General features: G+C 37.4%; 6 protein-coding genes across 7 annotated transcripts; 3 read left to right on the top strand and 3 right to left on the bottom strand.

Annotated features, from left to right (window-relative positions):
- Positions 1–15,282: 15,282 nt before the first annotated feature.
- Positions 15,283–32,886, bottom strand: TYW3 (tRNA-yW synthesizing protein 3 homolog). Its single transcript, XM_079728475.1, has 6 exons — positions 32,677–32,886; positions 30,050–30,130; positions 28,857–28,955; positions 28,568–28,639; positions 25,953–26,086; positions 15,283–15,762 (listed from the first exon to the last, which is right to left on the bottom strand). The coding sequence occupies exons 1-6, from the start codon at positions 32,848–32,850 to the stop codon at positions 15,534–15,536; spliced, it is 789 nt and encodes a 262-aa protein (XP_079584601.1). The 5' UTR covers positions 32,851–32,886; the 3' UTR covers positions 15,283–15,533.
- Positions 32,887–33,049: 163 nt separating this feature from the next.
- On the top strand, positions 33,050–58,227 carry CRYZ (crystallin zeta). Its single transcript, XM_079698208.1, has 10 exons — positions 33,050–33,078; positions 38,042–38,091; positions 38,207–38,330; positions 40,127–40,279; positions 44,725–44,888; positions 49,211–49,262; positions 53,796–53,945; positions 57,093–57,194; positions 57,294–57,389; positions 57,849–58,227. The coding sequence occupies exons 3-10, from the start codon at positions 38,220–38,222 to the stop codon at positions 58,011–58,013; spliced, it is 993 nt and encodes a 330-aa protein (XP_079554334.1). The 5' UTR covers positions 33,050–33,078; positions 38,042–38,091; positions 38,207–38,219; the 3' UTR covers positions 58,014–58,227.
- A 37,468-nt stretch (positions 58,228–95,695) lies between these two features.
- On the top strand, positions 95,696–214,692 carry ERICH3 (glutamate rich 3; the record flags this gene model as incomplete). Its single annotated transcript, XM_079721119.1, is given in 20 exon segments — positions 95,696–95,784; positions 96,701–96,785; positions 96,789–96,827; positions 96,829–96,861; positions 96,863–97,034; positions 97,037–97,066; positions 97,069–97,117; positions 132,165–132,258; positions 134,725–134,850; positions 138,539–138,610; positions 139,802–139,930; positions 144,562–144,720; positions 149,063–149,281; positions 157,108–157,288; positions 164,364–164,550; positions 169,819–170,120; positions 175,122–175,355; positions 184,583–185,032; positions 207,042–207,167; positions 212,396–214,692. Coding segments are annotated over 20 exon segments (5,073 nt in total).
- Positions 214,693–236,595: 21,903 nt separating this feature from the next.
- On the bottom strand, positions 236,596–522,896 carry LOC307070161 (serine/threonine-protein kinase TNNI3K; the record flags this gene model as incomplete). The annotated part of the gene is made up of 25 exons (XM_079728397.1): positions 236,596–236,672; positions 239,832–239,911; positions 293,700–293,872; positions 297,109–297,168; positions 329,043–329,152; positions 342,405–342,537; positions 346,348–346,400; positions 346,717–346,769; positions 414,698–414,802; positions 415,537–415,731; positions 415,858–415,915; positions 416,016–416,108; positions 417,061–417,117; positions 417,692–417,778; positions 430,634–430,783; positions 431,357–431,451; positions 434,819–434,923; positions 435,009–435,153; positions 441,623–441,761; positions 445,541–445,639; positions 489,976–490,086; positions 510,692–510,789; positions 511,869–511,954; positions 522,138–522,246; positions 522,857–522,896. The coding sequence occupies 25 exons, from the start codon at positions 522,894–522,896 to the stop codon at positions 236,596–236,598; spliced, it is 2,511 nt and encodes an 836-aa protein (XP_079584523.1).
- On the top strand, positions 303,999–323,911 carry LRRC53 (leucine rich repeat containing 53; the record flags this gene model as incomplete). Its single annotated transcript, XM_079697551.1, is given in 6 exon segments — positions 303,999–304,086; positions 306,410–306,594; positions 306,598–306,987; positions 306,989–307,202; positions 318,457–318,954; positions 321,582–323,911. Coding segments are annotated over 6 exon segments (3,705 nt in total).
- A 25,340-nt stretch (positions 522,897–548,236) lies between the features above and the next one.
- Positions 548,237–554,651, bottom strand: FPGT (fucose-1-phosphate guanylyltransferase; the record flags this gene model as incomplete). 2 transcript variants are annotated; one of them, XM_079728398.1, is made up of 4 exons in its annotated part: positions 548,237–549,693; positions 551,762–551,854; positions 553,019–553,186; positions 554,503–554,651. In XM_079728398.1, 4 exons carry the CDS (start codon positions 554,582–554,584, stop codon positions 548,237–548,239), a joined length of 1,800 nt encoding a protein of 599 aa, XP_079584524.1. The 2 variants fall into 2 exon arrangements, with proteins under 2 accessions (XP_079584524.1, XP_079584525.1); XM_079728399.1 differs by having other exon boundaries at positions 548,779–548,876; positions 554,503–554,584.
- Positions 554,652–576,716: the final 22,065 nt, after the last annotated feature.

The raw sequence follows: 576,716 nt of genomic DNA, 5'->3' as shown, positions 1-576,716 counted from the left end.
ATATCATCAATTGAATATATACTTCTTTCTCTTTTATTTCCCAAATTAAGACCAGTTACCCAAAACAGAATAGACAATTAGTAGCAGAACCAAAACATAGTATTGTTCTTTCATTTCTCTTTTCAGGTAGAGAACCAGCAGAAGAATTCTGTGGGCAGACTACAGGCCTCTGCAGCTGTAAAAAAGGCAATTGACATGTCTGGGAAATCAGGCCATAATTCTGATTCTAAGTTAGAAAAAGTGCAACTCCCTATCGTTTGAATGAATGTAAATGTAATGAGCATTTTAAAATTATTTATTCATTTTTAGTAGAAAAAAAAAACTTCCTTTTGGTATTTTCCATATGTCTAGCAAATACTAGGTATAGAAAATATACCTAATTTTTTGAATTTTTGAATCAAAGGAAATACTTTGATTTTAAAGTGAAAATGTTAAACATAATATACTATGCTTTTTGAAGAACAACAGATTTTAAGCAGATCTAAAAAATTGGATTTAGAAAAACAAATATAACTATCTTTATTTATGTGTGTAACTGGAGTAAGGAGGCTAAATTTTTCGGATACCCAAAAATGATTTATAGCTTGCAATTACCCACTCCATTCAATATAAACAGGATCATAATTCATATTACATAATCTGTAGCACATTCTAAAATACATAATGCTACTCTGGAAAAAAATTTTTTCTTATATCATCTCTCACATCCCTCACCATGGCCTTAAAATGAATTTTTAAAAAAGAAATAAGGGACTGATACTATTAAGTCCCAGAGTGGGACAACAAAGTACTTTAGAAAGGAGCTTGAAATTTTAAAACTTTTAAGAGTAGGAAATCTGAGATATTGTAATGGGAGGTATTCATTTTGTTTTGGAAGGGAAAGAGCTTTGTTCTAATGGATACATTTGCTGTACTTCACAGCAGTTTGAAAATTAGCAAAAAATCAATAAGACTTTCACTGTGGCTCAGGAGCATCAGAATGTAAAGCCTTGAAGAAAAAGACCAAGTAAACCCGAAAGCTGACAAAATATAAAGTAGTGGCCACAAGCAAAAACATGAGATGAAGCATCATTCCCTCAGAAGTAGCCTAAGCATTTTGATAGAATTAACAAAAATGAACTTTAGATAAGAAACTCAAAGCATACTTTTGTTTTACAGTTTTAAAATTAGACAAAGTAACAAAATCCATTCACAGTCCAACTAAGGGAAAAATTAGGGATCTGAGCCCAGGAAAATGTTTTTCAAGGACAGTACTTTTCTAGGAAATGTCATACTCCTAACCTTCTATTTTATTAAAACTAAATATCTTAGAATATTTCCACAAGCAAAAATGACCCCTAGTGTTAGGAAATAGATTCCTTAGGGTAAATCATAAGCACCAATATCATTTATAAATATAGTAATGTTAGCACACACATTTTGTCACTGTTTGTAATACAATAATCTGCTTTAGCGTACACAAAGACATAAAGCATATGATAGGTAATCTCTTTTCTCTTGCCCATTAAATAAAAGAATATCTAATCCTCAGATCTGCTCAAGCAATTTTAGATTTTTGTCCTCCAGAAAGGACTTTTTTCTCATTGCGAAACATATGCTTATAGCTATGAGTTATAGCAGATGTAACTACGAAGAGAAAAAAAGGCAGGGTTTTTTAATAAAAATTCTGGTAGCATTGTCAAGGACAGTGTGTGGAACAATTTCATGGCAGGCTTCTTGAGTAGTAGCACAGTTACCTCTGTATAAGAAATCCTAGCTTTTATGGACTAAATGGGAAAGTATTCAAGCTGTTTTAGCTGTGTAAATTATTAGACACATTATAACGAAACTCTACAATTTGTAAGTATTTAAAAGCACTTGTATCATTAAACCTACACACAAGAATTTTGTAGTAGCCATTTAACAGTTAAGTTTTCTATCTTAAAGAGAAAATTTTGAAAGGAAAATATAATATTAAGGAATAAAGTTCCCACAAGGTAACAAAGAAGTGCAACACACGCATTGTAAAGGGATCTCTTTACCAAGAAAAACAGTACCGAAGGAAGGTTGCATTAAGATTCAATAATGAATAATTAAACACAATTATGACTTTTTTATGTGTGTGGAAAATAAATAAAACTAGTAAAGTCAAGTGTGGTTTAAGAAGCAAAGAGGAATGAAAACAAAAATTAACAAAAAAACCCCGCGCTTGTGATAAATGAGTAAACGCAAAATGAAACATTAAAATACAAAATATAGGCATATGTTTAAGCTTTTTAGAAGGTATTGATTTGTAAATGATGGCTACTTATGTTAAAATAAGAGATTTTGTTTGCACTGCATAATTTATCTATGAATATTAGAAAAAATGTAAAAGAGCTAATAAAATACAGCTTTATGATATAGGTTAAAAAATCAAAATTACTTACCTAACATCAAGCACAATGTAATTAATTTCAGAATAAGTTAATATTACATACATTTTCCATGTTAAAAATACACAAAACCACTTTCAAATATATGTTTTGAATTTTGTTCTTAGTTTAATTTGAAAGATTTCCTGAAAGAGGAAAACACCATGCTTCTTCCTATGTGCTTACTGCTGCCAGAGTAATTATCTAAGAAGAATAAGCCATGATGATAAACTTCATTACTCAATAACATCAGTAAACATTAAAATATTTAAAGAATATTGTACTGCACTATGGTTTATTCTATTTAAATCTCACAATTATAGCAGCCTTTTCTTGTATTTCTCTAAGGGATGAATTGCTAGGATTTGATAATCTGCTGTTAATGCAAGCTGATATTACAGTCATATGACCTAATTAAACATTGGGATTCATATTTAAAATATATAATTACCAGAGTGTCATTTTAAAAAATGTAATTACTAGTTTCTACTTTAATAGCACAAATTGATGTTCGTGTCAATGGACTATGGAAAGTTTTCTGGAAAATATTTTTCTTCTCTGATTGTAAAGAAACAATGAAAAAAATCTCACTGTTGAAACCCATTATTAATATTTTTTCATGGAATAAATTCTCTTGTCTTTCATCATTGTAGAAATTTTTGCTTCCAGAAGTATATTATGTGTCATTTCTTAATGTCACTTTGAATCCATTCATCTTTATTCATTTTTCTTTATAGGAATATAGTTTCATTTTCGGCATTTGAGAAATCCATGCACAACACTAACGTGAAAGGTAAGTGAAGCAACAAACTTCCGTTATTTTAAAACAAAATAGATTCGAAGATCTGGGGCTTTGGGGAGGAATTTTTCATTTCTGAATTGCACAAAATCATTCATAATTACCTCTTAGTGATTTCAATATCACAAATCCGTTCTGATTAGCCGTCTTAAAAAAAGAGAGGAACCTGCTTCAGAATTGTTTGGCCCTGTTGGAAGCCCTGTCTTAGAGAATAGCAGATTATGTAATTAAATTGAATCGTGTATTTTCCATAGAAACAAGGCATGATACTGGAACTGATGCAAGCTATATGCTCATTTCTATATTTAGACTGCTCAGCGTCAACGCTGCGGCAGTCCACTGACTGATGAACCAGGAGTTAAGGCATCCTACGTAGCTTTCCAATTTTAAAAAATATGGAAAAACAGAAATAAGTAGTCACTGTAGAAATGGCTGATGAAAAGTAACTCTTTTAAGGAACTGTTCTTCATTCCTTGAGTGAAAGAATGTCCCCACAAATAGTATTTTCCCATTTAGAGCGTTGATTTGCTTAGAGTGCAGTATAGGGAAGTCTGGGGAAACAGTTAAGTTTAGGATCCAAAAAGGAGATCCAGGCAAGAAAGCAAAAACCCAAGTTCACGGAGGAAACATGCCAAGTCCCTCCAGAAGTTTGTAAGTGAAAATACGAATGTAATATTGAAGAAAAATGCTCCTTCATTTTTCAAATGCAAAGTGTAACTTAGAGATTACAAGGACAAACCAGGTGTTGTGACTACATCTAACACACAACAGCAGTAAGAAGGAAACAAACAGCTGAAGATTTGTCAGCATTTGATGAACTTTATCTTTAAGGACACTCTTTCATACCAGGCTTCACATCCACACCAAACTACAATTGTAGTCCTAAGTACCCAGCTGTGCTGTATTTTGAAATCCTCAGCACTATACTCTAAATTGAAAGTATACCTTTTACATTTTACCTATACAATCAGGAAAAAAATTCAGTTTCACAGAAGTCCCTCAAAATCCAGAGATCAAAAACCTCTGTCAGCACCTGCACAAAATCTAGAATACGTTGTCATCAGGAGTCAAGGAACATCAATCTTAGAGTGATTGTTTTAAATCAACAGCAATGGATTATTTATAGACTTGGCGATTGAATGTAGATATTTAAATTTTGTAACTACTTGTCTAAGTATTGAACATTATATTTAACATAAAGAATAAACAGGACTGCATGAGGCATAGTAACATTAAAAACACTAAAGAAAAAGTTTGACATGGAAATCTATAATCCAGATAAATTTCACTATAATTACCCACCCTTTTTCTAGGACACCTGTAGGTGGAATACAGATATACTGTACAGAGAGAGACAGCAATTTCCTTCGGAGCCTATGCACATATAGATATATAGATTTATCTTTTGAACTTATAAAAATGTTTATTATGAATTCTTTACACATACACATGACTTATGTGTATGAAAAATATTTAAAGATATGAAGATGATCTTATAATTCTATGTAGATTTTAGACTCAAGAAGACTAAAAATTTGAAGTATAGCTTGTTCCCAGTATTTCTTTCATTTTGTGCCTTAGACATAATGTAATTTTAATAGCATACTGGAACAACAAAGGTGAAAACTTCTGGATATTTAGCTTCTGTTATTAAAATACCAAATGATGAAAATATCATTTGATGTTATGTGATCTTACTTTTTAGAAGAGTAAGTGGCAGAGTTAATTTTCTTAGTAATATTTTTTCTTAAAAATAAAAACACCAAAATATTCTGTATTGGTGTTGTAAAGAAAATAAAACAAAGCAAAACCCACACTGTCTCAGTTTTAAATGATGCTCTAACTGCTCTGCTAGGTCCACTGTGTATGGTGCTCTGCCACCTGGTGGCTACTTGTGAAAGATCTAGACAGTGTGGACATTCTGTTTCTCCTTTTTCCTTTACCCTCTCCTTTACAGAACTGATGAATTAAACTTCAGTTGGACAATATGCCTGTTGCTATGGGAAACACTGGCTAGTTCATGTGACTTACTAATTTTCTCTCGCCTCATTTCAAAGCATCAGTACAAATTAGCTGCAAGATTAACAGGAGGTTCGAATAAGTTATTGGCAATTGTTAAGTAAAATGAAATTAGCTAGAGTGTCTTCATCTCTGCATAGTGCTTTCCTCCAAAGAGTGAGGAACAGCTTATTTAAGTCTTACCATATTCTGTAAACTAGGTAGGGATAGATATTAAGTCATGAAAAGCTAAAGACAAAGGAATTCATTAAATGAATATAATGAAACAGCATTTCCACATATTAATATGAACATTCCTGCTGCTACATCACAGAGGAATGAACTTAGTAGACAGTTTTAGATGTCATTTCTGTCAACAAATCTCATGGATGGTGTAAACTCCTGGATCCAACCTTTGAATGACGATCACTTAGTAACTGATTATTATGCACTGATTAATCATTCCATAATTATTAAAAAAAAAGCCACTTGCTGTCATGTCACACATAGAGTTGAGAATGTAGTTTCTAAATGCCAGAGAATCAGATCTCTTTGACTGAGAATGTGATACACACACACACACACACACACACACACACACACACACACACGGGAATATTATTCAGCCATAAAGAAGAAAGAAATCTTGACTTTTGTGACAATGTGGATGGACCTTGAGGACATTATACTAAGTGAAATAAGTCAGAGAAAGACAAATATTGTATGATCTCACTTATATGTGGAATCTAAAAACAAAATCAAACCCCCCCAAATCAAGCTCATAGATACAGAGAACAGATGGGTTGTTCCAGAGGTGGGAGATGGGGGAGGTGTGGAGGAAATGGGTGAAGGGGATCAGAAGATACAAACTCCCAGTTATAAAATAAATAAGTCATGGGGATGTAGTATACAGCATGGTGATTATGGTTAATAGTACTGTAGTGCATATTTGAAAATTGCTGAGACAGAAAAATCTTAAAAGTTCTCATCACAAGAAAAAAAATTTTTTGTAACTATGTATGGTGATGTACTGTTGACTAGACTTACTGTGGTGATCATTTCACAATGTATACAAATATAGAATTGTTATGTTGTACACTTGAAATTAATGTAATATTATATGTCAATTATACCTCAATTAAAGGAAACAAACTATAAATTAAAATATTGGAAAAATATTTGTTAGAAACCAACAATGTGCAAGGCATTAGAGATAAAAAAATGATGGAAATATAGCTTTCTCCTTCAAGTAGTCAAAGTTCAATACGGTGGTGGTGGATATATATATGTGCAATTAATACATGTCAAACTGCCCTTTTTTATTGTTTTTAAGAAGGTGTGGTACAATATACAATGGAATATTACTCAGCCATAAAAAAGAATGAAATAATGCCATTTGCAGCAACATGGATGGACCTAGAGATTGTCATACTGAGTGAAGTAAGTCAGACAGAGAAAGACAAAATTCATATGATATTGCTTATATGTGGAATCTAAAAAAAGGGTACAAATGAACTTATCTACAAAACAGAAATAGAGTTACAGATGTAGAAAACAAACTTGTGGTTACCAGGTGGTAAGGGACAGACGGGGAGGGACAAATTGGGAGATTGGGACTGACATATATACACTACTGTATATAAAATAGATAACTAATAAGGACCTACTGTGCAGTAAACAGTTGTTTACTGGCAGGTAAACAATTTGGTCATTGGGAAATATTTCACTTTTCCTCTTTCATGATGTATATTTGGAGGAAGGACTTTCTTTTCAGTTATCCTTGGAATAGCTAAAGAAAGTAGGTCATTTCTGTGATATTCAGATGTGTGAAAAGTTTGTGTTAATAAAATTGACAGAAATATCTGGAAAAAGGTATATAGAAAGGGAAAGAAATTCCTAGAGCATTTAAATAATCTGCTGCTGATTTGAAAATGAACCAAAGAGAATGTCCAGAAATAATAAAATAATAAAGTATAGTCTGTGAAATGTAAAACTCAGTGGGCCACCTAGACAATAGATTAGATACAGCTGAAGAGGGAATGCATTTACTGAGGGATAACCTGAATAAATGACACAGGTTGAAGCACATAAGGTAAAGAGATGGGGGCTGGGGTTGGGGGTGGATGAAAATGTTAAGAGAGATAGAGAATAGATAAACTAGGTCCAATATATGACTAATAGCAGTTTCAGAAGGAGAAAATAAAGATGAGGAGAGTTGTGAGCTATAGACTCTAGTTAATAATACTGTTTAAATATTGGCTCCTCAATTGTAACAAAAGCACCACACTAATTTAAGTGGGAAACTGTGCTAGGGAAGGGGGAAGTGGAGAGATGTATGAGAACTTTCTGTACTTTTTTCTCAATTTTTCTGTTAACCTAAAACTGCTCTAAAAAATAAAATCAATTTAAATAAATAAATAGTAACGTATGCAATGTGTTAAAATTGAAGTTTAAATTGAACCATTTTAGGGGCAAAAAGAAAAAGGGCTGAGAAATAAATGACTAGCAAAAAACAAATGCATTAAAAATCCAGGACATTGAACATAAGCATTTATGGGTATTAAAATTCTTTTGTAGTAAAAGAAGTCTGCATGTTGAGAGCAGCATGGTAGAGCAGGAAAAGGAGAGGCTTGAGGGTCAAAGCTCATTTTTAAAGGCCAAAAGTCCTAACCAAAAGATATTCCTTATTATAAAACTTCTAAGGTAGGGCTAGATTTACTCCCCCCTCACCAACAACCAAATTAAAGCCTGTTCAAGGGCCACCCACAGAAGGGTGACAGCAGCCATTTTTCAAGATTCTTCAACACTTAGCCCAGGAACATACACAACTCCTGTCAAAAATGGGGGAAGCCCTTGTTTTCAAAACATGGTGCTCATCACTGTTTTTGCTCTCATTTGAAATCAGGTGGCTCTGAAGGAGGCTTTATTTCTTTGGGGTTAAGTTTAGCCCTCGAGACCTTTGCCTTAGCTTCCAGAACATCAGTGTTGAGTGCTCAGGCCTTGCAGGCTCCCAAACAGCCACCCATGGTCCCACCACCTCAAGGGTGCTCCAAGTTCAGGCACATCACAGAACCTGCAGCACTCTGCTCCTTTCCTAGTGAGGGAGGAGGGTTAAACACCCTGGCAGCCATTCCTGTCTTCAGCTCTTGAAGCACCAAGCCCGCAATCCAGGACTGATTTATGGGTATAAGAACATGTGTGGTTGCACAGGTCCCCCTGCTTAGAAGAGCCCTGAACTTACCTTAATGCTCTGTTGTTACCATTTTGTAATTCTTTTTTTTTTAATTTAATTTTATTTTTGGTTGCGTTGCTGTGTGTGGGCTTTCTCTAGTTGTGGTGAGCGGGGACTACTCTTCATTGCGGTGCACGGGGTTCTCATTGTGGTGGCTTCTCTTGTTGTGGGCTCTTGTGTGAGCTTCAGTAGTTGTGGCACATGGGCTCAGTACTTGTGGCATGCGGGCTCTAGAGCACAGGCTCAGTAGTTGTGGCACACAGGCTTAGTTGCTCTGTGGCATGTGGGATCTTCCCGGACCAGGGCTCAAACCCATGTCCCCTGCATTGGCAGGCGGATTCTTAACCACTGCACCACCAGGGAGGCCCCATTTTGTAATTCTTTTTCTTTTTTAAATTTTATTTTAAATTTATTTTTTTTGGCTGTGTTGGGTCTTCATTGCTGCACTCAGGCTTTCTCTAGTTGTGACAAGCGGGGCTACTCTTCGCTGCGGTGCGTGGGCTTCTCACTGCGGTGGCTTCTCTTGTTGTGGAGCATGGGCTCTAGGTGTGCGGATTTCAATAGCTGTGGCACGCGGGCTCTAGAGCACAGGCTCAGTAGTTGTGGCGCACAGGCTTAGTTGCTCCGCGGCATGTGGGACCTTCCCGGTCCAGGGATCAAACCCATGTTCCCCTGCATTGGCAGGCTGACTCTTAACCCCTGCACCAGGGAAGTCCCTGTAATTCTTAAACATTATTTTTTTAGCTGAAAACAATGGAGGTTTATTCTTTTCTTTTCTTTTTTTAAACAGTGAGATGAGAAGATTTATTTAAGAAAGCATTAGATGTTTTTGTAAGTCCATTAACTTTTCTTTGGGATTTACATGAAAATTCTGTTTCAGTGTGTGTATATGGATAAGGAATTTTTTTTTTCCAATGGAAGTATAGTTGATTGACAATATTGTGTTAGTTTCAGATGTTCAGCAAAGTGATTCATTTATACATATATAATTTAAGATTCTTTTCCGTTATAGGTTAACACAAGACATTGAATATAGTTCCTTGTGCTATACAGTAAATCCTTGTTTATCTTAAACATTTTTAACGAGGGGCCCCACGTTTCCATTCTGCAGTGTCCTCTGAAATTAAATAGCCTGTCCTGCTCTAATCTTTTATTTATTATATAGTACACTAACATCATAGTTTAACTCCCCTGAATTTCTAACCAAGTGTTGCCAACCCTGGTGCCCATAGGAACCAAGCATTGAAGTGTGAATGATTGCAGCAGGTGAGACAGGGAACCAATAGGGGGTGCTGCAGCTGTAGTGAGAAGGAAAATAAGAGTGTCCAAAAGAGGGAGCCAGTCCTCGGCTCTGCTAGAAGAGCTGGCTCAGTGTAGCCAGATCCTCCAATTTTTCAAGAAAAACTATGTACTTTAAAAAAAGTCATCATATTTTAAAATATTGTTTCAATTAGGAAAAATATCCTCTGTGTGGGCCAAACAAAACACATGTGCTTGGCTGTAACTCAGCCACTAGTTTATGATGTCTGGCCTAAGATTTCAAAAACAAAACCATGTTTTTTAATTTCCCTCTCTGTTTCTCAATAAACTTGACTCAATAAACTTTTCCCTCTCTTTTAGTACACAAAGGTAGTTAACAAAATTAAACAATGGAGAATCCGGACTTAGCAATAGGTGCTTGCCTCCGTCCTGGGGGAAGGGAAACAATTTCCTTTCATTATGGATGGATCAATGACAATAAAAACAAACGACAAGGCAATTCTCAATAGGTTATCTTGTATTTTATTACTAAATATCCCTGCCGCAGTTAATATTGTTGATCAGGCATGTGGATTGAATATATAAGTAAAATAACATGTTAAGGGATGCTAAGGAGTGAGTGGGATTCAGTGTCTTCTTGGGCTCTTGGCAACACCTGGCCGCTCTTCTCTAACCTAAAAGGTCCAGGGTGGTTCTGTTACCTCAGGCAAAGGGATTAAGGGGCAGCCCCTCTCTTCCAGAGTCTCATGCAGATACTTTATAGAATTCTTTTTTATTGAAGTATAGTTGATTTACAATGTTGTGTTAATTTCTGCTGTTCAGCAAAGTGACTCAGTTATACACATATGTACATCCTTTTTAATATTCTTTTCCAGTATGGTTTATCCCTGCACTACACCGTAGGACCTTATTGTTTTTCTACAGTAGAACCTTGTTGTTTATTGAATCTTTGAAACATAGTTCCCTTGGAGGTCAGTTTGGATGAGTGAAAGAAAGTCAGTGGATTACAAGGCCTTTAGAGAGATTTTTAAACAACAGAATGTGTAGTCATTCCACCACAGGATGCTGTCCTCTACACACACGTTTTTCCTACAATTCTTATGTATTTAGGGCTTATTTTCTAAAGTTGTTTCCCTTCTTTTACCGTCTACCTGCCTGGCAAGTATTTCCATATTCTACTCATTAAATTAGAAGAAATGTTCCAGATATTCTGAGATTAAGATTTTTTCCTCCCCAAATTCCCTCCTAGCAGTACTGTATATAAGAATGTGCAGGGCTTCCCTGGTGGCGCAGTGGTTGAGAGTCCGCCTGCCGATGCAGGGGACACGGGTTCGTGCCCCGGTCTGGGAGGATCCCACATGCTGCGGAGCGGTTGGGCCCGTGGGCCATGGCCGTTGAGCCTGCGCGTCCGGAGCCTGTGCTCCGCAATGGGAGAGGCCACAACAGTGAGAGGCCCACGTACAGCAAAAAAAAAAAAAAAAAAAAAAAAAGAATGTGCACTGCACGACTTCAAAGAGTGCCATGCACATCGTCATCTGTGGGGAATGTCTCCTTCTCCTGGAGCTGTATAGAGTCCAACACATAGCTATGCATGTGGCCGTTCTTCCTGGCAGCTGCCTGAGACCTAATGATAAGGACAGTGACTTAACTAATTAAAATATTGGAAGCTCCTCCTATATTATAGGAGGAGCTATGACATGAATATAACATGAATACACAAACTCTGTTATATAGATACATTGCAACTATAATCGTTGCTTTTTCCTTTTTCATTAAAAAATATTTAATTCCTCTCCAGTGCCTTCAGGATTACGTCTGTTACCAGTGGCTTCTAAAAGGGCTGGGTTGATTTTATCAGAACCATTTGGATGAGTTGTTTAAAAAATAAAGATTCCCAGAGAGAAAGGAAAAAATAAAAAGAGATTCCAAGACTCTAGATTGAAGATTCTGGCTTGAGAGGTCTAGAGTAGGGCCTGGGATTCAGTGTTTTAGAAAGCAGCCTGGTATGCCCAGTCCCATTCCCACCAGGGAATTGCCCTGTTTAGGAAACACTGGTCTACCTCCATGCTGGACCACAAGGCCCTTCACAGTTGTGCTTCAACCAGCTTGACTCATTTCATACCACATGTTGTATTTCAGCTTTAATAGAATATTCACCATCACTGAATACATCATGTTCTTTGGTGCCCCATATTACACATTCCTCTGTCCACAAGAGTTTTGCTTGGATTTTTCTGTCAAGTGAACTTGTTTCTTGGACTTTAAAACCTAAACGACATGGTATCCCCTTGAACTGTGATGGTAGTACTCCCTTGCCTAGAATCAATTATTCCTGCCAAGTTCTTATAACAGTATGTATTGTAGAAGTGATCCTCAATTATTGTTGTTTAGATACTTCCCCCAAAAGAATTTTTAAAACTCTGTACTTAATATAAAAATTTATATGCCTCATAAGTTTAAATCACTGATATAATTTGTAGCACATTAAAACATCAGCTCTTTATAATAAACGTATGCCATCACTTTCTCAAATATTGCCAAAATAATCTCAGTACTTTAGGTCAGGTTCTTGTAAAAGAAGACACCATTCTAGTGCAAGTGATTTATTAAGCAGGAGCTCCCAGAAGAAATGGGGAAGGGAGTGGGAAAAACATGATAGGATTAAGGTGACATCACAGCGTTAGCCTGATGCTGCTGGGAGCTTAAATGGCAATTGCACATCCAAGTTTATCCCATTTCTGGGCAACAGAACTGTTTTGAAACCCTGCACTTGTCATTATTGGCTGTGAGACAGTGAGTGTGTGTGTGGTGGGGGTGGGTAGAGGGCAGGAAACAGACTCCCAGGCTTTTTCTCCTCTATTTTAGAATGAAGAGGCTCCAGCAGCCTAAAGCAAGAACAGCCAAGCATACAAACTGGGAGATGGGGCACAGCACTAAGTAGAGAGAGCTGGGATCTACTGGAGAGGCCCAGCAGTTAGTCAGAGCATAGGAGACAGACCAGGACAGGAGAGGCAGGAGTCATTGTCTCAGAGGTGAAGGCTACTGGGATGGATGAGTTAGCTGGGGTGCAGACAGGAATGCAAGATGAAGGCCAAAGACAGACACTTGGGAATGCCTATAGCGTTATTACCCTTTGGTTTCCAATTAGAGAATGACTTGGGAACTTTAAAAGAAAAAATATACACGTGCTTATCCCTGGAGATTCTCAGGTCTTTTCTGCATTTTTTCAAGGTTCTAAAGATGATTCTAAGGTGCAGTAAATGTTGAAAAATATTAAAGTGTTGGAGAGAAAAATAACTGATGATTCACTATAAACAGGGAAATGATTGAGAAGAAAGCATTCAGGATGCCGATGAAAGGGGCAGATTCAGGGGTGTAAGAATGTTAAGGGGGCCAAATGTTGCAGGATGGCAAGAAGATGGAGGACTCAAAATGACTAAGGGAAATATTAGTATCTTACTTTAAAGGCCAAAAAGAGAGAGTTCAGAGCCATGATAGAAAAAAGGAGTAAACCTGGGCATATATCCAGACAAAACTATAATTCAAAAACATACATGCACCCCTATGTTCATAAAAGCACTATTTATAGTAGCCAAGACATGGAAACAACCTAAACGTCCATCGACAGATGAATGGATAAAGAAGGTGTGGTACATATACACGATGGAATATTACTCAGCCATAAAAAGGATGAAATAATGCCATTTGCAGCGACATGGATGGACCTAGAGATTATCATACTAAGTGAAGTCAGAAAGACAAATAACATATGCTATCACTTATATGTGGAATCTAAAATATGACACAAATGAACTTTTCTATGGAACAGAAATAGACTCACATAGAGAACAGACTTGTGGTTGTCAAGGGGGAAGGGAGCAGGAGGGAAGGATTGGGAGTTTGGGATTAGCACAGGCAAACTATTATATATAAAATGGATAAACAAGGTCCTACTGTATAGCATGGGGAACTATATTCAATATCCTGTGATAAAATCATAATGAAAAAAGAATATGAAAAAGAATATATACAAATGTATAACTGAATCACTTTGCTGTATGGCAGAAATTAACACAACATTGTAGATCAATTATACTTCAATAAAATTTTAAAAAATAATAATAGCTTAAAAAAAGAAAGAAAAAAGAAGAAAAATCTCACAGTAATTTTGGAGCTTCCTGGACCCCATCCCTGATAAATTTGCTTAGAGGACAACAGATAGCTATAAAGTCCATTGACTTTAAAAAATGAGAGTATGGGCTTCCCTGGTGGCGCAGTGGTTGAGAGTCTGCCTGCCGATGCAGGGCACGTGGGTTCGTGCCCCAGTCCGGGAGGATCCTACATGCCGCGGAGCGGCTGGGCCCGTGAGCCATGGCCGCTGAGCCTGCGCGTCCGGAGCCTGTGTTCCGCAACGGGAGAGGCCACAGCAGTGAGAGGCCCGTGTACAGCAAAAAAAAAAAAAAAAATGAGAGTATGAAATGGTGTCTGTCAGAAGATAAGCATCTGGGATACAAATCTAAAAATAATTTATATAAAGACTTAAGCAAATTATAAAAATATTAGGGGGCTTCCCTGGTGGCGCAGTGGTTGAGAGTCTGCCTGCCGATGCAGGGGACACGGGTTCGTGCCCCGGTCCAGGAAGATCCCACATGCCGCGGAGCGGCTGGGCCCGTGAGCCATGGCTGCTGGGCCTGTGCGTCCAGAGCCTGTGCTCCGCAACGGGAGAGGCCACAGCAGTGAGAAGCCCACGTAATGCAAAAAAAAAAAAAAAAAAAAAATTAGGAAATGCCAAAATCACAACTCAATGTTGACTACCTCATATAATTTTTCTTACTTGATGTTCTGGTGTTTTTATCTTTCAGTTTATTAGTTCTATGACTAACTAGAAATTTCTCTTTAAATGTATACTTTCTATGATTTGATATTCTGAAAATACATTGTGAAAAATCTTCAATTTATAATGAAAATAAATAGCAAAGTAAATAATAACATATATGCAAAATGGTCTATTAAGTGCTTTCACATTTTTATTTAACTTGATCCTGTCAACACTCCTCTGGTGTAAATATGGGAGGGATCAGAATTACTATTATGCGGAAGAGGAAATAGAAGCCCTTTGAAATTAAGCGATTCGCTAAGGACCACCAACTTCTCTGTAGCAGTCAGAACTCAAACCCGAGGCTTCTGATTCTTTGCAATTTTTCATAGCACATTTGTTCTATTGAGATTCCTGTGTCATAAGTTATCATTTCTGACCAGGCGTAGTGAAAAACTATGCCCACCTGCTTCATGGAGGATGTGCCAGTGGCAAGCTCTGGTTTGTGAGAAATAATGGGGAAAGAGGGTTCAAGTATAATATTTTGTCCTGAACAAAAAGGGTATCTGTTGTTTTATCCACAATGGCTAAAGAGAGGAAAAAACTTGTCCTTGGACTCCATGGCAACAAGCAGCAAAGTGACCCCCTTGAAGGTTGGAGATTTCAAAGTTAAAAATAAGGAAAATGTTGTTATGATTTTTACTCTAATATTCCTAATGTTAAGGCTTTCTTGAAAGGGTATTATAGTTCTCCTGTTTTATAGAAGTAGAAACTGAAACTTAAGGAGAGCATTAAAAATCGTAATTTTATTTTTGCAATGACTGTGTAACTAAAAACGATGGTATTTAAGAGCAAATATTGATATTTTACGCAGCTATTTTTAAAAGCTAAGGGTTTCCCTAAAATATAGAGAAAAATTAAATCTTGTCTTTCTGAAAGGCTGATACACTCAACAAACTAAAATACTCCTATAAAGAGCAGCTTTATAATATCTATTAGAAACATTATTCTAACAAGACACTTCAGAACCAAATCTCAGTAATCTTCAGGGAAGATAGTAACACTGATTCCTGGATCATCATGATCATCATTGTCAAGTTCTTTATTATTTTCTTCAGTAATATATTTGCCACATGCTTTTCCTGGGTTTCTTTTTTTCTTGTGAGTATATGATGAGTTATTTTTCTCTTTGATTTTCTCTTTGGGATATGAGGTCATAGAAATAGTTTCTTTTTCCAAAGCATGTTGTAGGCAGTTGTAAAACCTGTAAAGAAATAAAGTATTATTGTTATATCTGTGTGTTCTGAAACAACAGGAAATACACCTAGAATTTATAAATTACATAAACCTGATGTCTCATATTAACCTCAAGATATAGAATAAATCACAGAAATAACGTGCTTCTTGCTTTTATGATTTTTTTACTTAGGAAAAGAAATGTTTCAGTTCTTTAAGAACAGTCCTGAAAACTGGTTTAGAATCACCTCTTGACAACCTCTATCCTACCTTAATTTCTATTCCAGATATAGGAATCAAACAAAGATTAAAAAAAAGAAAAAAAATATATTCTTTCAAAAGAATCACAAATGTAATAGAGGCTCATTTTGGAGAATCTGAAAAATATGTGAAGTTACAAATACAGATCACCTTTACATAACTACCTAAAAATAATGACTCTCATATTTTTATTCTTTCCAGTTTATTAGTATATTCTGAATTAATACATCTGTACATGTATACATATACCTACTGTCTTTTATACAATTGTGATATTACATATAAAGCTTTACATTGTTTTTTCAAATTTAATATTTATTGAAAACACTTTCCATATCACTAAATGAACTTAATGGTAGTATAACATTATGCCACTTAGATTGGCCTTAATTTACTTTCAGATTTTCCCAATACAAACAACAATGTGATAAACATTTTGGAAATAATGTGATCTGAGTTTCTATCTATTTAGGATAGATACCTAGAAATGTAACTGCATGGTTAAAGGTTATAAATACTTAAGGCTCTTGATAAGTACTACCTGTTTTCCAGAATGGGTATTCAAAAAATATGCTTCTAAGGGCAGAACTTGAGAGACCACTTCACTGATACAGTGAATATTACATCAAAAAACACGCTTTATTTATAGGTGATTACGGTCTCTCATTATTTATATTTTCGTTTCTTTGTTTGAAAGTGAAATTGAACATTTTTTATTAGCTATTTTAATTTTTTAATGTAAATTATTCTTTTCCTTTACTCATTTTCCTGCTGGAGTTTTTGTGTTAGTTTTCAGCATACGTTCGAAAGCAGCAGGATGGCTTGGTATGTTGTGTGTGCTTCACATGAGTGGTCCCCTGGGAAAGATGAGGTTGGCTAATTCCAACCTCACTGAGTCTCGATTTCCTCATTTATAAAACTAGCTATTATCCTGTACCTAGCAGGGCTATCGGAGGGATACATATGTAAGTACCTAGTACAGTGCCTGGCACTGAGTAAGTTTTCAAAAATTACTATTTTTACGGAATATAAACTCCATAAGACCAAGGACTCCATCTATCTTGTCTTCTGTTATATTCTTGGCATGGAGTACAGTACAGCCACACTTGGGTAAAAATATGCCAAATAAGTGAATAAATAGCTACTGAACAAAAAAGGTAAATATGGATGTATTACCTTAGGTCCCAAATAAAATGATCTAAAAGTTGAGAACTCCTTTGCCACTGTAGGGATCTCATCATGCTTTAATATCCTATTATAACGGGAGGCTATGACAGGAAATTTCTGACATCTGCAGAAGAGATTGCTATTTGGACCAATTTTCTTCTTTCTTGAATTCAATGAACAGGCTAAGTTCTGCTTGCAAAAGCTCTAAAACTGCCCTAAAAAACCCAAGATAATCACCTCTTCCCAAATACTCCACACAATGCTAATATATACCTAACATGATTACTAATATCCTATCCATATTTCAAGAACTTATATACTCATCACTGTACACCTTGATATCCAGCACCATGCCTGGCAGATAATAAGGGCTAATTGATATTTCTAAAATGAATAAATCAATCTCAAAGAGGGAGGTACAGTAAAAAGGAAAACAGTATTTTAAGAGTTATAGCAAAAGGCTTTGAAAAAATTAACTGATGTTTAATTTTTTAGACCCCATAACATGGTAACAACCTTTTCATTTAATGCATTCCTTATATCCTTACTTAACTGAAACCTGGTTTTCCACAAAGACACCACTGCCCTGCATTCCTCTTAAGTGGAGACTGCTTATTATTTCCATATCCTGCCTCAGAGTTGAGCGATAAGGTCAGAATTCACCTGCCTCACCAACAGTTTGCCAGACTAAACTCCTTCATATATATATATATATATATAATATTATATATATATAATATATATATAATATATAATATTCTGTTCAGTCCTTTACATTCATGGAAACTTCTACACTTGGCTTTATCTTTGTCTCCAGGTCTTGCCATCAGTCTGGGTGACTTCAATGACTGGTTTTCTTCTCATCTTCCACAATGTTTATTTAGAATGGTCTTAAAAAATGATCCAGTAGCATAACTCACCCTTATCTGATAATAAGAGGTTATTCATGATGTGCAACTTTATCTTCTATCACTCTCTACCCAACCCTGCTCTTTAAACTTAGGTAACCAAGTCTTTTCTCCGGATACTACTGCATTCCTAGAAAATTAAAGATAAGACTAAATTCTTCTTTTATGATCACAGAGAATTAACAGCTGTGTAAAATACCTTGCCAATTACATTAAAAAGGTAATGAAAGAGGAACAGGTGCCTTACTTTAATCTTCCATCAAACAACCTAAGAATTCAAAGCTATATCCTTGGGGTACCAAAAAAACAACTGGTAAAATGGAACAAAGACCTTTCCATGTTGAAAGCCAAGAATAAAACTTCAACTACTTTTTTGTTTTCCTTGGTTAAGGGAACTTTTAAAATGTCCTTTGGGAAGCTATCTTACTCAGTAAGTCAGAAATTTGTTTTCCAATTACATGTTCTCTTCTTATGATATGACCCTTTACATAGCATTCTAAAGCCCAATTCTCAAAGTGTAATTTTCTCAGCTCTCAAAGGCAACAAAAAGAGTTTGGAGTATAAAAAGAAATGTATGCTCAGGTAACTGTTTTTTTCCCCCCTCAAAAGAAAATCAAATTGTCTTCAGTTTTTCTACCCCCACAGTCAAGATTATATTGACATAGGGCAACCTGTATATACTTCTCTTCATGAGAGAACGTTTCAGAACAGTCCTGGGAAAATGAATTCTTGTTTCTCGGATCTGTTAGAGGATCATGTGCAATAAAAAGCTGGTATTTCGTTGACTTCCGAAATAGGAACATAAAATTAATGAAATCTAGGCACAATTTCATACCCTTTTAAGGCTTCCATTATTAACAAATAACAAAAGAAGCCTATTCTCATATATCATGTATTTGGATTTTTAATTGATTTTAAGCTCTAGAATTTTTTATTAAAAAACATGTATGTGACAGGGCCTGTGCCAGTGCTAGAAACAGGTAAGAAATGTGGTATGTGCCCTCAAGCAGCTCAGGGTTTAATGGGGGCTGCAGAGCCGTAAAGATACACTCAATGTGCCATGAAAAAGCTAAGATAAAGCAGGAGAACACTGGGGCCACTGGGGGCACTTTGCTCCAAGTAAGATCATGAAATGTTCCTTGGAAAAAAAAACAATGCCTGGGCTGAATTGCAAGGATGAGTGGAAGCTGGCTAGGTAAAGGGAGAGGAATTATGAGAGGAAAAATTGAAGGGAGGGGACATCCAAGGAGGAACTATCAGAAAATACGTGTTTTCACTATTTACTTCTCTGATCTTCATTATCTACTTCTCTGATCTTAAGTATATAGGGAAATGTGTGAGTTATTTATTTACCAGCTTTAGTTCCATTTTAAAAAATAAGACTTGACTCCTTCTCTTCTCCCCCCGTTTCTATCTGCTGCCACATTTGGGTTATGTTCTGCAGTATCTCTCCCATTCATTTTGTTACTCAGGGTCCTGTTTCTTCTTGCCTGGACTGTGTCGCAAGAGCCTACTCCTGCTTGCCCCATGAGTAAGCCATTTTACATCTTCCAGAATAATCACCGTAAGGCTTTGAAGCCATAAAAGTAGTACTACTGTTAGAAAGAGTCTGTCAGCTAAATTGAGCAAATATTTATTGACCACTATGCTCCTGTCAGACACTCAGAAAATAATAAGAAACTGTCTTTGCCTTTGGTGAACTCAATATAATTTGTTAACTTTTAAGTTCCTTTATTGTTTAGGATAAACTCAATAAACATTTATTGAGTTTCTGCTGTGAGCCAGGCACTCTATAAGGTTTTAGGATGAGAGATATTTGAAGTGTGTGTATGTATGGGTATGTGTTTAGTTGGTGGGAGGGGAAAGTCAGTCCTATACACAATGTGACCAAGTTGTACTGGGGAAAAAAAAGATATATGTGCAATTAAACAACTGTAATTTAATATAGTTCACATTTCTGTTTTCACTGAGGCATAAACTGTAATAATGCTGGTAAATGATAATGAGAATTTGAACCAAGGAAATGGGTAAATGAGGTTGAGATTAAGATAAGAAAGATATTAAGGAAAGGCTGATGGGATATTTTGGTTAGATATATTCAATAGGTTATTAGACATATGGGCCCAGGACTCAGGAGAGATTTGGAAGATCTACCAGTATGTGGGGAAGTAGCTGAAGCAATGGGCCAGGAAAGGAATCCTGGAGAACGATAGCATTTAACCAACAGATAGAATAACAAGAGAAATCCAGAAGGAAGCTAAGAAAAAGCACCACAAACAGGAAGGAAAGCAGCAAAGTGATGTAACAGAAATTCTTACTGACAGGTACATGAAATAATGCTCAATGTCACTAATCATCAGGGAAATGCAAATCAAAACCACAATGAGATATCACTTCACACCTGTCAGAACGGCAATTATCAAAAAAACAAAAGACAACAAGTGTTGGCAATGATGTTGAAAAAAGGAAACCCTTGTATACCGTTGGTGGGAATGTAAAATGGTGCAGTTCCTGTGGAAAAGAGAATGGAGGTTCTTCAAAAAATTAAATATAAAATTACCATATCATCTAGCAATTCCACTTCTGGGTAAATATCAAAAATAACTGAAAGCAGACACTCAAACAGATATTTGTATACCCATGTTCACAGCATCATTATTCACAACAGCTGAAAGGTAGAAAAAACTCAAACATCCATTGATGAATGAATGGATAAACAATATATGTTAAATACAATGGAATATTATTCAGCCTTAAAAAGAAGTAAACTTCTGCAAAGGAGGCAAGACTATACGATGGAGAAAAGATAGTCTCTTCAATAAATGGTGCTGGGAAAACTGGACAGCTATGTGTAAAAGAATGAAATTAGAACATTCTCTAACAGCATACACAAAAATAAACTCAAAATGGATGAAAGACCTAAATGTAAGACCAGACACTATAAAACCCTTAGAGGAAAACTCAAGCAGAACACTGACATAAATCGCAGCAATATCTTTTTCGATCTGTCTACTACAGCAATGGAAATAAAAACAAAAGTAAACAAATGGGACCTAACTAAACTCCAAAGCTTTTGCACAGCAAAGGAAACCATAAACAAAACGAAAAGACAATCCTCTGAATGGGAGAAAATATTTGCAAACAATGCACCCAACAAGGGATTAATCTCCAAAATTTACAAACAGCTCATGTGGCTCAATATCAATAAAACAAACAACCCAATCAAAAAATGGGCAGAAGACCTAAACAGACATTTCTCTAAAGAAGACATACAGATGGCCAAGAGGCACATGAAAAGATGTTCAACATCACTAATTATTAGAGAAATGCAAATCAAAACTACAATGAGGTATCACCTCACACCAGTGAGAATGGCCATCATCAAAAAGTCTACAGACAATAAATGCTGGAGAGGGTGTGGAGAAAGGGAACCCTCCTACACTACTCGTGGTAATGTAAATTGGTGCAGCCACTGTGGAAAACAGTATGGAGGTTCCTTAAAAAACTAAAAATAGAGCTACCATATGATCTAGCAATCCCTGGGCATCTACCTGGAGAAAACCATGGTTGAAAAGGATATATGCACCCCAGTGTTCATTGCAGCACTGTTTACAATAGTCAAGACATGGAAGCAACCTAAATGTCCGCTGCAAATGAATGGATAAAGAAGATGTGGTACATATATACAATGGAATATTACTCAGCCATTAAAAAGAATGAAATAATGGATGGACCTGGAGATTATTATACTAAGTGAAGTAAGTCAGACAGAGAAAGACAAATATCATATGATATCACTTATGTGTGGAATCTAAAAAATATGATACAAGTGAACTTATTTACAAAACAGAAACAGATTCACAGACTTAGAAAACAAACTTATGGTTACCAAAGGGGAAAGGTGGGGGGAGGGATAAATTGGGAGTCTGGGATTGACATATACACACTACTATATTTAAAACAGATAACCAACAAGGACCTACTGTATAGCACAGGGAACTCTGCTCAATATTCTGTAATAACCTAAATGGGAAAAGAATTTGAAAAAGAATAGATATATGTATATGCATAACTGAATCACTTTGCTGTACACCTAAAACTAACACAACACTGTAAATCAACTATAGTCCAATATAAAATAAAAATTTAAAAAAAGAAAAAAGAAAGCCCGCAAAAAAGAAAAAAAAAAAAAAAGTAAACTTCTGATCATACTACAACATGGATAAACCTTGACAGCATTATGCTAAGTGAAATAAGCCAAACACAAAAGGACAAATATTGTATGATTCCACTTGTATGAGGTACCTGGAATAGTCAAAATAATAAGAGACAGAAAACAGAAGAGTGGTTACCAGGGGCTGGGAGTTTGGGGAGTGGAGAATTATTGTTTAATGGGCATGGAGTTTCAATTTGGGATAATGAAGAGGGTCTGGAGATAAATAGCAGTGATAGTGGTGGTTGCATAGCAATGTGAATGTACCTAATGCCAATGAACTGTATAATGGTTAAAATTATAAATTTTAGGGCTTCCCTGGTGGTGCAGCGGTTGAGAATCTGCCTGCTAATGCAGGGGACACGGGTTCGAGCCCTGGTCTGGGAGGATCCCACATGCTGCGGAGCAACTAGGCCCGTGAGCCACAACTACTGAGGCTGCACGTCTGGAGCCTGTGCTCTGCAACAAGAGAGGCCGCGATAGTGAGAGGCCCACGCACCGCGATGAAGAGTGGCCCTCACTTGCCACAACTAGAGAAAGCCCTCGCACAGAAACGAAGACCTAACACAGCCCAAAATAGATTAAAAAAAAAAAAAAAAACCACATAGTGCCATGTCCCACCCCAGAATTCCTAAGTCAGTGGAGCTGGGGTAGGATCTGAGAATTCGCTTAAAAAAAAAAAAAATTATAAATTTTAGTTATGTATATTTTACCACAAAAAAACCAGCCACTGGAAATATTAATTTACTTTTTCAGTCTAATTTCCTTTATTTTTATCAATATTATATGCCAATATATTTGGCCCTTTTACTCTATATTTAAAAAAAAATTTTTTTTAAGATGCGATTTTTTAAAAATTGGAGTATAGTTGACTTACAATGTAGTGTTAGTTTCAGGTGTACAGCGAAGTGAATGAGTTATACGTAAACATATATCGACACTTGTTTTAGACTCTTCTCTTATATAGGTCATTACATAGTATTGAGTAGGGTTCCCTGTGCTATACAGTGGGTCCTTATTAGTTACCTATTTTATATATAGTAGTGTGTATATGTCAATCCTTACCTCCCAATTTATCCCTCCCACCACCCCCTTCCGCCCTGGTAACCATAAGATTGTTTTCTACATCTATAACTCTATTTCTGTTTATTCTACATTTTATTTAACATTTATTGTCTTATTACACAGTGGTGAGAAGAAGAACATGGCTAATTCCATCCAACCCGAGTCAGTCCTGATCTCTTATTAACAGCTACAAAGATAGCCCTCCTCTTGTAATGGGTAAATAGATCTCCAAACTTCATATTTTTTTACCTGGAAATCATTATGTATGAAATTATCTTACTCTTCCCACTAAGAAGTGGGCTTAGGAATTGTTTTTTTACAAAAGAAGTTTTTTTTCTATTAAAATTATTTTACCTTTTGACTTTCGTATCTCAAGAATATTTCTTATTGCTGGAATGTTACACATTAGGATTTTAACTTTTAAAAATTCTCTTAATATAGTTGTTTGAATTATGAAACTTTGGTCCTGTGAGAAACCAATTTTAGTACTCAACGTCTGATTGCAGAACTCATCACCTCCAGTGTTTATTTTTTCTCTTTTCCACAGCAGAAGAGTAACTCTTTCTCTGCATTTGGTTGAATATACAGCTGTTCCCAAAGGAGCTCCCTAATTTGTTCACCCTTTCTGAATTCACATGTAATCTTCTAATCAGTATCTTAAGAAACTTTTTACCCTTCTTTAATTTTTCACTGATTTTATATGTTGAGCATGACTCTCTTGATAGCAGCATGCACACCATAATCTCAAAACATATTTTTGAGTCAATGGATTTAAAGCATAATTTGATTTTATAGTTGGTGAACGTGACTCAATTAACTACACCAGGTGTATAGTTAGTTGATCTTGGGCTATATTTATAATCTTATTGAAATTCATGTAAGGAAACAGAGAAACTGATTTGCTACCTCGTACATTTTTACAAACAGTCTCACTAGAATACTATCTAACAACCGTAGTCAACTTTTGGAATGGTACCAGTAAGTACCTACATACAGTTCAAACTCTGTTGTCTGGTGGAGTGGCTGGGTACCTTCAGTTGCTTACTTGAAATCATCACTTTATTTAGAATGTTTGCTCAAAGAACCTTGTGGCCAGGTAACCTCTCAGCTTTTTTCAGCCAGGCTTCCGCTAAAAAATTCAGCCCTAATGCCTGAGGACATCCATTGTATGTCATGAATTACTTCTCTCCAATGTATCTAGATTAGTACAAGTTATATACCACTGTTGGGAGAACTGAGAAATAGTCACTCGAATAATTTTGTTAATTCTGTGGTTCAGAAAAGGAGCCCTGGTTAAGAAAGCCTGGATGGTGGTAATGATGTGATTATAGGTTTATTCTCTGTATGAGTCGGTGAAGAAGGAGAAAGGCTATCCTATCCTAAGAATCCATGACATAACACGGACAGGGCCTGTCATTATACATATGCCGTCTAGTGTATACTAAAATTGTTCTTTACGATAAGTAGGTACAAGAAAAATGAAGCCAAGAGAGTTGAGTAAGTTGTGGGGGAAGCAGGATTTGAACTCAGTTCTGCCTCTGAAGCCCATTTCTACCCCTTTCCACCATGCCACACTGCTGCCATTGGCACTTCTGGCCTTAGCTGCTTCATTAAAAGTTCTAGGTATTAAAGAATTTTAAGCAGGCAAATTAAGCAATAGTATTCCTTTTCATTTCAGACAGGATTCTGATGGTGATACGGAGAATGGCTTAGCAGAGAGACATACTGGAAGCATTCTACTATGAGACGAGCTAATAAGGTTACTGCAATGGTCCTGAATAAAGAACATGGCAGGAAGGGTGGGGAGAGAAGAATGACTCAGGAGTTATTTAGGCCCTGATTGGCTAGTTGTGAGGTGACCAAAGAGGTGGGGGAGAAAGCAAAAAGAAAATTATAAATGACAACAAGATGACCATCAGTCCTCAAATAACTCAGAAATTTACATCTTACTGATGGTAGGTCAGTGGCATTTATCTTCATATATAAAAGGCAGCATAATAGTCACTTCTTTACATCAAAGATTCTATTCTTAGGAAAAAGTTGAAAAAGAAAGTCATGTAAAATTAATCTACCAGGAGGTGAAGTTTAAGAACAAGAGAAATATAAAGATATGACTTGATAGCCATAATCCTTCTGACTGGTACAATTATGCCAATTCAAATCTAATGCATGACAGGAGCTGGGTTCTGAGCTAGCCAGAGGTATAAAATATTTATCAGACTAAAATTAACCAGCCTGTTCTCCTCAAAAGGAGATTCTAGGTAGTCTTCAGTAGGTCACACCCAGGAGGCAGAGCGTACCTCCTCCCTGGCTGCCTTCAACTGGATCAGTTATGGTCCCTGGGGCTGCTGGGCTCTCTTACCTGAGTGACTGTTTCTCCTTTATGCCTGTTGCTGGTAGTCATGTGTCCCACTATCCTCCATGGAGCTTCTTCCCCTTTATGCTCCATTTAGCACCCATTGCAGTCTGGCCTACTCTCATCAATTACTTGCATCATCTTAATTATTCGTGATAAGGCTACAAATATAAAAGCAGTTGGGAGTATAAACTGAAGATGGTGTATATTAATATTTTCAAAGAAGACCTAGGCATGTAAGACTATACCTTTCAATTCTCTTCTTGTTTTCCTCCATTTTTTGATTTGCTATCTTTATCAGGAAGTTGATATATTCCTCTGTCACCATCAGTTTTCCTTTATGGGTTAATGGAACTTCTAAGCCATGTGTGCTCCGGACAGCCTGCAAGGAGCAATTTAGATATGATGACTTATGTACTAGAGAAACTGAATATAACTAAAGAAAAGTCCCAGTCAGGGCTGTGTTTATATATAGTTTAGCTCCATTACAACATTTAAGTTTGTGCTTTGATATAATTTAGTTAAATACAGTTGAATCAAAGGAGATTCAAATATATTTTCCCATTGTATAAAATCATTTGTAAAGCAAGTCATTCTATACATTGTCTTTCAGAGAAGCAGATATTATCAAAGAATCCAATGAACTTAACAGTATCACTGTCACTAAAGCTAAGGAAGCTTTAATACACTATTTAAAGAAAAGAAATAAATGAAACCTCAACAGAAGCTTCAAGGGAAAACCAAAATGGACTGGATGCTAAAGGGCCTCTTAGCACTGCTTGAGCAGGGTTGTTACAAGATAAACCATGCCTTTTTTATCTCACAAAGTGGCTGCTTTCTCAATGCTTTAGGGTTGCCAATGTTACTAGCCCTGTTGATGAAACAGTCAACATATTCCAAGTAAATCCAAACACTGGATATAGGTTAAGAAACAACAAAAACTATTATGAGGCATAAAAATTCATTCAACAAGCCTTTACTAAGCATCTGCAATGTTCTAGGCCCCATGTAAGATATGAAGGTACAGGATGAATATAACATGGTCCCTGCCCTTAAAAGAGCTAACACTTCTGAACAGGAAACAAACAAGTGAACAGAGAATCACAATACATCATGGTGCTATGACAGAAGAAACACATATGTGTACCTGTACATGCATGCACGTACATGTGCACACAAAATGCTAAGGAAATGTAGAAGAGGAGCAACTAACTGAGACAGGTCGTGTTTTTTTTTGTTTTGTTTTGTTTTGTTTTTGTGGTACGTGGGCCTCTCACTGCTGTGGCCTCTTCCGTTGCGGAACACAGGCTCCGGACGCGCAGCCTCAGCGGCCATGGCTCACGGGCCCAGCCGCTCTGCGGCATGTGGGATCCTCCCGGACTGGGGCACGAACCCGTATCCCCTGCATCGGCAGGCGGACTCCCAACCACTGCACCACCAGGGAAGGCCAGGTCGTGGTTTTATGGGAAATGTGGCATCTGAACTGGAATTTTAAAGGGTAAGTGTAATTTCACCAGATGTAAAAATGGGAGAAGGGGAGCATTCCAGCCAGAGGATTAACTTTTCTATAGTAATGGGAATGAAAAGCATAATACATTTGGGAAACAACCAATAGTATTCTATCTGGCTGGGATGGAAGTATGCTGGCAGAACATGAGCATAAATAAGGTAGATGAAAAACAGTTTATATAAGGCCTGAGAAAACACCAGGAGACCTTGAATTCTTTAAAAAGGGGATTCTGACAGTATTGGCTAGAGGGACGGAAGGAGAAGATGGGTAGGAGGAAGACCAGTCAGGAGACCACTATAAAGATAGAGGTGAGGGATGATGATGGCTCAAGCAGGCACAGTGGCAGAGGGCTTGGAGAGGTGGAGTCAGGAGTGAGAAATCAGACGTAGATGGGACAGGACTTGTCGCTAATTGAATATGGAAGACAAAGGAGAGAAGGTGAAGGAGTGGGTCTGTTCTTGCCTGGGCCACCACACGTAGTGGGGACTGAGATGGGGATGCAAATCAGTACCGTGAGCTTTCATTTTCTATTTAGTCATGCTTTACAGATGTCTTCTTTTTAAGCCACCTCTTTTTGGAAAAGAGGCTATTTGTTAAAAATAGATAGAAAAAAGTAAAGTCTAGGGAGCTAGAATGGAAGCCGATCTGAAGTAGTTCAAAAGCAAACAATGTACACCATGCCAAACAGTAAACACAAACAGTAGCTACCACGTGTGATCAGAGAGAATAGGGCAAAATCACTAGGGGTTGGCTTGGCCAGGAAAGGACTCAGAGAGGCTGTGGGATTTAGAAGGAACCTTAAAGATCTTCTAGTCCAGGGGTCGGCAAACCTTTTCTGTGAAAGGATAGATAATAAATATTTTCAATTTTGCAGGCCATATAATATCTGTCACAACTACTCAATTTTGCCATCGTAGCACAAAAGCAACCTTAGACAGTAATTAATCAAATGGGTGTACTGGAGCTGCCCGCCTGGGGGCTGAATGTGGCCCTAGGGCAGTAGTTCGATAGATCCCTCATATAGCTGAGAAAGTTCAGTCCCTGATGGATCCAGGCAGAAGACTTTAGACACCCTGCCTGTGATTCTTTCCACTACATCATGGTGCTGATTAAATTGGGCCTTGACTATTTAGGATGAGGAAGACGGAGAGAATCAAGTTAAAAGTAAGTGGAGGGGAATACTGTAAAATAAGACCTCAAATGTAAATCTAATGACTCTGGACCCTGTACAGAAAAGTCAGTCACTGAAGGTTTCTGAGCAAGGGAATGACAAGAAAATTTGAGTAGAAGGTTATTCAATAATCTGGATTACTTCATGATCAAAAAATTGCTTTTTGCCAAAAGGTATCATACCAACATAGTCTTTCCTCTCTTTCCCACTGTTATGCCGGAGTTCCTGAAACCAGAATCTATTGCCACTGAATGCTGTAAGAAAATAAATTTGTTAAATTTGGACCATCTGGCTAATCAAATAAACACTTTAGCCCTACAAACTGCAGAAACATTTATAACCCCAAATCTATAATTAAATAAAACACTAGTTGATTAAACTAGCATTGTATTAATTTTGGTAGAAAATTTAAAGTTTAAAATTAAATCTACTCACATACCTATAAATTCAAGTATAATCACAAAATTTTACCAGAATCTGTGCATCCTGCAACTGTCGACACTGCACATGAAGAACAAGTGGTTCAAATTTCAAAATGGCATCGCCATTCGCTTTCTTTAGGGCTACAATCTAAATAAATGGAAAATGTTAGGATCAGACACAAATACATGATCCTGTTCTTTGGTGACCCTTTATCCTACGTAACTTCAATTCTTCCAAGGAACTTTCAGACTCATTCTGCATCCTTCCACAGTAACTTTTCACTCTGTTTTCTTGGTCCTCGTTCTCCAAAACTTATTGATCCGCTTATTCTTTTAAGAGACCTGATTTCTAATTCTCTCATAAACCTTCTGTGTCATTCTTTCCAACCATACCTCAAAAAAGTCAACTACTACTCTATTTAATTCCATAGCAGATTTTTCATTAAGGAATATGGTACATAAAGACTAGAAGGTCTAGAAGGTACTAGAAGGTCTGTCTAAATGGTTTGCTGTTAGATTGAGATTTGAGACACATATACTATTATGTCTCAGCTAGAAGCTATATAAGACAGTTGTTACTTCTGTCTGCTTAGTCTCCCTGCACCATCCTCCCTCCTTCACATCATTTGATTCTGGTGGCACTGTCAAGCGTGACCCTGTCACTCATCACTCCCACTATCATAATATCAGAGACACCAAGTGCCTAGGTGTGATCAAGGATAGCATTCCATTCTACTGGCAAAAATAGCTGATCTCAGCGGGGAGAACACCTAACCAGGAAGGATGACTCAGTGTCCTTTGGAAATGATACATGGATCTTAAAAAGTAAATCTTTTTCTGCTGGGGTTGCTGGCAGCTATCTTTCCTGCCACAAAGATTATCTGCCACAGAACAGGAGAAGGGCAAACATACAGAAAGAACCAGTACCCAAAGGAGATGAAGACTGAGTGAGCTTTGAAGACAACATTTAAGCACCTGAGCCAGTAACGTAAAATGCCTGACTAATGCAAACTTATATAAATTCATCTAAACATTTTAATTTAGGAAACTAAATAATCCAGAGCAGATAATAACCTCCCAAAACTAAAAAAAAAGCCATTGTAATGAATTCTCTTTAGGCTTTATAATCTACAGTCATTATGATTCTATACATAAACCACCTTGAATTTTCTATTCTTTTCATATGTATTTAAAGTGACTGTGAATTAAATTTTATTTCTAAATTTATATATAAAAACTTACCACATCATCTTTCACACAGGGTTTGTGTGTAACCAGTAGCCAGCAACAGTTTTGTTTCTGAACCTCAGAACCATTTATATCCTAAAATGAAAAAATAACATAATTTAATTTGTCACATAATATTTACAAAATAATAAGTATAATGTATAGCATATTTTAGGCTTTCTTAAATTAATAATCCCACGTGATTTTAAGTATTACTGAGAACAATTCAACAGGCTTTTGGGTAAAGTTAACACAAATGTTAACAAAAATGAAACCAAATTATTTGAGATAGAAAGAAAGTAATTTGTTTATTAAGGTAAAAGAACTTAATAAATATTCTCTGAAATACGGTCATGATTTTTTCAGGAGCAAAGGGATTATCACAAGGGGCTGTACATGAATAGCCCCTAAATTGTACTCTAGCTGTTTTACATGATTAGCACAACATTAAAAAATTTTTTTTTGAATTCCTTTTGTAAGAAAGCACTGTTCCAGTCCCACACAGGACCTACCACTTTTTACTGACACCTGATCTATTCATACCTTCCTATGTCCCTAGTCGCTATAGGCGTAAATTTGTGACCTCTGGATTAGACCTTATGTGTAGTCCCAAAGGGCAGAGCTAGGATTGAAAGATCACAATTTCAAGAGGGCAAATATTTTAATGTAACTTTTTACTTATTACCTGGAAAAATGTTTATTTGCTAAGTCCTATTAGGTACTTTAGATATAAACAGATCCTACCCTCAAGGACACTGGAAAGAGGATGCAGGAAACACATGCACTTTTAAATCACTAAACTTCTACAAGGTAACTTCTTTTTTTTTTCTTAAAGTTATGCATTTTCTCTTTCTTTTTTTTACAACGTAACTTTTATCCAGTGGGTACACAGGAGACTTTGCTGTCTGGCTTTGGAAAGGAGAAGAGCTGTGCTTGTCCTAAATAACTGATTTGTTTTCACTGAATGACCTCGGTGACTTATGTTTCTGATCTTATGCTGGCTGCTCTAAATCTTACAGCCAAATGTGTGGCCCACCTCTAGAAAATTTACAGAGTCTAGTGGTATATTTTGAGAACTAATGCCATCTCTGCTTCATCTTATCTATACTCCCTTTATGCAGATTTTCTCACTTTTTATTTTTCTTTTTATATTGCCTATTTGTAAGTTGATCCAAATTCTTCCAGAAATAAGGCAAAGTGAAAATAAATACAAGGTATAAGATAATACATAAAATGAAAAGAGGTTCAGAAAAAGTCCTAAGGCAGTTCAGAAGAAATAGTCATGGCTTCCGAATGGATGTGTGTGTTTGTATTCAGGTAGAAAAGGGGAGTTTGGGGAGGTACGTCTCAGATATGCAGAAATGGGGGAAGACATTTTAGGAAAAATAAACATGAGCAAAGGCAAAGGCAGATAAATATAAGAGGGAAAAGAGAATAGTTGTTTCAGTAAACAGATTAAGATGAAGAGTAATAGTGGAAAATAGAGCTGAAAGGTATACTAGAGTATTTCAGCATAGATGAGTGACATACACAGAGTTGTGCTTTAGAAAGAGGAATCTGTTAACAGTGTGTAACATGGTTTGGGGTAGAAGGACTGGTAGAGTTCAGTGAACAGGTAGAGTTCAGTGACCTGTTAGGAAACCACTGCAGAAATCCAGGTAAGACAGGGCAGGAGAAATGGAGGAAGAGAGAGAGATCAAGACAAGCAAGAGTGCCAGTGCTCAGGGGGCAATGGAAGCAATATAAGAATAAGCAGGCCCTGCTAACCTGGGAGACCAGCAAATGGTCTGTCAGTGAGGAGCTAGAGTGAATTTATGAGTGTGCTGTCTTTCATGCTCTGAATTCAGTCCTAATGTTAAAATGAACACACAGCTAACTTTTACAGTGCACTTAATATGCCAGGCACGGTGCTAAAGGTTTCAAATAAATTATCCCATTTCCTCTACATAGAATCCCTATGAAGTGGATACTCTTTATTATCCTTATTTCATGGAACAAGAAGGGGCTAAGTTTAGATAACTTCCCTAAAGTCACATAGCCAATAATACCCAAAACTTGTTTAGAATCTAAGCAGTATCACTCCAAAGCCTGAGGGACTGACCACTATCACAGACTACATACTAATGTACTTTCTCATGTAATGTAAAAATTAACGGAGTTGTAATAACGGAGTGAGCCACTAGGAGGCAGTGAACTTCTTAACCATAGCGATCTTCAATCAAGTGGTTAACAACGATTTGGTAGAGCGGTTAACGAGAAGACAGCCGCCTCGCCAGGCTGGGAAGTCTTTAAAATTCCTTAGTATTAAAAAAAATAAAATTCTCTAACCCTTGCAACTCAAGATAATTCCCAGGCCAGTAGTTTCAGCATCACTTGGGGGCTTGTTAGAAATACAGATCAGACCCTACTCTAGACCTACAGAATCAGAATCTGTATTTTAAAATATCTCCAAGTGATTAACAGACACATTAAAATTTTAGAAGCATTGGTTTAAGCCACCCTCTCAGTTTCCTTGATAAAGAAACCGAGACCACCGGTCAGAAGAACAAACACAGACAGGGTGTCACATTGGGTGAGCACAAGGCTCCTGGTGTTGCACACTACAGGGCAGGCGCTGGAAGGGCACAAAGGGCCCTGCTCACCCGGTCTAGGAGGATGATGCGGCCAGCGCAGGAACTGGTGGTGAAAAACTGTTCTCGCCCATTTAGGAGCTGCACAAGCTCTACCACATCCTCGTCCACACTGCCTTTCAGGCTGAGGTCCGCTTTGCTCAGACACTGCGCCTTCCATCTTCTGAACTCTGAGCTACGATCCATGAGACGAGGGAGTCAGGATCTGTACTTTCACGTTAGCTTCGCCTTTTCCTGGGGGCAGCCATATTGAAGCCAGTGGTGGCCGGAAAGGTCCAAACTCCTTCCTCCGGCCCGCCCCTGGGGGCGGGGCGAGGCGGAGACTGAAAGCGCCGCGGATTACCCGGCCCGTGCCTTTTTTCCGTGGAACCTGAGGGAACACTCACAGATTTTGATTTCCCACTCTAGAACCGGGTAAGTGGTTTAAAAAGCCCCCTTAGTTTAGGCTGCGGACCTCCCCCGCGCTCGTCCAAAAGGAACCGAGGCGGATTTTGGCTGCGCTCCTGTCCTGCGTTCCGTCCTCCCCTTGAACCAGTGAATAAGGTGTTCGTGGCCGAAGTTATTCCCCACCAGGGGCTGCAAGTTGGTCATCCGTAAATCACCAGGGCAGTTTTACTTGCTGGTCCTGAGATCCCGGCTTTGCTTTCTGGCAGGGTGAGCGTTTCGGGTCCCACGGCGGAGCTCCCGTTGCTCCTCCCCCCATCCCGCTCCCCCTGCCTGTCCTCCCTCTAGATTTCCCCTCGGCCCGGCCTGGGATCTGGATTCCTGCGGCCGCGCGCGTTTGCTGTGACCCCCGCCACAGGCAGCCAGAGGAACCAATTTCTCCTTTCAGGCTCCTGTTTCCCAGGGCTCTTTCTGTCTGGCCTTTCCTCCTGCTTTGCCATCAGAGTTGCCGTCTTACTTTTGGAGAGAAATGTGTAGATTTTTTTCATTCCCCGCCCCCGCCCCATGGCTCCCACCTAGAAGAATCTTCCAAAGAAAGAAAATTAACAAAACACCCTGTGAACACATCGTGGGATATTTACGCAGTTCCTAGAGGAAACTTATCTCAGTGACCAAGAAAAGTGTGTTAATGATTGAACCACTGAAAGGCTAAGGTTTGGACTGTTAGTCCGCAACTAGTAGAAATGGCGGTGTCATTCCCACTGAAACCGCTGGGATGCTCCATGAGTGTCTGGTCAGCAGTAGTAAATCCCACTGAGCTCTGCTCCATCCAGTCTTTTCCTCAGAATACCTGGAGAGGTTTAGAATAATTATCTATTCAACTCCTCCTCCACCCCTTCTTATCAGAAGTGGGTACTGAGATCCAGGCCAGTGAAGTAACCCGACAAGGTCACATGGCCAGGAAGAGACTTTTCTGTGGCTACTTTTAATTGTTAAAATTTTTTCTGGGTTAAGAATAATAAATAATATGCTGACATGAGTCATTCTTGATCAAAAGCAGCACATTTTGTAATTTTTTTTTACAACTTTATTGGAGTATAATTGCTTCACATTGGTGTATTAGTTTCTGCTTTATAACAAAGTGAATCAGTTATACATATACATCTGTTCCCATATGCCTTCCCTCTTGCGTCTCCCTCCCTCCCACCCTCCCTATCCCACCCCTCCAGTCAGTCACAAAGCACCGAGCTGATCTCCCTGTGCTATGCGGCTGCTTCCCACTAGCTATACATTTTGTAATGTTTGATTCTCTTTCCAAGTGTTTTTTCTTGCTAGAAATGCTTACTTAAGAATTATTTAAGAATTTTCTGTTTGCTTTTATGATATGCCTTTGCTTTGGCTTTGTGAATTGATCTGTTCATTTTGTGTGAAAATATATTTCCCACATTTTCCCTATCTCTTTAATTTTCATTTAAACCAAATGGATTCAAGTGTAGCTTGGAAAAGATCACTGTTTGAGGAAGAATTTTAAATTATGTATTTCCTCCATTTGCAAAGTATGGTTGGCAACCTTTCAGAGGTAAAAAGTAAAACCAACATTAAACCAAGGTGCTGTAGTTCTTTAAAGTTTATATTTGATAAATAGAAAAACCTATTTGAAGTATAGGCTTAATTAAAAAACACAAGCAGTGTGAGAAGCCTGCTGCTGACTGCAGATGATTTACTCTGAATAATAGAGCTTACAGCATGTCAGGCGTGCTCTGAAGCACTAACCATGTGCTGTTGCAGTTAGGATCCTATGCTAGGGAGTATTGGCCCCATTTTACAGGTAGGGAAATTAGTAGTTTTCCTAATAGAATCACATCCTGTGTATCTCTAGTAGAGCCCTTCACTTACGGGCATTTGAAAATTTTCAGACTCAGAGCAGATACCTTAATCATAAAATATGTAATGCTACCTGCAATCTCTAAGAAATTAAAGGTCCTATATGCCAGCATTTCAGAGGGTGAGATGAAAAGGATTTTACAGTAAGGGGAAAAAAACACCTAACAACATTTAAGGTGTTGGGTTCCAGCTGTGCTTCAGTGTGACCCTGATGAGTCTCTTAACCCCTTGAAGGTTTTCTCATCCATAACATGGATGGTGATTTTATTTCCACTTCTGCATACAATTAAATGGTGGTTTTAATAACTGTTGCTTTTCTACCTATTGTGAAAATTATATCAATGGGTGTGAAAGATGTGCTTTTTAGAAGAAATCAGGTATCACAAGGGTTTAAGAATTGTAATTACTATTAGTGGGTTGTGTTATTTTATTCTTTTAATTATTTTTTTAGCATAGTACCTATATTATGAAGCAGATGAGGATCCTGTGGGTAGTTGAGGGGGTTCAAAGGCAATGAGTGCAGATTGGAGCCTGATCAATCATGGTGGCAAAGGCTCAGTGGGAAGTAAGATCGCCAGAAACAAAGTAGAAGTCGGAGCTGCCAAGGTCATGCCCTGTTTCTTTATGAGCTCCATAGGATAAGGTGTAGTACTGGACAAAGCAGGGGGGTCTTCTAAATCCAGGATTAAGAATGAGTCTCCTCCTTCCTTTGTTCTTTTCTTCCCACTTAGCAAATGTCCAAAAGTGAGGGGAAAAAATGTATGTGCTAGATATTTTTGACAGATCCTATTTCAGGGTAATTTTGCTTTTATTATTGCTACAGCTTTTTGAGGGCACCAGTGATGTCTGTTGGTGAAAAGATAGATGCGAGAACTTGAAAGAAATAAATAGGTAGGAAGTAAGTAGATATTGAAAGTGGAAAAAGAGCTACTCCTCTTAACGTGGTGTGTATGTTCATTGGGGGAGATGAGGGCGGAGTGGGCAGGAGCTGGGGAGGGGTGGGGCTTGTTCTCTTTGCCCTCTGTGCTCTCCGAGTTTGGTACAGTGCCTGCCTCATTTACAGTTAACGTTCAAAAAATACATGTTGAATGAATAACAACCCGTGTTTGGTGTTAGTGTTTTGTTTAAATGATTCTCTGGACTGTGAACTCTTTGAGGCTAAGGACTTGATTTTACAAAAAGAGTGCTGTAAATATTGTCACATTAAATCAAAGATGACTATAGATTTATAGAACCAAAGATATTTTAACGAATAGGAAATTGGAAAGGAGAAAAGAGATGGGAAAGGAACCGTGATATCACTATATATAGAAGTAAACATTTGTCAGGTTCTGTGCTTGATACTTGCCGTCTCTCGCATAGTAACCCCGAGTGGAACTCAGTTTTCAGATGAAGAAGCTCAAAACAAGTGACTGCCTTGCCCAAGACCACACAGCTAGTACGTGACAGATGTAGGATTCGTACTGAGAGCTGTCGGATTCCACAGCCCACACTCTTTCCACAACACCATGCTGAAGACAAAAAGGAAAAAACAAAAAAACCAAAAAAACTATCTTCTTATTTTCAGAGTGGAAAAGTCTGATCTGTGCAACCTTTGCTTTTTCTGTTTTATTTTCTTTATGTATATATTTCACTTTCTTCTGTAAGAAATACTCAGCTTGAGCGAAGACCCAAATAGAAATGCAGTAGTGAGACTGCTGGGTAGGTATGGCATGAGCTGCCTTTTCCTGGTCCTAGCTCCCTGCACAGGACTTCTCACCCTAGGACTGCTTGGTGCTCTACAGTGCAGTGAGGCTTATGCCTGCTCCTGCCCCCGCCCCTTTTTTTTATAAGAGGGCTGCTCTTCAGGATATGTCATTGCTAAACAGCCTTTTAGCAATGGAGAGTTTACTTTCTCCTCTGTGCTAGGTACTATATTAAATCATTTTAAATAAAGGGTCTTAAAATGACACAACTTTTGATTAATTATATCAAGAACTTCCCATTAATACCATCAAAGTGCTTTGATTGCCTTCACACATGGAAGGCTACTTTATAGTTAGCATGGGCTCCGTTCTGAGGAGTCCTGTGTTGAACTGCTGTACAGTAAAGATCTTTCATCTCAAGCCCTAGTTTCTGCAACTCTTTTTGATGTTTCAGTGGCTCGTGGTTGGTGAATATGATTATTCCAGAAGTTAGCAAAGATGTTCCCGGTGGTGGCAGAGTCTAACGATATTTGATATGGTTAATTTCAAGAAATTGTCATAGCACACAAATAAAATTATGGAGATCAGTCAAAGCCCTTTCATTGCATCTCTATAGGTATAAGATTTTCAAAGTTATCCAATTCTATATATAAATATTCTTTACCTTTTCTAAACTTATTTTAACTCTTGAGTTTTCATTTCAATATTAACAGTGGTAGCAGAGAAAGGTTAACTATAAATTACCCTCATGATTAAAAAAGATTACATACAAAGCAGTGTTTTTAGTTTTTAATGTTTATTCTTCTTTGTTAAGATGAATGAGCTTCATAAAACTAAGTGTTTCAACATTGGTAAATCTCAAAAACTTAATGCTGAGAAGAAAAAGCAAGTTTCAGAATTCAGTACAATATGATCCAATCTAAATAAAGTTTGAAAACATGCAAAACAATAACAATAGCACATATTGTTTACCAATGCAAATACATGTGGCAGTGGTATTACATCATGCCTGAGAAGGCTGAGCACTGAGTTTATGGGAATAGTCATCTCTTAAAACTGGGGGACAGAAATGGGATTGGGGATGGGTACAGGAGGCTTTGGTTACATCTACGTGTTTTAGGTTTTTACAATGTTAAGATTTGTTAAAGCTGGGTGGCAGGTAAATGTTTATTATATTCTTTATATTTCTTTTTATATTTGAAATATTACATAATCTAACAAAAGAAGATCTATTTATCTAATGTTAAGAAAACTTAAATTAGCTCCTAGAATTCCAAGATGTTGCAGCCCAAGCTTACACCAAAGGAAACCTAAGATATTGTATCATGCTTCACCTCTCCAGATGTTTTTGTTTGTATGTTTGATTCCCTTGTTGAAGGCACTGAATCCCTACAGGAAATAATATGAAGTACTTTGCTTCCTAGCTGAAGGATTTATAAGATGAAAGGTCCTCAAACATGAAATGAGATCAGTGGTAAGCTCATGATTTAAACTGTTGTTTGAAAAATTGTTTGATCTTCTCCCTCCAGGGGAAGAAACATAGTGATAGCCTAGATACAATATGACAATATGTTAATTTTTTTCCTTAGTGTCTAGGTCACCATGGCGACGGGACAGAAGTTGATGAGAGCTATTAGAGTTTTTGAATTTGGTGGACCAGAAGTGCTGAAACTCCAGTCGAATGTTGCCATACCAATTCCGAAAGACCATCAGGTGGAAATCATTACTTAAAAACAGGCGATAATTACACTGAGTGTGTGTCTCCAGCACATCAAGCTAATGTTGGAAAGAAGCAAACTCACAATGCTTTATAAAGACATTGAATTAGGACAGAGTTTACACTGTTTGCATCTATAAGCTCTGACAAGGCTAACATAATTCTAACTAGTGAAGTAAATGTATGAAAAGGAATAACATCTTGTAAGAAAAGTTTTAAAGTTGAGAATCATCTGTGTAATTGGATTTTTCTGAATGGAGTCATAAGTAGGTTTGAACAAGTTATCACAGACTTTCAGTCATGATCTTTGTTTTTTGCGTGGGGAAAATAATTTTCTTCTGCATACATGCTTTTTCGCATATAAGAAAATTTAAATGCAGAGTTTAATCATTTCTGGTGACTTCAACAATATACTTTTTCGATAAAAATTGTGTATTTTTATTATTGCACCTTCCGTGGCTCTCAAGTCTAATTTCCTTAGCAAGCTTTATGAGAGTTTTTACAGTGTGGCCATAATTTGGCAAAGATTTATTTCTTATCGTTCCTTCTCAACAGACTGCTGTAACAACTCAAGCTTTATCTGGTTTCCCCGAGAGGTCCTGTCATTCCTTCTGTCTTTGCACATACTATTCCTTTAACCTGAAATAGCCTTTTTCTCCCATTCTGAAAGAATTTCTACTCATTCTTTAAGACCCAGCTCAAATACACTTCCTTTGTAAGACCTTTCCTTACTTTTATAGCAGAAGTAATCATTCTGTATCAGTTAAGGTAAAATTAGCTTCTATTGTTGATGTAGCCTCAAAACGTCAAGGGTTCAACAATAGAAAATGATGTCTCATTCACTAAATTCCACAATTCTAAAATGTTGGTGGATAGAGTTCTCCAAAGTGATTTAGGGACCTGGATTTCTTCCATCATGTGGCTCTGCCACCTTCAACACCTTTCTTCTGAGGTTGCTATGAAAGGGTGGAGACACTATGTGAATTGCCTAGGAAGGTCTTTGTGGGCCAGGCCTGAAAGTAGCTCTCGTCACTTTGTTCACATTCCATTTGGCTACTCATGACTGTGAAGGAGCCAGGAAGTAATATTCTTCCTACGTGCCTAGGAGGAGCAGGAAATAGATTTGATGAGCACATAGTAGTCTTGGCCACACATCCGCTCATATTTCCACCACTGTTTTCCCCAAATGTTTATAATATAGCACATAAACCATTCTGTCTTATCTTTTTTTTTCTTTTTATGAGTGCACTCAGATTTTATTTTATTTTTTAATTTAATTTTTTTTTTTTTTTTGCGTTACGCAGGCCTCTCACTGCTGTGGCCTCTCCTGTTGCGGAGCACAGGCTCCGGACACGCCGGCTCAGCGGCCATGGCTCACGGGCGCAGCCGCTCCGCGGCATGTGGGATCCTCCCGGACCAGGGCACGAACCCGTGTCCCCTGCATCGGCAGGCGGACTCTCAACCACTGCGCCACCAGGGAAGCCCTATTTTTTAAATTTTTATTGGAGTACAGTTGATTTACAATGTAGTGTCACTTTCAGGTATACAGCAAAGAGAATCAGTTATACATATATATATATATATATATATATATATATATATATACACTCTCTTTTTTTTTAGATTCTTTTCCCATATAGGCCGTTACAGAGTACTGAGTAGAGTTCCTTGTGCTAGACAGCAGGTTCTTATTAGTTATTTTATATATTATAGTGTGTGTACTACAGTCCTAGCGTAACGCTGAATGAATGCCTAAATGCTCTGTTTGAACTAAAGTACATTGTTATTGCAGGTTCTAATTAAAGTCCAAGCATGTGGTGTAAACCCAGTGGACACATATATTCGCTCTGGTACTTACAGTAGAAAACCACTTCTACCCTATACCCCTGGCTTAGATGTGGCTGGAATAATAGAAGCTGTTGGAGAGAGTGTATCTGCTTTCAAGGTATTACATTTTTAATTATTTCTATTTTAGCTTAATATGTATGTATTTTTTTAACATTTTAACATAGCTTTAAAATGTGTCTGTGTTTAAGTCTTTAAAAGGCCCCATTACACAATTTCTGCCACTTGGGGGACTCCTCTAGTCAAAAAAGAAATTACCTTTTATCCAGAGACCTTGCCTGTCTGATTGTTGGGAATAAGTGCTAGGTCATTTCTGTGTTTCCATATCCCCGCAGAATTGAACTATGATCCTTTGATTTGACAGAAATACGTAAGGAAAGAAAAGAAGCAAGGAAATTATACTATTTCCTAACTCTTGGTAATACACAGCCAGCATAGTTTTTTATTCCTTCTATAAAATTAGTTTCACAGAATACAGGGAAGGCTAATTCTTTTGAATAATAAGTAAAAGATGGGGCTTCCCTGGTGGTGCAGTGGTTGAGAGTCCGCCTGCCGATGCAGGGGACACGGGTTCGTGCCCCGGTCTGGGAAGATCCCACATGCCGCGGAGCGGCTGGGCCCGTGAGCCATGGCCACTGAGCCTGCATGTCTGGAGCCTGTGCTCCGCAACGGGAGAGGCCACAACAGTGAGAGGCCCGTGTACCGCAAAAAAAAAAAAAAAAAAAGTAAAAGATGAAAAAATGCAAGGTCAACTCTACATTTTTAGAGCTGTGACTCAGACCAAGGTGACCGAGTCAATGAAAATGTTATGATCAGGGCTTTCGTTATTTATGTGCCAAAAGACATAAAAAACATAGTATATTCATGTTCTTTCATCTTTCCTCATGATTCCTTGACCTGCTCAACTATGGCAGCACATTTACCAAAATTGAACTGAGACAGCAAAGATTAACGTGGCCCGGGCCCAGGAAGCCGGGCAAATTCCTACAGCTTTCCACTCCTCCGCCTGTGGCACCCTGGCTTCTGCCCCCACCGCTCCACTGAAACGATGCTTGCTCATGTCACTAATGGCCTCTATATTGCTGGAGCTAATGGGCCCTTTTATGTCATTATCTCTCTTGACTTCTCTGTGACATTTGACACTCTCAGCCACTTACTTTTCTTAAAAAAAACTTTTTCTTCAGCTCCTGTGACATCCTCTCTCGCCCTTCCTCTCTGGGCATCCTTTTTCAAGCTCCCTTTTCTCTGCATGCCCCTCACATCTTGGTGTGTTGCCCAGCACTCGCCGTCCCTACTTAGACTCTGCTTTTTATATTTTCTCTCTCATGATGGTCTCATACACGCCCTTGGTTTCCATTATCACATGTGATATCCTTAGCTTAGAATCTTCTAATAAGCTCTGGACCCGTGCTGTCCAAATACAGTAGCCACTGGCCACACATGGCTGTTTAAAATTCAAATTCAATTAAAATTAAAAGTTCATTTACTCAAATGCTTAATAGACCCAGGTGTCTAGTGGCTACCCTATTGGGCAGTGCAGATGCAGACCATTTACATCATCACAGAAGGTTGTGTTGCAGGGCACAGGACCCACATCGGCAATCTCCAGGAACCTCTTACTCATTGTGTCTAAAAGGGAGTTCATCTTTTCTCACAGCAGATCGGCTGCTCTCTCATGTGACTGTCTTGGTGACATCTGGGGTTTGAGGCTTACCTCTCCATTCACTCTCCCTCACTCAGCTCTCCCTTACTGGAACTGTTTCCTCTCTCCTCTTTTCCTCCCCACTGCCTGTAGTGTAGTTCTGGTTATCTTACATGGTCCTTTACCTGGATTTCTATAATAGATACAACTTACCACCCTCCCTTCTTCCCCTGAGAATCTATCCTTGCTCTATAAGGAATAATTTTCTAAAATGTACTTATGATTGTTATACATCTCTGTTTTAATTCTTGCATTAATTCTCTGTAGATTTCAAGGTATTGCTGGAACTGCTTGTTATGAAAGAAGACTGTTTCGTGCTCTCTCCCCCACCTATCTTTTTCCATTCTTACCTCCCATTCCTTCTCACCCTGTAGTTTATTCTTTAGTAATAACTGTTTGTTTTTCCCTGCATATCCCATGCTCTTTCATCTCTGTGTCTTTGTTCATATTGGCTCTTCTGCGTGGCAGAACTAAACTGAAACTTATAAACATGGATTCAAGGGCTTTTACCCTCCAGCTTTCATTTCTTTTCATTTTATCTCCCGAAACTATTACATGCCACACATTAAACTACTTATTCGTTGGGAATGAATGCTGCTGATTTCTCAGCACCTATTCCTGCCACTGTTCCTTGACGTACTTTGTTTCCTTCATCCATAATGACTTTTCCCAGGTCTGGTTTTCAATTCAAGATCGTGTTCTGTCCTTCAAAGCCTACCTCAAATACTAGTTTCTCAGTGAAGCTGTTCTTGAGTCCTTCAACTTAGAATAATTCCTTTCTTTTTCTTGTGCCTATCTTTGATGGCCCATCATATTTGCCTTGCTCTGTAATTATTTCTATCCTTTTTTTCTCTCTTCCTAGCATTTAAGAAGCTTGAGATTAGGGAGAGTGTCTTGCTATTAATATCCATCACAGAACTTGAAGTACTACTTTCCATAGTGGATTCTCAGAACAGGTTTGAATTATACTGAAATCAATGCAATGTGTTTTTAAGCTGTAAAAACAGAATTAATCTTAAACTAGTCATACTTGACCATTTGCAAGCAACACTGTTAAGCAGTGATGCTTGTCTTTGACTCCTAGATGCCTTTTGAACCTTTTTTATCTCTACCTCACCACATAGTGCTTTATTATAGGGCAAATTTAAGTATATTGAGAATTATTGCCTTACTGTTTTGCTTATTCCAAGGAATATTTCCTTTTTTATTCTCTTCAAGAAATAGGAGTTAGCTTTTATTGTAATTCATAGCTGACATAGAATTCAGCTAATAAATGACTGAGCCGGGATTTGAATGTAGGTATGTCAGACTCTAATGTTCATATTCTCTCTACTACATTGAGATTGTTGAGGCTAGTTCTTTAATAGACCTGTGAAATAGATTATGAAAAACTGTATTGTCTTACTTTATCTTGGGTGTGTGTGTTGCAGGGATGCAATAATGAGAAGAGGCAAAAAATGATAATGATTTTCATCATTGTACAGTATACTCTTATATTACTGAAAGGAATGGAAGACCGTTCTTTTTTTTTTTTTTTTTTACACGGGCCTCTTACTGTTGTGGCCTCTCCCGTTGCGGAGCACAGGCTCCGGACACGCAGCCTCAGCGGCCATGGCTCACGGGCCTAGCCGCTCCGCGGCATGTGGGATCTTCCCAGACCAGGGCACGAACCCATGTCCCCTGCATCGGCAGGCGGACTCTCAACCACTGCGCCACCAGGGAAACGCGAAGACCGTTCTTTCTCAAACTTGGCCACTAAGTTTGGTTTTAGGCTGAGCTGCATAACAAGTAACATGAAAAATATTTTCTACAGGTGTTTTTTATTTTCCTGTATCTTTGTAAACTATTGTGTATGTGTGTGTACACTATCATATATAGTTATTCTTGAATCTGTAATCCTACATAGGTGGCAACAAATCTGTTGCCTATTTCATGCTCAATTAAAAAGAAATCTTATAAGATTTCCATGTATTATGGAGAAAAAAAAGAAATAGGAGTTAGGAGAGGTGCTTGTACTAGGCAGTCTAATTTCCCTAGTGCGCAGGTTACTTTGGGCAGACCTGTAGTGCTTTTGTGGTGCCTTACCTTACCCTCAGTCATGCATCTGCTTTCCAGTAGCAAGGATCCAGCTGACGTTTATTGAGAGTTTTTATGTTTCTGGTGCTGTGACAGATGAAGACATCTGTCCTGGCTCATCTTTGCTGTCAGAATCCAGGCAGAGTTGCCTGCTTTCTGGTGTATGCATCAAAAATGAGGGAAATACAGAAACAAGTCTCTGGAAAAGATTTAGAACAGGTGTTTGGTGTGTGGAAGAAACCTTACATTTTATTTGTTCTCCCTAGTATTTTGGACCAAAAAAAGAAAAAAAAAGGTTTATATTAACTGCCGTTTACTAACTACTTGATCTGAGCTAATTACTGAACTTGTATGTGCCTCAGTTTCCTCATCTGTGTAGTGGGATTATCTAAAGGGAGATAATGAAAGTACTTTCCTCATAGGCCGTCATGAAGATCAAATTAGATAATACTCATTAGACACTTAATGCAGTGTCTAGCACAGCAAGCTCTCAATAAAGGTTAGTTATCATCATTATTATTAGACCATGCTGGACATTCTTTTATTTTTCCTATTTCCCTTGATTTTACTTCTTACTAGTTCCCATTAATAGAACATTTTAAAGTGTTCGGTATTTTGAAGTTATTTTTATGAGACCTTAGGATGTAGAAAACAATATATAAATACTCATTTATTTCTTGTTATAAAGGTTGCATTATAAAGGAGCGTACCCATTTTGACATGATTTTTAATCCCTAAAGCATTTATTAATGTACTGCTTTCCCCAGAAAGGTGACAGAGTTTTCACTACCAGCACAATCTCTGGGGGCTACGCAGAGTATGCTCTGGCAGCCGATGACACTGTTTACACACTGCCAGAAAAACTGGACTTTAAACAAGGAGCTGCCATTGGGATCCCGTATTTTACTGCTTATCGAGCTCTGCTTCACAGGTAATAACACACTCTGTCAGCTTTATAATCAGCACTAGAGGAGGGCAGCATTAACTGGAGGAGGATAATATATAATTTATGCTTCCTACCACCCGTCCACCGTCGGTCATTTTTGGTTCCCATTAAGAGTTATGGAGCGGAAACTGCTAATTTGGGAGACTATTCTAATCACTGAAGAAAAAAAAGAAGAGCAAAACACTGTCTTTGTCTTCAACATGCTCACAGTCTAGTAAGGGAAGGAGTAAGGGAGTAAGAGTAATAACATTGATGTATAATTTGGAAAGGACAGTGGTGGAGATGTGCATAGGGATTTATGGGATCACAAAGGATGTGCCTGTGGTGATGAGGTAGGGCTTCCTGGCAAGATGTAAGACTTGGATTATTTTAAAGCCATGGTTCAAAAATCTTGTTATCCAGCTCCAGAAACTAATTGCTGCAACTTAAAAGGGCTCTACCCTAGACCCACTGGTCAGTTTCCATGGATGATACCTGAGAATCTATATTGTAATTAAATTCCCTAGATATTTGAAAAGGATCAGAGGGACTTATCCTGGGGAAGGGTAGCTGGGAGTGGGGAGGGCATCCTAGACAATGGGGATAGTTGGTGTGGGGGGCAAACATCATGGTATCTGGGGAGCAAGAGCTAGAGCAGTTTGCTTTTGTTAGATAGAAGATTTCAAGGCAAAGAGTGCTGAAGAATAAGGTTGGAACATAGTAATCTGTCAATAAATGTTAGCTGCCATTATCAAATAGGTGGGATTCAGATAATAAAAAGCTAGATTATAGTGCTCACACATTGTTCTGTAAGGGATTGGGGGGGTCATACGGTGTTTTTTTCAGGAGAGTGATATTGTCATATTTGTGTTTCATTAAGATCACCTATTTGCTATGCGAAGGATGGAGTTGATGACAGGAATGGAGAAAGAGATTGGAGGGTCTTATAGAAGTACCCTCTAGGAACAATACTTAAGGGCTAGAGCAAGGGTCGTGGTAGAGATGGAGAGGAAAGGACAACTGTTTAGGGGGTAAAATCAGAAATATTTGGTGACTGCATGTAGAGAATGAGGGAGAGAAAGAGCTTAAGAATACTTACAGCTTTAAACTTGGGTACTGTTTACCTTGACAAAGAGAAGGAGGAAAAAGTTTCAAAGGGAAACTGAGTTCAGTTTTGGATGTGAAACTAAGACAGACATTGTCATGGAGAAGTCCAGTGGTCTGTCGGATGAAAGAGTCTGAAGCTTGAAGCTTGGAGGTATAAATTTGGGGCTGTCAGCATGTGGTGAGAGCTGACAAAATGAAAGTCATTGAAATCCCTCAGGGAGTGAGAAGAACAGCGGAGTGAGACTAGAACCTTAGTGAGCATTAACATTGAAGAGTGTGGGCAAACGTAGGGAACAGAGTCCTAAGGGAACCAAAGGGAGTGTATCCCAAGGGCAAGAGGGTCCAGAGTCACCATGTCTGTTAAACATCTGTTAAGCTCGTAGGTGTTGAAGACAGGAAGACCTAGGTTATAGTATTGTCTCCACCTACCACTGGTCAAGTTGTTTTCCTGTCTCAACTGTAGTTTACTGACTTGAAAAACATGGATGATAATAATAGCACGTACCTCATGGGGTGTGCTTGAGAATTAAATGAGGTAATTAATGCATGTAAAGCTCTTAGTATGCGAGTAGTGCAGTCAGTGTGGGTAGTGTTAGGGGTAGTAGTTGATGTTGCTAACAAGGAGGTAAGCTAGTTGTCAAATGCAGCAGTGAGGGCTGTTTGGGAAAAAGTACCAGCTGGGCTTAGCAATTAGGAGGTCATTGGTGGCTTTCGTCAGTTCATTTTCAGTAGAGTGGTGGACAGAAGCTTGATTGAGTGGGTTGAGGAAGGAAAAAAGAAATCAGTTCTTGAGTGGAGACTACTCTTAAAAAGTGGGGGAGACGGGCAGGAAGGGGTAGAAGAGTACTTGAGGAGAGTGTGAGAACAAAAGGTTTTTTTTAAGGATGGACAGGACTTGGACATGTTTGTAGCTGAGAAAGGATCTGTCAGAGAGGGAGAGATGGAAGGCTTGGAAGAGAGGGCGGAGTGGCAGATGGAACAAGATCCTGAGCAAGGCAAGAAGGAGAGGACTTAGGACAGAGATAGAGAGATTGGCTTCAGATCAAAAGGAGAACTCATCTGTAAAGCCTGGAAGAGGTAGTGTAATTATGGAAAGTTTGTGGTCAGGGAGGTGGGACGTTGAAGGAGAAAGAGAGAAGTTGGGGCACTGTACCATGGGGTCCAGGCTGACTAGGGAGGGAAGTGAGGCCAGGAGCAGCAAGAGGGCCGAAAAGGAGCAATTGAGAGACAGCGATCTGTGAAGCTGAAGAAAAAGTTTTGAGAGGGTATGGGCTTACAGAATCAGGATAGGAGGTTAATATTGCTTATTAGTGTCTGATATTCCTCAGGTAGAATGGTTAAGGGTGGCTACCAGGTGTAGGGAGAGAGTGGTAAAAGCAGAGGAGAATTCAGGAATTGTGATTTGCAGTTTTCCTCCTGTGAATATTGAAATCTCCCAGATTGCGGCTGGATTTGGGGTGGAGGAGGAAGCCTATGTGCCAGGTCCTAGTCTTCAGTAACTACGATGGGGTACTACAGCAGCACAGAAGGCCAGGCCACATGCTCCAGGCCTGCTGTGGGCCCCAGGGACAGAGGACTATTAGTTAGGGTTCTCCAGAGAAGCAGAACCAACAGAATGTGTATATTGATAGATTGATTTGTGGAGGCTTGGTGAGTCTGAAATCTGATGGGGAGACTGGCAAGCTCTGGAGCCCGATAAGAGTAGCAGTTCAAATCCAAAGGCAGTCTGCTGACAGAATCCCTTCTTGCTCTGGGAGAAGTCTGTCTTTGTTCTATTAAGGCCTTCAACTGATTGGGCGAGGCCCATCCACATTATGGAAGATAATCTGCTTTATTCAAAGACTACTGACTTAAATGTTAATCTCATCCAAAAAAGCACCTTCACAGAAACATCCAGAATGTTTGACTCATATCTGGCACCATGGCCCAGCCAAGCTGACACATAAAATTAACCATCACAGTGACCCTACACAAGGATAGAAGGATCGTAGCCATGGGGATCCAGGAGAAGGTCGGCCAGCTTTTTCTCCACTCAGTGCAGGCCCAGAAGTTTAGGAGAATGTGCTTAGTGTGTGAGGAGTTGTTTATAAGATTTAAAAAAAATCATTGGGAAGTATTTCATGACCCATAGCATAACATTAGTAATCCTATTCCCTTACATTTGTATTTTACTTTTTTAAATGTCAAGTGTTTTGGTAATACCTATCTCAGTTTATCATTGCAAACCCTCAGTTTAACTCACTGCCCTCAACCCCCCATCTCCAAACAAGCATGTTGGAGAAACTTCATTTACTGACTCACAATTGTCATTTGTCAGCTGTTGGCACGGGGGCTTGAGCAGGACTCCAGGTTACTGTGTTCTCACTCCCAGATTGAACATAATGTCTGTACAGGGTGGCCACGCCCTACTGTCCTGGTAAGTAAAGGATCCTTGCTGGCCGTCAGATCTGGATCACACAGTGGTTGCTGGCTTGTGACATCAGCACTTGTCCATCTGAAATGATAAGGCATCCCTCTCTGTCTTGCTGCACGTTCCACGTTCCGTGTTTTCAGTGTAATAGAAAAACAGTGGTATGAACCAGAAGTAAAAAGAATATGTCATTTCACCAGAGGGTCTGGACATTTTAGGGGCTGACAGGGGAACCTGTGTGACAGGATTTATTGTGTTTCATACTCTCTTACCATCGCTGACTCAGCATTGCTTCCTGAAACGAGGGCTTAGAGGCTGTGCAGCCAGATGTTCAAAGACATGGAGAAGGAAGGCAGTAGCTGCTATGTTTACTTGGGTATTACTCTGTGTTTACCGTGGAATAAAGACTGAGCTGTAATGACCCTGTTTTGCGACACTTTCTGTGGGAATGAATGGCAGACTCCAGTTCCTCTAGGTGAAGCAATTTCACTTAACACACCAACAAGCCCTCTGAGAAGGTAGCCCAATAACGTGATCCCGGCATCCCAACGGTGCCTGGCACGTGATAGACTCCCAATAAACATTTGTTGAATGAATAAGTGAATTGAAGGTTTACTTTTATCTGTGGCTCTGAAGAACCATTGTTTGATCCTGTGGAGCTTGGAGAATATCTTGGGTTATATATCACGATGAGTTTCCTCTTTGGGTAAGTGTTAGTTGAACTGAGGGTAGAGTTCTCTTAAGAATTATGACAAGCATTGAGCTTAATTAGCTCCAGAGTAAGGTGATGAAGCTATGCTTTCTTTTTCAGTGCCCGTGTGAAAGCTGGAGAAAGTGTTCTGGTTCATGGGGCTAGTGGAGGGGTAAGTATTTGTTCTTTAAGTTTATTTTTAAAAGAGCTTACGTTTGTGCGTTTCACGTTGTATTTCTTTAAGTTGTTTTTAAAAGCCAAATTTGTAAATATAGTCAAGGGTGCTTTTTTTCTTTCTGTAGCGAGGCTCCTTTAAATTCCGTCTTCTGAAGGTGATTCCCTGTCATTAGTTTAGCATTTCTTGGTTAATAAATTCAATAGATTACCAGGTCAAAAAGGTGTGCATTAGGTTTTCCACCTGTGTTGGGTATGGACCAAGATACACTGGCTTTGTTTTTCTCTTCAAGTAGTGAATGTTATAAGAATAGTTATTTAGAATTTTAAACAGTTCTTTAAGGTTAATGTAAATTCCACATTCCCTTAGATAAGGAAACTAAGGCTCATTAAAGCTTTACTGCTGTTGCCCCAGACAGCACTGCAAAGCCACACTGCGAGTCTTTGTCCTTTCTAGCTCCCTTCCTCCTCGCCTGCTGCGCTCTGATGACATTCGTGGGGTACACAGTATACAGCTGTGTCCTTCACACCACAGCCCATGGCTTAAAATGCTAATGGGGCTGGGGTGGAGGGGGACTCAGAACTTATAAAATCAGCCCTGCAGTGAAATCACGCAATGCAAGGCTGTCAGAAGCCTCTTCAAGAAACTGGCTGTCAATCTGCCTCTGAGGAGCTTAGAGGAAAAGTTAGAGCTCTGAGGTTGGAATTTAACAAGAAATCCACATGACCTCTATCCTGCAGGTAAAGGCTTTAGAAATTTTGGAGACAGGATTTCGCATTTTTAAAATACAGGGCCTGGGGCTGGATGGCTCACCTTGAGGAAGCTGCTTAACCCTTTCAGGGCACTGTGTATTCCAGAGAGTAGATGGAAAGAAGTAACCTATTTTTTTTTGTTTTTCTTCCTTTGCGGTACACGCGCCTCTCACTGCTGTGGCCTCTCCCGCTGCGGAGCACAGGCTCCGGACGCGCAGGCCCCGCGGCCATGGCTCACGGCCCCAGCCGCTCGCGTCCCCTGCATCAGCAGGCGGACTCCCAACCACTGCGCCACCAGGGAAGCCCAGAAGTAACCTATTAATGGCACATTGTTCCCAGAATAATGAGAGGCATCCTGAAAATGTGAATTTACCTCTAAAAGTGGCCAGATAATACAAACAGAGAATTCAGACCTCTGCATATCTGTTACTTAATGTGAATGTATCACCAGGTTTCACACCCAGCTTCCTGTGTACCTTCAATAGATTAATTCTGAAGGATTTCACAGATCAGACTATTTACTAAAAACACCAAGATTGTCTTTCTGGGGCTTGAGAAAATATGACAGATAGACCTTGTCAAAAAACGCCCATTGTTTAGCTTCAGCGAAGAGGCTATTTTGGGGTTAAATTAAATTTAACCCTAAATAACTAAAGGATCTGTCAAACATTCATGTATTTAAATTGCTTTGGCTTTCAGAGAGCTAAGCTTGTGCTCTGTATCAAAGGGAGAGATTTCAGTAGGAAGGGGAGAGAAGAGTTTAAAGAAAATCTCTTTTTATTCCCTTTACTCTCTTGTAAAAAGCCAGGTTGCTTCACCATGATTTTTTTTAAAAGGCAAAATCTGCACTGTTCTCTGTGCTGGCTGAGTTTGTTAAATCCTTGGCTGGCAGGGATAGGCTGGCGACCTGGTGTGTGAAGCACTTCTGATCCTCCCTGCCCTATCAGAGGGAAACAGTGCTGGGTTTTGTCTTGCTTCTGTTTGTACTTTCTGTCCTCATTTAAATCAAATTCCTTTGGGATTATGTTGTGTATTTAAAATGGTGTAGAATGTATGAACACGGCTATTATTCAGATATGTTGGTGAGGAGTGCCCTATTTTAGTGTCAGCAAAATAAATAGAAGAAAAAATAGTTGACACATAATGATATATAATCTATTGAAGGAATATTGTTAGTATAATTGTTGACAAGAATAGAATAAACAGGGCCTTTAAAATAGCTACTGAGTGCCCCTTTGAAGTAGTTAGAGCATAAGGAGGTATATTTACATTAACTCTTAGGTTAAAATGTGGTTTTATTAGAAGCCCCCTGTTTTTTTAATTGAAAATTAAAGTAGCAAAAATCAGTCATGCTAACCACATAGTGTATTGTTATTTCATGGAATTGAATGTCTGTTGCACTCAGTAGACAGTGAGTTCCCAGTGTTTGTTTTGGTTAAATCAAACAGATCCTCACCATAACCCAAGTGGGTTCAGGCTCATCACTCCCATATGCCATACAATCTTTAAGGTCTATTTCAGGCCTGGGAGTCTGTGATTCTGTTACAATTTTAATTAGTTTCTATCATCATTTTTCACTTTTAATTCTTTTCTATCATGCCCAATCTATAATCATTTTACCTTCCTTTAAATCAGTGGTTATCAATAAGAGGTGATTTTATATCATCCCTTCTCCCCCTTGGGGACATTTGGCAGTGTCTGGGGACATTTTTGGTTGTTACAACTGGGTAAAGGGGTCTGGCATCCAGTGGATAGAAGCTAGGCATGCTGCTAAACATCCTTCACTGCACAGGATAGTCCTCACTGCAAAGAACTACCCGGCCCAATAGTGCCAAGTTTGAGAAAGCTTGCTCTAAATGTATAGGACCCTTATCTGTGCCATTCATTTGGCATGTGATCAAACGTATTTCCTAGTATTGCAATTAAAATAATTGCTTTTATCTATATTCCTAAAATAATTTTATTTCTCCTTTATACTAAGCACATTTATCTAGTGCTCTAGTGATTTCATCAAGTCCCGTGGCTTTAAATACCATCTGTAAACTGATGAATCTCAAATTTACGTTTCCAATTCTGAATTCTTTTTAGCCCATACCCATGTTCAGCTGATGACTTTACATCTTCAGTTAGGTGAGCAATATACAGCTCAGCATGTTCAAAGTGAATTCTTGATGCTCTCACTAACTTGATCGTCTCTAATCTTCCTTATCCCAGTCAATCTACCCAGTTAATCTGGCCAAAGACCTGGGAGACATCCTTAATTTTTCTCTTTTCCTCACCTTCCACCTTCAATCTATAAGGAAGGCCTGGTCTTCCTAATCCCATTTCCCCCTACCTTCTTTTTGCCTCTCATATAATTGGAATTTCTTTTAAAAGCCTAATTTGGATCATATCCCTCTCCTGCTTAAACTCTCCAGTAGTTCTGCATGGCTCTTAAATGTAATCCAAAGCCTTTACCTCCAAGGCCCTGTGTGCCTTGGCCTCTCTGTGCCCCTCTGGCCTCATCTTCTGCTGTCCCACATGTCCCGCCCTCAAGCCACATTGACCCTCTTTCATTTTTTTAAAAAATAAATTTATTTATTTGTTTATTATTTTGGGCTGCATTGGGTCTTTGCCACTGCACGTGGGCTTTCCCTAGTTGCAGCGATCCGGGGCCACTCCTCGTTGCGGCATGTGGGCCTCTCACCACGTTGGCCTCTCCCATTGCAGAGCACAGGCTCCAGGCATGCGGGCCTCAGTAGTTGTGGCCAGTGGGCTCCAGAGCGCAGGCTCAGCAGTTGTGGCACATGGGCCTAGCTGCTCCGGGGCATGTGGGATCTTCCCCGGCGAGGGATCAAACCCATGTCCCCTGCACCGGCAGGTGGATTCCCAACCACTGAGCCACCAGGGAAGTCCCACGTTGACCCTCTTTCTGACCTTTGAAGACCTCAAGCTCATTCCTGGTTCAGCCATGACCATTCTGCCTACAACATCTCCAGCAGGCTTCCCAGACTGTCACGTGCTTGTCCCTCACTTCATTCAGGTCTCACCTCTTCAGAGCAGCCTTTCCTGATGACCTAACTGGCCGCTTTCCCTATCTCTTTATAACCCAATAGGCTATTTTATTTTTTTCAAGTACTTTTCATTTTCTGAATTTACTTTATTCATTTGTTTGTTTATGTGTTTATTATCTTCCCCCTACCTTAGAACATAAGTTTCTTGCATGAAGAATCATGTCTTGCACATAATAAATAATAAACATTCATCATATTAATGAATAAGTTAATTTGCTCATGTATGTACCTGTCTCCTCCACTTAAGTGGTAGAGACCTTACCTTTGTTATGTAATATTTTATATGTACAATTAAAGTATGAAGTCAGTGAGCACATTTTCATCATCTTTAAACCCTGTATCTTTTGCACAAAGCAGATGCTAAATGAACATTTTGTGCAGTGGTTACAAACTCAAGCTCTGCAATCTGACTTGGGCCAGCTCCTGTTTCCATATATATAAGCTCCAGTTTTCTCATCTGTGGACCAGGGACAATAACAATATCTACTTCATAGGCTTCTTGTGAGGATGAAATGAAGCAATACATAGGAAGTATTGAGTGTAATACGTGGCATATTATAAATGCTCAGTAATCGTTAGCTGTTGTTCTTATTTCTTTGTTTAGGCTCTTAAACTTCTTAACAATAGCTAGAACCTAGAAGAACCTAAAGTTCATTATATGTATTTAATAAATGTTTGCAGGGATGCAAAGAATCTAAAATGTTGGGCCATATTTTGTTTTTCAGGTTGGAATAGCAGCATGCCAAATTGCTAGAGCTTATGGCTTAAAGGTTTTGGGCACAGCTGGTACCGAGGAAGGACAAAAGATTGTTTTGCAAAATGGAGCCCACGAAGTGTTTAATCACAAAGAAGCTAATTACATTGATAAAATTAAGGTAAAATTGTTCTATAATTTTATAAAAGTAAAATTTTGTTTCATGGGAGACAACATTTTTTTTGTAAGTTCTCTTATCAACTACTCTCTTAAAGTTGTTTGTTTTGCTTATGTGTGTTTTAAAGATTTAATTAATTTAACAGAGATGTCTAGTTTTCAAACCTTCACTATCATTTCTGTCTTGTTTATTTTTACTAAGTAAAATATAGCCTCTCTAGAGGCTTAGAGCTATAAAAACTGGTACTCTTTAATGCAAATCACATTTTAAGTAAAGCCACAGCTTTGTATTTGCAGCTGTGAGGCAGTTTTTTTTTTTTTTAATATATATTGTGAATATTGTGAAATGATTACCACAAGTCTAGTTAACATCTGTCCCCATACACGGTTATAAAATTCTTTTTTCTTGTGATGAGAACTTTTAAGATCTATTCTCTTAGCAACTTTCAAATATATAATAGAGTGTCATTAACTGTAGGCACCATGCTATGCATTACACCCCCATGACTTACTTATTTTACAACTGGAAGTTTGTACCTTCTGATCCCACGTTTACCCCTGTCACCCATCCCCCACCCCCACCCCACCTCTGGCCACAAAAAGGTAGTCTTAATATAATTTCTATTGGTGTATATTTTCCAAAGAAGAGAAGTTATCCACAGATTAAAAACTGGATCTGTTTAGCCTAGGGAGGAAAGTTTACTTGTTTACTGGATACTTTGGAGGAGTGAGCACTGCCTCATCCAAAGCGCGAGATAGAATTTAGTTATTATTGCATCCATTCCACTGCTGCAATGGAATTCAAACAGATTCTGAAGTTCTCCATTTGTGCTATAGTAGCAGTTTACTAAACACCTATTACTTTGCTAATCCCCAAACTACTTGCTCATGTTGAGAAAGAATTGGTATATTCCAGGTACTGATTACTGTGTAAACAATGTCATTACAAACTGAGGAAAAATATGACCGAGAGTTTGTTACCCCTAAATCATCTTGCCAAAAAACTGAGTAAAGGCGCTCCTTTGTTATATGTTGAGGGAACCTAAAATTGATTGAGTATGCACTCATGATACCAGTATCAGAGATGAAAAATTGTCAGTTATTTTAAGAATATGTTTTTGTTTTGCAGTCTAATTCCGTCTCTTCTACTGGTTCCTTCTGCTTAAGTCTCTCTCATTCTCCAAAAACATTCTCTTAACCTTTTATCTCCCCCTCCCCCTCCTTTACCACAGCATTCTTGAAAAAGTCAGGGGTACTTACTGCTCCTACTTCCTTACCTCCCACTGCAGTTTTGCTTCCACCCCAGATACTTACACGGCTTGTCAGGGGTGCTGGTAAGCGCCTAGTTACCAGTCAGCTGCTCTTGGCTCAGTCCTCATCCTGTTTGACCCTGACCACGCCTCCTAGAAGCTGGCTCTCTTCTTACTTCTCTGATTTCATTTTCAGTCTCCCTTCTCTTCATTTTACTTAAATGTTGGTATTCCTTAGGTCTTTCCCCTTGCTCTCTAATCTTCTCTGGTGCTGCACCTCCATCCTGATTCATCTCATATACACCCTTATACTGCTGGTTTCCAACACTACCTCTGGCCTGTTTCATTCCTTCATGCCATCAGCCTACTAGATATTGACACTCATCTGGCTCCTCAGGACAGAAACCCACATTTCATTTCCTGTCCCTGTTGTTTAATCACCATTCTCCTTCCTACCCATCAAATTGGTCACCTCATCTATCAGTGTCATCTCTGACATGCCTTTCATATATGTCTCTGTTTCTCTTTTCCATTCATCATTGTGACTTAGTTTAGTCGTCTTCTTCTTCAGCCTTGACTATTATTCCCAGCTGAGCTAATCTCCCCTCTGTCTTCTCTGTTGTCTCCAGCATTATTTGGTTCTCTGTTTAAAAAAAGGAAGAAAGAAAGAAAAAAGTCTTCAGAAATAACTGAAATGAGAGCTCCATGAGAATAGGAATTTTTGTCTTTCTTGTTCCCTGCTGTACCTCCAGTGCCTAAAACAGTGTCTGGCACAAGAATTAATTAATGAACACCTGCCCCCCAAAAGTCCAAATCTTTTAACATGCATTTGATGTGTTTTCACAGTCTGAACCAAATTGCAATTTCTTGTCTCCCACCTCTTCCCGCACCCCCATCTCTTTCCCAAATACATACTCCAGCTCTGCTGGGCCACTTTCCAGTTCCAACTTGTACTCTTAGTCCCTACATCTTTGCTTTTCTGTTTCTTTTGTCCAGACTGACTGCCTCATGTCTAACTTCCTCTTGTGCCCTCTTCCTTCTGTTTTACTTAAGGAACTCCGACTCATCCCTCAGGGCCCAGGTCATCATCTCTGTGGAATTTTCTCTGACCTTTACAGGTGATCAGAGTTGTAACTTTTATTCCCTCCATAACCTGTGGTTTATTTCTGCTAATATAGTACTTAGTCCATTACATCACAGCGAAGATTGTAGTGTTTTCCATCTTCCTCACTTTGTTTTGAGCTCTTTATGTCCATCTTGGCATTTCTAGTACCTCTCACAGCGCCTGACACAGGTATTCATTTTTTTGTTAAAATAAATGAATATAAGGTAGATATGTATAGCTTATTTAAGAGCCAGTTTTAGATGTTGGAAACCGACATCGGAGAGCCCAAAGGAGAAGAAATAGTCTGCCAAGCTGATTGTAGACCACTTAGAACAAAACTGAATGCACACACACACACACAAAATCCTGCAACAGCAAACAGCCAGTGATTTTTTTATTTTGTTTTCTGTTTTTTAATAAAAATGGGAAACCCAATGTCCAGTTTTGGATTTTTGATTTGTTCCTTCTTTCTCTATTGAAGTACATTTTGAAGACAGAAAATTTTCAGCTAAGGAAAAAGTACTTTATAGTCAAGTTGAGTCTAAGCGCCTGAAAATTTTGGACAAATTTTATTTCATTATAGCAATTTATTTAATACAGACCTTTATCATTTTAGATGTTGTGGCTAGTACCTTGGCATTACAGCATCACTATATAATTACGTTATCTTAAAATTTGCATTATTAGTCTTTAAAATATAGCATCTTATGTCATTTGAAACACAGCTCTGTAATATATGGGACTATGATAACAGTTATTTTTCCTAATCTACTCTGCATTCTTTTATATTATATAGAAATCTGTTGGTGAAAAAGGAGTTGATGTGATTATTGAAATGCTAGCTAATGTAAATCTTAGCAACGATTTGAATCTTTTGTCACATGGAGGACGAGTAATAGTAAGTATTTCATTTTTTTTTACCACTTTGTAGTTTTATCATAATTTAACTCTATTTTGCAGTCATCTTTAACTATAGACATGCTGTTTTTCATACTAGGTTGTTGGCAGCAGGGGTCCTATTGAAATAAACCCACGGGACACCATGGCAAAGGAATCTAGCATAATAGGAGTTGCTCTCTATTCATCCACCAAGGTAGGAAAAGAAGTGGCTCTGATTTTGGTACCTTAAACATTGATATAATTTGTCTAGTCAGGCAGACTGAAAATTTAAGTAGATGTTAAAATTAGTTATCTAAGTGGGTTAAGGATGAATCCCTAGAAGATCACATCCCTAGAAGATAATCCCTAAAGATAGGGTGACAACATAATTTTATTTTCCAAGCCAAGGCACTTATGAAAGAGAAAGGAGATACTATTCGCAATTACTAATTACTTCAGGACGATAGGTATTTTGTAAACTGAGACCTCCACAGACAAATTGCACTAATGGTTAACCTATAGAGAACTACTTTTTTTGTAGTTCTGGACAAGCTGACAAAAGCTACATATTTGTGAGAAATTCTTAATGTTCTCTTAGATTCTGAAAAATTTTAATGCTTCTGAAAATTAAGTCATGTGTTCCTCTACTGAAAAAACTTTTTCTTTTCCTCAGGAGGAATTTCAGCAGTTTGCAGCAGCCCTTCAAGCTGGAATGGAAATTGGTTGGTTGAGACCAGTAATAGGTCCCCAATATCCATTGGAGAAGGTGGCCCAGGCTCATGAAGATATCATTCATAGCAGTGGGGCTACTGGAAAAATGATTCTTCTCTTAAAATGATTAATCCTTCCACAGATTTCCTGTGTAATTAAAGGTTTCTTACCTCAGTTTTAGGTACACTACATTTGCTTTAATTAGCATTCACTTGATTCAGTGAGTTTCTTATATTAAAAAAAGATATATCTTTAGCGATCATAGACATTGGGGTGCAATTTATTTTATAGCTGGCAATATTCTTTATGCCTTCTGCCTCTCATCAAGGATTCATCATAGTAGGAAATAGAATATTAGTGGTCACTTGGCATTGGAGGGCATTACAGAAGTTCCTAACTGATACTTGAGCATTGATTCCATACCTTTGACTAAAACATGCTAATTCAAAGTAAGACTGTTTGATTTCCAAGCCTACTTCTTTATAAGAACCTTATAGGGACTTCCCTGGTGGTCCAGTGGTTGAGACTTCGCCTACCAGTGCCAGTGGTGTGGGTTTGTTCCCTGGTTGGGAAGCTAGGATCCCACATGTCTTGGGGGCCAAAAAAACCAAAACATAAAACAGAAACAATATTGTAACAAATTCAGTAAAAACTTTAAAAATGGTCCACATCCAAAACTCTTAAAAAAAAAAAAAAAAAAAGAACCTTATAAAGGTTCTTTAGTCTCTGATTAGCCCAGAACTATATTGGACTCTGAAGATTTTCTGGACTAAACAAGACACCTTTTCCAAACTAATCTCATCTAGATCTACAAGTCTCTCAGAAGGGCAAGATAAATGATGTCCAGAGAAATTTGTTAGTTTTCCCAATATATTATGACATTCACTAGGTTAATGATTGATTACCAATGAAAAGAATGAACTGCTTTTGTCATTATGACATGGTAACTACAGTAAATTATAGAGGAAATTAAAAACTGTTTTTCTAGTTTGTCTTACGTATAATACTTGCCTTACATCACCTTATATCACTTTTACATCACTGTTACTTCCTAACAGTGTTCTGTGTTGGAAGTTTTTATCTAAACTAAATTAAGGAATGATTACCTAGAAATCTTGCCATCAATATTATGTCCCAGGAAATGAGGTTTGATTGTTATTTTTGTTCTTGTTTTTCTTCATGTGATCACAGCCTCCTATCTGTTATTATATTATATGGTTGATTCTCTTGACCTGATTTGTTCTGTTGAATGACAATTTCTTGTTTGAATGTGGAATCCTGCTTTCATAGTGAACAGAAAGCACTGCTAACTTCTATAATTGAGGGCTGTCGTTGGCTTCTGGCTCTACGTGCCATGGCTGAAGTGTTTTTACTGTTAGCATTTTCCAGGTTTATTTATTATTTCTTTTACAGGTTAGAGTCTTGTAGAGTGAAAAATAACATGTTTGAAAAAATTGTTAAAAAATGTCATGAATCTAGAGATTAGCATTTTATATACATTTCAAAATGGAAGATTCCTTCCCATTCAAAAAGATAAAGGAATAATTATTCTGTAAAAGTCAGTTTAATCTGTTTTCACATTTGCCTCATCTGTAGAATAAGCTAAGGCATACTGCTCACCTAACACTGCACAATCCATTGATACAGTTCAGTTAATTTCAAAGGCAAAACTAGCCAAAGTTTATGCATTAACTACCATATTTATGGTTATGTAGCACTGGACATGTTCCCTGTACAAATCTCCTTGTCGTTCTAGTTCTGTTCTTGTCCCAATTTTCAGCAAACTATGTTCACTGCATTGTTGGTGCTTATAGACCAAGGGCTACTACCCCATTCATCAGTGCTGTCCCTGATATGAAGTAGAGAATAACTTGTAGAATCAACAAGCATTATTTTGCATTTCAACCATCTGAATTTCTGTTCCTATGTACTTTGACCTTAGAATTGTATTTGCTTAGGATCATATAATGTGTTAAAAGATCAAATGGATCAGCCACCCTGAGCCTAAGAAGGCAGACTGTCATGCCAAAGGTTTATCCATTTATCCATTATTTCAAAGTATTTATTGAATACTTAAGAATTTCAGAAGGCACCATGCTGGAATTTGAGGATACAAAGATGTATAAGACATAGTCAACATCTTTGAGCTTAGAGCTGAGTAGGGATGAGAGCTGAGTAAAATGTGTATGTATAAAGAGATTTAATTTAAGGAATTTTCTCTTACAATTATGGAGCCCGACAAGTCTAAATCTATGAGGTAGGCTAGCAGAGTTTTTATATTGCAGTATTAGGTAGAATTCTTTCTCTGGGAAACCTTATTTTTTGTTCAGTGCTTTCAACTGATTGAATGAGGCCCACCTGCGTTATTTAGGGTAATCTACTTAAAATCATCAGGTGACTCTTTGTAAACACATAAAACATGATGACATTATGTTGACACAAAACTGACCATCACAAAGGGGTGACATGGGGATACAGATGTGGGGCACCTAGTGTAGCTTGGGATTTCCAGTTACACATTTAATATTTCAATGCATTTGTTACCTCCTGCTATCCAAAGTAGCTTTGGCTAAAGAAGTACCAAAATAACTTGGATGCTTCTGAAAGGGAAAAAAAAATCAGGTAGCATTGTATAATGTCCTTAGCTCAGCTTTACTGAGACAAGAAATCCTATGTGTTCCAAGGGACCTCCACAATTCACAGTGTAAAAGCTTTTTTTCTGCACAAGACAACTCAAGAACAGCAAGACCGATCAGGTCACTTTGACCTTGGCTCTCTCAGCCTCCTCAACCATGTCTCACAGACAGGAAAACACCTTAGTTCAATCCTTAATTCTCTTTCCAACACTACCTTTTCTTATGGTAGAGCGATTTTTTTTTTAATGTCATTAAAAATTGTCAGACAATTTAGCTAATCAATAGGGCTTAAGGAATAGCTCATATTGTGGGAGCTTCCTCCGTCCAAGGAAAGAGCCTAGGAAATATATCATAGAAAGAAATCTAGATCCACTTTGGCCTGTGTCAATGACCACTAGATGTTGATGGGGACAGTCCACATATGTTCTTTAAGAGGAAGTCTAACACTGATCCCAAACTGATTGCATGATACAGATGCTCATTAATTGTTTGTTAAGTGTGGCCACAGATGAGCAGTCTTGGATTTTATCCTTTGCTAGCTTCATGTAAAAATACCCACAAAGACTGCAACACTACTAATAACTAAAGAGGAAACCCTGTACCAAAATCCGTTGGGAATTTATACTAACTTCAGTGTCAATCATTTGATTTATTGACTCACATTAGCTGCAGAATAGGTAAGAAAAAGCCTCCGCTCAGTCACTGCCTCTAACGCAGGCCACAAGAGATACACTGCCTAGAGAATCAAACCCCTTATTACACAGAAATTATCTGAGCCAGCTAGGGATGTATGCCCAGCCCTCAGGATCCCTCATCTCCTTTAGAGACTGCAGGATTCAATTTTTGGCACAACTGCAGATTCAGGAGGAAGGGGAACTTTGCACTCTCAGATGTACAGTCACCCCAGAGACAGCCTTGTAGATGGATGGAGAGTAGCAGACTCTCAGGTTGCAGCAAATGCTGGAGAGTATACAGCACTCATGCAAAGAACATTTGTCTGTAGCAAGGCCAGACTAAGTTGTGGAGCTGTTGACTGAAAAAAGAAGAAAAAGCACAATGTGAGAGTTGCGAGTTAAGTTTTTTATTTGGGACAATGAAGACTATAGCCTGGGAGACCAGATAGCTCTGAGAAACTGCTCCAAAGAGGTAGAGGGGGGAGGTCAGTATATATGTGATTTTGGTAAAGGGGGAGTACATGCAATGAAGCACATATTTTTTGCAGAAGATTACTGCTAGTCACGAGGAGCAGATGTCACCATGAAGGATTTTAGTGCTTTTCTAAATACAAGGAGATGCAAGAATTGGGCTCATAAAATCTTCTCCTGAAAATAGTTATCTGAAGACCTGTTCTGCCAGTTTTTCCCAGAGCACAGAGTGCCTCATTCCTGATCCCCACCCTGAACTCCTTTCAGTGGGTGTTGAAGGTCAGCAGCTGCAGTGGCTCATAATTTGATCCTTGTAGAGGTAGATGGCAAGTACCAATTTGTAGGTGACAGCAGAAGATGCTCATGCCCTGATTGAGCATGCACTGGAACTGGCACAGGCACTTAGGAGACCACCTCACTCCAGGTGTGTATCTGAAAAGAACTGAGCTCCCTCATGAGCAGGGAGGAGAGCCAGGGCACATGAAACCCTCTGGTAGGGTTAAGAGCATGGGTTATGGAGGCAAAAGACCTGGCTTTAAATCCTGGCTCTACTACTGACTAGCTGTGGAGTCCTGGGCAAGTTACCTAGTGATCTGGAGTCTCAGTTTCCTTACATGTAACATGGTAGTAACATCTACCTCAGAGTTTGTACAAATTAAACAAGCTAATGTCTATGAAGTACTTATTAGCACTCTGTCTTACACAAAGATGTGTCTAAATAATTATTCTTTCATTTTTATTAGCCATAAAGAATAAGTTGAGAAAAAGGGAAGGAATGAAGAGGGAGCATCCTGAAATATGCAAAAAATAAAAGGAAACCCCAAACACAAATTCTCTATTCACAAATAGGAGGTACAGGTCAGCATTACTGACTACAGAAAACTTCTTTGGTCATATGGATAAATTTTATCCCTCTCCAAAAATGTAAAGAAACGGGATGAGAAAAAAATAATAAGGTAGAGCAAACAAAAAACAAATAAAAATGCAAGTTTTGAATTATGTGTGCCCCCTCCAAAAAACCCAGGAAAAAAATAGTAGTTAGGGAAATCTTTACTGAGCTAACCAAAAGAGCTAAGTTTATTCACTGATAGTATATATTATGTCTATGCAAAATTAATGAAAAGTACTAGTAATAAGCATATCCTTTAAATTTTAAAAATTTTACATAATCAGATATTGGAAGGGAGTGTACAGAAGAATCATTATTTACAGTTCTGTTATTTAAAACCTGGAGAATGCAAGAGAACAAATAGAAAAACTGTGAGTTCAGAGAGGTGGCTAATTGCATAATAAATATACAAAAAATTAATAAAAACCAGTTGATCATTTAGAAAATGTAATGGGAAAATATCTCATTCATAATGGCAGTACAACTATTACTAATTCAAAAATGGTTAAATATAAGTGACCAAATTTACAAGAAATGTACAGAATCTTAAAAAAAACCCCAAAAAACTATAAAACTCTCCTGGGTGACATAGAAGAACACTCAAAGAAAGAAGTCTTGGTCAGATTCATGTGAAGATTTTCCTTCCCCTCATACTCTGGAAAGTCAAAGTAATTCATACTAAAATCTCAATAGGACTTTTTAGAAACCTGAAAAAATGTTTCTAAAGTTTGTGTGTGTGTGTGTGTGTGTGTGTGTGTAAAAGGGCAAATAGCCAGAAATCTTCAGAAAAAAAGAAAGAGTTGGCACAAGTCCCAGAAGATATGAAATATTTTTCCCCAAAGTTAGAGTTACTAAAGTAGAGACATAGTAGTCCAAGAATAACCATAGAGCAGTGGAACAAAATAGAATCTAAAAATGCTTCTCACTTTTGTGGGTGATAAAAAGGGCTTTTCAGTGGGGCAAAAGTTACTCAATGAGAGAACTGGCTACCCATTTGGGAAAAACTAACTACAATCTGACTTCACAGACAATATCAAAAGACTTTTAGATGGTTCAAACATTTAAAATGTAATAAATGAAATTATAGAAAACAAAGACAGGATAGAATATTTTCACAATCTTGAGAGGTGAAAAGTCCCTCCTACTATTACTCAAAAGCCCAAATTATGAAAGGAAGACCAAATTAGGAAAAGTAGAAAAAGATCTCCAGTAACAGATAAAGATTAGTAGCCTTTAAAAAATATTTTTTCAGATTAATTAGTAAATGATGAACATCCCACAAAAGAGGTGGTCATGAGTAGATAATCTGTACAAGAATAGATACATGTGGCTCCAAACTTATGGAAAGAGTTGTTCAATCTCTTAAGTAGTACAAGAAGTGGGCACCAAAGGACTATTGATGGGAGTAGAGAATTGTTTCTGTTCTGGAGAACAGATAGGCAATGTCTTTAAAATGTGGATTCCCTCTAATCCACTAACTCCACTGCAGGAATTTATCCTAAACAGATAGACATGTCTGTAGAGATACATGTCAAGATTGTTTTTATTGCAGCATTGCTCATCATAGTAAAATGATGGAAACAACCTAAATTTTCATCAATTGAGTGATTAAAAAGCTAATACATTCATACAGTGTAACATAATGTAGCAATTACAATGATCCTGTAGATCTTTAGTTACTAACATGGGAAGATGTTCAAGACATAGTATTAAGAATATTAAGTTTAAAAAGCAGATACAGAATATACATAATATAATTCTACTTCCATATAGTTGTCTGTGTTTACTTAATGCATTGCAAGACATACCTGGTAGGTATTTATCAAAATGTTTTACTTAGTGGGGGGGTTATATATAATTTCCCCCAACACTTTTGTTTTTCCAACAGTTTCAAATATTTTTTAACAAAAAGTTATTTCTGACAAATCAGTAGCTAAATACTATTTAAGAGAAATGCTTTCTAAAATAAAAGATCTAGAGTTTAATATCAAAAATCAAAATAAGTGACATTACATCTCAGATTCATACATTTATCTTACCTTGAATCTTCTGTAATTGTACATCTGCACATTCAGAATTAGTTCTTACCTGTGTTGATAATTCATGATTTATTCTTATGACATGCTCCATAGAAAATTATAGTGTATTTGTACTAAATTTGCACTAAGTGGATCATACTGATTTATTTATTTTATTCTTGTTTTTTGAAATAATACATTGTCCTCTGAAAATATTCCCTTTGCTTTTAAAAAGATAAAGTATTCTTCAGATGATAAGAACTATCTGATCTTGGGAAAACTTTGTGTTTACATTCCTAGCGATGAACTCTCAGACTTCACTCATGGTTAAAATAAAACCCAAGATGAACCTGGGTTCATCAATTTGTTTTGGACCTTTATTTTGATTGCAACATCACATTTGAGATCCAACTGAAAGCATCACTTCTAATCAAAGCAGTTTTAGTAGGTGTGACAAATACTTTTTTACAAAATCATACCCTTGTATTATATGGTGAACTATTATTTTCTTAGGAATTAACACTGCAATTCTATTTCACAGTTTATACATGTAGTTTGAGTTTTTACATGTCTTGCAGTTTCTTTCATCCTAGAGTAGGTTTTGAGTTTATTAACTGGTTTCACATATTCTTGTTTATAGACCTATCACTAGCTTCTAAGTGCATCTCAGATTACATTCCTTTTATGTCTATCCAATTACATTTCCACATAAATGAAAACTCTAAAGTGGCTGGAATTTTTTTGCCTCTTTATCATCAGCCTGCTGGTTAACCAAATGAGGAACACTGTTTTCCAGAGTTTTATTCCACCCAGTGGTAGGCAATTTATCTGGAATTTTTTTCTCTCAATGAAGAAAATACTAACCCTATTCACAAAAATTTATGTTCATCCTTTTGTCTTTATCTCCTGTTTCATTGGAAGTGATAACTTCCCTTATTAAGTATATTTTCTCTGTCTTTTCTCTGAATCCCATTGCTCTGGTCTCTTCATGAACTTTGCTCTATCATTTATCCCCTTAATCCTGTACCTTCATTATCTCCTTTAAAATATAAACACCTCAATTTCTTTCCCATCTGGACTTCCAGAACATCATTCTCCTGATACCCCTGGACCCTTCTCAGTTTTCTTTGCAAACATCGCTTCTTCCACTCATCTCTTAAATGTGGATGTGCTTTACTTTTTGTGACTTCTTCCTGTATACATTGTCCTTGACTGGCATCCCCCTTGTCTTTATGCATCCCCTTATGCTGAGCACAGGCATTAGTATCACCTTTGAGCTGATGACTCTCCAACATTTATCTCCAACCTACTCTAAGGCCTATATATGGACTCCCGACTGGAAACCAGTTGGATGTTCCACAAACCTCTCCAAATCAGTATGTCCAGAATTGAATTCTTCCCAGTCACAAACCTGTTATTCTTCTTGTATTTCCTGTCTCAGTGCATGAAGACAACTTGAACCTGGTGACCAAGGTCCAGCAGTCATTCTCTCTTCTTCCCTCTCCTGTGTCTCCAGTCCTTCATCCAGGTGGCCACCAAGTTGAATGGATTCTATTCTCTTTGTACCTATGGAAACTGACTCACTGCCAGTGTCTTGGCCTGAACTGTCTGTGCTTCCTGCTTGGAATTCTGTCATGGCGTTCTCACTGGCTGCTCGGCTTTTATTCTTGCCCTACTTTAAATCCATTGACCACACATTGCCAGAGTGTTCTTTGTAAAATGTCTGATTAAAATCTCTTAATGTGTTTTAGGAAGATTGATGAGCTCCATAGCTTTGCACAAAGGGCCCTGCCTCTTTAGCCTCAGCCTTCACTTCGTGCAGGTCTTACCAACCTACTGGTCCTTCCTACAATATACCATACCCTTTTACATCTCTGTTCTGACATGGTTTTCTCCATTTCCCCACCTACCTAAATCTTATTCATTCTTCAAAACTTAACTGACACGACTGTTCTGATCACCTTCTAGTCACCCAGGTGGTGAAGGAGGGATCTCTTGCCCTAAATAGTGTGAGATGGCTAAACACACAACCCAACACTGGTTAGATGAGACTAGAAAGAGTTATTAGTCACATATCCTCGCAGCCCTGAGAAGAGGGCACTGAATGCCCTGCGGGGCCACATGGGAGGTGCACTTGGGGGCAGAAGAAGCCCAATGGGGTGTGGGAAGCAGGCCTTGTAGGAACAAGAGGATAGGGGACCCCGTGGTTCCCACTGGGGGATGTGACTTGTCTGTTTGAAGCGTTTCACAGGCTGGCATTGAGGGAAGACCCATTAAGTTGAGGACGGGATAGATCACAGCCAGTCCAACTGATAGAGGAACTAGCTGGGTGGGGAGGCTTTCCTGCCAGGTGAGGGCTTATCTGGCAAGAGCAGAGGAACTCAATGGCTAAACTTTTAGAGCCTTGTGAGGCTCAAAGAGGTCAAGGCAGCACATGGAATTTCAGGCCTTCCAATAGGATAAGCTCCTGGAGAAAGTCATCCCTAACCACCCCTAGTCAGAGTCAGGCACCTTTCCTCTGTGCTCCTAGAGTAAAACTGAACACTTGCCACCCTGCCTAGGGTTTTAAATTCTTTTTGGAGGAAGATGGGTCTATGCACACCCATGCACACACACAGCAAACATAGAAACAAATAAGCACATTGTACGCTATTGCAGTTTACTATTTATTTGCCTGCTTCTCTGACCAGAGTGGTGTAAATTTCTTGAGTGCTGGGGCTCTGTCTTTCATTTCCTAAATCCGTCTCTGTGCCTCACACACAGAAGCAAGTTAGCAAAAATTTCTTGAATAAATCAATAAATATTCATTGTGTATTCATTTGTGGAACATACCCTAATTGTTGCATTAAAATTTACTCACAGTGCCTTTTAAAAGTAAAAATTCGGACCACTATGATTTCACCAAGGAATAGGGAATTTGCAACCAGGTGGGTCCAAGCACTGTGCCCATTTTTCCCAAGGGTAGGGGGTGGCCAGAGGCAGACTGGGGGACTGGGGCGCCCAGTAGAAAAGCAGCAGCACTCAGGTTCTTGGAAAGTAGACTCAGTATAGACAGCCCTGAGTCCCCCAGAAATACTTGGGGAAGATTTTTCAGGGAGCTGGATGCCCTGAGCCAGTGACTGAATTCAAATAACAGAATTTGTGTCATTACTGTGACTGTGACCTCATTTACCTCACTTCCAGTACCCAGGGGGTGAGGACTTGGAAAATTTAATATTCCTTTCTAAAGTGATTGGAGGGGAGAAATCAGCTTCCAGAGCAGAGGTAGTTTAAAATCTTTTTCCTTATTTTAATATCTTTTCCCCTTATTTTAATTATACCTGCTCTTCACCTTCACTTAGTTTCTTCATTCATTTGATCCCTCATTGCCCCTCAGTCCATTGGTCTTAACCAGCCCTCACATTCCATCAAGCCTAGGCTGGTCACTAGAACACCCTCAACTACCTTCAACCACCGTCCTACAAAAGCTCTTCAATGAAACCTAACCCTGGACAAAACCCATAATCAACCTTCAATTTCCAGCCTTATTTTCACCACTTGGCTTCATCTACTTAAGTTTAGCCAATCGAATGTAGCATGTGCTGCTCAGCCTTCCCCTCTGATTTGCCCTTCAGACTCAGAACTTTCCTGCCTTTACTCTTGTCCATGCCATTTATTCCCCACTTATAATCCTTCTTCCAGATAAAGTTGGAAAGTAATCATTTGATTAATTTTAAGATGATTTGTATGTATTCCTGTGTGCAGTATTTAGAAGATGAGCAAGACATTTTTCCCTCTGGTAAGTAGGTGGAATGTGGGAGCAGCTATTCATCAGATGTCACTCAAACCATTTATGAAAGCAAATTTCTATAAATTTAAAAAACACAATAGGAAAGAAGATGGAATGGCTGACTCTTAGTATGATAAGCAGTTGCTAATCAGGAAGAGTGAATATTTTCATCTTTCCATTTAACTGTCTTGCACTAGAACTTAAGCTTCTCGAGTCGAGGAATAAGACCTAGCAGAGTGCTAGCCAAGGGCAGGCACTCAAATATTTGAGGAATCAAGAGTATAAAGGTGGGTTAGGTTTTCCTACCTGTAAAATTTTCTTTCTCAAGTTACACACACACACACAATGTGTATCATGTATATATATATATTTAATCTGAAGTTTAAATTGTGTCCCAGAAGAACACACAGAGGTATGTATACATGTTTGTACATTAACTATAAATTACAAAATTGATATTTGGATCAAGTAGGTGCTATCAAAGCTCAGCTCATGCCATCTTGCTTCAAAGAAAACCTCACTTTGGATGACTAAGAGAAAAAAATGGAATGCTTAAAAAAAATAAAAGTAAAACCAATCCATCAAAACATTTATTTTCCTTTATTATTATTATTATTGTTATTATTATTATTTTTGCGGTACATGGGCCTCTCACTGTTGTGGCCTCTCCCGTTGCGGAGCACAGGCACCGGATGCGCAGGCTCAGCGGCCATGGCTCACGGGCCCAGCCGCTCCGCGGCATGTGGGATCTTCCCAGACCTGGGCACGAACCCGTGTCCCCTGCATCGGCAGGCGTACTCTCAACCACTGCACCACCAGGGAAGCCCTCCTGTATTATTTCGTTTGGATGAAACAAGCATGTAACCCTCTTAACCTTATTTAATTTTTACCTTGAAAACTTTTAGGAGCCTAATTCTTAAACTTATATTCTAAATACTGAAAGTGCATAACATAGGTCAGTATTAATTTTTAGAATGTCAATTCAACTTAGTAGAAAAAAGAGCAATTGATGTGCTTCAGTAATAACTTCCACTTGTTTTTAACTTGTTTTATTAAAACTTGCAATTCTATTTAATTGGCATGTAATTTAATTGCCACGTAAGTTATTTAATTATATGCTATAAATGGAAAATATTGTTTATAGGCAATCATATCTCTTTTGTTAGAGTCTGGAATACTAGATCTTCCTCAATCTCATCTTTATATGTAATTCCTTCATGCTGATTATTTGTCTTGCATGATTGGGTTATATCACATATTAAATTGATTTTGCCATTGTTTCTAATGAGGTGTGTGTGTGTGCGTGTGAGTGTGTGTTTGTGTGTGTGTGTTTATTCTAATTCAGAGGGCCAAAATTTAGCCTACTTTATTAATGAAAACAGAAGCCCAGAAGACCCGTGTTTCTTTCTGTATGGAAAGTAGAGTATCACGATATTTCATGCACGCCATTCATGGAGGCATGCCCTACCCTCCGATCTTTGCCTAATTCCAGCATATTACTTTTGGAGGTAGTCAGTGTTCTACCCCAGAAGGCTGTTCTGATCTCACTAACAGGTTACATGGTTTTTCTCCACAAACCTTTAAGCAGAATAACAGTATTGAGTCAGACAGAGCCAGGGTCTAATCTTTAGCTTTCACTAGTGGGGTAACCTGGGGCCTTGGTAGGCCTCAGATTTCTTGGTTGTAAGTCAGGGATAATAATAGTTACTTACCATATTGGGTTGCTATAAAATATATTAGATAAATCTTACTGTGCCTTTGCACAATGCTTGGCACAGAGAAAGCTTGTGAAAAATTTCTTTCTCTTCAATTAAGTGCTCAATAAATACTTGTTAAATGAGTGAATGAATGGCAATCATCGATTTTTCCCAGTTGTACTGAGGTATAATTGACTACAATTACCTTTGACTTGTCTGACTCCCACCGCTCCATTTGTTTGTCCAGGGATGGGCGATGGTCTTTTGTCTCAAGTAAGGTAGAGACTAGTACTTGCACACAGTAAGTAGTTGGTAAATTGTGGAAACCTCTACCTTTCCCATCTGATGAAAAACTTTTGTAACTACTTCAAATAAACATCATTCACTTAACAAATATTTATTAAGCACCTGCTCTCAGACAGGCATTGTTCTATAGACAGGTTATACATCAATGAATATACATCCGTAAATTCATAGCATTTACACTTTAGTGGAGAGAGACAGTGATAAGCAGATAGACAGGTAAGTACATGGAATGTTGAGTGATGATAAGAGCTATACAGAAAGATAAAGCAGAGTAAGGGGCAAGAGGGGGTTGGGAGCAATTACTATTTTATGTAGCTTGGTCAGGGATGCTTCCCATGAAGGTGATATTTGAACAAGAGATCTAGAAAAAATGAGGGAGTCAGGCATGCAGATAGATATCTGGATGTAGAGCTTTCCAGGCAGAGGGAATAGCAAGTAAAAGCCCTGAGGAAGGATCGTGTGGTGGGTTTCAGGAAGATCAGGGAGCTGTGACTGAGGAGGAGGGAGAGTAATAGAAAGTGACAGCGCAGTAACAGGGAGCCCCATAGATGTGGAAATACTTAGATTTTTAATCTCAGTTAGAAGTGTACCCATTAGGGTTTGGATACAGAAATAAAAACACTGTGTAAAGTAGGGAGTGGTTTATACAGAGAATAAGTGCTTTGAACATCACTGGAAGGGAAAGGCAAAAAACTTGCCTTTTTTTGGTATTTGTAATACAGGGAAACAGACTAGAAGGAGGCCCCAATAGATGCTGAGATGCAATCACTGACAATTCACTTATTATCCACCACTGGCAGCCACAGGAAGAAGTCAAGGAAATACATGATCTGAGTTGTTTCAACAAGACCACTCTGGCTGCTGTGTAGAGCAGGGGTCCCCAACCCTCAGGCCTGTTAGGAACCGGGCCTCAAAGCAGAAGGTGAGCAGCGAACCAGCTAGAGAAGCTTCATCTGCCGCTTCCCGTTGCTCCTCATCGCTCCCCATCGCTTCCCATCGTTCCCCATGGCTTGCATTACCGCCTGAACCAAACACCCCCAACCCCATCTGTGGAAGAATTGCCTTCCACGAAACCGGCCCCTGGTGCCAAAAAGGTTGGGGACCACTGGTGTAGAGAATATGCAATGGGAGGCCATTACAATGATCCAATGAGAGATGACGGTGTTTGGTGTAATCGTGTGTTAGAAGAAATGTTATAATCTAAGTCCACTCACTCATTAAACTGATGTCATTCCTTCCTTCCTTCCTTCCTTAAACAGTTTATGTATTTTACTACAAAACAGAGTGCATCTCTAAATCTTACGGAAATATACCTGTGTGATCTTACTGAAAACTGACTAAACAATTCTGTAAAATCAAGGATGAAATGTGTATGGCTATATGAATCAAAGTTTAGTTTAAAATCATCTTGCCTATGATGCTTACATACATCCAAAGATTTCAATAGATTTAAAATAGTTTTCCTTCACTCATTAACATCAAAAGAGAAAGCAGTTTATCTCTTATTTTGAATCCACCTGGCTACATGTAAAACGTGTCAAAACTTATGGGAAAGCTGGTTAAGGACAATTGTCCCTCACAGGCCTGATAGAGGGCCAAAACAGCTTGCACATTTGGCAACATTTTTTATTTATCTGACCCTGATGAAGGCTCACGGCTTTTTTTTTTTTTTAAACATCTTTATTGGAGTATAATTGCTCTACAATGGTGTGTTAGTTTCTGCTTTATAACAAAGTGAATCAGTCATATATCAGGATACATATATCCCCATATCTCTTCCCTCTTGTGTCTCCCTCCCACGCTCCCTATCCCATCCCTCTAGGTGGTCACATAGCACCGAGCTGATCTCCCTGTGCTATGCAGTTTCTTCCCACTAGCTATCGATTTTACATTTGGTAGTGTATATATGTCCATGCCACTCTCTCACTTTGTCCCATCTTACCCTTCCCCCTCCCCATGTCCTCAAGTCCATTCTCTACGTCTTTATTATTGTCCTGCCCCTATGTTCTTCAGAACCATATATATATATGTATATATATATATATTTTTTTGGATTCCATGTATATGTGTTAGCATACGGTATTTGTTTTTCTCTTTCTGACGTTCTTCACTCTGTATGACAGACTCTATGTCCATCCACCTCACTACAAATAGCTCAATTTCATTTCTTTCTATGGCTGAGTAATATTCCATTGTATACATGTGCCACATCTTCTTTATCCATTCACTGTTGCTTAGGACACTTAGGTTGCTTCCCTGTCCTGACTATTGTAAACAGCGGTGCAATGAACATTGTGGTACATGACTCTTTTTGAATTATAGTTTTCTCAGTGTATATGCCAAGTAGTGGGATTGCTGGGTCATATGGTAGTTCTATTTTTAGTTTTTTAGGGAGCCTCCATACTGTTCTACATAGTGGCTGTATCAATTTACATTCCCACCAACCGTGCAAGAGTGTTCCTTTTTCTCCACACCCTCTCCAGCAATTACTGTTTGTAGATTTTTTGATGATGGCCATTCTGACTGGTGTGAGGTGATACCACATTGTAGTTTTTGGTTTGCATTTCTCTAATGATGAGTGATGTTGAGCATCCTTTCATGTGTTTGTTGACAATCTGTATATCTTCTTTGGAGAAATGTCTATTTAGGTCTTCAGCTCATTTTTGGATTGGGTTCTTTGTTTTTTTGATATTGAGCTGCATGAGCTGCTTGTAAATTTTGGAGATTAATTCTTTGTCAGTTGCTTTGTTTGCAAATATTTTCTCCCATTCTGATGGTTGCCTTTTCATTTTGTTTATGGTTTCCTTTGCTGTGCAAAAGCTTTGAAGTTTCATTAGGTCCCATTTGTTTATTTTTGTTTTTATTTCCATTTCTCTAGGAGGTGGGTTAAAAAGGATCTTGCTGTGATTTATGTCATAGAGCATTCTGCCTATATTTTCCTCTAAGAGTTTTATAGTGTCTGGCCTTACACTTAGGTCTTTAATCCATTTTGAGTTTATTTTTGTGTATGGTCATAGGGAGTATTCTAATCTCATTCTTTTACATGTAGCTGTCCAGTTTTCCCAGCACAACTTATTGAAGAGTCTGTCTTTTCTCTTTTGTATATTCTTGCCTCTTTTATCAAAAATAAGGTGAGCATATGTATGTGGGTTTATCTCTGGGCTTTCTATCCTGTTCCATTGATCTATATTTCTGTTTTTGTGTCAGTCCATAGTCTTGATTACTGTAGCTTTGTAGTATAATCTGAAGTCCAGGAGCCTGATTCCTCCAGCTCTGTTTTTCTTTCTCAAGATTGCTTTGGCTATTCAGGGTCTTTTGTGTTTCCATACAAATTGTGAAATTTTTTGTTCTAGTTCCATGAAAAATGCCATTGGTAGTTTGATAGGGATTGCATTGAATCTGCAGATTGCTTTGGGTAGTAGGGTCATTTTCACAGTGTTGATTCTTCCAATCCAAGAACATGGTATATCTCTCCATCTATTTGTATCATCCTTAACTTCTTTCATCAGTGTCTTATAGTTTTCGGCATACAGGTCTTTTGTCTCTTTAGGTAGGTTTATTCCTAGGTATTTTATTCTTCTTGTTACAGTGGTAAATGGGACTGTTTCCTTAATTTCTCTTGGAGATTTTTCATCTTTAGTGTATAGGAATGCAAGAGATTTCAGTGCATTAATTTTGTATCCTGCTATTCTACCAAATTCATTGATTAGCTCTAGTAGTTTTCTGGTAGCATCTTTAGGATTCTTTATGTATAGTATCATGTCATCTGCAAACAGTGACAGCTTTACTTCTTCTTTTCCAATTTGGATTCCTTTGATTCCTTTTTCTTCTCTGATGGCTGTGGCTAAAACTTCCAAAACTTTGTTGAATAATAGTGGTGAGAGTGGGCAAACTTATCTTGTTCCTGATCTTACAGGAAATGGTTTCAGTTTTTCACCATTGAGAATGATGTTGGCTGTGGGTTTGTCATATATGGCCTTTATTATGTTGGCTGTGGTTTTGTCATATATGGCCTTTATTATGTTGAGGTTAAGTTCCTCTATGACTACTTTCTGGAGGGTTTTTATCATAAATGGGTTTTGAATTTTGTCAAAAGCTTTTTCTGCATCTATTAAGATGATCATATGGTTTTTCTCCTTCAGTTTTTTAACATGGTGTATCACATTGATTGATTTGCATATATTGAAGAATCCTTGCATTCCTGGAATAAACCCCACTTGATCATGGTGTATGATCCTTTTAATGTGCTGTTGGATTCTGTTTGCTAATATTTTGTTGAGGATTTTTCATCTGTGTTCATCAGTGCTATTGGCCTGTAGTTTTCTTTCTTTGTGACATCTTTGTCTGGTTTCGGTATCAGGGTGATGGTGGCCTTGTAGAATGAGTTGGGGAGTATTCCTCCCTCTGCTATATTTTGGAAGAGTTTGAGAAGGATAGGTGTTAGCTCTTCTCTAAATGTTTGGTAGAATTTGCCTGGGAAGCCATCTGGTCCAGGGCCTTTGTTTTTTGGAGATTTTTTGTTGTTGTTGGAAGATTTTTAATCACAGTTTCAATTTCAGTGCTTGTGATTGGTCTGTTTGTATTTTCTATTTCTTCCTGGTTCAGTCACAGAAGGTTGTGCTTTTCTAAGAATTTGTCCATTCCTTCCAGGCTGTCCATTTTGTTGGCATAGAGTTTCTTGTAGTAATCTCTCATGATCGTTTGTATTTCTTCAGTGTCAGTTGTTACTTCTTTTTAATTTCCAATTCTATTGATGTGAGTCTTCTCCCTTTTTTTCTTGATGAGTCTGGCTAATGGTTTATCAATTTTGTTTATCTTTTCAAAGAACCAGCTTTTAGTTTTATTGATCTTTGCTATCATTTCCTTCATTTCTTTTTCATTCATTTCTGATCTGATCTTTATGATTTCTTTCCTTCTGCTAACTTGGGTTTTTTTTGTTCTTTTTTCTCTACTTGCTTTAAGTGTAAGGTTAGGTTGTTTGTTGGAGATTTTTCTTGTTTCTTGACGTAAGACTGTATTGCTATAAACTTCCCTCTTAGAACAGCTTTTGATGCATCCCATAGGTTTTGGGATGTTGTGTTTTCATTGTCATTTGTTTCTAGATTTTTTTGATTTCCTCTTTGATTTCTTCAGTGATCTCTTGGTTATATAGTAGTGTATTCTTTAGCCTCCATGTATTTGTATTTTTTACAGATTTTTTCCAGTAATTGATATCTAGTCTCATATCATTGTGGTCAGAAAAGATACTTGATAGAATTTCAATTTTTGTAAATTTTCCAAGGCTTGATTTGTAACCTGAGATATGATCTCTCCTGGAGAATGTTCCATGAGCACTTGAGAAGAAAGTGTATTCTATTGTTTTTGGATGGAATGTCCTATAAATATTAATTAAGCCCATCTTGTTTAATGTATCATTTAAAGCTTGTGTTTCCTTATTTATTTTCATTTTGGATGATCTCTCCATTGGTGAAAGTGGGGTGTTAAAGTCCCCTATTATGATTGTGTTACTGTCAATTTCCCCTTTTATGGCTGTTAGCATTTGTCTTATATATTGAGGTACTCCTATGTTGGGTGCATAAATATTTACAATTTTTATATCTTCTTCTTGGATTGATCCCTCGATCATTCTTTAGTGTCCTTCTTTGTCTCTTGTAATAGTCTATTTTAAAGTCTATTTTGTCTGATATAAGAATTGCTACTCCAGCTTTCTTTTGATTTCCATTTGCATGGAATATCTTTTTCCATCCCTTCACTCTCAGTCTGTATGTGTCCTTAGGTCTGAAGAGGGTCTCTTATGGACAGCATATATATAGGTCTTGTTTTTGTATCCATTCAGCCAATCTATGTATTTTGGTTGGAGCATTTAGTCCATTTACATTTAAGATAGTTATTGATATGTATGTTCCTATTACCATTTTCTTAATTGTTTTGAGTTTGCTATTGTAGGTCTTTTCCTTCTCTTGTGTTTCCTGCCTGGAGAAGTTCCTTTAGCATTTGTTGTAAAGCTGGTTTGGTGCTGCTGAATTCTCTCAACTCTTGCTTGTCTGTAAAGGTTTTAATTTCTCTGTTGAATCTGAATGAGATCCTTGCTGGGTAGAGTAATCTTGGTTGTAGGTTTTTCCCTTTCATCACTTTAAATATGTCCTGCCACTCCCTTCTGGCTTGCAGAGTTTCTGCTGAAAGATCAGCTGTTAACCTTATGGGGATTCCCTTGTATGTTATTTGTCGTTTTTCCCTTGCTGCTTTTAATATTTTTTCTTTGTATTTAATTTTTGATAGTTTGAGTAATATGTGTCTTGGCATGTTTTTCCTTGGATTTGTCCTGTTTGGGACTCTCTGTGCTTCCTGGACTTGATTGACTATTTCCTTTCCCACAGGAGGGAAGTGTTCAAGTATAATCTCTTCAAATATTTTCTCAGTCCCTTTCTTTTTCTCTTCTTATTCTGAGATCCCTATAATTTGAATGTTGGTGCATTTAATGTCCCAGAGGTCTCTGAGACCGTCCTCAATTCTTTTCATTCTTTTTTCTTTATTCTGCTCTGCAGTAGTTATTTCCACTATTTTATCTTCCAGGTCACTTATCCATTCTTTTGCCTCAGTTATTCTGCTCTTGATCCCTTCTAGAGAATTTTTAATTTCATTTATTGTGTTGTTCATCATTGTTTGCTTTCTCTTTAGTTCTTCTAGGTCCTTGTTAAACGTTTCTTGTATTTTCTCCATTCTGTTTCCAAGATTTTGGATCATCTTTACTATCATTTTTCTGAATTCTTTTTCAGGTAGACTGCTTCTTTCCTCTTCATCTGGTGGGTTTTTGCCTTGCTCCTTCATCTGCTGTGTGTTTCTCTGTCTTCTTATTTTGATTAACTTACTGTGTTTGGTGTCTCCTTTTTCCATGCTGCAGGTTCGTATTTCCTGTTGCTTTTGGTGTCTGCCCCCAGTGGCTAAAGTTGGTTCTGTTGGTTGTGTAGGCTTCCTGGTGGAGGGGACAAGTGCCTGTGTTCTGGTGGATGAGGCTGGATCTTGTCTTTCTGGTGGGCAGGGCCACGTTCAGTGTTGTGTTTTGGGTTGTCTGTGACCTTATTATGATTTTAGACAGTCTCTCTGCTAATGGGTGGCATTGTGTTCCTGTCTTGCTAGTTGTTTGGCATAGGGTGTCAGCACTGGAGTTTGCTTGTTGTTGGGTGAAGCTGGGTCTTCACGTTGAGATGGAGATCTCTGGGATAGCCTTAACCATTTGATATCACGTGGAGCCGGGAGGTCTCTGGTGGACCAATATCCTGAACTTGGCTCTCCCACCTCAGAGGCACAGATCTGACACCCGGCCAGAGCACTAAGACCCTGTCAGCCACATGGCTCAGAAGGAAAGGGAGAAAAAAAGAAAGTAAGTGAAAATAAAATAAAATAAAAAGTTATTAAAATTAAAAATTATTAAAAAATTTTAAAATATTAAAAAGTAATAAAAAAAGAAGAGAGCAACCAAACAAAAAAACAAATCCACCAATGATAACAAACACTAAAATCTATATTAAAAAAAAAAAAAGACTGACAGAACCTTAGGACAAATGGTAAAAGCAAAGCTATACAGACAAACTCACACAAAGAAGAGTACACATACACACTCACAAAAATAGAAAAAGGAAAAAATAATATATATATATATCTTTGGGAATTCTGAAGTCTTCTGCCAGTGTTCAGTAGGTGTTCTGTAGGAGTTGTTCCATATGTAGATGTATTTCTGATGTATTTGTGGGGAGGAAGATGATCTCCACATCTTACTCCTCCACCATCTTGAAGGTCTCCCCAAGGCTCATCGCTTCATAGATCAGGATGTGGTAAACATTCTCATAAAGAAATCAAGATAATGTAGCCAAAGCTGGTTTTTTATAAGAAACTTGGAATTTTTGTTTTTTTTTAATTCTTTCATCTCAGAGCAATGTAAAATTCCAAAATATGAATAAATGCCACCTGATGACATTTAAATTAGCATCTGAAATACATGTTGTAGATATTAAGCAGATGATTCAAAAATAGGCTTTGTAGTAAACATAATTTTTATTTCTTGATCAAATATTTTTACAGGTAAAAATAATTCAGCTTGCCTGTTTAGTTACTATAGGATACATGTTTTCAAGTTATGGTTATAACCACATTACCTAGCAACAATGACTCAGTTTATGTTGTGAATTTTTATTCTCCTTTGTGCTACTTTTAATATACTTAATACATACTTCTTTTGAAAAGAATACTATTTATAACAATTATTCTTGTGGAACCACGTAATGTATTAAGCGAAACTATTTTAAAAATGCATATCTTCTGTATGTAGTATCCAAAGAAGTTTATATATATTATATATATATTATAACTTTAGGTTGTTAATCCAACAGTTACCTGATTTCCTTTTTTAAAGTTTCTATGTTTTATTTAATGTACCCAGTTAAAGGAGGGACATTATATTGTTAGGTAGTATAGATGGTTAGTTAGTTAGATATAGATGTTAAAAGTATAAGGTATGTTTTAAAGCTGTAAAGTTATGTTTTTATATAGAAAAGACGTGAATTAAATAATCTGTTCTCACTCTTCAACTGTCACAGGTCAAATATGTTTACTGAAGAAGAGATTTTTAGTTTACTTCTAGAATATTTCCTCAAACTTTATGGTTTTAAGACTATTGTTTGATGGATGTATGTGATATATATATGTACACATACACATACATATATGTGTGCATATACACATACATATATGTGTATGTAGTGTGTACATACAGATATTTTGAAAAATAAACTGAACTATCCATTCCTGGAAGGTGAGGGATTTATATAGTATTTCGTATTTGTATCTTTCTTGGCAGCTCATTCATCCAAACACCCAGCAAATATTTGTAGAATAAATGAATATAAGTGCATGACTTTTTCTGATACTCAATGGACAAAATGTATTCTTTAGAATTACCTCGACACCAAGGGAAACCATGGTCTCTTTTGCATTATATGTAATTTCTCAGTTTATTATCACAGCTGTTCATTTAAGATTTTTGAACCTTCCTTTGAAAAATATTATGGCGATCCGAATTTCCCAAAGATCGTGGGTGTGCTTTTTATGGGAGTACTTAGGCACTGTTGATACAAATTGCTGTCTCTGGGCCCTTGTTTCCAAATTGCATGCACTAAATGTTTTCAGGTGTGATCAATATTTTTTGAAAGTCTCCAAATTTAGTTTGTAAAATTGCATGCTTGGCTTGTGGAGCAATTACACTTTCACGTGATAAGAAATATTTTAACTCTTTCCTAACGTCACATACAAAGAAAAAGAAGAGATCTGCATTAAGAGACAGGGTTTTCTCTCTTTGTTTAAAGAAAAGAAATGTTCTTTTTCTTTTTAGCCATATAAGCATAAAGTATCTTTAAAAACCTTTCTTTCTCAGAGTCCACATCCAGACCTACTCTAATATTGGCTGATGCTCCTTTCCAAAGCACTTTCTACTCTGCTCATCCCCACATTTCCTGCTCCAATTCAGGTTCTCATGTCACTAGAGCTCTTTTAAACAGCTTTCTAGTTCACCTGCCTGGCCTTCACTACTCTTCCTCCCTCCCTCCACACTGCAGCCAGGGTGATTTTTCTAAAGAGAAAATCTGATTGTATCACCGTCACGCTTACATCTTCCTTCCAGTGGTGTCTGAAGCCTAGATCATAAACCCACACTTCTTAGTTGAGTTTTCAAAGCCCCTTGGGATTGGGTCCTCTCTAGCTCTCCAGCCACATCTCTCTCCATGCTCTCTGTGCTCCAGGTGAGTTGAAATAACTTCTGATTTCCAACGTGCAGCCCCTTCCCCTCTGCATGCTCTGCTTCCTACCTTGCTTGAATGGCTGCAAATTTTTTACCGTGTTCTGGTGTTAAAGTGGCTTGACCTCTTTAGAAAAATTGGTGTAGCGTTAAGTACTTAGATTTCAAATTCTCAGATTAGAAGCAAGATTTTTAAAACAGGAGGACATTTAGTAAAAATTCAAGGCTAAGAGGAAATGTTAATAGAAAAAAAAAAACAACCCAAAATATTGTAAAAAATAGGATACTCCCCTCCCTGCTCTGACTTAGGTAAAAAAAATGCAACCAACCCTCCACCTCCTTATTTCTCTTAGAAAAGTCACCCAATCTCACACACAAATAAAAGTAACTTGATTTGCAGATCAGCTCTGGGATTCTACACTGGCCCAAGTTAAAAGTTGCCTCAGAAGACCTATTCATCTTTCAAGACTTTGGCATCACCACCTCTGTGAAGCCCTTCCTGATCATTAGAGTACATTGCTTCTGTAGGCCCCTGTAGCATCTTGTGTGTCCCCAACCCAATTACTGTGCGGACATACACATTTGTAATCTCCCTACAGATCGCTGTGCAGACAGATATTTCTTCCCCAGTAGATGGTTAGATTATTGAATGGAAGGATCATATCTTGCCCTATCAGTAGTTCCAGTACCTGTCACAGAGCCTGAGACATACCAGGTAGTCACGAAAGACAGGTTTGTTGGAATAAAATGTATCCGGGAGGACCGTCATCTGAAATAGTTTTTGCTGCTGTTGACAAAATGCAGTTTGTTCTTCACCAGCAGGTGTCGCACTAGCTCTACGTTTTCAGCACGGTTTTTGGCTTTTCCGTTATGCTCTAACATATTAATTGGGTTGTTATGGGAAGGAGATGATAATTTAGGCACTGTTTACAGAATAAAACTGATTTAACCTTCAGTTTTTCTGTGAACATTTTTTTCAAACGTAGTGTTCCAACTGAAATTGCCAAAGTAAAAAGAAGACTTCAAATTTTAAAAAATGATTAGAGTGAAATAAAAATTCAAGACGGGACGTCAAGTTAAGAACACAGGAAAAATGTGAAGCACGAAATCAACACCTCAGAATGGTAATGGCACAATAATAGCTATAGCCACACAACTGTTTCTTTCCATCTCACAAGCAAAATGCAAATTGTGTTTGATATTTGACCAAAAGTGCTTAAAGAAAAACAAGGCCCAGAATAAAATGTGCTTTGTTTGTAGGGTATCTTTAACTTTGAGGACAAGATCCTGCATAAAGAACTTTTAATCACAGACCTATGAACATTATACCTGTAATACTTTCACAACCTGAGAACCAGGGAAACAGAGAAACAGACAGAAAAGGAAACAAAGGAGATGATAAATGATCCCTGGAAGTATGAAGGCATACAGTGAAGAGAATTTTAAAAATAAGATAAAAAATAGCCAGATACACATCACCAAATACTTGCAGCTCAGAGCAGTAAAGGGGAGATTAAGTCTTGAAATCAGAAGATCATGGTTATGGATTCTAAGACTAGCTGTGTGACCTAGGGCTATATAGATTGTCCTCTTAGATTGTCTGTATTTTCAAACATAAAATAAAGCTGATATCCAAACGGTGTTGTGAGCTTCAAATAAGATAATGCATGTTAATACTCTTCATGTTCTTTGAAATGCTATATGAACATAGAGTAGTATTAGAGGAGAAAAGTGAAAGTAACATTTGTTTAGCATCTACCCTGTGGCAGGTAAGTGCTGTGGGGGCGGGGGGGGCACTTGGCATAAAAATACCTTCAATGGGCAAGACTCGCCTAGTCAGTGAACTGCAACCACAGCTCACTGTTTTCATTCTCAGCCATCTCTGTGTTCCAAAACTCATGTCTCAGATAGGGAAATTATAGATATTACTACCCATCCCTCAACGCTGAAGGATCTTCATGAGTGTGGGCTTTATCAGAATTGGTAGTTTTCAGCACCCAGCTGGCTTGTGGTAGTGGGGAGTCAGACTTAGTGCTTCTAAGGAAGCTCTGGATGTGTTTGCCAGCAGATTCCTACTCAAAGTATTCTTTTGAAGGAAAAAGATGTAAAGGAATCTGTCATCGCATCAAGAGCACATATACCTCTTAGACCTTTTTGGGCAGATAGATGAGACTTTTTTTTTAAGTCAAAGTTTTCTTCTTTTACAGGGTAAAACCTGTTTTTGGAAGATGACACCTTGAGACAACAAGAATAATGTTTACTAAATAAACTAAGATCAGTCTCTATTCCTGACAGTGTTAGCAATCTATATTTCTAAGTTTATTGATTTCACTACATGCACAAGATTATAAGTTGTTTAGTAGTTTGTGACTTCCATTCCTGAAATAATTCGATTTGGACAGGCAAAATATGTTTTCTTGAAAGTATATACTTTTGGATGCATTGGAATCAAGAATGTTATTATTCTAGTGAACTTCACATGGGCTTGGTGAGAAAGATGTAGCAAAAAATAAGATAGTGAAAGAGAGAAAGGAAATTCCAAGATTTTATCCAGCTTAAGGTACAGAAAGCAAACCCTACAGCAGTTTATGTCCTCAATTCAATCCTAACATTCTCTCCTTTTATTTATCCTTGGCTTTTATAGAGTTTACATTTGAGCTATTTTGCTGGTAAAAGAAATCAAACAGTGCAGGAAATTAAACTTTTCTTCCTAAAAACATTATAGAAGTTTGGATCATTATTACACACACACTGTTAGAATATTAGCAGTCTATGCAATGGATTATAACTTCCATAGATTTTTCTTGTGCACTTCTGCAAAACTTCATTATTTCCATGGCTGTTGAACTGTAACTATTGCCAGTTCCTAAAAAGGCAGGTCAAATATTATGTCAGTTGCTGATTAGTCACTCTATTCCTTGATAAGTTTACCAGCGCTGCCATTTGATGTTTTGTATAGAGTGGAATTAATGTTATTCCAGGAGGTAATGGTAATGAACTAAATTTTACATCCACAGAGGAGACTGGACAGCAGGGCAGTCTTGCACTTTGGTCTTTATCTGTAATCAGATGCTTTATCACCACAAATCCTGTCTGTCAAGTTCCCCCAAATAAGCTGGATTTATTAAAATGGGTTGTTACTCATTGTTCTGATAATGAGCTCCACTACTGGTGACTGTTCAAAGAACCACAGAAAAGCAGAGCAGAGGACCTGTTATTAGATAGCAAGCCACCTACACAGGCAGTGGGAATTGGATATGACTTTTAACTCCACGTCATTGATGGTAATTTTTGGTTGCTTGCCCGATTTGCCTGGGGCAACTAAAGACATCACCTTAGTTTTATTCAGGCTAATTGTCAGCCTGTGCAGTGGTGCCAACTTTGAGAAATGATTGACAAACAGATATACAACCTAAGGTGTATGACCCTCCAGTTCATAGTCATTAGCACTCAGTCACTCAGAGCTGGCCTGCCCCAAAGACAGTAGTGGAGGCCAGCCATCTGATGAGACCAGAGAGCTCTGGGGAGGCACAGCTGCACGTTCTCACCCAGATGTTCATGATTCTTGTTGCATCATTGATCATCCCTGGGCAGGGAAAGCTGGATTGCTTAGGGTCTATTGATGACCTTGTCTGACACCCATTTGTGTGCAGGGGCCGCTCAGGCTGGACGCCATCTGGCCTGACTTGGCCGGCCGTTTCATCATGTGGCTGCCTCTCCATGCTGATGGATTTCTCTGAATAGCTGAGTGTGTCAAGCTTCACTAGGTAAGTGAAAAACAATGCATAAGCCCTGGAGTTACTCACCACATTTCTTCTCAATCTAGAAAATTGAGGACTTCCTCTCTGAGACTTGTTTATAATTTCAGGGAACACACATGATTAGAAAATAGATTATTATAATATCTGTATATAATATCCATTACCTTTACAATCTAACTGTATCTCAAATTCTGTTCTTTCTCCATTTATTCTTTTCAAACACATTCCCCCATACAGTTAAACAGAATTATTCTGCACCTGTCACTTTTTTGGTGTTTCTAGTGCTCTCTTGTTTAACCAAAATTCTATCAAAACTAAAATCCATATGAACAAGCTGTCAGAAAAACAAGGCTGAAGTCAGATGTGCTGTGAACTAAAGGGTTATACCTTAGTCAGAGAAAGACACTTAAAATCGTACAGTTAGTATGACTTTTCCCCCAGTCTGAGGGAAAAACATCCAAGGAATTAAAACATTCTCGAGGGTCTCCTGGTGGCCATCCCCAGTTTCTATCTTTGCTGAACTTCCTAAGATCTCTGCTTCTTTCTAAGAATGTCTTTCTTGTCAAACTTGGCCTTGAGAAATTTCATGTAGCCTTTGGCGAAAATGTACTCCCCACCTACAGGGGCTTGAATCACCTGAGGGTACAGTGGTCTCCCCCAGTTTGATTTTGGGTGGAGAGAGGAACGTTCAGGGGCTCCAGCAGGACAGTGCAGGACGGCATGTAGCCTTTTGAGTCCTGCAGAGCAGACCCACGTCGGGGAGTAACCCTAACGCATCCTTCCTTACATCCCCCCTTCAGTACAGCAGCTCATACTTTGCTTTATCTTCAGTCACCCAGTAGACATCTGCTGGCTCACATGGAGACATAGATGCATGCACAGACCTCCCACTCACATTCTCTGAAGGACAAGCCTTCCTTTCCAGAGGCAGTTGAGTCCTCATCTGCTGTCATAAACTGGAAGCCAGCGGGCAGAATTCTAACCACAGATAATTTTTGTTTCGCTTACATAATGTTCTAAGAATGAGGAAATTTCACCAAAAACATCTGGTGTTTTAGCTTTTTTGGAAGTTCTACAAGGCATTTCTAGAAGGCAACAAACAACTGAGCTCTGGAGCCCAGGTTTAGACAGACCATATGACCTCATCTGCTACAGGCCTGTCACCCCTAGTGTCTTATGTTTTTCTTCCTCTTTTGGGTTTTTGACTCCTAGTTTAAGGAGGAGGAAAATCTTTCTAGATTGGACACAGTGGAATCAGCAGAACTCATTAATATACAGAGAGGTGTTAGGTTCCTTATGTCTATTACCACTCCCTTTTCAAATTGCGACTTTTGGGTCTTCCAGGAGTGAAAACTATAGGTCCTCTACTAAAACATATACTCTCTGTGGCTGTTTGCTTAGTTACAGAAGACCTGACATAAATTTTGAAATTGTGACATATGAGGGTTGGTTCAAGCACTTTATATAAGGCCTCAACCTCCTTCCAGGAAGGAGGTGAAGGAATTTCCTTCCTCCAGGGCTGGAGGATCATAGGAGATTGACATCATCATGCGTTCACAGAGTTAAGATTTCCTAGGAGAAGCCTTATAATCCATTTAGTTTAATATAACTCTGTGTGAGGATCTCCTCTAAAACATTTCTGATTCTTATTCTTGATTATTTCTAGAAATAATGGGCTCTCTACCATCAAACACTGCCCATTCCATTTGTGGACACATCCTCTATAACATGGGTGTGAAGTGTACTCCTACTCATAGGGTTGTTGCAGTAGGATTTCTAATTGTTGTTTGATTCTGGAAAGTTCTTTCTTTTACTGAGCCAAAAATCATCTCATAAATTCTCCTAATTATCTCCCATAAAACTTCTCAGGCTCTTCTCTCTACTGTGTGAATCCTTTCAAATATTTGGTGACATTGATACTTTCCGTAGTCCTATCATGTTTAACTTAGATGTCACCAGTTATCTCAGTGGTTTCGCCTATGAAATGGTTTCCAGAGTATTCACCATTTTACTAAACTTATACTTGATATTGTAACTCTTTTATTTTGGAATGTTAAATTTATCAATACAATAATACCTAGAAGTAAGTGAAACAGTCTTTTTGTATTTTAATTGCAGAGGTCCCACAGACAGAGAACAAAGCAATATGTGCCAGTAGGACTGCCAAGCCGCACAACTGCAGGGGGCACCATTCACATCATGGTCTGTGAACAGTACACTCTGCAATTGTGCATGCTGTGCACAGCCTTCGTGACCCTACATGGATGTCCCAGACACTTATTAGAAAGAAGTGCTAGGCACACTTATAGGATGTGCATCAGCCCATCACTCACTCACTGCCAGGGTAAAAGAAGGAAGACAATTCATTGCAAGAAAGAAGAAGCTGGTGGTGAAGAGTTCATTGAATAAAGCTATACACATGTTGATTTCTCCCTGTTTCCACAACTACCTACCATGGATGAGAGGGAACACTTTCCCCTTACCTTAAACCGAATGAAGAGGGCTTTCAGAGCACAACTCAGAGAGCTTGGGCCTTGCCTCTGAACTTGGAGAATGCAGTGACATAAGCACCTTGAGATAGAACTCTATCACAGGGGCACAGTGTTCCAGATGTGATCAGATCAATGAAAAAAACAGAAGAACTTGTCCATCTGAGAACATAGACCAGTATCACATTGATGTCTTAGTTGTCATGTCACAAAATGGCTTTATACTGAGTTTCCAAGCAAACGTCTAGTTATTTCTTGTATGAACTGCAATTGGTTCAGATATCTTGATATTTTATTTGGGCAAATAATTTTTTTTTGTGAGGTCTAATCAGAATCAACTTGCTGTAGAGGCAGCATCATTAAATGTGGATTTAGATTGCCTTGGTTTGTGTCTCACCTTGTCTACTTATCTGGCCAATACATTAATCTCCCTGAGCCTCAACTTTCTCACCTGTACCATGAGAATAATAATACCTCTCCTTCCCGCAACCCTGGAATTGTGAGAATTTAATGAGCTAGTGTGTGAGGGTGGTTAGTGCACTGGAAGCACTTGATAGACATGAGTTCCCTCTGCCTTCTTTTTTTTTTTAAATTAATTAATTATATTATTTATTTATTTTGGGCTGTGTTGGGTCTTCTTTGCTGAGCGCAGGTTTTTCTCTAGTTGCGGCGAGTGGGGGCTAATCTTGATCGCGGTGCGCGGGCTTCTCATTTCGGGGGCTTCTCTTGTTACGGAGCACGGGCTCTAGGCATGCAAGCTTCAGTAGTTGTGGCTCGCAGGCTCTAGAGCACAGGCTCAGTAGCTGTGGTGCACGGGCTTTGTTGCTCCGCGGCATGTGGGATCTTCCCAGACCAGGGCTCGAACCCATGTCCCCTGCATCGGCAGGCAGATTCTTAACCCCTGCACCACCAGGGAAGCCCCCTTCTGCCTTCTTGATGACACCCTCCTTTTGTGGTTTTGCTCATCCCCAGCCACCATGTAGGGGGCAGTGTAACACAGGGGCTGAGAGCCATTGCTAAGAAGGTGTCACCACTTAAAAGCCTGTGACTTGGGCAAATTACTCTAATTCCCTGCTTCTCAGCATCTTTCTCTGTTAAAAGAGGGAAATAAGAGTATTTGAGTGTAAGATGAAACATGGCATTTAAAGTATTTAGTACAGAAGTTGGCACTCGGCACATATTCGGTGATATTTTTTCTTTAATTATCATTACTGCTGCTGCGACTATAGTATAGTTGCTTATTTGCTTTGATGACAAGGCCTGAAACTGTCCTCCAGAAATCTGGACAAAAGGTCTCTTTGAAACACATTTAACAGTGTTTGCTCTGGGGACGCCTGGAGCACATTTAGTTTAATCAGTCCGAAAATGAGTAGCCAATTTCCAGAAGTGGGAGGTGGAGGGAGGCATGGCCAAAGAACCCCATTTGACTGTCTCTCATTCATTCTGATTCATATTTCCTACAAAGATCTCTTGCAAATGCCTCTGAGATGGATCCTCTCCCAAACTCTAGGTGTCAAGATCATATCCCCCAAATTGACAAGTTACTTTGATTCTGTCCCTTTCATTTCATCTGTCAGCTCTTCCTTTTATCGAATTAACTACAGAGGAGTTGCTTCCCTCATGGATTCCTCTGAATTCCCTCCCCTGCTGGTCCCTCTACTAGTACTGCAGTTTTTGCCATCCTCCTATGGTGTCATCTATGTTTCCTGCTGTGCAGCTTCTCAGTACCTCTCTAGACTCTAGGGGGACAAACTGGGTTACTAGGAGTTAAGTTGCAAAAAGATGGAAAAAAAGTAAATTTAGGCTTGTCCTAGTCAAAATCTGAGGTTTGGGATATAATAGTGTTTAACAACCATTTTATAACCAAGAGCTCCTTGTATATTATTTTTTTAATCATCATAAACATAATGTTTTGACAAATACTGCATTTTTATTCAGGAATGATAACAAATATTGTCTTCCTAAGAGAAAGCTAAATGGACCACAGTGAGATGACCCATAAAGTCTGATAAAAAAGAAAAAAAGAAAACTGATATTTTTATTTAGCTTAGCCATGTTGCTCTCTGCAAGTATACTTTTTTCTTCCAGAGTCCTGAGAATACCTTGCACACCCATATTATTACTTTAATAAACCCTTAGAAGTTGGCAACCTCAGATTAGGAATTTCTGGGTCTGGCTTTAGTTGGATTCATTAAAACCGTCTTTAGTGAGAAAGATGTCATGTATATAGAAGAAGATGATGATTTAAAGCTAAAGAATTTATTCCCTTTTTATTTGTTTCTTTAGTGTTAAGATGTTTATCTTAATTACTACTTTTAGGGGAGTAGGCATGGTGGGAAAAGTAAGAGCTCTGGATCAGAAAGATCTGGTTCTTATTACTTACAACCTGGTTGACCTTCATTAAGCTAGTAAACCTCTTTGAGGCTTGGTTTCATCATCTATAAAAAGATCAATAACACCTCACCTATAAGACTGGCGTGAGGATGAGAGATACATAGGTAAAGGGAAGACAGTGACCGGCACAGTGTAGATAGTTATTAAAGTGTAGCTCTTATTATGAGGATGAGCAAACTGCCATTTTCTGAAAGCTTACTGGTGAGAAAACAGGGATAGAGCATGTCAGTAGTTTTCCCAAAGTCACATAGGCACTCTATGGCTGTAGTATAGGCCAGCTTTGCTGTGATAGCCAATAAACTCCAGATCACAGTGGCTTCAAAAAGCAAAGGTTTGTTCCTCATTTGTTTTCATGTCCATCATGAGTCTGCAGGGGGCTCTGCTCCATGCTGTTTGGACAACAGGCGAAGAAAAGCACCACCATCTGGAATGCTGCTGATTGCTGAGCCCAGAGGATAAAAGATGGAGAACCCTGCAGGAGCCCTCAAACAATTCTACCCCGAAGTAACACACATCATTTTTCACTCATATTTCATTGGCCAGAACAAGACCTATGGCCGAGCCTAATGTCAAGGTGACAGAGAAGTGCAAGCCCCATCTGAAGTGGAAAAGAAGCAGATATGGGTGAATATAAGCACCTCACATGGTGACAGAATTCCAGTTCAGACCCAGGTCTCTGCCTCTTCTTAAACCAGTTCTTTATAACATGGCTTCATTGGTACATCTGAAGAAATTCCCACAATCTAAATGTCATGTATGCATAACCGCTCAAGTTTAAGTGCAAAGACGTGATGCTAAGCAAAGTGAAGGGGATTTATGTATTTCTTACTTTTTGTGATTGTAGATAATTGAAACTAAGTACCTTCCATTTAAGACTTTGCCTATTTCTATGTCACTTATTGCCTTTTAAGTCAGTAAAGCTGTATTTTTCCTCTTGACTTCTTTTCCCTGCTCGCCAAAACTTCTCCATACCACAGCACACCCCAGTGTTAACAGCTTCACTTTTTTCCCTTTGGGTTACAGCTGAGGAAATAGTCTCAGTTCCTGTGTGAGCCTATAGAACACATCGGAGGGACAAGGCCATGCAATTTCCTGCTGTCATGTCCAGTGATGTGGAGCTCTGGCTCAACAGAGCCCATCTCCTGGATCCCTGCCTAGGCCAACCATTTAGCTCAGGGATGAAAGTTCCCTATGGCAACAGCCCTGTGTGGGTGCAGACAATAAAACCTGTTGTTATGATTCCTCCTCTTCTACCAAATTGTGGAATCTGAAGTGGACTTTATTAAACGAGAGAAAAACTTACTTAAAAAAGAAACTCAGGGCTTCCCTGGTGGCGCAGTGGTTGAGAGTCCACCTGCCGATGCAGGGGACACGGGTTCATGCCCCGGTCCGGGAAGATCCCACATGCCGCGGAGCGGCTGGGCCCGTGAGCCATGGCCGCTGAGCCTGCGTGTCCGGAGCCTGTGATCCGCAACGGGAGAGGCCACAACAGTGAGAGGCCCACGTACCGCAAAAAAAAAAAAAAAAAAAAAAAAAAAGAAACTCAGAGGAAGGGAGAAACCCCACAATTCTGACTTTGGGTCAGCTATGGGGACTGTGTTACAAAATCCATATTTCAAAGAATCACAAGATTTTTCTTCCCAAATGAATTTGTAGACCTCAGGAGCTCACGATTTTGCTGTTTTAATCTGCCTACCTATTGATTTATTTTCACTGTTTTGGGTTTTCCCACAGTTAGTTGACTGGTGGATAATCTCAGTTTCCAGCTCGCACTCCAGGACAGTATTTTCCCCTTTGTATGTTTTTGATGCTTGATCCACGCGTCCATTTCTTTTATTGTGATAGGAAAGTCTCACTAATTCAGAATCCATGATCACTCCAACAATGAAAAAACTTTTTTTTAAACCTTTGTGCTCTTAGGGAGAAAGTGTTTTCTGAGAAATTCTTAGTGAAAGCATACTCAAGTTCCTCTAGGGGTGCTTATTTACATGAAACTAATATGTGAATTACCAAAAGAAAATCTGTAGTCAATATCTGTTTCTCAAGGACCTTATCAGGTAGCACCTTAATTTTAGGATTAAGACCTTAATCTAGTTTGAGCTGTAATATGAATTTGTAGGTCATAAAGCTATGCTGTTATTTAAAGATAAATACTACAGTTCAGATTGTTTGTTTCATGAGCTTCTCTATCATCCACATCCTATATGAACAATCCCAGTCTTCTGCTCAACGCCATGAGTCTATTTTTAACCTGACTTTAAAAAGTGCAATGTTTTTTTCTATACAATCAACTCCATTGTATAGAGTATATACATTTCCCTTTTTCTTCTGGCTAGAGAAAAGAAAATTCAGTCAGTAGTTTACGATGCCAGAATGCTTGAAGATCAGTGCTGTTTGCTTCCATGGAAGAGCCAAGTCCAGTGCCATTTAAACCAAAGGAAGCTGTAAAACTTTTCAGAGATTGTTGCTCTTAAGGGCTAGAGGATGTGGAACATCCTGTATACTCTGTCAGAAAACAGATGTTTGGTAATAAATGAAATTCCTGGTCTTTGGTTTCTTTTCACCAGCCACATTACTGAGCCATTGTGCATGGGGAAAGCTGGGAGAATATTTGGTACAATCGAGAACAACTTTCCCTGGGATCAGTGACCTTACAATTATTACCCTCCCCATGTGTGGTTATGTTCCTTACCTCTGGAAGGTGGGAGGGAAGAGAGCAAAGTGTTTAAAATTGTGGGTTCTGGAATCATGGAAAATGGAAATTGAATCTCAATTGTGCCACTTAGTAGGTGATATTTAACTTACCTGAATCTCAGTTTCTTCATCTGTAAAACAGGAATAAAAATAACACCCACCTTATAGTTGTGAGGATCCAAGGAGTGAAGCACTTATAATAGTGCCTGGTACACAGTAAAGTCAACAGATATTCTCTGCTATTAGGCCAAGCGGAGCCTGCGTGAAATTCTATGGACTCCACATATGCTATTTCTCATGGCAAACAGTAGTGTCAGCCGTCTATAGCTGCTTAGGAAACATTGGACCAAGTAAGCAAACCTAGTCTTCCATTGCATCCAGCCATTGTGAGATCTCTGCTCCATTCCTCTCCCCAGATTCAACACCTGTGACTTAGAAAGCATTTTTTGACTAATTGTGGATAATCACAGACATGGTGAGCTTGTTAACATCTAACAAATTCACTCATACATGGGTGGAGCCAGAGCCAGGGAAATAATTATTATGACTCTTATTATGTCACCTGTTTTACATACTTTCCTCCAAATGGAGCATCCAGGAAAACATGAATTACACTCCTTGTATCACTTATTTAACAAATACTTATTAAGTACTTAAATTCATGGCAATTCAGTTGGGCTGAAGAGAGAGCAGAAACTCAGCCTGCAGTTGGAGGAGATAAGATATGCATGCAAACAACACAGTATATGCATATACAACACCGAGAGTATAGACATTGTGTCAGAAGAGGGGGTTGGCCCCGCAGCAGGGGCTTGACACACCTGAGTCCTGTTCAACTCCCATTTCCTTGATGAAACCACCAACTTCTACCTCTTATTTTCCTCCTCTTCCTTTTTTCTCATCCAAATCACAACCTCCATTAATGTTTGGGCTACAGAAACTAGGACAGGGTCCGTAGACACTGAGTCCACCGTCAGCTTGAGAGGCTTAAATGGGGAGGTCTTGGCTTGGGGAAGACATCCTCTTCCCCCCAGGCCCCATCTACCCAGCCAACTGTGACACATCTTTTAAGCCTCGTCTTACGTACTGCCTCCTCTGTGAGTCCTTCTCTGACTTGCCTAGGCAAATTTTTTGGGATAGGGATGGGGATGTATTTATCGGTAATATAATTGTTTGAAGACAATTAAAACACAAATATCCTGTATTCTCCTTACAGATTCCTTAGTGGTTATGCCTCCCCAACAGCTTCTATGTTTTTCTCTTCTCCGTCAGGGCCAGTCTTTTCCCTCTCCTGGCATAGAATCCCTGGGAGAGGATGGTGAGGAATAATCAGGGTGTCAAGGCTAGATGAAATAATAATGTGATTAGTGAGAAGTGGTCCAGCATCACAAAGAGTGGGTACATGGCTGGAAATGGTGGGCGATGGGGGTAGGATAGGACCATTAGTCAGAAGGCACCTCTGTATTGCGCCTTATCCGTACTTCCATCACAGCACTTGGCACCTCGTCATTCTTTGTCTGCATGTCTGTGTAGCCAATAGACTTCAAGCTTCAGGGCAGACAGGACCTCTGTTCATCTTTGAGACCTCAGGCATAGTAAATACCACTGATTTCTCATGGCCACTACATGACTCCAGTGATTGCCCCATTCCATTCTGTCTGTAGATTCCATCCAGCTCAGAAATAGGGGTAGAAAGGTTTGGAGACATCTTGCCTATCCTGGTTGCTCAGAACTCTAAATTAGGGATGCCCCCTTGAATTTGTCGCTCTACCCATTGTACATGCCTCTCAGCCTTTCCTATACCTAATACCATGCTTCACTAAATGGCTCACTGGAATTAAGTCAATTAGGGAAGCTTATTAGGGAAGGCTGGAAAACAATTCAGGTTTGAAGTTAAATCCTTGTACATTTGTTCTTCATTTTCCAACTTCTCAATGTTGCAGCTTTGAAGGACCCAAGCTAATGTTGGAGAATGTAAGGTATTAGGAAGCTCTCTTATAAACCTAACCATCTACAACTGTGTCCTGATGAAATGCTTAAATTACATCTTACTGGAGTTTTATACGGTGTTGCTAAAAGAAGGGAGCCCTGGGATCACATCAAATCATCAGGCATGTCTGTTATATCTGAGGAGAAAATCTTGATGACTTGATCTTTATCTGTGGGAGAAAGATAAACCCGTGGGAAAACTTATTCCTCCCATCTGTTTATTCATTCCTTCATTTGTTTATTGAGCACATACTCTGTGAGAAGCACTGTGGTAGGTGCTGGGGATAAAAGGTGAAAGATGTGATATCTGTTCTCAAAGTCTAGAAGGGTAAATTATCTCTCTGATTGCAGTGACAATCTAAACCAGGGTGGACAAACTTTTTCTGTAAAGGACTAACAGTAAATATTTTAGCCTTTGTGAGTCATAAGGTCACTGTGGCAACTACTCAATTCTGCCTTTGTAGCACCAAAGCAGCCATAGGTGATTCACAAACAAATGTGTGTCTATGTTCCAACAAAACTTTATTTATGGATATTGAAATGTGAATTTCATGTAATTTTCATGTATCCTAGGATGTTATTCTTCTTTTGATTTTTTCTAACCATTTACAAATGTAGCAACCATTCTTAGCTTGTGGAATGTACAAGAATAGGCAGCAGCCTGGATTTGACCCTTGAGCCATAGATTGCCCACCCCTGACCTAGGTGATGGTCACTAATGGTTTAGATCTGTGATTCTCAAGTCTAGCTCCTATTCAACCAAAGCAGAGATCCAATCAGCATTGTAGGAGTAATTCTTGTCTTTTCTTCTCTCCTGCTTCTATCAATCTCTTGCCACCAAACCCTAACAGGTCTTCCTACAAAACAGAAATCTTTTATAAATTTATGATACTACTGGGGACATCTGGGGACTTGTTCTCCTGTGAGAAAATGAAAATGACTCCTGTGACTATTTAGTCTCTGGAACAGTTTAATTTACTTTTTTTCTTTTTTCCCTTTTCCTATCTCCATCCTAGAAATTAACATAAAAATTCCTTCTGGATAAATTCCCAATACATTCTCACAGTGAGCATTTTCTGAAGTGAAAATTAGTAGCTTCCTTGCAGTTTTCATCAGGGATGTGAAATTGTGCAGCTCACAGGGGTGGAGAACTCAAACCCCATTTATGAATTAATACATGCTGCTGAGGGTACCTTGCCCTCTGCGGAGTGTCATGGAGCCTTTCCTGCAGAACCCTGAGCATCTAAATAGTGTATTTTAATTTCCTTTCTCATTCCACCAGTGAGAGACTACCACTTTCTATTTGCATGAATGAATTAATATGTAACAACTAGTACCTATATAAGATTATATTATTTACACCATCCTTAGGGGTTGGTAGCACTTGGGAAAATTATAAAGTCTCTCTATAGTCCCTCCTCCCTCCCTCCCAATTTTTATCCAGGTGAAATCTTCTTACAGAAAGCATTAAGGACACCGTCCAATGGGAACAACAGTCAATGGGGATAAGCTTATAGGGGAAAGAGTGGGTTCAAGTCCCATTTATGGCTGTGCAGTGATTAGGTATCTATAAGGCTTCCTTGTTTAAACATAAGGTGCCACTTTCGCATCTCACGTCTTCCTTCTTTGACAACCTCTGCCCCTCTCCAACTGCTCTAGCCATCTGCTTCCCAAAGCAGATTTGAGTCCTCCATCTCTGGATCTAAGTTATTGAGCTAGAACCCTATTTTGTCTCCACTGAGATGGCTCTTGGTCTTTCAGGTCAGAAAACTCTGACAGTATAGAAATCTGACTTCTGCAGCAATGCACAAGAGTTATGGGAAAAGGAATTTGTGATTGTTAAAAACACAGGCTTTGGAATCAGATTTGTATTTGAATCCTGCTTTTTCCACTTAGGAGCTATTATAGACTTCAGGAAAAATAATTAGCTTCTCTGTGTCTTAGTTTTTCTTATGAAATGGAGGAGAAAACCTACCTCAGAGAGTAGAGGTGAGGATTAAATGAGATAATGAACAGTTAGTAAGTGCTCAATAAAGGGTGGAGGAGAGAATTTAGTGAGTACTCAATAAAAATGCTACCACTTTGAAGAGATTTTTTTTTCCTTCATTTATACTCCAAACATTTGTTGAACTGCTGTTTGCCTTGGAGAATACAGAAAAATAAAATAGACATATACCATGAAATAGAGAAGCTCAGGTTCAAGTAGGAAAGACAGCCATAGACCAGTAAGTGAGGATGAAACAGAGGTCTGTCCAGGCACAGTGGGGCCCCAGAGGTGGGAGTCATCAACTCACCTGGGGACGTCAGAGAAGGCAGGGTTTGAGGTAAGTGTTGAAGGATGAATAGAAGTTTGTTAGGTTGTCAGGGTGGAAGCATGTTCCCATGAGAGGAATAGTGCAAATTTTAGTCTTGCTAGAGTTTAGGGTAGCAGAGGTAGAGAAAGTGGTCACAATGAGGTTGATGAGGATGCTGGGGACAGATGATAAAGGGCATTGAATGTCGTGCAAAGGAGGCTGGACCCTAACATGCTCGGTGGGCCTTTATGATGTGTGGGAAAGCAGAATGCCATTAATGAGCTGACGTCCTTCCAATTCGTAAGTGTGGCTGAGATAGAATTGAGATCCACTGAGAGCTCAGTCACCGTGGATGTGTCCAGCCCTTCACTTACACATGAGGAACCTGAGGCCAGAGATCAAATCACCCAGTGTAGAACCTGATGAAGCAGAAACGGGACTAGGAATAGCTCATCTGAATCCAGTGCTTTAAACTTCTTCCACGCCAAGGCCCTCTCAAGTAAATCCAGGCTTCTTCTTCGTCTAAGCCCTGCATTCTCGCTACTGGATTCAAATACAAGTTCAGTTCCAGGTGCCACATGCTTCACTGAGTAACAGCATCTTTCCCACCTTCTGAATGTCAGAACTGTCAGTCCTGCCTGCTGGAGGTGGGGACCTCAGCTAGGAGCAAGGATGGGAGTTTTCCAAGGAGGAAATCCACCAATTGCAATCTCTGGCAGTTTCAGAAACAAAACTCAAAGCTTTCTTTTCCTGGAACTTGCAATCTAGGGTCTGTTTTACAGTTGGAAACCAAGGCAGCACATTGTGGCTTCTCCCTGCTCTTAATTACCTTACCCTCGGCCCATCACCTAGCTCTCCCTTCCCCAGGGCCTAGCAGGAAGCACACCTGCCTAAACAGGGTGTGTGTGTGTGTGTGTGTGTGTGTGTGTGTGTTTTCACATCTCAGGTGCCTAGGGAACCCGCGCCCCAGAGCTACAGAGCAGGGGCCTGGGTCTCCTCCCACATCTGGGCCCAGAAAAAGGGCTGGAAGCTGAGCTTCACTTCCAGCTTCCCCAGGCTCGGTTCCAGCAGCACCTCGGGCTTCTGCAGAGCCTCCGCGCCTGCCTTCCCTCCTGCCTTAGCAACAGGGAGGCTGTGGATACCGCCGGCGGGTGGGGGCCGGGGAGGCTGCGTGCAGCCCGGGCGCCCAGGGGCGGCGGCGGCCCAGCCCCAATGCCCCGCGCACGGGCGACCGCAGTGCGGAGCCACCCCGCGAGCGCGACTGTCGCGGCGCCAGCGTGCACGGGCCCCACGCACCCACCCTCCGCACCCGTCGCGGGTCCAAAAGGGATCCTGCAAAAATGAGCCATTCTCACCCCGCTGGGTAAGTGACAAACGGAGCTCTTCCACGCCGCGGCAGGTGGCGACGCAGCCAGCGGCCCCTCCGCCCCCCTCCTGCTGCGGAGGGAAGGGGCGAGAGGTGGCGAGAGGGGGCTGGGGAGAGGAGAAAAATAATACGGATTCTGGGTCGCAGCGAGGATGGCAGAAATCCCAGGCTTCGTATCTCCTCCCTCGCCTTTCCCTGATGTTCTCTCGCTTTGAAATGTTCGCTCAGGAAGGATTAAAAAATGGATGTGAAAAACGCATACATTAAGCAGGGCCGTTAGCTGGAATCAAGAGGGTCCTGTGTTGTGGAACATACGTGTTTAAATGCAATAACAGAGGTCACAGCATATGCATTCGTTTGGAGAATCAGGGCTTAGAGATAAATCCTCACTGCGGCGTCTTGCATACAAGTGAGATGTGAGTTGATATAATATTGAGGGAGGTTTCATTGTGAGGGGTACCCCTTATTTCAGGATTTTTATCTGCCCGATCTCAAAAGGATCATAGGGGGTATTTTTAAAGTATTGTGGCCAGGGGTGGTGGTGTGACGCAGGAAGGCGAGAAGGAAAAAGCTATGTGCCTGTGTGTTTACACATGAGCTCCCGTTGCTTTGGGCAGGGTGACTCCTCAGAAGACATATATTGGCAATCATTCAACCTGTTTTAGGAAGTTAACACAGTCATTTACTGGCTGTTTTAAAGAGAGGAAAAAACAAAACACAACGAACCCCCAACCGGTCTTGGTCCTTTTATTGGAAGACGGAGTATCCAATTTCCTTCTGAATTAAACAGTGTCATGCATATTAGATGGTTTTTTATTATGATACATCTAGTAAGCAGATAATATCCTAGTTGATCGTGCAACTAATTTGAAGATGCTTTCCTTTTTAATTAAATTTATTGCACATTTTCAAGAGTAGCAAATTAGCAGAGGACAACATATTTAAGATCATTTGGAGTTTGTGATGTCTGAAATATCACATTAGTCGTTGTGCTTTGGATTTACAGTCAAACTTAAAGATTTTACTTTTTAATGAATTCTCTGAGCGTTAGACATAAACTAAAATGTTTGAAAAAACTAAAGGCATATAAGGTGCCATATTGGAAGTCAGTTTCAGAACTTTTTGGAAAGTGATGTAGCTGTTCTAAACAAGCTTCTTATTTATCTCAAATAGAGTTGAGTTTAGGTACTTGAACGCTTTGATGCTGAACTCCTGTGCAGTTTTAGTTGCTGTGGGTCAGTGGGATGTAAATGGCCCTATTTTTCTGCAGCTGCTCTTTGCAGTGTGTCCACATTCAGGAAAATGAATGTGTCAGTTATGGTTGTCTTCCTATGTTTTTCAGGTTTTTGGCTAAGTTAGAATCTGATTAGACCATTTAATCATCTATTTTCAAATATGGAAAAAAAACCTGTAGCTGCTTATTAAATTGTGCATGATTAAGATTTCAGAAACTGAAGTGAAATTTTTCTGAAGCTCCATTAGTTCCAAGCACATGGAAAAAAAAAAAAGAAAAATGTGTGATCTCGGGAAATAGTGTGCTTCATGGTACTCTGCAAGAAAGACAGTAAGATGCAATAATAATCTTGCACTAAAATTGTAGGCACCATATCTCATTCATCTTTGTGCCCCCTTTGCTTATTCCTGTATAAAGAAATGCTCAACAGATGTCTATGGAATGAATGATATCATCTGACAGTGTGTCCAGTCTAGAGGTGGACGCATTCACAAAAGAAAACCATATTAGGGCTAAATGTTTATCAAGTGCTTACCATGTGCCAGGCTCTAGTCTACTGGGTAAGAAGAAATACCTCATTAATCTTCCCATTCACTCCACGAGGCAGATGCTAGTCACCCTTATTTTCACAGATAAGGAAACAGAGGACTGAGAAGTTTCCAAGGATTTCACCGTAGGAAGGGTCAGAGTTGGAATAAAACGCCAAGGAGTCCAGTTGCAGAGCCTGTGTGATTAACCATTACACTAGCTGCCTCTCATGGTCAACAGCTGAGATGTAGGGGAGCCCTAAATACATGGAAATTCTTACCCAGATCAGACCAACCTCTGACAGGTGATAGCTGTACATAGCTATCTAGTATTTTGATGTATAATTAGAAAATAATTTTGTGATGGTGTCTACAGGTATATATTTTTTTGTTTTCAGTTCATCAAGAATAAATGAAAACAATAAATATAACAACTTTAAATGCCATAAAATTCACCCAAAAACAAAGTTATTCAAATTGCTAAAGTTTTCCCTCAATATAAGTAGTCATTATTTTTCTTGCCTGCTACTATTTGGAAATAATAAAAGTTTCAGTAGCAAATAAAAGGTTTTCATTAAAGCTGAGAAAGCTTTTCCATCATTACTGAAGCAGTTTGTATTTATTACATTTTAAGAATAAAGTGGCAATAAAGTGTAGTTGTACAACAAAACAGAAATTTTAAATTTCTAAAATTCCACCAATCAATAAGGGATGCCCTGATGCTTTCTTTTGGTGCTTCCTTTGAGTTCCACTGCTTCCTTAATTACAGCAGGAAACACGACATAAAAATTGCAAAGGCCCTGTGCTGACTTCATCCCAATAGAGTTTGGAGTAAATAAAAATGGTCTTAAAAACTTCTGCCAAAGATTATAATAGAGACTTTGATTCTGAGCTGCATTGTAATTTGGAGGAAGTCAACTATAAAATACTATTTCTGGCACTGCCATCTCTAATGAAACTGTTTTAGAGTGGAAAATTTCAATTGATAGTCCCTTTAGTCTGTTCTGTCTCATCCTGAGTTGCTATTTGTTTGTGTGGGTGTTTGTGGGTGGTGCACTAGTCCTAGAGGTGGAATGGGGATTTTTATACCTCTCAGTCATGCATGAGGATAAAATGATATGGCTCTTCTGACTCCTTCAAAGGATCCTCACTGAATCCATGTGCACTGTGCTCCCTGTGTGAAAGATGTGCTTGGCTCTGAGTAGAGATAGTCACACTCACCTGTAAATTTGCTTTGAGGAACTGGAAGAATGGGAAGCATTATAGTTTACAACAAAACAAAAATGCAGAAGATGCTGTATGTTTGGAAAGATTGTTCCAAGGTTTAGAAGCTTTTTTTTTTTTGGTTTAGACTTTTTAATTTATATCTTTTTAATGTAAAGAAGTGTTTCTGTAGTAACAGCATATACTGAAGTGTGGTATAGAAAGAATGAACACATCCTTAGCACTCCCTGATCACTCAGTCCTATTTCATCAAAGGCAGAGTACAAAGTGCTATAGGTAAAATTGTCAATTTTTAGGTAGTGGATGTGTATATATAAAAGTGACAAAGATTGTAAACCCACTATGTCATTTACATATGGAGTGTCCATTGCACTTTGTCTCTGCCTTTTTTTTCAATCCAACATGGTATTATTTATTATTTTTTAAAATTTGAGATATAATTAACATATTAGTTGCAGGTGTACAATGTAATGATTTGATATTTGTATATATTGCAAAATGATCACCACAAATACCAAATGATCTCACTTATATGTGGAATCTAAAACAACAACAGCAATAACAGCAACAAAATGAACTCATAGATATAGAGAACAGATTGCTGGTGGCTAGGGGTAGGGGATGGGGGGTAGAAAAATGAGTGAAGGTGGTTAAAAGGTACAGACTTCCAGTTATAAAGTAAATAAGTCTTGTGGATGTAATGTACATCATGGTGACAATAGTTAATAATACTGTGTTTTAAATTTGAAAGTGGCTAAGGGAATAGATCTTAAAAGTTCTCATCACACACACACAATTTGTAACTATGTATGGTGTTGGATGTTAATGAGACTTATTATGGTATCTCTGCCTTCCTAGCAAACAGTGTAGTACTTTATATGACAGTAGTAGGAGTCTAGTCTCTTTGTTGCTCACCACTCCTACCACCAAAATTATCTGTGACACAGAATTTCAGATTTGAAGTAATTAAACATTTCAATTCAAATTGGGTAGTTTCTATTTACTCTCCTATTAAATATTAACAATTTGACTTCAAGGAGTAAACTGTTTCTGATTAAACGAGGTGAATTGAACATGCTGATTTGTCTTGATTTCCTCTCTGATAATTTTGTTATAGAGTCTGTTCTTTTTCTTATAGAAGGGATGTCTTCTCTTATCCCTTGGCTTGACAAACCTGTTCACATAACTAGATGGGAATGGAAAGGGATTTGTTGTTTGTTATACAACATCACTCAATTCTTTGAAGCTTTCAGAGTTATATGCCAAAAATCACATAGTGATCTGTCACCAAAATTTTTTTTTCACTGATTTTTCAAATTACAGCTCAATTAGGTCCTCCTTTAGTTGTGTTGGAAGCAAAGGCTTGGAAACTACTTGCAATCATATTTATTGACAAGTCAAGAAAACCATTTATTGTATCAACATCTACATAATACTTCAAATTGTCCCTTTGTCTCAGATGTTTTTCTAAGTTAAGTACACCCTAAGAAGACACCATATGGTGAGAGGTGTGCCTTTCTTTTGTGAAAGTAGAAAGATGATTATAAAACAGAAAGGAGGGAGGTGGATCAACATGGCTTGAAAGTGCATTTTTAGGCAGACCAGTTTTAGGAGAGTACAGAGGAAACTTGAGTGTCTAGAAATTGATTCCCTTCAAACAGTCCTTGCCTGGGTTCCCCTAGGAAAGTCTCTGGGTATCCCAGGGGAGTACATATCCCAGTTTATAAACTTCTGATTTAGCACACAGGGTGCTGTCAAATGCAGGATGCTGTAGCAGTCCATACTTCCTTTCTCCCAGTCTACTGAAGAAAGGAATCTCTAGCTGTAAGAAGTAGAGACTTCCCCAGCTTATTTTGATTATTAATAGCTATGAAAAGTTTTTCAGGGAGACAAGAAAATAAAACATTTCTGACTCAATTTTCAATTCTAAAGTCAACCTCAAATAGTCTTGACCTGGGGTGTTTATGTATTTTCAAGACTTTTAGTTTCCAGAAATATCATTTTCAATGAAAACTTCAGATTCTGGAATATAGTACTTAAATAACCTTTTAAACTTTAGTTGCTAATTTTGGTACAGACCAAGAGAAGTAGCATGCAGACTGAATTTTTGGATCTTTCCCTCCAATGGCTTACTCAGTTCCCCACACAAATAGTTGAAAATATTGTATGCTTTAGAATGATTCCATAAATGTCCATCAGTTTAAAATAAACTGTCAAATTAGGTGGGGGTAAAATTTGTGAAAAAGAAAAAAAAATAGGATTCCACATCCATACTGATTTGCAAGTGTCTTTCATCAACTTTTTCTAAACTTGAAATCCCAAATAATCTATTATGAATATGATTTATGTTTTTAAAAAACATGAGGAAAGAGGAGAATCAGTTGAGTAATTCAGAGTGAAACCCTTGACACTACGAAAAAGGACATACATTTATACTTTCAATTAAAATAAACGATTTAAGGTAAATGTATTTATCTATACTTATCTCATTAATTTAATTTTTTGTTTAAGTGATCAATTATTGGTCCTGATGTTACCGACCAGGGTTCTTGGTCTCCTGAATCAATAGAAATTGGTCAGAGGCCAGACAAGAAATTCAGACAAGGCTTTACTGGGGTCCCTGCTGCAGGAAGCGGGAGTGAGAACAAACAACAGATTCCCGTGCTTGCTCGCTCCCTGAGGGGGGGCTGGCGAGCTTGTTCCTTATATGGGGTGAGGGTAGGGGTGTGTCCAGAGGTCAGGTCAGAGCAGGTGGCTTAGGCGTTTTGCCCACCCCTTAGGTGGTGTTGTGTGCAGGGAGCGTGTGCAGTACCCTGCTTTTGCTCTGGGCTCTTCAAAAGTGGCAGCTGGGATTTTGGTCTCTTTGTATCTTTTGTCCAGAATTTGCCCCAACTGCACATGCATGCAGTTATTTTTAGTCCCATATAGTTTCTTTGTATTTTGTTGCTAGAGGAAAGGTGTGTCCAGGTGCAAGCATTGCAGCACCGCAGCAAAGGGCCCCAGCTGCCAGCCTGTCTCATTCCCCCCTGAGAGACTCTACACCCTTATTCTTAAGGGGTAAGGGGCCGAAGCTGTCTTTTTCTGAAACTTCTTCTTGCTGGACAGGGGCCATAGACCCTAGCCTACCTTAGAGGTGTAGAAGTCCCTTGCTGACTGTTCCAAGGACCTGTAGGGACCTGGGCCACCCTCTGCTGGAATGGGTTGAATCCCTTGAGCCATCATGAGCCTTACTTCCAACTGTTGGAGCCTAGAAGACACAAACTCAAAAGGTTAAATAAACAAGGGCTAGAAAGGGGAAGAACAACAATAGCCATTAAAGAGCCTAAAAGGAAAGGAACCATGTTAACTCTGGGAGGGTTTTTATTTTTTTAAATTTTTATTTTTTTGCGGTACGCAGGCCTCTCACTGTTGTGGCCTCTCTGGTTGCAGAGCACAGGCTCTGGACGCGCAGGCTCAGCGGCCATGTCTCACAGGCCCAGCTGCTCCGCGGCATGTGGGATCTTCCCAGACCGGGGCACGAACCCGTGTCCCTTGCATCGGCAGGCGGACTCTCAACCACTGCGCCACCAGGGAAGCCTGGGTTTTTATTTTTTAACTGTTGACCAGACAGTGGAGGCGATATTGCCCCAGACAAAATTGTGAAACCACTGTGCCTGGGCGTATATTTCCTTCATATTAATTTTTACCTGTTCTGTTGCATTGATCCAAGTGCAGCAGGAAGTATTAGTTATCACACAAACTCTACCTTGTTCTACCAGAAGGTAATCAAGGGCCAGACAATTGTCAAGAGCCACATCAGCTAAGGAAACAAGAGAGGTCCCAAGTCCCGTTAAGGCTTCAAATAGGAGCCAACTCACTACATCCATCATTTTACTTACCTGTTGATGGTGCCTGGCTTTTGAATAGGTATTTCAGATCTTTCACTGGTGTATTGTTCATCTGTTTTGACCTGTGGGGTTTCTGGAGGTAAAAGCTTTAGTCTGGACAAACGTACCCAACTGGATACCCCTTGCAGTTTGACAACAGCGGGGGTGGTTAAAGTTACTTTATAGGGGCCCTTCCATTTTGGCAATCGTTGGTCTTCGGGGGACCCCTCTTTCCAGGTTTTAAGAAGAACTTGGTCCTTGGGGTTTATTTGTAAAGGAACTGATCCTTCCTCTGTATTTTTAGTGGGAGCTGTCAGTGCCTTGTTGGCATAGTCCTGGATTGCCTTCTGAACTTGTCCTACATTAATAATATATCTCAGGGCCTGGTTCACTTCCTCATCCAGTAGAATGTCAGTAGTACGAAAAGCCCTCCCATAGGTCATTTCAAATGGGCTAAGCCTCAGACCACTTCTGGGGGCTACACAGACCCTGAGGAGTACAATAGGAAGAAGTTGGTCCAGGGTTCATGAGTGTCTTGGCAGAGCTTTGCTAGGTTTTCTTTAAAGTATGGTTCATTTTCTCTACCTTGCCTGAAGACTGGGGGTGCCAGGAGGTGTGTAGCTTGTAGTCTATCCCTAGGGCCATTGTGAACCCCTGTGTGATTTTGGCTATAAAAGAGGGCCTGTTATCACTCTGGAGGGACTTTGGAAGTCCAAACCAAGGATTTATTTCTTTTAAAAGGGACTAACAGACTTCCATAGGCTTTTCAGATTGGGTGGGGAAGGCTTCAACCCATCCTGTGAAAGTATCAACAAACACCAGAAGATATTTATATCTTGATCGTGGGGGCATTTGGGTGACATCTAACTGCCAGTCTTCCCCTGATATGTCCCTCGGCACTGAATTGGCCTGAGTAATGAAGTGGGGATTGGAAGGGTCTGTAGGTTATTACGGGCACATAAATCACAGGCAAGCATTACTTGTTTTTCTGTTCTTTTAAGCTCTGTCCCTGAAAAAGCCTTTTGCATCAAGTCCCATAGTGCATCCCTTCCATAGTGGGAGGAATCATGTAAGCTCTTAGTGAGTTTCCATTTTTGGGCCTCAGGGATTAGAACCTTATCCTCCTTTTTATACCAGCCTGTGCTTCCCTTCTCATAGCCCCATTTCCCAGCATTTTCTTGTTCCTGTGGGGAATACTGGGGAAGGCTAGGGAGTTCAGGGGGGCCAATCACTAGAGCCATAACTTGTTCAGGTTCCTGCAGTTGAGCTGCCTGTTTTGCAATTTGATCAGCTTTGCTGTTCCCTTGGGTCACAAAAGATCCATCCCTCTGATGGCCCCTACAGTGGGTTACTGCTACCTGGGTTGGGAGCTGCACTGCTTCTAAAAAAGCCAGAATCAAATCTTTATGTTTTATGGAGGAATTTCTAGCAGTTAACATTCCTCTTTCTTTCCAAATGGCAGCATGAGCATGTAGCATGCGGAACCCATATTTAGAGTCAGTGAAAATATTTAATTTCTTATCCTTCCCTAATTGCAAAGCTCTCATTAATGCACTTAGTTCAGCCTTCTGGGCTGATGGCTGGAGTGACAGGGCCTTGGCTTCTGTGACTTCGTCTAGACTAACTATGGCACACTCCGCCTTTCGGGTTCCCATTTCTCTAAAATTGCTCCCATCAGTAAACCTTTCAACCTCGGGGCTGTCAGGAGGCCCATCTAGAAGATCAGACCTGCTGGAGTAAGTTTGTTCTCTGGTCTCTATACACTGATGCAATAAGTCTCCACCCTTGGCCACTGGAAGCAGAATTGCTGGGTTCAGCATTTGGCACACCTTTAAGGTAATGTCAGGGTGTCCATTAGGAGGGCCTGATATCTTGTTAACCTTCCCCCCATCAACCAGTGATGTCCTTTGACCTCCAGCACAGATTGTACCTGATGAGGGGTTAACAAATCTAAGTGTTGTCCCAGGTGAGCTTGGAAGCCTCATTAACCAACAGGGCTGTGGCTGCCACTGCCCGCAGGCAGCTTGGCCATCCCAGGGCCACTGAATCCAGTTGTTTTGAAAAGTAAGCCACTGGTCTCTGATCCAGTCCCAGCTTTTGGGTCAGGACTCCTAGAGCTATCCCTGCCCTCTCGTGAACTTACGGGGTAAAGGGCTTGTCCAAACTTGGAAGCCCCAGTTCTGGTGCTCTACTCAACTCAGTCTTTAGAGTCTAAAAGCCCCACTGGTGGTCCCTATTCCATCAAAGGGGTTCCCTTTCTTCTCCCTTTAGAGCCTCATATAGGGGTTTTGCTATTAGGCCATAACTTAGAATCCAGGTACGAGAGAACCCAGCCCTCCTGAGAAAGCCTCAGAGTTGCCTCGGTCACCCAGCTCAGAAAGACTACCGGGTTTTCATCTTTTTCCTGTGTAACCTCTCAGACCTTATCATAATTTACAGGCTTCACCATACACCTTCTCATTTCTTCTGATAGACAAGTAATATAATGTCTCATCCTAGCCTGGCCTACACAGTCGTCGTAGTGCCTGCGTGGGTCATATTCTGGGATTGCATCCCCACCCACCTGATAAATTTGGTGGAATGGATTGGTGGCCAGTAGGCCATCTGCGTGTTCCCTGGCCTTTCTCAGTATATGCTCCTTTTCATCTGGGGTGCAACAGTGGGCCAGAATAACCATGATGTATTTGGGAAGTCTGTCAAAAATTTTAAAAGTTTTAAAACACCCGGTTAGATAGGATCATAGGTTGCTGTGAAACAATACTTATTCCTTGAGCTAAGGTGGGGAAAAAAAAATCAAAATTAAATATAGATCACTTCAAGGCATAGGAACGTGCACAATCTGTTATTAAAAGCAGCATTCCAGGAAAACTTTGTTCTCTTATGAGAGAAACCAAATCCAGTCTTCCATCAACCTACTCTTTTTTTTTTTTTTTTTTTTTTTTTTGCGGTACGCAGGCCTCTCACTGTTGTGGCCTCTCTGGTTGAGGAGCACAAGTTCCGGACGCGCAGGCTCAGCGGCCATGGCTCACGGGCCCAGCCGCTCCACGGCATGTGGGATCTTCCCGGACTGGGACACGAACCCGTGTCCCCTGCATCGGCAGGCGGACTCTCAACCGCTGTGCCACCAGGGAAGCCCATCATCAACCTACTCTTAATAAAATTCATTTTCCTAATTAAACTTAACCTAGCCTTAGAAAGTCCTGACCACCTACGAAATTCTTTAACCAATGTTCCTTTTTCTCAAACCTTCTGCAACCTCATGTAGCCATATTATATCCCGTATTCTTTTCCCATTCACAAATAGCCAGCTCTAGGAAAAAATCACCATTTTTCCTTTAACAAAATATATTTCCATTCCTCATACCTTCTTTTCTGAAAACACACATCCTACTTTCCTTAAGCAACCATGAACTGTCTTTTACATTAGCATTCTGTAAATTGGTAGAAAAACATCTCAAGGTGGCACCAAACAGCTTAATTTCTCTCTCATGAGAAGATAAAAGTAGGTAAATTTAGACCTGTTTAGCAATTAATGTTCCAATATTTTCTCTTATTTGAAATGGTCTGAATATTCAATGAATTCTTATAATTTAACTTAATTTAGTTTCAAATTACCAAAATTTGGAGAGACTGTTTTAGATGGATGTTTCCAAAACATAATTATTCCTATAGAGTTTACCAAAAAGTTCTTATCCCAGTTACATTTACTTAAAAATTTAATCATATCAGTTTATTTTCCTGGTTGACAGATTTTATAACAGAAACAATATGCACTTATTGACTTCCAATAACCTTAGGTACAATGAAAGTATTATCCTTAATGTTGATGGCTCTAAAGGCAGGTCTGCATTAACTAAACCCACAAGCTAAAGCCAGACAAACCAATTTCTACAGAACCAGAGATCTCACAGTTTTCCCACTTGAATTTAAAATAGCCCCTTTTTTTCTTTCAGGGTGGAGGACTATAGATGAATCAGGTAGTTCTTGGGAGCCCAGGCAGAATAGTTACGTGGCAAAGGGAGAGGAGAGAGATCCAAGCCCCTCCCCTTTCCTTTTTGTTCTTTAAAATCCCGCTAAGTAACCCCAGGCTGGTGTCTCAGGTCATGTGGGCTGTGTTTGTATTTCAAAGCTTGAGTGCTCCACCGTGCCCACAATGTCGGCAGATACTTGCAGGAGCATTTGGACAGACAAGACTCCATAAAACAAAGATACCAATGACAAAACTTAAAGACACAAACAAGAAGTTTTTAGGTTGAAGGGGATGGGAGTGCAGGTATGAGGACCAAGGGAGAGGTAAAGGAGGAGAGGTGATCAAGCCTGGAAGCCAGCGAGCTGTACTTCGTCTGTGGGACTGCAACCTTCAGGTGGGACTCTCACCCACACGTACACCAGTGTATAGATATCTGCCACCTCAGCCCATTTTCAGCAGGACTTCTCTTGGTGGCAGGAAAATAAAGGTGAGAATATTGGGATGATCAGACTTCCAGCCTCTACAAGTTATGAGTTTTGAACCTCTATCACTCCCATAAATCTCTGGTCAGGGAGAGCCCGCTGGACCACGGTCTGCATAGTGTGAGGTGAGCCTCTCCCACCTCTGCTTGTCACCTGTCAAGGTGAGCCATTGCCAGGTGAAGGGAGCATGGTCTCACAAGCTGAGAGGAGTGATGCTTTTGCTGTCTGATGTCTCAGAGGATAGGACAGAAGAGAGGACAGAGAGAGGAGAGGACAGAGAGAGAAGTAGAGAGATTTCAGGAAAGGGAAAGGGACAAAGGGGAAAGGACAAGTGGTGAGAGAAAAAGGACAAAGGGGAGGGGGAAAGCATTGCCTGAATGAGGGTACTGAGGCCTCCAGGGGCCAGGAAGGCAGGCTTACCAAATGTGGTGACGCTGAAGCAAGAGGTTCAGGTGGCCACTTGTCACCCACAGGGAAGCTGCATTTGGCGGTCCCAGAGGTGCCCAGATCCTCTTCTGGGAAGGGAGCAATAGTCCCTTCATGGTTGCCACAAAGTATTGGGTTGGCCGAAAAGTTTGTTCGGGTTTTTCCCATAAGATGTTATGGAAAAGCCCGAACGAACATTTTAGCCAACCCAATATGTTACTGACCAGGGTTCTTGGACTCCTGAATCAATAAAAATTGGTAAGAGGCCAGACAAGAAATTCAGACAAGGCTTTACTGGGGCCCCTGCTGCAGGAGGCGGGAGTGAGAACAAACAACAGATTCCCATGCTTGCTCGCTCCCTGAGGGGGGGCTGGCGAACTTGTTCCTTATATGGGGTGAGGGTAGGGGTGTGCCCAGAGGTCAAGCCAGAGCGGGTGGCTTAGGTGTTTTGCCCACCCCTTAGGTGGTATTGTGTGCAGGGAGCGTGTGCAGTACCCTGCTTTTGCTCAGGGCTCTTTAAAAGTGGCAGTTGGGTTTTTGGGTCTCTTTGTATCTTTTGTCCAGAATTTGCCCCAACTGCGCATGCATGCAGTTATTTTTAGTCCCATATAGTTTCTTTGTATTTTATTGCTCAAGGAGAGGTGTGTCCAGGTGCAAACATTGCAGCACTGCAGCAAAGGGTCTCAGGTCTCAACCTGTCTCACTGACTGCATTGAATAAGACTTGGTTAGTGTCCTCAAAAGCAAATTATTTGAGTGTATGGACACTGCACTTTGATTTTCCCTTAGTTCCTTGCTTTCACCTAGCTCCATTGTTCTCAAACTTAAGCATACAAAGAATTACTGAATAGTGTGGTATACACAAAACCATGACTATAGTACTTTATTAGTTAAATTTTTAAGGGTAATTTTTACCATATAGTACATTTGTGTCTTGTGCTGACTAAAAAAGTCAACCCAAATGTAAGATCCAAATCGTTGCTTTTATAGTGAGCCACAAGAAACATACTTTAAAAGTGAAGGCCATTTCAAAGTGTAGATATATGGATCTGGATTTTTTAATAATTACTCATTGTCTGGCGGGTCTCCTCTCACTCATTCTTCTTATCTCCTATCCCTTTTGTATGGTTAACTCTTTTTTTTGGTCTATGGGCAGATTACTGTGAGGTGCAGTTTTTTCTTCTGCCCCGTGCTCTGGGTACTCTCTTTATAGAGTTTCATTATTCTCTTCTCATCCATCCCAACTACCTGCATGGATGTGGCAGGATCCAGAAGGTATATGTTCCCTCTTTGGATGGATCATCAGTTGTCCTTTTATGTTTGTCAGCACATAATTCAGAATCAAAGTGCAGCAGCTTGTACCCAGGAAATATATTCTTTGTTACTTTTGTCTAAATCCATGTTACATACTTAAATTGATCACCTTTCTGATTATACCTGTGTTTTGGACTGAACTGTGTCTCTTCCCTCCCCTGCAAATTCATATGTTGAAGTCCTAACACCCAGAGCTCAGATATGACTCTATTTGGAAGTAGGGTCTTTAAAGAGTTAATTAAGGTTAAATGAGGTCAGTGGAGTGGGCCCTAATCTAACATGACTTGTGTCCCTATAAGAAGAGGAGATTAGGATACAGACATGTACATACAGAGAGAAGACTATGAGAAGGTATAGAGAGAAAATGGCCAACTGTACGCCTAAGACAGAGGCTGGAGCAAATCCTTCCCTCACAGTCCTCAAAAGAAACCAACCCTGTTGACAACATGATGTTGGACTTCCAGCCTCCGGAACTGTGAGACAATACATTTCTGTTTAAGCCATCCAGTCTTCAATACTTGTTATGGCAGTCCTAGCACACTAATACAACCTCTTTGCAACTCCTGATGCTTTTTTTTCCCCACTTGGTCCTGCTAAAGCTGAAGATGGTTTTTATGAGAAATGTAGGGTCACTGAGAATAAATGATTTAACAATATGAGGGTCATAGGGAGTGGAGATTGGAAGCCAGAGGTTCAAAAATGTAGATAAAAATAAAAGCAAATGGAAAAAGTGATTAAAGGACTAGTGAGGAGAAATAATTACGGCAGTCAATGATCTCTACTGGTAAGTATTGAGCTTTTCTTTTGTTAAGTCTGATTAGTAATCAAATTACTTCCCACCTCTCCATCTGACACTACTTGGGGTAGAAAACTGAACCTTTTTAGCTGGTGATCCATTTTTCCGTGACTGTTATTATTTTCTTATAGTAATAACTTTTATAAGTTAATGAAAATTCTTAGGGCAAAATATTGAAACAAAGGAAGACACAGCAGGGAACTAAACAGACAATATAAATTGCACATAGTAGTTATTAAACAACATTAAAAACTAAGGATTTTAGGGGCTTCCCTGGTGGCGCAGGTGGTTGAGAGTCCGCCTGCCGATGCAGGGGACATGGGTTCTTGCCCAGGTCTGGGAAGATCCCACATGCCACAGAGCGGCTGGGCCCGTGAGCCATGGCCACTGAGCCTGTGCGTCCGGAGCCTGTGCTCCACAACGGGAGAGGCCACAGCAGTGAGAGGCCCACGTACCGTAAAAAAAAAAAAAAAAAAAAAAATTTTTAATTTTAAATTGAATTGAATCATAATGTTTTATAGTAGCAGTTAATATGGCATTCTCTATATGCCATGGATTATAATATTTCATATTTGTGAATATTATGTGGCTCTTACTTTAAGAAGTTGTCTCTCTTCATAGCTTGCTCCAATATATTTATAATAATATTGTTTCTGTTGCTTAGATTCAAGTAAAACTAATCTGCTATAAATTAGATTAATAGAAGGGATCTCAAATATCTGGGTACTAGTGACACAAGAGATTTTTAATTTTCCTCCTTGTACTTATCTGTTTTTTGAAAATTTTTTACTTGGAGCAGAAAAATTCAAAGAGGAATGTATGTAAAAACTGCTTGAAATCCTACCATCCATAAATAATCCGAGTTAGCATTTTGGTCATTTTCTTTCTTCTCCATTTTCCTGTGCATTATTCCTATTTTTAAAGTGATTATTCCTATTTTAACAAAGCTCCACTGTTTTAAAAAGCTGTTTCTAAGACACTACTGTTTTAAAGTTAACCAACAAGTACCATGTGGGCCCTTCCCTCATAGCGTTCCAGTTGTCTTCATATTTCCCTTATAAACTGCAAACTCTTTGAGGGTGCAGACCACACCTCTCTACCTTTTCCATGTATCCCCAGGACTTAGCTCAGTAATTGCTGACATATGTCACCTATTTTAGTGATCATTTATGGTAAGTCCCAAGGGTATGTTTGCTCATCGATTCAATTAATATTTACTGGGTGCCTACTAAATGCTAGTCGGCAAGTTACCATATTCAGCACATATGCTGTTCCAGAAATTCATTTGAGTTCTGGAAAAGGCCTGAATAGTGAGTTTTAAAAAAAGATTTAAAAGTCACTAACCTTCATTGAGTTTTGCCATCCTCGGGCAGCAGGGTGATTAGTAGGTATCAGTCAGGAATATGTTTAATGACAAGTAACAGAAAACCAAATGAATAGTGGCTTAAACCATAACAACACATTATTTATTTCCCAAGTAGTCTGGAGGTATGCAGTTCTATTTTTTTCGTAGTATAAGCATCCTTATCTCTATAATTTTTGGGGTCTTTTCCTCATGGTACCAAGATGACTACCCTAGATCCATGCACAGTAGCTTTATAAAGCCATCCCAAACAGAAAGGAAGAAGATGGATGCAAAAAAGGACATTTTTTAAAAAAATCTGGGAGGAGAACATTTCCAGAACTTTCCAGTAGACTTTCTTTTATATCTTGTTGCTCAGAACTGCATCAATGAACATGCCTAGTTACAAGAGAGGGAGTGGGAAAGAATAGATTTGACTTTCCTAACTTCTGTGGGCGATAGGCAAGGGAGAAGGGTTTGGGAATGGCTTCTGGTAGCCAGTCAGCAGTGTCCAGCACAGAGCTTTAGTGATGAGCTGTCTGGCTCTGGATGTGGATAGTCTGAGTTCAGATTTGCTACCTAGCTGCTGTGTGACCCTACATAAATTCTGTATCATCTCTCTGATTCTTGCTTTTTTCATCCTGGTGGAACATATGTCTGCTTTGTAGGTTGTTGTGAGGATTGAATGAAATACTTTAAAGCATTTAGTACAAGGCCTGGCACATAGTAAGTGTTAATGTGCTAACTTAGTGCCTGGTAGCTTAGATGCAACATACATGAGTATGCCCAGCTTTCTGTAGGAGAACTGCCATACCCAAGTCCTGAGCTAGATGTAGAGTTGGATTAATTGGACAAGGCATCCTAGAGAGATTAAATTTTGGGGGGTGAGTTTTGAAAGAGGGGAGAAACATCTGGACACATTTAAGGAAAGTACAAAGTACTCTCTAAAAACATAGTATTATAATTACAATCATCACTGCCAGGGCAATAGTAGCCAGTTGTGACTTTGAATAAGTGAGAGAAGACAACAACATTGCTTGTTTATTTAACTGACAAGCTCTTGGGAGCAGGCAAGGCATTTTTTTTTTGCTATAAAACCAAGCAAAAACTGGCCTGGCCTGAGAAGTCGATACCTCAAATTTGGTTTTGTCTCTAACTTCCACTTACTTTCTCTTGCTCATTTTTTGGAACCTCAGATACAATACCAAGTGTGCACACTAGGATTTTCTTTTTTAACTGAAAGATCTTTGCCTTCAATTCTAAGTCAGAAATTAATTTCAGATTTATTTCTGTTCATCTCCTAAACCTTTTCAAAAGTGAGTTTGAGTATTTCTTCTCCTTGAAATTGGAATCTCTGTCTTGAACTGCCAGAAAATGACTCTTTCACCACAATTCACAGGCATTTACATAAGGTTATAACTGTTAAATTCTTTCTTACAAAGTCTCCTTTCCCCTCAGTCAAACTTGAGGCGGAGAGCTTTGACCTTGGCTGGAATCTTCCAGAATTGGATGTACGCTTAGGGAGTGGGTGAGGCTGATCTCAGGCTACAGTCTGTGGAGAGGGGTTTGAGGTTCCAGTCCTTAGTGAGGTTGTTGACTCAGGGGAGGGAAAAAGTCTAAAGTTTCAGGGCCAAATGCAAGAGCATGGAGCAGGAAGCAGATCCCAAAATCCTATGACAGGAACCAGGGGGCTCAAGAAGGAAGCTGGGAGATGGGGCCCAAGGAAATTAGGAAAGTGTAGTGGGGAGTGTGTGCAGAAGGCTAGAGCATTGCAAAGGAGATACGAGCAAGGGATTGAATTATCTGCAGGGTTGGAACTGTCTGAAAATTGTCCTTATTTTTTTTGTGTTCTTCTAAGTGAAAAGGAATGATATTCCAAAAGGAAACTCAATGTTTCATTTAAAAAATATGAGATAAGCATGCTACAGTAGAGAGAGGAATAATTTTGGAGTCAGAAAGACATAGGTTTGAATCTCAGTTATGCCTTATGTGAACTCAAGAAGTGAATTTCTCTGTGTCTCACTTTTCTCATTCAAAAATGGGGCAAATAAATACCTCCTTTGCAGGACTGTTGACACATATTTGAGACTCTGTGAATGGCAGCTGATGTGTATTTACTTTGATCTTTGTGCAAAGCATATGCCGCTTAAGCCTTTTTTTTGTCTGTTTTTCTTTCTCTAGTTTGTTTTCCAGCCTGTTGAGATATAATTGACAAATAACGCCATGTAAGTTTAAGGTGTACAATAGTGATGATTTTAGATATGCATATATTATGAAGTGATTACTATAATAAGATTAGTTAACACATCCTTAAGATTTAATTCTCAAAGTACATCAACCAAAAGTACATAAATATACAGCTCAAAATAAGCAGAGATAGCCTAAACTAATTGGAAGGGAAAACAAGGAATGTATTTCCAGGCCATAAATCACTTTCTTGTTCAATTAAACTAATTTATTTTAAATAGTAACCTGTTCTTAAATTCATGAATTTTTACAGTGAAAATGAGCACTGATCCACCTATTCATAACCCCGAAAATGAGGCTTCCCCTTTAAAGAAACCATGATCTGGACAACTGAGAATTTTTATAAAAATGGAAACTCTAACCCAGAGCATTTTTACTTCTCCAGAATACTTACTTTTCTTATCTAATTCAAGAATTCAGGACAAACTCAGGAAACTGCATCATTACTTTGACATTGACAAATGCTAGAAGGACTGGTGAAATATTATGAGTACATTTTTTTAATGATTGATCATTTAAAATTTAGTCAACCTCTTTAACCTTTGACCAGATGTCCTTACTGTTTTAAACCTTACTACTGCACATAAGAATTATATTTTAGAGGAATGAAAAGATTTTTAAAGGGGTTGATTATATTACCCTTTCCCACCCAACATGTGTGGTAGCTTTATTGGTGTTGCCCTCATTAGTGGCTGTTTGTTTTTGTTTTATTTTAAGTGTGCTCTTTGCATCTATCCAAGATTATAAGTATCAATAGTGATCAGATTTCTAAGCCAAGACAACCCACTAAAGCCTATTTGACATATAATACGTAACTGACTTAATTGAAGATTTAATAATACTATAGAACTCAACTCTCTTTGGTTGTGATAATTCTATGGTAAATAATTAACAAGTGGGAATTTGTGCTCTGTCTCTCTGGAACATTTTGTATATGAACTTCCCCCTTCTTAGCATGAGTCTGGATAGCACCTCTGCCCCTGTCATCACCCATTTACATTTTACTCCCTCCCTCAACACTTGACTTGTCATTCAAGACCCAGTGCAGATTTCAGTTCTTCTGGGATACCCATCCTGTGTGGGCATAGTTCACTTGTTTGTGAAATGGGATTAAAAATCTGATGTATAGAGTGTTTTGAAGATTAAATGAGTTCATGCATGCTGGGCGTGATAAACCGTTATGATTGTAGCACATCAGACTATCCTGCCGTTACAAGCATATCCCATTTTATTGTGCTTCACTTTATTGAGCTTCAAGGATATTGTGGTTTTTTTACAAATTGAAGGTTTGTGGCAACCCTCCTTGGAGCAGTTTATTGGCACCATTTTTTCCAACAGCATTTGTTCACTTCATGTCTCTGTATCACACTTTGGTAACTCTTGCAATATTTCAAACTTTTTCGTTATTGTATTTGTTATCATGATCTGTGATCAGTGAACTCTGATGTTACCACTGTAACTGTTTTGGGGCTCCATGAACCAGCCCTTTAAGATGGCAAGCCTAATTGATAAATGTTGTGTGTGTTCTGACTGCTCTACTGACCAGATGGTCCCCTATCTCTCTCCCTCTCCTTGGACCTCCCTATTCCCTGAGACACAACAATATTGAAATTAGGCCAATTAATAATCCTACAATGACCTCTAAGTGTTCAAGCGAAAGAAGAGTCATACATCTCTCCCTTTAAATCAAAAGCTAGAAATGATTAAGCTTAGTGAGAAGGGTAAGTCAAAAGCCCAAGGTGGGCTGAAAGCTAAGCCTCTTGTGCCAAACAGTCAGCCAAGTTGTGAATGCAAAGGACAAGTTCTTGAAGGAAATGAAAATTGTTACTCCAGTGGACACATGTATGATAAGAAAGTGAAACAGGCTTATTGCTGATATGGAGAAAGTTTCAGTGATCTGGATAGAAGATCAAGCCAGCCACGACATTCCCTTAAGCCAAAACCTAATCCAGAGCAAGGCCCTAAGTCTTTTCAATTTTATGAAAGCTGAGAGAGGTGAGGAAGCTGCAGAGTTTGGTTCACGAGGTATAAGATGTCATCTTCATAACATAAAAGTGCAAGGTGAAGCAGCAAGTGCTGTTGTAGAAGTTGCAGCAAGTTAACCAGAAGATCTAGCTAAGATAATTCATGAAGGTGTTGCTCTTTTTTTTTTTTTTTTTTTGCTTTACCATTGCTTTAATGCATTTTAAAAGTTATCTACATTAATTGGGAACAAAGAAAAAAAATAGACATTTCTTCATTTTTCATAAATGACTACTCTCCATATTTGATAAAAATTTCAAAGCATTATTTTAACTTCCCACAAATATTATACATACATTTTTTTTCTGAAATAATAAGGTCAGCAAATTAAGTACTTGACACTAATATAACCACATACAACTGCTATTCTACTAACTTCCAGGAACAAAACAAAACCAGAAAACTTTAGCTACACTAAACAAAAGATTTTCAATGAAGACAAAACAGCCTTATGTTGGGAGAAGATACCATCTAGGACTTTCATAGCTAGAGAGGAGAAGTCAATGCCTGGCTTCAAAGCTTCAAAGGACAGGCTGACTCTCCTGTTAGGAGCTAATGCAGCTGGTGACTTTAAGCTGAAGCCAATGCTCATTTACCATTCAGAGAATCCTAGGGCCCTTAAGAATTATGTGAAATCTACTCTGCCTCTGTTCTGTCAATGGAACAACAAAGCCTGGATGACAGCACATCTGTTTACAACATGGTTTGCTAAATATGTTAAGCCCACTGTTGAGACCTCCTGCTTAGAAAAAAAGATTCCTTTCAAAATACGACTGCTCATTGACAATGCACCTGGTTACCCAAGAGCTCTGATGGAGATGTATGATGAGATTAATGTTGTTTTCATGCCTGCTAGCACAATATCCTTTCTGCAGCCCATGGATCAAGGAGTTTTGATTTTCAAGTCTATTATTTAAGAAATATATTTAAGAAATAAGACTCTTATTATTTGATAGGATTCACTATTCTAGATGTCATTAAGAACATTTGTGATTCATGGGAAGAGTCAAAATATTGACATTAACAGAAGTTTGGAAGAAGTTGATTCCAACCCTCATGGATGACTTTGAGGGGTTCAAGACTTCAGTGGAGGAATGAACTGCAGATGTGGTGAAAATAGCAAGAGAACTAGAATTAGAAGTGGTGCCTGAAGATGTGACTGAATTGCTGAACTCTCATGGTAAAATTTTAATGGTTGAGGAGTTGTAACTTATGGATGAGCAAAGAAAGTGGTTTCTTGAGACTGAATCTACTCCTGGTGAAGGTGTTGTGGAGATTGTTGACAGGAAAGGATTTAGAATATTACATAAACTTCATTGATAAAGCAGTGACAAGGTTTGAGGGGACTGACTCCAATTCTGAAAGAAGTTCTCTGGTAAAATGCTATCAAACAGCATTACATGCTGCAGAGAAATTGTTCATGAAAGAAAGAGTCAATTGGCGTAAACATCATTGTTGTCTTATTTTAAGAAACTGCCACAGCCATCAACCTTCAGCACCCACCACCTTGCAGTCAACATCAACATCAACGTCCACATCAAGGCAAGACCCTCCACTAACAAAAAGATTACTCACTGAAGGCTCAGATTGTGGTTAACATATTTTTTTAGCAATAAAGTATTTTTTTAATGAAAGTATTACTTTTTTAATATAATGCTATTGCACACTTAATAGACTACAATTATGTTGTAAAAATAACTTCTTTATGCACCAGGAAAGCAAAAAATTCACGTAACTCACTTTATTATGATATTTGCTTTATTACCATAGTCACCTTATTGTGATGATCTGGAACCAAACCCACAATATCTCTGAGGTATGCCTGTATTTCCTCTTGGTTTTAAATAATTTGAGGGCAGGGACTTTGTAACCTTACAAAAGCCCAGGGCCTGTTACCTAATAAGCACTCTGTATTTGTTGCATAAAATAATTGTATGAAACTCCTTCATGTCTGGCAGCTGTCATGCTGACCACCCTCCTCTCAGTTTTATCCTCTGGCCTTTGAAACACAGTGGAATCCTCCATGTTTCATATGGGGGTTCTGGAAGTGTGTGTGTGTGTGTGTGTGTGTGTGCGTGCACAGGAGTATAGGGTAAAGACTGGGACCATGGTGCTTTCTCACCCCTGGGCCTTTGCATATATTCCCTTTTCCTAGAACAGTCAAGTTCCCTCACCCCCTCTTCACATGACCTGGCATTTATTAGGTTTCCTTCTACTGGCTCAGACTTCATTTCATTTCTGGTTTTTTGAATTGTCCCCCTACTCTCAAGTTTTGATGTACGCCCCCTGTGATCACAAAGCATGGTGTGTTTACCCCTTTCTGAGCACAGGCAAATGTCTATATGGTTCATTTAAGGATAAAACTTTGCTAAACACTACAGTAGTGAATGATGCCATGCACTGCACTAGGTGCTTTACTGGCTTTGTCTTATTTAATCTTTAATAGAAACTCTATTATTTCCCCCCTTTTACAGATGAAGAAACTGAGGATAATAGTGATTAAACAACTTGTTGAAACTTATAGAGTAAAAGTAGCAATAGAACACTTAAACTGGATCTTTCTGTTTCCAGAGGGTAGGGTGAGTGGACAACCCACTGGTAACATGGTCTCAAAAATGATTAGAAACAGCAGGACATTTTTAAAAGAATCAGCCCTCTTGTGAAACTAACTTAAACTTTGGTGGACATAAGCAGCAGAGTGTGATAGAAATTCTTTAGTACAATTTTAATTTTTCCCCTCATGTGATATATCAAAAGTACATTTAGAAAACACAGCACTTTTTTGCCAAGTGCACAGCTTCTTGTGGACCTACCCATAGGTGTTTGTTGATTATTCCCTGACAGGTCAGCCCCATACCTAGAGCTGTCTACCATGATTATCACTGACCCAGCAGAAGGGCTGAATATTAAATACGAGCATAAAACTAGCTTTGGAAAATATGGGCATCCAGAAGCACATAGAATCAAAGTTCAATATTCTTTTAGTGAATTTGAATTTTGTTTAGAAGTAATTCGAATGAGAGTTACCATAGAAATTATCAGATTAGATTATGAGAAGGGAAAAAAGAGGCTTCCCAAAGGTAATCAGCTGTGACATCAAGGAGTAGCAGTATTGGCACTACTTGGTGATATTTTGCCTAAGCATTATTTACACCATTTACAATAGCCAGGACATGGAAGCCACCTAAGTGTCCATCGACAGATGAATGGATATAGAAGATGTGGCACATATATACAATGGAATATTACTCAGCCATAAAAAGGAATAAAATTGAGTTATTTGTAGTGAGGTGGATGGACCTAGAGTCTGTCATACAGGGTGAAGTAAGTCAGAAAGAGAAACACAAATACCATATGCTAACACATATATATGGAATCTAAAAAAAAAAAAACAATTGGTTCTGAAGAACCTAGGGGCAGGACAGGAATAAAGATGCAAACATAGAGAATGGACTTGAGGACATAGGGAGGGGGGAAGGGTAAGCTGGGATGAAGTGAGAAAGTGGCATTGACATATATACACTACCAAATGTAAAATAGATAGCTAGTGAGAAGTAGCCTCCTAGCACAGGGAGATCAGCTTGGTGCTTGGTGACTACCTAGAGGGGTGGGATAGGGAGGGTGGGAGGAAGACACAAGAGGGAGGGGATATGGGGATATATGTATATGTATAGCTGATTCACTTTGTTATACAGCAGAAACTAACACACCATTGTAAAGCAATTATACTCCAATAAAGATGTTAAAAAAAAAAAATCTGGTCATACCATTTCCCTGCTTAAAACCCTTCACTGCTGTCACAAAACCATCCAGTCCCAGGAGCATGGGGCACACCTTCTTACAGGCCCTTCCTTTGATTTTTAAATAATTTTCATTTACTGAGCCAAAATATCCTCCCAGAATTTTCAATCATCATCTGTGATGATCCTACCTTCTTAGCATCCTTTACAGGCTGATTGTTCACTTATCTGACGCCCTACATGCCTTTCATTCCCCAGGCTGAGCTCCACTGGACAGTTGTGCCTCATAGAACATAGTTCAGTTTAGTGATTAAAGCAGAGCGGTCCCTCATTTGAATCCTGAATCTGCCTTTAACTAGTTGTGAGCTAGTTATCTAACTACTCTACATCTCAGTTTACTCGTCTGTGAAGAGGGAGGATAACAGTACTTTGCAGGGTGGTTTTGAGAGTTAAAATATATAGTGCGTGTTATAGAGAGAGTTTACGGTACACTACAAAAAAGGGAAATGATCAATAAATACTAGTGATAAAAATGATTTGTTTCTGGAACTTTCCTGCTGGTCACCTTTCCTCCAAACAGCCTCATTCTCTTTGTTAATTTGGATATTATGTTTCTATTAATGAATATTTTTTAAATGGCCACAATTTTTTTGTTGTTGCTATTCAAAGATATAAAATTCTTAAGTCTCCAGAGAAGAGCTTGGAGGCTCAAATCAGTTCTTATAAGGAACTAGTCAAACTTAGTGTGTCTCAGGCCTGCTGATTCCCCATGCACTGTTTTCCTATTGCCTCATCCCTGAACATTGGAAAACTATCTTGCCAGAAGTCAGCATAGTTTGGAGACTAGTTTTGTTCTTACTAGTCACTCCAAACCATCATATTAAAGGCATAAATAAACTAATATGATGGTTCACATTTGGCTGCATCATTAGAATAAACTGAGAGATTATAAATCAATATTTAGCATAATTGCTGAGATATGGCAGGTTTGGATGCAAATAAAAAAGAATGAAGAATGTAATATAAAATCATTTATATGATATCAGTTCAATCACCCTCTATAAAGTGGCAGGCAGCAGAGATTCATGGTTTAATTTTAGTTGGCAAAGAGTTTTCTTATAAAGGCTTGGAAAATAATTGACCCTCTGTCAATTGCTCTCCTGTATTGGTCGTTCTTCAAGTTTCCTCAAAAGGTTTTTTTCCTGTCTCCCTGGGAACTTTTTCTTCTAATGCAATTTTGTAGCACACTGCAAAGGCACTTATTTGACAAAACCAAAACAACAAAACTAACATTGTCAGCAATGTGTGCTCATCCACACTGAGCATTCTGCATTAAAAAAAAAGTCCGAATATATAAAGCATGATTTTGGGTCTGTTTTGTTATAGATTATTTTCAGTTATTATCCTGAAGCAGAAGAAATGTGATTCTTACACAGGGTTTTTTAAAAAAATGTTATAGGTCAAGGAATTGGACCAATATATTTTGTTTTTATTAACTGATTAATCATTCATTCAACCAGTTTTGGCTGAGTGTTTACCGTGGGCATGGCTCCATTCTACAACTTGTGAGAAGCATACAGGAAAGAATCTTATATGAATCTAAAGGGAGTGATTAAACATGGGTGAAAGAAATTCTGGTGGAAGGTAGCAAGACAAGGACCCTAGGAAAGGGATAGGGACAATTTTATGGGAACTCCTGTGACATTCTGCATTTTCTTTTTGAGAAATTTGATCTGAGTTTACTGATGAATCATGCCTACTTCTAGAACCTCAGTTTCCTGAATATAAAATGAGGGAGTTGACTAGACCTTTTCATATATGAATTTCTATAATCCAATGATGTAATAGCTCCAGGTAAATCTATTTCCAGGACAGGAAACATAGATCATCCACTTCAGGAAGCAGTCACGGCATTTTACTTCATGGTGATAATAATTGTAAAGAGAAGAAGATTGAATTCTCCAGGGTCAGGCATCTTTTAAGGGGTAGAGTTAGAATTTGACCTCAAGCCTTCTGGCTCTAAATCTCATCCTTTTTTTTACTTTGGGCAGGAAGTGTTAGAGATTTATTTGCCTTAAATAATTACAGGAAAATCATTGCGCCTCTTAAGAGTTAAGGTGTCTGGTCACATATTTCTTAAATTTTCTCACTCTTAAATAACAGACATGCAGTTTTTAATGATAAAAAGTTTTTTCTCGTTATTAGTGTTGCTTTCAGATATTTTATTTGAGGAAGTTCTTCCAATTTAGATTTTATTAACTTCTTTGTTAAGGCTCTTACTGAGATTCAAAATCTTCAACTTGGGTAGCTTGAGTGTGATGAGTTTCTTTGTAGAGTAGGAATTTGGTGGATTCTTGCAAATCTTTTCTGATGGACAGTAAGAGAGGCGTTCGGGTTGGTGGAAGGAGCTCCATTCCTCATGAACTGTAACATGAAAGCAATCAAGCCACAGTATCCTGTGATTTGTTTAACTTGCTTTCCCAGTACAAGCACTTAATATGTGAGTTGCAGAAACATTTTATCTGGCTGGAAACCTGACTTAGCAGTGGAAATTTGATATAGACCCTCCTTGGACACTATCAAACTCTACAAATTGCAGATTTTGTGACCTCTGAATAAAACTGTGCTCATTCACCTAAGTCTCACTTGATTCTGTTAAGCATAAAATAGTGTAATCAGTTTTTCCAGATTGGTAGGTGAGTTGAACCTTTCCATTGTGGCAATGTAAAGAGATATCTTGCATAACATTTCTTAAAATGCTGCTGAAAAATGTCAGTGTATTTGTTGAGTCCTTATGTTTTTTTTTATTAGGGATAGGAAACAGTTGAATAAGAATATGAGCCCCTTTGGTCAAATACTACATACAAAAGATGAATTTCTGGATTAAAAGGATGTAAAGCATACATGTTGGCTTATATCATGAATCATTTTATTTATCCCATGTGATATATCTTGCCACTTATTTTTAAATTTAGTCATTGGTGTGCTGGTAAACTGGCTTTTCAGAAAGAAAAAAGAGCCCTGATTTGTAGTGTTTGCTAATTTCTGTGGTGTAAATACTCCCAAGCTGGCCAATTTCAAGCTTACAATGGCTTGCAAAATTCCTGAACATTTTAACAATTGTCTTTTGAGAGCCAGTATAGGCAAGCTCCAAAACACCACTGTTAGTGCATTTTAAGTATACTTTTATATGCTCTCTAATTGTTTTATGCATAAAATCCTTTTATCTAACCTCATTTTGAGGCTTTTAATGGTGGGGACTCTGCCATATTCTTCTATATGCCTTCTTTTTTCTCTTTCCCAGGTGTATCTAAATATGTGTAGTAGTAAACAAGTGTGGAAATCTATTTCATTAATACTAAATGATTTTTTTTCACATTTCATATTACTAAAATCATTTGCAGTTTACAGTCAATGGTATGTCATAGTATAATTGGTAAAACTTTCTTCTTTCTTAGTGTTCTATATAATAATTATTTGAATTTAATGAATGTGTTAAGTGCTGAATAGATGGTGTTTGACATGAATATAATTATGTCCTATGGGATAATCTGTCTTTTCACAAATTAGATTCACCTAAAGCAAGTTACTTCTCTATCATTATCCTTATGGGAAAAAAATGTAAATTGTTTGAAATGCTCCTTGGTGTACCTCTTGTTCTTTTGTCTTAGTGCTTACATGTGGCATATCAAAATTAAATCAGCAAAGTAGGTCCCAACTTGTTTTGTACATCCTGGTGTGGCTCCAAGAACTGCCTTCCTCTACCTGGGAAGTGTACTTTTTGAAAGTGGGGATCATTGGCATGATAAATCACTGGACAATATGCATCATAGCTCAAATGCCATCACATTCAGTGTCCAGTGCTTCTGCTTCCTGACATTTGGATATAGAAAGACCTTGTGGTAGGCAGGATACTGGCCTCTAAAAGATGTCCATGTCTTAATCCTCAGGACATGTGAATATGTTACTTTACATGGCAAGGGAGGGATTAAGGTTGCAGATGGAATTAAGGTTGCTTAGCAGCTGATCTTAAAATAAGAAGATTATTCTGGATTAATCTGGGTGGACCCAATGTAAGTAAGCACAAATGTCCCTAAATGGGAAAGAGGGAGGTAGAGGAACCAGAATCAGAGAGATGGCATCATGAGAAATTCTTGACTGTCTTTGACAATGGAAGGGGGCCAGGAGCCAAGGAATGTAGGCAGGGAATGTGGGCAGCCTCTAGAATGTGGAAAAGGAAAGAAAAAGAATCCTCCCTCAGAGCCTCCAGAAGGAATGCAGCCTTGCCGACACCTTAATTTTAACCTAGTGAGACCCGTGTCAGACTTCTGACATCCAGAACTATAAGATAATAAATTTGTGTTGTTTCCAAGCTACTAGCGTGTGATAGTTCTGTACAGAGCAATAATAAACGAATACAAATTTCATTAATTCAGATGGGCTAAGTCACAAGAATTTGAGCTAAATAAAACTGGTTGTGTTAAAAACATTCTTTGTGTTCTCTCTGAACAAGTGTACCAGGTAATTTGTAGTATAAAGTAGATTGCAGAAATATATATATTTAAGAGAGTAAGATGATTTAAAGATTTAAGTACATTGTTTTTATGCTAATGATATGGCTAATTATAAATGACAGGTATGTATTTGCTAATTTTCATCTGAAGAATTTTTATTTAAAGTTTTCTTATCTCTGTATTAGAAATTGGTGGAATTTTATCTCTGTAAATATTTAATGATTCACATTTTTCCATTATTATACTTAGCATCCTGGTCCCCACCTTAGCAAGCCCTTATAAGTGTGTTTCACTGTGATTTGATGTATATTATCAGGGACAAGTTTTAGGTTACATAATCTTTGGCAAGTGACTTAACCTAAGTCTTGTTTTCCTCATCTACAAAATGGAGACAGTTATGCCTTCTGTTATGGTCTCATGTTTGTATACTCCTCAAATTCATATGTTGAAATCACAATCCCCAATATGATGGTATTTGGAAATGGGGCTTTGGGGAAATAGGTCATGAGGATGGAGCCCTTGTGATGGGATTAGTGCCCTTATAAGAAGAGACATCAGAGAGCTTGCCTCTCTCTTTCTCTCTGCCATGTGAACAAATGAGAAGATGTGGCCATCTGCACACCAGGAAGAGGGCCTTCAACAAGAATCCGACCATGCTGTCCCCCTGATCTCGGACTTCCAGCTTCCAGAACTGTGAGAAATGAACATCTGTTGTTTAAGCCACCCAGTCTATTTCTGTTACAAAGCCTGAATAGACTAAGATAGAAATTGGTACCAAGAAGTGGGGTGCTGCCATAACAAATACCTAGAAGTGTGGAAGCAGCTTTGGAACTGGTAATAGGTAGAGTCTGGAAAAGTTGTGAGATGCAAAACCTTTTTTCTCCAGCTTTATTGAGATATAATTGACATATAACATTGTGTAAGTTTAAGGTGTACAATGTAATGAATTGATACACATATATATTGCAAAATGATTTCCACAGTAAGTTTAGTTAATGCTACCACAGCCTCAAATAATTACCAATTTTTTTGTGGTGAGATCATCTAAGATCTACGTTCTTAGCAGCATTCAAGTGTGCAATACAGTGTTGTTAACTGAAGTCACCATGCTGTACATTAGATTCCCAGAACTTATTCATCTCATAATCAGAAGTTTGTACCCTTTGATCAACATCTCCCTATTTCTCCCACCCTTGAGCCCCTGGCAGCCACCATTCTATTGTGTTTATATGTTTGGATTTTTTAGATTCCACATATAAGTGAGATCATACAGTGTTTGTCTTTCACAATTTGACTTATTTTACTTAGCAGAATGCCTTCAAGGTCTGTTCATGTCACAAATGGCAGGATTTCCTTATTTTTTATGGCTGAATAATATTCAAGTGTATGTGCGTGTGTGTGTGTGTGTGTATGTGTGTGTATCACATTTTCTTTTTCCATTTATCTGTTGATGGATACTTATGTTGTTTCCATGTCTTGATTATTGTGAATAATGCTGCAATGAACATGGGGGTGCAGATACCTTTCTGAGATAGTAATTTTATTTCCTATATATATGTACCCAGAAGTGGGTTGCTGGATCATAAGGGAGTTCCATTTTTAATTTTTTGAGAAACCTCCATACTGTTTTCCATAGTGGCTACACCAATTTAAATTCTCACCAACGGTGCATAAGGATTTCCTTCGCTCAACATCCTTGGCAAAACACGTTATCTCTTGTCTTTTTGATAATAATCATCCTAACAGGTGTGAGGTAATATTTCATTGTGGTTTTGATTTACATCTACCTGATGGCTAATGATGCTGAACACCTTTTCATGCACCTGTTGACCATTTGTATGCCTTCTTTGGAAAAATATCTATTCAGATCTTCTACCCATTTTCTAATCTGATTATCTGGGTTTTTGTTTTTGCTATTGAGTTGTATAAATTCTTTATATATTTTGGATATTAACCACTTATCAGATATATGGTTTGAAAATATTTTCTCCTGAAGGGACTTTTAAGGTGATTCTAAAAAGGGAGCTGGAGAGGAAGCATCCATCTTCTTACACAGCACATCATATACAGAACATTGGTAGAAATATGGATGGTAAAGGCCATTCTGATGGAGTCTCAGACAGAAATTAGGAATATGTTATTGGAAACTGGAGGAAAGGTGATCCTTGTTGTAAAGGGGCAAAGAACTTGGGTGAATTGTGTGAGTGTTCAAGTGTCTTGTGGAAGGCAGAACAATCGAGGCATAGACAGGGAGGTTAACTCATGTGCTCCCGGTTGTGGAGCCAGCAATGTTGGAGCCAGGATTGGACTGGAGCTGGAGTATTGACCACTACATCCCTCTCTCTCCACAGAAGTAGACAATGTGGGGCCCAGCATGCTGGGAGAGAAGGTTGGGGCTCAAGAGATTCTTCTATCAGTATGGTCCAGGATACCTTACCCTCATCATGTTTTCCTTGGACTCACTCATGTTGAGCAATAATCTTGTTTTGGAGCTTTTCCATTTTAGGAAGATGGAAGAGCTATGACAGTTAGATATTTGCTCACATTCCAGAGGCCTGAAAGCAAATGAATGAGACTTCATATGTGGAAGAGCTTTGTAATCTGCAGAATGGGATAGAGATACTATACTCCTTCTCCAGCTGAAGGCGTGGTGTCTGACATGGGGACACTCAGTAACTATTTGTGAAAGAATTAACCTATGACACAGGAAGAAATCAAGTACACACACACACACACACACACACACATACACACTGTATGTGCATGCATACCTTTCCACTGAATTGGGAGCACTGTGAGTGTAGTGTCTGTGCCATCTCTGGATCCCTGGTGCTGTACAGAATGCCTTGAGAATAGTACACAATAAATGTTTTCTGATTAATATGATAGTGCCTTTCCTGTTAGTCTGGGTTTCTATGGAATACTCTTTCTCTCTTTGGGGGCAAATGGAGGGCTTGATAGGAGTTGACCTTATTAGTTCAGAGCTCCAATTATGTCATCTACATGGTGGGTAGCAGGGGTTCAGGGGTCAAGCGTTTAAAGGCTATAGCTGGGAAGGCGGCTCTCCCAGTGACTCAGCAGCTGCTCCTTAATACTCAGGCACCACAGGGACAGGGAGGTGTGGATTGAAGTGGGAGAAATGGGAACCATGATAGAGATAGGGTTGCTTTGTTTCCTGGGGGACAGTTTTTTCCAGTGCGTTGAGCCGGAAAGGAGGTCTTTCTCTACCCAGTGAACAAAGGTTGGTAAATAGTCTTGTCCATCATATAAAGAAGCCAACGAGTTGGGCTGGTCTGGCCAATTAGTTATGGGTCTTTGTGTAAACAGCATGGCTTTTGAGTGATGTGGTCACAGTGGCCGGGTGGTCGCTGTGACCAATGTGGTTGTTGATATTATGGATTGGAACAGGAGAGGATCACAGGACTGAGGCAGCATGACCACAAAGTCCAGCTTTGGCAACAGATGCAGGCAGTAACTTACAAGGGGAGTAGAATGCGCAAGGTGCAACACAATCAAAAGCCCAGGTGAGGTGACCTCATCTGGCCCAGGGTTGTGTTGAGTTCAAGGAAGAAATGTACGTGGTGAGGAGAAACAGTAGCAGTGAGTGGAGAGGACAAAGGCAGAAAGATCAGAAGAGCTCTACTAAATCAAAATGTGGCTGGGTCAGTAAAGCTCTTGTAATTGAGTACATGCAAAAGGAGGCTGCAAACCCATACCAAGCACCCATGAAGAGGAGCAGAGTGGAAAGGATGTGACAGATCATGGTTGTGACTGAGCCACAGGATTAATACCCTCTCCCTGTGAAGGAAGCTTGGTGGTCAGAATGAAGTTGACATTTATATGTAGACTGTGGAAAAGTTTGCATTAGCTGCTGTCTCAGTTTGTTCAGGCTGCTATACAGAATGTCATAAACTGGGTGGCTTAAACCACAGAAATTTATTTCTTACAGGTCTGGAGGCTGGTAAGTTCAAGATCAAGGCACCAGCAGATTTAGTGTCTGGTGAGAACTCGCTTCCTGGTTCACAAATGGCCATTTTCTTCCTGTGTCCTCACATGGTGGAAGGGACATGGGAGCTTTCTGGAATCTCTTTTATAGGGTGCTGATCCCATTCATTAAAGCTCTACCCTCATGACCTAGTCACCTCCTGAAGGCCCCATCTCCTAATACCATCACATGGGGGGATAGGGTTTCAACCTATGAATTTTGGGGGGAAACATATATTCAGTCCATAACAACCATTTTACTAAACCTGTATATAATTTTGTATAGTTTCTTGTTAGCAAACAATTCATTTATCTAAAGTTTCAGTTAAATAAATTAAGGCAGGGCTTCTCTGGTGGCGCAGTGGTTGAGAGTCCATCTGCCGATGCAGGGGACGTGGGTTTGTGCCCCGGTCCGGGAAGATCCCACATGCCGCGGAGCGGCTGGGCCCGTGAGCCATGGCCGCTGAGCCTGCGCGTCCAGAGCCTGTGCTGCGCAACGGGAGAGGCCACGACAGTGAGAGGCCCACGTACCGCAAAAAAATAATAATAAATAAAAAAAAATTAAGGCATTGTCTGAAAAAGAAATGGCTGAGCCTGGGGAGACCCAGCTGGTTATTATTCATAGTCATGGAAAAAGATGCTTTAAAAAATGGCATCCCAACCAGGGACCTTCAATCTTTCCTAAACAGGAAAAGGTGAGAAAATCATTGTGTGCAAAGATTTCAACTCACCTGGATCTATTCTACTTGTCAGTAAGACTGGAGGGGCATCACACACACAGACTCATTCAATAGGAGCCTGAGAGAGCAGAATTAGAATGAGGTGGTGCCAAAGCTGGCTAAGCTTTGTTATTAAGACCTAAATATTAAAAGTGTTTCAAAGTCTGAATTAAAAGAATGAGGTATTTTACAGTCAACAGGGAAGTGGAGGTCCACGTTATCATAACATTTTGACCCTACTACATTTAATCAGGGTTTTAGCACTCATAGCTATTCCAAAACTATTGATTTTTTAAAATATGAGCCTGAAAAACAGACAAAAGACTATATATGATATCAGTCTAATGATTTATCTTAAGAATCTGTGAACTGTGGAATCATGATTGTTAGGACTGAGAGACACCTGCTCACCTTTCTGAAACGAGTTGCTGAAAAGGTATTCTGAGATTCAGAAAGGGTAAGGGATACAACGTTGACCTTTTGGAGACAGGAAACCTTTGATGAACTATAGGACACCAAGATGGTTCATTTAAAAGATGGTTTCAAAGCATTATCTGGGGCTGGTTTTGTATGTGCATTACTGAAGCTCTCAGGTTGTCTTTTTACGTAAACCCAGTGAAATAATGGTTTCTGCAGCTGTTCATGGGTCTGCAACTCTCATGTGGCACCTTGGCTTCTGGGCTTTGTAACTGCTTTTCAGTCTCCTTTGTGGACAAAATTAAACTTTCCTTACCATTTGACAGCATGGAACTTTCCTGAGATGGGCATTAAGGAGAAAAGAGACAGGAAAAGGTCACCAATACCATCTCCATGCAATTAAGGCAGTGCAAATAGCTAAATAAAATTGTTGCTAATGATATTTACTCGATTCTATGAGTCCCTGTTCTTGTTTCAGAATAAGTTAGAGATCAGCTGCTCATGAAATGTATAGATTATAAATCTTTGTGGCAGGTAATAGGGTATGCATTTGTTTTAGGACAACTTTATGTTAGGACCATGTTTAGGCTTGCATGTTTTCTTTCTGTCCCTCTGTCTCTTTGTGTCTCTCTATATACACACACTCACATTTATACGTGTGTGTGTATAATATATATATATATATATTATACACACACACATATATGGATGCACATGCATGCATACATGTATACATACATGTATATGTATATGTGTGCCTGCTTTTGTAAGATAATAATTAATGAGGGATAGTTTAAAACTTAGAAAAAGTAGTTTCAAACTTTGTTTTATAGACTTATATTGACCATGTAACCAAGGAACCAATCTGTCTTCTTTTAAATGAAAGACCGTAAAAATCAGCAGTAATCTATGAACTTTATTTTTTTGGTTCTGGATGTGGAATTAATGAAATTGTCTGGATATATATGTGGAACTTAACACTTCTAAACTGCTGAGCTTAAGTTTAGTTTGAAATTTATACCAGTAAGAAGGAGTCCCAAACAAAATTGTATCTTCATGTGTTGAACACATCGTTATTTAGGTACATAATAAATAAGTAAGGATGCTGAGAATAATGCTCCATCTTGGCCTTCAAATCTAGCAGAGGTATTGGAGGAGGTCATTGAAAGGATGTAACCGCCTCAAGCCGGACCTGGGCAATCAGAGACTCCTTCCCCTCTTCCCTGTCCTTGGAATGCATATGTTCTGCCCGCCATTCCCACAGTGGGGACCATTTTCAAGGGTGCAGACTTAAGAGAGAAATAAGTTGTGGAGATCATCGGGACCTTGTACATGACTGAACCCAGTTAAGGCCTCTGTATAAACTTTTAAGATTCTGATGGGCAGATGTGGAGAGCAACTCATCTTGCAGCTGCCCAAGACAAGTCTCTTAAGGAAGTTCCTTTGCTTATTAAACTTGCCACTTACCAATCTGGAGTGGCTGCCTTTTTTTTTCACTCTTCCCTTGACCTCTGTGCGTGGGTGCCAGTTTGCAAACCAACAGCAGTAGACTAAGAAATAAGTGATAACATACTGTGGGTGCGTAATGGAACTCAAGGTCTTAGAGGAACAGAGGGGAGGGTAACACAGCACACCCAGTTTGTATCAGGGTATGTTTCTTGGGAGAAGAGATGCTTGTGCATCACAGATGTTCTCCATTAGCTAATATCTGCTGAGGGAAAGGACTTCCCAGTAGTGGGGCTGTACATTGTGTCCTGAAGACAGGAGAGAATATGTTTAGGGAGTGCAAGGAAGTTTGAGTGACTAGAATTTAGGGTGTGTTACCAGAGGCTGAAGGGTCCTCTGAGGAAGCCCCTACTTTTCCATCAGGCTTCCTCCACGAAGACTTTCTTGACAACTGGAGTTGGTGGTCTCCTTCTCTGTGTCCCCACGATTTTTTGCATGTTTCTATTATTGGATTTTTCATAACCAATTTAATTGTTCATGTCTGATTTCCATACTTGTCTGTGGGATAAAACAGCGTCAAGGCTGTCTCCCAGTCCTTATCATCAAACCTAGAAAACAGTAGGTGCTCAATACCTGTTTTTTAAGCACATACGTAAATGACTGGCTGGCTGGATGAATGAATGATTATGCACAGTTTGGGGATGAGAGTCAAGAATTGCCTTGGTTATCAAGCAACACTTCATAAAACCTTAATGGTTTCATTTTTCCGTTCCAGATTACTTGCAGCATATAATAGCCTTACGGATAAACACCTGGCTGGATATTTTAACAATACAAGGATAAGGCGGCATCTCTTGAGATCAGGGCTGGTAAGGTTTGGTCTCATTTCTACCTACCCTCTTGTTTCATTAAATCCAATAATTCCCTATCTTTTCTGGTTTCCTCTTTGAGCTTATCAGTGACATCTTTTCCCTTCCCTTATTTTAGAAAAATTACTTCCTTTCCAAAGCTCTGATTTATCTATTTGAGGCTGTGTTTCAAAAGATAGGAAGAGAGGTCATGATGGCTGCTAAGGCAACTTATAAATTATTGAGGAAAATCCCTATGAGTTTTCAACAGCATATGTCATTTGTTTATTTACCCACTCATTTATTCAACCCATATTTATTGAACATATTGTATAAACCAGGAACTGTTAGGGAATAAGGATAGAAAAGACTTTACTGTCTTCAGAAAAAATATATTGTTTTTAATAATCACAGGATATGGTGTGGAAGACATGAACAGTTCAAAATTTTCCTTTAAATTTTTAAAAACTCTTTCATTTCATGTGATGGTTTATTGATACATTAGTGTCTTTCATTAGCTCCAAAAGTATCATTTCCAGAAAATTTCTACTTCTCTAAATGTTTATAATATAAAACCTTTAAAAAACACTGTAGTTTTCCATTCAAAGTAAGGGGTGTGGTTATAGAAAGTGTGACTAACAATTTTAGCTGTTTACTTTCTTAAAACACTGTGGGTTTCCTTAACTATTGTTGCCATGGTGTTGAAAGGATATGCATTGCATTTTAAATTGTTGTTTATGTGCTTGGCCCTTGTCTGGATAGTTCTCAGAGAGCCTGCTTTTTGTCTCCTGGGGCTTTGTTATCAGACACACCTGGCTGAAACCTGGCTCTGCCATTTACAAGACAGAATGTTCAGGAAAACACTTAACTTTCTCAGCTCCAACTTCTTCAGTTGAAGGAAGATAATAAAGATAATGATACCCCACTCTCAAGATTGTTGTAGCAATTAGAGATGTGTAATAAGTGGTTGTTGTAATTGTTGTGGTTACCATTAACACTACTTCTTCAGATAAAAGTCTGTGAGCTTCATATATAAATGGGAAGGACTTTGTATTTACTTATCAACGTCATTAACAAGCACTTATTGAACACTGATTATGTGCATGGCAACTCAAACAGGAAGGACACAGCCCTTTCTCTAGAGCAGTTCAGATACAGTCCCTGAATCAGGAGTGTTCAGCATCGCCTGGGAACTTGTTAGAACATGCAAATTCTAGAGCCCCAGCCCAGATCTGTTGAGTCAGAAACTGTGGGGTGGGGTCCATCAGTCTTTTTCAACTTGTCTTCCAGGTGATTCTTCAGATGCTGGCTCAAGTTTAAGAACTTCTGCCCTATAGGAGCTTCCAGTCTAGTTGGGGGAGATTAGATACTCCCAGAGGAGAAATATCAATGACAAGTTACTTGCTAAGGGAGGGACAGTGCAGGAAGTTCTCAACAGTTTTTCCTGGTTGGATAGTCATGACATGATATCCCATGGACAACACATTTCAAAGACCGTAACTGAGTTATTCGTAATTCCAAGCACACTTTCTATAACCACACTGCTTTCTTCCATTAGAAAATGCATTCATAAAAAAGATGATCAATAATCAATCACTCGTAGCACAACTCTAGCTGATCTCGATACTCCAGTATGTTGCAACAACAGGGCTAAAAAACTAGTTATCAAAATTAAGAAATATATGGACTTGAATTAGGTATGAAAAGAAGAGCAGGGTTTAACTAAGTGACAAGGAAGATGAACATTCCAGGAAGGATAACATCCTCAGTTTAGGGAAGATGTAGAAAAATAGAACAAATATGCCCATAGGAAGGAATAAAAGAAAAACAAGTAAATAAAATTCAGAAACTATCACTCCTGGGACTTGCAGTGATGTCACTTGAAACCAATCTGAAATACTTTATATCTGCAGTACTGTATAATCTGAAAGTATCTGAATCACAGCAAATTAAATTACATTCTGGGCTAGAGAGGGAAAGAGGAAAAGCAGTGTGAAAACAAAGTAATGAAACCAATTATTTTAAAAACAAATTGATGAGATCCTCTGTAGCTTACATGTTTTGCCCTTCAAAGTATTTCCTGTGAGATCATCAGTCCTGTGATCACTGCTCCTATTCACTGTTTCAAGGTAGCACCCCACGCCTTCTTCCCGAATGTGTTCAAAAAAAGAAATGAAAAGAACACCTGGGTTCCATTAAGGGAAAATTGTTACTCTAATGAAAACCTTGTTTTAAACGTCAAGTGCACCACCTGTATGTGTTTTCACAATGATGGGTATATGAGACTGCCTTTCTTTTTTTGTTTTTCCTTATGAAACATTCATTAAAAGTGAAAGTTTATCAGCCATAACACTACACCTCATTAGCCTTAAAAGACGCTGCTTCCTTCTCTGTCTAATCAACTGACGGTCCATCTCTCTCTCTTAGGGAACTAACAATACATTTTCTGCTTTGTATTTCTATGTATGTTTTATTTATTCATGACAGATCACAAGAAATGGGAGGATACTTTCTGAAAAGGAATACAAACTAAATATCATGAAGAGAGATCACCAAAAGTATATCCGGGAGTGCTTAGCCCAGGCTATTTTCCATAAGGTTCTTGATATGGAGGTACAAGTATTAACTATTTTCTTTACAACTGATATTTATTAATATGATAATTAATAATACTTTCTGTACCCAGAAGCAGGGGAATTCTTCCTATATTTCATTAAAAAGGAATGGAACAAGGTGACCTGAGAAATACTCTATATCTCTCTAGGTAGTGAGGAGACAAGACACTGAAGTAAGCATTTCTTCATTTCAGTTAGGGAAAACTATGGACATCATTGTATATTGTGTGATATTTAATTGAACAAATGTAGAATTTTAATCCGTAATGGCTACTTTAAAACATAGCAGCCCTCACCATCTGTACCTCAATTTCCATTTTCTAAAAAAAAAGTGACATCTGTTTAAATATCAGTAATTCCACTGCCATGAATTATTTCGGATTTGTTATTCTTTGAAGGCTCCGAAGCTCAGCCGTATGCTAAGTTTCAAGGAGCAGGCATTGAAACATCTGCTGTACCTCCTACTTTAGGCCACATTGGTCAGCACAGATTCACAGATTCACAACCCAAGTATCAACAACTTTTTTTTCAGTCTGACATGGCATTTTTAGAAGGATATATAGCTAACTTGATAAATTATTTTAACCTTGCTCCATGGAACTTGTAGTTTCAAGCATCAATACCATTTTAATGTCTGTGAAAAAGCATGTCACTTCTCGGCTTGACAAAGTAGCAGTAAATCAGAAAACTTGGCTCATAAAACCATTGACCTGTGGGTGCACTAAACATTTATGACCAACTGTAGAATCATCAGTAAACCAATACTAAGTGTAGTGCCACTCAAAATATTTATTATTATGCTACTATTAAATTGAGCAAGTGTTGTGCTCTCTTCAGATGTATATGATTTGTTCATTTAGGAATTCATTTTGTGATTTATGTCATGTGCATGAATTACATAGAATCATTGTTTATGGCTCCCAAATTCACTTCTTTATAAAAGTATTAGTTGGAGTTCTACAAATAATGTTGAAAAAATAGTACAGTGTAAAATTAATTATACATGATTTCAAACTTAATCAGTAGGCACCAAGTTCTGTCTTAGCCTTGATTCTTGAACTTTCATTTTCCAAAATTTCCTATAATGCACACATCATAACTGTTAAATATGCTGTTATTAAAGAGTCTTTGTGTATTCTTAAAGTTTGGAATAAATAGCTTAGATAAATGTTAATGTGTAATATATAGTTTTATATAATATATAATATATTTATATAATTTAAAAATAAAATATTTCTAAATTGTTACATTTGTCTCACATTTAGTTTATGCTGATGCTGTTTACTAATATTGTTGTATTACTATTCACATATTCATTCATGCAATAAACATTAATTGCAAGCTTACCATGTACCAGTATGGGGCTATGTGATGTAGCTGTGAGATATAATTTTTTTTAAACTGCTGTAGAAAGTGATCAAATGCTAGAAGAGAGGAACAAATAGACTGAGCTCAGAAAAGAGGGGAATGATAATTTGCCTCTGTGAGAGTCAGAGGAAGCTGAACAGAGGTCCTGCTTTTTGAACTGAACCTGGAGGACTGAATGAAACTTGACATGAAAAGATAAGCAAGGCATTCCAGAGAGTGAAGACAGCAGGTGTGAAGTTACAGAGGTGTGAGGGGACATTGTGGATGGAAAGGAAAACTCATTGAGGCCAGACTACACTGTGAGTTGTTTGGAAGAGTGGCAAGAAGTGACACTCTCCAATAAGTTGGGGCCCTGCTTCTGGAGGCCTTCAATTCCCAGCTAGGTTTGCAGTGTAGGTGATGAAGCGATGAAACATTTTTCAGCACGGAGTGAAATATATGAGCAGAGCTCTTTTAGAAAGATGATGTTGCTAAAAATGTGGAAGATGGATTAATGAACTGGAAAAGATTGGAGGTGGGAGGTCAGCTAGGAAGCTGTTGCCAGAGGGTGTGGGCTAACAGCAGTAGTGGACGCACTGGGGCGATGCCGCTGCCCACAGGGATCTGGAACAGGGAGAGAGACCGACACTGCCTGGCTGAGGAACGGGGAAGGAGACACCCAGGGCCACTCTGAGGGTTCTAGCTTCGTGGTGTGTGCATTGCAGGAAATTGGGAAGAACGACATGGGTTAGATAAGAACCTTCAAACAGTGGGAAAACCTGATAGAGTGGTGTCCTGGAAGCCAGGGGGGTCTCAAGCTGCAGAATGGTTCAATAAAATGACTACTGGGAGGTTTTTATGGAAAAAAAAAAAAAAAACCAAACAGGAAGTTAGTGTCAGGTAGACCAAGATTCAAATTACAGTTCCACCACTGACTAGATGTATGACCTGGGGCAAGTTCACGACCCTCTGCTTCAGTTTCTTCATTCCTAAAATGACACTGCTTAGCAATTGAAATTGTTCAAGAAGAGATGATGCACACGAAGCACTTTCCCAGAGCACAGATACGCACATAATGTGAGCTTGATCAATAAAATTATGTTTCCGTGCAGTTCTGCATTCTACTTTTATCAGCATTACATGTATTTTCCATTTTTTAAGCAAAATCTGAAGGCTGAATAATATCCCATTGTATATATGTACCATATCTTCTTTATCCATTCATCCGTCGGTGGACCTTTAGCTTGCTTCCACATGTTGGCTATTGTGAAAACGCTGCAATGAACATGGGATTGTAGACTATTTCAATTCTTGAATATATACCCAGGAGTGCAATTGATGGATCATAGGGTAGTTCTAATTTTAATTTTGTTAGGAACCACCATGCTGTTTCCCACAGTGGATGCACCAATTTACACTCCCAACAACAATGTACAAGGTTTCCCTTTTCTCCACAACCAACTTATATGAGGAATGTAAACTAGTCAAACTCATAGAGGTAGAGGGTGTAATGGTGGTTGCCAGGGCCTGGGAGAGAGGAAAATGAGGAGGTATTACTCAATGTGGATAAAGTTTCAGTTATGCAAGATGAATAAGCCCTAGAGATCTACTATATAGATCTATTGCCTATAGTTAACAATACTGTGTCGTATACTTAAAAATTTGCTAAGAGGATAGAACTTAAGTGTTCTTATCACAAACTAATAATAATAAAGAAGGTGGGAGGAAACTTTTAGATGTGATGAATATGTTTATGGCATAGATTGTAGTTGAGAGTTTCACAGGTATATATTTATCTCCAAAGTCATCAAGTTATACACATTAAATATGTACAACTTTTTGTATGTCAATCATACCTCAGTAAAGTGCTTTTAAAAAAATCAAAACAAAAGAACCCCCAAATCTTTAGGAACCTTATTTTAATAATTATATTCTATTCCATTATATGGATGGGCCAAAAACTTAAACCATTCTCTTTAAAGTTCATGTTGCTCCTGAATTTTTGCTTTGAAGGGAAAAAAAAAACAACCTTTCAGACAACATATTTGTGCATAAAACATTTTTTTTTATTATTCAGACTTCTCCCTAGGTTTAGAAATGAAAGTTATGGGTTACAGAGTAGGAACACTTTTATTGCCTAATGTATGTTAGGAATTGGCTTTCCAAAGAGTTGTACCAATTTATATTCCCACTTGCACACTTATGCAGGTGATTCTTCTCCATCTCAATGACAAGAGGGGTAAATGAGAATACAGTTAGATAGTGGGATTATTTTCCTCTAAAAATTTCTTTGCTACAATTGATATGATTCTTTCCTCCACTCTTTCCTGTATGCTTAGCGTTACCATCAGCTTGAAATTAAAAAGAAACTGGAGACATTAGCTAGGAAGGAGCGAATTCAGAGATTTAAGGTAAGGAGCTACATAACTCTTTTACTTCATAATATTATGTCATGATTTTGAAGGCCAATGGTACTATTATTGAAGCGGCTTGGGGGCACTTTATTTTGGGGTAACTCATAACTGAGGTCAAATGATCGTTCCACCAAGCTTAAATCTTGGCCACTATTAGTACAGAAGATCATGACAAAATAGGAGCTGCTGTGCAAGAGAAACTGTAAAAGGCACAAGTCATTGAAAGAAAAACTTGAAACCGTTCTTCTCAAGTTTGAAATTTTGCTTTTGTATTTTCTTGATTGATTTGTGATAGAGGCCAAAAGATTTGTTTGTCATAAAATGTAAAAATAAATGGTGATATTCCCAATAGACTGATAGACTCAAATCTATTTTATCTTAGTCAAAACGTACTCTTATTACAGAAGTGTTGTTAAATAACAGACAATAAGTCAGTTTTTCAAAATCAGAAAAGTTGGTGTGTAGAGATTTGTGGTTAAGTCAACTTTATCAGTAGTGTCCTATATCGAGGACTGATAGATTCTATAATTTATCTGCCGAAATGTTGACGGAAAAAATATTTACTGGAAAATGGCTCTTGAAACAGTGTTCTATTCACTCTCGCCCAGATTCCCAGACATACTAACCAGATACATGGACACATTATAGCACTGGCAGAAATTCCTGATAGACACTTCATTTCCTCTGTACGATTTTTATTCGTAACATTTTCACCTATAGCTGCACTTGGCGAAAGACCTATATTTTAGGTCCCCCATATGTAATATATAACCCTTTGCTTATGGCATTATTTAATATTTTTTTAAGGCAGAAAAGTAATACTTTCTGGTAGTCTCTACTGATCAGAGTAGTGAGGAACATTGTGCTTCTTGTAATGATCTGCTTAAAGCAGATTAATAAATATTATTGCTGAAACTAAGGATACACTGCATCTGTAGCTATTACTGTGAGCATAGCTATTTCTTTGGATAAAGCATACTCAATTTCCTGCCTTTCACTACCACACCCAAGTCCCCAGTACAGCTGTGGAAACATCTCCTGATTATCATGATGGTCCTCAGAGGGAGTACTTTTGAAAAGAATGAGAAAGAACTTCTCTAGTCATATAACACCTCTTATCTGGCAGGCACTAAAGTAACCTAGATTACTAATTATGCATCGGTTTGTTAAATCACTTTCTTATTCTAGGGAGAGCACACAGGATGGACTATAGGAGATAACATGCCAATCCTGTCTCCCCGCCCCCCAGTTGGCCCCAAGACTAACCATGGCCATAATGTTCTGGTTGATAAACGACATTCCAGTCCAGTAACACTGGTGAGTCACATTAATAACACTCTGACCTGCACCATGCCAACTAATTAATTCATGATTTTGTATTACTCTCAGAAAGAAAGTTCTCTGGGTACATGGTTGTATCATCTTGGGAATCCTACTGAGTGAAAACATAATCTTGTATCCATTCAACTCTGTCTTTACTGGTTGTCCCGCCTTCATTCAATATCACGCCTGTCAAATCCATTTTGTTACTGCTAGATTAGTTTTCTTAAAGTGCAGATTACTTATGTTACTTACATGCCCAAATACCTTCACTGGCTCTGTGTCACCTATAAAAAAGCCCAGACTCTTGCACCTGACATTGAAGACCCCAAGCCACATGACATCAATTTGGCTATCCTAACACTTTTCCCCACGATTAGCCTTTAGCACCCTACAATGCAGCACAATTGAACTATTGGTTGTTCCATGCATGTTCTATATTTTCTGACCTCTGGATTTTTTTCTTGCTGTTTCCTCTACTCTTACCTTATCTTAAAGCTTCTTTAGGCATACAAATTCAATGGTACTGCACAACATGTTGGGCCAGATACTTACATCTGAGCTTCTTTTATCAAAAGTATATGCACACAGTCTAAGATAAAAATAATTAAATGTACAGAAATTCTGTTTAAAGAATTGCACACTGACATTTCATTGCACTTTGATTCATTTATAACCTAGAAGTGGTATTTGCTTGAAGGAACATAAGGTAGCTTGAAACAATATAGATACAGGAAAAGACTTGCAAAATATTTCCTGGCAGTTGCTGGTTTCAGCTTTAAATGAATTGATTTGATGACATCTTTATTCTGGCTTTGTGTGGCCTAACGTATTTCCTTGTTAGCATGAACATTTTTTTGGATTGCACAATATTTGTAGAGGAATTGCAATGCTTTCACAGATTATTGAAGTAGGTTCATCACATATAGTGTTAAGCTTTGACATTTTCAAAAGATAAATATGTTTTGACATTTCTCGATGAACAGCTCAAGTTATGAAAAGCAACTGTTTTCCCTTTGTTGTTATCATATTTCCAGGCTTCATTTAAATGTATATGTACACAAATAATTCTTTTATTGGGTGGCAAATTCACTAGACTCTCAAAAGCTTATCCTGGGTGACTAAAGAAACAAGGGCCATTTTCTATCTTCCCACCTGTGTCAGGGAAGAAAAACCCTTGAAAGTCTTTCTTTTCAATTTTCCAGCTGAACAGCCTCAATAAGTAGTTTATGATACATCCAGGAGATGTTAATGTGGCAGGAGTGAGAAAGTAATTTAAAAATTACAGGAACCACTGACACCAGCACTTTAGCAGCCTTTCTATCTGGTAAGCCAGGATTCTTCACTTAATCACCCCCTGCGGTGCTGCTGTCTCATAGGGGATACCTATTGTGATCTTGGAATTGCAGTTCCCATGTTACAGAAATTCAAGTCCTTCTTTTTTGTTTTCCTAACTTGGTTACATATCCTCTGAATTGTATTCCTGACCTCCAGGTGCCATTGGGATAAAGATAATAATCCTTTTGGGATATTGCCATCCATTTTTCTCTTTAAACTTTCTTGAGTGAATAAGGAGAGCATATGGTGAATAGTTACTTCACTTGGTCACTAATTGCACCTAAACTTTCAAAATAGCATGTAGGCTTTTAGCTGCACCATGCCATTAAAACTGTGGAAGTCATTCAACTAATTTTGTACATGCTTGGAAAATTCACCCCAAGAGATCTTCTACTAAGAATTAGAAATGCTCAGCTAAGCTGAGTAATCACCAGGTAGTCAATTTCAATTCACATTCTGGTACAGTTTTGAAAATGTTAAGCTACAGTGCCATATATATTCCAAGAAAATATATTACGAACAGTTAAAAATATAGCAAATTTAAGGTGGCTCCTGATGTGAACTACAACAGTTTGTAGTTCACAGCTGTTAGTTGAACGGCGCAGATTTGTTTTTAGAGATACATGTAATCGGTTAAACATTTGACTGCCACATTCATCTAACTGAATGCAAATGTGGGGAAGTAACATTTAGCGCACAGCAGCCAATAGATCATGTTCTAGTTTAGAGTAACCTGCTTTCCAAGTCCTACATTCAGTGTTTTTGCGTTCAGTTGGATTTTTTGACAGGAGTGGGTTTTAAGGAATATTTGTTTTACAGAGATCAAAAGACTTCTTTTGGATGATCTGATCCCTTTGTTCAGAAAACTTCTAGTCTGATTTCTCTTTGTGGGTTTTAAGACCTTTCACCTTTTGGCTCATAGAGGCTTGTCTTTTTTCTTTAAACCAAATGCTGCTCTAGTCAGTCCACTTGGCTTCTTGTCTAGGTTTGTATGTGGAGACCAACATAACGACTTTAACATAAGGATGCGCTCCCCGCCTCAACACACACACATGAGTCTCAGCTCCTGCACCATCTCTACTCTATGAGGCATCAAAAGCTCAGACTCCTTTTGTGTCATTGATCTGCCAAATTTAGTGTGTTGCCTTCATCCACGTATACCAAGATGGTATATATATCACCGTGTGGTTCTTTCAGCCAGAGAGAAGGGGATAAGGGGAAAGTGAAGACGCATTGCTTCTTTCTATGGGCATGATCTGGAAGTTTCATATAGCACTTCTGCTCACATCTTACTGGCCCAAACTGAGGCATACATCTATATGGAGTTTCAAGAGACGCTGGGAAATACAGTCTTTATTTGTGATCGGCATGTTCCCTAATAAATATTCTATTACATGAAGAAAGGAAAACAGATATTGGAGAATAGTCTCTTTGCTACCCTTCCCATGTCTGGCTCACAACTGACTCTTCTTACTTGGATGTTCAGATTTACCATTCCTCTTTTCTCCTTATCATTTTCTTCTTTTGCTCATTCATTTGGATAAAATGTAATTACTTCTGTGAAATTTTAATTTTTACTAGTCTCATTGGCTTATTCCAAATAACTTTTAGTTCTAAATTCTATTAGTTTTCAGGTATTTTGTTGTTATTGTCTCTTTGGCAGTATTTGTGTGGTTCATTTGACACTAATTGTCTCGTGCTGCCATTAGATGTTAAAAATTACTTTTTCATCTCACACTGACTAGAGTTGGAATTCAATAAGTGTTAACAAAATCAGAGTTTTGGCAACATACAACATGCTTGTCAAGATGACGCTAAGACCAACTTTTGGTTGGTGGGAGCTGCCCTATCACCAGTTTTTATGCATTTATACAACACTTTTCCAGGGTTGAATATTTGTTGTCACCATTACACCGTGAGTCAATGTAATAAATCTTATTCATTAATCATTTATATACTGTTGTTCTCATACTCTCTTACCCAAATTTGCATGTATTATTCTTAACAGGTTTTCTGCTGTTTTATTGTAATAGAACAACTGGGTCAAACATCTTGTTTTTTCCATTTTTGAAACATTGCTGATCTTTATGCTAAAGTTACAATGTTCTGTCAGTGCTCCAAAAGACACATCTAATGCTCTGAACTGGCACTTTCAGTTTTCTCTGTAGTACATTCTTGATTAGAAAATGCATCAGTCAGGGTCTCAGCAGGAAACAGATGGCTCACACAAATAGGGTAAATAGGAAGGGTTTAATAAAGAAACTATTTAGAAAGATGCAGGTGGGGTTAAGGAAAACCAGCTGGGGATGTAAAGCATGCTGGGGTGAATACAATGGGAAACCACACCACATAGGCTTAGGGGGAAAGAGAGGACTTGGATACCAGAACCAGCTGGCAGGTTCTGGGAGAGGACTTCCTGATAGGAGCTGTGAACTTTGTTGGAGGGACCCAGCTGGCCCATCATAGCCTTGGTTGGGAAGGGTCCAGGAGCCTTAAGACCCCAGTCTCCTTCCCTCCTGTCTTTTGATCTCCTGCCAGTGTCTTTAATTGGCCAAATCCAACTGGAATCTTGAGGTTAGCTGATGTAGTCCATAAAGAAATAACTCCCAGCAGCCAGAGCAGAACAGAGAAGACAGAGAAGAGGGGCAAATGGAAACTATCCAGCCTGGAAAACATCTCCATTTTGACAGTGTTTTCCAAAGTTGCCAGTTACAATTTTTCAGTTTTGTTTTCCTAGTATTTCAAGGAAGAGGTTGAATAAATGGTAATGCATTAGAAGTAAGTATTTGCCTTCCCTCTTTTTGAATTGTATTGTTTGCTTTTACTTCAGCACCAATCTTAAGACCTAAAGGACTTGTACTAGAGTTGATGTTGAAAACATTTAAACAGGAATGAGTTCATTTTAATCATAGGCCCTTAGATCTCTAAATTAGGAACATTATTCAACTTAACATTTAATTAAACAAAGCCATTAAATGTACAGCATCAATTAGGTATTGTAAGTGAGTTCACAGTGTGAGTAAAATACAGGAACCTAACAGAGAACATCTCCTTTATCGAAAATACTCTACAATTGTGGCAGTTAGGTATGTAGAGGACTTCCACACCATATGTTTTAGCAAATACATTGGGTCATGAGAGTATGTATAATGGAAGGACATAATTAAAGGTTAATCTGTTCAGTAAAAAGGCACCATTAATTAGTCTAGGCAATTTGTTGAGCTATTAATTGGTCCCAGAAACATGTCAAGATACTAATTTAAATGGAATTTTTTTCCTTAATTGTCTAGACAGCCCCTCGACCATACACTGCCCCAGGAAATATGCAGCCTCCAATTCGATTACAACCTCTTCCCAGTAATCCTGCAGTAGGAACTGCTCCAAAAGTAACTTCGGGGTCCAGATCAAAAAACTCATTGCTGGAAAATGAAGCTCCATTTCCCATTGGGGTAAATGCTTTTTCTTCACAGTCTTTAAGATGCTAGATTCAATTAATCTATTTAGTGAAATATATACTGTGCACTTATTAAGCACTTGCCATGTACGTCTGTTTAATTATTTCTACTTTAATTGGAAGGCCTATAATTTCTGTGTTATTGGGCAAAAGAGTAAGGAATAGATTTGTAATAATTTAAGATGATCTCTCATGAATTTGAAAGGTTGTGTGAAAAACAAAGAGGAACTTTTTATAGCTAGATATGACTTCTATCAGAATAGACCAAGTTTTGACTGCTTCCAAATTTTAAATGCATGAAACCTAGAAAATGAAACTTTCCAAGAATAGGTTTGCATTTGCATGCCGACTTACTTTACCATCAGTGTATGAAATTGCTTCAAGTTTGACTCTGGAGAAGGTTGAATATAGAAGGAAAAGAATGTCCATCTTTAAAAAAATCATGAATTAATCACACACAGAAGCTTGACTATGCTTTCTTTTCAAGGTTATATCTCAGGTAATTTTCACTTATTTTAATAGAGCATAGGAAGGAGGTATGGTAGCCATAAAATATGAGTTACTTAAAAAGGAAGGATAATTGGGACATTTAGTAATTAGGGAAGGTATTGTTTGTATTTTTAAGACCAAGAAGAAACATTTGCCAGCTTAAGATAGAATCTGTGTTATGAGTACAATTGTAATTATGCTCAAATGGGTGAATTTAGCTCCATTAATTATTAGGAAACATATGACATATGAAATTAAGATATTTTTATCTAAAGCTGACAGATGACCTTGACACTAAGAAGTTAATTCAGACAGATAAATTATTGTTTTTCACATTAAAAGTACAAACATAATCCTAAAATGATAAATAATATTTAAATCCATTTAATATGCTTTTCACCTTGTGAAGCATATTTCACAAACCTTACTTTAGTTAACTCAATAGTAGTTTCTTGGAAAGAAGGAGAAATTAAACCAAAAGTGGTGGCGTTTTTTCTGGGACGACTGCTTAGAGCAAGGCGGGAACTTATTGGGTCAGAAGCCAATTAGGTTGACACTTTCTTGGATCTCGTCTCCACTTTAAATGTCCAGAGATTTCCCATTTCAAGCTAGTGTCCAGGAATAGTCAGATCCTGAGAGACTGTCTCAAGCTAACTAAAATAACACGACCAGCCCATTTTTTCTCACTATAGTAAATCAAAATAGGGAATCAAATCATAATTAGAGACCATTAATTCATCAGATAACATTTAAATCAAAGCTTGTAGGAGCAGTACATTTTCCCCTTATAGGCAGACCTACATGGGAAGCCAGATCACAATGAGAAGGTTGCCTGGTGAATATGGAATCAGAATGAGGGAATATGGTAGAATGGAATGTTAATGGCATCAGGTCATCTTAGCTTGATGCATCTGTCTCCTCTTAGGAATGGGCTTGCCAAAGGTACCAGAAAGCTCAAAGGTCTTTGGCTAAAGCCCTCTGTATCCCTCAGGGATAACTTTGCCTTTAGGACCGGAAATATTCAAAGCCCAATGGGTGGGATTTCCTGTCCCTTAGTTAGTACTCAGATGGGCACTTTCCACAGTTGCCAAGGTGATTTTATTCTTTTCTAAGTTCCTATATCTATTAACTCTACTTGATTGGACCCATCTTTATGTTAGATATGTGAACACTATCAATCAGGTAATATTTAATTTTTTCTGACTAGCGAATGATTTTTCTTTCAGGTGATTTTCCAAATCTGTTCTGAGCCACTGGGTAGATTTATTAATTAAATCTGCACAGGGCCTTTTATTTTACCATTTCCAAGTTTTGGGGTGTGAGTGAGTGAGGGATTGCACTTTATGATAGCTTACACATGTGGACAAGATTGAGATCAATTCCATGTTAATTTCAACTAGCTAAACTTACATTTTCCATCCAGTGGAATTTATTGGGCACTTACTATGGACTGGGTCCTGCTCTAGGCATTGGTGATATATCAACTATCAAAGCAGACAAAATTCTCTAACTTTTTGGAGCTTATACTGTGATGTACGTAGGCAAAATATACTGCCAGGAAAGACATGCAATTCTTTCAATGGCACTGATGATGAAAATTACTTAATATAAAATCAGACAAGAAATTCCTAAAGAATAATAGTCTGCATGATTGCTGAGTATGTAGTAAGCACCCACTAAAAGAGTAAAAGATATGCATGGGGGCATTGTCTGAAGGTGCAACAGACTTAAGCAGGTTGAATTTTCTAAGTATAAGGGGTGAGGAGCTTTGATTTAGGCAAAAGCAATTTGGTCAAAACAGACTGGCTGAGATGCTACTGAGTAAAATTAATGGTGTGATTGAAAATGATTATCCTTAGAATGAGAGTTTCTTATACACTGTTGATAGGAGTAGAAATTGGTACAACTATTTGAGAAGGCAATATGGGAATATCTATCAACATTTTAAATGAACATGCTCAAGCATTTTAGCATATTGGAATTTATCCTAGGAAAACACATGCATGTGGAAAGAAACAGATTCAGGAATATTTAGTATTGTAAAATTTGCAATAGTGAACACTTGGAAGACACCTAAGAATTTATTGTTTAAAAATATTATGGCATATTAAAGTATATTAAAAAATAAGGTAAATTATTTATACTGGCATGGGAAGATGTCCAAGATGCTTTGGGCTAAAAAAAAGCAAGGCAAGGAGCAGAAGGTTAATTTTCTAAATTTACTAAACCATTTCCAAATAAGGTATGCCATTGATTGATAACTACTTAGAAATTAAAAGATAACTCCCAGGCCCAAAAAGTTCTGGATTCATTGATTTTATGGTTTTATTATCTCGTTTTGACTTCTTTAATTTATATTTGTTATTACAATGTCAATGCACACCATCACAGAAAAATTGGAAAATGTAAGAAAAGAAAAATGAGAGCATAAATAATACCTGCAACATCAAGCATTCTAACAATTCTAAATCCCTTGGTGAATATCTATTTAAATCCCTTTCTGTTCACATAAATGTTGTTTTCAATCAAAATATGGCATATACATGCCTTTATTTAACCTGCTTTTGTTTATTCAGCAGTGAGAATGTTTGGGGAATCACTTTCCTTTTGTAAAAATAACTTTTCACAATTTAAGCTCTCAAAATAAAGAATAAATTGGCTGAAAATGAATTTTAAAAATACAAAATAAAGTGGTAAAAAACAGATAAAAATGATTAAAGATACTTTAAAGTTTGGGAAACTACCTTAGATATATAAAAATTATCAATATGTGAAAGTTCAGAGGCTCAAATATACCCGAAACATAAAGTTTTTGTTTATATGTTAGGTGCTTTTAATCATTAAGGTAATACATGTTGACTAAACTTACATGCCCTCACCGCCCCACAATAATTCAAATCCACAAAGGCAACCCTGTGTTCAGAGTCTTCCAGTCATCCCTGATTTTATCAAAATCCACATATAAATTATTTAAAACAAATGTATGACCACACTGCATGGACCTTTTTATATCAGGACTCTGGACAAATAGATTAACACTATTCTTTTTAAAGCCTGATGAGAATCTATTATCAGAACAAAGCAAAATTTAGTTAAATATCCTCCTACTGATGGACTTGGTGGTTCAACTAAATTTTTTTTTCTTTTTCTTTTCTTTTTTCATGGAAAGGCATTTTATTTTAAATATAGCAGCATGGGCATGTCAATCCCAAACTGACCAACTAAATTTTTTAGACATATGTGTGTGTGCATGTGTGTGCCTGTGTGTATCCTTATGCACATTTACATAAGTGTACTTGTGTAGTTATCTGGGTGAAATTTATTCCCACAAGTTGAATTTCTAGGAGAAAATAAGCTGAATAGAGACTTTGGGTCAGAGTCTGGGGTTTTGGTTCCTTGAAACCATATTATCAAGGAATGTTATAACACCTGGGTGGGTGAAATCAGTGAAAAAAAAGTGCAAATACCCTATCATTAAGTGAACTATCCAATCCTATCTCAAAGTATAACACTTTGAACTTCTTGATTTTAAATTGTTTAATTGTACTGGGTCCCCATAGATTTAATGGATTGTTGAGAGAAAATCCCCAAAATACTATAAAAATGCCATCACTGTATGTTTGGTTTAAAAAATATACTTAAATAAGGTTAGAAATCCATGAAAATTTAATTTGCTATGGGTACTACAAAATGCCATTTTTCAACAGATTGAAGTGTTTTAAGTTTGCCTATTGATATCAGTTGTGTTTGCACGCAATGTCAATCATACAGTCTTATATTTAATTTGGGGTTATGTTGGGTCACCACTTCTACTTCACTTGTTCTTATGTCATGAAATGTGATTACAGGGCAAGAAGGCAACGATGAAGTTCAGGAACTCCATGGACAATTCACAGGGAATGAATCGATATCAATTTCCAAAGATTAACCGTTACATGGTGCCTATTCCTCCTCCACTTCCTCCCCCTAATGGAAAAATCACAAGGGAAAATAGACCTGAAACATGGAGAAGGAGAAGAGTTCGTCCAACCACTGCTCCAAATGGCTTAGAACCTCTCTTTACCAGGGTGATTATAGAATCAAATTTTCTTTCATTAATTTAGCACTGATTACATTGCACTATTAGATTTCTAGATGAAATCTAAGAGAATCTAGGGAAGTCGAATGCAAAATGACTTGCATAAAGAAATATAATAATTTTATAAATGTAGTAATTGTAAGCTTGAATGAATGTGAAACCAAATATTTGAGTAGTTCAGTTGAGTAATTTAGCATAATTGAGAAAAAAATCAAGTAAATCTTGTATTCCAATTTACTTTGTATTATACCCATTTCCAAATCATTTATTTCCTTTAATTTGCCCATTCAATCACATGTCAGGAAGTATTTTAACATTTAATTTGTGAATATTCAGGGACTTAAATATATCAAAAAACACAGTGTACAATATAAAATAATTATTAACACTCACTTTTAATAATTTTGGCAAATTACTGTATAATATTTATAAATATTTTCCTTTCAGTGTTCTTAAAATATATTATAGCTTGTTGTAATCATTCCTTAAAATACTGATAAAGAAAATAGTCCTAAGGCCAGTTATACTTTATACAGATACAGGCTAGTATGAAGGCAAAAGATCTCTTAAGTTTTAGAGTGTAAGTATACAACTAATAACAATTATATGTAAATTTTGTGGTTATTAGCAGATGGCTGGGTCAATATTTCACCTGATGGAGAATCAGGAAGCGAAGTTCCAACATTGCATGTTGACGGCATGTTGGCTTTCCAAAACCAACCTCATTCAAGTGCTCTGTTTACCCCTTGTCCACATCTCCCTCCCAGCAGCTTTCCTCACCAATAACCTTCTCTAAAAGTTGAGACTATCTTCCTTGTGCTTGCTCAAATTTCCTCCTTTCAATCCACCTTTCACTAATTCTCTTTCTTTGTTATGGTCTCTGAGAGAGCCTGTACCCCTCATCTCCGAGGCCCACCCTCCGCCCTGTTCCTTGATCTTATCCTTTTCCACTGCCATGGCACTTTGCACTGTCTGTAATTCTCCTCTCCTATTTGGATTTTTAGTCCTTCCTCTAGTATTCATCTCTGTCTCTCAACATACCCAGGCATAGAGTAACCAAGTCCTTTCCTCACATTCTGTAGCCTGAGACTTCTGTTTTCTCCTTTCCTACTGCAAAGTTCTTGAAGAGTAGTTTACTGTAGCTCAGTCTAACAAGCAACCCCTGGCAACTCAGCTTACATTTAATTTCTTTTTCTCATTATTATCTGTTGCTGGTCAATGGCAATTCTGGGACCCAGGCTGGATGAGTAGTCCCTGTCCTGGGGTATTTGGCCTTGTGGACAGCAGAGCCATGGAATGCTCTGAAGATTCCATTCAGGAGTGACACATGTCACTTACACTTGAATTCCATTACCAAAGGCTGACAGCAATGGAGTGGAAGTATCATCCTCTCATAGAGATGTACAGTGAATATTTGGGGCAATGATAGAATCTACCACATCCACTAAAACTTACTTTGAATTCTTTGAATGCTGGCATTGGTCTCTACCAGGCCAACAAACGTGCTTTCTTGAAGGCTGTGGCCCCCACTTGCAAAAATGGTGACTCCCTCATCATCCTCATTTGGTGGCAGCATTTGATTTTCTGATGCTAGAATATATTACTAGGACAAACTCTACCTGGTCATACTTTATAAAAAATGTTTAAATCTCATATAAACCATGAGAATATGTAAAATCTATATGTTCAAGTTAAACAACAATCAAACACCTGTGTACATACCATTACTTCCCAACAAAGTAGAACACTTTTTTCATATGATAAACCTCCTGTTTCCTGCCCTGTCACATCCTCTTCTCCTTCCCAGAGCAACCACTATTCTGACAAATGTGTTAACTGAGTCCCTGCTTTTCTTTGGAGTTTTATTACTTGTATGCATAAAACTTCAAAAATAAGTGCAAACCTAGCATTGCAATGAAAGGGTAATATATCTAGGAGAAAATAAGCTGAATAGAGTCTTTGGGTCACCATCTAGGTTTGTTTCCTTGACAGTTTTAAGAGCCCCTTGTGGGGAAGTGAGAGAGGTCAGGTCATGAGTGTGTCCTAGAAAAATGGGGCTCACCAGAGTCAGGGCATCTAATGAGGTCCTCCGTGGGCCAGATACTGGACGTCCAGGAGGAATATGGTCAGGCAAATGGGCTTCCGTAGCTGGGCACACAGGAGAGAGCAGCAACTTCTCCACCCTGTGGTCATGACAGGTGAAGCACGGATAAGCATCTGAGCTGGCTTCCCCTGGGAATTCTATTTTAGTTTAGAAACACAGCAGGTGTCAGCAGGCATCCTGGCTCTGACAGACATTGGCATGTCTGGCTCTTGAGTTCACAAGGCTTCAGTCTGACTTGGTCTTTTTTTTTTTTTTTTTTAAACTTCTGTTCTCTCTTTTTGGAATCCTTATTTTGAGAATGTTGGGACTACTAGACTGATGCTCTAATATTCTTAGCTTTTCCCTCCTATTTTCTACTTCTTTGCCTTTTTGCTCTACTTGCTGGGAGATTTCTTCAATTTTATTTTCCACACATTCCATTTAAATTTTTCTTTTTTAAAATTTTATTGAAGTATAGTTGATTTACAATGTTCTATTTAATTTTTGCTGTACAACAAAGTGACTCAGTTATACATATATATATATATTCTTTTTCATATTCTTTTCCATTATGGTTTATCACAGGATACTGAATATAGTTCCCTGTGCTATACAGTAGGACCTTGTTGTTTATCCATTCTATATATAATAGTTCGCATCTGCTAATCCCAAACTCCCAATCCTTCCCTCCCCCACCCCCCTTCCCCTTGGCAACCACAAATCTGTTCTCTATATCTGTGAGTTATTGACATTTTTCTTTTCCTGCCATATTTTAAATCCTAGAATTCCTTTTAGTTCACTGAATATAATTTAGAAAGCATCTCATTCTTGTTCTGCATGATTTTGATTCTTTGGTACTAGTGGAGACTTGCTTTGTGGGCTAAGATATGTTCAGTCGTTGTAAAAAATGTGATTCTTTAATTGTTGGGAACAGAGTTCTATAAATGTTCAATAGGTAAGAAATGTCCAATTATGTCATTCATATTTTTACATCCTTACCATTCTTTTTTATCTGCTTGGTCTCTTAGTTCCCGAGTTCTAGTGATAATTCATTCTCTGTAGTTGTGGATTTGTCAGTTTCTTTTTGTAATTAGTCAAGTTCTGCTTTGTAAATATTGAGAATACCTGGTTATATGCTCTCAGATTTGGGATACTTTACCTTACTGGTGAAGATATTCTGATCCTCTTTATCACTTATTACTTTGGCCTTAAAATCTATTTTGTCTAATAGTATTTCTCCTTATTTTCTTTAGATAATATATATATGTATATATACATACATAAATATAAATATATATTTATATTTATACATATATATTTCTTTTACTTTCAGTTTTTCAATGTCTTTAAAGCTTTAGGCTTTAAATGTGTTTATGCAGCATATGTGTGCTTTGCGTTTATTTCAACCCGAGAATCTCTGTTCCTTTAATAAGTGAGTTTAGTCTAATGGCATTTATTTTATTTAGTGGTATATTTAGATTTACTTCTACCATCTTAGTTTGTATTTTCTACTTACCATGATTTGTCTTTAATAGTAGCATTTTATACTGTTATTGCCTTTTCCTCAAAGCTTCCCTCTCTTGCCTCCATGGCACTCTACTTTCACGATTCTTTGTTCTCTCCTTTGACCTCTCATGTTGCTCCTCTGTGCCTCTTTCATCTTCACCCCTAAACCTGACCATCACCATAGGCTTAGACCTTGACACTTGTCTTTCTATTCAAAATGCGGTCACCTTCCCACATGGCTTCAGTAGCTTTCTAGATGTCTCTTGGATCTGTCACTAGCTCCTAGGTCCTGGGGTTTAGAATAAAATTGGCACAGTGGGGTAAATCATGCACTTTTTTTTTTTTTACAGTGTACAGTTCATGGTTTTATCATATTCAGGAGTTAGGCAACCATAAGCACCATCTAGTTTCAGAACTTTTTCATCACCCCAGAAAAAAAAAACCCATATCCATAAGCAGTCATTCTCTAATCTTCCTTTCCCTACCCCTTAGCAACTACTAATCTACTTTCTGTCTCTATTGATTTGTTTATGGATATTTCATATTAATGGAATCATGCAATAAATATTCTTTTGTGTCAGGCTTCTTTTACTCAGCATAATGTTTTGAAAGTTCATCTATGTTGCAGGTTGTATCAGTACTTTCTGTTTGTGGCTGAATAATATTCCACCATATGGTTGTACCACATTTTGTTTATCTCATTGTCAGTTGATGGGCATTTGGGTTGTTTCCACTTTTTGGCTATGAATAGTGCTTCTATGAGCATTTGCCTGCAAGTTTTTGCATAGACATATGTTTTCATTTCTTTGGATGTATACCTAGGAGTGGAATTGCTGGGTCATATAGTCACTCTACGTTTTACTTTCTGATGAACTGCCAAACTGTTTTCCCAAGAGACTACACCATTTTACATTTTCATCAACAATGTATGAGGGTTCAAATTTCTCCACATCCTCAGCAATACTTGTTACTGTCTTTTAATTCTAGCTGTCCTAGTGGGTAAATGGTATCTTACAGTGTTTCAAATTTGTATTTCTCTAATGACCAATGACATTGAGCATCTCATTCATGCCAATCATGCACTTTTCATTTAGTATTTAGATTTATTTTATTTTGACCTAGAAAAGATTCATTTAAGGAGAGATGGCTCTCATGATTAATTTACACGTTAAATTCATTATTTCATTTCATGACTACCTTCAAATGCTCTTAAAAGGAAAGAAAGAGGTAAATGAAAGAGGTAAAGAAATATGGCTTGCTGGCGGCCACCTGTTCCTCTGTGAATGTATAGAACAGGGTTCCTGGCTTCTGTGGTCTGTGTCTCTTGGCCATGATCCATGAACTTCCTACTCACCTTTCAGGCATCTGTAATTACACAGGGCTTATCTGGAGTCTAGGAAACCAAATGACAGGGTGTAGATCTTACAGCCCAGCACATTGCTTCTGTGCCCTGTTGCTTTATAATTTGGAGATATAATACCTGCAGAGATTTTTAATACTTTTACAGAATCTATGTGACTAGTTAGGTTTTGCTCTGAGGCTTACCTCATCCATCTGCAGAAATTCTGTGTTTCCACTCAGGACTGCTGGTCACCTACTCCACACAGCAGCCTACTGAAAATGTGGATGGTACTATAAATAGTGTTTATATATGTGAAAATACAGGCTTTCAAATAAGAATCTACTTAATTATTATGTTTATCAATTAAAAAATAAAAGTTTGTTTTAAGTTTTTATATGTTTTACGATAGAGAAAGCAAAGAACTTCTCCAGGCACGAACTAGTCTGGGGATTTCTCCATATCTGATTGAGGCCCCCTATCTACTTCCTAGACTCCAGTTAAGCCCTGTGCAATTACAGATGTCTGAAAGGTGAGTAGGAAGTTAGCAGATTGAATCAGGAAGCAGAGGGTTAAAGGCAGAAGAGGCAGAAGAGAGTAAGCAGAGTCCATCTCAGTAGCAGTAGAGTCTACATAATGATTTTAAATTAAACTTTGTAGAATAGCTCCCAACATGTTTCTCCCCTGCTTAAAACCTTTCACTAGCTTCCCCTTTCCTAATGAAAGTGAGTTATTCTTCTGCCTGACTTTTAAAATGTCAGTTTTATGATTATTCGGGTGTGTTGAGACCTATAGATCAGAAGACACTTGCCTTTAAAAAGACAGTTTTCCCCTTATAGTTCTCAAGAGGAAGGGACATTCCTGTTTATTTTAGTCAGGATTCCATCTAGAATATTGTTTGACACATATCTGGGCACTGTGGCTCAGCCAAGTTGATAAATAAAATTAACCATCACACCGGGCCATGCAGGGCCACCCAGGGAAGCACCAGCGTTGTCAGGAGGGGCGTGGGAGGAAAAGGTGGGAAAGAGCCTCTGTTGTGGTTTCCGAGGAAGAATTGGGCAATGCAGGGTAAGCAGGCATAGGATGGGATAGTATGAATGATTTTGGCAGGCTCTGGTGTTGGGCTGTCCTGAATTGTATGGTACCTGGTGCTGGGACAGGGGAATATTGGCCCAGAGTGTTAGAGGCTCGGGGAGGGTGGATATGGGCTCTCAGTTGGTTAGTGTGCACATGATAAATGTTCTCTCCAGGGAGCTTGGAGCTGAATTTGCCTTAGGCTGGTGATTGTGGGTTGGGTTGCACATGTGCATGTCACGTTCCACAGTTGCTCAGGCAAGAGGAAACATGAAATGACTTTGTAACCAAGAGCCAAGCCTGACATCATCCCTTTGCTTTCAACGGTGACTCAAGGAGATGTTTCTAATCTGCAAAGAATTATCCAGTTTGCTGATTTACGTTCATGGCTCCTGTTGTCCCTGAAATATTTCTCTTGATTATCTCTCTGTTTGGGAGCTCTGTCCACAGGCAAGACAATTTGCTCAAATTTTAAATCTCAGACTTTCCCACCCATTTACACTTTTTGGACTGTCATTTGCTGAATTTCATCAAATTTACTACTTCTAGTTTTTGCTTCAAAGAAATAGGAGTGAATGAGAAAAAAAATCCTCTGAGGTAGAAGGGAATGGCTTTGGAGATGGAAGTATTTTAGTAGTTCCTTCAGAAATTTTTTTTGCAGCTTTGTCATTCTTAAAAAAATGCATGCTTCCAAGGCATCTGTAATTCAGTGAGATCAAACTCAAATAATTGCCTTGGATTCGCTGAAAGTTGGTCTCTTCACATTTTTCATTTAGCTAAAAATTGATTTTTAGAAAAGTGAAGTAGATTAAAAGTAATGCCTGGTATCTGTATAGTTCTAGAAACCTACGATATTCTTACTAGGACCTCTTAAAGTCTCTCAAGGAGCCATTCCTATTTCTCTGCCTCTTCTTCCTCTTCCTTTTCTTGCTTCTCTTTCCGGGTCTTCCTCTTAGAGGTTAGGCAAACACTATACTTATTCACTACTGTGAAAATACTTTAGAATATAAACTAGGAGGCAAGGCATTGGATATTTAATCTCTGGTATTTAAGTTTAGTGTTTATTTTATAAGTAATTTAAACAGGTCAATGCCATAGAATACCAAGTAGGTTTATGAGGTGATTTTTTTGTTGGGTTTATTGTTTGATATTAAGAATAATATTAATAATGCTGGTCTTTCATTGAACTGAATGCCTCCTGTGAAACTGGATAACCCCAGGTACCCAACATACATTGTTCCTGATCCTCAGAGTGACCATAGAAGGAATCAAATGTGTGCATCTCCCTCTCACAAAGAATAAGCTCAGGGAAGGATGTATTGTCAGTGCTCAAGTATAACGATAACACTCAATTACAAAAACAATTGCTAAATTACAGTTAATGCCAATTTGAATTAGAACAAAATTATGTCACCAATATTTATTTAATTAATTTGACTTGAATTTTTATTTGAGAACTAGCAAAAAGAACCAAGAGTAGTTTCCTCTTCCCATCACTGGTATTTTTGTTGCATGTAAAACATAGATACATACGTAAGATAAAAGGTGACAAACATTGTCCAAATCCCCAGAAGTTACATTAAAAATACAAAGCCAAAATGTATATATGTTGTAATTGTTAAAGGCATTTGTTTTGTAATGGGCTTGACTTTTTGTGCACTGTATATAGATTGACATTTTATAAAGGTTTTGTTGCAAGGTACATAAAAATAACCTTTTCTATTCTTTGTATTACACCCTGATTAGAAGGTGATCACACTCTGATTAGAAGGTGATTAGTTAATAAGCCCCCTTTTTTTGTTTATTCTAGGATTCAAGAAGGATTCACAAAACACCACTGCATAGTAATGCAGCTATTACAATGATCTATTTGGGGAAAAATGTGCACCTAGCCTATGATCACTCAGATTTCCGGGATGAAATAAAAGTTTATCAGCAGCACTGTGGTGGGGAAAACCTGTGTGTCTTCACAGGCAAACTACTTGAAAAAGGTACACATAAAATGTGAATGTTTTAATTGCTTGCAGTTGATGCTCTAGATAAGCTATTGTTGGTATAATATCAAAATGACTTTAATCACTCTAATGAAATTATGCATATCCAGGGACTTATAAACCAGCTGCCTAAAAGTAAATCCAGATTTACTGCTCCATGATAGAAACTGAAGCAGCAATTACTCTTGCAGATTGTGGAATAAAGAATTTGGAGTGATTTAACCCAGTAACAGATTAATCTTGAAATAGAGACATATGATCATTAAAATGTTGTACGAATAAACTGTCCCCCAATTTACAAGTTAACTGTTTGTCTTGGCATAGTGAATTACATCATACATTATTCTAAGAGAAAAATATCAGATTGGCAATTTTTTCTTTAGAACTATGCTGAGATAAAATCACAAATCCAATAAACCTCAGGGTGAATCACACCTAAATAATGCAGTACAAAATTTGGTTACATGCTTTTATTACATTTTCATTTCCCTTTTATCATAAATCCATGTTTGTTAGCATAAGATAATTTTTGTATCCAATACAGGATTTTACATATTGTACCAAAGTGGTTTTTTTGTTCAATATTTAGTTATGTGGCACAGCAATTAAAAAGGAAGAGTTGTTACAGGATTATGTTTGTTATTTCCTTGCTTAAGATACTCTGTTTAGAAAGTAATAGTGTTTTTACTGATTAAAAGAAATATTTAGATTTGGGTAATCTAGATACAGACTTAGGGATTAAAGGGAGGAGTTGGGGCAAACATGGAGTTGTTACTTTTGGCTTTTCTGATTTCCCTCATCAATCAAAAATAGTGACTATTAATTTAAAAAAATTCAACTGCTTAAAGAGAACTATACATATTTAAGGATAAAATATTGAAAACTTACCAACATAAGAAAGGAAAACACTTGAATGTTGGTTTTGACTTAAAGTAAAATATTATATATTATAATGAATTATATATATTGTATTATAATGATAAAACATTTTTCTTTCTAAAAATGTATAAAATTTCTTTCTTTTTAAAAAATAATGCCAGAAACTACTTTTTCCCATTTTATGTACTTAGCTGAAACATAACTTACTTTGTTTCATTTTGTCATAGCATCTGAGAGTTCGTTCCTTCCATTATGTAGATGAGGAAAATGAGAGGCATCCAGAGGTACAGTGGCTCCCCAAGGTCACCGGTCCAGTTCTGAGCAAGATTGAGAGCAGATCCCAGCCCCCTGACTAGGTGCAAGATACTTGTTTAGTACTATCCAACCCCAGTTAGCTATTCTCAGTAGCAAAGTGTTTCCTGTATTTCCATAATATGAGAAGTATGAAACCCCTAATAATAGTGATTAGATACACTTATTTTTTAAAAGTATCACTTTCAACTATTAATTTTGATGAATTGCTGAAATTAGCTACAGTCTCAAATTGGAGTTAACATAATGAAACTTTTCCTGGGTCTTAGATCATGCTTTAATCAATAGAGTTCATATAAAATGGCTACTTGACTGCTGGAAAATGTGGCACATACAGATGAAAAAAGAACAAGGCTTAGCTGAATGATTTTCTGGGAGATGATGTACACTCTGTGATAAGATTGCAAAACCAAAGGTTACAGGAGAATATTACTTGGCTAAGTGTTATTTTGCGTGCATATTGATCCCAGAACTGACTTTTTGTTATGTCATTGGACAGTCTTGAATGATAGGTTGGAATGGGGACTGAAGTAATTGAATCCTGTCCACACAATAGTTTTGTCTCAGCTTGCCCTTGATTGCCATGAAAGTAATCATTCAAAATGGAAAAGTTGGGTGACTCAGAGTTGACTTGTGGTTCAGCAATCTTAGCAATTTAGTTGGACTGAAAAGAATCTGCCCTTTTTACAAATCAAAGCTGTGCATGATTCAGTGAAATGTGAATAGGTTTTTAGAAGATTTCTGTTTTAAAAAAAGGGCCTTTAAAGTTAGGCTTGGAGCAGTAAACTCCTTCAAAATGTAGCATTCATTAATTTCTCTTGCTTTTGGATGAGAATAACAATACAATTAATTATTTGGGAACATGGCAAGTGCATCTTTTATTATCATAGTGATTCATGATGTGTTGCAGTTTGATTTTAGACATCAGGCCACAGATCGATTGTTTATTATGTACACCTATGAAATCACAGAATATTTCTGCTTGTAAAGAGTACAGTTCTTCACAGGCAGTTTTATTTATCATTCGTCCTTTCAAACAAGGCAGACGTTGGCCCCCTGGGTTCATGTGGATACGAAGAACAAAGTAACTTTTTTCTGGCTCTCTTTTAATTCCTTCTCTGCCCCATTTTCTTGTATTTCCATAACCTGATCCTGTTGTACCTATTTGTGCATTCCTCACTACTTCTACACAAACACAGCGGCTGCTTCACCAGCCCCTTGCCTCCTGCCTCCACCCCCCACTCCGCCCCACATTGTTATCTTGTCTTTTCCTGTGTTCTTTCCTTTGTCTGCAATAGGACAAAGGATTTTAAATTCAAAATTGTATTTTAAGCTCAAACCGTATCCATCTTTTAAGATTCAGATTAAGACTGTGAAGCTTTCCCAACTGACTTTTATTCCATTTTATCCCTCTCTTTTGATGACAATGGCTCTTAACACCTAAAACTGAAGCATTTCATTGTACCTTGACTTACATTAACTGTTTTTTTCTTTTTTCTATTACTCTTTATCATATATTGATTTTTTTAGTTGTTAAAAATAGGTGTAACTTACAATCCATAAAATTCATCCACTGTAAGTGTACAATTCACTGATTTTTAGGAATTTTATAAGGTTGTACAGCCATTCTCACAGTTTTAGAACATCTCCATCACTTCAAAAAGTGCCTTTGTGCTCACTCTTTGGCAATTAATCTTCACTCTCATAGCCAGCCCTAGGACACCTTTGATCTGCTTTCAGGCTCTACAGGTTTGCCTTCTATGGACATTTCTTGTAAATGAAATCATACAATAGGTAGTATTTTGTGTCTTGCTTCTTTCACTTTGCATAGTGTTTTTAAGAATCATCCATTTGTAGCATCTGTCAATAGTTGCTCTCTTATAGCTGAGAATACATTCTGTTACATGGATATACCACATTTTATTCATCTACTCCAGTTGATGGATATTTGCATTGTTTCCAGTTTGGGACTATTATAAGTCATGCTGTAATGAATATACAAAGACAAATTTTTTGTGTGTAGACATCAGTTGTCATTTCTCTTGAGCAGCTTCCTAGGAGTGGGTGTGATGGCTTTTGCTTCCTGAGAATGGATCATACCCTTTCCAGTTTCTTTGTGTCTTTTGATATTTTGGTGGAAAACTGGACAATTTAGATGATCTATTAGAGCAACTATGGATTCTGAATTCTCACTTTCCCTCTGGAAGGTTATTCTTGGGTTTTTTATTTGTTTGTTTGTTTAGTAGCTTATCTAGAACAAATCTGTGAAATTCTTGTCCCCTCTCCTTGGTATACAGCCACTGGTGTCTCTGCTCAGATTTTTTTTTTTTGTTGTTCTGTTTTTACTTTTTAGGCTAATCTCTTAGGGTTGTCTCTGTGTTTTCATAGTTTAGTGAACATTCAGTGATTTGTCAGAGGTCATGTACAATCACTTTGAGCCAGTATAGCCTCCGTCTTCTGCCAGTGAATCTGTTTGTAGGTTTATTAGTTTCCTGGGACTGACATAACAAACGTCCCCAAATTTGGTGGCTTAAAACAACAGAAATTTATCATCTTACGTTCTGGAGGCCAGAAGTCTAAAATTAAGGTCTTAGCAGGGCCATGCTTCCTCTGAAAGCTGAAGGGGAGAATCTTTCCTTGCCTCTTCCAACTTCAGGTGATTCCCAGCAATCCTTGGTGTTTCATGGCATGTAGCTCCATCACTTCAACCTGTGCTTATCCTCCCATGTTATTCTTCTCTGTGTATCTGTGTGTGTATCCTCTCCTCTTCCTATAAGGATATCAGTCATTGGATTTAGGACAAAACAAATCCTGGATAACCTCATCTTGATCCTTCCCTGATTATATCTACAAAGACCCTATTTCAAAATAAGGTCACATTCTGAAGTTCTGGGTGGTCATGAATTTTTGGAGGGCAATATTCAACACACTATAGTGGGCTCAGGAGTACATTCAAAGTTCAGGCAGTTTTCAAGTCCATTCCAACTTTTACTTTCCACCAGGATCTAATGTTTCCTTTGTACACAGGTGCAAGCTTGCAATAGGACAGGGATGTGTGAATAAGTTGGGCCAACTCCAATCCATGCTGCTTCTAGTTAGCTGGAGATGTGCAGAAAGCTTATTGAATGTGTCTATGACTGCCTTATTGCCTGTATCTCCGTGTTAAATTTCTGGCTAGTCCACTGACCTGTTGCTTGCCCTAATTAGAACTACAGTCTCAGGCTAGCAGAACCTCTGACCTTCCCTGTCAGTTTGCTCTGAGATTGCCACTTATTACTAGTAATGCCACTGACCAAGGTTTTTTTTTTTTTGTCTTCTGCTCTAAATCAAGTCGGCCTCTACTGACAGTGAAGCTGCTGGTTACCTATGGCCTGCCCTTCCCTTCTAGAACTGCAGTGGCAGGAGAGGGCAATGGGAGCAGCCCTAGGCAAGAATGCCACAGATTCCCACTGTTCCTACCAAAAGTTCAGTACTTTTTCATGAAAAACTGCTGCTCAGTTTGTTCTAAGTCTTTGGTCCATTTTCAGAGACAAAATTTTAAGGGAAGAGGATTTGGTGACCTTACTCTAGAAGTCTGGTACATTGATTTTTGTCTCTCCTGCTAAATTATAACTTCTTAAGGGAGGAGAACAAGTTTGATATTTCTTCAGTATTTTTATGTCTCTTTAGTACCTAAAACAGTGCTACCACTGTCAGTCAACAATGAATAACTACATTTTACAAATATTATAGGATGCTTTCTAATAGCGCCCATTATAATATTTAAGACTGCTCTGTGAAGTGGGAAAACTGGGTCACCCCCTCCACTCCACTTCCTCACCCACTCCCCCTGCCATCCTCATTTTATAGATGAAAATTCTGAAATGCAACAAAGTTCAATGTCTCATCAAGGCACACTCAACTAATAAGTGAAGAACTGGGACATGGACCAAAATCTTCTGATTTCTGGTCTATAATCTTTCCACTATTCCATGTAGAAACCATGAAGTCATGGTTGGGAAGTGTCACTAAATCTTAAAATATAAAATTATAAATTTATAATTAATATAAATTTAAAATTACTTATAAAATAAGTAACAAGGGACCAAAGGTAGAGGGTGTCAATTTCTGTTCAATAAGTTTGAAAAACAATGGAAGAAATGAACTAATATATGGATGTGCTCTCCAACCATGTGGGTACCAAATAGAAGGGCAGTCATGTCCAAGAGTTGATCTCCTGTGCCCATTCTCAGCATTTCCTTGACTCTACTCTCTTCCTGGGCTGGGTCCTTAGGGAGTTAAGGGGTGTGATGCTGCAGCAGAATGGATCATATTACATGAATGTCTCATTCAAGTTTCTGTAATAAGAGCAGTCAAACTAGCTTTCTAGTTACCACTTAAAAAGTCCATATATAAAGACCAGTGGATTTTGATATCTATTGTATCTTAGTTTCTCCAGACACTAACTTGCCAATGTTCTCTTTCCTATTTTGTTTAATTTCACATCACAAATACTAAGGTATAAGTGATGGAATTACTTTTTTAATAAGTCTATTCTTTAGTATAAGTTGCATCTGATTTAGAATTTTTAGGGGCATAATATGGTATATACAAAGTATTTCTAGATGAATATGAAAGAATGAGTTAAAATAATGATTCACGAATTATTTATTGGAGGCTTCCTGTGCCATTGTCCTGTGATCTGGGGAAATGAAATTTAAACTCTCATGGATTTCACAAACATGCAGGACAGCAAACATCTAGATCAAGGTTCTCAAAGTGTGGTCCCTGGACCAGCAGCATAAGCATCACCTGGCAACTTGATAGAAATGCAAATTCTTGTGCCCTGTGGAATCAGAAACTCTGGGATGAGGCCCAGAAATCTATGTTTTCATAAGCTTTTCAGGTGATTCTGATGCACACTAAAACTTGAGAACCACTGGTGTAACCATATTTTAATAATAAGTGTAACAATAGGAAATATTGCAAAAGAGAGGCAAAAATTATCAAGCCTATTATTGGTAGAAGTGGAAGAGTCCAGAGAGGCTTATTGTAGGAAGTAACATTAGAAGTGTCATGAGAAGCAGGTTTCTGAGTCACTCTGTAGCATAGAGTTTCTCAGAATTGGGTTTTGGGATATATAGGGTGAGACTTCTTCAAAAAGCATTATAGAGACTTGAAATGATTAAAAATTGTTAATTGCAAGCAGTGGCTCTTAATTTATTGGTGAGACTTTTGGGTGGGTTGGGGACCAAGAAGTGGTCTCAAATCTAGGCAGAACTGAGAATGGATTGAAGATGGAATAATTCTGCCTCATCCATACATGTATCAGGATGTTTCAAGTCACAACTAAAGATAAAAATTTATTTAAAAGCATTACTGAGTAAAAAAATAGTCATATAAAAGCATTACTGAGCTTACAACAGCCTTTTGTTATGTACTTTATTGCTAGATAACATAGCAAGATAGAGGCGTGGAATCTAGAGAGATGTTTGGATTCAAACACTAACTCTCCCTCTTACTGTATGATTTTGGCTGAATTACTGAGCTCTAAACCTAAATTTCTACATTATGGAAACAAATGATAGTAATATTTCCACTTCATATGGTTGTTGAGAAATAACACACCCAAGGTAATTAGGCATAATGCCTGGCCATATTAAATGCTCATATAATTTTAGGTTTTATTATTTTATTACAAGTCAAAGAGTTTTATAATGCTTTGGAGTATTTATTATATATATAAGTAATAGAATGTGTTTTTGTGGTTAAAAAATTGTCCTCAAGTTAAAAAGGAGATCTAGAAAATAATACTGTACTTAAATAACAGAAAAATGTTATTTAAAACATGTTAGTTCAAAGTCAGTTGCTTTCACTAATGTATTTCCTTTTTCAATTCCAGAGACCTTTCAGTTTATTTCCAAAAGGCACTACGGTTTCCCCTTCAGTCTCACCTTTTTCCTGAACGGGATACAGGTGAACAGGTTAAGTTCCTGCTGCGAATATAAGCATCGAAAAGGTTCCAGACTTGGAGGCAAACGAGGCTACTTTGGGTTTGTGTGTGTCGAGAGATCATCTCCTTGCTACAAGTATGGAAACAAATGTCCTTTGGTAGAGGGCAAGTTTTGCTACATTTTTCTTTGTATGCTTTTACTGATGTATTTCTCAGCACAATTTGTTAAGAATCATATCAATGTAGATGAGCCTAAAATATCTAAGTTAAAGGATGTTTATCATAATCCTGTGTGTTGTATTTAAAATTATAAGATATAAAGTAGATTTCCAGATGTATTATATAGTGGGCATAAAAGCTGGCAGTGTTTCAAATTCTGTTTCTTTTCTACCTCTTCTTTTCCTTGTAATGCTTTAAGTTCTGTCTCTAAAGGGAAGGAGAGAGGCTTTCCCCCCCTCATTCCTCATAGTAATTTATTTTGGGCTGAGCTCCAGAGCATGTGTCAAGCATCCGGCTTATATAGTTGCATATTATAGGTTTTGCATAATAGAGGTGTGCCTGCATTATCGTGTAGCCCCGTGATCACTCTCATGACCCAAATTTCAATCTCAGACATAAAAAAATACATGATAAAATGTCAGTTTTGACTATTGTTCATTAGTTTTCATATTGGACATTCTGTTTGTAGTCAGGAGATCTTCTTGCAGGCTTTGCTTAATTTTTTCCTGAAAGCACTCATGGAGAATTGACTCTGTGCCAAGCTAGAACATGGCAATGAACCAACCATAGAACCTGACCCATAGAGCGCCTTCTGACAGGGGAAGTGAAAATAATATACCAATAAACCCATGCCAATATACCAATAATACACCAACAAATTAATGTATATTAGATGGTAATAAACGTGATGAATGCAAAGCAGGGTAAGGGAGATATAAGGAATGAGGAGGGCCAAGTGTCAGAAAGCAGTATTATTTTATGTAGGATGGTCAGTAAAGGCCACTCTGATGTCTTTTGAGGAGAAACCAGAAAAAAAGTCTCCTTTTTCAAATAGGTTTTTAGGTAGAGGAAAAGCATATACCAAGGGTGTGAGACAGGATTATGCTTAGTGTATGTAAACTAGTGTGATCAGAGCAAAAGTGAGAAAGGGAGAGTGATAGATGATGTCACTGTCAGAGAGACAGTGGAGTCAAGTCACATAGAGTCCTATGGTCATTGCAAAGACTTTGACTTTTATTCTGAGAGGGATGGGAAGCCTCTCAGGTAGGTTTAGAGCAATGGTCTGTCATGATCTGATAGTAGCTCCTATGGGAAAAATAAAATAGGGAGGGTGGAGGGAAGAGTGGAAACTACTTTAATCCAGAGGAGAGAGTGGTAGGAAGAGTTACAAGTGATTAGGTTCTAGATGTATTTTGAAGGTAGGGTTTACAGGATTTATTGATGGATTGGATGTAAGGCATGAGATAAAGAGCAGAGTCAGAGATGATTGAAAAGTTTTTAACCTGAACAACGGGAAAGATGCCCAGTTAACATGGGGAAGACTGTGGAAGATGCAGCTTTGGGAGTGGAAGGAGGGGATTTTGGTTTTGGACACCCTGAGTTGGAGACATCTATGAGATATGCAAGTAGAAATGTTGAGTAGGCAGTTGGATCTGTGAATCTGGGGTCTGGTGAGAAGTCCAGGCTGGAGATATATAAATTTGAGGATTGTTTACATATGGATGGCATTTAGAGTCATAAGATGGGATGAGACTGCTTAAGAATAGAATGCAGTAAGAGAAGATGCCTGAGTGATAAGCTCTGGTCACTTTAGTTCAAAGGTGAGGACGATAAAGAGGAACCAGGAAAAACCTAGGAAGGAAGGCCAGTGATTAGACAGAGAACCCAGAGAAAGCAATGTCCTGGAAATGAACAAAATGTATCAAGAATAAGGCATAATCAACTGGGTTGAATGTGTGGGTAGGTGAAGCAAAATGAAAATTCAGGCTTGAGCGTGATTATTTGGTAATGTGCTGGTTATTGGTGATTCTGGCACAAGTTGCTATTGTGGGGTGGTAGGAATGCAGGCTTGTTTGGCGTGGGTTTAAGAAATAATTGGAGAAGAACTAAAGCCAGAGGTGATACATAGCTCTTATTAAAGAGTTTTGCTCTAAAGGATGGAAATTAGGTGGCAGCCAGGAGGGAGGATGTAGGGGCCCAAGGGGGCTTATTATTTTTTAAGATGGGAGATATTATAATATGGTTATAAGCTGATAGATAGGGTTGGTACCCTAGGGGGGGAAAAACACATTGATCAGGTGTGACATAGAGAGAGAAATCGCTGGGGCAAAGTGCTTGAGTAGACTAGAGGAGATGGGATATAGGGCTCAAATGGAGGAGTTAGCCTTAGATGAGAGGAAGCATTCTTCTGTAGTAACAGGAAGAAAGATGGCATATAGGGCAGAGAGAGATTCAAGTTGGTGGCTGTGTTGGGATCAGCTGGAAGTTCTCTGCTGATTATTTCTATTTTCCAGTCAAAGAGTGAGTGGAGCCTTAACCTCAGCTGATTATGAAGCTAAGAAAAAATTGAAAACCAGTGTCTTATGAGAACTGTGCATTTTAGTTGAGGGTAATAGAACTTACTCTTAAACATCACAACCATTTTGTTATTATTATTTGAAAACTTCAAAGAAAGAAGCTAGAGAGAACCAAGTGAAATCATATAAAGAATTGTACAGAAGCTAGTTAAGTGTTGAAAGGAGAGTAGATGCCATCCATCAGATTTTGGCACTGATTATTAAACCTCGATAGAAAGTGTTTAGGACCAAACATTTTATAGCTTGGATTTATACAGCAGTTCCCAAAGAGTGCAATGTGTTCACACATGGATGGTTGTATACAAACTCATTAGCTTTCCTGGGAGTTAAACAAATGTCTTGCTCACAAATGACTTGCCCACATATATGGAGAACACATATTTGACTTGGAACAGAAAAGCAACCTCAGGTAGGTCCTAAATATACCTAGGCATTCCTGCTACATTGCCCTAGACCATTCACTGTCCCACTTGCTAGATGACTCTTTCACACCTCTTCTCTCTCTTAAAGAGGAAGGATTTAGAAATTTTTGGAGCTGCCTGTTTAAGGTCCTTAGAAAACAAGAAAAGCTTAGCAGTGTTCACTTCCAAAGTATGGAGGTTCCACACTTGTGTCCATCCCTCAATCATGGGAACTCTTTGAAGAGTCATGGTAGTTACTTTCAGTTGCTTAAGTGAAACACAGGAAAAAGAATTGCCTAACCAAGAGAATGCAGACTGCTTTGAGCTTTAGTAATAAGAATCAACACCTCAAATTATACTCAGAAGTCAAATAGGTAGTCAGTGACGAGGAAAGCACAGATGTTACCCACTTTGTTTGCCTAATTCCCTTAAGCAGATGGGCAATAAAAAGTCTGTGCATGCAGTAGGGAGGCATCAAAGCCTCTACACAGTCAGAACATAAACTAAAAGTAACAGCATATCAGAGGCTCCAAATCAATATATTTGGTGTTGCCATTGATAAGGGAAGAATAGCTTGAACAGAAGAAATGCTAGTAACATAGTCTCTGAAGATTCATGACACCTTTATTCCAAGGAAAGCAGTGTGCTACGTATATCATCATTATAGTCAAGAAATAATTTATCATGCTTAATATGGCTGAGGTAAATATGTTCTGATTATCCCATTTTTCACAGCCTGATAGTTACTTTGAGTGCATATCCTTTTAGCTTTATTTTATGGGGAGATAGTGAAAGGATAAGTGATATAACTAAGTTCTCATATTTACTTGTTGGGAGAATGAATTAAAATCAATTCCTATGCTATTGCTAGTCTAGGGATGGCTGAAATTCAGTGATATCTTCAGTTTAAGAAATTGCCATTGGGCTTGATTCACGTAGAGGCAATTTTCAGATTTTACGTATTGTTTCTATTCTTCCTGGACTGGAAAGTCTTGACTGCATTCTGACCCCACTCTAATTGACCCAGTTCCCCAGTAGTTGTGTGACATGGAGAGAAGGGGATATGTGAAGTTCTAGAGGAGGAGTGGGGAGACTGGTAGCTGCCAGGCATCTCTTTCAGGTCAGGGATTGTCTCTAGGCCTTGGTGAAAACTTCTCCACATTCTGTTAGTCTTTGTGAGGAGACTGTGAGTACTTGCCCTGGTGATAAGGCCAGCAGTGTAACATTTGTCTGTGTAACTAGTCATCAGAGAAAGCTATATCTGTAATCTACTAATATGGGTGTACTTCAGTGGGAGGTGATGGAGTCTAATGGTCCTGAGCTGAAAGCCAGCTTTATCACTGACCTGCTGGGTGAACTTGGGCAAGTCATGGAATCCTTGAAGCTTCAGTTTCCTCATTTGGAAAGTGATGACGATAGTTCTTAAGTTATTGGTCTGTAAGGGAATATATCATATAAGACCATGTATATAAAGTACCCAGTAAAGAGGTTGGCACAGAAGGAGTGCTGGATGCTCTTGTTGTTATCATAGTCATTATTTTTATTAATGTATGTATTATAGTTATTGGAATTCCTATTTTGATATTAACTCGAGAGATAGGATAAAAGCTATAGAAGAATTTACTAATGTTACTTTTGTTATAACTGATTTTTTAAAATATTTTTTAATGTCTTAAAACATTCAGATCATTTGCTGGCTCACCAGATTTGACTTAGAATGACTTTATGACCTCTATAGATTATTGCCATTTTCCAAAACAAAAGCTTATTGCCAGGAAAAATCACCAAAAGACTGTGGTACAGGTTTCAAAGGGCCATTCTAAAAGCAATAATGGCAGTTCTGTTAAAATAAGCATTCAGGCTCCTGAAGTGTTTATTTAAAGGGCACAAAAATATTTAACTGATTGTGTTTCTTAAAAAATCAATCATAATTAGTTAGAGTCAGTTTTGTATGTAAGTCTTTTTGTTGTTGTCTTGTTGGAATAATAAATTATCAAAGACCGAATGACATCTTTCTTCTGATAATTTTATCTCAGCTTCCTTTTATTGATAAACCTGAATGTTCTTTTATCACATAATTCTAATATGAGGACTTAAATTACCTATCTATCTATCTATCTCTGTTATAAAGCCAAATATATACTTTAAGGCGCAAAGTTTAGTTTGAGACTATAATTCATTGTTGGTAAGTTGCTTTCTTTTCTTGTGTAATTACTGTGGGTAAAACTATTAAGAATTGTGTTTATTTACAAGATTTTGGTATTAATAAGGAGAAAGTAGTTTATTTTAATTAACTCTGTGTACTATGATAAATATGTTTCTTGTAACATTTGTTACTGGAATAAGAGAAGTGATTTAAAGATCTTTGCAGTTCCATTGTGCTATATATAAAGGTTAATCAACACTTTATGTTAATATTTTTCCTAGGTGCATTATTGCAATGGGCCTTGACAAAAAAACAACTTCACCAAAACCTAGGAAAGAAAAGAGTATTGAGAGAAGAGAGGGATTGATGAAGGGTGAGGGGAAACTGAGGAAGGATAGAGAGTACCTGATACCAAGAAGGAGAGATATGGAGGGGAGCAAAACCTCAGCTTCAGCCATTTTTTCAGCTCAAGAACTACATACAGGGATCGGCGAAGTGAGAACTGCTGTCGAAGAAATGGAACGTAAAGAAAAGCCAGGACAAGAAGTCTGGGAAGATGACCAAGAAAACATATTTAAATATGGTAATGAGTAACACTGGGTTCTTTTGCTGTTGCATGGTCGTTTTAAGACTTTACAATGTGGACTTCCCTGGTGGTGCAGTGGTTGAGAGTCCGCCTGCTGATGCAGGGGACACGGGTTCGTGCCCCGGTCCGGGAAGATCCCACATGCCGCGGAGCGGCTGGGCCCGTGAGCCATGGCCACTGAGCCTGCGCGTCCGGAGCCTGTGCTCTGCAACGGGAGAGGCCACAACAGTGAGAAGCCCACGTACCGCAAAAAAAAAAAAAAAAAAAGACTTTACAATGTGATTATAAAAATTTGCAAAAATATCCATTAAATGTTGTTACTCAGTTTCGATCTTCAGGCAACTGTGTTGCAGGTGAGGAATCCCTGACCACCTTATCAACTGTTTTGCAAGGAGTTCTGTGTGGCCTGTCTTAGAGGAGGGCAGCCTCACTCCAGGGGGTTGGAGATGCTTGGAGGGGGAGGCGGGAAAGGAGAGTTTGCGACTGAGTGAGCCAGAGGCTCTGTTCACTTATGCAGGGAGAGACCATTTCACCAAACAGAATTTTGCCTGTTTTTTTTTTCAGTATTCGATGTACTTGCTTTGGTGAAACTGATGCTTTGGCATCAGGTAGGAACAACCTATATGATTATATAGTGATAGAGTATTCCATAACTGAAAACATTTGATGTAGGTCTGGGGTCCTGGAACTTGTCTGCATTTCTTGTTTTCTTGTTCTTCCCTTCCCTCCCCTCCTGTCCCTTCCCCTCCCTTTTCCTCACTCTCCTCTCCTTCTTCTTCATCTTCTTCCTCCTCATCCTTCTCCTCTGCCTCTTTCTCCTTGTTTCTTTCCCCCCTCTAACCGCATACACACACTCATATATATATATATATATATATATATATATCCTTACCTTATATATATACATACCCTCACCTTTTGATGTAGTAGATATTATTACTCTCTCCATTTTAAGAAAATGAGGCTCAGACATACAGAGAGAAAGTAGCAGAACTAAGTTTCATACTGTAGGAAAGGAAAAACTTTTCCCTCTGCCCATCTTAGGTTCATTAAATGTATCCTTGTAAATGAAACTGACAAAAGAGATTAAAAAGGGAAAACAAGCAAAAGTTTATTCGCAGGTGCATCGTGCATATGTATGGGAGCACTCAGCTGAGTAACTCAAAGAGGTGGTTAGAACTTGGGCTTATATGCCATCTTAATAAAAGAAAAATACATTTTTTTCAAGAAGTGACAAGGCAAAGGAAAAGGACATTGAGCTTCCAGGGGCAACAAATTGTGGGAAGGCAAATATTATGTGGAAACTAATGGTAGATAAGGGCTAGTTCTAGTGAAGTTTGTTATGTTGATTCCTCTGGTGCCATCTCTGGGCTGCTAAGGATCAGAATTGTCTCCTATGATTAACTTTTGTCCTTCCTGGGAGAGAGGGGAGGGGAGACACCTTCAAAAATTTATGTCCTGCTTTTAGGGTAATGGGGGGAGGGCAGAGAGCTTCTCTTCTATTTACTACTTCTCAATTGCCTTCAGCTCAAAATAAAACTTATGCCCAAGTGGCATAGTTTGGGGTGGCATACTCTGCTACCCTTTAATACTAAGCCTTGTCTAATTCCAAAGCCCAAACTTTCAAACACTGTACATGTGACCTCCTCTTCTGTACAAGCTATCCTTGATGTTACCTGGTTGTGGGTGATATGTCCAAAGAATCAGAAAAGGGGAGCTGCCTGAGAGTCCCTCTTGCACCCAGGAGACAAAGCCTGGATTAGAGGAGCACTAGTCATTGGCTGGGATGAGTGTGGAAGGGCTGGTATCAGGAAAGGGGCATCTCCTAGGTCTCTTCTTCCCCACCTTCTCTAGTTGCTGCCCAACAGTTTCAGAAATCCAAGAAAATAATTACAGAGTTGTTACAGCATTGGACTTTATATCTGTTTATTACTGAAATAATGTGACTATCTAAAAAAGATTTCACTCCTAACACTTTGACCCAGCTTACCTCTCTCCATGATCCTTTCTAGTCTTTATTCTTATCTTAAACTGAAAATTTTAAAATATCTGTAGATAACAATAGCAACAGCAGAAAAATTAACAAATGAGATGTGTTTTCGTGTTTTAACTTTCACAACATACAGGTATGTTTATTTAGGCCATGTTCAATTTCTGTATTTTTTTTTTCTTAAACTAACATGGCCCGTGCTATGAGTAGCATGCTTTATGACAATAAAACAGCTTTTCCCAAGATCTTTCTTCTGTGTTGGCTCCTTAATGGACTTTAAATGCCCATTTCCATTTAAAAAAAGAAGAAACAGTGGAGCAAGGCTTTAGCTCTCTGTAGAACAGCCGCTGATGGTCAGGGCAGCAAGAAGCCTGTGTGGAGGTCAGCCAGGGAGAGCTGCAGAGGGATTGATGTTGACCTCACGTTGACTTGCTTCCTCATTAGTGGGGATGGTAAACAACAAGCTAATTACATTCTCTGGAAGAAGAAAGATGAGATGGGGAAACAGAAGAAATTATGAAAAGGGATACAGAAAGCATGCCACTAGTTCATTCATACTGAAAACATGAGTAGATGAGACAAAGGAGGTGTGCTTTGAGCTGTGATGCTAATGGTGTTCCTGGTTAATAGAAGCCTAATATTTAAATGTGATGATAGAACAAAGCCAGGGCAGCCTTGAATTTCCTGTTTTGAGAGAAAACACTGAAGCTCCTGCCAAATAGGATTCAGGGATTGTTCTTGTGGTTCACTATGTGGTCCTTCAATTTTATGGTCTGCTCCAATAATATAACTGCAATTGTGTCCTAATTGTGGACACTCGTACGACTCTGATTTTAATCAGGTGCCTCCATTAAAGTGTATTGTTGTCAATAAAGCACATATTGTGTGTGATTTCTATGACCAACTCTCTCCACCCCCAATCAATCATGATTACTACTAATCTCTAACATTTATTAGGAGCCTACTGTCCTTGGCACTATACTAAGCATATTTTAGGGATTATTGCTTTTAATAGTCCCCATAACGTTGTGAGGCGGGTACCACCCATATCATAGGTGAAGAAACTGAAGCTTAAAGATGTTAAGCAAATTGACAGGTCACACAGCTGTGTTTTAACTAGTACTTGGACACATGACAGCCTGACTCCAGAACCCTCATATTTCACCATGCTGTAATACTGTTGATGGACTTGCAGCAATTTACTCATGTACTGTCTGGCCCCTGCTTACCTTGTGACCAGCGGCAAATATCTCTTGTTTCTAATGTGTTTCTCTGTGTGTATGTATTCTGTGGCTAACTTCAACCACTCCTAGGAAGTCTTCCACAATCTCCAAATGACTTTCCACACTTGTTTGACTCTATTCCACTTATTTGACACTATTTCACATAATTAATCATGAGTCCTATATAAAAATCTACAGCAATTGAGTCCAATAGTGTTAAAACTAACATTACTGAGGGTCATGTATAAAAACCATTCTAACGTGAGTACAATATTTCTTGTGTACCTACGTCTTATTTCCTCAACAAAAATTGGAGATTCCTTGATAAGCAGGGGTTGTGTTACTGTAATGTCTTTTATCTTGCAATTTTAGCCTCTTTCAAACAGAAGGGTCCCAATAAAGTCTTATTGATTGACAGCTGACTAAACCAAGTGAGAAACTATCCCATTACTTGGCCTGAAATATTTGAATCAAAATGTTTGTTTTTATTAGTATGTCCTGTTTCCATTATGCAATATAAACTAATTTTTTCAACTTCTTGCTTGTTTTATAATTTTGTTCTACTGATTCACATTTCTCTTTCTCCATATTAAATCTCTTTCATGAAAACTTTCTCGTGATGAGTTCCCTTTGTTTGCCTTTTTTCGTTACAGTTTCTGATCTCACTTTTCTTCTCGCATCGCCCTCATACCTTCTCTGCATCAACAGACCTTTCTTCATATGCACAGGGCATGCATTTCTAAATTAAGTTTCCTTCATTCTGGCAGAGTGGACAGCTCTCAAGTAATTACCCGAAAGGCCCCCACTACTGGAGAAGAAAACAGACTATCTAATAACTAAAACACACAAAATAGGGAAAACTTTATTTTTCCTGTAATTTTTATTTTAAGAGCTAATTGTTTATTTGCTTAATTGGTTCTGCATGAAATCCTTTTGCTCTCTATCCTTGGCATGTTGTCACTTCAAGATTTTTAGTTTTTGGTGGAAGAAAAAGGGGAACAATTAAATATGAAAGGTGAAAAATTATAACCACAAGGGACAGATGGCATTTATATGATGTGACAGTTTCCTTTTTCTGCTACAGATGTGTTACACTTCTGAAGAAATGAAGCAAATTCATGACTGTGACAGGGATATTCTATTTTATAAGAATTTTTATCCTTGGAATGTAATTTTTTTATTGATCGTAGGGATGAATAGTGCATATGATTTCAGTTCTGGCCCAGGTACAGAATCCTTCATAATGCTTTTTCTTGATGTCCATTTGGGTCTCTCAAAGAATGTGCTATTTACAGTGTTACTTCTCAGGGCCTTTGGACTTGATTAATTGAATTTTTTCCACTTCACTATTCATTAACTTGATATCCAAATATTTTGAACATTCTTCCTATAAAATATGGCTTCACTGGGTCTCCAAATTAACTTTCATTATTATAATCCTGTTCTTTTCATTTTTAATTTATTTCTAATTTATTGTTTTCTATCAAGTTCTTCTCTTGTCCATTTTGGTTATTGTAGATGATGATGTCCATTTGTAAATGAACTTTTATTAGGTTTCAGGCTTGTCATTTGGAGCTTCATTTCTTTACTGCTCTTATATATGTAACTGATTGCAATCTTTGATCATTTGCAATTAGTTTTCCATGTTCACTAACTGTGTGAAAAAGAAGTGAAGAAAGGCCCAGAGAGGAGAGGATAATGGAGTCAAAGTTCTCATTAAAGTGAAATTGGTTAAGTATTAGGGATTCTATTTTCATTCTCATAGTGGAGCTTTTCTTTTCTCAGAATATGAAGAAGATTTCGAAGCAGATGAGGAGAAACAAGATGAGAAAGCTAATGAAGGACAGGCTGATGATCCAATGAATGGAATGCCAAAGTCACCCTCAGATGATGAAAAAGATCTTTTAGACCCTGAAAAAGAGAGTGAAACCTCATTGTGGAAGACGTCAGATGCTGATGACAATGTGAAAGATGAGGTTGATGGATGCTCTGAGAGTGAATTGGAAGAGGATAAACATGGCAAGTTGGTTAGCTTATCATTTGACATAGGCTGTTTACCAAGTGTACTCACTACTTTTCTTTTCCTTATATTTAATGAGATAATCCTCTTTAAGAGACTGTCCAGAACCTGGTTCCCTAACCGGAGGATGCTGATCAACCCCTCTTCCATAGATATCCAAATTATGGGGTCATTCTTCAATTCTTTCTCTTTCTTTAGTTTGCTGGGATTTTTCATCAGGGTGTCAGGTGAAGCTTGTAGTGACACATCTTCTGTTTATGTAGAAAGTTACTACCTTTTTTTCATCTCAAACTATCTCCTCTTATATACACACACATATACACCATTTTTGTGGCTTTGGAAAAATGAAAAGTAGCTCCCATTCAATTAAAGGAAAAGTTGAAAATTCCTCCCTTATGTTCATTTTTTTTTCTTAACTTACCTTGAACGCAGATGCTGGCATATTAGTTTATGGAAGGATCATTGCTCTTGAAAAAGCTTCCCCCTTATAGACTTCAAACCTAAAATGACTCTGAATGTTCACAGGGAAAATACAGAGCTTTTCAGGTAGATAAAGAAACCCTCACTGTCTGAGGCATATCTTAAATTTTTAAGACCTTTTTAAACACCTTAAATTACCAAAATAATGTCCAAAGAAGGAAAACATTTCTGGCTTTGTCCCATGAAAGGGTTTGGCCAAGGCTATGTGGGTCTTAGTAAATAAAATATATTCCCTGTTACATTCTGGGCATTTATCAGTGATAATAATTACCCTGTCTTATATTTAAGTATGTGTATGTCTTTGTAGTTTGCTTTAGACTAGAGAATGAGGTAACATTATGATGACTTTTTGAATTGCTGTCAATTTTTCCCATCCTTTTCACCTCTCAAATTTTTTTCTGTATAAGATCTCAAAATTTTGAATTCAAGGAATACATAGGGATTATACAAAATAAGAGTAAATTAAGTAATAAAGTAATCACAAATATTTAGTTTGTAGTTCTGTTCAAGAACGAATTCAATCAAACCTATTCTAAAATTTCATGCAGACATATACAAGGCAATAAAATAAAGAACAGAAATTATTTAGAGTAAGAAAGAAGATAATTTTACTAGGAACTGCACATGAGACCATGACTATGCTTGAACTAAAAATTTAATCCTGAACTTCCTGACAGAGTAAAGAGTGAAGCACAATGTGAAAAATTAGAGTGATTTTAACTTTCAATATATTTGAAAACAAGTTTTGCTACCATTTTATTATAGTTGAAAGAACTACTCTATACTATTGATCTAGCATTGAAAATTTTTTGTAGAGTCTTAAATTAGGCCTTTTCTTTAATTTCTCAATAGTTACATTTTATGTTTCTAGCCATGCCAAAACATAGCTTTTTTCACTCATTTTGAATGTGAATATTGGATTAAAGTTTATACTCCTATATGACATAGAAAAAGTTTAAGAATTGTATGGAAAAGTGATGTCACCTGAATCAAAGTTTAAAGAAACTATATAAGTGACTTGGACCTGGAAAAAGATTGAAAGTGTGTTTGCATATAAATATAACCGGTTCAGAACAAAGAAGGACTCAGTTTTTAATTTCTTCAATAATGGTGGTGAATTATCAAGTATTGATTTCACAAAGGGTCAATACATTATTTCAATATATGGTAATCTGGGGATTATTTTTGTACTGCATGATCAACTTGCTCTCTTGGGATCAAATGGATTTTTTTCCAAGATAGAGTACTTTTTTCTGTTTAAGCAGACAAGGATGTAGGCAGTACTTGGATCTTACTTCGAGGGAAGACTTTAATCATTTAGACTTGTAATTATTGAATAACTGATAGTGATGGGTCAACATTAACACTGAATACTACTTGCCTTTAAATAACTGGAATCTTATGTTTAAAAAGGTATCCTATAGGTACTGTTCATTAAGACTGTTTTGTGCTAAGTGCTTTGCTAAGTATTTTACATGAATTATCTGGTTTACTTCAAACAACCTTAACAAAAAGCAGGTACTTTTAATCTCCATTTCACAAGTAAAGAAACGTGGAAATGATGAGATTGAGCACCTCACACAGCCAGAAACTGGTGGAGCCAAGACACAAATTCAGAGCCTGGACTTTGCAAAAAAACAATATAACATTTCTCCAAATCAGCCAATATCCACTTATCTAAAATTAAAGCAAGTCCCCCCAATAAAAGGATTTTGTTTCCTTAAAAATGTACATTTTAGAGGCATTTACCTTGAGCTCTTCATCTTATCCTATTTTTTAGCCTCTGTTTTTTGTTTTATTTACTTTTAAACGGAGGAAATTAAAATGGACATTTTCTAATTTTACCCAAATTTACCTCTCTCCTTCCTGGATGGACTCCCCCAGTCCACTCCCAGGCCTTTTGATCATTTTCAGTTCATCCACTTCCTCTTCCATGAGACTCTCCTACTTCGGCAGCCTTCACTGAGCTCTTTATTTTATGAAACTCTATTGTTCAGTAGTTCATTTTTCACTCATTGTTTCATGCGTGTTAAATTTTGCCCCTCAAACTAATTACACAATTTAATAACACACAAATTAATTATACTACAAAAGCTAGGACTATATGTTGTCTTTGTTATTCCTCACAGAGGTAATTTCCTAAAGATATTTTGTGAATATTAAGCAGTTACTTGATTAACACCAAGAATACTAAAATACTTTTGTTAATGCCATGATATCTAGTTACATTTGTACTATATGATTATTACTGGAATTTTATTAAAAACATTGTATAGAGTTAGCTGCATTATGTAGATATAGAACATATAATATTTTAAATAGATGTGTAATGAAAGCTATCAACATATAAAATCTAGTCCACAATGTTGGGAATTTAAGAGCCAAAAATTAAACTAACTATTTTATTTTGTTTTTTCAATAACGATGTTATTAAATAATCCTTTTTAAGAGCTCCTTTGCATCCTCGGTATTTACATTGAAACTTTGCCATTATTCTGAAGTAAAATTTCATTGCTTACTACCGTTTCTTTCCTCCACCACCAGGCTCCTTTATTTTTCATCCCTTTATTTTGAAAACCTGACCCTGTGTTATTCAAAAACGTGCTTTTTGGCATGAGGAGTATCAGAATTAAGATAGTTCATCCAGCAAACAAGAAATGTGCATTAAAAATGATAATGACATGATAGATTCCTTGGAACAATCTATTGAAAAGCCAGACAGCACTTCATCTTCAAAAGTGTAAGAGGCATATTGTGACCACTGAATCCTAGACACTGGTACATCCTTTTTATTGACATGATTAAGAATCTTGCTGTTAGTGTTTGGATGTGTTTCATTTGAACCTGCCTGCACCTGTTCCCAGAGGGCAAACAATTGCCCAGGCTGTCACTCTTGTGACAAGTCGGCCCCATTTAAACTGCCAGTGAGCAATTGCATCGGCCCGCCTTGATGAATACACTGTGCTGAGCAGCCTGCAAGTGATGGAGTGCCAGGGACTGCATGCCCACTAAGAGAGGCCCTGCTTTAGGAATGATGTGTGAGACTTCCCATAGTTTAAAAAGAATGACAGCTTCCTTTTCTCTGTGTTTGTGTTGGCAACTCCAGGAGCTAATTCACCAGTTGAAAATATATTGTCATAGATGAATGTTATAAAGTTGAGGGAAAAAGTGTCATGTTGCTGAGAATAGACTTTTAGGGACAGTTTGGATGATAGTACCTATGAGTAAGAGATAGAGACTAAGTAGCTCCTTATGAGAAAGAGAATGGGGGAAAGGGGAGAGAGAGAGAGAGAGAGAGAGAGAGAGAGAGAGAGAGAATCTATTCCCAGAATACAAAGAAAAGAACATAAGTATTAAAGTGAAATTTTTTCTAGTAAGAAAAATAGTATTTTACTTGTGCTATTTTTCAGTCTGTTGAATAAGTAGACCTTAAAGACTTTGAAAATCTCAGAATCACAAAAATATTCTATTTACTTGATTTACTGACTTCCAGTATCTCACTCTTCCTTTCTGGGCCTGACTATGGGCTTGAAGAGATGCATATAAGGGAAGCCTGCTCCTTCTGTGTTGAAATTGTACATGCTATGAAACCACGCTCTGTGGACTTCAGTGTCACTTGACTCCTCCTCAGACCAGAGAGGGTTAGGGGAAGATTGTAGGCAGCTTTTGGCTAGAATCTATGTCTGTGATTTTTTGCATGATTAGTCACACTTTAATTTTTCTTAATTGTAAGAATTACTCAATTCATCTTCACTTTTGGATTGTTGAAGTAGGAAGTCATGGCTTTCAGGTGAATACTTAAATGCAGCATCATCTTTTAGTTCACATAAAATACTTTCCTATGAGGTATTTCTCTGCCCTGTACATAGTGATGGCACTACTGAGGTACTCAATAAAATCTTGTGAAATGCATGGCTGGTTGACTAGATTAATGGACAAATGTAAAAAGATTTAAGCAGCAAAATGTGATACATGATTTGATTATATTCTCAGTATTTTAAGTATTTAGAAAATCCAGTTAAAGGTAAATAAGGAGGAATGTTTAAGCTTTCTTCTTCTCCTCCTGCTATATCTGCATTCACTTTATATATATATATATATATATATATATATATATATATATATATATATATATATATATATATATATATATATACATATATATATATATACAAAGTAATGTATATATTTGTCTCATTGGTAAATTGTTAATGAATTACCAGTATGAGGACATATGTTCTCCCTTACACCAAATGACTAGTTACTGTTCATGGATGGAATTCAATGATTTCTGCTTCTATTGTCATTAAGCATACACTCATTTGATGATATTTATTGAATACAAAGCACTTGTCTAATCAGGTATTATTGTACATGAAAATATTGACCAAACCACAGTATCTAATATAAATATGAACAGATTTTGGTGAACTCATGAGTATAATCTACAACTGTTAATATAAGGAATAGTAGGACATAAAAATTCATATGTCAAGGCTAATTTGAAGAAAATTGTTGTGACACTTATGCAGATTTTTCTGTGAAACCTTGGACCAAGGAATGGGAAAGAGACATAATTTGTGTTAGAGCTCAGAGTAGTATGGGGTCCACTGGGTTGGGATACATGGTGTGTTATTGGAGTGCTCTAAATTTTTAACTGAATTTCCATATTTGAGTTTGTGAACTTAAATCATGATGTCTATATGGTCTTCAAGCTAGTAAGCTAAAAACAAAGTAGTTAAAACCAGGACATAAGGGGAGGAAATAATGAATTTAAACTGTAGTAAAACAATGCATCATGCTAGTGGGTGAAGGAATGATTGAAAACTGAGGTCAGGACTTGTCATTGGTTCAAAACAAACTACGTAGCTACGGATCACAATAAGAGTATAACAGCTTCTGAGAGAGCTACCCATGGTCACTGTTAAGAGAATGAACAAATACCTTAATAAATATGTGTAGTTGATTTATTGTGCTCATGCCAAAGGAAGCAATGTCTGTCTAGAGTGTGTAATCTCTATGGAAGCAGGGACCTGGACTACTTTTTTCTCCATTGTGTCCTCAATACCAGAACATTGCCTGACACATAGAATGTGCTCAAAGTGCATTTAGTGAATGAATGAATCTCTGTAAGTGGCTAGGAAGATGGAGGACAACTCAGGACCTCAGTTACGAGGAGAGAGAGCAGAGTTCATCCTGAATTTGCTGGACTGGTGCTGACTATGGATGTGTGTGTGTGTGTGGTTAGTACCTTTGGTCAGGTGTATATCAAATTGACTAGGCAGGCAGTGCAAACAGTGGAGATTACTGACACATATATAGTAGAATATGTAAAACTATTTTCCATTTGTCACCCTGGAGTGGTAACAGTGGAAATCTAGCTAAGAGAAGCAATAGTGGGTTCATGACAGTGGGTGCCCTCTGTTTGAAAGCCTTTTGGCAGGTAGAGTGGTCTTGGTTTTAATACAGTGGGTCATTACAAAAGAAGTATTTTACAAAACTTGCTCCTTTATAGCTAATGGACATTGGGTATTATTTAACTTCCATGGGCTTTACTTTCTAGATCTAGGAAAAGAAGATAACTAACTACTCCATGGGATTAAATGAGATGTTTGTAAAGTGCTTACCTCAGTGCTTGGTACAGAGTAGGTGCATAATCATGATCAGGTTCTATTTTTTTCCTCAATAAATGGTAACTGTGACTACTATGCTTAATGTGATATACAGGGTGAAATCACAAGAAAGAAATTTATTAGAATATATGTATCATGTATGATATCAGAGAGAGAAGAAGACTGAAAATCATAAAGCAATGATTACTTGATTTGGTGAGATTAATTTTTATCATGTAATTTCTACAATGATTTATGGAGAGCAATAATTGGAATTGATTCCCATTTTACAGCCGAGAAAACAGTGCCTTAGAGAAGTTAAGTAGCATAACCAAAGTCAAAGCTAATGAGTAGCTTAGTCATGATTGGAACACCTAAGTTTGTCTTACAGAAAAACATAGTATTTTCTCTCAAGCTCATGTTGCGTGAAATAGTAGTGACGGAAAAGAAGGAATAGTTATCAATGAACACTTATGATGACATGAAAAGAGTAAACAGTGAAGAATTGGAGACTGATTGAATGTGGAAAGAGAAAAGTCAGAGATCCTGCTTAGGGTGTAGAACCATGGCACCAAACACATTGGCTTTGGCCAAAGACTCAGGCAATGGGTGCAGATCAGGTCCCTACCATGAAGACCAAGGGCAGATTCTTAGCATCAGTACCTGGAGGGAGCACTGGAGAGATAAATGGAATTTGGTAGGAGACAGAGCTGTTTCCTAACATGCCTCCAAGACAACGTTTTCCCTCCTAATGAAAAAAAAATTACAATTTACATATCGACCCTAAAATTCCTTTATATAAAACGTTCCTTTATATAAAAGTTTTCACATAAAAACTTTATTTCTAAGAGAATAAATAAAATTAGTGTTGAAAATCCCTTTCCATGGCCCTAAAGCATTTTGAGCTTTTCTGTAGGCACAGCCTGGCCCCAGTGTCTGTATGAAAATGAGAGTGAGAAATGAGAGTGAAACGAAATTATACAGGGAGGTTAGAGAGAAATTTGAAAACTGAAATGAGTTTATATGGGAGGTCAGGTAGCCTTGCCACTCAGCGGCCATTCATTCACCTGATCTTTCTTAAGGACTGACTCAACATTGAACTAGAGCATGTTTCAGCCTTTGAAATAAAATAATACAATTAATAGAAGCTGCTAAAGAAAGAGGAGCACTCATTTTTTAAATTATGTGAACAACTCTCAGAACTAAAAGTGAGAGTCCTGGTGTCAACATTCAGATGGTAGATAAGGATATTTTTGGATGTGCAGAACAATTATAACATTGTATCCTAGCTAATTGTGCAATTAATGAAAACTACTGAACAAACAAACCACTAGCACACTGGGAGTTGTTTTTCTTTTTTTTTTTAAAAAGTGAGATGCTTAAGAGAGGGGGAGATTATAGTCCCTGAAGTTTCTGAACTAGTACAAATAAGATAGAGAACGACTGTCCTTGATCTGTACGTTCCCCACTGAGAGACAGCACATCCAGATCTTATACAATGGAGATAAAGAATGAGTGGCTGAAGTATGTGATTCCTTTGAGAAACAGTGGTCATCTGGTGCCTGTCAAGGTAGCTGGAAGATAAGAACAAATGGAATTGTACTTAAGCGGTTCTGTTGCTTAAAGGCTTTTTGGAGTTTATTTTTTACTGCTGTGTAGAATCTCTTACATCTTTGTGGGAACTCAGTATGTCTCAGTGACTATACTTAAAATGCTAAGCCCTGTCATGGAGAGCCGTTGGGGCTAGAGGGAAGAGGATAAGAGTAAAGACAGGTATTTCTTCCCTTAAACTCTGCCTCAGCTGCTACAGCCATCTGGGTAGCTGACAAGCAGAAAAAAACATAAACAGAAAAAAGAATCAGGAGCACACAGAGAAGAGCAAACAAGAAAGCTAAGCAGCTTGTAAGTGTGGGCTATTTCATTTGAAAAATATATTCTATAAAAAAATTATAAACACAGGTCTATTTGGTTAAAAAAAATGAAAGGCAAGTTTGTATTTTTCTGGCCCAAGGCAGTGCATCTTCCTTACAGAGTCAGTGTGTGTGTTACTTTCTTGGAGACATTAAAAAGTTTTTGTGGGTAATAAATACTAAACTATTTTTGGCTCTGGTAAGTTTCCAGACTGCATATCTGTAGCATCACATCAGTGTACTGCATAGATATCCTAGAATCTCTTTTGCCGATTCTGTGTGCCCATCTCCAGCTTCTGCATCCTCTGTCTTCTTCAGAGGACAGCCCTGGGCTACTGGGTTTGCTTCACCCTCAGGCACAAAGAGCAAGGGAGTGCCAAGAGTTCGTGTTCCCCCCAGGGTGGCCTGTAGCTATGTCTGACTGGAGCAGAGTATGGAAGCCCAGCTCCTTCCTCAAGGGAAGAAAAATTCTAATATAATTTAGACTTCAGAGGTTCCCATGGGATCAGGCTGAGGCTGAGATGTTGCTTGAAATAGCTCTCTTGATTGACTTCTTCCCTTCCCTGCCCTGCTTTACCCACACCCGGAAGAGTTTCTCTTGGAGCATATTTTTAATACATCACCGGCACATGAGTCCTCATCTCAGTGTCTGCTTCTGAGGAACCCATAAAAAAGGCCAGATCTCCCCCACACACACATGCACACAGACACACACACACAAGCATTATCTCAAAATATTAAGTATCTAGGTATTATGCAAATGCATAGATATTCTTACCATACCGAGCTACCAGGGTGTACCAGTATGGCGGGTGTTACAGTAGATAAAAATTTAAACTTTATGCATAGAGGATACTGTGGATACATCCAAGATGATAATGAAATAAGTGCTCTTGCTGAACAAGTAAAAGATTATTCAATTTCTTCTATAACAAAATAGATACTAACAAAGGTTTTCCAGTGAAATGGCTTTCAACAAATAAACAAATATAATTGGTTTTCAGTTAAATGCGACTTCGTATTGAAAATTATATAGACTCACAGATTACATAGGTCTTTCTTTATCATGAAAATTATGTGGACTATGTGGGGAAAGGGTATCAAATCTACTAAACTATATTAAAAATTTTAGTATGATTAATTACTAGCATAATTCCCACAATTATTATTATTAAATTTCCCTTTATGGAAAAGCAATGATGTTGTCATTTTTATTTTTTGTAGATATAAGAACTGCTTCATCAACCTCATCCAAAAGTCACTCATATTCTAGTTGCAGTGAAGATGAATCTGCACTGGGGGACAGGGAAGCCCACGTTGAAAACAGTCCAAATGAAAGTGTCCGAAGTCCATCTTCTCAGGAGTTGAGTGAAAATGATGAGCCAGGAAAAACCCACTTTCCAATTGAGAATTCTCTAGAAATCGAAATTGAAGACCAAGAAATAATAAAAGCAGATGTGAAGATCAAGCCTCTGCCAATAGAGGAAAACTTGGAGAATGTTCTTGAAGAGGAAGCAGAGAAAGGAACCCGAGTGATTGCAGAGGACTTATCTGAGAAGTCCAGGGAACATGATTCCAAGGAAGACAAGGAAAAGAGTAAGAGTAACCTTTGGGAAGGAAGCACTGCTAAGGTGAAGGACAAAAAGGCAGGTCCCCGTAGGATGGATAAAGATGGTAAGTATGGCCATTGAGTTGACCTGCCATTGTCTCTCTGCATGGAAGCTGATCTTGATCATTGCACTCTGTCAAAGCTTGGGAAATACTATTGTGATAATGCCGGAGGGATTAAATTTTTTCCTATTTCTCTCTGTGTCACATGATCATACATGTATTTTCAGCCTGTTGTTTTCCTTTATTGCATTTTAAAAATTACTTGATAATTCTTAAGTAGCCTGTTTCCTATTTTCTGTAAATTCCTTCCTATGGCAGTGCTATCTCAAGAATCAAGTAAAAAACAATACATGTCTTAAGGCAAGGGTATGTGTAGCTTTTTAGAGTTTATTTAGTATTAGCAATGCTATTTGTTCTTATCCAAATATGCATGTATATATATATATGTAGCTAACATTGATAGGTGCTTGCTATGTGCCAGTGCTAAACACTTACATATATTAACTCATCTAATCCTCACAACAGCCCAATATCCCCATGAGTTAGGTTCTATTATAATTATCTCCTTTTTACAGATGACAAAACTGTGGTTTGTAGAGGTTAAGTAAGATGTCAAGCAGCATACAGCTAATAAGAAGCATTCCTAGGATTTGAGTTCAGGGAGAGTGGTGCCAGTTTTTAAAGGTGTCCTATTTTATCTGTGCAATAGGAATTTATAGTTAAATAAAAATATAAAAATTTCATAGAAAACTCCAAACTGCACTTTAAGTTCTCTGAAACTGAGTAACTTTCTGATCCAGGGGTTTCTTGGGTGTGTTAAACAGTTCCATTTGACATAGAAAGTCTTGAAGCATGTCCTAGGATGATCAGGCCCCAGTACCTTAGACACATGGAAGGTCTGATACTTTTCTCAACTTTAGGAGGACAGTTAAAGTATTGAGTTGTGTCCTGTGGATGGCCGGTTGTGCCTGCAGCTATTTGGCTCTCACATAGTACGCTGTGCCCTATAACTTGTATCTCGGGCCTTTCCCTGATCTCTCCCATCTGTCTACCCTGCCAACATGATGGGAATTCTTTTTGACTCCAAGGTAAAATTTGTTGTCACATTTTAATAGTACTAAAATTCATCTGCGTTTTAAAACTTATTAATGCTTTTAATGTCTATAACATTTATTTTAGAAACTTAAAAGCTGTTATTAAACAACTGGTGTCTACAGCTAAGAATTGAGGATGTTGAATAGTTATCTTTCCGTTCAGTCATTATCATTAACCTTCTACTATGCACTGTGGTCAAAAGAAATGTGTAAGAGAGGGTTCCTTCCATAAAACGTTAAGAGGAAGGCTTGGCAAACCAATAACTGGACAAGGTCAGTAGTCACATGTAAAACCAGAGAAGGTACAAATGGTACGGGGCTTCAAAGGAAGAGAAGACTCATTTGATGAAGTCACCTTGAAAGTTTTCGTGAAGGACATATTTGAGGAAGGCTTTAAAGGTTAGATAAGATTTTGAAGCTGGAATGGAGGAGGATAAAGCATGCCAAACAGCAGGAAGTAGCAAGGGATATAACCTTGGAATAAGTTAAACAAAAACTCTAGAATGAGCAGTTTGGCAAACTTCAGCCCACAAGCCAAATCTGGCCTACCACCTTTTCTTTTTGTATTGCCTGTGAGCAAAGAATGTTTTTCTCTCTTTTTTTAAATTTCATTTTTAAATGGTTGGAAAAAATCAAAAGAAGAATATGTGATATATGAAAATTATATTAAATTCATATTTCAGTGCCAGAAAATAAAGCTTTATTGGACTAGAGTCATGCTTATTTATTTACATATTCTTAGTTGCTGCTTTTGCTCTACAAGGGCAGAGTTAAGTAGTTGCAACAGAGACCCTATGACCCACGAAGCCCTAAGGATTCACTGTTTGGCCCTTTACAGAAAAAGTTTGCCAACCTCTGCCTTAGAATTATAACATTAAGACCCCCAACATTTTCAAAATGATTTTGCCATATGTGAGTAAAGATTCTTATTAACATACATTTAAGCCCTTTTATAAAATAATTCAAATTTTTGATCTCGGATTTTATCATTCAATTCTGGTACATGTAATGTATAATCCAGAAAATTTGTACAATTTGGCAAACTGCTGACCAAAAAGGTAGGGATGTTAAAGTTCAGTAGCAACATTGACATTATTACTAGTATTTCTTTTATTTCCACTTCAGAAAACTAGATTGTTTACCTGGATTTATGGAAGTAGACAACTTTTTGTAAAATAAGATGCACATGATATAGGCTGAAATTAGGGGATAGATAGAATAACAGAAGTATTCGACTAGGATATCACTTGGAAGAGAGTGGGTTTTTTCCCCCCTCTGGATTTGTGAAATGAAGAGTGTATAGGTTTATTATTTTTCTCAACTATTATGGGAAACCTGTGTTCTTGACTTGATGACATCTGTAATTTTAAAACATTTTGTTATTATCTTTTCATTGAGGTGGGTTCAACACTAGATGGCAACGTTTATGACTATTTATCTCTCTTATGCTCTAATATATGTACCAAACCTCTTTATCAGTGTTTATTTTTCATTAACAGCTTATGAAATAACATTTAGAAAATAGAGAAAAGCGGTCTTAAAATTATCTATAGATTTATCACACACAAAAATCACCTTTAACATATGGTCAGTCTTTATTTCTAAAGTTAGAGTTTACAAGTTATATTTTCATATTTCCATAAAATGTTATATTTTGTTTTTTATTCTTAACCTTATACCATAAGTATTTTTATGTTATTATGTAATCTTCATGAATATGTTTAATGTCTGTGTATTATTCCATTCTGTGGTTTTTTCATAATTTAAACATTTCCCTATTTTTCCTATTTTCACTACTACTAGGAGTATCTTATTACCTACAATAATTTGAAATCAATAATTATTTTCTTAGGCTAGGTTCCAAGAAGTTTACTTTCTGGATCAAAGGTAATAGACATTTTAAGGTTTCTGAAAAAAAAAATTTTCTTAGAAAAGATTGGTTGAAAAGTTTATACAATACAGAACAGATGAGAATAAGATGAAAGCTAAAGGCTTCCTTCCCTGGCCTTTATTCTTTTTCCTGAGAGATAGATAACTGTGGATAAGTTTTTTTGTGTGCATGATTCCAGAAAATTTTCTCTGTATACACACATATGTAAGTGCATTCATATATTATATATATACAGACCTTATTTTTATATACAGATGGAAACATGATACATTTTTGTCTTACAACTTGCTTTTTTCACTTAACACTGTATCCTGAATATCTTTATATCAGCACATATAACTGTACTTTTATTCTTATTTACTGTATATATTATGCCATTGTATTGCCTTAGTATCATAAGTTTGCAACTTTTCTTAAAAATATCTTGCTTTCTGTGTAAGAACTGGTAGATTTGTTCTATGGTCCATCTTCCACAAAAGAACAAAATTTCTGGATTACGGAGGCCCAGAGGCAGAGTGAATAAAGTACAGGGGAAAATAAGATATTAATAAGCAAAATAAAACAAAGACCATGTAAAACATTCAGAACAATGTAGAAGGATTATGGTATCAAAACCTAAGGATTAGTAGATTATGACAGCTGGGTGCTAATGTTTTTAAAATAAACTCAAGGAAATGATGCAATAAATTTGTAAATATTTAGAATAATAGACTAAAGGAAGTGACAGATATTCTCAAAAGCCTTTATATTCTTAAGAAAATTTCAGATAAAGTAAAACAGGTCTTGAACGTATCGTGAGTTATATTGATATTGATGCCAAGCAAAGAGGTTATGGTGGTTCTTCCTCCTTAATTGAGCCTTCAGTTAGGTGGCTGAGGGAGAGAGGGATAGAATCAAAGTTATATGCTTGAAATGAAGGTCATTTAGGTCACAGCTTATATGAGTTAGATCAGAAGGCTGGTGAAGATTGAAACATGTGTATTTTATTTAGCTCCCTGATTAGAACCTTAGATTGCAGTGAAATGGGGTCTGGGATAATGTGTAAAAGATTCTATCTCATTTTGTATAGCACTGAATTAATCAATTTCAACTAGATCTAGAATAAAAATTGTGATTATGTTAAGAATAAGTCTATGGGCTAAAAAAATGACGTACAATTAATGATGTTTTGTTGTGTCTAAGTTAATACAACTTAATCCGAATTGTTTTCACTTAAGATCATAGCAATGTATAAATATGTAAAGTACTACAGTCAATGCCTTCTTACCTTTCAGGTTGATAACATAAAATGATAACTTCCTTCTACTATTTTATAATATGTCACACTTAATTGGGCTTTGTCCAGTCCACCAACAAATCAGGTGAATTTATATAAAAGATATGTCATATGCAGTGAAGTGGATAAAGTAAAAGATTATAATTGCTAGCTACAATGTGATAGTGCCCTTGAGAGTTAATTCAGTATTATAGGGCATAGTGTTATTTTCGTGTGTTTATTTTTCTCTGTTATTTTTAGTTTAAGCTGCCTTAATGCATTGTGACACACGGTGTTCTAATGATGGAACAATTCATGTAGATTTGTGAAGTTAATATAATTTATACATTATGAATATAAATAATATATTAAGAATAAAGTGACTTCCGGGTAAGATGGCGGAAGAGTAAGACGCGGAGATCACCTTCCTCCCCATGGATACACCAGAAATACAGCTACACGTGGAACAACTCCTACAGAACACATACTGAACGCTGGCAGAAGACCCCAGACCTCCCAAAAGGCAAGAAACTCCCCACATACCTGGGTAGGGCAAAGCGGAGAGATTCCCGCACAGAGGAGCGGTGCCGAGCGGCACTCACCAGCCCGAGAGGCTTGTCTGCTCGCCCGCCGGGGCGGGCGGCGCTGGAAGCTGAGGCTCGGGCTTCGGTCAGAGCGCAGGGAGAGGACTGGGGCTGGCGGCGAGAACTCAGCCTGAAGGGGGCTAATGTGCCACAGCTAGCCGGGAGGGAGTCCGGGAAAACTCTGGAGCTGCCGAAGAGGCAAGAGACTTTTTCTTCCCTCTTGGTTTCCTGGTGCGCGAGGAGAGGGGATTAAGAGCGCTGCTTAAAGGGGCTCCACAGACGGGCGCGAGTCGCGGCTGAAAGCGCGGAGCCCAGAGACGGGCGTGGGACGCTGGGGCTGCTGCTGCCGCCGCCAAGAAGCCTGTGTGCGAGCGCAAGTCACTGTCCACACCGCCCTTCCGGGAGCCTGTTCAGCCCGCCACTGCCGGGGTCCCGGGATCCAGGGGCGGCTTCCCTGGGAGAACGCACGGCGCGCCTCGGGCTAGTGCAACGTCACGCCGACATCTGCCGCTGCAGGCTCGCCCCGCACTCCGTGCCCCTCCCTCCCGCCCGGCCTGAGGGAGCCAGAGTCCCCGAAGAGGCTGCTCCTTTAACCCTGTCCTGTCTGAGCGAAGAACAGACGCCCTCCGGCGACGTACACGCAGAGGCGGGGCCAAATCCAAAGCTGAGGCCCAGGAGCTGTGAGAACAAAGAAGAGAAAGGGAAACCTCTCCCAGCAGCCTCAGAAGCAGCGGATTAAAGCTCCACAATCAACTTGATGTACTCTGCATCTGTGGAATACATGAATAGACAACAAATCATCCCAAATTGAGGAGCCAGGAGTCAGTGCTGTGCCTCTGAGGTGGGAGAGCCAACTTCAGGACACTGGTCCACAAGAGACCTCCCAGCTCCACATAATATCAAACGGCGAAAATCTTGCAGAGATCTCCATCTCAACACCAGCACCCAGCTTCACTCAACGACCAGCAAGCTACAGTGCTGGACACCCTATGCCAAACAACTAGCAAGACAGGAACACAACGCCACCCATTAGCAGAAAGGTGGCCTAAAATCATAAAAAGTCCGCAGACACCCCAAAACACACCACCAGACGTGGACCTGCCCATCAGAAAGACAAGATCCAGCCTCATCCACCAGAACACAGGCACTAGTCCCCACCACCAGGAGGCCTACACAACCCACTAAACCAACCTTAGCCACTGGGGACAGACACCAAAAACAACGGGAACTACGAACCTGCAGCCTGCAAAAAGGAGACCCCAAACACAGTAACATAAGCAAAATGAGAAGACAGAAAAACACACAGCAGGAGAAGGAGCAAGATAAAAACCCACCAGACCTAACAAATGAAGAGGTAATAGGCAGTCTACCTGAAAAAGAATTCAGAATAATGATGGTAAAGATGATGCAAGATTCTATTTCCCAGATCCAAAATCTTGGAAATAGAATAGACAAAATGCAAGAAACAGTTAACAAGGACCTAGAAGAACTAAAGATGAATCAAGCATCGATTAAAAACACAATAAATGAAATAAAAAATACTCTAGATGGGATCAATAGCAGAATAACTGAGGCAGAAGAATGGATAAGTGAGGTGGAAGATAAAATAGTGGAAATAACTAATGCAGAGCAAAATAAAGAAAAAAGAATGAAAAGAATTGAGGACAGTCTCAGAGACCTCTGGGACAACATTAAACGCACCAACATTCGAATCATAGGGGTTCCAGAAGAAGAAGAGAAAAAGAAAGGGACTGAGAAAATATTTGAAGAGATTATAGTTGAAAACTTCCCTAATATGGGAAAGGAAATAGTTAATCAAGTCCAGGAGGCACAGAGAGTCCCATACAGAATAAATCCAAGGAGAAATACGCCAAGACACATATTAATCAAACTGTCAAAAATTAAACACAAAGAAATCATATTAAAAGCAGCAAGGCAAAAACAACAAATAACACACAAGGGAATCCCCATCAGGTGAACAGCTGATCTCTCAGCAGAAACTCTACAAGCCAGAAGGGAGTGGCAGGACATAATTAAAGTGATGAAGGAGAAAAACCTGCAACCAAGATTACTCTACCCAGCAAGGATCTCATTCAGATTTGATGGAGAAATTAAAACGTTTACAGACAAGCAAAAGCTGAGAGAGTTCAGCACCACCAAACCAGCTTTACAACAAATGCTAAAGGAACTTCTCTAGGCAAGAAACACAACAGAAGGAAAAGACCTACAATAACGAACCCAAAACAATTAAGAAAATGGGAATAGGAACATACATATCAATAATTACCTTAAATGTAAATGGACTAAATGCTCCCACCAAAAGACACAGATTGGCTGAATGGATACAAAAACAAGACCCATATATATGCTGTCTACAAGAGACCCACTTCAGACCTAGAGACACATACAGACTGAAAGTAAGGGGATGGAAAAAGATATTCCATGCAAATGGAAACCAAAAGAAAGCTGGAGTAGCAATTCTCATATCAGACAAAATAGACTTTAAAATAAAGACTACTAGAAGAGACAAAGAAGGACACTACATAATGATCAAGGGATCGATCCAAGAAGAAGATATAACAATTGTAAATATTTATGCACCAAACGTAGGAGCACCTCAATACATAAGGCAAATACTAACAGCCATAAAAGGAGAAATCGACAGTAACACAATCATAGTAGGGGACTTTAACACCCCACTTTCACCAATGGACAGATCATCCAAAATGAAAATAAACAAGGAAACACAAGCTTTAAATGATACATTAAACAAGATGGACTTAATTGATATTTATAGGACATTCCATCCAAAAACAACAGAATACACATTTTTCTCAAGTGCTCATGGAACATTTTCCAGGATAGATCATATCTTGGGTCACAAATCAAGCCTTGGTAAATTTAAGAAAATTGAAATTGTATCAAGTATCTTTTCTGACCACAATGCTATGAGACTAGATATCAATTACAGGAAAAGATCTGTAAAAAATGCAAACACATGGAGGCTAAACAATACACCACTTAATAACGAAGTGATCACTGAAGAAATCAAAGAGGAAATTAAAAAATACCTAGAAACAAATGACAATGGAGACACGACGACCCAAAACCTATGGGATGCAGCAAAAGCAGTTCTAAGAGGGAAGTTTATAGCAATACAATCCCACCTTAAGAAACAGGAAACATCTCGAATAAACAACCTAACCTTGCACCTAAAGCAATTAGAGAAAGAAGAACAAAAACATCCCAAAGTTAGCAGAAGGAAAGAAATCATAAAAATCAGATCAGAAATAAATGAAAAAGAAATGAAGGAAACGATAGCAAAGATCAATAAAACTAAAAGCTGGTTCTTTGAGAAGATAAACAAAATTGATAAACCATTAGCCAGACTCATCAAGAAAAAAAGGGAGAAGACTCAAATCAATAGAATTAGAAATGAAAAAGGAGAAGTAACAACTGACACTGCAGAAATACAAAAGATCATGAGAGATTACTACAAGCAACTCTATGCCAATAAAATGGACAACCTGGAAGAAATGGACAAATTCTTAGAAATGCACAACCTGCCAAGACTGAATCAGGAAGAAATAGAAAATATGAACAGACCAATCACAAGCACTGAAATTGAAACTGTGATAAAAAATCTTCCAACAAACAAAAGCCCAGGTCCAGATGGCTTCACAGGCGAATTCTATCAAGCATTTAGAGAAGAGCTAACACTTATCCTTCTCAAACTCTTCCAAAATATAGCAGAGGGAGGAAAACTCCCAAACTCATTCTACGAGGCCACCATCACCCTGATACCAAAACCAGACAAGGATGTCACAAAGAAAGAAAACTACAGGCCAATATCACTGATGAACATAGATGCAAAAATCCTCACCAAAATACTAGCAAACAGAATCCAACAGCACATTAAAAGGATCATACACCATGATCAAGTGGGGTTTATTCCAGGAATGCAGGGATTCTTCAATATACGCAAATCAATCAACGTGATACACCATATTAACAAATTGAAGGAGAAAAACCATATGATCATCTCAATAGATGCAGAGAAAGCTTTCGACAAAATTCAACACCCATTTATGATAAAAACCCTGCAGAAAGTAGGCATAGAGGGAACTTTCCTAAACATACTAAAGGCCATATATGACAAACCCACAGCCAGCATCGTGCTCAATGGTGAAAAACTGAAACCATTTCCACTGAAATCAGGAACAAGACAAGGTTGCCCACTCTCACCACTCTTATTCAACATAGTTTTGGAAGTTTTAGCCACAGCAATCAGAGAAGAAAAGGAAATAAAAGGAATCCAAATTGGAAAAGAAGAAGTAAAGCTGTCACTGTTTGCAGATGACATGATACTATACATAGAGAATCCTAAATATGCTACCAGGAAACTACTAGAGCTAATCAATGAATTTGGTAAAGTGGCAGGATACAAAATTAATGCACAGAAATCTGTGGCATTCCTATATACTAATGACGAAAAATCTGAAAGTGAAATCAAGGAAACACTCCCATTTACCATTGCAACAAAAAGAATAAAATATCTAGGAATAAACCTACCTAAGGAGACAAAAGACCTGTATGCAGAAAATTATAAGACACTGATGAAAGAAATTAAAGATGATACAAATAGATGGAGAGATGTACCATGTTCTTGGATTGGAAGAATCAACATTGTGAAAATGACTCTACTACCCAAAGCAATCTACAGATTCAATGCAATCCCTATCAAACTACCACTGGCATTTTTCACAGAACTAGAACAAAAAATTTCACAATTTGTATGGAAACACAAAAGACCCCGAATAGCCAAAGCAATCTTGAGAACGAAAAATGGAGCTGGAGGAATCAGGCTCCCTGACTTCAGACTATACTACAAAGCGACAGTAATCAAGACAGTATGGTACTGGCACAAAAACAGAAAGATAGATCAATGGAACAGGATAGAAAGCCCAGAGATAAAACCACGGACATATGGTCACCTTATCTTTGATAAAGGAGGCAGGAATGTACAGTGGAGAAAGGACAGTCTCTTCAATAAGTGGTGCTGGGAAAACTGGATAGGGACATGTAAAAGTATGAGATTAGATCACTCCCTAACACCATACACAAAAATAAGCTCAAAATGGATTAAAGACCTAAATGTAAGGCCAGAAACTATAAAACTCTTAGAGGAAAACATAGGCAGAACACTCTATGACATAAATCACAGCAAGATCCTTTTGGACCCACCTCCTAGAGAAATGGAAATAAAGACAAAAATAAACACATGGGACCTAATGAAACTTAAAAGCTTTTGCACAGCAAAGGAAACCATAAACAAGACCAAAAGACAACCCTCAGAATGGGAGAAAATATTTGCAAATGGAGCAACTGACAGAGGATTAATCTCCAAAATTTATAAGCAGCTCATGCAGCTCAATAACAAAAAAACAAACAACCCAATCCAAAAATGGGCAGAAGACCTAAATAGACATTTCTCCACAGAAGATATACAGACTGCCAACAAACACATGAAAGGATGCTCAACATCTTTACTCATTAGAGAAATGCAAATCAAAACTACAATGAGATATCATCTTACACCAGTCAGAATGGCCATCATCAAAAAATCTAGAAACAATAAATGCTGGAGTGGGTGTGGAAAAAAGGGAACCCTCTTGCACTGCTGGTGGGAATGTGAATTGGTACAGCCACTATGGAGAACGGTATGGAGGTTCCTTAAAAAACTACAAATAGAACTACCATATGACCCAGCAATCCCACTACTGGGCATATACCCTGAGAAAACCATAATTCAAAAAGAGACATGTACCAAAATGTTCATAGCAGCCCTATTTACAATAGCCCGGAGATGGAAACAACCTAAGTGTCCATCATCGGATGAATGGGTAAAGAAGATGTGGCACATATATACAATGGAATATTACTCAGCCATAAAAAGAAATGAAATTGAGCTATTTGTAATGAGGTGGATGGACCTAGAGTCTGTCATACAGAGTGAAGTAAGTCAGAAAGAGAAAGACAAATACTGTATGCTGACACATATGTATGGAATTTAAGAAAAAAAAATGTCATGAAGAACATAGGGGTAAGAAATAAAGACACAGACCTACTTGAGAATGGACTTGAGGATATGGGGAGGGGGAAGGGTAAGCTGTGACAAAGCGAAAGAGAGGCATGGATATATATACACTACCAAACGTAAGGTAGATAGATAGTGGGAAGCAGCCACAGAGCACAGGGAGATCAGCTGGGTGCTTTGTGACTGCCTGGAGGGGTGGGATGGGGAGGGCGGGAGGGAGGGAGATGCATGAGGGAAGGGATGTGGGAACAGATGTATATGTATGACTGATTCACTTTGTTATAAAGCAGAAACTAATTTAAAAAAATAAATTAAAAAAAAAAAAAGAATAAAGTATTATATAGTATAAAGTAAAATGTATGTAGAAGTAGGCATTTTATACTTTTATACATGAATCAGTGGAAGTCATAGTGCTTGGCCAGGTAATATAGACCTAAAAATTGTTAGGACTAAAGTAAAATGCAATTTTATCATCACATAGGCAGGATAGAATGGTCTTGATGAAAGAACAAGAAAATCACGTGTTATGAGTTGCAGTCTAAATACAATTTCTGAATGAATTGTGAAGGTATATAGCTGTTTGTTTCAATAGATTTCTTCTGAAATATTTGTTAGGTATCTGCTTTATGCCACACTGTTCCTGGTGTGAACATAACGAAGTCCTTCCCTATATGGGAGTTTATATTCAAGGAGGAGATGTGCCTAACAAGTGAAAGATAAACATGTAATGGGGCATCTGGGTTAAGTGCTAGCAGAAAAGAAAGTCAAGGTAAGGACATAGAGTGATGGTTTGAGGAAGGGGAAGTATTTTTTAGGGCTGTCCTCTCTCAGTGAGGGGACATTTGAGCAAAGACCAGAATGAGGTGCGGGGGTGAGCCACTCTGTCATGTGAAGAAGGAGCACAGGAAGCAGAAGACCCAGCAAATACACAGAGTCTAAATTGGGAGCATCGTTGTTGAGTGAAGAATTTGGAAGGAGGTCAGTGTGACAGGAGCAGAATGGACAAGCCAGAGACTGGAGGAAATGAGGCCAGAGAGAAAAACTTATAGGCCATTGGGAGGAGTTTATTCTGAGGTAGGAAACCATTGGAAAAATTAGTGCATACAAATGACATGAGCTGAAAGTTTTGAAAAGATTCTTGCTACTGTGTGGAGGATAGAATTTAGCTTTCTGAGTATGTTATCTTCGAACAGCTGTGGTCTTGAGCTGTGATTAATCCTGGATTTTTGTGAGCAATGTTTCAATGACAAAGGTAACACAGGAACATCTTTACTGTATAGGTAGATGATGTAAGTCATGAATTTTGTCATAGTGAGTTGTTGGGAAGATAATTGATTGGCTACACAAAGAATGATCAAAGAACACGCACAGTTTTCAAGGTGACTGGGAAATTGGAAAAAACCTGCATACATATTTACTCAGCTTTTATGGCCTTCTTATGTTCTTAAAATTCAAATGAAAAGTTCTTGGCAAAACTTTCTTCTGATATAGAATTGCTCAAAATACTTAGCATTTTTAAAAAACATATTTATTGGAGTATAATTGCTCTACAATGTTGTGTTAGTTTCTGCTGTATAACAAAGTGAATCAGCTATACATATACATATATCCCCATATCTTCTCCCTCTTGTGTCTCCCTCCAACCCCTCTAGGTGGACACAAAGCACTGAGGTGATCTCCCTGTGCTATGCAGCTGCTTCCCATTAGAAATATGTTTTACCTTTGGTAGTGTATATAGGTTCATGTTACTCTCTTACTTCATGCCAGCTTACCCTTCCCCCTCCCCATGTCCTGAAGTCCATTCTCTATGTCAGTGTGTTTATTCCTGTCCTGCCCCTAGGTTCTTCAGAGCCATTTATTTTTTTTTAGATTCCATATATATGTGTTAGCATACGGTATTGGTTTTTCTCTTTCTGACTTATTTCATTCTGTATCACAGTCTCTTGGTCCATCCACCTCACTACAAATAACTCAATTTCGTTTCTTTTTATGGCTGAGTAATATTCCATTGTATATATGTGCCACATCTTCTTTATCCATTCATCAATCAATGGACACTTAGGTTGCTTCCATGTCCTAGCTATTGTAAATAGAGCTCCAATGAACCTTGTGGTACATGACTCTTTTTGAATTATGGTTTTCTCAGTGTATAGGCCCAGTAGTGGGATTGCTTGGTTGTATGGTAGCTCAATTTTTAGCTTTTTGAGGAACCTCCATACTGCTCCCCATACTGGCTGTATCAATTTACATTCCCACCAACAGTGCAAAAGGGTTCCCTTTTCTCCACAACCTCTCCAGCATGTATTGTTTGTACATTTTTTGATGATGGCCATTCTGACCAGTGTGAGTTGATACCTCATTGTAGTTTTGATTTGCATTTCTCTAATGATTAGTGATGTTGAGCATCCTTTCATGTGTTTGTTGGCAATCTCTATATCTTCTTTGGAGAAATGTCTATTTAGGTCTTCTGCCCATTCTTGGATTGTGTTGTTTGATTTTTTGATATTGAGCTGCATGAGCTGCTTGTATATTTTGGAGATTAATCCTTTGTCAGTTGCTTCATTTGCAAATATTTTCTCCCATTCTGAGAGTTGTCTGTTCATCTTGTTTATGGTTTCCTTTGCTGTGCAAAAGCTTTTAAGTTTCATTAGGTTCCATTTGTTTATTTCTGTTTTTATTTCCATTTCTCTAGGAGGTGGGTCCAAAGGATCTTGCTATGATTTCTATCATGGAGTGTTCTGCCTATGCTTTACTCTAAAAGCTTTATAGTGTCTGGCCTTACATTTAGGTCTTTAATCCATTTTGAGTTTATTTTTGTGTATGGTGTTTGTAAGGGAGTGTTCTAATTTCATTCTTTTACATGAAGCTGTCCAGTTTTCCCAACACCACTTATTGAAGAGGCTGTCTTTTCTCCATTGTATATTCTTGCCTCCTTTATCAAAGATAAGGTGACCATATGTCCATGGGTGTGTCTCTGGGCTTTCTATCTTGTTCGATTGATCTATATTTCTGTTTTTGTGCCAGTACCATGCTGTCTTGATTACTCTAGCTTTGTAGTATAGGCTGGAGTCTGAGAGCCTGATTCCTCCAGCTCTGTTTTTCTTTCTCAAGATTGCTTTGGCTATTCGGGGTCTTTTGTGTTTCCATGCAAATTGTGAAATTTTTTGTTCTAGTTCTGTGAAGAATGCCATTGGTAGTTTGATACGCGTTGCATTGAATCTGTAGATTGCTTTGGGTAGTATATTCATTTTCACAATGTTGATTCTTCCAATCCAAGAGCATGGTATATCTCTGCATCTGTTTGTATCATCTTTAATTTCTTTCATCAGTGTCTTATAGTTTTCTGCATACAGGTCTTTTGTCTCCTTAGGTAGGTTTATTCCTAGATATTTTATTCTTTTTGTTGCAGTGGTAAATGGGAGTGTTTCCTTAATTTCTCTTTCAGATTTTTCATCATTAGTGTATAGGAATGCATGACATTTCTGTGCATTATTTTTATATCCTGCTACTTTACCAAATTCATTGATTAGCTCTAGTAGTTTTCTGGTAGCATCTTTAGGATTCTCTATGTATAGGATCATGTCATCTGCAGACAGTGACAACTTTACTTCTTCTTTTCCAATTTGGATTCCTTTTATTTCTTTTTCTTCTCTGATTGCTGTGGCTAAAACTTCCAAAACTATGTTGAATAATAGTGGTAAGAGTGGTCAGCCTTTTCTGGTTCCTGATCTTAGTGGACATGGTTTCAGTTTTTCACCATTGAGAATGATGTTGGTTGTGGGTTTGTCATATATGGTCTTTATTATGTTGAGGTAAGTTCCCTTTATGCATACTTTCTGGAGGGTTTTTTTCATAAATGGGTGTTGAATTTTGTCAAAAGCTTTTCCTGCATCTATTGAGATGATCATATGGTTTTTCTCCTTCAATTAGTTAATATGGTTTATCACATTGATTGATTTGTGTATACTGAAGAATCCTTGCATTCCTGGGATAAACCTCACTTGATCATGGTGTATGATCCTTTTAATGTGCTGTTGGATTCTGTTTGGTAGTATTTTGTTGAGGATTTTTGCATCTATGTTCATCAGTGATATTGGCCTGTAGTTTTCTTTTTTTGTGACATCTTTGTCTGGTTTTGGTATCAGGGTGATGGTGGCCCCGTAGAATGAGTTTGGAGGTGTTCCTCCCTCTGCTATATATATATATATATATATATATTTTTTTTTTTGCCTTACACGGGCCTCTCACTGTTGTGGCCTCTCCCGTTGTGAAGCACAGGCTCCGGATGCACAGGCTCAGCAGCCATGGCTCACGGGTCCAGCCACTCCAGGGCATGTGGGATGTTCCCAGACTGGGTCACAAACCCGTGTCCCCTGCATCGACAGGTGGACTCTCAACCACTACGCCACCAGGGAAACACCCTTCTGCTATATTTTGGAAGAGTTTGAGAAGGATATGTGTTAGCTCTTCTCTAAATGTTTCATAGAATTCGCCTGTGAAGCCATCTGGTCCTAGGTTTTTGTTTGTTGGAAGATTTTAAATCACAGTTTCAACTTCAGTGCTTGTGATTGGTCTGTTTTTATTTTCTGTTTCTTCCTGGTTCAGTCTTGGAAGGTTGTGCTTTTCTAAGAATGTGTCCATTTCTTCCAGGTTGTCCATTTTATTGGCATATAGTTGTATATATACATATATATGTAGTAATCTGTTATGATCCTGTGTATTTCTTCAGTGTCAATTGTTACTTCTCCTTTTTCATATCTAATTCTAATGATTTGAATTTTCTCCCTTTTTTTCTTGATGAGTCTGGCTAATGGTTTATCAATTTTGTTTATCTTTTCAAGAACCAGCTGTTAGTTTTATTGATCTTTGCTATTGTTTCCTTTATTCCTTTTTCATTTATTTCTGATCTGATCTTTATGATTTCTTTCCTTCTGCTAGCTTTGGGGGTTTTGTGTTCTTCTTTCTCTAATTGCTTTAGGTGTAAGGTTAAGTTGTTTATTTGAGATGTTTTTTGTTTCTTAAGGTAAGATTTTATTGGTATAAACTTCCCTCTTAGAACTGCTTTTGCTTCATCCCATAGGTTTTGGGTCATCGTGTTTTCATTGTTATTTGTTTCTAGGTATTTTTTGATTTCCTCTTTGATTTATTCAGTGATCTGTTGGTTATTAAGTAGTGTGTTGTTTAGCTTCCATGAGTTTGTATTTCTTACAGACTTTTTCCTGTAATTGATATCTAATCTCATAGCATTGTGGTCAGAAAAGATACTTGATACGATTTCAAAATTCTTAAATTTATCTAAGCTTGACTAGTGACCCAAGATATGATCTATCCTGGAGAATGTTCCATGAGCATTTGAGAAGAAAGTGTATTCTGTTGTTTTTGTTTGGAATGTCCTATAAATATCAATTAAGCCCATCTCTTTTAATGTATCATTTAAAGCTTGTGTTTCCTTTTTCATTTTCATTTTGCATGATCTGTCTATTGGTGAAAGTGGGGTGTTAAAGTCCCGTACTATGATCATGTTACTGTCAGTTTCCCCTTTTATGGCTGTTAGTATTTGCCTTATGTATTGAGGTATTCCTATGTTGGGTGCATAAATATTTACAATTTTTATATCTTCTTCTTGGGTTGATTCCTTGATCATTCTGTAGTGTCCTTCTTTGTCTCTTGTTATAGTCTTTATTTTATTTTATTTATTTTTCCTTATTTTTTATTTTTTTTTTTGCTTTATAACAAATTTAATCAGTTATACATATACATATGTTCCCATATCCCTTCCCTTTTGCGTCTCCCTCCCTCCCTCCCTATCCCACCCCTCCAGGCGGTCACAAAGCAGCGAGCTGATCTTCCTGTTCTATGCGGCTGCTTCCCACTAGCTATCTACCTTACGTTTGGTAGTGTATATATGTCCATGCCACTCTTTCACTTTGTCACAGCTTACCCTTCCCCCTCCCCATATCCTCAAGTCCATTCGCTAGTAGGTCTGTGTCTTTATTCCTGTCTTACCCCTATGTTCTTCATGACATTTTTTTTTCTTAAATTCCATATATATGTGTCAGCATACAGTATTTGTCTTTCTCTTTCTGACTTACTTCACTCTGTATGACAGGCTCTAGGTCCATCCACCTCATTACAAATAGCTCAATTTCATTTCTTTTTATGGCTGAGTAATATTCCATTGTATATATGTGCCACATCTTCTTTACCCATTCATCCGATGATGGACACTTAGGTTGTTTCCATCTCTGGGCTATTGTAAATAGGGCTGCTATGAACATTTTGGTACATGTCTCTTTTTGAATTATGGTTTTCTCAGGGTATATGCCCAGGAGTGGGATTGCTGGGTCATATGGTAGTTCTATTTGTAGTTTTTTAAGGAACCTCCATACCGTTCTCCATAGTGGCTGTACCAATTCACATTCCCACCAGCAGTGCAAAAGTGTTCACTTCTTTCCACACCCTCTCCAGCATTTATTGTTTCTAGATTTTTTGATGATGGCCATTCTGACTAGTGTGAGATGATATCTCATTGTAGTTTTGATTTGCATTTCTCTAATGAGTAAAGATGTTGAGCATCCTTTCATGTGTTTGTTGGCAGTCTGTATATCTTCTGTGGAGAAATGTCTATTTAGGTCTTCTGCCCATTTTTGGATTGGGTTGTTTGTTTTTTTGTTATTGAGCTGCATGAGCTGCTTATAAATTTTGGAGATTAATCCTTTGTCAGTTGCTTCATTTGCAAATATTTTCTCCCATTCTGAGGGTTATCTTTTGGTCTTGTTTATGGTTTCCTTTGCTGTGCAAAAGCTTTTAAGTTTCATTAGGTCCCATGTGTTTATTTTTGTCTTTATTTCCATTTCTCTAGGAGGTGGGTCCAAAAGGATCTTGCTGTGATTTATGTCATAGAGTGTTCTGCCTATGTTTTCCTCTAAGAGTTTTATAGTGTCTGGCCTTACATTTAGGTCTTTAATCCATTTTGAGCTTATTTTTGTGTATGGTGTTAGGGAGTGTTCTAATCTCATACTTTTACATGTCCCTGTCCAGTTTTCCCAGCACCACTTATTGAAGAGGCTGTCTTTTCTGTATATTCTTGCCTCCTTTATCAAAGATAAGGTGACCATATGTCCGTGGTTTTATCTCTGGGCTTTCTATCCTGTTCCATTGATCTATCTTTCTGTTTTTGTGCCAGTACCATACTGTCTTGATTACTGTCGCTTTGTAGTATAGTCTGAAGTCAGGGAGCCTGATTCCTCCAGCTCCATTTTTCATTCTCAAGATTGCTTTGGCTATTCGGGGTCTTTTGTGTTTCCATACAAATTGTGAAATTTTTTGTTCTAGTTCTGTGAAAAATGCCAGTGGTAGTTTGATAGGGATTGCATTGAATCTGTAGATTGCTTTGGGTAGTAGAGTCATTTTCACAATGTTGATTCTTCCAATCCAAGAACATGGTACATCTCTCCATCTATTTGTATCATCTTTAATTTCTTTCATCAGTGTCTTATAGTTTTCTGCATACAGTTCTTTTGTCTCCTTAGGTAGGTTTATTCCTAGATATTTTATTCTTTTTGTTGCAGTGGTAAATGGGAGTGTTTTCTTCATTTCACTTTAAGATTTTTCATCATTAGTGTATAGGAATGCAAGAGATTTCTGTTCATTAATTTTGTATCCTGCCACTTTACCAAATTCATTGGTTAGCTCTAGTAGTTTTCTGGTAGCATCTTTAGGATTCTCTATGTATAGTATCATGTTATCTTTTTTCTTTATTGTGCTGTGTGGTATTTATTTCCAGTATTTTATCTCCCACATCACTTATCCGTTCTTCTGCCTCAGTTATTCTTCTTAGCATGTTTTAAGATGGGAACAATTCGTGTAGTTTGAAAGCAAGCAGAGGAGAGGGAATGAATTTGGAAAGGTTGCCTACTAATATTGCAAACCATATCCTTGTTACCACTTTTCCATAAGTAAATTATCAAATTTAGAAAGAATTGGTGGAAATTGAGAACTGTCAGCAATAGTACAGGGACATAAGTCCTCTCATCATTATAGGTGAAATTGTTAATTGATACCTCCTTTTTTGAAGTACAAAGAGAAACATATATCAAAAGCTTACAAAAATTATCATGCTCTTTGACCCAACAGTTCCAATTCCAACAATTTATCCTAAGGCAATAGCCAGAAATAATAAAATAATTATAAGTAGTATTTTAAGTAGCTTTGTAATCACAAAAATGGAAATAATTCAATATTTAACACTAGACAGTTGGTTAGCCAAATTTTAGTAAAACCTTATTAGAATATTCTGTGCAGTTATTGAAGAATAGTTCTTATTTAATGATATGTAGATATAGTCACAATATATTGCTAAATGAATAAAATGGGATACAAAATGTCATCTAAGTAAGAGTAAAAAATACTTGGAAATCTGGCAAAATGTTAGCTAGTATTTGTTTCTGAGTGGTGAAACTAGGATATTTTTGGTTTCTTCTCTGTACTTTTTATTGTTTCAAGCTTTAAGTAGTGAATATGTACTATTTTCATATTTTGGGAAAGTACAATGTATATATTATTTTTAAATATGTTTGTTTTCATAATAAAAAAAGCTCACATTGGAATGCAAGAATATTTTGGTATTTTAAAAACATCTTGAAATATCCTATATCATTTGAGTGGAAAAAGTATTTTTCTGTGAAATTCTCTGAGCCTCTTCCATTTTGCTACAAATGCTGTGGGAACTGACAACTCTCTTTGCTTTTAATTGTCATCTTTATAACAAGGTGAAGGAGCAGAGCCTTGAGGGATGAAGGGCTAAATAGATAGAGGAAACAGGGTGATGTGTCACGTTGCTGGCATGGGAGTCTCAGCATGCATAGTCCTCCTTTACTGTAGGTGGAAAATAGTCAAAGTTAGACACTGGCCAAGGTCTTGCTTTTAAGTTTCAGTTTCAGAAGAACATCTGAGAAAAAAATGACCAAGTGAGGTCTTTTCTGATCTCACACCTAATAAATCCTTAATGCTCAGGCCAGTGTCCCATTCTTGCTGAATCTGAAGCAGGCAGCACCTAACTGTCCAGGCTCTCATCGACTTCCAAAGCCTAACCCTCCAGGGGCAAGCCAGCTGACATGGGCAAGTGGTGATTACAGTCCTGAGACAGAAGGATTACATGCTTCAGGCAATTCTGAGTGAGTTGTAATTTTCAGATTATGCTAGTATTGTTTGGCTTCTTAGAATAGTCTTTTGGTTCAATAGCTGCTAATTGTTTATTATTATTATTATTTTTGTAAACCATATTGAAAAAATTTTCAATTGATGTATAATTGACATACAGCATTATATTAATTTCAGGTGTACAACATAATGATTCAATATTTGTAAAATAAATCATATTTCTTTTTAGCTTGTGGACTACTTGGGGGAGAAAGCTAGATGTCCTGTTGGCTCTGATGAAACAAAGCTTCAGTAATTGATACCAAATCAGGCTTCCTCCCACCCTCCTGCCTACCATCCTTGGGATTTCTATTGCTTAGTCAGCAAAGCAGATTTATACACAAAGACCTAAAACACTATTTATTTAAACTCTCTAGTTATACAGTGCTGTGGGTAAGATGGTATTTAACTTACAGGTACTGTGTTATAAAGTTACTAATCTAAAGGTTGACTTGGTTTTAAAAAATCCAACTATAACCTAAGTTTCATGAGTTGATGTCATCTTTAAATTACTGTAAAAGACATTTTTTATTTGGTGTATAGGATGAATGTGGAAAACTGATGTTCAAAATTTTTTTTAAAGAGAATACATTGGAACTATGTGATGCACCCCTTTTAATTTCCATGTTTGTTCTCTTAAGATTAGTATAGTTAAGTCATTCCATTTTTTCTCCAAAAGCCACATGAGGCAGATATTTCACTATTTGTTTCCAAACACAGAAGGATCAGTAAGTAACTAACTGCTCCTTAACAATCCACCTTAAACTGAGCAAGGGACCACATTCTAGTTGTGTTTGTTCTTGAAGTACAGTCTTTGGACCAAGTTGCTCAGAATATCTGAGAGGAAAGAAAGCAAGAAAGGAAGAGAGAATGTAGGTAGAGAAGCAAAGGGAGAGATAGAGAGCAAGGGAGGGAGGGAGGGGGGAAAGGGTATTTTGGAGAAACTGTGCTCTTATCTAGGAGGGCAAATCTAGGTCTAGTGTTATTTGAGTGAACTTTTTTTTAACCAGGAGGTGGCATAATGAAAGATGTCAGGGATTTAGAGACACAGGTCATCAGATGATAGGCAAGGGATGTAGTCAGACACTAAAGACAAAGTTAATGGATATTAAATTGTTGTTGAGAATTATCAGGTTAGGCAATAATACTTATAATAGACATGCTCATCATTTCATCATCTACTATTATTTATCAGGTGCTCAGGCACTTGCTAATAAGTGAAATATAAGCATGTTCTACAGGTATTATTTCATTTAATCCTCCCAATATAACCACTGAGTAGATATCTCTTTTTGACAGATGGGTAAACTGAGGTTTAGGCTCAGGCCGAAGAACTTACCCAAGCTGACACAGTTAGTATGGAACTTGAACTTCTTAGGTCTTTGTGTTCCTAAAGTTCAGTGCTAGTAATCAGCTGCAGATAACAGGAATCTCTACAACAGCTTTTACTGTCAAATTTATAGGAATCATGCAATAGCTTTTTTGCTCTGTTCACATAGAATGAGTATTGGGGTCAAATCACTAAAATCTACTAATGGATGAAATGCTTATAGTATAGTCAGTTCTGGTAGTTTTAGAAATCTAATAGAACAGTGATGATTCGGATTATAAAAGCCATAACATGTTTCTAAAAAGCAAAAGGCAACTAAACTCCTTTCCAGTCATCTCATTGCATGTATATTTGGCAAATCCATCACTGCTTCTGGCTGTTGCCCTTTTTTTTCTAATGCAAGTATTTCTTTGCATGGATTTCTTTACTTCATGATCTTCTATTGTGTTTTCTTTTTGAAATCATAGCTTGAACTCTGTTTAATCTTAATGAATGTTAACAACAGAGTCATATTTTAATGTGAATGCTTTTAAATTAATCCCACTTGCTGCTGTTCCACTTACAATGTTCCCATGACCTGTTTTTAACACCTTCTGATATTTTATATGGTCTCCAATCAGTTGGACAGGTAGTAGCCGAAGATGTGGGTCCTGGCTTCCACTGCCACTATGACTCTGAGTCTGGTGTTAGCAGTGCAGACAGAGGAGAGAAGCACTCAAGGAAGGTGGAGATTGACACAAGTGCAGGTAAGGGCACATCATTACCTAGGAAAGACCTTCAGAAATCCTCTGCAAAAGACAGTGCTGTTTCCATCTTTCATCTTCCTATCCTTGTTTCCTCCTTCTACCACCTTTATTTTCTTTTCAACTAGTGAATAAACCAGGAGGTGGAGGCGTTAAGGGGAGCTTTGGAGCTGACAACAGATATGAAAGTTGTCATTCTTTTTTGAATACAGTGGTGCTTAGAATTTTTTAAAAAGGACTTCGGATAATGAAAAATACTGGTAGGGATTTTCAGACCAGTCTTATTTCTTAGCCTGCCTCCCAGTTAGCTGACCAGGTAGGTGGATACACCTAACTGACCCATTGGAGACATGAAGAGCCCAGGCACATTTCATGACGATTTACTTGAACTCCTTATTTTTTAAAATTCGGCAAGTATTCATTGCCATCAGCAAATGACCTGGCTCTTGGTGATTGAGTACTCCAGCTGCAAGAGTGCGCATTAGAGTGACTCAACAGACCATGACTCATACATATCTGGTCAAACAGCCCGTGTCCTTGAAATCAGGTTTCCCTATATTTAGTGGATGACTTTTAAAAAACACCCTGATTTGAATACATGTATGTGTGTGTGGCAGTTGGCAGGCGGAGGGTGATTCATTTTATTCCTCATATGGTCACATTACCCCCACCTCCAATTTTTAATAACAGGCATCAAGCGCTGGGAGGTATTTGAGATTTCACTCTATTATCAAGTAAATAAGTCAGCCAGCCACAGTAGCATACAAGACTCCTGGGTCAGAGGAAAAGGACTTTATTACTCACAACAAATAGAAGCAGCCAGACAATTTGCACTTGTGCTGGTTCCCTGAGCTCCCATTCCCCCGGGGCAATGTGGAGAGGACCAGGTGACACTTGAACTTGCAGTGGACTGAGTTGCAGAAGGACACTGAGCTTCGAGAATCCAAATCTTTCGTGGTGGGCGTTCAACCAGAGGAGTTCCAGTGTACCTCCCCAAACTTCTGCAAGGCAGGTAGAGTAGTTGTTGTCTATTAAATCCAATTCAAGCAAGAAAATATCATACATTATACACAGTGGGAGGGGAGTGTGTAAGGAAGGTTTGTTAGGGCTTCCTGTGTGTCAGGCACTGTGCTAAGCATTTTATGGTTTACTCTCACAAGGATTCTGTGAGTCAAGTGTTGCTATTCCCGTTTTATGGATAAGAGAATGAAGGCTTAGAGAAGTGTTATTTCCCAAGTTCGTACAACTATGTGGCAGAGCTGACATTCTCACCCATGTCTGCCTGATTCCCAAGTACACACTCAGCCACTAAATCAGATTTCCCTTGTTTGTGTACATTGCTCACTTTCTTATATTCGTTATTTTTTTCCCCAAAAAGCCATGAGGTTGCTATCAAGAACATGTCATATTTTTGTACTGATATTTCTTAGAAGGGCTTCAATTACTCTTTTTCCCTTGCTTCAGAAATGTCATGTCTGACTCCCCTGTGTGTGTGTGTGTGTGTGTGTGTGCAGGTAATAGCTCAGCTGGATGCCATTAGCGCTTTCTCTCCTAGAATTTAGGCATAGTATATTATTACATGGTGGCTAGGCAATTTTATTACCCTGTATTCCTGAATGTTCTTTAATTCCATAAACTTAGAGGCCAGCTTAGCAAAACAGAGGACTTTCTTTAAATATTTTTCATAACTGACTTTTTTTTAAACATCTTTATTAGAGTATAATTGCTGTACAATGGTGTGTTAGTTTCTGCTGTATAACAAAGTGATTCAGCTATACATGTAAATATATCCTCATATCCCCTCCCTCTGGTGTCTCCCTCACACCCTCCCCATCCCACGCCTCTAGGTGGACACAAAGCACCAAGCTGATCTCCCTGTTCTATGCTGCTACTTCCCACTAGCTATCTGTTTTACATTTGGTAGTGTATATATGTCAATGCCACTTTCTCACTTCATCCCAGCTTACCCTTCCCCCTCCCCTTGTCCTCAAGTCCATTCTCTACGACTGCGTCTTTATTCCTGTCCTGGCCCTAGGTTCTTCAGAACCATTTTTTTAAATTATTTTTTAGATTCCACATATATGTGTTAGCATACGGTATTTGTTTTTCTCTTTCTGACTTACTTCACTCTGTATGACAGACTCTAGGTCCGTCCACCTCACTACAAATAACTCAATTTCGTTTCTTTTTATGGCTAATATTCCATTGTATATATGTGCCACATCTTCTTTATGCATTCATCTGTCAATGGACACCTAGGTTGCTTCCATTTCCTGGCTATTGTAAATAGAGCTCCACTGAACATTGTGGTACATGACTCTTTTTGAATTATGGTTTTCTCAGGGTATATGCCCAGTAGTGGGATTGCTCGGTTGTATGGTGGTTCAATTTTTAGTTTTTTGAGGAACCTCCATACTGTTCTCCATACTGGCTGTATCAATTTACACTCCCACCAACAGGGAAAGAGGGTTCCCTTTTCTCCACACTCTCTCCAGCATTTACTGTTTGTAGATTTTTTGATGATGACCATTCTGACTGGTGTGAGGTGATACTTCATTGTAGTTTTTATTTACATTTATCTAATGGTTAGTGATGTTGAGCTTTCTTTCCTGTGTTTGTTGGCAATCTCTATATCTTCTTTGGAGGAACGTCTATTTAGGTCTTCTGCCATTTTTGGATTGGGTTGTTTGTTTTTGTGATATTGAGCTCCATGAGCTGCTTGTAAATTTCAGAGATTAATCCTTTGTCAGTTGCTTCATTGCAAATATTTTCTCTCATTCTGAGGGTTGTCTTTTCATCTTGTTTATGGTTTCCTTTGCTGTGCAAAAGCTTTGAAGTTTCATTAGATCCCATTTGTTTATTTTTGTTTTTATTTCCATTTCTCTAGGAGGTGGGTCCAAAAAGATCTTGCTGTGATTTATGTCATAGAGTGTTCTTCCTATGTTTTCCTCTAAGAGTTTTATAGTGTCTGGCCTTACATTTAGGTCTTTAATCCATTTTGAGTTTATTTTTGTGTATGATGTTAGGGAGTGTTCTAATTTGATTCATTTACATGTAGCTGTCCAGTTTTCCCAGAACCACTTATTGAAGAGGCTGTCTTTTCTCCATTGTATATTCTTGCCTCCTTTATCAAAGATAAGGTGACCATATGTGTGTGGGTTTATCTCTGGGCTTTCTATCTTGTTGCATTGATCTATATTTCTGTTTTTGTGCCAGTACCATACTGTCTTGATTACTGTAGCTTTGTAGTATAGTCTGAAGTCAGGGAGCCTGATTCCTCTGACAACTTTTTAATATACTTTCATGCAGGAATTTGAATAACAAAACATATACTACTAAAGGGACTTGACACATTGTTGTTCCTCATGGTTTTCACTTGTTTTGAATCCAGTAATAATCTGTAACAAAATAAAACAAACTGTATTCTTTCAAGTGAATTGGCTACATGTTCTCTGAGTGAGTATTTGGTTCTATATTTAGTAAATAACTGCTGTGGTATGCTGAGGACACCCTATAAAAGTCAACACCATCCCTGCTGATAGACCTGAAGTTTCTATGTTACTCATTTGAATAAAGTTACCTTCCAAACACATTTTTTTTTTTTTTTTGTGGTATGTGGGCCTCTCACCATTGTGACCTCTCCTGTTGTGGAGCACAGGCTCCGGACGTGCAGGCTCAGCGGCCATGGCTCATGGGCCCAGCCGCTCCATGGCATGTTAGATCTTCCTGGACTGGGGCACGAACCCATGTCCCGTGCATTGGCAGGTGAACTCTCAACCACTGTGCCACCAGGGAAGCCCCCAAATACATTTTTAAGGGAAATGTAATATGTGCTGTTATTTTCTTACTTCAAAATGTTTTATTTTAATAGCTGGCAAGAGGCCAAGGGAAGGCAAAAGGACAGCCAGATGTGGTGTCAGGAGAGGAACTGGAGTTATAAGCCATTCCCAGATGGGGTATCAGAATAGGGACGAAGTGAGTAAGATTAGGGCGTTAGGTTTCTGGGAGATTGTTGGTGATGGGGTGGGGGTGAGATGGCTATCCAAAATGGCAAGCAATAGAAAAAGAATGTGAGGAAGACACACTTGCCTACTTTATATATTTATATAATTTGGAGGTTGACACCCTGGTTTTATAACTTATTTTATAGCACCTAGTCCAGTGTGTTTTACAAATGAAAAGGATTAGATTGATAGAAAGCATTGAGGTGGCCATTTTAGAAGCTATCTCCCTAAGTATTTTTCTGCAGTTGGAAAATTTAAATGCTTTGGGTATTTGGCCTGAAATGCCTTTATTTATTTTGCATGGATCATTGCAACAGAAATACATGTATTTGCTAAATAATAAGAAATCTATTTGAAGCCTTCTGAGAAACATATTGAACTTGTATTTATTGAAGTATGAAAGCTAGAACACCCAGATTGGCAGGAAATTATGGATGAAATTATGAAATACTTCAAGTAGGTTATTTATGTTGAAAATTGTCCCAGACTAAAAAGCCCTGTCTTGCTCTGTGATCCTGTTTTGCCAAAGGCAAATCAGTTTCTGAATGTAGATGGGAGGTATTCTGACCTATAATACAAATTTGTGTCTTTAGCAAAAAGTCTTACCTTGAACTACAAAGTTATTTGATGACTATATCTAGATATAGTAGCTTTAATGGGAGTAATGTATGGGATAATTATCAGCTCACATTGTATTATGATTCTGTTGCTAAATGCCCATATGAGTACAAGAAACATAAGCTAACAGGCATATTATGGTGCTATAGGGAACAATGATTCTTAAGATTAAGTCCTCACTATTTTCCTTGTTGCATAATTCTTTCTGCAAGTCCTGATATTTCAAATGAAAGTAGGATATGTGTGTATGTGTGTGTGTGTGTGTGTGTGTGTGTGTGTGTGACAGAGAGAGAGAAAGAGAGAGATTTTATTATTTTAAGACATGGACTTTTTGTTTGTTTTCAACATTTCTGATGTTCAATTTTCCTTTAATACCAATGTGCCCATTAAATCTGATACTATTTCTTTTCATCACGAAAAACCATTGTTAAATCATGGTACATGTTATAGTCAATGGCATCCTAGAACCAAGAAGATGTCGTATAGATAATATAAGTAGCCCCTTGATATTATATATAAATATAAATATCTCTTATATATCTAAGATTTCTAATATCTCCTCCCTGCACTTTGATTAAAGTAACCTTGATTTCTAACCTTATCTTATAGCACCGAATAGGAATTTAGTGGTGGAGGAAAGGGCAGCACTCAGCTCAAACAAGGAATCCAAGGAAGTTGCATCAGAAGAGCATACACTGGAGAAGAAAGAAGCAGTGGAGGAAGATGAAGGTCCCCAACACAGGGATGCTGACACAGAAGAAAAAGGGGATGCAGCACCATGGGGAAAAGCAGGGGTTAATGAGGTTCCCTTGGGGCAGTGGAAGCCAACAGTAGAGCAGCCGGCAATAGTAGGACAGTTTACAGAGGAAAGAAAGATCCCTCAGGGTGTAGTAAGTGGGGCAGAGGCAGAAGCAGAAGGGGATAGAAGGCAACAAAAAGAGGGGTTAGACCCCAGAGGACGAGAAGCAGAAAGAGATTCTGGAGGTCTGAATGAAGGCGAGGCTTCTGAGGAGCAGGCCTTGGAGCAAACGGTGCTGGAGACGGAGACGGTGGCTTCTGATGGGGAGCAGGGTGAGGAGAAGGCGGTGCTTACAAGCCAGGCAGCAGCCCTGAAGTCAGAGAGTGCTCAGGAGGCAGCGGCCCTGAGAGAGGCGGCGTGGCCAGAGAAGGGAGGGTCTGAGGGAGCGGCTGTGAGCGAGGCCGGGTCTGCAAAGCCAGGTGTGGAGGACAGTGAGGGGGAAGCATCCACAGACCTAGAGGACGTGGGACCCGGAGAAGCTACACCCGAGAGAGAGGAGGGTGTAGAAGAGGCCATCCGGCGGGGAGAGGCGCCAGCCAAGGAGAGGGTGGCAGTTCTGGAAAGGGAAACGCCCTTGAGCTCCTGGACTTCTGTGAAGGCCCAGGCAACTCGGACGGGGGTTTTGGAGGACAGCCTTGAAGAACTTCGAAAGGACCCTGTGGAAAGGGAGGAGGTTGAGATAGAGCCAGAGTCTAAGAAGGAAGATGAGAGGAAAGAAATGTCACCTGAGGAGTCAGATGCAGCACGCGAGAGAAGGAAAGCTGAGAGGCCAAAGACACCTGTGGGGGAAACCGGATCTGAGAGGGAAGCGGTGACAAGGACAAAGGCGCTTCAGGATGAAGACCCTTTAGAAGAAGAGCAAAAGTTGAAAGAGGAAGAGAGGGAACCCATGAAGGAAGTAAGACCCGAGGAAGAGACACAAGCCCCCCAAAATGACATGGGGCATGGTGCTGAGGATGAAGCAGCCGTGCGGGCGTCTGAACTGACTGAAGACGCAGGGCCGCAAGGAGAGGATTCACTGAGAGAGCGAGAGGTGACCGTGTCTGAAGCATCCCCTGGATTTGAAAAGTCCCTGGAAAACATAACGGTTTGGGGGAAAGAAGGAGGAGAAAGACCGAAAGAAGCTGGAGACGCAGGGCCCAGAGGCAGAGCAGGGCTGCGCCTCTGGGAGAATGTGGCCCCCGCAGAGCAGGACGAGGGCCCGAGTCCTGCAGGAGGGGCGATGTCAGGAGCCCCCGAAAGCGAGCCCTCGGGGAGGGCACAGACACCCGGGGCTGCCGGCGAGGCCCGGGAGCATGCAGCCAAACATCAAGACAGCCTGATGGGCTGGGAGGGGAGGGATAAAGAAGGGCCTTTACAGGGGCCACAGGGAGTGGCTGTCCCAGCCAGGATCCAAGAAGATGTTCCCGAGGGAGACTCCACCATGGCAGGAAAATTAAGTGAAGAAGTGATGGATGAGGACCCAGAGGAGGAGGTGGATGAAGAGTGCACTCTGGGGGTAGGGCTGATGAAGAACGGGGACACCGAGGGGGACAGGGGCTCGCGGGGCGTGGTTGTAGCTGGGGAAGGTCGCCACCAAGGAGGAGGAGGGACAGGACCAGCCGCAGAGCAGGAGGCATTGACAGGTTCAAAGACAGCTGGGGGGCAAACAGAAGCGCATGAAGCCTCCTCCCTCTCAGAAGTGGCTGGGGAGGAAAGCTGGCACAGAGTGGATGAGACACGAGGAGAAACGGCAGCTACACACAAGGTGGCTGTAGAGGAAACAGCGCTGAGCGGGGAGGAGGCGACAGTGACTTGGGAGACGGAGGCTGAGGTCGAGGCTCCAGGGCAACCTTCTGACCTGGAAGGGAGGGCCCCACCGCCAGGGCCGGCTCAAGAGGAAGGGGAAGCTAAAGCCACACAGGAGGTGGAGTCCGTGAGGAGGGGCAGGAGTCGGGGGCAGCTGAAGAATTCAGACTGGGATTATCCCAAAAGAGAGGGTCAGAGCCCAGGAGAGAGAGTGCGCGGGACGCAGGAACACTCCCTGGAAAGCCCGATTGCACTGGGACCCAGGAGAAGCGAGAGCATGCAGTGCGCAGAGGAAGTGAAGACCCAGATGTTCCGCTGAACCCCAGGAAAGCCTAAGAGACTTCGTGGCTGATGGTGAGTTTAAGCCTGCCCTGTCTGCAGGATTAAACAGATTCCCCCACCTGGGGTCTCTTCCCTTTTGAGTTGGCTGATCCCTTTCTCAGTGTCTGCACACACACACGCTTCAATTCTGGGCTGCTGAGCCCCAAGCCCATCAGGATCGGGGGCTGGGTGAGACGGACAGGGTGGCCAAAGCCACACAGGGACCAGTTTCTGTTCCCTTCGCAGCTCTAAGTCACAGCCCCTGTCTCTGCAAGCACAGCTCTCGGAAGCAGTGAGACCTTGCTTCCCTTACAGGGCCCCAGAGATGGTGCAGAGGAGAGAGTGTGCCACAGGGACAGGTCACAGGAGGAAAGGCTTAAACTCTGTTCCAGAATTAATTTCCCTTTGTGATTGTCTGCCTTTAAATGGGCTCTGTGTCTCCATTCTGCATTTCTGTGAAGTTTAATAAATATATATAACATATATCTGTAACATATATTAAAATATTTAAAACGTGTTAAAATATATGTATATATGTAAACTATTGAAGACTGTAACTAAAGACCAAAATTATTTCCAAATTTCCTCGTGTTCCTGCTAGTTCCTTGATGCCCTCGTATCCTTAGCGACTGGTTTCTACTATCCTGAGTGATTATATTCATAGTCCTATCCTTTTTATTATTTTTCAGGTTATTTTCAAGATGTCTTCTGGAAGACTTAGAGTGGAGGAGAAGGATCACCTGAGCATCTCACCAGGACTTTAGATTTTTTTTTTTAACATCTTTATTGGCATATAATTGTGTTATAATGGTGTGTTTGTTTCTGCTTTATAACAAAGTGAATCAGCTAACGAGGACTTTAGATTTTATCATTTTTTGTTTGTTTGTTTTTTAAATCCTTGTGCTTGTCTGAGCAGTTCCCAGTCTGCCAATGCTGATCTGTAGCACCTTGAGAAGAGCTGCTCAGACGCTCCCTAGGGTGCTGGTTCCTAATGGAGGACTGGGAGGCTGGTACCTAAGTCTACATAGTTAACATGTCTATATTCAAATCAAATTGATAGTTTTTAAAAGTTTGACTTTTACCAAAGATTACCTGGAAGTCCCAGTCCTGATGTCTGGGGTTTGTTTAAATTCCTTTTAATTTATAATCACACATTAGTCCCAGTTTCACACATGAGCGTTTTATTTACCATCTGTGGCTTTGCCTGTGAAAATGAGCTCTAAAGGTCCTTCCCAGTATACTCGGAGCTAAAGAGTGTTCCAGATCTGTAGGTCCTTCCAGAAAAGGATTCCATGGCATGTCTATTCACTTACACTTAGAAATAATCATGCTTTCTATTTATGCCAGATGAGTAATTTTAAGTGTAAATCTTGTTTCAAATTGCCCTTTGTTTTTGCGTGTTTCGGTAGTCTTGCTTTAGAGGTAGACAGGTAAATGCTTGTGGCATTTCATTCCTGGGGGCCTTATTTATAGGGCCACTCAATTTAAATCAATGTAGTAAATAATTTAGCTGTGTAAAATGAGTAACAATCATTATAGCAGGTAAACATTGCACATCAGTCCATACACCAACATTCTAGACTCTAGACTCTGGTTGGTGTCATTCAGTGGAAAAGAAACTTGGATTAAATTAGCATGCTGCTCACCTTCCCAAGTTCTGTTATTTCAAACCTGTGAACTAACCCTGCAGTGAATTGCAAATCCAGGGTCATAACTTCTTTCTAAATTACCCCTGCCCCCATATCACTAGGAATAGTTGTGTATCAGTGTGCCCCTTGGGGTTTTGATTTCCTTGTGATATCTTTCTTTGTTCATATGCCAGTGCCCCAAAGGGCACATATGTTTGGCCATCTTTTCATTATGTGAGGAGGTGAAAGAAAATGTCCTAAAGCAGTGATTCTCCAGTTATGCTACACATTAGACTTTCATGGGGCACTTTCATGAATGATTCAATCCCTGGCCCTACCCCAGAGGTTCAGATCGAATTAGTTTTAAACGGGTATATCATCAGTTTTTTGTTTTGTTTTGTTTTTTTAATTTTTCAGTTGGTTTTACTATGTAAGCAAAATTGAGAACTGCTGCCCTAATCATTATACAATCCATACTGGCTGCCCTGTGTCCCTGAGGACCAGGCATATTATCTTTATTTTTTTTTAACTTTATAGATGTGTTTCTTTTTAATAAAGGAGTCATTCAATGATCAAAGGTATAATGGACCAGTGGTTCTCACAACGTGGTCCCTTGATCAGGATATCAGCATCACCCAGAACTGTTCCAAATACAAATTCCTGCCTTCATCTCATACCCATTAAATTGGAAACTCAGTGGGTGGGGCAGAGCAATTGGTGTTCTAACAAGCCCTCTGGGTAATTCTGATGTACCCTCTCATCTGAAAACTGCTGTCATGGACTATTGATTGTTTTGAGGATTGGTCTCAGTTGGAAAATGGATTGCAGAAGCATTGTGTACTTTGTCTCTCTTTCTGTCTCTCTTTTACCATCTGTCTCTCTTCTCCCTTTTTCTTTTTTCTCTAGGCAATGGTACTCACTATAAAAGTGATGACCTCAACTTTAAACTCATTTTTATTGGGAATGTAATGATATATATGTGAAGTCCTTCAGCCCCACCCCCTACTGAGGATGAGCACCACTCACAGCACATCATAGATCTCCATTGTCTTACATTTTATGAGTGGATTTCATCTACATTTCATTTATTACTGAGCTGTATTACTGTGGCATTCTACAGTACTTTTTTGCTGATCTCAACCGCATTGCTACAGAGCACTTTGAATACATAGCACCTTATGGGAAAGATTGTAAACTTGTTAATTCCATTGAAGAATGAGTTTTGTACAATGTGCTAAATGGAAATTGCATTGGCTTATTTTTGTATTTAACACATTCCATCAAAACATTCTGTAAAATTATACTACAGTCTGCATGTGGGTTTAACTGTGAAATTCAGTGTTGTGATATTTTGATGAAGTGAATTCTTTCTCTGCAAATACTATATTGATAAAATTATTTTATGTTCGACTGAACTGATTATTTATCCTAGTTTCATTATTAAAAGCATAAATAAACCATATATTTACAGGTGAGACATGAATGGTCCTTTATAAATAAGACTAGACTTTTAAAATCTTCTTTGTTCTTTCCTTACAAAATTTAAACTCCATAGAGTAGAGCAGAGAGAATTATTTTCATTGGGCTGTATTTTTTGAATATATGTGTTTATATTGACTGCATTCATATATGTCTTTCACATACATGGAATAATATCAGAGAAGAAAATTGTTATCATTATTTCATAGATAAGTAAATAGAAGCTCAGTTAAGTGGCTTGTCTAAAATCATGGTCAATCTCATGTCTTCTCACTCCAAACTCTGACTTTTTTTTTATCACATACACTCCTCTTCTAGGAAGAGGAATATTAAATAGATACTAAGATGCTAAATGTGAATCTCTACATATTTTTGTTTACTTATAGAAGTAAAAATCAAATCTCATGCATATGTCTTTTATCAATAAGAAAAGAGTTATAGTTCCAGTCATTATTGATCAAAGAATATGATAGATTATTTAAATAATTCAAGAGAGAAATAGACAACCAAAGTAAAGATAGGCAGAATGAGGTTATTTGAATTTCTTGAGTTAAGCCTTTTCTATGGCTTTTTAAAGTCTTGTGTTGTAAGTTAAATTATAGTTGAGTAGTTTAAAACTTCTAAGATCAATAATTTTGCCACAATGATTGTCATTAGAAGTCATTATTTGAGAGAAGAAAAGAAGGCTGTAAAAAAGATTCATCTAGCATGTGAAGTATTCCAACAGCTTCAAGGACTGTGGCCCTTGAGAGCCCACTTCTGACCTTGGGTAATATTTTCTTCTAGTCTCCTATAACACCTGTGTCATTTGAAAGATATTCCGAGTTACCGTGGCCATCAGCAAGAGGTACAAAGAACAGGGAATAAATACAGCTGGGATTCTTTAAAAGTTGCTCTCAAACTCACTCATTTTTCCCCCCTTTATTATGTTTTCTCCTTCCCTCTAATATCAGGCCCTGTGACAGGAAAACTATGCTCTTTAAAATAACAGAAAACATAAACTCTACGATAAAATGCTGGATGTTTGAGAATGCACATTCCCTTTGAAATTCCTATCAGAAGTCTCAGACTGTTTAATAATCTTTGCAACCTTATACTATTTTGAAGTGATGCAAACCCCGTTTTTTACTAGGAAAAATGAAGTACACAGAGATACCTGAAACAGATAAGCTGATACCAAAGAATATATAAGAACTAGCTCTCTGTCTCCTTTGTCAAATGTTTCCTGATCCTATTAAATATCTGCTTATGATTAAAGGGCATAGAAAGGACAAAATTATAGGAGAAATGTCGCACTTGTTCAGGAGTTTGTTACGAATGTGACACAGAGACCCTCAAGCTGGTGTGGGTGTACCTCTGAGGGGAGATGAAGCTTTTCAAGGGATCCACTGCTAAGGCTACTTTGTAGACGTCAACCTCCATATGTACTTTTGTAATAAAATGGACCTGTCTGAGAGCTAGCCTGCAGTCAAGGCTAATCTCCCTTTTGCCAATCTCCCATTCTCTCTTCATAATAGAGACCAACTCTTCATCCATTTACCAGTTTTACTATGTTGTCTCTGGGATGACACAAATGACAAAGGAACGATTTGAAATATGGTGCAGATATTGAGAAAGGGAATGACCTTAATGGCTGGTTAATAAATCCTTCTACAAGTCAAGTGGTTTTCAATTATTTGTTTTCAAGAACATTAAATTAAGACCTAATTGACTTGTCAGCTAATAAGCCACTTAAATCATTTTTGGTATTTCATGAGTCCGTGATTTTTGCAGAACATACAGTCAAATCTACTGAAGATAGTATATATGTCAGGTTTTGCAGGACATACAGTCAAAACTACTCAATCCTGACATTTCAGGACAAAAGCAGCCATAGATGAAACTTAAAAAAATGGGTGTGTAAACTTTATTTACAAAGAAAGGTGGACTGCTAAATTTTGCCCGAGGACTATAATTTGCTAACCTGTGCTTTTGAAAAGCAATCAGCTTCTATAACTATGGATGGAGACTAATCCCCATCCTCATCGTTTCATATGCCACAGACATTTCAGTTTTCAAAAATGTGCCTTAGTCACAAAAGTATGGAAACAACTGGCACAAAGGAACTAATTGCCCTTTCACTCCTCAGTGGAGTAAGAATGATTTATTACAATCTTCCTCTCTTTTTAAGACTATTATTAAAAAGCTTCACTTTAGCCAGGTTTTCAATCTCTCCTTCCACACCATCACCATCTTCTCCAGTCCATCTGCTAGAATGCAAGTGTGAGATGTTTTGAGGAAGGGAAAAAGAACTGTAGAGTTGTGACAATTACATTTCCTGTAACACAGGCTGACTTGTTGTGCAATAGAATGTCAGCTCCATGGGAGAAGAGACATGGTCTGCTCTGGTCCATGTTCAATTCCCTGTGTCAAGAGCAGTGGCTGGACATGGCACACACTCAATAAATATCTGGTAAAAGGATGACAACTAAAATGCAGAGGTAATTCTGTTACACGTTCTGGAAATTTTTAAGCCTAAATTTAATTGATGTTGATAGGATGCAGGGAGTATCTGAATTTGTGGACTGAAGAGAAAATGGTCATTATTTTCATAAAACATTAGAGGTAATAGGGACCCTGCAGATCAAAATTTCCACAAGCACCTCTGTAGGTATCAGATTGAGAAAGCAGAGACCCAGCAGGTCTGAGGAATAGGCTACACACTGGTGAGGGACAAAACAGGATTGCAACTCCTATCTCTAGTCTAGAGCTTATTTCACTTCACAATGCTGCTCCTCATTAGTCAGATTTTCTTGTTAGAGGTACAGAATCCCAATTTCTAATCAAATTCACTCTCTAAAACTTGGTGTTTTTCGGTTTTGTTTTTTAGAACAGCTAATTTTGTTCTTGCTTTGCAAATGCTGAAATACAAGTTTATAATGGGGCTTAAGTGAAATATTTTGGTCGTCTGAATTACAGATGTCCCGAGGTTTGTCATTGCCTGTTTATAATCCCCACGGAGAATGCAAAAGTTTATGGTTAGAGACAGCAGAAGCACCACATACTAGTTATTTTATGCATACACGGCTGCACGCATGTGCACACACACACCTGCCATTGATTAATTTAAAGGAAAGGAAATCTTTGAAAATGAATAGAAACTCTCCCCAGTGAAATAATCATAATGTTACTGGCTCCCTACTAAGCACAGAAGTCTCCAGTAGAATTCAACAAATTACAAACGTATCTAAGCATAAACAAATCGGCTTAACAAACTCAGATCTGAATCACTGGTTCTCAAATTTGACTGCACCTTAGAATTCCCCGGAGATTTTTTTAATCTCTGGGGTTGAGGTTTGGGCAAGAGGACTTAAAAAAATCTCCCCAGGTGATTACTATTTTGGAGCCAAAGCTTTTCTCCACAGATCTCAATTCTGAATAACTACTGAGATTAAAATGTAGATGTTAATGTGATTTCAGAAGCTTAATTTAAATCGGTATAATACAGTATAACACATTATGCTTTTACTATTTTATTCATTTTATTCTCTTACTCTTTTATTTCTTTACTCATTAAGCCTCACAATGCTATGAGGAAGGTACTATTAGCTCTATTTTATAGGTGATGAAAGGGGACACAAAAAGAAGTAACATATTCAAGTTGTAAAGCTAGGAAGCGTCACAGATGGGGTTTAACCCAGAAAAAAAATGGCTCCATCTGTAGCAGGAGTTCTTAAAGTTTAGCTTTGAATTAGAATCGCCTGGAGGGCCTTTTAAATTCGAATTTGCTGGGTCCCATTCCTAGAATTTCCAATTAATTAGGGCTGTACGGCACCGAGAATCTGCATTTCTAACAAATCCCCACAGGATGCTGAGGTTGTTGAGCCAGGGACCAGACCTTGAGAAGCTAGAGTTCAAACTGTGTTTTAAAAAGGCCACCAGGTGACACTGATGCACGCTGAGCTGTGAGAACCAGAGTTCTCAAGTGTTCTCAGCCTGGGCTGCACATTAGAACTCACTGGGAGGTTTTGAAAAATCCTGACGTCCAGGCTGCACCCACCATTAGAATCTCTGGGCATAGGACTGGGTACCAGTCTCTTTTTTCTTTTTTTTCTACGGTACACGGGCCTCTCACTGTTGTGGCCTCTCCCGTTGCGGAGCACAGGCTTCGGACGCACAGGCTCAGTGGCCATGGCTCACGGGCCCAGCCATTCCGCGGCATGTGGGATTTTCCCGGACCGGGACATGAACCCGTGTCCCCTGAATAGGCAGGCGGACTCTCAACCACTGCGCCACCAGGGAAGCCCCACCAGTCTCTTTTAAAGCTCCCCGTGCAGCTGGGGTAGAGCACCACTGCTTTAGAGTCTACTCTCTTCGCCAGAACTTTGAATCCTGCCCTTCACACCACAAAGATGAGGGCTTCCAACACACAAGTACCACTACAACTGCAAGGATAATGCTGGAATCATTTTCTGCTGCCCGAGAGGCTGTATTTGAGTCATACCTTATTAGACTACATAAGATATCCTTCTCTTCACTGCTGAGGCCTCTTCTAGAGGGGATTGCTTCTCAATAGCAATTAGATTCTGTTGTTTTCAAACCTTAATCTCCATTTGCAAACAGTAAGATCTGTGAAGTTGAGTCTCAGGAGATTTGTGGCTGATTAGTCTCTGGACAGCCATGGAGAGTTGAGTGCCCCTTCTCAGTAGAAGAACTTGTGCTCCTGGCAATTCCTAGCCCATGTGTCTACTAAGGCTCAGTGCACTTTTCAATCCTTGAAAAGGATTGTGCACCCTGAGCCACCCAAGTCAAGGGGTTGCCTCTCAGCTGAGCGCCTCTATCCAGTATGATAAATATCTCCACACCTGTCCAGGCCACACCTGGCAAACAGGTGCCTCAGCTGATCCTAAGGGGTTGGGGAAGGGCTAAATCACAGATTATGTTCACTTTGCCTCTCAACAGTTATGTCCAGGGAAAATCAGACTATAATGAACAAGAAAAATTTGAAGAGAACCAATAAAGAGAAAAATGAATTAGATAAGGATAGCCTGAGGGAAAGAGACAGAAAGGGACAGAGGTAGTCTCCATTCTACCTGTTGGTATATAATAGTTGTTTTCCACTTATAGGTTACTATCACACGTACCTTGCATTGTTCTCATGAAGTAGAACCTAGTGGCAAACAGAAGATAGGGCAGGTACAGTTGTCCCTCTGTAGCCCACTGTACCTGCCCTATCTTCTGTTCCGCATCTGCAGATTCAACCAATGGCAGATCGAAAATATTTTTTAAAAAATTCCAGAAAGTTTCAAAAATCAAAACTTGAATTTGCCAGGTATTGGAAACTATTTACATAACATTTACATTTTATTTACAATTATTTACATAGCATTTACATTGTATTAGGTATTATAAGTAATCTAGAGATGATTTAAAACATACAGGAGGATGTGCATAAATTATATTCAAACACTACACCATTTTATATAAGAGATTTCAGCATCCTTGGATTTTGGTATCCATGGGGGGGTCCTGGAACTAATGTCCCTTGGATACTAAGGGATGACTGTATTTTTTTAAATTGAGCTAACAATGATTTATAATATTATATGTTTTATGTGTATAATGTAAACAAAAAGAACAAAGAGTGTTGCTCATCATCCCAATATACAAAGGTTAAGTCACAATCCATTGCAGTCACCCACTGACAGAGCACCCTAAGGAGAATTCATCTAGATAGTTAAGATAAATATCTAAGGAAGAATTTCAGTGACCCTAGATTCTCGCATCTTCCCATACATAGAAAAGCACTAAAATTATTAACTTGAGGTTAACTGTTGTTTATGATTAGCAGTGAACTGTTACCAAGATGTATGCTTGACTATACATATTTCCCAGCCAAAAAAATTCATATATAGCCTGGCTCCACCCCTACCTCTTCAGGTTAAACTGAGAAGCGGTTTCCCAGGTTATAGTCCTTAGTAAGTTCCCCAAATAAAACTTAACTAATAACTTTTATGTTGTGCATTTTTCTTTAAGCTGATACCATTATATTTCTGCTTCTGTATACCCTACAATGTGCTCACCACAAAAAGTTTATTTTCCATCCATCACCATACAGTTGATCCCCTTTACCCATTCTCTGCCCCCCCGCCTCGCCCTTTCCCCTCTGGTAATCACTACTCTGTATCTATGTGTCTGTTTTTGTTTGGTCTGGTTTGTTCATTTATTTTGTGTTTGTTTATTAGTTTTTCTGCAGCCACTATTGAAAACAGTATGGAGATTCTCAAAAAATTAAGAATAGAACTACCATATGACCCACTTCTGGGTATTTATCCAAAGAATACAAAAACAGTAGTCTGAAAAGATGTATGCACCCACCATGTTCATCACATTATTTACAACAGGCAAAATATGGAAACAACCTAAGTATCCATCAACAGATGAATGCATAAAGAAGATGTGGTATAATATATACACAGTGGAATATTACTCAGCCATAAAAAGATGAAATCTTACCATCTGCAGTAATATGGATGGACCTTGAGGAATGACTGTATTTTAATTCCTATTTTAGAGATGAGCAAAAAAGTTCTGAGACTTTTTCACCTTTTGTTCCTTAAAGTTGTATTCTGTGTAATTTCTTTAGAGCTATCTGCCAATTCTTTTCTATTTATCTGTCTAATCTTCTATTTAATGCATTCACTGTACTTGTACTTCCAACAATTTTATTTTTCATTTCTTAAAGTTGTATTTAGTCGTTAATCCAAGTCTACCTGTTCATTTTTTTTCACAAAAACTGTTCATCTCTCTGTTTTGCATTCTGTGTCAAGTCCATCAGTAAGCCTTAGTCGTGTCTATATTCAAAGCATATTGAGAGACATACTGAAATACAACAATTCAGTATTGATTTTGAAATATTCAAAATGAATTAATATGTAATCCAAAGATAGCTAAAAAGTGATATAAAATTGTTAACTTACTATTTATTATAAGTCACTGGTATCCACAAAAACTTTTGATATTTTTCTGTAATAGGCATAAAATAAGAATGACATGTAATTGACTATGGGGGAAAAAAGAGAAGTATAAAAACAACTTATACAGAAACTAAATTGAATCTCCAAAGGGTGCCAAAAACCTAAGGTATATGTACCTGTACAACCTCTATCAACATTTAAAGTGGAGAAAGGGTCTATAAAACTACATGATAAAACTCTAGGATAATATTACAGTGGCAATAATCATCAATAGTATTAAGAGCAAATTTTCTTATATGAGCAAAACAAATTTAAAAATATATGAATAGATACACAGTGATATTATATTTTCACTTATTAGTCAGAACATCTCCCAACCCACCAGATGTCTACTACCAACACTAGACCTATTTCTTCATTTTACTACCAGGCATGTGATTGTATTATCTACTCCAACACCCGCTCCTTTAACTACAAAACTGCAAATCTATCTGTTCATTTTGATGGTCCCATGCTGCTTGCTAACTTTTTCCTAGTTTGTGTTATTTTATTTTTAGGATTTCTTTAAGTACTGTATGTGTAACTACTTTCTATTCCGAAACTGATTCTTCTAATATCTGATAACTTCGGCGTTTGGAACTGTAGCTTGTTATTTCTCTTGACTCTCATTCATGGTGGTTTGTTTCTCATTTGTCTGTGACTATTGTGTTAATTTTAGTTTGTGAATAATCCTTTCAGGGTCCAGTTTAATATGCCAATCTTTAATAAATTTCCCCCTCATTGTTGGCACAAGACTTAGCACCAATTTCAGTACTAATAGCCCATTGCCCTCAGAGCAACCTTGCTTTTCCCTTGTCCTTACCTGATCCTTACCTGATCACTGATGGTTTTAGCTCACTTTTTTTTTAAAGTGTTTCCTTATGCACTGCAAATTCAGCAATAAAGTAAAAATTTTAATTTTATGCAGGTTCTACTTATATTGGGAAAGCCCTTCAAATTATTGAGTCCTCATGTTACAAAAGACAGACTTTTTTTTTTTTTTTTTGCGGTACGCGGGCCTCTCACTGTTATGGCCTCTCCTGTTGTGGAGCACAGGCTCCGGACGCGCAGGCTCAGCGGCCATGTCTCACGAGCCGAGCCGCTCCGCGGCATGTGGGATCTTCCCAGACAGGGGCATGAACCCGTGTACCCTGCATCGGCAGGTGGACTCTCAACCACTGCACCACCAGAGAAGCCCAAGACAGACTTTTGACATAATCTTCAAAATATTTATATCATTTAATTGTAAAGTGAGAGAATATATTTTTTCAAATATTCACAGTTACAAATTCCCAATAAAGTTCGGGTTGACGATGAATATACTAGCGATCGAGACTAAATTTTTCCACAACTAAAGCTCCTTAAATGATGGTTTAAACACAATTGTCTTAAAATGGTTGGGAAGAGATTTTTAAATTGCAATCCTCTTGTTACTGGCATTTAACATTGTAATCTCTTTTTAGTGGCATTTAAAATTGTAACGCTCTTGTTAGTGATATTTCTTCCCTTATATCAACCTCAAGGAAGAGTTCACGTATGGGTCAAGGAAACAACTAGGTTGTATGAAACTTTCTAGTAGAGAAGCAAAGGAGTATTCTACCTTCTGAATACCTCAGTTTTCTTTTTTTTTTTTTTTTTCACTCTTTTGTAATTTGTCCACTGTAGCTGGTAAAATAAGATGGGCTCAGGGCCTCTTTCCACTCAGAAGTAAGTAATAGGCCCCTTTAAAAATGGGAGTAGACCTTGCAGCCAATTCAGCTTACCGTGCTCTTTTCCCCGTGGAGGCCTGGTGTGCAATGGCTGCAAACAGCAGCCTCCTAGGTAGGGTAGTGTATGAGCCTGTTGCCTGTATGGGTTGCCCTAAGGGACCTTGGCAGCAGCCCTTTCCAGTGGACATTCATGACTGGCATGCTGTCCCCAGTCTAGGCTCCAGATAGGTATGCACAGTGCCTTTGGAAAGCCCCAGGGCACGGTGGCCAAATCATAATGTCCATCCGCACCAAGCTGCAGAACAAGGAGATGTGATTGAGGCCCTACCCTGGGCCAAGTTCCAGTTCTCTGGTCACCAGAAGATCCACATCTCCAAGAAGTGGGGATTTACTAAGTTTACTGCTGATGAATTTGAAAACATGGTGACAGAAAAGTGGCTCAGGCTGTGTAGTCAAATACATCCCTAATCATGGCCCTCTGGACAAATGGCAGGCCCTGCCCTCATGACACCCTTGGCACTGTCCCCTCCTTACTCACAGCCATCAATAAATCCTATTTTCCTGTCAAAAAATAAAATAAAATAAAAATTTTTTCAAAAGGGGAGTAGACCAATGTCTATTTCCAGGTTTTGATATTGCACCATAGTTATGCAAGATGTTCCGTTGGGGGAAAATGGGTGAAGAATACACAGGACTTCTCTGTACACTATTTTGGAAATTCCTGTGAATTGATTATTATCTAAAATAAAAAGTTAGGGCTTCCCTGGTGGCGCAGTGGTTGGGAGTCCGCCTGCCGATGCAGGCGACACGGGTTTGTGCCCCGGTCCGGGAGGATCCCACATGCCACGGAGCGGCTGGGCCCGTGAGCCATGGCCGCTGAGCCTGCGTGTCCGGAGTCTGTGCTCCGCAACGGGAGAGGCCACGGCAGTGAGAGGCCCGCGTACCGCAGGAAAAAAAAAAAAAAATTAAAAAAAGAGCAGAGTGGAAACTAGGGTAAGGTCTAGAGACAAGAGGGTGTGAATGAGAATGTTGCTTCTGTCTCTGACCAGGCCTTAAAAGAATGGGAAAAAGGGGCTGTGTGTGACACACTCGTAGTTTATCCCAGTTCTCCAAAGGCATTGTGCAACAAAGCCCTAAGAAATGATAACAAACACTCATTTGCCTGCTGTATATTATGAAATCCCTGAGTGACCCAGCAGGGTGACAGGCAGCTGCACAAGGGCACAGAAAACTAGTAATCTTCTCCTTGGAGATGCAACTAATAGCTCCCTTTAAATGCATGGTGGGTTTTTTTTTTTTTTTTGATAGATATTAATGCCGGGTTTACAAAATAAATACCATAAATTAGCACCACAGGAAAACTGAACTCTATGGAATCTATAAAAATAAGAGAAAACATGACTTTTAAGGCAGATCACTTAAAATTATAAGGGGATACAGGATCTGTTTTTTAACCAAGCTAAGAACACTAAGAACATTTGTAAACATTCCTGTTTGCTGTGCAATATGGCTTTGATTAATTGCAGCAAATGCTTGTACTATGAATAATCTTTTTTTTTTTTTTTTTTTTCCGGTACGCAGGCCTCTCACTGTTGTGGCCTCTCCCGTTGCGGAGCACAGGCTCCGGACGCGCAGGCTCAGTGGCCATGGCTCACGGGCCCAGCCGCTCCGCGGCATGTTGGATCTTCCCAGACTGGGGCACGAACCCGTTTCCCCTGCATCAGCAGGCAGACTCTCAACCACTGCGCCACCAGGGAAGCCCTATGAATAATCATTTTTGATACAGTAGTAAGACATCTGACAGAAAAATTGCAAATAAGGAGGTGTTTCTCTGTGATTCCTGAACTCTATTAATATTTTAAATCAGTTAACAGCTTAATGGATAGTGTGGGAGAAAGGAACAAACTAATTTAGCTTTAGCAAGCAACTTGAACAGTTTTTACTACTCACTGTTCTACATTTTGCAGGATTTCCATTTGTATTAATAACTTATTACTTCTATTAAACATACATTTTCCCTTAAGCCTAATGTTTCTTCAGTGGAGACCAATTAACTAGGACAGTCTTTTCTTAGCTAGCCAATTATTTTAATTGCTAGAATTTTTTAAAATGTGCTTGCTTTGCATAGATTTGACCAGTTGAACTTGCCCCCAAAATGCATTGACTTTGTAATACAGGAGATAGAAGACTTTTGGTGAATATGTGGATGCCAAAAAACTTGGACATTTAGGGTTCTGCAGAACTGAGTGGTAGACTAACAACCCTATGCCTTTATTCCATTGCTTTGTATCCTCGTCTTTGCCTTTAATTTGGTGACTTTCCAATCCAGCCCTGTTTTGTTCATTTCTTATTCAGCTTCCTTGTTGTCTATGTGAAGAACTATGGCTTGAAGGATGGACAGGCAATTACTGTACTAAGGAGGAACTGTAACATGGTAGGTGGGGATCGACTCTAACAAAATCTGAGCTTTGCTTCTCTATTCTGTTGGGACTGCTACTGAAAAAAAATGCATGGAGCCCATATTTAAAGAGCATTGAAGAGTTAAAAGCAAAAGCAATTACAGATCATTTCATTCATTTGACTTCCAAACAAGGGGTGAGGGATGATTAAACTGAAAGAACAAGAAGCACCCTAGAGACAGAGTTTGTTTGGGGGGTTAGTACCCTCCTGGCAATGCCAGGAAACTGGTCATTTTCATGCAAATGAAAGAACTCCCTGAAGGGCATGTAAAAAGTCATTTCCAACTTGTAGAGACAGTAAACACAAAACTAGAGAGGAAAAAGAGTAGCAGTAATAATGAGAATGCTAAATAGGAATATACTAATAAAGTAGAAAAATTAGTAAGCAGATTGGTAGAATGAGAGAAATAACAACCAAAAAGGGAGAGGAAAAAATCAACTTATAGAAATTTAGAGTGAAAGTAGCAAATCCCTAGCAGCACAGAGCCAGTTTTGCTGGTGACAGTGTTACTTACAAAGGGCATAATCAAGCATAGTAGTGCTAAGTACCACATCCCACAAGTAAAAGAGAAACTGTGAAAGAGTGAAAACAGTGTTAAATTAATTAAACAAGGAAGCCATTAGACAGGTGTTTCTAACGCCTTACTAACCTACGTAAGCAACCCAAACCTAAACCTGTAAATGCCTCAAGGTTAAGAAATCAAAATCTAAGGACCACCAATCACAAACAACCAACTAGGCTTTCCCAAATAAGGCAACCACTTAAGCTAGAGCCAATCAAATAACTGCTTTGCTTTGTTTCTGTTTCTTCTCCATAAAAGTCTTGCCCCTGGTTCCTGCAGGTAGATGGTTCCTAACTACTTCCGATTTGGCACTGCCCACTTTAAATGAACTTCTGCTCAAATAAATTCTTAAAATTTTTTAAATGCCACAGTTTATCTTTTAACAAAGACAATAGGAGTGTCAAAGGGGCTGAAAGAAACAAGGCTAAAATCTCAGCCCAGCAGTCTACTGAATCTCTTCACTCCTTTGTTAATTCATTCTTACTCTCATTTAATTATCCAATTTCTCACTCCTTCATTCCACAAACCACTCCTTACTAAGGAGAAACTAGCAGTCAAAATTCATTTATTTACATACTGTCTATCCTAGCTTGGTCTCTCTAGAAAGCAGAGTCTGAGCAAAAACCTCATGTGCTACTATTTCTTTAGGGAAAGCAATCCCATGTTAAGTGGGAATGAGGAGAGCAGGAGTGAGGAAGAGTAGGAGGGAGAGCCAATCCTACAGTGTGGTATTGAGCTGGACGGTGTTTGGAATCAAGGGCAACTGATGGTCAGTCTCACTAAACTCTCTTCTGAGACTCTAAGAATGACTGTGCCTTGGGATGTTTGGGGTGTGATGGAGAAGGGCCCTGATCCCTGAAGGGCCCTTATCCCCTGGGCCTGATCCCTATTGGTCAAAGGTTTACTCCATAGGTCCCCAAGTGTTAACTGCTAGGTTGAGCTGCAAAGGCCTCAAGAACTTGGGACATCTCTCCTCAGGGCAGCAGGGGTGCCCCAATGGCAGTGATCTGGGGGGTACAAGGCAATAGGAACCAGTCTTGATATGAGGCAAGGTGTGGTCAAGTTGTACCCACAGGAAGTTGGTTTGGGGTGATGGTGGATGACTCAGTGGCCAATGGCATAGGTGAGACCAAGAAGATTTGAGGTAACACAAAAGAGGAGTCTAATACATGTCCCTTGGAGACATTAGTAATTAACCATTTATATTTAACTTTACTGCACTGCAAATTTGGTTATAATTTTATTCATGCTGTGCTTTTTACATTATTCTCATATTCTTTTTGTTGTATAACCTTGATTATAAGATGCTAATATATGGTTTATTTGTCTTACAAACACTTAAATTCTTTCAAACCATAATCCTTTAATTAGCATCCAGGAAGTTAAAGATTAGCCCTTGGTGCTTGGTTGATTGCTCTCCCAGTCATGTTATATTAAGCATGGCTGATTGCTATGGAACATATATCATGTGCCTGGTACTGTGATATGTGATTTTCATGCATTATTTTACTTAATCCTCTCTATGAGGTAAGAATCATTGTCTCAACTTTATAGATGGGGAATCTGAGGGTCAGAGAGACTGAGTAACTTGCCCATGGAAGGTCACACACAGTGAGGGGTTGAACCAGATTTTCACCCATGTTTGATTCGAAAGCTCACTACAATGCCAGTGCTTCTCAAAGTGTGGTCCCGGGACCAGCAGCATCAGGTCTCCCGGGAGCTTGTTGGAAGTGCATGCTTTTGGGTCCCACCCCAAAACTTCGGATTCTAAAACCCTGGGGTGGGGTCCAGCAATCTGCATTTGAATGAACCCTCTAGTGATTCTGACATAGGCTAAAGTTTGAGAACTTCTCTGTGCTATTCTGCCTCCTACAATTTCATACCTGGCACAGGATAAACATACATCATCCAGTGTCCCATCCATTTTTATTCTCACCTCAAACTATCCTCAGTCTGGACATTAATTCTGTTCCCTCTGACTGATTTGAGTTTAAGGACGGGAAAAGAATACCTCTGAAAGAAGAACCTGACATTCTTCACCATGGATTAATTTTTGAAGTGGTGTTAAGCAGACCATGGATTATTATGAGTAAAAACTGAAGGGCAAACCAACATTCAAATTATTTTCATTGCATTTCGTGGTCTTGCTGGAATCTCACCCTTTCCTGATTAGTTGAGATAAAAGAAGAGATGGAAGTTAGTGAAATTAGTGAGCTTCAAAACCTTCTTTAAAGATGGCAAAGATACCTTTTTCCTGCATATGAGTCCATTGCTTAAAAGACAGGTATTTGAGATACTATTCTTTTTATCTCACTAATTAAACATAAGGTTAGACTGAGAGTGCTTTGGAGACCTGTCCTCATCAGTGGGGCCTGGCACCTGGGGCAGTGTTTTAATTCTAGAAGCTTAATTTAATTAGTACCCTGCCATTGGGTTGGCTGCTATGCTGCCTTGATCTCTGGCCGGAGGAGAAAGGTAAAACCCCTGCTGTTTTTGTATCTAGTTAGCCTTCCAAAAGGTAGGATGTCCAGGGAGGGAGAGGAACTTTGCTTCTCCATCATGTTTTGCATATGGTGCTAACTGAGCTGACAGTCTTGGACCACAGTCTCTTACTGCAGCAGCCGAGCCTTCAACTGATCCCCTGTGAAGGGACTGCAATTGTCAAATGATTCATCTTTGCCCTTGTGGCTCGTGAAATATGGAAGGGAATTGATCAGGGGGAGCTCTGCAGTCTGCATGCTTGAGTAACTACAAGCAACACAAACCTGGGGAGGAAAAAGGTATTCAAATCCTACTGGTAATGGCTACACCATCTCTCCTCACTTTCCCTACCCAGTGTGCTAATAAGGAGAGGAAAATGTGAAACTCCTTGGCTTCCCTAATTGCTGTGCTTTGCCCTCATAATTTTTTTGTTCCTGCTTATCACAGTGAGAGTCTTGCTTCTGTCATTCATTTCTGGCTCTTCGTGCCTAGAAAATAACAATGTATGTTTTTTGAACCTTGAGATTATTCTAGCCCTCTTTTTTCCATAATTAAAACAGAGGAAATGATGATGATTTTTTTTTGGGGGGGGGGGTTACTTTGCAATCATGAGCCATAGTAATCAAGACAGGTTTGGTTGTTTTTATTTTTGTCCCTGCAACTTCTCCTGGTTAATTCCCAAATTTTCCTCAGGACTGCAGAACTGCAGATTTGTTTGCTTTTACCAAAATTCTGGATTGCGAATGCTTCCTATTTTTATTCCTTTTTCTCCATCACAGTGGAGGCAGTACTGTGTAGTGAAAAACTCATGGATGCTAGTGCAAGACAAGCCGAGTTTTGAAACCTGATTCCATTCTATGCTAGCTTGGATTTGTTACTTACTTGAAAAATCAGGAAGAGCATTCTCCCTTTCCAGAGCTATTTTGAGAATTAATCGAAATAATACACTTAAAATTATCTAAAACACTCCCTGCCATATAGCAGATACTCAGTAAATGTGTTTTCTTTCTATTTTTAATTATCATCCCCCTTGTTTGAGAAATTCTTTCTGATTCTTGTATTTGATTTAAAGGATTTCATTTCTCTTCAGATTTTATTTCAGGTGTAAATAAGATGTCACTGTCTAAGGCTGATGCATCTTGTCTCCAACTGCCTCAAAAGCGTAAGCTTGGCAGTTTGCTGTTTGCAAAGGTGGGGTTTTTACGGATGTTGATGGTTATTTCCACAAGAGAGAAAAATCTCTACCCTTCTCATGCTCTACTTCTGTAGAATAGCTCTTTGGCTGAATGGTGACATAATATAAAAATAAACAACAACAACATTTACAATATTGACTATGGTGTGCCAGGAACTACTCAATGCACTTTATATTATTTGCAATCCTTACAGCAACTTTACAACACAATTTTTATTATCACCATCCTACAAACAAGCTCAGATAGGTAAAGTGACTTGCCCAAGGTCACACAACTACTGTAGAAGGTCCACGTGACTCCAAAGCTAATGATTATTGTTGGAGGGAGAAATGGAGGAAGGAAGGATGGAAGGAAGGTAAGAAGAAACTAAGGAAAGGCAGAGAGCATGAGAGAGCAAGAAATCAGGTCCTTCATTTCAGATGGATTGTCTAGCGCTAGCCCTTTTTCCTACTACTGGCACCCATTTTTTTCCTCTTTCCCAGGGAAATGTCAGCTTTGGAAATAATTTAACCCAAATAATCACTGTGTTGGAATAACTCCCTCCTGGTGCTGCTGTAATTTGGCTTACAATTATAGCTAATTGAACATCTTCTAAGTGAGCTCAGTGCTGCATGCACATGGAAAAAGAAAATTTAATGTGCTAAGCATGCAGAAACACGATCATAGAAGTTCATTTTTTACCAGCACAAAAAGAAAGCAATTAGTGAGACATTTTTTTTCAGCAAGGAGAAAAAAATAAAAGCACAAAAATCCCCATGGTCTCGAGACAAGCTCTAAGATGATCCCTGGGCCCCATTAAAAGTGCAGTAATGAAAAGGGTTTGTGAGCTATAGGTTGGCATCTGTGAAAAGGTTACCCTTCTCAGGAATCAAGACACAGATACTTAACAAGAGCCAGAGGGAAACAGCACCATAAGGAGATATAGTGTGGAGAGAGGAGGTGATTAATTAAAGGGAACAAAGAAAGGGAGCTTGACAAATTTGTTCTAGAAAATCCTTCTCTAAAAGAGGGATATTTCAGAAGCAGTCATTCCTCTGGATCTGACCTCCATTCAGTGGGAACCTGGCAGGATTCCTGCTTTAATCCTGATTAGACACACATTCGGCATTACATCTACTGTGAATCTTTTAGTTAAAATTGGTATGTATGTATATATTTAAAAATTTTTAACTTTCAAAGTTATTCCTTTCAACTCAACTCAAAAGGATTAAGCCCCAAAGTTTCCCAGGCTGGTGCCAGCTGGTTGCCTAAAGTACCTAGAGCAGAGGAGGAGAGGGAGGGCTGTGGAGACCGGTGTTCTTTAACCAGCCCCTTTTTTCTCTTTTTCTGTCTTTGCCAGAAGGCATTTTGTCCATATGGTCACTTCAAGCTCCTTGGTCCTGTTTATGGTTAAGCCCCTTGGCAACTTGCTTGGTGGGATACAGTACTCCAGAAAAATTGGGTGGGGAAGTGAAAAGGCTGGGCGCTGAAAAAGGATACATTTTTTTTTAACATCTTTATTGGAGTATAATTGCTTTACCATGGTGTGTTAGTTTCTGCTTTATAACAAAGTGAATCAGTTATACATATACATATATCCCCATATATCCTCCCTCTTGCGTCTCCCTCCCTCCCACCCTCCCTATCCCACCCCTCTAGGTGGTCACAAAGCACCGAGCTGATCTCCCTGTGCTATGCGGCTGCTTCCCACTAGCTATCTGTTTTACATTTGGTAGTGTATATATGTCCATGCTACTCTCTCACTTTGTCCCAGCTTACTCTTCCCCCTCCTCGTATCCTCAAGCCATTCTCTAGTAGGTCTGTGTCTTTATTCCCGTCTTACCCCTAGATTCTTCATGACCTGTTTTTTTGGAAAAAGGATAAATTTAAATGGAAGTACCATGGTTTTCACTTCTACCTATGGATTCACTTTGGGCTGTCGCCAAGCTCTTCAGAACATGTGGGGACTTTCAACTTTGCGACCACAGGTCATAAGGAAAGGCTCTGAAGGAATAGAGGGGGTGTTGCTGTTCTGATAGAAATTGCCCGCAAGCAACATAATTTCTAATTGGTAGGGGAGAGGGGAGAATGGAGCAGCTTGCCACAGACATAGAAGGAGCAATCAGCACTCATTCAGCTCCGTTTGTCTATGAATCCATATTGCTAAGGAGGAGGAGAAAGCAGTTTTGCCTAAATGCAGCCAGTCAGAGTCAGGCTCTATCTTCCTTTCATTCTTCTTCAGCCCCCTCATCTCAGGATTTAGGGCAGTGGTTCTCAACCTGGGGAGATTTTTGTCCCCCAGAGCACATTAAGAAAAGTCTGGAGACACTTTTGATTGCTGTGACTTAGGGAGCTGTTACTGGCATCTGGAGGTAGAAGCCAGGAAGCTATTAAAAATCTCACAGTGCATAGGACAGCTCCCATGAAGAATTATACCCTCCAATAGTTCTGAGATCCAGAAACCTTGATTTAGAGGATGCCCAATCTTCCTTTACTAATGTTATTTCCCTTACCAAGGTGAATAGCCGTAATTATAACACTGAATTTTCATGGTTTCCTGACTGTTTTTTCCAGGTCTGTCTTTCAATGGCAAAACTATTTTGTTGGTGGAAGCATTCCTGTCTTCCTTGTTGGGAGTGTGGAGGGAAGACTTCTCTTTTTCTGAAGGTAGCAGGTACCTCAACTATCCTCCCAGTGCACTGTGCCAGACCCTGGTATGAATGGCAGCTTTGCATGCATGGGTCGGTTTCATGATAGTACCGATGGCATTTGTGACACCTCGGTGCTGACAGCAACAGGTCACCCAAGCAGAGCACAGAGGTGCCATGTAGAGAGGAGGCCAAATAACAAGTGTTATAGTTTTGCAAGCTTCTTGATCTGAAGATCAATACATGTTTTTACCAATATATCTGAAAGAAAGGTGTACTCAGTAGAAGTCTTGTTGGAATGAAATACACTTCTGAGTCAATTTTGTTTGTCACCAGAGAATCTTTAATCACAGGGCTGGACACTTTAAGTGACATAATGAGATAAGAAAATGAACAATATTCTAAGAACTCAAACACATGACTCTCAAACACATCTACTTAATTCAGTCTATGAAAACATAACAACTGTTAAGTCCCCACCAATGACTAAGGCCCCATCTCCAACCAACAACATAAAATTATTTTTTCCTTTACAAAATTAAAAACAATTCTTCAAATACATTCTGTTTTGGCTCTTTTGCATTTCATTCCTCAGCTACAAATCCAAAGCCCAACTTGTGGTGGGGAATTAAATAGGACCAGTATGAATAAGCCAATATAAGGAGACCTTAGAGGGTAAAATATAAATGGAAGCAAGGATGCCATGGTTGGAATTGTTGCTGTCAGTTTGGGGGAAACTCTCCTTAGGTAAAGGCGGAATGCTGTCAGCTGCTGTCCTCAAAGCTGCCACAATTCCGGCAAGAATGAAAATGCATCGGGCTCATGGGATCAGACACGTAGCCTGCATCAGGAAAGAAGTTCAGCTGTTACTTATCGGCCTTTCATCTCATCTCCCCATTTCTCTTAACCAGCCTCAGCCAGTGCAACGCACAGCTGCCAAGCAGCCTCTCCTGGCTCATGTAAACAGAGAGTTTGGACAAGAGTTGCTGACAAGCAATTGTACAACAAAAGCAGAATTTACAATGAAAACAGAGAGCTGAGACCAGAGGAACCTCAGTGATGGGTGTCTGGCCGGGTGACATTTTGAATTCGGAGTAAAGAAGGGTACGGTTCAGGAAGGTGGTTTATCATGATGGCTAAAAGTACGGGCTTCATGTCAGGCGAATCTGGGTTTAAGCCCTGCCTCCACTACTTACCAGTTCTGTGACTTTTGTTAACCTTTCTGAGCCTGAGTCTTCATTTGTAGAGGGGAGAAGTCATAAGGCTGGTAATGCACATAAGACAATTAGCACAGTGTCTGACACATAGTGAGTGCAAAGCCGTTGATGGCTGAAAAGGGAGGTGGAGATGGCAGTAGAGAAAAGGAAACAGTATTCTCTATAACAGGTTGGCTCTGGTTGTTTTCTCTTTTTTTCTATCTGAAAGCCCAATTTTTAAGTGTACTTTAGTGTTTAGGTCTGAATACTAGTGGCATTTGATGCTCATTGAAGCAATAGACCTGGGTGTGTCCAGAGAATTGAGCTAGTGCCTCAGAATCTGGCCACAGTCCTAGAGAACGTAGGACGTGAGCAGGGAAGCAGTTACCTTTCCATTCCAAGTAGGGAAACCATTCATTGTTTCTGCGAAAATGGGCATATTTGTCAATAGCTAATGCTGCTTTTGCTCCCCTTTGATAGCTGAGTTTTCAGAACCAACTCAGCTATCCACATTTTCATTAAGACTTCTGGCAATATGTGGTTCGATGGGCATATTTATTTTCATAAGAAAGGTCTCTGTCAAAATCTCTTAGGCAGCACATATACTCTCCCGAGAGGCAGCACCACTGCTGCCAATGCTGCTGTGACCAGTCCTCTCCTGCTAGTGAGGCTGGCCCTGGCCAGCTGAGATTAGGTTAGGGGAAGCAGGATACACATTACTGAATCCTAATTCTGGGCGGACTAAAAATCTACACCTTAGAGCAAAAATATTTCCTTTCGTCCGGACTGAAACTGCAACTTCATCCCGGGCATAGACAGATTCTTTAATAAGCTCGTAATCCTTTCATTACTATAATCAACCTTTTAATGTACCGCATGTGATTTTTCTGGCCTATGATGCTCCATGCCTCTCTCTCCATAGGACTCCAGTGGAGCATCCGTCCTTCTAGTGTGGGAGGGCTCACCTTTGGAGATGGGTAGCAAAATCAGCAGGGCATGGATGCTGACATTTATTATTGATACCATCATCACCAGAGTTGAAGGACAGACTCTGTGCAGTCACTCAGCTTAAGAGGGACCAAATGAAATTTGAACACAGGCTTTAAGGAAAGACTGAACCATGTCTACGTGTTTTTTTACTTCAGGGTGAAAGGTCTCAAGTACAGTTAGGTACTTAATTTTATCTTCATTCTCTAGCCCTGTTCTGTGGGTGGGGAAGAAACAGTTCATAAAGTTGCGGTTATACCACAACTAGTTTATGAAGTAGAAATGGAGGGCAATTAAAGAGGCCTTTCTTATATGATGTGATGTTCCTAGTGGGAGATATGGAATATATCGGTTTTGTCTATTGGGACTGTCACTCCATTCAAACATGCTAATGTTTTCTTCTACCCCGGGTACATATATGCATAGGAAAACCCTACTTTTTTAAATCATTGCATCACTTTTGTCTAACTTCATTTTGAGGAATTCTGCTAAGTGTTTTATCCCTTTAAGAAACAGATCGTTAAGAAATGCTTCATCTTGAAACTCCACCATGAAAGAAAAGACTTCTGGTCAAAGCACACATTTCAAAGGGTGCCCTCTATTTTGAGGTTGTGCAGTCACATCTGTAAAAGTTTGGAAAAATGATATTATATCTATAAAAAATATGGTGATGTGACACTTAGAGCACATTTTCCCCCATTACTGGATTGGTCAATTATGTTGTAGCTGATGATAAAAAGCACTCGACTGCATTCTAGACACGTACTGGGAGTCGGAAGCTCAAAGTTTCCTTTCTTTAGTGTTCCCAAGTAGTTTGTCGTATCTATCCAGAACAATATCTTTCTTCATTTCTTAGAGGCTTCCTATTGCCTTGGTATGATACTCTGCAGCCGAGGTGAATTGGTGAGGATTCTAAAGCTGCAGGGTCTATTGCCATCTATATCACAGAACCAGGCACACACCACCGAATTTATTCTTCCACAAACCCAGTCCTTGTAATAAATCTGATCTCTTTAACTGACATACATTTTTTTCAGTCCTCCATATATATTGTCAAAGGAAGTTCCCATGAATAAATGAGCCCATTGTACTAAAATTCCAATTAAATATAGAGCTTCTCAGGCTTAGAGGTGGGAGAAAGGACATCACAGGCCTGGCACATTTATATGGCAGCTGATAAGGGGGACTGCCTATCCTCTGGCTTCCAGAGGCGAGCACAGAGCTATGTTAATTATTTCAAAGAGCTTTATTAATTCTTTCTAAAATAGTCCTGTGCAAAACAGATCCCATCAGTGATACCCTCACCTCCTCTCCAGCTTTTTGAGCGAATAGCTGGGTTCACATTTTACCATCTGGTACTTGCTAAAGAGGAAACACTCCTCTTTAGCAAGGATATGATGTAATTGTGGAAATTCACCTCCTCCTGTAGGGAGGAGTTTACTCTTCCTCCCTATACCTGCACAATGTGGGACTTCGAGGTAGTAGACTCAATAAAGTGGAAACAAGGTGTTTGGAATGTGACAAGATGCAGTAGATTATTTTCAAAAAAGAGTTGTACTTTTTCCCATGGGCACACACACTCTCGTATACTTCCACATACACTTACACACTTATGCACACATTATTAAATGCAAAGTTTACTGTAGACTTATATAAGACTTACAAGAGCAAAGTTTGTGTTTTTATAATATAATATTTTTAAAGTACCCTTCATCTCTACTTATTACAAAATAGAATCTTGTCTCCCTTATTATCAAACAGACATCACCTTCCTAGGGGTAGTTTCCTTAGTCAATCTGACGAATCTGTATACTTACCATATTTGTCAATGGGTGAGAACTGAAGACTTTTCTTCATGTCCTCCAAAGACAGGCCTTGAGAGGCACATTGTCCAGCACTGAAAAATTCCATGAGACACTGTGAAAACCACGGTGGTGATTTGCTAATAACATTTTTCTTTCTTTTTTTTTTTTTTTTGCGGTACGCTGGCCTCTCACTGTTGTGGCCTCTCCCGTTGTGGAGCACAGGCTCCGGATGCGCAGGCTCAGCGGCCATGGCTCACGGGCTCAGCCGCTCCACGGCATGTGAGATCTTCCCAGACAGGGGCACGAACCCACGTCCTTTGCATCGGCAGGCAGACTCTCAACCACTGCGCCACCAGGGAAGCCCACTAATAACATTTTTATAAACCAGAATTTATTCACTCAGCATAGATCCCAGAGAACTGGCAAAGTGGTACAATGGTATTTTTATCTTACTGGTGATTTGTTGGGGAAGAGTTCAGGATTATTTGGAGCAAGTCAGATCTAGGTGTGAGTCCTGGCTCTTCCAGGTAGGCTCCAATTCCTTGCTGTGTACCCTTACACATGGTACCCTTTCTGAGCCTTAGTGTATTGATCTGTAAATTGGGAAAAGTATATAAATAATATGTAATTTGTTTTGATGATTAAATATAGCAAAAAAAAGAGTTGAATATCAAATCTGGATTAATATCCTTGCAAGCCTTGCTTAAAAGGAACTAATAGTCAGAACATTATTATCTTAGTAATAATCAACAGAAATAAAACACATCCCTGGTGGCACAGTGGTTGAGAGTCCGCCTGCCGATGCAGGGGACACGGGTTCGTGCCCCGGTCCAGGAAGATCCCACATGCCGCGGAGCGGCTGGGCCCGTGAGCCATGGCTGCTGAGCCTGCGCGTCCGGAGCCTGTGCTCTGCAACAGGAGAGGCCACAACAGTGAGAGGCCCACGTACCGCAAAAAACAAAACAAAACAAAAAAAACACACATCCCAACAGTTATTGTTATTTTTATATTGTTATTATTATAATAGTAATTATAAGAGACAGTGATAATAGTATTTATTGCATGATTCCTATGTATTAAGCATTTACATATATCATTTCATTTACTCTTTATCACTATCTTATCATTACCAAATCATTTCTCTCATTTTCTAGATTAGAAACGGAGGCTGAGGCAGCCAGGTAACTTGTTACATGGGTTTGGTAAACGACTCACCTAGGATTCAAACCCAAGTCTTTCAGATTCTAAAGCCTGTACCTTTGTCCACTATTCAAAAGGGAATTTCCTCATGATTCCTGGCTTTCATTAAGCCTTCTCTTTGCCAAACTTCTCCTACTCTATCATGTTGGTTAATGGGATGTCTTCCTTCCTCCCTTTTCAGTCTCAAACCTGAAGTTATCAAAGCCCTCGCCCTAATATCTAGTCACATTTGTCAGTTAATGGTATAACTGTAATTCCTGTGGTATCCACCTCTCTCATCCATATTTTAACATCCTCAAAGAGGTGACCTAGTTACCCACCCCGAAAAGCCCCACATGCCCAAAGCAGAACTCGTAACTCCCCCTGTTCCCAAGCTAGTTCTCTCTAGCTCATTACAGGCACCACACCACTCAGTGGGTTCAAAATTCTTGGAGTCATCATTGGTACCTTTCTTTTTCCCATATCTTGCACCTAATCCAAATCTTTTTAACTTTGCCTCCAAAATGTAACCCTAATCCATCCACCTCTCCTCCTTCAAGGTCTAGGCCATATAATCTCTTTCTTTTCTGGACCTCTGCAATTTGCCTCCTAATTGATTTTCCTGCTTTCACATCTGTCCCCTTATAATCCATTCTCCATATATTACCCAGAGTGATCTTTTCAAAATATAAAACAGAGTAAGCCATTCACCTACTTAAAACATACTTAAAATCTTCCAATTTCTTCCCAGTTCATTTAAAATAAAACACAAATATTTTACTCTAACCTACAAGGCCCTGGCCCTGCTTAACTCTCCAACCTCGCCTTGTATCCCTCCCCATCTCTGCTAAGCACTTCTTTTGGCATTCTTTCTGTCCTTTGAACCTTCCAAGCTCTTTCCCAATCCAGAGCTTTTGCATTTGTTAATTCTGCTTTTCTCCATTAACCCAAATCCTGTTTTGCTGAACCCTTCCCCTTCCTTCCCCGTGACTGGCTCCTCTGTCATTCAGGCCTCAGTTGGAATGTCACCTGCTCAGAGAGGCCTTCCCTGACCACCATTCCAAAGTGGCCATTCCCCTGCCAATGGTTGCTTTCTGTCATATCACATTGACCTATTTCTTTCTTCAGGACTATATAAACTTATCTTGCTTATTCATCCATTTATTTCCATATGCTTTCAAACAATGAAATTGGAAGCCTTGTCTATCTTGTTTCCCTTATTCCTTGCTATATGCTCAGCACTCAGAACAGTGCTTGGCACATAGGAGAAGCTCAAAAATTGGTTTTTTAATGATTTAGTTAATAGATCCCTAAAGGATGTCCTTCTCTTCAGTCACTCAATCCTCCTCTCCACAAGGTCTTCCTCTGACAAAAATCTGACCAGGCACTTCCCTGTTCCCCACTGCTGTTCCTCAGGCCAAACCTGCAAATCCAACCTTCTGTAATCCAAACCTCCTTGCATTCTGTGTACATCTTATAGTCTACAATTCCTCAATCCATTTTTTGTTTCTCCACTTTCAAACCACACTAATAAACTTTAGCCTTTCCAAATATTCCTGAATTTTCCCTTCTCCATGGTTGTAGCTGAGCTGCTGCTGTGAATCTGCTTGGTGACATCTTATTTTTCCCTGACAGGAAGTAGTATGGTGTTATGGTTAAGAATAACAGTAAGCATTCTGGTGCAAGACTCCTCGAATTTGAAACTTCACTCCATCACTTACTAGCTCTATGACCTTTGGCAAATTATTTAACTGTTCTGTGCCTCAGTTTGTACAACTGTAAAATGGGAATTATAACAAGACTTAGCTTATAATGTTAATCAAGAGAATTAAAGGAATTAATAAGTTTAAAGTACTTTGAACAGCACTGACATTTAGTAAGCACTCAATAAATGTTACCTACTTTTGTTATTTGTCAAGTTCCAACTCAAAGATAGCATTTCCTCAAAGTCCTCTTGGATACTCCCAGTCAGAATTCCATATCCTTATAGTACTTTGTACTTCTAGCACAGTGCTTATCAGAGTCTGCCTTGGTGTAGAATGATCTGTATTTGTATACTAATACCCTACTAAACAGAATGCTCCTGCAGGTCAGAGATCCTAACACCTTTGGGTCTCCAATAGGACTTAGCTGGTACTTTGTAAATAGTTAAAATAATAAAATTGTGTTAAATAAAATTAAATTATCACTAAATGTTCATTTTGAGTAGTTAGATTTTTCTAAACACTTACATGAATTCACATTGATTAATTCATTTAGCTGCCTTCCAAGTGACTAGGCTTGGTCATTTTCTTAAGCTATAAAGTGAAGATGTTGTTTCTTAGAGGAAAACAATGATTAAAAAGAGGAAGTATTGACTTAAAGTGGGACATGGTATGATCCAATCAACATTAAATGTCAAATCACACTCAGTTCTGGGCAATATAATATCATTCAAGATATTCTTGAAAATAAAAATTATCCTACTAATTCCTATAACCTCTTTAGCACTCTAGCTCCTTTTAAGAAATGTGCCATAAGCAGTAGTCCTGGCAACAAGAAGATAATAGGGAATAAATATTTTATCATCAAAAAGGCTATCTGGTTTCCTATGAATAAAAGCCCATCTCCAAGGTATCTTATTTATTTAGTTGCTGAATGCAATTCATGCCAGGGGACTTAACCTTCCTGCCCAAGAGATACCACACAGGCTGTCTCCGGCTGCTATTCTAGGATGACAGACAGACAGCTGGAGGCTAAGCACACTCAAGTCAAACAAAGCAGAAGAAACCAGACCCTGATCAGTGGAACTAGTTTACCTCAACCCACAGGTATCCAGACTTCAGCAGGAGTTTCACAGAAGCCCAGAATTTAAGAGACACACCGGGACCTCTGTTTGCTGAAGTTGTGGTCAGTGAAAATAGGCATTTCCAGGATGCAGCTGCCCCGTGAATTCAGTGAAAGTAAATGTGAACTAATGGCAGGTAAGGAAAACACTCAATTTTTCAGTGTTTCATACTCCTGGTCACCTAGGTAGCTTTCTTTATGCTAAAAGGATAATATATATCATATATAGGCATATATATGAATGATATATAATATTATAATGTAATTTTATGTATACCTTTTATGGGAATGGAAAGAAACTTTCTCTTTTAAAGAGAACAAGATAGTCTTTAGGTTAGTTTTTGCATACTACAACATTATATTGATATATCTGATTTTAGTGTTAAAAAGTTTCAGTTATTTTAGGCTAAATAGTTCATATTAGCTCTGTGATGTATCTGTAAAGGTAAGCATAATCATCAGCCATTTTCTCTTATAAAGGTGCACGAGGGAATGAATAATTTATCCAGCATGAAAAGCAGAACCAAAATTCAGAAATTGTTTTTTGCTTCTCAATCCATGTTTTATGGGTATAGACTACCTAGTAGATTGGCTGCTAATGAGGCCAGTTTAAACCCAAATCCAAAACATGCAATTTGTATTTTTATGTCTGCACACCATTCAGACTATAGCTTGTCAGCACAAAATAGCCTGTTTGCAGTCACTCACGTACCCTGAGCAAAGACAACAAGGACATCCAAAACTAAAATATGAGGCTATGTTTGCTGAAATGAATGCAGAGATAGTGACGCTTATGACAAGCACGTTGAGCAAAAATATTATCCAATGAAAAGTAAATCAATATGTATGTAAGATACAGAGGAACTGTGAAGAATGGGAAAAGTACTAGCAGGTAGAATATACCCAAATATAGCTTCAATTCTTCAAGGCGGGAGTTAGTTTACAAGCTAAACTGGTGGGTTAATGCACATATGGACAAAACTCCCAAAAGGAATATTAAAACAGAGTTTTTTGTTTTGTTTTTTTTTCCCGTACGTGGGCCTCTCACTGTTGTGGCCTCTCCCGTTGCAGAGCACAGGCTCCGGACACGCAGGCTCAGCAGCCATGGCTCACGGGCCCAGCCGCTCTGCGGCATGTGGGATCTTCCTGGACCGGGGCATGAACCCGTGTCCCCTGCATCAGCAGGCGGACTCGCAACCACTGCGCCACCAGGGAAGCCCTAAAATAGAGTTTTTCTGTACATTTAAAAAAAGTTCTGATTACTAGAAGCTAGCATGGCTTTAGTAAGAAAAAAAATCATGCTAGATTTGCTTTATTTCTTTTTGGTAAAGATAAATTTAAAGGGGACATCCATAGGTTAGAACATAGAGCTAGATTCAGATAATGGGCAGAGTTTCTCCTGATTGCTTTGTAGTAACAAGGGGAGATCTGTGCCAGATGACAAGTGGGTAGATGGGATTGCCACTGGTTGAATATTCAGAACCAATACAGACCTCAGATAGGTGACATTCCCCACAGGTTAAGAGAGCCTTAGACATTGGGAATAGTTAAAACAAAATACCACATTGCCTAAAATTAGAATTGTCCAAAAATAGATTGAGATGTTCTAGAAGGAGGTTCCAGCCCATCCCTGGACTTATGCAAGCTATGGCTGGAGCATCTGGTAGCGCAGGGTGCTACATAGGAATCCAAGTATCCACCTGGAGGTCACATGACCTCTATTTCTTACATTCTATGATGCTTTAGAAGGTTTTTGGGAACCACGTAGACTTTGTGAAACTAGCTTCGATGTGTTGGAAAGGCAGAGTGAGATTACACAGTTCCCACTTAGGCAGAAGATTTTTATCTGCCTTATCTGCACTGTGTGACATTTGGCCAGGGCTGAATGCCTGAGTCCCACACACACTCCACAGCATACCTGGCTACACATTACTGCTCCTACCCAAGCTGGTGTTTGTAGCTTTTTGTCTATATACATTTCATTTGATATAGTAACTGAACCATGCTAGTTGCCTGAAGGAACCATCTCCTTTAGTGCTTTTTTTTTTTTTTCAAAGGAAGAATCACACTGCCATCTAAGATGAAGCAAAGGCAAGTGTGGAGAAATCACTTTCACCTAAACCCATCCTTAAGGATTTGAATGACAGGTTGTTTAAGGCTGGTATTGGAAAATTCAGTGCTGCTTCACAAAGGTTTTTATATAAGATAAATTTGTAGAATACTCATGTTGAATGCCTGAGGGGTGGAGAAAAACCCTAAAACTCTATGTCATCTCTTAATCCAGAAAGGTATATTGTTAAGGAAGGTCCATGAAGAAGGAAGAAAAATACCGTTTGAAGAGACTCCAGGGAATTTGAGTGCCATCTCTCCTGAGTGGTGGGAGCAGGCAGTGACACAGTGAGTGCAAGTGGCCCCATTTAGAACCTCAGAAGCAGCCAGTGTTGTGGCTTCCAAATGCTTTTGGTATTGATGCAGTGAATCATGGTTTGGCCTGTGGACTTTCATGAATTCTCAGAATATTTACTAGTGCTATAATTTCTTCCGACTGAATTACATTCCAAAGAAGACTTCAGATGGGCATACAGTCCAAATGAAACCATTTTTATCATGTTCTTCCAAGTGTGGCTTTCGCAGAGCTGGGGATTTTGATTTGGTGAATTACAGCAAATGCATGTAGTCTACATGCAAGAGTGAAATTAAAACAACCAAATAAAAATAAAATGACCTAGAGCATTATCCTATCATAGTGATATAAAAATAATTTCTTATATTTGCAGAGGGCTTTATAGCTTGCACCTACTTTTCTATTGATTAGCTTAAAGAATTTTTACAAAACCTCCATGAGGTGTCTGAGAAAGTATTAATTCCATGCAGGTGGAAAGTCAGGCTCAAGAAGTTTGAATAACCTGCATAAACTTACAGAGCTAGCAAGAAGCAGAACCAGAACTTGATCAAAAGGTCTTCAGACTTCCAGTCCACACTCTTTCTTCTAAAATACACTTCAGCTAACAGCAGCACATGTCAAACTGTTGGTGTGTTACCATGTGGAGAGCTCACTGAATTAGTCATGAGTTACAGAGTTTTGGACCCTTTGCATATAAAGATGATCGATAAATTCCTCATGGAGAAATATTCCTCATCAGCATAGAGAAACCAGAATAAGCTTTCTTGTGTCTTGCTTTGTTAGACATTTTAAAAAATTATACTTTCCCCTGTCTAACTATGGCTTTCCTGTCCCTGAGCAGTGATGTCAAAACATGAGACACACACACCAAACTTTCTAAATGAGATGTTTATGATTCTCCCCAACTCTCTGAGCTTGTGTAAGGTTTCCTAAGCTGCATGCATGGATTCATTTTCCTAAAACTGCCCTAAGTTGAACAGAAAATGATTAGGTTACCAGCGTGGTTAAAGACTTCAGGGAAAATTTTCTTCCTTTCAAGTTGTTCCAATTAGTTTTTATGCAGCTAAAAATGCTCTCGGGCTACCTGTAACCTGGAAGATTTAGCCATTTGGACTTTGCATAAAACAACACCGTCCAAGGCCTCACAGCTTTGCAAATATGCTTTGTGGTTTATTAGATCTTTCTTCTGTCTGTCCGAACGATGTTATCTGTGTAAGAATATTAGCATAAGGATCAGTGCCATATGCACCCTTATCCCCTTCCTCAAGGGGAATATATCCAAGTTAGGAGTCATTTCTTTCACCCAAAAGGAAACACAGACAGGTAATATTTAACCAGAATTTCAGTGCTTTGACACTACTCTAAAGGACTAATACAAAGAAAAGATGGAGAAACAGCCTGCTGAGATCCCTAATAAAGGTATTTACACAAAGAAAATAAATGCCCTGCTGTAGAAAAGGCTACTAGACTCATCTGGCTGTTTTTGGCATTTAGCTGAAAACAAACAGATCTATTTAAAACAGATCTGTCAGAAGGGGTAAATGCCTTTTTACACTTTGCAATATCTTTCTATGATGCACACATTTCCTCTGGCCTAAAGAGAAAGAAGACATTTCTATTAGAAATGGAATCACCTTTGGCCTAACTTTGAAATAGTCCAGTCAGACTCTTATGAATAAACCTTTGTTAATTTATCAGCTAAATTCAACATATTTATTTATTCATGATTTCATCCTGGCTCTTTTCAAAACATTGTTTTGTCTTTGTCAATATTCCCTACTTGATAATGTCCTAAATTAAAACAAATTTATTGCACCCATTACAGTGAATGGGCAATGACCAAAGTATCTAATGGGGCCAGAGGTCAGTGCAAAGTATCTCTTTCAGGGAAATCAAAGCCATCAGCTTTCTTTCAATGGCAAATGTCCCCAGGCTATAAAAGGACTGAAAGACTTGGCAATGGGTCATGGCTCTGTCTGAGCCATTAGGCAAATATCCAAGGTCTCAGCTCCCTTATTCTTAAAGGAAAAAGCAATTAGGCAAAGAATTATGAATAAGGAAAAATGCAGTGTGAACTGAAAGTGTGTGTTAATTCCTTCCTTGATGGCTCATAAATTATTAATGTGCTCAGCAGTAACCTAACAACACTACCACCTCTCGATTTACCTCTGCTTTAAACAGGTATAAATGAGTCAATTGTACAGTCCAGCAGGAGCTGGACTTCACCTGCTAAGCTTAAACTGAGGAATATCCTTTAAATACAGCAGAATCTTTCTTATTCTTCATTGTCTGTACTCACTATTACCCAGAAGGGAAATCTTGTTAAATTTTTGAACTATGAGATCTTGGTAGCATGACAGTCATTAAGCCCATTCCTCATCCCACCATTTTTCCACCTTCCATTTTACTGAGAAGCAAATTGAAGCCTTGTAAAGTGAAATAACGTATCCAAGTTCATATACTAAGGTTATAGTAAAGTCAGGAATATAAGCTGGAGTTCTAAACTTCTAGTCTTCTTGGATGGTTTTTATTCTTATTTTTAAGTGAAAAGGGAAACTAAAATTTGTTGCATACCTGCTAAGCACCAGGAACTCAACTAGATGACTTACAAACCTTATTACCTTTGCTTCACCTAACAACCCATTTTACACGCGAGGAAACCAAGGCTCAGAGAGTCTTGTCTAGGATCACCCAGCTGTAATTCAAACCTAGGCTAGGCAGTATCCAAATCTCCTCCTTTCCCCACTTAACCTTGTTGGCTCTAGAAGTGTTTCCCAAATTTACACCTATAATCTTGTCTCTCTCCCTCTCTGCATGGTTGTTCATCAAGCACAATGCTAGGTGCTGTGCTAAGTACTAGGGATATAGATATGAGTGTGATGGGCATAGACTCTACGCTTTGGGGTAAATAGAAATGTAGACATAGACAGGTAAACATTAATGCCAAGGAACATGGTACATATTCTAAAGGGTACCCTCCTTACACAGAGGAAATGACATGATGGACAAGCAAGCATTCCCAAGGGGGGAATTCTGGGGAAAGGGCTGGGGTAGGGGCATGTGCAAAGACCTAGGAAATTAAGTGGCCAAGGCGAATATATATTTTTTTAAGTTTTCATTTTGAAACAATCTCAAAAAAATTTGCAACTATGGTATGTTTTTTGCACCTGAACCATTGGAGAGTAAATTGCCAATCTGATGCTCATAATCGCTCCAATACATTAATAAAGACATTTTCCTACATAAACACAATATAAACATTTCATTCCACTGTCACCTCTCAGACTCCATTCAAGTTTGTTAGTTATTTCAATAATGTTCTTTATAGCAAAAAGATCCAATTCAGAAAAACACAGTTATATTTCTTTAAGCTCCTTCAATCTGGAACAGTTCTCAGTTTCTACTTGAATCTCATGACATTTTTGAAGATGACAAGCCAGTTATTTTGGAGAATGTCCTTCATTTTGGCTTATCTGAGGTTTACTAATAATTAAATTAAAATTATGCATCTTTGGTGAAAAGTATCACAGAAGTGATGTTGTATTCTTTTCATTGTATCTCATACATTTGATTTATCCCATTATTGTGCCATTAATTTTGATTACCTGATCAAGGTGGTATCTGACAGGACTCTCCACAACAAAATTGCTCTTTTTCTCTTTGTAATTAATAAGTATTTTGTGGGGAGAGATCCTATATCTCAACCAAATTTCATTATCTTCATTTATTTATATCTGTATGGATTTAAAGTTGCTATTTCACTCAATGGATAATACTGTTATGGTCGTTATTTATTTTAATGCTCACATTATCTCATAGTTGACATGCAGGAGCCCCCTCAAGCTGTCCCTTTGATATATACCCATCTTTCTCTGAGTACCTCTTTCTTTTCTGGCACAAGACGTTCCAGGCCTATTTTATACATTCCTTGTCCCAGATTTGAAATCTGCCATTTCTCCAAAGTATCCTGTTTCCTTTTAGTGGAAGAGGTTTTAGAAATCAAGATCCAGGTGCTTGGTATGCTCCCAGGTCCTCTCACTGAGCAGGCAAAGCTAGAGAACACACATGTATATACACATGTGTAAACACATTTAGACCTCTTCCTCTCCCTCAAATAATAAATTCACACTTACATCTCCAATTCAAATCATCACAGTGTCTCTCCAGGTTTCCTGCCTTCCCGTACCTATAACGCCTTCTCTGACAATGAGAAACTTGGTTCCCATTATCCTTAATATCTTTACTTATTTGATCAGTGCCCCTGAACGTATAAATCTTTGGCTGCTGTTGCATGCCCACCCCTCAATGCACACAGACAACCTCCTTTACCCCACTTGGGCTCCAACGTCGCATACCCACTGTCGTCCCCACAAGGATGCCCTCCTTCCCATCTTGTGTTCTGACACCCTGTTCTGGGATATTCCCCACCTGGGTGCCCCAAGTGGATGTCCTCCTCACCCCGCTTGGATTCCAATCACTGGCACTGGACTGCCTACCTGCACTTATACCCTCACCGCTCTCATGCTCCAACTTCTTCACACCAGGTACCTTCCTGTGCAGATGCCCTTCTCAATCTGCACGGGACCACAGTGGCCACAACTTCCCTGCATCAACATCCTTCTCACTGTGCTTGGGCTCTGACACTCCATGTGGGACCACTGCTTCACTGTCCCCTCCCACGATTGCTCCCTCCCAGGCTTGGACTCCAATCTCCCATGCCAGGTTGCTCGCCCATGTGGACACCCTTCTCATCATACCTGGGCTTGAGCACCTTGGCTGGGCAGCCCTAACCCCTGTGGAAACCCTGTCACCCTTCCACTCTGGCTTCTGACCTTTTGCCGGGCAGCTGCCATTTACCACTCTCACCATCCACGTGGACATTCTCTGCACCCTACCTGGACTCAGACATCCTGCTCCACCCCCATGGGGAAATTGACCTTGCTCAGTCCGGTCTAATGGCTTTTGGTATTAAACATTTAGGAAGGGAAGAGAGAGAAGAAGACTAACAAGGATGAACTTTTAAAAATATTAATCAGGGGCTTCCCTGGTGGCGCAGTGGTTGAGAGTCCACCTGCCGATACAGGGGACACGGGTTCATGCCCCGGTCCGGGAGGATCCCACATGCCGCGGAGCGGCTGGGCCCGTGAGCCGTGGCCACTGAGCCTGCACGTCCGGAGCCTGTTGCTCCGCAACGGGAGAGGCCATGGCGGTGAGAGGCCCGCGTACCGAAAAAAAAAAAAAAAAAAAAAAAAATATATATATATAGATAGATAGATAGATCAGATCATGTCATGTTCCTGCCTAAAACCCCTCAGTGACTGCCCCGCATGTGGAAAACAACATCCCGTGCCCTGCCCTTGCTTCATGGTCTGGCCTCTGTCTATCTGGGACTTCATCCTGTACCACTCTCTCCCTGCTCTCTACCCTCTGTCCACCACAGAGGCCTTCTATTCCTCTTCTTTGTTTCTGTCTTATAAACTCTGAATTTGCTTTTTAGCTCTGCTGAATGCTGTTTCCCAGGGTCTTCCTTGTGTTTGCCATTTAACCATCCCGTCTAAACTAGCTTTCCAGTCATTCTTTACCCCATCAACCTGTTTTAATTGTTTGCATAGCACTTATCACCATCTCAGTTTTCTTGAATGTTTATTCATTGTTTGTCACCTGTATAGGTGGATACAGTACTCTGCTTATATGCCTGGCCTACTGGAGAAGTACCTTCAGATGTTTCTATACATGCTTATAGTTTCCTGTATCTATCCTTAAAGGAGGGAGAGAGCTAATGCTCCTCCCCATACCCAAATGACCCTAAATCAATGAGGAATAAGAGTTGTTGGATCAATACTCCAGCTTTCTTGCTGCTCACTGGGAAAATTCTGAGGCATGTTCTATACCCTCACTGGTTGTAGGACGAGATTAAACCTCAATTACACACAGCAGTGACTTATGCATTAACGTGCCCCTTATTTATTTTCCTTCCTTCCTTTTCTTTCACTGTGCTTCTTGAGACCATGTCTGAGAAAAGCAGTTTACACTCAGGTCTGTTTTTGGAGGGATGCAAACTAAGATGGCATGCCTCACCCAACTAGAATGCAAGTTGCAGAGGGCAAGGACTAGTATGTTCTTGGGTATTTCTGTGTCTACATCTTTAGTGCCTTAAACTGATTGTCATGGACTACACACTCAATAAATAAGTATACAATGAATAATTGAATGAACGAATGATGATTCTTTCCTTGCAACTTCATCCATTTTTAACTTTGTTTGCTTACTTCTGATTCATGGGTCAACCTCCTTCCATTTCTTTAGCCACCACTCAAGGATAAGCTGTATTCCCTGACAGTTCATGCATGAGAGCAGTGGGCTTTGCAGAAGGCTTCCTGTTCCTATTCCCTGCCCGGCTCATTCCACCTTCCACATCATTGCCAGAAAATTCTAAGAATGATTCTCCATTATGATAGTCCTCATCCATTCGGTGGTTCTCAGTACTCTCCTACAGATAGGAAAGTGAAATGGAGGAAAACAGAGAGCCTCTGTTCAAAATTCACCTTTTTTTGTGACAGAGTTGATGGCCATGTGGAAAGGAAGAATGAACCACAGTGGCCTCAGTGCTGCCCCGGCCATTTGCTCTGGTCATTGGCACAGAATTTGTCTCACTGCATATTCACCTGATCCCCAAGTGGACTGTGGATTCTTCATGGGGAAGGATGCTGCCTTATGAGTCTTTAACCCCCTGGGGACTCACACTCACACCTGGCATTGATGAGTTGAAGTAAATGTGCTGACTTCTTGAAGGTACCCTTTATATTTTCCCTTGAGGAGATGAGTTTACAATGTATGCGGTTTCAGAGCTATGTGACTTGGAAAAATTGGATTTTTTCTGTTTCTACAGCAGGTGTCAGAAAACTTTTCCTGTAAAGGGCCAGATACTAAATATTTTAGGCTTTGTAAACCACATCTATTGCAACTATTCAACAAATGCTGATGTTGTAGCACAAAAGCAGACATAGGCAATATGTAAATAAGTAAGTATGACTGTGTTTTACTAAAACTCTACGAAAACAGGCAGGAAGTTGGATTTGGCTTGTGGGCCATAGTTTATTAACCTCTGCTTTAGAGCAATAGATAAACCCTATTTGTGTTGCTCCTCTAAGCTGCCTTCCACCTCTGTGTTGTGTGAACAACACAACCTCAGTGAAAGTAGGAATCCACTCATCTTTCATTTTAACAGTTTCTTTTGGAAGAGGGTTAATCAAGACTAAAATACATGAGCTAATGGCAAAACAGAAAAAAATATATAGTTTACAATTATTCAGTGCTTACTGTACATGTACAATTTGTATTCTCACTTACCCTTCATTGCAACCCTATGAAGAAGTGGATATTCTTATTGTCATCCTATAGAGGAGATATTTAAGGCTTGGAGAGATCAACTAACTTGTCCAAGGTCACAGTTTAGAAGTGATAGAACTTGAATTTGAACTCAGGTCCATCTGAGCCCAAGCTTTTAACCACTACTTTGTAATAATGGCCACTGGGTGGGTTTGTAAATAAAAATCATAAAACCAATTTTATTGATGCAAGATGAAAGCAGCAACTACATGGACACCTACAGAGCAGTATGCTTTTCCCCTTCTGGATTGAGGAAAGTTCATAGGCCATCTCTGTTGATTTTACATCTCTAGGCTCCGTTGTACGAAGTAAGATCCCTGCAAGAAATTCCATGTTCCTTTGTTCTTTATGACAGGCCAGTCTGAATGGGAAGATTTTAAAACTCCCTAAACTCTTTGAACATGCAGAACATTGATCTTCACAAACCATTTAAAACACCCTAAGGAGGTTACAAAATTATAAGCAATGTTTTTTTTTTCGTTTTGTTTTGTTTTAAGTGAATGTATACCAAACCTCTGGGACCTTTTGCCTCATCACACAACACCAAAGCTTTCCTGTCTTCCTCTGTGTATTCTTTGCTGTCAGACCCTGAATAACAAAACAGTATTAGGTTGCTAGGGTGCCTTGTTCTCATTGAAAAGCTCTCTCATGCCAGTAATATGGGGGCTCTTACCCTACTCTGGGTTGATGTTCTGTGATGCTTCTCTGAATCCTGGAGCAGCTCGGGGTTTGACAGTGCCTGCTGGGCCCACCACTGCCCCTGCCTTCTGTGTTGACAGGAACACAACTGGATTCTCTAAGAAGTTCTCTGTGGCTGTCTGCACAGCTAGCCCTGCATGGCCATTTTTATATTGGTATTTATTGAGCCTTGATGTGTGGCACAGCAGACTGTATACACCTGCGGTACAGGAACCGTGCTTTGTTATTTGTTTCTGTCACCCTGGCATTTGGGGCCTGGCACAGAGTATGCTCTCAACACATATTTTAAAAATGAATTTGGTAGAACTGAACTCCTGGTCATTTCTGCAGCTCCATCTCTCAGCCTCAGTGCTCTGTGCAGGTTGGCCAAGTGGTCAGGAGCCTAAGGTCTGAGTCAAACAGAGTAAGGTTTCCAGTCCCAGGACCTCCCCTTCCTAGCTGTGGCCCTTGAGCAAGTAACTTAATCTTCCTGTGCCTTGCTTTCCTTCTGCACAACAGAGGATAATAATATAGTAACTACCATAGTCATAGGGTCTTTGTGTGCATTATATGATGATATACATGTAAAGTAGGTAGAAGAATCCCTGACACACACCGCCCTCATTCTCATGAGCACTTCTGCCTATAGCATTCTTTCCTTCTCCTTTCCTGTTGGATAATGCTACTCAGCTTTCAGGCCCGGGCTTCCTCCTCCACAACACTTGGTTAGCTGCCCTCTTTATCACATTTTCATCGTTGCTTTTTTTTTTTTTTTTTTTTTTTTGCGGTACGCTGGCCTCTCACTGTTGTGGCCTCTCCCGTTGCGGAGCACAGGCTCCGGACGTGCAGGCTCAGTGGCCATGGCTCACGGGCCCAGCTGCTCCGCAGCATGTGGGATCTTCCTGGACCGGGGCATGAACCCGTGTCCCCTGCATCGGCAGGCAGACTCTCAACCACTGCGCCACCAGGGAAGCCCTTCATCGTTGTTTTTTAAACTTGTCGGTCTCCCCTGGTACCTAGCTCACAGCCTGTGCTAAATAAAATATTTACTAAACAATTGTATGAATGAAAAGTAGATTTAAAAGAGAAAATTAATTGCAGCCACTGTGGAGAACAGTATGGAGGTTCCTTAAAAACTAAAAATAGAGCTACCATATGATCCAGCAATCCCACTACTGGGCATATATCTGGAAAGACAAAAACTCTAATTCAAAAGATACATGTACCCCAATGTTCATAGCAGCACTATTCATAATAGCCAAGACATGGGAGCAACCTAAGTGTCCATTGACAGACGAATGGATTAAGAAGATGTGGCGCATATATATATATATATATATATATATATATATATATACACACATACATACACACACATATACATATAATGGAATATTACACAGCCATAAAAAAGAATGAAATTTTGCCATTTGCAGCAACATGTATGGACCTAGAGATTGTCATATTAAGTGAAGTAATCCAGACAAATACAGAATCATATGATATCACTTATATGTGGAATCTAAAAAAGTGAAATTAATGAACTTATTTACAAAACAGAAGCAGACTCACAGACATAGAAAACAAACATGTGGTTACCAAAGGGGAAAGGGGAGAGGGAAGGATAAATTAGGGGTATGGGATTAACAGATATATACCACTATATATAAAATAAACAAAAAGGATTTACTGTATAGCATAGGGAACTATATTCAATATCTTATAACAACCTTTAGTGGAAAATAATCTGAAAAAAGTATATATATATATATATTATATATATATATATATCTGAATAACTTAGCTGTACACTTTAAACTAACACAATATTGTAAATCAATAAAAATTCATACTTCAATAAAACATTTTTAAAAAGCAAATTAATTGACCACTATTCCTTTCAGTGCCATAAAGTACAACAGGTAGGGTGATCCTTTTAGGAAGTAGCCTAATCATAGCACTTCTCTGCTGAATCCCTGCATTGGCATGCCTCTCAATCTCAGTAAATCCCAAGTCCTCCCAATGATCTACATACACCTCCTTCATGATCTGGGCCCCGTTGTGTCTCTACTTTGTTATTACTCTTCCCTATGACCATTTTGCTCCTTTTGGCTTCCTGGCGGTTCCCTGAATTCACAGACATGATCCTGCCTCAAGGAATTTGTACTTGCTGTTCTTATAATCTGGAATGCTGTTCCCTGGGGGCCTGTGGTTTTCTTGTTCTCTCTCTTCACAGCTTTGCTCCAAGGTTACCTTCTGGGTGAGGCTTTCCCTGACCATCCTATTTAAAAATACAGACTACATCTCTTTCTCACTCTCTATCCCTTAACCCTGCTTTAATATACTACATAATTTACTTTAAAAAAAAGTGTCTGTCACTCCCATTTTGTTTCATTTGCTGTAGTAACCATAGAACCTAGAAGTCTAAGCCCTGGATAAACATTTGCTAAATGAATGATTAAATTAAATTAAAGAATGCTCATAGCCCTCAGAACTGAGACAAATGGAAAATCTTTTATGAAATTCTTCCTGGAAAAAATAATTTATGTGGTCTTTCGTTAACACATTTTCCTATATAATAGGAGGCCCTGCAGGGAGTTACCAGTTGGTCCTACCCCAGGTCTGGCCACAGCCTGGGGGGACTAGGCAGCAGCATCCAGGTCCAGGGGCAGAGGGCCTGCACCTCACTCTTGGAAGGGTCAAACTCCCTCCACTCCAGGCAGGTCCACAGAAGCAGCTCCGCTGCAGGTTTCCATAACCAGCTGAATGGAGCAGAGATCAGGCTGTTGAAATACCCAACAAGCTCTTTTGAATGCTTCCAAACACTATTAATGCCAAGTACCACATAGTTATTGTGCGTTTTAAAGACTTTTCACATAGAAGAATTCACTGAAGCCTCTGTGGACACTGAAGCAAAAAATCACTTGACTTTGTTTGTGGCTGGCCACAGTTGGGCTGTTGCCAAATGCCAACGTTTTGCAAAAACACTTCTCTGGTGAGAGCAAGAACTCCACATGCACCCCTGCCTGCGGAACTGTGGCTTGGGAGAACTGCCTTGTTTTCTTAGACACATGACAGAGAGAATATAACAAAACACAAATATCATACTCACATTTCTGTGATACATATCTCTACAAAGCCATTAAGTTCCACACAAGTATCAATTAGGATAATGCCTATAAAAGCACTTTTTAAAATCCTAAATGTTAGAACATCTATCTCACATATATATTTAATTTCTCATTTCATCTTCCCAGCAACCATGTAGGATGGGTGGTACTATTATTACCATTATTATTATTTGAAGAAACTGAAGGGCAGAAAGGTCAGGTTACTGGCAGAGGTGAGTGACCTGGTCCCTAATAGGGGAGGAGTACGATCAGAACACACGCTGTGGCTCCCTGTTTTTCTGCTCTACGGCATTGCTGCATTAGAGAAAGCCTTGTGATCTGCTGGAGCGAAAGGAACACATGGGGTTCTTCCTCTCATTAGCAATTTGGATTTTTCAATTTCCAGTGGATGATTGGGCTCGGTGTTAGAAATTCGGGCTTCTGGTCATGAACCTATTGAAGCTTTGGATCATGCAGTGCTGGGTTTTATGTGTTCACAGTCTAATCTCGAATTCCCTCTATAGGCAAAGTTTCCACTAAAGTCAGCGGCTAAGGTAAAAAGGCAACAGATTTTGAACCTGAAGAAACACCGATTTTTATCTAGATTTAAATCTCGCAATCAATATTCAAATCAGAAAATGAATAGGGTTATGCTGGGATTACTTCCTTAGATATTTCTCTTTCTCTCTCTCTCTCTCTCTCTCTCTCTCTCTCTCACACACACACACACACACACACACACACTTGCACACTTTAGGGACTTAGAAAAACAACCGCTTACGTTTTTGGAATATGTGGAAAAAAGACAGAGTCCCTCTTTTTCATACTGCTTTTTAAATGTATAATATCCTCAGTAGTAAGTCTTCTATACTATGTTGGGAGAATGAATATGCAACTCCCACTACAAATATCCCCCAAGTACCCCTCAGGAAGTGTATCCCTTGGTCCCCCTTTTAATATGAGACACCAAGCTAAAAAGAAAAGGTGTCTGGGGAATGGGTAATCCAAGCTGCCGCAGGTTCCCATAGGAACGCCAGGAACATGCTCCCTTTTTTATATGCATTTGCAGCAGCTGCCTCCTTTGGAATCTGGCTCTGAGCAAGTGCAAGCAGCAGCTCCAAGTGCAGAACTGCCCTAAATGTCTCTCTTTGAAACCCTTGAGTCCACAGCCTTCTATTTGTGTCTGGCCCCGATTCATCACGGGCATGAATGCATCACCTGCTATGTTAAGTTTACAATAGAACCTGAACTAGATTTTTAAAAAAGAACAATCCCTGGACAGTGAATCTCAGCATGAGAGAGCTGGAAAAGTGAGAAGGGTAGGAACTGAGACAGATAGTAATTACTTCCCACCATCTATCTTTGGAAGGATATTGAAATATCTCCCTCATCTGGACTTTTTGCTCTACCTGTAGCCCAGCTAACTGTTTAGAAGATGAACAACAGTTGACTGCAGACCCACAATCACTCTGGGCTTTGGAGCAGTTATGATTCATGGTATAAATGGCATTATGAATACACTAGCACAGGTTTTAAAGAAATTTTTACTTATTCTCAGGGATCAGAACACTTAACATTTAAGTAAAAAATAGCTAGAAACATTCATTCACCCATTTATTCATTCATATATTCACTTCTTAGCCTCTGTCCCCCTCTTGTCATAAAACTTATCATGCTTTGCTGAAATGGCCCATTCACCCACTCTGTAGGATAGGGATTGGGTCCATCTTGCTCATCACTGTATCCTCTGTGCTTGGAATATAGTGGGTCCCTACCAATTACTTGCTAAACAAAGGAGGGAAGAAATGAAAAAGGCTTTATGGAAATAGTAGCACTTAATATGGAATATATATATGTGTGCATTGCATGTGTATGATAAAGTAGGAATTTGTGGTACAAGAATACATACTTCATATAATAGTTAACATTTATTGAGCAGTAACTATGGGCTGTTGTTTTAAGTGATTTACACAGACTGTTTCACCTAACCCTCACAATAATCATGAAGTACTATTATTTTCCTCATTTTACAGATGAGGCAGCAAATAGAAAGAGGTTAATTATAATCAGCTTGGCCAACATCACACGTGGGAAATGTTATGGCCTGAATGTGAACCCAGCCTGTCTGACTGGGAGAGTCTGGTCTTAATCACTACTATATCGTGATTATAGCCTCCATATATATCATAATTTTCACCTCTGTAAACCCTTAAGGGGATGGAGAGAGGACATTTTCTAAAAACGCTCTGAAATTGAAGCTGAGGATTGGGCTGTAAGACCACTGTCCAGTCAGCACGCCTAGAGCACGGAGGAAGTGGGTCTGCGGTCTCATGGATCAGACCCCGACACCACCATGGGACTGCTAGGGACTCTTCAAGCTTCCCTCTACCTCCCACATCACCACTATTCACAACTGAGCAAATTGAAACCCCCAAGCAAACACCCCAAAATGACTCAGCTACACATGGAACTTCTAGGTCTAGTTTAGTGAGGGGCTCCCCTGACTTCTGTTAGACTGAGTTCAAGTCCCCCCAACCCAGCTGCTTAGACATATTTCAATTCAGAGGGACTCCTTTCATTGTCACCCTGAAGTGGACCAGACCCAAAAACCTCTAACTGTGTTCCAGGGATCCCTTCCTCTTTCCCCCTCTTTTGCTATCATTATATTAAAAATGGAGATGGAATGATAAGCTTATCACTTTTTAAAAGTTGTGAGACACCAGTTTTGGTGAGGGAGAGAGAAGTTTGAAGCAGAGGCTGAGGGAGAATGAGCCAGAGGCAGAGGAGGTGACAGGGACATTAGTGGAGGGCAAGGCCTGGGAGAGAGGGAGGTGCCAGTTTTAGAAAGGAAGGGCACTGTTTCTCTATCTGAAGGTAAAGAGAAGAGGATTCATGAAGTTTTTGAGAGGTTTGGAGGGACTGAGGAAGAAAGTTGGTCGCAATCATGGGAGATGGTCTCAGATTCTTAAGAAAAGTAGCAGGTGAACTCTGTGAGTGTATTTAAATGTCATGCATTTACATTTTCACACTAAAGATTCTATTTCAGTCAATTTTTTGAAAAAACAAGTTGTCATTCATAAAGCATAGACAACAAGCATTTCACAATAGAATAGTGAACATGATAAACATTAACCCCTTTGGTTTATCTCAGCCATAAAATATCCTCATTACAGATACCTATCCTCATTTTAGAAAATTTCCATGTATAAAATCTAATTTTCGGGCTTCCCTGGTGGCGCAGTGGTTGAGGGTCCGCCTGCCGATGCGGGGGATGCGGGTTCGTGCCTCGGTCTGGGAGGATCCCACATGCCGCAGAGCGGCTGGGCCCGTGAGCCATGGCCGCTGAGCCTGCGCGTCCGGAGCCTGTGCTCTGCAATGGGAGAGGCCACGGCAGTGCGAGGCCCACGTACTGAAAAAAAAAAAAAAAATCTAATATTCTTTTAAAGATACATTCTGTGGGATTGTTTTGTAAAACCATTTACTTTAGAAAGAGATTCTCAGAAGTTTTCTTTCCTATTATTCTAGCTTCCCTATTATTTTAGTTTAGAAAAATCAATTTAAGGACTTCTAAAAATTGTACCTTTAAGGTAAGATAATTTGTTTTAAACTGTAGACTAAATACTCCCTCAAGGATGCATATTTGTAAATGGGGTTTTAAAAATGCATTCTTTATTTATGGAAAAGAAATTACATAAAAGCAAAATGTGAGACCAAAACACCAATACGGTAATTTTGAACTTAAAAACAGATATTATTTGCACACTGTTCATGATGGATTATGAGGCCTCTGTCACTGACAGTGTGTTCTCCAGACAGGCTGCAGGTAAAACACAGAAACTATGAACTCAGTCATGATTAGTAGAATCCATTAAGGTCCTTGAGAAGAGTGTGAGCTACACTGCCATGCTATAAAGGAGGGATTGACAGGGAAAGTGGGAGATTCCGAGGTCCTCTGACAATAAGAATAGCATCTCAGAGGAGAGCAAGAGTCTACAGGTGCACTTTGGATCCATTGGTCCCACAGGTAAAGGGAAGGAAAATGCTTTGGAAATCTCATAAATAAGAAGAGTAAAGGGCTTCCCTGGTGGCGCAGTGGTTGAGAGTCTGCCTGCCGATGCAGGGGACGCGGGTTCGTGCCCCAGTCCGGGAGGATCCCACATGCCGCGGAGCGGCTGGGCCCGTGAGCCATGGCCGCTGACCCTGCGCTTCCGGAGCCTGTGCTCCGCAACGGGAGAGGCCACAGCAGTGAGAGGCCCGCATACCGCAAAAAAAAAAAAAAAAAAAAGTAAAAAAGACAGCAAATGGTAGGAAACTATATGGAAACAGATGAAATACACAAGAAGGTAGATCTCCCTCTGTCCCCTCAGTTTCTAGTAACGGTGCAACAATTCTTCTAACCATTCAGACCAAAAAGTCGAGGGCCACGTCTGATGACTCCTTTTCCCTCAATCAGTCAGCAAGTCCTCTCACTCCACTCCACTGAGGTAATACTTCCCCACATCTATTACTCTCTCTCTGTTTCTACTTGCCTTACATGGAAAACTCCTGGTTTGCCATCTGTCCTCTAGTACCCTATACACAGCTGCCAGATTAATCTTTTAAAAGCAGAACTCTGGCCAGGTCATGACTTGCCTAAAATCTTTGAATGGCTTCCCACTGTGTGCTGACCACAGTCAAAGATGATTACACTAAATATTGCTTAAAGCAGTGGTTCTCAAAGTGTGGTATCTGGATCATCAGCCTCAGCATCCCTGGGAACTGATTAGACATGCAAAATTTGGACGCTGCATCGTACATACCCAAGCATAAACTCTGACAATTTGTGCTTTAAGAAGCCTTTCAGATGATTCTGATGAATACTAAAATTTGAGAACTTCCGGCTTAGTGACTGAGACCATGAACTCTGGTCTCAGATGGTATAGTCTCAAATCCTTTTTCTACTTAGAGTATTCTTTACACAAGTCACTCTCTGAGCCTCCATTTCCTCATTTTAAAAATGGGGTCGAATTGAGCTGGCCACCAACAGTTATAAATAACAGATCATAAATAATGCTCAAGCCAGGGCCCACACATATGGAACGCTCCATAAATATCACTATTGCTAGCTATTGTTATTAAAGGCTATCCCCTACACTGATCCTACTTTCTGCAGGCTGGCTCATCTCTCCTACTCACTATTTCCTGGCAGGTCTTGTACCACTAACCCAGTGCCTTGCTCATATATGGGCTCAACTGACATGAGTATCAGTGTGGAGTAAATGCCAGAAAATTCTTGATACTAATTAAGTGCCTTAGGGAAGGAGCTTAGTTTGAAATTAAATGGAGTGAAAATTCTAATGAATGTTAATGAGGCACTGATTTACTATCTGACCTGAGAAAATATGATAAACCAGTTGCTTTTATTCCCATCTGTAAAATGGGATTAATGCTATTAACCTCCTTTAAAAGAAGTACCCCTACAGATACATTGTACATGAAAAGTGCCCACAGGTGTTGAGAATGATTCCTGTGATACATTGTAATGAATCACATCTGCCAAAATGGGGACATGCTATGAATAATCTACATCAACAGAGCTGGGGACAATGGCGTTTCTGTTTTGAATTGTTATCGGTGTTTCCTATAATTCTGCTCATGGGAACATGCACTGTAAATATTTCTTTTAGACTTCTGTCACATTTGGAGAGAGATCGCTAAAGAAAATATTGTCTATCATGTGGTTAACAATTACTGAGATCATTTGTGTGAATTGTCAGTAAAGATATATTGTCTAAGAATATTCTAACACCGGAAAATCCCAGGAATAAGCTGCCGTAACCTGTCATAATAATGGATGGGAAAAGAGTGTAGATATGGAGGGCACATATCCATTATTAGTACTGGAGAAATAAAATGTTTGAATTAGTGATTGGGAAAACGTAACGCCATCTTTGTATATTAAATAGGCACCATGTTATTTGTAACCTACAATACTCCCCAAGTCTTGCCGTTCCTCTTTTAAACCCAGCAAGATTAACTAAAGCCTAATTAGGACAATATTATAACTAATTTCCTCTGCCACTAGGCAGCCCCTTCCCTGCCTCGAGGCCACAGCAGAGCTGTGGAAACGATCTTCTTATAAAACAAGGCTGACCATGCTACCTTCTGCCGAGGCCCCATGGCTAAGATCCCCAGCACAGACCAGGTCTACTTCTCCACCCTGCTGCTCCCTCCCTCATAGAGGCTTCACCCGCAAAAAACTTTCTCATGGTTTCCCTCACACAGGAATCTCCACAGTGGAAGCCCTTGCTCTCTTGATGACAGGCACTTACTGCATTGTATTCGATGGATTTGATAATGCCTTCCTGACTGAACTGTTATCATCTTAAGTCAGGAACCAGCATTTATCAAAACATCTGGAAGTTAGGAACCCCCTCCCTATTCCAGCAAATATGCTCAGCCAAACAAGTGAATGAATGAGTGGACAGCAGCATTCACTGACTAGTCTTAACATTAGCTAATTTTTTTCTGGCTAATGGGAAATTTTAGAACAAAGAGAAATGGCCAGATTTTTTAAGATCTTGAAATACCAAAGTTATCACTAGTAAAAATTATAGCTATGGATGATTTGCTCTTGAAGTTTACATTCTTAGACTAGTTCTGGCTCAAAGATGCCCAGAGGATGACTTCATCAAGGGGTAGGTGGATGATCTCTCCCTCCTCTCTATGAGGCTCCTAAGGACATCAGTACTCTGTACTCTCCATTCACATTTTCCACAGAAGGCAAATTCCTCCTTCTCAGCTGAGTCAGACATCAGCATCTTGAGGGAATTAAGGAGGTAAACTAGCTGCACTGGGCATTAGGCTAGCATGGGTAGGGGTACAGTTCTTTTAAGAACTGAAGATCTCCAGACTAAAGAAAGAGCCAGTTGAGGGAGACTAGATTTCTAAAGATGAAAACCTCAGACTTACCTTAGATTCTATATTTACTGTTTGACCTAGCTCGAATGTGCTTGTCAGATCCAGCTTTTAATTTAATTTAATATCCATCAGTGTTCAGTTTCTAGCCCTCACCTGTTGTCTCTGCCCGCCTCAAACCTTGATCCCCTTAGTTTGGCTACATCGGATGTCAGTCACCTGCTCGACCTCAGTTGTGTCTGACCTCAATTACCTGCAATCTCTTCTTGACCCCTGCCCTAATTAGGCCTTCACTTTTGCCTCTTGTAGGAGGGGCTGCAAACATCAACCATCAGAAAGGCACCAGTGAAACTTCAGTTAAAGCACCTCCTCTCCCAGTGTCCTTGGGACATGTATGGGTGTTATAAAATGTTACAGTTTAACCATAACTTTGGTTAGTCATACTTTTTTTTCTGAGAACTCACCAAAAGGATGTCTTTCAAATTTCATACTGGGTTAGGGGTGGGTTTTCTGTACAATCACAAATGATGAAGGAAAAATAAGTGACCGTTACTTCTCATGCAGGGCATCCACCTAACATCAAGTCTCAGGCTGGTCCTGGTATAGCTCTATTATACCCTGTGTTAGTTTCCTAGGGCTGCTGTAACATAGTTCCACAAACTAGACAGCTTAAAACAACAGAAACTAATTTTCTCACAGTTCTGGAGGCTAGAAGTCCAAAACCAAGGTGTTGGGAGGGTTTGTTCCTTCTGAGGGCTTGGAGGGAGAGTCTATCCCATGCCTGTCTCCAGCTTCTGGTGACAGCTGGCAATTCTCAGTGTTCCTGGCCTGTAGATGCCATCACCTATGCCTCATTGTCTTCACATGGCATTCCCCTGTGTGTCTCTCTCTCCTCTTCTTATACCAACACGACTCATTTTGGATGAAGGGCCCACCATACTCCGGTGTGACTTCACCTTAACTTATTACATCTGCAACAACCTTATTTCTAAATAAGATCACATTTTGAGGTACTGAGGGTTAAGACTTCAACATATCTTCTTGGGGGACACAATTCAGCCTGGGACATCCCTCTCACATTTGAAACCATAGCCATGAGATTGTTTTCATCATGAGTTCCAAAGAGAATTTCTTATGCTGTCCTGGAAAGAGCACATATGAGCTTTGGGATTAGTCAGATTAGTCAGACTGAGGTCAACCCAAACTTCCCTATTTACCATCTCAGGGCATATTTCCTGTTTTGACCAGCATTGTCATCTTCAAAATGGAGATACATTTCTACCTTGCAAAGTAACTGGGAATATTAAATTAGATAATGTATGTACAGTTCATAGTAAGTTCTCAATAAATTCTATTGAGAATTTCCTTCTTTAATGAATGATTATTAAATAGCAGAAAGAAAAAAAGTCAATTTCTATTAAAATGAACCTTCACATCAATGTTTCTCTGGGACTTAATAACGAACATTTCAGTACAAGTATGTACACAATCACACCAATTGTCAAAAGCATGATAAAGCCCTTTCAGTTTGTCAGCTAGTGAACCTCAAACAAAAACATAGAGTTGTGAATAAATGCTTTAAAAAAATCACTCCTGACATTTTGGTAAGAATGCATTTATTAGACTGTATCTCATACTTGATTGTGAAAATAAACAAGGGCCTAAGTGATCTGGCTTTATGTGCTCTATAAAATCTGCTTCTCAGTACTCTGTTCTCTGATTCATAAAGGCAACTTCTGTTTTGGTGTGCCTGGGTAAATCTGGCCATGTAAACCTTGAAAAGCCTTTGAATTAAAAAAAAAACAAACATGGTTATGGTTTACTACTTGACAATCTTTTCAAGGCAGAGGAGGCAGGTGCTGCATCACCAAGATAATTTTATTTAAACTTAATTAGTTGTTGGAAGATCATTTACTCCCTTTAGTCTATAAAAAAACAAAGGTCTGTCAGCACCAGATGCATCTGATTTTTGCAGATGTGGTTGTGGCTTCTGAAATCTTTAAAGATTCATCTTAAATATGCTTTCAGGTCTCCCTTTTGTGAGGCTTTGACAGGATAATAGAATTAGATTTGCTGAATTTCACTAAACTGTAAAGTAACGTGTCATCAGCATCACTTACTTCTCAAAAAATATTTCTCTCTGGTAATGCTCATCAATCTAGCTTTTCAACCCCTAAACATGAAACTCTGAAACAAAAAGGATGACTCCATCAGTTTTGCAAGTGACAAGATGTTAAACATTTAACATTCTTACATTGTAGCACCAGCTGCCTCTGGATAATGCAGACTTGCTTAGGTTTGGTTTAGAGAAAAAGGGGGAAGAAAAGAAGGAAGAGGGAGGAACGGAAAAGGAATTACTCTTGCAGTGAGAATGCAAAATTCTCTGCAGATGTGGAGGATGCTGAAGAGGCATGTGTCTATTGAACAAACCTTTTCTCCTGAGGGAACATTGCAAGAGAGTCATCATCAGGTTCTCAACTCCTGGCAGTGCCCTTGTGTCTCCACCTTTCCATGGACTCACTCTGACAAGAGCACTTAGTGCACTGGGTTAAAATTATTTGTTCATTGAGAGAAAGGATGGGGTCTTAGTCAAGTACATTCCCAAATCCCACTATAAGTGCTCAATAAACGTCAGCTGAGTGAATGAACCAGAAAAGCACGTGTGGCCCTCTGGGTCATGCCAACTCTTTCTCTACAGCCAATTCCTCATCTCAGGCACCTCGGCTGTGATCTCAGGCCAGTCAACATATTGGGAGAGCAACCCATGTGCTCGGTTGATCTAACAACAAAATCCTTTGACAAAGCTTGTGTTAACCATCACAAACTAGCATCAACTTTAGAGTCAAGAGTGTTTTCTTCTTCTAGTGTCTTGTCATGAGTAATGCTCAGAAGATGGCAAAAGTCATCTATGGCTTTCCATGATGAGCCATTTTCCGAGGTGAGAGGCAGAAAAGGCCAACTTTGGGTGCACGCAGTCTGCCCAGTCGTAGGGCTTTGTAAGAGAGAAGTTTTCCATGTGGAATGAGGCTTGCTGCAGTGCCATGCCCATTTTGAAGGACATAGTATGAAGTTCCCAACAGGGAACCTAGAACAGTATAAATAGCACTCTGTCAGTGGTAGGTGCTGGTTCTTTCACTCAATGAACTTTTGATGAGGAACTACCATGTGCCAAGAACTATTCTAGTCATTGAAGGATGAAGGCAGATGGGAGTGGTATGGGAGTGAAGACGCATGTAAAGAGGAATAAGGCATACGGCTGAGATGCTGGGCAGTTATCTCAGTAGGTCTCAGTGTCATCATCCACGTTTCAATGTAGGGATGAGCAAACTACAGGTTGTGCAACCTTTCGGTAAGTTAATTTCTTTCTTTTTCTTTTTTAAATCATGATGCCTGGATCCTTACATCTTTATTTCACTTTCCTCACCATTTAAAGAGACAGCCTCATAAACAGATGATCATGTGCCTTGTGTCATCAATTAGCTGAGTGCCAATAGCCACCCCTGTAGAGTCATCTGGTGTGCATAGTCTCGGGGCCATTCTTGGGTTCATGGTGGAGCTTTACTGTGTCTATGTCACTCATGTCTCATCTATATTACCACATTTTCTCTACCCACCTGAGTCTTTCCAATGACCCATTCTATTCACAGTTGCAGAAATCATGCTCAGTAGGAGTCACTTGGAATTTAGAGACATGCTCCAGTGCAGTCTCAACAAAGACTACCGCTTGCTATATCTAGTCCCATCCAAAGCCTTACGTGCTGTCTGGATGAAAAGTCTGAGGTCTTAGCGACTGGATGGGAAACTACATAAAGGAAAGCTGTTCTCTTCCTTCCAATATTCCTTGGATACTGAACTCCCTTGCCTCCATGTTCTTCTCTTATTTCTACTTCTGCTCACTTTAAATCTCCATGAATCTCTTCTGCTTTAGTCACACACAGCTCTTTGCTATTTCCCAAATGCATCACACTGGTTCCCATCTAGCTACTTTTGCCCCTATTGCTTCCTTTCCCTAGTATACTTTTCCTTCCCTCCTCTGCTTGGCTGATTCCCTCAAATTCAAGTTAAATAGCATTGGCTTCAGGAAGCCTCCTCTGACCTTCCCCAGACTCCCTGGGCATTCCACACCTAGTTCAGTACTTATCTTCCTGTTGGTTTCTCTGACCTCCCCACTAGACTGCATTCTCTCAGGGCTAGGGAGATATGTTATCCATATTTGTATTCCCAATATCCATTACGGAATCTGGCCAGACTAGATGCTTAATAAATGTTAGGTGAATGCATCTCCAGTGGAACAACCTAGAGAAAAAGTGACAGAATCTAGCCCTAGAAATGAAGGGGCTAGAGAAATAAGGAACATGACATACTCGTTGGGTTTTTCTCATCAATGTGTAAAATATTGTTAATCCTTTAAATAAAAAAAAAAGGGAAAGACAAAGAGGGAGGAAAGAACAAATGATAATGTATTCAATTTGCCAAGAGTTTGTATACAAGTCTAGCTATCAAAATATTGGAGGTTCTCTGGATAGGGCCAGATGTAGTTCTGTGTACCTAGTAGGAGCCCAACACATATTTGTGAGTTAACTGATTAATTCCATGAATTTTCCAATTCTAGCCATATTCAATTAAACTTTATATACTGTTCAAGTTCCTATATCTGTTTCTCTAAGATAAAGAGGAGTTTATTTAAACAAATATAACACACAGCTTTTTAGGACAAACTATAGTGTAAGGTGCTGGCCTAATTCAGTGGTCAGTAATTGAAAAAAAAATACAAGAAACTTGATAATATTTCAATTATCTCACTTTTCTCCTTCCATCCAGATATAAGAAAAGGATGGTAATTTATTGCCCTTCATGCTAAAGATCTCAGGAAGTAAAAATCTGGAGGTGAATAAGGTAGTTTAACTTTTCTAAGTAGTCTTTAAACTCAGAACTGTCCGCCCTTTAAAAAAGAAGGAAAATAGCCAAAGAATACACAAGCAACAGCAAAGTTGTTTAAAAAAATGAAGTTCAAATCACTCAGTACCAGAGAGTAGTTCACAGGTACCTTTCACAGTGAAATACTCTATTCCTTAACATATGTCATGTGTCAAAAACAAAAACCAACATTTCAACATGGTGTTTTGTCATCAATTTTTTTTTTTTTTTTTCAGTACGCAGGCCTCTCACTGTTGTGGCCTCTCCCATTGCAGAGCACAGGCTCTGGACGCGCAGGCTCAGCGGCCATGGCTCACAGGCCTAGTCGCTCCACGGCATGTGGGAACTTCCCAGACCGGGGCACGAACCTGTGTCGCCTGCATCGGCAGGCAGACTCTTAACCACTGCACCACCAGGGAAGCCCTGTCATCAATTTTTCTTTTACTTATTTTATGATTCCATAATTTTTTTTCTCTATGTTGATTTGGTAAAATATTGTTGAAGAAAAATGTATAAGGCTCATGTTGTCCTGAACGATAAAGGATTTTTTTTTTTTTTTTACAGAACGAAAAATGCTCATTTGGGTAAAAACAGTATATTTAGATGTGTTGTTTCTAAAGCATTTTAAATCTTTTCCATTTTCATGTAGCACTCTAGCATTTAGCAGGCACGTTTACAATTAACTACAGTTTTCTTTTCAGGGATTACAAAGAAAGAAAAAATGAAATCCTCGAAAGTCATTTCCCCTGATTTCTGTCATTTTCATGTAAATAGCTGTTGGATAGAAAACATCCAGAAACCCTGACTTTAATCCAAATGGCAGCTTGACTAGGAAATGGTCAACAATGTTGAATTTGACAAACAAGTAGTGTAGATAGGTCAGGGAAAGCTATGAGAAATTTATGGGTAAAGCTGCTATTTAATGAGAAAAAGGAGTATTCTACTATCTCAAAGAGAATAAGTGATAAAAAGGAGAAGAGAGTGCCTGAATTAGGATTCTGAATTCCTGGCAGACAGAAGCTTTCTCTTCTCAGCCTCAGAATGGTGTTTATACATCTCTGGGTATAACTATGAAGTAGTGGACAATTAGCTCTAGTTTAAAACAAATGACACAAACTTCCCAGGGATGATTTAAAGTGTTTTATAAGTATTTACTCCAATCCTTGCAAAACCCAGGCAAGGTAATATCATGATAACTATTTTAATAAACATAGGCCCAAGTTCACACTGTGCTTAGGAGGCAGAACCAGGATTTGACACAGATATCTCTGGCTCCAAGATGCTTGCCCTTTTCTAGCGTAGCACACCAACTTCTACTTCTGTTATCAGCAAATCATCCCCTTCCTCCTGAGCCTCTCTTCTACCTGACACCTGTGACAGGCCAGGTTCTGACCATTAACTTGCAGTTGATATTCCCAGAAGTCTATTGATTTCCTGCTAAAAGGATATAGGACAGAAAACCATGCTGGTACATGCTAGCTCCCTGAGTCTGCTTTAAATGAAGACATGATGCCTGGAGCTGTTGCAGTCATTTTGTGACCAAGCAGCTACAAACATGAAAAAGACAGATCAATATGCTGAAAATGATGAAGGAGAAAAAAATTAGCCTGGGTCTTCTAAAGCCCAGCAAGCAGCAGTACCATTGCCCATAACTATCTCCTTCCAGACTTCCTGTTGTGTGTGAAAAACGAGCCCCTATTTTATTAAACAACTATCACTGAGTTTTCTGTTACCTTCAGTTGAAAGTGTTCCTATTTGATATATTAGTGTGAGCAGAAAGCTAATTAGGTATTAAGTAACTAATGGTGTATTGAGTAGTCAAGGAAACACACGATCTCTTGTCCTTCCCACTTCCTATTCCTTATTCTGACACCATTTTGAGGAGAGACAAATCTGATGGGTCCTGAAGCTTTTCTCTTTCCCCTTGTAGAAACATAGGAAAGGGCCAGCTCCATAGGTCCAATATACTACATAGAGGTCATCTCCAGAGACTTTCACTTTCAAAGAAAGCCTTTTCTCAGGTCAGAAGAGGATGTTTCATCCTTAAATAGTCGCCCAGATGTTCTCTGTTTCATTTTCCTTTTAAATATATAGAGAGGGCCTCCCTGGTGGCGCAGTGGTTGGGAGTCCACTTGCTGATGCAGGGGACACGGGTTAGTGCCCCGGTCCGGGAAGATCCCACATGCCGCGGAGTGGCTGGGCCCGTGAGCCATGGCCGCTGAGCCTGCATGTCCGAAGCCTGTGCTCCACAACGGGAGAGGCCACAGCAGTGAGAGGCCCACGTACCACAAAAAAATAAAATAAAATAAAATAAAATAAATAAATAAATATATAGAGAGTAAAAGTATAGGATCCTTCTATAGAGTAGATCATTCTGAGGGATAATATGAGCTCAAGTGATTGTAGACTTGGATACTTCTCTGTTTATAACTTTCTCCCATAAGATCTGTTTCTTTTTCTTTTATTGAAATATAGTGGACATACAATATAATGTTAGTTTCAGATATACTACATAATGATTTGACATTTGCATACATTATGAAATGATCACCACAATAAGTCTAGTAACCATCTGTCCCGATACAAATTTATTACAATGTTATTGACCATATTCTTTATGCTATATGTTACTTCACTGTGGCTTATTTATTATATAACTGGAGGCTTGTACCTCTTAATCCTCATCACCAACTTTGCCCAACTCCCAACCCCTCCCTTCCACAACCATACCTTTGTTCTCTGTATCTATGAGTTTGTTTCATTTTGTTTTGTTTTTTCGATTCCACATAAAAGTGAGATAATGCAGTATTTGTCTTACTCTGACTGACTTGTGTCACTTAGCATAATACCCTCTAGGATCCATTCATACTGTTGTAAATGGCAAGATTTCATTTTTTTAAATGGCTGAGTGATATGCCATTATGTATATATACCATGTCTTCTTTATCCATTCATCTTTCGATGGACACTTTGGTTGTTTCCACACCTTGGCTTTTGTAAATAATGCTGCAATGAACACAGAGGTGCATATATCTTTTCGAATTAGTGTTTTTGTTTTCTTCAGGTAAATACTCAGAAATGAAATTGCTGGATTGTGTGCTAGTTCTGCTCTTAAGTTTTTGAGGATTCTCGGTATTGTTTTCCATAGTGGCTGTACCAATTGACATTCCCATCAAGAGTGCACAAGGGTTTCCTTTTCTCCACATCCTACCAACACTTGTTATTTGTTGTCTTTTTTAATAATAGTCATTCTGACAGGCGTGAGGTGGTATCTCATCGTGGTTTTGATTTGCATTTAGCTGGTGATTAGTTGATGTTGAACATCTTTCCATGTGTCTGTTGGCCATCTGTATGTCTTCTTTGGAAAAATGTCTATTCAGGTCCCATGCTCATTTTTTTTAAATTGGATTTTTTTTTTTTTTTTTTTGCTAATGAGCTGTATAAGTTCTTTGTATATTTTGGATATTAACCCCTTATCAAATACTGTTTGAAAATACCTTCTCCCATTCAGTAGGTTGTATTTTCATTTTCTTGATAGTTTCCTTCACTATGCAAAAGGTTTTTAGTTTGATGTGGTCCTATTTATTTATTTTTGCTTTTGCTTCTCTTTCCTGAGGAGACAGATCCAAAAACTTCTTGCTAAGGCCAATGTCAAAATCCATACTACCTATGTTTTCTTCTATGAGTTATATGGTTTCAAGTCTTACATTTAAGTCTTTAATCCATTTTGAGTTTATTTCTTAACATGGTGTGAGAAAGTAGTTCAGTTTGATTCTTTTGCATGTAGCAGTCCACTTTCCCCAACATCATTTATTGAAAAAGCTGTCTTTTCCCCATTGTATATGTTTGCCTCCTTAGTCATAGATTAATTGGCCACATAAGTGTGAGTTTATTTCTGGGCTCTCTATTCTGTTCCATTGCTCTATGTGTCTGTTTTTGTGTCAGTACTATCCTGTTTTGATTATTGCAGCTTTGTAGTATAGTTTGAAATCAGGGTATGTGATACTTCCAGCTTTGTTCTTCTTTTTCAAGATGGTTTTGACTAATTGGGGTCTTTTGTGGTTCCATACACATTTTAGAATTATGTTATTTAATTCTGTGAAAAATGCCATCGGAATTTTGATAGGGAATGCATTGAATATGTAGATTGCCTTGGGTAGTATGGTCATTTTAAAAATATTAATTCTTCCAATCCATGAGCACAGTATATATTTCCATTTGTCTGTGCTATCTTCATTTTTTTTTTTTTTCATCAATGTCTTATAGTTTTCCAAGTACAAGTCTTTTACTTCCTTGGTTAGATTTATTCCTAGTATTTTATTCTTTTTGATGCAATTGTAAATGGACTTTTCTCCTTAATTTCTCTTAATTGATAGTTTGTAGTTAGTGTATAGAAATGCAACAGATTTCTGTATATTAATTTTTCTTCTGCAACTTTACTGAATTCATTTACTAGTTGTAATAGTTTTTTGGTATCATCTTTAGGATTTTCTATATATAATATCATATCATATGTAAACAGTGACAGTTTTACTTCTTCCTTCCAATTTGTATTCCTTTTATTTGCTTTTCTTGTGTGATTGCTGTGGCTAGGACTTCCAATACTATGTTGAATAAAAGTGGAGAGAGTGAGCATCCTTGTCTTGTTCCTGATCACAGAAGAAAATGATTTCAGCCTTTCCCTGTTGAGTATGACGTTGGCCATAAGTTTGTCACATATTATGTTGAGGTATGCTCTCTCTGTATCCACTTTGTTTACAGTTTTTATCATAAATGGAAGTTGAATTCTGTCAAAAGCTTCTTTTGCATCTATTGAGATGATCATATGATTTTTATTCTTCAGTTTGTTAATGTGGTATATTACATTGGTTGATTTGAAGATATGAACCACCCTTGCATCCTTGGGATAAATTCCATTTGATCTTGGTATATAATCCTTTTAATGTGTTGTTGAATTCAGTTTGCTAATGTTGAGAATTTTTGCCTCTATGTTCATTAGCGATATTGGCCTCTTATCTTCTTTTTTTTTTGGTGTCTTTGTATGGTTTTGGTATCAGAGTGATGCTGGCCTTGTAGAATAAGGAACACTCCTTCATCTTCAATTTTTTTGGAAGTGTTTGAGAAGGATAGGTGTTAACCCTTCTTTAAATGTTTGGTAGAATTCACCTGTGAAGTCATCTGGTCATCTGGTCCTGAACTTTGTTTGATGGGAGTTTTCTTCATTACTGATTCAATTTCATTACTGTTAATTAATCTGTTCATATTTTCTATTTATTCCTGATTTAGTACATTTCTAGGAGATTGTACATTTCTAGTTCATCCATTTCTTCTAGGTTGTCCATTTTATTGGTGTATAATTATTTGTAATTCTGTGGTGTTGGTTGTGACTTCTCTTTCATTTATGATTTTATTTGGGCCCTCTCTCTTTGATGAATTTGGCTAAAGGATTATCAATTATGTTTGCCTTGTCAAAGAACCAGCTCTTAGTTTCACTGATATTCTCCATTTTTAACTGTCTATTTCACTTATTTCTGCTCTGATCTTTATCATTTCCTTCCTTCTACTAACTTTGGGATTAGTTTGTTCTTCTTTTTCTAGTTTCTTTAGGTGTAAATTTAGGTTATTTGAGATTTTTTTGGTTTCCTGAAGTAGGCTTGTGTTGCTATAAACTTCTCTCTTAGAACAGTTTTTTGCTGTGTCCCATAGATCATTGTGTTTCCATTTTCATTTGTCTCTGTGTACTTTTTGATTTCCTCTTTGATTTCTTCAGTGGTTCTTTAGAAGCATATTGTTTAGACTCCACATTTTTTTTTTTCTCTTTTGCAGGCTTTTTCTCATAGTTGATTTCTCATGTCATACCTTTGTGGTCAGAAAAGATGCTTGATATGATTTCAATCTTCTTAAATTTAGAGACTTATTTTGTAGCCTAGCATGTGATCTATCCTGGAGAGTGTTCCATATGTACTTGAAAAGAATGTGTATTCTGCTGCTTTTAGATAGAATGTTATTTATATATATTAAATCCATCTGGTCTAATATGCTGTTTAAAGTCAATGTTTCCTTATTGATTTTCTGTCTGGATGATCTGTCCATTGATGTAAATGGGGTATTAGAGTCTTCTATTATTGTGTTCCTGTCAACTTCTTCCTTTGTTTGTTAATATTTGCTTTATGTATTTAGGTGCTCCTATGTTGGGAGCATATATATTTACAATTGTTATATCTTCTTGTTGGATTGATCCCTTGATTATGTACTGTACTTTTTGTCTCTTGTTATAGTCTTTGTTTTAAAGTCTATTTTGTCTGGTATAAATATTGGTACACAAGCTTTTTATTTCCATTTGCATGGAATACCTTTTTCCATCACTCACTTTCAGTCTGTGTGTGTTTTTATATTTAAAGTGAGGTATTTATGCAGCATATATATGGATCTTGATTTTGTACATGATCAGCAACTCTATGTCTTTTGATTGGAGCATTAGTCTATTTACATGTAAAGTAATTATGTGTAAGTATGTACTTATTTTCATTTTGTTTTTTGATTGTTTTTGTAGCCCATTTTTGTTTGATTCTTTTGTTCTCTTACCTTGTGATTTGATAAGTATCTTTAGTTATGTTTGGATTCCTTTGTCTTTTTGTGTGTGTGTATCTATTATAAGTTTTTGATTTATAGTTATCATGAGGTTCATATATAACAACCTATATATATATAGGTGATTATTTTAAGTTGATGATCTCTTAATTTTGAATGCATTCTAAGAACCCTACGTTTTTACTTCCCTGGCCAATGTTTAATGTTTTTGACATCATATTTTACATATTTTTGTTTTGTGTATCCCTTAACTACTTATTGTGAATATTGATAATTTTACTACTTTTCTCTTTTTAACCCCCCTACTAGCTTTATAACTGGTTGATCTACTACATTTATTATATGCTTGCTTTGCCAATGAGATCATTTCCTTTCATAATTTTCATATTTCTAGTTGTAGTCTTTTCTTTTCTGCTTAGAGAAGTCTCTTTAACATTTCTTGTAAAGCCAGTTTAGTGGTGCTGAACTCTTTCTAGCTTTTGCTATTCTGTAATGTTCTTTATCTCTTTTTCAAGTCTGAATGATAGCCTTGATGGGTAGAGTATTCTTGGTTGCAGGCCTTTTTCCTTTCATCACTTTGAATTTGTTATGCTGTTTCCTTCTGGCTTGCAAAGTTTCCACTGAAAAGTCAGCTGATAATTTTATGGGAGTTCTCTTGTATGTCACTAGTTGCTTTTCTCTTGTTTCTTTTAAGATTCTCTCTTTACCTTTAATTTTTGCTATTTTTACTATAATGTGTCTTGGTGTGGATCTCTTTGTGCTCACCTTGTTTGGGAGTCTCGGTGCTTTCTGGACTTAGATGTCTGTTTCCTTTTCCCAGCTTAGGGAAGTTTTCAGCTATTATTTCTTCAAATAAGTTTGCTGCCTCTTTCTCTCTCTCTTCTACTTCTGGGACTCCTGTAATGTGAATGTTAGTATGCTTGATGTCCCAGAGGTCTCTTAAACTATTCTCATTTTAAAAAATTCTTTTTTCATTTCTGTGCAGTTGGGGTGATTTTCACTACTCTTTCTTCCAGTTCACTGATCCATTCCTCTCTATCATCTAATCTACTTTTGATCCCTTCTAGTGGATTCTTGTCTTCAGTTATTGTATTCTTCAGCTCTTTTTGGTTCTTCCTTATATTTTCTAACTTTATATTAAACTTCTCACCATGTTCACTCATTCTTCTCCCAAGTTCATTGAGCATGATTACCTTGAATTCTTGATTATTACCTTCGATTCCTTACCAGGTAGATTGCTTATCTCCACTTTGTTTTGTTCTTTTTCTGAGGTTTTGTCTTGTTCCCTTGTTTGGAACATATTCCTTATCTCCTCATTTTGCCTAATTCTCTGTGTTTATTTCTATGCATTAGGTAGCTCAGTTAAATTTCCTAATCTTGGAGAAGTGGCCTTATGTGTGAGACATCCTATGAGGCTGAGCAGCATATTCCCCTCTGGTCACCAAAGCTAAATGTTCTAAGGGTGCCCTCTATGTGGCCTGCATGGGCTCTTCTGTTGTGATGTGGCTGACTTACTCTGGGTGCACTGGTAGGTGGGGTTAGCACTCAACCCTCTTGGCTGCCAGCCCACTGGTGGGCAGGGCTGAGTCCCAGTGTAGCTAACTGTGTGGCCTGGGGGATCCCAGGCCTGGTGCTGACCTGCTGGTAAACCTGGAGCTAACAGGCTAGTGGGAGGACTCCACTTGCCAGCATCAATGTCCTCATGGTAGAATAAGCTTTGAAAAACAGCAGCTGCCTGCATCTATGTCCCCATGGGGGAGTCCCAGTTGCTTCCTTCCCCTCTGGGAGGTTTTCCAAGATCAGCAAGTAGGTCTGACCTAAGTTCCTTTTAAATTACTGCCTCTGCACTGGGACTTGGAGTATGTGAGATTTTGCACATGCCCTTTAAGAGTAGAGTGTGTTTTTTATAGCTCTCTGGCTCTCCCATATGCAAGCCCCACTGGCTTTCAAAATAAGACATTCTGGGGTACATCTTCCCAGTATAGGACTCCTGGGCTGGGGAACCTGGTATGGAGTTTGGACCCCTTGCTCCTTGAGAAGAACCTCTGCAATCGTGATTATCCTCCTGTTTGTCAGTCAGTTAACTGAGGGTGTTCACTATACCATGTCTCCACCCCTCCTGCCTCTCTCATTATGGTTCCTTCTTTATATTTTTAGTTGTGGAAAACCTTCTCTGCTAGTCTTCAGGTTGTTCTCATAAAAATTACTCTGTAAGTACTTGTAATTTTGGTGTGTTCATGGGAAGAGGTGAGCTCAGGGTCTTCCTTCTCTGCCATCTGGTAACAAATTTCCCATAAATTCTGTTTAAATTTATACCATATGCCACTAATGGGTCTGTACCCCACCAGCTTTCCTTATTTTATCCTATGTTTTCAGTGTTTCTCCTCTTCAGTATAGATTCATTGCCTGGCAATCCATAGCTAGTGTTCTTCTTACTCTCTAATTCACTGTCATTTCCAGAGAAGGACAAATGGGCAACCTGCTGGACATACCTCAAGGCCAATGGCATGTCTCTCCTCACTCTCATAAATACCTCCCTCTGAGTTTACATGACCCAAGAGTCTTATACTGTATATATCACCTTGTATTATAAATACATTTGGGGTCTATTTTCCATACTAGACTACTTAAATGGAGGAAAAATTGTACTATGTACTATTTTTGACTTCTCCAATTCCTAGAAAACTCCTGGTATGATGCAGACACTATGTAAAATGGATGACTGACTTACTGAGACAGGAAGGAAAACAAACAGTGCTTCGATTTTCAACCTTGGGGTGTCTAAAAGGCACTCAAGTTCCTATGCATCAGGGCTCATGTGCCTGGATGACTAGCTCATGTGACACTAAATTAAAGTGCTGTATTGCTAGGGATTGCCAGTGTGGCTAAAACAAGTGCTTAAATCTCACCACAGAACTGTGCTTCTCCATGTTCTTAATTTCAATGGACCCTAATGTGGAACAAAAAGTAGACTTTTGAGTCAGTCAAAAGGTTTGCATTGATTGAGACATTCATTCATTCATTTAAGATACATGTACCTACCACTTACTATGTGCCAAACACTGTGATAGATATTAAGAATATAAAGATGAAAGACACAATTCCTAACCTCATGGAGTGTAAATGTGTGTGTGTGTGTCTGTGTGTAGGGGGGCAACTGAAATAATTATAATTATTATAATATAGTTTCTGACTCTGATGGGATATGCACGGGATAAGATGGCAACAAACATGATGTGTATCTAGCCAATTGAGGGTATCCAGGGAGACTTCCAAGACGAAGAGATTTTGGAGCTGAGCTTGGGCTTCATTGAATCTTCCATGTACCTGTGTGCTAAGAAGGTGGAGGTGGGGTGAGGAAGTTTGAACACTGCTCTTGTGTGTGCTGTTTGAAAGTTGGAATGTGCTTGCCTTGACATATTTATAATGGATAATACGGGGATCTTGCAAATGGAGCACTATATGATATCTGTAACAAAATTCAGATAATGACGCATTCAACATTTCTTTCAATATATTTTCTTTAGTGTAATGGACTATGCCAGTTGGTACTGCAAATATAAAATTATTTCACATGGTTGGGTATCCCCCTCAAGGAACTAACACAACATAGACATGATACTAAGTAGAAAGTGAGTTAGGGTAAATGAAACTTTTCTTAGAAGAGAGGAAACTCTTTCCATCAAGTATAAGGATGGAATCAGGAATGCTTATAGGGAGAGGTGATGCAACCTTGAAGAAGGGGTAGGATCTAGAAATATAGAGACAATGGGGACAACATTCTAAATATACTAGAGCTAGAAGTTTCCACAGAGATTGGCAAGTCCTGTGCTTCTTAAATTTTAATGTACATTCACAAGTCACGTGTTAAAATCTTGAAAATGCAGATTATGATTCAGTAGGCCTGTGTGGCCCCTGGGAGTCTTAATTACTAACAAGCACCGAGGTGATGCTGAAGCTGGTGGTCTGTGGGCCACACCTTGAGTAGCAAGGTCCAGTTCACATGCCTCAGAATAGTCCCTGAAACCCAGGGCGGGAAGGGACTTGCCCACACCACAGGGTTGATTAGTATGAGGGCAGCCCTCTGCCTCACACTGCAGCAGTTCGGCAAGTAGTGAAAAGATTATAAACTTTGGAGTCAGGCTGATCTACGCTCAAGCTTGGCCCTGCTGTTTACTAGTTGCAAAACCTTGGGAAGGTCATTTATCCTTTCTGTGCTCCAGTTTTCTCATTTGTAGAGTACTGATAAATAACTCCTAACTTGTAGAAGAGCTGTGCTAAGTCAATGATCTGACTGGCATACAAAAAAATGTATAACAGTGTCTGGAACACAGTAAGTGATGAAAACACGCAATGTGTCTTCTCTTGCTTTTTTGACCAGGTTAACATTGTCACCAGTGCACATGGCTTCATCTCTGTCATCTCTCTCCTAGGTCCTAGGCTGTATTGGCATCCAGTGACATGCAGGGGGGCCATTAACACTGGTTGGCAAATAGGTCCCTGATTAATGCCAAAAATAGAGGATTTAATTTTTTTTTTTAGCTGTCTCTTTGGAAAAGGATTAAAAAGGTAATAAACATATTCCATTAGTGCATTCTTGGTATTTTTTTGCAATTGAGGCCTTAAAACACCTGCTCATTAATAGAAAATGCTCAGACAATATCAAAAATATTAATGATAGATGTGTTTCATTCCACTTTGGTTAATACCTTTTTTTCCCCTGGGTCCATGATTTCTTCAGGCTATCTTAACTGCTTACCTAAATACTAAGAAAAACTCAATCTCATGGTTTTCAAGGAGATAATAAGAAACAATGATTTGTGAAATGTCTTCTCTAATGAGAAATTTCCTGTTTCAAATACTGGCAAGCAAAAGAAGGATGTTGCAGTTTTTGCATCGTATGAGGGTTAGATTCAGTCTACCTGGAAGATGGTAAAGGTGAAAAGAAGAAAAAAAATCTATGAGGAATTAAACCTGTTAAACTGTGCAGTGCCATTGTAAGAGCTTCTTCAGAAATCTATTTAGAAATCACTGCTCTTGTATCTGAAGCATTACAGAGACACCAGCATCACCCACTTCTTATTACTGCAAACATGGCAACAGTTGCCATGCTAGCAAGAGATTCGAAGCGCACACACTGGAGTCAGGAGGGAGCAGGGCGGGGCCCGAGCTGGAGTCAGGGCTGCTGATCAGTGCACAGGGCTGCCTGTACAGATTTAATTAGGCCAGTTGTTCTCTTTGGTCCCCGTGCTGTGTCCTGTCAGACATTTCAGTAGAGCAGCAGCAGTCTCAAAAGCAGCTTTTTTGGACCAGGTCTTTTACTATCAGTCGTGCACAAACATCACCGCCAAAGGCAGGATCTGTGTGCTTTGATGAAAGCAGGAGTGGGTCTGGGCCCTCGTTTTGGTTATGAATGGAGAAAGAACCAGAGTTTCTCTTCGTTTCCAGGAATGAAAAACTCATAAAACTCTTATCATTAGAAAGTCAGGCTATTCCTTGTCCCAATATGTCATTTCACCTAATTGAAAACTGAGAAATCTGTCACCATTTATTTAGCAGTTTGCCTTGGGCGAATCTTTGCAGGTTCCCTTCCTGTGGCTGGGTATTAGTTAATTAGTATTACAAAATGCTTGAAGAGGGAAATGCACTCTGGCTCACCGTTTGGGTTATGAGGGAGCCCATTTTAGGTTGCTGACAAGCACTGCTGGATAGAAAAGAACATGGGATTACAGCATCAGCCATGGTAAGAGCTGCATCTTTCCCTCTCTCAAGTGCATATGTAGTAACCTACATATGTCACTTGCTCACTCTTTTCATGTAAATCATTTTTGCTTGACAATAAATCAGGTCCTTGAAGCTTATAAAAGAGGTGTCAATTTTACACATGTAGGGCTCTTCTCATATCTTCACTTTTATTAATTTCCTATTTTTCATCACTTCCTCTTTTGAACAAAATATTTTTTTTGATGTTCTTTCTTTTACATTTTTCATGGAGAAAGGCTGTTTCAAACTAAGGGTGGTTTTAAAGTCAAGGAACTGAAGGTTAGAATTGACATTTTTCACCTGCTCCTAACTTTAAGGCTGAATGCCTCTGTTCAGTGAAATCTCTAAGCCTCTCTCCTCAGTACAGCAGTCAGTGGGCCGAAGGCCTCACACGTACTTTGTCAACTGATTGCTAGGTGGCGCTAGAGAGCAAGGCAACTAGAAAAGAGCTACTAACACAACTGCTGTAGGTCCACATTAGCTGAAAGGAAGTTCTTACATTGAGCCCTATTGCATTTCAGAACAGACTATTTCCAATTTTGATGACTTGTAGGATATCAGCAACATGAGACTGCAGAGAGCACCAGCAATCAATTTACAGTCTTCCGTCTTCCTTTCACTTTTTGTGTGTATGTGTGCCTCTGGGAATTGTTTTCTTATTTCACTACAGTGCTTTCTGGGTATGGCACCTAGGACTGTGGTGAAGAGGTTTTGTATAAATATAAATAGATGGATATGCTTATTTTTTGACCTTTATGGAAATAGTTTTAACTTCCTCCACTTTCTTTAATTTTCCCTCCTTATTAGATGACATTCAAGCACATAATGAAGAGGTATAAGAAGTACTTTCACACCCTCACACAACATGTGTAGCTATGTATTTTCTCTCTCAACCCCATACCCCATGACATTAAGAAATTTTCTGCTTTTGTTAATTAGAAAAAATTTATGGGCAGATTTGAGCTTAAAAAGAAAGAGATAAAAGGCAACTGACAGGCATCATGCCACTTGCTCACATTCCAGCTGCTCTCCTTTGGCTTTTGTATTTTTCCAGCACAGACCCTTAATGAGCTTGATTACTGACCTTCAGAAAGTGAGTGTCACAAAAATTATACATCCCAGAGGTGATAACTGTCCTGAGAAAAAAAGTTTTCTCCCTTGATTAGGCAAGCAATGTCTTACTCTCCTCACTATACAAACAATGTGAGCAAGGCCCATAGAACTTAAGTGAGTTAGACCACTCTCTACAAGCTCAGAAGACATTGCTGAATTGAGGATTAGGTATTAATGTGATGCTCTGATACACACTGAGTTCTTTTGTAACCACTAGATGTGATAATTTAAATCAACACTGTTTAACAAGTAAAAAAAAGTTCAGAAAGCCAAAGATGCTATTTTTTAAATTATTTTCTTGAATTTATAGATCTTAAAATTATTTCTATGTAGAATCAGCTAAAAGATTCTGGGCCTTCATTGTGTTTATGAGTTTAAGGGCAGTGTTTGTCTTCATTTCCAGGACTGAAAAACTCATGAAACCCTCATCACTGGATAGGTTTTTTTTTTTGTTGAACAAAAATATCAGCCAAAAGATTCTTTTTTTTTTTTTTAATACAGTGAATTCAATTGACTACTGTAGTAGAGAGTACATTTAATGAGAAAAAATGTCTGGTTTTACAATGTACTTAATTCAATAAAGAAATCATACTAAAGTAATGTTCAAAACTGGTCCCCAAATATTTAGAAGGAAGGAGTTTATCTTTTTATATGTTCTGATTAGTTTTTGCTGTGTCTAGAAATGTGGCCAGGGAGTCAGGCTGGTTTCCAGAGACATGATTAAAGAAGAGAGAGAGGGCAGGGTTAGGCCAAGGTCTGCTCATGAATGAGGCAGCAGATGTGGAATTTGTTTTATTCAGGTTAGGTGTGTATCAGTGCAGGCAGCTGATTATAAAGATCTATTATGAGCAGGCATAAGCTGAGGTAAAGTCGCTAGTATCAGAAGTAGTCAGAGTGAGAAGGGAAATTTTTCCTTCAATCAAAGGCTGTACTGGCCATAGACTAAGAATGAGCTATGTTCCGTTGAAGCTGGAAGAGTTTTCGAGGGAGGTAGTTCAGTACTCTGGATAGCTCCCTGCTGATTATCCTCAAAGCCCAAACCAGAGGTTAGAAGTTTCTGCTTCTTAAAGACAGTTCAAACATGCTGGCCAGGGGCTTCCCTTCCCTGGTGGCGCAGTGATTGAGAGTCCGTCTGCCGATGCACGGGACACGGGTTCGTGCCCCAGTCTGGGAAGATCCCATCATGCTGCGGAGCGGCTGGGCCCGTGAGCCATAGCCACTGAGCCTGTGCGTCCGGAGCCTGTGCTCCGCAACGGGAGAGGCCACAATAGTGACAGGCCTGCGTACCGCAAAAAAACATGTTGGCCAAGCATAGTCTCCAGAGACAGCATGGTGTAATGGAAACACCACCAGATAGGCCCAGATTCAACTATTAATTACCATTTTTCCACTATACAGTTTCATTAAAATTACTTAAATTGTTGGAGTCTCAGTTGTAAAACAAACTGAAAAATGGAAACCAGGAGGCCTACTTCATAAGATCGTTGTGAGGATTAAATGGAGTAATGTTGTGAGACCTATCATGATCATTCATTCATTCCACAAATAGGTATTTAGCAACTATTAGACCCTATTCTAAGTACTGGAGACACAGAATCAAAACGGAGAGATGTTCATGCTCTCATGATGTTTACAATTTAGTGTAGATACCAATAAAAAAGTAAGTGATTGGCTAAAACTATACTTCCAGGCAGATGTAAGTGCCATGAAGAAGCTATTCTACTGATTCTTGTGGGCCTAAAGCTTGAATTTTATTGGATTACATGGGAGAAATAGCATAGGCCCAAGCCAGGTGGGAGGTCAGATAATAAACACCTGTATAAAGCTAAAATCTTTGAAGGACAACACCAAGATTGGGTGAGCCAGGAATAATAACATCCATTCTACATAGGAAGACACAGAGGATAATTGGTCTATGTCATCCTTGGCTCCAGATAAACTAAGAAAAATGAAAAAATGAAGTATTTGCCCTGAGAGGTCCCATCCACAAGCCCATTCACATGCAAGTTTTAAAACAAAAATATCACTACATGTGTTTTATGGAAAACTCCAAGTTGAAGTTTTTAAGTGGTTCAGTGGGTTAGTGTCGCCAGATAATCAGAAAGAGCAAAAGCAAATCATCTGTGAAGTAACTTACACCAAATAAGGATCAAAAAATTGCCAGCAATAAAGTTCCAAGGAATATGAGCTACAATAGAAACAAAAATTTCTAAATACATTTTAAAACAAGGAGCAAGAATTATCAGAAACAATGAACTACATAATTATATCCAAAAACTTCAGATAGAGAAATAGCAGATATTCAGATATATTAGTAGAATCTAAAATAAATGTGTATGAAAAGAAGAAATAATTTAGAAGTGTGTAGAAGAAACAGATTTTCAAAAGAGTCTAGTCAAATTGCAAAAGCTATACAATTTCTAGAATTGGAATAGATATTAGAAATGAATTGAATTAGAAATGCAATGAAGAGAACAGCATATTAGATCCAGCTACCAAGTATACTGGATAGATTTGAAGAAATTACCAGAAAGCAGCATAGGGAAAGTAAAGGTTGGAAAATTTTAAAAAAAGAGAGAGTGAGAAATGTGGAAAATAGAGTGAGAAGATCTAAAATACATCTAGTTAGAAGTCCATAAAGAGAGAAGAGAGAAGATGGGGTAAAGACATGTTAGAAGAGGTAGTGACTGAGAATTTTCCAGAATTTGTGAAAGATATCAATCTTCAGATTCTGGGCATCTAATAGATTCAAAGCAAGATAAATAAAAATAAATCCATACCTATATACAACATAGTTAAACTGTGCAATACCAAAGACAAAGAGAAATTCTAACAGCAATTAGAAAGGGCAGATTAAAAATAAAAGAAATGACAATTAGATTCACAGATAATATTTTAATAGCAGCAACAACAACAAAGATGTGGAAGAGCACCTTAAAGGTGCAGGGGAAGATAATTAAACACCTTAAATCCCATATACACTAAAATATATTTCAAGAAAGAGGGAAAATAAAGGTGTTTTCAGAATGGAAAACTCCTTTTCCGTTCAATAGTAAGATAACAGAATCCCAGGTGAGAGTTACCTAAGGGGACGAATGTGTTCATGAACTAATGCTCTTGTGAAGGAAGGCTGTTCTTTTTGGCCTTTTACCGGGGTAGCCTCCTGACATCAAACATCCCAGAAGCTTTTAAAATCCCTCTGTTTTTATGTAGCTTCATGAGAGATCACATAGCTTTTCCAAACTTGGTTACATATCTCCCATTATGGGGCCATAAAATAGAGAACAGAGGGCTTCCCTGGTGGCGCAGTGGTTAAGAATCCACCTGTCAATGCAGGGGACATGGGTTCAAGCCCTGGTCTGGGAAGATCCCACATGCCGCGGAGCAACTAAGCCCGTGCACCATGACTACTGAGCCTGCGTTATTTAAGTCTAAATAAACCATAGCTGTGTAAAACAATAAAATAATATCTATGCTGTGGAATTAGAAAAATCATAATAAAATAAAATAATGGATAGAAGTATATAATTTGGGAGGGAATGAATGAAACTAAAATACTCTAAAATCTCTCTTCTATTTGGGAGTAGGACAAGTATATTAATATAAAATTTATTAAATTTAATATGTTAAAGTTTCTAGGGTACACACTAAGGAACAGAAAACCAGAGTGCCTATTCAAATAATCCAAAGGAAAACAGGAAAAGGACAGAGTGAGAAAAAACCCCAGAGAGAATAAAATAATATGGTAGCAATGAATTCAAATTATTTCAGCAATCACAATGAATGTAACAATCAACATGACAAAAGGTATAAGAACCTTGCAGAGAAGATTATAAAACCTAACTAAAAGATGTTAAAGAACATCTAAATAAATACAAAAAGTACTATGTTCATGGCAAGGGAGACTCAATATCATAAAGATGTCATACCTTCCCATATTGATCTATAGGTTTAAAATACCTATAATCAAAATCTTATGTTTTTGTGAAAAATGCAAGCTGATTATAAAATTTACATGGAAGAGAAAAAGTCAAGAATAATCAAGAATAGTCAAGATGGGATGTGCCCTACCAGAAATCAAGAGTTTAATAATGCTATTGTAATTAAAATCGTATACAACTGACACAGGGATAAACAAATGTTCCAATGGAACAGAATAGAAAAACTGAAAACAGACCTATCTAAATGTAGATCCTTGATATGTGAAAGAACTGCTTTTATAGATCACTGGGAAAGGGATCACTATTCTTTTTAAAAAGGAGGAAAAGAAAGTTCATGGTCGTTATTTCATGTTTGTTCATCCTGTTCTCTTTATACCTGAACTATATTTCCATCATCTCTCTCTTCAGTGAAACCTTTCTAAACTACCTCAACTCAAAGCAAACTCCCCTTTTAAAACACACTGGGAATGAATGTGTCAGTGCCTTCTTTCGTCATACGTTTCCAGCACCCAATTTCTATTCGTTTGTTTACTACAAAGAAATAAGCAGACATTTAATGTCCTAATAGTGAGGGGGTGGGATGGAAAAAAGTTTGAATTAACTGGTCATTCATTATTTTTGGACAAAAAAATTTGAACTTGACCGGAAAGTAAGGGTCAAAATTCTGAGCGCCACAGTTTTACTCAAATGTCAGAAATACAAAGCATGGTATTCAGAGCCCAACTAATGATTCCTCTAATTTATTATAGATAAAAATATTTAATATTCACCACTTACAGTTCAGTTATAAATGAGATATTGTAGGCACCAGAAAAAAAAAAAACACAAAAGAAAATTTCCTCCCTTAAAGTACTTATGAGCTAATGGGCAATTAAAAATAAATGATCATAATACAAAACAAAACAACACAAATGTATAAAGTGGCACAAACTACCGTGGCCATTGGTAAGGCATAACTAAGGAGGAGTTAGTCCCAGAAAAGGCTCTTTCATGACACAGTGATCAAGCTGACGAGATATTACTGAAGGCTGATTAATATTTTGATAAGATTGGGTGGGAGTGTTGAGGTTAAAAAATACGATATAGAAATAGGTTGCCAGTAAATTAAACATGGGGTGTGTATGGGAAATAGTAGAACTTCTAGTTTGTCTATACTGTGTGTCACCAGGGATGCTATTGCTATTCTGTGCAGGATCATTCTTTATTTTGTGGGATTATACAAAACATTGTAGGAAATTCAACACTCTGCCCCCCCCACTAAAAATCAGTGGCACCTCCCTTGTCACTGGGAAATACCAAAAATACCAAAATACCAAAAAATACCACCTACAGTTCCCAAAACCCTAGAACATTTTTTGAGAAGAGAAGTGACAGGATCAATGTCTAGAACCACTGGAACATCTGATGTTTACTGGGAGGTAAAACTGGAAATGTGTTTCACTGGTCATTTTGGATTCTGGATGACATAACGTCACTTAATTTTAGAGACAATGTGGAATTACTGGTAGTTTTAAAGTAGGGTAGTGATATAATTGGAAGTCTACAGAAGGAAGATTATGCTGGCAGTGGATTATGGCATGGGGAAGCTGGGACTCAAGGGAGAGAAGTTAAAGACATGACAAAGAAAGCAGAGCAGCCAAGTTTGGACATATGGACTGGGGGCTAACTTTGTGTGTGTGTGTGTGTGTGTGTGTGTGAGACACAGAGAGCGAGACAGAGACAGAGAGTTGGAGCCATGGGTTGAAACTGCTGATTGTGGTGAGCTGGCAAGAGAAATAAATTGGGAATGAAGAAGGGATTGGAAGAAAAGTGAACATTTAAGGCACCTGAGGGAAGTTTCAGTACAAAGAAGCATGAAGGAGAGGTAGTAGACTAAAAAGGGGAGTATTTGCCCTTCCGTGGTGAGGAGACACCACACTACGGCTGATACTGGATAAACCGTCCTGCTCCACAGAAGCGAGTGGACACAAGCCCCTCAGCGCTCCTTTTTTCATTCCTCCTAGGAACATTGGTTTCATGGTGCTATCATCTTACACAGTTGCTGCATTCTGGAAAAACTATGTGTAAATTAAAATTTGATAACATATTCAACTTTTATAAGTTGAATTGCACTCTAAGTGCACTAGGCAAGCTTTCTATTTAAAGGAACCCTTTCATGGACCCTTTTGTAATGTGAAAAATTAATTCAAAATCAATCTGTTTCACAGTTCCAATCTCTGGATCTCTGCTTTCTTCTCCTGGACAGCTAACTAGGTCATAGCGTTCTATTCTCAGAGCCCAGCCCCACATAAACACTAATTGGTTTTCACATCTGAAAGGTTGTGTATCACTTTGTCATTTCTAAATATACATGATGTAATCCATGTACAAGATGGGAGATTTCATACCCTGTGGGAGGAGCAAGTGCCACATGCTTAGTTTTCCAAATATATCTAAAGACACAAAGTATTTTAAAAGAGGCAGAACTTCAGGAGTGCCTTCCCCAAACTCAGATTTCATCAGTTTGGGGTTTCAGCAGGAATTAACAAATGTCTATTACCTTCGGAGAAGATATCTGACACAGTTTCCCACCTTGATATTTATTTTATAAAGGAAAATAATAATTAAAAACAAATGTGGAAATAGAAACCAAAATCCCCTCCAAATCAAGAATTACAAAACTACAGGCTGTAACTTTCATAACCCCAAAATTGAAAAAAAATAAATGCATTATTTTAAAGACATTGTTGAGGGCTCCGAGACCCAAAATTGGGAACATTTTGGGTGAGGACTACAGACCATATCTTGTTGCTATTTAAGAAAAAATAATGCTGGGCTAAAAATTACACCTTGTGTGATTGTAATGACTTAGTTAGAAAGCCTCTTAGAGGTTGCTAGCACCTTGCAAGGACTTTTGGGAGAGACCACACAGGTAATCAGCCTTCAGAATGGTCGCCTTTTGTCACAGCTGCTGTTTCACCTTGGCACTCATGTTCCTCTTTTGTTTATCCCATCAGTTGCATCAGATTGACTGGCAGGTTAGATTGTAGTATTCACTTTCAGCATGTTTCTCATGCTTGGATGTATATTGGGCTCACCTGGAAAATGTTAAAAGCTTCTGAAGTCTGGGTGCCATCCCCATGGATTTTGGTTTAATTGGTCCTGGGCACTGGTGCTTGTAAAAGTTCCCCAGGTAATTCTAATGTGCAGCCAAAGAGCCGCTGAATTCCAGGTTGTTAAACTCATGGCCCTGCTAGATCCTTGGATTCTTTGACTTTAAGAAACTATTGATCTCTGGTCTCATTTGCTCTTTCCTATACATGCTGAAAAGGCAGGCTTGGGAGGAGTAATTGAATTCTTTCCCTGACCAACTTCCAGAAGACATTGGAAGAAGTCCAGCAAATACAAGTATTGGCAAAATATATCAAACTTCTGAAAAGTGACACATCCTGTGCCAGAGAAATTCAGAAAGCATAGGAGAGTCCTGGGTGAGGACTCCAATTCTGATTCAATAAACTTAGTAAAGTTATTTACTCTTTCTGAGCCTCAGTTTCCTTATCTATAAAAATTGGAATACCTAACTTCTAAGGTTTACTTAAATGAGTATTCAAAGTGTCTAAAATAGTGCCTGGAATGCAGTAGAAGTGCAATAGTGATAGCTATTTAAATGGAAAGAATAGAGAAAATAATTAAAGCTTCTTGACTGATTATGCTCCAAAATAATAATAATTACAAATTATTGAGCCAATTTATCCAATGTTTTATCCTCAGAACAAATATTTGTTACATATTGACTTCATTCCAATTACACTGCTAGCTACTAGGGTTACAGATATGAATAAAACAGACATGGTGTATCTTACAACTTAGCTAAATGCTTTACTTATTTCTGGAGTTGATTTCAAGCAGTCCAAAGATTGACCTTACTAGAGGGGTGATACAATTACAAACTGACCTTCAATGCACCCTCACAACAAATACTCAGGGTGTGCTAGGCTGTTAAGAGAAATTTGTACCAAGTAGACAGACAAGTACTTATCAGGGTTCCATAACTGTCCAGAAGGACCAGGGAGGTATAAAAAACCATGTGAGATTATCAAAGGGAGCATCTCAAAACACCTGATGATTTTTTCCCACCCTGTTTGGGCAGTTTTAGGAGTAGTGGTATACCTTCTGGGTTCTTGAAGGCCAGAGCAGCTGTGTTCCCTCCACCCCCAACTCACCCAGTTGGGTGTGCTGCTGTGCCTCCCATCTGGGTAGCTGTCTATGTATTATAAGTTGTGTGACTTACCTACATTATGGGAACTTGCACCCTTTGCTTGGGTCTGTTGGCATTTTTCACTCAGTCACTCTGTGACAATACTGCCTCTCCCAGTAACAATCCTAAGAGCTAGTATTACTATCTGTATATTACATATAAGATGTAGGTAACTTGCCCAAGGTCACCGAGCTCTTAAGTGGTAAAGCCAAGACTGAACCTCAGATCTGACTTCACAGCTCATCCTCTTAACCTCTGCCTCAAGTGGACAAACCTTGGGTGACTATGCTTTGGAAATACCAAAATCTGTCTCTTCAGATAATTAATTTTAAAACCACAAGTAAAGAAGAAGAACAGATGGAATTAGAAGATGATGTTGTGACTGAATCTAATCTAATCTTGGCCTATGAGCCCCTTATGAAATTATGTGAGAGACTGGAGTCCAATAAAGAATTGTGTCCAGTTTGCCTTGTTATCAATCAAGCCTGCTGATACTTAACTTCATGACATTCCATAGATTAAAGTTCATGATTCAGGTTCTCATCTCTTCATAGCTGCAGCTGCAACTCTTTTGTCAGACCAGGAATTTAATAACTATGGCTAAAAAGGCAACAGTAGCAATTTGTAGATGGTATAGGATCCTTGCTAAATCCAGATAGTCTTTCCTCACCTTCAGGATAAAAATGTTGACTCTGATGACAGAATGTGTGAATGTGTATATGTGTGTATAAGTGCGCGTGTGTAATGGCTCATGTACAAATGCTCTGGAGCACATGTGGGAGGACAGAGATTTTAAGCCAGTCTTTTCTGATTTTCCAGGAGTTGCAGTATGCACTTTGTAGGGTATCCATGGAGCAGTGCCTGCCTTTATTGTTCTCCATCCAGATCAGGCCATTGGCGACCAGGTTTACACACATGAAATATGACCCCACCTTCACTCCAACCACATTTGTTTAGACCAGAGGTGGCCATATAATCCAAAGGGACCCATCATATTTTCTCACATGGCAGACTGTACTTATTCCTACTTCATTATGCTTTTTGTATTTATGCCTTTTGCCATATGACTCTGTAGGACCTCCCACTAGAGGCTGAGTATATTTTCTCTCCCTATCGATGTTGGACTCAGCTATGTGACTTGCTCAAGGAATGTCGTAGGATGCAGGAGACTGTGTATTGGGGATTGGGGCGTGTAAATGGCATAGTTTGCTATGGAAGAAAGCTGAACTCTTTTTTCCTCTTTTTCTGACTTGCCCCTTTGCTTAAACTTTTTTTTGTGGCTTTTGTTTTTCCTTTAGGTAAAGTTCACATAGTATAAAATTAATCATTTTAAAGTGAAAAATTCTGTGGCATTTAGTATATTCACAATGTTTTGTAACCACCACCTCTATCTAATTCCAAAATATTTTCATCCCCCCAAAATAAAATCCCATATCCATTAAGCAGTTACTGCTAATTCCCTCCTCCCTCACCCAGACCCTGGGGCCACCAATCTACTTTTTTTTTTTTTTTTTTTGCATTACGCAGGCCTCTCACTGTTGTGGCCTCTCCCATTGTGGAGCACAGGCTCCGGACGCGCAGGGTCAAAGGCCACAGCTCACGGGCCTAGCCACTCCACACCATGTGGGATCTTCCCAGACTGGGGCACGAACCCGCATCCCCTGCATCGGCAGGTGGACTCTCAACCACTGCGCCGCCAGGGAAGCCCACCACCAATCTACTTTTTGTTTTTATGGATTTACCTATTGCTATTGACAGAACTGTGTCCCCCCTCTCTCCAATTTCATATGTTGGGGCCCTAACCCCTATGTGACTGTATTGGAAATAGGGCCTTTAAGGATGTGATTAAGGTTAAATGAGGTCAGAAGAATGAAGCCCTTGACCTGACAGAATTCGTGCCCTTATCAAAAGATAAAAAGACTCCAGAGTTCTCTCTGCCATGTGAGGGTACAGTGAGAAGGTGGCCATCTGTAAACCAGGAAAATGGTTATTTGAAAGTCTCACTAGAACCCAACAGTGCTGGCACCCTGATGTCAGATTCCAGCCTCCATGGTGAGAAATTTCTGTTGTTTAAACCATCCAATCTATGGTATTTTGTTATAGCTACCCAAACTGACTAGTACACCTATTCTGGATATTCATATAAATAGGATCACATACAATATGTGATCTTTGTCCCTGGCTTCCTTCATTTAGCATGTTTTCAGGGTTCATCCATGCTGTAGCATGCATCAGTACGTCATTCCTGTTATGGCTGGATAATATTCTACTGTATGGATACCACATTTTTTATCTATTCATCTGTTGATGGATTTTTTTTTCCCCACCTTTTGGCTATTGCGAATAGTGCTGCTATAAACATTTGAGTACAGGTATTTGTTGAGTATCTATTTTCAATTCTTTTGGAAATATACCTAGGGGTGGAATTGCTGGGTCATAAGGTAATTCTCAGAACACTGAACTTTTGGTGCTCAGACCTTCAGAGTTGCTTCTTGATTCCCACACAAGAAATTCTTCCTTAAATTCCATAAGAAACTCCCAGAACACTTTCAATAAATTCCTTTTGTTGCTGTAGCTAGACAGTTCTTGCTGTAGTTAGACAATTCTTGCTTAAGCAAGAGTTAACCTGAAGCTTAGAGAACCTAGACTAACAGACAACAAAATTTCTAATTTTTGATCAAAATATTAGAAGAAAAACAGGTTCAAAACTCCCCTTTCAAAGTTTGCCACAGGGGTGGTAACTTCCCTGTTGATACTAAGAAAATCAGGTGATTATCTTGATGAACTTCTGGAATCTGACTTGACTGTGTAACTGTTGCTCAGACTACCACTTACCTTTGGGACCAGGCAGCATAGGACCTTGCATTTAGAGCATATTCCAATTCAAAACGACTCCGCAAAGCTGCCACGTGGCTCCGCCCAGGCCCTCCTCCACGGCTCAGCAGACAATCAGAAGAAGAGGAAGGTGAGAGAGACCCACTGCTGTTACTTGATGCAGGAGACATCAGCTGAGTGAAGGAGGGGCAATTTCAATCAATTAATAAATCCAACAGGCTTAACAGCATAGTATAGAATGTAGATTTATTTTAACTTTCCATTCTAGGATTTCTCATATTTTAATTTCTATTCATCTCAGCTTGCTTTTCCTTTCAGCCTCTGATGGCAACATGTGGCTAGCTTTTTTTGACCCAGTTCTGTGATGAGAGCTGGCCCATAAAACTTATGCTTGTCTTTAACAAAGCACAGTAGGCTCAAATCAGTTTCGTAAAATAGGACGTTATTATTTAATGGTTAAAAGATTCTCTACATTTTTCACTATGGTGATGAGATTCATGGCAGAGCTCCTTTAAATTGGAGCTTACAATTATTCCCTTTACATAAAATTATTCCCTTTACATAAAATGGATTTACACACTTTCCCAAAAATACAACCATTTTATAAAATGAAGGCTGCTTTAATGTCCAGCAAGCATGAGGACTAAATAGAGTTGTTGTAAGAGAATTTTTAAAAATATTTACAAATAGTTAAGTATTGTTAGAAAATAGAAGAGTGCGAGGGAAGAAAATGAGAAAGAGAAGAGGAAAAATATGAAAGTAGTTTTCTTGAACTTTTGACACCCTTGTTACTTATGCACTCTACCTAACACAACTGAGAATATTAGTGCTTTGACATTATAATTTCATAAGACATGTAGAGAGCAGACTTTGGTTTTTAAAAAAAATAATATATATAAATTCTAAACTCTTCACAGTAGCCAAGACATTTCTAAGTAAAGCTCTGAGAATCATGTGATGTCAGTATTGAAATGAACCTTCAAACACTTCAATGATTTAATCTCTTTTGCGCATCCTTTTCAAGTCAGCTATGCAATCTGATGGGGAACCTCCAGTGATGGGGAACTCACTATCTCCAGATCCATTCATTTATGTTAGGACAGCTCTGACCATTGGAAAGTTCTTCCTCACAATTAACCAGTTCTATTATTGTACTTCATTTCCATCTGTTGGGCCACAGAGAACCAGGCCATTCCCTTTCCTATATGACAGTTCTTCAGATTTTTAAAAACAGCTGTTGACTCATCCTGAAGACAAAAGAAGATTTGTCTTCTCTGGGATAAGCATCCCTGGTTCCTCTAATTGGCTCTCACATACAGGATTTTCAATCCATTCACCACTCTGATCTCTATTCCCTAAAATTTGTGTTCCAGTTTTAATTATCCCTTTAAAAGGACATAGCTGGGAACTGTTTTCTTTGGCCATCTCAGGAGAGAGAGGAATGATCACATTCTTTATTCAGATGCAAGACAGTTACTTCATATTCTTATTCAGATGCAAGACAGTTACTTCATATTCTAACTCCCCCAAAGCTTATTATCCACTAACCTTCATGATGCTCCTAAACCGTATCTCCAACATTTGATTCTTTTACTATTGTTTCTTTGACTCTGGTGTATGATGATATATTTATTCCTATTAAATTATTTCTTAGACATGTCCTACGACTTTTCCTGCTTTCAAATATTTGTTGTCTCTCTCAACTTTACTATAGCTACAAATGTGATGAGCAGAGCCTTCCTGACCTTGATCTAAACCACCGACTAAAAAGTTGAAGAGTAGAGAGGATAGAGCCTTATGGAACTACACAAGTTAAGATCCTTAAAGATGATTCTAGTCCATTAATTAGTGCAATGCAGTTCAGCAAATTCTCTTTGCATATAGCCCATAGCTATTCATCTTTTCCACTAGGGGAGATTGTGCTAAGAGGCTTGGTCAATATAACAAGACTAGCTAGCTTAGCAGATCCTACCATTGTCCCTGTTTCTGGAATTCACTCTCTGATCTAACTGGATATATCCCAGGCTTGGCGCAGCCTTGCTCTGTCAAACACAAAGGTTCAGAGTGAGAGGATACTTGGAACTCAAGCCTGAAAAGCATCTCTCAACATCCCAAGCCTCTGGCAGATGCTCTTGTTAGTAGGGGCTGCTGTAGTCTCACCAAATATACTTCTACTTCTCTCCACCTCATTTGTTTCAGGACTGAAGAGAAGGGAAAGGAAGTTTTATGTTTAAAGAGTAAAGCTTCCTCTTTGTAAGTTCCAGTAAAGATTCAAGAGACACAGCCACTCACTTCAGGCAGTAATTGCAGACGTGGAACACTTTTCCAAAAGATTAGGTTCCAGGGAATTCCCTGGTGGTGCAGTGGTTAAGACTTCGTGCTCCCAATGCAGGGGGTCCAGGTTCGATCCCTGGCCAGGGAACTAGATCCCACATACATGCCACAACTAAGAGTTCGCATGCCACAACTAAAGAGCCCATGAGGTGCAGCTAAGGATCCCGCGGGCCAGATTTAATAAGACCCAGCACAACCAAATAAATAAATATTAGAAAAAAAAAAGATTAAGTTCCAGTCACTCTTTGTTAAGATTTTAAGGAAAGAAAACTTTCCTTGGATGGTTCCACTTTGGGATTCAGCTGTGCAATCTCAGGTTGATGTTGTTTTTCCCCATTTTTGCCCCTCCATACACTCGTTTATATGTGAGCCTGTATATGTGATATCCATCCCTCTCTCCTGTAGCACTCACTTGCATTTGGGAATATATTATTATTTTTGAATTAGTGCTCATGTTTCAGTTCCCTTACCTATTTTCAAATGCTATCTCCGGAACAGGTGTATAGAAAATTAAGGCAATTATAGAGAAAATTAAAGCAAACAGCTCCTTGATATTAAGGAAAGAAAATTCCATTAGTCTCATTACCAACACATATCACTTTATATAACATATATGTGGTATAAAAGCAATGCCTCCCAATTAATTTATGTGCTAATTTTAGTAATAATTTTTCCTGCTCTTATTGAACATAAATGGACAATGGCTTAATGTGTTAGCTTACATTTCACTGTTTGTAAGAAATTTTGTATAGAAAGTAATGATTTACATAATTACCTTCTAACACATTTATTTTTAAATTTTTACATATCAATTTTTTAAGCTATGCATACCCATGTCCATTTGCTTGCCTGATTATTTGTTGGAAGGATCCCAATTCACTCTGAATTTGCCTTTGCCCTACAGATGCAGTCAATTCTCCTCCACCCTAAGAACTTAATTGACAGGGTGAAAATATGAATGGAGTTATGGACACTCACACTTTCTTTCCACAAGCACCACCTTAACTACATTCCCCAACATCGTTGGATATTCAAGCCTTTGTAATGGACATATTTCAGAAGCCAAAGTTCTTACCTCAGTGTTGCAGAGACACTCTTCTAACTTGGTAACAACTTCAGAAAATTCAGGTCTTCCCTGTAAATAAAGAAAAGACTTCTTTTCCCCAAAGAATAAAAGGGATGTAGCTGTCTTTGGATTTTAAAAATTGGATATTTGTATGTGCAAAGAGTGAGATTAACAATAAAGTAGATTTTTATTTAAAATACACTTGTATTGAAGTGTTAATTGAATGTTCACTTGCTGTTCATGGAGGGATGTTGAGTCTCCCTCTGATAAGAGTTTTAAGTCAGAATTTGCAACTACATTCAGATAATGAAATAGTGGAAAAGCTTTAATTAGCTTTGTGCGCTTTTACGCGGCAGGTTTGCCTCTTCAAAATCAAAGAATAAAAGTGAATACTAAAAACTATTAACTATCTCAGTGCCCTATAATACACTGTTCAATGTGTCTGTAGGGAAAGAACTGCTACAGCTAATTTTATAATTAGCTTCATTTTTGAAAATACCGTCTCAGATTCAAAACTAAGATCAATAGCAACCTCATGACTATGCCCTACTTTAGGGGTTAAGATAAGCTTTTAATCTTCAAAAACTGTCATTAAAGATATTGTCCACTATGAACCTTCGTGTCAGATGAGTTTTGCCAAATAAACATTTCTTGTATTCTGATTATATTCCAAGCTTTGTTCTAGTTGCTAGAGATATATAAATGACTATGGATCTATGGAAAAAATTCTCGGGATTTTAGAAAAAGTTGGTTTCTTTTGAAGAAATTATATGCCTTCTTTTTTCAGGTCCTAAGGACATGTTACATAACCTATCATTTCTCCCTTTATGAAACTTTCACTGCCAGGAGGTGGATAGCCCAATTTAACATACAGGTGCAGTAACCAACTAATTTAGATTCTTAGTAGAACAATTTCTCCCTTAATATCTAGCCCTCCCCTGAGGACACTGCTTCCCCCAGAGCTCTCTCAAGAGGAAGCTGTTTTCTCTCACATATTCCTGTACTTCTAGGTGGGTGGGGATGGTACTGGGGGTAAGCGGAGGGGGGGATGTCTGTGTCTGTCTGTGTCTTTCTCACTGACATTGTAACTTCCAAATGGTTTCTCCTGGAAAAGCCACCAGTTTGTCAAGCTTTTCCCCAGAGTCCTCTCCTTTCTCTGAAGGTTTTGCATCTGGCTCACTGTCATGCTCTCTAGCACTACTCTCAGTGCTTTTATTATCCATGCAGATAATCATTAAGGTGGCCTGACCTCTGGGGCCCTTTGTCTCCCCTTCTGCAATGCTCTTATCCTCCACCTTCCCTTGGTCACTTAGCTCCCTGGTCATTCATACCCTAGGCCCTGTTACCAGCGACGCCTGCAACTCCTCTGTGCTCTCCATCCTCACAGTTTCCGTCAGATGGCCCTGGTGCTCTACCTCCTCTCTACCCAGCTCACTTCATCCGGAGCTCTGACTCCAACAACTTTGACTGCATAAACCATCTTACCACTTAAGAAGACGCTGCTTTGCACTGTGAAGATTTTCAAATGTACCCTGAAGTAGAGGAAAATATTGCAATAACCCCCCATGTATATATGTATATCACTCAGCCTTAAAAACCATGTTTTTGCTACTATTGTTCTATCTTTTTGTCTATCTGTCATCCGATGTCTCCCCTATTTTTTGTTCCTGTTACCATCTTTTCACCATCATCCAGTCACCTTATTTCCTCCCTGATTTAGCTTAGATTACACTGGCAATCATATTCACTCCATTCCATATAGCTGCAACTCCCTTGCCCTATCATGAATTTTGTACACAGTTGGAAAAATCCTAGTCTTGATTAAATCCATCCCGACGGCTCTTATTTCAAAATTATGACCCTCTAACCTGACGTGGACCCTCAGTACTGTTTAGAGAGTCTATTTTCTATTCCTAGCTCACTCTCTCTCACACTCTAAATGGCTATTTTGCACCTTCTCCTCTTTCCTCAAACCTCTAGTTCCCGCTAATACTTCAACCACCCACCTATATCTAAACTCACATCATCTGCCTTCACTCCCTTTTCTACAGATGAACTTTGCCTGATTCTATCCGCGGGCAATTCCTTCACTGTGTACTAGATCTTATCCTTGTTAATCTACTCAAGGACATTGCTCTAACAATAATTCTCCCTTCTATTTTTTGCATCATCAGTATTCCCTTTCTATTGTTTTATCCCATCAACATACAGACATATAAATTCTCTCATCTTAAAAACAAATAAACAAAAACAAAATAAAACTCTTGACTCTGCTTCTTCCTCAAGCTACTACTCCATTTCTCTGTTCACCAAAATTGCTCTAAAGAGTTGCCTAAATTTGCGGACTCTTATTCTCCTTCCATTTGTCCTCCATCCCAATCAGGTTTTCTCCAACACTCTGCTGAAACTGCTCTTGTCAAGGATACAGATTTACCTCCTCATTGCTAAATCCATCTTACTTGGCACAGCATTAAATGCAAATAATCATTCTTTTGTCCCTGAAACATTCTTCAACTGGATTTGAGGTCACTATTTTCTCATTATTTTTCTGCACTATTACTTGCTATTTCTCAGTCTTCTCTTTAGATTTCATTTCTCCTCTTTATCTTTAAATTTTAAATTGCACCAGGCCTCAGTCTTTGGGTCTCTTCTCTATTTAATTTGTTGAGGATTTAATTCAGTCTCATGGCTTTAAAAAACAACTTCCAAATATCTATATCTAGCTTAGTACTCTTTCTTGAACTCTTAACTCACATATGCAACTTCTTGCATTTATAGTCTTCTCTGCTTCAGTAAATGGCAACTCTATCCTTTCCACTTCCAAACACCACAGGATAATATCTGAATTCTCTCTTTGTCATACTCTTGCTTCTAATCACCAGCAAATCATAATCATTCTGCCTTCAAAATGTATCTAGAATCTGAATGAACAAACTGCATTTATATTGGATCAACCCTCCCCCAGATAACAGCTGTAAACTCTGGATAAAATGTAAAAGACGGTGACCTGAAAGCAGCAGAGAGTGAACAGGAGAAGGTAGATTTTGGAGGGGAGTCACAGAAGAAAGGAAGGGCATAGGATAAGTTTCTTATCTTTTTTTTTTTTTTTTTTTTTTTTACAACATTTACCCTAAGGGTAGGCCCCATCTGCATCTTAGAGAACAATTAAAATTCTGATGGCGGCAAGCCTGCAGTTTTGCCTGCTTGAAGAACCTGAGGATAAAATTCAGGACATCTAGGGTAGAGTGAATTAGCTATGGCTTTGTAACAAGTTATCACAAGTGGTTTAAAACAATACCCATTTATTATCTCACAGTTTCCGTGAGTCAGAGTCTAGTACAGGTTAACTAGGTCCCTTGCTCAGGGCCTCACCAGATTAAAATCATGGTGTTAGTTCACTCTGTGATTCTCATCTGAGGCTCAGGGACCTCTACCAAGCTCACTGGTACTGGAAGAATTCATTTCCTTCAGGTCCCTGTTTTCTTGCCAACTGTTGTTCAGGGATAACTCTCAGCTTCTAGAGGATGCCCACAGTTCCTTGCCACATGGCTCCTATAAGCAGTTCACAACATAGCCATTTGCTTTCTTTCTGGCCAGCAAGGGCATGTTTCTCTAAACTTTTTTCCCCTGTGACCAACTGGAGAAATATTCTTTGCTTTTAAAGGGCTCATCTGATTAGGTCATACCTACACAGAATAATCTTTGTCTTGCCATATGAGGAAACATAATTATGGGAGTAATATCTCATCATATTCATAAGTTTTGTCCAAACTCAAACGTAGCTGGTATTCCTGGAAAAAAGTGGAAGGAATCTTGGGAGCCATCCTAGAATCCTGCTTATCACACGTAAGCACTAGAAAATGAGGGGAAATCCTAGAAGAAAGGGGTCTGGGAGAGGGAGCCCCAGAATATGCGTATAAACTCTGCCTAATTCTCTGGCTGACCTCTGAACCACATATGCATAGGGCAGACTCTAAGCAGCCCAGGTAGGCTAAAAGATGTGAACTGAGATTAGATCTTTTGCTCAATGCAGGACATTGTTCTTATTATTTTTTCATTCTGAACTATCTAACTCTTATTCCTGCCTGTGGAAACTCTCTGCCCTCTTCAAGCCAAACTCACAAGACACATCCTTTTTAAAGTGTCCAAGGATTTCTCAAAATAATTTTTCACTATTATTTAGATTTATTTAATTATTTCTTGTGTTACAACTAGCTATTTACATGTCTATATCACTAGCTGGAACATGATTTGAGGGTATGCAAAGGTCTGTTAACTCCTGTATACCTAGCATGTTCCACTACACAGGATAGCTTAGCTGAGCTCAAATTTGTTACATTAAATTGCATCATGATAATAAAAAATTATACAAAATCTGACTACCTCTCATCCTTGTCTAAACCACCATCATCTTTTGCTTGTATTATTATAGTCTCCTTCTAACTACTTTTACTGCTACTATTCTTTGCCTATTAAAAGTATGTTCCCAACACGGTAGCCTATCCACAGCTACCATCATACTCAATAGTGAAATACAGAAAGATTTTCCTTTAATATTAGGAATAAGACAAGGGTGCCCACTCTCATTCAATATAGTATTAAAAGTCCTAGTCATAGCAATTAAGCAAGAAAAAAGAAATAAAAGGCATCCAACTTGGAAAGTAAGAAAGAAAACTCACTGTATGTGGATGAGTTGATATAGAAAACCCTAAAGACTCCACCAAAATATTATTAGAACTAATAAACAAATTCAGTAAGGTTGCAGGGATACAAAATCAATATACAAAGATCTTGTTGTATTTCTGTACACTATTAACAAACTATCAGAAAGAGAAATGCAGAAAACAATCCCATTTACAATTGCATCAAAAAGAATGAAATACCTAGGAGTAAATTTACCAAGGAGGTGAAAGACTTGTACACTGAAAACTACAAAATATTGAGGAAAGAAATGGAAGAAGACACAAATAAATGGAAAGGTGTTCCATGCTCATGGATTGGAAAAATTAATAATGTTGAAACTACCCAAGGCAATCTACAGATTCAATGTAATCTCCATCAAAATTCCAATGGCATTTTTCACAGAAATAGAACAAACAATCCTAAAAATGTTATGGAAACACAAAAGACTCCAAAAGCTGAAGCAATATTGAGAAAGTACACAGCTGAAGGCATCATGTTCCCTGATTTCAAACTGTATTACAAAGCTATAGTAATGAACACAGTAGCCAAAATAATTATTTTAAAATGTGCTACAGATGAAGTAATGCCACTCACAAAAGTCTCCAATTACTCTCATCTTATATGGATAAAAAACCAAAGCTCTTGCATTCATCTCCAAGGCACGCACAGCCTGCCCCTGCTATTTCCTGGCTTCCTCTTCCTCTTGTGTAGCAGGCCACGCTGACCTCCTCAGGCTGAGAGCACACATGCCTTCAGGGACTTTGCATTTACCATTCTTCCCACCTGGACTGACCAGCACCTTCATCTTTCCCAGGTCTTTGTTCAAATGTTACTTTCTCAGTTTTTTCTTGTCATCATATTTGCCCTACTTATTCCATAGAACTTATCACCAGATGACTTAATACATATTTTCATATCTTTTGTTTATTGTTTACATCCCTTTGTAGCATGTCCATCCAATGAGGGCAGGAATTTATCACTCGCTATTCTATCTCCAGTGCCTTCAGCAATGCCTGGCGCACAGAAGGTATTCAATAAATACTTGTTGAAAGAAGGATAGAATTAATAATTTTATGTTTTTTTTACATTTTATTTTATTTTCAAACTATTTTTGTATGGGTAGAAGGTTTTTATTATAATTTGCTTTAAGTTTTTTTTCTTTTTTAACCAATCAGGGAATACATTATAAATGGCCTTTTTTTGAACAATAAATCCAAAACGGTGTTAATATTTCATTGGAGGGCTGAAATAATGGTAAAAATATGATACTTACTAAACACTTAGAACATTTTATCTAACTCATAATGCTCTGTAATGTAGTCATTTATTATTTCTATTTTAAACATGAAAAGGAAAAAATAAGAAAAATTAAATAATTTATCTAAGATAGTATAGTCAGTAAATAGGAGAGCTGAACTCAAAGCTAGGTAGAGCTTCTGATCTTAATGCTCCTTCATTCTCCCTCTCTATCTGTGGCATCTATATCTGTGAAGAATAATTTCATTGTAAATATATGTTTCAGTGCCTGAGATTAGGTTCTGCATACTAGAAAGAAGACTGAATTTTGAGTTAAAAGACTTGGTGTTAAATACCTAATAGCTATGTGACTTTGGATGGTTTATTAACCATTCTGAACTTCAGTTTTCTCAGCCTCAAATTGAGTTGCCAAATTAAAAGAATTAAATAAGGTAATGCATTTGCAAAAGCTCAACAAACTATTAAGTGTTTTACAAAGTAACTTAATTTTTTAATAATCTATATTAATGGCTGTGCCTTGCATGTGAGTTCTCTGAATTTATGGTCAAATGCTTTAACAGTTCAGTTTGTTTTTTTGTTTATTGTGGGTATACATATATATTTGTTGAAGCATAGTTGATTTAAAATATTATATTAGTTTTAGGTGTACAACATAGTGATTCACTATTTTTATAGATTTTACTCCATTTAAAGTTATTACAAATCATGGCCATATTTCTCTGTGCTGCACACTATATCCTTGTTCCTTATAATGGCTCAGCTTAAATTCTATTCAAATTAAGGATTTCAGCAATTTATCTAGCATCATGTGAGAACCCAAAGTGCCCATTAAAAAGCAGAAATCACCAAAATGCCTCATGAGCTGAATATACTGAAATCCCTGGGTAATAAATGCCAACATTATGATGTGCATTGCTCTCTACTTTCCTTTCAGGTGGATGGCTCATGTCTTTGCCATTATGCTGCGGTTGGTGGCAGCCTGCCCTGCATCATGTATGGTGTGCACCAAAGATGTAACCCTCTGTCACCAGATAACCTATATAGTAGGTAATAAAACCAGTAACTCTAAAAAGCAGTGTTCAGTGTACCTGACAAATTCATTGCTATGCCTTTCTTTGTACTGACTAATCTCTCGGCTCAGCCTGAAAGAGGTAAACTTTAAAAGAGCAAGCTTTCTTTAGTGACTAAAGATTGATAATATTATTTTATTTCCCTGTTCGTCCCTGGTGGTCTCAACCAAAACTATTTTAAGACCTTCAGAGGTAAGTGAGATATTTTGCTCTTATAAAAGAATACCGCCATTTTATTGTTACACACTTTTTTTAATAAAAGAAAAAAATAGATCACTTTAATTATATTTTGTCCACACTTTGTGCAGGTTTGAAACCTACCACAGGCTGGAAGAAATATCAATGAATCAGGAACCTGAACTGCAATTGTTCAGCATTAGTAAGATTAAGTGATGTACCAGCAAAAGAGATTATTATCAAAGTGCATCTAATTTTGAAAGTGTAGTCTTTTTTTATTGGTAGTAAATGAGCTGTAGAAATGCTAACAAGATACACTGCCTGTATTCATTACATATTGCTTGCTTAAGTCAACAATTTAATAAGACACCTTATTAACAAATTTGAGGAGAATGTGATTTACATCCTGATATCCAAGAAGAGATAAACAAGCTATAAACCGTGCCAATGGAAAAATTTCAGAAACAAATCTAAGATCAAGTGGAAGAAAATGAGTTCTTTCATTTCTAAAATCCTATGACCCCATGAGAATTAAGAGGTAGATGGCATTGTCATTCCTGACAGGAGAGAGACAGTTTCAAGGCTAGTTGGTTGTATACTGTCTCCAATCTGTATAGAAAACACTTAACAAACACTAAAAACTCCCATCCTCTCAAATAGATCTGACTTCACTACATTTTTTTTTTTGATCAGAGATAGCTGGTGTTTGTAAGAAACAAATATTGCTCACCTACATTGCTGCACCTCTATATATTCCTTCTCATTTACAAAGTGTCACATTTTTGAAGTTAGATTTCATAAACACAGAGACTTAAATGGATGATTTGCAAGTGGAGCCTGTCTGGTCCTAGACAAGAAGTAATTGACAGAAACAATAGCCTGCTCCCTCAGAGTCAGAAATCTCTAGAGGACTGAGGATCCTTAGAAACAAAACTCCCTCAGCCCATATGAAAAACAATGATGAAAGGAACAAAATGCCAAACTGGTTAGAATTAATAGAATTCAAATAATCAGTAATAAGTACTAAAAAAATAACACCCCCAAACAAAAACCCCATGACTTAAGATTTCTCGTGCTATGGAGATGGGAGCAATTCTTCCAAAAGAAGGCACTGTGGAAATCCTTTGTCTTTTACATTTTTTTAATCTCTTTGTTTCAGTGATGTAGTCTGAATTTCATAAGGGAATTGTGATTTGCTTCCCCCATGGTTGATTGTTCTAATATCACCTGTAGACCTCCCAGGGACAATGGACTCTTCCATCCTTATGACACTGTCATTTGCAGTCAAAACAATTTTAGCATGATAAAGATGTGTTACAATAACTCCTGATTATAATACATCTTTATCGAGTTAAAACGCTTTGATTTCTAATGACAGAGCAGTGATAGCTCTGGGGTGATTATGGTGAAGGGATTTAACAGTTGGAAGCCCTGAGTACCACCTGTCATCACATGATGGACTTCATTGGAGGGAACAGATATTAGACAGGAGGCCAAGATGACCCAGACTATAATGAGAACCCCACTGACAGATCCTCAGGTTGTCTGGAGAGAACATAGATCCTTACCAAGTTGCCAACTTTTAGCCTGGAGCTAAAAAGCAGAAACCAACGGTCCTTCTCACTTCTCCCACCCCAATCCACACCTTTATGTTTGAGAGAAAAGACGATTGGCTTCACAGCATAAATATACATTGCTTGTGGAAAACTGGTTAGGAAGCTCAGACACAGGCTCGGCTCTTGAGTGACTCTGTCTTGGGCCAGCAGGGCTGGAGCAGGTCAGTACACAGCCTCACAGAGCGAAAGCCTGAAAAGCCACTTTCAAAAAACCATCAATGATGATAATCTAAAACAATGAATTAAATTTAACATCTAAAGGAACAGATGGGTTTGTGTTTCTCAAATAAACATGTCATGGTAACAAAGAATATAAAAATCCATCATTCTGATAAAGAGCCACCTTCCCCTTAAACTGAGAAATCAGAGAATCATTTTCATTTTGTTTGTTGTTCTTACCCAGGTGATAGGATTGTGCTCAGAGAGTATTGATTATCTCTGCTCTCCACTGTGCTCCCCTCCCACGTGTGTGTACTCGCTTCTAGTCTGTGCTTTTCTTCTCCACAGCAGCCCCTGTGACCACGAGGGCTTTAATCATCACGGATGGATATCTCTCCTCTATAGAGAGCACAAATCTGTCCCTCTTGTTTAATCTTGCTCTGCTCTCCTTGAGCAGAAATGGCATCCAGGATGTTCGGGAAGACGCCCTGCACACCCTTTCAAAGTTGCGGACGTCGTGGCTGGAGCACAACTAAATATCCAGCTCTTCGCTTACCGATCACAGCTTCAGCAAGCTTCGCAGTCTGCAGGTGCTGGCGCTTAGCAATAAGGCTCTCCGCGCCCTGCAAGGGTCTTGGTTCCGAAACACCTGGGGCCTGACCCGGCTACAGCTGGATGGGAATCAGGTCACTAAACTGACAGACAGTGCTTTCGGAGGCACAGATCTCCACAGTCTCAGGCATCTGGATTTATCTAACAGTTGTATTTCCTACATTGGGAACGATGCCTTCCGGCCCCTGTCTCGACTACAGGAAGTAGTCCTGCAGGGTGTTTTTACTCCACTGAAGCAGTTAATCCTTCTGAGCTTAGATAAGAACCAGTGGAGCTGCACTTGTGATCTCTACCCCCTTGCCTGGTTCTTAAGAAAACTACGTAAAGTCTTCTGCTCGCACGCACAGGAATGCCAAGGACCTAAATTGTCAGCCATCCACCATGGCTGTGGCCACTGCAAAGAGTGTGCTAAGGCTGTCTGAGAATAACTGCGATTCCAAGGCTGCCAACCTCACTCTGGTTCTAAAGGACAGAAGTCCCCTCTTCCCAGGGCAGGATGTGGCCCTGCTGACTGTCCTTGGCTTTGCAGGTATGACAGGGAGAATTGTGCCCAGCTTTTCTCCATATTCTTGAAGTACACTAAATGATGCCTTTCTTAGGCAACTGGGGAACCTTTCCAGGGCTTGTGGAAGGGAGAGGTTGTCAGTAGTGTGGGAGGATGTTAGTTGATTTGGCATAGGTTGAAAAAATTTCCTGTTGCAAAGAAGCTGTCTAACATAGAGGAAAGGGCCTTGAACCAGGATTCAAGAGCTCTAGTCCTGGTATAACTAGCACTGTGATCTTGAGTACATTAACCTGCTATTCAGACTTCAGTTTTCTTGTCTGTGATGAGGGAATAGTCTATATTTCAGTACTGGTACATTCATTAAGATGCTGGGAGATAGGGGTTTAAAAAGTGATGAGACATAGTCTATTTCCTCAAGGCACTCCCATCGGTGTGCTTCTCTGTGGTGGAGTGTGAAACAGTGGGCTTTACCAAGTGCAGGGGGAGATGCTATTATGACAACCAGGTGCATCCTGCTCTATAGTGCTTGTATAAGTACTATAGAGCTTATACAAACTCTATAAGCTTATACAAGAGCATATATACAGCTTATACAAGCATGAGCTCCGCAGTTAGATTATCCAGGTTTGAAACCTGGCTCTGTTCTTACTTGCTGCGTGACTTGGGCAAGTGATTTGCTGCTATGTGCCTTGGTTTTCTTCTATTTGGGGGTTTTGAATTCTTTTAAGATTTCTGTTTGTCTAACTTGTTCATAAATTTGGCACATTACCCCACCCCCCAACTGACTAAGGAGAGGATACTATTCGATCCTTTAAATTTTCTATGGTAGTTAAAAAAATTTTTAAACTATGCATCAGCTATCATTACATCTCACTGGATGAATGATCTAATGTGATGCTTTGTGGCATTAGTCAAAGATGAAATATGCATGAGATTTGTCAATATATCTAGATGTTTGTATGCTTTCAGTGCATGGTGAAATCCTTTTCACCTGCAGGTAGCCATGGTGATGAGAAGTGTGTGTGTGTGTGGGGGATGTGTGTGTTTGTGGAGTGTTCCCCAACACTGGAGGACCAGAGGTTTGCAAATGGCACTCAGGACTGAACTGATATACTTTGAATATGTGCCATAAATAATTATTCCATAGCAGGTTTCCAGTGAATCACCTGAACATCAGATTTTTAGCTCCTTTTAATCAGGATAGATGGAGACCAGTGTCAGGTCTAGACAGTGAAACTACCACCAGCAGTAATCAAATTCACTTGGAAGTGAATTCGAATTCTCTCAGGAAGATAAATTGTTTTAGAAAATGTGTAACCATGTCAGTAATTTTACGTGCTAAGAAATAATTTACCACAAAAGACAAAAGCACTAGAGCAACAGAGAGTTTTTCCTTAAATGTGTTTCTTAGAATACTTAGTATCTTATAGGTATCTTTTATGTCTATTTTTAGAGAAGATTTTGCCAAGTTAGCAACTCTGCATTAGTGTAGAGATAGATAAAAATTCTGGAAGGTTCCAAAGGCTTTGTCAAAATGATAGGAAGCTTAACATGTTGATAAATTATGAATATTATTACATTCATGTTAAGTTATTGTGTGTGAAATTACCATAAAAATGTATCTTTCATTGATTAATTGTTAAAGATGCTGTTTTTAAGCGAGATTCCTCTTTAAAACAGCTCTGACTTTTGATACAAATTTACTCCTTTGAAGGTGCTACTCCTGAAGTGAAAGTGTGGTCAATAATCTATTCCTCTAGATTGTGGGAAAAAGGCTTAGAACTAAAATTTGGCCTCTGATTCTAGTTTCTTCTTTGGCTATAGATAAATCATCACAATTCCAAGGAATATGTAAAATCATATTCAGTGAATTTAAAACTGATAAGTGGCTAATTGGTACCTAACATCTTGACACTTCCTATTCTGTGAACTGGAGGATAAAAAGAGAAAGCTTTCATGAAGCTCTCACATTTCCAATTCTTCAATGAAATTTTTATCATTAATTTTGCATTTTTGTTGTCTTTCTAACTCAGAAATATTCTTAGAATACTTTTTAAAAGTTGAACAATGCCCACGGCAATGAAAATTCAGCCATCTTCTTGATAGTAGGTTCAGCCTACCTACGAGCTTCATCTGCTATTTTTGCTCTCTGCAGTAATAGAAAGTGACCATACCTGAGTGGTAATGTGACAGGCATAGCTCTAGCATCAATAGCGGGAGAGTGAGTGGCTCCTCGCGGTTTGGACACAATTAACTGAGAAAATTTATCTCATAATCAGATTACACCTACTCTCATTTCAGTGGCTGATTCATGCGTTTAAGAAAATTTAGGTCTTTCTTTCCTTTATTATTTGGTTTAGTAACTGCATCAGCCATACAAAGTATTCTCTTAATGATTTGGTTTGGATTTTTTTTTCCTAACAGCTGAGGCTTTTAGGATCTAATAGGACAATACCAAGCCTTAAAAGCAGCAGCAGCAATTACAACCACAATAACATATAACAATGACGATTCACTGAATCTTACTATATCAAAATACTGTATTAAATATGTCACATAGAGACTTCCGGGTAAGATGGCGGAAGAGTAAGACGCGGAGATCACCTTCCTCCCCACGGATACACCAGAAATACAGCTACACGTGGAACAACTCCTACAGAACACCTACTGAACGCTGGCAGAAGACCCCAGACCTCCCAAAAGGCAAGAAACTCCCCACATACCTGGGTAGGGCAAAGTGGAGAGATTCCGGCACAGAGGATCGGTGCCGAGCGGCACTCACCAGCCCGAGAGGCTTGTCTGCTCGCCCGCCGGGGCGGGCGGCGCTGGAAGCTGAGGCTCGGGCTTCGGTCAGAGCGCAGGGAGAGGACTGGGGCTGGCGGCGAGAACTCAGCCTGAAGGGGGCTAATGTGCCACAGCTAGCCGGGAGGGAGTCCGGGAAAACTCTGGAGCTGCCGAACAGGCAAGAGACTTTTTCTTCCCTCTTGGTTTCCTGGTGCGCGAGGAGAGGAGATTGATTAACAGCGCTGCTTAAAGGGGCTCCACAGACGGGCACGAATCGCGGCTGAAAGCGCGGAGCCCAGTGACAGGCGTGGGACGCTGGGGCTGCTGCTGCCGCCGCCAAGAAGCCTGTGTGCGAGCGCAGGTCACTGTCCACACCGCCCTTCCGGGAGCCTGTGCAGCCCGCCACTGCCGGGGTCCCGGGATCCAGGGGCGGCTTCCCTGGGAGAACGCACGGCGCGCCTTGGAATGGTGCAGCGTCACGCCGGCCTCTGCCGCTGCAGGCTTGCCCCGCACTCCGTGCCCCTCCCTCCCGCCCGGCCTGAGTGAGCCAGAGTCCCCGAAGAGGCTGCTCCTTTAACCCTGTCCTGTCTGAGCGAAGAACAGACGCCCTCCGGCGACCTACATGCAGAGGCGGGGCCAAATCCAAAGCTGAGACCCAGGAGCTGTGAGAACAGGGAAGAGAAGGGGAAACCTCTCCCAGCAGCCTCAGAAGCAGCGGATTAAAGCTCCACAATCAACTTGATGTACCCTGCATCTGTGGAATACATGAATAGACAACAAATCATCCCAAATTGAGGAGCCAGGAGTCAGTGCTGTGCCTCTGAGGTGGGAGAGCCAACTTCAGGACACTGGTCCACAAGAGACCTCCCAGCTCCACATAATATCAAACGGCGAAAATCTTCCAGAGATCTCCATCTCAACACCAGCACCCAGCTTCACTCAACGACCAGCAAGCTACAGTGCTGGACACCCTATGCCAAACAACTAGCAAGACAGGAACACAATGCCACCCATTAGCAGAGAGGTGGCCTAAAATCATAAAAAGTCCGCAGACACCCCAAAGCACACCACCAGACGTGGACCTGCCCACCAGAAAGACAAGATCCAGCCACATCCACCAGAACACAGGCACTAGTCCCCTCCACCAGGAAGCCTACACAACCCACTAAACCAACCTTAGCCACTGGGGACAGACACCAAAAACAACGGGAACTACGAACCTGCAGCCTGCAAAAAGGGTACCCCAAACACAGTAAGATAAGCAAAATGAGAAGACAGAAAAACACACAGCAGGAGAAGGAGCAAGATAAAAACCCACCAGACCTAACAAATGAAGAGGTAATAGGCAGTCTACCTGAAAAAGAATTCAGAATAATGATGGTAAAGATGATCCAAGATTCTATTTCCAAGATCCAAAATCTTGGAAATAGAATAGACAAAATGCAAGAAACAGTTAACAAGGACCTAGAAGAACTAAAGATGAATCAAGCATCGATTAAAAACACAATAAATGAAATAAAAAATACTCTAGATGGGATCAATAGCAGAATAAGTGAGGCAGAAGAACGGATAAGTGAGGTGGAAGATAAACTAGTGGAAATAACTGCTGCAGAGCAAAATAAAGAAAAAAGAATGAAAAGAACAGAGGACATGTCTCAGAGACCTCTGGGACAACATTAAACGCACCAACATTCGAATTATAGGGGTTCCAGAAGAAGAAGAGAAAAAGAAAGGGACTGAGAAAATATTTGAAGAGATTATAGTTGAAAACTTCCCTAATATGGGAAAGGAAATAGTTAATCAAGTCCAGGAGGCACAGAGAGTCCCATACAGAATAAATCCAAGGAGAAATACGCCAAGACACCACATATTAATCAAACTGTCAAAAATTAAACACAAAGAAATCATATTAAAAGCAGCAAAGGAAAAACAACAAATAACACACAAGGGAATCCCCATCAGGTTAACAGCTGGTCTCTCAGCAGAAACTCTACAAGCCAGAAGGGAGTGGCAGGACATAATTAAAGTGATGAAGGAGAGAAACCTGCAACCAAGATTACTCTAGCCAGCAAGATTCTCATTCAGATTTGATGGAGAAATTAAAACGTTTACAGACAAGCAAAAGCTGAGAGAGTTCAGCACCACCAAACCAGCTTTACAACAAATGCTAAAGGAACTTCTCTAGGCAAGAAACACAACAGAAGGAAATGACCTACAATAACGAACCCAAAACAATTAAGAAAATGGGAATAGGAACATACATATCAATAATTACCTTAAATGTAAATGGACTAAATGCTCCCACCAAAAGACACAGATTGGCTGAATGGATACAAAAACAAGACCCATATATATGCTGTCTACAAGAGACCCACTTCAGACCTAGAGACACATACAGACTGAAAGTAAGGGGATGGAAAAAGATATTCCATGCAAATGGAAACCAAAAGAAAGCTGGAGTAGCAATTCTCATATCAGACAAAATAGACTTTAAAATAAAGACTACTAGAAGAGACAAAGAAGGACACTACATAATGATCAAGGGATCGATCCAAGAAGAAGATATAACAATTGTAAATATTTATGCACCAAATGTAGGAGCACCTCAATACATAAGGCAAATACTAACAGCCATAAAAGGAGAAATCGACAGTAACACAATCATAGTAGGGGACTTTAACACCCCACTTTCACCAATGGACAGATCATCCAAAATGAAAATAAACAAGGAAACACAAGCTTTAAATGATACATTAAACAAGATGGACTTAATTGATATTTATAGGACATTCCACCCAAAAACAACAGAATACACATTTTTCTCAAGTGCTCATGGAACATTCTCCAGGATAGATCATATCTTGGGTCACAAATCAAGCCTTGGTAAATTTAAGAAAATTGAAATTGTATCAAGTATCTTTTCCGACCACAATGCTATGAGACTAGATATCAATTACAGGAAAAGAGCTGTAAAAAATACAAACACATGGAGGCTAAACAATACACTACTTAATAACGAAGTGATCACTGAAGAAATCAAAGAGGAAATTAAAAAATACCTAGAAACAAATGACAATGGAGACACGACGACCCAAAACCTATGGGATGCAGCAAAAGCAGTTCTAAGAGGGAAGTTTATAGCAATACAATCCCACCTTAAGAAACAGGAAACATCTCGAATAAACAACCTAACCTTGCACCTAAAGCAATTAGAGAAAGAAGAACAAAAACATCCCAAAGTTAGCAGAAGGAAAGAAATCATAAAAATCAGATCAGAAATAAATGAAAAAGAAATGAAGGAAACGATAGCAAAGATCAATAAAACTAAAAGCTGGTTCTTTGAGAAGATAAACAAAATTGATAAACCATTAGCCAGACTCATCAAGAAAAAAAGGGAGACAACGCAAATCAATAGAATTAGAAATGAAAAAGGAGAAGTAACTGACACTGCAGAAATACAAAAGATCATGAGAGATTACTACAAGCAACTCTATGCCAATAAAATGGACAACCTGGAAGAAATGGACAAATTCTTAGAAATGCACAACCTGCCAAGACTGAATCAGGAAGAAATAGAAAATATGAACAGACCAATCACAAACACTGAAATTGAAACTGTGATAAAAAATCTTCCAACAAACAAAAGCCCAGGACCAGATGGCTTCACAGGCGAATTCTATCAAGCATTTAGAGAAGAGCTAACACCTATCCTACTCAAACTCTTCCAAAATATAGCAGAGGGAGGAACACTCCCAAACTCATTCTATGAGGCCACCATCACCTTGATACCAAAACCAGGCAAGGATGTCACAAAGAAAGAAAACTACAGGCCAATATCACTGATGAACATAGATGCAAAAGTCCTCAACAAAATACTAGCAAACAGAATCCAACAGCACATTAAAAGGATCATACACCATGATCAAGTGGGGTTTATTCCAGGAATGCAAGGATTCTTCAATATATGCAAATCAATCAACGTGATACACCATATTAACTAATTGAAGGAGAAAAACCATATGATCATCTCAATAGATGCAGAGAAAGCTTTCGACAAAATTCAACACCCATTTATGATAAAAACCCTGCAGAATGTAGGCATAGAGGGAACTTTCCTCAACATAATAAAGGCCATATATGACAAACCCACAGCCAGCATCATCCTCAATGGTGAAAACTGGAACCATTTCCACTAAGATCAGGAACAAGACAAGGTTGCCCACTCTCACCACTCTTATTCAACATAGTTTTGGAAGTTTTAGCCACAGCAATCAGAGAAGAAAAGGAAATAAATGGAATCCAAATCAGAAAAGAAGAAGTAAAGCTGTCACTGTTTGCAGATGACATGTTACTATACATAGAGAATCCTAAAGATGCTACCAGAAAACTACTAGAGCTAATCAATGAATTTGGTAAAGTTGCAGGATACAAAATTAATGCACAGAAATCTCTGGCATTCCTATATACTAATGATGAAAAATCTGAAAGTGAAATCAAGGAAACACTCCCATTTACCATTGCAACAAAAAGAATAAAATATCTAGGAATAAACCTACCTAAGGAGACAAAAGAACTGTATGCAGAAAATTATAAGACCCTGATGAAAGAAATTAAAGATGATACAAATAGATGGAGAGATGTACCATGTTCTTGGATTGGAAGAATCAACATTGTGAAAATGACTCTACTACCCAAAGCAATCTACAGATTCAATGCAATCCCTATCAAACTACCACTGGCATTTTTCACAGAACTAGAACAAAAAATTTCACAATTTGTATGGAAACACAAAAGACCCTGAATAGCCAAAGCAATCTTGAGAACGAAAAATGGAGCTGGAGGAATCAGGCTCCCTGACTTCAGACTATACTACAAAGCTACCGTAATCAAGACAGTATGGTACTGGCACAAAAACAGAAAGATAGATCAATGGAACAGGATAGAAAGCCCAGAGATAAACCCACGGACATATGGTCACCTTATCTTTGATAAAGGAGGCAGGAATGTACAGTGGAGAAAGGACAGTCTCTTCAATAAGTGGTGCTGGGAAAACTGGATAGGGACATGTAAAAGTATGAGATTAGATCACTCCCTAACACCATACACAAAAATAAGCTCAAAATGGATTAATGACCTAAATGTAAGGCCAGAAACTATCAAACTCTTAGAGGAAAACATAGGCAGAACACTCTATGACATAAATCACAGCAAGATCCTTTTTGACCCACCTCCTAGAGAAATGGAAATAAAGACAAAAATAAACACATGGGACCTAATGAAACTTCAAAGCTTTTGCACAGCAAAGGAAACCATAAACAAGACCAAAAGACAACCCTCAGAATGGGAGAAAATATTTGCAAATGAAGCAACTGACAAAGGATTAATCTCGAAAATTTATAAGCAGCTCATGCAGCTCAATAACAAAAAAACAAACAACCCAATCCAAAAATGGGCAGAAGACCTATATAGACATTTCTCCACAGAAGATATACAGACTGCCAACAAACACATGAAAGGATGCTCAACATCTTTACTCATTAGAGAAATGCAAATCAAAACTACAATGAGATATCATCTCACACCAGTCAGAATGGCCATCATCAAAAAATCTAGAAACATTAAATGCTGGAGAGGGTGTGGGAAAAAGGGAACACTCTTGCACTGCTGGTGGGAATGTGAATTGGTACAGCCACTATGGAGAATGGTATGGAGGTTCCTTAAAAAACTACAAATAGAACTACCATATGACCCAGCAATCCCACTACTGGGCATATACCCTGAGAAAACCATAATTCAAAAAGAATCATGTACCAAAATGTTCATAGCAGCCCTATTTACAATAGCCCGGAGATGGAAACAACCTAAGTGTCCATCATTGGATGAATGGGTAAAGAAGATGTGGCACATATATACAATGGAATATTACTCAGCCATAAAAAGAAATGAAATTGAGTTATTTGTAATGAGATGGATGGACGTAGAGCCTGTCATACAGAGTGAAGTAAGTCAGAAAGAGAAAGACAAATACTGTATGCTGACACATATATATGGAATTTAAGAAAAAAAAATGTCATGAAGAACCTAGGGGTAAGACAGGACTAGAGACACAGACCTACTAGAGAATGGACTTGAGGATATGGGGAGGGGGAAGGGTAAGCTGTGACAAAGTGAAAGAGCGGCATGGACATATATACACTACGAAACGTAAGGTAGATAGCTAGTGGGAAGCAGCCGCATAGCACAGGGAGATCAGCTCGGTGCTTTGTGACCGCCTGGAGGGGTGGGATAGGGAGGGTGGGAGGGAGACGCAAAAGGGAGGGGATATGGGAACATATGTATATGTATAACTGATTAAATTTGTTATAAAGCAAAAAAATAAATAAATAAAAATAAGTAAATAAAAAAAATAAAAAATATGTCACATATATTATCTCATTTGATCTCTGAGTGGTATTAATTATTCCTGTTTGACAGAGGAGGAAAAATAAGGCTCAGAGAGGTTAGAAAATGTTCCCAAGAAAAGTATCAGAACAGAGCTTTGAATCCTGATTTTTCTTACTCCATGTTAGAGATATAGAGATGTTTCTAAAATTTTATTATTTTCATGTTTTTAACATTTAAAAACCAAAACCTTTTGAAAAACCCAGACTCTATGATTTGGCAATTAAAATGTTCTGATCTAACTTTTGCCACTACTTTTAAAAAGCATGGTGTTTTTAGTAGAGATTTCATAATTTCGATATGTTGTAGCACTTTCCAAGAGTGTATTGTTGTCAAAGAAACAAAAATGGTAAAAATGGGCTTAAAACGTTACGATCTGGTAAGCTACAAAAAGGTTGGCAGATTTTGCCAGAAACTACTATTCTAATTGGTTAATCTTCATCTTTAACAGAAAAAAGTGAAACAACTATGCCTGACCCCTTCTCTTTTCTTTCAAGTTTAAAAAATATCATCACATTTTCATTAAAGTTGTCTGCATTGGAGAGAACCAGGCATAGTGCAATCAAGGATTCTAGAATGCTGGTATCATCTTATTCACTGTCCTCATCTCCAGAGTCAGGAAACTGAGTTTTCCAGGTCAACTGTCTTGCCCAGGTTCACACAGCAAGTTATAGGTAAAGCTGGACTCAGATCGCAGAACTCCAAACTCAGTCTATACTGACAGCATGTCCTCCTGATCATCATTTTGGAGATTTGTAAGGTGAGACCACTCAGTGCTTTTCATTATTAGGATTCATAAACAGATTTCCTTCTGTTTATTTAAGAATATTCAATAAACAACTCTGGTATGCCTCCTCTGTGCCAGTGTTGAGAGCACTGGAGATACAATATCAAATAAGACTGAAAAGATCCGTTTCCTCATACTGCTTAATTCTAGCAGGGGAGGACAGACAGTGAACAAGCAAATGAATAAGTGAACACAATAATTTTATACTGTTATAAGTGCCAAGAAAAAAGGAAATCACTGTGTCAGAGAGAGAGTTGGGTGTAACTCAGAGACTTTGGTATGAGCTTTGGTTGAGGATGCCGTTTGTCAAGATGAGAAACTGAGGTAGAAACAGGTTAGACTCTGCACTTGAGTTTGAGAAACACTGCCGTTTACAATGTTATTTAGAGGATAAGCTAGCCTATAGAGAGCATGAAATGACAGTACCAGGAATTCTGAGATTAGATGTCAATAATTTTATTGTGGTAGTTCAAAGAAGGGAGTGATCTTCGCAAGATGGGAAAAAATAGCAAGAGATTTAGATTTTAAAGGATAAATGAAATTCAAATAAGCAGAGATAGGAGAAAGTATTAGAAGCATCTCAGAGAATACACAAAGGCTTAGAAGTACATTTTAAGACTAATGAATTGAAGAGTTTGAAACATAGTGTTTGAATGTGGGAAATGATTAAAAATGAGACTAGGAAAGAAGGTTATGGCAAGATTATACTGAGTCTTGAATGCCAAGGAGTTTGACCTTTATGCTAATAGAAGCCAATGATGTATTCTGAGGTAGGGGATGAATCTTTAGAGGTGATTAAAATTTGGCAATAGCTTGTAGAATATCTTTTTCTTTTGGGGGAGGAGGTTACTATACATGAGAATTTCAGGGTATATGCTAAATGTGGTCTATTTTTATTGACTATGGGATTAAGAAATAGGAAGTTTCATTTCCCATAGGCAGAAAAAGAATTTTAATGCAGGTATTATTTTATCTTGAATGAATTTCAGTCCATGAAAAAAAACCCTTTTTCTGTCAAACACATTCCAGATGGTATTGTTTCTTATAATTTTTAATCGATACAAAGAAAGATCCAACTTGGAAAACAGAACAATGTCGATTAAATATCCTCTGTCTGGACTAATATTTTTCCACATAGTGAGAGATTTCCCACCCATTTTGACACCCTTTAAGCCATTAACCTTGATATTTGTGGATTTCACATTTGATGATTTATATGTTTCTTCCTATGATGTTATCTTTTAATAGGCTCTCTATTTGTCACAGGAGCTGTTGGTCTCACTTGCCTGGGTTTAGTTGTATTTAACTGGAAACTCCAACAAGACAAAGCAAATGAACACACAGAAAACCTTCCTTGCAGAACCTTCGATGAATCCCTGCGTGACCATGAGGCAAGAAATTACCACGCTAAGGGATACTGTAACTGCCACTTAACTCAGGAAAACGAGATAAAGGTCATGTCCATTGTGGGGTCCAGAAAGGAAATGCCGCTCTTACAGGAAAACAGCCATCAAGCAGTACTGGCCTCTGAGTCCACAGCCCTCAACCTGAAAGGGAAGGGCCATGGGGCAGACAGCACTTTCTTCTGCTTTGGTGGCAGACTGCTGCAGTCAGGACGTTCAGAGCCTCCTGGGAATATGGCAGCTTTTAATGAAGCCAGCTTACATACAAGATATTGTCCAAAGAGAGTTGAAAACCTGAGGAATTGTGAACCTGGGGAAGTCCAACCTCAAACTCTGCCACAGCATGTAACAAGAATAACAGGTGAGTTGTCTTGTTTCAGAAAATCCCACTCTGTTTAAATCCCTGTGAAAAGGTAGCCTCCTTTGAGTTGCTCCAAAGAGAAATGCCATAAAAATCATCATGGCACCAGCCTATTCCTCTCCTAAAGATACTGGACATGTATCAGTGTGTATGGAGTGAGGTGTAGATGAACACTTCCCAACCTCAGGAGCTGAGAGTACACCTTGTGCCCATCAACAAGTGAATTTTGTGACCCAACACCTAACAATGTTTTTTTTTTGGTTTGTTTGTTTTTAAGAAGCCGTTTAAACAGCAATAGTGCTGTTAAGATTTATAGGAGGCTGAGTATCAGCTTCTATTCCAACATGCTTCGAGTCTAATGCCAGTTCTACAGTAAGCAACCTTCCCAGAGCATGACATGTTAGAAGAATGAGCCTTCTAATGCTAGTGATTCATTTCAGGAATGATGTCAAGACACATACTTTGCTTGCTGAGCTGTCAGGGATGATAACTTCCCAGTTCAGGGAAAGTCAGGACTTAATTCATTGTCCCATGTTGGGAGCCGAGTGAATCTGGCTGTGACATCTACCCACTGTACATGGCGATGTCAATATTTAGAGGGAGGCAATGAATTAAATGTCTTCCTTTTTCTCCCTGAATAGTAAGGCAATGCTTTCAGGCTCAACAGTGAAACCTTTGACAGCTGCTCTGTAAAGAGCTTCCTGTCGTTTATTTGAATTGGTTTACAACAGGCAGAGCTTTCTCTCAGAATATGAATGACAGAGGTGCTGCACCAAGAAATTCTTACCATGGGGATCTGGCCCTAAGGATGGATTTGGGGACAATTGGAAAAGAACGAAACTGTATGTTATTCCATATGTGGTATAAAGCAGGATGTGAATTTATGCCATTGCATCCCCCAGACTTCAGATCTTACCAGTTTTGGAGGCCTGCTGATTTGACTGAAAAGAGGAATGGCTAAGGAAGAAAACATCTGCCATAGAAACCCGATCGGATTGGTTTTATTTTATAAAGAAATAAGCACTTAGCCTTTCAATAGAATCATACCTTAGGCAGATGTTTCATTTGAGCTTTGTCCAGAGCCTTCACTTCTCTGTGGGAAACTCCTATACTAAAGGGAAAGTGGTCTCTTAACCATTTAAAACCCAGTCTCTTGTTTCACACAAATGCTGGTTTGTCAAATCAATACAATTACTTTTAAGAAAGACTTGAAATTTTGCTACACGCCAGGCATTGTACTGAAGCTGGAAAGGACAGTTATTGGAGAGAAAACGTTCAAGACCACAGCTGCTCCAGAATAGAAGTCTGTAAGAGGCAATATCACTCTAATTAGGGCTTCTAACTTGGAAACATAGAATTACAGTATGTCAGGGGTAGAGGAGATTTTAGAGGTGATCTAGTCCAATAGCTTTTAATATTTATCTTTGAGCCACAGAACTGTCTTAGAATATGTTAAAGGCTAGCAGTTCTTTCCCCAGAAGAATTTTATACCCACATAAAGTTCCCACTAGTCTAATCTTCTGATATCCAGCGAGTAAATGGCTTCTTCAAGGTTACTCAGAGAGTTGAAGTTAGATCTTAGATTAGAACTGGATGCAAGTTGGGGATTATTTCACCTCTTTCTTTCTACCACTGAAAGGAATACTTCTTTCTTCCTTTGGATAAACCAATTTCACAAAACAAGAAAAAGTACACTGGTAAGATGTAATTTTAAACTTAATATGCATTGTGGAAGAGGATACAGTTTAGTATGAGACAGACCTGGGTCAAATTCTGCCATATCATTTAGCTGACATATGACTGGGAGAAAACATGCAACCTCTCTAAACTTGTTTCTTCCTCTGGAAATGTGCTAGGAAAATAGGACTTGTCCAAGGGATCAGGTCTCTTAAATGAAAAAATGAATGTACAATATTTAACACAATGCCTACCTCTTATGCTCAATTAATGGTGAAACATTACTAATATTTTTGTCATTAATATTAGTTAACATGTATCATTAATAAATATTGTATTAACATGCGCCATTTAAAAGTCTCAGACAGATTCTTTCAACACAGACCAGGCCATAGTCCAAAACACATATTCATTTAACAAATATTTAATGAATAGTAAGTGATGCCAAGTAAAGCAGATACAGACTCTGCCTTATTGGAACCAGTAATATCACAAGTATTTCTCTGTTATTATTGAGGTTATTATCTGCTTGAAACCTATATATTACTCAATATTTTATTTTGTTCTTCCTAATATTTAGTCCCAAGTGGTAAATGAATTGAGAAAAAAATTACTATAGCCACTTGGAAAGAATTTAGATATTATTCATATTTAAAGCTAACCTAATGGACAACTAATCTAAAGATTTACAGCTATGAATATTTTTATTTCTAATTCCACAACTTTTAAATCAGCATCACAACTGATTAAAATGTGGCCATAAAGAGTGCCATTGCAAACACACCAAACTGCCAAATGTCCCTTGAGGATTTGATTAAAAATTAGGAAATTTTCAAGAATTGCCATAATCAGAGAAGTCCTTTTTGCACCTTTCATAAGGCTTCTAAGCATCTGTTTGGTTGGGGTAGTAAAACTCTGCTCAGTGTTAAATTCCTGCATTTATTGTTCAGCAGATATCAGCAGTGACACATTTAGTAGAAGATATGCAACATCCGCTTCAGCCTTGGCAAGAGAAAGTCTTGAAAAGCATTTAACAAATGAATCATGGCAGCCTCCAATAGAAAAAAGACACAATGGCTTACAACCACACAGGCTGAGACATTTTATTACAGGCTCATCATCCAAGCCTTGTGAGTCCGAGGAACACTCTGTACAAAAAATCTTACAAAAACATAGATCAAAATATGATGATCCTTGTGGTCTGTTAACACGAAGCAGGCCTGGGTATTTGCAGCCAAACAGTTGTCTCATCTGTAAATATGTGCCCTGTGATCAATTTCAAGATTATGTGAAAGAAAGGAAGCCAAATCATCGAGAACTTTCAAAGCCCAAGAAAGAGCAAATCCAAATTAACAGAGCAATAGAAAAATTCCTCATGAGTGAGGACAACAAGGAGTTATCAACAAAAATCAAGAAAACATATTCCCCTAAGAGGGTTAGCTTCCATCATCCAGATTTAGTAGAAAAAAATAGTTTGGTGATGTCATCCAAAACACCAAGCCATTGGAAAGAGCAGAAAAATCAAAGTAACCACCTGACCAACTTGGATCTCAAAAAATGTAGCAATCCTCAGGAGAGAAACAAAGGAGGAAAATGGCTTACTGATCCACAAATTCTACAAAAGAAGAGAACTAGTCAATCTGACTTCAAAGGGAAAATTAAAGGACAAAAGTTAAGGATAAAATTAAATTTAAACCCTTTTAGAAAAGTTAGAGTCCATCCAGAAAAATCCTTTCCAGAATTCCCAAAGAAACGCAGACAAGTGTTGTCACCTTCTAATAAATTCTCCAAAGTTTCTGAGAAGGAAGCCAAAATAAACCTTGTGTCCTCTGCAGATTTTCACCAACAGTCAGAGAGTAACAACTATGTTAGATTCACTGCAAAACGGCTGCCTTTCAAACATGCCCCAAAGCAGACCCCATATTACAGAAAAAACATTAAAAACGCTCCTCTCTTCAGTGCTGACAACTTGTCAGTGTCCAACCAGAGCTCTATGGAAGGCAACTGTCACCCTACTGGTCATATTCCTGATGGAAACCCATCAACATTGTGTCAGCCAACACCCACTGTGACTGAACACAGGCAGTCACACTCCCCCATCTCAACTGAGCAAATGGGAGGTGTAGCTCACCTTGCACTGGGCATTCCTTGTTATTTACCAGCGACTTTTGAAAACATAAGAAGGGATATTTTACCATCCCACCATTCTAGGGGGGCTACTGACCAAGGGGCGACAGAGCCCACTGAAAACATGGAGCAGGAAAAATCAAAGACCAGTGAGCTAAACCAGTTTTCTTTGTCCCTGGGGAATCAAATCCACAGGACTGAAACCTACAAGGAACATACTTTAGATCAAAATCAAACTTTACAACATGTAGAGCAACTCTCAAGTCACAAACAACTTGGAAACGAAGAAAAAACGTTAATGACAGAACCCAAAATATCACATCCAATTGTGGAAATTTGTGTTATGGGTGAGGGAAATGATGTAGAAAAGAAACGTCTTAAAACAGAAACTTATGATTCCTCTCCTATTTCCCGGACACAATCCAAGGGCAACTTTACATTTATGAAGACAAATTCTATTCCATACCAAAATAAAAGAGAGCTTACCAAGGATATCAGTACCTCTCTTAGTACTCAAGCCATCTGGCCTCTAACCAATAGTAGTGAAAAAGGAATTGACAGCACAAATGCATTGCCCAGAGATGACGGCACTGAAGCACTGGAGATAAAAATAGTAGGGAAAGAAGAGAAAAAAATGTTCGATGAAAGCAAGGCAAATTCTAGTATGTTAATTAGGACCACACAGATGACCTTAAATGGCACCACAAAAGAAAAGCAACAAACTTGGGAAAATGGAAAAAGTGAAAAACATATATTATATGATTCAAACTCTGTTGAGGAGACTATTACAGCTAAGGATTTGAGAATGATGAGTTCCCATGAAACCAAAAATAGACTACCTTGTAGTGAAATAGATCTTAAAATTAACAGTAATATGCATGATTTGAGAGAAGTTCAAGATTTTCAAACAGATAAAGATAACAGTGCACATAAAGAAAGTGCAATGACAGGGGAGACATTACCAGAGTTAAAAGACATTAGTTTTGAGGCAGAAAATAAGGTGTCTCTAATTCTTAGAAGAATAAATGAAGCTGAAAACTCTGCTCCTAAGCCTACATTGTGTCCACCATCTGCTGAATACGTTAATTCATCACCTTTAGAGGCAGAACAAAGTGAACAAAATAACTCAAATAATAATCCTTTTCTACTTTAGCTTTCTTCAAAAGGACACACAAACACTCCTTAGCCTTTGCATGCATTTCAAATGCAGTATTTTTGGAGGAAAATTCCTCAGTAACTCTTTGTTATCAATAAAATAAAAGTACACAGTTGAATATAATGCAAAAATCAAAGAGCCACAAGATATGTTTGACACAATTAATTGAGTTTGCTTCTCTAAGGAATGGGAAAATGGGAAAGAAGAGTTGTGCCTCATCCTGGAAAAGAAAACAAACATTAAAAAAAAAAGCCTTAAGCAAATGAAAGATTAAATAAGAAAAAGTACTTGAGCAGATTTACACTTGATAATTATTTTATGGAAATTACTATACACATCTCAATTAGTGGTATTACAATATTGCTTTTGACAAAGATGATTATATATTCATACTTGTGCCTGATCTGTTTTCCTAATTATGGTATGAAAATAAAAATTGAGCTTTGTTTGTTAACTGTAGTCTAGCTGATATGCATATTGGCATATTTCAACCATTTGCGACTGTTCTATTGACAATTATGCTAGATCCTAAGTAGAAGTCTTTAAAAACCGTTATTTCTCTAAGAGAAAAATTTGAGGATTTCCAGAGGTAGTAGGCCATTTCTGTAAAATCTGTAAACTCTTATAAATCCACTAGGTGGAGATCTCGACTTCAATCATTTTAGAACACATGGGACTTCAAAATCAACACAATAGCTCCAGAACAAAAGGAATATTAACAAGCTTTATTGCCAATTGTTATTAACTTAAGATTTTGAAAGCTAAATAACCCATTAGCATGTAAGCTTTCAAGGCTTGAGCTCTTGAGTTTGGCATGCCACTACTGTTTGGTGTGAGTATTCTTCCTTATGCACAGGAGAGAAATGTGTTTATAAATATTATATTTAAAAGCCATAGTAGAATAAGCGTTTCTTATTCAAAGCCACACTTATTTGAAAGATAGAGGTATACTCAATATTATCAGTGATATCCTAGTAAAATGTTGAAAGCGTAACATCATGGTATAGAATACTATAATATTTCACATTTTCTAGTGGGAAAAAAGGTCACAAATGCAACTAACTTTCTCTTCTCCTGTCTCTATATCAAAGTCTCTATATCTTTATATCTACATGCGGCAATATTATAAAGCTTAAAAACTATTAGAACAATGTAAATATTGCTTACATGCCCCCATTTCCTGTTCTCTTTCCTATTAAGAATTGGTAGCAAATGACAACTTTCTTATTTTGAAAACTTCCTAAACTTATTATCTCTCTTCTTTCCCTGGATTCAAAATGTTCTTGCTTTTAACTCTGACTCCTCTCCCCTCCCTCCTCGAGCTCAACTCCTATGCCATCTGTCTGCCTCCCCTGATCCCACTTCCTTTCGTCAAGCACCTTGGAGGTAAGAAGAGCATCTGTACCAACTTTTTCTTGCACATTAAGTTTACTGTATTCTAATTGCCAGCTCCCTCAGTTTTGTAGAGCAGGTTACTCTTTTTCTCTGTAACTATCTTTCTTTTCCCTTTTCCTATTTTCTTTTAAGCACCTTCATTTTACTGCAGAGCTGTTAGCTTTGTTTGTCACTGCCAAAAATGTCCCTCATATCTAAAGGTTTAAAAGTACTCTGTTCACTAGCTTTCATTCAGAAGGCAGTGATGACAGTTCTCCTGGACTCTTTCCTCTCATCCACTTCCTAAATCTGGTCTTTTCCCTCCTTCTGTTATGTTTCCTTTGAAGTAGTTCTCAGACTTACCCCTGCGCCAGAATCCCCATGGTAACCATTGTAGTCTTTGTGTTGTAACCAACTGGATTACTACTGCAATAGCAGCCCAGCTAGACTCTGACTTCAGTGTCTTTTGCTCCTGTGTCACCTCACTAGTTCTCTGTCTTTATTGGGCACAAATTACCTGGGGTGCACGTTAAAATGCAAAGTCCCAGGCTCCATCCCAGAGATTTTGATTCAGTAGATTTAGAATAGGATCCCAGAGTCTTCATTTTAACAAACATTCCAGGGTAATGTGGAGCATATAATACACAGCCTACACTAAGAAACAATGCTTAGCTATTCCAGTGCACACTATGAGATAATTCAGTGCCTGCCTCACCACCGGAACTACATACAATTCTTTGAGTGAATAAATCCTTCGTACCAAACTCTGATGAACTTTCCAGAAAATTACTTTTATCATATCTTTCACTACTTTAGAGACAAAATATAATTGTCTAATTTCATGTCCAAATTCCCTAGTCTGGTTTCCAAAGCTTTCCAAAATCTGATTCCATCTAATTATCAGAACTTTTTCCCCACTTCTCACTGTTTTCCAGCAAGCACCCTCTATCTCTAATAGGCTAGTGTTTTCATTGTCCTCTTCTATTTTTATGGGTCTTGACTAAGAAGACATGCACAGGAGACAATAATGTGTTTCAAATTTAAGGAATAAAGCAAAGACAGACATAAAACAAAGAATGAGAAGTGAAGTTGGTAACCTAGCAAACAATGACCAGCCAGCATGATGTTAGTGCTTAGATCTAAATATGAATTTGTTTCAAATGAGGGTCTGGTGTAGCCCCTCAGTAGCTACAATGTTCCAATAACTCTCTCCCTTGTGTCTTTTCTCACAATGAATTTGCCCATGTTCTGTTTCCTTGAACTCTTTCTCTCTCACGAACCCCATTCTTTCATCAAATTCCTGTTTCTGCTTATAATCTCAGCTCAAGTGTCACCTCTTCCAGGAAGCCTTCCCTGACCTAGCTCTTTGTCCCCCACTTGCTAGTGTTCCTTTAGCATTCATTCTCATCTAATCTTGGTTTCCTTCATCTTGGCTTGTAACTATAAAACCAGTAATGTGTTTATTCTATTAATCTCCATATAACCACTAGACCTTAAGCACCATTAAGAGCACATCTCCATTGAATCTCCTCACCCATCCCTGGGGCTGTATATAGTAGAGACTCAGTAAATAATTACTTAAGGAAAGAATGAAAACTAGCCATTGTTCCCTTTCTCCTCAGTACTTAGCTTACTGACTAGGTGAAGACCTTACTGGGCAATGCAATGATGACTTAGGCATGTCACATACAGAAGCAACTCAAATTTATAATGCTGAGATGGATACCACAGTCAAACCGGGAACCACCTGACTGACAAATACAAATATTGTCAGCCAGTCAGAGACTTAGCTTTCCTATTATACTTTCTCTCCATCCTCCTCTGGGAGAACCTCATCCCCAGAGCCCTGTACTTCCCTGCTTAGCAACAAGACTTTTCTACTAAGCACGCAATTTTTGACCTCTTAGTATTTTTATTTTTAATCTTTAATAGCATTCTCCTTTGATTCTATTCTGGTTTCTCTTTCTCATTTTCCAAACTGTTACTTCTGGTACCCATCCTACCTAAAAAAATGCTTTCAGAAGTGCCAATGACTTGCTTTTATTCCAAATTAAAACTTCCATGTCCCTTATCTATAATCACAAAGAGTCAGTTAATAAAAACAAAAGGGATTCCCTTTGATTGTTATGGTATATTTTAGAATAGTTCATACCCCAAGGAGAGAAGGAAATTCTGGATTAGGTGCCTGACGCTGTTATTCCTAGAAAATATGCCTGAGATTCATACTGAAAGACAAAGAAAGCTTTTCCAAAACTATTTTAAGTCATGTTAATTTTCAAGACAATTTTCTAAACATTGAATTTCAGATAAGGAGATTGGAAGCATTGATAAGTAATAGTGATATTCATTCATTTACTCAACATATATTTTTGAACATCTGCTAGGTACAGTTCTAGGTAAGGAGGTTACAGCAGCAAAGAAAACAAAATGAACAAACAAAAAAGTCCCTGCTTTTATGGAGCTAACATTCTGGTAGTGAGAGAAGATTCTACACAAATAAATATATAATCTGGTGACTTAGATGGTCAGAGGAAGAGGTTATTTCTTCTGATATACTCAGTCCATGTTCCATAATTATCTTCCTTTTTCTTCATAAGAGTTTTTGTGTATACTTGTAGGATTGGGTAATGACTTGGTCTGGTTTTGCCTTTAGAAACAGAATGGGAAATTTGCTTTCTCCTTCCAAACATCTGGACTAGGGTTTATTCTGTTTCTACTTTGGTGGGATACCAACAGCCTACTTTATCTGCTCCCTTGTTGAAGAGAGGTAAAGTGTCTGGGAAGGATCAGAATTAAGGTCATATAAAAAAAGGACAACAATAACTAGGATGGTTTGGACCAGATAATTAAGGGATATTGGGCCTTTGTGTATGAGGATCTCCAGTGTGAAGAGTGTGAACTAATTCCCTCCACGTAGAGCAGAAGAATCAATGCGGGCTGATGTCAAAACACAAAGATTTCAATAGACATCAGACATACTGGCAGGGGGATTCTTAGACACTATATAAAACTGTGATATCAAGAGAGAAGTTGTGAAATCTCCTCCTTTGTCAATCTATGAGAACAAAGTAGACACCAATCTGTCTGGTACGTTTTGGAAGAATCCTTTCCTACAGACAGATGATCTGGGATTTCATTCTGGGATTATATGACTGTTCCCCTCTACTCTCTCAGATCTATGATCATATTAATTTTTTTTCACTGCTTGCATATCCTGCTTTACTTATTCCTTCACTAATATTGATTCCTCCATTTAAACTCTAAATCTATGCTCTTAGCTACTTTGTCATACAGCCACTCAGAGAGTTAGAAAAGGACTAGGACCAGGGCTAGCCTCCTGCTTGAGCCAGGGCCCAAAGACCACTGGTCATGGGATCTTTGCCTGCAGGCCTGCCTCATGGTGAAAAGCCCACACAAATCCACCTTGTGCCAAACTTCTTTCTTGAAAAAAGTGACTAAGTGCGGTTCAGGCATAGTTAATAAAATTGCAGCTGAGAGGAGACTGAGTCATCTGTCATACCAGGGTCTCTTACTAATCAGTTGTGAGAAACATTTCAGAATCAGAGAGCAACAGCAAAGAAATATGAGATACTCAGACTTCTTGAGGCAATTAGAGACTAAAGAGCAGAAAGCAAATCAGTCTTCCTGCCTTGACAGTCTTAAAATACACACTGAAAGTAGACTTTGGAGCTACACTATTTGTGACAGATGTTGACCATAACACATTTTCTAAGAGGAAGTAAAAATTACTCACTTCAGGACATGCATTCCACCCTCGCATCAGCAGAGATGATATGGGCTTGGGAATGGAATAGCCAATGGGAGGTCTGATATGGTGGTAAGCCATGTCTGCTGCGGCAGCCGCTGCAAACCAAATGGTCACGTCAGTCTTGAAAATCACATATTTATTTCAAGAAACATAGGAACAGACAACAAAAAAATAATTAAAAATCAATCTGTGCAACATCAGCAGAGATTCAAAGAGGCCTCTATGCTGTTTTTTCTTTTTATATGCTTAAGCAGAATAGTGGATAATATGCTACCATAAGTTTATCTTTATAATTGTTCGTTTCTTCGGTTGTTCATTCAACAAATGCTGAGCAGAGGGGATTTACATAGGAACAAAGGAACAGACAAAGGAACAGACAAATAGCAAGCAGCACAGAGTATGTACATGATGTTTTAGGAAGTAAAGACTGAAAGGCAGATTGGACCAGCCTATACAATGCATAAATCCCAGGCTAAAGAGCTTATACTACACATAGCAAGACAAGATGCCCCGGAACTTTGTACCCCTGAGAGCACCTGTATCACTTGGGCAAAATAAATTATTTTTTAAGTTTAACTCTGGTTACTGGTTACAAGATTGTTGGGATTTTAAATTTTAATATTCATAAACTAGTTACTATTTGCTAAACTCTTGTTAGATACTCCAAATCCATCATTTTAGCTAATAGTGCTCATTGATTGAACTCTCTAGTGTTGTCTACCTGCTTGGATGTCTGAATGTTGCTCATCTCAAACTCCACATCACTGTGATGTGATTCTCAGGACTTCTTTGTGGATTCCTGACTGCTGATTATTTTTCTGTTCTGCAACCAGTGATTTCTGTACTTCCTGGGAAACCAAGCTTATAGCTACTTTTATTGAACACATTTTGTATCAAGTATCATGGTAGATACATACATAAGTTCTTTTGATCCTTTTAAACCATGCATGCAAGGTAAGTGCTATCGTTATGTGTGGGTTGTGTGTGTGTGTGTGGTGTATGTAAGTAGTTTTTAATTTATAAAAATTTTAATAAAACCAGTAGCTGGCACAACTTCTTTTTTCAGATTTCATGCTCTCTTCAGCCATTTCACATTGAAAGTACTTTGTAAACAACACATGAAGCTCTTTTATTCCTCTGAAAAATTGCTCTGCACCCGTGGGATGCTAAAGTTTCAGGATACTGCTGCCTGTGTTCTCAACTGTGATGTCACAATCATCTGTCTATATCTTAATGACTTTTGAGATGTGACCCACAACTACTATCTCTCTTCCACCAAAGTTTACTCCAGCTAAATTCTGTTTATAGATCTGCATCCAGCAGATGTAGTGAAATTATATACAATGCAACTTAACCTTTTGCTTTATGGATCATTCAGAATTACTATATAATTTTGCCAAATGTAAAATTAACACTTGTTTTTCATAGAAATTTAGAAAATTAGGAGAATTAGAAAGAATAAAATCCTATTATTCAGAGGAAGCAATTGTTAAAATATTTTGAGTATTTCTTTTTTTTTTTTTTTTGGAGGTTCACGGGCCTCTCACTGTTGTGGCCTCTCCCGTTGCGGAGCGCAGGCTCAGCGGCCATGGCTCACGGGCCCAGCTGCTCTGCAGCATGTGGGATCCTCCTGGACCAGGGCACAAACCCGTGTCCCCTGCATCGGCAGGAGGACTCTCAACCACTGCGCCACCAGGGAAGCCTGAGCATTTCTTATATATTCTTCATATCATTAAGCTCATGTCCAATATATAATTATGTAATACTTTTTCCCCTAAATTAAATAAATATATTAAATATAAATTTAAAAATTAAATATAAATATAAAAATAATTAAAATATAAATGTTCATGTTATTAAAATTCTATGTTAACATATTTTTAATGACTGCATTTAGTGTGATTTACTTAATTATTTCTCAATTTCAGGTTGTTCAAATTTGGGTGTAAACACTTCAAAGAATATGTTTTTTAATATGACTTTCCCAATTTCACAGATCATTTATGGTATTTTGAGGAGTGAGTTAATAAGTCAAAGGGCACAACTACTTTAAAGACTTTTGATACATACTGATGAACACTTTTCCTAAACAGTTGTAATAATTTATACTCTCAATAACAAGTGTATGAGAGGGTTATCATTATACCTGAATCAGAATTAGGTTTCCTCATTTTATAAAAGATTTTGCTAATATGAGAGGTAAATATATCAGCTCATTTGTTGCTGTTTATATTTTGTTCTTTGATAAGTAGTGAGGCTTAATATTTTCCCAGATATTTATTAGTTATTTGTATTTAAAATATTAGGTTCATGCCCTTTGCCCACCTGGAATTTCAATATTTCCTTGCAACAGTCATCTAATCGTACAATAGTTCCAGGCTGAGGGCAGAGTCAGGAATTTCACTCCTGCTTTTGTCTTCAATGCCCTTTGTAACATATTTGCATTATCACATTTTCCAACAATTTCTGGCCACTATCAAGTACAGTTGCTGACACTAAGAAAACAAAGAAACAAAAGACTGCTCAAAACATATTTAGCAAACTTAACATGACTCACAAAATATGTTTTTTGGGTCACAAAAAGCTAGGCTTTTTAGGTTCTTTCCAGTAGCTACTCTTGACTATTTTTAATTCTTTTTGGAATGAGGTACATAAATAAGCAAACAAATAAACTGATGCTTAATGATCATTGATCTTCTAACCCTACTTTTTCACCTTATGATCAGTTGGATATTGTTGAGCTCGTACAGCTATAAGCACATAAACTGGTGTAGTGAACACATTTAAACTAATTATACATATCCCAATGGGTGGGGAGGGACTATTCATAAAGTGAGTTAAACTCAGATGCAGGTGCCAAACGCCTCCTCTGAAACTCTTAGACTGTGATATCAAGTATAAAAAGTTACTTGTTTGCTTCTTGGCACTGTGTCTGAAAAATCAGTTTAAGATGAACGATATTTACTTCTTCATTATTCAAAGTAGATTCTGCAAGGTCTCAGCATCTCCTTCTCCCTTTTGCTTTACGCACTCTTGGCAGTGATACTACTCATTAGCACCTCTGCCAGAAAGTGGGCAATGCAACGTGAAGGGTCATGGAATTGAAATTTGTCACCTTTGAGACTGCTTTGTCAGTCTTGCCTAAGTGGCCATGCTACACTAGCTGCTGGGAACTTTTCTGGTATTCCAGATTCAGGAAAGAGACTGTCACCCATTAATCAAATTTTTACCTTGATTGCTACATAAAATATGTGAAATGATTTATGTAAATGTTAGTTTACTTTCACGACTGAAACTTTGCTATTAAGAGAAAATAAGGATACATTTGAAAATATCAGTAACTTAATATTGAGTGCCTATTATTTCTTCAGTACTACCCTAAGATAGTTATCACTAGTTTGGCAGATTTATAATCTAGATTCTAGAGTAGGACTGTCTAAAAGAACTTTCTGAAATGATGAAAGTGTCCTTCTCTCTTGTTTGATACTGTTGCATATGGCTATTAAGCACTTAAAATGTGGCTAGTGTGATTGGGAAACTGAATTTTTAATTTTACTTAATTTCTATTAATATAAATTTAAATTTAAATAATCATGTGTGTCTAGTGGCTTCCATATTGGACAGCACAATTCTAGAGCATAGTTCCCGTTATCCTGAATGAGACAAATTAAACACAAATTTGTGAGTCAACCTCAAGGGTCTGCATAACCACGGTGTTGATTTGTGGATTAAAGTTCTTCATTCTCAAGAAAAGAAATGAAAGGAGATAGTGTGTGTTGTCTCTCAAAAGAGGCCAGTAACAGAACAAGCATTCAATACAACATGTGTTAACCTTCATTCATTTATTCAAAATGTATTGAACATTCTATGTGAGTGAAAACAGTCAGAAAAAAATGAAGTGTTATGTTTTTCCAAAGAAATTGGTAAATGGATGAATAATAATAAAGAAATGAATTGCTGTATATTTCACTGATTTAACGGTTCAATCATAAGTTGTGAAATATGATTCTTTTTCCCCTGTAATTCCTTTTTCCCTACCATCTTTCTCTGCATTACATCTACTGTCATTTAGGTCTCAGCTTAGATGAATTCTCTCTGGATGCCCTTCCTATGGACTCCCATAGCACTCTGTACTACAATAGTATGTATTATATTAAACTTAATTGCCTATTTACTTGCTTGTCTCTGCAAATAGATCACAAGCTCCTTGAGGTCAGGGACTGTGTCTTTTTAGCATTGTGCCTCCTGTGCTTAGCACAATGACTGGCAATTAGTGGGTATTCAATAGATATGCAATGAATGAATCAATAAATGAGATAGTTCAAAATATGATTTCATTGGAAATAATATAGATCATGGTATACAGGATGCAGTACCCATTTATTGTACAAATGAATGAAGATGATGGATTAATGCCAATTAATATATTGCCCATTATTATGATTTTAGGACAGAACATAATGCATAGCTATCAAGAAACACTGTAGAATGAATATAATGTTTAGTTTAATGTGAAATTAAAACATACTTAGATAAATTATTGAGATCTGGTGGCATATTTAGTCCATAATATTATCTTTTGTTCAAAACATTTTGGGAGGGGGTTTCAATAAACTGAAGCAGTATAAATACTAAGAAATGTCCTTAACTAGCATATCTGGAGGCCTAATTTTCAGTCTGTCTTTGCTTTTAACTCTCTGGGAGATCCTAATTAAGCCAATTTGCCTCTGTGAGTATTAATTTCTCTAAATGTAAGATGAAGCAGTGAGGGCACACTGTAATGGTGACAAGTGTGGGCTTTGGGGACAAGAAGCCATGAATTTAAGTCTTGACTACACCTCTTACCAGCATATGATGTTGAGCATACATCTTATCCTAATAGAACCTGATCCATGACTTATCGGTAGAATTAAAAGAGAGTCTTCATAGAGCATCTGTTGCATTGTTGGCTCTCAACAAGTGTTAGCTGTTATGGTTGCTTTAATTATTATCTACAGATCTAAGGCTCTTACTGATTCCTTTTAGTCTGAACCTAGAGAACTAGATATCAAAAATATTATTGTATATTTTCTATTCTGTTTAGATGAGAAATCTTAGTTCTTTGTGAGGTTTCTTTGAGCATGAATACCAAGTGAAACATTGCATTGAGTTACTGCAAATCACAAGGCTAAAAACCACCTCATCTGTCATCAGTCCCAGTTTATAATGCAACATGGCCATTATGGAGAGGATGACTATGCAGCTCTCCATGATAAACTTAATTAGCTTTATATTGCTTATGGATAAATTGGTACTAGCTTCTGAATTCCTAAAGTAACTTATCGCTTCTTCTCTTAGGTTTTATAAAAGTAAAAAAGAGAGCAATGAAGTACAATATTTTGTTTGTAAGTTTTGACTAAGATAAAATTGCCAGAATTTTTATTCTAGTTGGTGTGTATGTGTGTTCTAAAAAATACAATTGATTCTACTTCATAGTTTTTAATGGGCAGGGCTGTGGTGAGACAAAGCAAGTGCATTCTACCATCCCAGCAAGAGCTAAGACACATTCTTTGTTAAACTGACACTTTTCAATGATGTATCACCAGAGCATACAGCATGTGAGAGAGACCATGAGATTGCAATCTTGAGATTGTACTAAGAATGGCTTAATTTTTTAAAGCACATCCCATTCTCATCACAGACTGTCAGAAGAATAGATTAATTTGCACCATTGTCTGTTCTCATTGCAATCTTTGTCAGTGTAATGAAGTATTGGCATGTTAATATCAGCTATTTTCATAGAAATATCACCATCCGTTGGACCGATTTGATCTTTCCAGTGATCTGTGTAGTGACTGGCTGGCATTACTCTTCTCAGTGATAAACTGATAAAGATGTCAGCATAGTAAACATAGGATTACAGAACTTTAGTTCACTCCTATTTTCCTATCACCTGTCAAAGCACAGTCCACATCATCAATGTGCTTATGCCCTTTGAGGGTATTACATTTAAGATGCTTTAGGATCCTAATTATATACGAGCAGAACATAATCACCTAATATTAAGCAGGTGTAGCAAATGCAAATGGCTATAAATATATGAGAGCTGTGACATAACTGGGTCTCTAAATTACATTAATTCATATTTTTTAAAACCACATGTGACACACAAAATGTCTGCAAGCCATATTTGGCTACTGGACTGCAGTTTGCAACTCTGAGGTAAAGCCTCAATATGAAGTTTCCCCAGAATCTGGCTAGACTGAATCGGCAGATGTTCTTAATTTGCTGCCATGTCCCAGACTTAGAGTCTGGCATTAAGGAAACCCAGGACACCAAGTTGAGTCTCCTTGTGAACCATATGGCACCACACATGAAAACAAAAGGAAAAGAATAGGCTCTCTTCTTTGGCTCCAAACTATAATCTGAAAGTGATCCACAAAATTGGGTACCTGGTAATAAGGGAATGGAATTGGATAAAATATAGACTGATGGATTAATTCATCCCAGATTTCTTCTTTAGTTTTTCATGAGGTACCAAAGGAGACAGGCCCAGGAGAGAAATAAACTATGGGAAGCAGGTGCTGGTTTCTTTTTAAAAAATGTATCCAGGACAGGTCTTGTTTGCCAGGTCATACCAGCTCCTTTTTCATCTTGCCCAGTTCTTTTCTCTCTGCTTGACTTCATAGCTTGGCTCCTTGCCCTCCTCTCTTCCTGTATCCATCATCCTCCTGCTGGCTAAGCCAGAAGCCTGGAAGTCCTCCTGGTCTCCTCCCTCTCCCTGGTGCTTCCACCTCAATATGTCCGCAAGTCCTGTTAAAATCTCTCAAAACCAGCCCCTCCTTTCTCTTCACTACCTTAGTTAAGATTTTATACATTCTCTTCTAGATTACCTGGTTTCCTTGCCTCTGTTTCAAACTTCTCCAATCCAGCCTTTGCTTTGTAGCAAGAGGGAGCGTTGTAAGATAATAGAGTTGTACTATTGTCCTGCTTAAAATTCTTCAGTGACTTCCATTGTTGACACAGAAGGCCCTTCACCAAGTAGCTCTAGCTTTACATTTACAGCATGTATCTTGCTGCTGATTCCCTTGTATTCTCTGATTCATCGTTACTGAAAGATGTGTGAATCTCTCATGCCTCTGCACCTTGCCCAGGCTGCTTTCTGCCAGGACACCTTCACCATCTCCCCACTATTTACCAGTTAAATAGTACTCATCTTTTAAAGATGCAGTTCAGGTATCATCTGCTCTAAGAATCCTTCCCTGATTTCCTTTCCCACCACAAGTCTGGGCAGGAGAGCCCTCGAAGGAGCAGCTGTTGCACTCTATGTTTCCCTCTAGCTGGGATTTACTCCGCTGACTGTACTTTTCTCATGCTGTCTCTGCACTACAAGGGAATGCCCGTTTCGTCTTTGTTTTCTTGCACAGTTCCTGGCCAGAACTGTGAATGGCTTAATATAATAATAATAGCTAATATTTATTGAGTGCTTACTGTTGCCAGACATCATTCCAAACCTTTGAGGCAGGTCCTACTAGTATCCCTGTTTAAAAAATAGAGACACTGAGGTACTGAAGTATAGCTTGGTTAAGCAGTTTCAGTAAGCTTGAAGACTCATGCTCTTACACTTATGCCAAGTCTCTTTAGCCTGAAAAATACTTTCTTAAAAATTGAGTTAATTGCCAATATTTAAAAATCTTTCGATTTCTGAACAAACACACAGAAATTAGTTGATATGGCAACAGTGAGCAAGCATCCCTATACTTCTTTCATGGCATTGTTTGGCTGGAGCTGGGTAGCAGCTGTCCCCTTGAGTCAGAGCATGTGATTTCCTGTTCATCACGTTATCCTGCATCAAGTGTTTTCTTGCTTCCCCTGATCCTGTAGGCATTTGATCTTGTGACCCTTGGGATGGTGAATGTAATGGATTTTTCATTTTTTTCTAAACCTGAGATTATAAGGTTAATTTGAACATATACTATGTAAAAGAGACCCTAACTTCAAGTTCTTCTGAAGGCATACTCATCACTTGCATAGGAGTCAATGCTAATATTTGCATTCTATTTATATATTTCACCCAGGAGATAGAATTCTGTTAAATCCAGGAGGATAAGCCATGTGTAATGTTGCTACTCCCATAATTGATAATCCTGTCCCACACTGTCATCATGGATTTGTTGCTCATTGTAAATGGCTAATATGTAGCTTATATTGAATCTGATTCTTCACATAATTTATTGCTGAACATTTGCTAGACTGCCTAACCACTGTGATGGTATTAACAGCCTCCGTTCTTGATGCATGGTAACTGTCCAACTTTAAAAAATTCAGTGTCTATCATGAATAAACTCTTTTGCCAATAAAGTACGATAAATTCCAATATCTGAGATATTGGATTCAAGTTATTCTTAGGCAAGATATTTAACTTTTTTATTATATAATATTCTCCCTCCAAAAAGAGTATATATTCCTGAGGGCCCATGAGAGAGGGAATCTTTATCTTTTTGAACTATTTATTTTATAATTAGTCAAGGGTAACAAAGTAGAGAAAATTGCAAGGACACTGCACTTAACTGAATATTGAAGAATTAAGGAAGATATTTTTGGAAGAAGTAATATTTAAACTAAGGCCTAAAAGTAAATTGGAGTTAGTATGATGAAAAGTGGGGAGAAGTGTGTCTGACAAACAACTAACGTGTGCAAAGACACGGAAGTGAGAGGAAATGTGTCATGTTGGGGAAATGAAATAGTTCCCTGTGGCTGAACATAGATGACAGGCTGCAAGTGGCAGGCAGTAGACCTGGGAAGGAAAGAAGAAGCATAACTATGGGGGCTTTGTAGATTGTTTTATGAAATTTTTTTAATCTTAAGAACAAAGGAAAAACATTGAAGACTTTCAGTAAGGGGAGTCAGATAATCAAATTTGAGTGTTTAGAAAGGTAAATGTAGTTATAGTATGGCAATTGGTGAAAAAAAGATGGTGAGCAAAACTAGAGACAAGGATACCATTTAAGATACTGTGCAGGATTCTACTTGTGAAATAAGGAAGTAGCAGTGAAGAGCAAGATAAGTGGATAGATTTGAAAGATATTTAGAAAGTGGGATTGAAAGTAAGAAAACAAGTGAAAAGAAAAGGAAGGAAGGAAGGAAGGAAGGGAAGAAAGACAAAAAGGAGGAAAGAAGAAAGAAAAGAGGAAAGAGAAAAATTAATGGTGACTTTGAAGTTTTTATATGGGCTCCCTGGAGAATGAGAACTCCACTCAAGCACAGAATCATAGGAAGCCTCGACTTTGTATTACAATTTGCCCTTCTCTTTCATCTTACAGTTGCAGAGAGATTTCAATTTACAAAGTTCACAGAATCATCTCATTTGATCCTCACAGTAATCTCTGTGGAGTCATCATTAATTGCACTTACCAAAGAAACTGAGCTTGTGAAAGAGCCCAGAGGCCAAAGGAAATGCAACACATTCAAGGAAGCAAGGAAAGAAGGTTTGGAGTGGCTGGAGCATAGAAAGTGAAATGGTATGAGCAAGGTCAGAGATACTGAATCATGTAGAGTGTTGCAGGACATATTAAGAATTTTGAGATTTAATCCTAAGAACATGGGAAGCCACAGATCATTTTAAGCAATGGTCACATAATCAGGTTTATGTTTTTAAAATATCATTTTAGTGGATGTGTAGAGATTGGAGGGGAAGAGAAGAATAAAGGGAGAATGATCAAAGAGCTATTGCACTAGTTAAAGTGATAAAGATGGCAGTTTGAACTAGAGTGGTGGTGGATAAAACTTTAGATGTAGATACGGGTATATACCTCACCAATTCTATTCAGTATTGTACTAGAAGTCCTTGCCTGTGTGAGAAAGCAAGAAAAAGATTTAAAATACACACATATTTGAAGAAAGAAATAAAATTTTCTTTATTTATACATGACATAATCATCTATGTGCAAAATCCCAAAGAATGTACAAGAAAGCTACTTGAACTGATAAGTTAATTTAGCAAATTTGTAGGGTACTAGGTTGTTATTTAAAAAATAATTGTGTCTCTATACTAGCAAAACACATTATACATTGAAATTTTAAAAAATCATTTAAAATAGCATCAAGAAACACAAAATCCATAGAAATAATTTAAAAAGTATATGTGTAAGGTTTCTATGATGAAAACTACAAACACGCTGATGACAGAAATCAGACCTAAATGAATGGAGAGACATACTATGTTTATCAGTTGAAAGATTCAATATGCATAAGTTGTAAATTCTTCCCAAATTGCTCTACAAATTCACTGCACTTCAATCAAAATTCCAACAGGCGTTTTTTTTTTTTTTTGTAGAAATAGATAAGCTGGTTCTAAAATTTATACAGAAAAGCAAAAACCCTATAATAGCAAAAGCAATTTTAACAAAGAAGAGCAAAGTTGGAGGATTCATAATAAATGATTCTGAGATTTACTATAACTTATCAATATATTGTAGTATTGGTATAAGGGTAGACTTATATCAATGGAACAGAATAGAGTCCACACATATGTGGTCAATTAATTTTTGACAATAGCACCAAAATAACTTAATGGATAAAGGAAAATTTTTAAACAAATCATGATGAAAAATTGGGATCCATATTGAAAAATAAACAAATAAATTAACAAAAGGCTAACAAACTCAACTTTTACCTTGTACTGTTAAAAAAACCTCTAATAAATCTTATAAATATAAAATCTAAACCTACAAGATTCCTGTGAGAAAACACAGGAGAAAAACTTTGTGATCTTGGGTGTGGCAAGAATAATTTAGACAGGATTCACAAAATATTTAAAAGTTTGATAAGGTAAACTTCTTTGAAATTAAAAACTTTTGCTCTTTGAAAGACATTGGTAAGAATATGAAAAGGCAAATCACAGACTAGAGAAAAATACTTGCAAAACACATAGCAGATGAAAGATTTTACCTAGAATCTAAGAACTCATTAGTATATAAGATAATTTGAGCAAATACTTCACCAAAGAAAGAGATATGAGCAGCAGATAAACACACAAAAAGATTATCAACATTATTAGTTATTAGAGAAATATAAAATAATACCACAATTATTTACCATTATATACCTACTCAAATGGTTAATATTTTATTTTAAATAGACAATAAAAAAGTGCTGGCAAGGATGTGGATCAACTGAAATCCTCATACACTGCTGGTGGGAAGTCATAGTGGTACAAATGCCTTGGAAAAAATCTTACCATAAGATCTAGTAATTATCTCTTATGTATTTATCCAAGAATAATGAAAACATCCACACAAAAACCTGAATGGTTTTGGCAATTATATTCATAATTTCCCTAAAGTGAGAATAACTCAAATGATCATCAACTTGTGAGTGGATGAATAAATGAGGTACATCAACACAATGGAATATTACACAAGAATGAAAAAGAATAAATTACCAATAAATGTACTAACATGACTCTATTTATATGACATTCTGGAAAAGGCAAACCTGTAGGGACATAAATCAGATCAGTGGTTGCTAGGGGCTGGAGGTGGGAAAAGTGAATTGATTCCAAAGATGCATGGGGGAGCTTTTTGGAGTGATGGAAATGTTCTATATTATGATTGTAGCTGTGATTATACAATTGTATATATTTGTTAAAACTCATTGAAATGTTAGTCTAAAATGGTAAATTTTGCTACGTAAGTGATACTACAACTTATACTATATAAGTTAAACCTGATTTTTAAAAATGACAATTGCAGTAGTTTAAATGATGAAGATGGTGGCTTGAGCTAGGATGGTGGTAGATGACGGTAAGTAGTAGGTAAATCCAAGATGTCCTTAGGATGTAAAATCCACAGGAAGAGGTGAATGGATTGACACAGGATGTAAGAGGAAGGGAGACATATCTCTCTCTTGTGAAAATACTACAATGTGTCTAGAATTACAGTGGATTTTTAACATATACTCATAAGTCTTACCAGAAAGCAAATTCTAAGAGGTAGAGAGATAGCAGCAGATCAGAGCAAGACATTAAAAATAGCAATTTTGGTCCAGTTCAAAATAGAGTCTTCTCATCCACCCTATAATAAGGGCCAGATCTCATCATTTAAAACCATGAAAGCATATAGAGAAAGGTTAGGACAATTAAATAAAAAGCATATAATTTGTGAAAAGTACTTTGTTAGACACTATGCAGAGTGTAATTAAAGACCATATGGTTATTAGGGGGAAAATGCCTTGAATAGACAATATGAGTTATGGCTTTTCTCCGCACATGAGTACTAATAAATATTGTGATCATGGTTAAGACTTTGAACTTGTGAGCATTCACATTTGTAAGATATGTCTTTCCCTAACATCCCTTTTGACTTGATCCATCTGATATATTGTGATAGGGTGGCCACTCAAGAAGCTTACAATATAATTCATTTAAAATTTATTTATGATTTAATTTGAAAACAACTTGTCAAGCATGGTAAATTCTGGGGATGCAAAGTCAAGGAGTTTTTAGACTCACAGTGGATACAAGTAAGTAAACAGTGTGACAGTGCTGTTGTATCTACAAGAGCAACCCAAATAAAATAGAGAGAGAGATGCAAATAAAATTTACCTCAGATATTTGTACATTTTTTCCTGTGATTAGATTCCCTACCTCTACCTTCTACATGTACACAGAGTATCATGTATATTATCAACAACAAAATTATAGGCTCACTCACAAAGTCCCATTTTTAGAATGCATCTATATATGTAATACAAAATTAGAAAAACCAATTCTCTTTTGTATAATGTGAGACAAGCAGAAAGCAGTCCTGATAGGTTATTTTTATGTGTTGCTACTTTCAGCTCATTCTTATATGCACATCAGAAAGGCACTTCTAAATCTAATCTCAAAAAGTAAATATTGCATTGTTCACATTATTTGTACCCACATTCCACATGGCCATTATCATTTGCTTGTTTTATTAACAACAGGTACATCAAAGCCCTAAACTTTAATAATAAAATATACCTACACTTCTGTGTGCCTGTGTCTAAAACCACATAGTTATAGGCCATTAAGTTTTCTGGATTGGGCCACACCTTTAAAGAATTTGAGACCGTTTCCTTACCTCTCACCTTGCCAATCCACCAAGAATAGTCATTTTCGGGAAAAAAAATGTTTCTTGAATTTGTGAAAATGCACAGAACTCTGGAAATCAGAGAAACTTCTTTTTTTTTTTTTTTTTTTTTTGGCCTCACCCCGCGTCTTGCGGGATCTTAGTTCCCCGACTAGGGATTGAACCCATGCCCTTGGCAGTGAAAGCACAAACTCCTAACAACTGGACCATCAGGGAATTCCCTCAGAGAAACTTTAATTGAGGCATGGCTTACCTGGCTTGAGATGAGCGAATGGAATTTCACCGGTGAGAAGTTCCCACAGACACAGAGCATAGCTGAAGACGTCAGCTTTGATGGTGTAGCGTGTACACTGTGTGAACACCTCAGGAGCCATCCAGCGGAGGTTCTGTAGGTCAAGAAACATCCACAAGTCATTTACCAAGTGCTTAGTTCTTCTACTGTAGAATAGTGTTCTTCTTAGCGAGGATTTGTTAAGTGTCCTCTCGAAGTTCTCAAAAATATAAACTTAAAATAACATCGATACGGCCCTCAGTGTGTGCAATAAACTGGCCCGTTCATACAAAAACAGTGTGTTTACTGCTGCAGTTTAGGTTTTTAAAGGGCATTTTCTTTTATCATTGGAAGATATGAAATCCATAATTCTTCCCAAAATATTGCAACAATATTAATCACCAAGTAACACTGCCTCTTATGAAATGATGATCACAGCAGCAGCATTTTTTTGTGTATCTCTGAGCATCTTTCCCCTGGAAGCTTTACAAGCTTCTGAATAGCCATCCATGGGTTCATCCAAGAGCTCTATGCCTCCCTGGGGGTGAGTCATGCACTGTGGGAGGAAGCTTCCCTCCTTTAGAGCTTCAGGTTGTAGTTTAGGAAGTCACTAAATTAGACCCATAAATAGTGCCCTGATGACTGAGGAGAGAAACGGCCTGAGGGGAGTGCCCAGAATATTCGTGTGAAGCAGATTTCTCACTGGCAGGATCAGGTCTGTCACATCTCCTTTGTTTGCCCAGCGGTGTTATTTCTGAATGCTGTTTGCTCAATATTCCAGAAAGCAAGCCCATAAAACGTTATAAGTTTCCCTGTACAAAGGTCTACCTTCATGTTTTCAAGGCATCATTTGCACCCTTTTTACTTGCAGTTATGTATTTTTCATTTTTAAATATAAGTTTCCGTTCTGGGATACAAATGCATAAATTTGGTTTATTTGGCGTTTAGGAAAAAGAGCACTAGATTTTGAGTTAGGAGATGCAAATTCTAGTTCTGGCTCTACTGCAGACTATTTGGGCAGTTCTGGGAAAGTCTCCTATGCTTCCTGGACCTCAGATTCTTCAAGGGCAAGACTGAGGAGGCAGGCCCTTCCAGCTCTAAAACCCCGTGGCTTCATAGCTGTATCAATGGATTTTGCCAAATACCTGCTTTCTTTGTATTTCCACTGAAAGAAACCGGTATTCTTTTATTACTCCTAGTGAAATTCTGTGTGTAGTGTTGCCTGCTGATAATTCTTTTGAAGTGTCTACATTATTTTGAAGTCATGCATAATTGCAGCTTTCCAAGAATATCTTTATTTCGATTATGGTGCTTATATGCAATTCTTCCACACGAGCTTTCACAATCCAAATAGCCTCCATTTATATAGCACATTATGTGTTGTGTCACAACATTGCATAAGGGGGAGTAGGCATACAGTGTGGCCATTTTTTCACAGGGGGGTAATAGAGTAATTAGCAAACTTACATAAGGCCACATAACTAGTAAGAAAGAAAATAACCTTCAAAATAAATATAGAGTAGTGCTGTGCTTAAAGACTCCACTGCTAGGATAAATGAATATTACTTGCTATTGGTGAAATTCAATTCAATTCCATTTGACAAAAGGTTATTTAGTCAGAGAGTCTCAACTGGCTGCATTTTAAAATCACCTAGGGGAACTTTTAAAAGATACATGTACCCAAGATCAACCTCAGGCCAGCGAGATCAGAATTGCTGGGGGTTGGATTGAGGTAGGATGCTTTTACAAAGTTTCCAAAGTGATTTCAATGTGCAGCCATGGTTGAGATCCACTGAGTTAGCTATCTCTATGTCAAAGGTACTAGATGAGATCTGTGTGTACTGTCAAAAAAGGACTCACTCTTCCCACCTCTCATATCCTACCATTCTCCTCCTTGCTTACTCCACTCCAGTCACTCTGGCCTTGAACACACAAAGGACTCTTCTGCCTCAGGGCCTCTGCTCTTACTGTTCCCCCTTCTACACTGCTCTTCTCCTCTCATGGATAACTCTACCATAGGTCTCTTATCAAACATTATCTTTCTCTTTCTCTCATCTAAATGGCTCCTTCCATCACTGTCCATTCATATACTCTGCTTTGTTTTTTCTTCATAACACTTATCATCGTCTGGTACATATTTTGTTAATTTGTTCAACGTTTATCTTCTTCTATTAGAATATTAGCTCCATAAAAACAAGAACTTTGCTTTGTTCACTGCAATATCCCCAGTTCCCTAGAATGTCTGGCATCTAGTAGGTATTCCATAAATATTTGTTGAACGAATGAGTGAAATTTAATTGGGGAAACCAGCATGCTTAATCCTACTTGCAATACAACATTGTCCATGATGTCATTCCTGCCTTCCTCTCTTAACTCATCTCTCATTTTATCTTCCTCACACAGCGCATACCAAGCTATTTGAAGTCCCCCAGGAAGTCTGGTGTTTCTCATCCTCCCCTGTGCCTTTGCTCATGCTGTCGTTCACTCTGTCTGAATTTATTTATCCCTATTCATTCCACCTGAGCTTCCATGATGCTTTGTCACATCTCTGTCACTGAATGTCCCCACAGCTTTCAATCTTATCTGCTTAGTACTATGTTTTATTTCTGCCAGAAAATGAGTTACTTGAGATCAAGGACTAAGCTTTTATTTGCATTTTGTATTCCTGGCCCTTTGCACGATGCCTCACACATTGTAGGTCCTTGATAAATGTTTGTTGAGTGAGTCAGAGTACTACCTAGCAGTGTAAACAAAGTGCTACAAAAGCACAGAGAGAAAAGTGTGTGGGGAGGAGGAGGGGGGAGGAAGTTTATGGGAGGGAAGAGTAAAAATGGGTAAAATTTCCTGAGCCATGCAAGATGAGTAGACTTCCTGCAGGTGGGGTACAGTGAAGGGCTTCGCGGGCAGAGAATATGATGCTGGCAGAGTCATAGGGCTGTGAAAGTGAATGAAATGTTTGGGGAATAGCCAGATGGCTTGTATGCCAGGGGCATAAGGGACTTGAGAGAACGTTTAGTGGGAGAGGAGGTCACAGAGGAGCCTTGGGGTCAGATCTGGCGGGGGGATATAACATTTTAAGCATCATTGATGGTTTATAGGAAGAAGTGAATTGGCAGAACACAACACTTGGCTGATGTTGCAAAGAATGAACTGGAAGAGAGGACTGTAGTTAGAAGCCTAGAGCAATGGTCCAGAAAAGAGATGGAGAGGACCCAAACTGAGGCAGTGGTAAATGAGAGTTTGGGATGAACTTTAATAAAGAAAAGAAATAGAAACAAACAGAAAAAGTGATTGAGCAGTGTGTAAGCAGAAGCAGGAAAAGGAAGGAACAGAAAATTAGCCCAAGCTTGGGTAATTAAATAACACAGCTAGTCCAGAAAGAGAAGTGCACTTCTTTGTGTGGAAGGGATGGGAGAAGGCAGATGATGAACCTAATTGCAGACATTTTGAGTACAATTATGCTTGCTTCAGATGTTAACATTTATATTTTTCTTAAACATTAATGCTTGACTATATCACCTATTGCCTTACAATGTTAAAATGGAAAACTATGAATTGTTAGTAGATGTGGGTAAACTATGGATTTTATGGTTACCTATTAAATGTTAACTCTACCACTTAATAAGGTGATCTAAACATGAATGCCAATTATCCATGCCTGCCATGTACTTTTCAATTATATTTGAAACAAATTCTATTATTTTTTCTGTAACATTTTCCAAACATATATCTAATCTATTTCTCTAACAGAGCCTTGAAATAGTTCTTTTGGGGGCTTACTGAAAATAGAAACATAAAACATTATCCCGCCCTTGGGAGAATGACATTTCTTCCAGTTAAAGCTGCTTTCATCTCCCTTCCTCTCATGCTGAGTTTACACATTTTAATTGTTTCATAATTATAGGGAACATGAGCAGCAACAAACCCCAGGTTGTTTTGTCATGTTGTCTTCATCCAGAGACTGCAGAAATCTTGATTCTGAGGGAAACAGAAAACAAATTCATGTCAAAGGAAATATTTTAAAACCAAGGTCAATGATTACAGCTAAAAGTTTGAATCCCAATAAACCTCTATCTTATTTAAATTTTCACTTCCTTTCCTTTAGCTGAGGATATGAAAGAGGAAAAACTGAAATAAATGATATACTTTTAAAATTCATTGAAATCTGAATGACTTAGAGAAGTATAGCTGTCAGTGTGAAATCCATTTTCTGATTCATCATATGATATTAGCACCAATGAGTAATGGAGAAAGAAACAGATGCCAGTTTGGGCATTATTCATGGAAATCTCACCTCCAAAATCTGCCACCACAGCATGCCCATCCTCATAGAGAAGAATATTGTGACTGTAAAAAAAAAAAAAAGTAGATATTGGGTATAATATTTCCTAATCTGAATGGCGTCTCAATGAAGAGGACGATAATCATTATTTGTTTACCCCAGAGGTTAAATGACTCCCAAAAGGCTAACAGACATCTCAGATTAGTGACTCTGATTTTCTTAGTTTTGCTAATCTGAAAGGAATGTTTATAAAATGTGGTCATTTTATATCTGACTTTGAAAGTATACAAAGTATTCTACTTTAGATAAACCTTCTAAACATGTCAAAAAGACCCATTAGTTGAAGATCAGTTTTTCAGCTCTTTGAAGTTTATTTGCTAACAAAATTTGGCTACAGGCAATAGTAAAATGTATCTGTGAGCATATCAGAGTCAGAGCAAGGGAATAAGCTTGCTAGAACCCTAGGCTTATAATGACAGTTCAAGGCAGCACCTGACATGAATAGGAAAAGGACTCTTTACGGAAAATGTCTTGGTCATTATGTTCTAGCTAGAATCCCAGGACAAAGAAGTGTTTTTAAGGCCTGTGAAATGAGGCCGGCTAATCTACTTTTTAAGGTCTTGGAGAGGAAAACATATAAAGGTCTTCAAAGCCTCCTTTCCAAACCAGAATTCAAGCTAGATCAAGGCTGCCCTTTTCAAGAAGAAAGTCAAGGCTGGAGCAGTCCAAAGAGAGGTCATTCCTCCCACATATTGGTGAACTGAGTTGTGGGATATCTTATGGACAAATGTATTGTGACCCAAGATTGTCTTTGAGTGTTTCTTATTGAATGCCTTTCTTTATGCTTATTTCACGTTTGGCTTCTAAATGCGTCATTTCAGCATTAGGAGATCTCCTACTGGGTTTCTTTTAGTGCACATAGGCCATACTATATGAATTTATCTGCTCTATCCTTAATTGTTTTGCTTCATGATCAAAAAAGGAAAATTTTATTATTTTCTAGTCCCAAATAAGTCCAGTATGATATTGAACCATTTATATAAGTGCTTCCAGGTGCTGAGTTGAGCTTTATAAGAGTTAGTTTTGAACTTCTCTTGTATGATAAATGAATTTTACCTTTATGGTACACATTTAATCCTCTTTTCAACTATGAAAAATCTAGAATGTGTTCAAGATTTTTTTTGCTTGGAAGAGCACAGTATAGAAGTAATATAGGATGTTGAAACAAAAACCCCAAGATGTTCTTTTTAGCTGTAAATGACCAATTAATACATGCTATGAGAATGACACTATCATGATAAAGAACTCTACAGCATCAGGAACTCTCTGGAAGTTCAAAGGCAGCAAGAAGAATGCATCAAAATGCTGTACCACTAGATTCCTTGAAGGATTTAAGTGAGTTCCTGTACCACAATCCCTTAGCCTATCAAAGGATAATGAGTGTTACATTTCATAGATACATTAAAACACATGCTGAACATGAATTACCAATCAAATTAAATGATTATATGTATAGTATCCTATCCATTAATTTAATTTTGATTCAAATTAATTATCTAGAACAATGGTTATCAAAACAATTAGCAGCATATTCTCAATATAAAAAACAGATTTGTAAATGGAGCTGTAAATTTGTAATGGAGCTGCCTTAGTTAAACACAGGGAAAGGCTCACAGAACCCCTACTTAAGCTTCACCTTTTCCAAAAATAGCATTCCTTGAGGCAATAGCTTAAAACTATACATGTAGAGAAGCCCCCAAATAAGTTACATGTCTAGGGAATATTTTGTTTATTCTTTTGTTTGCTTAAATTTCTCTAAAGTAAATATTTTATGTTAACAAGAATAAGGATGATAATACCAGCTAACTGGAGTTGTGGTAGTGAAATGTTTAGCAAAATTTTACTCTTCTAGCAAAAGAAACAAGTGAATTTGGTCACTGGGATGCCCAGTGATTCCTGCTATGAGAGGCAGGATGTCTCAGGATGCAGGGATTCTGCTCATTGTTGTACCTCCATCATTTTTAGTATGTGTTTATTTTTGGCACACTGCTTATACTCCTTATCACATTGGAGTACTCAATAAACATTTTTTGAACAAATAAAAGAAACTTAAAATAGAAAGTCACAAGTTTGGAAGGGTAAAGATTACATTAGTTAATCAGCAAGTACTTATTGAATATCACTCATCATTCTATAAATATTTAAAATTCATAGACTCATATGATTGGAAGATAAATTAGAACTAACCTAGTTTAACCCTCTTAGCTCTGGAGGAGGAGTACAAAGCTCAGAGAATTTAAGTGTATCAACAGACATTATATAAGTAGCTAGTGGTAGAGAAGATATAGAATCCACTTCATATAGGCCAGCATTTCAGATTTTAGAAAAGTGCCTGGCAAATAGTAGGTGATCAGTGAATTTTACAAATTATTCTTGTGTCATATTATGGACCTTTCCCCAAAGCATGTTATTTACTTTCTTCACATTATCAAGACACACTGTTGGTGGGAATGTAAATTGGTACAGTCACTATGGAGAACAGCATGGAGGTTCCTTAAAAAATAAATCACAGCAAGATCCTTTTTGACCCAGCTCCTAGAGAAATGGAAATAAAAACAAAAATAAACAAATGAGACCTAATGAAACTTAAAAGATTTTACACTGCAAAGGAAGCCATAAATAAGATGAAAAGACAACCCTCAGAATGGGAGAAAATATTTGCAAATGAAGCAACTGACAAAGGATTAATCTCCAAAAATTACAAGCAGCTCATACAGCTCAATTTCAAAAAAACAAACAACCCAATCCAAAAATGGGCAGGAGACCTAAATAGACATTTCTCCAAAGAAGATATACAGATTGCCCACAGACACATGAAAGAATGCTCAACATCATTAATCATTAGAGAAATGCAAATCAAAACTATAATGAGACATCATCTCACAGCAGTCAGAATGGTCATCATCAAAAAATCTACAAATAATAAATGCAGGAGAGGGTGTGGAGAAAAGGGAACCCTCTTGCACTGTTTTTGGGAATGTAAATTGATACAGCCACTATGGAGAACAGTATGGATGTTCCTTAAAAAATTAAAAATAGAACTACCATATGACCCAGCAATCCCACTACTGGGCATATACCCTGAGAGAACCATAATTCAAAAAGAGTCATGTACCACAATGTTCATTGCAGCTTTATTTACAATAGCCAGGACATGGAAGCAGCCTAAGTGCCCATCAACAGATGAACGGATAAAGAAGATGTGGCACATGCATACAATGGAATATTACTCAGCCATAAAAGGAAACAAAATTGAGTTATTTGTAGTGAGGTGGATGGACCTAGAGTCTGCCATACAGAGTGAAGTAAGTCAGAAAGAGAAAAACAAATACCATATGCTAACACACATATATATATATAGAATCTAAAAAAAAAAAAAATGGTCATGAAGAACCTAGGGGCAAGATGAGAATAAAGATGCAGACCTACTAGAGAATGGACTTGAGGACACGGGGAGGGGGAAGGGTAAGCTTGGACAAAGTGAGAGAGTGGAATGGACATATATACACTACCAAATGTAAAATAGATAACTAGTCGGAAGTAGCCGCATAGCACAGGGAGATCAGCTTTGTGCTTTGTGACCACCTAGAGGGGTGGGATAGGGAGGGTGAGAGAGAGACACAAGAGGGAGGGGATATGGGGATATATGTATATGTATAACTGATTCACTTTGTTATAAAGCAGAAACTAACACACCATTTTAAAGCAGTTATACTCCAATAAAGATGTTTAAAAAAAAAAAAAAACTAAAAATAGAGCTACCATGTGATCCAGCAATCCCACTCCTGGGCATATATCTGGAGGAAACCATAATTTGAAAAGAAACATGCACCCCAATGTTCATTGCAGCACTATTTACAATAGCCAGGGCATGGAAGCAACATAAATGTCCATCGACAGAGGAATGGATAAAGATGATGTGCTACATATATACAGTGGAATGTTACTCAGCTATGGAAAGGAACGAAATAATGCCATTTGCAACACCATGGATGGAACAACAGATTGTCATACTGAGTGAAATAAGTCAGACAAAGAAAGACAAATATCATATGGTATCGCTTGTATGTGGAATCTAAGAAAAAAGGTACAAATGAACTTATCTACAAAACAGAAATAGAGTTACAAATGTAGAAAACAAACATATTTACCTGGGCATAGGAGGTGGGGAGGGATAAGTTGGGAGATTGGGATTGACATATACACACTACTATATACAAAGAAGATAACTAATAAGGACCTACTGTATAGCACATGGAACTCTACTCAATACTCTGTAATGGCCTATATGGGAAAAGAATCTAAAGAAGAGTGGATATATGTATATGTATAACTGATTCACTTTGCTGTATGCCTGAAACTAACACAACATTGTAAATTAACTCTACGCCAATAAAATTTTTTTGAAAAGTGTTAAGTTTGTAGGATATTCCCTACAGAGGTTTTTCCTATATCTACGTTTTAAGTCAAAACATTAGATAACTAACTGAATTTTAGGATAACACAAACTCAATAGCAATGTTAATTACCCTTGCTAACTTGACTTTGCCTTTGAAACTTCAGCCTTTTTAACACCACTTCTTTGACGACATGAACTTTGAGAGAAGAATAACAATAAAACATACAAAGAAGGATAACTCAAGGTTTTTGTTTTTTTTTTTTTATAGCTTTTCTTCTTTTCTTATTTCTCCAGTGGCTTTCAAACAACAATGGTTGCTTTTGCTTGGGTTTCCCAGCAAAGAGAGATCAAGATAAAAGCATATAAATATATGCTAACATTGGAGTGATTTAGCAATCATAAAGCAATGTGATGACGGAGGCAGCAACTAAAGCAAATCATCCAGAAGCCAAGGAATGCCACAGCTTCTGGAAGCTGGAAGAAGCAAGAAACAGGCGGCTCTAGAGCCTGTAGAAAGTGCTGTCTCTGATGACTCCTTGAGTTTAGCCCAGGAAAACTGATTTTGATCCTCTGACTTCCACAAATGTAAAAGAATAACTATATGTTGTTTTAAAAAAAGGACACTATGAGAGATGCAAAGTGATGCACATTACAGACTCCATCCTCAAAGACCTTACAATCAGCTCACGAAAGCTTAGATGAGTGTGGGTACATAAGAATTCCAAGAAAACAGTGGAGTTATAAAAGAAATTAGCTTTGAAGTGGGCCTCAAGGAACAGTCTACAAATATTGGCTGAGAGCTGATCATGCACCAGGAAATTTCCTATACACTGGGATATAGTGGTGACCAAGACAGGCAAAGAGCTTATGTGCTTACAATGAAGTGAGGTGGAAATGAGGCTGAGACAAAGGGGGAAAGAAGTGTAGGTCAGGGAAAATCTTGGTAAACGCCAAGAGTTGGGACTGTGTGTAGTCTGTAAGAGGAATAAAGGAAGGATGTACTTACTAAATTGGAGATTGCATGCTGGAGTGTCATGGGGGGAAACTGAGCAGAGGTGGTGTTGGATTACAAGGGGATTTGAAAGCCAGGGAGGGAATTCCAGTCTCGAGACAAAAAGCTAGCAGGTCTTTATATATAGGGTGCAATGCTCTAAAATCAAGGGACTAGTGTTCAAAAATAATTTGAGGTACTGAAAGACAAAAGTAATAAGGTAAAGTGGAGAACAAACCAAACAAAACAAAAACATAGGATGAATCCATCAAAATATTTGAAAGAAATGTTTAGATCTTGGGACAGCTTAGATATAGAGAAAAAAAGGGAGCAAAAAGACTTGGGATCATCTTCAAATTTTCCAGTTTGGAATACTTAAGCAGAAAGCAATAACATATCCAAATAGAAATGGCTGTCTTACTAAAAATCCTGTGAATTTTTTATGAAAAGTACAGTGGCTGACTTGGGAGGCTAAGGAACTTGACTAAAGTCATTGCTGTGCTTGGCAAGATTGTACTCACTAGATAAATAGCTATTATTTTTACTAAACTGAAATAACATTCAAAGTGAACTCTTTTGTCCTTAACAAACAATAGCAAATTAAACAAAACAAAGATGTAGTGACAATTTAGGAACATAGGGACAATGTGAGTTCATAGCAGCAAAGGGGGCCATATGTCAAAAAGGATGCTATGAAAATGTCATTGCAGAATGAGAGCACTTTGGGAAGTGCTGGAATAAAGTGAAATGTTCTTTTCACCTCAAGATAGTCTTTTGGATCTGTCCATTTCTTCTTTAAATGCTCACTAACAAAGAAAACTAATTTTTAGAACTACCTCTAAGATTCACCCATTAATTTTTTAGTTTAGTGCTAAGCCATACTTCCTATCTAGAGTGAAGCAAATGGAGGGAGACAAGTAAGGATGAAGTTGATGGAATCTGTGCTAATCAGTGACAGCACAAATGCCTCCTGATGGGTGTCACATCAGAGTCAGAGAGGTAATCTGACAGGTCACCGGCACTGGAGTAGATGGTTCCTAGGGAAAGGGCTGACCTTGGAGCTGGGATAATAGAAGTGTGATAATTATTAGTGATGAGCTCAAGGGTTTATTATTGAGATATGTCGTGAACTGCAAGTTTTGCGAAGGGTGAGAACAGTGAAAGTTGTGGGAGTCATGTGACAGTAACAGAAACGGTGGTAATAAAGAGAGAAGGGATTAAATATGGCGTGAGAGCCTCCTGTGGGCACACACCGGTGCTTTCAAGATTTTTACGTTCCTCATGGAGCCACTTTGTGGTTGGTATTAGCAAACTTCTTCTACAGATGGATAATGGAGGCTCAGAGCAGTTACGTAAGGTGGCCAGTATCATAGCTGGTTAAGAGGTGAATCCAGCAGTCAAATTTCAGTCTCCAAAGTCTGACCTTTTTAGGAGAAGCTGACCCTTGCATCGTCTGGATGGGCCCTGATGAGCCAAAACTGCTAAGGCTGGATGTCTGGACAGAACTTCCAGAAATTTTGCTTGGGTAAAGAGTGGTCTACCAACTAGTGTCCAAAATACCTGTGTTCAATGTATGGTCATAAGACTGAAGTAACAAGCTACATGGAAAGTAATCCAGTACACCTCTGTACCACCAAGACACAGCAGGCAAAGACTAACCTTCCTCCCTCCCAGAGTATGATTAATGTGTCATACGCAGGAATGAAGCACAGTCACTGTGAACGGGTACTTGCAATCCGGCCTGGGAAATAAGCCAGACACATGAGGAGTGTCAGTGGCTTGGAAGCTATCATCAGGATCAAAAGAGAGAAATAAAAGAAAGGTGATGGGAATTCTGAGATTTCCTCTCCCCCAGAAGACCATTTGGGAGGTTCATTTTTATTTCTTTGCTTTTGTGGAAGGTTCTGGGGAGTGGGAGTCTGCTGTTATATCTGATGCTTTACGGAGCACCTTCACGCACATGGTCACATTTGGTGGAAACAGTCGAGTCAGACCCTTTTAATTTGAATTTGATAAAGAAACCTGTCAGTAACTGCCGGCACTAGCACCTTAGCCCCAATCCTACCACCTGGGAAAGGAATCCAGGGGAGGTAAGGGGCAGGAGATGAGATAGATTACCCCAAGAGTAAGGCAGAGAACAGCTACTGCAATACACCAATCTGTACACACAACAGCACCCATGCCACTGGCACACACTGCTTGCCTTCTAAACTCTCCAGACACGTGGTTAAGGGTGAAGTGTTACTGAGGAACCCTCTCCAGATAGCAGTGAGTTTGGTAAAACCATTAAAGGAAGTTAAGTAGGGCTTCCCTGGTGGCGCAGTGGTGGTCCCCTGCCGATGCAGAGGACGGGGTCGTGCCCCGGTCCGGGAGGATCCCACATGCCGCGGAGCGGCTGGGCCCGTGAGCCATGGCCGCTGGGCCTGCACGTCCGGAGCCTGTGCTCCGCAACGGGAGAGGCCACGGCGGTGAGAGGCCCGCATACGGCAAAAAAAAAACAACAAAAAAAGGAAGTTAAGTAGATAAAGGTCAATAGGTCCTTAATTCTTACAGCAATTTTTTGGCATTTCTGGATCTAACACTTGGACTTAATCTAAGTGGGTATGATTTTAAAAGCCCATGTTATTTGCTAACTTGTGATTTTACTGTTACAAGTGAGGCTTACGTTCAGAAGCAAGCTGTTTGGCTGACAAGTGTGCCGGGTCAATCTGGCAGTGTCAGCAGCTGAGACGGCTTTCTTGCTGCCCTGGGTCATCCTGTGTTGTAGGAGAAATGATAAGCTGCAATCATGGTCACTCCTGTGAGCACTGCTCAGCTTTACTCTTCCTGCTGTGAAGGTCTAGTTTTGGGCTAGAAACTGCAGTGTCTGCCTTCAAAGAGAATGCAGTCTGATTGGAAATGCAATGCAAACTAAAAGGGAGAGACATTATCATCACAAGCTAGAATTTAAAGTGGTTTTCACTATGAAAGACCTAGAGAAGAATCCAGAGAATGTAAGAATTAATTCTGAAAAAGATCATTAACAAAGGAGAAGAAAGAGTCTTAAGAATAAGAGGGATAAGAGGTAATATGTAGGACAAGGACCCATATTCAGGATACCTGGTTTTTGCTGTTTCTAGTCCTGTGATTAAATCATAATACTTGAACTTTTCAAGTCTTCCTTTCCTATCTTTAAAAATTGTGAGGGGAATGAAGGATTTTAAAAGAGATAACAGGGCTTCCCTGGTGGTGCAGTGGTTGAGGGTCCACCTGCCGATGCAGGGGACACAGGTTCGTGCCCCGGTCCGGGAAGATCCCACGTGCCGCGGAGCGGCTGGGCCCGTGAGCCATGGCCGCTGAGCCTGCGCGTCCGGAGCCTGTGCTCCGCAACGAGAGAGGCCACAGCAGTGAGAGGCCCGCGTACCGCAAAAAAAAAAAAAAAAAAGAGAGAGAGATACATGGAATTTTGTAAACTGTGAACTGCTAAATAGTTTTTTTTTTAAATAAATTTATTTATTTATTTTTGGCTGCGTTGGGTCCTCGTTGCTGCATGCATGCTTTCTCTAGTTGCGGCGAGCAGGGGCTACTCTTGGTTGCAGTGTGAAGGCTTCTCATTGTGGTGGCTTCTCTTGTTGCGGAGCACGGGCTCTAGGAGCGTGGGCTTCAGTAGTTGTGGCGTGTGGGCTCTAGAGCACAGGCTCAGTAGTTGCTCCGCAGCATGTGAGATCTTCCCGGACCAGGGCTTGAACCTGTGTCCCTGCACTGGCAGGCGGATTCTTAACCACTGTGCCACCACGGAAATCCCAGTATTGGTTGTTGTTAATAAACATATGACCTAGCTTATGGAGTGTTTGTATGACTTAAAGGCAGATGTGCTTTGTAAACCACACAGCCGTGTACATGTTGGGTATTAAGTGATGAGTCTTGAAAATGAAGTGACTTCCTGAATCAAAACCCACAGACTTAGAGAACGAACTTATGGTTACCAGGGGGGAAGGGTGGGGGGAGGGATTGTTAGGGAGCTTGGGACTGACATGTACATAATGCTATATTTAGATAACTGTCAGATAACTGACAAGGACCTACTGTATAGCATAGGGAACTCTGCTCAATATTCTGTAACAGCCTAATTGGGAAAAGAATTTGAAAAAGAATAGATACATGTATATGTATAACTGAATCACTTTTTTGTACACCTGAAACTAACACAACATTGTTAATCAACTGTACTCCAATATAAAATAAAAAAGTTTTTTAAAAAAAGAAACTGACTTTACTATGGAATATTTCAACTCACTTTTAGCCCTAGATCTCTTCTCCTTCCATTCCCATTATCTAAATATACAATACTACTGCTGCTTGATTGAATGACTGCATTTCACCTAAAAGAGTCTTTGGTTCCCCGACTGAACTGATACTGCAGTATTTGGACTTGGCTCCAGCTTTGTCTTTCATCATGAAGCAAATGATTTGGGTCAATTGTTTTTGTAACAGAACTGAGTATTTATCTTTTTTGAAGTGTCTGTCCCTTACAGATCACTCCACAGTAAAGTTCTTTTAACCTCAACAATGCATGCACTTAGCAGAATACAGAATGTAACTGAGGGGAAGATTTACTTCATTCAAATAAGCGATGTGAATACAACCCATGCTCTGACCTTCACTTCTTTCTTCCACAGTAATAACAGTTCATTTTCAGAAAAAGAGCAAGCTGTTTTCAATGTGGTGTGTGTGTGTGTGTTTATATCTTTTAAGTGTTTTCTCCAGTTTTCTTTTAAACAAAAGTGAATGGAAGTTAAATTCTTCTGGTTTCTTGTGACAAAGGAAAATTTTCTCCAACCTCAGAACTGAATTAATTCCATGAAGTCATTATGTAAACATCATGAGTCTTTTCATTTTAATTGCCTGTATTGAAAATTTACCTAAAGTGCTCAAATGATTCATAATCAGTTGGTTATGCACTATAGTCCAATACTAATTGTCACTATTAATCAGACTGGCCTGATTATGAGACAATTTTCCAATTCTGACTTTCTTCCAGAGCAAGACTGAAGTTCATGGTGGCCTTAGAAGGATCAAGGTGACTTGCAACTCTCACTCCACTGCCATTAAGAGTTTTTTTAAGCCACTTAAAAAAATTGCATAAATATTAATTCATTTTTTTTGGAATTATACAACCATGTAATTGCCTATGTCAGTGGCTACTAACGAACACTAGTTTGCATGGCCAACCTCTCAGTGTCCTTATTTGAAGAGATGACAGCCCCCAAACTGTAAATCTAATAACAGAACAGCAATGCTTCCCAGACTTCCTATAAGCCACTGTTTTCTGTTATATGCCTGATGGTGATTAACTCACATGATTAAAGACACATGGCTATCGGCATGCCTGGAAGCATTCCAAGGGTTAAATCAGTGGAAGCAATTAGGCTTCATTTTCAATCTCATCACACTGTGAAAGTCATTAGTTTACAAACACATGTGCCTGACAAGCAATCACTCAGACCTGATGCTGAGGGGCCCTGGATCTGCCTGTTGCCACATTTTGCTGGTGGGGTGGTAGTGCTACGTTATCGCTTGGGACTCTCTTCCTGCCTAAGACCTCTCTCTGGGGAGCACGGCCTTCTTGACCTCCAGCATAGGCAACCACATTATTCTCTCCTCTCCAGTCACCCTTGAGAAATTGCCACTGCCAAACTCAATGTGGCTTCTTTAACTCTGAGTATGTGAGCCCCATACTCTGAACTGCTTCCAATTTGTTTCAAGTATAATCTAAGGTGTTAGCTAGATGCTTGAAATGCAGTGCAACTCACTTCTACTTGCTTTGGAGCTTTGTACCCTTTCCTAAAAAAATATTTCCAAGTCATCTAGATTAGCTCCTTGTCGTCTACACATATTCTCATAGTCTCTCCTTTTTGGTATCTTTCTGCCTCTGACTTTTTTCTATCATCTCTGCTTCCTACTTCATTAGGTAACAACAACTAATCAAAAACTCATTATCTTCATGAGGGGTAACTGCTGGAGGTCTTGGGTTTGAGCCCCAGATAATGGAGATAACATATTTGGGTTCAGAGAACTTATTGATATTTACTTATTATGTATGTTTATGTGGTAATGGGACCCTCAGCAACCACTTGAGGGTTCCACAATTTTGGCTACATGTAGAAACCTGGTAACAATTGTATAGTAACATCAGAAATCACATACTCTGCTTCATAGCTAAATAAAGCCCCCACGTATATTCTTGATGCCTCCTTTGTACCTTGGGGCTCAACAAAAACTATTCCAGGATGCCTACCATGACAAGGAAATTTTGTTGTTGTTCTTCTGCAAGAAGTGTGAAGTCTCTGAAACTCATTTTTAAGATTTTATTTCATCAGGGCACCCTCCTTGCCAAAGGCCAGAGAAGCCTAAGCCTGGATTTCTCTATTAATCTTTTGAAGGTAGTTCTTCACTAAAAATAAGAACTGTAATTTTATTTTTCCATGCTGCCGAAAAGTGACCCTAGTTTGGCTTCATACAGACTGCCTTGGTCCTTTGGAAAAGGCATGCAGGAGAAGAAACATGTTGACAGAATGATGGCTTCCCCAAGCTCATTCAGGAATAACAATATGCTAATCTTGAACATCATCTAGGTAAGAGAGAAGGAATTTACCAAAGTCCCATATCATGAACTTCTAAACACTGAAAGCCTAATTTCAGGGAACTCTCAGAAACCATGGAAACAGAAAACTCCAATAAATGCAAAGGATTGCAAAACCTTGACTTTTCTTAAAACAAACTCCAGTCTGTCAGTAGAAGTATATTTGAAGGCTTACTTCTAAAGCTACTGGGTTTGTCCCATTGCCAGTGAGATTGAAGAGGTGGATTATAAGATTTGTATTGTGGTTAAACCCATTTATTGAGGGTAATGTAAAAAAACTCCATACTCTTCTTCACTTACTATTTGCTCAGCACCATGAAACGCAAGTGGAGCAGCGATAATGTCTGAATAAATCTAACCACACACACACACACACACACACACACACACACTATTGATTGTGATGTTTCTGCGAAATAGTGCCCTACAATCAACAATCAAGTACAATTTCCATTTCTACGCTAAAGTTATTACTTATTCTTCTTAACAAGGTGTAATCTTATGAGGAATCTTAGGTATACAAACTGCAAAATGGAACTTTTTGAATGAGAAAGGGACAATCGATATCACAGACATCAACAGCTATGCATTCATTATATATCATTTGTTTTATTTTAATTTAAAATTGAAAAAGGGAATATTGGAAAACTTCATATTGACTATGTTTCCTTCACAGGATCTAACATTTTTTTAATGCACTGGGAACCTGGATGAGCAGGGGACTTTGGCTTCAGACATTTGGTTGTGAAACCTATGTTTGGGGGGGTGCAGTAGAAGGACAGTGGGGAAACTTTTCTCCCACAAAGCACATGGTCAGGATTTTGAGGAAGGATGAAAATGGCAAAGATATGCAACATCAAAGAGTTAGAAAAGTAATAATTAGCTAGCCTGATTATCAAAATAAAACCACAAAACCAAAAGCATCAAAAAAGTTTCCAGCTTTTGCTGCTTCCACTATCATCTAAATACTGCTTCCTAGTCACTTTTCTGAACACAGTGATTTTTAATAATACTAAAACCTCTAAGTTTCATATACAAACCCCACTTTGTATGTAAACCCTGAAATGCACTGGACATTTATTTACATTGAGGAGAGAACATAAGTCTACCAAAACAAAACACAGAAAATAATATGAAAGCAAAAACTTGGGGGACTTAGGACAAACAAGAGATATAGCAAGCAATATTTTAGAATTTGAAAGGATATTAGATATTATTAAATGATCTGTTTATAAAGGAAGAATTTGAAGAGCTTTGTTTTCTGTCAAGGTCACTACTGGATTTCCTGACTGATAACTGTTCATTTTCCTGCCTCACTTACTTCATTTTCCCTGATCTCTGAGGACCCAAGCCCATGTTAAATATAGAGACATAGATGCTAAGGGCACCAACTACAGACGACCCAGACTCACTTGTACCCAAAAGTGTCATAGGACTCTTCTCAACCACTTTTTTTTTTTTTTTTTTTTTTTTTTTTTTTTGCGGTACACGGGCCTCTCACTGTTGTGGCCTCTCCCGTTACGGAGCACAGGCTCTGGACGCACAGGCCCAGCGGCCACGGCTCACGGGCCCAGCCTCTCCGCGGTATATGGGATCTTCCCGGACTGGGGCTCAAACCCGTGTCCCCTGCATCGGCAGGTGGACTCTCAACCACTGCGCCACCAGGGAAGCCCTCAACCACTTTTAAGAGAGCAGATCCAGTACCAACTCTTTGGGAATGTGCCATGGGCCTTCTGAGCATCTATTTAACACTGAGACACAAAAGGTCTGTGATAAACCCTCTATCTCTGCATATTAAAATTAATTCCTAGACATTAATGGGGAAAAAGAAAAGGCCAGAGAGAGCATGGAAGAAGAACTGAAATATATGAAATATATGAAGTAAAAGAAGAAAAATCCCTGAGTTTGGCGTGACAAACACCGTTGATTATGTGCCAAGTTTCCTGTTAAAAGACCCCAAAGTAGGTGTACACGTGCCGAGCAGAGGAGGGCTGAGCTTAAAAATGACAGCTGAGAGGAGAGCTGGGTTTTATCAACAAATAAGGTTTCCGTATTAAACAGAGCAGCGTCGGAAGTGGGCAGCTCCATGAGAGCAGGCGAGTAGGCTCTGTCTCTGACAAACAGAGGCTGTGCTCCCGCAGAGCTCGGCCTCTAAGGAGGGTCTCCTTCTAATTCTCAGAATGAGCCACAGATGAGTGTTCTGAACAGTGTGACTTCAGGGGAACTTGCTTGCGGTCCTTCGGGAAGCAGGGATTTGTAGGTAAATCAAGAAAGGGAACCGTTTACCTACTGGACTAATCTGACGCTACGACTTTTACTATGGCGTCTCCATCCCTCTCAGGGAGCACAGGGAGAAAAAGTGCCCCATGTCTGCAAAAGGGCAGGTTACAAATGTACTTAATCCTGCATGCCTTCTTTCAAGGACACTTTGAAAATTCAAAAGGAATGAACAGGTCTATTTTCTTTTTTTTTAACTTGCTGAATCGTTCAGTGTCTCTTTGGTTGCTGAGAAGAGGGGCTCTTAGTTTTTTTCCAGACACTAGATGGTCTATCCCTGTGGGATAGAGTAGTAGTCACAGAAATGTAACTCATCAGCCATGAAGGTTTAGGGCTATTTTAGTTCTAACACTTTGTCAATGCTGCGTGGCTGTCCCCACCATAGCCCCTGGGCCTTCCTCCCTCTCTCCTTCACTTTGTTCCTGTTGTCTCCTCCAAGTGTGAATTCACTTCCAACTTTTCCTCTAAATAAATATCCCCATTTTTCAGCACCCAGTCCAGTGATCCCTTCTTATCCTGGCTTTCCCAGCACTTGACCCCAATATGATTATAAGCTCCACGGGCACAAGATCCATGAACCAGGGAAATTATTGGTGATCGATAATAAACTCTTATTGAATTAAATTTTCTTCTTGATCCTAGAGAAGTAAAGGTAAGGAAAGAATTAGAATGATTGGGGATTTTAAGGGGTGGTTATATTCAGCATTGATTTTTCCTAAATTCCATAGAATTGAATTCTGTAGCTACTCTGACCAAACTGTTGTTTTCTATTTTCTGTAATAGATCCAAATTTGTGACTCAAAATAAATTCTCTGAGACTTAAAACCTTGATTTCACTTTTTAGCCTTATTCCAGGCAAATTCTTATCTGTCAATTTCCTGTATAATCAGCATTTACCCTACAAATATTTGGTTAATATTTATTTGGCATCTACTATACTGCTGAACACAGAAAAAGCTTTAGAACAAACCCACCTTTCCATTAAAGATAAGGAGATGAGCTGAATAAGCATTTCGTACTTTCCCCCCCTGATTACTGACTGCTCTGCCTGAAGCTCTATTCACCCCATTGACCCCTCCCCCCATGCCCTTGTGCAAGCAACAGCTTCAAGAACAAGCTTACCCAAATATTCTAGCCCACGTCCCGGACTCTGAAACTGAATGCCTATAACACTATTTTCAGTTCCATACATTTGGTATTTAGAATATGCTCTCTTTTCTTATTTCTTCTTTTTCTATATATCTTTTATTTCCCCCAGATACATTAAAACTATTCTTAAAACATTTTATTATACATTGCGCCCTAGGACTTGGCAAATTACAGCAGCTCAAGAAACACTATGGTTGTGAATAATCAATATAGCTACTAATACAACATCCTGCCTTTTTCAAAGTAACCCTCTGGACAACAATCTATTTCTCTCTTCCTCTTTCTGGTCCATACTCTTGAAGGGTTTTCTTAAATTTACTGCTTCTACTTCTTTACTGACTATGCCCTCTTCAATACACTAGTCTCACTTTTTGCCCTGCCACTCCAAAAAAACCCTTTTTTCCAATGTGAACTTCTGTTTTGCTAAATGCCACAGGCTGTTGGTCCTTGTACCATATTCTATCCTAAGCCCTTCTTATTCTTGGCCAAAGCTTGCTTCTTTTCTCTTAGTGAAAGATATCACCATGAATTGAGTTACCCAAATAAAAACCAGGGAACCAAAATTGATTCCTCCCTGTCCTTCGATCCACTCTTAAAAATGTCACCATGTACCATCAATTCTACCTTCTAATATGTTCTACATCTGTCCAGTTATGCCTTCTACACATTGAGCACTTATTCCCTATGGACAAGTCAATAATGTTGATTAGAGTCCCATTTGTAGAAAAGATCTAATGTTAGGCATGGTGTTAGATATTAGGTAATAACAGTAAGTAACACTTAAATATAACTATGTGCTAAGCATAGTTATAAGCAATATATGTTAACCTATCTAATTGTCACACAACCCAATGAGGTTGGTATAATAATTATACCATTTTAAACATGAAAAAATTGAATTGCAGAAAGGTTAAGTAACTTCCCTAAGGTAACATAGCTAGGTAGTTTGAATTCCTTATTTCATTAGTCTCCATAGTAGCCTTCTATGGTGGTATTAATATTTCGACTTAGAGCTGAGGAATTGAAGCTGAGAAACTTAAAATAATTTCCTTAAGGCCACACATTTGGTAACACTGTCAGAATTATGCTTAGAATCCACATCTAGTTGGCTTGAAATTCATTTACTTTCTTCCACAAATGCTCTGGCAGGGTCACATAGAATAGTTTAAGAAAAATTAAATAGGAAGGTACAGCCTAATTTCTAATATGTTACATTAATTTAGGCACAGTTATTTTGAATACTGTTTTTTTTATGAAAGCAAAGAGGATGAGCATTAAAATAGTGAAGTCTATAAATTAAAGAAAGTAAATGCAACAAAGGACAGAAAATGATGACCAAGGAGAAAAGGCTGGACATGGAGAAGGGAGCAAAAAGGGACCAAATGAAGGAGAGAGGTGAGGTGTGGGAGTGGAGAAGCTAGGTAGGGGTGCTGGTGATGGAAGGGACTGGAAGGAGGAGCTAAGCTGGGGCATGAAAGGATGAATGTCCTTGATAGTGCTTAGAAAATCTAATGAGAATGTGTTAATAGAAAATGTGACATGTGACTAAATAGTTCAACAACATGCATATTTCATGACGTTGGCCTTATGTGACTGGGTTACTCATAAATCTACCAGCTGAAACAAAGCCAAAAGATACCCGGTGATTTTATTCAAGTTTACCATCTACCCAGTCTTTGCATGCAGCATGGAAGTGACAAATGATTACTATTCTAAAAACGTCTACAGGCTATCCAGCATGTTGTGGATACTCTGTATTCTGTACTTACCCAGTGCTGCAGAACATTTTGTTCCTAAAGTATTTAGTGGTTTTTTGTTTTGTTTGTTGTTTTTGGCTTTGGTTTTGATTTGTGTATAGCCCTTCTATTTAACTCAATGATGATGGAAACAACAGTCTTATAAATGTTATACACACATGCTGTATAGTCAAGGAAACAAATGCAAACATCTATTTGAGTGTCTGGTCTCCAGAGGACATGATGATTTGGAGTGGCCCCAGACTCAGACCCTTGGAGGTTGGTTAGAGGGCATTTATGGAACATGGAATGAGTAAGGCTCTGGGAATCAGAGCAATTGGGTTCAAATATCAGCTCTGCTATTTAGTCAACTGAGTGACTTGGGGGAAGAAATTAATTTACTGAACTTCAAATTTCTCTTCTTTAGCATTGTGAGTTTTTTTAAAGATAAATATTAAATGAAATAATACTTGTGAAAACATTCATGGTTTATTCACATAAACCTGACACAAAGATGACAACATAAACAAACAAATGATACGTTCCTCATGGAATAAAAAATATACATATATCCTCATTTTATGACATATGAATGGGGATGTACGAACAATTTTAAACTGTGCTCAAAAGAACAAATAACCTTAGGTAGAAATCACCTTAAAGCATTAAGTCTTCCAGAAGATGTGCTAAAACTTTATTGGTTCCAAAGATTACAAGTCATTACATATCTCAAAAGGGTTCATTTAACCCCCAGATTTAGAAGACCCTTTCTTAGGATGAGTGGGTCCTAAAAAGAAACTATTGAACTGAATAAATTAAAAAGCAAAACAATCCAGGTCTCTTTCCTTGACTTACATGGTATTCTTCAGTTTTTCAGATTTTGCTCAACTGGAAAGGAAGCTTTCAGAAGGTTGCTAAATAGAGAGTTTGGCTGTCTGTAGGGCATTCCATGCAAGAGTGCTTATGGTGGTAATCTACAGAGTGGGCCTGAGAAGGCCCAGCAGGTGCCCACCTGCATGACATGACTTATGTCTTTACTCCTGCCAGCTTTCAAGTGATGTCAGTACCCTTATCCTTAGCAATTAGACCTCTCCTGTGAAATCTCTACCAATTTCTTTATTTTACAATCATCTTTCTTCCTAGTTTAAACCCTTCCAGCTATAGTGTAGTAGAAAGAACATTGGATTTAGAGAAACAAGACTTGGACTCTAATCTGGCTCTCCCAATAAAGAGTCTGTTCTGAAAAAAATTATTCAAATTATTTGTTACCTGAAATTCTCTTATCTATAAGAGCTATCTTTTCAGATTATGGTAAGGATGAAAAACAAGTCTGTATGACTTTAGTAATATGTAGAACACTATATAAATGTAACCATTCATCGTGTGTATATTTCTGTATCCTTCACCCAGCTGTAAGCACCTTAAAAGCATGAGCCCTCATTTTTATGTCTTTGAATCTTCAGGGATTAGAAGTTGGTGAAGTTTTGGGGGTTTTTTCTGCACCCAGGGCACTCCATAGATACTATCCATGCTGGTAGTGTTGTAGGAATTGTCAAATAGCAGGAAGAGCCTTTAAACTTCATAGGAACTCTTAAAAAAGTTCCAGTAATTTCTCTCCCACCTGGAAGCTAATAGGTAACTGATGATGACAATGGACAGAGGTAAACATGTTCAAGATAAGAAAAAGAGCAAAACTAATTAAAATTACAGACAGTACACGTAAGAACAAACTAACTTTCCCCATTTGAAGGTGGCATGTAAACTTGAAGTCAAACAATTACCTTCAAAGATGGATAAAAGTCACATTCCCAGCTTGAAAGAGCTACCATGTGATAATGTTTCCTCTGACACCTATTATAGCTATTGCTAAAACTGGCATCTGTGGAACATTACAGCTTAATGCCAGTATTGCCTTGTTATAGCTTGAGTGGAGGTATCTTGGCTGCTGCTGCTTTATTACATGATAAAGAATTCTGTAAGTTGAGATGTTGTGTGCAGTGTCTTTTCCTCATAAAGTAAATGGAGATGTTGGAGATGTATGTTGGTATTTGATAATTTTGAAAGCTTTGAGAAAGCTACAACAACTTGGCAAAACATAGATGTCCAGAAAACTTCTTTGAAGTATTTCTCAATCCCTGTGCCTAACTTCAAAGGCAGAGTGAAAGTCAGGAAAGACACTTCATGGAAGCAAATCCCAGCACCTTCCTCTGGCAGTCTTGCTTAGAACCCCTTCTTGCTCTTTCCTCCTTTTCTTTGAGCAATTAGATAGATAGATGGAATATATGAAATTTAAAATGTTTATTTTCAAACCGCAGCTTTTAAATGTATAAATTTAAACATAGAAAACATCTAGCAAATGTTTATTTGCAGTTTTACTCCTCCAAGTATGTTAGAATTTCTTCCACATACTTTCTGGTTTATACTTACACAGATTTCTACACCTCTGGTAGTTACATATGCATAAAAATGCATGCTAATCTATTTATTTAATCATTTCATACACATGTGGTAAAGGAAAAAAATGCACATCTCAACACCAAATGCTGGTGAGAATGTGGAGCAACAGGAACTCTCATTCATTGCTGGAGGGAATGCAAAATAATACAGCCATTTTGGAAGACAGTTTAGCAGTTTCTTAAAAAACTAAACATAACTCTTACCAAAAGATGCAGCAATTGCACTCCTTAGTATGTACCCAAAAGAGTTGAAAACTTATGTCCACATGAAAAACGTGTGCATGGATATTTATAGAAGCTTTATTCACAATTTCTAAAACTTGAAAGTAGATGCATGGATAAATAACTGTGGTGCATCCTGACAATGGAATACTTTCAGTGCTAAAAAGAAATGATCAAGCCATAAAGAGACTTGGAGGAAACTTAAGCAAATACTACTATGGGAAAGCAGCCAGTCTGGAAAGACTGCATACTCTATGATGTACTGTATGTCCAACTAGATCACATTCTGGAAAAGACAAAACTATGGAGACAATAAAAAGTCAGTGGTCGCCAAGGTTAGTGGGGAGAGAGGGATGAATAGGCAGAGCACAGAGGATTTTTAGGGCTGTGAAACTACTCTGTATGGTACCATAATGGTGGATACATGCCATTATAAGCTTGTTCAAACCTGCAGAATGCACAACACCAAGAGTGAACTCTAATGTAACTATGGACTCTGGGTGATAATGATGATGTGTAATGTAGGTTCATCAACTGTAACAAATGTACCACTCTGTTGGGGGATGTTGACAATGTGGGACGCTAGGCATGTGTGGGGGTAGGAAGTCTCTGTGACTTCTTCTCAATTTTTTTGTGACCCTAAAGTTGCTCTAAAAAATAATCTATTATTTTTTTGTAATGCACATTGCTCCTAAAATGTTTGTCTTTTGTCTCTGTCCTTGACTCCCTTGCCAGTTGATTTCATCCTCTTCTTGGATACTTACTATTTTCTATTTTGATGTATAGACATTTACATTATATCATACTCTGCTAAGATATTGTGGCATCTTTGTTAATTACCTCTATACTTAGCACTGTGCCTGGCATCTAGCAGTCATTCCAGAAATATGTATTTAATGAATAAATAAAATAATACTTAGCTTTTGCCATCAATTTCCATTTGTTATGCTACTTTGATAATATTCTATGTAGGTTATCAAAAATTTCTACCTTTTGGAAGAAAACTGGGATGAAACTTTTGCCTGAGGAACTATCTATCGTATCATTTAATATAGGTCCTGATTATCTAAGTTGTAGACACTTGTTACTGGGTACAGCTGAGCTTCCTTTTCAAACATAAATAAAACCCCAAACACACACACATATATGTCCACACACATCACAAATATATATACACAAATTCACAATAGCACTGTGATATACACATAATATACAATGGCACAAATCAGTGACTTGCTAATCTTTTGAAGGAAACCCCCTTAACTGCAGCATGGATAGTGTAATGAATTGAATGGTGGTCTCAGAAAGATACATCTATCTTCTAATCCCCAGACCCTGTGAATATTATCTTATTTGGAGTCTTATTATTATTATCATTTTATTTGGATCTGTGTGGGCCCTAAATACAATGACAAGAATCTTTATAAGAGACAGAAGAGGAGGAGACACAAACACACAGAGGAGGAGGAGACAGAAACACACAGAGGAGAAGGCAATTTGAAGACAGGCAGAGATTGAATGATGTGGCCAAAACCCACCAGAAGCTAGAAGAGAATTTCCCCTAGAGCCTCAGGAAAGAATGAAACCCTGCTAATGTCTTGATTTTGGACCTGCAGCCTCCAGAACTGTGAGGGAATAAATTTGTGCTGTGTGAAGCCACCGAGACTGTGATAATTTGTTATGGCAGCCATAGGAAACTAACATAGATGGACTGGATAGAAAAATAATTCCCTGCTAAATCAGGCATAGCATTTTCAAACAAAGGACCACCAGAAACAAAAGAGGAACTAGGAGGAGGCATCCAAATTCTCTGTGACAATTATTACTACCTATTAGGTAGGACCATTCAGATACATCTAAATATATCCTGATAAATTATAAAAAATTGATAATTGAAGCTATCCTATAAGCATCCAAGAAAGAAACTAAGTTAAGCAAAAGGGATAAAAATCATGTCTACTTTAGGTTTTTGCATGACAACTTGCATGCTAGAAGACAATGGAATACTGTTCTGCAGCACTTTGGGGTAACAGGATTTTAACCAAATCATTCTATCCCCACTCACTTATTAAAAATTATTTTTTGAGATTCTGTTATGTGCTAAGCACTGTTACAGTCATTGATAATGCAGAGCAGTAAGAAAAACAGGAAAAAAAGTGTTCCTCTCATAAGATTTACGTTCAAGGTGGAAAAAGATAGACACCAAATACCTATATATCATATAATGATAAATGTCATGAAAAGAAACAAAGTAAAGTAAGAGAAAAAGGGAATATGGAGATGGGAGTTCTAGTTTTTATAGGGGGGTCAGGAAACCATCTCTGAAAAGGTGATATTTGAGCAGAGGCTTGAAGAAAGTCAAGGAGTGAGCCAGAATGTTATCTGATGCTGAGGGTTCCTGACAGAAGTTACAAGTTGCAGGGCTCTGAGGCAGGAGTGTGCTTAGGGGCTTTAAGCAAGTGCCCAAAGGCCAGCTGGAGAGAACTGAGCTAAGGGGGGCATGGTAAGAGCTGAAGTTAAGAAGGGGTGGGGGGGCTTCCCTGGTGGTGCAGTGGTTGAGCATCTGCTGCCAATGCAGGGGATGCAGGGGACACGGGTTCAAGCCCTGGTCTGGGAAGATCCCACATGCCGTGGAGCAACTAAGCCCGTGCGCCACAGCTACTGAGCCTGCGCGTCTGGAGCCTGTGCTCCGCAACAAGAGAAGGCCACGACAGTGAGAGGCCCGCGCACTGCGATGAAGAGTGGCCCCACTCGCCGCAACTAGAGAAAGCCCTCGCACAGAAACGAAGACCCAACACAGCCAAAAATAAATAAATAAATTTAAAAAAATAAATAAAATTAAAAAAATAAAAAAAGCAGTGTTAACTTGAGGCTATCAACAAAACATATATATAGTACTCAATATTTACCTAATCAAAAGGAAGGTAAGAAAAGTCATCATTTAAAAAAAAAAAAAAGAAGAAGGGGTGGGGGGCAGAGCACACAGGATCTTGTAATACACTGTTAAAATTTTGAATCTTACTTTTAGTGAAATGGGGAAGGCTGGAGGGTTTTGAACTGGAAGTGCCATCATCTAGCCCATATTTTAAAAGTATCACTCTAGAAATTAAATAATAGGGACAAAGGCAGAAGTATGGAGACTATTTAGTAGGCTATTGCAATAATTCAAGATAGACATGATGCATGGGTTAGGGTGACTGAAGTGAAGGGAATTCAAAGTGATCTGCTAATGGGATCAGATCCAGATGCTGGAGTATGGGGAAGTGGAACTCACCTTCCCCCAAGAACACATCAAAAAATACATCTACATGTGGAACAATTCTCATGGAAAACAAACTGGAGACTGGCATAAAGACTCCTGTGCAACCAACACTATGAGAAAGACCCAAACAGAATCAGCTAGGAAGGGAGGAGAAGCAATCAGGTCTGGACCTGTGCTCCCGGGAGGAGACTCAGAAGAGGAGGGAGATTATACAGGCAGAGATCCTCCCTTGGGGAGTGAGCGGTTCCAGCCACATATTGGGTGCCCCAGCACTGGGGTCTGATACAGGGAAGACAAGCCCCCTTGGCTGGTGGAAGGCCAGTGGGACTAACAGGAGGGATGTAGGAAGCCTGGAGTTTGCTTGTGAGGAGCATGCAAATGCTTGCTTGATTCTGAATCATGATTTAGAGTGAGAGTGTGGCTTGAGAATGTATAAGTAACTGGCTGGTTTCCCATGACTGCTCGGCATGCACCCCAGCCTGAGCCTAGCAAATGCTCCTGTCTTGCTTGCTTCATGACACAGCTCCTCACTGGAGTGAGGGCTGCCATGACTGAGGAAAGAAATTGGCCATTAGACACAGAGGCAGCCCAGGCCCAAAGTGGTATCTGAGCAGGGTGGGGCAGCCATTACTGGCACTTATAACAGGCAGCAAACCAGAAGCAGTCCCGATCTCTGATGGTGCCAGATCACCATAGCCTGTACCTTGTCACATGCTGAGAGCCAGCAAAGGCCCTGCCTGCCTTGTGGTGCAACTCCACAGCGGGCCAGAGGTGGCAGAGGCCAAGGGGAGAGCTCAGCTGTGAAGGACAAAGGAGAATTATACTCAAAGTAGCATCTGAGCAGGGTGGGGGAAGCCATTACTGGTGCTACACAGGCAGTGCATCAGAAGCAGTCCTAGTTCCTGACCCCAACTGGACTGCCACGGCCCAAGTTGAGTGCCCACACTGGCCCCTGTTGTTCCAGTGCTCCTCATCTTTGGGGTGAGGGTGTCAGTGCTGAAAGCAGGAAGAATACACACTTAAAGGGGATGGAGCCACATCAGACCCAACACTCATGGTTCTGCTCCAGCAACTTGGAATCTGATCCCACCCCCTTCCCCAATAGGGTGAAAACAGCCACTGAGCAGAGGGGAAGCCCAAGCTCACACCTGGCTATGGCCCTGGCTCCTCCATCTCCAGCCCTACCTCCTACCAATGTGATAGCTGCAAGCACAACCTGAGGAAAGATACTTGAGTTCACATCAAATCCAGCTGTACCATCAAAGCCACTGAGTACACAGAGACTGTATAGGGTTGCTCTCTCATAAGGACAACCCTTCAATACCACAATAGGTAATTGTTTCACCTAATTTCATAGAGACAGAGAAAGTTAAGCAAAATGAGAAGACAGAGGAATTTGTCTCAACTGAAAGAGCAAGAGAAAACCCTTGAGAAAACAACTAATGAGACAGAAATAAACAACTTACCAGATGAAGAATTCAAAACACTAGTAATAAGAATGCTAATGAAATTAGTGAATAAGACAGATGAACACAGTGATAATTTTAACAAGGAACTAGAAAATATAAAACAAATCAACTAGAACAAAAGAATACAATAACTGAAATGAAAAACACTCTAGAAGGAGTTAACAGCAGACTAGGTGATACAGAAGAGTGCATAAGTGATCTGGATGATACAATAATGGAAATCATCCAATCAGAACAGCAAAAAGAAAAGCAAATTTTAAAAACTGAGAACAGTTTAAGTGATCTCTGAAATAACATCAAGTGTACCAACATTTGCATTATAGGGGTCCCCAAAAGGAGAAGAGAGAAAGAAGGGGGAAGAAAATGTATTTGATGAAATTACAGCTAAAATATTCCCAAACCTGAAGAAGGAAACATATATCAAGGTAGAGGAAGCACAAAGGATCCCAAACAGGATGAACCCAAACAGACCCACACCAAGATATATCATAATTAAAATGGCAAAATACCTATACAAGGAATCATATACAAGGGAATCCCCATAAGGTTAACAGCTGATTTTTCTGCAGAAGCTTTGCAGGCCAGAAGGAAATGGCATGATACATCAAAGTGCTGAAAGGGAAAAACCTACAACCTAGGTTACTCTACGCAGCAAAATTATCAGTTAGAATTGAAGGAGGGATAAAGAACTTCTCAGAAAAACAAAAAGTAAAAGAGTTCATCAATACTAAACCTACCCTGAAAGAAATGTTAAAGGGTCATCTCTAAGTGGAAAAGAAAAGGCTATAATAAGAAGTATATATAGGAAAGGAAAAATTCCACTAGTATAGGCAAATATATAGTAAAGGCTGAGGATCAACCACTTAAATAAGCTAGTATGAAGATGAAAAGACAACGAATTGTAAAATCAAGTTTAACCACAAGAATCTGTAAAGGGATAAACATGAATATATAAAATATGACATCAAAAACACAAAATTTGGGGAAGGGGAGTAAAAAATGTAAATCTTGTAGAATGTGTTTGAACTTAAAAGGCTACCTATTTAAAACAAGTAGATATAGCTATTAGTCAACACACATAAACCCCATGGTAACTACAAATCAAAAACCTATAATATATATATATATATATAAACTAGAGAGAAAAGAACATAAGCATACCACTAAAGAAAATCATCGAACTATATGGGGAGAAACTAAAAGAAGAAAATAACAGAAGAATTACCAAAACAACTGGAAAACAAGTAACAAAATAGTAATAAGTACATACCTATCAATAATTACTTTAAATGTCAATGAACTAAATGCTCCAATCAAAATATATAGGGTGACTTTTTGGATTAAAAAACAAAACCCATATATATGCTGCTAACAAGACTCATGCCAGAGTTAATGACACACACAAACTGAAAGTGAGAGGATGGAAAAGATATTTCATGCAAATGGAAACAAGAAAGTGGTGGTAGCAACATTCATATCAGGTAAAATAGACTTTAAAACAAAGTCTATAACAAAAGAAAAAGAAGGACATTATATAATGATAAAGAGAGCAATACAAGAAGAGGATATTACACTTGTTAATATATATGCACCGAATACAAGAGCACATAAATATATAAAACAAATATTAACAGACATAAAGGGAGAAATAGGCAATAAGACAATAATGGTAGGGAACTTTAACACCCTATTTACATCAATGGATAGATTATCCAGACAGAAAAATCAATAAGTCAACAGTGAACTTAAGTGACACAATAGGCTGGTTATCTACAGGAAGTTCCATCAAAAAAACAGTAAAATACACATTCTTTTCAAGTGCACATGGGACATTCTCCAGGACAGATCATATGCTATGCCACAAAACAAGGCTCAAAATATTTAAGAGGTAGAAATCATATCAAGTGTTTTCTCCACCCACAAGGTATGAAACTAGAAATCAATTACAGAAAGAAAAATGGGAAAAACACAAACATGTAGAGACAAAATAACATGCTACTAAAAACCAATGGATCAATGAAGAAATCAAAGAAGAAATCAGAAAGACCTCAAGACAAATGAAATGGAGACACAACTACCCAAAATCTATAGGATGCAACAGAAATAGTTCTAAGAGGGTAACTTATAGTGATACAGGTCTACCTCAACAAACAAGAACAAAATCTCAAGTAAACAACCTAACTTTCCATCTAGAGAAATTAGAAAAGAAGAACAAAGCCCAAAGTCAGCAGAAGGAATAAAATAATAAAGAGAGGAAATAAATAAAATAAAGACCAAACAAAAACCATAAAACAACACCACCAAAACAACAAACCCAGAAAAGATCAATGATACTAAGAAATGTTTTTTGAAAAGGTAAACAAAATTGATAAACCATTAGCCAGACAGGCTAACCAAGAAGAAAAGAGAGATGACCCAAATTAATAAAATAAGAAAGAGGAGAAAGAAATAACAACCAATACCACAGAGATACAAAAAAATCATGAGAGAAAACTATGAACAATTATATTCCAACAAATTGGAAACCTAGAAAAAATGGACAAATCTCTAGAAACCTACAAACTTTCAATACTGAATCAGGAAGAAGTAGAAAATCTGAACAGACTGAACACTAGGAGTGAAATTGAATTTGTAATTAAAAAAATATTCCCAGAAGACAAAAGTCCAGGACTAGATGGTTTCACATGAGAATTCTGCCATATGCATAAAGAATAACTAATACCTATTCTTCTCAAACTATTCCAAAAAATTGAAGAGGATGGAACACTCCCAAATTCATTCTACCAGGCCACCATTACCCTGACACCAAAACCAGACAAAGATGCTCTAAAAAAAAAAAAAAATTACAGGCCAATATGTCTATTGACAGATCGATGTAAAAATCCTCAATAAAATATTAGCAAATTGTATTCCACAATAGTGTATTCAAAAAGGATCATATACACCACAATGAAGTGGGTATATGATCAAGGAGGCACAGATGATTCAATATTCACAAATCAATCAATGTGATACCCCACATTAACTAAAGGAAGGATAAAAATCACATGATCAACTTAGACACAGAAAAGCATTTGACAGAATTCAACATCCATTCATGACAAAAGTTCACATCAAAGTTGTTACAGAGGGAACATATCTCAACATAATAAAGACCACATATGAAAAACCCACAGCTAACATCACATTCAACAGTGAAAAGCTGAAAGCTTTTCCTCTAAAATCAAGAATAAGATAAGAATGCCCACTCTTACCATTTCTATTTAACATAGTCTTGAAAGTCATAGCCACAGCAATCAGACAAGAAAAAGCCATCTAAATTGAAAAGAAATAGGTAAAATTATCACTCTTTGCAGATGATATGATACTCTATATAGAAAACTCCAAAGTCTACACCAAAAAACTATTAGAATTAATAAGTGAATTCAGTAAAGTTACAGGATACAAGATTAATATACAGAAATCTGCTTTTCTCTACAATAATAATGAATTATCAGAAAGAGAAAGCAAGAAAAAATGTCATTTAAAATTGCATCAAAAAGAATAAAATACCTAGGAATAAACTTAACCAAAGAGGTGAAAGAACTCTACTCTGAAAACTGTAAAAAATTGATGAAGGAATTTGAAAATGATATGAACAAATGGAAAGATATCCCATGTTCTTGATTTGGAAGAATTAATATTATTAAAATATCCATACTACCCAAAGCAATCTACTGATTTAATGCAATCACTATCAAAATACTCATGATATTTTTCATAGAACTAAAACAACAAATCCTAAAATTTGTATGGAGCCACAAAAGATCCTGAATTGCCAAACCAATCTTGAGAAAAAAGAACAAACTGAAGGTATCACACTCCCTAACTTCAGACTATATTGCAAAGCTACAGTAATCAAAACAGCGTAGTAGCAGAACAAAATATACACATAGATCAGTGGAACAGAATAGAGAGCCCAGAAATAAACTTACACACTTATGGTTAATTAATTTACAACAAAGGTGACAAGAATATATAATGGACAAAAGACAGTCTTTTCAATAAGTAGTGCTGGGAAAATTGGAGAGCTACATGTTAAAAAAATAAGATTAGAACATTTCTTCACACTATATACAAAATAAATTCAAAATGGATTAAATATCTACATGTACAACCTGAACCCATAAAACTAGAAGAGAACAGAGGCAGAACACTCTTTGACATAAATCATAGCAATATTCTTTTGGATCTCTCTTTTAAGGCTAAAAAAACAAAACAAAGCAAAACAAAAAAAACGAATGGGACCTAAGTAAACAAAAGCTTTTACACAGCAAAGGAAACCATAGACAAAATAAAAAAACTTATTGAATAGAAGAAAATACTTGCTAACCATATAATTGATAAGGGGTTAATATCCAAAAATATATAAACAGCTCACACAACTCAATATCAAACAACCCACTTAAAAAAAGGTGCAGAAGAACTGAATAGACATTTTTCCAAAGAAGATATACAGATGGCCAACATGCACATGAAAAAATGCTCTCTCTATATATAAAATGGAATATTACTAAGCCTTAGAAAGAATGAAATTCTGCCATTTGCAACAACATGGATGGACCTAGAGAGTATTATGCTTACTGAAATGTCAGACAGAAAAAGATAAATACTTTGTTATCATTTATATGTGGAATCTAAAGAACAAAAAAAGAATGTAAATAACAAAACATAAACAAACATTGATATAGAGAACAAACTAGAGGTTACCACTGGGGAAAGGAAAAGGGGGGGCAAGATGAGGGTAAGGTATTAAGAGATAAAAACTACTACATATAAAATAAATAAACAACAAGGATATATTGTACAGCACAGAGAAATATAGCCATTATTTTGTAAAAACTTTAAATAGAGCATAATCTATAAAGATATTGAATTACTATGTTGTACACCTGAAACAAAACTAATATTGTAAAGCAACTATACTTCAGTGAAAAATAAATAAATACAGATTTTTAGAAGGTTTTTCTCCTAAGAATCTAGAAGAATGGACTAAGGAGAATGTTGATTTGGGAGTGGGGATAGAAATCAAATCTTTGGTTTTAGTTTAACTTAGCTGTCTAAATAAACTCAACAGCAAATAACAACATCTTTAACTAGATGGGAGTTTGTTTTCCTCTCTTATTAAAGAATCCTGGCAGTAGAAAGTCTAGGGCTCTTGTGTTAACTGCAGACATTAGGAATCCAGACTCCTTTCTTTTCTGCTTTGCTCTCTCTGATGTGTTGTCTCATGGTTTAAGATGACTGCTTGGAGGTGGAACGATAAGAGCAGCAATCAGAGCAGTCAACTATGCTCCCCACGATAGAAGATCTGAGCAGCACATTTTCATAGTTGCTATAACATCTAAAACTTCATTATGTATCTCCTAAGAACAGAAATATTTTCCTACCATTGCCATTATTATGCCCTGGAAATTACATTATCTGATATATTCTGCGATATCTTTTAAATATTCAAGTGGAGATAACCAGTGGGAAGTTAACTATAAGCTCCTGGAGTTCAGTGGAGAGTAAAAAGGTAGAGACAACCTAGCCAAACCTTTATTAATATCTAAAAGTAATAGGAGGGGACTTCCCTGGTGGCACAGTGGCTAAGAATCCACCTGCCAATGCAGGGGACACGGGTTCAAGCCCTGGTCCAGGAAGATCCCACATGCCGCGGAGTAACTAAGCCTGTGCACCACAACTACTGAGCCTGCGTTCTAAAGTCCATGTGCCACAACTGCTGAGCCTATGTGCCACAACTACTGAAGCCCATGCACCTAGAGTCTGTGCTCCGCAACAAGAGAAGCCACCGCAATGAGAAGCCTGCTCACCACAACAAAGAGTAGCCTCCGCTCGCCGCAACTAGAGAAAGGCTGTGCGCGGCAATGAAGACCCAAAGCAGCCAAAAATAAATAAATAAAATAAGAGTACTAGGAGGAAATTATCAGATAGTCAAAGGTTCAAATTATACACACATCATGGAGTCTTATACAAAGATATACTCTAGAAGAAATGAACAGAAAACAAAATGATAGAAATGGAGAAACTGCAGTATAACAGAACTCCAGAGAACATTGATACCAGCAAAATAGGTAGGTTTTTCCAAATGAGGGTGGTGAATACAACAAAATTAAATTGCAAGAGTTAAAATTACTCTTGAAAGACAAGATATTTAATAAAAATATGAAAATGTATTAATAAAAATATATGTATCTAATTTCAAATCATATTAGAAAATATTAAGGAGTGGAAAAATAAAAGCATATTAGAATACTTGCTTTCAATTGGGGGCATCCAAAGTTATAATACTGTTCTTGGATTTAACTATATAAGCTCTCTTTCCACAACCCCAACTACTAATTTAAGATCTCTATCTCCTGGAAAAGTCTACTTTAATAATTACTAGGACGCTTAGAACAATGTCATATGTGCTAACAAATACTTCTTTTCAGTTGCTCCATGTCTGTTGAACAGTCCTTGCTGCTTCAGCTCTGCTCATTATGCTTTATCTTTAGCACAGCCCTTCCAGGGCACCACACCATGGTCCCTTTTGGTAGTACCCACCATGATGTGCAAGGTGATAATTACCAGAGGTTGCTGCACATCATGCACTGAAACACTGACTCAGGTCTTTGAATTCTTCTGGTCTTTGAATTCCAAAACTGTGCTATGCTTCATGTCAAAGCAGGAAAAATTCCCTCTCACCATTATGTGCCATATTCAGACATTTGGGAACCAGAATGTTGCTATGAAAAGAGTAGCTATTACTCTAATGTATAGTCCCTTAAAGATTTCAGAACTGAGACTTGAGGAGTCTAGGACCAGACTGAGCCTGATCTATGCTAGTTCTCCCCTTTCCACACTGATAATTCTTTGTGCTCTTTCTGTACACAGAACTCGTCGAGCAAACCATTTAAAAGTAGTCTCTCCTGAAAGGGAAACCAGAAATGGCTACACATCCGTAGTAGTCACAGCTTGGCCAAAAAAGCTAGAACTCCCATCTCCCTCATAATAAACAGAGAGAAAGAGTTCAACAGTGGTCTGTAAAAATGTAAAGATGACCACAACCTAGAACCAAGAACAGGGTGTATACTGTTCAAATCACTGGGGAAAAGGAATATAAAGAAAACTTAGTCTATACACAAAAGACATAAGGAAATAGCAAAGAAATGTTAAAAAAGTTGTTAAAGCAGAAAAAGTATAGAAACAAGAAAGTAGTAAAACCTAATAATAATTATGATAATGTGATTGTATTTAAGGTCAGTATTAAAAGATAAAGAGTTTTACTAAAAGATTTGTTAAAATAAGGAAAGAGTTATCAGATAAATATAACAAGCAAAAACAATGAAAAAAGGGATGGTAAAAGTTAAAAAAATAGACACTGTATCAAGCAATAATTAACACTGTACAAAACAGATAAGTTCCTACACTCATGAATTTATGTACAGTAGGATAAGTAAATTAACATTTAACAAACCATTTATTTAAATAACTAAAAGAGTGAGAAGAGATGTGCAGGAAAACCCAGCAGAGTAAGGAAAGCAGGAAAAGCTGCAGGGGCAGGAGTTGCTATTTGACCTAGGCTGGTCAGGCAATACTTCACTGGTGAGCTGGTATCTGAGCGTGGAAGGAAGTGAGGATGATCCCATGTGGATAGGTGGGGGAAGAAGGTCTGGGCAGATGGAGCAGAAAGTGCAAAGGTCTGAGGTTGGGCTTGGAGTGTTCAAGGAACAGTAAAGGAAGCCATTGTGACTGAAATGGAGTAAACCAGGGGGAGAGTACTAGGAGTTCACATCAGAGCCTTAGCAGGGATCAGAAATGTAGGGTCTTTTAGGCAACTGCATTTTGACTTTTATTGCAAGTGACCTGGGGATCCATTGGAACATTCTGAGGATAGGAGTGACATGATCTGGCTTTTTAAAAGAATGCCTTTTTTTGCTTTGTTGAGAATAGAATGAAGAGTTGAGAGGACCAAGAATGGAAAGAGGAATATAAATTAGAGATTTACTTTGATAGTTCAGGTGAGAGACAAGAGTGGTTGGGATAAGGATGGTAGTGGTGCACAGAGTGTGAAATGGTCCAGTTCTGGACATATGTTCAAGAAAGAGTTGACAGAATTTCCAGATTGGTTAGATGTCTTTTGTAGCTCTTGATTTGCTTGTCTGTCTTCCTTATAAGACTTTAAGCTCCATGATGACAGAATAAATGTATTATTCAGCTTAGAACCTTTGCACTAAGATAGTATTTGCCTTATAACAAGCAACCAATATTCTTTTTTATTTTTTTTAATTAAGGGTACTTTAATTTATTTATTTATTTATTTATTTTTGGCTGTGTTGGGTCTTCGTTTCTGTGTGAGGGCTTTCTCTAGTTGTGGCAAGTGGGGGCCACTCTTCATCGCGGTGCGCGGGCCTCTCACTACTGTGGCCTCTCTTGTTGCGGAGCACAGGCTCCAGACGTGCAGGCTCAGTAGTTGTGGCTCACGGGCCTAGTTGCTCCGCGGCATGTGGGATCTTCCCAGACCAGAAGACCAGGGCTCGAACCTGTGTTCCCTGCATTAGCAGGCAGATTCTCAACCACTGCGCCACCAAGGAAGACCACAATCAATATTTTTAAACTTAATTTAATTTCTATATACAGATATTTTAAAATGAGCACTGTGGGATGGTAATAGAAGCAGAACAATGTAAAATGCATGCAACATCACTCAAGAGTTATCAGCCCATTACTTGACGTAAATTCACGAGCCGAATAAGAATCTAAAGTAGAACTAAAAGAAAAGCTAAGATTTGTATGCTAGACAAAATGGCCATATGTTTCATTCATTGTGATAATTTTTCATGCAAAATTCCATGCATGTTTTATTCTTTAAAATGAACTGCTATTAGGGCTTCCCTGGTGGCGCAGTAGTTGAGAGAACGCCTGCTGATTCAAGGGACACGGGTTCATGCCCCGGTCCGGGAAGATCCAACATGCCGTGGAGCGGCTGGGCCCGTGAGCCATGGCTACTGAGCCTGCGCTTCTGGAGCCTGTGCTCCACACGGGAGAGGCCACAACAGTGAGAGGCCCGTGTACTGCAAAAAAAAAAAAAAAAAAAAAGAACTGCTATTAGATTCTTACATCATAATTTCAAAATATAACTTTTAGAGAAAAGGCACAATACATTTAGTACTATATAATCAAAGTTGTAAAATAATCAGTATAGACTGCTATGTATGGTTGGAACATTTTCAAATCAAAACTTCAAGGCAGTTTTAAAATGTGGTCAATTCAGATGCTACCAGTACAATACTAATAAACATGACAGCTAAATTATAAAATTGTTAACTCTCATTCACTCAGTGATTCACCAATTCAAAATTTTTATAGTCAGTTTTGATGAGACTAAAACTAGCAGAATGCTTCTATTCTGCTACCACACAGCAAATAGCCATTGAAAAGGATGTGCTCATTGTTATGTAATCCAATAGATAGTATACACCTTAAGGCATTCTAAATGCAAAATAAATATATCAGTTTTAAATCCCCTGCCATCATGCAGCTGAAAAAACTGATTGCAATTGATTGCACTGTAAACTATATATTGTTCTAGCTTTACACATTCTTTTCTATTCTCTTTGAAAGACATCTTGAGCATTTTTAGGAAATAACACTAAAAAGTAAAATAACTTGGATGCACACTAAAAAACCAAGTGTAATGTATGACCCCACTATAAACATATTTTTGGTACTTCCTTGCATTCAAATTAGGCAGAACTCTCAATATTCTTCATATAGAACTTAAAGGGCCTCCAATTCACTTCCATGTAAGTTGAATCTTCAAAATTACATTAAATGCAATGACATGTATAATTTGCATTAAAGACATTTCATCAGAGGAGATCAGTTAATTTCTTGAACACTAACAAATCAGCCTTTACAATACTCTTCAAATTCAGGAAGAATATGTGGCTCTCCTGTGGCCACTCCTTTAAAATTGATTACCACTATGTTAGAAACCACTATAGCTTGGAATTGTTTAGGAGGAAGTATGAAATAAGCTTTATATAGTGAAATGTATTGTGTTAGTATATTGGGAAAAGGCTAGAAATTTAAACAAATCACATCTTCTAGTGACTACTTAATACTAACTAGGACTTTCCTCTGGGTTCAGCACACTTATGAATGTAACCAATATATCTATCTACTTGTTATTTAATGCTTTTTAGAAGAGCCTGTCTTATTCCTTTCTTTGTTCCGACAATGCCTGACACGTGGTAAACATTTAATAAATGTTTAAATAGATGGTTACCTTACAAGTGAAAGAATAACGTAAATGAATGAGTTAACAGACCAATTGATTAATCAAGTCATTGTTAATTGAACATCACTGTTATAACCTTGCACTGAATTGTTTTTCTAGCCATAATGACTGTCTTTTCCTGAGTTACCTACATTTGCTTATCTAGCCCACTTAGAACTCATGGTCTATATTTGAGGAACAGGGAATCGAGATTGAGTGTGATCAAGAAACAGTACAAAATTATATGGCCTTTTATTAGAGAGTCAAGGTGAGACAATGTTTAGTAGGAATCTTGAATATCCCAAATATTCAAACACCTGCTACACTGGCTGCATCCACCTCTTCCTCCCTAGTTTTAGCTGCATCCACCTCCTCTTCCCCATTCTTAGCATGGGTTTCTTTACATGGTAACAGCAGTGTTCCAGAGGGCAAGTCTCAATGAACAAGCACTTATCAAACCTCTGCTTGTGTCATGTTTCCTGATTCTCCTTTGGCCAAATTTAGTCACTTGTCTGAGCCTTGAATTGGGGTAAGAACAGACTGTGCAGAGATATGGATACCCAAGAGGCATGATTCACTGTGGTGGGGTGGGCTTAACATAACAACATGCCAAAACGTAACATAATTGATTATATATTCTGAAACAGTCATCCCAGACACAAAGTTGAGAGCTGATTAATGTGAGGATGATGAAATTTGTGAGGGCCTGTTGAGAGCCTATTTCAGCGACTAAGGGAAAGATATTAGTAGCTCAAACCAAGAGGGTGGCAAAGTGATAGAGAATAGCAAGTAAATTTGAAAGCTACTTATGTGTTAAAAATAAAAGGACTTGGTATGATTGGATATGGGAACGAGAGAGAAGAAATTACGCAGGATGACTCTAAAACTTTGGGTATGTGCACTTGGGTAAACGGCAGTACAATTTCTGAGAAAAGAAACATTGGATAAGAACGATGCTGAGATCACAAGCTTGGTGGTAAATATTTTGAGTTCAAGACTCCTTTTAGTTATCCAAGTGAGAAGGCCAAATACGTAGTTGGATATTTAGGCCTTGAGCACAGAGGAGAGGTCTATGACAAAGATAAAAATTTGAGATCATAACTAAAGTCATAATTAAAGTCATGGTTTTGAAAAAAAACATTGCATGGGATAATCAAGGTAGAAATTCAGATTAATGAGTACAGAATAGGGAATGGGAGAAGAAATAGAGATGGCTTGGTGTCTCCAACTTTTATTAGATGCTTGCCTGTGATGGGGAGAGACCTACTGGGAGAACTGGAAGGAAAAGTGGAATCAATGAACTTATTTTTTGTTTGTTTGTTAATTCTCTAAAGACAGAAAAAATGTAACATTTAAAATATTCTCACAGGTAGAAACTTAAAGAAAGATTTTGAAGCCATGAGCCTTTCTTGACTCATCTACCAGTCTTATTGTTGAATCTAGTAAATTAATCTTAGTCACCTGGCATCAACTGATAGGAATACATTCAAGAGGTATTTGAACATTATTAGGAAACAGTTCTCTAATTTATCTAATTCCCTCAACCTGGAATGCCTGTTATCCATATTTCTATGTACCCAAATCCTGTCCATCCTTCAAGGTTAGATTCAAACACACCTTCTCTATTAATTCCTCCCCCATGCCCACTCCTCTAGCAGTTAGATGTTAATATTTCCCTACTTTACCTGTATCCCTTATGTTCTTCTTTCTTTTCAATGTTCTTTCTTTACCTATCCTACTATCTTCTTGAGAGTAGTGATTGTTTTGTATTCATTCTTCTATTCCCTCAGTGCAAGGTACATAATAGGCAATCAAGATAGATTTAGTGAATAATGTGTTGGCAGAATTTCAGGCAGCAGGCAGAGTTCTTTAAAGCCATTATTTCTGGAAAAGAGATGTGCATATGTGTATGTGGGGTGAGGGGAGGTTTTTCTTCAATGCACACCACAGTGTTTGTTACCTATTTGAAAGACGCATTGGACCCCCTTTTGCTACATTTGTCTAAGAGAATTTCTAATTGAGGGTTGTCTCGGGTTGATACGTACAAGAGCCAATGAGTTTTACCCATGGTTATTATCCTTTCTTTTAGATAAAAAGTTTTTATCTCAGGATATCCGCACTTAGTTGCATCCCAAACGGTTTATAATGATGATAATTAGCATTTAAATAGAACCTTACCTGTTCAGGGGCCTTACAGCCATGCTTATTACTTAATGGAGCGGTCACGCTGTTATCCTTCATTGAGAAATCTTCAAATATAAAAACCTTCAGTATATAGATATCATAAAAGCCTAGGAGCTGATAGAGTTAGTGATGCTATGCATTTTGCCAGAAGCACTAATTTTATGGTATAAAATTGAATGCAGAAGACCATTAGTACTTTTCCAGCCCTGAAACTTAGCATGCAATGTATGCTCTAAGGTACAACTTCATAAAGACAAAAAAATTCCTTCCACAATAACCCACCATTTGTCAAGGAGAGAAACCTTTTTTTTCCCCAACAATCTCTTAATCGCCACAGGACATGAGTGAGGACTGAAAGAAATCAGTCTGTTTGAAACTCTTGGTGAGATCATTCAAAGCCAGTCTTAGGCTGTGATCACTCATAAGACACAACTTATTTTGAGAGCACCCTAAGAGTATAATTAGGCCTTCAAAGAATAAATCTCAATTCAAGATCCCTATTGGCTTTTGACAGTTATCTCATCATCTTGGCTATTATACTATTTTATCTTGGAAGGAATACTAGGCTTTTTTTCCCCATTCTCCTCTTAGATGTCGAGTTTATATCTGGTTTTTCATGGCTTAATTTTACATGGTGAGCTCATAAGAGAAATACAGGACAAGGTCTGAAACCATGTTTATGAAACAGCTGTAGTATAACTTGAGGTCAATTGTGAAATGCAGGTAAAAATAGAAATTTCTTATTCTGCTAGAAATTAATATACTTTTCTATTTCTTGAGAGACACAACATTTATTTTCTCATGAAATTTGGGAAATTCAAATATTGAGGGAGCTGGAGTAGTGGAAGGAGCACTAGGATTAACAGGCAGAGTTAGGCAGAGTTCTAATTTGTTTACCATTAACTCTCTGGGTGATCTGGGGGGAATTAATATAACCTCTCTAGGAAGTATTAAGTTGTACATTATTAAAATAAAGAATTGGAAGTTAATAGTTACTTTAATTGTATATTTTGAGGTGATAGTCTATAGATGGAAATATATAATTAAAAAGTAGAAATTGCCTTTATTGGTATGATTAGGAGCCTGGGTCCTCTAATATTTTCTCAGAATTAATACATCATACAGAATCCCATTACTATTCATCAGTCAAGAATTATTTTAAAACAAAATCTTTCTTTCATTTATGCTTTAAATTAGTTCTACTAAGACAACTTTTTGCCTAGGCATCTTTAGCAGAAGTCATGTGTTGAGGTATTTCCATAGAACCTGTGTTTCTTAGAGTATCTAGGAATAAATACTTAATAAGTTGGAATGCTGTTACAACTTTACTCATTGGCTTTCACAATAAAGTCACTATACTATCCAAGTGCTAATAATAAAAAAATAACTAAAAATTATTTTCAAAATCTCTACATAAAATTTTGAGATATACACAAATCAGAAATATGGAATAGTTTATATATTGCAGAACACATAGTTCAAAGTGTTATGCATGGAACCTCAAGCAAAATCAAAGCAATAAATAACCCTTCATCATATTTTAAAATAATGACCAAAAAAAAAACCTGACAACACAAATTAGAGCAAAAAGCACTGCACTTTGAGTAAGGAGATTTGGGTGATTTCTTGTCATAATGGTAAGGAGCTTGGGCTTTATCCTTAATCAGACTTGAGTTTGAACACTGGCCCCTGGAATTCCTAATTATGTGACTTTGGGCAAGCAACATAACCTCTCTTAGCCTCAATTTCCTCATGTGCGAATTGGTGTTAAATGTGTCTTCCTGACTATTTTACAGGTTGTTGAGAAGATCAAATGAGTAATGGATGGAAAAGTATTTATAAATCACAAAGTGCTGTGCCAATATAATTTTATTTGATGGAGCAGTAGCTAAATCTGGTACTAAGAAGAGCCTTTGTTCTTCTGGCTATGTGGAGGCATTAGCTCAGTGTCAACTTTCTCGAAGTCTTCTACATTGACATATAATGAAGAGAAAGATTTTTCTAATTAAGAGATATGTGTGATGAGTTGAAATAGGTTTTCTATAAAAAAAAAAGTACAATACCACAAAGTATACAGATTTGGTTTATAAAATTGTCAAGTTGAATGTCAAACTGTAACCTTTGCCCGAAGGACTTCAAAAATTAACACTATGCTACATTTGGATTTGAAGCAGGGACTTTTGATTTGTTTATCAAGACACACTAAATAAAGAAGGATTTAACATTCTCGGCCTATGACTTGTGACTAACGTGAGCTAACTTGATTAATAAGGAACACAAAATTAGGGGTCTATCTTTTCTGAATTTGATTTGTGGGAGGATAAAATGTGTCAGGTAGATGTATATTGCCTAGAGACAATGAATGACTGGGAAAATAAGAATGCAAACCTGACAAAAGCAAGAGAGAGAGAACTGAGGAAAGGAGACATACTTGTTACATATCTGCTACACACCTGGCAGTATGAAAGGTATCTTAGAACCATACCCTTATTCAGTATTCATTGGAACAGGAATACTGTGCAGATGGCAATATTAATTCCAGTTTTAATGGAAGAAGAAAGTGAGAGTGAATAAAATGGAATATTTGATCTTATCCATAAGCTACTAAGTGGAAGAGGTAAATGAGTTTCAGTAATTGCTAAGGTCCTTTCTAAAGCCAATACTCCATAAGAAAGGCTAGCCATACTGAAAAATTGTCATCATCTTTGCATTCAGAATCCCACCCACATATCTATAGAACTTCATGGTAGGAAGCAAGGTTGACTGTTTGTTACTAAGTATAAGGCTCTCATATGTAACCATTATATGTGTGGTGAGGTTGAGAGAAAAACATCTTGTTCTTCAAGTGGTAGAGGAGGGGTTTCTAGGAATCTGGGAATTTCTTGGAGAAGGATGCTTATTATATTGGCCATGGGGGTGGTAGTAGTGGTACAAGCAGTGACTGAGGCAGAGAGTAAAGTAGTTCACATTTATGAGTGAGGTCTATGATGATGAGTGACATCATGGAACTGAGAGAGAAAAACATGGTGATAACCATGAGCACACCCAACAGGGCCTGCTCAAGGAGTAGGTGGCTGCTGTAATGCCAGAGTTCCACCTTTATCCTGTTTAGGCATCATAAGTGGTGTCTCCTTACCTTAGCTTCTAGCAGATCTAGAGAAGCCAAAAGCCCCAACTTCTCTCTCTGGGACCTAACAGGAGGTTCTATTTTGTACCATCCTGTACAATTCATAATACAGAAAGGGAATGAAGGTTAGAGACCAGAGAGTTGTCAGGTATCAGAAGACATCATCTCTACTTGGATTGTAACATTCTCTATACTTAGAGAGCAGTGCTTTTTATGTTGGGCATAGTACTTTTCATCCCCCTGGCATCTTAAGTATTTCTCTCAGTTTCTGACACCACAGGATCTAGGCTTACAAAAAATAAATTTCTTCTTCTTTTCTGGAGATTTAAAAAAGGAACCAGAAAAAGGCCAGCAAAGACAGGAGAAATATTTTTAATCATAAGACCTAAAACAATGTTTCCCTCAACAAAATTTTAGTAAATGTTAATACTAATTTAATTCCCTATTGATATTTGCCATCACATTTCCTTTTTACATTAGGTATCAGAATTACATTTCTGTGTATCTGATATGGCAGAAATCCCTGCTGGAAGGCAAAGCAGCATAATAACTGCAATAAAGAATATTATACAATTACATCTTCCAAGGAGTTCTGAGTTATAGCATATTTAGAAGCCCGTGGTAGACTTGCTAGTATATATATATTAACTACATCATCAATAGTTGAATTATTTGTCATGAAATATTGACTTTTAGTGGGGAAGGGATGGCAAAAATGTGAGCAAATAATCTTCATTGATTCTCTCATTAACTTTGGCTTTCATCGAATATCATGCCTTTAAATATACATGCTAATCTTGTGTTTTCATTAGCTTAAAAAGAGCTCACATCAACAACTGACTTATTGTAGACAGCTTTGATACAAAGGCATTTTCACTGATACTAAAGACACTAACTTTGACAAATGGAGTGATGAAAGAGGAGGAGAAAGAAAGAAGTAAAGAGGTAATCTTAAAGCAGTTAGCCTGATGTGGCCTATTTATGGAGGTTCTTTGTGTCAACAGAGGAGAAGCAGAGAAATTCTTCAATGACAATGGTAAATGGCATAGGCCATTCACACTGGACTATGGTTTCTGTTTATCTTAGTAAGTGGAAAGGCCTAATATGAGTTGTGGTAGGTAGAATGGGCTGCCCAAGATGTTGACAGTCTCGTCCCCTTGATTGTGAATATGTTAACTCTATGTGATAGATAGGACTTTGCAGATGGAAGTAAAGTTACAGACCTTAAAATAGGGATATTATCCTGGACTAACTGGAAGTGCTCAATTTAGTCACCACAGCCCTTAAAAGCCCAGAACTTTCTCAGCCTGGAGTCAGAAGAGATGTGGCAAAAGCCAGAGAGATCCCAAGTATGAGAAGGATTCAGTGTACCTTGCTGGCTCTGAGACTTGGTGGCCAACATGCGAGGACTGGAGAGAGGTCTCTAGGGGCTATGGGAAGCTCCTACCTGATAGCCAGCAAGTAAACAGTGACTTTAGTCCTACAACCACAAGGACTGAGTCTGCCAACAATCTGAATGACTTTGGAAGTGGATTCTTCCCAGAGCCTCCCAATAAGAGCCTGACTGACCAGCACCCTGTTTTGTTTTGTTTTGTTTTCTTTTTCTTTTTGCCAAAAAAAGCACAAAAAACCAAACAACCCAGCCAAGCCAACCCAGATTTTTACCCATAGAACTGTGAGGTAGTAAGTTTATATCGTTTTAAGTTGCTAAATTTGTGGTAATTTTTTGCAGCAGCAACAAATTGGCAGAAACTAATTAATGAATATAACTAAATGTGAAGATGTTCATATAAGAAAAAGGTCAACATTCAGATGTAAAAAATTCAAATTAGCAATCAATTGTCTTTTTGAAAATCATGAGGGACTAATACCACCTTAGTTGGTTTATTCTATCATTACTCAGATGTTTACAGGGAACACAACAGTTGGTCATAAGAAATCATGTTTCTTTCTTTCCATTTCTAAGAAAATTTCTTTTTAACCTTCATTCTTTTGTCTAACTAGCCTCTTCAATTTTTCCTTCTGGTGTGCCAATTGGTTCTGCCATAAGATAGTGAAATAATCCTTGCTATTTTTATTTTTTATGTCATGAATTTGTATAAGGGCTATTCATTAATAGTTTTTAAAAATTTAGTTCACTGAATATCAGTTTTTACTATTTTGGTTTATTTTCTCATTATCATTTACTTAGAGCTTTGTTTGTTTTCCTAAGAGTAGTACTTTTCACCACTTTCTAATTCTAAATATGTAATGAGGATCAGATCATCTATCTGCTTAAAATCCTTCAGTGACTCCCCACAGATCCATACTCATTGCTTGGCCCAAACAACCTTGTATATTTTGGCCCCTGCTTAATTCTTCAGCCTCATGTCCTTTTTAGACTCACATCTATTACCTTTTGATCAACCACACTGAGATTCTTAAGTGTTTCACAGTTATTTGTATGTGCTCCACCCTCTCTGGGTGCCTTGACTTTGTCAACTGGATAACTCAAACTGGTACCTCAGGCCTCAACTGAGTCACCTTCTCTTTCTAGAAGCCTTTTCTGCTCCTGTGTAGTCAGGGTTAGATCTTTCATCTATGTGTTTTTGTAGAACCCAAGCTTAACATTATCAGAAAACTTATTGTATTGTACTGACATCAGCTTATTCAATGATCGCTCCTTCTTAAACTATAACCTTCTTAATAATAAAGCATATATTTTTCTCATTTGTATAGACAACGACTGTCATATACTAGGCATTAAATAATATGTGATGAATGATGCAATGAATAAATAATGTGAATGGATCAATGAATCAATCAAATCAGTTAACAGAGCTCTGGTTGCTTTCAGGGCTAAAAAAAACCCAGAAAAACAAAAAAACAGAATCAGAAACAGGAGTTTAGTTAGCAGGAATATAGTGGGCTATAAATACAGATAAGAATTAGAGCCCAAACATAAGTGACTCATATAGGGGATGAACTGTAGGGAACTGGGGGATTGGCATAGGCCAGTGGTTCTCAAAATGTGGTTCCTAAACTAGCAGTATCAGTCTCACCTGGGAACTTGTTAGAAATTCAAAGTTTTGGCTCTAACCCATATTTACTGTACTGGAAGTTCTGAGAATGGATTCCAGAAAGCAGTGCTTTAATAAGCCTTCCAGATGGTAGTCTGAGAACCACTGGCATAGGCCAAGATAATAAGATGAGGCACTTGGAGCTTAGCAAGCAGTGTCAAATATCTAAGGGATCAAGTTGCTGGGAAGAAAAGGCAATGTTAAGAGACACTAGATATAAAAAGTTAAGCTATCAACCCTGATGGAATTGAACAGATATAGAGAGATAGAGAAATAATTACAGGGGAAAAAAAAGCAAATAAGATTGCAATATTGAGCCAATATTTCCTAAGGTGGTAAAGTCTCAATAGGTTAGGGGCAATGGGAAGTATGGATTCTGATACATCCTTTGGGGTGATAAAATAGATAGGGGTAAGAATTCATATTTAATAAAGTCTTTCTAGGTGATTCAGATATGTATTACCTCTTGTTCCTAGGTGAGAAGCATTGGCTTATTAGAATCCTTATCCAAACATCCTGACTTGGAGCCAGAACTAAGGTGTTAGCATGGGTAGGAAGTAGTTAATCTAGTTCAAATAGTAGGATATTGGGGTGGGAACCAGCTTCTTAACTGACATACTTTCCTAAGTAGATAACACATAAAGAAGACGGAACAATTTTCAACTCCTTACTCAAATAAAGGTAATGAGAATCGGATGCGGGTAAAATGAAGCACAAGAAGTAGCACTTTAAAAACAAATAGCTTATTTTTCATCATCCACAGTAATGTAATTAGTATGGACTTCAACCAAGTCTTTCAACTCTGTTTCCCATTAACTATGCACAAGAATTCTTAACAAGGAACCCAATTTCCAAGTGGCTGTGTACATGATGCCAAAGATTCATATAAAAATGAAAACCCAGCAGATTATTTAGGAATTTCCCCAAATCTGCATATTTGGCACTGTATAAACAAAGCTACTGATTTATTTTCACTTGTCATGTAGGTGTTCTCATAGCTATAGCAAATACAATGGGTTTTTTTTTTTTTTTACCCCCTCGGGTAACTTGCTATTGTTTTGAATCTATTGATCAAATGTTTATTGAATCCCCCTATATGTTCAGCAATGCCTAATTAAATTAGCAATGAGATACCCAAAGTTTGTCAGTAATACAGAAGAAGAGAGAAACAAATGTTACTTCAGAAGCAAGAAAATTCAGAACAAAATATAATCCTATTTGCTATATGGAATTGAACCTGAAACTTTATGTTGACAAGTTAAAATCAGTTAAAAGAGGATGTGTCTTGAGAGTTCCACTTTTGGTAATAGCACCTCAAACTTCATTCGAAAGGAGCTATACAAACATTTAAAAGATCTATTTGAAGGCACAGAATGGCTAAAAACAGTGCAGAATTAAGGGGCTAAGATAAGGAGGAGAAGGAAACCCAGAGATGTGAGCCTAGAATTGAGGGGTCAGTTTCCCCCTTTGGGAATTTCCCTGTTCCACCCCTAAATAAATAACCAGTGAAAGTGCATGCATACGACCACCAAAAGACATGTAAAGAATGTTCAACACAGCATACTCTTACACTATGGAAACAGCCCAGATACCCATCAACACTGAAATGGAAAAATAAGTATATTTGTAAAAAAGAATACTGTATTATCGTTTTCTCAAGGTATATGCCCAGTAGTGGGACTGCTGGGTCATATGGTAGTTCTGTTTTTAGTTTTTTAAGGACAGATGAATGGATAAAGAAGATGTGGCACATATATACAATGGAATATTACTCAGCCATAAAAAGAAAAGAAATTGAGTTATTTGTAGTGAGGTGGGTGGACCTAGAATCTGTCAATCAGAGTAAAGTAAATCAGAAAGAGAAAAACAAATACCATATGCTAATGCATATATATGGAATCTAAAAAAAAAAAAAAAATTGTACTGATGAACCTAGCTGCAGGACAGGAATAAAGATGTAGATATAGAGAATGGACTTGAGGACACGGGGGTGGGGTGAGGGGGAAGCTGGGGTGAAGTGAGAGTAGCATCGACATATATACACTACCAAATATAAAATAGTTGGCTCGTGGGAAGCAGCCGCATAGCACAGGGAGATTGGCTCGGTGCTTTGTGACCACCTAGAGGGGTGGGGTAGGGAGGGTGGGAGGGAGGTTCAAGAGGGAGGGGATATGGGGACGTGTATGCATATGGCTGATTCACTTTGTTGTGCAACAGAAACTAACAGTATTGTGAAGCAATTATACTCCAATAAAGATCTATTAAAAAAAAGAATAGAATGCTGTAGAGTGTTTTAAATGGATGAATATGAGACATGCTGGGACCTGGGCCCCTTTGCTGCAGTGCTGCAGTGCTTGCACCTGGACACACCTTTCCTCTAGCAACAAAATACAAAGAACCTATATGGGACTAAAAGTAACAGAGTGCATGCTCGTTGTGGCAAATTCTGGACAAAAGATACAAAGAGACCAGAAAACCCAGCTGCCACTTTTGAAGAGCCCGGAGCAAAAACAGGGGGTCTGGAGCAAAAGCAGGGTACTGCTGTGGCAAATTCTGGACAAAAGATACAAAGAGACCAGAAAACCCAGCTGCCACTTTTGAAGAGCCCGGAGCAAAAACAGGGGGTCTGGAGCAAAAGCAGGGTACTGCACATGCCCCCTGCACACGCCCCCTGCACACACCACCACCTAACGGGTGGGCAAGCCACCTAAGCCACCTCTCGGGCCAGACCCGTGGACACAACCCTACCCTCATCCCATACAAGGAACAAGCTCGTTAGCTCCCCCTCAGGGAGCGAACAAGCAAGGGAACCTGTTGTTTGTTCTCATTCCCCTCACTGCAGCAGGGGCCCTAATAAAGCCTTGTCTGAATTTCTTGTCTGGTCTCTGATCAATTTCTATTGATTAAGGAGGCCAAGAACCTAAATTCACAAAAAGAATGTTGACCAATAGAAGCCAGATATAAAAGTGTCTATGAATATAATATATAAAGCTAAAAAACAGGCAAAACTAATCCATGGTGCTACACATCAGGATCAGGGAAGGGGTAATGATTAGTGGTTCAAGATCTGACCTACCACAGTTTAAGACTTCAGTGTATTTCTAGAACAGGGGAGAAAATGACTTTTCCATATGGTTCAGAGCAGAAACACGCTTTTCAGTAGGTTTTGGGCCCAAATTCCGAGCCAATAATTTCTTACTATTCCTTGCTTTGTCCTGGTTCTCTGTACTAAATTTCCTCAGGGACTTCTAAAGGAAGAGAGGTATAATCACCATCAAGGTAGGCTTTAGGTTTCCTGGGTTGCCTACTGAATTATCTTAATAATGCCCCATTCTATCACTTCCAAGAGTCACATAAATTACTGTAATGAGTTGATATAAGAAGTCAGGTCACTTGACCCAGTATCGTTTTCATTTATCTACAGTTGGATAACTCTTTATGATGGAAAAAAAGCTAGTTATTAAAATTCAAAGAAGTAAACTAAAAAATGAAAGATGAGAACACAGATTATTCCAACTTGAGTTTATCATTCAATGTTCAATATATACCAATCTAAATTTTGTATCATCTCTATGAATATCATTTAAGATGGCAGTAATAAGGTTAGATCCGAAACTTCATTCTTTCCTCTTAAAGTAACGAGTTCCCTTCAAGTGCAAATACTATGGATGATCCAAAGTCCAAACGTACCGGCAGAGCCTTGGTTGAAGAATTTAATATTGAAAAATAAAATAAGCAGAGTTTCAAAATAATTACATAGCAATTTTGTTGTTCGAATTTATATGGCAAAGACAGATCTGATCATATTTGACATCTTATTTCTTTTATTTCCTTCTGTGTTTAGTTGTTATTGTCTCTCTTAACATCCTAATGGGAGAATTATATTTGAGGAATTGCCTCTCCAGCAACATTTATGAAAATGAGTGTAGTACTCTGAAAATACTTCCCTCTATAGCTCATTAAATGCTCTTTTCTAACTTGTTCACATGGAGTATGGATTATTTAGCTTCTCCATAACAGAGCAGTAGAATTTACCAAACAATGGCAAGCTATTTATATATTCTCCTTTTTGTTACAAAATGCAGATAGGTACATGCCTTTTCATTGATAGTGTTATTAACAATTCAATACTACTTGTGAATAACAAAGGGCTGAATTATATAGTTAAGTATTATAACCAATAAATAAAAAGAATTTAGAAAATCTTTTTTCCTACTATGAATGCATTAAAAAAATCTCTTCTTTACCTCATCACAAAGAAATGTACAAAGTACCAGAATTGCTATGACCTGGAAAAATCAACAAATATAGCATTCAGTGTATCATATGTATGTGTGCACATGGATTTGAATGCATTGTAGAAGGAAACATATCTATGTCTCTGTCATAGCTGTATCTGTATAGAAGAAAAACACCCCATAGAAGCTATGCTCACTGAATCCCTTTGCCAGTCCAGAATAGCTACTTAAAAACTGACTTTTAGTACAAGACTCATCATCAACTTTGAAAAGAAAGTGAATCTTGAATTTAAGACTAAAATTTTTCAATATTCCTGACATCCTATTTCTAAATGCTACCGAGGTCAGCTCTATTTTAGATTGTAAAAATCACACAAAACTTTTCTGATGTTTTCTTCTTCCCTCATAGGCCGAGAAATTGAAATGGTTCAGTACTCTGCTCCCAAAGACATTGCTGCAGTAATGTGAATTTCTTCCCATTCCTCTCTCTCTCACCAGGAGGCACTGGTGAGCCTATTTTTTCCTCCCTTTTTTAATTGGCTTCTCTACTGCTAAATAGCTCTTGAGAAAAGTTGTAGTATCAAGCCATAATCTGAGATGCTGTATAGGATTCTTCTCTAAATCCCCATAATGTTCTAAACTGCTCCTGACCCTCCTCACCCCATTGGTATTTGTGTCTGTGGTATGTGTGAACACTCAACATTTTCCTTCCTGACCCTTATGTACCTTCTTCTCTCAACTCATACAGCAGTAATAGTTTAGGAATCCCTCTTAAGCATCAAATTACCCTTGCTTATTTTAGTCACTGCTGTTTTACTTTTTGTTCTGGCTGAAAATTCCTATTCTGTTAAGTTCCACCTCAAGTATCACTACGCCTGTGAGCTCTTTCATATTCTCTGTACAGAGTTGATTAAACTTTCCTTTGTAGTTTCATAATAGTTGTTTTATCACTTATCAATTTTGTCAAGGTTTAGAGCTCCTTGAGAACAGAAACTATGTCTTAGTCAAATTTGAATCTCTTGGTAAAAAACATAATACACAATAGACTCTCAATTAATTCTTGTGGGATAAACAAAGAAGCCAATTACCTGAAGGAATGAGGCAAGGCTATACAGACATCTTTCATTGTATAATCTTTATACCAGTGATGTCAAACCATGTACCATCATCCCTAGTGGCAAAGGAGTTATTTCACAGGGATTACACAGTTGGAAAACTTTTATTTTTGTTTGTTTAGCATATACTCACACTTCTTTATTTTCCTTGAGGAATTGCTCTCCCTCCTTACTTTTTTTTTTTTTTTTTTTTTTTTTTTTTTGCGGTACGCGGGCCTCTCACTGTTGTGGCCTCTCCCGTTGCGGAGCACAGGCTCCCGACGCGCAGGCCCAGCAGCCATGGCTCACGGGCCTAGCCGCTCCACGGCATGTGGGATCTTCCCGGACCGGGGCACGAACCTGTATCCCCTGTATCGGCAGGAGGACTCTCAACCACTGCGCCACCAGGGAAGCCCCTCCCTCCTTACTTTTAGTTCATGAGGTTCATGTACATCTAGGATTCTAGGAGTGGTTTATGAATTACCTGGCCAATTAGAACATCACATTCTCCTATCTATAGCAATTGGCTCAGGAATAAGCATGAGGCCAAAGCAAGGCCAGTCAGAGCCAATGATAGATATACAATTCTAGGACATGTGTTAATAATATGGAACTAGAGGACCACTTTACACTGCCACAGTGGCCACCAGTTGAAGATTAAGAATAAAACCAAGAATAAGTAAGCCAGTAAGAAAAAAAAAAGCCTAGAGATTGAGGAAAAAAAAGAAGTCTGATGATATCATTTGAAATCCTAGATCTAGCCATGTTTAAAACACATCTATTCTTGGACTTTTCAGTTACATAAGCAAAAATCATTTTCTGTTTTGCTTAATCCAGTCTGAGTTGGGTTTTCTGCAATTTGCAACTTAAAAAGGCTGTCTAATACAGCCTACCAATCCAAATTTGCAATAAGCTTTGTCTAGAAATTAAATATGTAAATGTATATGTACCACACATACACATATATGTGTATATATATATACTGTTTACACATATGTGTATATATATATGCTGTTATTTTTCAAATATATGTAGCACTACTGTAATAAATAAAACACAGAAATATTGTTTATAACTGTCGTTGACATTACGATAGCTTGGTTATGTATTTTCTCACTTGATGGACTCTAAAGGTACAACAGCATCTCCTGAAGTCTAACTTTTAATTCTAAAAGAGATTATCATACTCAAAATATTTTCTACCACTGATTTGGAACATCTGTGCAGTCCTGAATCTACAATTCATCTTCAGTAAATACATATTGATTGATTTCAATTATAAAAGAAATTTTCTCCATTAGTTTAAAGATAGTATTACCTTGAATCATATGTTATTGTCAATTTGCAACCACTTTGAGCAAAAAAGGGTAATTTCATATGGTTCAATCTAATAGAAGCCCAATAAGTATTTATTGAATGAATGCATCAATCAATCAATATATTTTTACTATTTTTATACTGTAGCTCTAAAATACTATTCCAAAAGGAGTAGAAAAAAGCAATTTTGTGAGTACTTGTTACTTGACTCACCTTATTTTTGTTCAAACTGGCTTCTGTGTTTAGACACTGCCTAAGAGATTGAAATTGCCTGGAAAATTTTCATTTGCATTTTTAGGTATGAAATAGCCATTTCAGTAGTTTTCTCCACCATCTAAAATAAACTCACATTTTTTTTCCTCTTCCATCTTGATGAATGAGCCACATCTGTGTGTTTCTTCTTTTTTTTTTTTTTAATACTTACGTGGTATGCTGATCCAGAGAAATGCTTGTAAATAACTTTTTTTAAGCTTTCAAATCATTTCTGTGCTCACATTTTTCCCAGAAGTCTTTACCAGCCTATTTGTATCTCCTTCGAATTCATTATTCCTTTCTCTCCACACTGTTTGAATTATCTGAGATATCATCTGGAATGAAATTGAAGAAAACTGCCCTGCAATTCTGAGAATAAAAGAAATATAAAACCAGTGCCCACTCCTTTTCACCTTCACCTCCACCTCTCCTCCAGCTTATTGTTTTCTACTAGTTGTCACAATAACAACCATGCGGTTTACTCGCCATCTCTGTGAGGACTACATGTTCTGTTTCTTCTGCCCAGGGTGCTTGTGTAACAAAGAAAAACAGCTATAAGAGGTTTGTGTTTAAGCAGAAAATGTTCTCAAAATTCCAGATACAAAATATAGCTTATTTTGTATTCCTGAAGACACTTATGTACGGCCTGAACTTTAGTTATGCTTCCCAGCGCTCACAAAATTAAAACCTCAAATTAAACATCTCATCAGTGTAGCTTCTTTGCATTTCATCTATTTGTTTTAAAAATGATAAAGGAGGAAAATTATGCATTTTAGGAGGTACTTGGTCACAATACAAACTCACATTTATTTGAAAGTCTCAGAAAATAAAAACTGCAAAGCCTGTTGTGAGAAGAGTATGGAATACAGGAAGTCAACCAAGTGAGTAAACATGAAATGGAGGATTATCCTTATTTGTAGAGAATCCATTCCAGCAAGAAATTGAAACAGGGGCTTCTGCATCTAAAACAGTGGGACTACTGACAATTTCCAAATGCCCTATACCATATTTCTCACAATTTTACATAAAGTAATGATGATTATTTCACTGGCATTTCAAACATACATGGCTGACATCTTGATATATTTTAATCCTTTCTACTCCTAACACTTACTTCAGATCAGTTACCAGATCCAGTCAACTTCATCTCTGACATACATCTTTAATCCTTACACTCCTTTACTTTCCCACTGTTACAGTCTCAGTTCATACGCTTATGACTTCTGGCCTGGGCTATTTTAACTTCTCCCAACCTATGGTGAATGCTCCTATACTAAGCCACTCTCTGTCACATTGCCAGAGAGATTTTTGAAATGTTATCTTATGGTGTCCTGAATCTGTGGTCTATCCCCTTGCCTGTTAGCTAACAATGAAGTAGGACGTGCTCTCCCCACTCAACAATGTTCATACAGTGGCATGGGTGCTTTGAGGATGGCTAAACTTTTGCAGTAGTTGCCTGCTGCAGGCAGCATGCAAATATTGTAGACAGGGAACAAGAATTCCTAGCAAGAATGGTAGCTCCTGCACTGTCCTGGACTTCCCAGTCATGCCCCATTTGAAAGCCTAGGGGAGAGACATCCCTGAGAGATGCTTCTCAGGGCAGCGTGAAAGTTTCGAATGGGATTCTGTGCCTGTGATTTGATGGTAGATTTTCCAAGAATTAAAATACGATAATAAAATACCCTGAAAATGTCTAAATATGAGAACCATTTCCCTTGTTCTTTTTTTCCCAGATAAGTCAGAAGATGTAAGCTATGATTAAACAAAACATTAACAAAAAGTAGGGTACTGTTAACTCTCAATTATACACCTATGAATTATTTATGGTGACCCAATATTTCCTTTTTACCTATCCGCATCTCAGGTGGCTGCGTTAAGGTAAGGCCTGACACTGCAGAAGAGAGGAGAAAGAGACTATTTATGGTTTGACTTTTAGAAGGTACATTTTTAATAATGACCTTCAGGCTATTATTTCTTCTCGTTGCTATTGCCTCTGCACATTTTCTTCGTTGTCATTGTTGTCATCCTCCTCCTTTCTTCTTCTGCTTTCTCTTCTTCTCCCTCCTCTCCTTCTTCTTCTCCTTCTTTCTCTCTCTCTCTCCACACCCACCCCACTCTGATTAGCTGAGTTAAACAAAACATGTTATGATCACCAGGAATTTTGGTTGAGTGGGAGAGTGAGAAGTCAGAAAAATAATTACTAAGTATTTTTCTTGAGAAATATTCTTTGCAACTCTTATTTGTAGCAAATATATGAGTTGGAACCTTGGTAAACATACATGCAAATAAGTTACGTCTGGAGACGTACCTTTCTCTTAGGAGAAAGGACCAAGAGCTAAATTTATTTAATGTCTACTATGTGCTAGACACTGCTATAAGGTAGATATCTTCCCCATGTTATAAATGAAGAAACCGATGTCTAGAAACAAATTGTTAGCCATTACAGCATTAGGAAATGGCAGATCAAGCCTTGATATTTCTGACTTGAAAATGCACATACCTGGGATATAGGTTCTCTTTGATACTAAACTGCTCTTAAAACTGCCACCTTAATTCTTAAATTCTTAGTCTCTATATTGTTGGCCCAAACCTACAGTGACTTTTTCATACAAGAAATGATACTGTAAGCTAGTGCAGGCAAGCCAAGCCCAACTTTTGAGAGAAGAGTCTCAGTTTGAGAAGTCTCAAAAGTCCTCTCTTCATAACAAATCACACTTCTGAGTGTTGGCCTCCAGAGCAGAAACTTCTTGTGCATAAAGTTGTGTGAACTTACTGGTTATACAAGCATTTGACCAATTTATGACTTTAACAGCACTTCATTGATCAAATGCTCAAAATATAAATTTTAATTAAATGTATTAATTAACCTGCTTTTTTTTTGGGGGGGGTTCTTTCACCGAGTATATTCTCTTAGTTCTCACTACAGTAGGTTTTATGTACCAAAAAACCCCAAAAGACGAAAAAATACTTTTCCTTAAAATATTCTAAAAATATGAAGTAAAAATAAAAAATATATAAAATAAGGTATTTGCAATCTCTAATTGTTGAGACATTTGACCAAAAGAGGTAAGAATTTGAAGCTAGACAATTCCAGCTTCCTTTAGTGCTTGTTTGTTTTTGTAGCAAAAACTACTTGTTAAATGTATTTGCTAAATTAGAATAATATATATAGTTGATACATACCGTGTAACTTACTTATAGAAATTTTAACATTTTCAAGTAAACAAATGGCTCTCTGAAGTGGTTAAACCTGCCTTGCCCTGCAAATGAGTACAGAAGCTTAGTATCTAGCTAAGTTTAGCAAACTAAATGAACTACTGCTCAAATGAGAACCATCTGAACTATACATTTCTGAGTCATTTATAGTCATAAAGTTTATCACAACTTCATTGTGTTTATTGTTGAAGCTTAAACATTCACATTGCTCATGCCCTTGTCCCAACTAATTCTGAATTGTCCAATTCAATTTTCTGAATTTGGGCTACACTGACCTTAGATCAGAGTGCAAATGAGAACATTTTTCACAGACCAGTTATTTGACATATACTTTTTCATTTGTTCACACTTATATAGAAGTGCTTTACAATTGTAATTTTGAAGAAATCTTATTTTATATTTCTTGCACATGAGTTATGTTGCTTATGCAGTCTCACTTCCATGATCTTGATTGTAAATTAATTCTTTCATTGTATCTTTCCTGAATCACAACATCAATTTTCATTAGATACTTTAGATGTCTTCTCTCATAAATGACATTTTGAAAACTGAAAAATCCATTCAGACTGCATCCCCATGATCCACAGTTTCATGCTGCATATCTAGCAGCACATTGCTTTTAATCAACTTAGTGATACTAGGGTAGTTTTTTTCTTTCCAGATGTTGTATCTGCCAGTTTGCAATTTTGTAGATCTAATGTCTTTATCCCACCAGTTTTTTTGATGACATATAAACACTCTGGGCCTTTTCTTCACCATTCAATATATGCACTTTCACATTTGGCTGAGAAGTAAATTCTGGTACTGAATATCATTTGCATCAGACCAGAACCAGCAAGAGTAAATAGAGGGTAAGCACATAGTCTCAAAGACACTCTCTCATCTCCCTTCCTGTCAATGTCTACGGTCCTTTGACAGAACGCTAACATTTGCCTTCAGCTAACTTGACCTTAGTGTGATACAGATTTCTATTCAGTGACGGCATCTGAGTAAACCTTTCTTCTTCCAATCCAGTTATGCTGATTCTTCTTCTCTAGCTAGAATTGGTTTTGATATCCTCAGTGAGATTATTTGGCAAATGTTTGTTTCTCCTTTTTATGGTTTTAAGAAGAGCAAATAAATACCTTTTGTTCATGATTAGAAAGGTACAATTCATATTACTTTGCCTATCTCTTTTTAAGGATTTCACTTAATATTTACTACTTATATTAGACAATTCATTTGTATTCACATTAGAAGGAAGAACTCATCTATTTAGAGACAACAATTCAGTGAGTTTTAAGAGACATATACTCCTGTGAAACCACTGTCTCAATCAAGATACAAAACATTTCTGTCACCTCAACAGAATTCCTCACTCCCCTTGTATATAGTTCATTCCTCTCTCAACTCAGCCCTACATAACCACTGATCTGCTTTTTTGACACTGGAGATTAGTTTGTATTTTCTAAAATTGTATGTAAATGAAATCTTATGGTAGGTACTCTTTAATGTTGCCTTCTTTCACATGGCATAAATTGAATGTAGACAGAGAACTCTGACCATATTTGAGTCAATATTTGGAATAATTCTGATCAGTTAGGAGTAAAAAGTAACTAAGAAGTGAAAAGGATAACTTAGGTATTTGTGTTAAATAAAAAAGGGGAAAATCTTAATATAAGTAGATGGCATATTATATTTGTGCTGTTGAAATTACAAGGAATATTTTAAAAAGGAACACAAATCCTTGCCAGAAAATAACTTCTGGGTCAGTCAGTTAACAATTAAAACTTTTCCATTAAGTCATCCAATAATCACTGTATTTAAGAAGCCGAGTGTCAACATAAAGCAAAATTGTGAAATGGTTAATTTAGACATAAAAATATAACAAGTTCAGGAAATGTCGCCACTGGTTTTTCAGGTTCACCTGAATCTGATTTTAGTTCCCACATACTCTTTTCAGAGGATATTTAAATAATTTGACTGTGACAAGCCAAACTGTTTTGATACCTCATTGAAAGTCAAATGAAAACATTAATCAAATGCAAAAATATTCCAGTCAGGCATAGAAATGCTGCAGGTTAGAAAATAAAATGTTGCCTTTGAGAAGGAAAATCAATTAATTCAGAAAAATCAGGTATTGGTTCAAATCTACATGGTCAGTAGTGACTAGAAATTACTAGAATTTCGGGATTGTATTTTTCTTAAGAATCATCAGATAGTCTTGAGCTATATGTATACTGCAAAACCAGCTTGTTTGGCTAACTTTTCACCTGTGTAAATTAGAAAATCAGAGCAGTCAAAAAACTGATTACATTTTCTTTTCTTATAGTCTTCGCTGTTTCTTTGGATAAGCTTTAGTGACTAGCATGCAAATAATTATCTGTAGCACAAAACAGCCAGGTAAGTGACCTGTGGGATAGCAGTCTTAATTGAGAAAAAGAATGACTTTCATATTATTAAATGTTACAGAATTGTTCAATATTAAGTAAAAATTACCTTCTCATTTCTGTTATGAATTCTATAAACTACACCTCCCTTGGTAAGGCAATCTTTCAAATATTGCTTAACTGTTCAGTCAGAGCTGCTCCTGGTTTGTGGGACTAAATGACTATATATCTCTATGTTTTGGACTATATGAGTATATAGTAGGGGGAATAACCTAAGTCTGTCACTTACTAGCTGTATCACCTTGATAATTTGCTTAATGTTTTTAAGCCTTTCTATACTTTATCTTTTTTAAAAAGCTATCATACAGAGTTATGAGTATTTAATAAGCCAATGCCTGGAAATATTGAGCTCAAGGCCTGGCACAAAGAAACATTAATATATGATACTCTCATATTCCTTAAAATGTTATTAATTCATTCATGCATTTGACAAATATTACTTGAACTTTTATTAGGGCCCAGTCACTGTGCTAAGCATTTGGGAATAAAATCCACAGCCCCTGTCCTGAGTGTATAGCAGGGAATATATTCATATACATGAGCAATTTTAAGAGTGCTATCCTGAGATAAGTAAGAGCATGGTGTGCTGTAGGAACACCTAGGAGCACTTCCTGGAAGAAGGAGTAGTAATTAGCCAAGAGAAAAGTGATGCTGGAGGAGGGGCGAGAAGGGACACTGAGGGGAAGAAGGGAAGAAGGTATGGCGGGGTGGGCGTTTTCATCAGAACAAATAGTGTGTGTTAAGCCCTATATTAAATTTACCTTTTCAGATAGAGAATATAGATGCAATTCAGTGGATAAAGACAAAACAAACAAACAAACAAAACCACCCCAAAACAAACAAAAAACAGAAAGGCAAAATAAAACAAAAGAAAAGCCCCCCAAATGTTTTTCTCCCTACTGCTTACAATACTGGGGAACAGGCTTGGTAAATAAAAGCTCTTTAGCCTCATATTTAGGAAGCAAAAAAATAAAGAAACTTTGTCAAACCCAGAAGAGGTTAATAAAAGTTCAGTGCTAAAATGTCTGCCCTAAAGGCCAACCATATCTCAATAGGAGGAAACTCAGAATATCTTTCTCATTCTTTGTATGAAATGGGAAAAAAGAAATTAAAGAAAGAGAAAGAATTAGATGAAGCATGTAATCAATCCTTTCCTTTACAAATCCCAGCAATTCAGGAGGCCTGCCAGCAGCTAAATCTTTCAGGGACCACAGACAGGAAAAAGCCTATTAAAATGTGCTCCATTCCCAAAGAAAGGGGTCACTCAAGATCCTCAGACCCTTAACTCTGAATAGATTTAATGAAAGCCAACTGCTATTTTAAGAATTTAGAAGGGGATTTCCCTCCCCAAAGAAAAGAAGACAGACATCATCAATGCTCTGACACCGTTTCATCTATGGCACCAGGCATGCTTTTCACTAACTTTCTGTAGGTTGTTAAAGCCATTAAAAGAGGATTTAGTGACTAAGAATATGTTCTTCACATACAAGGCTTAAAATGTAATTGATACAAAGACCATCCCTTTAGGATTAAAGAGTTCTAATCATTCTGTGAGCCTCACATGCTCTTTTCTCCATGCTGGTCAAGGTAATAGTCAGCCTTTCAGAAAAGAAGTGTGTTGTCTCCCATACCATTTAATAACCACAACACCTTTCACCCTCAGTGGGAGGAAGATAATCCAGACTACTCTACAAATAGTAGAGATCCAGCAGTTGGATGCAAAATGAACCTTATTCTGAGACTTTCTGGCAACTCATTTCCATGTGATTAATAAAAATGACATACTGATTTCTCTTGCAGAGTCTTTCTCTAACATGCTCCATGTACGTTTGCCCTGACACCCCCTATTAACTGCAAGTGTATCTCTGTGAAGGTAGACATAGACACCATTATCTCCATTTGCAAATGAGGAACCTGAGGCAGAAAGAAGTCAAGTGACATAACAACAGTGACACATGAGAACAGAAATAGAAATGAGAAAAATGACTGTCTTTTGGGAATCAAGAGGGTGTGAAGGGATGAATTCTTTCTTTTCTTTGACTATTGAAAGAAGAGCAGGGGGCAACCTTCTCAGTGTTAACTTTGAAAACATCCCTGCTCCTTAGAGTGAGAAGGACAATATCCCAGTTGAGTAGCCCAGTGAGCTAACTGGGCATAGGGAAGGAAAGATGCCTAACTACATAGATGCTCCATACATCCTCTGCAAAACCAGGGCTTCTCCTACTTGACAGTTTTTCCTGGCATGAACTCTGCTGTGTGCCTTTGATGACGCTTCCCCTTCTCTGCCATTGTGTTCCCAACAAATGACTGTTGAATGATTGAATGGCAGATGTTTAAATTGTATGATTAAATTTTGTGAATGAGCCCTAGGAAGAACAATCACTGAGAAGGATCTTGAATAGTCAAATAACCCTGTCAACCCTCAGCTATGTTTTTATCCAAATTCTGTTCTAGATCTGCATCAACCCAAAGGGAGTGTCAAACTGAATCCCTGTTGCAAGTTTGAACCATGATGGGATGGAGAGTTCTCAGTGAAGAAAGTAATACAGGATTAGAATTCCCTGGCCCACCTTTATATATATATATATATATATATATATGATCTTCAGTCAAACAATCCAGTTAGCTCTTACATCTTCATGACAAGAAGAAACTAGCCATCTGAGATATTATAAACAAAGTTTGTGGTACTACAATCAAAAGGGGAGACAGGTCCTTAGAAATATTTAATTCAGTAAAGAAACGGGCATTCAAGAATATTAAGTAGTGAAAATATTCCTTAAGAAAAATAATGACAATAATATCTAATGCATTTTCTCATTTAAACCCAATAAAGTAAGTATTATTATTGCCATTGTGCAAATTAGGAAACTGGTATTTAAACAAATGGCCCAAGGTAAGCTGTAACACAGCTGGTATTTGAACTCGCATGGTCTGGTTCCATAGCCTGCAATCTCAATTGGTTCATCCTGTGACCTTCGAATAGGGTGGTAACCCACACCAACACAGATTCCCGGAACTGTTCATGCTGCAAGTCAAAAGACTAACATTGTTGGAAGAGTTGCTTCCTCACAAGGCTGACAAGGAGGATTTTGAGACAGAAAATATTAAGCAAGGCAAGAAAATTTATACTTTTCTGCATCTCTTTTTCTAGGCCAAATTAAAGGTAGAGCTATTGAAATTCAATCAATGGAAAAATATCTACCTATTAAGATTGTTCCTCATTTATTAGCTAGCAATTCTGGCTCTGGGCTCCGAGTCAGGCTGCTCTCTATTATAAACTCCAGGATCTGAAGAACATAACAACATAAATGAATCTCAGCAAGCAAAGATTGAAAATGATGAACTGAGAAATGTGCAGATAACCACAAGGTGGCATTAATATCATTATTGAAAGGTTAGCTGCTTAGGAAATTGACATAGTGCCAAGAGGGGCACTCACAGTGCCTCCCAGGAAATGAGAGCCGAGAAGAAACAAGACCGAACAGAGAAAAGCCTTTGTTGACATTTTCAAAAGCTGACTCTATACAGGCCGTATCCCCAAAGGATGGAAAATGGCAATGTGAGGAACCAGCAACACTAGAAAATTGCAAGCCAGCAAGTTCACTGCCAGTCATAGGGAAGCACTGGAAAGGTTTTGGCAGGTCAAAAGGTGCATCCCTTCTCCTCCAAGCTCCACCCTGGGGTAACAGAAGGTAACCCTGCCACAGGGAAAGCACTCCTGTCTCTGGCTTTGGGAATTCCCAGGGTATGGCCATGTTGTACTGAAGAAAGAGGCAGCAGACTGAACCACTTCACCACAAAAAACATGGATGTAAGAAAGTCTAAGGCCAGGTTCCAGTGCAGACTAGTAGCATTTTTATGTCAAATCAAAAGTGAATTTTGGTATCACAGAATTCCTGGTTTTGGCCAAACTCTGACTTTCTATGCTCTCTTTACACACAGATACATTTATTTTGTACACACACATAATCTTGTGTATGGTGTCAAATGGCATAGGGTGGCTTAGAATCCAACTCTAAGATGTGAGATTCAGGGATGTGTCTAACTGGGAGGATTGAGGCAAAGATTCTGATGGAAGTTTCAGCGAAAGATGGCAGGTTTGGCTCGGTCATTATGATAGTGTGGGCAGAATGAAGGAGCTTTCCTCTGATTTCAATATACCTGTTTTAATTTAAAGAGAGTATGTGTCTAAGGGAATTTACTTAATGAGGTGTTAAGTACGAGCACTATTTTTAGAATTGGTGGTTGCAGCCAAAATTAAACCAGACATCCCAATGGAGGCAGCTGAGAGACGAAGAACATTTTAACTGGGCCTGGGAGGAAAATTTAGCTATTTCCACAGGAGTATAAAGAAAGCACAACTCAGGACTAAGGGACGTTATAGGATAGAGTAAGGAGGGGGGACTATTTGGCTGTTTTGGCTCAGGATGAGGAACCAAATTGAAATGTGCTGAGAATGTTTGGGACACATCTGGCCCTCTGGGAACTGTGGGAATCAGGTTAGAGGGCAGGGTTGGATCTACTATCAGAGAAGAGGAGGATGAGCTGGACAGTGAATTTCTATTTAAATAATAGGTAGGAACTTGAGAGTCAGAGGGAACTGTCTGATTCATCTGGAGGTTCAGGGAGCCGAGGACAGACAGACAGACTGACTTTAATCATGTCAGAAATGGGAATGGAAAATGTGACTGAATATCAACACCTGAGTGAAGCTTGCAAATAGGATTTTTTTTAATTAATTAATTTTATTTTTGACTGTGTTGGGTCTTCGTTGCCGTGCACAGGCTTTCTCTAGTTGCGGCAAGCGGGGACTACTCTTCCTTGCAGTACGTGGGTTTCTCTTGTTGTGGAGCACGGGCTCTAGGCACGCAGCCTTCAGTAGTTGTGGCATACGGGCTCAGTAGTTGTGGCGCACGGGCTTAGTTGCTCCGCGGCATGTGGGATCTTCCCGGACCAGGGATCGAACGTGTCCCCTGCATTGGCAGGCAGATTCTTAACCACTGCGCCACCAGGGAAGCCTTGCAACTAGGATTAATTTGTAGAACTAAATGTCTGAGGAACCTTTTCAGATGGATATGGTATAATAAGGTTCTATGAGCAGAGTGATCAGAGTCTGTGTTTTAATTTTCACTTTTAAAGAAAAATATGTGTTTTCATTGACCTAGAGCAAATGGAGCTGTGAGATGTTTTTGAATTTATATAACCTATTTCATACTATTATATCTGATTACAGTACATGTTTTTTACTCTTGAACCATGTTTAGGTTCAGGGACACATGTCCCCACATTCCCAAAGGTATTCTCATGTTTTTAATGTAACAAAAAAAGTGAATGAGAATTATTTCAAAATTAATTTATATATAATATGCTTTACTGAGTAGTTTTCACCACATCTCCCAATTAGTGGTATTAGTTTATACATTGTGAAAATGTGCTTATAAACTAAAAATATTTATTATGCAGTTGACATTATGTTTGTGCAAGTAATTCAGGCAAATCTAGATCACCCTTCTACCCAAACCCTAGTACCTGTTGTCACTAGTGCAAATAAGGTGAATGTAACCCAGACTGCTGGCTGCCTACCAAAACTCATTTCCTCTTCTGGGCACACAGCTGGACTACATTTCCCAGTAATCCTTGCAGTCAGGCATGGCTATTTGAGCTCTAGCCAATGAGATGTGACTGAAAGTGACATATGGCACTCTAATGCCTGGCCCACAAAGCATTTCATGCACGTCTCACATATTCTTGTCCCATCTATGCTCACTTGAATAGAGATGATCCCCAAGGAGACCCTAGATGCAACATGCTGAAAATGGGTCTTGAATAACTTCATGGGTAAGGGACCACCACAACAACCTGTTAATTCACACAATCAAGACACAAACTTCTATTATTTTTGAACCATTATACATTTTGAGGTCTGTTATTGCAGCAGATACCTTAGCTAAACAAATCCAAATTTCATCTTGGAAAGCTGTATAGCTTAGGTTTTTTCCCCTCATTACTCATAGTAGTAATGAAATTGACACAGATTGAAACTGATTACTTAAATTTTTTTTTAATTTTGAAAATCTGAAGTCACCTTATAATTTTGGATATAGACATCTCATAATTAGGCACCCCTTAAGCCCTCAGGCCCTAAGCCCCAAGACATCCCTTGTATGTAATGAATTAACTTCTCTATGAATCCCAAATGGTAACAGCTAGGTCTCATCCTTGGGAAAATTAAGAAAAATATCTCTCAAATCATTTTCCATAGGGCTTAATTTCTTCAGAACTGCAGATGAGAAAGAATGGAAGCATTACAAAAACATGAAAATGTGCATGCTTATATGTGCATTGATGTATAATATTCATATATATTTATGTGAGTCTTTCTCTATATATGTGTGTAGTGATTTACTATACATAAGTCTATATTCTTCCAGGGTTTTATAGCCTTGAATACTCGTATGAACTGTGTGCACTTCAGTTGTCTAATATTGAAACTTTTACTTCTGTTTGGCTGCTTATGAAGATTCTACACTCCTGGGAACTTTTCTAATATTAAGTATGAATTATAAATTAGGTGCTCAAGAATGCTTTAGTATACATAGCACAACTCCCATGGAAACTGCTGGATCTTGGAACCTACTCTGTGCCATAGGTATCATGAGCATGTGGATCTGTCTTTTGCATTAGTTATTGAATGAATGAATGAATGATTATATTGTATTTAGGGCAATGACTTACAAAACATTTGGAATTACATTGTGACTTGATTTCCCAATATTCCCACTCCACCCTGGAAGAAGAGAAGGATGAGATTGTATAGCAAATCGTTAAGAGGAGTAATTGGTATTAGACTAGAAGGTAGTTCTCAGTGCTGCCTGTATATTGGAATCACCTGTATTGCTCTCTAAAAATATGACACCTGGGCCCCAACTCTGAGATTCTGATTTAAGTAGCATCAGGGTTTTCTTAAAGTTTTCCTAGAGATTCTAATGTGTAGCCAAATGTGAGAACCACTCCAACTAGAACAATGTTTTCTCTCCTTGCTTGATTATAAGAATTAGCTGGTAATCTTGTTTAAAAATATAGAGTCTCAGGTACAATTTAGGACATTCTCAATCTGTGCCTTTTAGGAAGGAGTTTTTTGATTTTTTTTTTAAATGAGGGCCCCCAGGTGATTCTTATGACTGGGGAATAATACTTAGGCTCTAAGCTCTGCTGGAAAGGGGCTACGGTCTGTCATCCTCAGCTGTTCCTCCAAGCATAGCACAGACTGGCTCATATCAACCATTCAAATATTTTATATTAATTAATTAATTCATTTAATTTTAAAGTGGAAATGAGTGAAAAAAATTGACAAAATTAAAAATGCCACTTGTGACTGTTTTTATACTAGAGATTTACAAAAGTAGAGTTGTGAAGAATTTCATGAGTTTCAAGGGTTCTCTTTTAAGACTTACTATAAATATTGCAATGTAATCAATTAATTGGCCTGCATTCAAGTATTCAGAATTCTTTGCAAGATGGTATTTTCCAGTGAATGCTAAATTCCTTCTGTATAATCACTTATTAAAAAGTCACAAGCGAAAGGAATTGCTGAGAGCGAACTCTATAATCTATGTGAACCAAGGAATACAATTGTACCTAATAGGTAACAGAAAAACAATTAATAATTTGTTGATTTGTACTTGATTGCTGTTTTTTAAAAAAAATGCAGGATTTTTATATTTTGTATTCAACTGAAAGGCAAACACATACATCAACTTAAAAGAATTATTAAAATTTTTAATCAATTTTTTCTTTAGTACCTTCTGAAATCTTCACTAACTTAGTTAAATCCACCTTCAAAATTAAAATTCTTTTAGCCTTTACTAGCATTGTCATTTAAAATTATCTGTCATTTGTCATCAGCAAGTTGGCTGTTTTTAAGTTATCACTAATTATTTTCCTTTATAGTCACTCGAATAAGCTGACACTCAAAAACAGCCCTTAGATCTAGACCTAGACCCCCAATTAATTAGCTGTGTTATATAAAAATAAATATCTGTATGGATGAGAATATTGTGGAGTGTTTTTCCATCTACATTCTTGACCTATAAAGGAACAAGTGAGGGATTAATCACAATAACAACTGTCATTTCTATAGTGCTTCACACTTTACAGGATGCTTTCATATATATCTCTCTTGGGAGTGCCATGGCCACTCTGTTGGAAACATCACTGTTTCATTGATTACAGTGTTGTTATATAATTTACTTAAATACAGAAAAGACCATTTATTTGATGTTTGCAGTGATGTTTGGTTTCAACATCAAAAAATTTGGAAAATGGACTTTACCAAGAAAACAAAGATAGCTGCTAGTATTAAGTAAAAAACATTAAAATGTTTAGCTGTAAACCATGTTTTGTAAGCTCCAATGCCACAAAATGAGCATATAAATTGGACCAGGTATAAACTGGTAAGTTGGTAGGTGGTGGGGTCTATGACAAATTGAAAAGTACCTTCCTGCCTACAGCTACACATTTAAAAATATTTAAACATTATGGGCCAAAGAAGACATATCCGTATGCCTCATATGCAACTTCTGTTCCATACTAGTAGAACATGGGGTGTAGAAGAAGAAATAAAGCAGAAACACAGAAGTACAAGGAGATGGTATGAGAAATGGTTTGGGTCACAGGAATTGCGCCTATAGGACTGAAGTACAAAGAGCAAGGTTGATTAATGTGGCCGATGCTCATCCAATATCATCCAGCCTCCTCCTATCTCTCTGTACTGACTTGGTTTTGCTGTTGTGGTTGCATCAGCATAATATAGCTATAAGCATGTGGCTGTGGGCTTAATATCTTTAGTCAGTTTACTTACAGTAAAATGGACATAATAATAACTGTATTATAGGATTGCTGTGAAATTAAATGAAAGCATACATAACAAGGGCTTAGAAGAGGTTTTTCACATTGTAAACACTGAATAAATTCTCATCATCATCATCGGAAAGAACCACTTCCTAAAGCATTCCTTGATTTATATGGTAAGAAACTTATAAGGGAAAAGGCAAAGTGTTTTCCTTTCACTCAAATAAATTAACAACCACAAAAGCAAAGATAGAAGTGTCCCCTCTCTGTGGGCTGATCTGTAAGCTCAAACAACTTCTTTCTTTTAGAACTGTAAAAGGTATTGGGCAAATTAGTCAGACTCTATCTACAAGAGGTCATACTTGTACCAACTAGGCCATTGTTTTCTGAAATGACATTCATCGAAATGTCTCAAGAATTTGGTTCAGTTAAAAATGCATTGACTGAACACCTCTGTGTAAGACACTATGTTTAGTTTTGGAAATCTGAGATGAAGAGCACAGGATTGCTCTTCCTGAGGCCCTGACCTGCCCAGAAAAGTTGGGGAGAGAAACATGGAAACAAGTCATTTCAATACAAATGTAATGCCTGAGTTCCTCACTCTATTACGTACATCTTTCCCTCTACCTCTTTCAATGAGAAGGACTTTGTAAGCATTGTGCAAATACAAGGATTAGTATGCTATGAAAAGACTGAGGAAAGATACATACCTATCCTTCAAAGTCTAGTTTTAGCTCTACATCCTCCAGGAAGCTTTCCATTCTACTTTGATCTTTAATTTACTCAAAATCTTTTGAAAATTGCTGATTAATCATTTTGGTCCTTAATCATTTTCCACCTTAAATGGCAATTAATTTGCTTCCTGGGCATATGTTTTATGTCTCTAACCACATTGTAGTAATAAACCCTGAGGAGAAGGACTTAGACTCTTTTGGGCAGTACACATGCTACATTTGCATTAAACTGAAAAACTTAATGTTTTATTGCTACCAGATTAAAGAGTAGTAGAAAATAGTCCACAAATAATAAATACAAGAATTTGGTACTCTATTATATTGAAGGCACCCATGAAATAGTGTTTCATAAGACTTGAAGACTTTTTGGCACAATTTAAGTATTTAGGTTAGATTAGAGACAGAAAAACTGGTAAATATAAACTTATATCTGTTACATAATACATGTTCTATTTTCACTTTTAATCAACAACATTTATATTTTTGGTCCTGCTTTATAACCTGGTGGCAACAACTTACACTTATTCACAGGGCAAGAGAACACACTTTCAGTTGCCCCACAAGTGAAGCGTTGCAGCAAGAGAAAACTTTCAGTGAGCACATTTGTTTCAATGACACATGCAAAGATAGTTGGGATAACGAAACAATATTCTTAAAACTCACAAATCACCAGTTTGAATTATGCTAATTTATCACCTAAATGTGTTTCCTGAACATTGTTACTGAAACCCAAAGAAAAAATATGTTTATTAACATAAATATTTTTAAAAGAGAGGTAAAGAAAATAACAGGGAAGAAATAAATTTTATTTGAAAACTAGTAAATAATTATAAATAGATTGAGTCCTATATGTTTACTTCCAATATCTAAGATTCAACCACTCTTCATATCTAATTTATTTTATCTCTCCTATCTGTCTCTTCCTTTCATTTCCTCTGCCATTAGTGAACTTCTGCTTTTCATTACTTATCTAGGTCATTGCAACAACTGCTTCACTCATTTCCCTTCAAGTTGATCTATAATAAAGATGCTGAATTAATCTTTCCATACTACAGTCCCAAATTTGTGACTTCTTGCTCTAACATCCTCAGTGCCTCCTTCTTGCTTACAGAACAAGGTCTAAACTACCTTACTCTAGCATTCACTAATTTCTGTGCTCTTGTTTCAGTTTATTTTTCTTTCCCAAGAGTCCTCTTTACACATTAAATACACTACCTACATTTATACATTTCATCTACTGAAGGAAACTATTCAGTGCTCCTATACATGCCTTTAACTTTCTAATCTCTCTCTTTTTTTTTTTTATGTCTTCCTTAAGCTTAGGATATTCTTCCAAATTCTAACCATCTTTTATGGCCAAGCCCAAAGTTCACCTATTCCATAAAGTTGTTCTAAATTTCTCAGAAGTAATTAATATTCTTCTTTCTGAAATTTTATAGAAAATATTTCACTATTTCCTTAAGAGAACTTGTTATTTTTACACTTAGAGCATATTTAGGTACTTTTCTCCTCTACTAGAGTAGCAAAGCTCCTTGAGAATGGAGTCTATGGAAGTTTCACTTGGCTCTACTGTGCCAAGTATAAAGGCTTTGAACATAGCAGCTACCCAAATAGTTACTGAACAAATGACTGGAGAAATTAATGAATACTTAGCAGTTTTAGAACTGTGGGCTTTGTATAAAGGATCATATATGGGATCTACTTGAACCTTACTGGCAACCATGAAATGAAAGTTATTGATTTTGAATAATCCAGCTTATTTCATAAACCAGTGGTTTATCAGATTGGTGGTTTTCCAGATATTCTCCTTAGCACCTTTGAGATTCCAGAGAGATGGCCCAAGGATCTCCCTCTTTGGCAGTGGGAAATGGTAAATGAACAGAATTTTCCACTGTATACTCTGCCTTCAACTAAAGCTGCTCCTTTTGTGTATCAGCCTTTCTCTAAGACTTCACTTAGAGAAAGTGTTCACTATTTAAAAAAAAAAAGAAAACCTTGGGGTTCCACCACCAAAACATTCTAGTTCTGTATTTGTTTCAAGTCTCCATTCCACATGAAAACATCTTCACATGATAACCAGGTAAATGAGCTGCTGTGTTTTGGCTGAGTTTATAATTATAAGGAAAATAACAAAATGTTAGCACAAAAGTAGCATTTCAGATAATTTTATAACAGGTCCTACTATAATACCTGACTTTGTATGAGACATGACATTCTATAATGGTCATTGATCGCAATCCTTGATCTGACTTTACTGGCCTGAGAACTAGCCAGCTGGTGAATCTTACAGATGTCATAGTCTTTCTGCATATTTTTCACAGATTTTAAAGGTCCCTGAGAGGCCGTTTATACAGCTTTCTATTTCTGTAAAAGACAATGACAAACCTTTCCATCCCCTAGGCTTATGGTAGCCTGTCCCCTTACCCACAGAGTAGAAAACCGTGTTCTGCAATAAATCTAAAATGTATCTTCACTGAAATCTGTCTTAGACTCCTAGTAAGTTACACAATTCCAAGTTCATTATTTAGAGGGAAAAAATACCTGTTTAAGTCACGGTGTATAATTGGCTGTGTCAAGTTGTGAAGGTACTCCATACCTTTGGCAACATCTACTGCAATAATTAATTTAGACTGCAAGTCAAGAATCCTAGAATTTAAAAATAGATTTAATGAGGATGAAATGGTCAAAGCCAATACCATACCTTTCTAAAAGAAATCAGTAGTGTGTGTGATTTGTTATTCTGTATAATTTCAGCCTTTTTTGCTTGATTGAACATTAAGCTAAAAATTCAACAAATTTGGAAAAATAACTTTTCTACATCTGATAATGCTTAATTATAGATCAATTCAGATACCAGCCCCTCTTATTTAAACAGTCAACTTGATTTTATAATCTTTGTAATTTTATATTTAATTTCTTTGTAATAACATAAAAATGGAATCTAATCACTGAGTAAAAACCACATTCTAATTATCATATGCATAGATCTAGGAAGTAAATTCAAATTAGACTTGTGCAAGACTATTCTTTCTTAAAACTTAAAAAAATAAATACTGTGACCCCTGGTCATTATTTTCTTCTGATCTTAGACATATCTGCTTTACTGGTAGGTCAAATTTAGCCTAATTATTATAAGCTTCAGTTACTAATTTAAATTCCTTGAATTTGTTATCTTAAACTGAATTCCTGTTAAGAAAGTACAGAAATCTTTCTAGTCATTAAAACACAATTATTGGGCATAAATTATTGCCATCTTTAAAATGTCACATTTCCTAGCGCTCAGAGATATCAGAAGGTAAAAGCTCACCTAAGCAGAAAGCGTATGAGGTGTTGCAACTGTAATTCCAATGACATGTAAAAAGATAAGTCAGAGACCATACCTCTTCTGTTCATGAAGGAGGGAGAATAGAGAACCCCCTGATATGTACTGAGTGACGATGGCAAACTGGCTGGGATCATTCAAGCAAGCACCCACAAACTGAATGACACAGGGATGATTGAGCCGGCAGAGAATGGACACCTCTCGGCAAAACATATCCACATCTGACTTGGAGCAGTAGGTGTTGGCTCGATAACTGGAAATGACAGCAACAGGAAGTTTTCAGTCAACACATGAATCAAAACAAGGGGCTACCCATGCATATGCTTCTCAAAGTTTACTGCTCTACTTGGATGCTAAAGTTTCTCATTAGCTTGCTTACCGCTTTATAGCCACTATTTTATTTCTGCATCGTCCTTTATACACTTTCCCAAAAGAACCTAAAATTGTTTAAGAGAAACAAGTAAACACATATTATTAAACTGAAATCATTAAACTAAACTCATTAAACTAAAACAGACTAGTATTTTCTTAGGTTACCTGAGCCGATAATCTCATGGAACTCAATTTCTGAGAGCTGAAGATGGAAATGTGAAGGCAATCCAGCCCTTAGAAGGAGAACATCTGCCTTCTCTGCAAACAGGAATTATTATTTTATTTTTTAAGATAAAAAGCACACATTTGGATGCTTACACATACATGCACATGTATACTTAACCAAAAACATCATACCCTAGTAACATTTAATTTTCCAACTGTAATTGAGTACTTGGAGATACTAAAACCTTATCACAAATGATCCCTATTCCCCTACATTAAAAGCCCGTTAGTTCTCTGTCTCTGTTATCGGAACTTTGTTATCAGAGCTAAGGGTTTATTCCTGATTTGGTCAGCCACTAGCTTGTCTGTATGATGTGGCAACTCTGGAGTACAGTCTATATCACATCATGATATAAAGAGTCTTATCTGGTCAATCCCTGCAACCTGTCACAAAAAGCTTAGTCAAATATCCATAAACTAAACCTTCAAGAGATTCCAATTAGGAAATAAGCATATGAATTATTCAGAAGAAACATTCAAAACCAAAAATAATTTTTAAAAACTTCAAATTCTAAATAAATATAAATTTACAGTTGAATATTTTTTACTTTCCTGATTCAATGGTATTAATTTCTGTGTATAGCATACATTCAAAAGAGTTCCCAAAGTATTACTTATTTGGGATCTTTTGAAAAATAATTTATTTTTCAATTTTTTTCCCTATGACAAACCTTTTCCCAGTTCTCCTTAAAGATATTAATATTTATAATTTATATTTCATTAAAAATACAAATGTCTATGTGAATTTGATCTTCTTTTAATATTCATATGGAATTTTCACCATTATACCTTTATGAACTAGGAGGACATATGCAAAATAACATAGCAGATGAGGTTAATTATGGAAAGAACGGTCTGTTAATAATATTGTTTATGCTTGCAAAATAGTCATTTGTAATATATAAAAGAAAATAGAAAGTTATCATATTTGAGGCAATAGTTACTGTTAGTAATAAAATATAACAACTGTCCCATATTAAAATACCTTTTGTCATGCTTTTAATCTTCCCCAAAGGGGATGGAACAGACACATAGGAGCCATCTAGAAATCAAATTATAGAGTTAAAGGTAGCAAATATTTTTTTTCCATAAAAGCTAAACACTATAAAAAGTAGAACATGACAAAAGAAATTTGCTAAGAACACCAAGTGAGACTCTAACTTAAGTCTAGGCTTTTCTCTAGATACTGAAACTGTACAGCAAGTGTTTATTTACAGGGTACATAAAATGATTAAAAATAAAAATCCAAGGTCTAGCAGACTCCAGTGGATTTAATTTGTGTCTGCATATGATTATTCTCTGTCCTGTCTTAATAGATCATTGAAATGGAAAATGACTGCTCTCAGCTTACCCAGGCCTTCCCAGTCATGCACCAGCCTCATAAACATCCAGTCCAGGGAATGTAAAACTTGGAGGAACTGCAGATTGGTGAGTTAGAAAGTAGCCTAAGTGGGGGCTTCTTTATTTTCAGCCTCACCCAGATGTAAATCTTCTTAAAATAAAGCTGATCTGACATGCCTTCATCTCTAACCCCAGAATGTTGGTAATAGAAACACAGGTTTACCTTTAGGTACAATATTGCACTAACAATGAAAATTTAATAAGAAAGGGGGTACCTCCTCCAGGCTGAGAATATTCATTACAGGGCAATTCATCCTGAGGTCTCTTATAATGTTTCAGGAGTGTGACAATTGCATCATGTCCTTTATGAAAAGACAAAGAAGGACAAAGGGTCTTAATTCTTGTTTGATTTATTCAGCTCACCACCTAATTGAAAAATAACCAAGGTAGCTTGAAACAAGATTAATCTTAAGAGGTAATACACTGCAATAGGAATTTAGTGCTCTCATTCATTCATTCAAACTCTACTATCATTTTGTAATGTATAACAGTATTGAATCACTAAGTTGTACACCTGAAACTAATATAATATTGTAAGTCAAGTACACTTCAATTAACAAAAAAAAAGACTGATATATGTAATGTGCTATTTTAGGCACTATGTTAGGTATGGGGGGATGCAATGAACAAGGCAACTATGGTCCTACCCTTAGGAAGTTTAGTGTAATTGAACAAATAATAAAAATGATAAGAATTTCTAAATGAGTACATATCAAGTGCTATGGGAGTATATAATAAGAGCACGATTAAAAGAGTGAAAGCATAGTTGGTAACCAGGAAGGACAGATGTATTTGCTGTGATTGAGCATTACATTTGGCTGGCAACTGCAGTATAACAGGGCATTAAGTTAATCTGCATAGGTTTTTGTGGCAGGAGACAGCTGGCTGCCTACCAATATTTGTAGTTCCCATTCACAGAGTGATTTTGTCACTGGGAATGGCTGCCCACCCAGGGACAACAACTCCATATCCCCCTTGCAGCCAATTGTGGCCTTGTGACAAATTCCCATCAAGTAAATATGAGCAAAAGTGAAATCACTTCCAGGCCTGGACTTTAAGAAATAAGTGAGTCTTCTCTCCCTATCTGCTGGCTGGATGCAGAGGGCTCTGAGGCCATACAGGAGGGGAGAAAGCCATCCACTGACCAGAAATGCCCACCCTGGACTATTACATGACTGAGAAATAAATTTCTATTTCATAACACCACCAAAATTGGGGAGTTTGTTAATTGTACTAGGGACTTATAATTGTGAAAATGCTAAATAAAATATAAAAATAAAAATGCTAAATGCTCCTCTGAGTAGAAACAATTTTCAATAGAACTACACTTTGATACTATCTTATGCTTTAACTGTGAAAATAATCTACTGTAGCTAATTTATACAAGAAGAAAACAAAATCAACCTTAAAGACCCTGCCAAGAAACTTGTGAAATACAACAGAACTCACTGTAAAAAGGGCAAAATTTAGAAACTGAAAAAGTATAAGTGCTTATCCACCATGAAGGGTTCATAGTTAACACTGGTTTGAATACACCTAGCTAATGCTTATTAAATCCTCCCTTCAAAAAAGAATTAAAATTAATAGAGCATGCAGGATCATAAGATGAAATGATTAAGATGTTTATCAGCACTAAAAGCTTTTTCAAATGTAACATTCCAAGTCCAGATTCCTCAAGGAAAAAAAAAAAAGAATTGTGACTATGATTGTTAAAACTTGTAGCAAAACTGAAATCTACAGAGTTAACAGCTAGTGTCCATTTTCTTATCATCCATAGCTTTCTATTCATGACTGGCAGATCTATGATTTTCTCAAATCATAGACACAGGTTATGATGAAATAATGGGGAACCAGTCCCATCAATACTCTTTCTTTGGACTCTCATGTGCTCACAATCAGGGAAACCTCAAAACATGAAAGACATAAGCCAACAGGTAACTTTCTAAAGGAAGAGCCTACTAGTCAGAAGGAAAAGAGAATGTAAAGAGCCCCAAATGGGAGAAAGCATGACATGTTCAGAAAATGAAAGATGGCCAGTGTGGCTGGAGCATTGCAAGCAAGGATGAGTGGTACCAGGCTTGGCTGGAGAAGTCGGTGAGTGCACATCATGTGGGGTAGTGCTTCTCAAATTTTATCGTATGAGAATCACCTAGAGTGCATGTTGAACTACAGATTCCTGAGCCCTACTCTCAGGGATCCTGATTGAAAAGATCTTTAGTGGGACCTGAGAGTTGCTTTTCTAACAAAGTCCCAGGTGGTGCTGATCAGCAGTCCACACTTTGATATTATTGATGTGGAGCTTTATAGCTTTATAGGTTAGGATAAGGAGTTTGTGTTTTAAAGCAGATGAGATGGGGGGCTACTAGAGGATTTTAATTAATTGAAGGACATGGTTTGTCTTTACTTTTCAAACATATCCTTGTTTACAGATTACCACTGATGATACATCTTCATAAGGCTGTTGTAAAGACTAAGTGAGATTATATATGTAATATGCCTAACAGTTCTAACACATAAATATTCCTTTTGGATCTTTTCACTGTTTTCTTGCTTCACTATTTTGCCTCAAGAATTGTAAATGAACTTGGAAACTCGTTTTTGGAACTTCAGATAAATGTTCTAAATACCAATATATTCAATTTTTGTTGCTGCCATTGTTAATCACCACAAATCTAGCGGCCTAACCAATTCAACTTTGTTATTTTATAGTCCTGGAAGTCAGAGTCCAACACGGTTCTCACTGTGCTAAAATCAAGGTGTTGGCAGGGCTGCATTCCTCCTAGAGGAACATCAGTTTCCTTGCCTTTTCCAGCTTCTAGAGGCCACCAACATTTCTTGGCTTGCGGCCCCCTTTCTATGTCTTCAAAGCCATCAATGGCTGGCCTGAGTCCTTCTCACATCGTATCACTCTGGCTTCTGTTTCTGCTTCCATATTTAAGGACCCCCATTATTACCTTGGGCCCACCTGGAAAATCCAGGATATTCTCTCTCTCAAAGTCAGCTAGTCATCAGCCTTAATTCCATCTGCAATCCTAATTCCCTTTGCTATTTGCCATGTAAGGCAGCATACTCACAGGTTCCAGGGAATAGGACCTGGGCATCTTTGGGGGCCATTGCTCTGCCTACTACCTTTAGTTGTGATGAAAATCAAATCTCAGTGTGCTTTGTTTGCATGTTGGTACAGCTTTTCTTTCTTCCCCATTGCTAATGGCCATTTGAGCCTAAGAATAAATTAGCACCACCACCAAGAATTTCCTCTGGAATTAAAACACCCCTTCATCTGTCCCCTTGCTAGATTCTTAGGTTCTAAGGTTTTATCTGCTCCTATCCACACTGTCTGCTCCTACTTTAACAGGACCTGTGGTGCTTTTGGAGTTTTTCTCTTACTTAATTTGATCTTTAAGTGTTTGGGACAGGAAAAACAAATCAAAAACAAGGTTTTTTTCTTATTTCTGTTTTTCCTAGGACAGGCTCCTTTGGGGAAAGAAAACAACCCAAACCACAAGCATTTACCCAAGTACAACAAAGGTTAATTCACAGAGCCCACCTCCTCACCTGTCTCAGCCCCTCTGCTGGACTGACTGTGACTGACAGCTGAGAGGGCCTCCTGCTTTCCCTAGTGAAGCAGAAAGCCACATCTTGAATCCTGAAGGCCTGTGTGAGTCAGTGATCACACCCTTGATGTTACCTTTCATCTCAACAGCTCTCTTGGCTCCACTTGCTCTGAGCAGTTTTAATTTCCTGCCAGCGCAGTGGCACAATTTGCTGGCATTTTCTTTAGGATGCTTTTCATCAAGAGCCTAATGAGTGCCTGGGTTCTAGCTGATGATAAGCATGAGGCTGCCAGGGAAATGCTAAGAGGCCCCCTTGGCTCTGGAAGGCATTTCCGCCCGATTTCCCACCTCCTGCTAACTGTGGACTGAGGCACACATGTATGGGAAATTCTCCTCTGCTCTCATTGCACTGACAAACTACAAGTGTATGCAAAGAAAACTGAAAACCACTAGGACCCAGCTCCCTGATACTTGGCTATGAGGGGTTAAGCAGAAAAATGCCTTGATGGAACTCACTAAATGGACTTGTAAGCCAAAATCCTGATAATGAATATATCCAGATAACCAAGGCACACTAATGGAACACGTCCAGAGATAATCGAAGTCCCACTAATTAAATAAAATGTTTTCCCATATCTAAGAATTTACTATCTACATCCAAGTATTTTACCCAAATAGGAGGTTGCTATGATATTAGCCTAATGCAGTTAGAATAATGATTTGTACTTTCAGAGTATTATTCATTAGTGCCCCCAAGGGTTTTGGCAAATGGGACTCTCCTGTTGGCTTGAAGTGACTTTCATTTCCTGCTCCCTACTCTTCTAGTCTTGTCTATATTCCCGAAATGCCATGCTTCCCCTTTCATTTGTCTTTTTCTTATGTTCCTTTACTCCTTACATTTGGAGTGATTTTCCCCACCCCACCCCCAAACTTTCTGAATAGCTCTTTATTTTAAAACCTAGTTTGTTCTTTAAGGCTACAAGTCCATCCAAAGGGCTGTTACATGGAGAATTTAGTATCTACATCACGGGCATGTATACAACAGAGGATTCCTAATTATTCAAGAAGAAAAAGTACAAATTTTATTATTTCCCTATAAGGTTGTCTCTCAGTCTCCACCATTTCATCTTAGAAACAATGAATGCTGTTCATCGCTATGAGAAATTATTTTAAGAACATAGAAGAAAGCTTGCTACGAAAATCATTTTAAGAACTAGATCTGAAGATTAATGGTGAATGACACCGGTACTAAGACCTTTGTGACTCTGACACACTGTGGGTCTGAGATTAAGTAGAAAACATGGAGATTTGATCTCGATTATGGAAGCCAAGAAATTCTTATTGATCTCGTATGTACCACATGCCCAGGTTATCAAAAGAGCAGTCTGGGCCATTCTTTACATGTGCCTCAAAAAATAAAACTCTCACAGCAATGATATTGATGAGACTTTGCTCAATATTTTGCTATCCCCCTTTCCCATCATGTTAAAAACGCACTTTCCAGAAACACTGAAAAGTGAGATCAGAGGATGGCCCCTGATGTTTGCACTCCTATGGCTCATTTTCCTCCTGACAGTACTGGTCCCATTCACTGACAATTAAATCAGAGGCAACAAATATTCCAGACTTGCTACATCTTCTCATGACTTAAATCTGAAAAATACTTTACTTTGATATCACAAGAAAGAGAACACACCCCCTGCTTCCTCCATGATTCTTATCCCTTAATCACCAGGCCCAGACAAGAATGTCACCAGTCCTCCTTCATCTTGAGATAAGAATCCACAAGGATGAATGCTGTTGCCAAAAGGACATTATATACAAACCAAGCCATTTAACATTCCTCTTTCCTCTTTTTCTCCCTTCCCATTTTGCCTTTATTTTCCCTTCCCTTTCCTTCCACAGATATTTATTGAGTGCCCATTAGAGACCAGCTCAAACAACATCTTCCCAGGAAAGCCCTCTGTGACTTTTCCATTTTAGTGTCCTTGAACTTTTTACTTACCATCTTTGTACTTTTTACTTTACTTTTTACTTAACAACTTTTTACTTACTTTTAATTTTATTCATAGCACTTATTATTATCTGATAGTTTCCATTTGTTATCTTGCTCATGACCTGTGTTTTCTGTTAGAAATGCAAACTTTTTAAGCACAGGGAGATATTGTCTGTTTCATTCACTGTTTTACCTCAGTTCCTAGTATACTGTCTAGAACATATTAAGTTTATAACACTTTTTTTGAATGAATGAAGGAATGGTACAAAGTACGAGAGTGTAATGTTGAAACAGAAATGCTCTTTACTGTTGTAATGAATGTTGTGTAGTAGAAAAGAAAAGAAAAGAAATATATATATATATATAAATGTTCACTCAAAATTGTATTTAGCCAAGCTCTAGGAAGGAAAGGTAGAGGATGCTGTGAATGTGCATAACGATGCTATTTTACAATAGGCTGGAGGGGTCAGGGAAGAGTTCCTTGAGGAACTGTCTTTTAAGCTGACCTTGAAAGATAAGCATGAGTTGATTAAGCAAAAAAGGAGAATAAAATATTCTAGTCAGAGTAAAAAGTTTTGCAGTTCCAATTAATAGAAAGAGGAGCTGTATTTAGAATATTCTTTAAAATCTTCTGCCTATTAATTTGAGTATTAGGATTGTTCAGTTAATAAAAAACCTATGATATTTCAAAAATCCCTACAGAGAAAACAGAATAGCGGTAATTAGTATTCTTGAAAAGATCAACTATATTATGACTGATCAGATGCCATTTAGTGAGACATGGAATAGAATGTTATGACTGAAATATCTGCTCATTCTCTATTTCACTTCAACAAATGTGTATTGAGCAGCTATTAGGAATCAGCCATTGAACTAAGTTTTTGGGAGATCAAGATTAACAGCCCAAATGTTTGTTCTCAAAAAGTTTAGGGGGAGAGTGTTTCAACATGAGATAGAAATGTGCATATGGCACAATAAAACATCAAGAAAGGATGTGTGTATTAGGCTGGAATGTCAGGGGAGACTTTCTGGAAGAGAGGATCTATAAACTGAGTCTTGAAGGTTAAATAGAATTAAGAAATTTAAGAAGTGAAGTCAGGTAGGCAGGGTGGGAGGGTATAGAGAAAGAGAGGACTGCTTAAGAAAAGGCTTGGAAGCATGGAATAACATGATATGCATAGAGGAGTGAGTAGTTTTGCATAACTACCATGTAAACAGACTCTGGTTTAACAGGGTTGTTGTGTAGATTTGATGGGATAATGTGATATAGAATGTGCTTGGCATAGAATGAACCCCTAGTGAATGGTAGGGATCTAGTGAATGTGATGATGATTGCAGCATGTGGGGTCACTCATGTGCCAGGAGGGACTGGATATGAGGTTTGAGAAGTAGGAAGGGCACAGCGTATGCCATGATAATAAACTGAGACTTTTTTTCCTAAGGTGATAGTTGTCAGTGAAGGATTTTAAGCTGGGGAATGATATGGCCCTATTTACAGCTTGGATACATCTTTCAGACTACAGTTAGAAAATGGAATCAAAAGATGCCGAAGACAAAAAAAAAAAGTAGTTATGAGACTATTAAAATGGATCAGGAGAAGGAGAATAAGGTTATGGATTAGAACAGTGACAATAAAATTAAAAAAATTGATGGATTCAAAATGTAAGTATGAAGTAAAATAAAAAGACTTTTTGATTGAATGGATATGGGGGAAGGGAAGTTGAGAGAGAAAAAGTAGTCAAGCATCAATCCAGATTTTTGACTCAAGTACTAAGTGAACGGCAATGCCGTTAAATGACATAATGAATAAGGGATATGGTAGATGAACCTGACCGATGAGGACAAAAAAGATATTAATTTCAATCTTGGACTTGTTGAGTTTTATATGCTCCTCAGATATCCAAGTAAAAGGATCCAGCACGTCAGATGGTGTGATGTTTTGAAAACATGGCCACAGAATCTTTGATACCTCTCCATGACTGAGGAGGAAAACCCTGCTGTAGTAAAGAGACTTGCAAATTTGTACTAAAATTTTAAAATATTATCTATACATATTAGAACAATGATTTGAAATTGCTTAATATTTTGATTAGTGATTTTCAAAACCTCTTTGATCTTGCTGTAGTCCTTAAATTTTAAGTTTTAAATGATTTTACTTAAGTCATAAACAAGAAATATATATACAACCAAATAACACAAGCTTTTATATATTCTAGGTTTGTCTAGTGGTGTTTGGCAGGGATAAAATGCTTCATTAGGAGGCTTAAAGAAGATGACCATTATCCTAATATGTCAATGTCATATTTCTTACTGGACACTAAAGCATGTTGTAAATGAGGAAAGACTGTAAGATTTGGAAGCTTTGTGGAGCATGATTGTATCTCTGCTATGCACTTAATAACAACAGATACCACTGTTTTTATTGAGAATCTGTTATCCAGACATTTACATCTTATCCCTAACCCTCAGCAGAATTCTTAAAGTGGTTATTAATTTACTCATTTTAAATTTGAAGATTAAGACTCAGTTAAATAACTTGCCCAAGGTCATTTGGTCATTTGGGATTTGGACTTAGATCTACCTCATTCTGAGTGAGGTGGTAAGTGGTTGAACTGTGCAATGAGACAGACCTCTGTTTGGTATCAGCTCTCCACCTAAGAGCTGTGTGGTTTGAGCTAGTGTGACAACACCTCCAAGTCTCAAGCATTTTATCTGTAATACAAAGGTAATACCAATTTAAAGGGTTATTTTGAAAATTAAATTATGTACATATTATATATGCATATGTAATAAGTGATTAATTAATGTAAGTTCTCTTCTGTTTGTATTAATGTTTAATTAATGTTTTTATTATTAATTAATGTTTTTATTGCTTAACTGATTTTAATAACATGACATAAAGCCCCTACACTTGATATAATTGTTATGTAAAATACATAGGTGAATACTGTCTTCTTTTAAAAATATAAAATAAATAAGCAAGACATGTGAAAATAGGCATTTCCATTAAATAAATGAAAAGTTAAAAAAAAGTTTTTCTTTCCATATCATTTGAAGAAGGAAATTATCATTTTATGCAATATTCAAGTTTATTAAACAAATTTAAAAAGTATTATAAAATGTTTAACTTTCATCAGCTTCAAGGTTTATGTTACTCCAAAATTTTGCATATAACTGAACTTTCAAATCTGCTAACACCTGCTGAATTGATTCCACCCTGGATTCTAAGGCATCAATTTCTTCTTGCAAATTTTAAACTGTAGCTTCTTACACAGTTATTATGTCTCAATTTTTTTTGTGTTATCCCCCATAAGAATAAAAGTTCTTCCTATTCTAATGAGAGTTGGTATTATTTATTTATTTATTTTTTAAAAGATAGAGTTAACTAAACATGTAGAAAGGTAACCAGTAGACACAAAATTGCACATAGATTTTAAAACACCATCTAAATCTTTTGTTTATTCCTTCCTCTATCCCAACCCAATCCACCCTAGCACACTAAACTATGTTCATTAAACTAAGTAACTAAACTCCAAAGAGGTACGAATTCAATAGAGAAGAAGCTTGGGAGTTTATAATCCATGGATGAATATTTATCAAAAAATTTAATGAAGCCACCTCTTCTTCCTTCTACTCCTCTCTCACCCTTATCTCTTAGTTATTTTTTACTGGCTGAAAACTGTAGAAACTCACAACTGTAAGACTTCATTACTTTTAGAGAATACACTATGGTACGTTTACTATAAATAATTCACACCACACTACACTTGTCAAAAGGAATGAACAAAGTATATATCATGGTACAGGAACCTTGATTTTTATTGTTTTTGCTCACTTACTCACTAATTCTTCAACTGCAGCTCCCTGTCACTGTGAATTAGAGTAGTTCTGCTGTATACAAATATTGTATTCTGGATAATTAGATATTGGGATAGGAGCCTCTGTAAATTACTTTAACTGGTGTCAGTACTGAAGCAAATAAGTTTTAGTTCTGTTTCTAGTTTGGGTTATTTTCTGACCCTAAACAGCCTGACATAAAGGAGTGCTTTTCTTTGTCAAAGGCAGCCTTTTCAAATCTAACTGCCAGACACACTATTGAGCTATGTGCTCAATTCTAATTGGCTGAGATCTTTTCAATTCAGCAGTTTCATCTTTAATGCAGTGGATGTAAGATTATGTGTAGGTCTTTTCAATGGGTTTTCCCTACTGATGATTGAGGCAGAGGATTTGAACATAAGCAGGCTGCTGGCTATTTCTTCTGGCCAATTTAAATTGATTCATAGAAGTCCTTTGTACCCAAGGGAAAGAGCAGAACAAATCCAAGTGAGTGAGACAGCTATGGCTACTCTCAGATGGAACGGTAGGAAAGAAGAGGGAGGACAGACTGGGGAGAGGAAACATTCTAAGTATTATAAAATTGGAGCTCTGAGCAATCTGGCAGTGAAATATTGAAACTTAACCAGTAGGCTTCTGGTTACTGGTTAAAACAAAGGTCACCAGGAAAATTATTTATAAGATTGATTTTGATATCTTTAGGTTAAAAAGTCTATGTAAATTTGGAAAATATTTTTCATACCTGATCCCACAGGGAGCCATAGTGAGTAAACTCTTTTCTAAAAATATTCCAAAAAATAGTAGATAATTCTTTTCAGAACTCCAAATCACCTCTGAATGTGCTATAACAGAATAGCAGAGAGGGTCAACTAAAAATTTTGTTTGGGGCAGATGAAAAATTTGCCTTCTAACCATTCAGAGATGAGTGCTGTTGAGAAAGCCTCCTAGTTCTATCTTAAGAGGGTAGACTAAGATGAATTATTCAAACTGGGCACATTCAAAAGTATTCCTTTTTAAATAGACAGACCCTGGTTATGAAGTCTCTTCTGAGTTTTCTAAGGACTGGATAGGGTACAGGGCAAGCCATGATGGGGCCATTTTTACATCATCTCTATTCCACAAAGAAAGAACTACAAGTGAAGTTTTAGTGCTTTTTCAACTCCATCTCCAAGTTGCTCAAGAAAATCCTTGGTACGCCATATCAATTAATTTGGTGACTCCCTCTCTGAAGGAGAAAGCAAAGCCAAAGAAAACAAGGACAGTGCACTGCTGACAATATTTTAACAAGGCCATTTCAATCTTCCCTGAACACACGAAAACAATACAACGTTTCTCTAGCAAGATAAAATAGCAACAAATTTATTTTGTTGGTTTAACTTGCTCTGCCCTAGAACATATGCAAAACATCCATCTGTCTCCTGAGTAGTAACATCCAATTTGTTAAAATTCATAGTAATAATGAAATGCAACACTGATGCCTGGCACATTAGTTGAACAAATAAGGGTGACAAGTATGGCATATATTGCAGAGACCAGTGGGTAAGTCCTCTAAGCTACAGGACTTTTGTTGTTGTCGTTTGGTAGGAAATCTTAGGAGCTTACACAATGATTCACTGTTTTATAAAGTGTGGAATTCCACAAAAAATAAAAGTAAAGCCAGTTTCCAACCATTATTCTCAATCAAGTAAAAACAAACAAAGCCAAACCCTGTGAAGAGATAAGCTGCAGCAGCTACTTCTGAGCTGTCTTCTGGAAGACTAATGATTTGTAAACAGTCTTTCTCTGAAACTCAAATTTATTGAGAGACACTGTCTGAGAATCATTGGAATAAATGCAACATAACTAGAACTTAGTAAGGTCTCTCGAGGCTTCAGAATATGTAAGATTTTCCAACTGATATGCAAATATATAATTACCTGAACTTTCTTTTACACAAAGTAGAAGGCAGTTATACCTAACAGAAATGTATATAGTTATTCATCAAAAGACACGTACGTGACATGTACATGTATAACAACAGTGCTCCTAATAGTCCCCAATTGAAAGTTATCCAAATGCCCTGAAAAAGCAGAATGAATGAATTGTGATATAATTAAAAACATAATACCATACAAGAATGAACAGTCTAGAGCTACCTGCAACAATATGGATGAATCTCACAAACCGTTGGTCAAAAGAGGCCAGACATAAAGATGTATATAGCATAGCATTTCACTTATATTAAGTACAGAAAGAGGTATAGCTAGTCTATGCCTCGAAAAGGCAGTGGTACCCTCTTTGGGGAGTGAGTGGAAGACAATGTAAGTAGGGCTTCTGGGTGCTGACCATGTTCAGTTTCTTCATCTGGACGCTGAGTGAGTTCAGTTTGTGAAAATTCATTGAGCTATAATGTGCAAGTACACGTGTGCACACGCAAGTGTGTGTTTATACAGTACTCAAGTAAAAAGTAAGAAACATAACAGGCCTATATTTTAACTCATTCCTTGCTATTCCATGTCTGTTCACTTGTCTCTAGTAAAGTAACACCTATATCATTTCCTCACTAGCAGTCTTCAGACCTATATGTTTTTCTTTCCCCTTGTCTATATGCTTAAAATAGCTCTCCATTTCTATCCATCAAACTTCATCTCTCTGTTCATTAATGGACTTCCATGTCCTATTTCATGCAGAAAACCTTTTAGATCATCTTGGTAGCCTAAGAAATCTTCCAGTTTAGTAATTGCTCTTTTAAATTATGGTTTTCTAAGATTCTAACATTTAAAAAGATAAGAATACTTCTTTACATACTTTAAACGTCCTAATAAGACAATGCAGGCATCAAAGTCTGATATATTTTACAGTATTTAGCTGTAACTCTGATTTCAGTACTGTTCCATGTCACCTGAAAATTTACACTCTGTTGGAGTTTATGCGTTTATGTAGAGCTCTCTTAAGAGGTATAGTATATTTTAATAACAATGACAAAGATGCTATTTTACCTTCTAATTGTGTCTAGTTTCCTCTCCTTTAAAATAAAAAATTCACTATTAATAATCTCTATTTCTGGACTACTACTATTACCACAGTTATTATTACTGAAATGCCAATTATTAGGTATTTATTCTGTGCCAGCCACATTTATAAGCAATTTGCACATATTATCTAATTTAATCTTTACAATCTTATGAAGTTGTTATTGTCCTCATTTTTCAGATGAAAAACTAAAGCTCAGCAAGAATAAATAACTTGCCCAGATCAAGCAACATGGTTTGATTTAAAACCAGGTGTTCTGCCCAAACTTTCACCTCTTTGAGCTCAAATAAGTTTATACTTAAGCATTAAACATTGGTTGCCTTACTTTTTCTACTGCAGGCATTGTTAGCAGGGTTAGATGTGACAAATACTCCTTTTCTTTCTTTGCATTAATTTCATTTTTAATAATTTGAATCCACATCAAAATTCTCCTGTATAAGAGATAAAGACTAGTTCTGCATCTACTCTAAGAAAGTAGCTATCATTACCTATCACAATTTTGTTTCTCCAGTATCTAGAAATGTGATATCTCCTTCTCCCTTCAAACTGCCAATACCAAGAATGCCTTCAGCTCATCTGCAGCCCAGGAGTTGCTTTCCCTATTGTACTCTTTGATCCAAGTCTCCAACGATTCAAATACAATCTCCAGAAGAAATGGGAGTATACAAGTCATGCAAGCAAAAGAATTATTGATGCACTGGCATAATCTGTGCACAGAGTTCAATGTTATCACTATAGAGATGCAATGGTGAAAAATATACCTTTTTCATAAGCCCACATTAAACATGTCTGCTCATCTTTTTCACCACTAGACCTGCTTGGATCACAAGCTACCAGATTCATATCAGCTCCGTTATCCAGTAAGAACTGAACCAGGTGAATGTGACCATGGTAGCAAGCAGAGTGCAATCCTATAATAGAATAAGAATGAAAGTGTGAAAGGAGAAAAGGGGAAAACTGAAACCCAATTTTCAAAAGACAGTCATTACCACATAATAGAATTGTTGCCAGAGATATACAGCAAGGGTTGATTTCTTTGACAAAGAATTAATTCTGTCTTTGAGCAAACAAGACATAGTTTGGGAAAAGAAGTACCTAGTTGACCTATATAGACTACCTTTTGCTTAGCACAATTTCTAGTATTTCTATATCCACTGTAATTACCAGAATAAATGTTAGCAACTTTGTACAAATCAAAGAACAAAGACCCCAAACAAGGGCAAGGCATTGTGATCAGTCTGTTCCTGGTGCAGATCATAATGGGTGCATTGACTGTAGATACTTTTAGCACAATAATGAAACTGACCAAAATCAGTCTGCTTTTCATTATCACCATGCACCATCAATTTAAATGATGTCATTGATAAAATATTCCCCCTCATTGGGGTAGACCACTCCCACACATCCCCCCCACCCCGAGCCCACCACTTCTCTTGAGCATTCACATGCATCAGAAACTGGTGATGTTCTCACCACAGTCTTACCTGTGTGCCCATCCCTTCCTTGGTGGTTGATGCTTATGACATTCTGATCAAGAAGAAATTTAACCAGGTCAATGCTCTTGCCATAGGTACAAGCACTGCAAAAATATAACACAGGGAAAATAGAAGGCTGAATGTATGCACTCCAAATTAATATGTTGAAGCCCTAACTCCCATAACCTTATAATGTGACTATAATTTAAAAAGGTATAATTTACAGAGATAATTAAGTGGAAATGGAATAAGTAGGATGGGCCCTCACCAAATATGACCGGTGTCCTTATAAGAAAGGAAGATTAGTATACAGATGACATGAATAGAGGGACAACCATGTAAAGGCACAAAAAGAAGGTGGCCATCTGCAATACAAAGAGAAAGGCCTCAGAAGAAACTGAACCTGACACCTTGATCTTGGACTTCCAGAATCTAGAATTGTGAGAAAATAAATTTCTGGTGTTCAAGCCACCCAGTCTGTGGTATTTAGTTATGGTAGCCCTAGAAAATTAAAACAGCCCTGATTCACCCAGGATATTCTAGATGCTGATGTTTACATAAGTGCCAAAAAGACAGATGAAAGAAGGGGGGAAAGAGAGAGGAGAAGGAGGTGATAAGAAAAAAAAAGCACATAAAGCAATAAAATCCTAAGATTCTCAAATATGGGCCTTCAAGAAAGGAGCTGTATAAAATTTATAGCATTTTCTTATTACATATTAAATATTTCCTATGATATTAATTCTTTTCTAGGCATTCTGCAGGGCAACTGAATGGAATGGGGGAACACAGGAAGGTTCTGAGAGATTTAAGTGACAAGTTAGACTTGTGATTGCACCTGAAGTGGGAAGAGGGGCAGTCTTGTGAGATCTGATGCTAATTCCAGGTAGGCAGAGCCAAACTGAAATGAATTTTAGGACACCCACTCAGTGTCTGTAGAGAATTGGATAATTGTTTCATGTAGAAAAATCTCACACAAAACCGGTATCATGTGTTTCAGAAGTGAGGTGTTGAGTGTTGAGGTAGAGTACAGAAAAACAGTGTTTTTTCCTTCCAGATTTGTTCTAGAAGTGGTAATTCACTGGGTCTTACTCCTTCTTCTCCCTGGGATGACTTTGCCTAAATCCTTTTTCTCTCATGGGATATTATTATTTTCTTTAAATAAATGCTATTATTTATCTAGTTGAACTATTGCTTCCTCTATGAAGTCTTCTCATGAACCAAAGGCTGAGTTCATTGCTATCTCCTCTGCTTCCTTATAATTTCAGTTTTATGGCACTTATCATATTGTGTTATGGTAATGGATACACACACCTTTGTGTGTTTTGATACCTTACAATAGAGTCCCCTTAAGGAGGGAAGGGACTGTGTTATATTAATGTTCCTACCAGCAACAACACAAGGCAGGTCCTTAACAAGCCTTTCTTGAATAATTAAGTGAATAAAAAACAACCATCTCAGTGTAATAGATCATATCACCATTAGTTATTTGTATTATAAATAGGACCATTAACACTATACTTTTATTGTTCCATTATCTGAATTACCTCATTGTTTCTGTTCAAAGCAACTATTTATAGGAAATGATGAATTCTGAACATATATATATATATATATATATGTGTGTGTGTGTGTGTGTGTGTGTGTGTGTATGTACATGTGTATACAAATGTGTATACATACAGACATATGAAAACAATAACAGGAATGTACTAAGTGCTGACTATGTGTAAAGCACTGTGATTGGTACATAGAAAAATTCATAACTGTAGTCAGTTCCTTATGTAAAAGGAGAATTTCTTTTATAAATATGTACTTAAAATGAATAGAATGAAAATATTAATATGTTATTCCTAGCAGCCACAGGTTTGCACAAAATAAAACAATTGGATACATACTTTTAACTCACTTCACTAATCTTGTCATATAGACAATCTTCTGAAGGTGACAATAACCCTCTGATTATAGTCGGTTTCAATTTATGTGCACAAAGTAGCAAAATGATTTGAAAACTAGCCTGTGGTGTCAGCCTCTACAAGAATGACCTAATGGGTAGAGGACACTAGTAACCCATACATATCAGTTCTGCCACCTGTCCCCTTCAGGGACAAATTCCACTGGTACACTTTGAAGGCATGATCTGAAGAGTTCTTGCATCTGTTCTGTTACAGAGTGTGTAGAAAACATACAAAATATTTTGGTACTAGAACATGAAGATATATAAAAACACAGGATGTGGAATTAGTCAGGCATTTAATACATGTTTTTCTAGCCATAAGAATCTTTGGCAAGTTACTTAGTTTTCTTGAGCTTCAATTTTCTCATTGGTAAAAAAGGGATAGTAAATCCAACTTCATAAAATGGTTATGAGGATTAAATGAGATAATGGATGCAAATCATCCAGCACATATTCACTGTTCCATAAATGGTAGTTTTCTTCACCTCCCTTTTGGCTGACCTCTTTGGGTGATAAGAAAAATCTGGAAATCCAAGTGAAATTTGACAAGTTGATGCCTGATGCAGAAGTGTAAGCTTAATTTTAGTTCAGTATTAAAAAAAAAGTGTCTCATTTCTATTATTCACTAGTACAGGACAAACACTACGTAAATAACATACTAGTCTCAAATACATGTTTTAGAGGTTGCTAACTAGCCAAGAGATCTGTAATATGTAGGTAAATAATCTTATATTCAAGGTTTACTCAATTCAAATGACTATGTTTTTATAAGCAAAACAGTAACCTGTTAAAAACATGAGGGTTTTAAATTTTATAAAACACCTGCCTTCCTTTTGGACATTTTAGGGAGTTATGCGCTTGAGTTCTTAGCAAATTTTCCCTCCCTCTCTCTCTTTCTTTTTTTCTTTGTCACAACTTTTCCAAACCCAGCTGCTCCTTCAGGGTGCTTTTCCAGAGCATGTTGCAAAGGACTGTAATCGATTCCTAGCAAGGAACTAATGCCTTCTTAGGTACCTCAGTGGCCACCCTGACTAAGCTCTTACAGGCTGACAGATGGATGTCTTAGATAGGTAGATACATTTGCACATAAGGTTTAAGTGGTAAGGAAAAAAATGTCACATTTGATGCTGATGAATTCTGGTAATGATATTCTTGTCAGAGGAGGATTATGGGCACTGCTCCTTTTGGCAGCTTTCTGCAGAGTGAAGTGGAATAGGAGCAATATGCTTACAGATGTTGATATGCTTGTTGCCTTGGCAACATCAGTCCCTGTCTTTGTGGCTGCTGCCAGGAAGGCAGCATCTGGCTCTGGCCCCATCTGTTGTACTGACTGCAGCATATGCGTCTACCTTTTCTTCTGTGCATCTAGCTTGGGCTCTTTGTCCTCTGCCCACCCTCTGGTCTTGCTCTCTGATTGCAACATCTGCCACTATTCATTCTTGCTTCATGTACATGACTTCCAGTGTTGTAGGGTGCTAGCTAAGTTTAGAGGCTATTGCACTTAAATATTCTTTTACCTGTGAAAAGCTGTTTCACTGAAGATGTTTTCTTTAGTCAGACTTTCTATTCCTGATATTTGGATGATTTCCTTGGCAACTTCAACTTTGCCATTGTAGCATGCCCTAGAGTTAAGAAAATATTTTGAGAATAGTAAGAAGGTAAACATAGTATACCTGGAGTACCTATGGAAGTATACATAATACTCACAGGTGCAAAGGGGTGTCTCCATAGATATTAACAACATGTGGCTGAACTTCTAAATTGCTCTGGAGCAGGTACTTCACTATATCATGGTGTCCAAAGCGAGAACAGAAGTGGAGTGGAACATGATCTTCATTATCCTGAGCATTCACTGTCATCAAAAGAAAGGGAAAGATATGTTATCTGGAATCCTCTATTTCTCAACCTGCTCATGTGTAGTATCAGGTACTTTTCTAAGTGCCTGAGAGACTCCTGGAAATTGCCAGTTAATAACAATAATAAAGGAAATTAAGTGCCACCAATTTAAAAAGTTATAATTCTACCCTATCGCCTATTTCCACATTAAGCAGGCTTTCTTCTAGCTCCCATAAATCTATAGAATGCATCTAATCAAATCTACCTTGCATACCATATGACCCAGCAATCCCATTACTGGGCATATACCCTGAGAAAACCATAATTCAAGAAGAATCATGTACCACAATGTTCATTGCAGCTCTATTTACAATAGCCAGGACATGGAAGCAACCTAAGTGTCCATCGACTGATGAATGGATAAAGAAGACATGGCACATATATACAATGGAATATTACTCAGCTGTAAAAAAAACAAAATTGAGTTATTTGTAGTGAGGTGGATGGACCTAGAATCTGTCATACAGAGTGAAGTAAGTCAGAAAGAGAAAAACAAATACTGTATGCTAACACATATATCTGAAGAAACTAGGGGCAGGACAGGAATAAAGACGCAGATGTAGAGAATGGACTTGAGGACATGGGGAGGGGAAAGGGTAAGCTGGGAAGAAGTGAGAGAGTGGCATGGACATATATACACTACCAAATGTAAAATAGATAGCTAGTGGGAAGTAGCCACATAGCACAGGGAGATCAACTCGGTGCTTTGTGACCACCTAGAAGGGTGGGATAGGGAGGGTGGGAGGGAGACGCAAGAGGGAGGAGATATGGGGATATATGTATATGTATAGCTGATTCACTTTATTATAAAGCAGAAACTAACACACAATTGTAAAGCAATTATACTCCAATAAAGATGTTAAAAAAAAATCTACCTTGTACAATGGAAGAGTTCAGGAAACTAATAAGTATCTAAAAGGTACTTATAGCCTTATTTCCACAAGCATCTCCTTTCAAATTGATTCCCCTTTCACCCCCATGGAAGATGTTAAAAATTTCAGACTCTGGACAGAGCATCATTTCCCAAAATTTTGGCTCAATATGTTAGCGTGGGGCCTAGTACTCTGTATGTTAGCAATACTGTGTAGGAGGTTCTGATGTCCCCTTAACTGAGAAATGTCATTGCGGTATACAAAGCATAGTATAATGAAAAGGCGGCAAGTTTTAGAGTGAGGAAGACCTCATTAATTGTATTACCTAAGATAGTTATTTAACATTAACTGTTAAATTGATTACTCAGTAGTGGGTATTTGACCTTCTCTTTGTCCAATCCAGCCTTTTAACCTCTTCTGACATTTGGGAAATTCCCTATACTGAAAGTACTGACTAGAGGCCAAGATAACCTTTTATCATAGAAGCGAAAATATGCTTTTCAAGCCTCCTTTGCAGTTAGGGGCACAGAATTAGTAGAGGGTGACCATATGTCCTGGTTTAGCCTTGTTATCCTAGTATACTTTTTAATAGTGACCCTTTCACTCTCAACCACGTCCTGGTTGGACACTCATCTACAGGCTCTTTCAATCAACATGTTATTTCAGACTCTGACATCAGAGCTGATGACACACAAAAGGAGAGTCTGTTCTATCTTGGCAAAGTAGCAGTGGTAGAATAGCTCCATCTAATTTCCAGTGGTACTGTTGCCCAGCCACAGACTGGGTGCCCCGCATTGTTGGTGCCAGAAACACAAGTGTTGTTGTGTGTGCCTAGCTGGGGTGGCAGTGTGCCTTCAAAGGATTAGTTTTGGGGTGTGATTCTGGACACCATTTCTCACTGTGAGAATTCCAAACCTGGCTTTCTACTCTGTCCTGGGGAAGATTCTGTGTGCTAATTGATATCCTTTAATATTTCCCTTCATGCTTAAACTAGCAAGCTTTAGTTTCCAACACTTGCATATAAGAACACCTGACTGAAACATAGTCATTCCTCAACAAGTATTAAATAATCAATATGCACCAAGCGCTGTGCTAGGTGTTGGAAATATTGATTTCTTATAAGTAACAGTGGATATAATAACACTATTGGTGCAGCAGGGACGCTGAAATGATTAAAGGAGATCATTTCTAGAAAGTGTCTAGCATGATACTTATCACAAATTAGATACTTAATAAAAATCTTCACTCTCCCTTTTTACTAATTTCCCTCTTAGAATTTTGTTAAGTGCTAAGGCAAATAAGCTATAAAGGCACAGAATCTATACCCTCAAATAATTTACAATCTAGTTGAATAGTCAATAATTACAGGCCTGAAGTAATAACAAATCAACACCAAGCTGCTAAATTCTAGATCTGCTCTAGCACAATTTTTCAAACCAAAAATAACCAGATCGACTGTTCTACAACCATTTGTTTTATTATTTTACTACTTTGTCCATCTGTACAGGGTGCTTTATTCAAAATAGAAAATAATAGCCCTTAACAAATCCCATTCATTCTCATTCTTATGTATATCTATAAAAGAAATTATCCATAAAGCCAAAATAATTGATAGAATTACTTTTTTAATGATGAAGGATTGGAAGGAAAAGAAAGGCAAGATAAGAGTTAATTTTAAAAAGTTCAAATATAATCATTATTTAACATTTAATGAACACTGGTTTAGCTGCTATATTTGTAGACAATAATTCTTATTTTATCAACCTGCAAGATCTTAAGCCAAAGGGAAATCTTTAACAAAGTTCCTGAACTCCTCCTCCCAAGACTGTTATTGAAAAATAAATCTTTGAATCTTTTCTATTAATGAGTAGCTCAGAAGGACGCACTTCCTTCAGAAGAATTTTCCTGGTTGTTTTGATTATCTTCCTTTTTAAGATACTTTTCCTTTGTTCACATTCTGTTGGAAGCCAGGGAAAGTCAATACCATGAGTCAAAGCTTGAGGACCGCAGGGAGTCCAGGGCATCAGGAGGTCACATGTGAGTTCTTGAGGGCCAGAGGGGACATTGTAAAGCAGAATGAAGCACAATATTCCATTAATTCATAATTTTCCTTTAGCCATGCCTGGCCCCACCCAAAATTATTCTTCTCTAGTTGAATCAATAAACTTCAAAGCAGACTCTTTACTTGGTGAATTACCTGCAATGGCCTAGACATTATTCCCATCAAAGAAGATATAAATACCAACCAAAGGGACAAGCCAGGAGAAATCTGCATCAGACGCAGAGTTTATATATATCTATATCTATATCTATCTATCTATCTATCTATCTATCTATATATATATATATAACCTGTATTTCTGCTTCAGTCCTTCTGATCCCTTAATTTTGTCTTGGACCAATTTGCAAAAACAAAAAGTGCATATATTATTATTCTTACCTGAGGAAAACTGAATGTATGAATGATATTCTGTTTGCTCTAACATCTTATTTAGAAATTTAAGTAAAGGAAAATTTCAAGCAAAGGAATACATATAAATCATTATTAGGAAAATATTTGGTCACTAGTCCTCTACTTTGAAGAGAGTAAATGTTCAGTAATGTCTTTTGAAAGAAAGATTGGATGAATGGGTAGGTAGCTGGATGCTACTTCTTGCTTATTTTTGCTCATTGATCTTAAAGATAAAATAAACATTTCCATATTAACCCAGCAATGTTAGGACATCCCACCAGCTCTCTAAAGCAACTCCCAAGTGTGTCTTAAATAAATTTTCAGTAACAAATCTGTGTGATAGTTCTGACAAGACACATTTTAAAAAATAAATTACTTCTCCTTACTGACCATGCCCTAGAAATTTTTGTGACTTTCTCTAGTATCCAGTTCTCCAGTTAAGAGAACTATAGCATTCAACATTCAGAAGACAAAAAATTAATAGTTTCTGAATTTAACATTTTCCATTTTTAACTTTATTAAAATGATAAATTGTGAGAATTGTGTCTCTATTTTCCTCCTATGGAGTCCAGCAATATTTTGACCTTTTCAATCTCATTCGATAAGCATTGCAGTTCTCCTTTTTAATTGCCCTACGAGGTATAAGGAAGAAGACTAGAGACTTAAAACATATGTGACTGAATAGGTCAACCTCACAAACATGCGGAACGTGCTTTTGGAAATACATTTTGGCTAATTTGCAACTTGAATTTATTTTCATTTGTGACATTCTGTTACCACGGAAACATGCTGTAAATACCAGATTTCAAATTGCGCTCCTTTTGGGGTCATTCATTTATTCTTCCCCTTATGTCCATTAACCACAGGCAAAGTCCAGATCTAAAATAAATCATCTGGAGGCTTAGATACATTTTGGAATAAGTAAACCAGCTGATAATAAATCTTGTGCAGTGTTCACCAGCACAAAAGATTTTCTGATTTATTCTTTGCAATTGGTTGAAGTGCAAAAGGGACTTAAATATCAAGTGTATATTAGAAGGAAGTAAAAATACTTAAAAATCTGAGTCATGTCACTTGATTTTTTTGAATGATTGAGTAGGAGGCATGTAGTGCTTGTGTGAGTCAGAAAGAAAATGTTAAAAATTATATCATATGATGCTGGTATGTACCGGGAATCCGGGTGCAGTACACATTTCAATGCCTTTTGTAGAAGAGTCCTTTGATCCTGGAGACATGCTGATCATAAATGATACTCATTTTGACACCACTGAGCTTTGGAGTTGTGCAGAGGAATAAAAGGCTGAGGTTGGCCTTGATAATAAAGGAAAAATGTGAGCAGTTCCTGACCCCTTGGAAGAGTGAGGCAGTTTCAAAAACAATTATGTGTTCGGTGATTCACATTGGTGTACCTCTGCCTATCCTAAACCAACAGAATCAGAGACTGCTTAAACAAGGCCCAGACAACAGCATTCCTTGCATGCTGACAACACAAGTTGTTTATGATAATGCTACAGAAAAAATTCCTGAGTTATTACACACTGGCTCAGAAAATGATACAAACTACGTTTCGCAAATGTTACCAGATAAAATGGCCCTGTTTCCAACATGGAAATGAAATTGCCCTAGCCTCTTGTTACAGTTGTCTCTGGGAGCCTTTGTGTTTTCCTTAGAGTAATGAAAACATTGATTAGTTTTATTAACTGAATACCAATCTCAATTTTGGACCAAGGAAACGGCAGTTCTATAGATCTAACAACCTTGTGCTTTTGGAAATGTGCATCATTTCTGCTGCAAAGGCCAGCAGTTCTTACAGCTGGGCTTTTAATTAGGTCTCTTGGGGGTCAGTGGAAGAATGCTGGATATGCCTGAGAGAATTTAATGACAAGATGTAACTCTGAGTGAATTTGTGTCAAAAAATTAAGTTTGTGAGGAAGAGGAAAAAAAGAGAAAGAAAGTTTTTTCAATACTTTCAATTTTCCAAAATTCATTTTGTAATTAAAAAACTAAAAAGTTGCAGGAAATTCTATTCTACTAAATGCAGCTAAAATCTTTCTGTGTATTCTAAAGGTTTTTTTTCCCAACCTGATCACATTCTAACTCTATTTCCATTAAAAATAACAGTAGTATCAAATACTGGGGAGGATGTGGGGAGCAACTGGAACTCTCATATATAGCTGTGGGAGTGAAAAATATTGCAAACATTGCAAATATTGAAAGTTGTCTGAAATTTCCTAAAAGTTAACCATGTGCATGCCCTTTGATGCAGTAATTCTCTCTCTCTCTCTCTAAATACACACACACACACACACAAAAAATGAAGAGCAATTAACACATATATTGACAAGAAGAATTGAATGTTTCTGGCAGCTATATTCACAAAAGTCAAACACTAGAAACATTTAACCTTCCATTACAAGGAGAATGGATAAACAGTTAAATTGTGGGAAATTCACAGAATTTTTGGTAATAAAAAAGAGCAAATTATGATTCATGCAACAACATGGATAAAAGTCAAAATCATCTTGTTGATCAAAAGAAAGCAGTCACAAAATTATCAAATTCAAGAACAGGAAAAAAGCTAACCTATAGCAATAGAAGCCAGAATATTGATTATCTTTGGTGGTGAAAGCTATTTACTGAGAAGTGGGCAATAAGGAACTTTCCAGGTGAAATATTTTCAACTTTCCAGATGAAAATATGTCTATATCTTGATCTGGGTGGTTTTTACATGGGTATATCCACAAGCAAATATTCACTTAAGTCAATATTCAGTTAAGATTTGAGAATTTTGCTATATGTAAAATTTACCTCAATTAAAAAAAGATTAGTGAATAACAAAAAGTAGGAAAAATTTAGGAAAACCCCTTATTTTTACTGCAGCACCTAATACATTAAGAGTTGAGCTAAAATATGTAAAGAAGGATTAACATATAGGTTTAATTAATGTATAAAAAATAATAAATTATGACTTGTGGAACAAATTAGTACATGAGTACAAGATTAATCAACTTAGATTATTCTCTAATAAATAAGTAAAGTAGAAGTAAAAAGCATACATAAATTAAAAGATAGCAAATCTCTTCTTCTAAACATAATCTTACCATCTGCTTTGTTGCCTTCTTCCACCAAGAGTTTCGCAATATTAAAGAATCCTTTTGCAGATGCTAGGTGGAGGGGCCTATCTCCGACTTCACCGCTTACATTTACATCAGCACCAAATTTCAAAAGGAGGCGGGTTACCTAAAGGATCCACGCATTTGAAATTAGTATCAAATGCCAAACAGTAATTCAATGCCTTCAGCAATATGGAAGGAGACATATCATTTAGGTTTTCTCTTGGATAATTTTTGCCTGAAAATAACAGAAAATCCTAACTCAACTGGCCTAAACAATAAGGAATTTATTATTATATCACCTAACAAGAAATCTAAAACTGGAGCAATTTCAGGGTTGGGTCTTCATTGTATCAATACATAAATAATCTTCTCTCAAGTCACCCATAATCTTCTCTGAACAATCTTTTCTAAGGTCTCCTTCTGGCCAGAGCCAGCAGTGCTTACTTGATTTTCATAGCGGTTCCATGCATAGGTTACCAATGGTAATCTTGCTACTGGGGTTCTGGGTCCTTTTTTGATTTGTGAGTAAACAGGAGATAGCCACACTAGCCCCCAGCATCTTCCCAAATTAGCTGAGATTCACATCCAAGAGGACAGAGCGAGATGAAGTAATAAACAACTCAAGAGTTTCCAGGGGTTGTTTCAGGTAATTTATGGGATTCCTTCAAATTATTTATATATTCAATTAGGAACCTTCCAAATAATTTCTTTAAAATTGACATTACCTCCCCTGTGAATTTTAGGACTTATCATAGTGATCCCAAGAGATAACTTAGGATGCACCCGTGCCATTAAAATAACAGTTATGGGAGGACTCCTCAAAAGTCTTGACCATTGTGGCATCAGCATAAAAGTGAATTCAAGCTCTAAAACTATTTTGTGGCAGCAAATAAACATATCTTGAGCAGAAGCCTCTGAAGAATATATTATATATTAGATAGAAATTCTAGGCAAAAAAATTAGCTGGGTGGGATGTGGGAAAACTTCCTATTTCATGCAGTAGTTAAAGAACAAAGTTTCTGAAATTGGGCTTCTGCTTATTAGGTATGTCACCTTGAATAAATTATTTGGCCTTTTGAAAATTCAGTTTCTTCGTTGCTAAAATGGGAATGCCTCATAGAGTTGTTGTGATAATTAAATAAGTTATTACACATAAAGCACTTAGAAAAGTGCCTGGTATTCAATAAATGATAGCAGAAGTGGTAGCACCAATATGAAACACATGTATTTTATCTACTTCTTGGCTAATGGGTAGACCAATACTTAATTCAAGAGAAATCTGAACAGTAGACATTTAGTCTCAAGAACCTTGCACACCTAAGCAGATACTTCCACTTACATAGGCTCCATAAATTCTGATTATGTGACTTTATAATGGACAGATTTAAATCATCTTTGAAATCGATTGTCTATTAAGCACTATTATTATATACCTAGGAAATACTGCTGTTGATAAAAAACATCTACTCTTCCACTTAAAATAAGTAAATAAGCAAATGGCAAGGAACATGGCACATTAGGCACATTTATATATCGAATGTGCCATTCTCCTGTCAGCATATTTTAGTAAATGACAATAGCTTCCATAAATTACTTATGTGCTGTCTTTGCACATAGAAAGTGAGTCCCTTATCATAAAACGGCCATCCACATTTTAGCATAATTTTATAATACTGTGACTATATATTCAGGGAAAGTAAACAAATTTAGGCCTCCACACAACATACATAGAAGCTCTTTATGTTTCTGCTGGGTCATGAGATTAATCGCCAAAGAGGATGACTCTACAAATAACAGGCACTGTGTATATCCTCTCTGTGCCTGAAGTCAGAAAAGTATGAAGTTTTCTCATCACCTGAGTTTTGGACTCAGTACTTTCAGAAGCATTTTCAGTGCTCAACTCTCCAGGGCACCCCAGTGCAGTCTGAGCAGCATATCAATGAAATGAGCAGTCTCCCCTAGCTAGAGGTCACACTTTGCAGGTCTGAGACTGTCCAGGCACACTCCAGCCAGCAAAGAAAGAAAGGCACAATGACTAGAACAGCACAGAGACACAAGGAAGTTTGATTTTTAACTTGGGATCCTCAGGCAGTGCAATGGCATGAACTGTACAAAGGTAAAAAGGCATAATTCTGCTGCATAACTGAGACCAGATCTAGAGAGATAAAATGAGGAAGAGTAAAAACAGAATGTCAAAAGAACAGTTAAGTTTTGATTATCTAATTACATTTGTATTTCTGTTTTATTTGGTTCTATTGAGTTTCTTGAGTATAGCTAAAAGACAGTGTTTGAAAAGAGCATATAAAATTTTTCTTTCAATATGTTAAGGTTGAAAATCAACAGACTGTGGAATTACAGCACCAGGCCTTGAATTCTAGCTCCACTACTTCAGTAAATGGCCTGGACTTTATGATTTCTCTCACTGATAGAAGAGGGATAAGAAGAGGCTCTTTGGTACAACAGAATGAAGATGGGTTTTGGGATCAGACAGACCTGAATACATACTCCAGCTCTTCTACTTATTAGCTGCATGACTCTGGCATGCTACCTGACCTGAGTAAGCTCCATGCGTATCATTGATTAGACAGGGTAAATAACAGCTGATTTTAGGGTTGGGGCAAAATTAGAAAAATATCCACAAAAAGGCCTTAACATAGTGCCTGTCCCATAGTATGAGTTTGCTCACATGGTAACTCTTATTAAGTTCATAAGGTTGTCATGAAGGTCAAATGAAATTATTTGTTGAATGACGCTACACTGTAAACTTTAAAGCATTCTATACATATCATTACTTAATTACAGATTAACAAAATTTATAAATATGTTTCTGATACATAACTATATATTTAAAGCAAATTATATATTTAAAGCATATTTAGTGATCATTTTTTAGTTTATCTAGGTTATTCCATATATTAGTTTCCCATTGCAACTGTAGCAAATTCCCACAAAATTATTGGATGAAAAAACCACATTTTTATTCTCTTAGAGTTCTGGAGGTCAGAAGTCCAAAATCAAGGTTTTGGCAGGTTGCATTCCTTCTGGAGGCTTTCATTTCCTTACTTTTCAGCTTCTACAGCCTGCCTGCATCCCTTAGCTTGTGGCCCCTTCTTGTAGCACTTTATTGTACTGCTTCCATTGTCACATCTCCTACTACTCACTCTGATTTTCTGCTCTCTATTATATGGACCCTTGTGATTACATCAGGTTTACACAGATAATCCAGGATAATCTCCCCATTTCAAGATCCTTAACTTGATCACATCTGCAAAGTCCCTTTTAAGGTAACATTCACAGGTTCCACAAATTAGAACGTGAACATGTGAACATATTTTGGTAGACATTTTTTAGCCTACCACATGCCAGGTCACTAGAAAAGAGGAAACTCCATTTCTAAAAGTTATCGTTTTTCAGAGAACTTTTGGAATGGGCTTTATGATTTGTTTTATTGTTAGTGTTAGTATCATCCCAGTGACATTCGTTGAGCATTTGCCAAACACTTTAAATTAATATATCATCATAAGAGCAACCCTATGAGGCAGGTGCTATTAATATTTTTTTCATTTTATAGACAAGAAACTGAGGATCAGGGATGTTATACAACCTACACATGGTCATAAAGCTAGTAATTTTTCAAATTCAGGCCGATTTCTATAGCCACACACTTAGCCATATACTCTACTGCCTCCCTCGTGTACTAAAGTAGTCAGTAAAAATGTATAACTTGGTAGCTGCTATGTTTCTATGGATCTACAAAAGCTCTTCAAGGGGGGAACTGATGAGCAGATGGCAAAACTAATTTAAAGGATATCTTAAATATCCTTTCTTTGAACCTAGTACAGTTCAAGAAAAGCCTGGAACACTTAAGTGATGCCCCAGGCTTCGGAAATGCCACTGAATTACCTGTTCGTGCCCATAGTATGCTGCAATGTGCAATGGAGTGAAAAAAACTGCATCTTGAACGTTGATGTTAGCTCCATGTTGCAGTAGTACATCAGCAGCCTGGACAAGAAAGAGAACTGGGTTAGGAGATTCATTGGTGGCATCTGCCCATCAAAATTCATTTTACAATTACAATGTACAACTCTTCTTTGGGGGTCACCATTCTAAAACACAATTTTCTTCCATCTCCCTTCTCTGCAATCTCCACTGGCTTGCTTTGGCCTAGAAAATAAAAACCAAGGCCCTCACTGTCACATTCAAGGTCCTCTCAATCTGATGGTGTCCTTTTAAATGTATTTCCCATTATTCCCTTTCATAAACCCAACTGTACAAACTAACTGCACTCAATTTCGTACTTCTCAGAGTCTTTGCTCACATTATTTCCTCAGTCAAAAGTTCTCTTCTGTCCAATCTACAGGTGTTTAAACACAAGCGAAATGCCATCTCCTCCGAGATTTCTTTACTTTCCCTCCCTTCGCCGCCAACTGACTTGCTAAAATTAAGTCTTCCTTCCTTTTAAATCTCATTTAACTTTTTTCATGTCATTTAGAACATTTAAAAATTTATATATATATGCCTTATCCTTATTAAAGAGCAAATTCTTTAAGGACAAAGTATATATCAAATTCATCTTTATAATCCTACACTAGCATGTTGCCATGCAAATAGTAATCATTCAACAAGAATTTGTTGAATGAATGAATGAATGAATGAATGAGTGAAAAATACTAGAAGGAGCTATTGGCCAATGAAAGGCACAGATTGCCAACAAATCTGCTCACCCTTTAGATTTCTTCTACTAAAGGCTCATCTCTAAGACTCTTTTCTCTAGAAAACTGATTGAAATCATTTCCTCCAGATGTGTTCATTTTCACTGTGAATTTTCTTAATGCACTCTCTATTCTTCAGTTGGTAAAATAATACACATTTGGGGAAATTTTCAAAAGTCTGTTAGACTTAGAACAGAGAACATGAAGATGAGATCCAAGAGCTCAAGGAACATATGCTCCCACACCTCTTCTAGAAAGAAATTGCCTCCTAAGTCAAGTTTCCTTGCCTGTTTGAATCAGAGCCCTTCAGAAGAGGTGAGGAATCATGGACATTACATAACAAACCAGTATGTTTTAAAGAGGAAGAAATCAAGAATCAAAGGAATTAGGAAATTTCTCAAAGTCATGGAGCAAGTCAGTGTTAGCAGGGAAGTGAATCTCTAGTCTCTCACCTCAAGCTTTGTTTCCAAGTGCTCCAGAGTATTAAATAGTTCATTCATTCAATCATCCATTTGTTCATGTGTCAATACACCATTTATTGAGCATATATGAACTGAAACGATGTTATTTTACATGATTATTCTTACAATTTATTCAATCACTGGGATAGCATTAGAACTGATTGTAATTGTCATACAAAGAGAAAAGGAATTCTTGTTGGAACAGCTGAAATTTCTGGTGGGTCCAAAAATATAATAAGCAGGTGTATAGGCTTCTATACATTCCAAGAACAATGCTTTTTGCTAATATTTGGATATTGCTGACTAATGATCAGCAGAATACACAATGTGTACGGTGAGTTGTTTTTCTAATAAAAAATTAAAATTACAATTAACATTTATTGAGGGCACATTATGTATCAGATCCTGAACTAAGTGCATAAATGGTAACTGGAGTGCCTCTGTTTCACTCCAAAACATAGAAAGATATGTTCTACTCTCCCATTTTAAAGGTGAAGAAACTGAGCCTCAGGGAGGCTTTGTAACCTATTTGAGGTCATACAACTAGTAAGAAGCAGAACTGTAATTCAAATTTAGGCCTGTTTGACTTCGAAGTTTCTTTCCATCAGGCCCTTCCTGTGACCTTGATCTCATTAACACTAACCTTTAAGTAAATGAACTAACTGACTCAATCTCAGATAAGAGGAAGCTTTCTGTCAGTAGAAGCTTTGTAGATTCAGCTTGGAAAGAATGCTGGATCCATTTATATCAAATGTCTGGTATCTTAGACTTCACATGCCTGTGAGTTCAATCTTGGGAACCTTTAAAGGAGGTCACAAACGATCAAGGTAAATGAAGCTTTTTACAAATTCTCTTATTTTAAATATAGCATAAAAGAAAGTAGACAGCATGAATTTTTATTGTAAAAAGGGTTCTCAAATGTTAAAATATAGAGCCAATTTCTTAGGCATAGTTCTAGAACTTACTTTCATTCTAAAATATAATGGCTTTTAGGCTTGAATAAATAGTCCAAAGCAATTTTTTTTCCTCCTAAGTTTGCACTTATCCAGTCATTCAGAAGGTCAACCTTTTGGCTGAACAGTCATTAATTATGAAGTGTTGGCCTTCTAAGAAACTTTCAAAATGTAAGTTTTAATGAAACCACACAGTCATTATTGAACTATAGGCTTTATTTAGTTTGTTTTAAAATTCAACGAAATATGTAACTATTGAGAGCAATATACACTGGAATTATCTGAATAATTTCACAGGTTATTTATATAAGTTGAATGCATTTATTGATTCTTATATTTCAAGTCATGATAGGGAGTGTATCTCCTAGAAATCTTATGGGGATATAATATATTGTGATATACCAATATTCCTGTCATGTGGTTAAGACAAATGCACTCATAATAGTGTTTAGGCTGGAACATATATCTATCAAATCATTTTTTTCTTTTGCGGTACGTGGGCCTCTCACTGTTGTGGCCTCTCCCGTTGCGGAGCACAGGCTCCGGACGTGCAGGCTCAGCGGCCATGGCTCATGGGCCTATCCGCTCTGCGGCACGTGGGATCTTCTCGGATCGGGGCACGAACCCGCATCCCCTGCATCGGCAGGCGGACTCTCAACCACTGCGCCACCAGGGAAGCCCTATCAAATCATTTTAACCATGCTTCCCCTACTCCAGAACCTGAAAGAGCTGGTAGGTCAACTTCACATTTTTTCCACTACATGAAGTCCCATGAAGTCACAAACTGAATCTCTTTTATTCACCACTATGCTAAGCGTAGAATAGGCATCTGAATAATGGTTGAATTGGACTGTATTTCTAGTTAAAAAAAAAAAGGAATATATATCTACCATCAGTCAGAAGGGAAGTTAAACATTAACAATTAGGACCCAATTATATGATAGAAATTTTAAATAATTCAATTCAACAAACATTTATTGATCATTTATTTTGAATTAACCTTTAGCAAATCCCAAGTCCCTGTTCCGTGCCAGGAGCTGTGACTGGAGTTTTACATACATTGTCTCATTAAGATTTTTGCAGGGCATAAAATTCTGTTGTATTAAAATTTTTTGAGAAAATACATAGTTTTGATTTCTTTCCTCCAAAACAGTAACAAAACTACTGGTGAAATTGTATACTTGAAACAAGTCTTATCACAGAAAGGATATCTTAATAATCTTTAAACTCTTTATAGAAATGAATTTTATCATACTTAGATTTGTATAACTGACATATATATTAGTATTATTATTATTAAAGAACCAAGGGGCTAATAACTTGGGCTAGTAACTTGGTATCCTTTACTGATGGAAGGAATGAGCACCACAAATGCCTATCATTAAGTGGTTGTTTTACGAGCACAAAAAAATGGATCAGAGCCCTTTGTTTTGATAGAAGAGAATTACTGTATACATTACCCTTTAAAGATATTTTTATTTGCCAGTTGACTCCTCAAAAGATCCAAGTAGAGTCTCTACAATTTCCAGGTTGTAATTTAAACACTTATTCAAACATTCTGCTCTTTCTTCCTAGAAAACCTCTGTTCTCTTTCTCTGCCTATAATATACCCAGTCTCAAGGCCAAGCTCAGTTCCCAGGTTCTCTGAGAACCTTCCACAAATCCTTTACTGTATTAAGCATTTCTTTCTCTAAATGCTTATACTATTTATCCTCACAACTTAATCTTTTCATTAATTATCACTGTGGGTAAACGATTATTATAACAATATCAATTTTTGTGTGTGTGTGTGTTACGTGGCCCTCCCACTGTTGTGGCCTCTCCCATTGCGGAGCACAGGCTCCAGACGTGCAGGCTCAGCGGCCATGGCTCACGGGCCCAGCCACTCTGCGGCATGTGGGATCTTCCCGGACCGGGGCACAAACCTGCGTCCCCTGCATCGGCAGGCGGACTCCCAACCACTGCGCCACTAGGGAAGCCCAATATCAATTTTTTAAACTATTTTTTCATGTTCTAAGCTTGTCTCAATGAAGTATAAGAAGGTTTGACTCCCGGTTAAAAAGATTTTTCACCTGAGGTACTGGAGTTTAATCCTTCTAACTAAAATAGCCAGACCTCATGGTTTAAAATTCCAGAGATTTAAAAAGTAATGCCTACAAGAACAAAGGTTCTCCCTGTTGTTGTTTGCTGAATGTTTCTCCTAGAGTAGGACTTTAACTTATTGACTTGGTCCCATTTGGCTCTCCCTCTGAACATCATCTTATGAAAATCAATGACAGCGATGAAGAAGAAAAACATGACTGTATCAACAGGAACTAAATGTCTCATGGAAGAGAAAGTAGAATAAGGTAAATTCTACATGGGATAAAATGGCAATCAATCAGAGTTGAAATTGCCAAAATTAAATATAGTGTCTTATACTACCAAGTAGACCTTCAATAAATATCTACACTTTGAAATTAAATTTTTCTGGGCTTTAAGTGATATTTCATTTCCTATGACTTCTTTGGAGTCTTCCTCAAATTCAAACTTACACTGATGTTTTCCTTAGGATTTATAGTTTGTTTAAAGCTACAGTTTTCTCTTCTGTATATCTTTATCTAACCTTTATTACTGAGACTTATAAAGAGCAGAACTATGAAGCTATTCTGGATTAATATCCATTTCCATTTAGTAGAAAATTCTGTATTATCAAAGCTTTAGAGGAAAATGTTTTCTAAAGTTTATGTCTCAGGAATTCAAAATGATCCCAAAGATATTAACATGCAAGTGGATTTAGATTTGTAAATTTTCAATTATTTCCAGTTCTAACTTTCAATAACCAGTTCCAATTGTGTCCCAAAGAACCACTGCCTTCTCTCCTAAACTTTTCAATTTCTTTTGAGAGTAGTATACACCTTTCATTCACTATCCTCACTTCCTATTCAATCCTCAGCCCACCTACAATCTGACTTCAGACCTCACTGCTTCAGGGAAATTTCTCTGGAACATGACATCAGAGGCCTACTAATTGTCAATTCCAATGGACACTCTTGGCTCTTTTCCTTATTTTAATACTTCCCCAGCATTTGTTACTATTTGTCTTCTCCTTAAGATCTGATCCTCCCTTGGATTAATTGACATAACGATCTTTGAGTTTGGTCCCTACCTCTCTGCCAACTTCTTATTGTTCCTCTATAGAGGTGACTCTCTGTTCATCTCTTAAGTGTTTCTTAAGTATTGCTTTTTCCTCATTAAAACTTAAGTTTTCTCCTGATTTCCTTTGTCTGCTTTAATTCTCTTGTAATAATTAAGTTAATACATGGAAAGAATTTGGGACATATTCTTGGTAAGCTAAGAATAAGTATTCAGTATGTGGTAGTTATTAGCTATCTTGCCTTATACATTCTCTAGTTGATTCTATCATTACTACTACTACTGCTACTATTTCTACAACACACACAGACACAAACACACACACACACACTCTCTCTCTCTCTCTCTCTCTTTCTCTCTCTCTCTCTCTCTCTTCTCTCTCCAGCTGCATGTGTTTTTCCCAGACTTCCTCCAATACAGGGTCTACCTTATTTGGCAACTCATAGTCTGGTTATATATTTCTCCTCTATTTCCCAATTACTTTTACTCTGGGTTTATACTGTCCCCTGCATTGATGTCATCTTTATCACTTGTTCTTTGATTTTTGTTAATGTGAATGAAGCATTAGAATGTGTGCTTTGAGAATATCTATGAGCTAAATGAGAATATCTCATTTAATACTCACAACAATCTCATGGAATTGTTACTAACAGCCCCATTTTAAAAACAGGAAAAATAAGGTTAAGAATTACACAGTTTTAAGGAAAAGCACCAAAGTTTAAACTCAGATCTATAGGAGTCCAAAGCGCCATACTGCCCTATATTGTTTTTTCTTTAATTAAAAAAAATATTAATTAATTAATTAATTTTTGGCTGCTTTGGGTCTTCATTCTTGTATGTGGGCTTTCTCTAGTTGCAGCGAGCAGGGGCTACCCTTCATTGCAGTGTGTGGGCTTCTCATTGCGGTCGCTTCTCTTGCTGCGGAGCACGGGCTCTAGGTGCATGGGCTTCAGTAGTTGTGGCACATGAGCTCAGTAGTTGTGGCTTGAGGGCTCTAGAGCACAGGCTCAGTAGTTATGGCACATGGGCTTAGTTGCTCCATGGCGTGTGGGATCTCCTCAGACCAGGGCTCAAACCCATGTCCCTTGAATTGGCAGGTGGATTCTTAACCACTGAACCACCAGGGAAGTCCACTGTTTTTCTTCTTATGTGTGCTTTTATTTGGGGCCAGCTAGCAATTCCTTGCCATCTCAGATAGTTCTGTACAGGATATAGCTCTTGGTTGATGTTGCTCTTCAAGGATTTTCAAGGATACCTATATAGCCAGTATATCAATAAGAATGATCCTGACTTTGTAATTGTTTGTACATGACTGAAAAATAAATAACGTTAAAACTTATTCTAAGTAGAAGTTGTATGTTAGGGATCTTAAAGAGTTATATATACAATGACAAGAAGTTTAGGATTTTTCCTAAATTTTTTCAGTATGGTGTTTCACCAAGAGATTTCAAGTAGGAGCAAAATATATTCTGATTTGCATCTTCAAAAGATCCTTCTGGTAAAAGTCTAGCAAATGGATTGAAGAAGGAGCAAAACTAGAGTGATCAGTTAGCAGGGTCTTGCAGTAAGTTGAAAAGAAAGAGATAAGGATAAAAATGATCTGAGGTAGAAGTAGTGGCCTAGAGATGGAGAATGGATGTTAGAGACATTAAGATGGTAGAATCGCATGACTCAGCATACTGGGGATGGGGAGAGATGATGGAAATTATCAATAAATGATGACTATAAAAGAAGAAGCCTATATGGGAAAATGAGCATGAGGATAAAATTGTGTCTAATTCAAGAATTTAGAAAGTAGGAACATTACTTATAGTTTTTTTTTTTCTGACTAGGTATTTTATTTATTTATTTATTTATTTATTTTTATAGATCTTTATTGGAGTACAGAGTGAAGTAAGTCACCTATAGTTTCTATCTCTCCGATTAATCACTTGTCATAACTAGTTTCTTCCAATTACCCTTAGCAGTTCATTGTGATCTTTTCCAACACCACAGCTGTTTCAGTTGGGGTCAATCCCTCAATCAAGATGTGAACATAATTCTAGAGTTTTCAACTACCAAAAGCTATACCAGTTAAAAATACCAATAATTGCTTATTCATTTGGATTCAAGGCTTACATTACTTAGCATTTAGATGGTAGCATTGCTTTAACTTAATAAGCACTTATTTTGACTTTATGCTCTACATTCTGTAGAATTTTTTATTTTTATGTATATATACTGACTTCTTGACACCCATTACAACTGTTCAGTGAGAACTCTATCATATACTTATAGAGGTTTTCACTTAAAACACTGACTATTTTTTTAATGACTTTTTTTTTAACCTGACATAGCTCTAATTAAATATTTGAGTACAAAAACTTATTGGAAAATAGTTTCTTCAGGCTGTCACAGAAATGAGGTTCTCATGTGATCTTTCTCTTATTATCTCAGGTTAAAATTAAATTTGGTTAGAAAATTACTCAGAAATTGATTCCACAAGATAATATTATCAAAGAAATTAAAGGGAAACTCCATATTCTTAAGCTGTAGAAATACAGCTTAAAGATATATCAACTTATATACATATAATAAAAGAATTCCATTGATTATATAAATCCATAGCTTCTCAGGAAATTATGATAACATAAATAGAAAAGCTGGTGGATGAAGAGTGATGAGAAGCCATGAGGCCAAGGCTGAAGATACAAGTGGTACCATTTTAGAGAAGTAATAATTAAAGCTAGGAGATAACACCACTTCCAGAAGGTAAGAGGATATATCTGTGGGATATTTATGGCTAAAAAGTGGGAAGGAAGGGAGCCAGCAAAGGAAAGAGAAGAGTCATCCAAGAAGGAAAGGAAAACAAAGGAATGCCTGTTAAGGAAGCCCATGGAAGAGAAACTTTTAAGAAAAGAGGGGTAAATTTATCTGAGCCTTTCAGCTAATCATCATCTTGCTGTGCTATTTTCTTCCTTATAGATATACTTTTTTTGCAGCATTTCCTTATGTGAGGGTCTTATTTTAAAATCCCTGGCTGAGAAAACAGGCTTTCAATGTTCACTGTGTTATGAATACATCATGTTCTATGCATTTCAAAAACCACAATTTTTTTCTTATGAGGTTTATTTTTATAACTTGCCAAAGGTCCAACATTTTTCACTATATTGCAATTGTAGAGACTTGAAAACTGTAGTACAAGTTAGGCTCCTTCTCAGTGATGTTCCTCCCCACATTGCACACACCCTGGACATTATAATCATGGAGAGGTGCCAGTACCATCTGACAAAGAGTTTTCTCATGACTTTTGTTCTCCAGCCCAAGTCACCTATTGAAAACATGTAATTTGCCTCTACTTGAAAAATCAACTTCTACATTACACTTTGAAGGTGAGTTGCAGTCAACTAATAGAACATAAGGAGGAACACATAAAGATGTTGGCTCTTAGATAAAAATGAGTAATAAGAATCCTTCTAAAAATTATTTCAATGATCAATTAATTTCCAGAAGCTAGAATTTAAAAACAAAAAAGACAGCATCAACAGCTAAGTCTCAGGTTCAGGGGTTAGTCCTGTTATGAGCACAGTATATGGAATATTTAGTGCTTCCCTTTTTGAGCTTCCTCATTAATTAAGCCAGAAAATTCACTATTTGATGAACTGCAAGATACTACCTTAATGTAGGCAATCAATTACATCCTACAGGCTCTTTATTTAACAACATAATTGAAAATGTTGGTCTGCAATAACTTAGAATAAGTGACACAATGATATTGGTAAATCCACAGTTGTAAAAATATTTTAACTGATTATGAAACAGTATGCATTGACAGGTATGGAAATCAATTATAGATAATTTTCTTTCTAGATAAGTTTATTAAAAGAACACACATCATTCAGTCAGAGACCTATTATCAGGACAGAAAACAGTAGGAATAATGATGGTAAATGTATTAACCATTCCATTGGTCATGTTAAACTAAGATAAATACAGGGTGACTAATAAGTGAAGCCTACAGTGAAAATGAAAAGAAGCGCAATATCAAATCTGCCCAAGTAGTTTTGGCTTCAGACACAGAAAGGACCAAGAAATAACTGTGGGTGGTATCAAGTCCAGACTTCTCAATCCCTTCACATGTGTAGCAAATGGCAGAACCTGGATACAAAGAAACCTAGGCAGGCTGGTTCCCAAGCCCACTTACCTAATGACTATGCCATATTATTCTGCTATAGCCAAAAAACATTGCTCTAGAATTTCTCAAACATTTCAAACAATTTTTTCAAACTTTTAATTAATGAACTCAGCAATAAGTACTCAGCAGAGGTACTATGATAGAATTGGGTTGGGTGGCACCTGAATGTAAGGGGCATGAGCTTAGCACTCCTTCCTTTCTCCTTGATTAACTTCTGAGGTACAACTGGAATGCTAGACATCCAGAGAGTGCATACTGGAAATCATTGTTAAACAAAAAAGAGTTGCTAGTTTTTGGAGAATAGAATTGCCACCATATCTACCTGCTAGTCCTCTTTGATTCTAAGAAAAGACAGGGCCAAATAACATGAGTATAGAATCATGCCAAGTTTCTTGGGTTAATAGAGCCCTTATCTTCCAGAAATAACACATAATACCTCTATAAATCCATCTATGTATATATTTGTTATTGTTTTTGAGAAAACATAAGTGGTATTGCTATCTATGAGGCTAAATAGTACTCTTGAGTGTGGGCTTGACATTTCTCATGAATAGAGCATGGCAAAAGTTATGGAATCACTTGTAACCTAATCACTTCTGAGATTAGGTTACAAAAAGACTGTGACTTCATCTAATTTGCCCTCTTTTGATCTCTCCATTACTCTCTCTGATAGAAACCAGATGTCTTATTATGAGCTTTCCTATGAATAGGATCACATGGCAAGGAACTGATGTCTCTGGATAACAGCCCAGGAGGATGAAGCTTGTCAACAGCTACAAGAGTGAACACAAAAGTGGATTCTCTGCATTTAGTCCTTGAGATGACTACGGCCCCACCCGAAACCTTGTGAGAGACTTTAAGTGAGGGGACTCAGATAAGGTACCTTGAGGTTCCTGAGCTACAAAAATGGCAAAATAACAAATGTTTGTTGCTTTAAGCCACAAAGTTTTGGGATAATTTTTCTATGCAGCAAAAGTTAGCTAATATACTATTGTGCCTGTCAACTCATTACTAAAAATATCCAGGTCATAACTGACTTCTACATTAAAATAGTTACCTCCTGCCCACTTCTGAATATTAAAAGAGGAACAGCAGTTCAAATCAACAAATATTTTTGAGCACCTAAGTTTTCTAAGCAGTGTGCTAGGTTCTGGGGATCAAATATAAATTAATTGCTCAAAAGCAATATACAGGTTAGTAGAAGAAACAAACCAAAATGACTACGATATAAAGATGGATTTGATGGAGATAATATATGGGCTATCATAACAAAAGAAAGGAGGTATAAGGTATAAATTTGGTCTGGGAAAGATAGATAAATCTGTAGAGCGGGAATGTGCCTGGAAATTGAAGTAGAAGTTTGCTAAGTGAAAAAACGAAGATCAATCAATTCATTCATCCCTCAAACATATTTGATCATCCAACAGTACCTAGAACAGAACATATGTTTGCCAAATTCTACTATTTCTTAAAATTTACTTCAAATTCTACTTGCCTCATGAAATCTTTTTAGACCTCTAGGTTCATTGATGTCATCACTGAGACAAGTGATTAAATATCCCAATAGCTTTAGAAACACATTGAGGCTTTATAAGAAGAATTTATTATAGATACCCTCCCTGGAATTACTGAATCAGAATCACTAGATAATAAAAATCTGCATTTAAAAAAAGTTTCTTAGATGCATCCATTATGGAGTAACAAGGACTAGTCTGGAGAAGCCAAGGTAGCTAAAATTCATAAGACAGAGTACTAGACACAAGAAAGTTGCACAAAGAGAGAAATACAAAGATCTGCAGAAGGTATCCTTAGAGGGTAAAGTTGAGCATTGATTAGTGTGTGTTTGTGAAGCAACTACAGCTGACTGGGAAAAAACCTAACAGAGATTAGTGATAACTTTGCCCAGTGCTCACACAAGGCCAGGGATAATGCCTATTCTCATCACCCAGACTGGAAAAGCTCATGATTCATGGGGCATTGGGTAAAATACTCACAAGAGACTTCCCTCAGTACTCAGTAGTGGTTATTAGCCTTGCCCTGAGCACTGCTCTATTCTCACCAAACAAATCTTAAAAGCTAGACCTAAAAGGAGCAAATTGTTTCTAAGTAAGTTAATTGAATCCCAGTAGAGATGGAGGGCTTGTCTTAAGACTATTTGTAGGGATTCAAAATAACTAGCACTTAACAAAATAAATTTTATAATATCTGGAATCCAATCAGAAATTAATAGGAATGAAAAAGGCAGGAAAATATGACTTATAATGAAGAGAAAGAGTAATCAATCAAAACTGACCCCAAATTGATTCAGATGTTAGAGTTTTCAAACAAGGACAATAAAAGTTATTAATACTATATTCTATATGTTTAGAAAGTAGACACACAAAAGATATAAAAATGACCAAAATCAAATTTTGAGAGATGAAAGCTATAATATGGGAGATAAAAAATGCTCTAGATGGGATTAGTAGTATATTAAACATTATAGAAGAAAAAGTTAATAAACTTGAAGATACAGCAATGGAAATTCTATTGAATGAAATATGGAGAGAAAAGAGAATTTTGAAAAAATGAAAAGAACATCATTGATTTTGGCAACATCCAACAGACAAATGTACACGTAATTGAAGAGGAGACAGAAAAAAATATTCAAAGGAATAATGGCAGAAAGTTTTCCAAAGTTAATGAAAACTATAAACACACAGATGCAAGAAATTTAATAAACCCTGAACACAAGAAAGAAGAAGAAAACTATACTAAGACAAATCATAATTAAATTGCTCAAAATCAGTGATAAAGAGAAAATCTTAGAAGAAGCCAGAGAAAAACACACATTGAGGGACAGAAATAAAAAGGACAGAAGATTTTTTGTCAGAGATAATGCAAGTAAGAAGACAGTAGAGTAATAGGTTTAAAATACCAAAATTGAAAAAAAAAGTAACTTAGAATCCTATGTCTAGTGAAAATATCTTTTTAACACAATGAGGAAATCAAGTCTTTTTCAACCAAATAATATTATGGGCAAGATACTTGAACAGGCAGTCCACCAAAGAAGATATACAAAGGGCAGATAAGCACATAAAAATATGCTTAACTCATTGGACATTAGGGAAATATAAATTAAAAGCACAATGAGATACCACTCATTCCCTATTAGAATGGTTAAAATTAAAAAGGTTGAATATACCAAGTGTTGCTGCTGAGGATATGGAATAATTGAAACCCTTATGCACTGCTGGTAGGAATGTGAAATAGTACAACAGTTTGTCAAAGTACAATCACTTTGGAAACAGTCTGTCAATATCTTAAAAAGTTATATATAAACTTACCAAATGATCTAGCCATTCTACTCTTAATATTTGCCCAAGATAAAAAAAAGCACATGTCCATACAAAGACTTGTACAGAAATCTTCATTGCAGCTTTACTTGTAATCCCTAAAAATTGGAAAGAACTCAAATGTCCAGCAACAGGTGGATAAACACTGTGGCATATAGAAACAATGAAATCCTACCTACTGACTAGACATCTTATTTGATCAGTTATCATGTAACTGACATTTAAAATCTTCACATTTATGGATCCTCAACCCTCCACCTCCCATTTTACACACACATACACAAACATGATATTCTTCCATTGTTCCCCATAACAATGAAGTAGAAATCCTTTATTCAGTTGCTGACACCAGAAACCCAGGAGTTTTTGTTGACACCAACTTCTACATCCTGCTCACAGGTAACCAATCATCAAATTAGTTTGATTTTTACCCTCTAAATATTTTGCAAATCTGTTCTTGTCTCTCCATCTCTACTAATGCCACCCATACCCAGGCAATCATTATAGATTATTGCCTCCAAATATACCTGCCTGCATAAATTCTTCAAATTCAGTTGATTTTAAACATTGTAACTAGAGTTGTTTTATCAGAATGGAAATCTGATCACGTTACCACTTCTTAATGGTTTCTCATTACTCTTAGGAAAGAGAGAGAACTCCTTAACTCAGTTTATCATCCAACCCAGGGAGATTTTGAGAGTAAAAGGGGGTTCACTTAATTACACCAGGCCAACAGGTATGAACAGGAACTTTCCTGAGGAATCAGGAGTATGAGTCACTCTACAAATAAATCCATTGGCCACCTGGCCCCCAGCCTTTTTCTCCATGTTCTTCCTTTTCCACCACATCCCCCAACTCTATCAGCTCCATCCACACACACACTTTTACTGTCTCCTCGATGTATTTCCTATAGTCAGAAAGTTTTACACATGTTTTCCTCTTCCTGGAAAGCTCTCTCTGTGTCTCAACTTCTCATCCGTAAAGTGGAGATAATAATTCTACCTATTCTGAAGGGCTGTTTAAAGGATTAAGAGTTAATATATGTAAAACACTTAGTACTTAGCTAACACTAAAGGTAATTGTTATTGTTACTACTGCTACTATCAGTATTATTTCTTCTTCTCTTTACTTGCTTAACATTTACTTAGGTCCTTGAGTTATAAGCCAAATTAAGAGTTCCTCAGAGATTCACTCCTAACCTCAATAACTATGGACATATTCATTTAAAAAATGCTAATTGTGTGTCTGAGGACAACAGAGAGAAAAAAAACAACAAAGGTTATGTCTTTGTTGATCTTATATTTTAGCACAGGAGACAGATGGTAAAGCAGAGTAAATAAATAATAGGCTGTTATATAGTGATCAGTGCTGGAGAGAAATAAAAGAGGGAAGAGATTAGAGAGTACCAGAGATTTGATGTTTCATTTAAAAAGGATGATCTGGGAAAACCTTATTGAGAAAATTCCATTTGAACCAGGATCTTAAGAAAATAAGGGAGTAAGATATTCAGTTAGTAAAAAAAGAGCAATCTAGACAGTGAGAAGAGCAATACAAAGGCCCTGAGGCAGGAGCATGCCTGGTATGTCTGAGGAGCTTAAGGATGAGAAACAACAAATAATAAAAAGGTGGAAGTTACTTTTCCAAATTCTAAATGAAATACATTTTAAAAGGCTCACTCAGGCTGCCTTGTCAGAATAGGCTGAGGGGAAAGGGCAGAAGAAGGGAGACTAAATTACCCTCTTTAAGGCATAGAACCATGGTGCCATTCATAGCTCTTATTACAGTGGCAATTTTGTTTGTTTGTGTGATTCTTTGATTGCTATGTTTTCCACCAGACTGTAAGCTCTGTGAGACTAAGTTTTACTCATCATTAAATTACCAGTGCCAAAATACAGATATTGGAACCTATTAGTTCCTCAGTAGATATTCATTGAATAACTGAGTGAAAGAAAGAATGAATACATATTATTATATTCTACTTTTTGATTTCTTTACCAGATTGCAAGCTCCTAGATGGTATTTAAAGCTATATTTTATACTTCTGTCCATTTCTACCACAACTAGCCTATGTTCTTGTGTGTAAATGCTCAATAAGCATTTACTGACTTGATTTGTTCTTCCCTAGTCAATTTTTACATCTTCTACACTATAAATATCCTTGAAGAATAATTTGTCGAATAACAAAAGAAAAGTTTTATAAGTCAAGATAAGCCTTAAAAAGTCTAAACAGGGAACATGAACTCTTAAGGTTTACATATTGCCAGAAACTATGAAACTCACATAAGGGAGAACCAAAGATGACTTTTTTCTTGTCTTTTGGGACATAAGACTTTATAATAGAATTTTATTTATAATCATAGCTGTAAAATTGCCTCTAGGAAAGCAATAATAATGGGGCAAACTATCTTGTTTTCTAACAGATCCAATTAAAACAAGAAACTAAAACTCAGTCGTATTTGTAAAAAATACACTGAGAAAATCAAATCTACGATACTTACCAGTCAAGTCTCAGTCCAGTTTACTAACATTGCAGTGTACAAATGTAGGCATTTGTTGACTGAAATATGCAATAAAAATATTTTTTCGCTTGAGATTACTTGATACATTTGAAATGCACAATAAATACATTATTCATTCTCTAGTGGTTCTTCGATGGGCTGAAAATATATAATGTTTTTAAACACCAGGCTTAGGAATAGCAGGCCAATAATGGACTCTTCACTGTCTCTGATTGCTTTTTCTCCTCTAAAGACACCTTTACTTGTAGACTTGCTGTTATGAGCTCTCTTTCATTATGCCACAAATTTCCATTACTAAATCATGACAAAACCTAATTTCTTCCTATAAACACTTTGTATGCAAATCATGGACTATGTAGCATTCATATAAGAGAGAAGTTCCAATGAGTTGTGGCTTCTTTCCAGAAATACACTTCCATATGCTTGTATTTTGGTCACAATTAGTGGAGGTTTAGTAAAAGATATTTCGTGACTCTTTCATGATAATTATTGTAGTAATTATAATTATTATAATAATCCCTGACTCTCATTTTAATTAAGATTCTCCCCTTCTCCTCTATAGAACCTTTAATCAGTGACTAGTGAAAAAGCCAGATGCCATGATCTCTTCTTTTCCTAACCATCCAATCAAGGTGATGATAAAGACAGAAATGGCCAAAAAGACCATATGGCAAGGTTAGATTGACCACTTTGCCAAGTAGAAAATAGTCCAGAATAATCAGGAATTGACCTCTTGATCTAAGCCCTCCTCTTAATTTAAATTCTTTATGCTTATTTAGATTGAAAATGAAAAAGACCTCATCACCATCTTCTAGTAAGTCTGCAAAGAAAAGAAGATCAGTCTTCAGTAGATCTAACTTCAGTAGAAGACACCCTGACTTTTGTCCTTATGTTTTGTTTGCTCTTAACTTGTCTCTGCTGCAACTCTATGAACACATTCTGTGATAAGCTTTGTATCTTATATAAATGTGTTGCCCTGGACCCAAAGCAGTCAATGCCATACACTATAGGACATGTACATCTTGGCATAGAGGATCACTGAGAAGCCAGAAGGACCTCCAGTTCCTGGCTTCTTAGGCAGGTGACTGTTTATAACTAGTGAGACTGATGTTGATTTATCCTATTTTTAATAATCTATAAAAGAGAGGTTCCACTATTTCTCTGTATTTACGTCTCCCTCCTGACTTGCTTTTTATGACCATATGCTCCATAAATAAATACATAAATAAATAAATAAACATATGTAAATTTCCACACAAGAAATATCAATATAATAATCAGATATCCCCAGAAAAGCTGTTCTTCTTTAAAAAATCAAGGGAACAGGGAACTCATAGAATGTTAACACATACGATATGAAATGGAAATCACAGAGGTTATAAAGGCTATTAATTTTATAAAGTTAGAGAGGCAAAATACAAAGATTTATTGTTTATATTTTAATCACTCATGATTAGCCCAGAAAGCTGTGAAGTTTGTAAATTCCTTCACAACACACACCTATATATATTGTATTCATCATTTAGCACAGAACTTTATATAAAAAGCAGGGGATTTTCTCTGCACAAAATTTCAGTATTCAGAGGAGACGTGTGAACAAAGAGACCAAAATTTCATTTTCAAACCCATGGCAAGACTCACTCCCATTTACATGATAAAATGTCCAAAGAACAAAGAAATCTCAAATTTGGTCCAGATAACAGAAATTTCCTAACCATACTAAAAACAATTTACTGCTTTTGATACTGTCATAAAATGTGCTCTGGGAGTCTATTATAGAAAGAAGGACTTGCATCTACTTTTGTCATGTTTCAGGTATTATATTCTTCTGTGTTAATATATTTATAGCTATTTTCATATAAAAATAGGGAGCATAACATATCTAATCCGACTTCATTTGAAACCAAGGGGACTTATAATTGGACTAATGAATTTTTTCTTTTTACTAAGAGGGAAATTAATTAAGTAATAATTTTAAAAACCCTCCATTGTATATGCCAGATTGTTTTTTTTCCTGACAGCTAGAAACCTACAAGTTCTGAATTAATTTTCTGGTTATGAGAACTGAAAACTTATTAGTATAACTCACTTTAACTCCTAAATTGCTCCACATTTGTGAAAGAAGAATAATGATTAAAAGTTATGTTTTCAAATACCAAACAGCTCTAAATTTACCATATATAGTATAGTTCAAAGTCAATGAATCTTGCATTTTAAAATTAGTTGTGAAAAAAATTTAAAATGAACTAATCCAACAATAAGCAGTTCTATAATTTGAAATCTCTATCCTGAAAAGTAATAATGTTTAACTGGGGACCACCTGACTTAGAGCTGTCTAAAAGTTAGCCTTGTTTTGTTTGTAAGTACCAAGGGGAAAGTACAATGAGGTGTTGGAGATTATTGTACTTGAGCATCCTCTATCATCTTGGGTAGAATGAGGTACCCCATCAGTGAAACTAAATGAACAAGAGGTGTCATGTCATCAAATTCAAATAGGAGGCATGGCAGATACTTGTGCACTAGACAGGAAGGGGTTGATTCCCCATCATGTTACATATAGTCAGCTACATCCTCAGAAGCAAGGCAGATTCAGCATAGTGAAGAAGCATCTGGGAGTGATAAAGCAAGATGGTAGAGTAGGAGATACCAGCCTTTGTCCCTCCAGCAATAAGACAACAATTAGACTGCTATCCATGAAGGAAAATAACCCTGGGATGGCCCAACAGTCCAATTAAGAACCAGCAGCAACGCAGTGGAGCAAAAACTGGAGAACAATCACACTCATAGGATTTCTGAGGAGATTGGGATAGCTGAAATGTCTGGAGAGGGCTAGGAACAAAGAAGGGTGAGGGCTATCAGTATCAGCCACACAGTGGGTACCACCATGGTCCTCAGTGACCTGCACTGCAGAGGATCCCAGCAGCCTTTTCTCTGAAGACCTGAATAGCCTCTATGGTAGATGGTAGTCACAGACTCTCCACAGCTTTCACAGTGGAGGACCCCACAGTGTTCATTGGTATGGACCCAGTGGCCTGCTCTACAAAGGACATATATATAGAAACCCTTAAACCCTAACCCTAATGCTAACCCTAACTGAGTTAAAAAAAACTTTTAAAATCATTAAGTAAATTCAATACAAATGCAAGACATGAAATAAACAAAATCAAAACACAAAAATCAGTTGTACAAATATTTGAAGAAACAAATAAATGGAAAGATATCTCATGTTTATGGATTAGAAGTATTAAAGTTGTTAAAATGTCCATATTTCTCAAAGCAGTATACAGGTTCAATGCAATTCCTATCAAAATTCCAATGGCATTTTTCACAAAAATAGGAAAAACAATTTATATGGAAACCACAAGAGCCCAAATAGCTAAGGCAATCTTGAGTAAGAACAAAACTGAAGGTATCACACTCACTACATTCAAATTATTAAATTACCAAGTGATAAAAATCAAAACAGTATGCTACCAGTTTAAAAACAGACACTTAGACCAATGGAACAGAATACAGAACTCAGAAATAAACCCACACATACATGTTCAACTAATCTTCGACAACGGTGCCAAGAATACACAATGGGGAAAGGATAGCTCTTTCAATAAATGATATTGGGAAAACTGGATATCTACATGCAAAAAAATAAAATTGGGTGCTTCTTTTATACTACACACAAAAGTCAACTCAACGTGGATTAAAGACTTAAACATAAGACCTGAAACCATAAAACTCCTAGAAAAAAACATAAGGGAAAGCTCCCTAATATAGGTCTTGGCAATGATTTTTTGGCACAAACAACACAAGCAAAAATAAAGTGGGACTATATCACACAATAGTTTCTGCACAGCAAAAGAGAAAATTAACAAAATGAAGGGGGAACTCAAGGAATGGGAGATAATGTTTTCAAAGCATATGTATGGTCAGGGGCTAATAACCAAAATATATAAGGAACTCATGTAACTCAAGAGAAAAACAAAAACAAGAAACAAAAAACCACACAAAACAAAACCAAAGACGTCAATTTAAAAATGGGCAAAGGATCTGAATAGAATTTTTACAAAGAAGACACACAAATGGCCAATAGGTATATGAAAGATGCTTAACATCACTAATGGTCAGAGAAATTTACAAATCAAAACCACAATGAGATACTACCTCACCTTTTAGTATGGCTATTACCAAAAGTCAAAAGATAGTGTTGGTGAATAGAGAAAAGAAAACCCTTGTACACTGTTGATGGGTATGTAAATTGGAACAGCAATTATGGAAAACAGTATGGAGGTTCCTCAAAAAATTAAAAATGTAACTATCATATGATCCAGCAATTCTCACTTCTGTATACATATCCAAGGGAAATAAAATCATTATCTCAAACTGGTATTTGCACATCCATGATCATTGCAGCATTATAGTAGACAAGATATGGAAACAACCTAAGTGCCCATCAACAGATGAATGGATAAAGAAAATATAATGAAATATTATCTAACCTTAAGAAAAAGAAAATCCAGCCATTTGCAACAACATGGATTAACCTAGAGCACACTATGCTAAGTGAGTTAAACCAGACACAAAAGATAAATACTTCATGATCTCACTTATATGTGGACTCAAAAAAAAAAAAAAATCAAACTCATAGTAACAGAGGGTAGAGTGGTGGTTACCAGGGGCTAAGGGGATGGCGGAAATAAGGAGATGTTGATCAGAGGCTAAAAACTCTGTTATATGATGAATAAGTTCTGGAGACCTAATGTACAGCTTAATGACTATAGTTAATAATAATGTATTGTATTGTACACTTTAAATTCCTAAGATAGTAGATCCCAAGTCTTCACATCACACACACAAAAAATTGTAACTATGTGACATGATGGTTAATTAGCCTGATTGTGGTAATTATTTCACAATGTATATGCATATCAAAATATCATGTGGTACAACTTAAATATATACAATTTTTATTTGTCAATCATGCCTCAATAAAGTTGACAAAAAATCAGCATAGCAACAAGAACTGCAGTGGGAACTCACATAGCCTGTTCCAAAGTGACTGCTGCTTATATAGTAAAACAGAGACTGGTGATATATTGCCCAAACATTTGCAACTGGTAGGTCTCTTTCTAGAACTTCACTTCCTTTGATCTGAACCATCTGCTTTCCAAAAATAAGTCATATTTCATCTCAAATCTGATAATGCTAGTTTTCTTGTTATTTTATATATGTAATTTATATGAATATTAAAGAAGACTAATGAAATATAACCAGATAAAAGTAGTGATAAAAATTATCAAAATTTTATACTCAGATTACTTTGCATATATCTTTAAATTCTTACTTCATTCAAAAGAAACTAAAACAATAAATTGTAGCTGATCCATTGTAAGGGTTGTTTAAGCAGGAAAGAGGATTCTGAATCCAACCTAGTGACTTGCATTTAAAGTAAAGGCCTTGGCCTCATATCAAAAGAATGATGAATAAATGTGTATGTATATGTTAAATGAAAACAAAATAGTCAACTATAGTATGTATTTGAATATAAGTTCTCTCTTTTATCAGTGGGTCCTGATCACCTGAGATAAGAGGCTTTGTAATGTCTGAAGAATGTATTACCTAAGCTGCTGGGAATACTGATGGGCCAATAGCACAGCCCTCAGCTGTCTGCCTTCTCTGGAGATTTCCCTTGGCTAAAGAGAGCTGCCTTGCAACCATTAGAATCTAATGATTGGTTATTTTGCCAATATAAAAGCCCAGCCTCTTCATTCCAACTTGAAAAACTCTCAAAGGTCATCCCAGCTTCAGAGCTCTCTAAGGGATTGCCTGAGATTTTGTTGAGACTGTATCACAGTCCAGTTTCTCCCCAGCTCAGTCCTACTTTCTCCCCTTCCCTATAGGTGTTGATCCTGAAAGCAGGCTCTGATAAACATCCTGAACTTAATGTCTGTGTGAGTCTGCTTCCTGTGAGTTCCACGGTAGGCTTCCACAGTGCTTTCACTTTAATCTGGCTCACAAAGAACTTCTAACTGCTTTCATCCTGCCTGAGGATCAATGTCAAAGTTGACAGTCTGACTTAGACACAATCTAGAGATACAGTCCACAACTTCTTTCCGTCCTTTTACCGCTTTCAACTCCTCTCTCCATGCCTCCTCCTCTTGCGGAGGCCCACAGAAATGAACAGCAGATGTCTTATTTCAGTATACTGTAACTTCCATTATATCATTACCATATCATTGTAATTAATAACTATAATATGGTAACACCAGCTATTGTAATAAACAGACCCTCAAATTTATGTCTCAAACCCAATAGAAGTTCATTGTTTGATCATTTACCAATAATTAATAGGTAAACAAATTGGCATTATAGCCCTCTTCTACACAGTTGTTTGGAAGTTTCTGCTATTTTCAGCAAATGGTTTCCAAGGTTTCTCTGAGAGCTGACTTCATTCTAGTCAACAAAAAGGGGAAAAATGTATGGAGGAGCAGCTAAGGGAGTTTTTGGAGGCCACACCTGGAAATGGTGCACCTGACTTTCACTGAGTCCTCAGTCGGAGACCACACCAAACCGCCAGAAAGACTGGGAAATGAAGTTTTCGTGAACATCCAGGAAGAAGGAAAGAACATAGATTTTGGCGAGAAGCTCTGACACACTAGGGTCATACAAAGACTTCATCTCCCAGAACACAGTGGGTCAATTCTCCGCACTCAGTTTCAATTCTGTTTTGGGGACTTGTGACTATTCTGTGAATTTGAATTCTCTGTTAGACTCTTTCTCCACCTGAGCATTTAATATGACTATTGCTGTTGATCTCTTTTTGTACCTTTCCTGAAATTATCTAGGTTACTTCCAAGTTTCTATATCACTCCTTACTAACAGACAAGAGAAAAATGTGTACATATTTTATTTTTAAGCAGTTTTACTGTAGTATAATTTATACACTAAGAATTGCATATATTTAATGTGTACAATTTGATGAGTTTGGATATATGAAAACACTCATGGTATCATCCCTACAATCAAGGTAATAAACATATCCATCACTTTCCAGAGTTTCCTGAATATGACACCAAAAGCATAGGCAACAAAAGCACAGACAGGCAAGTGGAACTACATCAAACTAAAAGGTTTCTTCACAGCAAAGGAAACAATCAACAGAATGAAAATGCAACCTGAAGAATGGGAGAAAATATGTGCAAACCATATACCTGATAAGGGACTAATTTCCAAAATATGCAAGGAACTCAACTCAATAACAAAAACACAAACAGTTCTACTAAAAATGGGCAAAGGACTTGAACAGACATTTCTCCAAAGACATACAAAGAGCCAACGTGAATGTAAAAATTGCTTAATATCATTATCCGGGAAATGTAAATTCACAATGAGATGTCACCTTACACCTGTTAGGATGGCTATTATTTAAAAAAAAAGAAGAGAACAAGTGTTGGTGAGGTTGTGGAAAAACAGGAAATTTGTATACTGTTGGCAGGAATATAAAATGCACAGCAGCTATGGAAGTATGGCTATTCCTCAAAAATTAAAAATGGAACTACTGTTTGAGTTAGCAATCCCACTTCTGGATATACATCCAAAAGAATTGAAATCAGTATCTCAAAAAGATATTAGCTCTCCCATGGTCATTGCAGAACTATTCAAGATAGCCAATATATGGAAATAACCCAAGTGTCCATCAAAAGATGAATAAAGAAAATGTGTTACATACTGCAATAGAATATTATTCAGCCTTAAACAAGAAATTTTGCCATAGACAACAACATGCATGAACCTGGAGGACATCATGCTAAGTGAAATAAGCAAGGACAGAAGGACAAATACTGCATGATTCTTCTTATATGATGTATAACTAGCAGAGAATACAATAGTGGCTGCCAGGGGCTGGTGGGTGGGGAAAATGGGGAGTTGTTGTTCAATAGATATGAAGTTTCAGTTATGCTAGATGAATACATTCTAGAAATTTGCTGTACACTATAGTGCCCATAGTTAACAATATTGTATTGTGCATTTCAAAATGTTAAGAGGGCAGATCTCATGTTAAGTGTTCTTACCACAAAGAAAACAAAGGGAATGTTTATGTATTTTATTGTCATATCTTTTACAGAGTTCCTATATACACCTACATTGAAATACGCAATCACACTTTATCAGCATATTTATGCTGAATAAAGGAAACAGAACCTGCATATATCAGTATCAATCAGAGTTCTAGGTTCTTTCATTACATTTATTCCTCACAACAACGTACAAAGTAAATACTGTTATCATGATTAGATTAGAGAGAAAAAAATTTAGGGTTAGAGGTAAAGCAATCACTCCACCCCAACCCAAGGCCAACCAGGTAGTAAACAGTAAAATTGACACTGGAAACCTAAATTTGTCTCCAGAGCGTTACCACAGTATTAACCAACAGGTATATTGCCTCAGGACTGGTATCTTTTCAAAACTGGGATAGGAATCATGAATAATCATGCTCAATTTTAGTGTAATATCTTAGTAGAAGTGTGGTTTTTACTAGACATAGAGCACCAACGTTCTGGGTTTAAGATTTTAGTGTTCTACGCTCCTCTCCAGACACTCTCCTGACTTTCACTTTGCTCTCTGGCAAATCATTTATGTGATTCAATCTTCAGCTCTAATACCGAAATGATAATTCTGTAATTCCACTCAAGGTGTTTCTATCAGGAATGGTAACTAACATTGGCTGAAGGTCACATATGAGCTGTGTTTAAAGCAAACCCTTAGAAACTTGAGATACTGATATATGTCGCTATATAAATACACTGTAAAATATATAACTTTGTGAATGTTCTAGGTCTTTTAAAAGTTGACTTTTCATACAAAAACAATTCTTGTGGTCCACAGCCTGGATTTAATGCATCTCTGGCCAAATAACTCTTTTCAGAAATATTTCTTACCATGTCCTTAGATGTCTAATGAGCTGCTTAGATTTTTGTTTCTTGGAAATTATGACAGATTCCATTTAATCCTGCCCACAAAATTAATGAGGTGAAGAAGATAGTTCTACAGCCACAAGTGTGAACTCAAAATGAAAACAAATATATAGAATTCTAAGTTATAAAATTAGCTAGAAAGTTTGGAAAGCTTTTTAATGTGAAGAAAAAGAATAAAAAAATTTGTCATTTGGTACCTCTTTAACTCAACATATTTATTTAGATGCCAATATCAGCAAATAATTCAGTTTAATACAATATAACAAATATTGGTTTCCTACACCTGAAGGTGACATACAAGTCTCACCATAAAAGAGCCACTGCCTGACTCTCCAGCATCATTTTTCCAAATCCCCTTATCTTAAACTTCGAAGTCTAGACACAAAACTGCTTGTATTCCCCCACATACACCATGATGTTTCTTGCCTCTGTGACTTTGTTTGTACTGTTTCATCCACCTCAAATGTTCCCACATCAAATAGGGTGACTTGGCTTCCACATCTATAAAATGAGCATAATAATATCACCTATCTTATGGAGTTATTACGAGAATATAAAGAGATAATCAATGTAAAGTGCTTCGAAAATAACTGGCATTTTGAAAACACTCAATAAAAGTTGTTTTCACAGACAGGTGGCTTAATCTGTGTTATATCTTACTTCCCAATAATTTAGCCAATGACATACGGTTAGTGGAAATCTACTATATCAAGATGTTTCTTTCAAAAATGTTAAAGTCTGCTTATGTGACATGTAACTGTAAAAATTGGGCTCACACTAGCAGCATGATAAATAGCATGATAAACAGATTATACACATATACAATGATAAATTATCTAAGTGAAAAATAAACTTCAATGTTCTGTCATGTAAGTGCAAAAGCCAATAACCATAAGCATCCAAACACATAAGGTCATCACTAATCAGCACTCCTCAGGTTAGAGGCTATTATATTTATGGTGGCAAATAAGGTGACATGTTTCACAAAATCAATAATTCAAGAGGTTCTTTATTTCTGTTTTTTCCCCATCTGAAGAACAGGACTTCACTTGTCTCTTTCTACCTCTGATATAATTCAGAAAGAATAATATCAAGTCTTAATTTAAAATGAGTGATGTAGTACAGAGTTTCAGACCATATATCTCTTCAAAGCTGTCAGTTTCTGTTCACTACTTTTCCTATATTCCAAAACAATTTTAAATTAAACATAGATCAATAATAAATCTGCTAGTTGCTGTCTTATTTATGGCATTGCAAGAAGAGATATTGATGTTATTTTTATAAGCCAAGATGGACACTTTCTGATTCCTTTAGAATTTAAATTAAAACAACTAAAATATTTTATGGAATTTCATTAACCATGAGATGTCTACTATTTTGATGATCTTAAGTATTATTCCCTCATGTGTCTCTCATATAAGGTACAGGAAAGCATGTCCTATATAGTATATGGCAGAAGAACCTCAGTTTTCATAGCCCAAACTTGATAAGTATAAAATTATGATATGATTTGAGGATTTAAAAGGACGATAGATGATTTATCCAAATACCTAAGACCTGATCTATTCCAGACTTATGATACCTCTAAGAATTTAGATGATTTAACTCCAAAGTTGAATGATGAAATATTAGCTAATATATAGCATAATAAAAATTGTAGTTATCAATTTGCTGTTGTGCATTTATATTTAAATGCAACTTATACACACACAGCACAACTTATTACTTTAATGCTTACCTTCAAAATTGTATAAATGCCCAAGGGCCCTCACAGCTCACTACAATCATTAATTACTATTTGTATTCCCTGACTATGTTGTGGTGTTTGAATCTTTGTGACACCAATATCAGGTTATCTGTTGTGTACCTTCATTGTCTACCTTTTGAACAGGTATGCCTATTGTGATAATCTATGCCTAGTTCACCACTGTATGCTAGGTGTATGAAAGACAGATAACTTGTCTCTTTAGTTCACGGGAATTCAGATTGAGATAAATCATAGTAGAGATACTGAACTAAAGGAGCCTCATCTACATTTGGACCTAATTTATCTTATGAGATTCTGGAATCTGAGCATGATGTAGTAATGATATATGGCTTTTGTAGTGACACTGGAGGGGTGAGTATATTTTGAATACGGGATTAAAGTAAATAAATGAAAAACAACACAGTTGTAACATACCAGAAACTGACAAACTGATTTTTAAAATTATAATGGATGTAAAAGGCCAAAACTGGCAAAGAAAAATCTTAAGAACAAGATTAGTACATTTATACTCCTGGATATCAAAACTCATTATAAAGCTTCAGCAATGAAGACAGAGTGGTTTTGATATACAACAAACAAATAGAGCAGTAGGACAAAATAAGAGTCCAGAAACAGACCATCACGAATACAGACACCTAATTTTTGGCATAAAGCAAGATGGAACAAATGGAAGTACAAAACAAACTGGCAGATTTAACACTGAATATATAAGTAATAACACTCAATGCAAATGGATTAATCTTTAAATTAAAACAATGAATATTGGGGCAGGATAAAATAAAATTCAATTTTATGTTATTTATAAGAAACACCTCTAAGTATAGTATTTATAAAAGCTTAAACTAAAAGGATAAAAAAAGATATGCCCAATAAATTCTAAGCAGGAAAAATTGGTGAGAAAAATTAGACTACTTGGGTAAAGCAAACCATTGCTGGAGATAAAGAAGGTCTATTCATTGTAACGAAAGGATCATTTCCCCAGGAAACTATAATCATGTTAAATTTCTGCATACCTAATAACACATAGCACCCAAATATACTAGGTAAAAACCTTACAGAAATAAAACAAGAAACAGATGCACAGTCATGGTGGGAGATTTCAACACATAGTTGACAAAATAAGTCCCCCCACCCAAAAGGATATAAAAGATATGAAGGACCAAATATTTGACCTAATTGGCACACACAAAACATGTAACAAACAACAGCAGAGTGCATATTCATTGAAAGAACACATGAAACAGTCACAACATTGACCATATATTGGCTCATATAGCAACACTTAATATATTTGAAACACTGGGAAGCCTAATGATGAAGTTCTCTGACCACGGTGCAAATTAACTTAAAAATCAATAACAAAAGGGTAAATAAAAAATATTGTTTGTAAAGTTGGAAACTTACTTCTAAATAATGTGTGGGTCAAAAAGAATTCAGAGTAGAAGTAAGAAAATATTTTGAACTGAATAATAACAAAATATGACATATCAAAACTTGAACAATATAGTTAAAATAGAATATTGAAATGTATAGCCTTAAAAGTTATTAGAAAAGAGGCTAAAAATCAGTGAGTTAAGCTATGCATCCACCTTAAGGAATTAGGAAACAAATAGCAAAAATTAACTCAAATAAATTTGAAGGTAAGATAAGAAAGAAAGGTACGAGTAGAAGTTGGTGAAAATGAAAAGAAACATGTAATAAACAACGAAGCCAGAAGTTGATTCTTTGAAAAGACTTATAAAATTGCTAAACTTCTGATGAGAATGACAAGTAAAAAGAGACACAAAAATAATGAAATGAAATGGAATGAAAAAGGAATGAAAAAGAATATACCACTATTGATACTGTAGAAAACTAAAAATACTAAGAGGATATTGTAAGCAATTTTATGTGATGTTTGAATATTTAGATAGAAAGTCTAAGATTTTTTCTATTAATTAAGATAATCTGATAATGTTCTATGGATAGACAAATTGACCAATCGAACAGAATAAAATCTAGAAACGGACTCACAGATAGACACAATATATCATAGAGTTGATATTGCAGATCATCAATAAGGAAAATACAGGCTTTTTAATAAATGTTGAGACAATTGAACATAGAAAAAAATTAAGCTGGACCCATACCTCACACCATAAACTGGAATCAATTTTAGATGGGTAAAACACTTAATATTAAAGACAAACCACAGAACTTTAAGAAGAAAATAGCTTCATGAAATTAGGTCTGAGGGATTCTTGAACACTATATGCAAGCATTAACCATAAATCAGGAGAAGCCATTTATAGCACATACAACCATAAAGGAGAAAGGAGAGGCAGTTTAGAACTGTGGTTAAGGTCAGGGATTGTGAAGTCATACAACCTAGGATAGAACACCATCTACATCACTTACTAGCTATGTGACCTACATAAAGTTATTTAACCATTCTACATCTCAGTTTCTTAATTTGTACAACAAGACTAACAATGATGTCTATCCCCTAGAAAAAACAAGATAATTTGTATAATGTGCTCAGAACATTTCCTGGCACATAATAACCCCTGTAAGCATGTATAAATCTATTATTATTATTCATAATACATTGAAAATAATTCCAATGAATCAATTAAAGTAGACTAACAATTCAATGGAAAAATACAAAAAGGCACTTCACAGAAAGAGTAAACTCCAATAGCCACATACATATAAGAAAGGTTCAATCTCATAAGTAATCAGATAAATGCAAATTAAAACCAAAATGGAATGGTGTTCTATAGCCACCATTTTGGGGGAAAAAACAAGTCTACTATACTCATGTTGGTGACAATGTGAAGCAAGAAAACACTCACATATTCAATCATCCACTGGGCGGGACTGTAAAATAGTTCAATTCCTTGAACATTCACATACTCTATAACCTAGCAATTCTTAGATTTATACCCTAGGGAAGATCTTATGATAATACTCCAGGAAACATGTACAAAACTTATCCTACAACCTTGTCTGTAATAGAAAATTATTTAAATCGGTTCAAATATCCATTCAAGATTAAATTGAATAAATAAATTGTGGGAAAATAAATGAATCATAGCTATACAAATTAACATGGATCTTACAAATTTAATGTTGAACAAAATAAACTAAGTCACAAAAATTTTATGTGTGTGATTTCATTTACACAATGCTCAAGAACATAAAAAATTAGAAACAATATAATTCATGATGTTATACATGTACACATACATATACATAGTATCTAGGAAAGCAAGAGAATAGTTATCATAAGTCAAAAGAGAGAGAGAGAGAGAGTGATTACTCTAGGGAAACAAGATGAAACCAGAAGGGCACATAAAGCTCTTATGAGGAAGCTCTTATAAGTTTATATATATCCTTGTATATGCATGATAATTTCCTCAATAAAAATAAATTTTAGAAAGGATAAAAAATGTATTGCACAGTTGGAAAGCTGTCCAAAGTATTTTTTAAATAAGCAAAAGATGCTTTAGAAGCATTTGGTATGATTCTATTTTTGAAGAAAATATGTATATATGAAAATATCTTGAAGAATATCCATCAAAATATCAAAAGCAGTTACCTTTGTGTAACAGTGACTGGGGAGAGGTGTGTAGCCATTAATTGTATAGTCATTTCTGTAAAGTTCTTTTTTTTAAGAAAATGTATTCACTATAGTAATAAGATAGAAAAAAAACCCTTAAATGTAATAAGTAAGCTTAAATAACATTATATATTTCACAAGTCCTTGTTTACCTCTTTCCATATCAATGTATAGCCTTGCACAATGTCATGCTTAATGACTGCAGACTATCCCACTGTGCATGTACCTTTTTAAAATTAATTTTTATTGAAGTATAGTTGCTTTACAATGTTGTGTTAGTTTCTACTGTACAGCAAAGTGAATCAGCTATACATATACATACATCCCGTCTTTATTGGATTTCCTTCCCATTTAGGTCACCACAGAGCATTAAGTAGAGTTCCCTGAGCTATACGGTAGGTTCTCATTACCATGTATCTTTTTGATTTAGTCAGTGTTTATTGCTGGGCATTTAGTTTGTTTTACTTACTTATCTTACATGGGCACCCTTGCAATTCAATTTCTTATAATTTCCATAAAATAAATTTCTAGAAGTGGATTTGCTGGATCATAACATATGCAAAATTTTAAGGCCAAAATTGCAGGAAGTTATCATAATTTGACAGCAGTGTTTCAATGGTAAATTTATTATTCACATATTGGTACTGGGTTTTGTTCAATTACAAATGTTATGTAAGCTCAGAGAGATGCAAAAGGCTTAGTTACCAAAATTAGACACAATCTCAACAATTCCAGCAGCTCCAGGGAGGGCCCATACTTGATCTCTTGAAAAAAGAAAGAAATGTAGAATGCCAAAATATCTTAAGCAAAGAATGCATCCCATACATCCCTGTCACTCCATAGCTGGTATATTACCTCATATGTGGAAATGCTCAGAAACTGCTTACTTAGCTGGAAATTCTAAGTTTGCCTGATTCACAGGAGATTCACAGGGGAAACACAGAAAAGTTAGTAGAACTTAACTTTTTAAGTCCATATTAAAACAACACATTTCAACCCTCCTTAGCATCATCAGTTTAAAAGTTGTGTATTCACTTTGGCAACCAATTACACTAAAAGATATAAAATCAAACTGGAGAGGGACTAGACATATAGTAATTCTCTAAGTATTACATCAGTGCGGGGGGGGGAGTGGATATAAATAATCCAAAGATCTTTATTTATCTTGACATTTCATAAATGGATCACAAGCTATGAATGTTGAAGCTGTGTGATAGCACAGCACTGTGAGTCAGTAACTGATTTTATGCCAGAGAGCACAATTCTCATGTTAGATTGGAGACAACACTGTTGATTAGAATGGGGATTAGTAAAGTTCAGCCAAGTCATAGAGAGACATGCAGATCTCACAGTGAATGCTCCCTTTTTGTGGAGTAGAATTAAATTTAAATTCTACTACTCTCTTTTGTTAGGGTCAAGCTTCATCATTAGATTAAGTCCAAATTCCTCCTTTATGTTTTAAATAGGTCAAAAGATATATTGAATGGACAGAGAAAAAATTTTAAAGGTAAAACTTGATCATTAGTTTTGTTTGCATAGGCTGTATACTTACTTCATTTTATAGAACTTACAAGAATAATTTGTATGAAGCTATTCAGAAAAATTGCTTGTGATTTGGTAAGCTACTTTTCTCATAAAAGGTATCATTAGAATCTCTTCTGCATTTATTGAGAGGAGAAATGATTTTACTCATTTTGTATAATTTCTAAAATAACACTAAAATAATCATTAATTTAGTCATTCAACAAACATTTATTAAAAATGTGTACTATATGCAAAAGCACAAAACTTGTACCTGTGAGGGCTGTAAAGATTTTAACATGCAGTTCCTATGCTCAAGAAAAATATATAATAAAACAATCAAATAAAACCATGTTTATAAAACACACAGTATTAAATGCTACAATAAAAGTATAAAGTGTTTTGCCTGTTAAGAGCATAGAAACACCTCAAGGTAGAGGGATCCAACAGTTTCATGAAGGTGTCATTTTAGCTGACCTTTGAGGATGGGTGGGAGGGGCAAACTATAAAGAAACTGTGGTGTGATAAAAAGCACAGGGCATATAAATGGGTCATTTAATTTAATTTAGAGCATGGGTTGCAAAATGAAGAATATGAGGACCCATGGCTGAAAAGGTAGGGGAGCTGGGTCATTACTTTTGGAGTCACCAAGGTTCTTGGTCAGAGGAGTGACTTTATCAAAGTCATGCTTTAGATAACCTGGTACATTTTTAGTTTTTAGGATGAAGTGAACTATAAAATATTGGGGGACAGCCTTATAAGTCAGAGTACTACTACAAGAAGTACAGGAGGATGACGACAGTCCTTTACAGTTCTAGACAAAAGATTTGCATTCATAGCCCTTTGTCTTATTTAATTTGTAGTTTCTTCCAAGTTTCCTGGATAGTCAATGCATACCTTTTCAGGAGGGAATTATGAGAATGATTCTTCATCTTCTGTCAGGACCTGTCCAGGTGTGGAGATCTGCAGTAATTATGGGATAGCTTAGCCCAGAAATTAGGAAGTCCATTAGTAGCCAGCTTCAGGGCACAGAAAAAAGGAAAAGGGTAGCAAGGTTAAAGATGCTACAAGGGGTTACACTTGAATTGCTTCTCAAAGTAACTCTAGAAGGCTTTATGTGCCTTTCTTAATTGATCCATGCTTAACCATATCTACATCTGTCTGGTATTCAGTTGTGCAGGAACATGTGATGAGGCAGAGGTGCTGAGTGCCCTTAAGGGGCAACTCAGAAAAGAGATGCTGTGAGAGAGGGTAGCTGCTTAGGACCAGTCATGGGGGTTCTAGCCTCTCACTCCGCCTAACCTCAGCAAATTTATAAAGGTTTCTTGGATATCCACCAAAGGGATTCATCAAGGAGAATAACTCACACAATCTTCAAATAAGATAAAATACTTAAAGGACTCTACTCCCTAAATACCATCCCAGAAGGAAGCATTCCTGACAGAAAGTTACCAATCTATTGGCACCCACAATCTACTTTAGTGTTATCTATTTACTGTCGGATTTGAAGGTCAGGTAGAACATATTGGTCTTCCAATGTATTCCTAATTGAGGGGAAGAAGAGTAATAATTTTTTGCCCTCCTGAGACATAGGAAGCTTGGAGGCTCTGAAACTTTGGGGATGTGACTTGAGCAAGCTATAGAAATCTTGATTCAAAACTCAGTCTTCAAATACCGTAGGGAGTATGGCATGGGAAAAGAAAGTTAAGTGCAGATGCATCAAAATATATAGCTGTTTCTTATATACCTAACAGGGAAATTATTTTTGTAGCTGATAATTGTATAATTTATATATGAATGATATATGATATATAAAGATCATTATATCTATATTTACATCTATCTATCTATCTATCTATATTTTTTTTAATGTATGAAGGACCTAGGGTGCTGGAATCAATTCAGTGCATAGAAGCACTGGCATAGAGAGGCAAATTCACAAAAAACACTGACTGGTAACAAAGGGATTTCTAATTCAGATTGATTTGATTAGCAATAATCTTTAAATCTAATTTCTCAAGTGATGTTTCTTTCATCATTTTCCAGGGTAGCAAGCTGATGAACATCTCATTTATATTTTTATTAGCCTATAAAGTTTTCCTTACCTTACCCCGAAAGCAATACTTAATGTTTAATAATAGCTTATAGAATCTATGGCAAAGACTTAGGTGCCAAAAAGAAAAGTGACACTTAGCTAGCATACCCTTACATCATTCTTACAATTAATACATGCTTAAAGCATTGTTTCTGAGACCATAAAATTACTGATTATGATGCATGATCTATGATTTTGTCTCAATTTCCAGACCTAAAGCCTAGACAGTAGGAGACTGCCTCCTTGCCTTTAATAAACAGTATTCTGTAACACAGGGCACATTCAGTAATTGGAACATAGAGTTTCTGGCTTTGACTTCTGAGAAAACCACTTTTGAATGCCACAGAAGATATAGTGTTCCTAAATCAAGTCTCAGTTATTTAAGACTGTGTGTTTAGTTTCAGACTTAACGAACTTGACATGAAGCTTTCTCAGACTTTGCCATCATGGAACTGCAAATGACTATTCAGACCAAGTTTAAAGTTAATACCAATGAATAGTGATAAGAATACCTATCCATCATTAATGGATAGAGAAATATTTAAGCAATAATTTATAATGATGTGGATTGACTGGTATAGTTGGTCCTTGCCTATGCTTTTTGTACCTGAATTGTGGTAGCCCATGATATTCATATAGGATTTGTTCCTTTGTCTGCAAAACTTGGGAGAAATCAGAGATAAGGTAACAGTTCTACATACTGTAAAATCACATAGAGTTACATACCAGAACCTCAGAGAAAGAAAGACAGACAGACAGACCCAGAGAGAGAAAGTTTCTAAACTCTTTTTACAAATCCAGCATTGATTCCAAAGCCCGACAAAGATAATTGCAATGGACTGAATGGGTCCTGAACTCTGTCAAATTCATATGTTGAAGCCCTAAACCCCAGTACCTCAGAATGTAATTGTATTCTGAGATAAGATCTTTAAAGACATAATTAAGTTACGGTGGTCCCTAATCCAATACTGGTATCCTTATAAGAAGAGGAGATTAAGACAGAGAGAGAGAGACACCAGACATCTGTACACCAATACAACCATGTGAACACGCAGCAAGAAGGTCATCTGCAAGCCAAGGAGAGAAGCTTCAGAAGAAACAAAACCTGCCTACACCTTGATCTTGAACTTTTAGCTTCCAAACTGTGAGAAAATAAATTGTTATTTAAGTCATCTAGTCTGTGGTATTTTGTTATGGAAGACCTAACAAACTAATACAATAACACAGAAAAGAAAACCATAGACTAACCTCACTTATGAAATATTAGCAAAACAAGTTTAGTAGCAAGCTAAGAGAATAATGTGCCTTGACCAATTGTATCACTTTAGGAGTAAAAAATCATTCAATGGAAGAATGACAATTGTTCTGGAAGCATCAGCCAATGCAATTAGGAGAGAGAAAAGCAAGATTTTAATTATTAGAAGGAAGCAATATTATTACCACATCTAGGAAATATAATTGTCAACAAGGAATATACAAAAGACTCACCTAAGATATCTACACGAAACAATAAGATAAATCAGTAAGTTCAATGGTTATAAAATTAAAAATCAATAATCAATAAAGTTGCCTATATACAAACTACAACAAATTTAAAAAAATACAATGCCATTTGCATTAGCAGCCGAAAGATAGAATCCCTCAGAATAAATTTTAACAAACTCACAAGGAAAATATTCTGCAGAAACTTAAATAAATTTTAAGAAACATATTGTTCTTGAATAGGAAGACCCAATATTATGGGGTTTTTAATTTTTCCTAAATTAATATATAAATTAGGATTCAACCTAGTTAGGATACTATCACATTTTTTTCCTTAGGAAAAAAAAAACAAATAATAAAATCAGAAACAAAATAGAACAAATAAAAAATGATAGCCTACTTTGTTAGTAATTGTGTTCTAGGCAGTGCCTAAGACTTAACATATATTAAGTCACTTAATACACACACACACACACACAGCCAATAAGGTGGGTAATAATATAATCTGCTTTCTAAAGTTAGAAAACTGAGACCCAGAGAGGATAAATGACTTTCCCAATGGCATACAGCTAGTAAGTTGTAGATGTTTTCTGAGATTTAAATGTAGAGAGTCTGGCTTTGGAACCCATGCTTTTTACTATTGTAATCTAGTGCCCCTAAAGTTCATATAAACATTAAAAATGTAAGAATAGTCAGGAAATTCTGAAAAAAAAAAGAAGTGCCAGGGGAGAGTACCTGCACTTTTAGATATTAAAACATAACCTAAATGTACACTAACTAATAAGAGTTGTGCTTGCTATTAGCATTGGAATACACAGATAGACCCAAATAGAAGACAAAGGAGAAAATAAGGAGTATTCAATACATATTGTTTGACTACCTGAATAACCTTTTGGGGAGAAAAATAAAAACTGAATTCCTATTTCATTCCTTATACTAAAAGACATTCCTGATAGAATCTACATATAGTGGGGAAAATAAAATTAAAAGTAATTGAGGTAAATATTTGTGATTTCCTTTTTACACAATCTTTAAAGGACCAAGTCTTTCTAAGCAGAGGCCACAAAGCAAAATATTAAAAATCTAGTCACATAAATTTGAAAACATATATAGAAAAATGCTTAAAGAGGAAACTAATAAAATAGGCTGCAACAGATATGACAAAGCTTAAATCCTCAATGTACAAGGGTATCTTCCAAGTCAGTAAGAAAAAAAAGTTAATACAAAAATAGGCAGCCTATAGGATAAGGAATTCAAAGAATCAACAATATATCAATTAAAAAAACCTCAATCCCTTATACTTAACAAGATTTTATTATTTATATAATTGGGAAAGGTAATAGATATTGCTATTTTATGCAAAGGAAAGCAGGTATTCATAGTGTAAAAGTTAAATAAATCCACTTTTTGAAAAGCTTTTTGGAAATAATTATCAAAATATAAAATTCACATACCCTTTTGCCCAGCTACAAATATATGCATAAATAATCATGGATGTTAAAAAGATAAGTCCATTACACCCCTCCTACCACAACAGCGTTCACAAGTTAATGATGTTTCCAGGGTTCAACTATGTTGTAATATGTATAAGTACTTCATTCCTTTTTATTGATGAATAAAATTCCATAGTATGGATATACCAAATTTTATTTATTCACTCAGCTGATATATATTTGTTTCTACTCTTTGATTATCATGAATAATAATGGTATGAACGTTCATGTACAAGTTTTCGTATGTCTTGGGTATATACCTAAAGTGGAATTACTGGGTCCTATAGTAATTCTATGTTTTCCTTTTTAAAGAACTGCCACACTGTTCCAAAGCAGCTGCACCATTTTATCTTCCCACCAATAATGTATGTGTTCCAGTTTCTCCATATCCTTACCAATCCTTGATATGATCTTTTTTTATTATATTCATCTTACTGGATATGATGTGGTATATCACTGTGGTTTTGACTTGCTTTTCCCTAATGACTAATGATGGACATCTTTTCATGTGCTTCTTGGCCATTTGTATACCTTCTTTGGAGAAATGTCAGTTCAAATCCTGAGCCTATGTTTTAACTGGGTTATTTATAATTATTGTGTTGTATCTCCGTTATATTTTAAACTTTCATTTACATTAAATACTGCTCCTATAAGATTTTACATCTCAGAAAGGAAAAGAGAGGTTAATATGCATGGAGTGCCTACTATGTGTCATAGTACTAGGCATATGTTACACATAGTGAGTAGTCATAATCCTAAGCTCTAGAATAAGCCCTGAATGATGCTTCAAAAGTTATTAAAATAATTTGAATTGGGGTCAGCCAAAAGCAAAATTGTAAAACAAATGAAGGTGGTACCTCTTTCTAATTATTCATTCATATTTTCAAGCTACCTTTCTCTCAGATATCTTTAAATCTAATTTCTCCTAATACTTTTTAGGGTAGTGTTTCTTAAATTTGAATATGTATATCAATCACCTGGGAATCTTGTTAAAGTGCTGACTTTACGTAGGTCTGAGATTCTATTTTTTAACTAGTTCCCTGATGATCCTACATTGCTGGTCAGTGGGTCATATTTCAATTAGCAAGGTTTGAGGGTATGAGCTGATTACTAAGATTTTAACTATAAGAGCTAACCTCAAGGATTAGGAAATTTTGCATTTTTACAGAGGTGCCCTAAAATTTATAACTGCTTCAAAATCTAAAGAGTGAGTCTATGGTAGGCAGGGTAATTGATAATCTTGAACAGGGGCCTTATCTAGCATGTAAGAGGTGGTACACCCATTCAGGAAGAGGCCCTACTTGGCCACTTTCTCTAATGGAGGTGTTCCTAGCCTGACAACTTGAACACATGCTTGTGACTACATAATGCAGGTTTAGAACCTGAAGGTTTAGTTGAAATTTTTCTTCCAGCATCAATTTATAATGAAAATAGAGGAGTAGTTGAAAAGAACTCCAGTTACACTACTGGTTGAACTGTATACATTTTGCTGTTTTGCTAAATAAAGGCATTTATAATTATAACATGATTCTGATATAAACCAACCCTGTTGAAATAAATAAACCTTGAAAATGTTATGCTAAATAAAAGAAGTCAATCACAAAAGATCACATATTTTATGATTCCATTTATATGAAATGTCTAGAATAGCCAAAACTATAGAGATGGACAGTATGTTAGTGGTTGTCTAGGTCTGAGCAGTGAAGGGTAGATGGGACTGATGGCTATTGGATATTATGTTTCCTTTTAGGGTGACAAAAATGTTCTAAAATTATAGTGATGATTACACAATTCTGTGAATTTGCTACAAAATCCATTGAATTGTACATTTAAATGGGTGACCTACATGGCATATAAATTTTATCTCAACAAAGCTGTTTAAAAATGTAATGCAGAAATATCAGAGATAAGGAATAGAGCTTAGAAGAATGGGTTTCATATAAACAGGCACCAGAATACCTTGATGTGCTTAGTCTTTGAGACAATTCAGAACTGAGAATAGAGCACACTTCCCTGATATTTAAATTCTAAGTTTCTATCTACCACTTCCAAAGCTTAAATTCGGGTCAGGTGGGCTGAGAAGTTGCTGTTTGGATTAAAAGAAGGGCAGTGTAGCATTGTGAGAGCTGGCTCTGACACCACACAGCATATAAACACCCACTCTACCAATTATTACGTCTGTCACCTTGGACAAGTTATGTAACTCCTCTCTGCCTCAGTTTTTTCTTCTGGAAAATGAGGATAAAATATCGAATGAGGATGAAGTCAGTTTTCTGATTCCAGATGAAGTTCATAAGGGACTATTGTCTAGTCATAAACTGGAGGCATATCTGATACTTTTAAGCTATAAAACTCATGAGCACATTATCTCTTTAAAAAAGAGAGAGAGAGAGAGAGAAACCACATTTTATAATTCCAAGAATTCACTTGTTTGTGCCTTTGGAAAGAAAATTCAAGCCATTTTAAAAGAAATAACAGGGTCAGAAGCTTCTTGGTATACAAAACTCTCTCCTGAAACATTCAGATGATTTAGTTAAGAAGGAACTGAAAAAAAAAAAAGAAAAAAAGAAGGAACTGGAACAACATCAATAACATTTCCTTGAAATCAGATATAAATTCCGAAAGAACTGGGAAGAATTTGTGAAGCAGTGCTTGAGTAAGTGCTTACAATCCAAAAATGGGATGAGGTAGGATAGAATAAATTAAACTATGAAAATAATACTATCACCTGCACAAAGTATATATGAAACTATGCCTTTCTGTGAAAAAGAAAACACTCCATAATCCCTATACATTATATATTGCATCATCCCAGACATGCTTTTCTCTTTGCTATTCAGTTGCCTAAAGCTACACATAATTGATTTGTCTTCTGATAACTGCAGAAACGACTGCATGAAACACCAAAGTGTAACAGCTTTTAAAAGAGATATTCAACTAAGTATGAAGTGGGGTGTATACACTTGGGGTGTATGTATGTGTGTGCTTGTGAGGGTATGTGTGTGTATTGAATGCTCACATACATGCATACCTCCATGGGTTCTTGTGCCCATTTACTAAGTGCCATATACAGTTATACTTGAATCAATTAATATTGCTTTAATTGTACATATAGCAATATCTGGGCCTTAGATAGTAACATATTCAGTTTCTGTTTTGTTTTCTCAATACTTGTTTTGTGTCTTATGGCTGCAAGCCCTGTTTCAGCAATACATACAAGAGTCATAAGGGAGTAATTGTTTTTTTTAATTTACAAAACTACAGATGTGAAATCAGATAACCAGGTTTGAGTCCTATCCATCTCATTTATTTATTATCTGCATGGTCCTGTGAAAGTCATTTAATTTCTTCAATCCTCAGTTTCCTCACTGGTAAACTGAGTCTAAAGGTAACTATCTCACAGGCGAACCAAATGACAAATGTATGTGAATGATAAAACACTATCACATGTTAGTTAATTGTTCTCATTTCGCGTGCTTGAGAGAGTATATGACTCATGTGCCCTCTGGACTCAAAGGGGAGAAGACGGTTTAATGCCTGTTTATTGATTGCTGACAGAATCTCCGGCCTTGTATAAAGCAGCACATGCATATGTATTGATAGATGGATAAATTAGTCAGGGAGAAGTAGTGAGACTCAGGACAACCAATATTTGCCTGCTTTTCAGAGCACAGTAAATCTAAATCTGAGTCTCAAATTGCAGTCAGCATGTCTAGGAGTTTGCAGCACATGTTCTCTATTATTGAAGAAGACAGCTGCCTAGTCAATGTAAATTTTATTTTAAAATTGTTTAATAGAATTACAATTATGGGAGGACAAACACACTTGAGACACTAATGGAGGGTCTGAATTTGATATGTGTAGACAAAGAGGACTGTCAGACTTAGCATCAGTTATTGTTTCACAGAAAAATTGGGCAATAAAGGCAAGTGATTACTAATGAAAGGAAACTCCCACTGATCCATTGCCACCATTCCTGCTAACCAAGAGTAAAAACTAGGAGTGGAATAAGCATCTAAATTTTTGGTATAGCAAATAAATATTATTATGTATATTTTACCCTATTGCACTCAACCTTTATACACCATATGATACCCAGGATCTTTATCTATTGAAACTCTCTATACCTTTAATTATTGTGAGACTATATTATCCTTGTTTCCCTCATACCACTCTGACCAATCCTTCTTTGTGTCTTCAATGGCTATTCAGTAATTCCTAAAGCCTCTGTGGGTGTTCTCTTAGGCTTAGCCCTTGGCCAAATTTCAGCTACTGTTATGGCTGCAAATATCACATATAATTTCCAAAAGCTTTCATTAAGTCCCAACTTCTCCACTGAATACTAGTTGTATATTTTTAAATGATTAACAAACTTTTCCACTTGAAAATTTGTATGTGATCAGCAAATCAACATGTCTAGAGGTAACTGGTTTTTCCTCAGAATTGAATCCTTTACCCAATCCTTTATCTTTGTATATTTAATCATCATATCATCACTCTGGAATCCACACTAAATACTGAAGTCAAAGAAATCCTCTTCAACACATTATTTATTATGTTTCCAATCATTCTCTTGCTCAAAAAGTCTCAATGGCTCCTCATTTCCTAGTGGAAAAAAAATCCTATTGGCTGTAAGTGTCTTTAAGAGTGGGAACTTCTGTGTTCTATTCATCTGTTTATCTACCACACCATATAGTCTTGTGTATTGTACATCATAAACTATAATAGTTACTTATTGAATTGAGTTAAACTCCTTGGACTTCCATTTTCAGTTTCTTTAGTCTGGTCCATTCCTAACATCCTACAAGGACACTTCACAATCTGTTTCATGCTATCATTCTATTCTACTCTCCCCTAAATGTACTCGACTCATTTGTCCTTCTCAGTTTTAGACATGATTCCTCTTCTTTTCTCTGTCCAGTTCTTACCACTTTTCAAAGTTCAGCCCAATTTCAAACCACCTCTCATAAATCCTTCCCTAAATCTTCTAGCCCACCTTGATCTCTATTCCCAGTGAAATACTAACACTTCTAAATTTGTGTGCTTTGCCATTCCTTGCTATGTAATGATCATATTTCTAATTATTCCAAATATCAAACCCGCTCTGATCTTTGACTCTTTCCTCTTCTATAGTTATGACTATATCGATATTTTATTTTTGAATTGCTTATATAAACTTTCTTGTGTATTTATTTTGTGTGTCCAGCTATACTATAAAGTCTTTAGGGGGAAAAACTATGCCTTATTTTCTTGTATCATTCCCATATTCTAGCACAATGTTATGGAAAAAGTAGAGGCTCAAAAATATTTGTTAAATGGATGAATGAGTGTGTGTGTGTGTGGGGGAAATGCATTAAAAGTGGGTATTGCAATTAACAGTTGTGAAGGAAATAATCCAAATTTAAAAATTCTGTATTTTGAATAAGATGCTTTCAGGTTTTTTGGATACCATTTTCCTATATGATCTGTAACTTAATTAGCTCATTAGATAAGAGAATAAAGACTAACATATATACCTGTTTTATGCAGTATCCATGATTGACTATAAAAGTTATTAAATGTTATACCAGAGCTAATTAAGGAAGTTGGAGAACCCATGGAGAACTGTGAGACAAGAGTAGATATCTGTTTGGAATTATTTTGGTAAAATTTGCCCTAAGGCTGGTAGAAGCAATATAATATCTCCTTCCATACTATGATAAAGCAAGAAAACAGTTATTTGAATAGATGAAGAGACCAAGCTCTTAACCACCTTGTTTTTGACCCTGTTATAATTCTATCACTCAAAAATGTGATTAGCTCAGTACTAGACAAAAAGGATTTTGTTTTGCAAAACATATTCTGAAAAGAAGATGTGGCACATATATACAATATAATATTACTCAGCCATAAAGAAACAAAATTGAGTCATTTGTAGTGAGGTGGATGGACCTAGAGACTGTCATACAAAGTGAAGTCAGTCAGAAAGAGAAGAACAAATACCATATACTAACACATATATATGGAATCTAAAAATAAATAAAAGGTTCTGAAGAACCTAGGGGCAGGACAGGAATAAAGACACAGACATAGAGAATGGACTTGAGGACACGGGGAGGGGGAAGGGCAAGCTGGAATGAAGTGAGAGAGTGGCATGGACATATATACACTACCAAATGTAAAATAGATAGCTAGTGGGAAGCAGCCGCCTGGCACAGGGAGATCAGCTTGGTGCTTTGTGTACACCTAGAGGAATGGGATAGGGAGGGTGGGAGGGAGACACAAGAGGGAGGAGATATGGGGATATATGTATACATATAGCTGATTCACTTTGTTATACAGCAGCAACTAACACACAATTGTAAAGCAATTATACTCCAATAAAGATGTTAAAAAAAAATAAAAAACTTCTGTCATTTTCCTGGAATTAAGAGGTTGAATGTGTTAGTCACTGGGACTTAATGTCTACCTCATTAATTCTTCTACCCAGACTTCATATAATTACCTTCCATTTACTTTATCACTAACCTCGGTTTCTTTTTTGGAAACCATTTACATTTAAGTGATTCTAATGGGATTTTCCCTCTCCTAATAAGTAATACAAATTCATTTATATTTATAATAAATATCATAAAAAACATTTATTTTCTGGGAAATAAGATAATTTATTTTCAGGGAAATATAGTAAGGAGTGGAAATGTCAACATGAAGGAAACTATTTCGCTCCCATTGAGATATATTAATATTTATTGAATGAAAAGCCCTTCAAATTGACATTGTTAAGAGAGATGACTCACACCTATTTTACAGGTTTTATGTATGACTTTATATGCAGCTCTATTTGTTCACAATTGTGCATGTGTGTGTAAGTGAGGAAAGTACACTTTAACTTGCAACATGACTAAACGGGAGAAATAGATAACTACTTAATAATGAAGACATAAGACTGCTCATTTATTAACACTGTTGAGCTTGCATGTGATTACCACAATTAATAGAGTGTGAAAATCATGGAAGTTTGAGTAAAATGACCAAGATTCCAGACATGGCTTTTTTTTCTCAATGGCTTTGTAATCTGTAAAAACAATTACTGTACAGAGCCTTGGTTTTATATCTATTAAATGGCAGTGACAATAAAAACTATTTCATGAAGATCTGTTCAGTAAATTAAATAAACAATGCAAGTTAAAGTGCTCTGCATACATGAAATTAATATTTCAACAATTAAGTTTAAGATAAGAGCCAGAGTCCCTCCTCTGGCATTTAAAACACTGTAATCTTGTTTGTAAACATCACTTGACTTTGTCTCCATCACTCTGCCTCCAACGCACATACACTAGTGACTTTGGATCATTCGTGCCCCTCCAATACACTTAGCTACTTTCTGCCCCAGGGCCTTTGCAGATACTACTATATATATTAATGATAGCTTCATTATATAGCTTATTTAAAATGGTGCCCACTTCTTCACTCTGCTTTCATTTTACCTCATTTTATTATTTTTCTTGTACTCACTACTAACGTTATCTAGTATTTTTTTCCTTATTGTTTGTCTTGTTGTCTACAACTAAATTTCAAAAAATTGCCTGTTTTACTTGTTACTGTCACCTCAGTAAGTAGAATGGTATCTGGCACACAACAGATGCTTAATAAATCAAATAGTACACACGTGATTTAATTAATGAATACTTTTTCATTGAGTCCTTACTATGAATGAAACAATCTGCAAAGTGCTTTATACCGATTATCTAATTTAATCATTATAATAGGCTTATCACTATTTCTATTTTATAAATGAGGAAAACAGAGGTGTCTGAAGGTACAGTAACTTGCTTGAAGTAAATATAGCAAGTGGTAGAAACAGTTGCCTGACTCCAATACTTATGCTTTTAATCACTGCTATATAGCCTCTGTATATCCAGCCATCTTTATATTAATTGATGTTTGATTACACTGGTACAAAATAGACTGAATTTGTTATCAAAAGAACATTTATATAGCTTAATTTGAACCCCAAAAGAAATGTGTGTGTGTTCATTAGTTAAAATTAAACCAACTCCTAGAATCTCAAAAGCCACCATTTGAAAACAAGAATCCAAAGAGGTAGGTTTGTTTTCACAGGTGGCCAAGATATGACTTACCTCCAGGTGACCAGCAATTGTAGCAATATGCAGGGCAGTGAGGCCGCCATACCCAACCTGCTGTATGTCAGCTCCACTGTGAAGCAGAGAAGTGATCAATTCTGTACTATCCTGCAAGGAAACACATCTTTAGTGTTACTTTTCTCTCAATAGCAGCTTTGAACACTGTGCAACAGGATATATTGATTCCCTGACTGTCAGCCAATTTAGGCGCTCAAAGAAAACTTAAGTGTGATTTCTGGCACAAGAGCACATGAGAAAGCAAAGAGCAGTTCTCAGATGGTTGAAATGTAGAAACAGATGACAGGCTGTTCAGTTATAATCAATCTTCTACCACTTGACCATGAAAGACAGAAAGGATATTTACCTATGGTGAGGCTCTTGCAAACTCAACTCAAACGTATATGTAGATCACGCCAGTAAATGTGCTTTCTCCAGCAACTGCACTATTGAACTGGCTGCAGTGGGCCACTTCATGGTAGTTCAGTACTTGATTTTTCTCTAACACATATGTGTCATGGGTCCTATACATAATTAATGACATAGTGTCATGGGCTGTATATGTAATTAATCAGTAGTGTCTTTCTTGACTTATTAAAATGTTTTCACTCAGTGAAAATGTTTGAAACATTGCTTGAGCATTTAAGTTAGAATACTTTATGCAATGACCAAAATAATCCTTACTTTCTTCACACTATTATTTGCACTGTATTTCTGTCTTTGGAGAGACATGGTGCTTTTTAATAATATTAATAGAAATTAACATTCATTGAATTTTTATTATGTAATTAACCTTTCATACCCATTAACTTATTTAAACCTGGCACATGGAGACTTCAAAAATAGTTGTTGATAAAAAATGAATTAAATATTTCTCTAAGTAATCCTATGAAAAATTACTGCTATAAACCTCATTTTATAAGTCAGAACACTCAAAAGAGTAATGTGGAGGGTCACAAATTCACAAAACTCCAGATCTGGAAGGGAATGCAAAGAAAGCTCTTCATGTTTAACTCTCTCCCTCAAAGTGAGAATTCAAACCACAACTTCTATAATACTTGGCCCATCAATATCTCAAGCACACCCAGTAGCAAGAAAGTCAAGTCTTCATGGGATAGGCATTGCATTTATGCATATACATAAAATTTCAAATACTGACAGTTAAGAAAATCCTCCCATTAAAAAACAAAGTTTGATTTCTTAATGCTGTCACACATAAGTGAAGGTTGAGAAGTTATAAAAATTGAAAAAAACTTTGGCAAAAACTTCAAATAACAAAATTAATGTTATAGTTTCCAAATCTTCCACTCTACACCTGCTCTAGCAAGAAAGTTAAAGATTTCATCTTCCTTTACTCTTCCATTGCCTCCCTCTGCTAAGGTTACAGACTTAACATTTTCTCCATTCTAAAACAAACAAACAAACAAAAAAAACCCAGTATTTTTTCCACTGAGGTAAGCTAATTTTATCTATATCCTTTCTGTCTCCAAAAATTGACTGATTTAGGAGCTTAGCCCTAAGCTATTTTCTCATTCTAATTGTCACCTTTGGTAATTCTTATACAATCTGATAACTTCATTTTTGGTCCTGACTTCTCTGTTAAGTCTAAATTCCATATATCCTGCCTACCAATGACATCTCAAATTAAAAATTCAAAAGTGCCCTTGTGAATACCATTCATAATTTCCCAAGTGTGACCTATCATCTCCTAGCATTCCTCATTCACATTAATGGCACTTTCTTATTCCAAATGACCTTGAGTCACTTCAACTCAATCAGTTTCAGAATTCTGCTGGTTTTGACTCACTAGTACCTCTCACATTTCTTCTTATTTCCAACATCACCCTCCATAGCCTCCTGAGTGGTCTCCTTGACTAAGCCTTTTTTCATTGCAGTCCATCATCTACACTATTAGCAGATAAATTTTCTTACATACAGTTTTGACCATATCATTCTCCTTTTCAATAAACCTTTCATACACTCAACAAATACTTCTTGAATATATAAATATGCTCACAACATATGTGTTGAAACAATGTTTGAGCAGTGGGAACACTGAGGTGAGTGAGATAGTTAAATCTCTGCTTTCATGGAGCTTATATTTTTACTGTGTATATATGTCAGAGGAGACAGAGAAAATAAACAAATAAAAAATATTATATACAGTGTCGTAAAGTACCAATGGCTACAAGAGGAAAGTGGCAAATGATAAAATGGCTACTTTAAATTGAGTAGTCAGGGAAAGCTTCACTGAGGAGGTAAACTTTGAGATAAATGGTAAATTCCAAATGGGGGAAATCTAAGTCACAGTTTCGAGGATGGCCATTAAATGACAGGGAGTAGCTAGTGCAACAGTCCTAAGATGGAAGTAAGCTTAGTCTAAGGCCAGTGTTGAGTATAAGTTTAAGAAATAAAAGAAGGAAAAAGTATTGTGCAAGATAAGGTCAAAGACATCTGATCTTGTAGGACTTTGCAGGCCACTGTATTGGGTATTCAAATTTTTTCCAAGAGCAATAAATAGCAGTAGAATGACATGACACAGAGATAGGGAAGAACAGGAAAAGGTAGTTTCTGAGGCAGAAATAAAATGTTTTGTTTTTCACATGTTAAATTTGGTATACTTACAATGCAGGGTTAAGATTGTGGGTACTAGAATTAGCCTCCCTAGTTAGAATACCAGTACTGCTAATGACTATGTAATCTAAGGCAAGTTACATAACACATTTACACTAATTTCCTTGGTTATAAAAAAAGGGGACAATAATTGTACGCACCTGATTTGATACACATATAAAGTGTATATCCACAATTGATGTGATAATGCATATACACTAAAGTACTTAAATGGTACCTGGCAAAACAATACTAAGTAAATTCATTACCATTAGACATGGAAGTCTCAGATTCAGTATAGCTTCCAAAAAAGATATCGATTTGACTCCATCGTCTAGCTCCTCTTTCTCCTTTCATTTTACTTCCTCCCCACACTTCACTTCTGCTTCACTAGTTACTCATGGAAATAATCAAAAGAATAAAACATAAAAAAGCTCTGAACCAGTACTGGAAATTAAGAAACGTCTACTAGTTCTGCCTCTTCCAAAAAAAAAAAAAAAAAAATTCACAGAAATTCACTCCCACCTCACCAATAAACTTTAATTTTGAATGGTGAGGGCTAAAGACATGAATAGTCTCTAGATAAACGGGAAAGCCATCACCTTAAAATATTTTTCCTTGCCGATGAACAGGCATTTAAATGCAGGGAGGTGAAAATGTTATTTTTAAGCATAAAATCATTTTTTTAATAGAGGGAAATATGAGCAAATAAAAGTATTAGAAAAACATAATATTATAAGATAAATGACAAATTGAAGAAATATACACAACATATAAAACTGACAAGTGGTTTGTATATTTAATATATGAAGAACTCATACAAATCATTAAAAAGATGGATATTCTTTAATTCAACAAATATTTATTAATGAACATCTACCTTATGACAAGTACCATATTCGGCTAAATTAAAATAAATTATATGAAAATCATGGAGCATATGAAATATTTATCTATCAGGCAGATTCTTGTAAACACACATTCATCTTTTCCTCAACTGTCTTTGTATTTTATTTAACTGGAATCTGTGGATTTTAAGAGAAAGCATGTTATGATTCCTTCAGAATAGGCAAATAGTGTGGTCAAAAGTTAAAAGTAATAAATTACCCTTTCGTATCTTGGTTGGATTTCTCAAGCTGACCTCTGATTGATCTAAATATATCTTTTTATTAAGTACTATAAAAATAGAGCTCTAATTTTACCAAGCTATGCTAAAATGTAACAAAACAATCACTGCTACTTATAAATTATTTACTATGGGTTAAGTACCAAGTAAAATCATCTCTTTCCAACTTCACAATTTACTTATGAGAAAAATATTATAAACCCTATTTTATAGTTGATAACAGTCAGGTTCAAGAATTTAAAGTACTTGCAGAGCCTTAAGTAGTTTGTAAGTGTTGGAGCTAGATACAAACTCAGGTCTGTATGATTCCAAAGTCCATACTTCACTTTTGACTTTCCATAGTGCTTTCACTGGTCTTTCCTTGGTGCCAAGCTCAAGGAAACAGTTGAGAGGATACAATTTTATTGTATTTTGTTGTATTTAACTGACAAGTCCAAATATTTCTCCCCTACTCTACAGAAATATTGTTTCCTGATGGAATAATTTTAAAATTCAGCAATCTGGTGCACATCTCCTGGAAAGGAAATTCATAGAAAATAAAAACATCAGGCAAATTTTAAATATTATAAAGCTGATCTCACTTATTGCTTGTACTCTGCAATATACAAAAAGTATCTGGGGCAAGTTTTTTAAAAGAAAGACTCTTAAGACTTGCATTAGGAATATTATTCTGGGGAACTAACAGGTTTTCCCTTAGGTTTTTCCATCTCTAGCCAAATTTACATTATTATTATTCAGTGGGCCACACAGAAGCATTCTAAACTGTGGGGGTAAATAAGCCTCTGTAATGCATTCACATGTACAATACTTATTATTTTTAAACAAAGGAAAATCCTTATGTGGAAAGGCGAAGCTTGGACAAAAAAAGTCAGTCCAACTATCTCCTTGAAAAATAGAATTGGGGGTACAATAGACCTCTGAAGATTTATGTAAATGGATGAAAATTTTTTGTAGTGGTAGCAACTCCAACTTTGTCCTACACATAAAACTCTAATACAGAATCTACTCTCTTGCTTCTTGTTAACTCTGTAATTGTTACTATAGATAAATCCAGGAAAAGTAGCTATTAGTGTCAGAGAGCTCAGATTCTCTACTACCAAATTACATAAATTAAAGACACACACACACACATACATAAACACACACACACACACACACACACACACACACACACAAAGGTTTTTGCCAATTCTATTCCAGAATAAAAATTAAACTGGGACTATGTAATGTCTAAATTTTACTTTCTTCTGTTTATGGAAGTATGTCCTCTGGAAGTTTTAAAATATAGCAAGCATTCATTTACAATCTTATGATTTAGATGTGAAATTTATGTCCCTTCTCCTTGCATCTGGGTGGATTGTGACCAATAAAGTATGGCAGGGCTTCCCTGGTGGCGCAGTGGTTAAGAATCCACCTGCCAATGCAGCGGACACGGGTTCAAGCCCTGGTCTGGGAAGATCCCACATGCCATGGAGCAACTAAGCCCATGCACCACAACTACTGAGCCTGCGCTCTAGGGCCTGTGAGTCACAACTACTGAGCCCGAGTGCCTACAGCCCATGCTCCGCAACAAGAGAAGCCACCGCAATGAGAAGCCTGCACACTGCAATGAAGAGTAGCCCCCACTCGCTGCAACTAGAGAAAGCCTGCATGCAGCAGCAAAGACCCAACACAGCCAATAAATAAATAAATATAATAAATCTATTAAAAAAAAAAAGACTATGGCAGAAGTGAACTATGTTTCTTCCAAGGCTAGGCCATAGAAAGTCACATAGCTTCCTCCTTGTTTTCTGGAAAACTTGCTCCTGAAGCTCTGAGCTACCATGTAAGAAGTTTGACTAACTTGAGGAAGCCATGCTGTAAGGAAGCTTAGGCCATATGGAGAAGGTACATAGCACATAAAGATTCTCCAATCAAATGACTCACCTAAGACCAGCCTTATAGTCACCCCAGCCCAGGCACCAGACATGTGAATCCTCCAGAGGATTCTAATTCCCTAGCTGATGGAGTAACTCCCAGTCATTCATGTCTTCTCAGCTAAGGCCCTAAATACAGTAGAGAATAATCAAGCCATCCCCACTATGTCTTGTCTGAATTTCTGAAATGAGAATCCATGAGAATAATAAAATGATTGTTATATTATAGGACTAAGTTTGGGGTAGTTGATTTTGCCTCAACAGATAACCAAAATATCTCATAGAAGAAAATATAGAAAATAAAGGAATAAATAAAAATTTAATAACCTGCAGCCCTACCATTAATCACTATTATCATTTATGTGTGTGTTTATTTTCTTTCATTCTTTTTCCTAGGTATGTACCTTCATAAAACTACATAGAGCTCAGATCAGCACAGCAAAGCAAACCTGTATTTGCATACTGATGGCCACTTCCTACATTTGGAACTCATTTCTTAACCTCTTGAGCTGTGGGTTCTTTTATTTTCTGTAAAATGAAATTCATAATAGTATAAATCTCATAGAGTTGTGAGGATTAAATCAAATAATGTAATGCATTTATCACAATGTTTGAAACAATTTTTATCATCAATTACTAGATACACAATTGAGCTCATACTACACATAGAGGTAGGTAATCTCCCTTTTTCATTTACTATAAAATCATGAGGATCTCCCCATGCTTGGAAGATGTAGAGATGTGCCACTCAGATCTCCCTTCAAGAAAGTGTGCCAGGAGGGTGGTTAGCTGGCAGCTTCCCCTTAGCTAGCTCATTCAGGATTCACTGCAGCATTAGAGCTGAGATTACGATATTTTCACAGTGGCCCCCAGTCAGTGACTGAGAAAGGTGGTGGTAAAAAGACCTAGCCATTTCCATTCAATGTGACACGCCTCTAAAAGGCAATGTGTGCTCTGGAGCTCCCACTGGGCTGGCAGAGATTTTAGCAAGTCTGCATTGTGGTCTGACAGCTCCTGCTGACCAATGTTTCTTCCTTCCTTCCTTTTCCTTTCACAGGTGTCACTTCCACATAAATCTCTTGCACTCCTAAATCCCTTTCAGAGTTTGCTATTCAAGAACTAAACTGGCATACCATATATAAAATGTTTTCTTTTAATGTGCACTTAAATCAAAACTGACCTGGAATTTGAACTTAGGTCTTCTGACTGAATCCTATGCTTTTCTCAATGATATGTTACCTTCCATCCCCAACCACCCTTCTACTCCAAAATGTTTGCCTTTCATGTGCAAGCCCTGACCATGTGCTCTTCACAGAAAAGGGATCTAATACCTGCTGGATCTAATCCATCTTATGTAACTGCAATGAGGGAAAAATGGAATAAAGTACATGGAAATGTTAGTAAACCCCATATCCTTACAAGTTTATACATTTATATTAAATGTATTGTCCCCAAGACTGACCTAATTCAATGAGAATATTCACCTTATGTCTCAGTCCACTCTGATTCTAAGATGTTTAATCATGCAATACGGGAGACCTTCAAGATGGTGGAGTAAGACGTGGAGATCACCTTCCTCCCCACAAATACATCAGAAATACATCTACATGTGGAACAACTCCTACAGAACACCTACTGAACGCTGGTAGAAGACCTCAGGCCTCCCAGAAGGCAAGAAGCTCCCCATGTACCTGGGTAGGGCAAAAGAAAAAACAGAGACAAAATATTAGGGACGGGACCTGCACCAGTGGGAGGGAGCTGTGAAGGAGGAAAGGTTTCCACACAGTAGGAAGCCCCTTGGCGGACAGAGACTGGGGTGGTGGGGGGAAAGCTTCGGAGCCACAGAGGAAAGCGCAGCAACAGGGCTGAGGAGGGCAAAGCGGAGAGATTCCTGCACAGAGGATCGGTGCCGACCAGCACTCACCAGCCCGAGAGGCTTGTCTGCTCACCCGCCGAGGGGGGCGGGGCTGGGAGCTGAGGCTCAGGCTTGGTCGGATCTCAGGGAGAGGACTGGGGTTGGCTGCGTGAACACAGCCAGAAGGCGGGTAGTGCACCACAGATAGCCGGGAGGGAGTCTGGGAAAAGGTCTGGAGCTGCCAAATAAGCAATAGACTTTTTCTTGCCTCTTTGTTTCGGGGTGTGCGAGGAGAGGGGATTCATAGCACCATCTAAACGAGCTCCAGAGACGGGCGGAAGCACTGGCTATCAGCGCGGACCCCAGAGATGGGCCTGAGATGCTAAGGCTGCTGCTGCCACTACCAAGAAGCCTGTGTGCAAGCACAGGTCACTCTCCACACCTCCCCTCCCGGGAGCCTGTGCAGCCCGCCACTGCCAGGGTCCCGTGATGCAGGGACAACTTCCCCGGGAGAACGCACGGCGCGCCTCAGCCTGGTGCAATGTCAGGCTGGCCTCTGCCACCGCAGGCTCGCCCTGCATTCCGTACCCCTCCCTCCCCCCGGCCTGAGTGAGCCAGAGCCCCCAAATCAGATGCTACTTTAACCCCGTCCTTTCTGAGCGAAGAACAGACGCCCTCAGGAGACCTACATGCAGAGGCAGGGCCAAATCCAAAGCTGAACCACGGGAGCTGTGCAAACAAAGAAGAGAAAGGGAGATCTCTCCTAGCAGCCTTAGGAGCAGCGGATTAAATCCTGCAACCAACATGATGTACCCTGCCTCTGTGGAACAGACAACGAATCATCCCAGAATTGAGGCGATGGACTTTGTGTGATTTTGTCTGTATAGCTTTGTTTTTAGCATTTGTCCTAGGGTTCTGTCTGTCCGTGGTTTTTTTTTTTCTTTTCTAAGTATAGTATTTTAGTGCTTGTTATCATTGGTGCATTCGTTTTTCGGTTTGGTTGCTCTCTTCTTTCTTTTTTTTTAAATTACTTTTCAATTTTCTTTTATTTTTAAAATATTTTAATTTTTTATCTTAACAATTTTATTTTATTTTATTTATTTTTTCTTTCTTTCTTTTATTATCCCTTTTCTTCTGAGCCATGCAGCTGACAGGGTCTTGGTGCTCCGGCCGGGTGTGAGACCTGTGCCTCCGAGGTGGGAGAGCCAAGTTCAGGACATTTGTCCACCAGAGACCTCCTGGGTCCACATAATATCAAACAGTGAAAGTTCTCTCAGAGATCTCCATCTCAATGCCAAGACCCAGCTTCACTCAACGACCAGCAAGCTGCAGTGCTAGACCCCCTATGCCAAACAACTAGCAACACAGGAACACCACCACACCCATTAGCAGAGAGGCTGCTTAAAATCATAATAAAGTCACAGACACCCCAAAACATACCACCGGACGCGGTCCTGCCCACCAGAAAGACAAGATCCAGCCTCATGCACCAGAACACAGGCACCAGTCCCCTCCACCAGGAAGCCTACACAACCCACTGAACCAACCTTAGTGACTGGGGGCAGACACCAAAAACAATGGGAACTACAAACCTGCAGCGTGTGAAAAGGAGACCCCAAACACAGTAAGTTAAGCAAAATGAGAAGACAGAGAAACACACAGCAGATGAAGGAGCAAGGCAAAAACCCACCAGACAAAACAAATGAAGAGGAAATAGGCAGTCTACCTGAAAAAGAATTCAGAGTAATGACAGTAAAGATGACCCAAAATCTTCAAAAGAGAATGGAGAAAATACAAGAAACGTTTAACAAGGACTTAGAAGAACTGAAGAGCAAACAAACAATGATTAACAACACAATAAATGAAATTTAAAATTCTCTAGAAGGAATCAGTAGCAGAATAACTGAGGCAGAAGAACGGATAAGTGACCTGGAAGTTAAAATAGTGGAAATAACTACTGCAGAGCAGAATAAAGAAAACAGAATGAAAAGAATTGAGGACAGTCTCAGAGACCTCTGGGACAACATTAAATGCACCAACATTCGAATTATAGGGGTCCCAGAAGAAGAAGAGAAAAAGAAAGGGACTGAGAAAATATTTGAAGACATTATAGTTGAAAACTTCCCTAATATGGGAAAAACATAGTCAGTCAAGTCCAGGAAGCGCAGAGAGTCCCATACAGGATAAACCCAAGGAGAAACATGCCAAGACACATATTAATCAAGCTATCAAAAAGTAAATACAAGGAAAAACTATTAAAAGCAACAAGGGAAAAACAACAAATAACATACAAGGGAATCCCCATAAGGTTAACAGCTGATCTTTCAGGAGAAACTCTGCAAGCCAGAAGGGAGTGGCAGGACATATTTAAAGTGATGAAAGGGAAAAACCTGCAACAAAGATTACTCTACCCAGCAAGAATCTAATTCAGATTTGATGGAGAAATCAACAACTTTACAGACAAGCAAAAGTTAAGAGAGTTCAGCACCACCAAACCAGCTTTACAACAAATGCTAAAGGAACTTCTCTATGCAGGAAACACAAGGGAAGGAAAAGACCTACAATAACAAACCCAAAACAATTTAGAAAATGGCAATACGAACATACTTATTGATAACTACCTTAAATGTAAATGGATTAAATGCTCCAAACAAAAGACATAGACTGGCTGAATGGATACACAAACAAGACCCATATATATGCTGTTTACAAGAGACCCACTTCAGATATGGGGATATATGTATAGCTGATCCATTTTATTATAAAGCAGAAAATAACACACCATTGTAAAGCAATTATACTCCAATAAAGATGTTAAAAAAATAAAAGTAAATAAAAAATCATGTCATACGTCAATTTCTTTCCTTTTTTTTGGTAACAGCTTTATTGAGATATAATATACAGACACAATTAACCCCTTTAAAATATATGATTCAATGGTTTTTATTATATTCACAGAATTATGCAGCCATCACAATAATGAACTTTAGGACATTTGCATCAACCCTGAAAGGAACGGTGTACCTTTAGCTACGGCATCTCAATCCTCCTCAGCTGTAGGCAATGACTAATCTACTTTCTGTTTCTATAGATTTACCTATACTGGACGTTTCCCAGTATTTCTGGGATTGGACGCATTTCTGAATTGGACTAAATTGTTTTCTGTAATACCCTATCTGACTCTGATATTTTAATGCTCCCTAAATTGTCCCATCAAGCTACAAGGCAGAACCAAACTTGCTTTGGAAAGAAGACTGTGTTTCTGAGTGTGAAAATAGAGACATATAAATAAATATTTTAATAATGTGCCTACTTAAGCAGTTTTTTCTTCATAAACCTAATTAACCCAACATAGCAATTGTTATAGCCTGTTTGTGTTTGTAAAGATAAAAGTAATATAAGCAGTTTTGTACTCTTAAAAGAACATTAAGGTTTCTTCTAGGACAAAGAACTATGCAGGGCTTCAGTATGAAATATATTTAGTTCCAGGTATAAAAATTTAATGGACAAAAGCTGTTTCATGTGTCATAGACATTGCCAATGAAAGGATCCATTAATCAGTGTAAAAATAACGGCTCACACATACATGCCTCTTGTTGAAATAATTCTGAATTTATCTTCACAAAAGGTATCAATGATTAAAGACTTCAGTGTGGTGGAAATACTTTACTTGAAATTTTGATAAAAAAGAAAGAAAAAAGAGAAGGAACACACTCTTAGATTGAGTACATGTACTCTTACTAGGGTAATATCTCCAAATTTGCTTTGCCCTATTTTTTTCTCATCACCACTGCTGACCCTTTTCCAGTTTCCCATAATCACTTTCTTCCTGTGGGCTGCTTCCAATCGGCCTTTGAGTATGCTTGTCTTCTCTTTCAATAATATAGATATTATTTAACAGGGAGGAGCTAATCAGAATCTCTGGGAGTTTGGGAGAAAGCAAATACATGCTGTTTGAAAAAGCAAATTGAATATTATAAGTTCTTTAATTTGCTTTCACTTATATTTTATTTTTTAATTAAAAAAAATTTAAAAGACTGTGAATTTTTATGTTTATCCAAAGAGTCAAGACCTTAAAAAAGACTCAAAAACACTATCGTAGAAATCTTTCCATGATCCTACCACTTATCAAGACACTGCCCAATCTTGCCTTTTGAAGGAGCAATCGATATTCATTGCTTCATTTTTCCTAATGCCATTTATTTTCAATCCATTTTCACACTTTCTACTCCCACAAATTCACTAAAATATCCCTTACAGAGATATCTGACAATTTCCTAATTTCCAGTTCTAATGACCAAAATAGGACACTATTTTGTTCAATGTCAACATAATTCTTCCTCCTTTGAAGTACTTTTCTTTCTCCCAGTCACCACAGAATTATAACTTTATTCATTTATTTATGCAACACATATAGTGATAAATATATACCAGGAATTGTTCTAAGTGCTCAAATAAGATAATTAGCAATATAGATACAGTCCCTGCCTTGGTAGTGCTCATAATTCCTATCAGAGGTTACAAACAGGCCTCAATGGGAAATGATGTACATAGTTTGTACTGTATATGTGTACATGTATTTAAAACTAAAATTTGTGAATTAATCGCCAATAAACAAGTATCAGGAAACTTGATATAATTTCTGATTTTCTGAAATTTAGGACAATACTGGGCTTACATTCTTATATGGCAATGATTAACTGGACCTGAATATTGACTGCTCCCTTCACATAGGGCATAAATTCTCTAACTTGCTATAGTGTCCACTGCTTTTTGTATCTCAAAAACATTGAGTCTATTAGTTCCCATTTAACTTTGCTGTATTATCTAACACCTTCATTTATGTTAACTGCCTCATTCCTGAAAGCATGAGAGATTGTGAACCCCTAATCTAGAGGAATATGAAGAGAAGTAACCAGGAAATGAAATATAGCATTATTCACAGTGAGATAAGGTGCTAAGAGAGTACATGGTATGTAATCCAGACCTGGGGGGATGGGGTCAGGGAATCCTCTTCAAGAAATAGTGCTGTCCAAAACAAGAACTGAAGGATATGTTAACACCTTTAGTTATCCCACTATCTTTTCATTGAGAACTTGTTCATTTAGAAAGAGATTATGAAGTATTTGGTTACTAAGAAGAAATGTGAGTATTAAAAAAATCCATCTTAAAGATTGATCTAATTTGTGGGTATAAATGTTGCCTAGTTCCTTAAAGTATGGATCAAGTCAGTGTTTAAAAGTAGCAATTTAACTGGAAGTTAAGCATGCAAAAAGTGCTTTGGGTCTTGGATTTAGGACAGTTTAAAAAAAATCTCTCAACTTTGCAATCAAACACATATGCTATGGAAAAATATATATATATATCAGGACAAAAGATACAGTGGTTTCCAGGCTATGAATCACCAGGACTAGAAAACAGAGTTTTCTGATAGGTGTGGTTGTGTAGCAATAAGAACCTAGGTTTAGTGACCCAGACAGAAATAGGCTTGAATTAAATTTTTCCCTCCTTCCTTGTCCTTCCCCTTTGTAATAAATATATAAAATAATTATTCTGAATGACTGGAATGAGATCTTGCTAGAAATCTACAGGATGGAATAAGTGACCATTCAATATCTGCTTTTACCCTGTGAAATGCTAAAAAGAATTTGACTAATCAAAATGCTACTTTTTATTCACAAAGAAATTTCATCAAGTGGCTTGTCTGTATATGTGAGGTTAAATTAGATGGTCTAATAAACTTTTGTTCATTAACATTCTTATTTAAAATCTTTGAAACTATATAAATCTCAATTTTTTTCCCCAAAGTCTTGTGTTTCATTTTAGGAGTACAATTTAGATACCATCTAAAGAAGTATGCCTCAAAGTGGAATGCAAATATGACAGGAGTCTTGTAAGGAAATATTCATTAAAGTGCAAGAAGAAAATACTAGAAATTCTGCTTATGTTTATTTATATATAAAGATAATAAAATTTTACCAATATTTAACATGAAAATTTACAATGGTGGTCTCAGTTCATATATCAGTTTGTCATGTGTTACATACAGTACCCAAAGTATAAGAAATCAATACTTGGAATTCCAAATAGAGAGAAGTTGAGAATTGTCTGCATTTAATATATGAGTTTTAGCATTTAGTATATGAGGATGCATTATAGCTATGTGAGCAAAATTCAGTGGATTTATAGATTTTAATATCTTATTTAACTGAATTGATCCTTAAAAAATGGCATATTATCTTCAAAAAATTCCTGTGATGAAACTATAGATCAAATACATATTATTAATGTAAGAAGAAGAAAAGGAAAATGGCAGAGCTGCGTTTTTCATTCTACTTACCTGAGCTTTGTATAAGCTAAATTTCCAGGTAAAATTAATGGCAGTCTAATTATCTTTGAACATAAATTTGTCAAAATATTTTGATATTATCAAAAATGATATTTGAAGTATGAATTTACATCCACAAATTTTAACACTGTCTGCCAAAGAGTTTACTTGCCTTGAGCTTTTAATGGTGATTTTTATTCATGATTATAATTTATGAGCAATTATATGCATTTTGAGGCACTAATTTTATACGGCATATGATAAAAAATGTTTGGAGTCCATTGATCTAAGTATAGACCTCATTTCTTTGATATCTAGTATTAGGTATTCTCATCTCTTCAGAATGCAATAATCCAGAGGACATGTTCCTTTTCTTTTTATTTTTCTGTGTAAAATGGCTGACACATTAGTTCTCTATTAAATGTTTGTTGAAATAGAAGTTCACCAATAATAATTAGCTTTTATTAAGTATTTACTATGTGCTAGTATTTTGCTGTATGTCATAATGCATATGGTTTGTCCTTTTTAAAACTGTAAACTACACAATGAAATAGGTAATTCTATTTGCTCCATTTCAGAGAGACAGTGGGAGAGAGTAACTTGCCTAAAGATGAACACTATTAAATCTCAGAACTGAGATATGAACATGAATAGTGTAGCTTTTAAGCTAACAGTATTTATTAAGGTACATTATTATAGCAATAAATATCAAGTATTATTTGTACTAATGTTTGGGTACTCATTAATTTCTCAAGAGTATGTATCAAGGATCTTTTACAGGTCCTATACATTGAGGAATCAGAAAGAAAAAGACTCACTACCAAATTCGAATTTCACAGTCCAACATGTGAAATATAGAAATAAACAAATTACAAGTGCTGTAATAAAAAAGAATGTGAATGTGTAACTGAAACCCAAAAGATAGTACAGTAAAATCTGAGAGTTCAAGAAAGCTCAAGAAAGCTCAATTTACCTTGGTTTTAAATAAATAATACTTTCCTATCAGGAAAATAAATTAAAAAGTATTTAAGCAGAAGAAATAACAAGAATAAAAACACTGAAGTATGAAAGTGCTTAATCTAAAGAATGCAGTAATCTAGAACAGTGCTTTTCAAACTTTATCCTGCAAACCTGCTTTCTGGGATATTTTTTAAAGGGCACATTCTGGTTGAATAGGGAGTGAGATTCTTCATTCCTAAAAATCTCTCATTTGAGGCAGATGCAGCTGATTCTCTGGCCACAATTTGAGTTGCAAGACTTGAACTGTGATCCTCAACATGTAGCCTTAGAGTGCTTGTATCAAAACTGCCTTGACTCTTTGTTAAAAATTTTATATTCTCAGCCTATCCTAGATGTACCAAATTAGATTGGTGTGAGATGGAGAGGGAAATATTCATTTTAAGCCTGTAGTTACCATATGATTCTCATGCACATTAAATTTGAAAACCATTAGGTTTGGAAGTTCAGAGACTGCACAAAAAGAGTCTGGAAAGTAAATTCAGCAAAACTGTGAACTAAGCGATCTTGAATATCTAATTTAGAAGTTTGAATTTTATTAGACAGGCAATGGGTGACCATAGAAAGTTTTAAATGAACATTGACATTGTAGATTTGTGTCTTATGCAGATCACTTTAGAAGCAATCTAAAAATATATGGGATCATGACAGGACAACTTGTATGGATTTTCCCTACTGACAAGTAAAATCTATAAAGTGGAACAAAATATATAACACAACTCTTCTCAGGCAATGAAGAACATGAAGAAAGAACTGTGATTTTGGGAGAAGGGAAAGATACAAAGTAAGCCCCCACAATATTCCATGATTGCCCTAGCCATCTGCCTGAGAAAAAAAATTCAACACCTTTAAGGGAAGATGATGTAATGAAGATTTCCTGTAACAAATAATACATAATGTCTGACATGCAATAAAAATTGATAAGTAAAGAAACCAGAAAATGTAACATGTAGTCAAAAGGAAAAGCATTCAATAGAACAAACACGGGCTTCCCTGGTGGCGCAGTGGTTGAGAGTCCCCCTCCCGATGCAGGGGACGCGGGTTCGTGCCCTGGTCCGGGAAGATCCCACATGCCATGGAGTGGCTGGGCCCGTGAGCCATGGCCGCTGAGCCTGCGCGTCCGGAGCCTGTGCTCCACAGCGGGAGAGGCCACAACAGTGAGAGGCCCGCATACCGCAAAAAAAAAAAAAAAAAAAAAAAAAAAAAAAAAAAAGAACAAACATTAAGGTAATCCAGATGTTAGAAACAACAGATAAGGCACTTAAAGCAGTCACTAATGTTAGGTTCAAGAATTTAAATGAAAATATGGAAAAATAAATGAACAGATGAGTAATCATAGCAGAGAAGTTGAAATTATATTTTAACACTAAGTGGAAATTCTGGAACTGAAAAATACATCTGAAATGAATAACTCTTAGTAGATTAGAATCAGATGGGAGATGGCAGAGAAATGGTGTTGAAACTGAATTCAAATAAACAGAAATAATCAAATTTTGAAAACAGAAAGGGGATAGAAAAAAATGAACAGAGACTTAGTAATATTTGGAAGATTATCAAACAATCTAACATATATATTTGAAAAAATAATGGTCAAAATTTCTGAATTTGATGAAAACAAATTTACAGATTTAAGAAACTCAATGTTCAAAAATCATTGTACACAGGAAATCATACATAGGATTATTATAACCAATCTGCTGAAAACCAAAGATATTTTCTCTTCTCTTACTTTCTTTAAAAGATATTAATGCTTAACAGAAAAAATCTAACAATGTATTGGAGATTATACATGTATAGATATAAGGTACATGGTAACAATAGTATAAAGAATAAAGATTGAGTGGAACTATACCATTGGAAGGGTCTTACATTTAAAGTGAAGTAGGCCAATATTAACAGAAAGTACCTGTGATATGTTAAGGATCCATAGTGTAATCACTAGAGTCATCAGTTAAAAAATAATACATAGTACTTTTTTCTCTTTAAATGACATTGTTAAGAAAATGAAAAGGCAAGCCATAGAATGGGAGAAATTTTTTGCAAAATATATATCCAACAAAGAATCTGTATCCAGAATATATAAAAGCCTGTTACAATTCAAGAAAACAATAAACCAAATTTAAAAATGGGAAAAAGGGTTCAACAGACACTATACCAAAAAAAATTTGGTGACAAACAAATGAAAATCTATTCAATTTCATTAGTCACTGGGGAAATTCAAAATATTCATAATGAGATACGAATACACATCTAATAGATTGGCTAAGATAAAATATACTGACCATATGAAGTGTTGGCAAAGATGTGGAACAACTACAATTCTAATACATTACTGATGGGATGGAAAATGATGTAGCTAGTTTGGTAAGGAGTTTGGCATTTTCTTATTAAAATTAAAAATGCACTTATGATATGATCCAACAATTTCACTCCTAGATATTGCCCAAGAGAAATAAAAACATAGTTCAAAGATTTGTACAAGAAGGTTAATAGCAAATTAATTAATTAATTAATTTGTTTTATTTTATTTATTTTTTGCGGTACGTGGGCCTCTCACTGTTGTGGCCTCTCCCACTGTGGAGCACAGGCTCTGGACACGCAGGCTCAGTGGCCATGGCTCACGGGCCTAGCCGCTCCGTGGCATGTGGGATCTTCCCGGACCGGGGCATGAACCCATATCCCCTGCATTGGTAGGCGGACTCTCAATCACTGCACCACCAGGGAAGCCCAGCAAATTTATTTATAATAGTCAAAATGTAAAAACAACCATCAACAAATTCTTCAACAGATGGATAGTTAAATAAACTGTGGTATATCCTTATAAGGGAATACAACTTTCCAATAAAAGAAATGAATTACTAAACACACAACAACAGCATTATGATAAGTGGGAGAAATCATATATAAAAGAAAACAAACTGAATAGATTGCATTCATATAAAATTCTAGAAAGGGGAAAAATATAGGGATAGAAAAGACATCAGTGGTTTCCAGAGGTCAGGTGACATGGAGGAGGGAATTGATTGCATAAAGGTATGAGGGAACTTTTGTGTATGACAGAAAAGAGTTATATCATGATAGCGATGATGGTACATAAATATATACATTTTCAAAAGTCATCAACTTGTACACTTAAAATTGTGAATTTTATTGTGTATAAATTATACCACAATAAATCTGACCCCTTAAAAAAACCCAACCAAACAAACAAAAACAAAGCAAAACAACAACAACAACAAAAGTATGAGACCTAACTATCTACATGGAATTTAAAAGCTAAACTTCTGCTCTGTTTTTATTAATGAAAGCAGAGATGCCCTCATTTGTGAAAAACACTCAGGTCTGAGGCAGGCCCAGCATTCGGGGATGTGTAATTGAATGTGACCAATAAAACGATTTGAAAATCACATTATTCATTTTGTGAGTATTAAGAATAAAATAAAATTCAATTGCAATATTTCTAAAAATCCAAAGAACTGTATAAAAATAATTGTTCTGTATGCATCAAAAATACTAAGATCAAGAAAGGCAAGGAAAGGCAGAGAAACTCCTTCAGTTTAAAGGAGACTACAGAGAGAAGAAAACTAAAAATATATGATTCTGGAGTGAATGCTAAACAACAAAAAAATAAACAGCTATAAATGACAGTATTGGGATAACTGACCACATTTGCATTTTGTGTGTAGATTAGATAAAGAGCATAGTATCAATGTCACATTTTCTGATTTTGATAATTGTACTGTGATTATGTAAGTGAATTTCCTTTTTCTTAGGAAATAAAGATAGAAGTATTTAGTAGCTATAGGGAACGTTGTCTTTAATTTACTTTCAAATGATTCTGAAAGAAAATAGAATGATGATGGAGATGGGACAAAATATAAACAATTAATAAATCTGGATAAAGTGTTATAGGAGTTTCTTGTAATAGTCTGGAAATTATTTTGTTTAAAATAATACTAAAATAAGAATTAAAATATATGGGGGAAGAGAATCACAGCCCAAAATGAATCAGATGCCTACTGCAGTAGTCCAGGGAAGGTATAATTAGAACTATATTTAATACGATAGTAGTATGAATGGCTACTTTATATTGTTTCTGTATTTAAAATGGAATGGTAAATTTAATTTGTTTTTATCTTTGTTAAGAAATAAGTAATCATGCATTCTGTTATGGCCTCTTAAGAATCTTTGCCTATCTTGTGTCCTAAGGTTCTAAATTTGTTTAAATTTGTTATAAAAAAGTTATAGTCCATATATCCTTCTGTAAAATATAAGAAAACAGAATAACTAGAGCAAAGAGAACTCTAAAAATGGAAATTTAGGTTTGATAAACAGAGGTGGAAGAACTATATTTTCTTAAGATTGTAGCCTTAGATCATTCAGAACCCATTTGTGTGGCTGTGTCATGCTAAGTCTTGGGAAAATGAACTAATACAGAAAGAATCTCCCAGACAGTCAAATTCAGAATTCATGGTTTCACAATACCACCTTGACTATCCACCACCTGCTTCCTATTCCTTGAAGCTCTTCTACTTTCACCTCCTGCCATTCAGCAGAAAAGCCGGTGTCAGACTCTATTTCCTACACCCTGAACTCAGTCTCCATTCAAGTTTTGTAGGATGATTAGTAGGTATTAAAGACAATTTAGCACTTACTGACGCTTTTTTCCCAGAAGGAATAGGACAAATTGACTAGGCATTGACGGGGCCTGAAAAAGGATGAGTATTAGAGCATTTGCATGGCGAATCACAGGAATATTTGTGAATGTGAATCATGGGAAAATAGGGCTCTCTTCCCCCACAGTGATAAATTCTCTAAAGGTTGGGGGAAGGTTGCAGAGCAAAGTGAAAGTGATCCAGATACAAGCAAAGGGTTGTCCCCAGCCCCCGCCTCTGCCACCACCACACCTGCACATACAAAACTGAAATAAAATCCTGTCACAGACTCACATGACATTGAGAAAGAACAAAATATTTTGCAATATAACAGTAAGACTCAACTGTACTTGATTCTAATCATTATCCTAACATTTACTGAATAACCAACTTTGATCTTCAATTTTCTTTTCAGTAAAATAAGGACTAATATGAAGCTCACCAAGTTATTTTAATGATAGAAGAAATAATGTATATAAAACCTAGCATGATATTTAGCTCATAATAAGTACAGAGTAAGTTGAAACTTACTACAATCAGAAAATGATCATTTATATGTAATTTATATGTTACATAAATTCATATTTATGACAATCTCAAGGATCTGTCCCAACACTGAGTATCCCAGCCTTTCCAATCCACCTTTATATTTACTTTATGATCAGGTACTGAAATTATGTTGGAACCAAGTATTAATGTAAGGAAAAAAACAACTGAAGCAGAAGTAGGAGAAATAAAAGAAAGAAACTAAAGAGAACCCTAGAGGTATATTTTTATTAAAGAAAACATGCAGAAAAATGCAGCTTCAATATGATTCTTTCATCCTCAAATGCAACCTCATCTTCTGTACAGAGGCAGCTTGGTCTCCTTGTAAGGAGCTTTGGCAAGAGAACCAGATTGCCAGGTCTTAAATTCTGGCTAACCACTAGCTAACCATGTAACCCTGGAGATAATAATAGTATTCATTCTCAGGGTTCTTGTGAAAATTAAATGAGATAAACATGGAAAACAATAGAAAAGAATGTGTTTTGATGATACCTGCTCAACAAAGAGTTAGCTAGAAGTTTATCCAGTAATGTAATTCTGTGGTCACTCTGCATATTTTCCATGATCACTAATTTGCAAAAAAAAAAAAAAAAAAAAAAAAAAAAAAAAAAAAGCCTACAGATACACATCATCTTTGGTTCTAATACAAAACTTCTGTACCTTGTAAACTGCCAAATGCAAGGCTGTAAATCCATTTCTTGTCAGTCGAGATGGGCGGAGACCTTTTAACATAAGGGTTCTAATATGTGACTTGTTGCCTTAGAGAAAAAATGAAAAAAGTTAAATTGTGGGGATAGACTAAGTGACTTAAAAATCTCTCTTTAACTTAATGATAAATAAAACACTGATGTATGAAAATGTCAGACTGCTATTCTGGAGGCCATTTGTAAAATTTTCTGTTAATTGACAGCCTTACTTAGTAGTGTACATTTCTACATTTATAAAACTTTGTATCAGTGCTGTATATTTTAATGCATTTGTGTTACATTTTTTATTTGGTGCTCTCCTCATCATGTTTTAAAACATAAAAACCTGAAAAAATTCACCCTAGTAAACTATTTGTGAAAAAGCTTAGATAGAAATCTAGCTGTGCAGGATTCATCAGAACATCATTAGCAATGGAGATTATTTAGATCAGAGAAATCTGGAGAAAATGACTAAATTTGGGAAGAAGATCTGTTAAGTAGGGTCTGTTTGGGAGGAGTAGTTAAGGGATATGTTTAGTGTCAATACTATACATTAGTGTTCTTTTAAAAACTGAGTTCAAAGGATACTAGTTTGGATTAACAAAAAAGTATTCATTCACTAATTCAGTAAATTTACTGAGTACCTACTATAAGCCAGGCACCATCCTAGGTGCTTGGGATATATTAATGGACCAAACATAACAAGATATGAGAGAAATTAAACTCTTAGTCTTCACTTTGATCAATCTTCACTTTGGGATTTTATCTTTGGCATTTATTACCTTCCACATATCTTACTACAGACTGTGAAGCAACTGCTTGATGATATTTTGGGAAATGCTTTAAGTGCTTCTGAATTTAACCTTATTCGTGACTGGCATGCCCGATACTGAAACATACTTTTTTTTCCCCCCAAGTAAACTTGATTCAAGGTAGGAGCACAATAAAACTTAAATTCAGAGCTAAATCAATTGTAATATCTGCCTGGTAGTTAGTTACTTCTTCAGCTAAAGGTTATCAGGGTTCTAGGGGCAAAGCAAAAGAGGAAATTGGGTATGAATAGAATTCTCTTGTAGACTATTAAGCAGTTCAAATCACTGACCATATAAACATATAGCCAGCTTATAAAGTATTGAGTTCCAAGCACTCACCTCCACAAATGCAACATAAATGAAGTAGAGACAGACCATTTTCTGTGCGGTAATTTAAATTGACTTTACTGAAGGCATCATCAGAACTGAAAAAAAATATTTTACAGATGATTACAAATTTCAGCTTTTAGTTTATCATTTTTCATTTGAAAAATTATAATAGGGAATCCTGTTACTACAAATTCAGAAATATATGTCTTCTAGGATTCTTTTGTACCTAGAGAAAAGAATTTTGAGTATACCTCTAGATGAATAATAACTAAAATCATGAGAAAATAATATTAAAAGTTTGAGAGACCAAGTTTAAATTAAAGACTATCATACAAGTTCTATGTTCTATGTATAATTTGAACTTTTCAGGACACCTTAATGAATTAAAATTTGTGTATAAGTAGAAAACACAGGTATTTGAAAATAAACCCATTTCTCTTACAATCAAAACCTTATATAATATTTAGGGAGAAATTCAAGAAATTCTCTCCAAAAAGAAAAGAAAAAAAAAAAAAAGGTAGCATTTGATAAGAGACTGGAGAAAGGAATACAGTCCCAATGTATTACAAATTCTGCCTGAAGCAAAGTTTCCTTGTACTCTGACTGGGTCAGATTTCACAGATAAAGAAGGTCTAAACTTTGATAAGGTACTATGATACAGTCCCAGGTGAGAAGAGAAGTAGTGTTAGTGATTCAATTAATGAAATCCTTGCCTTTGAACAAAGACCATTGCACCAGGAGGGCCCTGGAGAGCCATAGGTAGCTTTTGAAAAATATGTAAAGCTAAAATTCTCGACCTCTTGAGGTCACTGGTACTCCCAGGATATTTTTCAGTAGAAATGAGATCATATCTTTGGCCTCCCAGGTTAATTTCAAGCTGCCTCCTGCCTATTTAAATCTCTAGCAGCTTTAGTGAGATAGCAAAGTCTTTGGTGAATGAGAATTCCATATCATTTGTAAAGTACTTACACTTGGAAGGTACTATAAATTCAGAACATTATCATCAAGGCACCTAGTTAAGAACTTCAAAAGCTACTGAAATTTTAAAACAGAAAAAGAAAAGGTGTTATTCTCCAGGGTGCTGCTAAAAAGACAAGCTTCTAATTCCAGGGATTTTGAAGGATTTCAGTGAAATGCTTTAATTAGAAATGGCAAGTCCAGTGGTTTGTTTTCATAGACATGGGAATATTGCAGAACTTTCTCACCCTCTTCACTTTCTTGCTTTCCATGTTCAACTTCCCAGTAGCAAAGCCCACAGACATAGTTACTCACATTGAGAAGTATAACTCAACTTGCTTTGGAATGCCACACGTTGAAGTACAATGAACACCAAGTCATTTTTACAAATGTTGCTAATATAATATAGCAAGGAGCCAAGGATTTCATGACAAATAGTTAAGAATTTAACTCACTTCTATCTGCACCCTCCTCAGCTGAATGAACAATGCAAACAAACAAAAAAATCTGATGAAAATACCACTATTTAAAATGTCTACCAAAGGAGCCTAATTGTAAATGGTATAGCTATTTCATGGTATGAACAGAAACTTTACGAAATAATATAGTTCTTGGAAATATGTGGCCTTTGCCTGAGCCAGACATCTAAATTCTCAAAGTCAGGTGTATTATAGATGTCTTGGAGAAATTCAACTAATAGGTACTACTAAACAAAGTGCACTCAGCAGCCCAACTTGGAAATGCATTCATAGAGGTCTTCTCCGTAGTTATGATTTCAAATAGTACAGATTTTCTGAAGAGCTGAACTCTGCTTTTAAAGCTAGGTAGATTGGATTTCTCTCTTAAAGTTTATAGGAAATTAGTGTCCATAAATAAAAAGGAAAAGAAAACTGTAGCTAGCAATTGAAGATGTTGATTGACAATGATTCAGAAGCTCTGAGCTGCTTTGGATGTTCTTCCTTGGTCCTTCCATTATCTAGCAAATGAAACACACAATAAGAACACAAGACAGAAAACACAGTATTGGAGTGGGGCAGGAGAGGGAAGCCTTCTGTTAAATGTAAAGAACTATACAACCTTCAGCCTAAGAGAAAAAGAGAGAAGGAAGTATTGACACTTTCTTTTGAGCTAACTATAACAAACTGAATGGCAAATACTGAAAGAAGATAAAGCTTGAGCGCTCCTCTGTAGCAATAAACCCTTGAGAAAAATTAGTTTTTCAATGTGTATCTCTAATATTATACAGCAATGCCTACCATGTTCTGATGTTTTAAAAGTGCAAAAAATCATTTCAGCAGTGTAGGTACTTCTTAAATCTTGGGCCTTGTATTCACACCAGGACTGAAATCCTATCCTGTTCCTGTCTTTAAGTAGTGCTTTTTTTTTTTTTTTCTTTTTCTTTTTCTCCAATTTGGGCAAGTTATTTAACCTCCTCAAGTCTATTTTCTTCAGTTATAAAATTATTAAAATGATTCATATGACATTGTGTTGTGAAGAAAAATGAAATTAAGTGCTTACTATAGTACTTGGTACATGATATGTTATTACTATTTTTAGCAAGTTTACTGTGAATGTACAACTTTCCTTTTGTAGTCTAAGTCTTGAGAGAACTTTAGCACAATTTTCAAACCAAGTTTGAACTTCTTTGACCTCTCACATTTCACAACCTGTAAAATTTCCCTATTTTGACCAAGTTCACTGTTGTGACACCTAGTACCTACCAGTGATTCAGAGCAACTACTAGAATCACAGTTTTGTAATACAAGTTCAGCAGCATCATTACTATGGGGAAGGTATTTTCAACACTGGAGATATTAAAAGAACAACAAAATCCAAAGGAAAAAAAGGTTGTGCTGAAAATCATTTTATTGAGAAGGTAGACTCAATTGCTTTCTTCTTCCAAGTTCTAACTTTGATGATATATTCAATCAGTCTGGCACAACACCTACTGAACACCCAACTGTGTGCTCCACCTCTGTTCTTAATGCTCATTTCAGGTTGTTTTCAAGAGTCTACTTGATAGGAATTATTCACTAATTCCTGGATCGTTTAAGTGTGTCAGTCTTGGGAACACACACAATAGAGAGAATCCTGCAATTGAGCTTAGCATTAGTCCTGATCTCTAATGCTCCAAGCAGCTTTGCAAAGAAAGTAAACACTGAATAAACAGAAAAATAAGGTGATAAAGTCCATTGCTTTATTTAAAAAAAAGAAAACTAAATGAATGTATATTGTTTACATAAATAAGACAGAAAGTATGAATTATATTAGAGACTTTTTATTCAACATTCTTTAACTTACTGAATCTTACACTGGATTTGACCATTCATAAGTAAGTCAGTATACAGTCCTAAATAGATCATTGAGCTGTAGTCTCTTACTTTTATTTTCCTCTTGAATTTTTCCTCTTGAATTTTATTTTCCTCTTGAATTCTATTTTCCCTGAACTCATGCAACTCTATTAATGCCAACAAAATGAATAAACAGAGAATAGACTCCCACAGTGTTTGGCAGTTAAGTGCAATTTTAATAGTAAAATTTTTATCTTAACTTTAATAACTGGAATGTAATTTTTTTTTTAATGAGAGTTACTTTGGGGCTATACTTGAATCCTAATTCTCACTTCCTGTTAACTTCTAGTCAAATGTTCCTGTCAAATGTTTGATACATGCAATTAAAATATTTGAGATTTTAAAGCAATCATTCCTAGGGGAGATATTTTCCCTTCTTTTGCCTCTTCTAAAGGAACTGTATGTGTCAAATTCACTGCCAATTGAGCATCACTTATGTATTCTAATATCCTAAGCTCAATTTATTTTTTAATTTTCCCTTACATTTTTTATCACCTGCCATGCCATACTGTAACTTAACATATCCTAATGAGTTCACAGTGCTTGTTGGCGCATGAATGAAGTTCCTAATTAAAATGAAGTCACTATATGAATATATTTCTAATAGTAAATTCTGTCCTTCATCATTAAAAATGGTAGTTTTGGGCACAAAGGTTACTTTCTTTCTTGTAGCATAATGAAACCTTTTCTTAGCCTTTACCTTTTATCCAGAAAAGTATGCAGTTTTGTGATCCAATTAAACTTCTCATGACCTCATCCTTTCAAGAAGATATCTGACATGTTCACAAATGGAAACTTATTAAAATGTAACATTTGAACACTTGGCCAAAGCCAAAATATTCAGATAGGTAGATACATTTCTTAAATTAATTCATTGGCTGAAATGTAGGTAAAGGCCAAGAAAGCAAAAAGAAGGTAAAAATTTGTTATGGATCATCTAGTTTCCAAAATTGATAATTTAGGTTTCAAATGGCTGGGTGTAAATTCTTGTGCAGTTCTTGATGGCTGCTGCTGATTTCCCCCCAAACAATAAAAACAGAAGAATCATCAATAAGACCTGTTCCCAAGATATATCCCCAAGAAATATCCAGAAACATATTTGTCCAATATCTTCCAGATCAAATCTGCAAACTGACAATATGAGGCATATTCATTCTTTCATTCATACAATAAACAATTATTGAGATACAGTGGCAGGGTAAGAATAATTAAGGATGATAAAACTGGTACAATAATAATTATTATCTCATAGGGTTATTGTGAGGTTTAAATGGGTTAGATCTTTTAAGACTTTTATAAATACTAGCTGCTATAATAGCTATTTTTACTAAAGCATTGATATAATTTTAACTTTTTTATTGTTTTGCTTTGCATTTGAGAAGGGGGATAGGAAAGTGAAAGGGAAGATGGAGGCAGTATGGGATAGGAGGGAAGAATCGTGGGAGGATAAAAGGGGGAGAGATAGTGAGAGCGAGTGATGTACTAAGCTAGAGAGAAAGAGACAGAGACAGGGACAGAAAGAGTGTTTGAGATCAGGCTGCTTCAAGGTTTTTTACAAGGTATTCCTGTAAAACTATTACTTAGCTAGTTTTACCTAGACAAGCAAGAAAAGAAATAGAGAGGTAGACAGTCTTGGGACAATGTGAATTCTCTGCTTTTTGGTTTGAGGTCTTTTTGTTGTTGTTTTCTGTTTCATTGCTAATTAACACAATGCATTTATCAAACATACCAAATAATCCTTTCACTCAATTTTATTTTTTTTAAGATGGAATTTACTCCCTCAATACTCTACTTAGCACCTTGATAGAAAATTTCACTCTCCTTTGGTAAGGTCAGTCTGTGATGTTTCTGGAGATATTCATTTTATAATAGCTAATTTTCATAATTGGTTATAGTTCTGAAAAAGTAGGTTTTTGGAAGATATTTCATTTGGAGCATAAGTATGGTGGAATGCAGCTGGGCCCAGAGGAACTTTTCAGGGAAAAAATAAGCAGGAAGGTACATCTCAGAAAACTTCCTTCTTTTTTTTCTTTTTCAATTCTTCTAAATATTGCAACTGCTTTCCCATGGAACAGGGCATCCTCTTGACTACTTTTATTTATTAAACCTAATCAATTTCAAAGTGAGATATTAGCATTATTGACCAATTTACTCAATGCCAAAATGAGATTAAAAATGAGAAAAAATAGGGTTTTTCTGATTATGTTGAAAAGTCACAGCACTGAAAAATTATAACTTTTTTGGAATCTCTTCATAGACATATTACAGATTAAGCACATTAAAAGTAGGCTTGACAATGAAATCAGAAAAACATAGTTCTAAAACTTCTAAAGATTTAAAAACATTGAAACAAAATAATTTAATTGGAAGACTTTTAAAAGTAGCATGTGGAGAACCATCATATAAGTGGTTTTCAAAGTTCATGTAAGGGTCCGTGTATCACCAAGGTGTGGGAGTGGGAGTGTAAAATATATTCTTCCACTCCCACATGCAGGGACAATTCTAGTACACAGGACATAACAAACTTGTAGAGTGGCACGGGGTAGGTGAAAAGTTTTCAAAGATAATTCTTATCCATACTTCTTTCCCCTTCCTAGTTTGAGAACTAAGATCATGAAGATCACACATTTTGAAGTGAAGTACAGATGGGTGGAATCCCTGCACAACTGTACAAGTTGTGTAACATGGCTCAAGCCAGTTCAATTTGATTAGCCTTATTTTCTTCAGGTATAAAATGGCAAGCACAATACCTACTCCAGAAGGATATGAACATAAACAATGACAATTAGTTTTTAACTAACATTTTTGAGTGTTTACCATGTGCCAGTCACCGAGCTCAAAGCATCTTACATATATACATTTATGATTACATGAGCTAATGCATATTAAAATACCTAGAAGCATGCCTGGCATATGGTAGGCACTAGGTTGTTAATTTGTTTTCCTTTCAAGTGCTATACAAATAGCTATTACAAATACATACAAATATAAATAAAGCTAAGTAGACAAAGAAGCTGCCTTTAGTGAACACGTATACTAGTGGTTAGACAGACCTGTAAAATGAATAAAGACAACACCAGGTAGTAAGTGATATTATATTGATAAATGTAAAGATCAGAGAGAGCAAAGAGGAGGAAATAACCTCACAATGTACTCCAGTGTACCACTTCTGTTTTTCCTTCTTCTGCCTTCTCTATTTCCTCATTTTTTTCCAGTCTCTCCTCTATTATCACGACAAATGTTCAAAATTATGAATGAATTCAACTTTATTGTGGAAGATGAAGGAACATTCAATTTCCATTCCTCTTCTTTCCCATAGCAAGCTCTTTTTTCAAAGCTGCTATAAATTGGCATAAGCAAGATAATGGTTTAGTTCTGTTTGTCTTTTTTAAGTTTAGTACTTATATTGTTCTGTACTATATTGTGTGTGAAAGCTATACCAGGAGATTGTGTGTTTGAGGTGACATAAGTTTTGCTTTATGATGCAGAAAATCTCTTTTAATGAATGGAATTAGTATCTACCATGAATGCTATAAAGAAACTTGTCAACAAATGAAAACAACCAAAAAAGCTGCAAAAAGAAAAACCACAGGCAAATCTATGTTTACACTAGTGATCTATGACTCTAGTATTAAATGCTTCTTTTTAGGCACCTTATAGTTTTCCTTCTATCTCTATGTTTAGAGGAAGCCTGATGTCAAGCAGCATTACACAGTTGTCCATCACAGAAGTATTTCTCAAATCACATAAAGCATGAATAAAGATGAGAAGGAAAGATTCTAAGATTTAACACCTAAAATGTCCTAGATACTCGATTAAATGTGATCTCATACAATATTATGTTTAAACTTCCCAACTACTCTGAAAGTCAATGAGTAAGACAATTTATATTCTCAATATTCCATTCTTTTCTTTCCTTGTCATCCATCATATTATTCTAGAGAAAAGAAAATCCTGAGAACACTGCCCTAGGCAGGATTGACTTTCTTTCCCTATGATGCTATCTGCCTTGATGGAAGCAGACAAAGCAGAGTACTCTGGTTCTGTTTGTTTGTTTGTTTGCTCCCTTGACTCTCTGTAGACCATACTAGTTGCCTGATTTCTATTTTCATATTCCTCATCCCTTCACCCATATCACTGCAGACAGAGTTCTCAGTGCAACTTAGGTATCTTTCTAGAAGTGTAGTTTTCAAACTTTAGCTGAAGTATCATTTTTAGCATGCAAAAGTATTACCTGGGGAGCTTGTTAAAAATTCAGGTCTCTGGAAATCATCCCCAGAGATTCTAAATCATTTGATATGGGGTAGAATTATGGATTCTAACATTTTTGCAAGAATTGTTGGGTATTTTACTGCGGGGGGTCCTTAGCCCTTGGAGAAACATGATTCTAGGCTGTGGGTAATCCTCTCCTCAGCCTCATTATTATCACTTCTGGCTAATGGGACATTTCTGAAGGTTCTTTAATGGCTTCAGCACCAGGCTACCAGTCTTCCTCTCCTCAAAATGCCCTACCATTATTCTCAGGGAATTTGACATCCATTTTGATGAGCCTTCTAACACTCTAGTCTGAAAATTCTTCAAATACCTCTTGATCTCAATCTTTAAAAGTTATATTTCAGATTTTGGCACCATTTTGAATTGTTCTAACATATTACATTTTTAATTTTGAAAACATCCTCTTGATATAAAAACACTTTATCCTAACTTTCTCACTTCTTAAGTTTGAATAAACTATTTGTTACTCCCACTTGGTAATAAAGTCTTCAGTCTTTCAAACTGCCCTTATTTACTCAATCAATCATGATAATAGAAACCTCCAGTTATTCAATGCTTACTGTGCATTAGGTTCTGTACTCAGCATTTGACATCATTTTTCAAATGTCCTGTAAGGTCGTTATTATTAACCCCATTTTACAGATGAAAATGAGCCTCAAGGAGATTAAGTAATATACCCAAAGATACATTGCTTGTAAATAAAAGAAACTGGATTTCAAACTATGGTTGCAAAATCCTTATGCTGACCGACACAGCTTTCTTACTCAGCTTAGGTAAAATGGTCAAGACATTAAGTTTTCTTGCTACCAGTAGACTTTCCATGGTACTCATCCATTCTTGCCTATATATCTTTACTCAACTATGCCTTTTATCTGGAATGCTTTACAAAACCAATGAATAAATCAAGACAACAAACCTTCTTTTTTTGTATTTGAAAGCCATCTTGTTTTTTCTTCCACTTAGCACTTGTCATAGGCTGTCTTCTGTGAGTTATTTATATATGCCTTTCCCTTCAACCAGATTGTGAAACTCCGGGAGCAAGAATCAACATGTAGTAGGAAGCTGGGGAGACCTTGCTACAAATCACAGTTCCAGTGCTTACTGACCATATGACCTTGACAAGATCCAACGTCTCTGCTCCTTACTTTATTATCCACCAGAAGTAATATTATCTATCACACAGGGTCATGGTGTGGATTAAATAATGGTTTATATTTGATGTGTCTGGAATAATACCTTGAATATAGCTGACACAATAAATCCAGCTACAGTAGGACCTGCAGAAACAGCTGCTTGTTGATGTGGTAAGAGAAAAAAGTACATTTCAAGCTTAATCCTTAAAAGGATATGTCTGTTTAAATTAGCCTTGACATATTTGCATAACACTTCCCAAATTTAAAAAATAACAACAAATAAATGAGATTTTAACTTTATAAACTTGAGGAAAATCTCCAATTTGATAACATTTCATTCAGCATATTTATCTGTCAATAAGAGCTAGAGGGTTTATGATTAAGTTCTACATTCATAGCTCTTTTCCAACAAAATTAATATGTATGTATAAATCTATTATACCAAAGTGCCAGTCACATCTCTACAGGACTTTCAAATGTTTTCCCATAAGTGAGCATATGATAATACTTGCAAAATTCATCCCAGTGTATCTCATCATGAGTGTCAAAGCTGAGTTAATCATTTTGGGCTAAATAACATGGAAAATTAACTACTTCCCAAACCATAAATTGAATACTTATGAAGGCCTTATTAACCCACTGACAAATTTTATATAAACTATATTATACATGGGTAATTTTATTTGCCAGTTATGTGAGCTTTGTATGTTTACTATATCTGAAATTTCTTTTGAAAAATATGTCATTTGGTCATTTCTTTACACTTATTTTCCAAGTAAAATGGTTAGAGTTCTTTGTCATCAGTGCATTACATGAATAACACAGCTGTAAGTAAACATGGCTAATTGGCCTTCGTGGAACTTTTCCTCAGTCAGGCAGCTAACTTAAATTGACTCTCCAAAATACATTGTTTCTCAATGCCAAGATTCAATTTCTCCAAAAGGTTGCTTGTGTATATAAGGGCTCTACCCCTCTTTTCTGAACATTTTGTGTCTTACAAGGTTGTGACAATATGCCAGATTATTTTTATCTTGTTATCATGGAACAAAACCCACTGAAAGCCTGAAGCCAATATTATACATCGGTATATGATTGTTCAGGGGAAGAATGATACACAGTTTCATTAACAGACAGCGTTTCAATGTCAAGAGACCAAAGAGTTTGTTAAAATTGGAGTTCTCTAGTAGTCCAAAAAGAAATATGTGGCCAATATTCTACCACCATTTGGGAAGAGAAGTCTTACTGTTTGTTGCTGGCATGGCTCACAAGAATGATCTAATTCTAGAGAAGATTATTCAGATCAGCAACAGTTTGTATTCAAAGGCTAGCCTTTAGGTTCCTTTCTCTTTAAACTTTAGTGATGGGAACAGGCAAGGCATATTTTAAGGAGATAAGATATTTGCATTTTAGGGGCTATATGAATGAGTAGGAAGAGATAACCCTATATTCTAAGGTTAACATAGGAGGTTATATGGGTTGTGCTTTTAAACACAGATATAGCTAAAAACTAGATCAACAGTGAAAACACTTATACAGAGAAATAATAACGCTGACAACTTTACCCAAATATATGCCTTAGTTCTGTAAGTTCTTTTTCTTTAATCCGCAGGTCATCTTCTAATCTTTCTATTACAATAACATAAGATTCACTGACTTTCTTCTTCCATTCATCTAGTAAAGAAAAACAAAAGGGATTGACTCATAGCTCTTCTTTGCAAAATGTAGACACAGATCATAACATACAAGTGATTAAAACTCTGTTTTTTACTCTGAATTATACAATACTTAATTTAAATTACTGATTGTGAGTTTAAAATTCAGATGTTTATATTTAAAATGCAATCATATTGAATCGTAGTAATTAAGAACCCATTTGATATTGGATAATATATTTACATAGAAGAATATATTTGACTTATTTTATTTGATTTTATTGCATTATAATTATAGCAATCTCTAGTTGCTAGACAAGAATGTTTAGGTTTTAAATACTAGATACTTAAGATGTAATCCTAAAATCCCTATATTCAACAGTATTCCAAAATTTTTTCTATAACATTATACCTAGGAACTAGTAGAAACAGAAAATTATAAGAAATTTTCTGTTTTTTTCTAAAGATCTTTCAGAGAAAAATAATTTGAGTTCAGATAATCTTCTTAACACTTTCATATAATATGTTGTCTTATCCTCTTGTAAAAATTAGCAGATATTCCAGTGAAATGTTAACTATATATAACAACTATTGAACTATATTACATTTAAAGATATAAGAATAATTACCAGTACAAGTTTGGGTTGGTCTGGATTTATAATTTCCCATTTGTTAGAAGATTCTTCTTTTCCCAAGTGCAGTTCCTCAGGTTACAAGATTCCAAGTTCAAGTGAAGTGGCAGTCCAGTTGAAAAATACTTTGATAGTCTGGCTAAAAATAAGCTGACTGCCAAATGGAATGTCATACAACAATGACAAAGAACAAAATAGTTTGTGCTTTCAAGGGTGAAATCATAAAAGGAATTAATCAGACTGTTTAAAAGAGCTGTATCAAAGATAAATAGTAAATGCTTTCATAAGATTATTTGCCTTCATCAGTTGGTTATCTACCCGTATATACCTTGATGGGCATTTCTTTAATCTAGAAAATTATTCAGTTACATCTGAGGTTCACAAAGAGCCATTATAACTACCTAGATCTTCTTTCAGGATCATTTTCTCCTGAGCCAAAGTAATGGCAGTTGGAAAAGAGTGACTGGTGATAGAATTTGTCTCTATAGTATATATATAATGGAAACCCACATCTTATGGCATGCTACTAATAGAAATGAATGTAAATTTGGCCACATCTTATGGCATGCTACTAATAGAAATGAATGTAAATTTGGCCACATCTTATGGCATGCTACTAATAGAAATGAATATAAATTTGGCCTAGAGTAGAGCTATAAAATTATTTTTGTAGGAAGAAATTTTCAACATAGACCATGATTAAGTTACACCACTTGTTGATTATATTGACCATAAGAGTCACAGTTAAGAATATGACACTGAGTTCTACAAATAGCAATGCATAAAATATCAAGAATAATATCACAAATAATAAGATGGAATGCTTACAGTGTGCCAGGCACTAGTCTAAATGCTTTACATACATTTTGTCATTTATACCTCATACAATCCTGCAAGGTATATATTATTCTCATGTTATAGATGAGAAAAATCCATATTTGCTAGCAGGTGGAGGAGTCTGGAATCAATTCTGAGTCTATATGATTCTAAAGTCCAAGTTAGATATTATTATTGATGTCTCCCATAATTCCTCTTTAATTCACCTTCCATTTACTTCATGGGGGCATTTCTCTTTGCACATGCATATTTCTATTGATATAAATGAACTCAGGGTAAGATGGAAAATAAATGGAAAACCCAGAAAGAAAAGTTATCTAATTTTTAACTATATATTTCTTTTGGATAATGTAATTATACCTAGAATATATACATTTCAATCTTGAAATTCATCTCCAGAGGCTATAGTTTCAATGTAATAGGTATGAATTTTATATTTATTATAGTTGAATGTTCAAACAACTGTTTCCTTTTGAAGCAAATGCTTAGACAAATTTATTATTCCCCACAACTTTTTCTCAGCAAAGGTAATTTAAGTTCCAGATGGAGGGTTTTCATACTGATCAGATATAGTTGGAGAAGCAGGTATCTGGGGTTATGGACATCTCTGTCCTCCCCTGGATATAACTTTCCTTATCCCTCCTCCTCAGTATATGCTGCCATGGCCGTTGATGTCTGTTACACTGTGGTGGCCTTTGGTTACTTGATCCATGCACTCTGCATTTTCCTTGTTTGAAGGCCAGACATCTTCAGTTACACCAGCTTTCTCTCAGCACTTGTGTGACCCCCATCCCTTCAGGTCAGAAAGCCTTTGCTTTGCCCAGACATGCTGCCCTCAGGCCCATCAGCCTATGCAGCTGACTTCCTAAATGCTTGGTTCTGGAGACCAAGCATTCAGTACAGTCCTAAAGACCAAACTGGATAGTCTTCTTTAAGAGGCTTGAAATCTTCCAGGGCTACACCTTGGGAAGTAATGCACAAGCGTCCTTCTCTCAGATTTCCATGGTTGTCATACTTTGAGTCCAGAGGGATAGGGATGGGAGCCAGGGCCCTTGACCTTCTTGAAGACATCTAAATCTGTCTATTTTTCCCGATCTTCTTTCTTATTTCTCTCTCCACTATTTCCAATCTTATACCTGTGTGTGTGTGTGTGTGTGTGTGAGTGTCTGTGTGTGTTTCCTCTACCAATGAAAGAAAAGCTAGTTCTTATATCATCTTACGTTGTCTTTCCAATTTCCTCTTTGGTACATAAATTTAATGCACTGATTTTTAGAACTTTTCCTTTTAATTTTTGAAAATATTTTTATTCTTTCAGAAAGGCTGGCTCTTACAAATGAAAGCTTAGACTTTCAAAGCTACAATTTTTGCTGAGTTTGAAAATCCAATCAGCAACTCAATTGAATTTTTCTACACCCTGAGGCAATAAATTTTGCTAAAGAATGATGAAAATGATAATCTCAATACCTAAAATATTAAATGTTATTGAATTTCCTACTTCCAAAAGAACACTATCTATTAGCCCTTTTATGACTGTGAGTCTAGGTCATGGATTGAGGGCAATGGAGGTGCCTTCAGGGCTGTGAAGAAAAGGCTGGAATAAGTAAATGATCCAGGATAACAATCCTGCTTTTCTTTCCTAAAGAATCCTGGAGGGCATCCACATGGTAGCAGAAATATTTTCTCCGCTTCTCTGTACATTTCTGTAAAAATTCTTTTTACCTTGAGTTGATGATATGCTCTAAATTGAACTCTACTCTACCAGTTCTGAGATTTCCAGAAGTGCAGAATGTCATATATTATCAAAAACACAACTAATTACAAAAATTGTCACCTTCTCAAACTTTAGTGAGAATAGACACTATCTGAGGAGCTTTATAAATAAAAATAGAAACTGGGGCTCCATACCCAGAAATTCTGATTCAGTAGATCAGGAGTAGGGCCTAGAATATGAATTTTAACAGGCATCCCTAGTGATTCTAACGTAGATGCTACTTGTAGCTTACTTCGAGGAGCACTATTTTAAAATGGCTTAAAGTGAGATGCATACTCACTGGAAGGTTTTTGAGCCTTTGAATTCCACATAAGAGAAAAGAAGAGAGAAAACTGAAATAAAGAGAAAAATAAGATTGTTTCACATTCTCAATGAGTACTATCCTATGGTAATCAGTGAGGCAATAGACGATTTGGCTGTGCATATATAGTGTCATATTGTAAAGCTGAATCACAAAAGTGGAAGCAACCAAGATACCTTTTCACAGGTGAATAGATAAACAAATGTGTATGTACATTCATACAGGGGAAATTTATTCAGCAATAAAAGAAAGGAGGTACCAAGCCGAGAAAAATCATGGAAGAACCTTAAACAAATATTGCTAATTGAAAGAGCCAATCAGATAAGGCTGTATACTATATGATTCTAACTACATGACATTTTGGGAAAGGCAAAACTTTGGAGACAGTAAAAAGATGAATGGTTGCCAGGGGAGCAGGGAGAATGGAAGGGAGGAATAGATGGAGCACAGGAAATCTTCAGGGTCATGGAATTCTCCTGTATGATATTCTAAGGGTGGATATATGCCATTATACATTTGGAAGAAACCACAGAACTGTAAAACACTAATGTAAACTATGGACTTTAGCTAATAATAATGTATCAATATTGGCTCATCAATGGAAACAAATGTACCAAACCAACTTAAGATGTTAATAATAGGGGAAACTGTGGGGGGCCGGGAGGGGGGGGAAGGGAAGGAATATGGAAACTCTGTGCTTTCTGCTCCGTTTTTCTGTAAATCTAAAACTGTTTTAACAAAAAGGTTTATTAATTTTTTTAATTAAGGAAAATATAAAACAATAAATAAATAAGACCAAAAAACAGTAATTCTTTAACAAGACCATTTGAGTTTTTCCAGGAATGTTTGTTTATAACTTATAAGGAAAAGCCTTCTCTAAGGAATACATAACTAATAGCATTCCTTTTTCTTTTACACTTGCTTGTGTTTTTGTTTTTTTTTTTTTCAGTCAGAATGTCAGGGTAGATTTAGTAAATACCTTATTTCTTCAGCTATTCCTTTTTGACCAAACTTTGTGTTCTACTGAATTACCTAAATCTAAAGTTAATGCCTTCATCTTTTCAACTGATTTATCAGAACACTTCAGCATATACATAGATATGTTCTAATACTCCTTCAATAAGCCTATTTACATTCTTTTTGAATTCCTTTATTTTCGGTTATATGATTTATTTATCCCAATCTACACTTGTGCATCTGCTATTTATATTTTATACTAGTCTCTTCATAAATATTTAAAAGGATGCTTTTAAGATGAAAAATACAAATTTGACCTTGACACTTCTCCTACCTTTATGATTCTAACAGAGAAATTATAAAGAACATGTATCTCATGAAATCAAACTGATACACTTAGAACAATTTTTATCACATTTAGGATGGTGAATTCATTTACACCTAAAAGCTAGATCATTCTTCCATTGTATATGAGTTCTTGTTAAGATGTGCCCAAGCTTTAGGAAAGTTTAAATTTTTGATGTGTTGCATCTGGTTGACAAGCAATTAAAAGAATCATTGCTTTAAATACAGTAAACCAGAATTACTAATTGGTATATATTTAGGTTTTTTCCTTCTCTTAATAAACATTAAATTATTCATATTGAAATAAAGTTATCTAAAAGAAAAATTGAGCACTAAGGTGTCTATACCAATTCAATTAAAATCATTCTTTAATTTCTCTCTAAACAATATATTTTTGCATTAGACAAGCATAATTTGTAAGATTCTTATTTGTCAAACAAATTTCCTTTCTTTTCCACTAGAATATCTAAATTTATGGTATGTTGGATGGAACTGTAAATCACCATTATGAATCTGAACATTGTTGAGGTAATATTCAGATTAATCCTCAAAAATGAATAGGACTTGTTATATAATATTGAAAGTAACTATTATATAATACTGAAAGTAAATGTGAAAAAATCAATAGCATAGTAATTTAAACAGGTGTTCTCAATATCTCTAAATGTAAGAGTATATTAAAGAAAGAAAAAATATTACTCTTTCTGTTTCCAATATACTATGAATGAAAATGAAAAGATTTTAATCTTTCTTGTGCCTTCCTTTGTTGCTGGGTGAACAGGAAGTAAACTTTATAAAGAATCTAAACAGTAATATCTCTGTCATTGGCTAAAACTTTCTTTCCCAAATTGATAGTACTTCTTTCAATTGTCAGCTTAGCTCTTTATTCGTTGATTGATTCATTATTCATTCAATAAGCATGTACTGTACCAAGCACTCCAAAGAGCTCACGGGGCCAGGGATAGACATGTAAATAGGCAATTGTAATAAAGCATCTGTATTATGATAGAGACATACATGACTCGTAATGAGAAGATACATTTAATAAAACCTACCTTTCAATTGGAAAATATTTCTCTGAGGCATTGAAACCATCAGAACAATCTAAACTTCATGACTCAGGCCACTTCCATTCCTTCTTCATCCTTCTTTCCCCCTCCTAAGAGTCAGCTGGCCTGCTAAGGAAATAACATTGTGTTGTAATTATAGTTCAATTAATAACTAATTATTGTCTTTGGGCAAATACCTTATTTCCATGTCTTGAGGTTTGTCATTTAAAAACAAAGGAAAAAAATGTGGAGGAGGGAAAAAATTTAGTTCTACTTAATTTTTTCTTTTTACTTATTAATTAGCCGCTTGTGGCTGTTCCTCAAAGTGAAAACTAATTTGATATTGGTAGGACAAATTACTTAAAGTTTCAAAAACGGATCTATATAATATGTGGTTGTTAGAGAGCTTGCTGAGTGATTCTATATGAACAGTTCTTTGTTTAGTCCCTCCAAGCAGAAACAATCTCAGTAAGTAGTCTGTCTAAGCATAGTTATCATTATTTTTGTTACATCTCCTCCTATGTCTTCTTAGTGGAAGAATAGTGATAATGGTTATCATGCCATACACTTTCATGCCCCCCTTCTTCCCATTTGATATCATGTCAGTGTCAGAAATGGCATCAGCCTTTGGCATGTACTCAAAAGTTCTTGATTTCCCTTCAGTTTATATTGTCCAGCTCAGTATGCCACCAATCAGAACTGACAATGACTGAATTGTAAAATGTATTCTATCCATGTTATACTATAATTGTGGAACTGAGCTGGCTCCCTTCACAGCTGAAATTTTATAACATATAATCTTGAATGTCCTGAATATAAATTAAAAGGAGTGCTATGGTTAAATTAGTGTAAATTTGTTGGGGCTAAAAAAAAGTCAACTTTTACCCACATCTTCGTTAACAGATCAATACTTTTAGTTGGGTGAAAGTATTTGGTTGGGACAGTTTATAGGTCCACCCAGTATCTGATTTCTTCTTGCAGGGGCTATTGTCTCTGAAGCCAGTTATTAGGGGACTTGTTATAGCAAGTCATGTTTCAGAATATCCTTAATACCAGGCAGACTTTTGATAATAAACCCAAGTGCTTCCAATTTTATATAGTCAATATATGCCCTAATATATTTACATCTAATTTTATTGGCATCCAAATAATACATCCTTCCCATTTAGAATTCAAGTTTAATAATCTAAGTACATATAAAAAATTTATGTTTTCAATTAGAATTTGTGAACAAGTTACACATGTTTTCTTCACAATTTTAACCCCTTCTTTAACATGGATTATCAAGAGTAGACTATAATTGTTGTGAACTTCAAGACAATTTGTTTTAATGTAAAGTCATATTTATAAGTTAACACTGCATTTGAAGTGTGTATTGTACTTTCCCAGTTTGGTAACCTGGAGAGTGATTGCCTTTACTATTCCTGCCCGTGTCTCCCATGAAAAGTAGTATTCCTACTTCAGGACTCAGTTTAGGTGTCAGCACCTTGGAGGGGTGTTTACAACTTCATTAACTATTTATGCCACCTTCTTCTTGCTGTATCTAGATTCTGCTTTGTCTTTGGAACACATAATTGTGGCCACTTGAGCTTCATGCTAATGTGGGGAAGGAAGATGTGAATTAGTAGATTTATCTCAGTCTAAAAGCTTTAAAAAATTGTCAACCACACTAGTGACGCTTTCTGTGAATTACAGAGTGGTAGAAACTGTTAGAAGCACCTCCATCCTGCCCGAGGATCCCCACTCTTATCATAATACAAACCTTACTTTTTAAGATCACAATCTCCCCTGAGATCTAGAGCAAATAATGCAACTTGGGTGTCTCACATGGCTAGGTATGTTAAGCCATGGTGAAATATATTAGACTTAAATTCCAAGTCTTAATTCTAATTGTTTAAGTTGGTCTACTATGTGATAACATTTTCTAATTGTTGCGCAGAGTTTTCCGAGTTGAGGTCTAGGTCTGATTACACAATCAGTTAACCTAAAATTGTCCCCATATTTTCCTTCTTCATATATGCAGCCATGGAAAAAATGATGGAGCCTTTGGTGAAGGGCTATGAAGAATTTGGAACTTGTGAGGGTTTAGGTATATCAGAGTGAGAGATGAATGTTTGTCATCAATTGGGGTTTAACAAATTAATTCCATGGTCATCTTTCTCAAACTTTCACTTCTCATAATGCTGAAAGGCATCCATTTCATTTAGCTACATAATGGTTAACTTATTAACTAATGACAATAGTTATCTATGGATCCTCTAAACACCACATTTCCTCTCTTTGAACTATTCCATAATTCTCATTTTTTCTATTGAATCTGGACGTGTACTAATTCACAAAATCATCTTAAGATGATCTATCAGGGCAGCATCCTTCGATGTTATTAAGGATGGTTATTATACCTGTTCCTTTTTGATGGTCAAACATATTTATATTTGGCAAGTATGCACTACAATTATATATGTGTGTGCATACAGATTATATACCATAAATATGCATACATTATATACATATACAGTGTGTATATGTGTATATATATATATATAGATAGATATAGATATAGATATACTTTTTACAAGAGCAACAATAAAACAAACTGACATTGTAAAGTCCTACTCTGAGTTAAGCCTATATGAGGGCAACACTTACTTCTATTAAAGCACCCATTAGGGAAGACAGAATTAATGCATTCATCTCTCCTGTTAGGCTGTGAGCAACTTAAGAGCAGAAATTATGTCTTACTCATTTTTGCATTCCCAACAGCCTAGCACAGAGCCTGATGTATATAAATATAAATTTAATTGTTTTGGATTGAATTGAATTGAACTAAACTGAATCAAACTGAATTAGATTGAACCAATTGAACTGAGTAGACTCAATCCCTTCAGTAAAGGAAATTTTACTGAATATTTCCCTTCTCAGTTCTGGAACAGAGGTAAAGTGAATACAGATGAAGCCATCATCAATTCTGTTGACAAAATATTACAGCATTTTGAAATTCCATGCAAAGATAAATATATATATATATATATATATATATATATATATATATATATATATATATTTTGTGTGTGTGTGTGTGTGTGTGTGTGGTACGCGGGCCTCTCACTGTTGTGGCCTTTCCCGTTGCAGAGCACAGGTTCCGGACGCGCAGGCTCAGCGGCCATGGCTCACAGACCCAGCCGCTCTGCGGCATGTGGGATCTTCCTGGACCGGGGCACGAACCCGCGTCCCCTGCATCGGCAGGCAGACTTTCAACCACTGTGCCACCAGGGAAGCCCAAAGATAAATAATTTTTTACCTCTTTATTTTCCTCATCTTCCCTTTAAAAATTTATCTATATCTTAAGAGGTTTTTGCATTACTTGGAGTTACTAGCATTAATCATTTATATAAGATATATGATGCTCCAGCAATAGTTTACAAATCAGACTTCAGGGAGATTTTTTAAACACTACAATTACCAGGACCTATTCATGATCAACTAAATCAGAATCCATTGGGGTTAGGCCCTTGAATTAGAAAAAATCAAAGCTCCAAAAGTGATTTGGACACAGCTTGTCCATAAAATAAGTATACAGCAGGGTCCTTGCCTATATATATGCCTGCTGAATATAAGCTAATTTTACATGCCTGCTGAATATAACCTAAGTTTTTTTTTTTTTTTTTTTTTTTTTGGCTGTGTTGGGTCTTTTGTTGCTGCCTGCGGGCTATAACCTAATTTAATATTCAAAAGTATTACCTACCTACAAAGTAGCTTTTGATGAATGTCAAATAATGATGCAAAACAAAACAAACAAAACAAAACAAAACAAACCACATGCTATATAATTTAAGAAGAGGAAAGGACTGGCTAAAGAAGGATTTTTGAACATAGCATTACTTAAATAGGTCTTACTTCTGTGGAGTTTTTAAAATCTTGGAACAGAAATAACTAAGCTTGATCATATGATAAATTGAGAGCTTGGACACAATTTAAATCATTATATCATTATAGAGTTCAGAGAAATTATTAAGATGATGTTCATTAAAGTCCCTATTATTGCTCTATACAGTAAAACAAACTAAACAAAACTGATGGGATCAAAGTAATTTAAACTTAATTTTGATTTTTTTGAGACTAAACAATTGATGAGATTAAGTTGGGCAAAGTCATAAATAACAAATAACAGTACATAAAGTGGTAGCAATGGTGGAAAATAGGAACAGGAATGATAATAAGAGTTTCAAAAGGAAAAAAAAGTCAAACCAGGAGAGCTTAGAAAAATAAGAAAACTTAAATTATCAGAGGAGAGAAGCACCTGGGGAGTAAGCCACTGTCTATCAGTGAGAGGACTATGAGAACTGTATATGAATTCCTGGTACATTATGGCAAGAAACATTGAGGAAACTGAGTGGTGTAAAGAGAGACATCATTTCATAGAGAGGATAATAAAAATTTTGCTTGTTATAAGTCTCTTGAGATTACATTTGAAATGTAGTGTTCAATGCTGGACACCTACCTCATTATCATGAAAGAAAGAACAATCAAAGAAAGAAAACTTTTCTTGGAAATACAGAAATGGGTTATGAAATATATTTGTTCTGGCTAAAGACAGTAATTGTACATATTCTCTAAATGCTCCTTTAACAATTCCATTAAATTTTCCTAGATATCATAATTGAATGGGCTGCACATTTTTACCCATTTAGAAGGTGTTTTGTTTTAAATTTAAATTTGCAAAAGGCTTTCTAGTAAGTTCTATCAAACCATTCCAAACTTACATTGCCCAGTGGCCTTTGGTGTTCATATATCTTAACTTATGCAGATCACAGGGAGCTAATGGTAAGCTAGGAACCAATCTAAAACACTGTCCAATTTTTATACTTTGCTCTACGTTGAGTTTTCTGCTTAAGTAGAAGATTTTATTCTATTTTGACTCACTGGAAAACTTTGAATATGGTTTCATTGCTTTTGCTAATATCTGATTATGGGCTATAAAATATGTATTTATGTAAGTATTTTGGTTATTACTGATGTCATTTTTCTACTGTGTAGCTTTCTACTATGTATCTTACTACAGAAACACATTCTTTTTGCTCTTTAAATCAGATTGATATAATAACATCATATGTGGTATCATTTATATATTAATAAAAGTCACCTGCATACTGAATTTTTAGTTCAGCACAGATGATGATAAAATCTTACAAAGACAAAAGGTAGCTCTTCATGCCTAAACAAGAACATTCCCCAGAAATATGTGTTTAAAGAGAATATAAAATACAGGATTAAATACTAAAGTGTTGAGATCAATCAGCTTTTTTTTTTTCAGGTTCAAAGTAAATAAGCCTCTGTGAAATATTATATTATGTTAACCTGCTTGTGAACTTTCTTTTTCCCAGCTTTTCCTTGTTTCAGTTCTACACGGTTCAGCATGAACTACTTATGGTTAAGCAAACTTATCACATGAATCACCACTTTCCCTTAATTTATAGTTTTACTAGGAAGTGATCTGTGGGGATACACTGGATTTTTTTTTTTTTACTTCCTTATTTCTTACTGTTCAACAGAGTCTAGTGTCCACTTTGTCACTTGGTAGTCAAATACTAGAACGATTACCCTCACCCATCACACACATTACTACTAGTACTACTATTACTACTACTACTACCACCACTGCTACAACTACATCACTTCCTTCCTTCTTCTCTGAAAAAGATTATCAATCTTATTTTTGGTCAGCATTTTAATTTCTAATAAGGTACCTAGACATTTTTATAAAAGACGCTAAGTTAACCTAAAGTGTAGACATTTCCCCAAGCCACTCATTCTCACACATTACACTTCAGACTGGACCTCTTTTAGACCCTCCTATGACCAGGCACTCTCTCCTCCCAATCTTCACAGTGTTCTCACTGCTAATATACATTCCCTTGCTCATTCTCCCTCCTCCTTCCACCATAAAAACAATCAAAGAAATATAAACAGGCCAATCTTATTCTCCTCTTAGGTCTCAGTATAAATGTCACTTCCCCTGAGAGGCCTTTCCTGATCATGTAGTTTTGTTAGTCCCTTATCCTGGAAGCTCCCATAACATCCTGTAGTTTGCTTCTTGTAGCTCTAATCACAAGTTACTGCAATGGCTTTTATTCCCTTGTCTTATCATTTGCTAGACTGGAAAACCCTGAGAGCAAGGAAAAATAGCCCTAGTGTGTAGCAAAGGCCCTGACACATAGTTAACATTCAATATACGTTTGACAATTTGAAGTTAGAGAGGGCATAACAGTGGTCTATATTATTTATCTGTTTCAAACTATAATCTTATTTTTGAAGGAACTATGTAGATTCATTTCCTACTTCAAAGCACATACATTGAACATGCCTTTTGCCTGCTTAGGCATTCCCTGACTTCCTCTGTAAAACAGTTAGTTTATCATCTCTATAACAGGCATTATGCTAGGTGCTGCGCTGTCTACCTCATTATATGGTTTCTTTAATATGGACTAAAAGGGATGAGGTTCTTATCCCATTTTTTTCCTTTTTAACCCTTCCTAAATTTAGCATTTCCATGATCATTACAGTCCATGACCATGACATCCATTACAAAAATATACCATGCCCTCTACTATTAAAAATATACCATCACTAGGGAAAATATTGAATAATAAGTCAATTAAAGAATTATAATTTATGCTTCATATAAATGAGAATAGATGACTGATTTTTAAATTCTAAACAAAATATAAAAGTAATAATCACAAAAATAATGAAGAAATAAAAATAATAATGGAGTATTTACAGACCATTTTAGAGAAAAGCTTGAACTAAGAAATATAAATGGAAAATGGAGCATATTTTTGCCTTGAGGAATTTGCTAAAAACATACATTTGGTCTTAGGTTCCAAATAATCAGAGCGTGGCCCAGGGCTCCCACATGTTGGAAATTCTTAGAGGGGATTTTTGATTTATTAAGCTGGAACTCCCCCCAAAATATGCCTTCAGATTAAGGATCAACTAGAAGTAAATCTGTCATACTATACGCCAGACCAAAAGAATTGTGGAAAGGCTGTTTCGGCATTGAGCAAAACAGGATAAATTAAAAAGAAAGTAAAATAAGGTCCCTGAGAAATTATGGCCCTAAATATGCTCACTATGGATATGTCCTGTGGATGTGCACAGCCTGTGGGCTAGAGAACCTCAGCTGAACATAGTTTAAGATTGTTACCAATTGGTAATGCCTCTGCAGTCTCCTGACAGAAGCAAATGCAAAGCCCCAGGGGCAGGGTCCATTCATCTTAGGCCATGGGGAATTTCTACAGATACTTTACCAAGGACAATGAGCAGCAAACAAAATTAATCTGACACACGGGAAAGCATGGCAACGTGAGCTGCAAAACAAGAATCAGAAGCAGATCCCCACTGACTTCAGCTAGTGGAATTATCAAATGCAGTTATAAAACAACTCTGCTTGCTTACCATATTTAAAGGAAAAAAGAAAGGGTAAGCACAAGAGAGATGACAATGGTAAACTATCTCTAGAGAACAGGAAACTCTAAAAAGGGAAAAGCAGACTTCAGTGAAAAGGAAACCCTATGAAGTAAAAAAAAAAAATTAAAAATCAGAAATTTTTCATTTCATTTTTTTCCAAGTATTGTCAAGAAACCAACTAAATTATATTTTCATTTTAAATTCAAATCTTGAATTTAAACTGAAAAGAAAAAAATATACACCCTCCAAAAATTATTGATCAACTTAATAAAAAATGGTTAACAATTTTATTGTTATACATTTGAATTTTTAGAGCCCCAAATTATTTTAAAAAGATCTTTGTAAAGTTTAAATCTCTCCTTTACCTAATGTTAGCCATTATTGCTGAAACTCCCTTAATTCAGATTCCTGATATTTCAAAGACCACTGGGAAGTAACTATATTTATTTTGCTCTTAGTAATTCTTAAACACACATGGACTCAAAGCTCAACCCAAAGTATGGTAAGCACTGGACACCTGTTATTCCTTGATTCCTGTCTGAAACAAAATTATTAGGAGTCCCTGCTATGTTGATGGTGTATTCTGGGCACTTCTTGGAATAAATAATGTACAGGAATCATTCAAATGCATATTCAGTGGGAAGCCATCTGGCTTCGTGTGAATTTATGAATATTTTAGCTTGCTCAGCTAGTCAAAAGTAAAATCTGGCACTTGGAATTATCATGTAGATTTGTGACATATATTACAAAAAATTTGCTTCTATAAATCAATGATTGACATATCTACTAAAGCATAGTTTCTTTCTTTCATCATTGATTGAGTCCACTTAAACTATGTATAATATGGCATGCTTAGTTTGGAAGTCATCATAATTCAACTTGAATTACAACATGCAATGTTTTATTAAAATAGTTGCATATAAAAAGAGAATCTCGGCATTGGGTTAGACTTTATAGGTTACTGTAGGGGACACTGTGATGTGGCACCCACATTTTTTCTTCAATGAAGGGCTTATTACCTTATTAATTTAGCTACCAGGAGTGCTGTCAGTAGACACGTTTCAGCTGTCAGCCCCATTCACAGACTGCCTCAGCCACAGAGAGCTATCTTGCCCAAGATACTCCTTCCCAAGATGGCCATATCCAGTGATGACTGATTTGGGCTATAAATTGTGGCCACTCTGGTCCAACTCAGGACAGCACTAAAGTGCCATTCTGGCACCAGAACTCCTCCTGAGATTAGCCAATCAAGACTGTCATTGGGCCTGCATCACAGCTTGACTTCTCCCTTCTGCTCAATCCTGCTTCTGTTCCCTTCCTTGAACAATTATTAGTCTCAAGAGCACTTATTAAGAAATGTACAGCACTCTAAACTCCATTTCAGATCCTGCTTTCCAGAACACTCAACCAGCAGCCACTATCTAATCCTACCTCTTACCTAAAACAAGTACTTCCTGGGAAAACTCTTGTGTAAATTGTATCCCAATCACTTTGCTTCAATACTTCTGGCATTAGGAAGCTTAGTATCTCAGAAGACAATTCACTCTATTATTGAGCAAAGTTATTTCTAATATTGTATAAACGCTTTCTTCCTTGTAACATCTGAAACAATATGAAACCAGCTTCATCATCCTACTGATTTAATCATTAATGAATTAAATGGCATTCTCATGAATGCTCATAATTTATAGGAGAATTACATTTTTAACATCTTTGTGAATTATACTTTCATAATTACAAATATAGATTTGAGAGTTGATAGCACACAGATGATATGAGAATGAATGATATCCCGAAGGAGTAAATGTGGGTAGAGAAACCTAAAGACAAAGACCTGTGACCTTCCAGTAATATGAGGTAAGAATGATGATGAGGAACAAGTTAAAGAGACTCCAAAAGAGGGATGAATGAGTTAGGAAAAGAACTAGTAGTGTGGGGTTCCTTGAAGCCAAATGAGGAATGCATTTCAGAGAAGGAGTGATTACTTGAGACAAATGCTGTTGAACTGGATTGAAGATGAGAACTAGATAGAATACTGAATTGTTTTTCTTCCAGTTTTATTGAGACATAATGGACATACATCACTGTATAACTTTAAAGTGGACAGCATAATAATTTGACTTACATACATCATGAAATGACGATTATAGTAAGTTTAGTAAACATCCATCATTTCATATAGATACAAAATAAAAGTGAAAAGTATTCTTCCTTCTGATGAGAACTCAGTATTTACTATCTTAAAACTTTCATATATAACATATAGAGTGTTAATTATGTTATTCATGTAGTATATCACATCCTTAGTACTTATTTATAAGTGTAAGTTTGTACTTTTTGATCACCATCATCCTATTCCCTCTCCCCCCACCTCCTGCCCTTGGTAATCACAGATCTGATCTCTTTTCCTATCAGCTTGTTTGTTTGCTTATTTTTTCAAGTGTTATGGACTTTTAACACTATGTTAGTTCCTGGTGTACAATATAGAGATTCAATATTTCTATACATTACAAAATGATCAACATGATAATAAGTCTAGTTACTATCTGTTGCAAAGATATTACTGGATTTATCAAAACAGAGAGTCCTGGAAATCCTCAGTGGAGTAAAGAGGTAAAGACTGAACTAGGTTGGAGAGAGAATAGGATAAAAGATATTGCAGAATGGAAGTTCAGATAATTTATTCTAGGAATTTTAGTGTTAAGGGAGCAGAGAAATGAAGTAATAGCTGAAGGAAGTGGAGTCAAGAAAGAATTCTTTTTTTTAATTAGAAAAATAACAATATATTTATGTACTGATAAGAACGACCCAGTAGAGAGGGAAAACTGTTGATACAATAGAGAAGAGAGAATTGTTGTAGTAGTATCCCTGTTCAAAAGAATGTAAAATTACAAAGAAAATCACATTTTAATGATCTTATTGCTAAATGACGGTTATTTAGAAAACTCAAAGTACTGTATACGTTCATTTGCAGATAGGCAACTTCAGGAATAATATACTATATTCCTAGAACACATTTCAGAAGTTGTATCTTCTTTGGAGTCACTAGAATACTGCAGCAAAGACACAGACAAGATTACAGAGTCTTACAGGGCTTCTGATTTCATGAGAGTAGAAAATAAAATGCTTCAAGCTCAGTTGATAAGAGTAAGATATATTAGTTTTTATAGACAAAAATTCTTTTTATACAATACTATTCACAGTATCTTTTAAGTTTGGCCTCCTCCCATAATCACAGTAAATCATCATCCAAAAATATGTAGCAGAGGCTATTACTTAGAAAAGGGTTATAGTAAGGACATGTGCCCAGTCAGTCAGTAATAACAGGAACACATTTTGGCTGTACTAGTTTACCTTATGCACCTTTATAACAGGGGGAAATGTCTATTTATATCTGTAAAGCTTGCTAATGAAAGTATATCTTGGTAATGAAAAGCCCTTAGGTTCTGTTAAGTATCATGATGTGTCTGAATATGTGCAGATCAGTCTAGTGTTTGGAATATGGTCTGGAGAGAGCAGAACTGGGCAACCTATTAGAATGAGAAGGATTAAACTTTCCAGATATAATCTACGTGATTTACGTACAAATATAGTGAGGGGAAAGGGATTTTTCAGGGAACAAAAAAATCTACTTTTTCTACTAAACTCATGGCAAATACTTATTTTGTATTTAAACACCAGCAGTTGTAACAAGTAAAAAAAGAATTTCTACACTTTCTCCCTCCCTTCTCATAGACTAGCTTCCACAGACAGTTTCTGATTTGACTGGATAATGGTTAATTAGAAACTCTATTAACTTTAACCAATTATAATGAGTGATGATCTTTATTATTAAATTTCATTAAAAATTGATCTCACTGATATATAAGCAGTGAATTTCATAAGTTAATTTATGATCCTGTCAATGCACCTGTACATTTAAAACTGTACTTGGACCACTTGCTATACTCATAATTATTTCTTTGTGTAGTAAAAGTTTTCCAGTTCTAGGCATTATTAAGTGTTTGAAATTTCTCTGAAGAGCTGTGTTTTAAAAGATTTTTGCCTCAAGATGTAAATGCTTTCATTCTTTTCAGGGCAACGTGATACTCTCCTACAATGAAATGGTAAATGAAAACTAACTTGAACCATCTGAATGATCTGCAGAGAGAAAAGAGCTGGTACTAGTGAAGAAAAGAAATTTTAAAAATCATTCACATTACTTAGCCACAAAGTGTTGGTTGTAGCTGAGATTTTGAGAGCCTTTAAGGAGGCTGGAGATTCAACAAGCAGATTGGTAACACACCATAAGAGAGTGCCCAAAGAATATAGACATTAGAGTTTTGATTGTCTCAGCGATGCATTGAAGCACAATTGAAGAATTATAATTCTGGCATAGAGAGCTAGGAAATGACAGTAGCAGATGGATTGCACCAATCTGCCACAATCAGGGATGAACTGCTCTGTATGAATGATTGGATTTTATACTTTGGAAGGCTACTAGACTCCTATAGCCAGAGGCTTCAAAAGATAGACTATTTGTCCAACAAGCCCAGAAGGAAACATTGTCTGTTAGTTTCAAATCATTTACTTACATGGGTAATAACGTCCCTGGGTTCAACATCTTTAGACACAAATGTCAATAATCAAGCTGTGGCACAGGTAGATGATGGCAGTGACTAATTCACAGGTAGTTTCCCCCTTATCCTCCTGTTTTTGCAAATATCAATGCAGTAGGGAATCAGCAGCATTTATTATCCCTTTAATCCATTTTGGGGACATTTTTAACTGAGGTATAGTAGACATACAACATTATATTAGTTTCAGGTAGACAACATGATGATTTAAATTTTGTATATATTGTGAAATGAACACTACAATAAGTCTAGTTAATATACATCACCATGTATATAGACTTTTTTCTTCTGATGAGAACTTTTATGATCTACTTTCTTAGAAACTTTCAAATATGCAATATAGTATTATTAATTACAGTCACCATAATGTACATTACATCCCCATGACTTATTTATTTTATAACTGGAAGTTTCTACCTTTTGACTCTAGTCACCCATGTGGCCCACCCCTCATTCTCCACCTCTGGCAACTACCAATCTGTTCTCCATATCAATGAGGTTCGTTTTAATTTTAATTTTTTTGTTGTTTGTTGCTCTTTATTTTTTTTTATTCCACAATACTCCACTTTGTATTCCATTATATATATGTGTTTGTGTGTGTATATGTGTGTGTGTGTGTGTGTGTGTGTGTATATATATATATATATATATATATATATATATATATATATATATATATATATATATATATCCCACTTCTTTATCCATTCATCCATGAATGAAGACTTAGGTTGTTTCCAAATCTTGGCTATTATAAATAATGCTGAAATGTATAAGAGAGTACATATATCTCTTTGAATTCATGTTTTTATTTTTTTGGATAAATACTCAGAAGAGGAATTCCTGGATCATGTGGTAATTCTATTTTTAATTGTTGAGGAATCTTCATACTGTTTTCCATAGTGGCTGTACTGATTTACATTCCTCTGATGCACAAGGGTTCCTTTTTCTCCACATCTTTTCCAACATTTGTTATTTCTTGTCTTTAAAATATATCCATTCTAACAGGTATGAGGTGATATCTCATTGTGCTTTGGATTTACATTTCTCTGATGATTAATGATGTTGAACCTGTTTTCATGTACCTTTTGGCCATCTGTATGTCTTATTTGGAAAAATATCCATTCGGATCTTCTGGCCATTTTCTAATCAAATCATTTGTTTCTTTGGTATAGAGTTTTATGAGTTCATATAATTTGGATATTAGTCCTCATCAGATATATGATTTGCAAATATTTTCTCCTGTTCAGTAAGTTGCCTTTTCATTTTGTTGATGTTTGCCTTTTACTGTGCAGAAGCTTTTCAGTTTAATGTAGTCCCACTTGTTCATTTTTGCTTTTGTTGCTTTTGTTTTGGTGTCAGATTCAAAAAATTATCACCAAGACCTATGTCAAGAAGCTTACTGCCTATGTTTTCTTCTAGAAGTTTTATGGTTTCAGGTATTATTGGGTTGGCCAAAAGTTTCCTTCGATTAAGTAAAAATAAAAGACATATTTCTCATTTTCACTAAGGACTTTATTAAACAACATATTCACTGTTTTGTTCCACTACCTTTTGCCATTTTTCAGGCAGCTTCATAATTCCATCTTCCCAAAACATTTTATCTTTTTGAGCAAAGAACTGTTCCAGGTGCCTTTCACAGTCTTCCAGGGAATTGAAAATTTTTCCATTAAGAGAATTTTGTAAAGACTGAAATAAATGGAAATCTGAAAGTGGAATGTCTGGTGAATATGGCAGATGAATCAGAACTTCCCAGCCAAGCTGTAAAAGTTTTTGCCTGGTCACCAAAGAAACACGCGGTCTTGCGTTATCCTGATGGAAGATTATGAGTTTTCTGTTGACTAATTCTTGATGCTTTTCGTCGAGTACTGCTTTCAGTTGGTCTAACTGGGAGCAGTACTTCTTGGAATTAATCATTTCGTTTTCCAGAAGGAGCTCATAATAGAGGACTCCCAATCCCACAATATATACAACATTATCTTCTTTGGATGCAGACCGGGGTTTGGTGTCGTTGGTGGTGGTTCATTTTGCTTACCCCACAATCTCTTCCATTCCACATTATTGTACAGTATCCACTTTTAATCTCCCATCACAATTTGTTTTAAAAACAGAACATTTTCATTACATTTAAGTAGAGAATCACATGCGGAATATGGTCAAGAAGGTTTTATTGCTTAACTTATATGGAACCCAAACATCAAAGCAATTCACATAACCAAGCTGGTGCAAATGATTTTCAGTGCTTGATTTGGATATTTTGAGTATGCCAGCTATCTCCTGTGTGGTACAAAGTTGATTGTTCTTAATGTCTCAATTTGATCGCTATCAACTTCAACTGGTCTACCCGACCATGGAGCATCGTCCAGAAAGAAATCTCCAGCACAAAACTTCACAAACCACTTCTGACACGTTTGATCAGTCACAGCACCTTCTCCATATACTGCAAAAATCTTTTTTGTGTGTTTCAGTTGCATTTTTACCTTTCTTGAAATAATAAAGCATAATATGCCAAAAGTGTTGCTTTTTTTCCTTTCATCTTCAGTATTAAAATGGCTACACAGGGCTTCCCTGGTGGCACAGTGGTTGAGAGTCTGCCTGCCAATGAAGGGGACATGGGTTCATGCCCTGGTCCGGGAAGATCCCACCTGCCGTGGAGTGGCTAGGCCCGTGAGCCATGGCCGCTGAGCCTGCGTGTCCAGAGCTTGTGCTCCACAACGGGAGAGGCCACAACAGTGAGAGGCCCACGTACCGCAAAAAAAAAAAAAAAAAAAAAAAAAGGCTACACAAAATTTCACCAATTTTGATGTTTTTTTTTTTTAATGCATGCTGATATTAGAGCTGTCACAATACAATCTAACAAAATTGTTTCGAATGAAGTTAAAGACAGCTAAGCACTACTAGAGCCATCTTACAGAAAAAACTGAATGAACGTTTTGGCCAACCCAATACTTCAAGTCTTTAATCCATTTTGAGTTAATTTTTGTGTATGGCTCAGGATAATGGAGAAGTTTCATTCTTTTGCATGTTGCTGTCTAGTTTTTCCAACACCGTTTATTGAAGAGGTGGTTCTTTTCCCACTGTATACTCTTGGTTCCATTATCATAAATTAATCAAACATACACATGTGGTTTTATTTCTGGGCTCTCTATTGTATATTTATGTGGTGGGTTTTATGCCAGTAAAATGCTGTTCGAATTACTATCGCTTTATAATACAGTTTTAAATCAAGGACTGTGATGCCTCCAGCTCTGTTCTTTTTTCTCGAGGTTGATTTGGCTATTAGGGATCTTCTGTGGTTCCATGCAAATTTTAGGATTGTTCTATTTCTGTGAAAAATGCCATTTGAGTTTTGACAGGGAGTGTACTGAATCTGTAGACTGCTTTAGGTAGGATGGGCATTTAACAATATTAATTCTTCCAGTCCATGAGCATAGAATCTTTCCATTTATTTGTGTCTTCTTAAACTTTTTCATTAATGTCTCATAATTTTCAATATACAGATCTTTCATCTCCTTTGTTAAATTTAATCCTAGATATTTTATTCTTTTTGATGCAACTGTAAGTGAAATTGTTTTAATTTCTCTGATAGTTTCTCATTAGTATATAGAAAGGCAACGTATTTCTGTGTACTGATTTTGTATCCTGCAACTTTACTAATTTTTTTTATTAGTTGTAACAGTTTATTTTGTGGAGTCTTTAGGGTTTTCTATATATAGTATCATGCCACCTGCAATAGTGATAATTTTACTTCTTCCTTTCCAGTTAGTATGTCTTTTATTTCTTTTTCTTGCTTAACTGCTCTGGTTAGAACTTCCAAAACTATGTTGAAGAAAAGTGACGAGAGTGGGTATCCTTGTCTTCTCGTTGAAGTTAGAGAAATGGTTTTCAGCTTTTAACCTCTGATTTGATGTTAGCTGTGGGCTTTTCATACATAGCCTCTATTATATGGAGGTGCAGTTCCTCTATACCCATTTCATTGAGAGTTTTTACCATAAATGGATGTTGAATTTTGTCAAATGATCTTTCTACATCTATGGAGAGAATCATATGATTTTCATCCTTCATTTTTGTTAATGTGGTATATCATGTTGACTGATTTGTGGATGTCAATCCATCCTTGCATCCCTGGAATAAATCTCACTTGATCATGGTGTAGGATCCTTTTAATATATTGCTGAATTCAGTTTGCTAATATTCTGTTGAGGATTTTTACATCTATGTTTATCAGGGATATTAGCCTGTAATTTTCCTTTTTTATGGTGTCTTTGACTGGTTTTGGTATCAGCTTAATACTGGCCTCATAAAATGAATTTGGAAGTGTTCTTTCCCCTTCTACTTTTTGGTAGAGTTTGAGAAGCTCTTGTATTAATTTTGTTGAATGTTTGGTTGAATTCACCAGTGGAACAGTCTGGTTCTGGACTTTTGTTTGTAGAGAGTTTTGAAATTACTGACTCAATCTCCTTACTAGTAATTGGTCTCTTCAGATTTTCTATTTCTTCATGATTCAGTTGTGGAAAGTTGTGTTTCTAGGAATTTATCCATTTCTTCTGGCTTGTCCAATTTGTGGACGTTTAATTGTTCACAGTAGTCTTTTATAATCCTTTGTATTTTTGTGGCATCAGTTGTAACATCTCCTCTTTCATTTCTAATTGTACTTATTTAAGCCCTTTGTCTTTTTTTCTTGGTGAGTCTAGCTAAATATTTGTTAGCTTTATTTTTTTTAAAGAACCAGCTCTTTGTTACACTGATATGTATATGTCATTATATCTCCCAAATTCAGTGAGCATCTTTGTGACCATTACTTTGAACCCTTTATCAGGTAAATTACTTATCTCTGTTTAAAGGTTATTTCATGAGGTTTTATCTTATTCTTTCATTTGGAGCATATACTTCATCTTTGTTTTTTCCTTATTTTGCTTAACACTCTGTTGGTTTCTATACAGTAGATGAAACAACCATCTCACTCTGTCTTGAAGGAGTGATCTCATGTAGGAGGTGCACCTTGTCATTCAACCCACCCCAGCTCTAGACTGTCCCTCAAACCTTTGTGCTTGTCCAAGCAGCTATTATATTTTTAATAGCTCCTAGTAGATAAGGATGCTCCAAACCTGTCAATGTTCCAAAGGGGAGGATATCAGTACCTAGATTCAGGCTGACTGGAAGCCAGACCTTCATGCAGCAGCTTTCAAGAGTATGCAAATATATACTGTCCTGTGGGACCACAAGCCCAAGCCCTACTGGCCACCAGAGCCAGGTAATCTGGAGGTGTCCCCTATGCAGCAGTTGCAAAAATCAGTGCTCCAGACAAGTGAATGAGCTCTTCGTGGGAGATACCAAAAAAACCCCAAAACAAACTAGTCAAAAATTTTTATGAATACAGATGGGAACACGAACACTAGCATGTTGGAGCTTAGCACACTGGTATTGAAGGGAAGACTGTGTAGTGACTTGTGACAAAGTTCAGTACAAAGAGTATTAATAATACAATTTCAGTAAGTATAAACAACTAAAGTTGTGTTCCTCAGCCACAACAGAAATCAGCTTTGTCTAAACATATTTAATAGGCACAAAAGATTTAAGTTAAACTAAGCGGCTAATGGTAGCTTGAATTATTTCTCCTGCACTAAGTGAATTTATAAAGGTAACTTTCAAGTACCTTTAAAAAGGTCTTTTCTTTATTAATAATAATTTAGTTATAGACATAGATGAAGACTTGTGTTTCATAAGAGCACCTGAAATCCCTTAGACAATTTTGAACAAATTAATATTTTTTTCCTTAGTTATTTCTATGTTAATTCTGCTAGACTACAAGTTTCCTAAATTCTGGGTCTCCAGGTTGCTCAAGTCCAAAGGGCATTATGGTGTATGTGAATGGCATGTGTAGCACACCAGTTACCAGCTGTGATAGCTATACATATATTTTGCAGCAGGCAAGTTTTGATTTTGGCTCTGTGCTAAATCTGGTAATCTTTATATAACATAGGTAGTATTGCTTAGCCTCAGAAGATGAGTGGATCATCACAGCTTGTGAGAACTGATTCTGGATTCATTCCATCAAATTTTTGTGATTTTCAGCAGCATATAACTTGGATTTTCAAAGCTTTATTCCCAGTTAGTATGCATTAATGCACACTCTTTATTTCTGCTTTGTTTAGTTTGCAAGACAAATGCCCAAGGGAGATTAATATCAAAAGTTGCATTTTTTCCTATGCCTTCTTGGTCATTGTTAATTATTAACTCATTAATAAGTTTACAGAATATATTTAGTTACAAATTGTAGCTGTCCTTCACAAACCTTGAAAGTATATGATTTAAGGGCTGTGATTTTATGAAATAAAAATGATAAATCAAGAGAAAATGTCCAATTTATTACTTATTCATGCATGTGATTATCACATTGGTTGAGTTAGATACACTGCTGGTGATACATGTGTGGTACTACACACCAAGTGATGCATATCAAGGAAAGAGACACTGCCAAATTCTTTGGAACAGATAACATTTCAAAGCAATTAGAATCATACATTGTGCAGGAATAGGATTAACGTGGTGACCACCAATTTGTCAGAAACCTCCCACTGATTTAAATAGAACTACATTCTAGAGACATGTGATTAAACTAAGGTAAAAGTGAAACAACTCTGTAAAGTAATAAAGCATCAGCATCCAACTTGCAGAATAGGTATCTGGTGTCCACAGCTTGAAGGCAAATCCAGGCATCAGTGTGGTGGTGGCACTTGTAGAATATGCAGCTTTATCAATATCTTTGATAGCACAGAAGATGGTACTGGATGGTATTAGAAGATAGCACACGGATATCAACCACTCGAGTTGAAAATTGCTTTAGAAATGTTTGACTCTAGATGTGAAGCTTTAGAAAAGTCTTGACTGTATCTTAATATTTCACTTTTTTGTTCCTCTACATGTATTTGCAAAAGGGTTAAATGACACAAATCTATATTTAAGTGCTTTTAAAAAAGATTTCCAATAAATAAAAACTTCAAGTATCAAGAAAAGCATTGCACATTTTACTTGTAGTGTTTTCTCTTTTTCAGTGCAACATAAAATAATGTTGATTCTTAATAACTGATGGCACCTTATATCAATTAGATTAGAAATACAGCATAGAACTTTTAATGAGTGACAAACACATAACATCCTCTGAAATCTCTGCAAGTAAATCAGTAAATGCTAAACAATGGCTACCATATATCTTTATTTACTCCTTGGGAAGAAACTTGAAAAGTATTAATACTTATTTATTAATTAAGACTATCACAATATTATTATTATTATTATTATTATTATTATTATTTTTTTGCGGTATGCGGGCCTCTCACTGTTGTGGCCTCTCCCGTTGCGGAGCACAGGCTCCGGATGCCCAGGTTCAGCGGCCATGGCTCACGGGCCCAGCCGCTCCGCGGCATGTGGGATCCTCCTGGACCGGGGCACGAACCCGTGTCCCCTGCATCGGCAGGCGGACTCTCAACCACTGCGCCACCAGGGATGCCCTATCACAATATTTTAAGCATTCATTTTACTCTGTCAGCCATGGATTTGTTTCTGAAAAAGTACTTCTACAGTATTCCTACAGTGCTTTGAAGACCTTACAGTATGACATTTTTATTAGTTCATCAGAATAGGTCTAATGCACTTGAGAACTGCCAATGAACACTTAGAACTTCATTGGAACCAAGGCCCAAAAGAAGATAAAAAAATTCTGAAGGTATATTTAGAAAATTACCTTTAAAACAATTATAGTATTTTGTGAACAAAATAATGCTCCACAAGTCCATCTTTATAAAAGAAAAATTTAAATAGTGATAAATATTTTAAAAAATCACTTTTCTGAACTTACATCCTTAAGCTATTCTTTCATCAAAAAATGGTTTATTTTTGTTATTAATTTTATGCTACAGCAATCATGTTAATATAATTTTCATTAATTCACTTCAATTAAAAAACAACAGTCTACAGAAAACTCCTGCATCTGCAATCTTGCTCAATCTAGAAAGGCAGAGTATACAATAATTAAGATGTCTCTAAATCAGACTGTTTTCTATTCAAAGTAATTTCTAGAAAAATTTGCTCCCTATAAGTTATCATGTCTTCCACATCTTTGTAGAAAAGCATTTCTTCAATGGACAACAGCTTATATTTATTCAGGCTGAATGTTGACTTGTTCTGTACAGCATTTAACATCTTTAGGGATGTTGTAACTGAATCACTCAAAGAAGAACAAACTGGGAAAATACGAGCATTCCACAAACTCAAACATGTCTTGTTTCCAGAGAACAGTTCCTCTGTAACTTTGAGATTCCAAATGTCTAAGCATGACAGGAAACAGACTCCAAAGAATTGAAGTAACTTTATATCTGACAGTGTTTTAACATTCTGTTTCAAGTTGTCTTGCACTCCACATGCCATAGTTGAATACTTTAAGTGTCTATTCATCTTCAAGCTTAAGGAACACACAAAAGAATGTGCAGACAGGACGGCTGTTGTTATGATATAAGAACCACTAATAATGCAATTTTCCCCCACTGAAACATCAGGCCCCAATCTGGAATACTCTACAACTGAGCCAGGTGCCACAGAACATCTTGAATCCAATATACTTTGAATGATACAGGATTTGTAACTAGAGCATTCTGGTATTGCTGGAAAGATGCTAAAAGCTATGGACTGTAAGCCAAGCTCTGACTTCAAATTGCTATCAGAAGTAAAATGAAACAAATATTCTTCAGTTGTTCCAATATGATAAAATTTGGAGTTATTAAGAACAACAACATTTAGTGATGTTCCTTTAAGAAGATGAAATATTCTTTGCCTCATGTCTACCAGCTCTGACTCTTCTTTAGTAACATTTGATGTGTTTCTGGTATATTCCACAGTTGCTCCAGGTCCCAAAGCCTGCAGAAAGTCTCCATAGGCATCTATTTCACAGTTTAGTGTACCTATTTTTTCATAAAAAGCAAGTAACTTTTTCGCTGTTTTATGATCCATGTAAAACAGGCTGTCTGTGTAGACATACTCAGGGTCTAATTTAAGAGAGGGTATGTCACCCCCAGCAAAGTTTTGTTGAAAAAAATTTCTAGGTCTATACACAGCATCAAACTGATACATCTTTTCTATGCTGGGCTTATGAAGGAAACAATGGCAACTTCTGTACTCGAGGTCTCTATGTTCTAAATAGTTAAAAGGTTCTAAGACAAATACTCCATGTGTTGTACCTACAGTCAAACTAGAAGGATGAGCTAAAGCAGTAAAGCCAGGTTTGTCAAACCTAATATACTCAGATTCTCCAATACTATAAAGTTCAATATCATCTGCACAGGTAACCAGAATCCCAGGATTCATATGTGAGGGGAAATCAATGTACATGGCTAGTTTTAATTCCAACATCTGATAAATGGGGCTACCAAAAGGTAAAGCAGTGAAAATTTTCCCCAGAGCACTTGCATTTGGAAGGCGTTGACTGTAGCCACCTATATAAAATTAAACAGAATAACTGTTTTAAATGTTTATAAGATTTAAAAACCCAGGAGCATCAGTTACAACTCTAAATATCTCTAAAGATATTTAAAATATACAATATATTACTGTATCCCAGGAAAGAATAATAAATTCCAGATTACAAATTCACAGAGCAATTCTGTAGAGATATGCTATAATGCAGTTCTAGATTAGGAAAGAACTGTAATATGCTTTACAGACTATGAATTGTTTTAACTCAACTGGATAACAAGTAAAAAGGACAGTGAGCTAAAATATGACCTTATATTTACATTTTACACAATACATTTCAACCATGTTTAAATGCCTACATTAAAAATCCACTTCATGGGGGAAAAATGTCACAAAAAACTAATATACATAAGTATCTATTAAAGAGTAATTTCCAGATGGAATGTGTTTCCTCAATTACATACACTTAAAGGAAGTAAAGGTGCATTTATTTAAAAGCATTTTACAATGTATGTTTGTTTTTAATTTTAAAAGGCTTTTCCCTCTACGATGAGCCTTATGACTTAATTCCTTGAAAAGTGTGTTCTCTTAAGTACATTAAATAGCTTACATCATTTTTACAGAACTAATTATAGTGAGAGGCATAGTAGAAAGAGTCACACAAAAATGCTTTCAAATTCTGGTTCACCACTTTTTAATTGTTTATCTTTGGACTTAACACTAAATCAGCAGATGTAAATACTTGCTTTATCATGTTTTATGAGATCAACAATACATGTAAAGCACTTAACTACAGAGTACATCATTCAACCAATGAGAGCTAATACTTTCTTTTTCATTTTCCAAATACTAACCAACGGTAAAGTTCAGCATTGTAAGAATTACCTACTTTTAATTACACTTGACTCTTGAACAATAAGGGTTTGAACTCTACCAGTCCACTTATATGAGGATTTTTTTCAATAAATACTGTAAGACTATACGACCCAACGTTGGTTGAATCCCTGATGAGAAACTGTGGCTGTGGAGAGTGGAACTGCCTATACAGGAGACCAACTATGAAGTTACATGCAGATTTTAGACTGTGTGAGGGTCAGCACCACTCACAGATCAATGCATTATTATATATTTTCAAGGATCTATTGTATTAATATATATTTTCTGGTGTCTAACTTAATTTTTACTAAATTAGTAATAATAATGCTCATTCTGGAGTAAAACTGTAAATTTGAATTTTTCTTTTACTTTTTCAGTTAGTCTTAAAATCAGAACTTGGATGCTTTACTTGATATCATCTTTAAAAAGAATCACTGTTCCATATATGAATCCTAAAAAATGATAAGTGCCTTGGTAACCATGTGGATGAGTGGCTCTAAAATATCTGTTCCTGAACTGGTACAAGTCCATGACAAAGTTTTGCCAGCCTCCAGTACACAGAGGAAAAATAAAAGAGGTTTCTTTCATATAACCAAAATTTTCATACAACCAAATTTGTCCAATTTAAAAAATTATATTCTGAGATTACTTCCTTCCTACCTTTCTGTTCCCTTTTTTGGTGTGTGATTTTCCCTCTTTTATACTTTCTTGTCAACTCCATGTTCTGTCACCACTTTTTCTTTTTGTTTTTAAACTCCGAAGGATTATGGACTTTGGCCACCAATAACTAGATAAAAATGTGTTAACAGAAGGTTGTGTGTAAAGTCTGGTAATCACAGTACTAAACCAGCCTCTCCCTTACAGCAAGAATCCTTTCTAAAGCATTGTCAAGAAATGTTCATATTTTGATGAGTTCTATCTTAGGAAAATAACTTTCGATATGTATACCAAAAACAATACATGAAAAGTTGAGGATGTATGTGATCTACAATTTTAAGGTTAAATTTTGTGAAAAATATTATGCTACTTACAACCTAAAAATATCAAGGAAAGCATAAAATATTTGTTTCCAAAGCAGAATAACTTCAAAGACAAAAGAAAAAAAAAAAAAAAAAGAAAGAGGGGATAGTTTTAGTAAGGCAGAAAAAAGCCCCTTAGATATAAAAGGTAATATACTAAAAGAAAATGTAAATTAGTAAAGTGTAACATTACCAGAGTGAATTAATAGGATGGTAAAAGAATTCCATTCATCTCCATAAAGCTTTTCCAAACATCGAAGGGCACAAAGTGTCGATCCTCCATTTCCTTGAAAATAAAGTTAAAAAGCTCAATTTATTTCACAGAAAGTTACAAAAACTTTTTTATTACAGTAAATTTAAGTGTTATAACTTTGAGGATATGACCTTTGCCTACAATTAACCAGGCAGAAAGCAAAGGTACAGGCAGAACAATCAAATTAAATACACATTTCTTAGCAATTAAATAATTAGTAATAAAACCCAAAGATGAGCCCTTGGTAATAAATGTTGAGTTAATCTTCTCCTGAAAATAGTAGTAAAAAGAAAGAAATGATAAATTAAGCAATTTGCAACACTATAAGACTGTAAGTTTACACATTCACTTGGAGTTATGAACTGTAAAAGCCATTAAAATAATTCTCCCATATGATCATATATATGTGTTAGATTTACTTTCTAAAAAGTTTTTTAGAACTTGTTTTCCTAAAAAACATCTTAAATGTAACTTCCACTTACTAGTTACTACGGGCAAGTTATTTAACATTTTGTGCCTGAATCTCATTCAAACATGGGAATCAGAAAAGTACTGACCACGTATTTATGAGGATTAAAACACTGGCTAATTAGGACATGCCAGTATCAGATACAGATACCCTAACTCTGGTATCAACGAGCTTCAGCTTTAAGTATCACATGGAAAATGGCCCCCAGGAAAATAACATGTATTTTTATTTGCAAGGTAAGGTCAAAAGGCAAAGTGGACAAACCGGTTTTTAAAAGTAAACATCTATGATAATTATGCCATTAGACTGAGCTCTTTCGCATTCTGCATTGTGGTCCCAAGAGGCCAAATATATTTTTTTTTTTTCCTGATTTGATCTCTTCATCTAAGTTTCTGAACAAATTGTGTAGTTCGGAGGACCTTAAGAGCTCTACTGATAAGGTCCAAAAGAATATTCACCATCTGAGTAAATTTTATTAAGACTAATAAAATTCTCTTTTAAGTAACATAACATTCTGGAAGTTTTTCATGGTAAGTCCACAATGTGTAAAAACAGTTGCCATGCCTTTCATCTTTCTTAAAAAATAGTGAACTTACATAAAAATTTTAAAGTTTGTAAAGACTATAGGTGGTAAGACACACAGTATAAACTGTAAGCCACAGGAAAACTTTTCTTCAATGATTATTCTGCCCACAATTTATGATATAAATCTGACCATAAATGTGTACCAATTTTGGCTCCAGCAGGATCAACAAAAACATGATATTGAACTCCAAGTGGTAACTCCTTTTTTTTCAGCTTTTCTGACAGCTGTTGCTTATAAGCAAGTTCCTGTTTATCATCAGCTGCTGTTATTGCAACAATATCCCAGAATTCTCCAGCTGCCACAGGTTTGCCTATGTGTAAGAAGAAAGTGATAAATATTATCAGAATTCTCTAGCTGTTACAGGTTTACCTATTTAGAAAGAAGGAAAAAAGAGGTAATAGTATCTCCAAAAATGTATCTTCTGCTTTTGAGAATTAGGGAATAATGAGTGGTCAGCTAGTAGCATTCAAAATAGTTCTAATGAGGACTGTTCACAAATTCTACTTTTTTTTTCCTTTTAGATTACTTGCTCCTTTTATGGTCTACAGTCCCATTTATTTAGATTTTCTGAGAGTTGTAATGTTTCTTGATTAAGAGAAGTACTTTTGACTTGCTAAAGATGAGCTCAATTCTTAAATAAAGAGAGGAGACAAAGGAATAAATTAATCTCCAGCTTTGAAAATCAATTTTCACATACAGGGACCACTTAATGTTTGTTGGCTAAGAAAGATTAAATCCAAGGACCCATTGCTACAATGTTGGTGTTCATAAATGTGGGCACTTTACTTTTTAATTGCCTTAAAATGAGCCATGCAAGTTTACAAAGATCACTGGAGAATGACACCAAATTCTGGATAACAGAAAAGTTCCCAGCTCCCTGATGAACTCAATAAGAGACTGAACTTTTGGCTGACAGTTGGAAGCTCTTCTTTATTGATAAACAAGACGAAAAGGGTTTTTATTAGTTAACAAATTCTAGTAAACTAGGATCTAATAGTCCTGAACATTTTACTGTAATCCAAGTATTATTTTCTGTATTTTTAAAGCAGTAACGTCAACAAAAATATGACCAATTAGATAGTTGTACAGGAAATGACAAGTGGCATAGTCCTTTAAAAAAACATTTTGATACAAAGTTACCCCTTTTAATTTTTAATCCATAATTCCACCGTGTTGTTTCGCTTTTCACTTAGTAAGCGTTCACATCATGGAACAAATTGGTGAAGTAGGTAGGGAGTGGAAGAACGCTAAACTCGGATTTATAAGAGTCAAATCACTATGCTTTAGATCTTTTAGGTTTATTTAAAATAATTTTTGCTAATGAGCTAACCAAACGAATAACTTGGATTTATAGCTTCACTAGTCAGGCTAATAACTGTCTTCTCATTCCTCCTCATATATATATACGCAACTGGGAATAAACTTAAAGAAAGTAACAAGCATAACGTAAAGAAAGGAGAGTGACAGGAGAATAAAAAACTCAAGAGGAACATTAACTGCGCCTGGGACAGCGTCCTAGGCCCGCAAGTGATTAGTAAAAGGAAGTGGTAGTCCAGCAAATACCCCAGCACGTAAAGCGCCCTCCCTCTGCATTGCCGGGGAGAGCCAGCGTTCCTCCTTTGGTACCTCTAAGCTCTGAAAACCTCTGCAACCTTCGCTGGGTGGCTTCTCGCAAAGATACCCCTGGAAGGGCACTCGGGGCTGCCATAGCTCACTTTCCCAACACCGCCAAGAACTTCCAGCTATCCCGCAGCCCAGCACCGCACGCATGCGCCCTGGGACGTAACCCGTTCTTTGGTCCGGTTTCGTCTCTGTCCCGCCCCCTACGTGCGTCACTCACGTAACTACGCCCCCGAACTGCCTAAGGAAAACCACGACGGGGTGAGCCCAGGGCTTTGCTCCGTTTCCCTAGCAACGGTCTCCGGAACGGATAAATGGCCACCTAGTGATTTGTCGGACTGTGCCGCTTGTTCCCAACTCATAAAGCCTTGCAACTCGGTAGACCCGGTGAGTGGTCCTGCTTGGGCGGCGAAATTTCGAGAACTGACCCGCTTAAGGAGAAGTCCAAACTACAACCTAGCTTCTAGCTTTCTCTCAAAGGCCATTCGTCCTTTCTAACTCGTGGTTTGTTTTAGCCAGGGGCAGTTCCCAAGGACCTCTTGAGAGTTAATTCCTCCCCTTGGGTCGTCGTCTGAAGCCATCTGCCCCAACCCCAGGTCCAGATACATACACAGTCTGAACTTTTAAAATCTGTACTCTCTTCAGGAAGCTTTGTGGCTTTTTTGCCCTTGCAGTTACTAGAGAGTGAGCCTCTCCACACCTCTCAGTTTTGAGATCACTTAATTGGCTTTTGAAAGTTGTATAAAATTCTGCAATGAGGCCCTTAACGTTTGGGGCTTTTTGACTGTTTCTCTGGCAACCTTTTGTGTATGCAGATTAATCTAGAACTTTCACTAGCATTCCTGGGAATAAGTTGGCCTTATTGGATGTGTTTTTTGGTAGGTATCGATAGGTAAGTTTCTTCTGTTGTAAAACATCAAGTTTATGATGAGCTTTACAGATTCTTCTATTTATCTTTACACGTGAGAAGGCTATGAATGAGAGAGAATAGTGACTTAGTCAGGCTCTCACAATTACTTAAGTAGTAGAGAGAAGATTTAAGCAAGATATTTCAATCCCAAACTCTGACATCATTCTACCGCACCATACAGTTTAATTTAGTTGAGAAGCCTGTCTTCATTAAAGTTTCATCAGGAACATAGGCATTCAAGGCCTTACAAGTTCTTACCATGAACTTAACTTAGTTTTTCTTCTACAGAATTGACCCTGTTATTTAATTCAGTACTTAGAGCGAAAGAATTTGAGTGAAAAGGGAGATTACGCTTTCATAGTTTATTGTTTAAAAGCTCTCTTTTTTGTTAATAAAAACAACATTCTTATTAAGAACATTTAGAAAACACAAAAGACTTAAGTGAGGTGAGAGAGAACAAAGATGAAAGTAGCAAGAGAGAAAGTCAGATAACAAGGCTTAAATAAAGGATTTTTTTTTTTTTAACTGAGTGAAACAAAGCCATTGCAAGGTTTTTATGTGACTTACATTAGGTTTAAACGGAGCATTTCACGGAAATGTGAAAATAGACTCTAGCGGAGAGTGGGGCAATGATAGAAGCAGGGAGACTTGTTTGGAGGCTACTGCAGCAAAACAGGTGAGAGTTGGTGAAGGCTTGGCCAGGATGGTAACAGTGGGGGTGATGAGAAGTTGGTTAGATTCTGGATATATGTTTGAAGGCATAATTAATACAATTTGCTAAAGGAATGGCTGTGGAATGTGAAAGAAAGAGAGGAGTCAAGGATGACTGCCTGAAGGCTGGAGTGACCATCAGTTGAAATGGGAAAGGATATGGATGGGGAAGTAGGGACGGTTACTGGGGTAGTAGAGAGAGTCCCGAATTTGGTTTTGGATGCGGAAAGTAAACAGATGTATATGTGTGCAGTGCATATGTAATGGGAGTTTGTATGTATATGTGTTTGCATTATACATGAGTCTGGAGTTTGCGAGACAGGTCTGGACTTAGAGATATAATTTTGGGACTTGTCAGCATATAGACGGAGTTAATTTTTAAACTACAGAACTGGATGAAGTCCTAAGGAAAGAAAGGTCAATAGAGCCTATAAGCTGAGGGATTGTACATACTAATGAGGTAAACGCTGAAAAAGGTAACTAAATAAGAAAACTTCAGAAATGATAAGAACTGTGAGGGGGCTAAAACAGGGTGATTTGATAGACTCTATAACAGAGTGTTAAATGTATGTTAGAGCATTTCTTGGACCTGGGAAGAATGGCCATAGAAATGGATGCTACTCTTTTGCTGATATGATTATATTACTCACATAAAATGTGCTGGATGTAAATATACTATATCAGCTATGTTTTTTGTCCTTCTTCTGTCTTTTCTGTTTTCTCCAAATTTTCACTAATATTAATTTTTAAATACAAAATGAAAAAGTTGTATACTTTTTTTTTTACATCTTTATTAGAGTATAATTGCTTTACAATGGTGTGTCAGTTTCTGCTTTACCACAAAGTGAATCAGTTATACATATACATATGTTCCCATATCTCTTCCCTCTTGCGTCTCCCTCCCTCCCACCCTCCCTATCCCACCCCTCTAGGTGGTCACAAAGCACCTAGCTGATCTCCCAGTGCTATGCGGCTGCTTCCCACTAGCTATTTATTTTACATTTGGTAGTGTATATATATCCATGCCACTCTCTCACTTTGTCACAGCTTACCCTTCCCCCTCCCCATATCCTCAAGTCCATTCTCTAGTAGGTCTGTGTCTTTATTCCTGTCTTACCCCTAGGTTCTTCATGACATTTTTTCCCCTTAAATTCCATATATATGTGTTAGCATATGATATTTGTCTTTCTCTTTCTGACTTACTTCACTCTGTATGACAGACTCTAGGTCCATCCACCTCATTACAAATAGCTCAATTTCGTTTCTTTTTATGGCTGAGTAATATTCCATTGTATATATGTGCCACATTTTCTTTATCCATTCATCTGATGATGGACACTTAGGTTGTTTCCATCTCCTGGCTATTGTGAATAGAGCTGCAATGGACATTTTGGTACATGACTCTTTCTGAATTATGGTTTTCTCAGGGTTATATGCCCAGTAGTGGGATTGCTGGGTCATATGGTAGTTCTATTTGTAGTTTTTAAAGGAACCTCCATACTGTCCTACATAGTGGCTGTACCAGTTCACATTCCCACCAGCAGTGCAAGAGTGTTCCCTTTTCCCCACACCCTCTCCAGCATTTATCGTTTCTATACTTTTTGATGATGGCCATTCTGACTGGTGTGAGATGATATCTCATTGTAGTTTTGATTTGCATTTCTCTAATGATTAATGATGTTGAGCATTCTTTCATGTGTTTGTTGGCAGTCTGTATATCTTCTTTGGAGAAATGTCTATTTAGGTCTTCTGCCCATTTTTGGATTGGGTTGTTTGTTTTTTTGTTATTGAGCTGCATGAGCTGCTTGTAAATTTTGGAGATTAATCCTTTGTCAGTTGCTTCATTCACAAATATTTTCTCCCATTCTGAGGGTTGTGTTTTGGTCTTGTTTATGGCTTCCTTTGCTGTGCAAAAGGCTTGAAGTTTCATTAGGTCCCATTTGTTTATTTTTGTTTTTATTTCCATTTCTGTAGGAGGTGGGTCAAAAAGGATCTTGTTGTGACTCATGTCATATAGTGTTCTGCCTATGTTTTCCTCTAAGAGTTTGATAGTTTCTGGCCTTACATTTAGGTCTTTAATCCATTTTGAGCTTATTTTTGTGTATGGTGTTAGGGAGTGATCTAATCTCATACTTTTACATGTACCTCTCCAGTTTTCCCAGCACCACTTATTGAAGAGGCTGTCCTTTCTCCACTGTACATTCCTGCCTCCTTTATCAAAGATAAGGTGACCATATGTGCATGGGTTTATCTCTGGGCTTTCTATCCTGTTCCATTGATCTATATTTCTGTTTTTGTGCTAGTACCATACTGTCTTGATTGTATACTATGTGAGTGGGAGTAAATTTCTGGTAGTTGATTGTAGTGAGTAAAAAAGTCAAGGGATTTTATTTAAGTTTAGGTTTTATATAATCAGATAGTGTGATAATGGTTGTTTAAACAGTCATAAGCTACCGTGAGCAGAATAAAATATGTCAATACAGGTCAGTAGTAAACCGATTATTCTGTATAAAATGGAAATGATGTGTTTGATCTTGAATTCCACATTTCAAAAGAGACATCAAAATCATAACAAATATGATTTAAAATAAAGATTTCAAAGATTTGTTGATTAAAAAAAAAAGGGGGACATCAGACAAACCAAACTATAATAAGTTGAAAAAAGATGTTCTTTGGAGGCATTTGGGCTTTTTTTTTCTATTGGAGGAGAGTATCTGAAGAAGTGGCATGAAAAGAAGTGAGATAAACTTTTTAAGAACTTTACCGAGGTATACTTTACCTATCATTAACCTATTGTAAGTGAGCAGTTTAATGATTTTTAGTACATGTACTGAGTTGTGCAACTGTGATCACAAGTTAGGTATAGAACATTTCCATCACCCCAATAAGATGCCTTGTGCTTATCTACAATTAATGCCTGTTAGGTTATTTTTATTACTATAGGCATGGATATGACTGTTGTGTGAAAGTTGTAGAGAAGCACATTAAATTTTTTCTTCTCCTTCATAAAAAAGAAGCTTAAGCCAAATGGAGCAGGTCCTTGATTACGGACCATGGAGCTTAGGTTCATGGCTTGGCCAATTCATGCTGGGGCTCTCATCTTTTCTGTTACCTGTGCATCATCTCTGTTTAACCAGTCTTCCTCCTCTTACTCTTCCTGATGAGGAGTGTAAAGCAAAAATCTCATTTTTACTGTTTCCTTTCTTTGAATTTAATTACTCAGCTAGCCTGGTCGCAGACTATTTCTTCACTAATTTTTCCCACTGTAGCCTATTGAAGGAACCCTCACCACCTTTCTAGAGGGCAAAGGAAAACTTTTTTCCCCTAAACTTCTATTTTACTTTCTCTCTTAATTTTTTTAAAGACTTTATTTTCAGAGCAGATTTAGGTTCACAGCAAAATTAGGAAGAAGATACAGAGGTTTCCAGTATACCCTCATATATACCCACACATGCATAGCTTCCCCCATTATCAACATACCTCACCAGAGTGGTACATTAGTTAAAATTGATGAACCGATAATGACACATCACAATCACTCAAAGTCTGTAGTTTCCCTTAGGATTCACTATTGGTTTTTTATATTCTATGGGTTTGGCCACAGTATAAGGACATGTATACATTCTTATAATACTATTCAGAGTAGTTTCACTATCCTAAAGATCCTCTGTGCCCTGCCTATTCATCCCTCATTCCCCAAATCCTGCAAATCCTTCAGCCACTGATCTTTTTGCTGTTTGCATGTTTTGCTTTTTCCAGAATGTCATATGGGTGGAATTCTACAGTATAAGCCTTTTTAGATTGGCTTATTTCACTTAATAATATGCATTTAAGGTTATAGCATGTCTTTTCATTGCTTGATAGCTAATTTATTTTTAGTGCTGAGCAAACAGTCCATTGTATGGATGTACCACAGGTTATTTATCCATTCACCTACTGAAGAACTTCTTGATTCCTCCCAATTTTGGTGATTGTGAGTAAAGCTGCTATAAATATCCATGTGCAGGGTTTTGTGTGAAAATAAGTATTCAACTCCTTTGGGTAAATACCAAAGAATGCAATTACTGGATTTTATGGTAAGAGTGTATTTAGTTTTTTGAGAAACCCCCAAACTATCTTCCAGAGTGGCTATACCATTTGGCACTCCTACCAGAATGAATGAAAGTTCCTATTCTTCCACATCCTTGTCATCAGTTTGTGTTATCAGTGTTAGACTTTTGGCCATTCTAATCGGTGTGTTATGGTATCTCATTGTTTTCTTAATTTGCATTTTCCTGATGACATGTGTTAAGGAGACTTTCATATGCTTATTTGCCACGTATGTATCTTCTTTGCTGAAGTGTCTGTTAAGATTTTGGGCTTATTTTTTAATCTGATTGTTCATTTTCTTATTGTTGAATTTTAAGAGTTCTTTGTACATTTTGTATAAGAGTCCTTTAGCAGATGTGTCTTTATTTTTTTATTAGTTTCTGCTATATAACAAAGTGTATCAGTCATACATATACATCTGTTCCCACATCCCTTCCCTCATGCATCTCCCTCCCTCCCACCCTCCCCATCCCACCCTTCCAGGCGGTCACAAAGCACCTAGCTGATCTCCCTGTGCTCTGCGGCTGCTTCCCACTATCTATCTACCTTACGTTTGATAGTGTATATATGTCCATGCCTCTCTTTCGCTCTGTCACAGCTTACCCTTCCCCCTCCCCATATCCTCAAGTCCATTCTCAAGTAGGTCTGTGTCTTTATTCCCGTTTTACCCCTAGGTTCTTCATGACATTTTTTTTTTAATTCCATATATATGTGTTAGCATACGGTATTTGTCTTTCTCTTTCTGACTTACTTCACTCTCTATGACAGACTCTAGGTCTATCCACCTCATTACAAATAGCTCAGGTTCGTTTCTTTTTATGGCTGAGTAATATTCCATTGTATATATGTGCCACATCTTCTTTATGCATTCATCCGATGATGGACACTTAGGTTGTTTCCAGCTCCGGGCTATAGTGAATAGAGCTGCAATGAACATTTTGGTACATGTCTCTTTTTGAATTATGGTTATCTCAGGGTATATGCCTAGTAGTGGGATTGCTGGGTCATATGTTAATTCTATTTTTAGTTTTTTAAGGAACCTCCATACTGTTCTCCATAGTGGCTGTACCAATTCACATTCCCACCAGCAGTGCAAGAGTGTTCCCTTTTCCCCACACCCTCTCCAGCATTTATCGTTTCTATACTTTTTGATGATGGCCATTCTGACTGGTGTGAGATGATATCTCATTGTAGTTTTGATTTGCATTTCTCTAATGATTAATGATGTTGAGCATTCTTTCATGTGTTTGTTGGCAGTCTGTATATCTTCTTTGGAGAAATGCCTATTTAAGTCTTCTGCCCATTTTTGGATTGGGTTGTTTGTTTTTTTGCTATTGAGCTGCATGAGCTGTTTATAAATTTTGGAGATTAATCCTTTGTCAGTTACTTCATTTGCAGATATTTTCTCCCATTCTGAGGGTTGTCTTTTGGTCTTGTTTATGGTTTCCTTTGCTGTGCAAAAGCTTTGAAGTTTCATTAGGTCCCATTTGTTTATCTTTGTTTTTATTTCCATTTCTCTAGGAGGTGGGTCCAAAAGGTTATGGCTGTGATTTATGTCATAGAGTGTTCTGCCTATGTTTTCCTCTAAGAGTTTGATAGTTTCTGGCCTTACATTTAGGTCTTTAATCCATTTTGAGCTTATTTTTGTGTATGGTGTTAGGGAGTGATCTAATCTCATACCTTTACATGTCCCTGTCCAGTTTTCCCAGCATCACTTATTGAAAAGGCAGTCCTTTCTCCACTGTACATTCCTGCCTCCTTTATCAAAGATAAGTTGTCCATATGTGCGTGGGTTTATCTCTGGGCTTTCTATCCTGTTCCATTGATCTATCTTTCTGTTTTTGTGCCAGTACCACACTGTCTTCATTACTGTAGCTTTGTAGTATAGTCTGAAGTCAGGGAGCCTGATTCCTCCAGCTCCGTTTTTCGTTCTCAAGATTGCTTTGGCTATTCGGGGTCCTTTGTTTTTCCAAACAAATTTGGAAATTTTTTGTTCTAGTTCTGTGAAAAATGCCAGTGGTAGTTTGATAGGGATTGCATTGAATCTGTAGATTGCTTTGGGTAGTAGAGTCATTTTCACAATATTGATTCTTCCAATCCAGGAGCATGGTATATCTCTCCATCTATTTGTATCATCTTTAATTTCTTTCATCAGTGTCTTATAATTTTCTGCATACAGGTCTTTTGTTTCCTTAGGTAGGTTTATTCCTAGATATTTTATTCTTTTTCTTGCAGTGGTAAATGGGAGTGTTTTCTTGATTTCATTTTCAGATTTTTCATCATTAGTGTACAGGAATGCTAGAGATTTCTGTGCATTAATTTTGTATCCTGCTACTTTACCAAATTCATTGATTAGCTCTAGTAGTTTTCTGGTAGCATCTTTAGGATTCTCTATGTATAGTATCATGTCATCTGCAAACAGTGACAGCTTTACTTCTTCTTTTCCAATTTGGATTCCTTTTATTTCCTTTTCTTCTCTGATTGCTGTGGCTAAAACTTCCAAAAATAGGTTGAATAAGAGTGGTGAGAGTGGGCAGCCTTGTCTTGTTCCTGATCTTAGTGGAAATGGATTCAGTTTTTCACCATTGAGGACAATGTTGGCTGTGGGTTTGTCATATATGGCCTTTAGTATGTTTAGGAAAGTTCCCTCTATGCCTACTTTCTGCAGGGTTTTATCATAAATGGCTGTTGAATTTTGTCGAAAGCTTTCTCTGCACCTATTGAGATGATCATATGGTTTTTCTCCTTCAACTTGTTAATATGGTGTATCACATTGATTGATTTGTGTATATTGAAGAATCCTTGCATTCCTGGAATAAACCCCACTTGATCATGGTGTATGATCCTTTTAATGTGCTGTTGGATTCTGTTTGCTAATATTTTGTTGAGGATTTTTGCACGTATGTTCATCAGTGATATTGGCCTGTAGTTTTCTTTCTTTGTGACATCCTTGCCTGTTTTTGGCATCAAGGTGATGGTGGCCTCGTAGAATGAGTTTGGGAGTGTTCCTTCCTCTGAAATTGTTTGGAAGAGTTTGAGAAGGATGGGTGTTAGCTCTTCTCTAAATGTTTGATAGAATTCGCCTATGAAGCCATCTGGTCCTGGGCTTTTGTTTGTTGGAAGATTTTTAATCACAGTTTCAATTTCAGTGCTTGTGATTGGTCTATTCATATTTTCTATTTCTTCCTGATTCAGTCTCAGAAGGTTGTGCATTTCTAAGAATTTGTCCATTTCTTCCAGGTTGTCCATTTTATTGGCATAGACTTTCTTGTAGTAATCTCTCATGATCTTTTTTATTTCTGTAGTGTCAGTTGTTACTTCTCCTTTTTCATTTCTAATTCTATTGATTTGAGTCTTCTCCCTTTTTTTCTTGATGAGTCTGGCTAATGGTTTGTCAATTTTGTTTATCTTCTCAAAGAAGCAGCTTTTAGTTTTATTGATCTTTGCTATCGTTTCCTTCATTTCTTTTTCATTTATTTCTGATCTGATCTTTATGATTTCTTTCCTTCTGATAACTTTGGGGGTTTTTTGTTCTTCTTTCTCTAATTGCTTTAGGTGCAGGGTCAGGTTGTTTACTCGAAATGTTTCCTGTTTCTTAAGGTGGGATTGTATTGCTATAAACTTCCCCCTTAGAACTGCTTTTGCTGCGTCCCATAGGTTTTGGGTCATCGTGTCTCCATTGTCATTTGTTTCTAGGTATTTTTTGATTTCCTCTTTGGTTTCTTCAGTGATCACTTCGTTATTGAGTAGTTTATTGTTTAGCCTCCATGTGTTTGTATTTTTTACAGATCTTTTCCTGGAATTGATGTCTAGTCTCATAGCATTGTCGTTGGAAAAGATACTTGATACAATTTCAATTTTCTTAAATTTACTGAGGCTTGATTTGTGACCCAAGATATGATCTATCCCGGAGAATGTTCCATGAGCACTTGAGAAAAATGTGTATTCTGTTGTTTTTGGATGGTATGTCCTATAAGTATCAATTAAGTCCATCTTGTTTAATGTATCATTTAAAGCTTGTGTTTCCTTATTTATTTTCATTTTGGATGATCTGTCCATTGGTGAAAGTGGGGTGTTAAAGTCCCCTACTATGAGTGTGTTACTGTCGATATCCCCTTTTATGGCTGTTAGTAGTTGCCTTATGTATTGAGGTGCTCCTATGTTGGGTGCATAAATATTTACAATTGTTACATCTTCTTCTTGGATTGATCCCTTTATCATTATGTAGTGTCCTTCTTTGTCTCTTCTAGTAGTCTTTATTTTAAAGTCTATTTTGTCTGATATAAGAATTGCTACTCCCGCTTTCTTTTGATTTCCATTTGCATGGAATATCTTTTTCCATCCCCTTACTTTCAGTCTGTATGTGTCTCTAGGTCTGAAGTGGGTCTCTTGTAGACAGCATATATATGGGTCTTGTTTTTGTATCCATTCAGCCAATCTGTGTCTTTTGGTGGGAGCATTTAGTCCATTTACATTTAAGGTAATTATTGATATCTTTGTTCCTATTCCCATTTCCTTAATTGTTTTGGGTTCGTTATTGTAGGTCTTTTCCTTCGTTGTGTTTCTTGCCTAGAGAAGTTCCTTTAGCATTTGTTGTAAAGCTGGTTTGGTGGTGCTGAACTCTCTCAGCTTTTGCTTGTCTGTAAAGGTTTTAATTTCTCCATCAAATCTGAATGAGATCCTTGCTGGGTAGAGTAATCTTGGTTGCAGGTTTTCTCTCCTTCATCACTTTAATTATGTCCTGCCACTCCCTTCTGGCTTGTAGAGTTTCTGCTGAGAGATCAGCTGTTCACCTGATGGGGATTCCCTTGTGTGTTATTTGTTGTTTTTGCCTTGCTGCTTTTAATATGATTTCTTTGTGTTTAATTTTTGACAGTTTGATTAATATGTGTCTTGGCGTATTTCTCCTTGGATTTATTCTGTATGGGACTCTCTGTGCCTCCTGGACTTGATTAACTATTTCCTTTCCCATATTAGGGAAGTTTTCAACTATAATCTCTTCAAATATTTTCTCAGTCCCTTTCTTTTTCTCTTCTTCTTCTGGAACCCCTATCATTCGAATGCTGGTGCATTTAATGTTGTCCCAGAGGTCTCTGAGACTGTCCTCTGTTCTTTTCATTCTTTTTTCTTTATTTTGCTCTGCATCAGTTATTTCCACTATTTTATCTTCCACCTCACTTATCCGTTCTTCTGCCTCAGTTATTCTGCTATTGATCCCATCTAGAGTATTTTTCATTTCATTTATTGTGTTTTTAATCGATGCTTGATTCATCTTTAGTTCTTCTAGGTCCTTGTTAACTGTTTCTTGCATTTTGTCTATTCTATTTCCAAGATTTTGGATCTTGGAAATAGAATCTTGGATCATCTTTACTATCAGTATTCTGAATTCTTTTTCAGGTAGACTGCCTATTACCTCTTCATTTGTTAGGTCTGGTAGGTTTATATCTTGCTCCTTCACCTGCTGTGTGTTTTTCTGTCTTCTCATTTTGCTTATCTTACTGTGTTTGGGGTCTCCTTTTTGCAGGCTGCAGATTCATAGTTCCCGTTGTTTTTGGTGTCTGTCCCCAGTGGCTAAGGTTGTTTCAGTAGGTTGTGTAGGCTTCCTGGTGGCGGGGACTAGTGCCTGTGTTCTGGTGGTTGAGGCTCGATCTTGTCTTTCTGGTGGACAGGTCCACGTCTGGTGGTGTGTTTTGGGGTGCCTGTGGCCTTATTATGTTTTTAGGCAGCCTCTCTTCTAATGGGTGGGGTTGTGTTCCTGCCTTGCAGTTGCTTAGCATAGGGTGACCAGCACTGTAGCTTGCTGGTCGTTGACTGAAGCTGGGTGCTGGTGTTGAGATGGAGATCCCTGGGAGATTTTCGCTGCTTGATATTATGTGGAGCTGGGATGTCTCTTGTGGACCCGTGTCCTGAAGTTGGCTCTCCCACCTCAGGGGCACAGCACTGACTCCTGGCTGCAGCACCAAGAGCCTTTCATCTACCCGGCTCAGAATAAAAGGGAGAAAAAGTAGAAAGAAAGAATTAGTAGAAGAAAGAAAGAGAGAGAGAAAGAAAGGAAGGAAGGAAGAAAGAAAGAAAGGAGGGAGGGAGGAATGAAAAAAAAGGAAGAGTGAATGGAAGAAGGGAGGGAGGGAGGGAGGACGGAAAGAAAGAAAAAAAGAAAGACAGGAGGGAGGAAGGAAAGAAAAGAGTGAAAGGAAGAAGGGTGGGAGGGAGGTAGGAAGGAAAGAAAGACAGACAGGAGGGAGGAAGGAAAGAAAAAGAAAGAGTGAAAGGAAGAAGGGAGGGAGGGAGGGAGGAAGGAAAGAAACAGAGAAAGAAGGAAAGGAGGGGCAGAGGGAGGGAGGGAGGAAGGGAAGGTAGGAAAAAAAGAAAGAGCAGGTAAAGTAAAATAGAATAAAGTATTAAATATAGTAGTAATTATTGAAAAAATACGGACAGATAGAACCCTGGGACATATGGTGGAAGCAAAGCTATACAGAGAAAATCTCACACAGAAGGATACACATACACATTCACAAAAAGAGAGCAGGGGGAAAAATAAAAAATCTTGCTCTCCAAGTCCACCTCCTCAATTTGGGATAATTCGTTGTAAAAAGAGGAAAAGGGGGAAAAGTCTGAAATCTTGCTCTCTAAGTCCACCTCCTTAATTTGGGATAATTCGTTGTAAAAAGAGGAAAAGGGGGGAAAGTCTTAAATCTTGTCCTCAAAGTCCACTTCCTCAATTTGGGATGATTCGCTGTCCATTCATGCACTCCACAGACGCAGGGCACATCAAGTGGACCGTGGAGCTTTAATCCGCTGCCTCCGAGGCTGCACAGAGAGATTTCCCTGTCTCTTCTCTGCTCTCACAACTCCCGGGTCTCAGCCTTGGACCTGGCCCCGCCTCTGCGCATAGGTCGCCAGAGGGCGTCCGTTCTTCGCTCAGACAGGACGGGTTTAAAGGAGCCGCTGATTCGGGGGCTCTGGCTCACTCAGGCAGAGGGGAGGGAGGGGCGCGCAGTGTGGGGCGGGCCTGCGGCGGCAGAGGCCGGCGTGACGTTGCACCAGACCGAGGCGCTCCGTGTGCTTTCCCGGGAAAGCCTTCCCCGGGTCCCGGGACCCCGGCAGTGGCGGGGTGCACAGGCTCCCCGGAAGGCGTGGTGGACAGTGACCCGCGTTCGCACACAGGCCCCGCGGCGGCGGCAGCAGCAGCCCCAGCGTCCCACGCCCGTCTCCGGGGTCTGCGCCTTTAGCCGCGGCTCGCGCCCGTCTCTGGTGCTTCTTTAGGCAGCTCTCTTAATGCCCTCTCCTGGCTCACCAGGAAACAAAAGGGAAGAAAAAGTCTCTTGCCTCTTCGGCAGCTCCAGACTTTTTCCCCGGACTCCCTCTGGGCTAGCCGTGGTGCACTAACCCCTTCAGGCTCTCTTCCTGCCGCCAGACCCAGTCCTCTCCCTGCTCTCCGACTGAAAACCGATACCCGAGCCTCAGCTCCCAGCCCCGCCCGCCCCTGCGGCCGAGCAGACAAGGCTCTCGGGCTGGTGTGTGCCTGAAGGCACCGATCCTCTGTGCCGGAATCTCTCCTCTTTGCCCTCCACACCCCTGTTGCTGTGCTCTCCTCCGCTACTCCGAAGCTTTCCCCCTCCGCCACCTGCAGTCTCCGCCCGCGAAGGGGCTTCTAGTGTGTGGAAACTTTTCCTCCTTCACGGCTCCCTCCCACTGGTGCAGGTTCCGTCCCTATCCTTTTGTCTCTGTTTATTCTTTTTTCTTTTGTCCTACCCAGGTATGTGGGGAGTTTCTTGCCTTTTGGGGGGGGTCTGAGGTCTTCTGTCAGCGTTCAATAGGTGTTCTGTAGGAGTTGTTCCACGTGTAGATGAATTTCTGATGTATCTGTGGGGAGGAAGGTGATCTCCGCGTCTTACTCTTCCGCCATCTTCCTCTGGGGTCCAGCAGATGTGTCTTTTGCAAAGGATTTTCTCCCAGTCTGTGACTTGTCTTCTCATTCATTTGGCATTACCTTTTGCAGATCGTGTCTTTAATAGTAATGAGCTATAGATTATAAACTATTTTTTTATTGATATGTTTTTGGCATTGTATCTAACAAAGTCATCATCATCCTAATGTCATCTAGGTTTTCTCCTAAGTTATCTTCTAAGAGTTTTATTGTTTTATGTTTTACATTTAGGTCATATATCCAATTTGAATTATTCTTTCTGGAGGTATAAAGTCTGTGTCCAGATTCATTTTCTTTTTCATGTGGCTGTCCAGCTGTTTCATCACCATTTGTTGAAAGTCTGTCTTTGCTCCACTGTAGTGCTTTTTCTCCTTTGTCAAAGATCAGTTGACTGTATTTATGTCTGTCTGTTTCTAGGCTCTCTATTCTGTTCCACTGATCTATCTTTCTTTTGACAATCCTAGACTGTCCTGATTACTATAGCTTTATAGTAAGTATTGAAGTCAGGTGGTATCATTTTTCCAACTTTGTACTTCTTAAGTATTGTGTTAGATACTGGGAGGTCTTTTGCCTCTATATATAAACTTTAGAATCAGTTTGTCAATAGCGATAAAATAACTTGCTGAGATTTTGACTGGGGTTGTATTGAATCTATAGATACGTTGGGAAGAACAGACATCTTGATAATTTTGAGTCATTCTATCCATGAACATTGTCTTTCTCCATTCATTTATTCTTTGAATTTGCTCATCAGCGTTTGTTTGTTTTCCTCTTATAGATCTTGTGCATATTTTGTTCCATTTATATTAAATATTTCATTTATGGTAGTGGTAATGGAAATGGTATTGTGTTTTTAACTTATTCATTGCTGGTGTATAGGGAAGTGATTGACTTTTGTGTATTAACCCTGAATCTACAACTTTGCTCTAATCACTTAGTAGTTCCAAGGGTATTTGTCTGTTCTTTTGGATTTTCTTCACTGACAGTCTTGTCATCTGTGAACAGAGATGTGGTCTATACATTTTTATTTCCTTTTTTTTTTTTTTTTTTTTGTCTCATTGCATTAGCTAGGACTTGCAGTACAATATTGGGAAGAAATGGTGAGAAGGGACATCCTAGCCTTGGACTTCATCTTAGTGGAAAAGCTTCTAATTTCTCACCATTAAGCACAATGTTAGCTGTAGATTTTTTGTAAATAGTCTTTATCAAGTTGAGGAAGTTCTTTTCTATTCCTAGTTGACTGAGAGTTTTATCATGAATAGGTGTTGGATTGCATCACATGCTTTTCCTGCATCTGTGATTCTTCTTTTTAGCCTCTTGTTGTGATGGATTACATTAACTGGTTTTTGAATATTGAACCAGTCTTGTATACCTGGGATAAATCCAGCTTGATTGTAGGTGTATGATTCTTTTTATACATTGTTGGATTTGATTTACTAATTTTTTTTAGTATTTTTGCATCTGTTTTCATGAGAAATACTGGTCTGTAGTTTTGTAATGTCTTTGACTGGCCTTAGTATTAGGATAATGCTGGCCTCATAGAATGAATTATAAAGCATTCCCTTCGCTTCTATCTTCTTAAAGAGATTGTAGAGAATTCATGTAACTTCTTCCTTAAATTTTGGTAGTATTTCCCAATGAACCCATCTGGGCTTGGTGCTTCTGTTTTGGAAGGTTATTAATTATTGACTCTATTTCTCATAGGTATACACCTATTCAGATTGTCTATTTATTCTTGTGTGAGTTTTGGCAGATTATTTCTTTTAAGAAATCAGTTCAATTTCATCTAGGTTATTAAATTTGTGTGCATGGAGTTCTTCATAGTATTTCTTTATTTTTCTTCCAATGTCCACAGGATCTGTAGTATTGTCCCCTTTTCCATTTCTGATATTAGTAATTTCTGTCCTCTCTTTCTCCCTCTCTCTCTCTCTCTGGCTTGGCTAGAGGTTTATCAGTTTTATTGATCTCTTCAAAGAACCAGTTTTTAGTTTAATGGATTTTCTCTGTTGATTTCCTGTTTTCAATTTCATTGATTTCTGCTCTAATTCTTATTAGTTCTTTTATTCTCCTTACTTTGGATTTAATTTTCTCTTCTTTTTCCAGTTTACTAAGATGGAAGTTTAGATTGTTACTTTTAGATCTTTCTTCTTTTGTAGTATCTGCATTCAGTGCTATAAACTCCCCTCTAAGCACTGCTTTGGTGCATCCCACACATTTTGATATGTTGTATTTTTATTTTCATTTGGTTAAAAATATTAAACAATTTATCTTGTGATCTTCTTTGGCCTATGTGTTATTTAGAAATATGTGTAACTTAGAAATGTGTTGTGAATCTCCACCTGTTTGGAGATTTCCTAGCTATCTTTCTGCTATTGATGTCTAGTTTAATTTCATTGTGATCTGGGGAAGATATTATATAGTTTCTATTATTTTAAGTTTGCTAAAGTGTATTTTATGATTCAGAATGTGTTCTATCTTGGCAAATGTTTCATGTGAGCTTTTGATGAGTGTGTATTCAGCCGTTGTTGGATGAAGTAGTCTGAATGTATCAATTATATCCAGTTGATTGATAGTGTTGTTGAGTTCAACTATGTCCTTACTGATTTTCCGTCTGCTGGATCAGCCCATTTCTGATAAAAAGGTATTGAAGTCTCCAACCATGATAGTGAGTTCATCTGTTTCTTCTTGCAGCTCTTTTAATTTTGCATCACATAGTTTTACCCTCTGTTGTTAGGAGCATAAACCTTACCAGTTGGTATGTCTTTCTGGAGAAATGACCCTGTTATCATTATGTAATGCTCTCATTATCTCTGATAACTTTTCTTGCTTTGAAGTCTGCTCTGTCTGAAGTTAATATAGCCACTCCTACTTTCTTTTGATTAGTATTAGCATTGTATATCTTTCTCCATCACTTTAATCTGTATGTCTTTATATTTAAAGTGGGCTTTATTGTAGACAATGTATAGGTGGGTCTTGTTTTTTTATTTTTTTTTAATCTTCCCTGACAGTCTCTTTTGATTGGTGCATTTTGATTATTGATGATCATAATGATTATTGGTATAGTTGGATTAATATCTGCCATATTCATTACTGTTTTCTATTTATTGCCATTCTTTTTTGTTCCTATTTTTGCCTTCCATACTTTTTCTGGCTTTTGTGGTTTTAATTGAACATTGTATATGATTCTGTTTTCTCTCCTTTCTTAGCATATTGGTTATAGTTCTTATTTTACTTTTTTTAGTGGTTGCCCTAAAGTTTGCAATCACATTTATAACTAATCCAATTCCATTTTCAAGTAACATTATACCTTTTCCCAGGTAGTGTAAGTACCCTACCTTATAAGAAGAAAATAAACCTAATTCCTTCCTCTGTCCCTTATTACTGCTGTCTTTAATTTCACTTATGTATAAGCATTCAAACATATATGATATGTAATTAAGCAAAAATAATTTCATACATTTTTTGCTATTAGTATTTTGACAAATTGTTATCTGATAGATCAATTAAGAATTAGAAAAATAAAAGATTTTTATTTTACCTACACATTTTTTTTTTCCCAGTGCTCTTCCTTGCTTTATGTAGAACTGAGTTTCTGAACTACAGTATATTCCTTTTCTTTAAAGAACTTCTTTTAACATTTATTGCCAGGTAATTCTACTGGCAACAAATTCCCTCAATATTTGTTTGTCTGAGAAACTCATTATTTCTCCTTCACTTTGAAGGATAATTTCAGAGGGTACAGAATTCTAGGTTGGTGAGTTTTTTTCTAGCAACACTTTAAATATTGTACTCCACTGTCTTGCTTGCATGGTTTCTGAGGAGAAGTCAAGTATAATTCTTTGTTCTTATGTTAGAAAGATGTTTTATCTTCTGGTCTCTTTCAGGAATTTATCTTTGATTTTCTGTAGCTCTCTTAGTTTTTCTGTAGAATATTTCAAATGACTGTCAGGTAATAAAATCATAATATACCTGACCCAATATTAGCATGAGTTTTTTTTCCAAGGCATAGAGAGGGCAAGTGGTGAAGAATATAAATTAGGAGGGTCAATAACTAAATTTCAATTAGTAAGTACACTATTTATTACTCTTACTAGAAGTATATTAATGACCCAACTTTAGAATATTCAAACTCTGTTTTATGAATGCTAACCAAAGTTTTTAAGCTAGAAGAAACAAATATTTGCTATGTTAAATTTTTCTTATTAATTTCTTATTTTCTTCTGTCCATGTATTTTTCTGGCTGTTTTAATTAGTTTTGGTTGTTTTATATCTATCTTCTGGCTTATCACCCTTTAGTTTTTTCAGGTTTATGATTTTACAATCAATGAGTGTGGAATAGAAACAGAAATTGAAAACTGGCACTTTCACAAAAGTTTTTTTTTTAATAACAAATATATGTAGCTTTCTAAATTTTAGAAAGCAAATATATTTCCAGGGTAAAAAATAAGATGTCTTGATTACAAGTGAGTCTTGATTTCTTGCTCCAAATGATATTTTATGTCATTTGAAATGAGCATGTAATGTTTCAAAGAAGCAAGCTTATTTACATTAATTTATAAACCAACTACATTTTATTTTTATTTTCTTGGAGACATGTACTGTTCTGACTGTTCTACTAAAACCCCTGTCTTTAGTTTTTAAAGAGCATCATTTCTCTTGTCAACATGCTGCTGGAAAGTCTAGCTAGTGCAATAAAGTAAGAAAAAGAAATAAAATATATACAGAAGAGAAAAGAAGAAATAAAACTATTTGCAGATGAAATGATCACGTATGTGGAAAATACCACAGAATCTACCAAAAAAATCTCTTAGAACTAAAAAGTGAGCTTAGCAAGGCTGCAGGGTTCCAGGTAAACAAACAAAAATCAATCATATTTCTATGTACTAAAAATGAATATATGGTCACCAAAATTAAATATATAATGTAATTTATAATCACTCAAAAATGAAATACTTAGGTGTAAGTCTAACAAAATATGCATAGAACTTGATGGAAAAAAATATAGCCTTTTCAATAAATGTTACTTGGAACAATTGCGCACGTGTGCACACACACACACGCACACACACACAAATGACCCTCAATGTAAGTTTCACAGCTCATACAAAAGTTAACTCAAAATAGATCTTGGAGTTAAACGTAAAACTTAAAACTAAAAAACTTTTAGGAAAATAAAACTGAAAGAAACCTTTGGGATCTAGGATGAGGCAAAGACTTAGACATGATACTAAAAGCACAGTGTTTAAAAAGAAAAAATGGTAAAGTGAACTTCATTAAATTAAAAAAATATATATATGTTCTGTAAAAGACCCTATTAAGTGAATGAAAAGATAAGCTCAGAGTTGGGGAAAGTATTTGGAAGTGAACATATTTTAAATGATAATAGGTACTTCAAGTGGTGGAAATTTGTGTAAAGTTTTTGTTCTTGTCTATGCTTTTCTTCTTTTCTAAAAATTTTATTGTATTTTATTATTATGGTTCTAAATTTTATTTTGTTATCTAATGTTGCTTGATTCAGGGGAATTTTTTTTTTGATTTGTGAATTGACTATAGTGTGTTCCCAAAGCGTTTACCAGTGATCCTTAGAAATAGTTATAAAATAATAAAAAATCTTCCTAGCTTTTGTGGGGAGTTTCACACAGGTACTCACCATTTCATGTGACTATTAAAGTGAATATATTACAGATGGAATAAAAGGGTGAAAACTGCATGTGTTTATTCTATTTGAAATAAATACTTGTGGGATGATTTACATTTTTCAATTATGCTGAGAAAATCTGTGTCAAATTAGGAAATTCTGATTAAAAAAACAAATGGAATAGAAAAAGGTAGACTTTAGGGGCTAGATACATATAAAATAAATAAAAACATGGAAAAAAGTAAAGAAAAAATTAAGTAACTACAAATGTAGTGAGAATACCAAATTAATTGGTAATCTCTTTATATAATTACATGCAGTCTGAATGGAACGTAGTTTTAGATTTTTTTTTTAAAGTACTCTTCCTGTTGGAACACAAAGTACTCTCTTCCATCTGAGTCACTTTTACAAAAGTCTTAACTTTTCTTTTGAAATGCCTCATTATGCTTTATACCAGGGTTAACAGTAGCCCTATTTTCATTCCAGGGTTACAATAGCAAGTGGTAGAGTATAGATATTTCATTATTCTATCATCTGTTTTATTGATTCTTGAGAGTATTTTGCCTAAGCATGTGTTGTCCTTTGTTAAGCTTTTACTACAATACTTTAATTCCTTTTATTGGATTGAAAATATTAGTACTAATTATCCTTTATAGTTAATTTATTAATTTTTAAATTTTACATTATGTTAGTTTGGATAAATTGCTTAGTAAATTCCTCTACTAATTTTTTAAGTATCAAATAATGTATACAGAGGTCCTTAAACTGTTGACAGATAACATTGTTTGGATGCTTGGAATGTTTTAGCACTGTTCTAAGTGCTTTACAAATATTTTCTCACAAAAACCCAGTGAAGTTATCTCTGTTTTACAGACGATGAATAGGGGACAGATGGGTTACTTACCCTAGATCACATAGTTAGTAAGTGGTAGAACTGGAATTTAAACCCAGGCAGTTTTTCTCGAGTCATCACTCACATAGTGGAGGAAATGCATTACTTTCCCTTAGAAAGTAGATACATCCATTTGTTCTCAGATATCAAATGGTTATGCCATTTGTTCAAGTTTGCAGTGATATCTTTATTGGCATTTTACTGGATAATTGTTTTAGGACATCATAAAACTTGAGTATTGTCTTGAGGTTACTTGTTTTCTGGCAGGGACACTAACTCCACCCACAGCTGATTATTATTCCATTTATCTCTTTAAAGAGATGAATTATTCATAGGTTGGTGGGAAGCAGGACTCTGCTGTAAACTGCAGTGTGAGCTTAATGGTTCTCTGCTGGTGAGAACTGCAGCATCTGACCAGGACCACTTAAACCTAGTTATCTAAATTCCCTCCTGTATTCTTCTCCCTCACTTCTTACTTATGCAATCAACCTCCCTGCTCCCAAACTACTGTAGGGGAGCAAAGATAATTTTCTCTCTACCCTTCTGAGTTCTTGGCTGAGACCCCTGTAATATAAGACAGATTACAAGAGAAAAACAAACAAGTTTACTAACATTTATACTTCATGTATACTGAGAAGATACCCAGGGAAAAATGAGTAACTCCCTGAGGTGAGAATTCATGCTTAAATACCATCTAAATAAGGAAAGGGAGGGAGGGTGTAGGCCTCTTATGAGTGAGTAAATTATTATTATTATTTTTGGTACGTGGGCCTCTAACTGTTGTGGCCTCTCCCATTGTGGAGCACAAGCTCCTGACACGCAGGCTCAGTGGCCATGGCTCACGGGCCCAGCCGCTCCATGGCATGTGGGATCTTCCCGGACTGGGGCACGAACCCGTGTCCCCTGCATTGGCAGGCGGACTCTCAACCACTGCGCCACCAGGGAAGCCCACGAGTAAATTATTTTTAAGAAAGATGAATGGGTTCGTAGAAGAATAGATGGGAGTTTGTGACAAAATTCATTTGGTTGTAGTGTCTTCTCCTAATTTCCTCCCCTTCCAATAACCTTCTAATCTCCTTTCTTGTGATAAGACTTCTTCCCTGGTTGTTGAAACTCCTGGGAGGGGAATTATGACAATTGAATGCCTTTTGGAGGATCTGTCTTTAGACAGATAAAGGAGGTTCAGAGAATGCCTCTCCCTGCATTTGCTGTTTTTCAAGTGCCTATGGCTCAAAATAGTCAATATACTGAAGGAGCATATTTGAAGTGGCATATTTTGTTACCCTAAGCACAAACATACACACACACACAAACACACACATGCACACACACACACCATGAGACCAAATGTGATAAAAAAACAAACAAACATAAAATTACAGGAAATCACATCTATACCAGAAACCAGTAAAGGCTAACATTTAAATAAAAGATTATATCATAGGGGCTTCCCTGGTGGCGCAGTGGTTGAGAGTCCGCCTGCCAATGCAGGGGACATGGGTTTGTGCCCCGGTCCGGGAAGATCCCACATGCCGCGGAGCGGCTAGGCCCGTGAGCCATGGCCGCTGAGCCTGCGCATCTGGAGCCTGTGCTCCACAACGGGAGAGGCCACAACAGTGAGAGGCCCACGTACCGACAAAAGATTATATCACAGAGGTACTTTTATACATAATGAAGATTTTTTGATATAATGAAGATAAGACTGAATCAAAGTTAGGAACTAGCTCAGCCTGACTTTAAGCTATTCTTCTTGATATGTAAGACAAAATGACAAGAACTAGAGGGGATTCTGCAAATCCCCCTATTTGTCAAGGGTAATGGTGGACCAGATGACAGATAGGATCTGTTGCTACAGACCACAGGATAAATTTCATGGAGAGGCCCTAATACAGGCAGGGTTACAATAGCAAACTATTATGTGGCAGGACTCATCTGTGATAGGGCAGAAAGGAGTTTCAGAAAGGAGGTTAGTCTCAGCCACATAACTGAAGTAGTTGACAAGCTAATAAAAAACCTCAATATGAGAAAGCTAACCTATGATAGAATGTCT

This window comes from Hyperoodon ampullatus (genome assembly GCF_949752795.1).
Source record: "Hyperoodon ampullatus genome assembly, chromosome: 2".
Lineage (NCBI taxonomy): Eukaryota > Metazoa > Chordata > Mammalia > Artiodactyla > Ziphiidae > Hyperoodon > Hyperoodon ampullatus.
The sequence above is the reverse complement of the archived record's forward strand: the minus strand, read 5'-3'. Positions and strand labels throughout refer to the sequence as shown.

Excerpts from the sequence above, each read along its gene's own strand:
- TYW3 (XM_079728475.1), bottom strand. The coding sequence starts at position 32,850 with ATGGATCGTAGCTCAGAGTTCAGAAGATGGAAGGCGCAGTGTCTGAGC. Across the intron at positions 30,131-32,676 it reads GCATCATCCTCCTAGACCGG|GATATAAATGGTTCTGAGGT; the intron begins GTGAGCAGGGCC and ends TTTTCATTTTAG. Across the intron at positions 26,087-28,567 it reads AGAGAGGAAAGACTATGTTG|GCTGTCCGGAGCACACATGG; the intron begins GTATGATACCTT and ends TGCTCCTTGCAG.
- CRYZ (XM_079698208.1), top strand. The coding sequence starts at position 38,220 with ATGGCGACGGGACAGAAGTTGATGAGAGCTATTAGAGTTTTTGAATTT. Across the intron at positions 49,263-53,795 it reads TTCATGGGGCTAGTGGAGGG|GTTGGAATAGCAGCATGCCA; the intron begins GTAAGTATTTGT and ends TTTGTTTTTCAG. Across the intron at positions 53,946-57,092 it reads ATTACATTGATAAAATTAAG|AAATCTGTTGGTGAAAAAGG; the intron begins GTAAAATTGTTC and ends TATATTATATAG.